The following is a 576,716-nucleotide window of genomic DNA, read 5'->3' as shown; positions in this document are numbered from 1 at the left end:
TAATCACGTGACATATAGAACACGGATGATAGATGATAGCTGATGCCTGATGAGGTACATCTCCGACTTCTGAGGAGCTCTCCAAGCACTTGCCGCTCCCTCTTCTCACACCTGATACTCATCCTAAAGCTAAGCGCACACCGGCCACCTATCAGCGTAAAGCAGAGGAAGATCTTTGTGATAATTTAATGTCAGGGTATCTGTTAGTGATCCCGCTCACATTTGAAGGCAACAGTCGCTCCTGTGTACATGCAACCCAATGCATTTCCATTTACTGTGTAAAGAAAGTACAGCTTTAAATATTAAATAGCAACACCATTTCTAAGGATTTCTCTTCATAACAGAAACAAAAAAAACCCCACCAATATCAACTTGAAGCTCTACGTTAAGACATCCAAATGTAGTGTACTACTGCAACTCAACTCAACTTTATTTATAAAGCGCTTTAAGAACAGGCGTTGCTGTATACAAAGTGCTGTACGTAAACATTGATTCAGTTAGGTGTAACAGTGCATTAATTTTACTTGTAGTTTACACGTGTCAGCCAACCTGGGAATTTAAGACGGCCAATTAGCATTGTAGATGTGAAGGATAATTGATTGCTTGGAATTCATTTGGACAAAATGTTTACTGATAAAGGCTACTGTCATCACGACCGTGCGAGCATGCAGGTCTCGGAGAAAGTGGGTGTGAGTTTAGCCCGCACAGGCGGTGCGGGGTTGGGTCTGCACCTGATGACATCATAGAGTGAGCACTCACTCGTTTACTCAGGTTGGGAGGGGCAGAACGACCTAGAATTTCTTATACAGGGGCGAATGGAGGAAAACACCACTTCGGTGATGTTTCCGGTGACGAATTAGCAATGTAGCATGACTAAAAGCTATGATGCAAACTGGTCAACTCAAAACACAACGACTTGAATGTCAGAACTGTGAGTCAGACATGCTAATCATTACAGCTTACTACTGTGCTGCCCTGACTCTTCTACTTTTATGTTTGATTCATTCTTGGGTTACATTCCGTTGCTGTGTTATAACAGCCGCAGTGTTTACAAAGCTTCAGACCGAGCTGGTTAATCAGTATCCTTGACTACCATAAGGATGAGCAGACATTCACTTGTAATTCAACAGTTATGTCAGAACTTGGCAACATGTTGTCCTCATTAAAAGAAAAGCAAAGGACAGCGCTGAATGCTTGATGGAAGGTTACCACTCCTTTCCACCGTGTTTCATTCCTGCTTATCAACCTTATGCAATGTAATTTGTACTTTGGTGGCAGCGCGCGTCAACTTGATCTGATTCGAACTCTTTACTCCCTTTCAGACAAAATCGTTACTAAGAAGTGGTTTGCGACACCTGTGCATGTTAAGGGGGCGCACTGCTATGGTCGTGTTCTTTCTGTCTTTCAAGCGTAACCTTTGGCAAGTCAACTTTCAACAGTTAATTGCTCTTTCAAGTCCCTCTGAAACATCATCCTGGCAAAAAATGTCAATGTCTAACCCGCTTTTAAAGTTTTGTTTATGGAGAGAAATGTGAATGTAGAAAATAAAGGAAGAGCAGAAGCAGTTCCAGCTGCTTGTTTTCATCATCTGGGATCTTTTACATATACTTGTAAAAAGTATGTTTGTATTTCCAGATTAGAGAAGAGCCAAAGGGGCCATGATGAATCTTGAAATTCCACCAGATGGGTCACCTGGCAGCAGCAGATTGATGTGTTTAGGCTACCCGGTGCTTTCATGAGGCATGTGTGAATGAATGGAAAGCGTGCACGTGTGCTGGGAAAGGCTAACACGGGCTAATTTGCGAAATGACTTGGCCACAGACAGAGAGTGATAGCGAACGTCTGGCCTGATTCTGCAACATTTGTCATTCCGGAGAAAGATCAGCCACTATGAATCTATCATTGTCCGACCCAATGACCATTTAATCGATCTATCACCAAACCCTCTCGCACACGAAGCACCTGCTTCATGCTCATTCATATATTTCTGTCATCTCTTTTCGAACCATTTCAAAGTTTTGATTATTTCCTCTGACATCAAGCAAGGACGCAAACAAGGTGACTAGAACATCATCAAACCATCTGGGCGTGTGATGAATACCGCACACCCACGCACATACTTTCCTTCTCAATAAGGACGGACAGTCCCTGGACACGTTATTGAATGTCCAAGTGCTAAAAAGTTGTGGCTGATTTCAATTCAGTGACCGCAGTAAAAATAAAATGTGACACAATGTGATCCATGTGTTGTCACCTAAGACACTCTTTCAAATACAACACAAAACAGTAGTACACAAAGGTGTCGTCTCTGTCAACAACCAATGAAGTGACCTGCAACAAGGCTCAACTGTCAGCAAAAAAAGTGTCTGTTAGTTAGCAGGATGTCTCATGGTTCAATGAGGATGACAGACGGGCAGCGCCATTCAAATTGTGAGGGTGTGGGGATCCATCGATGCCACAGTTCTAACAGTGTATGATTTTAATTTTTTTTTAATTTTATTTATTTATTTATTTATTTATTTATTTATTTTTTTATTTTTTTAAATCAAGATTCTCAACAAAATGCGTTGCTTTGCGATAATTTTCATGTGTTCATTTGCAGTGTAATTAATTAATTTATTTAACGCGCTAAACTGACAGCCCTACTAATGATGTAAATACAAATAATTATTTTGTAACTGCTGTTTGTCATTCTAGGTTGTACCTAATATTTTGGCCAATATGGCCACTCCATTGGAGAGGTCTTGACACAGCAGCCCGGCGTGTACGTACTTAATGTTTGGGCAATATGGCCGCCCCCACCTTGGGAGGCCCACACGCAAGAATCTGGGCTGTACCTAATATTTTGGCCAATATGGCCACCCCATTGGAGAGGTCTTGACACAGCAGCACGGCGTGTACTTAATGTTTGGTGAATATGGCCGCCCCCATCTTGGGAGGCCCACACACAAGAATCTGGGGTGTCCTTTGTGTTGATAATATGTAGGCCATGTTTTTTTTGCCTCAATGGAGGCAATTGGCTCTCGATTTTTACATGCCGTCATTTTCAGAAATGGCACTAATTGGCTAAAACGGTTTTAAGATTACTCGTTATAGCATGCATTTGACAGGCTGCCAACGAGTTTTTAAGTAGACCAAGTGCCATGCGAGCTGGCAGTGACTTTAGATGAAGAAAAACTAATTTTTAATATCATCCTTTTACTCGAGGAGAAAAAGAGAGCATTTTTTCCTTGGAGCAGCGGTGAGACACTCCGTGTTTGCGGATACGTTTGAGGACCGAAATGATCCCTTTTCGGAGGCTCACATATTTCACTTGACTGTAACTCCAACCTCGTCTCCCTTCTCTTCATCTTCATGATTCTCCTGCAAGGGGGAAGACGTCGTGTCACCCCGCGGGAATTGGATTGATAACGCTGGGCTAAATATAGCCCTGCGGCAGAAAGCAGGAGAAGGAGCTATTTTTAGAAATGTTTATGGCGCCGCAAGTCAGGCACTAGCTAAAGTGAGTGGACAAATAAGGGGGAAAGGGTAAGATTCACTGCAGACAACTGCACTCGACTTGATGGAAAAACTGTCTACCTACATCCAAAATAGTCCTTCCAAACATTTTATGTTGATACAAGCTTAAAGTGAGTGTTGTTTTGGCTCCACCGGCCAATTTGAGAGATGTATTGGCTTTCTATTTACAACCCACTCAAATCCATACAACACACGCTCCCTGTCGCTCCCAATATGCTGACGCGCTCATTTTCTTTGGGCTTCGGGCCGCAACGTACATGAATCTGTCAGATAGCATATTGCTGTAAATTAAACAGCATTAATCTGATATTGATTTTTATAAAACAACCTTCGCATGGTTGTATGCCCAAAAATGATGAACAACAGGACAGAGAACACAAAATAGGAGACGGTATTATGTATAGTGAGTCACCTGTAATTACTTTGCTATGGAAAATTCTGCATTCTTGCACCTTGTGAATCCCTTTGAAAGTATTTTGTGATTAAGACTTATATAAATAAACTTGACGAAGATGTTTACAATATTAAAGAAAATTCGATGTGAATTCTGATCTTTCAAATCGATGGACATTGTTATCAAAAACATTTTTTTCTCAGAATTTCCCACCATTTTGAAATGTTTTAAAATTGTGAAATTTCAAATATAATTAATAGCACTACTACTATTGGCACATTTGGTATTTGTGGGTATTTTTTGGACCAAAGAGGCACTGTTATTGATATTAAAAATCATCATTTAATGTTCCTGCCAATTTCATCTCTGTGCCGCCATTTTGAATTTCATGATAATCACGACATTTTGCCACAATATAAAGCGATATTTGTTGGCATTTGTTGGCAGGTTGTATTTCACTTTCCAATACACTCTTTTACATTTAACAACAATTTTCGTTGTGAGCCGCTGTTCCGAATTTGACAATTTTCCAAAATTTCAAAATTGTGACACGTGGTCAGAAAAATGGCGGGAAAAATCTGAAAATTGATTTTGGTTGTTTTTTTTTCCTCTATTCAATTAAAATGGCAAATAGTTGTTAATAGTTGACCGGCAAATTTCTGTCCGGTCGAATTTTACAATTTTCGAAAATTTGACAATGAAAATGACAAATGGTCTTGTCAGAAATTCCAAATGTTTCAAAATGTGTGCTAAATTTGACTGACTTTTAAGAAAACAACTTCAAAGCCAGTGTCGGACATCCATCCATCCAACCATTTTCTTGACCGCGTATTCTCACAAGGGTTGCTGGAGCCTATCTCAGCTGGCTCTGGGCAGTAGGCGGGGGACACCCTGGACCGGTTGCCAGCCAATCGCAGGGCACACAGAGACAAACAACCATCCACACACACAAGCACACCTAGTGACAATTCGGAGCGCCCAATTAACCTGCCAAGCATGTCTTTGGAATGTGGGAGGAGACCGGAGTACCCGGAGAAGACCCACGCAGGCACGGGGAGAACATGCAAACTCCACCCAAGAAGGCCGGAGCCTGGACTCGAACCCGAGTCCTCAGAACTGGGAGGCTGACATGCTAACCAGTCAACCTACCACGCCATCCGTCGGACATACAATAAATGGATAAGCTTTTCTGCAAACTCACCTGAAGATAGTGACACGGTCTGAGGTTGGGCTTGAGGTCTGTTGGCGTCATAGGTTTCTCCAAATTAAGCGAAGACTTCCTGTAGGCCTCCTTGGCTTGGCTGACTGTCAACGTGGACCAGGAGCTCCTCTTCATGAACTTGCCTTCCGGCGCCATGCCGATGCTCTCGCACGCCGAGCACTTAACGTCATTGTTACTTTTGGAAGTCTTTAGCGAGAGGTCTCCCGCTAAGTGGCCGTGCACCGAATCCGGGTAGCAGTGACCGATTTGGTCCACGGGGTGTCGCGACATGACACTCGGCGGCCGGTATGTGCTGTCGCTGTCCAAGTTGTCGTCCGAACTCCACCAGCCGCCCGAACGCTGCCTGCCGCTCCCGTCGCCTTTGCGATCTTTACTCTTGCTGCGCTTGTTGTGTTTGTGGTGGCCTTGGTGGTGGTGGTGATGGTGCGAGCCGTCCCGATGCGAATCGCTTTTGGTACCGTTCATCTTCGAGGAACCTTCCAGCGAGTGTGACTTTGTGAATAGCTTCTGCACCGAGTGAACTAAGTGACGGATCCTGCCGGGGCTTTCGTTGCGCTGCTCTGTAGTGGTGGTGGTGGTGGATGTGCGCTGGTACTGCAACGTGTGGAAGCCGTCCCGGTGAAGCGGCAACTGCTTCTCGAACTGGTCGAGCAGATTTGCTGGGATTCGGTTCATTTTGCCGCCGCCGCCGCCGCCGCGTGAGGAAGAGCAACCGTCGTCCCTGCCGCCGGAGGTGTTGCCCCCGCCGTCCCGCGAAGCGCTTCCGTAATGCATGCGCGGAAAAGTGCTACATGCGACGGAGTGGTCCGTAGGCGCCATGGACGCCGGCATCACCATGCACTCCGAGTGGATGGAACTCCTCGGGGAGAAGCGATGGCGGCCTTCGAGCGGGCAGCTCTCGGCGGGGCTGAGGAGATACGACGGAGGCCGCGAATCTCCGTGGTGGAGATGATGCTCGAGGGAATGGTCAACATCTACAAAGCCACACGTGTGGGCTGAGGTGGGAGAGGTGAGCTGGAGGTGGGCGGGGCGGCCACCAGAGAGACCCTTCATGTTTTTGCGTGGAGGGGAGTAGCTTTCCTCATCGAAGTACGGCGAGGTTGACCATGAATACTGATGGTCTGAAAATGAGTACGAGAAAGAACATTAGAACACCTCAGAACTAAAACTTAAAGTAGTTTAAAAAACAAACAAACACCTGAAATATGTGTGATAGATCACCATGCACCAGCCATTGTAGTTCTGTGTATTTTTTGTGTGTGTGACTGGCTATTAACTCATTCACTCGCCGCCATTTTCACAAAAGAAAGATTAAAGTCTCTTCTTTCATCAGGAAAAAAAAGTATTTTTCTATCTGTTACCGTTTTGCAGCAATTAGCATTAGAAGAGAGCTAAGTTTCATCGGTTTTCACAAATCTATTCAAAATTGTAAGTAATTTAACTTTTTTTCTACATGGCCCTGGTTGATCTCCTTTGCTCTGCTGCCACCTGCTGGCCGTTTGTGTAATAACTACCGTTTCTGCAACCGTTCTTTGCAGTTGAGAGGCTTGCATCAAAGCCTTCTGTATGCTCTAGCATAAAAAATTTAAAAAAATACGTCTTTGGGACACTTAAAACATAAAAAAACAAAACAAAGCAAATGAGTTAAATTAAAGTGGAAAAAGATGGGTGATATTTTGAGATGAGATGAAGAGATTTTGATGATGTTATATTTTTCGCATCCATACTTTCTCAATACATGCATATTCGCATAGGTGTCAAAAAGTCCCACCAAAAACACCATTTTCAAATGGCATAAAGATTCGTCACTCATTCCCACCGACGTTCCACAAAAACTATTTTCCACAACATCATTTGGAGATGTTACCCCCTGCTCAGAATTTGTCAAGGCATACCGCTAAAAAGACAAAGGGTGGCAAAAAAGACAAATAAAAATAAGAGCGAGAACAGCAGGCGACAGGTTGGATGGAGCCTGCGTTGTCATTTGTCCAATTCAAAGTGAAATAATAGCCCATCAGTGTGCGGTTCTGCTGCAATCCATCAAAGAGAGTGTGAGCGATGTCGAGACAATCCCTGACTACTTTGCATCCGTTGGCGATGTCGCCTTAAAGGGGACATATGATGGAAAATCGACTTTTTAATTGCTTGTATACAAATTGTTAGCCATCCAGAGGTTTGCCCACCCGTGAAGTGTGAAATTAAACAAGTAATTGTTTTGTTAGCTGCTTAGTTCCAGAAATATGTGAGCGACCATTTGAGCGAATTTTGATCTCAAACTTGTCTGACAGATAAAAGGGAATCTTTAACATTCTAGGAGTTTCCCCATGTCACTTTAGGGGCTCCGTAGCCCCTAAAGTGACATGGGGAAAAAATAAAAATTAAATATGTTTCTTGTCCGGACGAGAAACTTTTCTTGTCCGGACGAGAAAGTTTCTTGTCCTGACGAGAAACTTTTATTGTCCGGTCAAGAAACTTTTCTTGTCCAGACGAGAAACTTTCTTGTCCTGACGAGAAACTTTTCTTGTCCGGTCAAGAAACTTTTGTTGTCTTGATGAGAAACTTTTCTTGTCCAGACGAGAAACTTTTCTTGTCCGGACGAGAAACTTTTCTTGTCTTGACGAGAAACTTTTCTTGTCCGGACGAGAAACTTTCTTGTCCTGACGAGAAACTTTTCTTGTCCGGTCAAGAAACTTTTCTTGTCTTGACGAGAAACTTTTCTTGTCCGGTCAAGAAACTTTTCTTGTCTGGACGAGAAACTTTTCTTGTCCAGACGAGAAACTTTTCTTTCTTGTCCGGACGAGAAACTTTTCTTGTCCGGACGAGAAACTTTTCTTGTACGGTCAAGAAACTTTTCTTGTCTGGACGAGAAACTTTTCTTGTCCGGACGAGAAACTTTCTTGTCCTGACGAGAAACTTTTCTTGTCCGGTCAAGAAACTTTTCTTGTCTTGACGAGAAACTTTTCTTGTCCAGACGAGAAACTTTCTTGTCCGGACGAGAAACTTTTCTTTCTTGTCCGGACGAGAAACTTTTCTTGTCCGGACGAGAAACTTTTCTTGTACGGTCAAGAAACTTTTCTTGTCTGGACGAGAAACTTTCTTGTCCTGACGAGAAACTTTTCTTGTACGGTCAAGAAACTTTTCTTGTCTGGACGAGAAACTTTTCTTGTCCAGACGAGAAACTTTTCTTTCTTGTCCGGACGAGAAACTTTTCTTGTCCGGACGAGAAACTTTTCTTGTACGGTCAAGAAACTTTTCTTGTCTTGACGAGAAACTTTTCTTGTCCAGACGAGAAACTTTCTTGTCCGGACGAGAAACTTTTCTTTCTTGTCCGGACGAGAAACTTTTCTTGTCCGGACGAGAAACTTTTCTTGTACGGTCAAGAAACTTTTCTTGTCTGGACGAGAAACTTTCTTGTCCTGACGAGAAACTTTTCTTGTACGGTCAAGAAACTTTTCTTGTCTGGACGAGAAACTTTTCTTGTCCGGACGAGAAACTTTTCTTGTACGGTCAAGAAACTTTTCTTGTCTGGACGAGAAACTTTTCTTGTCCGGACGAGAAACTTTTCTTGTACGGTCAAGAAACTTTTCTTGTCTGGACGAGAAACTTTTCTTGTCCGGACGAGAAAGAAACATATTTAAAAATAAATAAATAATTCTCCCATGTCACTTTAGGGGCTCCGTAAAGATTCAGGTTTGATCCTACACACATTATGGGAAAAGAAGCCTAAAAATAATATTCCGATTTCTATATTCAACAATGTCCTCATTGTGTTTCGACTAAGGCCGGAAGTTCATTTTTTTTTTTATCTTTGAAAGTGGATCAAATGTATTCCTCTCCAACTTATTTTTAATGAGGGCTAAGATCTCAACCCCTTCGGTGCAGCCGCGCTCTGCTGTTGCTGTCGTTATCCATCTGCGGAGATGAAAACAAATTCTCGTTGTTTACCAGGCTTACACGAGGAAATCCACTTGGCAGTCTGATGTAAAATTAATCTGGGCTACTTTAAGCATGCATGGGGGAGGGGGGGGCAGATAAGACATTTTCCCTCAGGAGAAGCTGCTTTTGTACGGGCGGAATGCAAATGCTCATCGAAGATGTTCTACAGCGGCTGGGCTACGTCAGGTGAACCCGTTAAGCTCCAGTTCACTTGCTCGTAATTGTAGCAGACGGATGATGTTGGATTAATGACGGAGACGATACTACATTCTTTTTTTTTTTTTTGCAACTTCCGTCACCGTCTTCCTTCCTCTGACTGTGGACTCTTCCAGGTTCACCAGAGAGCTGCACTGAATGTATTATCTCCAGGCAGAGTTTTTTTTGGCATTTCCAAGGATTATAGCGCAGATGACAGACTAATCGGTCTCTTTCTTCAATACCTCTGCAGAATTTTGCTGTTTAAAAGTTTAACTAAAGGAAGGAAACTAGAGCGGATGCATTATTTAAAAGAAATGTTTATATGAGATGTTAACGGGATTCTTGACTCATTGTGCCATTTTCAGCAGCAAAAATGTAATATTTTGTCCAGAATGAATATAGTAACGTCATTTTTTTTCCCATGTTCAATTAATACCTTAAATTAATAATTTTTCCACTTACTCAACTCAACTCAACTTAACTTTATTTATAAAGTGCTTTAAGAACAGGCATTGCTGTATACAAAGTGCTGTACATAAACATAAACAACAGTTTTTGCAGTAAACAAGAACAAAGCAAACATTTTGAAGTGCGAAAACAGTTTTTTTTGTTTTTGTTTTTACAAATAAATACATTTTACATCAGTAAATAAATAAGAAGTAGTGAATAAAGAGATAAATAAATACATACATACTGTCACATACTTACTGTCAACTGAAGATGACGTCACCCGTGCTGAAGAACATGGCTCAGTTTGCTGACCAAACCCAGAAAACAGGTGAACCATGATTGAAGATTACCTGTACTTCCTCAGCACAGAGTGATGTCATCTTCAGTCGACATAATTTATTAATTATACAAGAACTTAATTATCCATCCATCCATTTTCTTGACCGCTTATTCCTCACAAGGGTCATGGGGGGTGCTGGAGCCTATCTCAGCTGGCTTTGGGCAGTAGGCAGGGGTACACCCTGGACTGGTTGCCAGCCAATCGCAGGGCACACAGAGACGAACAACCATCCGCACTCACACGGAAGACGTTAAGTGAGTCCTCCTTGCCTGTAAGTGGCGCTATAGCTTCCAGCAGTTTTTCCACCAAAACTTCACCGGTTTGGAAATACTTCAAAATTGTGAATCTTAAACTAAAAGAGCATTTTTGTGTTTTATTTTGAGCGTTAAGACTATTGAAGAGTGACTGTGCTGTTTTTTTTTGTCAAAATAAAAGCAAATATATTTGTTTAAAAATATCTTTTAGTGTTTTTTTTTTTTTTATTTCTCAAAATGTACTACTGGTATCGGTATCGGTGAGTACTGAGGGTCTGAGTATTGGCATCGGTATCGGTCTGAAAAAAAGTGGTATTGAACATCCCTAGTTATTATAGTTATATTTAATGTTTATCAATATTTTTTTCAAAGAAAATGTAACTTAAAATTATTATTTATTTTCATGCATTTCAATGGGTGCCAAATATACTTGGATTTTCTCTATGGCAGGGGTTGAGTTATTTATTTAAAACTCAAAAATTCTGATCAAGTAAAAAACAGTAAATATACAAGTTATTGAAATGCTAATATACTGCCAAAAAAAAAAAAAAAAAAAAAAAACTAGCAGTGATGAAAATCTAAACTTTTTTTGTGGTGATTACAAAAAAGAAATTTCCAGCTACCAGTCACGTTAAGCTAAACAAGAAAATTTGATTTGTAACATTATCAACACAATCTTGATAAACAAAGCCTTTATTAAAGATGCGTTGTGGAGCAGGAAGGATTCAAATCAAAGGATGGGGCTCATTTGTTAAGTTTTTGTTTGACACTGCTGCGCAGCCCGCAAATACAGAGCAAGTAGAGGTCGTTTTGCCCCCCCCCCCCAAACACATTAGCATTTAAATAGCATTATAGGCTATCACTGACAGCTCCCACTACTCTGCCAAGCCAAACTCTTACTGGAGTGAAGGTCAGAGTTTAAAGAGAATAAAGTGGACAAGTGTGAAATGAAAACACATGCAGACTTGTCAGTGGTTAGCTTCTATTCTGGCGGCAACTCTTTCACGGGCCAATGGGATAAGAGCATTTATGAGGGAAAAAAAAGAGAGAGAAAAAAAAAGATAAGTCATGTTTTATATTGGATACAAGTTTTACATTTTTTTTCAAGTCAATGTTGAGGTGTGGACTTGGACTGGCACTCAAACTCCCCATTCTTCAATAGTTTTGATAGCAGCAAACAAATATTGGTTGGATTCGATTTTTTTTTCCCACTTCTAACTACGGACATGTTTTTCCTTTTCGTTGAAAATGGCTTTACCTTAACTGGAATGAATCCCACCTCACATTGTGGCCAAAGGTAAATTCCTGGGTGGTCATTGTGCCTTTTGGTGCTATAAATAGTCAATCCTGGTGGTGATGGATACCGTATGCTAATATAGCAAGCTAGCTCTCTGCATCACACACAAGTGGTTATATCTACTTCTTTATTTACTCTTTAAGTTCTTGTTCTTTCGACTTGAAAATGTACCCAATCTTGAATCATATCGTATCCCATGGATGGAGATACGAATCAATTCAACTTTTATTCGAGACATGCTTGAGACGATTAACTCATTCACTCGCCGCCATTTTCACATTTCGCAATCCCGTTCGCTCCCGGCTGTTTTACTGGATTTTGACTGATTTTGCAAGGCCCACAGAATATTGTGTTCAATTGCTATAAAAGCAAAAGAAAGATTAAAGTCTCTTCTTTCATCAGGAAAAAAAAGTATGTTTCTATCTGTTTCCGTTTCGCAGCAATTAGCATTAGAAGAGAGCTAAGTTTCATCGGTTTTCACAAATCTATTTAAAATTGTAAGTAAATTGAGCTTTTTTTTCTACATGGCCCTGGTTGATCTCCTTTGCTCTGCTGCCACCTGCTGGCCGTTTGTGTAATAACTACCATTTCTGCAACCGTTCTTTGCAGTTGCGAGGCTGCATCAAAGCCTTCTGAATGCTCTAGCTTAAAAAAACAACAACAACAACAAAACGTAAAAATACGTCTTTGGGACACTTAGAACATAAAAAAAACGTATTTATACGTCATTGGGAGTAAATGAGTTAAGCCAAAAACCAAAAGACGACCAGAACACAGCTGCAACATAGCAAGGCTCAACATTCAAAATGTAGAACCCTGAATGGACGTAGATGTAAAACTGATACAAGCACAAAATGATATATTGTTTGGAAGGCCTTTCGGGTTAAAACATATCAATCACAAGCGTGCCTTCCCCGTCTGCCCTATGTCAAGTCATTCTGGCGGCATCTCTTCCACACGCCCGCAGTAAACTCAAACTCGTATTTTCTGAGCAAAGCAAATCAATAGAGAGGCTTTCTTATCAATCTCCTCAAAGGTTAAATGTTCTCTCACCGCAATTCTGGCCTTTGTCTAGGAAACGGTAGGAAGGAGAATTGTGTCTTCAACCCTCAGGGCGAATCAGCAATGGCCTGAGTCATTAGGTTTGAGAGCAAGCCGAGGGGAAAAAAAAAAGTGTCAAAGCTGCAATCTGTCAGCTCGGCAAGCCTTGTAATGGTCACCGTAGCGCTTTTGATCAAAATAAGGCGCCGGCTTATGGCTTTGGCACATATCCTGCTCACTTGTCCATCTAAGTGACAGCGCAGCGTGATTCATGCATACATTTTTTTTTTGCACTGTGACGACCGCGGGCTAAAAATGAAGCCGCGGCACGGCAGTTGTAACCGCAACTGTTTTCCGTTTGCCACGATAACTGAGAGCTTCATGCAAATTACGTCTCTGGGGTCAAATATCCATCCATCCATTTTCTTAACCGCTTGCTCCTAACAAGGGTTGCGGGGGATGCTGGAGCCTATCCCAGCTGTCTGCGGGCAGTAGGCGGTTAGTACACCCTGCACTGGTTGCCAGCCAATCGAACAAAAAAAAAAAAAAAAAGATTTATGATTGAGTGCTGACTCAGCACACGTTAAATGACATTTTGTAATTGTGTAATTTACTTTCTTCAAACCCACATTTTTTTTTCTGTTGGGCAAATTAGTAATTAATTAATTATTTACCATATTTTCCGCACTATAAGGCGCACCTTCAATGAATGACATATTTTCAAAGTTTTTCCATAAATAAGGCGCTACAATAGATGCTGGGGTTACGTTATGCATCCATTAGATGGTGCTGCGCTAAAGGGAATGTCAACAAAACAGTCAGATCTTGACTTTATCATATAAAATACACTTTTTTTTTTTTCTTATCCACAGTTATTGACTTATTTTCTGAAATTGTGTTGATTAAAGTAAAACGGAGCAAACAAATTATGACAGGATTTTGTTTTATCAACCAGTTTTAATTATTATCATGACTTGTCTCTGATGTTTGCCATTTTGGGAACTCGTGTGGATTTAGAGACAAAGGGCCTCAACATCAATGAGTCCATTTGCATGACCATGAAAATCTGATCATTGTAATTTCGATAATTTCAATGATTGGATCAGCGGTGTTGACGAGCGGTTAAGCACAGCAGCCTCACAGTTTCGGGGTTTTCAAGGAGGAAGAAGAAATGCATGGAGGAGTTGAATAGGGATGTAACGATACCGACAATATCGTGATATCGCGATATTAAAACTGCCACAATATATCGTCGTCGTTATGTCGCGATATTAAAAGCAGCGCATCTGTTAAAAAAGTCGGGTTGATTTCCATTTGTGCAGTTCTAGCAACCTCTGGTGGCTTTTTTTTTTAATTTTTTTTTTAGTGCAGTTTAATTTTCACAAGGCACGTTTTGGCCCTTCTATATGTTTAAAATCCACGCTAATGGTCAGATGAAGGGGAAAATAATATGCTTGTGAACCGAGTCAATATGTGGAGGAACTCAATGCGTGCTTGCATTAGTGCCTCAATGTACATTATATTTATCTATTTTATATATATATTATTTATAATATTTTTCATTGCTGTAATGTACAAAAAGACAATATTGTGTGCGTTTATTTTTATTTTTTTATTTTTTTAGTATGAGCTCTTTTTTAGTTTATTTATTTATTTTTACAATATTGTGACCTTCTTTTGTATCGACAACCTCCCCACAATATCGTGATAATTATCGCATGGTGACCTTCATATCGTGATAATATCGTGTCGTGATATTTGGATATCGTCACATCCCTAGAGTTGAAGTTGTTTTGCTAAAGAGAATCTTTTTTTTTTTTTTTTTGTTCAAAATGACTACAAACAATCCATTCTCATGAATATGCAACAACATCATAAAAGTTGGGCTATTTTCAATGTGGTATTTTAACAAAAAGAACACTTTGTAATGCCTTATCAATATGGAATAGTGATATTAAATATTTCAATACAAAAAAAAAAATCAATCATTATTCACTTTGTCGACAGATGTGCATCCTCTGCACGTTCCAGCGTAGCCTCGGGCGGTACCTGTTTGATTTACTGCGCTGCATGTTTTGCATGCAACAAAGGGAAGGATGAAAGCATGGGGACTTTGTCAGAAGTGAGTTTCGATTTTGTCTGAAGAGTTTGTGAACAACACATATGTACGCTGTCACCAGGGGACTCAAACGTGGATGGCAAAACATTGATCTGAGCAAACTTTAATGTGCCATCCAAAGACCGGATCAGCACCAGTACTATAATGCCGCTTTTCCATCGTGCCCGCACGGCCGGGGTACCACACCACACCACACCACACCTCACACAACCACACCAGACCGCAACCGCCGGTTTTCCATTACAAGTGGCGCACGGCGAGAAGGGGGCGGCAACATTTGAACCGTCCACGGCAAGCTTGCACTCGCGCATTGCGTGCGGATCTGAGATAACGTTTCCCGAACCATATTTACAATTTAACTCATTCACTGCCAGTGACGACTATCGACGTCAAAAATCCAAGCAAACAGCCAGTGCAAATTTTGACAAGAAATTTGAATGTAGTTTTAGTTATTTGTTGTTTTCATTCATAGTTATTAATCATTGTTGTTATGAATAACAACGATGACAACAATTTCATTGCTAAGTGCTGCCATCGTGCGTAGAACGGATTCCTGTTACCCTACAACACGGGCGTTGACGTTCTTGTGATCGGTCTTGGTCTTACTGAGACCACATACTGGGTCTCGGCCTCCAAAAGTCCATTTTAGTCGACTAAAATTGCTCTTTATTTTTGTTGACTAAAATTGGATTAAAACTAAAATACAATCAGGTGACTGAGTTATGACTAAGGCTTTAAATAAATTTAGTCAGAAGACTATAACTAAAACTAAATTAAAATGTCTTACTTTTTTAAATTAAAATTGTAATTTTAAATTGTCTTTTTTTTTTTTTTTTTTTTAATTAACACTGGCTGTTTGTTTGGATTTTTTTACGTCTATAGTTGTCATTGGCAGTTTTACCAACCGGGTTGCAAGCCACAGCATTTAGCAGCCGAGAGATGATTGTGACCTGATAAGTAGAAGCTGCTGAATGCTTGAATACTTATCGCGAGCCCGTTAATGACGCAGCATGTTATCGGTGCTGCGCTCAGCACTCTTCATCACTTTCAGCCTCCTTGCCAATCAAAACGGGAACAAAAGCGGGAGATGTCAGAAAGGAATTTGATTTGTCAGGGTGTGCGTTCTTTTGTTTCTCCAATGAAAGACAATATGTGAAGCTTTTTGTGCCATTTCAACATTTTGGTTGCTCTTTTGTGCTATACACGAACAAACAATTAGAAAAGCACAACTCCTTTTCCTGTTTTTGACCGTAAGTAATGGCGTACTTAGCCCTTAAACAAGTTTAACTTGATCAAAAATTGACAGTTTGCCTTGTAATCCGACCGAGGTTGGCATTCCGTCAATATTGACGGAAGGTGCGTCAATCCGTCAATGACGGTCGGTGTTGGTGTAAAATGTGATCGGGCTGCCAGATTGCATCGACGTCACGCTACAGGATTGTCCGGAAATTGTCCGTTTACAATTGCTCAAAATAACAAAATTTATGGACTAAAATTGTAAAAACGTAAATAAACATAAAAATATAAACGCATGAAACTTTAAGAGTGGAAAAAAAATGGATTGAAGCGCCTTCGCACTTGCCGGTGACATCAGTAGAGCAGCGCTAACGACGTTAGCTTCGGTTTCTTTCTTAGCTGTTGACAAATCAATCACAATAACAACAGCAACAAAAAAAAAACAGTCTTAATGATAATAGGAACACATTAACAATCTAAACTGACTATTTGTCACATCTGCGACAATTATTTTGTGTATTTATCATTTAGTCAATCTATTTTACGTTTATATTATTCAGTTTATTTACATTTTTACAATTTCAGTTAATACATTTTGTTATTTAAATGACATCTTTAATATTTTCTTTGCAACGTTTGACGTCAACTCCTGTCGCGGGACGTGTTCGTTAGGCGACCCGGTACGATCTGGCAGCCCGATCACATCTTGCACAGACAATGGCTGCCTGTTTTGTTGACTATTGATAGAAAACGTAAAAAAATGGACAAACTAAGCATGGACGGAATGGTGTTTTCGTCCGTCAATGTAATTATCAATCCATCAATGACGGATGTCCCATTTCGCTAACGAATTGACAAATGTTGATTGACAGAACATGACCAATTCGAATGACGGAAACGTTGACGGACGCTCATTTTTGCTGAGCAATCGACGAATGAGACGGACTGACGGTTCGGTTTGAAATATTGACGGACTGACGATTACGGAAGGGTGTCCCGACTGCTGATGATTGCTGAATGACGGCCGCTCAAAATTCATTCTGTAATCCGGAGCACTAGTACGAGCCTCGGCTACGTTTTTTTTTTTTTTTTTTTTTTTTTTTTTTTTTTTTTGTATTTTTTTTTCACTATTCACATACCTCACAAACGGTCACAAATCATACAGACATACACACTGACATCTTTACCACAGCATCCAAAAAAAGCATCGAGCATAGACATATCCATTATCCAAATATCACAGGAGAGCGAATCAACCTGCATGCTTGGATACCCAAATTGCACGTAAATTACTCCACAAGCTTCAAAACCAGGCAGTGACACGGAAATACACAAAAAGTGAGTCACTCACATTTAAAATTTTTTTTTTTTTAAACCTGCAAAGGCCGTGTGAATGATAGGAGCATGTACCACGACACCACCAGTGGAAGTAAACAATAATAAATGAAAATATTAAAAGTTGCATACCACTGATTGGCTGATTTATTGCGTATATGCTGCCATGTAGCATATCCTTCTAGCCTTTTATCAGCTGGGAAAGACGCCAGCCCCTGCCGTGACCTTGAACACTATAATTGCTATAAAAACTTATGATCACACAGAAGCAACGTTGTAAAACTGTTTTAGGCACGCCGCAATCTCCAATTGAATCCCCTCAAAGCTGAAAATTACATTTTCAACAGCCATACAAATGTTCAGAGTTCAACAAAGCCCCTTGTACATCTCTCAAGCCAAGCGAGGTACTAACATTGCACGGCGCGACATGTGCATGCTGGAATCATAAATCCAGTGCAGCTGTAGTGTTAAGTCACAAATTGTGTCGGATGTGAATCGCATGAAAAGCCCGTACGAGAAGACGAGAAGATCACGTCGGATGAAACAGCCGCTGCTGCATTTTTCAGGCAGAATTGTTTGCAGCCTCAGAACAATTTCTGGTTACCGTAGCAACGAAACAGGAAGTTCCCTATGCACCCACTAAAGGATTCATCAGGGATTAAATAAAAAACAAAAACAAAAAACAAAAAACATCAGTATAAAAGTTGCCGATTGGTCACATAGACAAAATCATTAAAGATTTGGCAATCTCTTTCCAGAAAGTGGAAAATGGCTTCAGATTCATTTGCCATATACAAAATTTCTCCATAGTCAACCACATTATTACAAGTCAATCAGCTCATTAAAGCATTTGCAGCAATATTATTCAGCAACTAATCCGGAAATCGGAAATAGCCAGTGGTCATCAGGGGCTGGAAATCCGGAATACTAATACACTAGCCATGCAAAGCCTGCTATGACATCAATGATCACATCTACAACAACTGTTAACTCATTCACTCCCAGCCATTTTCACAGAAGCAATCCCGGCTGTTTTACTGGATTTTGACTGATTTTGCAAGGCCCACAGAATATTGTGTTTTATGGCTATAAAAGCATGGAACCTATCAAAAGAAAGATTAAAGCCTCTTCTTTCATCAGGAAAAAAAAAGTATGTTTCTATCTGTTTCTGTTTTGCAGCAGTTAGCATTAGAAGAGAGCTAAGTTTGATCAGTTTTCACAAATCTATTCAAAATTGGAAGTAATTGAGCTTTTTTTCTACATGGCCCTGGTTGATCTCCGCTCTGCTGCCACCTGCTGGCCGTTTGTGTAATAGCTACCATTTCTGCAACCGTTCTTTGCAGTTGAGAGGCTACATCAAAGCCTTATGTATGCTCTAGCATGAAAAAAAAAAAAAAAAAATGTATAAATACGTCTTTGGGACATTTACAACATAAAAAAAAAACATATTTACACGTTATTGGGAGCAAACGAGTTAATATTTTTCCCGAAAACACCCATCAGTGTGCGTGGCGGCGCTAACGAAGCGCCTTCTTTTAGCACAGACCGATTTGGAAGTGAGGACGGTTGGCCCGTGTCGCTCCGGGGAGTGGATGTGAACCTGGACGCATCTGACGGTAAAATGCAATTAGCTTAAGTGCCTGTCCCAGTGTTTTACTGGCCTGATTTCACAGCAGGGAAATGAATAAAGCACTATTGACAATGCCCTGGGTGTGCTCTAAACGCAGCATACAATAAATATTTAGCAGCCAGTGGCAAGCGTCGCATATGCCCACTCAAGTGCTCTCAGTTGCAAATACTATAATATAACTGCATTCAATTGGTGTCAACTTTATTTATGCAGCATCATACCGGGACAGCAGTTACCTCGGAGTACTTTTCATATTGAGCGAGTCGATCAAGGACTGCGTGTGCACGCCAGACGGAACGCTTGTGAGATTACAAACCTTTCAAGAGTACTGCTGCAAGGTTAGTCTATTCCAGAGCCACAAGTCTCGAAGATATTATGACAAACAACAAATTCTGCGACATGAAGGATGTACAATTCACACCAGCTTCGGTGCGGTGCGGAACGACTGCGGCGATGCGGAAGGTTTCCGCAAGCGTTCTATTTATTCCGGACGCCGCATGCGGATTTTCATGAAGCTGAAGAAATTATACGAGCCGGACAGGAAATCGAGCATCTCGCATTAAGGTAAATCCGGTATATTTCAAAATAAAACCGTTTTCAAACTCGTTTTTTGGGGAGGGAAGCTAGCTAGCTGCATAGCATGACATCAGTCAGACATTTAAGACAAAAAATGAGTTCAGAATAAATTACCGTATTTTTCGGATTATAAATCGCAGTTTTTTTGCATAGTTTGGCCGGGGGTGCGACTTATACTCTGGTGCGACTTATGTGTGAAATGAACACATTATTATATCATTTCACATGTTATTTTCACACTAAACCGCAAGAGGGCGCTCTAGGCCTGTGTTGATAAGTTCAACATTGCATCATCTACCTCCCGAGTTGGGGGAGTTGTTTAAAAGTGACACCGAGGATGAAGATTTCATTGGATTTAGTGATTTGGAGTGAAACTGATAGCTTGGTAAACTTGTTAGCATGTCCTTTATGCTAGAGTTATATGAATAACTTGTAGTGATGGGAACATAATTCACCCACGGAACGTTGGGACGAAGGTTTTGTTATGTGGAAAAGGGGGAGTTAGCCTGTTAGCTTCTAGCTGAGTGGGGAGTTGCTGTTAAGACCTCAGAAGCTGATGTCAATAAAACGCCAGCCTTTGACTCCGCCTCCGACTCCCGTCACTGCTCGCTACAAACTCTTAATATGTTACCTCGTTACTGACATTACCAGGCATGTCGGTCATGTAACGTTACTATAGCCTGTTGTTCTCTATTTTATTTCTATTTTAAATTGCCTTTCAAAATGACATGTATGTTTTTGGACCTTACACTGACTTTTGAGATTTGTTTACTTTCAGGACATCTGCCTGAATGATTAATCTGTTGCAAAAAAAAAAACCTGTCAACCGAAGAAGGAAAAAAAAAAAAAAGCAGTGTTATTGTTCAGTGAGGAAAATGTGATGGAAATTGAAAACTATTGATTCGACCTTTCTTCCTAATCTATGATGTTCTTGCTTTAGCATAGAGAAGCTGGAACCGCAGCACAGCACCGACCTAAGCCACGGTTGAAATGTGACTGAAAGGATGAAGAGTATACTTATGTACCAAATTTAACTTTAACCTTGCTATTTTTGAAATTGCTATTCAAAATAAAAAAGTATTGCGCACTAATTAATAAGCTCTAAAAGATGCATTTTACTTAATTAAATAAGTAATTAGTGATAATTTGCAATTACTCAATCAAAAAGTAATTGAGTTAGTAACTGCCTTTGCTGAGTAAACATGATTAGTTACTTTGGTAATTAGCTACTCTGGTAACTAATTACATTTATAAAAGTAAAATAGTTATTCAGAAAAGTAATATTTTTATACAATGTTCTATAGTGTAGAAGATGTTTGTAATAGTGTAGAATGAAGGATAAAAACTATATTAAAATATTCTGTATTTGGAACTCAACAGATTGCAAATTGCTACATGCATCGAAATAAAATAAAATGTATAAAATGTTTTTTGCATTTAAGTGCAAAACTAAGACACAAAATGTAAACTTAAATTAAAATAAATAAATAAATAAATAAAATACGGCCATTAGGCAGTGGAATTCTCTGTATTTGTACATTATTGCACAATAAATGAAATTGTACAATTGTACAATTTTATTTTTTTATTAGCCCACACAAGTGAAACATGTTCATGGAAACACAAAAATTATTGTTTGTATGCTTGTTTACCCAGGAGAAAGCTAACAAGTAACTTACTGAGGTCCAACTTGGAAGGAAGAAACAGACACACGCCGATAATCACAACAAATTCGAGCATTTTCTCTCCCGTTCGATCACAGCTTATCAGAAAGTCTCTATCCTAAACGATTACCTGTGTTAACAGTGATTTTCACTCGCCTTATCTGTTCAGAAACGATCGGGGCAGAGGATCTCATAAATATTATTTGTGTTCAGTATAATCGCAAATCCAACACAGAGGATTTGCATACTAGACTGTGATTGCGATGTGAAACGGAACAATAGTTAATTAGAAAATGACTCGTGTGTTACACCCTGGTCGCCAGCGTATCGCAGTGAGGTGCCACAAGTCATTCGCCGCAGAAAAAAACAAAACAATTTGCAACCATGATGTAGTTACCAGATAAGCTAACAGTTAGCCTAGCGTCATCTTCAGGAGACTTGCATTCGTCGATGGCGATATTGTTAAGAGTGTGCGTGCTACGCTGTGCTGGTCATCTCTGACATTTTAAAAACTAGATAATGTTACAAATCAGTACGTGCCCTTATTACGGCGACTACTAAGAGAAATGTAAGTGGAGATAATCATGTTGACGCAGACTTGACAGTCGACATCTGTACCAAAGCAGCCTTCTGGGAGCAGGCACACTTTCATGCGCTTCCGCAGGCAGTTACTAAAAGCACATGATTCTAGTAGTAATTCAATGGAGGGAGCAGGCTGATTTAGTTTCCCTCTCAGAGCCACAGCACAAGCAGCTGTAATGGGATTGGCGTGAAACGCGAAAAGCACGGACGCCGGACTTTTCTAATCACTGGATTGGATTTTTAGCAGCTGTCACCTGCTGCCTCACACCGTAGTGTACAAACAGAAGGGAAGAGGAAAAGAAATATTGACAGCAACAGCTCAGAGCATGATTTTAACAGATCGAACTGTTTCTTATTGTTGACAATAGAAACTGGTTAACTGCAGTCAATCGATTTCTGTAACAACTGATGACACAAACAAACTATTTTAGCCCATTCTTTGTGAAGAAACTGCTCCAGTTGTCTCAGGTTTGACGTTTTTTTTTTTCCTGCAGACTGCATATCATAGCAAAGCAGTACCAAATAAACAAATCCACTTCTTTTTGTTGCTTCTTTTTTGGATCTGTAAAAAAATTCAGGGCTGATGTGACTTGCCAAAAAGCTCTATTTTTTTTTTTTTTTTAAATCTCATCATCCTGTTCTCCCAGAAGCTTTGTGGCTTGTCAGTATGCATTGTGACAAATTCCATTCTCATCAGTTTCGTGTTTTTTTTTTTTTTTTTTTTTTTTCAGTCGCCATTGTGAGTCTTCCTTTCTTTAACACGAGAGCCTCTGTGTGTATTTGCACGAGGGAAGCTGTGTGCTGTCAGTTGGAGGCGAGAGGAAGGGTGACGCATAGGTCACCAAACCAGTGCTACATTTGACAGGAGGTGCTACATACAGTACAGAGAGAAATTGTGTAGGAATAGAATAAATTCCGTTTCATATTCAAAGAGGTCAGTGCCAGCATTTTCATCCCGATCACAATGGCTTGATGGCTGTGCAGTGGATTATTGCTGAGCATGACTGTCACACAGTTCTCAGTAGCTCACGCTAGGGCATTGCACAATTCTACTTGACAGAATAAAGGACTCTATGACAAAATGACGAAAAAAAAAACAAAAACAAAAAGATGACGTCATTTCCCGTTTATGGCAGCATACATCGTGATTTTACTAATCGCTATTAAACGTTTTTGGCAGTCAAAGAGTTAACAACCTGTGCTTAATCTTAATCTCAATCCAAACAGCTTCTAGAGGAAATAACACAAGTGGAAACACAATCACAACAAACATCTATCCCATCCATGACCCCACCATCAACAGACCTCCCCGGTGGCGTGATCATCTTTGAGCTGTAGGTTGCTCAGCGAGAAAGACCGAGAGCACAACGGGAAGGATGACAGCGTTAGTCATTACCCGGCGCCGCATGCAGCGCATCGGAAAGTGTGACAGTCGCCAGCTGTGTCCTACTTCATCAACAACGGAACAATAAAGTTGCTGTTGCCGAAATACAGTGTGCCTAATAAGGCAAACGCTGCAAATTATTCTCTGACATTCCGATAAATATTTACAGACATGTTCCGATCATTTTGACTCGGGAAAGCAACAATATGTTCTGATAGGCCCTTAAAATAACAGCTTTACAACCAACTGGGATGCTGCACTGATTTATGATAAGGAAATGAGTGCCTGACAGTCACGTCTCAAAAGAACACACAAAATACAAGTACCGTATTTTCCGCATTATAAGGCGCACCTAAAAGCCTTCAATTTTTTCAAAAGATGACCATGCGCCTTATAATCCAGTGCGCCTTATATATGGATCAATAATGAGCCGCAACAGGTCGCGCTGTCAAGACGCTATCAGTGACCCTGCACAATCGGTGACGCGCATGCGCAGAAGATCCCGCCATCTTGGATTGCTAGCTAATACTAATACTTGACCTCAGAGAAAATAATAAAACAGCTGTTCATTCATTTTGGGAGTGAATGGAGTTGTCAGAAAGCTGGTTAGTAATCTATTCATCAAGTTTGACTGACCTATCTGACTGTTTTGTTGACATTCCCTTTAGCGCAGCACCATCTAATGGATGCATAACGTAACCCCAGCCTCTACTATAGCGCCATATATATGCAAAAAGTTTTAAAATATGTCATTTTTGAAGGTGCGCCTTATAGTGCGGAAAATACGGTATATTCCTAACTGTGGCGTTATATAAAGTATAGTCAATATTAGCTTCAGAACACCCAAATTCAACTTTGAACCCAATATACTAGGTCAAAATATTAATTAACCCAACCATTGGCAAAAGTAACCCTTTTTTTAATATTTGTCAAAATACAAAGGTTCATCACAGTAAACAAACACATTCCAAACTTAATTACATCAATATTGACCTCACGGCTCGTTGTGATTCTTTAATTATGCAAGAAAACATTCCGCCAGCAGAATGTCCTCTGTGTCAGTGTGTGCGCGTTCTCGCCATTTTAAACTGTGTGGCCATTACAAATGCACAACATGAGGGCGGTCTGAAATCAATTAAAGTGCCTGTGATATCCTTCCCGCCCTCATTTTCATCTCCAACAAGATGAGACCCAGAGGCTAAGCACGGAATCGTCGCCATGCGTCTAAATTAGCCTCAAATGTTTGTACCTGAGGCCTTGCGCTTGAAATGTATTCCTCGCGTGTAATAGGCACATATGATACGATAAATGAAGATGTCTGACGCAAACAAACAAATATTTGGTTTCAGGTGTTTATCCAGAAAAAATGCATACAATTTGTCGCAAAAATGTGACGATAAAAAGACTAAATATAGACATGCAGAGAATGCATTAAATATGCAGCGAGGATGCTTCCCTCATTTAATGCCTAATAATCGATAAATGTTTTGCTTCTTATTCTTAAACACCACCTGAGATGTGTTCATTTATTTGATAAGTTAACCACTACTGATGCAACAGGTTTCGTCCACCTGAGCAAGAGCTGAATAGTGATAAGCCCGAGTTAACAATATGTGTTTTCAGTCATAAAAAAAAAACAAAAAAAAAACTCGCTGACATCTCATCTTTTTAAATTGCCCTCATGATTTTGTAATTCGTAATGCATCATCAGTAAAATTGTATTAACCCGTATGCTTGGTAGTGCTTGTCCAATTGTTTGCTTTGCGTATTATTCACCCTCTCAAGCTTTTCCCCGTTACGTTATGCTGCTATATTACACACAATCTTGTTAAAATTACAGTTAAAAATTGTACTTTAGTGGTGTTTTTTTTTTTTTTTTTTTTTTTTTACGAGAAAGTAATTCTCTGTTATGTCACAGTATTTTTCTGGTGCCCCAGCTGCCGGAAAATTACTGTTTTTTTTGTATTTTTTTTAATTTTTTTTTTAACTCGTTAGATGTCCTTTCAAAATAATTGTTAATGCAATAAATGCTATCATCTATAGGACATTACAGAAATTGTAGTTATTTTCATTTTAAAGAAAATGTCAATTTATACATTATGGTAAAATTACAATCTTTTTACTGTTAATTTCTCAGTAAATATATATTTATTCGTTCTTTTTTTTAGGCTTTTAAAGTTGAATTTGACATTGTATTCCATTAAATAAGTTAACAGACAATTATTTGTGAAATTACGATACATTTGTGAAAGCATTTTAGCAATCAATATATGTACGGTATTTCTAATTCAGGTGTTTTTTTTTATTTGTAAAAAAATAAAACAAAACAAAAAAACAGAAATATTGTGTTTTTACAGTTAGTGCTTTCATGTTATTTTTCATTTGACATGTCAAATCAGAGTTTATTTTACAAAAATGTAAAATAAAAAGTTTTTTTTTTTTTTACAGTTTTATTTATTTATTTATTTGTTTGTTTGTTTGTTTTTTACAGAAAATTGTCTCCCACACTTTTTTTTTTTTTTTTTTTTTAACAGTGTAGTTCACCATATGAAAAAAAGCCTGTGGACGGGATAATGCCCCCCAGCCGTTAACTCAAATTCTGCCTGGTTACTACAAGTGGCCTCACCAGTAAGCCAAAAATCAATTTTGAAGTTTGTATCATGAATTCTTCGTGTCTGTGTTGTTTTGTTTTGCGACTAAAACTAGAATCAAAGAAAAGATGAGTGGGTAGTTGCACTTTCTTTTCCCTTTTTGTGTTGTGTGTAGTTGTCCATGCACCACTTACTGTTGATTATAACAAAGCCACAGGAAAACATTCGGCTGTCTAACCCACTTTAATTTGCCTTGGCAGACAATGAAGGAATTCAGAGCGCGTATGCATAATTTCGACCCCCATTCACAATTCTTGCTCTGAGTGGTCGACAGTTCCTGCAAAGCGTAACAACTCTGACGCCGCAAACTCTCCAGGCTCAGTTTTCCACAGTTAAAAAAAATACCATCTGGCCATTATGTTACTAAGCAACAAAGATGTATAAGATTCATACAAATTATTAATGGAGAGTGCAGCCCTCATCCCACAGTTGAAAATTGTGCCTCAAGTGACCCTCATTGAGGATGAAAGGGCAATTAACGTGTGCCAATAATAAGAGAGCGCTCAAAAAAAAATAATGTGTGTGCTGCGTATGCGTGTGTAGGAGGACGTCTTTGGGTTCAGGACGCAATTAACCCACGTGATATTTTGGCAAACGGCAGACGGTTGATTGGACGGAAAGGGTCAGCTATTGTGTCCTGAGATTGGCTCGACACGAGGAAGTGCTTGATTGAACTGGCGCTGACGTCAAAGAGTGACGATGTCAGACTATTTCCCAACATAATATTGGAAAGTGTGAGCACATATTTTTTTCTTGTAAAGGTGAAACATTATGATGGCGAACCTGCTAATTGTATACATTTTTGAACGGTGCCAATATGTCATTTTTTTTTTTAATTTAGATTAAAGAACAAGAAGTTCCTGCACCATAAGTCCCCAGACATGGATGTCCTCTATTAAAATGTTCAGAGCTTAAGCCTCCCAACCTGCCTTGCATAATCAGATGCAGCTTCTAACCTTCAAGTCCAACCCTTCAATTCGTCAGTGCACCTCCCAAGTCTCCACTCGCGCACTAAAAATCCAACCTCTGAATCAAATCCAAAGCCCCAGAGCACGACGTGAGCTTAAAGCAGGCACTGCTTCCCAAAACCGTGATCTGCTGTATGTTATCTTGGCAAGCTGCGTTCGAGGTATATTGCAGTCGATCCAGTAACATCTGGCCTGCCAATTTGCCGTCTGGAAAATCACCATGATAAGGGAACCAAAATTGCAAACCACGAGTGGGAATATGGACATGAATGAGTCCATTGAAGTCTATCATCTTAATGTGAGTCTAATGACCAGCATGACAGATTAAAAAAAAAAAAAAAAAAAAAAAAATGAAAAGAAAGAAAGAAAGAAAAATGACTGACTGGAGTGTAATGGCCAATCTAAAAGCATTATTTCAAATGACTGTGAAAATGAAAGAAAGGGTGAAGATTCTGAACTAGCTTTAATTGAACATTTGCTTTTCAGATCAGGTAGGAAAATGATTTCTAATGGAGGACTAGTGATTCCTGATTGCTTGCGTGTTGCCTCCATCTTTCCCCTCATCCGTTACCTGTTTAAAATATCAAACTGTGGTCGGAAGTCTGTTTATGCCCCAGGCCAACACAGAATTCACTATGAACCATTTAGGCCTCAAGTATGAACACCGAATTATGCTGATTAGTATATTTTATTTTGTCGATCTTTATTTATTTATTTATTTATTTATTTTTTAAATAAGATTACAGCCAAAATAACACATTTGCATTTAGAGTGACTTTTACTGGTCTATATGTAAAATAAAAATTTTATAGCAGCTTTCTGTCCATCCATTTTTTTAAAATTTTTTTTTTACATCCATTTGACCTTTCCGGGTCATGAGGACAGCAGCAAGAAGCTCTTTGCCCTATCTCTTGGCTGTAAGCCCGTATCGGAGGATCATGTGACGTCATTGTTTACGTTTCACACGTTGCATCCATGGAAGAACCGGAACCTGAGTGGCAAGAAACGACGTGTTTTTGTTTGACATGTAGTTCGATGCTTTTGCACATTTGGAGGCGGATTGAACACTGTCTTGTTTTGCACCAAAAATAATCGTAATTTCAATTACCAAAATAATCATGATTAACTCATTTGCTCCCAAAGACGTATAAATATGTTCTATTTTAAATATTACCACTGTACCAAAGACGTAGTTACACGTTGTTGTTTTTTTTGTGTGTTTTTAATGCGAGAGCATACAGAAGACTTTGATGCAGCCTCTGAACTGAAGATAACGGTTGAAGCAATAGTAGTTATTCCAAAAACGGCCAGCAGGTGGCAATAGAGTATAAGAGATCAACCAGGGCCATGTTGCAAAAAGCTGTTTTCCCCGCAGTTTCAAACAGTTTTGTGAATAATGATGAAACTGAGCTATATTCTAATGCTAATTGCTTCAAAACGGAAACAGATAAATAGAAATCAATATATAAACTAATCAAAATCAGTCAAAATCCAGCAAAACAGCAGGGAGCGAAGAGGAAATGCTTCAGTGAAAATGGCTGGGAGTGAATGAGTTCATATTTCGTTCATAATGGAGCAGCCCTAATTATTACATGCATTTAACCTCCCTTCATGAACGTGTGACGACGGAGCCCTTTGAAAAAATAGTTTCCACGTCAGTGTTCGCTGGACCCTAAAGGTTTAAGGACGCCGGCTTAGGCCACTAAACCGGACACTCTCCACGCCTCGGCTGCAGATGGTTAGTGCACATGACCATGACGAACAGGAACCGACATCCGCTGTGTTCAACATCCACCAAGAACAAGCCCGCCTTGCCGCAGACAATGCAAAACTCTCATTAAAAATTTACAGGCACTGATTTCTTTGAACTATCTCGCGTTCCCCGTCACCCCATGAAAACAAATGACCTCTTTGGTGGGGAAAAAAAAAGAAAAAAAAAAGATACAATTATCTGGCACTTCATGAGGTCCACCATGCAATGAGATCCAAAATATGCTCTTTTTCAGAATAAATCTGTTTTTAAAAAGACAACTAAATATCTCAACTTCTCATCATCATTATCTAGTTCAGCACTACTCTAGAGCACTGGTTCTCAACCCCGGTCCTCGAGTACGTCTATCCTGCCTGTTTTCCGTGTCTCCCGTCGCCAATAGGGATGTAACAATAAGGGCAATATCGTGATATCGTGATATTAAAACTGCCACAATATCGTCGTCGTCATATTTAAAAGGAACACATCTGTTAAAAAAAAAGTCGGGTTGATTTCCATTTGTGCAGTTCTAGCACCCTCTAGTGGCTATTTTAGTAGTGCAATTTAATTTTCGTTAGGGATGTTTTGGCCTCCTATGTTTAAAAAATCTATGCTAATTGTCAGATGAAGAGGAACCGAATTTGAGATCGTGTGCTTGCATTAGCAGGTAAGTGCCTCAATATTGTTATTAGCGATTGTAGGTGGTTTACAATGCATTGCTGCTATGTACAAAAGCACAATATTGTGCTTTTTTTTAATTTTTTTTTTAGTATGAGCTCTTTTTTTTTTTTTTGCAATATTGTGATCTTTTTTAAATATCGCCAACGCCCCCACAATATCATGATAATTATCGTATCGTGACCTTCATATCGTGACAATATCGTATCGTGATGTTTGGATATCGTTACAAACAATTATAATTAAACAATAGAGGGTATTGCACGGTAGACATTTTTATATTCCACTAGTCTATAAAATATTGTATATCAAACTCAAGTTTGACTGCTAAAATGGACTCAAATGTCACTAGTGATGACATCTGATTGGTGAACAGCAACCAGAGTTGGATGTCTCACTGGACACACCCCCTCCCCACTAAAAAATAAATAAATAAAAAATACAACTTATTATTATGATTGATTATGAAATTAGTAAATTGAATGCAGGTCGATATATCAAATCAAACTTTATTTATATAGCACATTTCATATATTACAATGCAACTATATGTACTGACATATACTATAATAAATTGTTTGCTGCTATGTGAAATCCACTTAGGCCCATGTTTGTCATCCAAAAAATGTAAAAAACAAAAAAAAACAAAAAAAACAACAACAAACATGGACATAAGTGGTTTTCACATAGCAGCGACAATATACTAAATTAATATACTAAATTAATTATACTAAATATACTAATACTTAATATACTAAATTAATTAATGATGCTGGTTTTAATACCAAACGTATTTACAAAAATAAAAAAATAAAAAAATCTTCACACCTGAAAAAAATACCCACTGCTCGGGGCCCTGGAAAAGCATCCCAATTTTTCCGCCCACTTCGGCGCTGTTGGTAACCACCCCCGCACTTGAGTTTCTCAGCCATTGACTTGGCAGCCAGGCCGGACGGCGTTCCAGAACGAGAGAACCGCTTCGACGCGGCGGCCAAAAGGAGCTGCAGCGTTAGTGTTTGCCAACCGTGCGCCGTGCAGCGTTAGCTTCCTGAAATGATGTTTAAAATCACGTTTTTAAAAGTTGGAGACGTCTGGGTTCGGGGATGTTGTGTTTGGCAATATCTTGCGTCACACTGCTACATTAATGAACACGTACGTTTTGGTGGCTTTGTGATGAAATGGCGCATGCGATAATACAATTAGAGCTCTGTGGGTGCTTTCTTTTAGCGTTTAGCGTTTTATTGAACACGCAGATTAGTGTTAGCGGTGTTTGGCGCTTGATTCCTCAGTGATGTCAACGCAGGGGTGGAGTGGGGATCGGATGCTGTGTGTGTTTTGGGCGACGTGTTCAAATGTATTATTCCACACTCTGGGCTGTGCCCTCCGCCAGGAGAAGCAAGCAACCCGGCCGAATGTGACCACTCGCAGTCAAGCGAGGCGGAAGAGAAGACGGTTCCTGCTGGCGACATTCAGCCCACTTGTTGTCAATCTAACGAAAGCCCAGCTTGCCATTGGCCCAGCAAAGCAGTATGTGGAGCGCGATGAGGGCTGGCACGCCGCATGAGACAGACCCGGCCATAAAACAAGCCAGTTTCACCATGGCAAGAAATATGGCTGTAAAAATGTGTCTGGAATTCTTGATCCTCAGGGTATTTTGACAAAAACATGCCACGGGATGACCTGACAGTAGTAAATTGGTAAAATGATCTGTGGAGAAAATGTCAGCCCTTCCTGGCATATCTTACGCCTTCTAATTTGATTTTTAAAGGAATACTTGACTCATTTTCAGCAGTAAAAGTTAACATTTTGTCTACTATGAACTCATTCACTCCCAGCAGCCATTTTCACTGATCAACCCTCTTAGCTCCCGCTTGTTTTACTGGATTTGCAAGGCCCACAGATTATTGTGTTCTATTGCTATAAAAACCTACCAGAAGAAAGATTAGAATCTCTTCTTTCATCAGGAATAAAAAGTATATTTGTATCCGTTTCCGTTTTGCAGCAATTAGCATTAGAATATAGCTAAATTTTTATCAATTTCCAACACTGACAAAAAGAGCTTGTTGCAACTTGGCCCTGGCTGATCTCTTACACTCTGCTGCCACCTGCTGGCTGTTTTTTTTTTATGTTTTTTTTTTTATTACTACCTCTTCATGTCAGAAGCTACATCAAAGCCTTCCATATGCTCTTGCATAAAAAATAAATAAATAAATAAATAAAAACGTGTAAACACGTTTTTGGGAGAGAAGGACACAATATTAAAAAACGTTTTTGGGATTGAATGAGTTAATGTGGTAACTTTATTATTTTTCATGTACAATTAATACCTTTAAAGGATTACTTCACACATTTTCCAATTTTCAGCAGTAAAAAGTTACTATTTTGTTGATCATAAATTTGATAACTTCATTATTTTTCATGGACAATTAACAGCTTTAAAAGGGCATTTTGGCGCTTGCTGTCGACTGGACATGACATCACGTGTTGAGGGCTCAGGTAACAACCAATCGTGGCTTACCTAATGTTTCCCTTACGCTTGTTTGCCTTCACCCAAAGACATCTTCATCTGTTAGCTTGCTTACTGCCATGCAATTTTGTGACGGTAAAATGGACATAAAAAAATAAATAAAATGCACCATAATAAAAATTCCTGCTGTCTCATTTACAGACATTGATACGGCACCATTACGAACTCCGCTGCAGCGTTCTCTCCGTAACGTACCGTTAAGTCTTTCCATAAAAACAGGTGAGGCGTAACATTACTGGATTAAAACTCTCGTGTCAAAAGGGGGCATGTGTCTCCTCGTTTACATTCCCCAGCTGTGCTAAACGCGGGCTCCAGAATCTATCTGTTCTAAATTGCGCAGTTAAGAATCATGAGCAATCCCCCCACCAAGATGGCGGATATAGTGATTATGTTATGCTAATTTGCCACACTGCAGCTGAGTATGAAAAACAGTTGTTAAAGTTCAAGCTAAACTAAAGAGCCACACTGTCATGGCAACTTCTCCAGGCATTATTTTTGCCAAGTATGTTTTTTTTTTATGTCACATATTTCACTGGAGCCCCCCCCGCCTTCTTGTGGAATTAAAATGTGATTTTCACAAACGTACTGACGGGTGCTGGTGTTAAAAATATCAAGGTGAGGGAGAAAAGACAATGCGCGCCTCAGAAAGCTGAGAGAGCAACTTCCGTTTTCTTGATGATGAGCTCAAAAGATTGCTTTGCCGCTGCACTTTTCACTTGCCACCTGCTGAAGGGAAAGAAGTTGCTTGCACTTTTAATTGCATGCATCCTTAATCCCACTTTACTGGGCAGCTGCAGGCAATCTTAAATGTCATATTTTCTTCGAAATTTCTCTCTCTCTCTCTCTCTCTCTCTCTCTCTCTCTCTCTCTCTCTCTCTCTCTCTCTCTCTCTCTCTCTCTCTCTCTCTCTCTCGCTCTCTCTCTGGAAAGAGTGATGAGTACCCCACCATTTAATGACTTAATGGCATGGCTTAAAGGTGCAGTCTGCCGGATTCACTCAGGAAAATGCACTTTTTAAATACAGGATGTACACACTTTAACTTTCTCTCAGTCTACAAATCTGTGTTTATGTTAATCTTTGGTGGCGATTTTGTCCTAAACCTCCACGCCCCCAGCCTGTATTTTGCCATTTTGTGTTTGTTTTGTAAACAGCGGGACGTTTCTGTGGAAAGACAGTGTTTACACCCCTCCAGCAGCTGAGAGGCTGCATCAAAGCCTTCTGAATGCTCTAGCATAAAAAACAAAAGAAAACGTATAAATACGTCTTTGGGACACTTAGAACATTTAAAAAAAACGTATTTATACGTTATTGGGAGTAAATGAGTTAATAACATGTGGCGATGAAAGTGACGGATGGGCTTGTACCGATACCAGGTATTAGTATTGGGCTAATGCCAACCAGGCTTTATTTCAAGGTACTGGTACTCGTGACGTCATTTTGTGTCCATCTTACCATCAGGAATCAGAAATTATTGCAAAATTCATACAATTTTAAGGAAAAATGCTATATTGGGATATCATAACTTTAGGGAACCTTGCAATAGCCTGATGGATATGTGCCTCAGTCTCCATGGTAATTTTGTCGGGCAAAGGCGGGCCATTCTGTACGATAATTCGAGCTGATTGGACGATGCCACATTCTACACGTTTGTTTAAACCAATCACAGCCACGACAGAAAATAACTGAGAAGCACTGAACGAAATAATCTTGATATTGTACGTCAGGGAAAAAAACGGGCTGAACTTGGTTTGATTAAACAGATGAATCTGATCATCAAGTTGCTGAAAATAAAAAGGATTACAAAAAAAGATGTCCTGAATACGCTTGTGTGGATTTAACGGACTTTTCGGAACAAAATCTCACGCAAACACGTGCCCGTAGATCTCAGAACTCCCCCTCAGGTCCTGATGTCATCGTGAAACAACACTGAAGGCAACACGCATGCTTTCTCAAACGACAGACGCACACGCGTACACACAAAAGCAGTTGGAGATATGACATGAACTCTTTCTTTCTGTCTGTCTGTCTGTTTGTCTTTCCCTCTCAGGCGGAAGGTCACCGTTATCACGCTCAATTTGATTATGTCTTAATCCAATCAGGCAAAGCACAAGCGCCATTGATTTTGGAGACATGGCATAATGCTTATTGGGCGTACGGGCACATTGTTGATCCCTGGACAAGGTTAAGTCCGGGGGGGGGGGGGGAAATATCGGATCCGTCACTGAGCCGTTCGCCGAGCACGTTTGCTCGTTTCCTCGATTCACCCCTCTCGAAGCCAAATGCAAAGTAAGCTGTCAGCTCCCGTTGCATTCAAAGGCCTTTTCTGCCCACTTCTGTTTCGCCAGATTGTCTCCAACCTGCGAGCAAAATCCCCCACAATAGCCGCTTGAAGATGAAACGCCCGATTGCGCCTCACAATATAATCCATCCAAAGAGGGAGAGATTGAGACGCCCGGCCGGAGGAGAGCCGAACGGCGCGCGCAGGAATAGTTTGCATTTGGAGATGGATGATGAGGCAAGCGTGAGCCGACCCCGGAAATCAGACGAGCGGGATGCGGGAGCGCTAAGCAGCTTTCTGTCCCTTAAATACGTCGGAAGCAATATGACAACACGCCAGAGAGAATTGGGGGGGGGGGGGGGGGGGGGGGGGGGAATCACATAATGTTTAAGCGAGACGAAGCGGAGGCAAATGTGCTGAGTCAGCGCTCGGAAGATTTGTCCTTCAGCCGTCAGGGCTGCCAATCAGTCACTTAAAAGCACATTAAGATAGCGGCCCGCTTGGAATTACATTGCGATGACCTGCCCTGCCCCAGTCGACGGCTCGCACAGTTTAGCGATCGGCTTTTAGAAGAAAGAAAAGCACAGTCGCTGAATGTTTAATTTTCACTGGAAATGAGGGTGACCCTTTTCTAAGTTTTTTTTGTGCTGTACCCGCACACGTTCCCACCCTCTCAAAGCAGCATGAAGCAAGCTGGATGATGACAAGCGGCTTTTTGGGGAACGGCCAGGCCCACTCACCTTCTGCTTCACCGCACAGTGTGCACAGTAGGGGTGTTAAAAAAAAAATCGATTCGGCGATATATCGCGATACTACATTGCGCGATTCTCGAATCTATTCAATAAAAAAAAAAAATCAAATTTTTTTTTTATTTATTTTTTTTTTTTTTTTAAGAGCTCAGAATTGTTCATTCGGTAGTCTTACCGATTCAACGTCTTATCATCATTGCCTTTTTTTTTTGTGTGTGTGTGTGAATCGATTTTTAAACTTCCATTTTTAATGGAAAAATATTCAACAAAACGTCTGACTTCGGGTTAGGATTCACACCTTAAGCATGGAAGAATGTTATATGAACGGAACATTAAGCCTTAATATTTTATTTTAATGCTGTTCAAACATGAAACAGATTACAACCTCTATAAGACTGAAATTTCAGATAAATAAATAATACATTTTCATATAAATCTTACACTCTACAAGCTTACTGATTAGTATTTTCTAAATTTGAATGAAAAAAAAAATCTCAACAATCAACTTATAAATTCGTATCGGGATTAATCGGTATCGAATCGAATCGTGACCTGTGAATCGTGATACGAATCGAATCGTCAGGTACTAGGCAATTCACACCCCTACAGTGATTCTAGACAAGGAGCACAGAGAATTAAAAAGGACATTAAATGAGGGAACGCGTATGCCGGCGGTGTCCAATCTACGGCCAGGCGGCCATTTTTCAGCGGCCCCTGACATATGCTAAAAAAAGAGCATTTGACTCAGTTCAAATCAAATAAACAAAACAAAAATGTTTGGAGATGGTCAAAAGTAAGAAGGGAGGGTATCCAAAAAACTAGTGCCATTAACTCTTTGACCGCCAAAAACGTTTAATGACGTGTTCTAAAATCCTAATGAATGTTGCCAAAAACGTTAATTCACGTTTATTGCGTTTTTTTTTTTTTCTCTCAATGGGCAGCGCAACGTCTTGTGCAACACTGCCTTGTCACTAACTAAAAAATATTAGTGTCAAAGTCACTGTTGTACAAAAAAAAAATGTATCTTTTCACAAAAAGCTTGTTTCTCTCTTAATATTTTTATATTTTCGCTAAATGTCACACAAATGACCTAATTTCAAATGGTGATTACTAAAGAACGGAATAAGGTAGAAAGATACGTCTTTTTCTCATGAAAAGAATGTGTAATCCAATCCTTCATATGGTATCCACCATATTTATATTGTCATACCGTGCAATATTCTGTTTGCTTTGAAAGATGAGTGAAAATGCTCCAAATCGGCTGGCACCGATTGGGGTTTTTTTGGATAACGTTTGGCAGTCAAAGAGTTAAAGGTTATTTTAGTTAATTAAAACTAATGAAAAAACAAACTAAAAAAAAAAATTCAAAAAACAATATTGTTACAGAAATAAAATAAAAACGGAAATGTTTTTTAAAAAGCAAAAACTAACTGAAACTACATTTTATGTTTACAAAACTAACTAAAACTAACTATAATTACAGCAAAAATGTCCTTCGTTTTAGTCTTTGTTAATTAATTTAATGCATGAGCCTTTGGGGATGATTTGAAATGTGATTTTATTAGATTTATTTTGATATAAACCGGAATAATGATGGTTGAAAGTATGACACACAGAAGTGACGTCATCTAGCAACAGCCAATAGAAAAGCACCAAGAGATGACGTTGCTCCCATGCTGTTTTTTAAATATTACGCACAAGTAATACACAAAAAAAAACTAATAATAATACCGAAACTAACAAACTAAACTAAAACTAAGCATTTTTTTACTAACAGAACCACCCTAAAACTGATAAAAATTAACTAAAATGAAAAATTCCAAAACTATAATAACCCAACTGCCATATTACAAATAAACTGGTTTATATACTGTAGTATTTTTCTAAATATGCAAAAGCACAAATAAATTATTTGTACAATTTTTAGGACTAAACACAATTTCTCTTCATAACATTATGTGGTCTGATTTTCTGTATGTGGCCCTCAAATGAAAAAGTTTGCACACCCCTGGCGTATGCACATGCAAGTTTTTGGACCGTTTCTAGCAGCATCTCTCTTTGCAGGGGGAAAAAAAACACAAAAAAAACCAACAACATAAAAACCATAAATCCAGAACAAACGACAAGGAGAGCAACACGATGTTGCGATGTCGTATCGCTTGTAATGTCTTTGCTGTGCAGCACCCGCGTGCGCCACAATGGAGAGGCAGCCATCATGCATAATACGACTATCAGCCACATGCAGCTGCAGAAAAACAGAACGATGCCGTGTCGGCCATGAAACAAAATATTACTTCAGATAACCACTGTAGAATGTGCGCTTCAAACAAAATGAGCACACATGAAGCGGTATCAAGATTCTAATTGCTGTCCATTATTTTTTAATGGTGTCCAACAGTCCATAATAGCTTGAAAACTGGTCTACTATTAGAGCTGGGAATACCCACTTTTTTCAGTAAATGAGGACCGTATTTCCCGCACTATAAGGCGCACCTAAGAGCCTTCAATTTTTTCAAAAGCTGATAATAATCCAGTGCACCTTATATATGGATCAATATTGAGTCGCAACAGGTCTCGCTGTCAAGACGCTATCGGTGACCCTGCACGATCGGTGACGCGCATGCGCGGAAGATCCCGCCATCTTGGATCGCTGGCTAATACTCATACTTGACCTCAGAGAAAATAACAAAACAGCTGTTTATTCATTTTAGGAGTGAATGAAGTTGTCAGAAAGCTGGATAGTAATCGATTAATAAAGTTTGACTGACCTATCTGACTGTTTTGTTGACATTCCCTTTAGCGCAGCACCATCTAATGGATGCGTAACGTAACCCCAGCCTCTACTATAGCGCTTTATATATGGAAAAAGTTTTTAAATATGGCATTCATTGAAGGTGCGCCTTATGATGTGGTGCGCCTTATATATGGAAAAACTTTTGGGATATGTCATTTGTTAAAGGTGCCGCCTTATAATGTGGTGCGCCTTATATATGGAAAAAGTTTTAAAATGGCATTCGCTAAAGGTGCGCCTTATACTGTGGTGCGCCTTATATAAGGAAACACTTTTAGAATATGCCGTTCACTGAAGGTGCGCCTTATAATGCGGTGCGCCTTATATATGGAAAGAAAACGTTTTAAGATATGTCATTCGCTGAGGGTGCGCCTTATAATGCGATGCGCCATATATGTGGAAAATGTTTTGAACTATGTCATTCATTGGAGGTGCGTCTTAAAATGTGGTGCGCCTTGTATATGGCAAAAGTTTTAGAATGTCATTCGTTAAAGGTGCGCCTTATAATGTGGTGCGCCTTATATAAGGAAACACTTTTAAAATATGTCATTCATTAAAGGTGCGCCTTATAATGTGGTACGACTTATATATGGAGAAAGTTTTAGCATATGTCATTCATTGAAGGTGTGCCTTATAATGCGGTACATTCCACGTTTCGCCAGAGGCGTCGCAAATGTGCAAAAACTCCGAATCTTGCATTGTGCCCCTTTAACAGTGTCAAACATGTACTGACAGTATACCGAAACTTCAAACAACATCACCTGGTTTATGCAATGTGGCATCAATGTAAATAAATAAAGAAATAATACCTGCCTAAGCGGTCAAGAAAATGGATGGATGGATAAATAATACCACATAAAGAAAAGCATTTTCGGTTTGGGTCTTTGACATGAAACCCACAAACCGTCTATGTGGCAGACGTCTGATGCCCGGAGTAAATTTACTGGTTTAATTACCTTCCTCTCCCTACTGTATAATTCCAGAGCGCGAGCAATTGGCGCACTCAGCTGGTCATGCTTGTTAAAAATCTAAAGCTCTCCTAAATTTCCCTGCGTAGGGCTCTTATTGATCTAGGTCACACCGCTTATGCATTGTGGGAACTGGTCTTGTGTAATTCTCTTTGGCTTTCAACGACAGTTTTTAAAAGTGGCTGCCGGCTCTTAATCCGCAGATAAACTTAATAGGTTATCGTTTTGGAGCCATTATGCACTCATAACGTTGTAAATCTGGTTAAACTGTATCGAATCTATAAAGATTGTCAAGGCTTTGAAAACCTTCTCGATGGGGCAAAAAAAAAAAAAGAAAAATCTAATGAGGGTGGAATTACCTGCCCGAGCGAGAGTGAATTTATAAACTGGCGGTTATGATGAAAAGAATTCAAATGAAATGTATTGACAATATTTTGAGTTTTATTTAGTATTATATTAAATCAGGGCCAGTGCCAGTTCCGGCAGGGCCACCAGAAAAAAAATATTAAATTTATTGCTGTCACTATCGAATATTTTTAGAATTGATTCATCAGTCGATTATTCAGTTGATAATTCGACTAATCGGATTAATTTTAATTTTGGATTAAAATGTATTACAAAAGTATCAGCTGTTCATTAACCAGTGATTGGTGTTCATTTTGTACTTTGTATTCATTTTAGTGATTTAATAAAAAGTAGATTGATGTTGTACTTTGTTACCGGTTCGGTTATTGTTTTCTAAAGTAAAACAGATGTTTGCGAATGTCTTATTTTGATAAAATACAGAAGATGATCAGTCTTCTTTCATCAAGGCCTACAGAAATCAGTGAACAACTACGGGACTGTCTCAGAAAATTTGAATATTGTGGTAAATTCCATCATTTTCTGTAATGCAATTAAATAAGCAAAAAATGCCAAACATTCTGGATTCATTACAAATCAAGTGAAATATTGCAAGCCTTTTATTGTTTTAATATTGCTGATTATGGCTTACAACGTAACTCATTTGCTCCCAATAACATATAAATACGTTTTTTTAAATGTTCTAAGTGTCCAAAAGACGTATTTATACGTTTTTTATTTTATTTTATTTTTTTATGCTAGAGCATACAGAAGGCTTTGATGCAGCCTCTCAACTGCAAAGAACGGTTGCAGAAATGGTAGTTATTACACAAACGGCCAGCAGGTGGCAGCAGAGCAAAGGATATCAACCAGGGCCATCTAGAAAAGAAGCTCAATTACTTACAATTTTAAATAGATTTGTGAAAACTGATGAAACTTAGCACTCTTCTAATGCTAATTGCTGCAAAACGGAAACATATAGAAACATACTTTTTTTTCTGATGAAAGAAGAGACTTTAATCTTTCTTTTGATAGGTTCCATGCTTTTATAGCAACAGAACACAATATTATGTGGGCCTTGCAAAATCAGTCAAAATCCACTAAAACAGCCGGGAGCGAACGGGATTGCGAAATGTGAAAATGGCGGCGAGTGAATGAGTTAAGAAAACTCAAATATCCTATCTGAAAATATTAGAATATTTCTTCAGGCCAAGTAAAAAAAAACACGCCATAATCTAATAATTTAATTGCATTACAGAAAATAATGGACTTTATCACAATATTAAAATTTTCTGAGACAGTCCTGTACTGTTGATATGCTGAAATCAGAGGATTGGGACAATTTTAAATAATAATAAAAAAAAAATGGCTCCAAATAATTACTAGATTATTAAAATAGTTGTCGATTAATTTGCTAATCGATTAATCGATTAATTTTGACAGCTCTAATTCCATTCATGTCTGTTAGCGGGAAATTAAAGTCACTATCGTGGCATCATCGAGTAACGAGAGGGGTCAGAAAAGTTGATAACTTGCAACACTGACCGTGTAAATGAGCTTTTCTCTTTTTGCATCCATGTTGTTATAGTGCAAGCAGTAGACGTGAGCAAGGTCATCGAGAAATTGACAATAGCTCAAAATGACGTTTAATTCGATGAATGAACACAACAAACCTAGTTCAAAATGTATTAATCAAGCCAAAACTACATAACTGTAAATATCCACCAAATACAATACGCAACACAAGTAGTATTGCTTTTAAGCGTGCTCAAAATGTCCCTCCATGACATCACATGCGCTCGAAACAGTGCGCTGAAAGACGTTTAAGGACAATTAAGGACGAGAAGAAGAAAGGAGCACGGATGTCATTGTCAAAGGAATGGAAGCATGAAATAAAGAGTGGCGTGTGAAATGGAAATTGCGGACGAAGGACAAAAGTTCACTGACGACAGGTGATTTAAACTAAACAGCAATAAAAAACCCGCACCGGCTCTTTAAACCATCGTAATTTACTATCCAAGCCTGTGTAAACAACCTTAAAGCGAATCTTGCTGCTGATTGCTTGTTGGCTGCGCAGTAAACGAACACGTGGAAATTCACGAGGGTCTGTGGCGTCCCCTGGCATCATCACATCTCCAAAACAAAACATGCAAGAGGATCAAGTCTAGTGCCTTGATATTATAACGTCTTCATCCGTAATTAAGGCCTTCATTTCCATATTAGTAGGACTTGCTCGCGGGTGCGAATGAGCTACGTTGGGCAGTAGCGACGTGACAACTTTACTAGTTGAACTGTATTTGTCAGTAGCGCGGTTGTAACGTAGCTATTTTCAACATCAAATAGCTTTAGGTTTTGAAGATGTAAAAACTCAAAGTTAGCAAGTTGCTAGCTACTGCTACGTTAGCGGTGTGCTCACAGAGTCGTGATGACTAACTTAACTCATTTACTCCCAATAACGTATAAATACGTTTTTTTAAAAAAACGTTCTAAGTAGGGGTGTGCTCAAAAACTCGACACGGCAATATATCGTTGCGGGCCTCATTACAATACATGTATCGATACGCAGGCGTCAGAATCGATATTGCTTGCTAACTCTAAATAGGCAGTTAATGTTTGCCTTTGCAGCTTGCATTGTACCTAAAAATAAAAACCAGCAGCGTCTTTGAAGTTAATTGCCTTCAATTCATGCAAAAATAGCTCAGCAGTGATTGGACACTGTGTCTTACGAAGAAAAATTAAAGCAGAGGAAGAATATCAACATTTATTTACTTATAAACTTAACATGGCACGTGTCTCAGTGTACCAAATTTCCTATATTTTGTTTAAAAAAACAAAATAAAATGTGTCTTATGTGGGATACATATGTATCGCAATACGTATCGTATCGTGGCCCCTGTATCGTGATACGTGTGGTTGGCGGCAATACCCAGCCCTAGTTCTAAGTGTCCCAAAGACGTATTTATACGTTTTTTTTTATTTATTCTTTTTTATGCTAGAGCATACAGAAGGCTTTGATTCAGCCTCTCAACTGCAAAGAACGGTTGGAGAAATGGTAGTTATTACACAAACGGCCAGCAGGTGGCAGCAGAGCAAAGGAGCTCAACCAGGGCCATCTAGAAAAAAAAGCTCGATTACTTACAATTTTAAATAGATTTGTGAAAACTGATGAAACTTAGCACTCTTCGAATGCTAATTGCTGCAAAACGGAAACAGATAGAAACATACTTTTGTTTTCCTGATGAAAGAAGAGACTTTAATCTTTCTTTTGGTAGCAATAGAACACAATATTCTGTGGGCCTTGCAAAACCAGTCAAAATCCTGTAAAACAGCCGTGAGCGAACGGGATTGCGAAATGTGAAAATGGCGGCGAGTGAATGAGTTAATAAACGTGTTAAGTGCCCTTAAACCTTTACGCCCGGCTTGGCATCAATGAGAATAGAGCCAGTGTCTATTATAAGGTTCTTTGTTTATTGAGACAGGGTTAATAGATTGTGCACCGCCTTTTATTGACTATCTCCCTTTCCTGTTCCCCTGATGAACGGAACACAAACACACATACTGTACACAAAATCCCGTACTGTATATACATCACGTCTACTCAGCTTCAGTCGAGCAAATCGCCGGCGAAACGCTCACGCTCGCTTCTCCCATCTATGTGGACAATCACCGATTTCAGTTTACCTTCCTCGTGACTGGCACAATCCATCTTCAACAAGCGCCACCGCCGCCACGCGAGCGAGCGAGCGAGCGTATCGCCGCACGCGCTCCTGAGCGCAGCCTCCCCGCGGAGCTGATTTAGCACTTCTCAAAGGAGATGCTGTGTCGAGCGCAGGCCGAGAGGAGAGCTCATCGGGCCGGCATTGTAAGCCTGTTCCGGCCTCTTTGGGGGGGCTAATTAGAGCGCACCGTCACACACAGGTTTGCTACTATTTGCACATCGACGTCAGTTTTAAAAAGTTAAAACTGCATCTGGTCCATCACAATGAATATACATTGAAATCATGAAGGTATAAGACAGCGGTGTCCAAACTACGGCCCGGGGGACCATTTGCGGCCCGCCGTTCATTTTTCAGTGGCCCGCGACATTTGCTAAAAATGTCATTTGACTCAGTTCAAATCAAATAAACAAAACAAAAATGTTTGAAGATGGTCAAAGTAAGAAGGGAGGGCGTCGAAAAACAGGTGCTATTAATGGTTATTTTAGTGAACTGAAACTAACGAAGAAATTAAAATTCAAAAAACAATTTCGCTAACAAAATAAAATAAAAACGAAGATGCTTTTCAAAAAAGAAAACTCACTGAAACTACATTTTATGTTTACAAAAGTAACTTAACTAAAACTAACTATAATTATTGCAAAAATGTCCTTCGTTTTAGTCTTTGCTAATTAATTTAATGCACGAGTCTTTGGGGATGATTTTAAATGTGATTTTTTAGTAATTTATTTTGATATAAACTGGAATAATGACACCGCGCCAATCGTGTTTTTTAAATATTGCGCACAAGTAATACACATTAAAAAACAAAACAAAAAAACTAAAACTAACACTGAAACTAACTAACCTAAAACTAAGCATTTATTAAAGAACTAAAACTAATAAAAAACTATCAGAACCACCCCGAAAACTAATTAAAACTAACTAAATTTAAATTAATTACCAAAGACTAAAACGAAGGACATGTTTGCTGTAATTATATTTAGTTTTCGCTAGTTTTGTAAACATAAACTGTAGCTTCAGTTAGTTTTGTTTTTTTTTTTTTTAAAAAGCATTTTTGTTTTTATTTTATTTCGGTAACAATATTGTTTATTGAATTTTAGTTTTTTTCATTAATTTTAGTTCACTAAAATAACATTTAATGGCACCCGTTAACCCTCCCTTCTTACTTTTACCACCTCCAAACATTTTTGTTTTGTTTGTTGTATTTAAACTGAGTCAAATCCCATTTTTAGCACATGTCGCGGGCCACTAAAAAAATGGCCGGCGGGCCGCAAACGGCCCCCCGGGCCGTCGTTTGGACACCACTGTTCTACATCATTCTGATTAATACGTATTTTGTCTTTGTGGAATACGAGTTGAGTAAAATCCACCCCAGGGCAGCCATTTTGCCACTTTTTTGTCGATTGAAAATGACAGAAGAAGATAATTATGATAATTAGGAGATAATTACACAATCACGATGCTATTGTAATATTAATTTTCTATCTGTCATCACCATTGAGCTACTTGCTCAATAATGTCTTAAGATAATGTTGGTGCCATTAATCCCCCCCCCCCCCAAAAAAAAAAAAAAAAAAAAAAAAAAATCCCCAAATATGTTTTGATGCTTTTCTGGTAAATTCCAATCTGTCCTTGTTTACACTCGGTGCGTTAAACTCCCTTTATTTACGTTCATGAGGGATTCTCTTGCTTGCGATGACTACTTTATTGTATCAAGGGGAAAACCCTTTTCACTTAAGACTGGAGAGCATTTTATGAAATCACGCCACCCATGACTGTCGACCAAGTTACTATGGGGGCACTAAAAGCTGCTCCTTTTATAGATACGCGGGCTCTAAAATTTGGTACAAACGGTTTAAAAGGCTCTTAGTGAACGTCGAAGAAACCCGAGCGACGTAAACACAAACTCCTTTGCCGTTCGGTGGGGAGAATAAGTGGAGCCATCGCATATGGCGCCGCTACCTGTCCTTTGAGGGAAAGATTGTGTACACGCGTGAGGCCTGTGAGGCCTGAAGAAGGAATATCTTACAACAAGAGGGAACATTAAAACAGTGCTAATGGGAATATTGCAGCTGCTGAAGACTTTCTGTTGTGCTTGCAAGTTTAACTCTGGCAATTAATCTGGGATGCAGATACGAACGAACAAACAACCTCAGGGCCACTTGCATTATGCATAGTAGCGTTATTGTCTACAGTTAACTGTGAAGCCGCCACAGCCACTCAAAGAGTATCATGGTAATGTTATGTAATCAGCTTTGACTTATGTTTGAGGACATCCGAGGTTCTAGAAATGACAAGTAAAATGTTTACCATCCATAAGCAAAATTGGCGGAATACAACCAGTTACGTTTCATTCGTGTTGGGAAATGCCAACAAATAATTGCTTTGTGGTGGTAACTTCTGTCAAGATGTCGCAATTTTCAAGAATGTAAAAAAAGGTGGTGAATAGTCACACTTGGTTTTTAACTCATTCACTGCCATTGACGGAAAAAGACGTCAAATGATGCATTTTTTTTTTTGCTGGTCTGGCAATGAATGTGTTAATATGAATAATAACCCCTAAAGATGTCTTTGGTCCAAAGATAAACAGCAAATGTGAAAGTAGCAGCACTAGCAGTGTTATACGTTTCATTGAAATGTAAAGTTCCCGCCAATTGTGACTCTGTGCCGCCATTTTGACTTTCTTGACAATCACGGTCAATCATTTTGCTGGAAGATGCCACCATATAAAGTTTTATTTGTTGGCGTTTTCCAACACTAATGAAGCCTAGCAAAGTTGTATTTCGTTTTCCTATACACTCTCAAAACATTTTTACATTTAACGGCAATTTTCAGTTGAATTTCACAATTTTAAACATTTCAAAATGGCGGGAAAATTCAGAATTATTTTTATTTTTTTTATGTATCTAATATTTCTAATTTAGCACCGTGCGGGAAAAAAGTGACACAAGGCGCCATAAATTCCCTTCTAATTCCAAATAATTCCGATTACATGGACGAAAGATAATCTGCTAAAAAAAAAAAAAAAAAAAAGCTAGTTATTTTAGTGCAATTTAATTTCATTGGGGATGTTTTGGCCCTTCTATGTTTTCAAATCTACACTAATTGTCAGATGAAGGGGAATGTAATATGCCTGTGCAGCAAGTCAATATGTGGAGGAAATTCATGTGTTCGTGCATTAACAACATAACAAAATATTAATAACATGATAATAATAAAACATAATATAATAATATAACATTGATGTTATGTACAAACGTACAATATTGTGTGTTTTTTTAAAAATGTTTTTATTATGAGATCATTTTATTTTATTTTTTACAATATTGTGACCTTTTTTAAATATCGCCAACCTCGCTACAATGTCGTGATAATTATCGTATCGTGAACTTCATATCGTGATAGTATCATATCGTGACTTTTGGATATCGTGACATCCCTACTTTGCATGTAAAAAACTGTATTTAAGGGGAATTGTAGGTGTTTCTGTATTAACATTTATAGTACGGTACATTATGTTTTTCCTACATACTGCATTCAAACTGTGTCAAAAGTAACCTGACTGTAATAAGAGGTTTAAAAAAAAAAAAAGATTGGAGGCAATTGGTGGTAAAAATAGTCATGTCTGTAACCCTACGTTGGCGTTTCACCTCCTGGGTAATAAAAGGAGAAGGAGTGACGTTTTGTTGAATGATTTAAATTGCGAAGGAACATTTTAGATAATAACTTTATAAATGTGGAGAGGCTTCAAAGATTTATCTGCGACTGGGTTTGAGTGATTCGCTTCCCGTGAATGGAGTTGAAGGAGTGAATGAAGGAGAGAGAATATACGAGGACAAGCCGGGACGGACGGAAAAGACAAAAAGGAGCCGTGTATAGACAGACAGGAGCGGGCCAAGACTGGCCACGAAAAGGATATTGATGGTCTCCTTCACGCCCCAGCAGCCCGCCCGATGAACATATCGGCACGTCCCGACCGAGAAGGGAGTAGCCAACAACGGCGAGTCCCCCGCCGCTCCTCCTCCTAAATTCTAACGCCCTCCTTGGTCATGCCAACCTCTCATCTGTCCGTCAATTATCGTTGACGAGTAACCCGAGTCAGGCAAGGATTGCGGTGAGGTCAATGTGTAAATGATACGTGTAGTGGTAAGCCAAAAAAAGAAAATCACAAGTTTTAGTTGCCCTTTGTTGTCATTACTTTGTTCGGCATCATTTCAAAATGCAGGATAGTGTTGCTGGTGGGAGGAGTCAAACCCTGCGTAAATCTTCTCCAGCCGTCAAAACGATTCTCACTATATATTGTGAGCACCGTCGTATTCAATGTGTGAAAATTGACGCCAAATTAACCATTTGAGCTCAATGTTGGCATTATCCCCTGGTAGTTATAAAATGGCGGCTGGAATTTAGCAATGACGGAAGCCCCGTTAAAATAATAAGAGTTTGGTTCGGCTTGAAATATTGACAGTGACGGAAGCTGCGCCGATTGTTGACGACTGGCGAATGGCGGATACGCAAAATTCATTGATTTGCCTACCTCTGGTTTTTCGTGATAAAGTTTTCAAATTAATCACACGTATTCTCTGTGATTTGATGGATTTTTTCAAAGGAAAATTGGCATTTTAAAAAAGCACTTCAAATTACTCATTCAGTGGTTTTCATACAAAAGCTTAATTGGTGCAATTTTTTTTTTCTCTCTTTGAGGAAATGTGCCCTTATTTCTATTTTATTGATGTTATTTCACTGAACGTTTAAGTGATCTTCAATAACAACAAATAATTTTTCTCCTAAAAGAAGATTGACGTCTTTTTTTTTTCTGCTCTCAATAATGTGGTGGATGCTTCCTCAAAAGATTTTTTTTTTCAGTCCTGTTGTCTGTTTTCTTTCTCAATAGTGGAATACTTTGCATGTACTGTAGTTTAACTAATGTAAAATAACTTTGAGTAAGGTGGAACATATTTATCACTGCAGTAGTTTTATAACAAAAGAATAAAATATTTGCTTGGTTAAATCCTTGGAAATAAAGACTAAGTCATGTGTAGTATACACTACCAACAAAAGTTAGAAATTGTCGTGTCTGGGGTCACGCCAGGGTTAAGTTTGGGTTCAAGGTTCTGTTTTGTACAGATCTAACAAGTGTCTGTTTTGAACTGATGTAACCATCATCTGGTTTCAACTGGGAAAATGCTATGTGATGTCATGAGCTTTGTGATGTTAATCTTTAATCCTTTACTTAGTCACAACCAATCGGATCGATTCACTGTCTGTAGTAGTGTTCTGTGTCTTTGTCGGATTATTACATCTGTTACCACCGTCTTCTGTGCAACTCTCTTTGTTTCTCGTCTAAGTCAAGTTTGTTTCCACGCCTCTCGATGTGAATAGTTAAATAGTTAATAAATAGTCATCTTATTTGTGTCCGCGCTTTGGGATCCGACCTTCAGCTCATGACAGAAATTTTGGCTTTTCACATGAAATGTCGTGATAAACCTGAAACAATAACGCTCATAACTTAATTCAACCTTCTCTAAACTCTCCAATGTTTCAGTCTTTTTTTGACATTATATTTTGCTGCAGATGATCTGCAACTCACAAAAACTGCAAACCATAACGGACTTGTTCAGTGGCGTTGCTTGGTTTTGCGGCTGGCTCGTGAATAAGACAAATACAAGCGAGTGTCAAAACAAGAGAAATGACAAATGACCCAGATGACCCAGACAAGAACGCAAGGAGACCAATCCCCAGGCGGAGGTATAAGGTGGTGAAACGCGAGGGGCAGGCTGGCTGTTGATTGGCTGGCAGGGACGCGCCGATGAGACACGGGCAAATCTAATCAGAAAAGGGAATAATATCAAACCGCTAAAAAGCCAAAAACGCAAAGTGAAGCCGAAGCTCCAAATTGTCCACGATTGTTCTGCTGCTGTTTCATTAACTTTGATTTGTTTTGCAAATTTGCCATTATGTTTAGTGATTTCATTTGTATGCCATTTGTCATTTTGATTGGTACCTCAAGGACACCATATTGCAGTCTTGTGAGAAAAGCAGCAACATCCACCGATTGTGGAAGTCAAGGTCTGCTGATCTGATGACAAAAAGAAGGCAAACACATTTAGGCCTTTGTTGTTGTTGTTTTTTCATAACGAAGGACATGACACAGACTCAACATATTATTAGTGTCGTGGTTTGGGTTGGGTTTGTGTTGATTTTGTTACTTCTGTCATGGCATAGGTTTAATTTTGGTTGAGTTTGATTTTGTCCTCACGTCTCTGAAGTTCAGTCATGATCTGTGTTTTTGCGTGGTTGTCCTTGTTGTCTCGCCAAGCACTGTCATGTCCGCCTGTGTTTGCCTGCACTTCCTCATGTGTCAACCAATCAGCATCCTCTGCCACTTATGTCTTGCCCAGCTGTGTCCAATTGTCAATTAGTGTGTATGTGTATTTATTATCTTGTCTCCCCTCTGCCCGTGTCGATTCATTGTTGTTTTCAACCCGTCATGCTGCCGTTTTTTTTTTTTTTTTTTTTGCCGTGTTGTTTCCCCATTGTCTTGCTTTGCTTACCTTTTGGATTTCGCTTTTGTTTTGGTTTAATTAAATTCTTACGCCACCTTTTGCCTCCTCGCCCCGCTTCTCTGCATTGGGGTCCACAAGCACACCGAGAACCTGACAATTAGGTATAAAAATGAATTATGTCATAAACATCCCTAATTCTCAGTTCAGTAATTGCCAGCCATTAACGCTTGATTGGCTTGAAAATGATTAATTTCCTAAAAAAAAAAAAAAAAAGATAAATCTATGTTCATAAATCTATGCTAACGACGCTTCGTGACAGTCAGAACAACAAATGCTCTTTTTCTAGATGGCAGGAGGTGCATTCTTAACCGTTGTATCCACTTTTTTGTTAGCTGACGTGTCGTGAGACGTTTTCCAATGTTGAATATGTCTAATCTAAGCTAAGTGACTCATTATTTTCAAATCTCATCCATTCCATACAAAAATTGGCTTACATTCACACATCCACGGACAAATTATCGCGACACGGTTTCATCTGCAAACGTAATCAAACGTATTCAGGTTGGGGCGGGGCGACTTTCAACGTTATTGCCTCGAATCAATAAACGTAATCAAGTCCGATCGCAGCCGCTCGCTGCCTACATGTTCTGCACTGTGCTCAATAACGGTGGGCGAAGATGCGGAGAAAGGAACCCGTCAAGCGTGAAAGAAATCAGCAAGGTTGGTGACGGTGATTGCGGGGCGAACTATCTATTTCTCTTTATCATTTCGACAAGTTCGTTTTTGGTGCAAACAGTTCAATGCATCCGGGGGCAAGCAATCAACTTATCAGATTGGGTTTTGCTCCATTATGAAAAAAATAATTATCATGATTATTTTTGGCAATACTGTAATTGAAATCACGATTATTCAACACAATTTATTTATTTATGGATTATTTATTTATTTATTTATGTTGGCAAAAACTCGAAGTTAGAGTGCAGCTTGTGCACTGTGCAGTAGGATGATCATTTATTTATTTTTTTGGTACAAAACAAGAAAATGTTTACACATTTAAAAATATTAATAAAAAATATAGAAGCGCTATAATTATGTAAGTTTCTTTTGGAGCAAACAGAATTTACAATAATATATAGTTATAATAATATATATTTATTTGTTTATTTATGTTGGCAAAAACGTGAAGTTGGAGTGCAGCATGTGCACTGTGTAGTAGGACGATCATTTATGTTTTGGTAAAAAACAAATAAAAATATTAAGACAAATACAATTCTTTAAAACACTATAATTAATAACATTTATTAAATTAGTCATTTAAAATAAAAATACGTGCAAATGTATAAATGTAAACAACTCAAACATTAGTATTAATAATCTTTTTTTACGATTATTATTATTGTGGAGTGCAATAATTGAAATTGTAATTAAATTTCGATTAATTGCACATCCCTATATCAGATGACAGATGATTTGCATTACAAAATGACACATAAATGCTGGTGTTATTCTTTATAAGATTGAAACAGTAATAGGGGGTGGCATGGCTCAGTGGTAGCGTGGTTGTCGACCAACCCAGAGGTTGTGGGTTTGTTCCCTTGCTGCTGTGACGAAGTGTCTTTGAGCAAGATACTAAACCGCTAGTTGCAGGTGCTTGCAATGTGAGAGTGAAGCGCTTTGAGGGCCTGAACAGGTGGAAAAGTGCTATACAGGTGAAAATGTTAATCGCACGATACAATCTTAACTCATTCACTCCCAACCATTTTCACTCCTTTGCTCCCTGCTGTTTTGCTCGATTTTGGCTGTTTTTGATTTTGATTCAACAGGTTAAAAAAAAAACTATATTACTATCTTTCTGTTTCCGTTTTGCACCAATTAGCATTAGAATATAGATCAGTTTCATCATTATTCACAATTCTGTTTAAAACTGTGGGGGAAACGGCTTGTTGCAACACGGCCCTGGTTGATCTCTTATACTCTGCTGCCACCTGCTGGCCGTTTTTGTAATAACTACAATTGCTTCAACCGTGATCTTCAGTTCACAGGCTGCATCAAAGCCTACAGTATGCTTTAGCATAAAAAACAAACGTATAAATACGTCTTTGGGGCACTGGTAATGGTTAAAATAGAACGTATTTATACGTCTTTGGGAGCAAATGAGTTAATGAGATCCAATACAAGTGCAATACAATGCAAATATACAGTAGACTATGTTTCTGCATCCAAAGACGCTAATGATCAGGGTTGATTGACAACGTATGAATTTGACAATTACTTTATTGTTGTGGTTTATGGGGAACTGCCAAAGTGGAGTAAACAGTTTTGAGTTTTTTATAGAAAATTTTAAGAAAAAATTGAAGAAATATATAGAAAGCTGTAAAGATAATGATGATGTGTTGATTTCTGCAGCGATTCAAAAGGTCCAATGCAGCCAAGCTCAGAATTTGTCTACCTGGGTCTCGATCAATTTCACCAAAACGTGATCTACCATGTGCCAATATTTAGACATTGTTCCACCAAAACGTCACATTCCCACCGTGGCACAAAACAGTTTGCCAAAATTCCCCAAACAGACAAAACGAGGCCCGAAAGTCGAGATGCGCCCGTTTTCACGCCGCAGTGAATACGGAGCTCGTGTTGCTAACTTTTCGGACCCGTTATTGTCACACCGCTGCGCTGCTCGTAAACAACTCTCGGCTCCTGTGACCTGTTTGTCTTGCTAACAGAGGAACTCGGATCTTGTGCCACTTTACTTTGTCTAAAAATGTCTGCGCGATTCACAGTTGGAAACTGCTGCAAGGCACGAGGGTCGGCAGACGAGAAAATGCTTCGAGTTCGCGAGCCACAGCCTGACAGGGACGCTGACGTTTGACTTTATCTGCATCCTTTCAACATGCAGTACAAGACGGAATACATTTTTTTCCGCTAATGTCAATCACGGCGACTTCCGAAGCTCCGGAATTGTAAAATGCGACAAATAATAACAGAGGGATCCTTCAGGGGTTCTCCGTGTTCGTCAGTATCTTAGCAACCGAAATGCAGCTTCTTTTTTTTTTTTTTTTCTTTGCTCTGCAGTGGTACAGCAAGGAGAACACTCCCCTCCGTTGCGGCAGGTTATCACTGCAACATGCCTGAGAGCTGACAAGCAACACGGGACGAGAAGGAGTCCAAAAACTAAAAAAAAAAAAAAAAACTAAACCGCATGACAAAGTGACACAAAGGCAGTGATAGACTCTGGGAAGAAAGCGCCAAAAACACATTTTGGGACACTCAGGAGGCCTTTATGACACACACACAGAAAGCTAACACAGTTATGTGAATACAGAACACACGTACATGCCCACAAACCGTAGCTCTCTTATGAAGATGTCCTGTTGCCATGACGATGGGCGAGGGAGGCGTTTGCGGAGTCTCCTTCCCCGCGCAGTGTTTTCCCTCTTGCTCTCCCACTTAAAGCAGATGCATGAGTATAAAGCTAATCTGCTGTCTCCACCAAGGCTGAATTAATGTGGCCCACTTCTATTCCTCATTCGGGAGATGCCAAAACGGAAGATACGAATGCTGATTGCCGCCTTTTCAAACCATGGAACTCTTTGGCATCACAAAGGTTTGTCTCTGATAGGCAAGTGGAAAAGACTCAACTCAAGCTGAACTATTTGTGCAAAAGTACTTCCATATACCGTATTTTCACGACTATAAGGCGCACCTTCAATGAATGACATATTTTAAAACTTTTTCCATATATACGGCGCTACAGTCGAGGCTGGGGTTACGTTACGCATCCATTAGATGGTGCTGCGCTAAAGGGAATGTCAACAAAACAGTCAGATAGGTCCGTCAAACTTTATTAATAGATTACAAACCAGCTTTCTGGCAACTCCATTCACTCCCAAAATGAATAAACAGCTGTTTTATTATTTTCTCTGAGCTAAAGTATTCGTATTACCAGTAGTACCTCGTCAAAAAGTTCCTCTTCTCTCCTCCTCTGTAAAATCTAAGATGATCAAACCTGTTTCAATTTACTTCCCGGAACCACAAAAAGTCACCCATAGTTGAAGTTAATCCAACACAATTAAATTTAAACTTGGTTTAAGAGTAAAAAAATAAAATAAACTGAGGTTTAAAGAGAGGATTAAATGTAATCTGTCTTAATTTTAAAAAAAGGTTTAATGTTTGGTGCAACAGAACTTTCATTTACATCATGATTTAATTTGGTTTTAAATGTAAACCTTATTGGTGCAATCCACCCTAAATTGCCATTATGTGATTGGCCCCTGTATTGTAAATATTTGTGCTGATCATACTTTGTACAACACAGTGACTTTTTCCAGACATGACAATCAAAAATATGAAAAAAAAGAAAAAAAATGAATGAATAGTGAAAATCCGCAGAGAATTGACACCCATAGAAATGTATTGGGGAGTGCGGGGAGGAGGATATGCATTATGTATATTTTATTGTTAATCGGTTGATTAATCTGTAATTAGTTTTTTTTCTGGTATCTGCGTATTACGTAACGTATCACAGGTTGTTCAGTATGAGCTACTCAGTATGAGTATTAAAAACAAGATGTGTCAGACCCCGGGATGTTTTACTTGCCAGCTTGAATATCATAACTGAAGGCTTTGTAAAAGCCCGGTGGACAAATCGAGAGCTCTCGTCATATGCTCGACAATGAAAAAAAATCCCAAAAAAAAACCAACAACATCCCAGCATCCATCTGTATTGTGCATCTGCTCACTCACAGTCTGTTCAAAAAGCTGACGCAGCAATCGGGATTGCCTTTCACGCGTCGTGTTTACTCTCGCGGGCAAGTTGAGATGTCTTCGTGTTACAAATTCCCAGATGATAGCAAGAGTCGACTTATTTGCCCCAAGAGGTCCACTCGGCCAAAAATACCTCACAATTATTTGGACACTTGGTCGTTTTGAAAACAGAACACACTTGATGTAGGTCATGTGACGACATTGAGACGTTTTTAAAACTGAACATGAAAGATATGTTGTTGTTGTTTTTTCAGTCCAAACTTAGTCACAGTGATGAACGATGCAAATCTGCTCATCTACCGTTATGTCTGTAGGCGATAATGTCAAACATGTGCTGCTCAGCGGGTGTCACAGCAGCACCACCTGGCCTGATGACCCTGCTCCTTACCAGCCAGCAGGATTCTGGCTTGAGCGGCCTAAAGATCAGCAAGAGAAGGGGCAGGTTGCGGGCTTTGTTGCATCATCACGCTGACCTGATGATGCGGACGTTCGTATGATCCCGAGGGTGTCCCATTTATTACCGAAGCCTGAATAACTCATTCACTCGCCGCCATTTTCATATTTCGCAATCCCGTTCGCTCTCGGCTGTTTTACTGGATTTCTTACTGATTTTGCAAGGCCCACAGAATATTGTGTTCTATTGCTATAAAAGCATGGAACCCATCAAAAGAAAGATTAACGTCTCTTCTTTCATCAGGAAAAAAAAGTATGTTTCTATCTGTTTCCGTTTTGCAGCAATTAGCAATAGTAGAGAGCTAAGTTTAATCGGCCCAGGTTGATCTCCTTTGCTCTGCTGCCACCTGCTGGCCGTTTGTGTAATAACTACCATTTCTGCAACCATTCTTTGCAGTTGAGAGGCTGTATCAAAGCCTTCTGTATGCTCTAGCATAAAAAAAACAAAAAAAACGTATAAATACGTCTTTGGGACACTTAGAACATAAAAAAACGTATTTACACGTTATTGGGAGCAAATGAGTTAAGGAAGTGCAAACATTTTTCGACATTTCTTCATGTTTCAAACCAGACTCAATATTCAAAAATCATCCATCCATTTTCTGTATTTTTTTTTTTTAATTATTGGAAACTGATGATGAGAATGGGCTCACTCGATTTATCGCATGACTGACACATACGAGACAGACAGCCTTTCACACTCACATTCACACCGTCTGGATATGATATGGTAAGTAAAAAAAAATAAAAAAAATAGCGCAATTATGTCACAGTAATATTTACACAAAATTTGCACAGTGGGGAATTATTTTATTGACCGTGAAATACAACCCCCAATGTGTGCAGAGCATATAAAATCGACTGGTATGCATAATATGTATGAATAATAGAATAGGGGAATTAGAAACATTACAAAAAATTAAAGATGTTAACTTGTGAAAATGTTTTATTTATATAGTCACATATTCAGTCTTATTAGTGCAAATTGGGAGTTATAACGAGGATGATGACAGTGCATATTGATTTGGCGCATGGAGTGTATGTAATAATCTAAGTCATTGATGTCCAAACTACGGCCCGGGGGCCATTTGCGGCCCGCCATCCATTTTTTAGTGGCCCGCGACATATGCTAAAAATGGCATTTGACTCAGTTCAAATCAAATAAACAAAACAAAAATGTTTGGAGGTGGTCAAAGTAAGAAGGGAGGGTATCAAAAAACAGGTGCCAGGTTATTTTAGTTAACTAAAACTAATGAAAAAACTAAAATTCAAAAAACAATTTCGTTAACGAAATAAAATAAAAACAAAGATGCTTTTTTTTTTAAAAAAAGAAAACTAACTGAAACTACATTTTATGTTTACAAAACTAACTGTAATTATAGCAAAAATGTCCTTCGTTTTAGTCTTTGGTAATTATTTTAATGCATGAGCCTTTGGAGATGATTTTAAATGTGATTTTTAGTAGATTTATTTTTTATATAAACTGGAATAATGACACCACGCCTTATGGTGTTTTTTAAATATTGCGCACAAGTAATACACAAAAAAAACCAAAAAAAAAACCTAATACTAAAACTATACTAAAACTAAGCATTTATTAAAGAACTAAAACTAATAAAAAGACTAACAGAACCACTCTGAAAACTAATTAAAACTAACTAAATTTAAAAAAAAACGAAATAAAAACTAAAATGAAAAATTCCAAAACTATAACAACCCTACTGCCATAATACAAATAAATTGGTTTATATACTGTAGCATTTTTCTAAATATGCAAAAGCACAAATAAATTATTTGTGCAATTTTTTAGGACTAAACACAATTTGTCTTCATAACATTATGTGGCCCTTGCGTCCTTCTGATTTTCTGTATGTGGCCCTCAAATGAAAAAGTTTGCACACCCCTGCTCTAAGTATTCAGTCACATTATTTTACAGTATCCAGGAAAAGTGCCATTTAAAAAAATATAGTTGATAATTAACGGAGACAAGAATTTGCTATGAAAGCTCTAGAACAGGGGTGGTGAGATCCGGTCCTCGAGGGCCGCAGTCCTGCAGGTTTTGGATATTTCCCTTCTTCAACACAGCTGATTCATGATCAGCTGATCAGCAAGCTCAGCAGAAGCCTGATAACGAGCCTGTTAACTCATTGACTGCCATTGACGGAAAAAGACGTCAAATAATGCATTTTTGCTGGACTGGCAGTGAATGTGTTAAACACAATGTGCCAATATATTTTGTGATTATATTGCAGCATCCTTTTTTCCTTTTTTCTTTTTTTAAGGCAAATTTTGCTAAAAAATCCGTCAATTTTGGTTACATCTCATCTGAACTCATTGACTGCCATTGACGGAAAAAGACGTCAAATAATGCATTTTTGCTGGGCTGGCAGTGAATGTGTTAATTGCAATCAGCTGCACTTCGAGTAGGGAAATCTATAAAACCTGCAGGACTCCGGCCCTCGAGGACCGCAGTTTGCCACCCCTGCTCTAGAACATGTAAAAAAAAAAAAGTGTCTTCAATTGAATGCAAAAGCATCCACAACCAACAGCAGCTTCTCCTGCCGCTGCCGCCATCTTTCCGCTTTTCAGCCCCTCGACACGTTTCCTCACTGGTCCGACTTCATCATTCTCTCTTTGTATCATTCTCAAAGCAATGATGACATATTTGCCGCGGCCGAGCTTGCACCTTTTTGAACCATCATCTCCCTCGGCGACTTGCCCGGAGGGGAAGCGAGTCTTCTCCTCATCAGAGGTCACGTTCGAGGTCACGTTCGTCAGTCGCACATTTCAGCGTCTTCATTCACTTGATGTCATAACGCTCGATGACAGCAGCCGTGTCTGCATGCTAATATCCCTCACGTGCATAATAACTCGTTCCACTTGCCTCTCCCCAAATTAGATCGAGATGTGGATCGGAATTCAAATCCTGTAATGTAATAGCCCAATTTTTTTTAATTTTTTTTTTATCAAGTCACTGATGGCGCAATCAGTGGTTCATCCGCCTGATGTCCGCGAAAGCAGTGTGGGTTCACTTCCCACTCAGTGACGGCGTAAAAAGTGAGTGTGAGTGATTGTCTGCTCGATATGTGTCTGGTGATTGACTGGCCAGAAGTCCAGGATGTAGAATTCTTCGCCCAGTTAACTAATCACACTGTCGCATTCATTTTGGTCCTGAATTACGACTCGTTATTAAATCCAAAACTTTGCAGTTGGATTCCATTTTAAGTGTAAATCCAAAGCTATGTATACTCTTTCTCAAAACAGACATCTTCTGATAGGAATATTTTTTACTAATTAAAATTCATTTCTGTGATTCTAACTTTTGAGGCCCTTAAGGCAGTGGTGTCCAAACTACGGCCACGTACGGGGGCCATTTGCGGACCGCCGTCCATTTGTCAGTGGCCCGTGACATATGCTAAAAATGGCATTTGACTCAGTTCAAATAAAATAAACAAAAATGTTTGGAGATGGTCAAAGCAAGAAGGGAGGGTATCGGGAAAAAAAAAAAAAAAAAAAAAACTAAAATTCAAAAAACAATATTGTTACCGAAATAAATCTTTTTTAAAAAACCAAAACTAACTGAAACTACATTTTATGTTTACAAAACTAACTAAAACTAACTATAATTATAGCAAACGTCCTTTGTTTTAATCTTTGGTAATTAATTTAATGCATGAGCCTTTGGGGATGATTTTAAATTTGATTTTAAGTAAGATTTATTTTGATATCAACCGGAATAATGACGTGTGAAAGTATGTCACACAGAAGTGACGTCATCTAGCAGCAGCCAATAGAAAAGCACCAAAAGATCACGTTGCGCCCATGGTGTTTTTTAAATATTGCGCACAAGTAATACATATTAAAATATATTAAAAAATAAATAAATAAATAAATAAAAAAAACTAATACTAAAACTATCAAACTAAACTAAAACTAAGCATTTTTAAAAGAACTAAACTAATAAAAACTAACAGAACCACCCTGAAAACTAATCAAAACTAACTAAATAAAAAAAAAAAAAACTCAAAACGAAATAAAAACTAAAATGAAAAATTCCAAAACTCTAATAACTCAACTGCCCTATTACAAATAAATTGGCTTATATACTGTAGCATTTTTCTAAATATGCAAAAGCACAAATAAATTATTTGTACAATTTTTACTGCTCTACAGTCTCTACTGTCCAACAGCAACTTTTCCTGTTTCGCTTCACTTTCAATGTCCTCAGTGCTGTTTTCAGCCACAGAACAAAATGCTGAGCACATAAAAGCAAAAAAAAAAAAAAAAGACAATTACGAACTAGCGAGTGAAGACAAAAAACTGAATTGGCTAAAATGCAAATACATGTTTCGCGCTCACTGCTAAATATGGATGAAACCACATTTGCCTAACTTGAGAAATGAAAGTTGCTTTAAGGATAACAAAGCAAGGTGGAACTTTTCCAACTGCACCTAATGTCCAAAAACAATACACACATGATATATTTTTGTCTTTTGGCATCAATACGTGTAGACTTAAGCATTTTATTTTGACAATGTAAGTCATCACGGCAACTCACTGTGTCAGTAAATCTTTTTCCAATTTTAGCTCTACACCACTTCTTGTACCATCAAGCTCATTTGGTGAATCATTGTTGCGTGCTGCATAATTAGCAGACATATGAGGAATCTCTGAGTAAGCGTTATGTTAATGCATTCCGAATCGCTGTCACTCTCTGCTTTGACTCAGCTCCTGCAGGAAATAAGATGGCTGGTAAAATAAGATTATGAATACAGGAATAAAACAAAAAAAAAAAAAAAAATGAATACGAGAAGAGAAAATAAAATAGGTCACCCGAGAGAACGGTGCAAAATCAAAACGATGGGTAAAATAAAACTTGACGCGCATTCATTTTCTGCTGTTTGCAACCATGTTGAAGAGGCGGGGCACCGACGCCAGACACGAGTCACGAGTCGGTCGTAAAATAAAATAAAAGTATCTCATTAACACATTCATTGCCAGACCAGCAAAAAAAAAAAAAGCATCATTTGACGTCTTTTTCCGTCAATGGCAGTGAATGAGTTAAAATGCAGGGACCAATTAAAGGGGGTGGAAAAAAAAATCTGCATCACTGAGCCCCCCCTCCAAGCGCCCCCTCAGTTTGAACCTCCCAACTTGTTTTGATCTTCCTCATTCTGCTCCCTCTCGCCCACCGTCACAAAAACACGCACATGTGCTTGTCTGTCCGCCCACGCAAACCGCCGGCATGGGTGAGTTCCCAACATGAGGCAAAATTTGGATAGGTGGTGGTGGGAGGGGGTTTTATGCAAAGACACAAAAATGAGTGCAGCACTGCTGACAAGTGGTGCTGTCTCCATGGCAACCAAGGGAGCAAGGCCCTGCTGCGATGCGGAGTCAAACAAACACGGGATTTGAGACCTTTCAAAAAAAAAAAATGAAAGGAGATGCGGCGTGGTGGTCGTAATGACAGGATGGGGTCAATGAAATGGAGTTTGGTCAGAGTTTTATCAAATGCTTTGACTAGTCAAACAAAGAGCGGCTAATATGCCATCATCATGCTTTATCATCATAAGGGACAGAGTAACTGCGTAAAACTAGGCAAACTAAGTATGGCTAATACATCATCATCATCATCATACTCAATGTTGTTTATAAAGCCCTTTAAAACAACCATTGCTGCATGCAAAGTGCTGTCGTTATCATCATTGGGGCCATAGTAACTGCATAAGACTAGACAAAGTGGCTAATACATCATCATCTTACGTTATCATCGTAATGGACATTCTAACTGTATAAGACAAGACAAAGCTTGGCAATATAATCACCATCTTACACTCATAAGGGACATAGTAACTGCATAAGACTAAACAAACCAAGAGTGGCAAGGACATCATCATAAGGGGCCTGGTAAATGCATAAGACGAGACAAAGAGTGGCAATACATCACCCTCTTACACTATCATAAGGGACATAGTAACTGCATAAAACTAGACAAACTAAGTGTGACTAATACATCATCATCATACTCAATGTTGTTTATAAAGCCCTTTAAAACAACCATTGCTGCATGCAAAGTGCTGTCGTTATCATCACTGGGGCCATAGTAACTGCATAAGACTAGACAAAGTGGCTAATACGTCATCATCTTACATTATCATCGTAATGGACATTCTAACTGTATAAGACAAGACAAAGCTTGGCAATATAATCACCATCTTACACTCATAAGGGACATAGTAACTGCATAAGACTAAACAAACCAAGAGTGGCAAGGACATCATCATAAGGGGCCTGGTAAATGCATAAGACGAGACAAAGAGTGGCAATATATCACCCTCTTACACTATCATAAGGGACATAGTAACTGCATAAAACTAGACAAACTAAGTGTGGCTAATACATCATCATTAGGGGTGTGAATTGCCTCGTACCTGACGATTCGATTCGTATCATGATTCACAGGTCACGATTCGATTCGATACCGATTAATCCCGATACGAATTTATAAGTCGATTGTTGCGATTTTTTTTCATTCAAATTTAGAAAATACTAATCAGTAAGCTTGTAGAGTGTAAGATTTATATGAAAATGTATTATTTATTTATCTGAAATTTCAGTCTTATAGCGGTTGTAATTTGTTTCATGTTTGAACAGCATAGAAATAAAATATTAAGGCTTAATGTTGCTTAAAAAAAAAAAAAAAATATCGAGTTTGCCGATTATTGAATCGATTCGAGAATCGCGCGATGTAGTATCGCGATATATCGCCGAATCGATTTTTTTTTTAACACCCCTAATCATCATCATACTCAATGTTGTTTATAAAGCCCTTGAAAACAACCATTGCTTCATGCAAAGTCATTATCATCATTGGGGCCATAGTAACTGCATAAGACGAGACAAACTTAGAGTGGCTAATGCACCATCCTCTTCCATTATCATCATAAGGGACTTGGTAAGTGCAAAAGCAACTGACAACATCAACGTCATAAGACAATGACCACAAAAACAGTCGCAAATGACCCGATGACCCAACCGAAAACAGTCATAACAGCCCTTTTACGTTGAGCCCAGTCATGAAACTGTCAGGAACTCACTGGTGGAAAGCAGACATGATACAACGTCCATCCATTTTTTTTAAATGCGACAATTTACTGAATGCTCCTCGCTTGGGTCACGTTTGCGCGCGCGTCCGCCCGAGATTTGCGAATGTTTTCCAGCAGGAGGAGTCGATGCGGTCGGTTGGACACCGATTGAAGTCAAAAGCATTAACCCGGCAGACGACAACGAGCTGACAATCGTTTGCGCTTCACGCGGTCTCATGGGCGCAACTGACACGTCACAAACGCTCCGAAATGACACATTTGACACCAGCGGCTGAACGCTGCCTGTGGCTGAGATGCTGCATCCTCGCGCGGCTCGGCTGACCACTCAATTTTGTGGGAACGAGCGGAGCCGCCATCTGCGTTTCGGCTCGTGTCATGCAAAGAAGTGCGAGCGCAAAAAGTCAGTTATCATTAGCAATTCTTGACGTCACTGCATGTTTGGTCCTGACTCCTTGATGATCATGTTTAGATACCCGGTCTAATTTCACTGGTGATAACTCTCCAGGTGGATGTCCAGGGCCGCCGCCCACTGACCCCCCGCTCTAAGCGCCCCTGCCTATTAACTCATTTGCTCCCAATAACGTGTAAATATGTTTTTTTTTTAAATGTTTTAAGTGTCCCAAAGACGTATTTATACGTTTTTTGTTTTTGTTTTTTTATGCTAGAGCATACAGAAGGCTTTGATGCAGCCTCTCAACTGCAAAGAACGGTTGCAGAAATGGTAGTTATTACACAAACGGCCAGCAGGTGGCAGCAGAGATCAACCAGGGCCATCTTGAAAAAAAGCTAAATTACTGACAATTTTAAATAGATTTGTGAAAACCGATGAAACTTAGCTCTCTTCTAATGCTAATTGCTGCAAAACGGAATGTTTTTGGTCACGGGATTGACGGAATGCCCAACTCTGATATTAACTCTTTGACTGTCAAAACAATGAGTACAATCACAATGTATGCCGCCATAAACGTGAAATGACGTCAACTACTTTGTTTATTTATTTATTTTTTAATCAATGGGCAGTGCAACGTCTAAGTGCAGCGCCGCCTGGTCAATGGGTTGTGGAATCAAAAACACTCGCTCACTATGACCAGCAGATGGCAGCATTGTATCTCTTTTCAATGGGCTGCCGATATATGATATTTTTTATTTTTTTTATAACGTGCGGCAGTAAAAGAGTTAATTATATACTGTATACATATATTAGCCATTTCAAGTGCAATATGTTTACTTTTCTCTGGAACCCATTTCAAGGTGCATTCAGCAGCAAGGTAACGTTGAACAAAACAGTAAAAAGGCAACTGAGGTTTTGTGCTTGCGGCGATTCGGTGTTTTTTTGTGTACGATTTATAAAGATGAGTCATTCCAAATTGTACTAAGTTATCAGTATTTGAGGTTTGTTTTCTTTTGAATGTGACCACTTCCAAATACGCGTTTGCCACCGCTTGCATTTACATTCACAAGCAAATGAGACCCCCCCCCCCCCCGCTACTTTTCATTTTTAATTCCGCTCTCAAACCTGACAATGAAAAGTGATGTGTCCCTATCGCCATTCAAAATCACATCACAACCACAACAAGCTGCAAACATTCAAGCGCAGACAGATCAAATCTGTAAAAACCTCTTACCCACTTTGGATAAATCGCCGCCGTTGTCGCTATCACCGAGTCGTATAAAATTATGGAAATTAGCACTGCAATATGCCCGTGGCGATATTTCACACATGCTCTCGCAGCACGAGCTACATGTCAAGGCGCCGAGTGACGACGGGATATTTGACAGCTGTTTTAATTGTTTACGAGCCTCAGGGTTTGAGTGACCATGACAGTAACTCTTAAATCTTTGTATGTTTACATCCAGTACGTTGGCAAACTAAAATCCAAGAACAAATCAGGGAAATAATGACAAGGTCAGTTCCACGATGAAACGAAGCATGACAAAACACACGCTAACCTAATCAAAGCGAAGGCAAACACGTGATGTAAGCAAGCTGTTGTCGCAATCAAATTCAAAGCGCACTCGTGAGTCATTCATCTTGGTGAAGAAGTGAATGTGACAGCCTCCATCCTCTGTGGTTCAACAGATGTATTTGTCCCGCTCTTTGTTGCTTCTGTGATCCCCTGTCAAGTTTTTTGAAAGCATCATAGCAGATGACAAGGCTAATCTCGACGCTGTTATTGTCAGCCGAGTTAATGCGCCGGACGCCGGCCAGTACACCTTGTCGAGTGCTTCAATACATTGTTGTGCTATAAATGTAGCTGGAATTATTCGAGGTTCAGTGATAATTCGTAAGTGCATGCTTTGCTATGGAGAAAAATTTTCATAACTGAACATCAACCGTTTCGAGTTATTTGTGTTGTGTTGGGGTGTGTAAACTTATGTTTGTTTTCCACACAGTATTCACATTTTTTAAGGTGAGTACATTACAGGATAGTAAAGAAAACCTGTGTTGTGTTCACTTTCTATTGCCACTGCTTGGTGTCCCATTAGTTGGTGTTTTTTTTTTTTTTTAAATAAATAAAAACAACATATAATTACTGTACCTTTATTTAGTCATTCTATATAGTGGTGGTAATCATTAGCTATCCTGGCTGACTTAGTATGGAGGGCCAAAACTGCCCAAAATTTATGAATAAATAAATAAATAAACAAATACATAAATAAATACAAGTAAAAATAAAAACTAATATAAAATTTATATTAGTTTTAAAATATATTATATATAAATAAATATTTATATATAAATAAATAAATAAATAAATATATTTATATTAGTTTTTAAATTATATTAGTATAAATATAATTCAAATATTAAACAAAAAATAAATACAAATGGAAATAACATTAAAATTATATTTTTTGTTGTTTATTTATTTATTCATTCATTCATTTATTCATATATTTATTTTTAATTTTGGCAGTTTTGGTCCTCCATAGGCTTTAGGCAAGGGGCCGACAACTGCAGCGCAAATATAGACAAACAACCACTCACGCCACTGGACAATTTAGAGCCATCAATTATTGTTAATTAGTTTTGTGCAAACATTCCACCAAATTCAGGTGCTAAAAAAAAAAACTCTCAAAGGTTATGCCTGCAAGGGCAATGTGAGCCCATCTGAAGATCATTTTTGAGGGCTGTGTTGACAGAAAGGACACGCAGTATTGTGTATTGATCCTCAGCTGCATTGTTACTTTCCTATCTTGAAAGATGCAACTTCCTAAGCTGAATTCATTCAGGAAGGATGGCAACACTGCCGAAAACGGAAAAACGTCGACATACTTGGGTAACAGCATGCACATGGGCTTGGATGATGCTAATATAACAGCTATGGAAGTCTGTTGAACTTTGTTTCAAAAGGATTATTGTGAAGAACGAAGTGCCTGGTCTTGACAGATAAACAAGCAGGCAAGTGCAAGGAGATTAGTTTTGTTTCCAGTCATTTGTCACAAAATGTCTGAGGATACACAGTGCACTCAAGGCCTGGAAATCCTTATTTATAGTGGGCTGTTTAGATGATAGCAAAACTTCTTGGTGTGAATGAGAACCACAGAGCTGGCTTGAGCAACAATGTAAGGGAGGGGCATGTCAGATTTGGCCCTCAAAGCGTGAATTGACACGAAATTCACAAAGTGCAGACATTGGAGCTCATCAGGGCTCGATGCCACATTTTTTACACGCATACATATTTTTGGGGGAAAGACTACATCATATAAAAACAAAATGTTTACCAGATAAAAGACCAAATTATCAGCTATATATTTTGTATTTATGTCATTTTCATATTTTGTATCGGTGCTGAGTTATAAGCAATCAAATAGAGAGCGTAAATGTGACATTTTCCCCCACCAGTAGGTAGTAGGTAGGTTGTCTCACCTTGTCGGGTAAGACGTCACACTGGATTTTGCAACTAATAAAACAGTGACAAAAATATTGTTCTCTTTTTTTTTTTTAATAAAAATGAACAGTGAAGCCAAGCACAGAAAACATTCATCATTGTGTTTGAAAATTTTGTTGAACCTCGTCAATGAACAAACGTGGCAGCAGAGCAAAGGAGATCAACCAGGGCCATCTAGAAAAAAAGCTCAATTACTTAGAATTTGAAATAGATTTGTGAAAATTGATGAAACTTAGCTATATTCTAATGCTAATTGTTGCAAAACGGAGACAGATAGAAACATACTTTTTTTTTCCTGATGAAAGAAGAGACTTTAATCTTTCTTTTGGTAGGTTCCAAGCTTTTAGAGCAATTGAACAAAATATTCTGTGGGCCTTGCAAAATCAATCGAAATCCAGTAAAACAGCCGGGAGCGAAGGGGATTGCGAAATGTGAAAACGGCTGGGAGTGAACGAGTTCATTATGAATGTGGACCACAACTGATCTTTTGACTCAGTGATGCAATAGTCATATTACGACAATTCTTCTAAAAGCGTCCTCGTGCTGTTTTGAACGCAATCTCGCCGTTTTTAATCGAGGATGTGGCCTCACGGGCACGTCACGCGCAGCCGGCGTGAAGCAGCGGGCAAGTCGGAGGAGGCCCCAAGGATGGATGACGCCGAACCATTTGGCGAATCCAAACAACCTTGCGGGGAGATCCGCCGCTCAGCTCATTTAGAGCAACCCCGAGTTGTCGGCAAGGCGCCGTTACAGACGTCCTCATCAAAGCAACAGCGACGGGAACGGCAAACTCCAAACTCCCAACTGACGAAGCCACCTGCGCTTCCAAATTACGCCACGGTGACGACTGCTGGGAGCTACTCGGCTACAACCATCTGCTCAAATGGGCACAGTCTGATACGTGAAGAGTCTCTCTGAGCCTACGCTGTCTGGATTTGAAGTAAAGTAGCACGTAGCAGCCTGGGCGGGAGAGAGAGAGAGAGAGACTTGTCTGCAGTGCAGCAACGGACAAGGAGGACCCCAAGCATTCTCTTCCGACGGGGCTGCTAAAGCAAGGGATGACTTCGTTCAAAGAGACACCGCAAAAAATCATAGGTCCGCACACAAACTCATGACAGCCCAATAAGTGATGAAACACTGATGAGAATTTCCTGAAAGTAACCACATGTTGTTGTTCGCTCTCTGTCACAACCAGTCAGGAAACGACATACATTTAAAAAAACAAAAAACAAAAAAAACATTCAATGCAAACATTCAGTACATTCCACACATGATGACCCACCCATCATGACAGTTTACATACAACTGCGCACACCCCTGCAAGTTCAGACAGCAACAGCACTGAGAATGAAATTTTTCAATAAATACGCTCAAAACGGAATGCCTAAAAAATACCGTAGTAAGGTATTTGTATTTTGCTGTACAATAAATAAAAAAAAAAAAAAAAAGCATTCTGCATACAGCAACTCCTATTTCTGCATCATGATTTCAAGTTGCTGCAGTCAACCAGAATTTATTGCACTGCTTATTAGCAAAACATACAATGTGGTTGCATTATCAAACAGGCACATTCAAATACTATTTGTTAAACAGCAATTCTATAACTTTTGCCTGGGGAAAATCAAAAGCATTACCAAAAAAAAAAAAAGCTCTCCACTATAAATCAGCACATGCAGAGTAAAATAAACGAGGACCAGACAACTAACTTACCTGGCAAAGTGTCGACAAGCAGGAGGCATCAAGGAGCACAATTGCCACCGAAGACAGCAGAAAAAAAAAAATCACACAGTCATGTGCAAGGAATTATAGACTTCCTGAGCTCTCCACCTGTACGCAGCCTTGCCCTTATCTTTATTCACACGCGCTGATCATAAGCGATGGCGGAAAAAAGCCAGCGGGGTGGGGGGGCTCGAACGGCGGCGAAATGTCAGCGAGATGCCGCGATGAGTTGCGAGCGCACTGTTTGGAGCATCCACTGCAGCACGGCAGAGTGGCGGTGCAGCAAGAGAGACGAGAGGCAGACAAACACGCACGTTTGCCGCTGCTGGTTCCCACAGCATGGCTGCAGCTAAACTGTGACCGGAACGTGGATTCTGGACTTCCAATAGGGAACAGATGGAGAGTTATGTGGTGAGGTGGCGTGAGACAAGAGGACAGAAAAAGAGCAAGAAAGAGTGAGATGTCTGATTATATTACGTTCTGGATGTGGCAACCAGAAGAGTCGTGTTGTAATTCTTCATTTGAGGTGTCGATGGGAGATTGAGATGAACTCATTCACTCCCAAAAACGTATTTATACGTTTTTTAGGTTTTTGTTTGCTAGAGTTTTTGTATGAAGGCTTTGATGCAGTTTCTGACCTGAAGTGGTCGCTTAAAGCGATGGTAGTTATTACAAAAAAAAAAAAAAAACGGCCAGCAGGTGACAGCAAAGTATAAGAGATCAACCAGATCCATGTTGCAAAAAGCTCTTTTCTTCCAGTATTTTCAACAGGTTTGTAAATAATGATGAAACTCAGCTAATTCTAATGCTAATTGCTCCAAAACGTAAAAACAGATTAAAAAAAATATACCGTACTTTTTTTCCCCCCCCTGATGAAAGAAGAGACATTTTTCTTTTGGTAGGTTCCATGTTTTTATAGCAATAGAACATGAAAATGGCTGGGAGTGAATGAGTTAAAATCTGAATTTAACGGGTGCTGAACCTCCACCAAAAGGCAACTTTATTTATATAGCACATCGCAAAAAAAAAAAAAAATCACAAGTAACTTTCTAAAATTACTAAAAGACTAGTGTTGTTCCGATACCGTTTTTTGGCTCCCGATACCGATACCGATACCCAGACCCGTCACCAGAAACAAATTGTGTGGGGGGGGATTACCTTTTTTTTGGGGGGGGGGGGGGCACACTTCATCAACCTAAATCTAATGTTCATCAGGTTGAACAGCGGCATTGTGACAACTGCAAAAGTGCTCAGAAATATTTTCTGTCACTTAAAAGCGGAAATCTGAAATCGAAAAAGACAAACTGAAAAAAACGTGTAGTTCATTTTGCATTTATTCAACTCAAAAGTTCATTTGAAACAAATCCACTCTTCACTTCTGTAAACAACTATGTCCGAATGTGACCCAGCCGCTTCTATCTGGAATTGGCTCGCAGTTGCCTTCATTTGCATGTTGGAATAGGGCCGTACGATATGGATATGGATATCATTTTTGCCAGACATCTTTATTCTTTGATCTTTGACTCAGCACGAGACTTCACATCATTTTACTTTTTTTTATGGTGCCTTCTGTATTTTGTGTTATTTTATTTCTATACTTATACAGATTTCTTTTTTAGTATTAATTTTATTTGCGTGTATACTTATCTACGTATATTTACTCTAATTAATTTTATTTTGTGTTATTTTATTTCACGTGTCTACTAAAAGACTAATTTCTATTCCATGCACAGCACTTTGTATGCAGCAATTGATGTTTTAAAGTGATTTAGAAATAAGGTTGAGTTATGTCGATGATATACAGAAACAACATATGAGTTCAGTAAAAAACTAAGCAGAATATCAATCCAAAAGGATGTGTAAAGTGCTGTTTTTTTAAAATTAGAACTTAGTGACAGTCATCAACATGAACAAACTTGGCAATAAAAAAAGAGAATTCAACTCACATTGTACTGCAACTGCTTTAGTGATAAATAATTTTATGCTCCTTAGTTGTTGTTGTGTACGTGTGACTGCTTGAGTCTGTTAACCGCATACTGTGTATTGCTACAATTCATCCGTGCTGTGTGGCTTGACTAATTAAAATAAAAGTTTGCCACTCACTTGTAAACGTAACCAGTGGACTCAGGATTCCCAATGATGTCAACTGTGTCATCCTGGATCGAGGTTTGGCGTTTGGTGGCTCCCATTAAAGCCGCACGACGTGCTCACTGCTCAGTCTTTATGCCAGCGCCAGCCGGCAAATGCGCACTTTCTACCCGGAAGTAGATTTGGCTCAGGCACGTCTGCAGAGCGCGCGTCATCCCCCCCACCCCACCCCAGCCCTCGTGATCCGGATTGTAATTGGCTCGCTTAGTTGTCAATCAAAGCCAAACTTGAAAGGAGGTATGTGGTTGGCTGGCACGCCATGCTTTACTTAAAACAGAAGGCGCAAGTTTACGTGACTGATAGGACGAATAGTTGGTGAGTCGTCTTGCTAGGGCGGGCACGGCTGACTGACAGGGCGGGCACGGACCCCCAAGGCCCGCCCATGGCGACGGGACCGCCGATACCCAGCTTTGCAGTATCGGCCGATACCGATATCATACCGATACGTAAGTTTTTTTTTTCCTCAACATGAAAAAGCTGTCCTGCCATTGGTTCAAAGCAATCTTAGCAATATTACTACTATTACTAATATTAATAATTAATAAAAAGAATTAATATAAGAATAAAATAAAAATAAAAAATAAAAAATAAATTAAAAATAATTACTAAAAATATTAATAATATTACTAATAATACTGAGCAATATTAGCGTTGGAATTAATGGTATCGGCATGTTAGTTGTGAGTAGTCACCGATACCGATAACACTGTTTTAATGCAGTATCGGCACCTCTGCCGATACCAGTATCGATATCGGAACAACACTATAAAAGACACCCATCCATCCATTTTTTTAACCGCTTATTCCTCACAAGGGTTGCAAGGGGTGCTGGAGCCTATCCCAGCTGGCTTCGGGCAGTAGGCAGGGGGGACACCCTGGACTGCTTGCCAGCCAATCGCAGGGCACACAGAAACGAACAACCACTCACGCTCACAATCACACCTAGGGACAATTCACAGCACCCAATTAACCTGCCATGCATGTCTTTGGAATGTGGGAGGAGGCCGGAGTACCCGGAAAAGTACTAAAAGACATTACTGTGAAATTATTATTTTTTTTTTTAAGGTATGAGGGGGGGGGAAGCAGTTATCAATCTGCTATTCAAATGACCGTCACGTTACGGCCTTCCTCAACCTAAGTTCTAGAAACATGGAATAGGTTGTGAAAAACGGTGCCATTGTCACCACCCCGCATCGAAAAAAGTAACCACACAGGATGGAACCAGGCTGTTTCGTGCTAAAAATGGTACAGAAGAATGACCATCAATTTAGAAGGAAAAAAAGTCAACACTTTTGAATTGTGGTTAGTCTATTGGGGAGCATTTTTGAGCAACTGCCCGAGGAATGCATCACTTGCTCTAACAAGGAAGCAGGCTTTTTACTTGTCGTCCCTTGGTCCAAGCGGGACTCAAGGTCGCTTGTCAGGGTTGCTTGCCGGCAGCCCAAATCCTTCAGTGATTAACAGTGGCAGACAGGATGGAGCAGCTGTCAATCTAGATCTATAATGACGGCCGAGAGAGAGACGGCCAGCCGGCCTGGCTCCAAACATCTCATTGTTCAACCAGGTAGAACGGAGATTTATGAGACTATTGCAAAAAACTCATTCCTCCTTCAATGGGTACATGCAGAATAGTGATGCCGTTTCCTGTCATGCTCAGGTTACAAAAAAAAGAAGAGAATTTTTAACAAGACTTCGTAGGCAGGCAACTGTGAGGGAACTCAATAGAATTAGAAATGTGTGTTTGAAAAATATGATCAATGTAAATAAATACATACAATTAAACAATTAAAAATTAAATCAAATCAAAGTACCGTATTTTCCGCACTATAAGGCGCACCTCATTATAAGGCGCACCTTCATATTTTAAAACTTGTTTTCATATATAAGGCGCTACAGTGGAGGCTGGGGTTACGTTATGCATCCATTAGATCAGGGGTGTCAAACATAAGGCCGGCGGGCCGGATCAGGCCCGCAAAGGGGTTTAATCCGGCCCGCGAGATAATTTTGTAAAGTTAAAAAAAAAAAAAAAAATTGTAATGTCGGACTAATTAATCAGTCGGCCACAATCAAAATATATCAAATTTGTAACTTCACAAGCAGTCCCTGTACGGGGGAAATCGTCCTGGATGTCATTATTTTACACACAACGTAAAGTTACGGTTTGTTTAATTATTATTATTATTATTATTATTATTATTAATGTATTTATTTATTTTTATCATTAGACCAACAAACGTGTTAAATACGACACAAATTCAATTCCTGGTAAGTTAACACAAATCAATATGACAAGGATTAGTGTCCTTATAACGTCATTACCTGCACCACGCAATGCATTCTGGGAACAATATATATGAAAAACACGTCGATTTAACACGTCCAGGACTCTGTTCCATTTGCATTTGTATTCTTTTTTGGAACAATATGATGACAGTTGAGCTCCATAATTTTGGGCTGGCACACAAATAGCGAAAATCTGCGTCTAATTGACGGCAATCGTTTTTAACTCTTTGACCGCCAAAAACGTTTAATAACAATCAGTAAAATCAACGTTAAAACATATTTTTTCCCCCCCCCCCCCTCCAATGTCTAAGTGCAGCGCTGCCTGGTCAATGGGTTGTGGAATCTAAAACACTCTAAACCATGGCCAGCAGATGGAAGCATTGTCTCTCTTTTCGTCAATGATCAAAGCCGCTGTCATATCAAAGTTTTTTCTTTAATGTGTGGCAGTAAAAGAGTTCAGTTCTATTACCGTTATTTTACCGATGCGGCCCACTTGGTCATATATTTTCCTCCATGCGGCCCCTGAGCTGACATGAGTTTGACACCCCAGCATTAGATGGTGCTGCGCTAAAGGGAATGTCAACAAAACAGTCAGATAGGTCAGTCAAACTTTATTAATAGATTACAAACCAGCTTTCTGACAACTCCATTCACTCCCAAAATGAATAAACAGATGTTTTATTATTTTCTCTGAGCTAAAGTATTAGTATTAGCCAGCGATCCAAGATGGCGGGATCTTCTGTCGATCGTGCAGGGTCATATTGACAGCAAGACCTGTTGCGGCTCAATATTAATCCATATATAAGGCGCACTGGATTATAAGGCGCATGGTCAGCTTTTGAAAAATTTGAAGGCTTTTAGGTGCGCCTTATAGTGTGGAAATACGGTACTAAAGGCACACTGTACTATTAAAAAAATGATGTCGAAATGTACAATGATCTGTAAAGACATGGAATTAAATTTAAAGTCGAGTCTCATAAATACCAGATCAAATTCAAGTCGACTGTTTCATAAATTTTAGCCAAGCAAGTCCCAAGTAACAAAATCAGTGACTTGAGTCAACTGGAGTCCAAGTCACGCGACTTGAGTCAAGTCCCGTACTTACGACGATCAACAGAGTGGAATACCGGCAAAATATCAAAGCAGTGAAACCAGTGGGACATTAAATCAGGGGTGTCCAAACTACGGCCCGGGGGCCATTTGCGGCCCGCCATACATTTTTTGGCGGCCCGCGGCAAATAGTAAAAATAATTTTTCAATGCTGTTTTGAAAAAAATTTAAAAAAAAAAAAAAAAAAAAAAAAAAGAGGTTGGATTAAACATTTCTAGCTATGCAAAGCCACAAATTTGCAGCGAATAATTCAGTTCCAGAAATAAATATAGTTTCATCCACTTGTTTCTTAGTGTCAACGTCCAATTTGTGAAAACATCACATTAATTAATGGGAAAAAAAATGTGAAAACATCACATAAAGGGTTCAGTTGACGACCGATTGTTCTTGTGGTTCAGAATGTCAAGTTGGGATCAGCTGCTGCTCAGTGGAGAGGCGTATCTATTATAGTGGCACACAGGGGTCACTATTTGCCTTGTGACTGTTAGCAGTTTTCAATAAGTAACTGTACATTATATCAACAATTTATAATTGCTTCATTGATTTTTACCATGTTTAACTCATTCACTGCCAGTGACGGAAAAAAGACGTCAAATGATGCTTTTTTTTTTCTTTCTGCTGGTCTGGGAATGAATGTGCTAATAAATAACTAAAAAAAATAAAATAAAATCAAAGTGGCCCTTGCAGCTTTCTATTTTTCTGTATGTGGCCCTCGGAGGAAAAAGTTTGGACACCCCTGCATTAAATGTATCCAAGAGGAAATATAAGTCTGACAGACAAATCAAATTGGGAGCTAATTTAATTCTCTGTCTGCATGCTGGGAATATCTGGCTCTGCTGGCTGCAGGGATAATGGCGTCCTTCGCTTATCTGCTCGCTCTCATCTCATCTAGCCGCTACTGCTTTTGTTTGCTTCTTGTGTAAATGTGTTACGTAAGCGCAGAACCATCATAGCTTTAAACAGTGTCGTTCGGGGGTGATGGGTTCACAAATCTAGCAAAACCTTGCTGCTCGGTAAGCTAATCGCAAGTCTACGAAAAGCCGCCTCGCTCATACCTCACTTCGTTTTGTCACGTCATATTCATATCCCGGCGGAAGCTCGTACATTGACTGGGTCAACAAAGGGCTTGATGGAATTACGTTGGGCAAAGCTGAGAGTGGTTGAGCAAACAAACAAACAACAACAACAATGTGCTACGTACGCTAAGGCTAAGTCATACTTACTTACAGTAAGTTACAGCAGCATACTTACAGCAGGTTTGCACACTTGGCTTGAATTAAGCAGCGCAACACATTTTCCTCAGGGGCGTTAACACTGTGAACTAAGACGGATGTGTGAACAAAAAAAACAAACAAAAAAAACTGCGACAGCGAGTGGATCACAAAGTGGCGACGAGCACGTACAAACGTGCACTTTGAAGTAGGGATGTAACGATATCCAAACATCACGATACGATATTATCACGATATAAAGGTCACGATACGATAATTATCAAGATATTATGGGAGGGTTGGCCATATTTGAAAACAGATCACAATATTGTAAAAAAAAAAAAAAAAAAAAGAGCTTATACTAAAAAAAAGTACAATATTGTGCTTTTGTACATAACAGCAATGCATATAAACCACCTTACAATCTCTAATAACAATATTGAGGCGCTTACTTGCTAATGCAAGCACACATTGATCGCTACATCCCTACTTTGAAGTGATGAGATCTTGGTGTGAAGTGATGAGATCTTGGTGTGAGCAGCTTGATCAACACTTGCCTGCGTCTCACATACAGGTACAAGGCTTTAAATTGATTTTCAAAGGTAAACTGTTACAGTATTTACATCAATTATAATGAAAAAAAACAAAACACATATTGTAAATCCAAATTCCTTGGTCAAAACTGGTCTTGATTTGACCTTTGATGACTCTGAGCTCAATGGCATGCTAGGGATGTAACGATATCCAAAAGTCACGATATGATACTATCACCATATGAAGCTCACGATACGATAATTATTACGATATTGTAGGGAGGTTGGCAATATTTAAAAAAGGCCACAATATTGTAAAAAAAACTAAAATAAAATGATCTCATACTAAAAAAAAAACCCACAATATTGTGCTTTTGTACATAACATCAATGCTGTATTATTATTATGTTTTATTATTCTCATGTTATTATTATTATGTTATGTTGTTAATGCACAAACGCATGAATTTCCTCCACATATTGACTTGCTTCACAGGCATATTACATTCCCCTTCATCTGACAATTAGTGTAGATTTGAAAACATAGAAGGGCCAAAACATCCCTAATGAAATTAAATTGCACTAAAAAAAAAAAATAGCCACGAGAGGGTGCTAGAACTGCATAAATGGAAATCAACCTGACTTTTTTTTTTTTTTTTTTTTTTAACAGCTGTGTTGCATTTAAATATTGTGAACATGACGACGCCGATATTGTGGCAGTTGTAATATCACGATATCACGATATCGGATGTTTTTTTTTTTTTTTTGAAGATATCAAAAAATATTTGTCCGCAGTTTTCCTGCTGAGCCTTCTAGTGTATGTATTCCTTTTATTCACTGAAAATATTCATTCTTTTTGAACGACAAGCAGTATTAATCATCTTTCAATCAAAGTAATTTATGGACACAGATGTAAAAATATAATCAAATTTTTCTTAATATATTCCAGTGAAGTCTGACATAAAGCTGATTGGATCAAATAGATTTTTCTCATTCTGAATTTTGCAAAGGTGAATGATTCCACTAAACACCAATTTCACTCCAGTAATTACCATGTGCATCATTATTAGGCAGGGAAATTCTGCCTGCGCATACTCGGCCTTGCATCTGGTGAAGTGGCAAAAAAGACAAATTAGAGGTTGTATGTGACGCTCTGAGGACAATTAAAACAAAGTGCTCATACATAAAATTATGGGGGCTCTAATGCAACATAGCCATGTACACATTTCGCTTCCTTTGATGAGATTTAAAAAGCAAACTCGGGCGGAAAATGCATCTGCCCAAGAGTGAAAGGAGATCACGCATAAACGCAGGCTCTTGAGATGGCTTTTCATTGAGTGTGTTTGTTTAAAATTAAGCTCGTGACAAGGAATATTAAAAACAACTGCGTGTCATTCTGAGATGTTATTTGTCAAACAAACCATTGTGTTGCTGCTAATCCTGTGCTTTAAAGCAGAAGTTTTTCTTTTTTTTTTTTTTTGGGCTTGCTATCATCAGATAATCTCGTGAATATTTGCCGACTCATGAGCTGTTTTCGAACAGCAGAAAACATGATGACATGAGGATCACGCCGGATAACATGAAACTGTGAGCAATCTGATCTGACTCGCTACCAAGAAGCATGCGCAATGCCAAAACGCAGTGACGGAGAGGAATTCCGTTTTTGGGTCGGATGCACACATTTCATGCAGAATTTTTGTTGCAGGGCAGTAATTTCCAAATAAGGGTTTGGTACGCTAAGCTAGCGACGGCGTATTAGGGCCACGTAGAAATATACAGTGTTCCCTCGTTTTCCGCTGGGGTTAGGTTCCAAAAAATACCCGCAATAAATCAAATCCGCGAAGTAGTTAGCTTAACTCTTAGAAATGTTTTAAGGCTCTAAAATCCCCGACCGCACAATTTATACACTTTTCTCATTGAGGCATTTCCATGTTCTCACATTTCTCTATTGTTCAAACATTGACAATGTTCAAACCTTCATAAATTTTATAAAATGGGTATATTACTGTAAAAAAAATATGCAAAATTGCACTTAAAAAAAAATCCGCGATACAGCGAGACCGCGAAAAGTGAACCGCGTTATAGCGAGGGAAGACTGTATATATATATATATATATATATAATTAAAAACAGAAAACAACGATTTGATTGTCAATAATAATAATAATACAATGTCAATAATCGCAACCCTTTTGTTTTTGCTTCCATTTATTAATGAGATGAACTCAAAGATCTAAAACTTCTTCCACATACACAAAATCACCATTTCGCTCAAATATTGCTCACAAACCAGTCTAACTCCTCATAGTGAGCACTTCTCCTTTGTCGAGATAATCCTTCCCACCTCACAGGTGTGCCATATCAAGATGCCTACTACTACTACTACTAATAATGCATCAGATTTATATAGCGCTTGTTAAACTTATGGGTAGATGACATCATTGTAAAAAAAAAAAACGAAAAAAAAAAAAAAACGAAACAAAACAAAAAACGAAACAAAACAAAAAACAGACCTTTTCCTATTAAAGTCGCTCAAATCGGGTGACAAATTTCCAAAGTCAGAGAGATGTTGAAGCAGCAGAGGACGCAACCACTCTGCTAGGACTTACGATAATCCTTCAATTTCATATTTTAGCTGGCTGCAATAGCCGAGCCACTTTATCTGCCTCACACTGCCGGCACTGACAGAGAAACAATAGACAGTCGGTCAAAAGATCACTTTCCTGCAATTAAAATCTTCCCTCAGGGGTCAAACACAATATATGAGATTTGGGATACGGTATGGAATGTAGCAGTATAAAAAAAATTTGATTCTCTGTATACCTTTTTTTTTTTAATATATATATTTTTATGTCAGCTTGAAATAAAACACGAGAGCTCCCCCATGAGTAAAGACGTTGGCATGAATGGAACGGTTAGATTTTGAAGGGCAAAAAGAGACTCACCATAAGAAAACATGGGGAAAGTAAGAAAAACACATTTTCCAGTGTCGAAAACAAAGTCACAGATAAGAGCAAGAGCTGATGTGATCCTGAAGAAAAAAAAGCCATGCTGTGAAACATGGTGTGTTTTATCACGTCTCCCAGTGGAAACAGATCAACACACTGGACAGAGAGTTATTTTTCTGACCGCAAACCTACGCAGCCAAGCCAGCGATTTTCATTCCTTGACCCCCCCCCATTTTTCCATTCATTTCTTTAGGCCTGTAGCCAACATGGAAGAATGGCAGCTCGCGTCCGTCTTGTTCCCCCTTCATGGAGGCTTGTTCTATAACAAAAAAAAACTGGCAGGAGACGATGTGTGAGAGTGTGTTCCTCCGCCGAGAATAACTATTAAAAAGGAAGTATGGGATTTAAATACACCAAAATGCATTTTTTGCGTCAGGTAAAACAAAGTGTGGGAAAGACAATGAGTGACAAAGCAGAATCATGGAGCTCTTGACGTTGATACGTAGTACTAACCAACATCCATCCATCCATTTTCCTGACCGCTTATTCCTCACAAGGGTCACGGGGGGTGCTGGAGCCTATCTCAGCTGGGTCTCGCCAGTAGGCGGGGTACACTCTGGACTGGTTGCCAGCCAATCGCAAGGCACACAACGAACAACCACCCACACTCACACCTAGGCACAATTCGGAGCACCCGATTAACCTGCCATGCATGTCTTTGGAATGTGGGAGGAGAGCGGAGTACCCGGAGAAGACCCACGCGGGCACGGGGAGAACATGCAAACTCCACCCAGGAAGGCCTGGACTCGAACTCGAGTCCTCAGAACTGGGAGGCGGACGTGCTACGAACCAACATCATCTTTTTAATACAGTGGTGTCAAACATACGGCCCGCGGGCCGGATCAGGCCCGCAAATGGGTTTAATCCGGCCCACGAGACGACTTTGTAAAGTAAAAAAAATAAATAAAAAAATAAAAAATTGCAACGTCGGACCAATTAATCAGCCAGCCATAACAAGCAAATATATAAATTTGTAATTTCACAAGCAGTCCTCAGATGGGTAATGTAACTTGTACACGGAATTGCCCTGGAAGTCATTATTTTACACACAACTTAAAAGTTATGTTTTTTTTGTTGTTTTTTTTTAATCATAGACCAACATAAATAGGTTAATATGACACAAATTCAATTACTGGTAACACAAATACATATATGACAGGGTTAGGGTTAGGGGGGTTAAGCTAACCCTAACCCATTAACGTCCTTATAACTTTATTAACTGTGCCACACAGTGCATTCTGGGAACTATATATATGCAAAACAGGTAGATTTAACACGCCCAGAACTCACACAGGCAATATGTTGCCGCGTTTCATTTGCATTAGTGTTATTTTTTTAAACAATATAATGACAGTTGAACTCCGTAATTTAGGGCTGGTCCACGAAATTTTGCGCATAAATGCCGCAATTGATTTTAAGTTATATACCATTATTTTACCGATTCGGCCCACTTAATAATATATTTTCCTCCATGTGGCCCCTGAGTTAATATGAGTTTGACACCCCTGTTTTAATAGATTTATCAATCAATCATTATCCACTATTGTGTCCTTTAAATAAATAATGTCTGCTCAGAACACTATGAATTATGAATAAGATCATGTATATGACCAAGAAAGGACTGCTAACCTTAACTCATTCAATGCCAAAAACGTGTAAAAAACGTTTTTCAACACTTTGTCCTTCCCTCCCCAAAAACGTGTTTACACGTTTTATATGTTTTTAAATGCAAGAGCATACAGAAGGCTTTGATGCAGCTTCTGACATGAAGAGGTGGCTTAAAGCAATTGTTGTTATTGTGGGAAAACAGGTGGCAGCAGAGAATAAGAGCTCAGCCAGGGCCATGTTGCAGCAAGCTCTTTTTGTCAGTTTTTACCAGGAATGTGAATATGGACGAACCCTAGCTATATTCTAATGCTAATTGCTGCAAAACGGAAACAGATACAAATGTACTTTTTTTCCTGATGAAAACAGGGACTCTAATCTTTCTTTTGGTGTGTTCCATGTTTTTATAGCAATAGAAAAGAATATTCTGTGGGCCTTGCAAAATCAGTCAAAATCCAACAAAACAGCCGGAAGCAAAGAGGGTTGCTTCACGAAAATGGCTGGGAGTGAATGAGTTAATATGATTGGAACAACTTGAATGCAGGGTCTGGCTGTTCACAAACTGTGAACTGGGAGCGTGTTTAAATTCAGCCTCCCATTCTGTGAGTATTGACCTTGTAGTGTTTGGGCAGGCTGCTAAAACCTCACCTAAACAGTCTGCTGGTGTGATTGGTAGCTGAGCCCGGACAGCAGGCTGATGCATTGTGATGGCACACAGATTGAATACTTTATGGGTCCTTGGTTTGCTCCCATATGGCAGTACAGTCTCACAGAAGCTTCAGGGGCAGAGAAAGTGATGTGAATTTACTGTTAAATGTCGCCAGCGTGTCCATAATGAGAGGTATGATAAAAATTTAAGCTGTAGTAGCTAGTTGCATACCGTTGCAAACTACTACAGCAATCAAAATGAGAAAATGTGTTTTTGTTGATTTTTGGTGAATATTTTTGGACATTTATGGTGTTTTTTTTTTTTTGTCCCTTAAATGTCGCCAGCGTGTCCATAATGAGAGGTATGATAAAAAATTTGAGCTGTAGTAGTTAGTTGCACACTATTGCAAGCTACTACAGCAATCAGAATGAGAAAATGTGTTTTTGTTGATTTTTGGTGAATATTTTTGAACATTTATGGTGATTTTTTTGTCCCTTAAATGTCCAAAGCGTGTCCAAAATGAGACGTATGATAAAAATTTGAGCTGTAGTTGTTAGTTGCACACTATTGCAAGCTACTACAGCAATTAGAATGAGAAAATGTGTTTTTGTTGGTTTTTGGTGAATATTTTTGGACATTTGTGGTGTTTTGTCCCTTAAATGTCGCCAGCGTGTCCATAATGAGAGGTATGATAAAAATTGAAGCTGTAGTAGTTAGTTGCCTGTGACACATTTGAATTGTCTCCCACCTCCAGTGACGGCGTCTGCAGGGCCGCAAGATGGTGAAACGATGTTGAGCAATCCACGACAACGGAAGACGCATTTTTAGCTGTGGATCACTGAGCAACTGTTGTGACCCCTCGCTTAAAATGAAGTAGGGCTGCAAACTTGATTTTGTTTCGCATCAAGTTCAGACTCTCGTGGTTGAGGCTCGCGTAATCTGGATGATGCAGACTGAAGGGGGAGATAAGATGTCACCTTGAATGAAAGCGGGCTCCAGTTAAACTAATAGGGAAATGAATGGGTTGCTGGTGCAGAAAATTAAATAGGCCATGCATTACCTTCATGAATAGAGAGTAATGCATGGCCTGCAGTGAAAGAATATTTGTGCAAAATCTGAAGGAAAAGCTAATGATGAAATAGTGCCGTATTATAGACCAGGGGTGCTCAAATATAAGGGCCACGGAGATTTATTTATTTTTTTTCAGTGAGTCAAAGGTCAATTTATTGAAGTTGGTCATGTCATGTAAACACCCAGAAACATCCCAGGCAGGCCAAAACAAACCCTTCGGACTACACCTTTAATGTATTTTAAAAACAAGTCACAAAACAACTTTACAGAGTATTTAATCTCCTTTTTACGACGGCATATTAGGGCCACGTACAACTATATATATATATTTTTTAGAGGGTGGGGTCAATATGACGAGAAAAAAAAAGTGGCAAATTTGCCACTTTTTAAAGTGACGAGAGAAAAAAAAGTGGCAAATTTGCCACTTTTTAATATGATGAGAAAAAAAAGTGGCAAATTTGCCACTTTTTAAAGTGACGAGAGAAAAAAAAGTGGCAAATTTGCCACTTTTTAAAGTGACGAATATGATGAGAAAAAAGTGGCAAATTTGCCACTTTTTAAAGTTACGAGAAAAAAAATGTGTCAAATTTGCCACTTGGTAATATGATGAGAAAAAAAAGTGGAAAATTTGCCACTTTTTTTTCTCGCCACGCGGCTGTTTGTCTCGGCAGAAAAGAAACGCATATGTCACGCTGCACAAGCCACAGTTTGCAAAATGTCTACGGAGGAAGCACTTCTTAAAATGTACTTTTCGTTCGTGTTTTCAAACAAGGAGATATTAATTGCTTTATTAAAATTTGCCACTTTTTTTCTCGTCATATTAAAAAGTGGCAAATTTGCCACTTTTTTCTCGTCATATTAAAAAGTGGCAAATTTGCCACTTTTTTTCTCGTCATATTGCCCCTGCCCTCTAAAAAAAATATATATAATTTGTACGTGTCCCTAATACGCCGCCGTACCTTTTTATGAAGCTTCTATGTACCTGAAAGAAAAAAATGCAATTGACTCAACCTTTGCTATCAAATTGATTTGCAAAGGCTTTTTTTAAGTTAGTTTGCGACACCTGAAAAAATGTCATATTTTTGTTTGACGAGCAAGAATAAGGAATGATTTGCATGATCTTGTAAATATGCTCAAGAACAAAAACAGTTGACTCAGTGGTGAATTGAAAGAATAACCAGAGTTGATTGCCTCATTTTCTGTGTCCTTGAAAGAAAGATGTCCATTCATGTTGATTATGAGTTGACGACGCGTCAAAGGAATGTTAAACAGTTATCAGGGAGGGTTTTCGTGGTGATTAATTGGAAGGCTTGTTTGGATGACCCTTAAAGTTGTGAACCAAATCATTTACATTCAATACATTACAGTAGCGCTGAATGGAGTTGTAAAAATTAGGGATAGACCGAAAAAAAACTACATTTATTACTTCCGAAACTCATCCAGGCAAAGTGTTGCTATGTTCCATTTCTTTTTTTTGGAACAATATGCTTCCAGTCGAGCTCCGTAATTTAGGGATGGCCCACAAATAGTGAAAATCTGAATATAATTGACTAGTTTTTAAGTTATATAACTTTATTTTATGGATGCGGCCCACTTGGTCGTACATCTTCCTCCATGCGGGCCCCCTGAGCTAATATGATTTTGACACCCCTGGTATCAACAGTGTACTGTGAATTGATGAGCATACCATTGAACTGTAAGTAAAACAAGTTAACGATACAGAAAGGGACAGAAAGAAGCAGACAATTGCAAATTTGTCAAACAGATACGAGTCAATTTTCTCTCGCTGCCTTCCACCTCCATTTATCACAAACAAAGCTCGAGAGTGACGACGGTAAATCAAGGCTTCATCCCAAGCGACAAGCTGAGGCACACAAAGCGCACGCAGCAGGTGTCACCCCGCCAGGTATGTTGTATTTCGCTGACAAGAGTCCCTCTGGGACATACAAGAAGAATTACACTCACATTTTTTTTTTTTACTTTCCTGGGCAGGTAACACTGCAGAGGACATCAACTGAACACTATGGCGTCATTTTAACTGCACACAGCTGTTTGGCTGCCCGAGCTGGTTGCTTTTCTTCGTCCGGATCGATAGCAGGACAAATTGCCGACAGTCTTGAAGGCAACTATCCTGGTGCATTCGGGTGGTTGTACCTTTACTCTTTTGGGAAGAATATGTGGGCTTTCCTGGCGGCACGGTGGTTGGCTGGTTAGTAGGGGTGTGCTCAAAAATATCGAGACGGCAATATATCGTTGCGGGCCTCATTACAATACACGTATCGATACGCAGGCGTCAGAATCGATATTGCTCGTTAACTTTAAATAGGCAGTTTGCCTTTGCGGCTTGCGTTGTACCTAAAAAATAAAAACTAGCAGCGTCTTTGAAGTTAATTGCCTTCAATTAACTCATTCACTCGCCGCCATTTTCACATTTCGCAATCCCGTTCGCTCCCGGCTGTTTTACTGGATTTTGACTGATTTTGCAAGGCCCACAGAATATTGTGTTCAATTGCTATAAAAGCAAAAGAAAGATTAAAGTCATTTCTTTCATCAGGAAAAAAAAGTATGTTTCTATCTGTTTCCGTTTTGTAGCGATTAGCATTAGAAGAGAGCTAAGTTTCATCAGTTTTCACAAATCTATTTAAAATTGTAAGTAATTTAGCTTTTTTTTTCTACATGGCCCTGGTTGATCTCCTTTGCTCTGCTGCCACCTGCAGGCCGTTTGTGTAATAACTACCATTTCTGCAACCGTTCTTTGCAGTTGAGAGGCTGCATCAAAGCCTTCTGTATGCTCTAGCATAAAAAACAAAAACAAAAAAAACATATAAATACGTCTTTGGGACACTTACAACATAAAAAAACGTATTTACACGTTATTGGGAGCAAATGAGTTAATGCAAAAATAGCTCAGCAGTGATTGTGTCTTGCTAAGAAAAATTAAAGCAGAGGAAGAATATCAACATTTATTTACTTATAAACTTAACATGGCACATGTATCAGTGTACCAATTTTCCTATATTTTGTTTAAAAAAAATGAAATAAAATGTGTCTTATGTGTGATACATATATATCGTAATACGTTGGCGGCAATACATAGCCCTACTGGTTAGCACGTCCGCCTCCCAGTTCTGAGGACTCGGGTTCGAGTCCAGGCTCTGGGTGGAGTTTGCATGTTCTCCCCGTGCCCGCGTGGGTCTTCTCCGGGTACTCCGGTCTCCTCGCACATTCCAAAGACATGCATGGCAGGTTAATTGGGCGCTCCGAATCGTCCCTAGGTGTGTTTGTGCGTGTGGATGGTTGTTCGTCTCTGTGTGCCCTGCGATTGGCTGGCAACCGGTTCATGGTGTTCCCCCGCCTACTGCCCAAAGCCGGCTGAGATAGGCTCCAGGAATAAGCGGTCAAGAAAATGGATGGATGGATGTTGTCTTTCCCACTCAATGGGCCCGATATGATCCAACTCTCGAGTGTGCATGTTAATTGGCTGCACCAAGAGCAAAAGCCAAATGCGGGTGCGGCTGTGCAGCAGATCAGTCACAGCGAGACGGAGGCGTGTTGCAAAGCTACGCTCGCTTGTAACAGTTGAATGGATCTGCTTTGATTGCACTGGAGGGCTCTCAAGGGAGAGGGTGGGGGAAAGAGAGCAGGGCGCAAGGCCTGAGCAGGAGAGATGAGTGCAACACTCATTATCAACCGCCGCACTTGAGAATTCAATGGAAGTAAAGGAGTTGTGACAAGGAGCTTGTGAGGGCCACCAACTCGCGTGCACGTTCCACGCAATCGACTACAAATCTGCTCAATTTGAATTTAACAGCTTCAGTCCGACTCCTTTTTTTCCCCACATCATGCAGTGATACTTGTCTGTCTGTAAACCTTTAGGCCTATGACGCAGTTTATATATATATATATATTTTTTTTATTTATTTATATTGTACATATTGTGGTATGTGCGGTTCTTGCCTCGATACTAACTGGCTATGTCATAAGGTTTGCCTGTAATAATGGGAGCCAGAAAAAAAAAAGTACCAATAGAATCTCTCCCACCCACTCCATACTACTAAATGAAGTCCTTTTGGTCAGTCGAGATGACATTTAGGGCTTTTCAATGATACCAAATGTGAAGGCGTGTATAGTAGGGGTGTGCCAAAAAAAATGATTCATAAAAGAATCGAGATTCTCATTTATTAATCGAATGAATCAATATTTAACATCCAAAAATCGATTTTATTTACATTAGAAATGAAGAAGAAGGGGAAAAGGCAGTTGTAGCCCACATGCTGTTTTTGTGGGAAAAGGCACTTACAAAACAAAATTAATAAATGTTTAAACAAAAAAAACCAAAAAAACAAAAAGACACTTAAAAAAAAACCCATCTTCACTAATGGACATTTGTAGTCATTTTGTCTATTTTGTTCTGTTTTTTTTTCCCTGTTTGATGTTAAAATAATCAAAATATCAAGCTACAGACACATAACGTCTCAAAAATAAAACTTTTTTTTTTTTTTCCCATTTCCCCAGTTATCTTTTGCACGAAGATTGGTAAATTAAAAAAAAAAAAAAAATGCTAAATGGACAAACAGTGTTGGTCACTTTTTTTTGTTATGTTTGGGAATGTGAACTAAAGGCATACTGTACATGTCGGACAGATGACCATTAAGATGAAATTTCTGTAAATGTATGAAATAGGTAAACATCACAACAAATTCCATTAATTTCATGCAATTTTAAGGAAAAATGCTTTATTGGGATATATATAGGTCTTTGTTTAAAATTATCTGTCAATGTATTTTTGGAAATTTTATGTATCCAAAGTACTAGTGGTATCAGAGTTGAGTACTCGTACTGGTCTGAACAACAATAACAAAAGCGGAATTGAACATCCCTAACTAAAAGTAATCTTAATTAAAACTAGACTAATGGGTAGTCATGTAAAGTGAGCAGAGTGCACACAAAAAAAGCAGGTTGAACACACCGAGACATGGAAGTGGCCATTAATTACAGCTGCTAATGGAGAGGCTGCTGAATTCAATCTTGTGTCAGTGGAATTTACCGAGTGGGATGAGCAAACGCAGACGCAACATGCAAAGCATCGATAAGGATGGCCTCAAAGTCAAGATGAAGGCTGGGAGAGGAAACATTGCGGTATGGAGTTTACATGCCTATTTGATATGCGTTTTATCTAGAAAAAAAAATTCACGTAAATCCAAATGGTCTACAATGATCATGGAGGTTTACTGTATCACATACACACACATCCCCTAAAATGGCGGAACATTATAAAACACTATTTAAAAAAGTACTTACACCCTTAATATGTAAGAAAATGCAAAATAGTCAAGGACAATGACAGATAGTCAGCATGGACAAATGGCAACAGAATGATGAAATACGGATGCGGTAATTAATGTCTATAAATAGAAATATCCTAAATTGCCTGCACAGAAATGCTGAGTACTCACCAGAGGAGCAAAGGAGGAATATATATTGGAAGTGGAGGGACATCCACAATGATAACAGAGACTGTATGATGATGATAAGCCTAATCACCACAGTTGCTGCGCACAAGCTTATGAATATGACAAACAGATGAGAATTAGAGATGGCGAGCAATGCAGCTTCTTTTCTCCTCCCCCCCCGAAGTGATATATTTGTATAGGTGCTCAAAAAACAGCCCAGGAGAGGGCGCCCTTTATTCAATTGAAGAGCCTGTGCAAAAGGGACATTTTGCACACCGAGTTAATCAAATAACCCAGCAGCAAAAAACAATCTTTTTTTGCAGCAATGACATTTCAAGTCTGCTCTCATCTTACTTGCTCTTCTTCTTCTTTTGTTGTCATATCATTTACTGGCCTATTTCAATCATTTCTTACATTTTCCAACGCATGTCATTTATTGAGGACGCTCGTCTGACTCCCTATTTCACCATCTTTTCCTAAATCCAGGAATGATTCCTCGAACCATGTTTGCGATCTGAAAAACTGACAGCCCTAGCATCTTTGGATATGAGGATTATTCAGGTGCAAGAGTGCCATTATTTAAAAAAAAAAAAAGTTCAATTCAACAGTTTACATTACAGGGGTGTCCAAACTTTTTCATTTGAGGGCCACATACAGAAAATCAGAAGGACAAAAGGGCCACATAATGTTATGAAGACAAATTGTGTTTAGTCCTAAAAATTGTACAAATAATTTATTTGTGCTTTTGCATATTTAGAAAAATGCTACAGTATATAAACAAATTTATTTGTAATATGACAGTTGGGTTATTATAGTTTTGGAATTTTTCATTTTAGTTCATTTTTATTAGTTTTCAGGGTGGTTCTGTTAGTTTTTATTAGTTTAGTTCTTTAAAAATGCTTAGTTTTAGTTTAGTTTGTTAGTTTCATTATTAGTATTAGTTTGTTTTTTGTTTTTTTAAATATGTATTACTTGTGCGCAATATTTAAAAAATACCATGGACGCAACGTCGTCTGAAGGTGCTTTTCTATTGGCTGCTGCTAGATGACGTCACTTCTGTGTGAAATACTTTCAAACGTCCTTATTCCGCTTTATATCAAAAATAAATCCACTAAAAGTCACATTTAAAATCATCCCCAAAGGCTCATGCATTAAATTAATTAGCAAAGACTAAAACGATTGGCATGTTTGCTGTAATTATAGTTAGTTTTAGCTAGTTTTGTAAACACAAAAATGTAGCTTCAGTTAGTTTTTGTTTTTTAAAAAGCATTTTTGTTTGTATTTTATTTTGGTAACAGTATTGTTTTTTTTAATTTTATTTAATTTTTTATTAGTTTTAGTTAACTAAAATAACCTTTAATAGCACCTGTTTTCCGATACCCTCCCTTCTTACTTTGACCATCTCCAAACATTTTTGTTTTGTTTATTTTATTCGAACTGAGTCAAATGCCATTTTTAGCATACGTGGCAGGCCACTGAAAAATGGACGGCGGGCCGCAAACGGCCCCCGGGCCGTCGTTTGGAGACCACCCACTGGTTTACAATTACATGAAACCTCGATTCACAGCAATTTTCCAAGGCTCCCTCAGCAAGGTTGCTGCACCCTTTTTGTCAGCCAGTGTCACGTGCACTAATGCTCCGAGCTAGTAGACATCAGTTCAGAAATTCAGTCATATCCACAAAGACGGCAGGGAAAACATTTTCTGCAGGGGCAGATGTTGCTGTGATGATAATAGAGCCGCAATTCCAATAAACAAACAAAGCGATGCAGACAAATTGTGTCGCATCTCAGCAGCACAATAGAAAGGTTTTGTTTGCAGGACGGAAGACCTGCATGCAATTACACTGCGGTCGTTTAAGCAAGTATATTCGAATGAGGACGTCGGTGAGGTACCTGAGTATATCTCCTTTTTCTTCACTTTCATCAGCAATCTCTTCACACCTGCAACAATGTGAACAAGCGCATCATGATCGTCAAAAGTTTTGCAATAACGCCTTGTAGAATGGCTCCCTGTGTAAAACTGTCCTCAAAGAAACATGATTAACATTTTGCAAATGACAACGGAGGTCATCAGCACAAGGACTCATCTATTCAGCCACTACAAGGACTGGGCGGTTTATGGAAACAATAACTATCATGACTATTTTTGATTGATATTGAAATCATGATTAACTCTTTGATCGCCAAAAACGTTTAATAACTAGGGGTGTGAATTGCCTAGTACCTGACGATTCGATTCGTATCACGATTCACAGGTCACGATTCGATTCGATACCGATTAATCCCGATACGAATTTATAAGTCGATTGTTGCGATTTTTTTTCATTCAAATTTAGAAAATACTAATCAGTAAGCTTGTAGAGTGTAAGATTTATATGAAAATGTATTATTTATTTATCTGAAATTTCAGTCTTATAGAGGTTGTAATCTGTTTCATGTTTGAACAGCATTAAAATAAAATATTAAGGCTTAATGTTCCGTTCATATAACATTCTTCCATGCTCAAGGTGTGAATCCTAACCCGAAGTCAGACGTTTTGTTGAATATTTTTCCATTAAAAATGGATGTTTAAAAATCGATTCACACACACACAAAAAAAAAAAAAAAAGGCAATGATGATAAGACGTTGAATCGGTAAGACTACCAAAGGAACAATTCTGAGCTCCTAAAAAAAAAAAAAAAAAAAAAAAAAAATCGTTTTTTTTTAATTGAATCGATTCGAGAATCGCGCGATGTAGTATCGCGATATATCGCCGAATCGATTTTTTTAACACCCCTATTAATAACGATTAGTATAATCACAATGTATGACGCCATAAACGGTAAATGACATCAACTACATTTTATTTTTTTGTATTTTTATTTATTTTATTTTATTTTTTTTACATTTTTTCTCTTATCAATGGGCAGTGCCACGTCTAAGTGCAGTGCTGCCCGGTCAATGGGTTGTGGAATCAAAAACACTCTTTTCAATGTGCTGCTGGTGTATGAAATTAGTTTGTGAGAAGCCAAACTACAACATCTTGAATTGTTCTTATAGTCCCATCACCATAACTTATGTGCTTAGTGTTTGTTTTTGTTTTGTTTTTGTTTTTTTTCTTACCTGTATTCCTGTTTGAGAAAATACAGCAATGCTTCTGAAGAATACTTGGCAACACCTGTTGAGAAACATGAATAAAGTAGTCAGTATTAGCAACGACGAGTAGAAAAAGATCACAGAATATGTTCAAATTTACAACAACGCAATTTAAAAACACAGCAGTTTCGATATTGACATCACTTTTTCTCCGGCGTTGTGCCAGTAATGTTATCTTTAAAGATGATGTGAACATCTGACCACCAAAGTCTTGTGTCCGGTTTGCAAGTTTCAGCCCACGACCACAAAGGATGTATCACTTCGACGATCCTTGCAGAATCAGGACGTTGAAACAGCCAAGAGCCAATTATTGAACTGCTCACTTGCCAGAGGTTCCACAGTAATCAATAATGAAAGCTGAACATCTTATTCACTTGGGTAATATCAAATTCTAATTGATTAGCTGATAATAATCTGATCGCCTGACGATGTTTCTTTGAAACTTCTTAAAATGTGGCAGTGCAGATTTGGACGCTCAAGTAAAGGACGTCCGTGTCACAGAATATCAATATTCGTGTTTAAAAAAAAAAAGATTCCCGACCAGAGAAGAAATAACGTGACTCAGCAGGTGATATCACTTTCCGTCTGTTCTCGCCACTGACTGACAGATTCATTGTTGTGAAGATTACTTTTAGCAATATCGACTTACCCATCCTACTCTTGTAATTTTCGTCCGAACATTCATCTGTATTGGCTCTAAGAAATCTAATATACTTTACTGCTAGCTGAGAATGAACAAGGCAAGATCTGATAAGGGTCTCCTTTAATTAAGCAAAGCAGCGTACAAAGGTATCTCTCCAGAGAAGGGGAAGACTCGACTCAAGATATGGAGATGAACCCAGTATATCCCTCTGTGCGTCACAATTCTTCTTTAAGTAGTCTTATTTATGCTTAATAGTTCTATTGCAAAGTGAAACTTGCAAGGAACGGACTCATCACGATTGGGTGGACGACTGATCGGAGCGCCGCTAATTTTAATGCATGCTCATTGGGGTCAGTTCATCTGACAATATATTCAATATTATTCACCCTTAAACATTTCTTGACAATAACATGTGACCTCACCAGTCTATAAATGACATTATGATTAATATTACATTTGTGGAATATGAGTTAAGAAGCAACATCCAGCCGATTTCATCCATCTCAGGGGGCGGCCATTTTGCCGCTTGCCGTCGGCTGTAGATGACATCACAGTTGCTCAGGGATTCAGGCAACCACCAATCACAACTCAACTGTTTTCTGAAGCTGAGCTGTGATTGGTTGTTGCCTGACACCTGAGCAACTGTGATGTCATTTTCACTCGATATGGCCGGACGAGAAAAGTTTCTCGTCTGGACAAGAAACTTTCTCGTCCGGACAAGAACGAGAAAGTTTCTTGTCCAGACGAGAAACTTTTCTTGTCCGGACGAGAAAGTTTCTCGTCCGGACGAGAACGAGAAAGTTTCTTGTCCAGACGAGAAACTTTTCTTGTCCGGATGAGAAAAGTTTCTCGTCTGGACATGAAACTTTCTCTTTCTCGTCCGGACGAGAAACTTTCTCGTCCAGACGAGTAACTTTTCTCGTCCGGACAAGAAAGTTTCTCGTCAGGACAAGAAACTTTCTCGTCTGGACAAAAATCTTTCTCGTCCGGACAAGAAAAGTTACTCGTCAGGACAAGAAACTTTCTCGTCCGGACAAGAAACATATATATATATATATATATATATATATTTTCCTCCCATGTCACTTTAGGGGCTCCGTAGTCTCAAGCATATTATTGTCAAGAATTTTTTTTCGACTTCCCCTTTAAGTTTTATAATTCATTTGGTTTATCATGTACCGTATCATAGAACTGAAAACATCCTTTTAAATTAAACCTCCAATTTCCGGATGGCAGCACAGCCTCATTCATTCAACAGAGCGTCTTTCTATCATATAATTATGACAGCATAAAGATTGCTTCCGTGACGTTTCATAGGTCAACTCGGCTACAAATTGCGCTTCAGTACTCAAGTGTGAAACAAGTGGTGGCTACTATTTGAATGGCCTCGCAGCCGCAGGGGTGCGGGAGTTGGTTTGTGGTTACTAAAGCAATTCTAATAGATGCCGGTTGGCAGCTGTGTACAATACTGGAGGGAGTAAAGAGAACAAACTGTCAGCGCCTCATCTACGTCTTCAGACACACAGAGCTGTCGCTTGCCTTGTTAAAAGGATTACAGACAAGCCATCTAATTTTACATACGTCAGTGCTTCAAGCGTCATTGTTTTGTCTGTTCAAGCGGGGCGGATTGATGACAGACGCAATTTCAAAACACACATGGACAATCCCAGCAACGCGTAACTGGGACATTTATATTTAGGGGCTCTGAAACGCAATTAGTTTCCTCACAGCAGTCATCAATTTGAAAAGATGGATCATTTGAATCGCATATATGAATAGGTTCATTTTACATTGAGCACACACATGCTCATGTCTAAACTGCTTCTATTGCAACTAACTGTTGATTCTAACCAGCTAGTTTTACTTAAGCATGATAAATTTTGCAAAACATCTAGGGGGGAAAAAAGATCCTCAAAAATTTTTAAAGTGGTGGCCTTTGAAATATACTCACAAGTTGTTAAATATATTTGATATGACACATGCAAAAAAGAAAAAGAAAAAAAAAAAAGACAATGACAAAGACAATACTGTTATCAAAACTGTTAGCATAACGTTAGCATCAGGAATAGAATAGAAAACTTGTTTTGGAGTTGATCTAAAAGTCTCGTCCTGGTCACTGAAATATATGTACTATTTTATTTCAGTATTGCTACAATGCCTCAACCTCTGTTTTCTTCAAAAGTTGGAAGCAGATAACAACAGTTCGTTGGAACGTCGATGGAGTGGATGCAGAAATAGCTTACAGCCTAATATAAAGACTGTTGCGGGAGAAGTAAATATTCACAAATAGCCCTTCATTTGGTTTTAATGATGGTAGATTATCTCAAGTGTGCACTTAGGGTTAGCTCAAGTGATAATTTTATGTTTCTCAGGTGGCAAAATGACCGCACCCTGACATGAACAAAAAATAGGTGCATTTTGCTGCTTAATTCATATTCCACAAAGCCAATATTAATCTACTGTGTTTAGACTAGTGGGACCGCATAGAACATCTTGCTAAGAACATTTTTTTTGGGTTGACTTCTCACTTACGTTAAAAGCAGCGATTAAAATAACAAAAGACTCATAATATTCCAGGACATGTGGTGTAACAGCAGAAACACATTTGTGCAGGGTAGACAGACTGAGACAAGGGCTTGCTAAATGTTTCAGGAGCAGCTCCTCTCCACCGTAGATCAAAATGGCATCACCACTCCACATACGTGAGAACCTCCAGCTTTGCTTTGCATCTTGAAACACATTGTGAGAGCCTTATCTTGTCACTGTCAAGCAGGCAAGGTCCACACAAGCCTCGTATTGACATCTAGAGAGAGCATGGGAGATGAGGCTTGTGTGTGTGTGTGCGTGCTGTTGAAACACCATCACTTCCAGAGTGCTTACTTAGCGCAGTAAAAGGGTGACAGTGCCCTATTTTTGTCTTCTGTTCAATGAACATTGGTGTTAGTTTTTAATTAAGTCCTGATCCTTTTATGTAACGTAAAAGCTTTTTGGAATGGTTTTGCTTTAATATTAAAAATGGATTGAATTGGCCAGATGATCAACCAGCACGTTGACAAAATCATCTTGAGGCTTTGTTCGGTGAGTGGGAGGAGGCCAGGTTTAGGGGAGGACACCTCGAGGCTGCTTTATCATGACAATTTGTCTGCTCACAAGGCCCTGAGCATCTGACAGTTCCTGGTCGAGAAGAAACATCCACATGCTGGAGCAATCGCTCTACTCTACCGACCTAGCTCCGCCTTGAGGGGTTGGACATGGCGACCCAATCTTTTATGACACCAGTCCTGGAACTTTTCTGACACACCTCGTACACTTCATCATCCACAATCTCTCGCTCTCTCTCTCTTTTTCCGGTTGACTACAGTGTACATTAGGGGTGTGAATTGCCTCGTACCTGACGATTCGATTCGTATCACGATTCACAGGTCACGATTCGATTCGATACCGATTAATCCCGATACGAATTTCTAAGTCGATTGTTGCGATTTTTTTTCATTCAAATTTAGAAAATACTAATCAGTAAGCTTGTAGAGTGTAAGATTTATATGAAAATGTATTATTTATTTATCTGAAATTTCAGTCTTATAGAGGTTGTAATCTGTTTCATGTTTAAACAGCATTAAAATAAAATATTAAGGCTTAATGTTCCGTTCATATAACATTCTTCCATGCTTAAGGTGTGAATCCTAAAAAAAAAAAAAAAATCGATTTTGCCTATTATTGAATCGATTCGAGAATCGCGCGATGTAGTATCGCGATATATCGCCGAATCGATTTTTTTTAACACCCCTAGTGTACATGTACACACACTAATGTAAATGAATTCACTCAGAAAAAAAAACAACAACTCCTCATTGATTTGATTGAATTAATTACATTTACTCATGACTGGTTTTTGCATTACCTGCTCCTGCATAGCCCTGTTCAGTCCACCGCAAATAAAATCTTGTTTGTTACATATAGCAGAAAAATGTGGTTGTGATTTGCGGACAAAAATGATGAGGGGAGGAGAGAAGACTCACCACACTGATGGTTATTTAATTAAGCTTTGGTGGTCGAAAATGGAGTCAATTAACAATAGATGTGTCCATTGTCAGTATTAATTATTGTGGGAATGCTGAAGCATTTCCACATATGTTATTGTAATTTTTATTCTCCACACTTTTTTTGCCATGTAACAACTCCCACATAATACTTCCAATTTACACTGTTCAAATTTCAACTATCTTCAAAAATTCACGCCTCCCGGGGTATATATTGTCTGATTCCACATTACTTACAGTATCCACACAATTTAACGTTAAATATCAACTTTCCCCCCATTCATTTTCAATGGGATAGACATTGACTATTTCTAAGTGTCAATTTCCACGCCCACTTCCATACATACAACTTTTCATTGTTACCAGGTGTTTGATATTGCTCGTTGGCACAGTTGGTAACGTGCATGGATCAATAACCAGGAGGTCATCATTTCATAATTTATCTCTCAATGTCCTTCATAAGCATTCCACATGCATTCAAATCTTAGCATTCAGCTTTCAGCATTCCCGCGCAATTTCTCCAGAAATGTATTTGTGTGATTGGAGAATTTTACTCTAAATATTCTGAACTCCTGCAGGGTCATATTGAGAAGAATATTGCTTCCCTGAGGCAATGTCATCATGGAGGTCTGTGAGTGTGTGATTCAACTTTTTTTTTTTTTTTTTTTTGTGCAATTTTTTTATAGACACATTCAACAATGTTCAATTCCACAGACAACAAATTTTAAACAATTCCTTTATCATTTTTAGGCCCATCCCTCATCCAAATGTACAGTACTTTAGTCAAAACAACAATTATACCATCAGGCTTTCAAAAACACACTGGAACCTCGAAAACCAGCCGCGCTTTAAAGTTGTGCAATTGAGAATTTAACCCAGAATTACTGCTAAAACATACCTCTGTAGTCACACAAAATATTAGTTTTCTCAGCAGAGGCATTTCGCCTTGTCTTTAAAATTTGCTGGCTTACTGTATTTGCAAAACATATGATATTATGATGTCACGTGAAGATATTAGCTAGCACTAAACAGTAAACCAGATGAAGCTCAAACATGTCAAGCACCAAATAGGCACTACGAGTGACTACTACTTTTGAGAGTGAGCCAATACTTATTTTATTAGTATGCAAACGGAAATTCTGTGTTAAATAATCTGTCTAATGCACATTTATAGAGGAACCTCAATTCAATTCATGCAAAGCCTTTTTTTTTTGTGACACTCTTTTCAGCCCTGGCAAGGACTCGACAGTTATTGAAACATATCCACCCACAGCAACTACGCTGTGAAATTTCTGTGCATAGAAAATATAGGGTTCCTTGTTAAAGAGGTTAACCTTGGATTCAGCAGTCTTCTTTTAGCCTGAGTTGCTCATCATCCACATCCACACCTCCTCCCCATGATGTACTGTATATGCAGAAAGCTGAGGGATGCTCATTCATGTGCATAGAATTTTTAAAAAAAACATCGTTTTGTACTTGGATCAAAATGATTGGGAGAATAGAGGTGCTCTTACAGTCAAATCGTGGAAGAGGGCAATTAAACTGTGCCATTACAACATGCATACAGTATATAATCTGTTAATCTGATATAGTTTTCAATATACAACATCATGCACATATGTTTTGTGTGGTACAATGTGTACACAATATTAGCCTACTAATTAAGAGGGAGGGCAGTGGGTTACCTTCTTAAAAGCTGGCATTCTAGGTGGATCCTCCTTCTGCAAAGTCCGTTCACATGTTGAAATCCCAAGCCAAGTTGGAAGCCACGACAGTGCCCAACTCAGCCCGGTGAGGATGCCGAGCCACGAGGTGCACTCCAGTTCTCTCCTCATTCCCCTCCTTAACTCCCACCCCTGCAGCTGGCTCGATGAATGTAATTACAGCATTCAAACACCGGCGGGGCTGTGATGCACAAATACACGACCATAATTCAACGTTTATAAGATACTGCACACTTGCACAGCAATTTACATTTACCAAACAATGTTCACCTGTGCAATATATTTTTGGCTCGGAAAACACGTGTTCAGTCAAAGTAGATGATTGGGATCACGTATTATACTGCGTTGTCGCTTCGGTGTAGTTCCGGCCGGTGAACACCTCACCGGCTGTAGCTTCGGATGCTGTCACTTCAGTTGCTGTAGTGGTGATGGTACAGTGAGGAAAAGAGCCACGCGATGCCGACCTGTATTTAGCCATAAAGTCAAGTGTGGTGGTTGCATTATTTAAATCGTGAGTGGGTCAAAACTAGAGTAACGCGACAAGCTAATGCTAATGTTTATAAGGTTGCCCGAGAGCTAGCTAAGTTAGTTAGCAGTAGCATCTCTCTCGATTCTACTTTGCGACAACTAACAAATTATTGTCGTCGCCGTCAGTCGCCCAGCAGACATGGCACGCAGAAAAGAAGGTATGTATCACATGTGCCGTCATGATTAAATTACTATTTATTATACAACACGCTGCGCGAGCGTTTCGTTTGTTTGAAGTGGCTAGCTAACGTTGCTAGCTTGCCATGTTTGAAGCTTCTAGCTGTAAACAATACACGTGTTCCCCTGTCTCAAGCATCTCGACGAAGCTATGTGGAAAAGTATTGAAAAGTACACATTTTGGCTGCAATCACAGCAATTGTACGGAAAGAGACCCGCACATTCGCCTTTAATTGTCACAACAAGTGCCTGACCTAAGGTAAGGTAGGTAAACACCTGGTACCTGACAAAATAAGAGTCAAAAGGTTATTTTAAGACTGTTTGAAATAGTTTGCATCACACTAGTGTCGCATGCTGCACTCACATTCGTTTTTCTTCTTCTTAATAAATAAAATCACAAATTAAAAACGGCATTTGTGTTTACTTGTGTTATGTTTGTCTGCTATTTACATTTGTTTGATGATTTTAAACAAAGTGGGGAAACTGCAAAAATTAAAGAATTTCAGAAGACAAATGCATTTTTCTCACACTGTAGTATCAGTGCAACCTAATGTAAAAGTACATACTTTTATTAAAAGTATGAGTCTGTCCTGTGTATGATTAACAATTTATAATGCAGTATGTGTGTATTCCATATAGTTTTTCAGTCCAAGGTACTCCAGAAGCTTTACCCTGCAGCCCCTAAATTGGAGAAAGAACCCTCCCCACCATGCATATTAGTGGATGTGAAAAGAAAAATCGCTCATCAGGATATTCCTCACAGTAAGATTTCTTGTATTTCTTGACGTTTTGTGTTTGAATTAATTATTAATTAATATGCTCTAATGGGGTTTATGGCGAAATTAACTTTTTTTTCCCCACCCTTTTTTAGGTAATACGTCAATGACACAGAATGCAAGTACAGCAATTCAAAGTAGGCGAATGTACACTGTGCTACCTCCTCCCGAAGGCTACGATGCAGATTCAGTGAAATGTGTTCCATTACCACAGCTTGAGAGCACAAATAGTCGGGAGTGTCCATCTGGTAAGGAATCTATCTTTAATCACCTGTTATTGTGAACTTGTGATTTGCGTCATAATGTAAATCCAAATGGATTTGCAGAAGAAATGTACCTTAAGGTGGTCTTCTTGGTTCTTGAATTGCACTCTGTTATTCCACGCCGTAAAACTGGGAAACAGACCATGAAAGTTTTGTTGTTTTTTTAAGCACATATGGTCTTCTAAGCTTGCTGATATTAACTCGATGTTTAGTAGAAGAAATTAGTATACCAACGAAGCCCTATTTCATCAAATGTGATTTTTTATTTTTTTTTAAATTGGCCAATACATTTTAAAGCAGTGTGCTGTTTTTCTGCCTTTTTACACAAATTGTTAGAATTATCACATTTTAATTGCAGTGTTGACTCATTTCACAGCTCACTGTACTTATCACCTAGATTATTGTTGAATCCCACCTGACGTTATTTGTTTTACCTCAGTTAACAGCATAAAAATGGATGGAAAGGCAGCATCGGTAGGTTCATTTTAGAATATTTGTCAGTGATTTCGCTGGCCACTACATTAGGTACACCTGTAAGATGGGTTTCGTGGTGGTGTGACTCAAAACTAACCAGACATTGGCATTAGAGTGTATGTGATAATTATTTTTTGAAATTGATTTAGGTTGCTTTTTTTGCAAGTCTGTTTGAGTACAGAAGTCAGAATTGTCAGCATAAATACTACTTGTTGCCAGATACTCTTATGTAGTGATATGAAGAAGTGAGAAATACGGATGGTTGATATGTGATGCCACCCCACTTTTTCATCTGCATAAATCTGTTTAGGTTGTTGTTTTTCCCCCAGCCGAATTCAATTCCTTACCTTTGGCCCGCAGAACACGATACACAGGAGTGCAGCGAAGAGCTGGACCAAGATGTGGAAGCAAATGGAAAGAAAAGAAGGAAAAGAAGAAAAAGGCGACAGAAGCCTCATGAAGGTATCGATGGAACAGATCCAATTATAGTGTCTAATGTTGTTCAGAACGGGACACTGACGAATGAGGAAAAAGTGCACATTAGCCGGAACAAGAAGCGGAAACTGAAGAAAAAACGGCACAAAGAAAAGATGCTCTCAATGGGTTTGATGCCTCGGGCTTCTGCCCTGGAGTTCACATACCAAAGAGAAAACGATGAGGAGGAGGAAGAAGAAGACGGGATGAGAGCTGAGGTGGCAGATTTTCTCAGGACCACAATGGAAATCTATAAGTCAGATTGTGAGTGCTGTGCTTGTGGATCTTTTTTGTTTTGTTTTGTTTATTGACTGTACTAGACACCGATTTAAGCTAGTTCTAAGTGTTCCCACAATCTCATGGTGCTTTATTCAATTTGATACTATTAGACCAAGTAATGGGATGTCCTGTCGCCACTCAGCTTTACTGCATGCAGAGAAGTTTCCTCTCCTTACTGGTGTGTTGGAGGATCTTGTGAACAGCATCGCCAGCGGAAGCAGGCCTGCGTCTCTCTTGAAGCGTCTTCACACTCTCAAGCTATGTATTCAAAACAAGGACCCAAACAGACTGGAAGAGGCACTGCAGGACCTCAGCAACAACACCCCGATGGCCGCAGGTTAGTGGGGCCAGATTCAGCACTCCATGTCATTTTTTGTGGCCCGTCAAAGTTTGCCGCAATTTCTCCTTGCTTGAGCAAAAAAGAGCCTTCCACAAACTGGTCCCACAAAGGTGGAAGCATAGAATTGTCCAGTTAATCATGATAAGATTAAGACGTAAGATTCGAGGGAACAAATGAGTCTAATCCAACCCCCTACTGATTAATGTTATTAAGAGATCCGTGTCAATCAATGTTGTTGTTCTTATAGCCCAGGGACAAGCAATCTTTACTGTCAAAAGAGCCATTTGTCCAAATAAGTAACAACAATTCTGTCTGGACATTTATTTGGACATTGTGATGACGGAAACAGTGTGGTAATGTACTGAGAGGCCCCAGCTAATTAGAGCCGAACCAGAACACAAAAATATGCAGCATTCTTTTAATTTTCTGATAACTTTTTGTAATTTCTCATACTTCCTTTTTCATATATATAGATTTTTGTTTTTTTTAGACTTTTCTCCCTTGCTCTCAAAATTTCTGACATTTTTGGCAATTTTATGGACATATGTTAATTTTCTGCTTCTCTTCCTTTTTTGAACATTTTATAGCTATGTTTTGACATTTTTTCCTGCCTTTTTTTTCTATGAATTTTCTGACATTTTTTGGCAATTTTGCCAACATTTTCTGGTAACTTTCCGAATTTCTTGTTTTGTTTTTGGACATTTTAGAGTTTCTTTTCTTTTCTTTTCTTTTCTTTTCTTTTCTTTTCTTTTCTTTTCTTTTCTTTTCTTTTCTTTTCTTTTCTTTTCTTTTCTTGCCCCCAATTCCAAAAACATTTTATGGTTATATGCTGCCTTTCTTCCTTTGTTTTGGGCATTTTATGTTTATCTTTTGAACATTTTCTCTTCTCCCTTTTGTATTCAATTCTCTGACATTTTTGATCATCTAATGGACATTTGATGGTAATTTTCTGCTTTTCCTCTTCCTTTTTGGACATTTTATGGTCACTTTTTGGACATTTTTAGGCATTTATATTTAAAATTTTCATCTACCTTTCGTCTTTTTATTTTTTTATTTTTTTTTATTTATTTTATTTTTTTTTACAACTAAAAGTTTGGACACTGACTTTTGAATATTTACTTATTAATTTTTTTAAATTAATTATTTGAAGAAATTTTTTATCAAAAAATAAATATGTAAAAAAAAAAAATATTATTTACTCCTAGATTTTTATTTTATTTTATTTTTTTTAATAAAGAGATCCACAGGGAGCCATTCTAGAGGGACTAAAGAGCGGTCCAAAATGTCTTCCTCCAGCTTGGGTGCTCAAGACACATCATGTCCGTGCAAGTTTGTGCTTGCCTTTGTCAGCCCAAGCTTGCCACTCATGACATACACACTCGTATGCTTCACCTGAGTCAGCGTGCCCAAACCTGCCCTCGTCGGCCTTCACCTGCACATACATGCCCCTTAATGTACAAAAACATGCACTTGAACTTAACCACGCAATTAAACCTGTTAACCTGGTCTAAGCCCTTTGTCAGCAGCCGGAGCACCCCAAGCGCGAAGCCACGTTTTCAACCGTGTGTGATTTGGTTAAACGCTCTCATAATAGGATTAGCAGGGACTTGTCAGGGGTCCACTTGTTTGTGTGTGTGTGTGTGTGTGTGTGTGTGTGTGTGTGTAGCAGAAGGGGCCATGCAGGAGACACCAACAAGGTGATTCAAACTCTGAATGCACATCTGTCTATCCACACGGGCAGGATGGGGCCTTGTGAAAGCCACTCTGTTGCCAAGACTGCTGTAGTTTTTTTTTTTTTTTTCCCTTTCCTCTCTGTGCACCTGCTCCACAACAGCATGAAAGCCGTTCAAACATGCCCACGGTCTTCATGGTGAATGAGTCACTCTTATGTCAGTGTCTCATAAAGCAACTCCCCCACCAGATTTGATCAAAGAAGCAGCGTTTCAATCAAATTCAGAAGGAAAAAAAACAACATTCTGAATCTTTTTTTTTTTTTTTTTTTTTTGGCTTGTGAAGGTCCTTTGTATTGACTCATCTTTTTCTTAGAAAAATATCATTTTATAGAATGGTTTGGCCTTCACATTGCATTCATGAGTTTTGATATTCGGAGAATACTATTTTCTAACTCAGTTCACTTCAGTTTATTTCAATGCACCCTCAGCATGTTCTCTATGCTGCGGAGTTCCTCTGATAAACGACTTGACCAATGCAGTCCCAATGTTCATTTTATGCACCCCTAAATGGAATCCTTACTGACAGTTGTTCTGCTTTAATGTCACCATGTAAGTACTTAACATTTTCTTCCACGATTTATGATGTTCAAGTACCACACTTTGTTGTCTTTGTGTTTCAGAGGAAACCACTGCGGTTGGCACATTGTTCCAATACTGGATAACAGACATTCTTCCCATGAAGGGAGCCAATGAGACTGAACTCCCTCACAGGCTTAAGTCATACATCAGTGGATAAGGATCAACTACTTCCATATTGATATTTTCATAATGACGGTAAGTTTTGTGTCTGAAATGCCATATGATATGGAGGACCAAAATTGCCAAAAATTCAAAATAAATAAATGACTAAATAAATAAATGACTCAAAGTGAAAATAAAAATGGATATAAAAACATATAATAAGAAAATTATATCCAGAAAAATATATATATATATATATATATATATATATATATATATATATATATATCTCCTCAACTTGAGGCTTGAGTTGCTCGACAACAAGTGAGAGCAGACGGTGAACAAGATGGTCGTCCAATGCTGGAGCTCTCCATCGCAAGCCGGCGCGACTTCCTTGTTCGCCGAGCTGCTCACTCGACCAATGGCAGGCAGTTTGCAACGGCGGAGTCCAACCCGAGACACGCTTAGGACCGCCCCCTCATTTGAATAACATTTCGAAATGGCAGTATGGCCCAAAACTGCCAACATTAAAAATAAATAAATTAATTAATGACTAGATAAATAAATGACTAAATAAATAAAAAAAATGCCTTAAAGTGAAAATAAAAATGGATATAAAAAAAATCTAATAAGAAAATTAGATACAAATGTGTTTCTTTATTTACATATATTTTTTGCTCTTTTTATTTCCATTTTTTTTTATACAATTTTCGAATTATATTTTTTTTGAATCCATTTTTATTTTCACTTTTAGTCATTTATTTTGTCATCTATTTATTTTGAATTTTGGCAGTTTTGGTCCTCCATACTATGATGCTATGTAAATATTTGTCTTTTGATTAGTTTGCGGAATTTTTTTCCCCCCTCTTATAGGAATAAAGCAAAGTATTTGTTCACACCAATTAAGAAACTGTAGTTGTATTGATCTGTTATTCACCTTCTTGTTGTAATGTATGCTGTTCAAATGAATGGAAATTTGTAGCACTTGTCTGTCTTATCTTACCCCCAATTACCAGCAGGGCAAATGTCAGCACTGCAGGGAGTCGTGTTTTGTTTACTGTCATGACATTTAAAACTATCCAACAAATCAAATGGCTTCTCAATTATAACAACTGTCTGCAAAACACGGTTGTAATCTGAAATTATGATGGCGTGATTTTCAAACGCACTGTGAAGTATACGATCTTTGCAAAGGGGGGGGGGGTGATGATGCAGAAGAAGCAACGACTCGCCTCGGACAAACACTTGTTGCAGTTATCTAACTTAGTGTATTACGAATATAGAAACACAGCATGTTGGATGCATGTTGGACTTTGAGCATCATTGCCGCCCGGGGAGCCTGACGCTCGCTGTAATCTATTCTGGTGCATTTACCCAAAGCTTGTTGCCAGGGGGAGGAGTTCATGAAAAGGACAGAGAATGATCATTGCTGGGAGGTGTCATTGTGTCATGTTGAGTAAGAGCTGTTGTCTTTTTCGGAACTGAACCAGTTGCAGCGCAGCGATCGGAACGAGCTGTTTATGTACATAAAGCTCGCAAATATTTTCACCTTCAGTTGTTTATCAATTAGGGTATTGGACAGAATGTAAATGCATTTTTTTTTTAAAAATCACAAAAGTTGTAAATTTTATTGCACCGTGTTGCCTGATTTCATTTGCGGGCCTGATCCGGCCCGCAGGCCTTATGTTTGACACCCCTGGTCTAGATATAGGGTTTGCGAGGACCGGACAGGATATAAATAAACATTTACTTACATTGCAAGTAAATCAAATGTTTTCTGACTTCCATCGACACTTTCCCTTGTGTTGGACACAAATACATTACATTTACATTTTGGAATCACGTGGCATGAAATGCTAAAATACGCAAATATTGCATATTCAAGCCGATATTCATTTGCGGTAAAAGAGGAAATATTAGTGTCAAATATTAAAAACAAAAACATGTACTTTTTCTTTTAATTAAAAGGACAGAAGCAGCTGTCTTTTTTTTACACCACCTGTCGCATCACTTTACCAATACTAAACATATAAAGAATCGCTTTGTTTAAAAATTATAACAAAAATTGCAGGGAGCTTCCAGGGTCATCAGCATGTTAAGATAAATAAATAAATAAATAAATAAATTAATTAAGCAAGTAAATAGCACCCTAAAATGTTCTACTGTAAATAAAGTTTTCCAAAATTTCAACATAATTTCTTAATTTTTAATTTAAAAAAACAAAACAAAACAAAACAAAAAAAACATTAATGAAAAGTTCCCTGGACCTGACGGTTCGACAAATGCACGTGAATGTAGCTAATTTGGGTTTTTTTGTCAGGGTTCGTAAAAGTTTCAGAAGATCTTGTCAAAATGCCAAATATCGGCACCGATAATCGACCCGGCCGATAATCGATCAATCCCAACAGGTCAATGTGTCTGTCGAAACATATTTCAACAGAATTTTGAAAACCATTTCCAAGATACCGACCATCTTCCACCTACAAAATAGTGGCACCTCTCGTAGGATCAGCCTCGGTTCTGTTTACTTCTCTGTCCCCGTATGCCAAGTCTTGTAATCCCATTAGAAGCAGCAATTGGCAAAGCCTGTTATAAAAGGAGACATTATCCGGGTAGACGAGTCTACTTTGAACCAGATATCTTGAGCTCAGGCTGCAGTGACCGCGCGCACCGGGGTAGACCCTCTGTCGGCCGGTTTCCCCTCCTGGGAGTCCAGGAAGGGGAGCAGCAAAGACCCAGGTCTTGGTTCAGTCATCAACAGTTCTTGGCAAAATGTTTTTCAGACTCCCAAGACTGACTCCGGGCTACATCAGGTTACTGCAGGTGAGATCTAATTGATGTTTTTGTTGTGATGTTATTCAGTCAGGTAGAGTGGTCAATGGAGTGCACTTATGTAGCGCGAAGGTGCTATGTTGCTTTCACAAATGTAGATAAAAGCAAAGTAATTTGTGTGTTTAACTCATTGACTGCCATTGACGGAAAAATACGTCAAATAATGCATTTTTGCTGGGCTGGCAGTGAATGTGTTAAACACAATGTGCCAATATATTTTGTGATTATATTGCAGCATCCTTTTTTCCTTTTTTCTTTTTTTAAGGCAAATTTTGCTTAAAAATCCGTCAATTTTGGTTACATCTCATCTGAACTCATTGACTGCCATTGACGGAAAAAGACGTCAAATAATGCATTTTTGCTGGGCTGGCAGTGAATGTGTTAAATATACGGTTGTGTTGATTTTTCTATACAGTGGAACCTCTGCTTACGAACGTCTCTTCATACGAAATTTTTTCGAGTTACGAAACGCCTCAACGGGAAAATATTGCCTCTCGTTACGAAAGAAATTTCTAGATACGAAAGGTAAAAATACATTACCGAACGCAACATACTTTCGGCTATGGCTATTACCTACCAAAGGTATCTATGAGCATAGATACTAGATCGGTGTGTCTATACAGCGTCCTCATCATTCATCTCGCAGACCACGAGGTGTTCCGATTAGTTTTTCGTAAACGTACGAACTAACGGCCGACGAATTTGTGCAAAAATTCAAACAATTTGGGATTGATGAAGGCACAGTAAGCTTGCAATTGCGACGAGACGGGCCTTTTTTGGAAAAAGATGCCTCGCCATACCGGAAGTTTCCATGAAGTTTCAGAATTTGTTTAAAAGAATCGCCCAGAAAAAAAGTGTTCCCCAGTCGGGTGTTTGCTCACAAAGATGATGTTTGCCTTGGACATTTCCGAAGGGGGGGTAAAAAACCCCCCACTTCTGACAGAGGAGAACATGAACCCAAAAGAGGGCAAAAAACGATGAGGACAGCAGTGAAAAAGGTAAATGACCATTTTTATTCTTTGTTTTTTACATTATGCACAACTCTCATTTATTGTGCAATCATCTCATTGTAACATGTATTTGTTACACGTTTTGATGCATTTTTATGCTTCATAAAACATTTATGTCAGAATTTTGGGAGGCTTGGAACGGATTAGGGCATTTACATGGAAAATGCGTCTCGACTTGCAAAATTTTCTACTTAAGAACTTTCTTCCAGAACCAATTCATTTCGTAAGTAGAGGTACCACTGTGTGTGGGTGTGTGTGTATATATGTGTATATATATATATATATATATTTATTTATTTATTTATTTTTAGGTGTCATGGAATTCCTTTTGATTTAGATCCATGTTAACAAAAATGAATAAAACTGGATCACAGGTTGCGAGGAGTAGTTCTTTAAGAATGATGTAATCATAATCACTGCTTTCAAGGTAGTGGTTTTATCGGCACATACACGGCTTAGCCCGAGGCTAAGTATATACATCAACTTTATTTCGCTAAGCTTTATGCAGCCAGCAAGTAGCCGTTCATCTGCCTGGCTGGTGACTCGACTGCAAACGCAAAGAAACGCATACGCATCGTACTATATAGTACGCAGAGTCATTCCACGCTATCATTTCCGTAATTATAGGACAGCGTTTTGTTTCAGCTCACGTCACAGAATTACCGTTTTCAGTGACACAAACAATGAAGAAATGTAAGCTTGTGACAGCCCATTGAGTTGTGAATGGAAATGAGAATTGGGTGAGTGAGCTTCAGGAATGGCTTTTTAACTGCCTGTGACACAACTGTTTTGGAAAATGAGGATTCTTTCATTTGCTCCGCTTTATTGTAAAAAAAAAAAGGTCTGCACAGGAAATTGCCCTTGTCGCAAAATAGACACGTTCTTTGTTTGTTGGAAGAAACGGTAAAAGAGAGATGGTGGGTTGTCACTATCGATTATTTTAGAATCGATTATTCCATCGATTAATCGGATAAATTATTTCGCATTTACGTGCATTATAAAACCCTTTTTTCCCCTCATTTCTGTTTATTAACCAATTATTGTTTGGCCTTTAGTGTTTTTTAGTGATTACAAACCAACAAAACATCAATTCTGCAATATCAATTAGAGGAATTGATGTTGTACTCACTAACTTTTTTGAAACCAATTAAGTCACTGGTTTGGTCATTGTTTTCCAAAGTAAAAAGTACATTTTTGCAAATGTCTTATTTTGATAAAATGCTAAAGATAATCAGTCTACTCTGATGAAGAACTGCAGAAATCAGACATTAATTACTGTTTGGAGACTGAAATTGAAGGATTTTTAATTTAAACAACACCTCTAAACGATTAGTAGAATAGTTGTCGATTAATTTGATAATTATGTGTCAATCAGTATCGACAAATTTATCTACTTAACAACTATTTTACTAATTATTCCGATACAATTATATCAACATTATATAGACAACTATTTTACTAATTATGCTCGATTTGTCGATTAATCGATTAATTTTGACAGCGCTGAATTACAGCTGTCAATTGATAATCGATTATCAAATTAATCAACAACTATTCTACTAATCAAGTAATCGTTTAGAGCCATTGTTTAAATTAAAAACAAATGTCCAAATCCTTCAATTTCAGTCTCTCAACAGTAATTAATCTCTGATTTCTGCAGTCCTTCCTCAGAGTAGGTTTTTTTTTTTTTTTTTTTTTTTTTTTTTGGAGGGGTTGGTTGGTTTGTGTTCACTAAAAAATACTAAAGGCCAGACAATAATTGGTTAATAAACAATAATTAGGAGGGGAAATGCTTCAATGCGCAATAACATTTTATCGGATTAATCGATTCTAAAAATAATCGATAGTGGCAGCCCTACTCGAATTCTGATGAGCATTGCGGAACCTTGGTGAGGCTCAAGTGAGAATATCTATTTTTTTACTTTGACTGTATGAGGACATAATGTTGAATTTTTCCTGATGCGTTCGTATTGAAGCTTTCCGGTAGTTTGTCACAATCTGCTGAAACCCAGAAACTGATTTGTCTTCTTTTTTTTTTTTTCTCTCAGACGCAGGCCTACCACAATGTGTGCGTGGCGCGTCCACCCGAGAAGACCATGCCAGGCGTGGCGATGCTTCTCGGCGCCGTGGGGATCGGGATGTGCAGCTACAGCTCCAGGCAGCTGGCGCTCTACCACCGACCTTCCAGCCGCGTCCTGCAGAGCGTCGGCTCGCACACCGACGCCAGCATGGCCGTGCCCAGGTCCCCCTTCCTGGATGCCACCCGCAGGGCTGGAGCCTGCCAGGAGATCCCGCCTCCTTCCTTTGTGGGCCAAAAGTTTGTTTAAAACAACATCGGTGGCCGTCGGGTGAAGATTGGCCCAGCGTAGGACGAATTTGGGTAGCTGTACTTTTGCGTGTTGACGATTGTAGCTATGCCGGCCCGTTGTGTTCAATGAGGCCCATGTGCTCTCGGGTGACATGCGAGTGGAGTTACCTGAATGATTCAACCTGTGTTGGCAGAACGCTGGATGTGACATTAGATGTCTTGGAGTCATGTAGTTCTTATAGTTTATAACAGCAGTGCGATAGCCATTTTACTGTGAAACTGATATCAGAACTTCCCTCACCCAACCGACCGTGTTTCATTTAGAGTCCTTGTCTGTTTTCATACAGAGAAAAAAGAAGGAATGAGGCGCGACAGTAGTCCTTCATAAACAGATGAAAGTGCTTCTCATGATGCCTGAACAAAGCCTCAAACTAAAAATGATCAATTAAAGGAATTTTTTTGACATGAAACTCCTATTTCATCCTCACCTCCATGAGTTCTGGTCCGGTGTTGGACGAGAGGACAGGAGTCCGGCAAGTTGACTTGTGTCGCGGAAATAAAGCGTTTATCTTCTAAAAACAATTAGTGTTCAAAAGAGTGATACATTTCCATACAAAACTCCCTTCGGGGAAAAAAGTCAGACGCCATTACCGCCGGGCACTATTTTTCTGTTCATTTGTATCACTGCGCGTCGAGCTGTCTACAGGGCGCCGGCGCAGTGATACGAACGAACAGAAAAATAGTGCCCGGCGGTAATGGCGTCTGACTTTTTTTTTTTCAGAAAAGGAGTTTAGTGATGCAAATGTATCACTCTTTTGAACAATAATTGTTTTTAGAAGATAAACGCTTTATGTCCGTGACACAAGTCAACTTGCCGGACTACTGTCCTCTCGACCAACACCGGGACCAGAACTCGTGTCACAGAACGCCGTCAGGGGTAAGTCCGTGATGATCGCACACACTGGAGGTGAGGATGAAATGGATTCATGTCAAAAAAAAAATCCAAACTGTTCCTTTAACTCATTCACTGCCAATGACAACTATAGACGTCAAAAATCCGAGCAAACAGCCAGTGTTAATTTTGAAAAAAAAATAATAATTTAAAATTAAAATTTTAATTAAAGAAAAAAAAGAAATTTTAATTTAGTTTTAGTTATAGTCTGACTAAATTTGATTAAAGCCTTAGTCATAACTCAAGTCACCTGATTGTATTTTAGTTTTAATCCAATTTTAGTCTACTAAAATGGACTTTTGGAGGCCGAGACCCAGTATGTGGTCTCAGTAAGACCAAGACCGATCACAAGAACGTCAACGCCCGTGTTGTAGGGTAACAGGAATCCGTTCTACGCACGATGGCAGCACTTAGCAATGAAATTGTTGTCATCGTTGTTATTCAGAACAACAATGATTAATAACTGAGTGAAAACAATGAATAACTAAAACTAAATTCAAATTTCCTGTCAAAATTCGCACTGGCTGTTTGCTTGGATTTTTGACGTCTATAGTCGTCATTGGCAGTGAATGAGTCAAGGACAATGTGGAGGTCGGAGGTTGGCTTTGCGACTCGATTAATAGCCCTCTAAGAATGGGCGACTAATTGAGTAACAAAGCTCGGTCAAGGTGATGAAGTACAAGCAGGAAGATTATGTGACGGTGGCACGCAAGGTGTGTTGTTTTAACTCCACACCCTAAACGTCCCATCCCATCATAGATAGGCAGTCCGTGTGCCCCTCCCCCCAAACCGTACCTTTCTCCCTGCAATGCCCACCATATTGTCTCTCTGCCATGCACGAGTGTGGATATTACAGCAGTGGTGTCACGTGTGTTCACACCCAATAATAATTATAACAAAAAAAAAAGAAAAGGCTGTTACAAAGAGAGGCGGATCCAAATTGGCGAGGCATTGAGCGTGGTTGAGAATGTGTGCTGTGCCTTAGGGAAGAGCACAAGGTCTAACTGTCAAACTGGTAGGGGGAAAAAAATATTCCCACGAGCGAGATCATACACTTAATCGGCACGTAATATGAGAATGTTTTTTTTTTTTTTTCTCGTGTTGCGATCCGTGCAGAAGAGCGAGTATTTCCGGTCGAACTTAATTGTGACAGGTCGGATTGGAATTTAGAAAGACAATCGCCAACCTCCTGAACTCCGTCCCAATGTCTGATTTGAAAGTAAACATTTCTAATGTTGGTCACCAGGGGACACAAAAATCACGTTCATGTTTGGACAACGTTCTCTCTGGATTGTGTAATCAATATAAGGCTAGTTGCACGTTCTTTTTTTTTTTTTTTTCTTTCACTGCAGTTTTGCACAGAGAGAACTCATCGGTATGGACTTGCCACTCTTCTGTTTATGAGGGATTACTGCTGAAGATGTGCATTTAAAGGAGGGAGTACAAAATAGGCAAATTATGGATTCCTTATGTTCCTCCATGGATTTATTGTTTGTGTACAAAAAGATTGTCCTACCTGACCCCAATTAGGTGGCAGTTTTGATCTGTTAGTGATACAAGTGAGATGTAATGAATTCATGCAAAATAAACAATTTAGCAAAATCCATGATTTGATGTTGCCTGAAAATCAATGCATTTTCTTCTTTTTTTCATAAAAATATAGGCTACTCTAACTGGTAAAGTTAAATTTGTACGGTTTTGGTATGAGTGTGCGTGTGTTACAATATGCGTTGTGTAATTGTGTTTTTACAGTTTGAGCATAAGTTGTGAGTTATAAGTCTCCATTAATACACAAAACTCAACTCAAGTTTATTTATATATATATATATATATATATATATATATATATATGGCTTTCAAACAGCCTGAGCAGTCACAAAGCGCTTTACGGAAACACGCACACACACAAAAAGAAAAACATAAAACATTAACACCAATACAATCACAACAAATCAACATTCTTCCATTCCTACATACGCTTTGACATTTGAAGCAGTTATAGATGAAAGAGGACAGAATCAGTCTCCTTTCAATTGATCAGAGACATGATCTCAACGTGCATGACGTCACACACGTCTCCAACAAGCTAAATTTGCTTATAAGTCAAAACATTGAGATCCTGTATATATATATATATATATATATATATATATATATATATATATATATATATATATATATACAATCTTTCTACCATTAAAATCGTTAAAATCTGCACATTTTAGTCCCGCTTGTCATCAGGGTTCAGAATGTAAATACTTTTTGTGCCAACTCTGATTAATGGATGACTTCATAATGGGAACAATGTGGCATTTACAAGATTATGCAAAAGGTATGTGACATGATTTCATTTCAGCGTGGTGTGGTCATGTTCGTGCGCCACGGGGACGTCAGCAATGAAATTAGAAGATGACTCAAGATGCAACAAGTTTTTTTTGTTTTTTTCTTCTTCACAGCAGCAGCAGCAGCTCAACTCCTCCCTCTAGTGGACACACAAAGCGGACGTTCTCGCAGACACTCTTCGGTTTGCGTCGTTTTAGCTCGTTGTCTCGCTCTAGGTCCGGGAAGTTTTACATTCATGTTTGGATTATCCTGAACTGTTAACGTGAATTAAAATGTGTTTAAAGTCGGCGTAGTAACTTTAAGAAGACACGGCGAGGCAGTGCGCCTTGGTGGAGACGCGCTGGAGGAGGAAGCAAAGTGGGGAAAGAGTTGACCAAACTAAACGGATTTTTCGATTAGGTTGTTGTCTGCTTTCAAGGGTTTGTGGCCATTTATTATCAATCTGTTTTCGTAGTTGCTTGTTACTTTTCATCAAGTAGACTGGTTAAGCGTTACTTTTCAACACTTTTCGTCACGCACCTGACAGAAGTTTGATTTAACTGATGTGAATTCTCCGCTCTTGTTTTTCTCATTGAAATTCTTCAACCGGGGTACTTTTATGACCCGGTTTTGTTGTTTTTACACAGACTCTCGCATGTTCTAATAATGACATTTAACACGACTCACATGAAAAGGAGGTTAAAATGATGTTATTTGTTTCAAGGTAACAAATGGTTTGTTTAAAGTTTTAACTAGCCAGCTGTAACACTTTTTTTTGGTATGTATTTTAGATGCTACACAACTTTTTGTTTGTTTGTTTGTTTGTTTGTTTGTTTTGCCGCCATTCCACATTTTTGTATGTAGCCCTCTGTATAAAGTTTGGCCACCCCTGCTTTAAACACAAGCAGTTGCTCTGACCTCATCCCTGATGATGTGATGTCCTCTTTTAAAATTGTAATTAGAAGCACCAGTCGCATCTGACGCTCAGTGCGAAGGGAATCGGTTTTAGAAAGTTTGTAAAGAGGCTTGAAGTCACCGGCTTGTTTTCCCCCATTTTTTTTCCTGCAGTGCCGAAGAGGTAGGACCTCATCCATCATCTGGACCGGATGTGCAGGTCACCCCAACCGCCACTTTGATCCGGGTTTGGGCAGGAGAGCAAGCAAGCACCAGCGGGGCCCTTCTGTGTCCAAACTGACTGCAGGATGGGAAGCTTTTCCAGCAAGGACAGCCACGGACTCACCGGTAGGTCACTGACGCGCGCTCCACGTTTCGAGCTTGTGCAAAAGTTGGAGTGAAGGATACGCGAGGGCCATTGAGGAAGAGAAAGGTTACAAAAGAGGAAGCGGGTGGAACGGCTGTGCATGCGGAGGCAGGAATCTTGGCAGCCCTCCTGCGTGCTGCTCGGCGAGTGGTCATTCTCGTCGCGTCCCCATTCGGGCCAGCTGTGATGAATCGGCAGAATTCCCCGGCTCAGCACAAGGGCAGCGGATTAATCATAGAGGCTTAATGCTATCAGACATCCACGCTCACACACACACACACACACATTCATTGAGTCAATCTGCCACCCATGTGCATGGATGGGCGAGCACATTAAGGTCTGGAATGAAGAAATAAAAAGGGAAGGGAGGCTTGAGAAAGTTATTAAACAATCCTCCCATTCTTTCACAATGAGTAGGTGCATAGTTGCTGCTTTCACATCATTTAAAAAGAAATCCTTCTTTTTTTTTTTTTTTTTTTTTTTCAAGCCATGAGGCTTTTGTCTGAACAAGGAGAAGAGAGAAGGCCGAGGAGGTCTGGGTGCTCAGTGCTTATCTGTATTTCTTCGTGATTTGTGGCAGGTTGAGAGAGCTAAGCAACATTCAATGAAACCACAGATCTCAAACAGTTTTTTTTTGCTATGATTCTGTCGTCTGTCTGTCTGTCCCAGAATGTTGTGGTTAGTTGATGTTGCTGCACCACTGTCGATGTGCAATCTCCCTGTTAAAGAATTCCCACTTCGCACGGGCAGATCATTGAATGGTGTTTTCACTGACAACATGCCCGAGGAGTGACCGTTCGTGTTTTTTGTCCCATCATTCTTCCATGACATCATTAACCGATGATGCAGATGCTCACTTGGCCATTTTGTGTGTGTGTGTGTGTTAAATTCCATTCCACGCTAAATGTTTTCACACTCCCTTGTTTAAAAGTACTGTATTGCTTTCTGTTTAATCTGGATGTGTTTTTGAGAACACTGGCTTTGTAAGATGGAAACTGGAAGTTTGATAGGCCTACTGTTGTTTCAAAACTGCAGTTTGCCATTCTGCTGTCTTGGAATAAAAAAAAAAAATAAAAAATCTAGATAGTTTAAATTGGTTAAATGGAATATAGTTAAATACGTCCATAAAAATATATCTTAGCGATGTAAAAGATTAAAACATGGAAATGTTTCAATTACAACTATGACCCTATCATTTTTGGCCTAATTTTTTATATTCAGACAACATACAATCTAGAATTTAAGTTTTAAATTAGGCCCTGGCGAATTTTTTTCCTTACAAGTATTCATTTCAGCCACAGACAATGTTCAAGTTATTGCGATTCCATACAAATTATGTGTGGCTTTAGCAATGGTCACAAAGCCAAAAAGGAAGTCATTGATTGAGGACTATAACGTGATATTTTAGCAATGCCTTGGATACCATTGCAGCTTGTTTTTGGACTAACAATTCAACTAATTGACAGAACTTGTTCCCTGAACTCACTGGTGTCAAACTCAAGGCCCGAGGGCCATATCGGGGCTGCCACATCATTTCATGTGGTCCGCGGAGGCAAATCATGTGGGTCGAGTAATAGCTAATGACCCCTACCGGGTATATCCTGGGGTCAGCTAATGCTAACCTGATGTTAATAGCCAGGAACTGGCTTTCGACTTCATGTTTCTTCCTAACTTGCTCGCAAATTGTCGTGAGTTTTTATAACATTGGGATATTGCAATCATTTTTTGGGAGGGGTTAAATTTTTATGTATTTTTTTTTTTATGTATTTTTTTTTTTTTTTACTGGATTCTGTTGTGTATATGTGATCATGTGATGGATTATATGGCTTCATAAAAGTCCTCAGAGGTAAACCATTCCTACGATGTACCCCTAAAACAAAAAGGAGTTTGACACCCCTGCATTAACTGGTTTCTCATGCCAAATTGTCACTGATATTGCTAAATTTTTGAATTTCAGACCACCCTTGCCTTTGCAGAAACATTAAAAATGACTCACTTGACTTGCTCAAATGCTAAACTGCATTTTCTCTTCCAAACCTTGTACGAGTTGTTACAAAGTAAAAAAAAAAAAAAAAAAAAAAAAAAAGACGAAGGGAAGGCTACAGCTAAACTATAATATCAAATCGAATCAATTCTTTCCACTTGAAAATGTTCTGTTCGTGAATCATATGCGCCATGTATCGAATTATCGAGTAACTTTTAGCAACAAATAGACCCGCCTCCTCCTCAAAATTAGCAAGCACCACTGATATTTGTACTGTAGGTGTTCTAATGCCAAAAATATTTTGACGTGACGCTAAATTTGTGGTTGTTTCGTCCAGGGAACCACTTGGATACTTTCCACACCCCTCCTGCTTCCCCACAAAGTGACAATCCTGGATTTGTACCCGGTGCCCCCCAAATCCCCTCCCCCGCATCGCCAAAACCTCCCAGTGCATTTTCATCGTCACCTCCTGTCTCGGTGATCGCATCGTCCAGCGTTAAGCGATCACAGCCAAGTTCTGCCATCCCTCCACCTGAATGGAGGCCTCCTCCGCCACGACACAACTCAAACAGCTCCGCAACCGTCTCAGCAGTCAGTCCGGTGTCGACCAAGCCAGAAAGTACATTAGCAGTGAAAGAACACATTACCTCGGGCAGAAATGGGAGTCCTTCTACTTCTGCGCCTCGGACTGCGCTTGCACAGGCCAAGCGTGTGCCTGTCAGCCCCGCAAAGAGCCCCTCGGCTACGTGTAGCCCCTCACCGGCTGCGTGCAGCTCCTCCGGGCCCAAATGGAGAGAAAGGGACAGCGGTCTGAGTCCGTCTTTGTTTGTCACTCCGGGTTCAGAGGCCAGAGATGTCCAGTCCAAGGAACTGGAGAGGCTACTGGACGAGTGTCGGACAACGTTAGGGACCTCTAATAGTCAGGATGGGCCCACGGATGTCATAGGTAAGAGCGTTCAAGCATTTTGTGTGGCCATTACATTTTGTTCCATCACAGACTCAGTATTTACTTGTAACGAGAAGGGCAAAAAGTTTCTTTGACCTTTTTCGTTAGTTTCATATTCATGTGACATTATCTGACATTTCTCCTCCATCAGAAATGCTGCAACAACTCCAGGCAGAAGTGAAGAATTTGAAGCGCGCGATGCAGGTGAGGTGGTATAAAACTTGTGAGCTCACTTTGACACGCAATTTTGAGTCTTTATTTGACGTAACATGATTATGGAATGTTCGAGCCAGCGATAGCACTTGACAGGCCAGAGCTGAACTTCGTCATATGTATATAGTAAGGTGGAACATTTTAAAATTGGGTGACCAAACATCCACTTGCGCCTACCTTTTTTTACACCCTGTCTGGGCAACCAGGGGGACTTTTCATGAAAATGTCTGGTTTTTATTGTTTTTCATTGAACCGCTAGCATGTTTTGAATTTGGCTGACACTTGTGTGGGAGGCGATGTGCACTGTGTTTTTACCGGCATAATTGGTCTATGATGGGTGTGACGTGAACATGAGTGGCAGGAGTGAACCTAGAAAAGAAGGAAATATAACAAGCTATAGAATGTTTTTGTTTTTGTTTTTTTTAATGATGCGTGAGTGCCATCGAAAACTGTTAGCTGCTGAAATGGGCTGACGTATGTATATAACATATATTGCGATATAATAGTAATGCAAGCAATATGGCATCCTGTTCATTCGTCTGCATTTCATCCCCGTTGTTGAAGTCTTAGAAGTTCAAATAGCTCTGATAGCGCACTGTGCTCCCAAAGCGCTTTACATTTTGACTACTCATTCACCTCCTGATGATGACGCAACATCATGAACAACTGGGTGGTTCACTATCTTACTCAAGGATACTTTGGCGCAGTCATAGTTTGGCCAGGGATGAAACCCGCAACTTCACGTTAGAGACTAGAGAGGTAAACACTCTGCCACTAAGCCATGTCACCGTACTTTAAAAAAAAGCTGGATGGATAGATAGATAGATAGATAGATATTTCCCAATTTCCTTTGGTGTTCCTCAAGGGTCAACCATAGGGCCCATTCTTTTTTTGCACTCAACTTGCTTCATCTTAGAGATCTCATCAGCAAATTTGAAGGAAGTGATGCCATTTGTATACAGATGAGCTTCAGATTTATTTTAACCCTACATCTTTTTCTTCTTGTTGGTTCACATCTGTTCAATTATTATGCACGCACAGCTCTTTTTATTTTTTTTATTTTTTAAACCCCCATTTACTAATGAGGTGAAGCTGTGTATAGTAGCGCTTATGCTAGCTAATATAGCAACTCACATGGTTGCACCAACTCCTCTTTTTGTTCAATTTTCTAGCTAATTTATGTTTATATGTATTCCAGCGGTTCAACTTGAAAGATTATGCTGGTATTTAAAACAAAAAACAAAAAAACAAAACTATGAGCTGTTGTTACATTTAAAACAAGTGGACACAAAAGATGTAGCTGTTTTTCAAATGGTCCGATGTATACGTCCCCTACAATCAAGTGAGCGTGTGGTCAGTGTTTGTGATTGTTCATCCTGGAGATAGCATAACAGGGTGTGTTTTGGTGCTATCACAAAATGTAGAATTGGCCTTGCTGGCTGTCTTGGGAGCTGGAAGTCTTGTAACGGTGGTCTTCGAGTCCTATGTTGAAGACCCTGAAGGGAAAAGATGAGCTTCTCAGTGTCTCACCACCAATATATTTATTTTTAAGTCGACACAGATGCACTGTAATCGTTGACCAGAATACATAATTCTACAGTGAAGGAAAAGGCTTGTCATGGTTATTGCAATTTCATCACATTAGGAAGGCATTTCCACAAACATTCCTCTGTTCTCTTCGATGTTTCCCGCTCCTCCTGAAGACGTTGTAATCTGCAGTGATTTCCTGTTTCCAATTCTGACCCCTCCCTTAGGATATAGCAACTTGAGGCTCACAGCTTCCTTCAGGTTACAACGGATGAAACATGACCCAAAATGGCTCTCCCTTATTAGTTTTTTTCATCTGCAATTGCTATGCTATGTATGACGCATAATATCAAGTTATACAGAATTTGAGCAAAATGTTCAGGAATCTACTCAAATTTGGAATAAGCTTGTACACATGTGAAACAGTCAAGAATTTTAAAAGAAAAACTGCCTATATTTTTGATCAAGGTTTTTTGATGGCATCTGTTTGGCCCATGGAATGCACTAGTTTTAAAAATGTCTTCTATGTGTGAGGTCATCCTGCATCTTGGAATAGAGGTTAGACTGCCTATATGCTTCAGTTAAGTTTCAAATCTCATCACACATGCTTATTTGTCTTCCTGGAAGTCTGCTTTTATGTTTCATCATGTCTCCGTCCTCTCTTTTCCACTTTCCCACCCCCCCGAAGAGGCTTGCAAATGTAATCCCCGCATGGGCCAGCCAGCACAGACCGCAGAGAGAAAAAAAGCATTGAGAGGTAGCCGTGTATTAGAAATTGAGGCAGTCCAACCCTGTGTTTACATGGGCTCTTGCTGGGCCAATAGGACTTGCAAAGCCTGACTTTATGAACCCACTCAGTCTGCTCTGCTTTCCTGGGAGCTGGTGGAAAGGATTCGAGGGGGGGGGGGGGGGGGGGGGGGGGTTAGCAGCGCTGAGGTGGGGGTTCACAGTGGGCCGTTCAGGAGACAAAACTTGTTTTGTTTTGTTCAGTGTAGTGAGGAAAAGGAGGGGGTGAGGGCTGATGCGCTTGATCACACTGGCCATTTGTTTTTTATGTCTGTTGCACACGGGAGGCAAAGCAGAGGCACAAATACACACAGAGAAATGCGCCGGTGGAGAGTATGGATGATTTCTACTTTGTGAACTGACGTCTAACCCTATTGTGCCTCTCTATTTTCTACAATTCCTCCACCAGATTTAACCGTTTATTCCTGCACACAAGTTTAAAAAAGTGCAGACTTTTTTTTTTTTCTACAGTTTTCTTCACCTCTTCCCACATTCCATCCAATCCATATCTGCTCTACTGCCTCCATCGCTATTCCTTTCATATTTTAATTGATGTGACTGGAAATGTATTGTCATATACTGTACCTCTTAGCCAATTAATCAATTGCAGTGTCTATGAATGGATTTAACAAATAAAATAAAGGGGGGCTGTAAAATGGATTTATTAATGTTTGTAGCGCTCAGGTTTTTTATATGTCGCTCCCAGGCTGATGACAGTTTGTCAGTCAGTGGACATGGTAAGTAGGGGACCCTCTTGGAAACAGAAACAAAAGGCGTCAGCCAGTTTTGTTGATTTTATTTCTTTATTTTCCAGCCAGTCTTGCTGCATTGCTATAACCATACTTTTTAGTATAAGGGTTGTGTACTCATTGTAAAAAACTCTAAATGGCATCAACATAGCTAAATAAAAAAAGATGGAGAAATGCCTCCACTATTTGAATGATATGCGACAGGATGCCTCAGTGGTCGGTGGGCCGTCTCCCAACCCAAATGTCTTGTAACCATGTCAAAGTGTCCCTGAGCAAGATACTGAACCCTCTCCTGATGCTGCACCATCAGTAAGTGAATGAGGAGATTGTCAAAGTGGTTTGAGTACCTAAGACAGAAAAGCATTACACAAGTGAAAGCCTGTTTACTATATAACTGAGTGACGTTCATGAATGAAACAATGTTTACACGCTCGAATACTGGTCACTATGTAACTGACATCCATGACCTCTCGGCGGTGGCCATTCCATGCTTTGCGTGGGAGTTATTTCATTCAGGTCATCCACTAAGTTGAAAGCTCACTCAACACTCGGCATGTATGTACTGTCACAGAAAGTGATATAACGACATGCAAATGATCAACATAGTTTTAAAAAAAAAATTTGTTTTATTTTTTTCCCCTTCATCTGACGGGTAGTAGTTTGATTTACATTGTCATTAAATATAGGCCTTGAGTATCTACACATGGTTTGCCATGAAAAGGCTACACTGCAGGAAGCAGTGACGGAGGGGGAACAGTCAGTTTGTCATTGTAGCTGAGAGAAATATTTTTATTACAATTTTTGAATCAAGACAGTCAGTGCTTGGGAAAAGAAATGCTGCTACCTGCCAAATGTAATCAATCCAAATCCTTGTAATTCAAAAATAGTCGCTTCTCAGGTGACCCCAAAAACGTCACATAGTGCAATGTTGATGGTTGAATAATTGACAATGAGCCTTATTCAACACTTTAGATTTGGCAAAATTTGTAAAAAAAAACAAAAAAACAACAACAAAAAAACAGGGTATTATCATAATGCTAAGACCTTATCACCCATTCTTAATATAGTTTAGGTTGTCTCCAGTGTTGTGGCCTGCCCTGAAAACAAAAATCATTTCTGATTCATTCAAAATGAAATATCTTAATATAGATATGGCAATCATAGCTCAACATCATTGTTCTCAGTTAGGAAGAGGAAGTCAGACACACACTAAAAAAAAATGGACGCAGTAAACTAGTTTATTTCATTGATTTTGCAATTGAACCACATTTTTTATGGGGACAAAGGCTGTTTTCTGTGTACAAAGCTATGTTTTTGGTTGGATGAGCTTGGTGTGGGAGAACCCCATCAAACACTTTTGGGATGAACGAGATGTGAGATTGCAAACCAGACTCTGCAACACCACGTTTGCTTTTAATGAAGCATTGGACAAACGTTCCCAGACTGCAAAGTCTTGTAGAAAGTGGATTTTTTTGCAAAAAAAAAAAGGGCCCGACTCCCATTTTCTAGTAAGTATAAACAAACTGGCTTTTATGTATTTCTGCTACAATGGTATACATGTTGATAAAATGAAAATGTTTTCATTAGCTCAGTGATGACTTCAATGAGATCTTCTGATGCACCATCTGTCTGTGCTTTATGCGCACCATCAGTCTTCAATTGTCCTAACCGACAAAAATGAAAATTCTCCATTTCTGCCTGTGTAATCGTATTTGTTTCCCTTCTGGATATTTTTCAAAACACAACTTTGGAATCAGTTCCAGGTGACCGCTGCGAGACATTTCCAGGAATTCTCTCTCGGTCCTCTGCTCCCTAAAGCTGAAGTTTACGTTGAGGTTGCAAAAGGTTTGTTCGGAAAGAGAAAATATTTCGTTTGTCTAGACTTTGAGGAGGCGGTCGTGATGGTGAAGATACAATTATGCAGTGTGGGATACATGGCATTGATTTGATTTGGCATTCAATGCTTGTTTCACCTCCTGGGTTCTTTTCAGGTGCAAGGACTTTGGCTGGGTCAGAGAGTATTCGATCATTTTTGGTATTACAAATTTAAGAACGCTTGGAGAGAGAAGCACTTTCAGAGTTTAGATGTTTCTCCAAGTATGTGTCAAACGAGAGAAACTGGGTGGAGAAGACAACTCGAGACAGATGGATTGAACAGTAACTCATTCTTGGGAATCACCAGAAATTCTGATGTCAAAGTAGGTGTTGGTTTGCGTGCGTGCGTGTGCGTGAACGTGCACCACATCTGTTCTTGCTGAGGGCCACGGGTCAGCTCTTCCGGGACTGTTTGCGTCCGGGTATTCATCCTGACAACCCACACCCTTATCTCAGGGTGAGCCGAGGAGCACCCCTTCCTGTTTCCTTAAACAGACTTGCTCATGCTCAGATAAGCAAGACTTATGTGAAGACGGGATCCTTCAAACGAATGTTTTATTTTTTGGTTTATGCTTAATAAATGAGTCTTAATCACGCTGTTTGACAAGTTTTCCTGGATAGAGCGCCAAATTGCGCAAAATAGAAAAGTCAGATAAGCGAGTTTGGTGGTGAGGCAAACGAATAAGGAATGTGTGTGTGTGGGGGGGGGAGGACAGAAATGTGAGATGTGTGCGTAGAGTATAATGTGGTCCAGCTGTGGTCTTGAGTCACTGGTCAGACTCGGGAGCGTCGACTTGGCTCAGTTATGACTTCCTCCTATGTTGTTCATCTAATTACTCACCTTGCCAACCTCCACCGAACTTCGGACACATCTGGCTGATATTGCTTCCCAGTTCGTCTGCCGCCGCCATTAAATATGTACCCATCTTCCTTTATTTGCCATTTCAGCTCTGCTTTTGTCCTGGTGGCTGCTCCTTTTTTTTTTTTTTTTTTCCCCCCCTGCCCGGTGAGGCCATGATATCAAAGCGGGGCTTTTGTGTTTGTGTGTGAGCTCCTGAGGGATAGCTCTCAACGTTTTATCACACAAATCATAAGACGGAAACTATTTGGGCATGATTGTTATCGATGGGTAACACCTCAAAGGGAGGAAAACCCCTGTTTAGATGACGTAGACGGCAAGTATTAATGACACATGTCCGGTTATCATTTTTGCTTTCCTCATAATCGTGAGTTAATTTATTTATTTATTTATTTATTTATTTATTTTGCATAGTTGGTTTCATCTGTCAGTTTTGCTTGTCAGGGCTTGCCACAATATATCACTGAACTCACATTGATTTCCACTGATCACATCCAAATATTAGGCAAAACAATAATGGCAGTTAGTGGTTGATTACGCCTTCTTTGTGTAGTTGGGTAATGTAGTACTGGTTTGTGAAGAAAAAAACAAACAGCTTTTCAAAATAGGGGTGTAAAAAAACAAAAAACAAAAACGATTTGGCAATATATCGCGATATTGCAGTGCAGTTATCGATTCAATATGGGCTGAATCGATGTTTATTTATTTATTTTTTAAATGAAAATATTGAACAAAATGTCTTATTTAGGGTTAGGGTTCACACCTTAGGCATGGAAGAATGTTATATTAATGGACATTAAGTCTTAATATTTTTATTTCAATGCTGTTCAAACATGAAACAGATTGCAACCCGTTTGTTAAATACAATCGCTCACAGTTATAAGCTGGAAGTTTCGGATACATTTTCATGCAAATCTTACAGTGTACATGTTTAAGTTGACTGATTAGTAGTTTCTAAATTTGAGTAAAAAAAAAAAAAAAAAAAAAAAAAAGACTTAAAAATTACTATCATGATTAATCTGAATCGAATCGAATTGTGACATATGGATCGAATCGCAAGGTACTAGGCAATTCACACCACTATTTCAAAATATGTCCAAGATATTTTCCAATTACGTTTGTAGCAAACAAAATCAGCAACACACAACCACAAAAATACACAGAGCTCCATCTACCATCCATTCATCGTCTTTCTCTCTTGAAGACATGACTTTTGAGACAGTCCTCCAATTAATACTACCAAATAGGTCGTTTTGAAGTTAGGGTTCTGGGTTGGCTCTCCGGCTGGTGCTGCCGCGGCCTGGGGGCTGTCGTGTTTAGCGCATGGCTAAACCATAGCATTCATGGAGACAAGCTAGCAGACACAACATAGCATAAGAAGATGATTTACCCCAAGTACGTTCAGCAAATGTTTTTTCAGACGTGTTGTATCAAACTAGTAGCCCTTCACAGTTTTGTTGCTAACAATCAAGCAAGGATTAAAATTATTCAGACCAGTTTGTCTAAAAGCATGTTTGTCCTTTCAGAGTGAGCGAACAGAGTGGCTGCAATTCCAGGCTGACCTTCAGGTGGCGGTGTCAGTGGCTGACCGTCTAAGAGCCGAGGGCGAAGAGGAGCTGACTGCGCTCCGGTCGGCTCACAAAGATGCGCAGAGGGAGCTGGCTGTTGCCCTGCGCAGACAGAAGGAGGCTGACATGCAGCTTGTCACTTTGCGAGGGGAGCTGGAGGAGAGCAGGCACAGGCTGGCTACTCTGAGGCAGAGCCCGGACAAAACGAATGCCCGAGAAGAGGAGAGGAGCGAACCGCCGAAGAACTCTGACAGCGGCGAGGAGAAGGAGAGGGGGGTGAAGCGGCCGGCGGGGAGTCCGGACGACACTTTGAAAAGTGTCGTCAGAGAGGACTGCGTAGCCGTCACGAAACGATACCTGAGAAATGTAACCAACGAGGAAAGGAGGAGGGAGGAGATGCGAAGAACAGCAACCGCTGAGAGGTCAAGGTGAGCTAAACACTGTAAAAAGTCACGTAAGCACTTTCAGTATTTCCCTCAACAATCAGAAGTAATGATGAACGTATTGCTGTAATTTATAATACTACATTTAAACTTGCGTCTTCCTCGAAACATATATTCCACCTGTCTCACTCTTACCTTTTCTGCTCGAGCGCCCCTGGTGGCCGTTAGAAAAAAAATACATATATTAGCCGCATTGCCGCAGGGTTGAAAGCGTGTGGGGGGAAAAAAAAGTCGTGGCTTATAGTCTGGCGATTACGGTACTCATTATTCATATGCAGTTGTCTGTGAATATGATACTGTATGTTTTCGTCCTCAGTTAATTTCTTTCTTACTACAATTAGTATCTGTTTGTTTTTTTGTGGTTAGAGTTAGCAGTATTACAGTGTCCCAAAAAGCAGAGGCGTGTGTTGCTGCAACTTGGCATTATGCAATTCACAGCTGTAAATCTCTTTAAACATCTGATTAAACATTTCTTTTAATATGTCATAATACCACAGAAGCCTGTCCAGATTACCAGCGTACTCTGACTCAGTCACATTGCAGAATGGAATTTCCCAGTCGGCTACTTCCACAACACCTGAATCGACAAACAAAGTCAGAAAGCTTGTTTTCACAGAGTTCTAAAATCAGAAATATGCTTAAAATAATTTCCATATTTTTTTTTTATTTTTAAGAATTTGGTTCAACTTAGAGGACGAAGAAGTTTGGACCAACAAGAAAGCAGGTCAAACACTGATATAGGTGTGTTGACTTTTCTTTTTAACAATTTTGTTTTCACCGTTTTTGTAGCAGTGTGCTTGTCACGTGATATAATTACTTTTTCATTGCAGGGAAACACGAAGAAACTCTCAACAAGTACAACTCGACTCTCTCTGATCTGCCACCAACCAGGTGAATGGAATACACAGCAAACACTCATCTTGGTCACTATTCAAGCCAAACCAACCAGTAAGCGATGTAACGAGAAGGTCTAAAAACTGTTGTCTTGTTCAGATCCCAGGATGGTTTCAACCTGCTTCTGCGTCGCCATGGAGGCTCAAAGAGGAATTCACTGTTACGTTGGTGTCAGAGCCAAACACAAGGCTACAAAGTAAACCTTGATTCTTGCTAGCCTTTACATCGAGTCAAATATTCGAGTCGTTTGTACCATATGACAGGTATTTTTGCTTTCTTTTTCTGTAGAATATCGACATTACCAATTTTAGCAGCAGCTGGGTGGATGGCCTCGCATTTTGTGCCGTTTACCACAGTTACCTCCCCTCACATATTCCGTATGGCAGCCTCAGTCCAGACAACAAGGTAACATTGGTTCTTTTGGATGTTGTCAATGTTGTTGATGACTAGGGGTGTTTAAAAAATCGATTCGGCGATATATCCTGATACTACATCGCGCGATTCTCGAATCGATTCAATAATCGGCAAAATCGAATTTTTTTTATTTTTTTTTTTTTTTTTTATAGGATTCACACCTTAAGCATGGAAGAATGTTATATGAACGGAACATTAAGCCTTAATATTTTATTTCAATGCTGTTCAAACATGAAACAAATTACAACCTCTATAAGACTGAAATTTCAGATAAATAAATAATACATTTTCATATAAATCTTACACTCTACAAGCTTACTGATTAGTATTTTCTAAATTTGAATGAAAAAAAATCGCAACAATCGACTTATAAATTCGTATCGGGATTAATCGGTATCGAATCGAATCGTGACCTTTGAATCGTGATACGAATCGAATCGTCAGGTACTAGGCAATTCACACCCCTATTGATGACAGTTAGATACAGTCATCATACTGTAGTGAAACCAAAATATTAGGAACACCACATAAAGCTGTTGTCACTTCAACACAATTTGCTCCAAATTACCACAAGATGGCGCCAAATGCCTGCCTAATATAAAGTAGACCCCCACCCCACCCCCCACTTTAACAGGCCTCTTGGAGTGTTTCAGAAAGCACAAAAATGGCGACTAGGCAAGTTTATGTGAATAACAGTCAGGGTCATTATCATTTTGGATTTTTCATTTTAGTTAGGTTTTTTTTTTTTTTTTTTTTTAATGCAGGTACTTTAAATAGTTTTCAGGGTGGTTCTGTTAGTTGTTTTTTTTTAAATTAGTTTTAGCTATTTAATAAATGCTTAGTTTCATAAATAGTTAGTTTCAGTATTAGTTTTAGTTTTAAAAAATGTGTATTACTTGTGCGCAATATTTAAAAAACAAAACAAAAAACAAAACACACACCATGGGACCGACATCATCTGAAGGTGCTTTTCTATTGGCTTCTGCTAGATGACGTCACTTCTGTGTGACACACTTTCAAACGTCTGGCGGTTAATATAAAAATAAATCTACCATATTTAAAATCATCATCAAAGGCTCATGCATTAATTAATTACCAAAGACTAAAATGGACATTTTCCCTATAATTAGTTAGTTTTAGTTAGTTTTGTAAACATAAAATATAGTTTCAGTTAGTTTTCGTTTTTTAAAAAGCATTTTCGTTTTTATTTTATTTTGTTAACGAATTTGTTTTTTAAATTTTAGTTATTTTGTTATTTTGGTTAACTAAAATAACCTTGATAACAAGATAACTTCCAAAATAAATAAACAACACCAGTAATTGGTAAATTTGCAAGTAACTCACAAACAGGTGGCGTACACTGTCGGCCTACCTAATTGTCGACAACATGTTTGATTGATTGATTGATTTATTTATTTAAACAAGAAGGAAGTGAAACCTTCCTGGTGTATCAGACCGTTTAATCAGTTCAACTAAATGAATCAGTCAATCGACGCAAAATCCCCAAACATATCATAGAAGTTGAATGGATATAATTAATTTATTTTTATGCCCCACTGGTTCAGTTTCTCATTTTATTTCTTTGCAGAGAGAGAATCTCAGTCTAGCATTCAAAACAGGCGAGACTGTTGGGATTGTCCAATCTTTGGTAAGATACTCAACCAGAATACAGTAGGTGTGGTTTACCACCAAGTCTAACCTGACTGTGTCTATATATGGTCAGTTACAAATTTCCACTTGTTTATAACAAGCACACAGCTGCTCCAAGACTAATTACCTGTTAATCTGTTTACCAGACTGTTGAGGACATGCTGCGCGCAGGTGGTCCTGACTGGCAAAGGGTCCTGAACTATGTGGAGAGCATGTATCGCCACTTTGAGATGTGAGGTACTCAAAAGTCAGTCCTTTCTCTTCAATTGGAATCCAAGGGCAAACTAACACATAACAGCTGAAGATGCTGGCTTGGTTGGTGACTGCTTGGTACTTGGTTTATTTTGCAAACGTTTACAAACCTAAAGTGAAGCAAAAGATGATCTTATGTGAAGAAGAAGTGTGACTTTGGAGAGACTAGGTCATATGAAAAGCATTACGTCTGGTGTATATAGGCAGAATAATAATAATAATATTATTATTATTATTATCATTATTATTATTATTATTAACTATACATATACATATAGTGTATACTGAATGTTATTTTTAATCTAAGTTGTAACATGGGGAGAAAAAATCTTAAATATTTCATTTAAAATAAAAATAAATTATTTATAATAATAATAATAATAATAATAATAATAATAATAATAATATACTAGAAGAATACACCAATTATGCTAGGAGAAAATTATCTCTCTTGTTAATTGTCTAACTACATATAATGCAGCCTGAGATCAAATTCTGCAAAGAAATAGATTGATTGAGTTGGTTCATGAAAACATTATTTTTTTAATTTTCATAAATGAGTTTTGTAATTGTGATTCAGAAAACATTGATTCATACAAAGGAATAGTTTACCTGTAATTTATTCAGGAAGTGCCATCAAGTTGTGTTCGAAGTGAAAGTTATTGCACCTTATTAGTTAGTTATTGTACCTTTTAACTGTCTCCACACTGGTACTTAACTTACATAACAAGTACTGTATTTCGTTATACTGTTGCCAAGCCTGCATGCAAATTACTGTAGATAGACATAGACATGCTGCTTCCTGCCTGCATGATTATAATTTCACATTATATATGAAGTTTAACCAATACCTTGTTAGCAATTGCCTAATGTGCACCTAAACCGGCACGTTGTTTATCTGAGAATCTCTTGTAAATATTGACTGCTGCTGTGGTCATCCATGGACTTATTTGGTTGCAGGAGCCGTGAACTTGGAAGCTTGAAGTGTTCCAGGCCTGCATGGTAATAAATCACAATGTTAAAGTGGCTCCATTCAAACTTTGACGGTGTTAAATAATACTCTGGGATGTGCATTTTAGAGGGGGGCCTCATACAAGGCAGCACATCTGCCACACCAAATGCCTTTCTGTGTTGAAAGCGGACTTTGTACTGGTGGTTATATGTACATGCCAAATATTTGTCAAACCCTCCTTGTAAAATGTTAATATGTAACTAGTGTTAATACCAAAAAAATAAATAAAGTGTTGATATGAAGTAAAAGTCAAACAAGACTGTTTTTTTTTTCTTCTTCAGTATTTACATAGAAAATAAATACAGTCAAAGAATGGCCAAGAGATGGAAAGTAATTCACATCAGGATTTGCTCCACTTCGAAGTGAAGGTAGATGATGCTCATAATAGGAGTTCCTGATGGAGGAAGATGAGGACAACCAACCTTGTACTTTGGTGGGAAAAAAAGGCGGAGGAAGACAAGGAAAAGAAGGTGCTCAACACTAGATGGACTTACACAATCCAGTGACATCCGACACACACATACACAAACTTCCGTTAGGTACTACTAGCATTGTAAAAACACATTTCGTTTTATTGGATATACAGTAGTAGTAGTAATGTGACGATGATGATGAATTTGCTTGATCTCTACCACCACTCTGTGGTAAATTAATGTCATTACACCTAACTCCCCAATCCCCGCGCTTCGTTTGTGTTGCTGGCCTATTCGCAAACAATACGATTTTAGAATACAACCAAAACGGGCTATAACTTTACTATTACGAACAGGAAATTTACAGTTTACTAATTACTTGCACAATAAGTTGAACCTGAAACAACTTGCGTTGTGTTTCATGCTGGAATTATTGTGACATCTCTTGTAGACTACAAAATCAAATGTTTAATTCTGTTTATAAAAATGTTGAAATAAATATGGGTGTGAAGCTGTCCTTCCGTACAAATGCCAGGGTTTGTTTTTAATCTAAAAAAATATGAGTTTATTGTCTATTGATGTTCAGTAGAGTACAGTTTCGGTCTGGACACCAGTTTCGTCACTTTTTCTCTATAGTGATAAGAAAATGAAGCTTTGAACACTTATGTTTGTGTTTTTCTCGTTTAAATTGTGCCGTTTTAAAGCTAAAGGGTAGCGCAAAACAATAGTGCCATCTAGAGGAGTCCAAATGTATCACAAGTGCTTCATGAAAGTTGAACTTACTGATGATATTCAATTTCAGTTGGGAGTCAAGCAGATTCAAACATTACCGCTTTTGTACATGTGGCGCCAACATAATCAACATAAACTGACAGTTTTAGTGTTGCTTTTATCAAACAAATGTTAATGACATTACTTAACTGTGCTTCTAACTTTCATTTTCCAATCTGTCCATTTTGTGTGTGCAGATCAACAAGTTTTTTGAGAGGTTTTAAAGTTTTTAAAGTGGCCCACGTTCAAGATGCACTCACGGTGCAGCTTTATGACTACTATGAGCCTCGTGAGTACATTACTTTTCAAGTTGACTGTCACGAAAAGCAAACAACAATTATCATGACAAACCAGATCATTAAAAAATGTTTCATGGTCCTCAAGATGGTCTCATAGTGAGAATAGCAGCGACATGGACACTATGGGTCCCTCCGTCACTCAACTTGTAGAATTGTTGCTTACTACTTGGAATTACTTTACTTTATTGTATATTGTATATTATATGTGTTTCAGAAAATTGATAGATATTGTAGTCTAGTTTGTTTTTGTTTTGACTGCACAGAACTGTCGTGGTCAGCGCATCTACCTCTGGGTAGGGCCAAGTATCGATTCAGATTTCCAAAATCGATTCGATTGGATTCAGAAGGGCCCGATTCGATTCGTTATTTGAAGGAAAAACACTCCTGAAATCGATGCTAACTTCCCGTTTAGCATTTGCTAACTTCCTGTTAGCGCTAGGCTAGCGATGTTTTAAAAAAGAAGCGCGTTTTGTTTTTAAATGTACAGTGGATGTCATTCTTAACGTTGTGTATTTAGTTTTACAGTTAACTCCAACTCCGGTGTCATTAAACAGCTTAAAGGATGCTTCGGGACAGCAGAATAACATACGCTACACACTTGCTAGTTGCTAATGCTACGCAAGCAAAATGGTGCATTCAGGGTACTTTCGGAAACTTCGGCTTTCTTCGCTGACGTTTAGCTCAATTGGCCAATTGTTTTGGCCTATGTTTGAAGGCCAATAATCGGCTGCAGGTGTACAGTAAGTGACTCATCGCCGAAAAGTAATCAAGCATCTTCCTTGCTGACAATACTACATTCATGATTTCAGTACACAGTCCAAATCACAGCGTCATTACATCCACCTAATAATCCTCCAGACCAGACCAATACTTTTATTTACACAACCATGAAAACAAGTATCATATTTTTCCCATCTACATGGCGCTTCCAAAGTCAAATGTGTCAAAAGTCAATTTGGAGTCAAACTAACATTTTCTAGAAAACTGCAAATGAACGAATAGCTGATTGAATGACCTTTTGGTCAGATTCATGTTAAACCTGTTAGTACACTATCTTTTGATTGTTCACTTGAAAACGCATTTGATTGATGGGCTGGATGTTTTATAAGGGTTTCTTGGACAAAGATATTTCCATTTAAAGCAAATTAATATTTTTTATTTATATATTTATTTATCTATTTATTTATTTATTTATTTACAGCTGACATGGATTGAAGTAAAATTATGAGTTTATCAGTTTCACCACAAAAATAGCATAAAATAATTTGAGCGTATCATATACCCTTAGATGTTTGTGTTTGGTTAACTACCAATTTTCCCTCCAGGCTGTGCATTGCAGCCCCGGTTCAACAAAAACTTTGACAATGAAAAACACTAGATGGCAGCCTTGGCATCCGAATAGCGATTCTTGGGCGCTGTTAGTTTGTATTACCTTGTTCAAGTTTTGGAGGGAGAGTTTTGTTTTTTAAAAAACAAACAAAAAAAAAAAGGCAAAATATGCCCATCAAAATATCATTTTATATCACCACTGCACACAACTACAATAACAAAGATTGTTTACAAATGAAAATTGAGCACTGGATTCCTGGATTTCACCCAGGGGTTTAACTCCCAATGAGAAAAAAAAATTTGGGCTGGAGTAGCTAATCTGTAAGGCCTTGTGTTTTGTAAACACGAGTGTCATTTTTTCGAGACCCGTTGTGGAGTAAATACATCAACAAAACAACTTGTTGTTTGTGGGATGTTAGTCTGATTCCTGACTACTCTGGAGGTGCTCTTGAAGGCGCTGAGCCCCAACCAAACATATGGAAATACTCACAGGAATGCAATATTTATCGTCTGTCCAGCGTCCAACCATCCATTATATGAACGGCTTGTTTCTGTCTTATACTGCCCCCAGGTGGCTACGGTGCAATGTGCAATTACTGTGCAATGAAGGTGGAAGTGTGATAAAAAAAAAAAATACAGAAAATGTCTTGTGTTTTAGCGGCTGGAATGCATAAATGTCATTTTTCATTCATTTCTACTGGGAAATCTGGTTGTGAGTGTTTTGGAGCATTTTCACAGACCAAATTGAACTCGTACATCAGCCATCTTGTGGCATCTAGAAGCAAATCTTTTAAGTTTTGTGTCAGTTACTCACAGATTTAAGCTATTTGCGGCGGGGCTCAGTCCCTCAACACTGCATTATTGTATAACATCTTTTACTATATTACATGTGTGCCTAATACTGTGGCTGTTAATATATAATCATAGCTGTATGCTGCCCCGTGAATATGATTGTTTGTGATAACACATGTTGAGGGTCAAGTCAAATAAACGTCGCCTTCCACAAGCCTTGTTTGTGGGTCACGTTCTAATAACAGTTCATCAATCACGACAGGCATGATGTCATGTGTTTACTATATGTCACAGGCAAAGTCGGCCCTACCCAATGTGGCGCCCTAAGCGAGATTTTTTTAAATTCTTTTCATGCACCCTCCATCGGCTATATAAATACACTTAGAAAAGACATGTAGCGGCATTGCTTTTAACATTGTATTTAATTAAGGAATTTAGAAATGACTGACACAGCATTTTGTATTATCCTGTGTTTGTACTCGGTGGTGTAGGGATCCCTGGATTATTGGATATACTCTCAATCTTCACCATTTTTTCTTAAAGAGGAAGTCAACACAATTTTTTTGGACATTAATATTATGTTCTATGCAGCCCCACTAGTCTAAATATGGTATTCTGGTAAATATTGTGTTGCTGGAATATGAGTTAAGTAGCACAATCCAGCCGTTTTATCCGTCTCAGGGGGCGGCCATTTTGCCACTTGCCGTCGACTGAAGATGACGTCACAGTTGCTCAGGTCTCAGGTAACAACCAATCACAGCGCAGCTTCAGAAAACAGGTGAGCTGTGATTGGTCGATGCCTGAGTCCTGAGCAACTGTGATGTCATCTTCAGTCGACAGCAAGTGGCAACATGGCCGCCCCCTGAGATGGATAAAAACGGCTGGATTTTGCTTCATAACTCGTATTCCACAAATGTAATATTAATCAGAATGTCATGTCAGGCTGGCGTTTTATTGACATCAGCTTCTGAGGTCTTAACAGCAACTCCCCACTCAGCTAGAAGCTAACAGGCTAACTCCCCTTTTCCACATAACAAAACCTTCCCACCCGGAACGCTCCCTTCGTCCCAACGTTCCGTGGGTGAATTATGTTCCCATCACTACAAGTTATTCATATAATTCTAGCATAAAGGACATGCTAACAAGTTTACCAAGCTATCAGTTTCACTCCAAATCACTAAATCCAATGAAATCTTCATCCTCGGTGTCACTTTTAAACAACTCCCCCAACTCGGGAGGTAGACGATGCGCCGCTTCCTCTTCTACCGGCAATGTTCAAATTATCAACACAGGCCTAGAGCGCCCTCTTGTGGTTTGGTGTGAAAATAACATGTGAAATGATATAATAATGTGTTCATAATTTCACAAATAAGTCGCACCAGAGTATAAGTCGCAAACTATGAAAAAAACTGCGACTTATAATCCGAAAAATACGGTAATCAACCAGCAGGTAAACAAGTTACTTACCAATCGGTCAAGTAGAACCTCCTGTGACTAAAGCCAAACTGTGGCAGGGTTTACTTTCTGGACCTGGATTACCCACCTCTGGCGAGAGGTGATCATGGAGCATCTTTCCGCGGCAAATCAGCATCTGGATTCCGCGTAGGTTTCATATCAGTAAATCAAATCTCAGGGCCAGTGAGAACATTTCATTCCCATCGGCGTGGCTGAAGAGGAGTAAGATCGGCACGTAGTCTGTCCTCATGGCAATTGGGGGAGAGGAATTTTTGTCATTCCTCGTTGTTTCCTCTTCTGATGTGATAAGCAGACAATATTGTCATTGGCGTCCTTGTGACAGACTGCAAAATAAAGTGTTTGTTCACATAAGCAATGGACAGACAGCAGGTTTTTTCAGGACGAACGTTCGCTCTGGGATCGATTGCATAACCACGGAGATAAATAGCTGGACCCAAAAGGGAAAGATGACATACGTAGTTTGTGTCTCCGATGTGTTGTACTCTGATTAAATAATGATTTATTCTGAATGTTGCGAACGTATAACCCAAGGCATTTCAGGAGAATGTGGTTAGGAGCTGCCGCCAAAGTGGGATGCAAAAATCTCAAACAACAAATGAGCGGCTCACGTGGAAAGCCAAACGCTGCCGATTGCGTGACAGAAAACGCGGGTGATGCCGGCGACAACAAAGATGAATCAAAACGGGAAAACCTCAATCTCCCTGGCGACGCGACCCAAACGGCCGCGGGGAGGCGGATGATGCAAGTCTTTTTGGCGTTTCACTAGGGGCGAGTCATTGGAAAATGTGTTTGAGCTTGCATCCCACCCAGCGTGAACGTGTATTTGCACAACTCCCATTTGACCCCGGCTTAGTGCGTCCTGCTTAGAGGCAGACAAATACATCCTTTAAAAAAGAGGAAACAAAGCCGGACGGAAGGCCCCCGCTATCCTAGCCGTGCTTGGTCCTAATCAAGGGAGGGAGGCGGCACAGGTGGCTGACAGCCTCCCGTGAGTCATTGTGGTGTGTCAGTGTTTCTGTCTGCTCGACTGCATGAGTGTGCGCCAGATGAGACATGATACTCACAATCCCTTGGTGGACCTGTTATCAATGCTGCTTTTGGAAATCTCCGTCCCCGAAGGCGTGCATGCAGGTATACGCTGCAGATAATGATTTATTTATTTTATTTTTTTTTTTAAATGTGACTTATTCAAGTTATTGTGTTGAGTCATTCCATTTGGTGTTCCGCAAGGTTCTATTTTGGGGCCCCTGCTGTTTTATTTCATCTTAAAGGGACAGGATGCAAGAGTCAGAGTTTTTGCACATTTGCGACCCCTCTGGCGAAACGTGTACACATCATTTTGGACGAGAACGACGTCCCAGGCGTGAAATCTCAACCTGCTTTAATCGACAAACACACTTTGGAACAGCTTAACTCATTCACTCGCCGCCATTTTCACAGTTCGCTCCCGGCTGTTTTACTGGATTTTGACTGATTTTGCAAGGCCCACAGAATATTGTGTTCTATTGCTATAAAAGCATGGAACCTACCAAAAGAAAGATTAAAGTCTCTTCTTTCATCAGGAAAAAAAGTATGTTTCTATCTGTTTCCGTTTTGCAGCAATTTGCATTAGAAGAGAGCTAAGTTTCATCAGTTTTCACAAATCTATTTAAAATTGTAAGTAATTTAGCTTTTTTTCTACATGGCCCTGGTTGATCTCCTTTGCTCTGCTGCCACCTGCTGGCCGTTTGTGTAATAACTACCATTTCTGCAACCATTCTTTGCAGTTGAGTGGCTGCAGCAAAGCCTTCTGTATGCTCTAGCATTAAAAACAAAACAAAACAAAAAACGTATAAATACGTCTTTGGGACACTTACATAAAAACGTATTTACACGTTATCGGGAGCAAATGAGTTAAATGGTGGTTGACATGTGGAGACCTCAAAGTGGGCGGAAAGAAAGTTTTAACGTACGATCATTGCTGCCACTCCGGTGCGGTCTAGATGACTGCTCAAATCCTGTTGGTCGGTAATTTTCGTGAAAACGAAACCGATTGAAGTCACGATTTTCATTTGAAGATTTTAAGCCTACCTTTGAGCTGTTACTTCTGTCTAGTTACTTTTGTTGTGAAGTGGCGTGGTGACACAGTGACCGCTCACATCTTCGTGAGACTGATCAACTAGCATGTTGTTGTAGGCGTAGGGTTATATAGCACTGATACTTTATATTATTTTCACATTTAAGCCGCAGTGGGCTCCGTAGGTAAACTCGGGGTGTTTTTGGTGACTCATAGCTAGCATGTTGTAGCAGGCAGCTAGCAAGGCTAACGCTGAGAAAGCAGACGATAAACATCCCTGCAGTCGCTCACATTGGGTCTGGATTTTGATAAGATAAGATAATGACCAGAACCAGTGACAAGCAAGCTCATGCTCTGATCGTACAAGGACCAAATGAACCCTGCATCATGTTCGTTGTCAGACCTGATGAAAAATTATTTTGATGACAAATGCTGTAAACATGAATCGGCGTCCAATACGAAAGCTTTTTTGGCCTCGTGACTGCTCCTTCCTACATGTTGTGGCTAGAAATAAACTCAAGCAGGTGTACGTGAATCAAAAGAGAATCTATTCTATCTTCCAATAAAAATGATTTAAATCATCCCCTGTCTTAGCTCTGGACTAAATCACTGCATGTTTTGAGCATGGAGCGTGCACTCACTGGAAACTTAACACAATAAAAAGCCTGTGAAGCCTTGAAGTGTGGTATTCTTCCACACTGATGACAGAAGAAACGGGGGAGTTGTGAAAGGAAAACTCTTGATTCTTGGAAATGTTTAAAAATCTATTGGAGTCTTTTGGATTTTGTATCACGTAAGTGTGGAAGTATAATACACTGTTATTATAGTGTGATCAGGAGTTTATAGGTGACTTATTTACTAATTCAAGGTGAATTCAATGATGTTCTCGAAAAGTGGAAGCCGAACATCTGTTCGTCACGTTTAAAAAAAAAAAAAAAACTGCGCATGCGGAAGACCATCCTACCAGTCACTGCGGCCGGCCTCGCTTCATACGGATGTCCTCTTGCAGCTCTCGGATATTTTCAAAATACGCGGTGGAGCTCCACAACGATGAATGGCCGAATCCGAAGCTCGCTATGTGAAGCTAGCTAGATGCTACAAACACTCGAAGTGCGCATGCGCAGCTAGGAACGAGCGCGCGCGACGTAGTTTCGCAGATTGATTGACAGGATCGAGAAACAATCGTTAAGATGATTTTAATGATGCATTCTGTGGCTAAAGCCATCAAGACAGTTTGGAATCCTCCCATAAAGCATACTTGGAGCGCATCAAAGTGTCCACATGAGGACGAGGCCTTCATATCTTTCAGCTCTCCAACATGCTTCATCTCTTCTCTTTACACATTTCGCCACTGACTACTTCCATGTATGTCACCTTGTGTATTTATCTTTCCAGCCTATTGATGTGCGCTGCGGCAGAATGAAGCTGTTTTCATCACGCTAAAAGCGCATCAGTGGGGAGATGAGAGTGTGATTGATTGCTTCTGTCTGGCTCCGGATGGCTCATTGACTCACTGGCTCTGCAATCCCTTTTGACCTGTCTGCCTCGCACTTTTCAAAACGACGAGGTGAGCCGTGAGAGAGAGAATGAATGAATGATTTCACAGGCAGGCTCGACCAGTGCTTCTCAGTTATTTTCTGTCACGCCCCCCTTAGTAAGAAGAAAACATCTCGCCCCACCCGACTATAAATAGTATCATTTGTCTATAAAATTGTTATAAGCACACCTCTGCTTAACGTATAAGAGAATGGAAAAAAAAAAAAATATGGACCAACTTACAACAAAGAATAGCTTTATTAACTGTAACAGAACAGATTTAAAGTGCATCTGAAATTCAAACATAAAATTAAATCCTTACTTAAACTATAAACATATTTTGACCGACCATGTCAAACTACATGATACGGAAAAATAAAATTACATAAAATCACTAAATAATAATGCATTCAAACTGATCACCAACATTAACTTGGGAGCACAATATATTAAAAAAACAAAAAAACAAAAACAAAAAACCTTTAAGCTGATTTTTTTTTTTTTTTTTTTTAATATTATTATTATTTTTTTGGCTGTGTGCAAAGCGCGCATGCTCAGTGCAAACAAAACCCCTCCAACCACTGAGCGAATGCTCCCTGCGCACACTGTCAACGAGAGCGCCACTGCCCCCTAATGTAGTGGAGATGAAATTGCACTTTATTCTAGGACAGTAAAAAAAATAAATAAAAAAATAAAAAATGCACCCCCTCTTGATGGAGCCTCCCGCCTCTCTGGGGGGGGGGGGGGGGGGGGGGGGGGGGGGGGGCGCCCCACTTATTTGAGAAGTACTGGTCTAGACTAAACTGGTGTTGTGCACATGCACACCGGGAGCAAACCGGGCCCTCGCTTCATTTTCCACTCATTTTTCTCCAGGGTCGTTTTTTTTTGCCCGAGATTCAGCTGTCATACATTTCCCCAACCTCACTGGCCAATTACAGTAATCAGAAACAGGTGGAAATGGGTTTGTGCCTGTGCTCCTGTATGTGTGAGGGTGTTTGTACCGTATGTGGATGTAAGAGCACACCAGTCAGAGAGAGAGAGAGAGAGAGAGAGAGAAAGGAAAGCGAAAATCGTAGCAAGATTATCGTGTGTGCAAAAGAGGGCAAGGAGGGGCTTGTGAATCACTTGTGTTTGAACAGGCCCACATCTGACTGACAGGGGATTATTATGTGTCTCAACCGCACAACGAGCGGGTGTTCCTGCAGTACTGATTAAGACTCAAACACAATTTCAGACGTCTTGGATTTGTGTGATCAGCCGCTCTGATTGCTCGCAAAGGGAAATGCAAAGATCCACGTTTCCTTGCAGTAAATGCACGTGACATGAGAGGTTATGCAGTAGCAGGGCTCTCGGGTTTGATGAATGGAGAGAGAGAAAGGCAAATAAATGTGCCTGCTCGCTTTTTCCACTGACGTATGGTCGAGCATAATGAACACTTAATGGCTGAGTCACAGTTGAGATTGAGTTTACAGCAAGAACATAACTTTCTTTACTATATATATAAATATACGGTTGTGAAAATTAGTGCATTCATTTTGAGTTAATTTAAAGTTCCTTTAACACCACTATTTTTTTTCCCCAACATGCGATTAATGGCCGCCCCTTAAAAAGCCCTGTACTGATGGAATTCCAGTCGCAACGCAGCAGACGCATCCACATCAAAATTTGGCAGTAATAAGTTGAATAATAATGTTTATATTTGTGGTGACTGGGGTCAAGTTGTGTTTTACAATTTTAAAAATGTGCACAATTTCACAAGTTACTTCATGTTAGCTCTTAATATGAAAAGAAAAATACACTGAGCAGTTACCAACGTCATACAAATGCAATTATGCCATCTAGTGGCAGAAGAATTACATCAACACAAATCAACACAATCTTGTTTTTGTTTTTTTGTTTTTTAACATACAGTACTTTTTAATTTTAACTCAATTTCATGAATTATTATGACATTAAATTACTTTATAGGACTCGGGTTCGAGTCCAGGCTCCGGCCTTCCTGGGTGGAGTTTGCATGTGTGCCCCGTGTCCGCGTGGGTCTTCTCCGGGTACTCCGGTCTCCTCCCACATTCCAAAGACATGCGTGGCAGGTTAATTGGGCGCTCCGAATTGTCACTAGGCTTGTGAGTCTGGATGGTTGTTTGTCTCTGTGTGCCCTGCGATTGGCTGGCAACTACTCCAGGATGTACCCCACCCAGAGCCAGCTGAGATAGGCTCCAGCACCCCCCGCGACTCTTGTGAGGAACAAGCGGTTAACAAAATGGATGGATGGATGGATAAATTACTTTATAAATGACTAAAATATGCAGCCATATTTCTATTAGTTTAACAACACTCCACTTTTATGTTAACAAGAGTATGAAAATACCTTCTGCTGCGGGAGGGGTTAGTAATTGCTTAATAGAGGCAACAACAACAAAAAAGTCTAACTCGATTTCACCTATTACGGGTAATTTTTGGATCGTAACCCCCACGATAAACGAGGGTCCACTTTTTTAGTACGTCTGCATTATTCATCATGTCAAATTCTGAAACGTGGGCCTTTGCAAAAGGGGAATGAAAACATTGCCTTCACCAATAGGGGATCGAATATTTTGGCTCATATCTCGGCAAAATGTTGGCCTCGCGTTTTCTATCGCATACCCTTCCCTTTAGATGAGTCTCCGATGGAATTTGTTTTGATCACAAACTGCTTTTGCATCTGCTTTTGTAATGCTAAAATATTAAGCCCGCTATTAAAACTTAAATGGGTGCGACTAAGATCCATCGTGCATTTTATACTGTACTCTTTGAATGGAATTTTATTGCATCTGCAGTTAGACAATGTCACATAATAATATTGCAATAAAATGCTGTTGCACAGCTTCTCTCTTCTGTATCAGGCCTCCGCCTTCTGGTCACATCTTTTCCTGAGACTTCAGCAGACTTAACCTTGTGTAAATATTTCCTGTCACAAGTTAAGGAGTTTAGCAGGAGTGTAAATCGTATAAAACTCAGAGGCATACTTCCTTTTAGCTACTCGGCACGAATCACGATACAATTAGAGTTAGAGTCATGTGGTGGCAAGAGAGCGAAGGCCTTCTTCTAGAACTGTAAACTTCTACATCATTACAGCGTCCGCTACCAGCCAAGGTGTGATATTGTGTCAACAGGTCATAAATTTAAAGCGTTCCAGAACATTTTGTGTAACTTTTGTGGCATTCCAAAGAATACCTGTCATGACTGGGTCATGCCAGGGTTGAGTTTGGGTCATGCCAGGGTTGAGTTTGGGTCATGCAAGGGTTATGTTTGGGTCATGACCGTGAGGTCGAGTGTCTGTTTTGAACTGATGTAACCGGCATCTAGTTTCAACTGGTCTTAAGCTATGTGATGTCAAGAATCTTTAATCTCTTTATCTGGTCAACAGCCAATCGGATAATTCCATGTCAGCCCTGTTACCCACATGTCTTGCCACAGCCAATCAGATCGATTCGCTGTCTATATAAGCCTTTGAGAAGTATGTCGGATTATTCCTCTGTCCAGCTGGCCACCTGCTCCTCTTTTCCTCGATGCCTTCTCGTTGTTTTTGGTCAAGTCAAGTTAGCTCCACGCCTCTTGATGTTATGCGAATAAAGTGTTAAACTCTCATTTGCGCTTTTGGGATCCAACCCCAGAACCTGACAATACCACTTGAGTCAACCACAGCTTTTTTCCTAAAACCTAATATACAAATTCCTTGTTGGCTCAGTCCATTTAAAGAAGAAAATGATCATACTGAAAAAAATAAAATAAAAATACGTGTCTGACTGAATTGCAAAGAAGTCAAGTAAAGTTTTTGTGAGTTGTTGTATTGGCAGAGCAGTTTGAAGCTGCTGGTGTTTCTGCATTTCGAAGACCCAATGACAGATGTCCATTTTGTTGACAATTAACGGTTGACAGGAAACTTCGAACAAAAAAATCAGTTAATAAAACAAGAAACCTAGAGTTAGCCCAAGACTTTTGCACTATACTGCATACTAAAAAGGGTTAAGATTAAAACTTGTGCCTAATAACCATCGTGCTCAGCAGCTTTTCCGTGACAGAAAAAATAAATAAACACAAACTTAGACTGAGATAATGTAACCTATAACCTCCATAACGTCTGCTCTTAACAGTGCATGCTTTTACGCAGAGGTCATTCGGCTCTGTGCCAATGCGGTCACAAAAGTTCATAAAGGAGTCACCGTGTCTGGTTTGAAACCATGACGTTGCTTTGAATCCATGCTGCTGCTTTGTCAGTGTTTGTAGCGATCGTCCATCAGACACGATCTGTGCATACATGCATGGAAGCGATGAGCGAACAAGTACTCCACCCCATGTGCGGGCTGCTGACACACCAAACACCTGAAGCAAACACACCCCAGTCAGCCTTTGAGTTCAATTGTAAATCCTGCAGCTGACACGCTGAGCTCAGAGTCTGTTAAGAACAACACAAGTGACTGCCAGGCATCCAAGCTGTGACCTGCACAACCAAAACAAAACCTTTGAAATCTCACTGAGTTATATATTGCTGTATGACACACCTTCAATGTATTTCAACAGTTGCGCTGCCTCATCATCATTTTGAGCTAATTGTAGCTCATTCAAATGACACGACATTGGATTAGGTGAGATACAATAGGTAGACGCTACGGACGCTACGACTTCTACTGCCCAATTTACACTGACTGTGGAAAGGCATCCGTACGGACGTCGCAAGGAATAGATACTCAATTCACACCAGATGCAGTGCGGTGCGGATGCGGTGCGGATCGGATGCGGCGCTGCGGAAGGTTTCTATTTTTCTTCTCGATTCCACATGCGGATTTTCATGAAGCTGAAGAAATTACACAAGACGGGAAGTCAGGTTTCGGCATTAAGGTTGATCCGGTGTATTTCAAAATAAAACTGTTAGTGGACTCGTTTTTTTGGGAGGGAAGCTAGCTAACTACATAGCAACATAGCATGACATGAGTCGGACATTTAAAGGACAAAAAAAACGAGCCCGTAATAAATTAAACATGACAAAATAACAGTATTTAAACATAAAATGTACTTACCCATGGTAGAAGTTCCAGAAATAAAGTTCAAAAAGCATATCGATATGACAACAGGCAAGCATGTCTATTGTTTACCAATAGGACTCTCCTATACACGACTGTTATCGCGTGAACTCAACTCTCCAGCGCGAACCCCCGTGATCTTGTGATCTTGCCTGGCGGGTGGAGATTTCCGGACACGGACAGCTGACGAAACGTACGCGGTGTCAATCGCAGTCCGCGTGGATGTCGTACGGAAACCGCTCCGCGTCCGCTCCACTCATTTGTGAATTGGGTGTAAGGGGCGCCAACAATCGGGTGAAGAATCACTTTGAATATAATTATATTCAAACAAATGATTACTATTACGTTGAACTCTGAAATCGTATGCCGTTATAAATTAAAGACACTGATGAAAACGATGCTATTTGACTTCTTTTGCAAGTATATGTAAATCGTGGACGGATTGGTGCACCATATAAAATCTTGCCTAGGGTGCCACATTGACTAGGGCAGGCCGATGGTCTTCACAAAAAGCCGCTGTCAAAACCCTTCACTAGCTCCTGGCTTACAGAACTGCAGTTCCCCGCAGGCTTGGCTACTTCAGTGTTGTCGAGTCACACAGCACAAGCCGGAATAAGAAGAAGGGGGGAAATAAAAGAAAATAAATAGACGGACTGAGCGCCGACTAAAGTAGGTTTACATCCGGGTCAGTACAGACAGTCCTTCTTAGTCCTTGTATTTTTACGAGGCTTCGCGTAAAGGTGGTCCGTCAATGACGTAACAGCGGTTTTGCCCATCTGTGATGTCTTCGTTAATGTAAGCTTTTACACAGGCTACAAATACATTTCCAGGTTTTAAACCGCACATAAACACACTGGTTATTCTGGCACCGATGAAGTCGTGCAGCATTACCATGGAGGTGGACTTAGCACGAAGATCAAAGTACAACAGAGAACCAGTGGAACGATATGGGCTGTTTGGTCCCAGCACCACCAAAAACAGAGTTTGGTCCGCTTTGGTTGTTTGTAGTGAGGGTTGGACTCGCCAAGGCTGCATTTTGTCACTGATTCTTTTCATTACCTAAACGGACAGAGTTTCTAGGCACAGCCGAGACATTGAGTGGGTCCGGTTCGATGGCCGCAGTCTTGCATCTCTGTTTTTTCAAGATTGTATGTACCGTCGGTTTCTCTGAATCGAAAGCGGCTGGGATGACAATCAGCATCACCAAATCTGAGACCATGGTTCTCGGTCGGGAAAAAGAAGAAGCCCTCTCCAGGTCAGGAATGAGATCCAGCCCCAAGTGGAGGACTATCTTGGATTCAGTTGCAATTTTCAACCCCTGTATTATGACACGTTACTGCATATGTTTTCTTGAAGTTACACAACGTCCAATGGTCCAAGAGAATGATTTACATTATACTTTACGTTTTGGAATGAGTACTGCAAGGTTAGGATATACTGTATTGTGTTTCCATCGTGAGCAGCACCAGATGTACTGGCTTGAGTTTTGACGTCAAAGCATCAAGTGTGTTGGAGTTTGTCAGTGTCACGTCACGCTGTTGATGCAAGCCCAAGTGTGGACCAATACAAAATGGCTGCCTACCTACACAAGACGCATTTCCTCACGTAGGACAGGTTGTTCTCGCGTCCTGGACGTCACACGCAGACCGCTCAGTTATGATGGAACGTTCTTTTTCTGAATGCTGGCTTCAGACATCTGACGTCCACGTGAGGAAACTTGGTCCACTGCTGCCATGGATATTATCCAGCAGTGGGTTCGCGTAAGTGCCTGTACCTGGAAACATGTCCAGTCTAGCACATCCCAGCAGACACTTTCGATTTACTGCATAATGTACAGTCAGTCTCACATCAGACATTTTCAAAGGCATATTTTGTTAGCCTTGGAAAATGTCTGTTGGTAAAATTGGTACAGGCCACTGTTTGGGCACACTGGTAAAACGGCAGTGATACTTTGCAAATGTAATGAACTGAAAATGATGACAAAGTCCTACTTTTTAGTTGTTTTTTTTTGTCTGTTGCACGACAATCACATAAAGATAGATTAAAAACAGACTTACCCAAGCCAGATTTGTACTAAACTTGCGCCAAACAAAACTTTCATTTGCCATTTTCCGACACGGTGTACCGCTCCTTTTTCCGTGTTTTATTCTTTGCATGAAATTTGAGTCAGTCTTTCATGAAAAGGCACGGAAACATGTAAATGTCAAGAAGATGGAAGCGTAAAACAACATGCACGCGAGATGACCAGCCCCTTCAGCTGTTTTCGTTTTCTTAACCGCTTGTGTATCATTGTAAGAGGTGTCCTCTTTTGGTCCGATAAACGCTGTACCGTAGAAAGGAACTGAAATATGTTGGAGTCAAATGGAGTCAAGACACCTTAAACTGCTGAGACAAGGAACAACAGTTGAAATGTTAGAGCTCTGACCTAAATAGATTTTACAGCCCATGCTGCCGCACTGGGGGAGCCTCCATATGTAAAAAACATCAAGCAGAGTTGAGCATTGGCAGACATGATATTCCTTTTTTTCACACAGTCTGGCATGAAATTAAGCCGAGTTCAGCTCAGTGCCATGCAGGCCGCAGCCTGCACTGTGGTGAACAGGTATGAGTTGAAAGCGGCGGTAGTGTCCAGGCTTACATAACGCACAGCTAACATGCCCAGAGTTGTCTTAAATCAAGCGATATGTGCGTATTTCCTAGAAAGGGAACTTGTGTCTCGTGAGAGACACGTTGCGACTAGCTCGCGGCGAGCTTACCCAGTTGGCCGAGGATGCCGACCTAATGCTACGTTCTCACCAAATCCGAAAAGGCGAACCGGAACGCTTCATTCGCGAGTGTTTTTGGAACGGTTGCCGCTCATTCGCGCTTTCGTGCTCACCGTAGCGGAGGAGGCGTGTCCCTCGGTGAACAAGGAAGTGGAGCACTTTAGCGAGTCAACAAAAAGTGAGCACCGCCAACTACTTTCACTTCTTTCCTCAAACAGCTGTGGCACTATTTTCACCTTTTTTGATGTAGTACGTGATAGCACTTTAGTGGCAATCGGGCGGCCGGCATTTGAGCTAAAAATAGCTTTGGCGTTAATAATAAGCACTGCTGCTAACTCGGTACAGTTCAAAAGCAAGTAAACAGACTTAGCAGCACTTTCTTGATCATCATTCTGTCACGGCTGGCCGTGTTGTTGCGCTCGGGGTGACAATGGAGAGGACGCTGTGCGTGACGTGGCCCGTACTCGAAGCCGATTGGCTAGCGCGAGGCGAAACGCGAAAAAAGTTCCATTTTTTGAACTTCGACGAATGTGCGGATTTTCGCTGCTGCGCAGCGTGCCAACGCGCGAAACGTGTCCTCCGCGCCGCCCCACGCTCTTTCGTTCCGTTGCGCGCAAACTTCGTTGACTACAATGCAAACGCGCCGCCGAATCGCCGTCCCTCGCTTTTGGTGAGAACGCAGCATTAGCAGTCGGTCAAAGGGTGATTGTGTTTGGAACCGAGTCAATGCTGTTGCAGGCAACTTTGTAAACCACACTACCGATGGTTTACTGTCATGCGCCTGTGTTTGTGTTTATTAGGTACTGCTGGTTTGTGTTTTTCAAGTCCTCATGGTAAGCGGTGGGTTATTCTGTACGTTTCTAGTCTCATGTTAGCTTTTCTCGCTTACTGTACTTCAACTATTTTGTTCAATGAAAATACCACTGTGACTTTGTGGGTTTTTCTTTGTCTCACTCCTTGTGTAGGTTTGATTACGTACATGTTTTTGTTTGTACATCTGCTATTTGCTGTCCTCTAGCCCACATCCAGTTTCTGTTAGTATTCACTGTTTTTGTGATTTAGTCTCACAAACGATTGCCTCTAGAACTCTGCCTCAACGGAACTAGTGGAGTTTGGCAGAGACAGGGCAGTCTGTCTGTCCATCCGTCCGTCCGTAATGGTGAACAAGTCGCTATCACGTCTGCCTCACAGTTCTTATGTTTTGGATTTGAATTCCTCTGGTTGCCTCCCACATTCCAAAACCATGGAAACATTCATACAAAATAGGTATATTCAATATTGATAATGAGTTTCTTTTTTTAGTGTATTTGGTGTTGGAGTAATCCAACACTAGTAATCTAATTTTTAAAGTTAGCCTTTCCAACTGGTGTTCATCGATCTTTATCAGAAACCACCATTTCCCTGTCTCAGGCCTCTTTCCTGGAGACACCGTTGGAGATGCCTCCATGGTGAATACCAGATGAAGTCATGGAAGGTATGGGCCCCAAAGCTTGTAATTGTCTAATTGTATCACTTCACTCCCTCAAATATTTCTTCTAAGCCTCTCTTCCACTATCTTGATCCATACATTGAGCCAGAGGATTCTGGCTGTGGTGTGTCTGCACGTGTATACTGTACAAGTGATGGTTGGATCCAGCTTGACCGACTGTGATTTCCAGTTTTCTGGATGTAAAACCATTTTTCCAGTTTCCGACCTCAAGGCTCACGTGCCCGTGAGCCGATCGTGGCGGATGTTGAAGAGGTTGGTTGGAGGCACACTTTCCAGTTGTGTGGCTCCGTTGATGATTTGTGTCTTGTCTGACCACCAGCTTGTCCGCCTATTAACGAGCGGTAAAAGTGAATGACATCATGTAAAGATACTCGTTCAAAATCAGTGCTAGTGGCTAGAAATTAAACACTTACGTCATACTGCCAAAATGATCACGGTTAGCGATGATATGATGTTGTCGCTAAAGGAAGGAAATAAAGGTATACTGTATAGACCTAAAGCATTTTAAAATAAAACAAAATAGTATATAGAGACGGCCAGAGAATTTAGAAGTCTTGAAAGACAACGTGCTGCCACTAATACAACTAGGAAGTCAGCAAATGTGTTTGACTGCGCCTCCTGCTAGCATGCTAAAGCAAAAACATAGTCATTAATGCTGTAATCTCTTTACAGGCCAACAGTAGTTCAATAACTCATTTGCGCCCACAAACGTATAAATACGTTATATTTTAAATACTACCATGCTTTCAAAGACGTATTTATACGTTTTTGTTTTGTTTTTGTTTTTATGCTCGAGCATACAGAATGCTTTGATGCAGCCTCTAAACTGTAGAGAATGGTAATGGCAATGGTAGTTGTTACAAAAACGACCAGCAGGTGGCAGCAGAGTGTGATCAACCAGGGCCATGTTGCGACAAAGCTGTTTTCCCCAAGTTTTGAAGCGATTTGTGAACAATGATTCAATATTGTCCCTCTATATACCTTGCACAATAGAAGAAAGTGTATTCACAGCTGAAGGGCATCCATTGACAGTCATCTTTACATTGGTGCTTTTATTGTGGAAAACATTTACGTCTGTTGGCTGGCCAAACGACTCTTCTCTGAAGCGCTATATGATGATAGTCAGCAGAGTAGCGGACCCAGAGGACTGAAGTCAGGGTCTCCCCAGAAGAAGAAGGAGCGAGTCTCGTGTTATGTAACTGTTCACACTCAAAAAAAAAAAAAAAAAAAAAGTACTGATGTGCTTTTATGACTTTATAAAATTAATATCGATCTGCTGTGATGTGCTAAATCCATCTTAAACCGTCCCATAACAATCCTGGACGTTATTGGCTGGCAGATACGAAAGCCACACACTCAAACATCCGCTGAGTTGAGCTAGCAAACAGATGCACATGCACCGGATTTCCTCTTTGTCCTAAATCTCTGCTATCCTTGTCAGCATGGACAAGATTTATTTGCTATTTAATTGCAATACCGTCTGCCGACCTGAGCATGTATGGCTTCATTTCACGGTAAAATATAGAAGGGATTCTCCTTTTTCCATTCACTGCGGCGCAAACCTGAGTACAGAAATTTGGAAACATAGAATCAGAGAATGTGCTTGCAAATGAATGGCTGTCGTTCAGGGACAGTATTATATTACTTGTGCGCAATATTTCAAAAACAGCATGGGAATGATGTCATCTGAAGGTGCTTTTCTATTGGCTGCTGCTAGATGACGTCACTTCTGTGTGACATACTTTCAAACGTCATTATTCCGGTTGATATCAAAATAAATCTACTAAAAATCATGTTTAAAATCATCCCCAAAGTCTCATGCATTAAATTAATTTCCAAAGACTAAAACGAAGGACATTTTTGCTATAATTATAGAAAAAAAATGTAAATTGTAGTTTCAGTTAGTTTTCATTTTTTAAAAGCATTTTCGTTTTTATTTTATTTTGGTAACAATATTGTTTTTTGAAGTTTAGTTTTTTATTTATTTATTTATTTATTTATTTTTTAGTAGTTTTAGTGAACTAAAATAACCTTTAATGGCACCTGTTTTTCGATACCCTCCCTTCTTACTTTGACCACCTCCAAACATTTTGATTATTTTATTGTATTTGAACTGAGTCAAATGCCATTTTTAGCACATGTCGCGGGCCACTGAAAAATGGCCGGCGGGCCGCAAATGGCCCCCGGGCCGTAGTTTGGACACCCTTGCATTATTGGCTTCAACAGTAACAACAGATTTAAAGGTCTTGTTTTTGCAGATAGTAAATACTTATTTTTTTTTTTCCCTGACAGATTAAAGCTCAGACAAGTATTATTCCTGGTATAAATGTGTCAAAAATCCAAAGCCAAAATTTAAATATCTCTTCTACAAAGTAAGCTAACCAAAGTGATCTGAATACACCGAGTTGGAGGAGAAATATCAATACAGTTGTGTGGTTTTGGACCAAGTTGGAGAAGCCAAACAAACCGGGAACAGCTATGCAACAGGAGGAAAAACAGGATGCGTTGTGGACTTAAAAAAACAACAAAAAAAACTAATGGATGGAAACATTGGTGGGTGTACTAATAAATAATGCTGACCCATTTAACTTGTTCGTATAATCCTCATTACTGCTGTGCATTCAGATCATATATATGTGCTCCACAAAAAAACGTTTCACTGAAAATGAAAGGGCATTTTGCACAATATGTGAGCTTCATTTATTATTCTAATTTCCCCAGTCTCGTTCGTATTTTAAGAATTTAGATTTATGCTGAGGTTTGTCATGTTTAACTTCATGTAAATCAAATCAAACGTTATTTATGCTGTTGGGGAAGGCCTCCATTTCTAGTCCATATCCGGTTGCTTGGATAATGAGTTGCGGAAGAACTTGACCCTTCAAACACCTTTGGGTTGAACTTGAGCAAATAATGTGAGATAGGCACTCAGTCAAGTCGGTCACAAATACGCCTTGCGGATGAATGGATTGCACAATAGCTGACGCAATGGAGTCGTTTATTTTCTCTCCTTTACACAATCTGCCATCAGCCCGTGAAATCACACCCAGTTAATTCAGTTCCACTTGAGCTCAGTGGAACTATTCTTCCCGGGAAATCATTATTACTTTAAAAATAAATAAATAAATAAAAAATCAGATATGGATGGGAAAAAAAAACTGTATTTGCACTTCAAAATGTTTGCTTTGTTCTTGTTTACCGCAAAACTGACGTTTGTTTACGTACAGCACTTTGTATACAGCAACTGTCTGTTCTTAAAGCGCTTTATAAATAAAGTTGAGTTGAGAATTCCAAGACAAAGCAGACAATCTGCTATGAGAGGAGATTCAGGTTGTTACTGGATCCAATTCACAATCCGTAACAGCGCCTGCTTATCACCAAATGCGGTCAAACGACGCTAATGTGATAATGAGATTAACAGCCACTCATACTGCTTGTTTACTTGACAAAGAGTCGCAGGAAAAGAAGTTATGACATCATTGCAACTCAACGCAGTCTCCCTAATTAACAATCTTTGCTTCTGACACAATGGGTCCGCCGAAAGAGTGACATCATAGTAAAACAACAGTTAACAGCGCCCTTGAAACGGAAGATGCCGAGATGACTTTAACCATACAAATGATGTCATGAAGCATCTCCTTTCTCCACGCACGTGTGAAAGCTTTGCGTTGACAGAAGTCAAATGTGGCATCTTTGAGTTTCTGCCAGCTCTGCAGCATGCCGCTGCCGTCTTTTCCGCTGCCTACTGGGATTCATGATTAGTTTCCAAGCCATCCATGCAAAATTCAGCTCTCGAGCATTCGTTTTCCACTCATTAGAAACAGGCCTCGAAAGCCTGGTCCAGAACGACAAATCTCTTCGCTCATCATATTTCTCCACTAAAAACAATACATCAGACTGTCGACTCAGCACTTCCTGGCCTCTCTTCAGTTTATTGTGGGAGTGCGTCTGCCTGGCTGCTAAACTCTTTTATTGACACTTAGGGAGAAGGTACGCATGCTGGGAGTGCTCAATTATGCCGAAGAACACACGCTGACATAGATTCAAATTTGTGAGAGAAATGAGGACGTTTTTGGTTTTCGGAAAACCTTTTCTTCTGACTTCAGCCCGTCTAGGTCTTCTGTCTGGCAATAAAAGTTGGATAAAACATAAGCGTGAAACACATGTACACGTGTAGAAATAATCACCATCCAGCAGGAAATAGTGTTGCCTGTAATCAGTATTTAAAAGCATGACCTCATTTGGCTTTGGTCAGTCTATATTAAATCAACCTCATAAGCCTCATGGAATGGCTCCTATAAGCTATTAGTAGCCCACAGCGCTGGCAGGTCATCGCTAATGTAGACTGCCGCACGTTTGTCTATCATGAAGTGACATACTTTTAACGAAATTAGGTCAGTGTGATGTTTACCTTCACCTCTGGTGAATTTTTAATTGTTTTGTTTGTTTGTTTGTTTGAATGTGTGGATGTTATTACTTTGCTAATGCTTTAGCATTAGCATTTGCTAATGCTAAATACTATCTTGGTTTACAGTTCACCAGCGCTAAACAAGACAATCCACTCACTATCATCATTATCCAATCTTTTTTGCTAGGTCCTGGTAGCTATTGTTAGCTAGCTGTGTAGCTTACCTCGTGCAGGTGCCGCATTGGAAACATACCAATCGCTAATGTAGACTGCCGCACGTTTGTCTATCATGAAGTGACCTACTTTTTAACGAAATTAGGTCAGTGTGACGTTGACCTTCACCTCTGGTGAATTTTTTATTGTTTTGTTTGTTTGTTTGTTTTAATGTGTGGATGTTATTACTTTGCTAATGCTTTAGCATTAACATTTGCTAATATATTTGCTATAATACTATCTTGGTTTACAGTTCACCAGTGCTAAACAAGACAATCCACTCACTATCATCATTATCCAATCTTTTTTTGCTAGGTCCTGGTAGCTATTGTTAGCTAGCTGTGTAGCTTACCTCGTGCAGGTGCCGCATTGGAAACATGCCGATCGCTAATGTAGACTGCCGCACGTTTGTCTATCATGAAGTGACCTACTTTTTAACGAAATTAGGTCAGTGTGATGTTTACCTTCACCTCTGGTGAATTTTTAATTGTTTTGTTTGTTTGTTTGTTTTAATGTGTGGATGTTATTACTTTGCTAATGCTTTAGCATTAACATTTGCTAATATATTTGCTATAATACTATCTTGGTTTACAGTTCACCAGTGCTAAACAAGACAATCCACTCACTATCATCATTATCCAATCTTTTTTTGCTAGGTCCTGGTAGCTATTGTTAGCTAGCTGTGTAGCTTACCTCGTGCAGGTGCCGCATTGGAAACATGCCGATCGCTAATGTAGACTGCCGCACGTTTGTCTATCATGAAGTGACCTACTTTTTAACGAAATTAGGTCAGTGTGACGTTGACCTTCACCTCTGGTGAATTTTTAATTGTTTTGTTTGTCCACTTCCCTGACGACGTCTTCTTGCAGCGCTTCAACTTCTTAAATGAACTTTCGCACTATTTTAGTTAATATTGTGTAGTATGACAAACTATGTAAATTGTTGCCCATTCGGCGTCCATTGCAGCCTGGTCATCCTGTAAGTAGGATTACCACATCTGCGGTCTCTTCTCAAGGTTTCCCCCCTAGGAAAAAGCACGCATGCTCAGTGCAAACAAAACCCCTACACCACCGAGCGAATGCTCCCTGCGTACACTCTGCCAATGGGAGCGCCACTGCCCCCTAATGTAGTGGAGGTGCAATTGCACTTTATTCTTATTATTATACTATTATTATTATTTTAAGTATTATTATACTTTATTCTACTTAATATTGATATGTGCCATTTGTGGACTTGTTTTGTTTCTAGTTTGTCTTTTACCCAAGCTGGTATTGTTATTTTTTATTACCATTGCTGGTATGAGCTGTTGATGTCATGTTACTTAATTAACGCATTGTTTGTAAACACATAGTTTTTCAGTATTATGACAACCGCTGTTGGTTAGTGCAAGTTTGTAGGAAAGTAGCTAAATTTGTTTTGATACTAATGATATTGGGGGTGGGACTTAATAAGTTTTTCTTCCTCGCACTCCTTTTCAGGCTAGGTTTAGAAAAAATTGTCTCGAAAAATTGATATATTGTTAATGTTGATCATTGCCTGAAATAAATGAACAAATGAAATGAATGAAATGAAATTATAAGACAGTAAAAAAAATAAAAATAAATCAAAATAAAAAAGCATGTTCTCCGAAGCCTCGCGCCCCCCTGGGGGGGCCCGCCCCACTATTTGAGAAGCACTGACTTAAACTAAAAGGGAAAAACTGGTTGTCAAATTCGTCCACACTAGACTTTATTTTATTTTTATTTTTTTTATTTTTTTTTAAAACCTTGGCTTTGTGCTCATTGAAGCATTCAGCATACCATGAGAATTTGGACAATTCCATGCTTCGGGTGTCCTGCTCAAAGGCAGCTACCATTCAAACGAAACGACACGTTCACTTCCCACATACATGAACAATCATCATCCATCCATCCATCCATCCATCCATCAGTAATATGAGAACTCGACTGGCGCACTGTGGTCAGAGCACGATGGCATCACCAGCAGCGTCATTTAGTGAGAATGTGCTCTCACCATTGATTTCAGCTGCGGGGGATTACTACTAAGCAGTAACCGGAGGCTATCAATAGTCGCCTCCATGCAGAGAATGACTTGAGTCTGCTGAGGCCTTTCTTCCCCCAAAAGGCAGGATGTCATTAAAATTACCAAAACTTTGGTCAAACCAGACCGATGAATCGCTCTGAGGCACTTTTATGGAGACACAACAGATGTTGAGTGCCGAATGTTTTTTTTTTTTTTGGTGTTTAACACATAGGCTCGATTTGTTGTGATATATACAACATAACTTGACAGGAATTTCAGGAGTAAGGTGGAAAGTTTCTTCTTTTTTTTTGTGTCATATTGCTAATAATACATAAATAGTCAAAATATGTACAGTTGACCCAGCCAAAAAGGCAGGACCTCCATCTGACTGTGTCCCAGATGTGGCTTCACACTAAAACCGAGAAACAGGGAAGAGTTCCAGAGCAAGTCATGCGCAACTTAACAGGCCTTTTATTTGTTATTCTTTGCTTCCTTAAACCTTTTAAAAAAAAAAAGGTCAGGGGTCGAAGTGACTGCGTGAGGACAGCTGTCGGCAGACTATTAAGTAAACATGGCAGCCGTATCAGCTCAGCGCAAAGAAATCGAGACATGACAGATTCTTCGGGGGGGAATTGAAGAGGCTTCAGGATCTGATAATGGGCTCCAGAGAGGTGAGGGATGATGTCATGGTGAAAAATGGCGGGGGGTCGGGATAAGGGGGAGAGATGGCCGGGCGGTGTGTGGACGGATATATGAGGCAACAAAAATCATTCGTCAGCTCTGGAAAGCTGTTTAAGTTATCTTGTTTATGCTCATCATTCTTATTACTCCGAAAAGTCATTCATCTCAGTTTTAAGGCTGCACGGTTGATCAGAAATTGCAGTTATTGGGAAAAAAAAGAAGTAGAGATTTAAATTTTAGATAACCTAATTCAATAAAGTCGATCCTTAGGGGCATATATTTAACCAGTAGGTGTCACTGTCCAACTGTACCAGTGGCAAAAAGAAAACAGATGCTTCTTATCAGATTCAACGTACTAAAAAATGAGTCAGAAAGTCAATTTTAAATGCGTAAAGTCTGTCGTCATCTACGCCACAACATTTCTGGAAATGCCGAGCTTGTAAACACTTTTAGTGTGATTTGAGTCTTCCCACCAATGAGGGAGTTATGTCATCGGGTCTCATAAATGGGGTAGAACGCTTGATTTTACTGCATGCCATAAAAAAATTGAAGTAGTTAGGACTCATTTTCAAACTTAGGTTTCTTAAACATTACAGCGCTACTAAATGTTTGTAGGTTTACAAATAGACATGTGATATGCGAGTGTTAAGTGGAGGCGTTAATTTCACAACCCTGAATGTATTTTTCACATTTTTTTTAATAAATGAAAATATGCACACGTTTAAATATGAAGTCAGTCGGTTTTCGAACATAATCCGTTCCAGAATGCTGTTCTGAAAGCGATTTGTTCGAAATCCAAAACAATTTTTCCCATTATACTTAATGTAAATAATTTTAATCCGTTCCAAGTCTAAAAAAAACTTCTTCCAAGTTTTTATTTTATTTTATTTTTTTACTATTTTACACCATAAACTGCACTATATATTGTTTACTATAAATAGAAAAGGGTAGAAATAGACACTGTTTTATTTAGATATCCTATCTAAAATGCTGAAAAAAAACAAAAACAAAATGCAAACACTTCTTTTTTAAATTCAATAGTTCTGCGCACAACTTTCCTCTTTTCTTCACCAGCTTTACCACTTGCACTTGCTTTCTTTGGACTCATGATTAGGGGCTAATACACGATGCAAAACAAAAAAAAAAAGATTTGCGTAAATAACAATGAACAGGTCTGCTCCAAACGAACTTTGAACACGAATGTGCTACGGAGGAAGCATCCTGGGCATTCGAGTTAGCTCGGCTCCCGAATGAGTCGCGTTCAGGTACGCTCGGCTTTTGTTTGGTTGAGAGCCGAATTTTTGGACGAGTTCTGAGACGTAAAATTCTCCAATTTTCTGCTTGAAAACCAATTTGGTTGAGAACAGAAGCGGTCGAAAACAGACGTTTGACTGTATGTAGAATTTAGTGGCATCTAGTGGTGAAGCAGACACACTATGGTGCCTCAAAAATACCGCAATTTGCAAGGCTACCACCAATTATTATTTATAGTGAGCGAGCGAGCAACCGGGCGAGCAGAAGCAAGCGTTAGCAGCGAGCAAGAGTGCTAGCAAGAACTCGCTGGAGCGGCTAACAAGAGTAGCTAGCGGGAGAAGCTAGCAAAAGTTAGCGAGAGCAAAGCGGAGGGAGACGAACCGTGGAGCCCAAATCACAGGACTCAATGACAACTTCCTGTATGTTGATGTGTTTGAAAGTTTGAAAGTGCTATATAAATAAAGCTGACTTGACTTGACTTGACTTGACTTGACTTGACAGGGCATATTTTTTGCATATTATTGGAATTGATAGTGGGATTTTAAAATTAATGAATTATTCGTTCGCCATGAAATGGCAAAAAAAAAAAAAAAAAAAGAATCATCCTACACTGTCGCTTCAGCATCTCCTCTGTTGAAGCTGGGTGCTGCAACATATACTCATACCAACATGCTTTAGCCATGTTACATACTGTATGCACATGACCATTAAATGATAATTATTAGGGACAGATTTTAAAAGCAAAAGTCCTTCTTTCTTTTTCAGCTTTATGATGCTTCTTCTTGCAGGGTGCAATTCCCCGCATACCTACAAGCGCATTGTCCTTAAAGCCTGCAATAAACTCTGAAATTGAAGGGGGGGATCAGTTTAAAGAGCTCTAATAGCTCTTTTTTTTTTTTTTTTTTTTTTTTTTTTTAAAGCTCTAATAGCTCTTAATTAGCAGCTCTTTTGAGTAGGGGCACGCCAGAGGCCTGACCAAGATATCAACAAGCTGCGGAACATGCGCGTTTGAACATGAATGGCAGCAGATGAGCCAGTGAATGATTGAACGCAACCGCAGTTTCTTCACAAATGTCCCCCATATGTTTTCAATCTGTTCTCTGATCTACAAGAGGGAAAAAGGGAGTCAAACGGGTCTGATTAAGAAACACACGCAAAAATGCAATTGCGATATAATTAAACAATGACACGGGTTTTTTTTTCCCAGAAGTGTGATATGAAAAAGTCATTCTGCACGGCTAATAATTATTACCTAACAGTAATGTGTCAATCATAATTAAACAGCATTCATGCATAAGTATTTATGTATTAAATTTGTCACAATTGCGTGTTAACGGGCAGAATGGAAGGATTATTTTTTGTTGTTGTTGTTGCTGAGTGGATGTTTGCACCGTGCATGCATGGTGTGCTGTTTTTGTCAACTCAGCACTCAGAACTGTTGCACATGATGATGATGATGGAGGGCAGTGGACCAGATGTCATGTGGCCTGCAGTCTTTCGGATGCAAAAATAAAACAGTGAGTTGAGGGTAAAAAATAATGCATTGTTGCGATGTTATTTTTAGCACGTGTTCAACGTTCTGAAAACAGGCTTTGTGGTTTGATTGTATTGATAATACAGAAAGAGTATCAATTGATGATCGATCACGCTCATGAAGTATCAATACTAAGAGTGCCTTTGCAAATGTACTGGATCTCATTCTGCTCCGTTTGCTCCATTCCCAATATAGCATTTTTTCCTTAAAAATTGCACAAAATCAACGTCAATTTTCTGTACTTCCAATTTCTAGTTCCTGATTGTAAAACGTCCACAAGAGGATGCCTGATATCGGCTGTTTTTTTCTGTCATGATGTCATGACGTTTGTTTGATGGATAATCCTGGTCACCAGAGGCCTGTTTTATTTGACAAAGTAAAATGTATTTTTGTTACTTTGATTAATATTTAACTCTTTCACTCCCAGACATTTTCACAGAAGCAATCCCCTTCGCTCCAGGCTGTTTTAGTGGATTTTGACACAGAATATTGTGTTCTATTGCTATAAAAACATGGAACCTACCAAAAGATAGATTAGAGTCTCTTCTTTCATCAGGAAAAAAAAGTATATTTCTATCTGTTTCTGTTTTGCAGCAATTAGCATTAGAATATAGCTAACTTTCATCATTATTCACAACTCTGTTTAGAACTGTGGGGAAACGGTTTGTTTCCAACATGGCCCTGGTTGATCGCTTATACTCTGCTGCCACTTGCTGGCTGTTTTTGTAATTACTACCATTGCTTCCCCCGTTCTCTTCAGTTGAGTGGCTGCATCAAAGCCTTCTGTATGCTCTATCATAAATAAACGTGTAAATACGTCTTGGGGACAATTTAAACATTTAAAATAGAACGTATTTCTATGTTTTTTTGGGGAGCAAATTAGTTAATTAAATTCACAATAAGTTTAATTATGTATTTGTGTATTCATAATTGATACTTCTCTCGTTTGATTGTTTTGAATGTAATGGTCTGAAGTGCAACTTAAGTTCAAGTGTGACTTTAGGGGAGATTTGTTGGTAAATACTACCAAAAAAAAAAAAATAAGTGGATGGATGGAGTTACAAAAAGGAAAAGACATGACAGAATAATGACAGAAAATAATTGAGAACCACCGCTATGCTCACTCGAAAGAATTTGTTACACACTAAAAGTTGATTTTAAACCTCAAACTCTAATTGAGTATGTCTCTATTAAAAACACGCTTACTAGAAAATGGATGGACGCACTGCAATAGGCAATTGTCTCATTTGACCCCAAAAAAAAAAAAAAATAAAAGTCATTCGGTTCAGCCACAACAACAGGTGGAAATGTGCAAGGCAGTAAAATCATGTTTGTGTGGTTCAGGGCGAGTTCCACATGAATGGTTGACAAATTGATATGTGTGATTAAAGTGAGACCTAGCCCATATTGTTATTGCTCGCATTGTCTATTTCCAGGCAATGCACCCCCATGAGGGCCTTCTTTTTACTTGCACAAGTCTTCTTTTAACTGCAAATAAGGCAGAATGTCACCCGGGTCACCCTTAAGCTCAATAAAGAAACATTCGGTCATTCAAATTGGTCACATGCGATCATTTTGCCCGGTGAAAAGCCTGCTGGGGGGTGAAGCTGAAGCTAAACAAGCACATTAAAAGGCAAACACAATCGTAACTGTTGACGTTAAGTCTCGTGAAAATTGTCCGGCCTCATGTTTGGAGCTGCCGTAGTCAAACATGTCAAAGTCGTCCTGATTCATTTCTTCTAAGGCTACAAAGTGCCTTTTATCTCCGCAACAAGTAAACACAGATGCCCAAGAAAAATAAAAAAAAAGCTAATAATAAATCTCCCAAGTTGTAAATGATAGTTGAAGGGGTACAAATAAATGATTTCCTCGTGATGCCATCTTCAAGGGGGCCGCAGATGTGAAGAGCACGCAACGCAATCGTTGCTGACTGAGAGGGAAATAAATTATCTTTGCTGACATTTCAAAAAGTAAGCCTTTCACATTAAATCATATTAATGACCTAATGTAGGTTAAAACTTGGCCTACAGGAGCCAAAATGGATTAAATGATAATTCATAATTTAAACATTAAATGCGTTGTCACAAAAGGAAAAAAAACAAAAACTTGAGGTCCAACTCAATCTATTCACATTAAACGTACTGCAATAAAATAAAATACAGTACATAGTCATTTACTGGTTCTTTTGAGAATTATTAGCATGTGAACACGCAAACAGTCGCAATAGTGTCAAACACATTTTTGTCACAGGCCATTTTGCAGTTATGGCTTTTTTCATTGGCCAGTTATGAGAGTGCAACCAAATAATCTAATATTACATACTGGAAACACAAACAAATTGAAGGATTACTAGTTTTGAAATCAGAAGTTAATGAAAATAGTTTCTTCAATTTTTGGGTAACTAAAAGCTAGTTAAAAAAAAAAAAAAAAATCTTAACTTTCTTATTTATTACGCATGACAATTTGACATTTCCCGCTAAATTATGGGCCAGTATCTTGAGGTCAAATGGAATGAAAATAATACTCAAAAAGCACCGCATCAGCCCTAAAAGACACCGGACCAGCCCTGCCACCATACAAATACAGTCTGTCACAAAACGTAAATACACAGAGTAATTATGGAGCTTCTGCCAACTAGTGGAATAACATTTAAATGTTCTGCTTTACATTGTATATCGCTAGCATAGATAGACAAATAAAGATTTTATTTTGGTCATAAATAAATTAGTTTCTGACTAAATCCATTCACTCGCCGCCATTTTCACATTTCGCAATCCCGTTCGCTCCCGGCTGTTTTACTGGATTTTGACTGATTTTGCAAGGCCCACAGAATATTGTGTTCTATTGCTATAAAAGCATGGAACCTATCAAAAGAAAAATTAAAGTCTCTTCTTTCATCAGGAAAAAAAAGTGTGTTTCTATCTGTTTCCGTTTTGCAGCAATTAGCATTAGAAGAGAGCTAAGGTTCATCAGTTTTCACAAATATATTTAAAATTTTAAGTAATTTAGCTTTTTTTTCTACATGGCTCTGGTTGATCTCCGCTCTACTGCCACCTGCTGGCCGTTTGTGTAATAACTACCATTTCTGCAACCGTTCTTTGCAGTTCTTTGCATCAAAACCTTCTGTATGCTCTAGCATAAAACAAACAAACAAACAAAAAAAGTATAAATACGTCTTTGGGACACTTAAACATAAACAAAAACGTATTTACACGTTATTGGCAGCAAATGAGTTAATATTATTTTGTCATGTTTTGTTTACTCTTCAGTAAAAGCAAAGCTACACTTCACTTCCATCAGCAAGTCTTTTTGTGGAAAGTTGTGCGATATCTTATGGACATGTAAATCACCGCCTGATTTTGGAATTGCTCTTTCGTGACAACAATCTATCAAAAACTATTTTTGAAAAAAGAAAGGGTGGGAAAAGTATAAATAATGTACATTTTTACCACAACTGTCACATGTGAAATACTCTCGCTGCCGCGTTTCATCTTATGAACAGTTAACGCAGTTAAATTTCACCGCAAACGGGGCAAGAAAACAATGGCAACATGAGCAACATCACGCCAGACCTCCGAAACCCGTCATGCGATCACCGCTTCCGTGTTGTACGTTGGCAGATGACACAATACTGCTGTCAGCAATTGTGGGATGGGATAACTAGCGGGTGGAAAACACTTTATTCATGGCGGTGGACTATCCCCCCCCCCCCCATCCACTTCCTTTGGTAGGCACAGACCTCAAGTGGCTTACTTGAAGCAACGTGACTTAAAGAACATGTGTCCCATGTGCTGCAAATAACGGCTCGTGCGTTGTTTGTTGGAAGACAGATGGGAGGGAAAAAGAGACTTTGCTCATCAATTCAATTGTCACTTCGGAGAAGTGAAGAAGTCACACGACTCCGTTGCACATCTGTCTGTCAGTCGGTCATCACCGTTGGCGAGAGGCCATGTCTTTGTTTTCATGTTGTAAAACAACAAACAAAGAAAGCAAATGGACTCAGGCTGGGTGTGTGTGTGCGTGCGTATACATATGAAGCAATGACACGTTTACCAATAATGGTGTAATGATGGCAACTTTGTTTGCTACACACCTGCTCATGACATGTCCGTTCGCCACTGATAGACCAGCCATTCAAATGAATGGGGAATTCAAACGACTATGTATTTTCAAGCCAAGAAAAACTAAAAGACTCTGTGAAGTCATTTTTGCTAAAAAGTGCTAAAAACTTCATGTTGTTCATGACAGAGCTGCTGAAATAACATTCGCGCTAAAGTCTTTTTCACCTTCTCAGTTGTCCAGATTTTTTGGGTGTTAGGGCTAAAATGTATCCGGATCTGTGCTAGCTGTCACAATTGTGAGTTGTTTAGTAATAAAACCTTGGCTGATTTCTACCACTATAATGCAGTTAGCCATCTAACTATTTCTACAACGCCCCCAAAGTGATCCCAAATCTTCCCTAAGGTGTTATGCTCCTCACAGAGCGAGTTGATAGCGAGTTGGATGTCTGACCAGCAAAATTACCAGCTAATTAGCAGCAAATAGCTAGTCAATGTAGTCAAATAGCTAGTCAGCTAGTTAGCTGGTCCATCCAATTACTCCGCAACCTCGCTCCATTACGTAAATCCATACAACAGTCACTTAAGAGAAAGGCATCTCTTTTGTTACGGTCGTTTATCCCGCAAGCTAACAAGCGCCTAGCTAATAAGCAAACTCGCTAGCTCAACCATGGCGCGGTTGTCCAATATGTCAGCGCCTCGTTTTGTCCCCAATGACTAGACACTGATGTGAAAAGTAGACTGTTTATTGAACTATTTTTTTTATTTTTTTTTAGCCTGCAGCTACAGACTTTAGCACATGCTGTACAAACGAACACATTTTATTGACAGGGGAAGTTTGGGTTCAATAGACACGCCCATACAGTCCTGCAGGTGGAAGGTGGTCTTTATTGTTAATGATTATGGAGAACTATTTATTTATTTATTTATTTAAAGTTCTCTACGGTAAATAAAGTTTTCCAAAATTTCAACAATGTCTGATTTTTTTTTTTAATTAAACAGTGTTGGGACTTCCTAGTAGCAGTAATGACAAATGTATGCAAAATGAAATATATCTAATTTGGGGTGTTCGTCAGGGTTCAAAAGATGTTCGCAGACAGTGAAAAATTAACAAATCTGAATATGTTCGATATGTCTTTGCAAGTACAAAGTGTCCGTGAACATCTTACAAATCCTGATGAAAACACAAAATTTGCTATACGTTCGCAAGCATTCACTGCTCGGTGAAATTCCAGCTTGAATCGGCCTTCAGATTCGTAAAAAAAAAAAGCCGATGCCGATATTTGTCAACATGCCAAATATCGGCACCGATAATCGGCCCGGCCGATAATCGGTCTATCCTTAGCAACACACCAACACACAAACAAGAGTCAATGTGTTCAAGAGCGGAGGACTCCGCAAGGGAAGCTTTCGAGAACTTACACCCACCAGAAATTTGGAGCCGTTTTCTTTATTCTGTTACATAATCGTATTCCTGACCACACTGGGACTATGGTTTGATGACACTGCCATTCGTGGTTATTTATGAGTTTGTGTTGGACTAATATTGTGCAAGATTTGTGTGGGTAGTAAAAAAATGAACTTGTCATAGTGGGGGAACATTTTTTTTTATTATTATTATTCAGAAAGAATGTGGGCGCCAAGAGCTACTTTTTAACCATAGCTCAGTCTGGAGGATAGTTTGTGAGGACAGTCAAAATGTTTTTTGGTTTTTTTGTATGACAACTAAGGGGACCAAACAAGTATGTGTTTACTCCTATCTCTCATTTCCTCTCATTCTGCTCTGCTGGTCTGACTGTTGATTCAATTATCCACTGTAAAAGACACCCAATGCGCAATTTACATAATTTGGTAATATTACATCGATGCAGTAATGATGAAACAATATTATTGTAGAGGAATTAATGAAAACCTAAAATTAACAGACACCTTCTACACTGAAATGAGGTCCAGTACACATACAAAAACGAAAATTTTATTCCATTGAAAAGCCAACTTGACCATATCGTTGTTTTTTTTTGTTTTTTTTTGTTTTAACGGAGCCAGTAAAAAACTTTTGCATCTAATGAAAACACAAAGGATCAGACATGTAAAAAGGGATGGCTACTGCCACGATATGATACGATACATATCTCAATACATGTGTTTATCGATACGTATCAAAAATATTTTTACATTATTTTCCATACATTTCAATGGAAACAGTCAAAAATATACCCGAATGATGTTTTTATTATGCTGGATGGCAAAAATTTTCTAATGTTAGTCGTGCTTCTTATTTTTTTTTAAACGATATATTGCCGTATCGATTTTCTGAGCACAACCCTACATGTAAACATATATAATTTGCATTTACACTATCGTCACTTTATGTTGTATAAATTGACCAAATTTCCATCAAGTTTAGGACATCAGCGCAATGTCGTTTTAAAAACTGAATAATTTACAGTTTATTGATACTGTACATTGAATTTTTTTGATTCAATGTATCATGATACTGCTACTTTTTGCCACTCTTAGCAGTACCTTATTGATCCAAGAATTGAAACCTTTATGGGTTCTCTTAGTCTCTCTTCTTTTCTAGAAAAATGAGTCTGCTTCTCTGTAATTTCACAAGAAAATAATACAGTGATGAAAACTGAAAGGGGTCAAATTCAAATCGGCTGTATACACATGTTTTTGTCTTCTTTTATTACCACTGAAGCTCTGAGTTGAGGAAAGAATAACAGGGAGGAAGTCCGGCAACACATGTAAGACATTTTGCGAGCACTGCATGCTGTAATCAAACATCAGTAATCAGTTTTCAGGTTGCCTCCCAGCCCCTTTTTCCTGATGCGTCTCAGCTGCAGCGGCAGAGCGCGCCCTTTGTTGTGGCAGCCCCAAACTGGAGTAACCCTTAAAAGCCCCTAAAAAAAATAATAATAATTGACAGCCAGCAATCAGAGAAAACCATGGGTGCCCCTTTTTCTCTGAGCTACACCAAAAATACTAGCACAGCTAAAATTGCAAACAAACTGGCTTTTTATTTAATGAAGGAAAGCCGACCGCCCTTTATGTTTGCTAAAACTAGAAATGAAAGAACCCAATAATTACATTTGGGCTTGGCTCAAATAGTGTTTACTTACACAAGCTAACACCCTTTGCACCTGTCAGAGAGCTGAGCTTAAATATTTGTACGCACACTTTGGAAAAAGAAGCAACATTTATGACAATTATTCAAGACATTACGGAGACCCTAAGGTGACATGGTAGAAAAAAACAACAAAAAAACTTTGCGTTGTTTTGCGAGGGAACACAAAGTTGTTTTTTTCGCCTACCATATCACCTTAGCTGTGCCGTAAACACTTCCGGGTCATCTTCCATGTGACCAAAAGCGACGAGGACGGAACGTTTGTAAACATGAAACAAAGCAGTGGGAAAGCTTTCCCAAAGCGACTAGGATGGAGCATGTATTTTTCCCCACTGCTTTGTTTACACGTCGCTTTTGGTCAAATGGAAGATGACCCGGAAGTCTTTACGCCGCAGCTAAGGTCACATGGTTGGCGAAAAAACAACTTTGCGTTCTCTCGCAAAGATTGTGTTCCCTCGCAATCTTTGAGAGAGAACGCAAAGTTTTTTGTTTTTTTTTCTACCATGTCACCTTAGGGGCTCCGTAAGACTAGGTAGGCTGTGAGTAAAGCTAATGTTATGCTATATCAATGACAACAATTGAACTGTGTAACAGAAATTGTGTTACGTATCATGACAAAAAAACAAAATAACTTTTCCCTGTAAATGAATAACAGATTTTTATTTTACATTGAGATACTTGGAAAGTATTAGGAAGTTCCTGGCGTACAGTATAGTTGTCTAAAAACAGTTCAAGTTCCCCAGCTTGATTGTAGATGTCGTTTTGTTGACTTCAACTTCGAATTGCTCATGCTAATCGATTGCTAATTGTTAGCAACGGCTAATTTCGTAGGCATCTGTGATGCACTTACTGTATTTTATGTTTCTGTCTCAATGAATGAATTATTAATTCACTCCAACTTAGATGTATGACGAGAGGGGAAAACAAACTTCAATCACGTCAAAACGTCAATCAAGAGTGACTTTGCAGATTCCGCTAGTATTCATTTTGTTAAAGCCACAAATTCCAACCTCATGGTGGCACCACGGGAGCGTCTGGAAAATGAATCGGAGGAACATTCTGGTGGCTGGAAGTGTGTGCGTTGGGGCTCTCTTTCCTTAGCTCTGGTAATTCAGAAATATCCCCCCGACACCAAAGGCATGACCTTGTGTAATATGACAAGAATCTTTGGACGGCAGCGATTCTACGTCGCAAACAACCATGTTTTAATCAGTTGAATCTCATCGCATATCTCAGTCGGAAAATGTGTTTTAAGTGGGCCTTAAGTGACCCGAAGATATGAGATGAATACGTAACGTCTGAATGTGAAAAACTGAAAGGAAATTCGACAATTGCAATGTCATTTCTCATTATCCAACCAGGGATCACACTTACCAGCTGCAATAACACATACAAAATCGGAACATCTGCTCGAAACATTTATTCAAACTTTTATTTTGTTCTTGTAAACGGCGACGCTCATTCGAAACAATGAATTGAAAGTGACAGAATTCCTCTTAAAACATCTTTATGCAGTTTGTTAGTGTTTCGGATGGTGGACTCAACAGAGGTTTTCGGTTTCTACTTTTGATTTCCTTTACAAAAGACAACTGGCTGCCTCTGCCACTTTCGGAATCGTGGCAACGGTGAGCCAAGTGGATAAAAGCGGTTTCCGCCGCACGCGCAGCTTTGTCCGCATCTGCAAAGCTGCACAAAGTGAGTGATCTCAGCTTGCGTCGAAACGTGCAAAAACGGTCAAGGGACGCTCAAGTGTGCGCTCTCTTCTTTCAACTCGGGGTAAGGTTTAACTGGCCGGCCGGGCGGCATTTAAGGCGTGTGGGACGCTTTGATAGGAAGTGGCATGATGCCCAAATGTCAACAGCAGATTATAAGTCTTCGACATCTGTAGAAACTCTTAAGGGGTCCCACGCACGGGACATTTCGGAGATCCAAGTGCGTCCCCGAGCATTGATGATGCCAAACGACCATCCTCTCACTGTGACTAACATCAGAAGCACTTCAGCAGACTGTTAAATGTGATACAAAAATGAAGCTCAAATGAACATACGGCGCTACCTCGAAGCTCAAACTCCCCAAATCTTTGGACAATTTGAAAAGGTCATCCCAAAGGGATCAATCAAGTCAAGTCTAAGTCTAAAGGTTGCATGGTAGTGATTGTTTGACTGGCAGAAATTGTATTATTCCCAATCAAAAAAATATATACTTGAAATTAGTGATAGACTGATATGTTTTTTTCAAGGCCGATACCGATACAGATTATTTGTAGTCAAGTAGGCCGATAACCGATATTTCAAGCCGATATTCATTTGCAGTAAAGCGAGGGAGGGGGGGGGGCTATTTCTTTTAAACTATATATAATTTCTCACTGAGTAACAAATTCATGCGAATGTAGCTCATTTGGGGTTTTTGTTAGGGTTTGTAAAAACGTTTCAAAAAGATTTTTGCGGTAAAAAATTGTGTGAATATGTTCCAAATGTGTTTATGACAAATAGAAACTGACTGCGAACATCTTACAAATCCTGATGAAAACCCCAAATTCGCTACGTTTGCAAGTATTCCCTGCTCAGTGAGCTTTATCGGCCTTCAGATTCAAAAAATGGCCGATGCCGATATTTATCAAAATGCCAAGAATCGGCACAGATAATCGGCCCGGCCGATTATCGGTCTATCCCTACTTGAAATCGAATCCAACTGGAGGTTCACCAGCATCCTGGAAGTTCAAGTTTGCCGACGACATCTTGCAATAAAAAACAAATTTATGAGTTGTACTGTACACTCCGCAAAGTTTGCGTTTTAACTAAGCGTATATTCTCTACGTCCAAAAGGAAGATGCGGCCATAACAACCTCGTGCGCCAGTATTGCAGAAACAAAATGGAAAACGCAGAGTGCCAAACCAAAAAACAGGCGCCTGAAGCACGAGGTGAAACACAAAGTGCAGACATGCAACAAGGCCCGGGAGGTTGAAATGTGCTTATTTTTGAAAGCAATCTGTTGTTTATCCTTCAGATCCCATTTTCAGTTCAAATGTTGCATAATTTTCCCCATTTTCAATAAACTATTCGTCTAATGGACGGACGTCAAACCTGTCAGCATAGCACTTAAATGGGGATGGCTAGTGTGACGTCATGACGCCACTTCCGCGTCCAAGTCGCTTCAGCGTGTGCTGCCGCTTCATTCAATCTACTTTAATCTCTACATCTGTTTTTTTTTTTCCTTAATGTGGCCCTAACACTCCATTATAAACAAGTAACGTTATCTTATCTATGGTAACGTTTAGCACCAATGCTAGCAAGCGCTACTAGCTAGCTCCTGACGCTAGCCTACACTTAAAAGGAGTTATAACGTACAGAAAGATTCATTTTACCGTATCAGTGTCAGCCATCTCCGTTTCTTCTTTTCGTCCAGAGGAAAGCGGTAGTAAGATATCGTTTTATTGACATCGTTTCTGTTATTACAACACGGGACACAGCATTGCACCATTATAGCGGAGTAAGTTTGGACACGGAAATGACGTGTTCGGCTATGATGATGTAGCCGCTAGCCATCCCCATAAACTCGAAGGAAACAATTATTTGGTCCTTTAACTTCACATAAATGCTGACCGGATGATGCGCAACTTGAACGTCGCGCTGTCGTCGGTGTTGTAAGAAATAAGCGTAGATGTCTAAGTATGCCAACAACGCTTCGCCCTTTCTTTGGACCTCGTCGCACATCCCTCCAAAAAAATACCTGGAAAAATCATTAAAACGTTGTGTTGATTTTGGAGGACTCAGAGGAGCGCTTTCCTCCCGACTGGCAGGATGAACAGGGATTGCCGTTGCAGCGGTCCAGATTGTTTATAGTGGCATTCGGGCTGAAATTAAGAGACGGTCAATAAATAACGGGAGAACTTAAACAAGGGTTGCCTTAAAGGAAATGTTCTGTTATCATAAATGTTGTGCTTTCCCATTATAGGGCAAAGGTTTAGTATTTCTCAATGCTGCTTTTACAAATGGATCAAATGTGCAACAACAACATCATGAATGGATCAAGCTGTGATACTCGGGGTTATTATAGTTTTGGAATTTTAGTTAGTTTTTATTTTGTTTTGTTTTATTTAGTTAGTTTGAATTCGTTTTCAGTGTGGTTCTGTTAGTTTTTTTTTTTTATTAGTTTGAGTTATTTAACTCATTCACTCGCCGCCATTTTCACATTTCGCAGTCCCGGTCGCTCCCGGCTTTTTTACTGGATTTCGACTGATTTTGCAAGGCCCACAGAATATTGTGTTCAATTGCTATAAAAGCATGGAACCTATCAAAAGAAAGATTAAAGTCTCTTCTTTCATCAGGAAAAAAAGTATGTTTCTATCTGTTTCCGTTTTGCAGCAATTAGCATTAGAAGAGAGCTAAGTTTCATCAGTTTTCACAAATCTATTTAAAATTGTAAGTAATCGAGCTTTTTTCTAGATGGCCCTGGTTGATCTCCTTTGCTCTGTTGCCACCTGCTGGCCGTTTGTGTAATAACTACCATTTCTGCAACCGTTCTTTGCAGTTGAGAGGCTGCATCAAAGCCTTCTGTATGCTCTAGCGTAAAACAAAAACCAAAACGTATAAATACGTCTTTGGGACACTTAGAACATAAAAAAAAACATATTTATACGTTATTGGGAGTAAATGAGTTAATAAATGCTTAGTTTTAGTTTAGTTTTAGTTAGTTTCAGTATTAGTTTTAGTTTTTAAAAGAAATGTGTATGACTTGTGCGCAATATTTGAAAAAAAAAAAAAAAACACCATGGGAGCGACTTCATCTGAAGGTGCTTTTCCATTGGCTGCTGCTAGATGACATCACTTCTGTTAATATCAAAATAAATCTACTTAAAATCACATTTAAAATCATCCCCCAATCAAATATATCAAATAAAATCATAAAATGAAGGACATTTTTGCTATAATTATAGCATTTATGTTATCGATAGCATTATATTATTTATGTTTTTTATAATTAAAATAAAATGTAGTCTGCGATTGGCTGGCAACCAGTCCAGGGTGTCCCCTGCCTACTGCCCAGAGCCAGCTGAGATAGGCGCCAGCAGCCCCTGCGACCCTTGTGAGGAATAAGCGGTCAAGAAAATGGATGGATGGATAAAATGTAGTTTTTTGTTTTTCAGATAGAATTTTCGTTTTTATTTTATTTCTTTAACGAAATAGTTTTTATTTTTTATTTTAGTTTTGCGTTAATTAAAATAACCTCATCAGCTCATCGCAATATCTTTCCTTTTTGCCATTGACTTTATGCTGATTGTGTGCATTTGCGCATCAGTCTCTGATTAACTTCATTTCGAATCCAGTTGAGGTGTATCCCGTGTTTTTTCGAGGCCTCAAACACATCCTCTTGGAAATACAAGCTCTCTCAAAAACCTCGCATTAAGGAAAGGGCAGAAAAATGTTCCAGCGTGACATATGGAGGAGTTTAAGGCGGTATTAGGTGACACTGCCAGAAACCACTACACAACAAAAGTGTATATTATTGAAAACTACTGCATGCACTTGGTGCCTCCGAGTGCATGTGTGTCTTATGAATCTGTTTGTGATGTAATTATGGGAATGTGTTTGGGACACCCATGTGGTGGCCCATTTTTGCGCAATTAGAGTCATATTTTATACACTTTAGAATTTATTTTTTTTGCGAAGCTATTCTTCTGTTGACAGCTTGCCACAGAAATAAAGTTTTTGCACTTCATGTACTCCTAATATATTTGTACGTGAAAGTCACCTGTGCCCCGTTTTTTTTTTTTTTTCCTGTTAGCCGCTCTCGAACCCGACACCCCAACCTGTTTCTCATTGCTCTAGTAGCTCGTTGTCGGCTTGTCTTTGTTGTCGAATCTTGAAAGCCTGAAAAAGTTGCTAAAATGAATTTACAAGGTTGCCAGCACCACAAACATTTTGTTACCAGATGAACACTGTGTGAGGGCAAGCGTGAGGTCATCACTTTCCTCTGAAATGATGCATAAATAAATATTTTCGCACATAACTATAATCCAGGATTTTCCAGCCTAAAAAAAAAAACACTTTTTGTTTTCTTCAGCCAGTAATCGAGCATAACTTGAAAATAAATTATGTATGTATCACGGGATTCACGCCCGGTTACAGAGCAGAGTTTTTAAAAATCCGCTCGACATATTCTGTGTCAACAGTGGCGGAATGGCTCCATAGTTAGCACATTTTGCTATTTGCCCTTTCACTGTTGGGGGTGGGTCCTTTTTTTCAGGAAGGGCATCCTGTGAGTTACTCACTGCGGTGACCCCTGACTGACAGTGACTAAGCAGGAAGTCAAACAACAACATTCTCAACAAGTGTGCGATTCAGCACACTTACTTGACAGAAGGAGAAACTCATCTGAAACCGCAAACAGATGTCCATGGGCAAGTGATGTAAAGTTGGCCATGGAGGGACACAGATCTGTGAAGCGGGCATGTGAAGAGTAGACTACCGTATTATAAGGTGCACCTTCAATGAATGGCATATTTTAAAACTTTTTCCATATATACGGCGCTATAGTAGAGGCTGGGGTTACGATATGCATCCATTAGATGGTGCTGCGCTAAAGGGAATGTCAACAAAACAGTCAGATAGGTCAGTTAAACTTTATTCATAGATTACAAAGCAGCTTTCTGACAACTTCATTCACTCCCAAAATGAATAAACAGCTGTTTTATTATTTTCTCTGAGGAAAAGTATTAGTATTAGCTAGCGATCCAAGATGGCGGGATCTTCTGCACACGCGCGTCACCAATCGTGCAGGGTCACCGATAGCGTCTTGACCTGTTGCGGCTCAATATTGATCCATATATAAGGCGCACTGGATTATAAGGCGCATGGTCAGCTATTGAAAAAAAATTGAAGGCTTTTAGGTGCGCCTTATAGTGCGGAAAATACGGTACCTTCCGCCCGCCACGATTGTACGAGAACCGTGTGTGGCCCCCAACCCAAAGATAATTGTTTAAATAATTGATTTCTGCATCCATTCAGAGGTTTTGATGCACACACATTGTCACGATGAACATGGCGCCTGCTCGATTAAATTCACATTACACTACCTGCGCCAAGAGTTAGACATGGTTCGAGCAGACAAAGTTTAGTCTTCTTTCAGCCACCAACTTGGATGAATGAACGTCATTGGAAACTCCCTCGGGATGACGGAATGCCTCGCATTGCCCAGAGAGATGAATCAAATTCCCATATATCAAAACAAATAGGTAAGGGGCCCCCCATTGGCCAATTTCTGCAGTGCAGCGAATGGCTTTTTATTTGTTCGTCATGTCTGAGAGAGATATCCTGTGGTAGTCAGAGAACATGTGCTGTGGTTTGAGGAAAGCTACTAGGTTCGGTGGCCAAGAAAATAACTTAGAAAAATTATACTAAAAAACAAAACTATAAATCATTTGAACATTTATCAGCAGGAAGGTGGCTTCATTCCAACAATTGGCTTAGTTAGAGCACAAGCTGACAGTACACCAGCCTGCATGGTGACCAAGTTGCATTTTTCAACTCATATTTAACAAAAATCTGTAGACCAGTGGTGTCCAAACTATGGCACGGGGGCCATTTGCGGCCCGCCGTCCATTTTTCAGTGGCCCGCGACATGTGCTAAAAAGGGCATTTGACTCAGTTCAAGTAAAATAAACAAAACAAAAATGTTTGGAGATGGTCAAAATAAGAAGGGAGGGTATCGAAAAACTGGTGCCATTAAAGGTTATTTTAGTTAATTAAAACTAATGAAAAAACAAACAAAAACCCCCCCAAAAAAAACATTGTTACCAAAATAAAATAAAAATGAAAATGCTTTTTAAAAAACAAAAACTAACTGAAACTACATTTTATGTTTACAAAACTAACTAAAACTAAACTATAATAACACCAAAAATGTCCTTCGTTTTAGTCTTTGGTAACTAATTTAATGCATGAGCCTTTGGGGATAATTTTAAATGTGATTTTTAGTCGATTTATTTTGATATAAAACGGAATAATGACGTTTGAAAGTATGTCACACAGAAGTGACGTCATCTAGCAGCAGCCAATAGAAAAGCACCAAAAGATGACGCTGCTTCCATGGTGTTTTTTAAATATTGCGCACAAGTAATATACATTAAAAAAAATAATACTAATACTGAAACTAACATACTAAATTAAAACTAAGCATTTTTAAAGAACTAAACTAATCAAAACTAACAGAACCAGCCTGAAAACTAATAAAAACTAACGAAACTTAAAAATTCCCAAACTATTATAATCCTACTGCCATAATACAAATAAATTGGTTTATATACTGTAGCATTTTCCTAAATATGTAAAAACACAAATAAATTATTTGTACAATTTGTAAACTAAACACAATTTCTCTTCGTAACGTTATGTGGCACTTGCGTCCTTCTGATTTTCTGTATGTGGCCCTCAAATGAAAAAAGTTTGCACACCCCTGGTATAGATGGAAGGAAAAAGAAAAAAAAAAAAATATATATATATATATATATATATATATTTATATATATATATATATATATATATATATATATATATACTGTGTGAGATTATTTGAGCGAGACAAATATCGGCCATGCTGGAAAAGACCCACTTGGCCACGCATGCCATTTCCCCAGGATGCCTGACATTTGCTGGAGTTTGAAGAAATGTTTCGTCTTCACGCTAATGAAGAAAGATGAAATACGGGGTAGCTGTCTCTCCAGCTCGGAGGCTTCCGCTGCTCGGCCCTTCTGAAAAACACACGTGTTGTCAATTAGCCTGATGGTTACAGTCACAATGTGGAGTCTTCCTTGAATCGATGCGGCCCTGGCACAGTTTTTACTCGTCGCCGGTTGACAGAGTGGAGTGGAAAATCTGTATCCAGTTAAATGTAAATCCAGTCAAAATTTGAGAGGGGCGGATCAGTAGCAATTATGGCCCAAGAGAATTATTATTATTTTTTTTCCCCAACAAAAAAAAAAAAACATAGCTACTGAGAAGTGCTTGACAGATACCTGTACATGTAAAATGACATTGATGTTTATGAATGAGCTTGAGCTATTTATTCAGTTTGGTCCCTTATTTATCAGACAGCATCACGACTCAGTAGATTCAATATTAGGGTTTGTTTGTGTCTGAGCACCAGATGGCGCTGTGGCCCTCTCTGAGTCCCTGTTTATTATTAACTCTTTGACTGCCAAACGTTATCCAAAAAACCCCAACGGTGCCAGTCGATTTGGAGCATTTTCACTCATCTTTCAAAGCAAACAGAATATTGTGCGGTATGATGACATAAATATGATGAGTACCATATGAAAGATTGGATTCCATTCTTTCATGAGAAGAAAAAAGTATGTTTCTACCTTATTCCGTTCTTTAGCAATCACCATTTGAAATTAGGTCATTGGAGTGACAAAAGCGAAAATACAAAAATATGAAGAGAAAAACAAGCTTTTTGTGAAAAGATACATTTTTTTTTGCACAACAATGACTTTGACACTAATATTTTTTGTTTAGTTACAAGGCAGTACAAGAAGTTGTGCTTGCCCATTGAGAGAAAAAAACAAACAAAAAAAACGTTTTTGGCAGCATTCATTAGGATTTTAGAATACGTCATTAAACGTTTTTGGCGGTCAAAGAGTTAATCTTCCAATAAAATACCCAAAACTCTTTTTTTTTTTTTTTTTTTTTTTTTTTTTACAAGCGTGAGTATCATGGTGAAAGCGTTCGTGTTTCATGGGTAAGTCCTGGAAGGTTTGTTAAAAATTAGCCAAATGACACCAAATTCAGTGGACACGTACCATAAAATGTTTACAACCCTCCAGCCAATCGCAGAGCAAATTGGTGCGTGCTTTCAAATTGCCGCGGGAGTGACGTCACGCAGTCGACACGTTCGCCCGGCCCCGTTTGCGACCCCCCCCCCCCAAGCGATTGGCTGGAGGGCTGTAAACACTGTCTTTCCACAGAAACATCCCGCTGTTTACAAAACAAACACAAAATGGCAAAATACAGGCTGGGGGCGTGAGGGTCTAGGACAAAATCACCCCCACACGTTAAGAAAAGCCCAGATCTGTAAATTGAGAAGTAGTTTGTTTGTTTAAATCCTGTATTTAAAAAGTGCATTTTCCTGAATGAAACCGGCAGACAGGGCCTTTAAGGATGGATGAGTATCAAACATTTTTGTTAGGCATCAGTAATCTATATGTCTCATATTCAGACCTGCATCTACAAATCCACACAATTTGTATGTCTCATCCATCCATCCATCCATTTTCAGAGCCGCTAATTCCTTATATATTGTAGAACCAGCGTACTGTAAATGCAGTACAAGTTGAGCAGCTTGTCCAATGACTTACTAGCTTGGACGTGAACGTGCGTAGTAGAAACCACTGCAGTGGATGTTCTGAGTCACCGCGTACAGACGAACCAAGACTCCTTCCTCTCTTCAGGTATTGGGCCCCAGTCATGGCGGATCTGCGAGTTTGGACCAGCACCATGGAAAGTATGGTTCTTGCGGTTCATTTGAACGGACAACAGCACTCGACCAACAAAGGCGCCTTTCATTTTACTGCAGGTTTGATCGCGGAAGACTTTCTGGGAATATTATCCAGCAACCTGCTTGGATTCGTCTGTTACTTGTTTATGCTAATCTGTCATCTTGACAAGGTTTGCAGTGTGTCACAAGCAGCAATTCAGTACAGGCTATTACTTGCGTGTTTTTGCGTGTTTAACGTGAAACAAAATACGCTCCTGTCCCCAAACAGACGCCGCTTCGTCCATTTGAACTAATTTGTTAAACAAAACAGCAGCACCTATTGATGTGGAAGTGGCGGGCGCCCCACGGATGTCTTAATGATTATCTTGTGTTACGATTGGAGAAAACATGTTAGTTTTTTTTTAGTTAGTCTTATTAAATACTGTAATATATTTAATATAGATCACCTTTTATTTATTTATTTATTTATTTATTTATTTTAATCAAAGATAACCCCCCCCCCCAAAAAAAAAATTAAATAAAAATAAATAAATAAATAAATACATACATAAAATAAAATAATAAAAAAAATAATAATAAAATAAATTTAAAAAAAAGAAAAAAAAAAAGAAAAAATACGCCTTACATCTAAACAATATCCAGTCCTGGCCACTACGAGGAAAATTACATGCAGCCTTGGGATGGGAATAGAATGCTTTTTACTACTACTGCCTTAATTTATGTTTTCACACAACTCAACTCATGGTGTTCATTTCGATAATCTATGTTGAATATTTATGATGTTGAATAATGGTCATGGTTACCATTACAAACACCTGGGAACACAGGATTATACACGTTTTTTGTTTTTTTTTATTGAGGGTTGATTAAGCGATTTCCATCTATAAAACCAAGTTCCAGGAAACTAAAGCTTTACTTGGAGTTAATAAAACACATTATGAGATTAAAGATGTGTACCATATTGTGGACAGTCAACTAAAGGAGTGTGTACAAAGAAGAGTAACTGACATGAAGTAATGCTGACTGAACAGACACATTTTCCAAGCTCATATTCCCTCATTTTGAGGTTTTGACAATGTTTCCGGCATCTGCCGTATATTGTACTTGTAAGTGTTAAACCTAGCGTTAGCCTTAACTTGCGTTTGTATCTGGCGATCGAGGTAGTTGCACAGAAAACATATCAAAACGTTAAGAGTCCGATATGCGTGATTGGTCTGATTAGGCACATGCTGTGGTGACGTTTTCAGCATGACGTTGCGAGAAGTACTTTTCATATATTTCTTGGAATCAAAACATATATACCCGGTAAACAAAATGTATACCATATGAAAGACCGAAGTCTTAGGTATATATTTTTTTGCATTCATGTCATTTTCATACTTTGTGTTAATGTAGAGTTATAAGCAATCAAATAGAGGGAGTGAACATGTGACATGTTGGCCCACCAGAGTGTAAGTTGTCACACTATCTGGGATAAGATGTCACACTGGATTTCGCAACCAATAAAACAAGGACGAAATTATCCTTGTTCTCCTGTTTTTTTTTGTTTTGTTTTTACAATCAGAGAAATTATCATTGATCTTGAAAATATCCATTGAGGGAAACGTTAATCTAAAATATTATGAAATAGATTACAGTCCTTAGGAACTGCTGGTATGTAAGCAATAGCTCTCAAGTTTTGCTTCCCTTAAACTGAAATGGAAATTTGAGATTAAATAAAATTTTTAAAAATAAAGCATTTCGGTAAATCGATGGATGATTCATCATGAAACTTCCATTTTTAAACAATGAAACCTGGCAAACCATTTCCCCATCTCATCTGAAGAACAATTCTGGCGTACGTAAACAGAGTTGCCAGAGGTGCAATTTTTATTGGCCCAATCTTTGCATATGTGACAACAAACCCCAAAATAACTGAGACAAATTGCCCCAGACTACCATGTTGGCGAATACTCGCTCTAGTTTGAAGTCTGCTTGAAACAGAGCAGTGACTGAGACATGACAAGACACCTGAATTTCTCCTCTAACGAGTCCACATGATTCGCTGCTAGAATTTGTCTATGTAAGGCGCCTGTGTCAAAATTTTACTTTGGGTTGTGCAAAACAGATAACTGCCATTCATCTCAGCTCACAATTCACTTCTCAGACGGTGCTCAACCCCTGACCATTTATATGTAGAAAACTAGTATTGCACTTTTTCGTTGTACCCTCTGGTGGAGAAGAAAATTTCAATGTGACAACTTACCCATGATACAACTAGCCCCGGTCTCCTCTACTTGCTTAAAACACACACTATGTTTTTTTTTTCATCGAAAAATAACCAGATTTTAGACACAGAGGCAAAGCAAGATGGCTGCCCTCTGACTTTAACCGCGACTGGCAGTCCAGTTTATTACTATACACGTCCGTGTACGACCTCTTGATCAATTTTGCAACACAATTAAACGCATCATCTGGTCATCCAGGCCCATTTGTTCAAGCACGCAATGTTCCACGCGCTCCCTTGTTGTCGCTTTGTTCCTTGTTTCGCAAAGTAAAAGCGGCTGCGGCGACTGGAGATGGACATAAATTGCGGAATAAAGACCATCCTGTCAATATCAGCCGTAGCGACACCCCTTGACCCGTATTGTGTCTGGTTCTCGACCCAGAGTTTAGGAAGGCGATTATTCATCATGGCAATGAAAAAGAATTACCGTATTTTCCGCACTATAAGGCGCACCGCATTATAAGGCGCACCTTCAAAGAATGACATATTTTCAAACTTTTTCCATATATACGGCGCTATAGTAGAGGCTGGAGTTACGTTATGCATCCATTAGATGGTGCTGCGCTAAAGGGAATGTCAACAAAACAGTCAGATAGGTCAGTCAAACTTTATTCATAGATTACTATCCAGCTTTCTGACAACTCCATTCACTCCCAAAATGAATAAACAGCTGTTTTATTATTTTCTCTGAGGAAAAGTGTTAGTATTAGCTAGCGATCCAAGATGGCGGGATCTTCTGCGCATGCGCGTCACCGATCGTGCAGGGTCACCGATAGCGTCTTGACAGCGAGACCTGTTGCGACACAATATTGATCCATAAATAAGGCGCACTGGATTATAAGGCGCACGGTCAGCTTTTGACAAAATTGAAGGCTTTTAGGTGCGCCTTATAGTGCGGAAAATACGGTAATATATTATTGGTGGTCACAGACAGTCCAGGTAAGTCTACAAAAAACAGTGCAGTTTAACCGTTATCAATCCAGTACATATCTGAGTGCATATTTGTCTTAACATCTTTTTCCCATTATTTGTACTAAAGACCTTTGAGCAGCAGCCTTGCAGTTTATCAGATAATCTTCAAAGACCACGGTGGGTAAAAGTGAAGAAATCACGAGTAGACATTCCTCAAACAACGAGTCACGGCAAAACAAACCGGTAGAGCTGCCCATGACTCGAAACGATATGAGACTAATCGGTGCAATTGTCAGCATTACAAGCTCCCCCCTAATGGTAAATTAAAAGAGAGAGTCAGGATGTGCTATTTTTTTTTGCAGACTAATGTGACGCATACCTCTGCGATCACAGACAGAAAGCCAAAACCAAGTGATCGGACGTTCATCAGCTGAGATGAGCAAAGGTTTGGCCATTTTGGACTGGATGGAAACCATGAGTACAATATGCAATAATAGGAATAATGTCAAACACGGCCAGGACTTTTTCAGTCACGATTACAAGATGGAGCGATATGTCTCTTTAAATAACCTCTATATAGGCCTTCTTGTATACCGTTTACTTAGTATCAACAAAAGTGTCCTCTAGCATTTTGTTCCATATTTCATAATCTCTGCCAATAACAGTGATTTAAAAAAAAAAAATAGCTGATTTTTTTTGTCATGTATGTTTAATTAAACTTGACTGTGCTGTATATTATCCAAATGATCAATAATCTTTTGGAAAAACCATCCCTCCCTGGCCCCATCTTACACCTCGTTAAATTTTTGATTATTATTCCTTAACTTGTCACGGCATGACTAAAACTAGTCAGAGATTGTCGACCCAGATGGCGTGACTGCGGCATGTGTCAATCATTTGCTCACACGCGCTGTTGCTCACAAAAGGCTCGTGCGCACCCGCAGAGACTTTTGCAAAGGAGGCGATTATAGTTTCCTTGGCCCGTTATCTAACTCGGATTAGCGATAAATTAAAACAAAGGAACTGGGATAGCTCCTTCGCGGAAGGCTGCATACCGCTGACATGACCATTCCCATCGGGTCATTGACTAATCTCATCACCTCTCTTGCGTTTTAATTGATTTTACATTCCAAAAACGTCAACATCAAATTGGTAACTTAATACTCCATCAGGAACAAGTCATGCTAGCTACTATAGCTACTTTGGCAGGCTACCGTGCACTGTGTTGGGGGCATTTCTTTGGGCAGAGACACGAAGGTAGCAGTAAAGTTAGGCTATATTCAAATCTTGCTAACAGTTTCAAAATTAGATACTCCAACTTTAAAAGAGTTGAAGTTGTACGGCTGCCAAATGCCAATACTCCATCATCAACAAGTCATGCTAGCAGCTAGCAACGTAGCTATCTTAGCGACACCACTGCGCATTGTGTTAAGGGAGTTTGTTTGGGCAGAGACATGAGGGTAAAAGTGAAATGAATTGGCTATATTCAAATCTTGCTCACAGTTTCAAAATTACATAGGCTACTCCAACTTTATAGCCGATCAGATCGGTGGAAAGTAGAAAACGTGATAACAGAACAATGTATGCGACTGTAATGCCTAACCCCCCACCTAAAGTTGAGGAGGCAAGGCAGCACACATGTTTTAGTCCACTGAGGTGCTGTCATTCTTAGTGAGCCTTAAATTACATGGCTGCCGTTAACATCTTTTAAAAAGAAAGATCAGATGTCAACGTAAGTCTGCTGTCTTCTATCCGAGTGTCCCTGTTATTACAGTACCGGTACATATCAAGTCTTTGGAAAAATTCTGTGGAGAAAACTGTTGAGTTTTTTTTTTTTTTTTTTTACTGATGACCTGAAAGCTATTTGACAAAGTGAGGTTAGCAAAAGGTCAACCAAGAACAAGTTTCGACCACCAACAAGAACAAATGGTGTTCTATGTTAGCTTGGTCTGTGGTTGCCATTAAACCCTAAATATGAGCTAGAACTGCTGTGGGGCTCAGATGACGCTGAGTGGCACTTTTAAGGCCCTGCTTGAATGGCAGGCAAGGGAAAAAAAGAGTCTTGCTCATAGTTCTCGTACTGAAACCAATTCTTAACAGAGTTCAAGGTGCATCATAGACAGCCACTTAACGGAGTTCATCGTGTATAGACCGTCAGGAGTTGATGGCTTTGTTAAGGCATTTAATAAAATGACTTTCAGTGATGAAGTAATATATCCCGCAGTGGTAAATTATAGCTCTAATATCATCAAAATTTGACCTTTTTTTTTTTTTTTTTGTGGGGAATGTGGCCCAAAGTTCACAACAATTCATCATGTTGTTCTCTCGAGGCTTCAGGCTATCTCCAAAAGATTACCAGACTTGCACTCGGCATACAAATATGGTCCCAAATGTCCACACGTGCTTTTTACTAAACAGGAATTGGTTTGAATGTCATCAACCGCAAGAAAGTTTATCATTTGCTAGCTTCCAGGCCTCTTAACTACAACATTCATCACCAACAGTACTTGACGTAAGGTATGTCGAAGCCAAACATGCTTGAAAGCTAGACAAAACTACTTATTCTTTCAGCAAGTGCTTGTCTCATTTGTCAATATTTATTAGAGGTAAAGTATTACAAATTATGTCTATAGGTGCAGGTTTACGGTACCCTCAGCCTAACTCTGCAAAAGGAAATTCCAAAGCCCAAATTGAAAATTAGTTGCTTCAAGCGTGCGGAAAGAGGAGTCAAAACCTACACAATAGTGAGGAGCACCTAGGGTTAAAAATAAATCGTAATATTTTAATTCATTTTACGTGGTCAGAGCAAGGTATGACATCTTAACATGACTGTGGTTTCATTTTCTCAGAAAAATTCTCTTGGCCATTTCCCCTCAAACCGAAAATGATAGGGTAAACGAAAGAACGCCTTGCTCTTTACATGTTGGAACTTAAACTTCCAGAGCAGATGGAAAATGTGAGCGAATGAAGAGTAGAAATGTTTCCAGCTATGGTTTGAAGATTTCTAATTGAAGATGACAGTGCCTAAACGCACAGACGCGGAATTAAATGGTCGGTACACATGTACCTCCCGACAGGCATAGAACAGCACGGATAAATCAATCAATGTCATCTTAAAGGTGTAAAAATGACGTCCCTGGAGCAAAAACATTCGCTAACTTCACATCCACTTAATGTAATTGACAGACACTTGATCTTACAATGTCTTGATGGATCGCAGACTAAATTGATTTATCATATTTGTTTTGTTAAGGACTCAAATTGAAAATGATCTTTCTAACCTCCAGAAAGCACAAAAAAAAAAAAAAAAAAAAACAGAAGAAGAGGAACCAGATGGTTCTCCGGTAGTTAGCCATATATGCTAAACAAATCTTAATGTCTTATGTTTGTCTCAGTCCATGCCTTAATCTGAATGTATTTTGATTATGTGCAACTGCGGAGTAAAGTTAGGTCCCAAGCATAGACAAGACAAGTTGTGAAACAGAGAGTCAGCTGACACCATTCTCATCATAAGGGACATTTGCATAAGACAAACTCAGTGGCTAACACGTCATCTTCATCATGGACATGGCAACTGTGTAGCAACTACAAATGAAAATAACTCAATAAAATAAGACTGACCTCATCATTTATAAGGAACAACATAATACAAGACCATAACAATTGAATGACCCCATGACCCAAAACCAAAACACAGTCATAACAGTCAGCTTCTCATTCTGCAACTCGTTTGATCGAGCAGATTTTTTTTCACACCGCAGACAAATGAAACATTTTTAAACCAAGGCATAACTAACAATAGGATTTTGTAACATTTTGTTAGTCTCTCAAGAAAACATCTGTAAAAATTACTCATAATTATCACAATAAGTCGACCCTTGTCTGGATTGAGTAATATTTCGGTGGAAGTGCTCAAAAGGGTAGTAAAAGGTTTTTCGTGGACTGGCAGCCATTCGTCAATTGGGGGGTTCGGACGATTGGGCGGGGTTAGGCTGTTCGATGGCGCATATTCCCGATCATGAGTATATGCTCTAGAAAATGGCTCAGTGATTGGGAACTACTGCTGCAATTTCCAATCATCTCAATTTGAGTCGTTTTGAGTTTTTCACGTTTTATTCTGCTTGATGACAAGCATTGATAGAGAAATGTGTCAACGATATCACAGTATTTCCAGATGAATAATCTAAATATTAACATTACTGTCAGGTTTTGTGTGTTGTTGTGGACCAGACCGAACCAAACAAAGCACAGATCATGGCAATTACAGCGATTTGCAAATATTAGCATACCTGCGATGACTGATATTAGCACCATGTCAGACATGATTCGCAAAGAAAACACCTTCATTTTGCCCACCCGTCTGTTTTGGGGTATTTCTTGTCATAGATTGCTTAAATGGATGGATGGATGAATGGATGGATGGATGGATGGATGGATGGATGGATGGATGGATGGATGGATGGATTGCTTAAAAGCGGCTGTTAAAAATGTGAGCAACCCCACACATGACTGTGGGGGAGAATCAAGTGTGTCGTTAGGGTGGCCGGATGTCCCAGTTTTAACAGGACTTCGAGGCTTGTGCCAGGAGTCCCGGCAGATTTCGCCAGGCCCTTATTTTGTCCGACATTTACGGAGAGCAAGCCAATTGTTTGGGCCATGTCACGTGTATGTCAATCACGCCATCGTCATAGTCCAACCATCCATTTTCTTAACCGTTTATTCCTCACAAGGGTCGCGGGACCATTGTCGTAGTGATTCATATAATAAACCTATTCAAAAGGAATTTAACTGTTAAATTTCTACTCTCACGTTCATGTTTCCATTCTCATTCTCATCCGTATCTAATCACTAGCAGGCATATTTTCACCGTATCGGATCTTTTCATGCTTCAATATCAATCATGGGTAATGTAGTCCTACTAGGCTAACCCAGACCCAACGTAAGGTTTTTTTTTTTTTTTTTTTTTTTTTTAACTATTTGGACCAGCATGATATAAACAACACAGCAAGCTTCCAAAAAGCGGTGAATCAAAATGGTGAATGCAGTTTTGGCACTCTTAAACTGTCAATCAAGATAGCATTTAGCATTAGCTAAAGTAATAACACAACCACTGGTTACAAGAATGATTAGCAATTACATTTGTTCTAAATACCTCCTGTTGGTAATTTATTGTTTATTTGATTTAGCGCTAAATTGTTGCGTCCTGGTTTTCGATGTTGAAAAAAAATCTGGTTGCCTTCGTCATTGTCAATGTTTTTATGCCTGAGAAACATAAAATTTGTCTAAGGCGTAAAACCCAGTTGTAGCTTCAAAAGATGTTTTTTTTTTTTCTCCTTTACTCGAGCTACACACATGGCAGTTTTTAACCCCTTAAATCAATTTTTAAAACGTGGGAGACACCATGCAAGTAAAAAGTCACTACGGTACTTGGTGTACTCAAAATGACCAACCCAGCACATGTACACGCACTTAAAAGATGTCCATTGACAAGCTCGAGTCTCTTCCCGCAAACCAGATGTTTGTCTTAGTATCAAGAATTGGTGCTAGCACGCTGCCACGGGCCATCCAGGCTGCTGCAAAATACAAAATGGAGTAGATATGTGTTAGCTTATCTGCTAACCACATTTAGTCTACCACTATTTAAACAAGGACAGGATAGAAAGCTTTGAAAGTACAAATCAATAGGACCACTTTTTTTTTTTTTTTTTTTTTTTTTAAATGGGGTTATGATTTTTTTTATGATGTTTATCTCCAATGTGAACCAGCAAACATATTTTCATAATGATAGCCTTTTAACTCATTGACTGCCATTGACGGAAAAAGACGTCAAATGCATTTTTGCTGGGCTGGCAGTGAATGTATTAAACACAATGTGCCAATATATTTTGTGATTATATTGCAGCCTCCTTTTTTCCTTTTTTTTTTTTTTTTTTTTTTAAGGCAAATGTTGCTTAAAAATCCATCAATTTTGGTTACATCTCATCTTAAGTCATTGACTGCCATTGACGGAAAAAGACGTCAAATAATGTATTTTTGCTGGGCTGGCAGTGAATGTGTTAATCTGCAAGCAGGAAAATGAAATCATCCTGTCCCGAAGCATAATCCCTACGCAGGTGTTCTTGTAAAATAATATCGGGGGTGTTACCCCGAAGGAATCCCTCCGAGGATTAGCTTGGAAGCAACTTCAGGTCACGCGAGAACCTGTTGTTGACATCCTTTTGTCAGTCTTGGAGAAAGGCGATTATTGTCCGACGTCGTGTACGAACCTGCGAGAAGCCAGAAAGCGGTTTTGGTTTATAAGCACGCCGCACACCATCGCCGCACGCGTTCCGATCACGTCCAATCTGCTGTTCCGCGGTGAACCCGAGCGAGGGAACAAAAAGAAAGCAAACCGAAGACATCTGCTGAAACCTGGCTCGACCTTCCCCTCACATCACTGACACACTGCAACTTTTCATCTGCTAATGGGGAACACATGGGGAGTTGTTTTCACAGATATCCCAGGTAAATATGACTTGAATTATGAAATGGAGCTTTTTTTTTGCCATATATTTAGCTATTGTCTGCTTTCTATAATAGGCGACCACCCGAGACTCACGTTTCCAAAGCAGACACGTGGACTCCTGCTTGCGTACAGCATATGTATATTGCCAACTGCGATAGGTGAACATAATAGTGAAAATCCAACTCTTCACGCGAACAAATTCCTGATAACTTTAACAACAATAAAATGATATGACTTGATGGGAATTTTTTTTAGGAGCCGTCAGGACCAGGATCTTTAGGTCTTTAGTTAAAAGTTAGATAATTTGTTAAATTCGTTTTATTTTTTATTTATATTTTTCATCCCCTTTTATTTACTTAACTATTTTAATCTATACTGTCTTGTAGCTTTGTTTTTATTTTTATTTTTTTCTATCGTGTTTAAATGTTTTCTTTTAGTGTTTAAATGTTTTTATTTGGAAGTTATTACATTTTTAGCTTCAGTGTTTTCTCATGGACGGAGCCTCCACAGTGAGAGGGATGCTTGGTCTTCATCCATCTCACTGTGGATGAACTCCTCCTGGGTGCTTTTCCTTACAGGGTACTTCTGTGCCCCGCCATGTTGCGGTTTTCATGTGTTTGTTGGGTTTTGGGTTTTTCTTTCTTTTATTTTATTGTATTTATGGATGTCCAGCACTTTGAGTTGCATTTTAAATGTATGAAAAGTGCTATATAAATAAAGTTGATTGATTGATTGATTGATTGATTGATTGATTGATTAAATTATACATGTCAAGGTCCAGAACATCGTAACATTGTAATTCAGTCCCATACATCTTCTTGTCACCATTTGACTATTCAATAGAATTAAAAATAAATAAATAAATAAATAAATAAAACGTGCTCTAGCCAGCTGCTGATTAGTTTATCTTACATGAACGCAAAGTCTGGAACTGAAGCGCAGGAATGTTTTACTGTATGTGTTCGTAGATGTTTTCACTTTAATTTTCCACTGATGCATCTGGCCTGAGCTTCATGCTGATGGCTTACGGACATGGAAGCAAAACCCTCGCGGTCGCATCCAAGTACATCCCTTGTACACTTGTTATTCCAGTTCCATGAGGACAAGCCTTTTTAATTAGCACATCACCGTTTTGTGTGTTTGTTTATGTGTTTGCCAGATGACAAAATCTGAAAGCAATTGTCCCGTAAAGGTCCGTTCACAATCATTACCAGAGAGCGCAAATGACGGCGCATTCGGGGAAGCAAAAGTTGAAAACGTTCGCGAGCTCTTTGAGGTCAATTCAATGATGACCATTCACTTCCACTTTAGCTCGACATCTCTCCGTTTCATTCGAATCAAAGAAGTTGGTGCCACTTTACGCTCGTTCACAATTTCATTTCCTTTATTTAACGTAAGACTTCTGTTGTCAAACGTTTCCATGTGTCCTTATGAATCATATTCCCTCGTATTCCCTCTTATTACAAATAGAAGCTGGCCTCTGACCCACTTCTGTGCCCTGTGACTACTCAAACTAAACAACAGTAGCTCAAATGAGAGAATTTAAACATTTATGAGCGTCTCTGGCAAATCATTTTTGCTTATGACAACAACCAAAAAAAAAAAAAAAAAGACTCGCCCTAAGTGAAAATAAGATTTGCAACATGCATTTTCTTGACTTTAAACTGGCTTTGCAGCTTGGTGTGAGGCAGTAAAACAGTTTCCCCTGAGCCTCATATGAGTGTTAAGTAAGAACTACGTTCAGGACGAGTGCCAGGCCGAAGTCAGCACATCTGTCCGCTCGTGTATCGCGGCACCGTATCAATCCTTCTCCTTCCCTTGGCAGCCATCCCTGCCTTATCGCTTGTTCTTATCTGTCACCTGCAGTCCCCCCCAGTCGCCACACGGGGTGCCGTCGAAGCGCTTTGTGATCATCAAGTCTCCGGAGACTATGAAACAAGCCTTCCCTGCATCCGCCTGCTTCTCGCCACTTTGTCTGACTGACGTATCCTCCCCTGCCCCCGCCGAGCCTCCCACTTGGGCCCACCACCTCGATTTATTTCATGACACACACACACACACACACGCACGCACACACGATCCCCCGTGACTATTTCATGGAATGTTGTCGACTGAATTCTGTTTTTTTTCCAAGATTGTTTGCCTTCCCTCGCCAAATAATCACCGTATCAATTACAAAAAAGCTACGGAAGCTTTATTTCTCTGGAACTTTGTTGAACGATTTGCCAAGCGTCGTGTTTCCATTCTCTTTGTGTTCCAACCTCGAATATGAAGGACTTTTCATTTGACAGTTTTCCCTGGCTCGTGGAGACATTCCAACATTCTCTGGTCCCCGCTTGGTGGTAGATGCGTTTACGTTTGTCACTGAGTGGGTCTATTGTTAATGTGCTTTTATGCCTGAGACATGTTGTTAACGGGTCCCAAAGCCTTGGAATCCCGGATAACAAAGAGATTGGAAGGTTTTGGTGTCTAAAGTCCGTTAAAGAACAAAAATACACTGATCCACACCTATCTTGTTCTCGTCACAAAGGGCGTTACATGTGAAACTTTCAACCAAAAATACCTTCCAAACATTACAAACCGGAAAAACATGTGACGAAGGAGTGAAGACACGAACCAGCCAGTTTCATCCCAAATTTCCTCTGAAGCGGGGGTGGGGCGTGAGTCCCCTCACTACAGTTGGAACCCGGGCGAAACAAACGCCGACATGTCAAACTCATGTTAGCTCAGGGACCGCATGAAGGAAAATATACTACCAAGTGGGCCGCATCGGTAAAATAACGGTATATAACTTAAAAACGTTATACGTTAACGTCAATTATATGCAGATTTTCGCTATTGGTGTACCAGTCCTAAATTACAGAGCTCTACTGTAACCATATTGTTCCAAAAAAATAATACAATTGCAAATGGAACGCGGCAACACTGAGTCCTAGACGTGTTAAATCTACCTGTATTGCATATATATTGTTCCCAGAATGCATTGCGTGGCGCAGTTAATGACGTTATAAGGACGCTAATCCTTATCATATCTATTTGTGTTACCAGTAATTGAATTTGTGTCGTATTTAACACGTTTTTCGGTCTATGATTAACGCGCAGTGATACGAACGAACAGAAAAGTAGTGGCATATTTTTGTCCAGCAACAGTGCGCGAGCTTCCTCATTGGCTCGTGTTCAGTTTCACATCACAATCGGAGTCCGTTTACATTGGTCAGCCCCGAATGTTTTCCAAACAGACCAAATCCTGACTGACGCCACATCCGACCGACCAGTTAATCTTTTAATGACATCTGAGAATGGAGCCATTGTTGATTTTGAGCAGAAGGCAGGGAAAAATACTGAAATTCGGCACAATTGTCTGTTTATGTGTAACTGCTTTATCCTGTTGAAGGTCACAGATTCTTAATCACCGGATCTGTTGCTGGTTAATTTTAAACAACAAAACTATGATAGTGACACGTGGTTCTTACAGGTGCAAAACAGTGGCCAAATTAAGAAATTATTTATTTATCAACCACCCACACGTATGATTTATATAGTCAACGTTTTTTCGTCATTATTCCAACAGCTGATATATATTAACGAGCTATCATCACTTTTTCTTGAGTTGAGGGTTTTATAAATGCGTAAATATGAATAAACACCCAAACGTGCTCTCCCCCAGCATGTCAAACAATTCTCTGCGATATGTATCGGGGGATTAATTAGGTTCCAGGAAAATTAAACTTGATCACTTCAAGCTTGCTTTTTTTTCTCTCGTCCTTTTGGCTACTTTGGCTCAGCGTCCGAGTGCGAACGCAAGAGATGAAATAAGGCCGCATTCAAGGAGCAGATAAATAAGCTGACAGAATTACAAAATAAGCTGTGCGAAGCGAGAAGCTCAGGGTCGTGAAACTGCGACTCCACGGAGTTCAGCCTCTTGCTGAGACTGGATATGAAAGATATTTCTGCAACAACAATCAGTGGTTACATTTTTCCATGTTCTTTTTTTTTAACAATTGAGTACGAGAGTCAAAAGATGAATGATTGACAGGAAAAGCAACACACTCAAGACCCTAAGTTTATTCTACAACTTAAATCTCAAAGCTGGCAATTCCGATTATGAGTAGCCCAAATCGTTTTCAGTGGTTATATTATGTAACACATTATAGAGAAAAAAGTAACAGTGGATATATTCAAAGGAAGCGTTAAACAAATGGAAAATGGAAGGTTTGCTGAAAAGTGAATTGTGTGCGATCCAAAACGTCGACATTTGGACTCGAGTCGTGCATGTCATGTACAAGCGGGCCAAATCTACTGTGCAATTTTGAGGTTAAAGACATGATAGACAAAGAAATTAGAAATGGCTGCGCATAGGCACGGACCCCCGGCAATATGATACAGCTGCTCAAAAAGATGAAATATAATAGCTCGAAACAATAGATTTTGTTTTGAGACAAACGGAACATTTGGAATCATTTAGGTTTTGACATAATTCATTCAGATCTTCTCATGCAAATAAATTGCAGCAAGAGAATTACAATCATGCAACACTAATAAAAGTCTATACCGTACATGCAGATGTTTAATTTGAAATACAACATCAAGTTTTGTGGTGACAAATATGTTTGTGTCGTGATTCTCAAGTGTGGTACTAGTATGAGGGATTTTTAATACAATTTTCCTGTACAGTAATTATTTTCACGCAGACTACTACACTACTGTGTTTTAATGTTTGTCATTATATTGGTACTTGGAGCACTCAGAATTGATTTATTTTTGGTGGTATTTGGTGTCAATGTTGGACTCCATTGGTGGACCGAATGAAGAACCAGCAAACTTTGTTTCTCATGAGTCAAATAGGTCACAGCGGACCAGAAATCATATCTCAAATATTCAGTATTAGTACAAGGCAAGACAATGTTGAGCATGTGATTGACACCAAGTGATTAGAAGCATGGTTAGATGCATGAATGTTTTGGTTTTATGGTGACATATTACATGTCCGCAATGGATTCGTCAATAACAAAATACGCTGCTGATTGAGGAAGCATGAGCTTATTGTTTTGCTCTGTCCAAACAAACATTTATTGTGAAATATTGAAAACCACTCTGAGGACACAGTCTAGTAAGGGAAAAAAAAAAAAAAAAAAAAAAGCAACAACAACAACAATAGCCAAGAAAGAGGGGCTCCTTTATGTGAAATTTGTATGTAAGGAGACAAATTGAATCCAGATCAAGAAATAGGACAGCTGCAAACTGGAGCAGCATGCGAGTAAGATTAGTATGTATGTAAACTGTATTATTATTATTATTATTATTATTATTATTATTATTATTATTATTATTATTATCATTATTATTATTATTATTATTATTGTCATTATTAATATTATAGAAATAAATAATAATAATCGTAATTAATATTAATTATTAATAATATTAATAATATTTATTATGATTTATTTCATCAATAAAAAGAATAATAATAAATGAAAAAATATTGAACATCTGTCAATGAAAAAGCAGACATGATTTTGAATAATAAAATTATTTAAATAAATAAATAAATTATTTAATTAATTAAGTAAGTAATTAATTAATAAGCCTGAACGAATATGATGGTACCACATGAAGAGATTGAAAATAATTTGACCATAGGGAAATGTTCAACAAAAAAGTGTGTTAGCATCACAGGTGTCTTTTAAACTTGTAATCAGTTGTCCTATATAAAAAGTGACAAAAAAAGAAACAAACAAACAAACAGTGCTTTTTGATGACTTGGCTGACTATATATCCATCCATCCATCCATCCATTTTCTGAACCGCTTGTTCCCCACAAGGGTCGTATGGGGTGCTGGAGCCTATCTCAGCTGGCTTTGGGCAGTAGGCGGGGGACACCCTGAACTGGTTGCCAGCCAATCGCAGGGCACACAGAGACAGACAACCATCCACACTCACACAAGCACACCTAGGAACAATTCGGAGCGCTCAATTAACCTGCCATGCATGTCTTTGGAATGTGGGAGGAGTACCCGGAGTACCCGGAGAAGACCCACGCGGGCACGGGGAGAACATGCAAACTCCACCCAGGAAGGCCGGGAAGCCTGGACTCGAACCGGAGTCCTCAGAACTGGGAGGCGGATGTGCTGTCTGTCTGCCTTTCTTTCTCAATATTTTCCTTTCATTACCATCAATTTTGTCAAACAAACGTGGCACTAGCAAGTCGAGCAGAGGCGAGCCATGTCCTGTCCAGTACTAGTAGCTAATATGCAGCGGAAAAGGGACCTAACTCAGCGATCAATGTGATTTATTTTACATCATAATTCTACTTCAAGCCCCTAGGGGGCATATTAGTACAGAATCTACTGCAAGCTATGATATCCACAATTAATTCCCTTCTATTGCAATATGTGCTTGACAAAAGCATCTTTCAACATTCACACGCAATTTCTTCAAGATTCGTAATTTGTTGTAATTATTTCCATATCTGCAGATGATTGGCACGAGACCGGTGTCTTTGGTTCTGGCCTACGTTTCTGCGCCCAAACTGTAAATCAAGCAGAAGAAAGGCCCCTTGTTCTTCACAAGATTTATGACCCCCCCATTAATGAATGACGTGTCAGCACTAATTGCAGCGAATTACAAGGTCGTTGTTGTGCGCTGCTTTGGTATCAGGCTTCGTTCTATTTAAGTAAGCGCTGATGTACGTCTTGAATGAATGAAGGGTGTCCAATCTGTGATTGGTCAACGACATCAACTTGATCAAAACTGATGTGTCAATTGTCACGTTTGTGTTCATTTCAGAGTGTCGGCGCTGCGCTTTCTGTCTCTGCCTGCTTTACATTTGTCAGTCGTTCAAATTGGAAACAGAAGCGCTTCCCCTGCATGCTATTTGACCTTTAAGGCCGTCATCCGGTTTCCCCCAAACGACGCGGCACGGAGCACAGCCCCGAGTTGATGATCTGGGAAAGCCATCAGCGATAGGAGCGACATCAGAAAAGTTCCACCGTCAAGCGCTTGGAATTTCCCTCCCACGCGGACGAAGCGCTTCGGCCTCCGTCGCTGACGTCGAACACGGCGGCTCGCTCGAAAGTCTGAGGGAGGAATTACTCATCCCGCGCAAAGGGAGCGCTTTAGGGAAGCGAGGAACGTGTCCGTTTATGGTAACTCAGCTGTTGTGTCTGAACGTGCACATAAAGACACCGTTATCATTTTTTTTTTATATATATATACGCACCTCATCAGTTATTTGAAATGCAAGAATGGAAACTATGAGTCACTTCTGTGTGTGTGTGTGTGTCATGATGGACGGTGTGCTCTGTAACCTTCAAGCTAACATGTTCCATGAAAGCTCTCAAAAATGATTTCAGTGTTCAATTGTAAAAAAAAAAAAAAAAACGTCTCGGAAATGACCAGCCACGGACAGAGGATGACTGTTGCTCCTTTTACACATCTGGCTTGTACTTACTTGTTAACTGCAGCAGGATGGGCAGAATTAGGAGACAGTCTTTTTGGATTATTGATCACATCATCTCATTTAGCACATGCTACTAATATAAAGCTTTTTTTTTTTTTTTTTTTTGGTTTTAAAATCCATGCATCCATCCATTTTCTTGACCGCTTATTCCTCACAAGGGCCGCGGGGGGTGGTGGAGCCTATCTCAGCTGGCTCTGGGCAGTAGGCGGGGGGACACCCTGAACTGGTTGCCAGCCAATCGCAGGGCACACAGAGACGAACAACCATCCACACTAGGGACAATTCGGAGCGCCCAATTAACCTGCCATGCATGTCTTTGGAATGTGGGAGGAGACCGGAGTACCCGGAGAAGACCCACGCTGGCACGGGGAGAACATGCAAACTCCACCCAGGAAGGCCGGAGCCTGGACTCGAACCCGAGTCCTCAGAACTGGGAGGCGGACGTGCTAACCACTCATCACCGCTCATCACCGTGCCCGCACAGTGTTTATACCCCTCCAGCCAATTTTTCCACTCACTCATTCACACGTAAGATTAAAAAAATAAAAATCCGTGCGTGCTGTCAAATTGCCGCGGGAAAGACGTCACACAAATTCGCCCGGCCCCGTTTGCGACACGCCCCCCCCCCCCCCCGCTCTGCGATTGGCTGGAGGGGTGTAAACACTGTCTTTCCACAGAAACGCCCCGCTGTTTACAAAACAAACACAAAATGGCAAAATACAGGCTGAGTTACAAAATCACCACCAAATAGTAACATAAGCCCAGATGTGTAGACTGAGAAAGAGTTAACGTGTGTACATCCTGTATTTAAGAAGTGCATTTTCCTGAGTGAAAACGTCAGACCGGGCCTTTAATGTCAATTTGCAAATTTGAGACCCTTGATTTTAACACGTATCTGATTCTTCCTTGTCTCATGTGACACCTGTTTCCCCAGTTATGTTTAACATTACTAACTTCTCACACTCGATTTTGATGAACTGTAAACTGATATATGGGTCATTGGCGAATACGTTTTTCCGATGATGCCCATTTTATGAATTATCATGTCGTGCGACCAAAAAGAAATAATATAACCATTTTGGGACTTTTATTTTGCAACACATTTAAAAGTGTTTATTATGATTTTTTTTTTGTCCCCAGAAAATTTATTAAAATAAAAAAAAAATATTAATAAAAAAATATAAACAATAAAATAAATTGAACCCATACAAAAGTCTTTCTTCATTTAAACGTTTTGCCCAACCCTTTTGGCTCCTGACATGAACTCTTATTGGAACTGTACTCACAGACAAGTGGAATCTTCTCTTGACATATTTTAGTTGGCAGGTTTATGAAAGTTCCACGTTCAATTGAATATCTAAGTTGATAAAAACATCCCGAGATAAGCTTGAACCCACCCCAAAATCTGACTTTTTTTTTTTTGCTTTGCTTATGACAACCCCAGACAACATTGTTTATTTCAACTGGCGCCACATCATACGTTTATTTCACATTCACTAAAACTAAAATGAGAAATGTCAAAAGGAAATTCCAGCTCTGTTATTAGTGCACTCGACATTTCTTCCTCTCCCACCACGCAACAGGGTTGTTTGCAGTAAGCTCAACTACATTATAAATAACCAGGTAGTGTCCTTTTATGGTAAATCCCCAGACAAGTAAGGTTAAAAATAAATAAAAGTGATTAAGTTAAAATTGAAGCAATGGTAAAACATCAACAACAAATAGTTGATGCCAATAATCAGTCGAATAAAAAGGTTATTATTAAACGTTGGATCATCTGTGGGAATGGAACATTTCCAATCAACAAATGCAATCACAAGCGATGAGACGAAGAGCAGAACTTCCCCGTTGCTTTTCAACTCCATATTTGCACGGTTGATGCTGCGTGTGGGCCCGGACAGTCAGCGAGGAAAAAAACGCTAACCGGGGTTCCACGTTGCGCTGAGTCACTCTTTCCTTTGCACGGCAACTTGAAGAAAAGCCGCTCGAGTTTCCTCCTCCTTCATCCCCCCCAAGGCCTCAGCAACTGGCAGAGCAGCCATCATTATGACCTCCGACCCCCAACCCCCGCTTAAAGACTGTGTGACTCAAATCCCAGCGGCGTCTGCGAATGTCTGCGAGAGGACGGGAAAAGCCTGCGGTTCTGGGAACGACAAGAAAGATGATTTGTGTATACAACTTCAATCATAATTGGCCAAAGCCAAACTCATTGCAAGCTCGCTGGTACCTGCTCACGTTGCTTGAAGAAGCATTTGCGGGTCACCGGAGTCATAATAATAAAGACGCAAATCGAGGACTGTAAAATACGAAAATTTTATTGTATTTATTTATGTATTTTTTTTATTTTATTAAATTGTAGTATTGTAAAACTCTTGTAAAATTTTCACCAGCACAGTCAATTTATTTTAAAAATACATCAAATATTTATATATATGTTATTGTGATTTTTATTCTCCACACTTTTTTTTTTTTTGCCGCGTAAATTCCCACATAATACTTCCAATTTACACGGTTCAAATTTCAACTAGCTTCTAAAATTCACGCCTCCCGGTGTATATATCGTCTGATTCCACATTACTGACAGTATTTGCACAATTTAACATTTAATATCAACTTTTCCCCATTCATTTTCAATGGGACAGACATTGAACTTTTTCTAAGTATCACTTTCCACGCCCACTTCCATACATATAACTTATCATCATTACCAGGTGTCTGATACTGCTCAGTGGCAGGAGGTCAACATTTCATAATTTATCTCTCAATTTACTTCATAAGTATTCCACATGCATTCAAATCTTAGCATTCAGCTTTCAGCATTCCCACGCAATTTCTCTAGAAATTGCACTTAGTCTAGTTCTTTATTAATATTTACTATTATTGACAATTTTATCTACACACTTGTCTTGTGGGTGATAAAAGGGTTAATTAAACATGCAGCAAGTTACCACTTTCAATTACTGCTTTAGCTTTTACAAAACAATTTACCCCACAGACAATGATTAAATCGTCGTCAATCCATCACTGCACTGCAGCCAAACATTATCTGGAGGCATTTGAAATATAAAAAAATATTTATACTTCCATTCGAGAGAACCAACAGAGCCCCACATGAGCGAGCACTTTGGCAAGCGAGGCAAGGAAAATTGGACGTCTAAAGGACGAAACCTTGAATAGACCCAAGACACAAAGCGCTGACATTTTTTTTTTTTTTTTGCCAATATCTGGAGACTTTTTACAATTGAACAGACAACTTGAAGAGAGATGAGAAAAATCACTTGACAGATATGTTGCCTGTCTGATATGTTTGGTGAAGAAAGCCAGCCGAAGTCCCTCTGCAGCAACACTAACCTTGATATCAGCACATTGGAAACAGTGATGAAAATAATTGACTTCTAGTAAAAGCAAATGGACTATTTTAAAAGTTGGAGAGGATTGTTTCAAGGAAGGTTTGGTGGGGAAGTCCAAAATGTGCTCATGGGGAAAGAATATGCTTGTAAACTGATTAGACGACTGAGGAAAATGATGCCCAATGTTTGAACAAGTGAAAAGACTTGAAGACAAAGGAATGACATAACTTCATATTCCAGCGCCTGCTCATAATGTCCACCCAACTGTTTCAAGTTTACGTGGGCGTCGCCCCATGAATCCCGACAAACAAAGCATCTGAGACCACCCTCATCTCACAATAAATACGCCGGCCCAGCTGACGCCCTTGCAGAGGTCAAACATTTTGCAAACTCTGCACTGTTGCGGGCCGGGTGCAGAAAACACGTGCTGGCCCGCAGGCAGCCACCTTCGCAGCTGCGCTATGCGGAGAAACCTCCCAGAGGTTAAAGGATATCTGACCTAAGATGGAGATAAAGAAAGGCTTGAGGGTCAGAGGGTCAGATGGGGCGGGACTTGAGCTTGTCAGCCCTCGTTAGACACAGGTTTTTGAAAACAAGAAAATATTGGCATGAAAAAATGATTTGAACATCGTTATCTTTGTCATACGTTGTAATTTCTTATCATGTTTTTTTTTTTTTTATTAACTCATTCAGTGCCATTGACGGCTATACACGTCAAAGTAGGGCAGTGCAATTAATCGAAATTCAATTATACATTTATTAAGGTTTTATTGCTTCGGTTTAATTTAGTTTGTTAGTTTCAGTATTATTATTAGTTGTTTTTTTTTTTATGTGTATTACTTGTGCGCAGTATTTAAAAAACACCATGGGAGCAACGTCATCTTTTGGTGCTTTTCTATTGGCTGCTGCTAGATGACATCATTTCTGTGTGACATAACTTTCAAACGTCATTATTCCGGTTTATATCAAAATAAATCTACTAAAAATCACATTTAAAATCATCCCCAAAGGCTCATGCATTAAATTAATTACCAAAGAATAAAACAAAGGACATGTTTGCTATAATTATAGTTAGTTTTAGTTAGTTTTGTAAACATAAAATGTAGTTTCAGTTAGTTTTTAAAAAGCATTTTCATTTATTTATTTTTTTTAATTTCGGTAACAATATTGTTTTTTTGAATTTTAGTTTTTTAATTAGTTTGAGTTAACTAAAATAACCTTTAATGGCACCTATTTTTTGATGCCCTCCCTTCTTACTTTGACCATCTCCAAACATTTTTGTTTTGTTTATTTTATTTGAATTGAGTCAAATGCCATTTTTAGCACATGTCGCGGGCCACTGGAAAATGGACAGCGGGCCGCAAATGCCCCCCCTGGCCGTAGTTTGGACACCACTGTTTTATAACAATAGACCACAATATTCTGTGGGCCTTGCAAAATCAGTCAAAATCCAGTAAAACAGCCGGGAGCGAAGGGGGTTGTTGCTTCAGTGAAAATGGCTGGGGAAACAATGAGTTCAGGTCATGGACGAGTTGGAGCCTATCCCAGCTGATTTGGGTTGTACACCCTGGACTGGCCCACACACGTCAAGCACACCGACAGAAAACCATTCGCACTCACATTCACACCAATTTAGAGTCTTCATTAAGCTTACCGTGCCGGATAACAGCAAAATCCACATTCAAACTCCACACAGAAAAGTTAAAACTCGAGATTCAAACACCAAACCTCCGAACTGTAAAAGCAGACGTGCTTGCCAAACTGCCCCATTAAAAATATATGAACTACATACTTTGCAGCACATCCGCCAAGGACACATTTTGGAATGAAGTTTAAAATATGAAAGCGTAGCAAAATTCACTCTGGGTTGGGATGTAACGCCTCAACTCAATTGATGTCTGACGTGACGGGACGTGTGCTATCATAGTTGCTTTTTGCTCGCTGAAATGGTGCGTAACAATTGACGCTAAATCTCGCTTAAATGCTCGTAATGGAGGGGACAACGTTTAACAGCGATACAAAATACACCTTTTAACTCGGTGACGACATTGCTCGACAGTTAATCAAACTGGTGTAGATCATTTTGAACATTTGGACATGTCAGGACATATGTGCTGTCACAAAGATGATATGAATCTACGGCAACCTGAAACATTGTGTAATAACCCTCTATTACTCGACAACAGTGCTACTCAATTATTTTCTGTCATGCCGCCCTTAATAAGAAGAAATCATCTCAACCACGCGACTATAAATAGTATCATTTGTCTATAAAATTGTTATAAGCACACCTCTGCATAACACTGTATCCTTATTAAGAGAATAAAAAAAAAGAAAAGAAATATGGACCAACTTACAACAAAGAATTGCTTTATTAACTGTAACAGAAAAGATTTAAAGTGCATCTGAAATTCAAAAAATAAAATTAAATCCTTAATTAAACTGTAAACATTTTTTTTTGACTGACCATGTCAAACCATATAATACGGAAAAATAAAATGACAAAAAAATCTATAAATAATAATGCATTCAAACTGATCACCAACATTAACTCAGGAGCACAATATTAAAAAACAACGAAAAAAAAACAAACTTTAACCTGAAAAACAAAAATATAAAATAATTTTTTGCTGTGTGCAAAGCGCACATGCTCAGTGCAAACAAAACCCCTACACCACCGAGCGAATGCTCCCTGCGCGCACTCTGCCAATAATGAGAGCGCCACTGCCCCCTAATGTAGTGGAGGTGCAATTGCACTTTTTTTCTCGGACAGTTAAAAAAAAAATAAAAAAATAAAAATAAAAAAGCATGTTCCCCGAGGTCAAACGCGCCCCCCTTGATGGAGCCTCACGCCCCCTTGGGGGGGAGGGGGGGGGGGGTCAGATTTGAGAAGCACTGCTCTACAATCAAGCCTTAATAAATGTATGAAGTCAAACACTAAAATAGATGACATCATTGTATCATCACACTACTCCAGCCTCCAGGTGAATCTCTTGTAAATTGAATGGAGCTTTTATCTCATTTAAAGAGGTCACATAACATCTTTTACAGCTTCGTAACAAAGCATTCTGATCTAGGTCATTTCAATCTCAGGGCGCTCCACTTACATTTTTCAACTGTATGGAATATTAATAAGAGAGTTTCCACCCAATGACTTGTTTACAGAGAGACGCCATTCTGCCAGGCATCTTAATTTGATTTTGCATCCTGTGGAATGATACCATTCGCGGAGGTGGGGAATAGACTCCATTGTTGAGTTTGCCACACCGGCTTCGGTTCACAACTCACGCTGAGCACTGCATTGAAACGCTCATAAACCATATGTTCCCACACAGGTTTTTTTTTTTTTTTTTTTGTCTCAACTGTGAATGACTTCTTAAAACTAAACAGACATCGCCGCTGCGGAAAAGGACGTGCGGTCTGCCGCTCGCGACGGAACAATTCGAGATAAAACAGCCAGTTGCGACCGCAGACTCTGAAGCAGCCCGGTTGAATCCGCAAAGTGATCGCAGATGCACGCTGGATTGTCAACAAAGAAGTCAGCAAAAAAAAAAAATGAAGCACCGATGAAGAAAATGACTTTCGAGGGAAACTCGATAGAATTGGTTGAGATGGAAAAAAGCGGCATTCTAGTGCAGTATTTCCTTGCAATGACATCATCGTTAGGTGTGGGAGAAAAAAAAAAATCGGTATTGCAATATATTGTTGCGCTCTCTGTTGCAATAAATTATCGATACACTTATGGTAAATATCGATATAATGTGTCCAGTTGTGCAGTATTATGTTCTAAATGTTTATGCACTTTAATTTGTCTCACTTTACAATGTTCACAGTTAAAAGACTAAGAGGCAGTGAGGCACTATGCAGAATTTTGTACATTGTACAAAGTTTTGGCATTGAATAAATGCATAATTCGATATTTTCCTTTTTATGGGAATACCTGGTATCGGTACTCGCCCATCTCGATTTAGTATATTATTTGTTGATGGTTACAGCATCTTAAGCTTTTATAAGCCGTTTCTCAACTCAACTTTATTTATAAAGCGCTTTAAAAACAGGCATTGCTGTATACAAATTGCTGTACATGAAACAGAAATCGGTTGTGCAGTAAAGAATATAGTAACAAAAACAAGATCAAAACAAACATTTTGAAGCGAGCATACAAGTTTTTTTTTCTAATAAGAAGTAGGCGAGTGAATAAAGAAATAAATAAATTCATAGATAAATGAATAGAATAAACATCAACGCCACAAAACACCACATAAACTACCAGCCACAAAAGACACTTAAAGAATTGTGATGTATTACGAATCCCAGTATTTGATTTTTGAGGAAAACATGCCATGGTTTGGGTTTTTGTTATGTTTTGTCTTTGTTGATCACGTCAGTTGTTTTCCTTGTTTGTCAGTGTCTCGTTTGAGTGTGATCATGTTCACCTGTGCTCGTCATCCCACAAGCTTGTGTTCGGCCAATCAGTTCCCTCACCCGCGTGCGTCTTGTCCAGGTGTCCCTCGTCGGTTCATTAGTTTGTGTGTATTTAGTCACCTGTTTTCGGTTCACTTCTTGTCGTTCCGTTGTCGATTTCATGTTTCCATCTTTGCCTTGTTATTTGAGTTTGCGTCGATTTAGGACTTTTGTTTTTGTTGTTTCTTGTGCACCACCTTAATTGTATATAAGTAATAAAACCCTTTTTTGTTTGGACATTGCCTCAGACACCCCCCCCCCCCCAACCCCCCCCCCCCCCCCCCCCCCCCCCCCCCCCATACCTGGACGCTGTTACTAAAATTTTGTATGTTCTCATCACAAAATAATGCAATTGCTGAGTGTCTTGGTGGTGCACAAGAGCACAATTTAGGCTTAAAATCCGGACAGGAACTACATCAATATTTCCTTCCCTTGTGTATCTCATATTCCCTTCATTTAGATATGGATGATTTGAGAAAATGTTTTTCCATGACCATCTAATAACTATGGGGGTGTCCTCATGTACTTGTAAGTCTGCGCTTAAAAACTGAAACTATGAAGCAAGTCAGAACAGTTCTGAATATTTTTTTTTCACACTCCAGCTTCTCTCTCTTTTTTTTTTTTTTTTTTTTTTTTCTGTTGCGCTGACATGACCTGACATTTGGGGTGGCTGAATATGTATTTGGCTATCAAAATATAACGTGAATGAACATGTTTATGTCACTCAAAATGAAGAAACGGAACCATTAAACCCAAATAAGAGGAATTTTGTTATCCCTTTTTCCAAGTGGAAGAGAAAAATCAGCCGACACCAAAAAAAGCAACATTTTCAGTAGTTTTATTGAAAAATGCTTCTTCTGTTTTTCAGAAATAAATAAGAAAATAAGGCTGCGGGGGAATTCACAACATACGTGCAGTTAAAACATGAGAACAGCAATTCGATGTACCATCCAAATCTAAACTGCATTTGATAGAACACAAATATATTCCGACTGAACAAATTCTCAGGAAATTATACAACACAAACATGCAAATTACACATCTGGTAGCAGAAAAAAAAAAAAAGTTTGGTGCATTACAAGTCAAACTGTTATTTGGTTTTACAAAACGTGATTCAGAACAAACCTCGAGGGGATCAAATTAAAGACCGTAGAATTCTTGTAACATTTTTTAACATAAAATTGGACAAAAAGAACAGCTGGTGGTTCAATTTCTTTCAGATTTTTTTTTTTTCCCTCACAGGATTCAACACAGACATTAAAAGGAGCTTAAAGCGTGACGAGCGACCTTGTAATTGCTACGTTCTCATGTCAAAACAATATATGTTCAATATAACTATGGGTATCAAACCCATATACATATGTTCCGAATAGCACTTTTTTTTTTATCCTCACATAAAATGGATCATCAAAGTTATGTAAATACTACGCTCTAACAACTCCTCGTGCTAGCTATGATGCTAGTGTCTCCGTATCGCCTTTCGGTAGCGATCGCTTTCTTCGCTGGTTTTGCGTGTAAGCTGATGATTGTATTGTCTCAATCGCTCCAGCCGGCTCCACGGGTAACGACGCTACCTCCGGTTGGGGCTGGATGTTGGTGGCTACAGAAAATATGCGGCCAAATCAAATCAAAAATTTCAAATGGTATTGCACATAGGTTGTTTTTTTTCTTTTTTTCTTTTTCCCCTCTCCCTAAAATGCCCTGATGTGTTCGACTTTTGATTTTACACAAAGGAGTATTAGCATCATAGAAAAAAATACTATAAGAATAAAATTAAAATATATATTACACGAAGAAAATATGTTGCAATATGTGAGAATAAAGTCATAATTTTAGAATTGAAAGTCATTTTCCAGGAACAAAGTTGTATAAAACAAATTGAGCTGTTTGAGGATATTGTGAAGTTACACTTTAGCAAAAGTTTGACAAACAATGACATCATCAATACTTTCATCAGTGAAAAGGCTGTCAAAGTAAAATCATTCCTTTATGGGGGGGGGGGGGGGGTTCAACCATCAATTAGAAATTATTACGTTGAATTAAGCAGCACAATCCATTTGGTTTTTAGCCGTCTCGGAGGGCAGCCATTTTGTCACTTGCTGTCGACCGAATATGACATCACAGGCGCTCAGGGCTCAGTTAACGACCAATCACAGCTCAGCTTCAGAAATCAGGTAACAACCAATCATGGGTCACCTGTTTTCTGGGTTCGGTCACGTGACGTTCGCAAGCTGACCCGTGATTGGTCATTACCTGAGCCCTGATCAACTGTGATGTCATCTTCAGTCGACTGCAAGCGGCAAAATGACCGCCCCCTTGAGACGGATACAAATTTTGCCGCTTAACTTATATTCCACAAACACAATATTAACTCATTTGCTCCCAATAACGTGTAAACACGTTTTTTGTTTTATGTGTTAAGTGTCCCAAAGACGTATTTATACGTTTTTTTAATTTTTATTTTTATGCTAGAGCATACAGAAGGCTTTGATGCAGCCTCTTAACTGCAAACAGTTGCAGAAATGTTAGTTATTACACAAACGGCCAGCAGGTGGCAACAGAGCAAAGGAGAAAAAAAAAAGCTAAATTACTTCCAATTTTAAATAGATTTGCGAAAACTGACTAAACTTAGCTCTCTTCTAATGCTAATTGCTGCAAAACGGAAACAGATAGAAACATACTTTTTTTTTTTCCTGATGAAAGAAGAGACTTTAATCTTTCTTTTTGGTAGGTTCCATGCTTTTATAGCAATTGAACACAATATTCTGTGGGCCTTGCAAAATAAGTCAAAATTCAGTACAACAGCCGGGAGCGAACGAGATTGCGAAATGTGAAAATGGCGGCGAGTGAATGAGTTAATCGGAGTGTTGTGTTTAGACTAGTAGGGGCACATACAACTTTATTCCAGTTTAATTAACAATTTAACAATTTTCTCCTACTATTATGACTTCATTCTTAGCTCAAGTTATTGCATACTAAACCTTAAAAAAAATAACAACAACAATTGCGCTACGCTAAACTAGTACGAGCGCACCACTGAGCACCAATTTGTCCGACATACACACAAAAATAAAAGATAATGGTTAAAAGTAACAACTGGAACATGCTTCAGTCTGCTCACTTTGTAAAACAGAGGTTATTGCTGGTGTAAGTAAGTTAGCGGGGGGGTGTTATAAGGCACAAGCTCAGTACAGACGTTAACTTGGATTTTTAGTGAAGTGTCCGGGATCAACCATCATTTACATAGCACAACATTAGTTTTATTTACAGTCTCACCTCGACATGTACACAGTTATGAAATCCTCTTTTTGTTAGTAGTTGTTGGTTGGTTGTTTGTACATGCTCCTTCCTTGGTAGGAATTCTCTGTCTCTGTTTTTGTGTGTTCCCAGCGCTTTTGTGGTTCAAGATGCAAACAGGCCAGCAGGTTGCCATCACGGTAGCTTATAGCTGTGAGATGATGTTAGTGCCAGTCCACCTCCATTCTGGATTTTTGCCTTTTTTTTTTGTTGTAACGTTTGCTTTAATGTTCATTAGTCATGTCCACGGTGTTTTTATCCTTTTATTAATGCCCTGGAACAAATGGGCAAAGGTCTCAGAAACAGGACTTCAAACTTTAAAGCTGCATAGTAGATTCAGAGAATTTACTATGCCCAACCTGCAAATATTCAGATGGGTGAGTTGAAAAAAAAAAAAAAAAAAAAAAAAAAGCTACTACACCATATGCTAAGAATCACACACTGCTAAGCTAGAGTGATTTTGCATGCACGTTTTAAATGGAATATCAAACAAATGCAGGTGGTGGAAAGTGGTGAGTCCCAACTGACCGATCGCTAAACGCTTCCCAGCAGGGATCGTCCGATCCCGTCTCGGCTTATCGGCACAGCTAATCTTTGGATTTAAATATTGCACATGGGGGCTTGAGCGAGAGCGAATTGAAGAATTCCAAGTTGGCGGTCGTGAAGATAACAGTTGGATTTAGTTTCCGTGTGGGGAAGTTGATGTTTTTTTTTGTCCAAATTCATTGAATGGACCCGTTGTTCGTAGAATCTCTTCATTCAAATGCCCCTGAAGTTGTACAATTTGGAATTTGACCAACATTTTAGAACCCGGTAACAATGAAAAGCGCGATGATAACCCGTCTTTACACTTTAACCTTACCTACAGCTGAATCTGGAACTAATTACAGTACTTCTATATTATCTATATATTATTAGAGGAAGATCAACTGCATAGCAACTGACAGCTTCATCATGCAGTTACTATGTCCCTTATCATGCTAATGATGATAGTTTAATCATATTAGCGACTTTTAGTTTGTCTAGTCTTACGCAGTTATTATGTTTATGATGTGATAATGTGGTCAGTTGCTATTAGGAATGTAACGATATCCAAACATCACGATACGATATCACGATATGAAGGTCACGATGCGATAATTATCACGATATTGTGATATTGTTGGCGATATTTAAAAAAAAAATCACAATATTGTAAAAAAAAGAGCTTATACTAAAAAAAAAAGAACAATATTGTGCTTTTGTACATAACAGCAATGCATATCAACCACCTTACAATCTCTAATAACAATATTGAGGCACTTTACTTGGTAATGCAAGCACACATTGATCGCTTCACAAGCAAATTAGGTTCCACTTTATCTGACGATTAGCATAGATTTTAAACATAGAGGGCCAAAACATCCCTAATGAAAATTAAATAGCACTAATAAATGGTGCTAGAACTGCACAGATGTGTTCCTTTTAAATATTGTGAGCATGACGACGACGATATTGTGGCAGTTTTCATATCACGATATCACGATATTGCCCTTATCGTGACGTCCCTAGTTGCTATGGTTGATACAAGGGGTGTGAATTGCCTAGTACCTGACGATTCGATTTGTATCACGATTCATAGGTCACGATTCGATACCGATTAATCCCGATACGAATTTATAAGTCGATTGTTTTTTTTAATTCAAATTTAGAAAATACTAATCAGTAAACCTGTACAGTGTAAGATTTTGTAACCAAAAGTTGTTTCTAGTATATGCCGTGGACCACCAAAAAAAATGGCCCCCGGGCCCCTTTTTGGACAACCCTGCTGTATGGCAGTGATTCAATAATTGAGCATTTAAGGGATCGTATTTAGTGAACGGTCAGTTTTCTCGCATTAATATTTTGTTTTCACTACCACAGAACATGCACATTCTAAATGTTACCATAGAAAGTAGTGCACCGGGCTGCTTGTAATTAGTGTTGCTATGTCATGTAGTAGCATGCGGGAGTGAGGCACGTTGGCTTTTACCTGGGTATCCGTTGTAAGGGATGCCGACACACTGAGAGGAGTCGCAGTATCCTTGGGGTCCTGGTGGTCCCCTCACCCCGGCATTTCCATTACGGCCTGGAGGGCCGCGGGGCCCGGGCGGGCCAGTGGAACCTGGGGGTCCCGTTCTTGACTCTCCTTGTGGTCCTGAAAAGAGAGGAGGGAGGGGGGGTGTTAAGGGGGTGCGCGCACAAAGCCTTATGACAACGCTCGTAAATATTGAGTGGAAACGGTTGGCAGCTCTGTAATTTCACTATTCCAGTTGCTCAATTATAAAGTTGAAAAAAAAAAACACTTTGCGGAGGTACCGCTTTCTACCCACTCGTCCCGCTCCCCCCCTCAAGCTCCATCTGTCTAGACGGTGAGAACTCAGCATGGAATTTTCCCCCTCTGCCTTAAGTGAACCCATGTGTTGTCAAGCAAGCCACCAAAGAAAGCCGCTTGCGCAACATTCTGATGCGCTCGCCTTCGCGCACGCCGACGCGCGCTCGTGTTGGATTGAGTCATCAGAGTGGACTTCCTCCCCAACAGGTCTTCAGTTGCGTATCACATCATTCAGCGTTCGGTCGGGCTTGTGAGGACGGACTCGAGACAACACATGCTTTACGGATCTCACCAAAAAGGGAATCTGAGGAAGCGATGAGTTATTTATAAAAATCCGTGTTGGGATTCCCGTATTTTCCGCACTATAAGGCGCGCCTAAAAAGCCTTCAATTTTTTCAAAAGCTGACCATGCGCCTTATAATCCAGTGCGCCTTATATATGGATTAGTATTGAGCCGCAACAGGTCTTGCTGTCAATATGCTATCGGTGACCCTGCACGATCGGCAGAAGATCCCGCCATCTTGGATCGCTAGCTAATACTAATACTTAGAGAAAATAATAAAACAGCTGTTTATTCATTTTAGGACTGAATGGAGTTGTCAGAAAACTGGTTTGTAATCTATTAATAAAGTTTGACTGACCTATCTGACTGTTTTCCCTTTAGCGCAGTACCATCTAATGGATGCGTAACGTAACCCCAGCCTCTACTGTAGCGTCTTATATATGGAAAAAGTTTTAAAATTTGCCATTCATTGAAGGTGCGCCTTATAATGCGGTGCACCTTATAGTGCGGAAAATACGGCACATTATTTGTCGCGTTACAATGAAAACATTGGAAGTCTACAAGTAATCGAGCTGTATTATGACTGACATGGAAATTGGGAAATTTACTAGACGAGTAAAATGCTAAATTTAAACGCATGCTACGTCGTCGTTCGGGTGTGTGTAATATTTGGAGAAGCCCAAGCACATAAATCCTACAGAAAAGTTTGGAAATATATTTTGGTGTTTTTCGAAGATTTTACGCGAAGCAGCTGCCCAAACGAAGGTGCCTGAAACACACATATTTTTGGTCAAAATGTTCCACCATTTTAATTTGACAAAGGGGACTAGTCCGTGTGTTCAAAAGCTCCACGCAAAGGAAAATGGCGCCACAGTGCGAGTGTGATTTAGCGTTAAACATCAAGTAGCGCGGCTAGCGCGGCTAGCGCGGCTAGCGCGGCCGCTACCGAGAGATGATAAACGGAGAAGCTGCACGCTTGTGTTGCTTGCCTCATTGGGCGCAAGGTTCAACAATGAAGGTCGTTTGTCAGACGAAAGCGAGAAGAAGGAACTGCCTTACCTGGTGGTCCGTTTGAACCTCTTTGTCCTCTGACACCTGTGCCTGGAGATCCTCGCTCTCCTTTCTCACCTGGCGTACCTAAACAAATAAGCAATAAGAGTTTTGTGGTGATAAATCATTAGTAGAAAAAAAGAAATTCAAAGAGGAAGTCAACACATTTTTTATTTTTTATTTTTTAACAATAAAATGTTCTATGTGTCCCGATATGACTTTTTCCACATCTGCTACGATAGCGATATTGCAGCCTAGCGTACTCTCCGATATCGAGATTGATCTGATACAATATCAGCAGAAATTATACACATTTTTCTTTATTTTTACTATGAAATGTTAGAAGGTGAGCTGTCAAAGGTAAAGCGATTACTCATTGATTAATCATTCAAAAATATCGCATTAATCATGTATGAACACAGATTATTATTTTTGACCGCAGATGATCCTTTTAGCTTGACAGCGGATGGCTACGTTAAAGGTTGTGCTTGAGCAATAAACATGACTAGATACATTAAAGTAAAGCATTTCATAAATTTTTGCTTATGACAGTCAGAAGATTTGTTCATGTCAAGCTATTGGGGTCATCACCCCCCCCCCGCAATTTATATTATGCAACTGATTAGAAAAAGAGTAGGATGAGAGTCTGCAGTTAAAAAATAAAAAATAAAATGTTGAAGACGTCCTCATTACGTAAAATATCGGAAAAAAAAAAAATTAACACATAGCAGATGCTCTTCAAATGTAGCAGGCAAAAAATGTTGATATAAAATCTTTTTTAATTAAGTAAGTAATCATGATTAATCAATATTCTAAGATGTGATTAATCTGATTTTAAAAAAAATGTAATCGTTTGACAGCTCTAGTTAGAAAAGACTTGATCAGGCGATACTATTCAAACAAAACCATAGTCAAAAATATGTACCATTTATTCCAAACAAAATGGGTTACACAAATTCAACCGCAGACATGAGAATACGACTCTTGAATAAAATAAATACAAAATTAATTCATGACTTATAACATTAAAATAAATTATTTGAATTAAAAAATTAAAGAGCGGAGATTATGGATGTATACCGATATAATCCAATACTGTTTTAAGGGGTGGGGGGGGGGGATCCGATATCTGATATCAATATTAGATCAGGACACCCCTAGTTCTATGTGCCCCTACTAAGTCTAAACATGATTAACATTGCGTTTGCGGAACATGAGTTTAGCAGCAAACTCCACCCATTTTTATCCATCTCATAGGGCGGCCATTTTAACACTTACTGTCAATTGAAAATGACATCACAGTTGCTCGGGGCTCAGATAACGACCAATCACGGCTCAGCTTCCGAATGTCACATGTTCAAACTAAGAAAACAGGCGAGCCGTAATTGTTTGTTACCCTGAGCAACGGTGATGTCATTTTCAGTCGACAGCAAGTGGCAATATGGCCGCCTTCTCAGAGGGATAAAAATAGGGGGAGATTTTACTGCTTAACTCATATTACACTAACGCCATGTTTATACAAATGGGGACCCATAGAACATTTTTGGGTTGATTTCCCCTTGAAAGCTCACATATGGAAAGGAGTTACGTTGAACCAGGTGCAGACGACACCCGCCTCTTACGTAATCCATTCACAATTAGCGTGAGCTTAAACTCGACTTGTATGGAGCGAATCTTGGCAGAACAGCTCAAGTACCTCTTTCTCCTTGACTTCCAGGTAAACCGGGACCTCCTGGGAAGCCGGGTCGTCCGGTTTGTCCGGGCTCTCCGCGGGCTCCCGGTTCGCCGGCTGGGCCAGTTGGACCAGGTGGCCCTGGATTGTTGCTACGGTAACCGGAAGGAATCTGGTTGAGCATCTGATCAATTCTGCTCATCTGACCTGGAACAAATAAGAAAACGTGTTAAGAGTGGGACGATCATTCTTTCTGAAAAACGAAAAACTACATTTTATGTTAATTATAAAAAACATAAATAATATAATGCTATAGATAACATAAATGCTATAATTATAGCAAAAATTTCCTTCATTTTATGATTTTATTTGATATATTTGATTGGGGATGATTTTAAATGTGATTTTAAGTAGATTTATTTTGATATCAACAGAAGTGATGTCATCTAGCAGCAGCCAATAGAAAAGCACCTTCAGATGAAGTCGCTCCAATGTTGTTTTTTAAATATTGCGCACAAGTAATACACATTTCTTTTAAAAACTAAAACTAATACTGAAACTAACTAAAACTAAACTAAAACTAAGCATTTATTAACTCATTTACTCCCAATAACGTATAAATACGTTTTTTTAATGTTCTAAGTGTCCCAAAGACGTATTTATATGTTTTTTGGAGGTTTTTTTTATGCTAGAGCATACAGAAGGCTTTGATGCAGCCTCTCAACTGCAAAGAACGGTTGCAGAAATGGTACACAAACGGCCAGCAGGTGGAAGCAGAGCAAAGGAGATCAACCAGGGCCATGTAGAAAAAAAAGCTAAATTACTTACAATTTTAAATAGATTTGCAAAAACTGATGAAACTTAGCTCTCTTCTAATGCTAATTGCTGCAAAACGGAAACAGATAGAAACATACTTTTTTTTTTCCTGATGCAAGAAGAGACTTTAATTTTTCTTTTGATAGCCATAGAACACAATATTCTGTGGGCCTTGCAAAATCCAGTAAAAGAGCCGGGAGCGAACGGGATTGCGAAATGTGAAAATGGCTGGGAGGGAGTGAATGAGTTAAAAAAAAATAAAAAATAAATGATAAGGGTGTAGAAATGTTTTGCTCACTGTTCACAAGCTGTTCGCAAACTTGTCTCGCAATGGAACGCATCATGTTTTGGGATGCAAAGTCTCCCTGGAAACACAAAGTTGGATGAAATCAATGTGACAGTGACGGTCGTAAATGACTGATTCAAAGAAGGTGTACATACCCGCTCGCCCTTTTCTCCTTTAATGCCAACGGGACCCTGTTAATGAGAGGAATATCACATGTTTATGTTTACATCAAGCACTAAAAACGATCCTTCGATTGTTTTGTCGTCAGATACCGGGCGTCCCGCGTCTCCTGGTTTTCCTGGTTTGCCTGTAACTCCTGGTACACCTGGAGTGCCGGGATTTCCCTGAAGAGGGACAAAGAAAACGGTGATATATCATTAACTCATTCACTGCCAGCCCAGTAAAAATGGATCTTTGACGTATGGCTGCTCGATTATGGGGAAAAAAATAATAATCAGGATTATTTTGGCAATTGTTGAAATCACGATTATTTTGTTGGCACAAAACAAGAAAATGTTTAAGCGTTTAAAAATATTAGGACCAAATTTAAAAAAAATAGAAACACTATAATTAAGTTTTGGACCAAACAGAATTTATAATAATATATATTTATTTATGTTGGCAAAAACGTGAAAGTTGGAGTGCAGCATATGCACTGTTGCTGTTGAGCACTTTATTTTTTATTTTTTATTTTTTGGTACAAAATTAAACAAATACAAAAATATTAAGACAAATTAAATTATTTGAAACACTATATTTATGCAAGTTCCTTTTGGATGAAACAAAATTGATCAAATTAGTTATTTTAAAATTTTTTTAAAAAAAAGGTGCAAATGTATACATTTAAACACCTCAAGAATCTTTTCAGTTTGTGATTATGCTGATTTTGTAATTGTGGAGTGTAATAATTGAAATTATAATTGAATTTCGATTAATTGCACGGCCCTAGTTTGACGTTTATAGCCGTCAATGGCACTGAATGAGTTAATTTATTTATTTATTTAATGTATTTATTTTTATTTATTTTTTTGGTAGAAAACAAGAAAGTTTTTAAACATAAAAAACAAATACAAAAATATTAAGACAAATAAAATTATTTGAAACACTATATTTATGCAAGTTCCTTTTGGATGAAACAAAATTGATCAAATTAGTTATTTTAAAATGTAAAAAAAAAAAGGTGCAAATGTATAAATTTAAACAACTCAAGAATCTTTTTAGTTTGTGATTATGCTGATTTTGTAATTGTGGAGTGTAATAATTGAAATTATAATTGAATTTCGATTAATTGCACGGCCCTAGTTTGACGTTTATAGCCGTCAATGGCACTGAATGAGTTAATTTATTTATTTATTTAAATTATTTATTTATTTTTTGGGAGAAAACAAGACAATTTTTAAACATAAAAAAACAAATAAAAAAATATTAATACAAATTGAAATTATAATTGAATTTCGATTAATTGCACGGCCCCAGTTTGACGTGTATAGCCGTCAATCCATCCATCCATCCATCCATCCATCCATCCACTTTCTCTATATGTGCGTTTTATTTCATAATCACTTGATCATTTGACTTTTATAAGCGTAAGAATACTTTTTTTTGTGTTATTATAAGTTGAAAAAAAATACTAATTTTATTATCAGTACAATATATTTTGTGAGACATCCCAACTTTTATGGCTTGACTTACGACTTGCTTGAAATTCTGTGGAGACTTGACTTGTTTTAGTTTTGCCGCAGTAACTTGAGATTTGCTTGAAACCGAACGAACTTGAGACTTGCACACGTGTGTGACTAACTTTCCACCTCTGGTATTAAGTCCGTTTCCACATTAACTGTTGCATGAATTAATTTGAATAATGATCTCCCATGCTAACAAGTGCATTAGAGGACCAATGTTGCCAAGGGCTCGAAATGGAGATGGAAAACAAACGCATGTCAAAACATCCTCTGCTCGTCGCACTCATGAGATGCACATTTTGTTTATTTATTGTATGTTGGCATGACGCCTGTCCACAGCAGAGCTGGATTAATGACATTCAGACATCCCATAACCGCAAGGGAAAGAAACGGGAGGATCCATTGCAGAATCATCGTGGCGGCACAAGTATGACGAGACGACAGTAGAAAAGCAATGTTTGCGCATCAATATATATATATATATATTTTTTTTTAAAGCCCATTTAATGCACCACACACACTTACCATTGGCCCCGGCGGGCCTCTGGGTCCAGATGGTCCGTCCTTTCCTGGTGGCCCCTGCGTAGAAACAACATACGTGAGCTACAACACACTGGGGACGCTCGACAAGCGATACATCAGTGTCATGACTTTGTATTGATTTCAGTCTTTAGTCCAGGGGTGTGCAAACTTTTTCATTTGAGGGCCACATACAGAAAATCGGAAGGACGCAAGGGCCACATCATGTGATGAAGAGAAATTGTGTTTAGTCCTAAACATTGTACAAATAATTTATTTGTGCTTTTGCATATTTAGAAAAATGCTACAGTATATAAACCAATTTATTTGTAATATGGCAGTTGGGTTATTATAGTTTTGGAATTTTTCATTTTAGTTAGTTTTTATTAGTTTTCAGGGTGGTTCTGTTAGTTTTTATTAGTTTAGTTCTTTAAAAATGCTTAGTTTTAGTTTAGTGTTAGTTTCAGTATTAGTATTATTATTATTTTTTAAATGTATATTACTTGTGCGCAATATTTAAAAAACAGCATGGGAGCAACATCATCTTTTGGTGCTTTTCTATTGGCTGCTGCTAGATGACGTCACTTCTGTGTGACATCCTTTCACACTTTCATTATTCCGGTTCATATCAAAATTAATTGACTAAAAATCACACTTAAAATCATCCCCAAAGACTCATGCATTAAATTAATTACCAAAGACTAAAACGAATGACATTTTTTGCTATAATTATAGTTAGTTTTAGTTAGTTTTGTAAATATAAAATGTAGTTTCAGTTAGTTTTCGTTTTTTAAGAAGCATTTTCGTTTTTATTTTATTTTGGTAACAATATTGTTTTTTTGAATTTTAGTTTTTGTTTTTTCATTAGTTTTAGTTAACTAAAATAACCTTTAATGGCACCAGTTTTTTTGATAACCTTCCTTCTTACTTTGACCATCTCCAAACATTTTAGTTTTGTTTATTTTATTTGAACTGAGTTAAATGCCCTTTTTAGCATATGTCGCGGGCCACTGAAAAATGGACGGCGGCCGCAAATGGCCCCCGGGCCGTAGTTTGGACACCAATGCTTTTTTTTTTTTTTTTTTTTTTTTTTTTGTATAAATTAGTACCTTGAATATTGCTGCTGACAAGTTAGAACATGCTGTGTGTCATTACAACAAAAATTTTTTGTGTATACAGCGGGTTGAGTAAGTTTGCGATCAACATCAAATAAATGAACGTTGTGTACATACCCGCGCTCCGCTTAGTCCAACAGCGCCCAGAGGACCGCGTGGTCCGGGAGAACCCTGCCAGAAAAAAAAAAAAAAAAAGCAGACACAGTCAATCAATGTGCAATGATCAGGAACAAACTTTTCATGCTGTTAGCAAATAACTCTGCTCAAATGGACTATAAAGATACAAAAAAAAATAAAATACTACATTTTCTCAGATATTGTGCCAAAGTCGACATACTAAGTTCAGACTCAACGCAGTTGATAATGTTATCAACATATGATATCCGTGCGTATTAATGATGGTATACAGAAAAACAATTCATTCTTTTTAACCACAGTTGAATGGTAAGAAAGTCCAAATTCCAATCCAGTGTTATGTACATTATACTTCAATGTCAATCTCCAAATGCGATATGAAGCAATATGATCACGAAGATCAACTCAATGTTAAGTTCACATTTTTTTTTTGTATTATCTTGGGTTACAAAGTAAAGAAAAGAATATGTTCCATTCCCATTTTTTCCCGTTTTGTAACCGGACTCCACACTTAATAATTGAACTGTAATCACCGTTCTACCGTTTGTCAATCATCACTCCCCCCTTTTGAGCGTGCGGGTGTCCCCGAGGATGGAGGCTAATCCTTCCACTCTTGAGTGTGGTTTCCATGCTTGCCGTGTCAACTGAATCCGAGCTCCCGGAGCGGCAATTCTCTCCATGAATGCTTTCTTACTTTTTGTTCAGAAACCACAAGAAGAAAAATGGGGGGTATACTTACTTGCAGGCCAGCTAGGCCGGAGTCTCCACGATCTCCCTTTGGTCCGGGGCGACCCTGAATGTAGAGAAATGCTTGTTTTTATTTTGGATTATACATCCTGACCATTGAGGGTAATATAATATATACATAGGGCTGTTGGATTATGGAAAAAATAATAATCACAATTACTTTTGGAAATCATGATTATTCAAATGTTTGTTTGTTTTTTGTTTTTTTTAATGTACATTATTTTTTTAAATCATTTTTATGTAGTTTTTTTTTTTTTTTTTTTTTAACCGTAGGTTCCTTTGGGACCAAACAAACAAACAGACTTTATAATAATATGTATTCATAATAATCTATATTTATTTATTTATGATGACAAAAACTTGAAATTGGAGTGCAGCATGTTGCACTGTGCATTTTTGTGGTACAAAACAAAAGTTGAAAAAGTAGAAAACAAATGAAGACATTTTAAGACAAATAAAATTCTTTGAAACACAATAATTATGCAACTTTTTTTGGATGAAACCAAACTTATTACATATACTTATTACATTTTACAAATTTTAAAAGGTGCAAATGTACACATTTAAAGAATTCTTTTTTTATTATTATTATTAATGTTTATTTTTTGTTTGTTTACGATTATGCTGATTTTGTAATTGTGGAATGTAATAATTGAAATTGTAATAGAATTTCGATTCATTGCACAGCCCTATACTTCATCCCTCTCAGTATGGATGAACTCTTCCTGAGTGCCTTTCCTCACAGGGTTCTTCTGTGCCCCGCCATGTTGTGATTTGCATGTCTGTCGGTGTGCGTGTTTTAATCGTTTAGCACTTTGAGTTGCATTTGAATGTATGAACGGTGCTATATAAATAAAGTTTGATATACATGTTGCAGATAACTTTTTTTTTTTTTATTTTTTTTTTTTTTGTGTGTGTACGTGAACTTACAGGTGATCCAGGAAGAGACAGTCCATTTGGACCTTGAGGACCTGGTGGTCCCATTGGGCCGACAAGTCCAGGATCACCGCGTGACCCCACTGGGCCCTGCCGAGATGCACAGCACAACCAATTGATCAGATATTTCACTTGATAATAGGAAACTGTCAACATCGGTTTGTCGTTTGAGTATTGAAGATCCTCCATCTCCATCTGAGGCCAAGCTGAATGAGAATAAACAGCCGTAACTACATTCAGATGTTGCTCCTTCTGTTGTGATTGAACATATTGTTGCAAAGCATACTATCAACTGCTCCTGGAAAATCACAAGTATGTGTTTCAAATCTGGGAATTGTCTTCGTAACAGGCTTTTTTTGTTGTTGTTGTTGACTTGAAAACATAAATGACTGTAAAAACACGACAAGATGTGAAAAGTGAATCAAAGGTTTCGCTCACAGGCTTGCCCGGGTCGCCTCGATCTCCACGCGGTCCCTTAGATCCCGGGCCGCCCTGGAAAGGCAAAGCGATCGAAAGAACACAGTGTGAGTGCAACGACAGCAGTGGATTCCAACAGCCCCGAAATGCACAGCCATATAAATGATCTTCGCACGAGATGAGTGGGCTTACGAGCGCACATTATCCAGTCGTTTTTTTTTTCCGACAGGCATTTATCTTTTGACGCTACCCGACGAAACCAACATTTCATTGCGTGCTCAATTGCTCTCCTCGGAGGAAAAGAAAACATCTCCTGAGGCGAGGGACATCCTCAGACTTCTGGAGATCAAACTGTATCGCAGGCAAACGTCGAGCTGCTCTTTATGGTCGCGCCATCATAGGAATCGATGGCATTGTCATCATTGTCATAACATATGTGATGTATGAGAGAATGTTTTACAGGGTTTTTTGTCAGTATCAGCAAACCTATTTTAATGCTTTTTATAGCCGTTTTTAATACAACATAAGTCAATGCCCACGTCGCACTGCATATACACGCACAAGCACATGCACACGCACACATGCATGCATGCTGTTTATATATTAGAGCTATCATTTAGTTTAATTGATCACATGATTTCTACAGTTAACTTGTGATTAATCACAAATTAATCGCACATTATATCTGTTCTAAGTTTTTCCACACTAGTTACCAAATACAAATTTGGTTGTATCTTGTAGTTCACTGATTCAGTAATTCAGTAATTCATAAAGTAATTTGAAGTTGAAAATACATACTAAACAGTTGAAAGGATTGTGAAACACTCGTCATCGATTTGTGTTGAGGTAATTTTTTTTCTGCCACTAGGTGGCATTTGTGTTTCATGTTGGACATTAGTGACAGTTACAGTGCATTTTTCTTTTCAAATTCAGAGCAATTGGACTCCAGGCCATATTGTTCATTGTAAATTACAACTTGTCACAAATACATATTTTTTATTACATTTATTATTGCTAAATTATGTTGCACAATGCTGGATGTAAAATGAAGCAGTTTTTTTTGTTTTTTTTGTTTTACATCAATTGTATCTACATTTTAATGAGCGTGGACATTATATTTAAAGCTTTTTTAATTGTATTTAAAGCCTTAATTTGATCAAAAATCCATTTAATGACTTGCAATGCTTTTTAATGTCCCGCACAAACACTATTTTATCAGCAGTAGAAGAGATGAAGACAGGACAGAAGAACAGTGTGACTTTACCGAAGGGCCGGGAGGCCCCTGGGGGCCGATGCTGTCCTGTGTGCATGTGCAGGAGTGGGGGAGGGACGGGCACTTTGCCTCATCTCGCTGCAAACAAAAGAAAAAAGGATTAGAAGAGGGAAATACACGTGTAGGTAAGACCAGTAATTAGCGGTGTTGCCATCAAGATTGCTTCATCCTCATCAGAGAATCAGAGAGTGGTCGTGCTGCAAAACCTCACAATCAATGGAAATTGGGGAGTATAATTGAAAAAATGTGTGTATGCATACTCCTGAACAGAATCTTAACAAATGTGTTTAATTGCTAGATCTATAACGCTCATTTTCAAACTAGCATAAAAATCCTGTGGCTAACCCCCTCAAAATCGCCCTGAACTCATTCACTGCCAGCCATTTTAGAAAATTTCAAAATTTTCAATACCCATGTGATATTACGTTCAATAATTATATATAAGCCGAATCTACCAAATAACAGAATAGATTCCCTACATTTTGTCCCGTCCCGTTCTTTTATAATTGTCAGTAGAAAAATGTAGGTTTGCCAAAATACAGCCATTTCTCCCATGGACTCTGAAACTGTGTTTATTTGGTATAAAATGGGGCAATGATGTCATCTACCGGTGATTACGCATCAGTGAAGTTGTTTCCAAGTTTGACATTTACAGTGGAGCATAGTCAGATTAGCCCCCATTTATCCCCGCTCTAAAAAATACAAGTATATTTGTCAAAGGTAGTGAATGTTAAAAAGCTTTTTTTTATTTTTTTATTTATTTATTTATTATTATTTTTTTATTTTTTATTTTTTGCTGGTATCCATCCTCAATGAGAGTCAATAATATGATTGAATAAAATAATGTGAAAAATGATTGTTCCTTATTTTTATTTATTTTTATTTTTTGAGAGATGATAGTTCCTTGTTATCCCCCCTGTGTTATGCAGATTTTAACACCAAACAAAAATTTTCACATTGGGGGAAAAAAAAAATGTTATTCAGGTGATTTTATAGTTTTTTTGTTTGTTTTTTGTCAAAGTTTCCATTTACTTCAATGGAAGTACAGTCGAATTTGTAACGCAAAGAGACATTCTGAGACATTTTGAGAAAAACATCCCTCCAAAGTTGCACTTGAGCGTTCCAACCAGTTAACGATCATGTCATCGAACACTCGTGTTTTTCAAAAGAAACTTACCGTGGCGGGCAGGTCGCAGCATTTGTCTCGGCTGATCCAGCTCAAGCTGCAGATAATATCGAACATCTGGAGCTGGAACTAAACAGCGGTAGACGAAAACATCGACGGGTGTTAAAAATGGCTTCCATACATGATGACAATGCACAGTGGTGAAAACCGACAGCGGAATACTGGGAACTGAGCTCTTTTTTTTTTTTTTTACTATGCATAGCATAGACACATATGGGAATTAATTTTTTCCGAGTTGTTCAGTGAAGCTGTGAACCAAATGAGATGCGTTTGCACATGTGTTTTGCAAAAAGTCTTGTTTCACTTACCGTCGCAGACTGCCTCCTCCCAGCCCGGGCCATCTTGCCAAGCACTTCGAATCCCTCCAGTGTGATGTTGCTGGCCGCCTTGACGGGCTTCTCCCCCACCTCTTGACAGTCCAAGTTGAGCTTGACCTTCTCTGGAGAGATGGTGATGTGGAGCTGTTGGTAGAAGACGATGGACGGGTGTCACATCACATCGTTACGTCTTTTTTTTCAAACTTCGCAGCTGCCAAACAAACCAAACATTTGATAATGCGCAGGGATTTTTGAAAATATGGGTTTGACGTTCCCTTCTTTGGATTTGTCTGAGGTCTTACTGACCTTTTCAACGTGAAGGAAATGAAAGAATTAAGGAAAAGAACAACCTCACTGAACCGTTCTCAACTTTTTTTGTATTAAGCTTTTTAAGACGCTCATACGTCAATCCACGTAATTGCTTCTTTCGGGAAACTGTTTAGACTTTCCAAATCTGCGTTGATTAGCCGCTCGGATATTACCATCCAGTGGTTCCTGATTCAGTACACAACTCCCGTTTGATGCCTTTGCTGATGAATGGTGCACAACAGAAGGAAATAAACGACCAGCCGGCAGCAGCCTGCAGTGTGTGTAACAATACAGAATGACTTTTTGAGCGTCAATTTGCGTCCGGAGGACCTTGCTTGGCATCGCGAAACTATATCATTTGTGGCGTACCGAGCTTTCGTTTCACCAGAACACATTTTCCCCTACTCAGCGGTTAGACACGTTTTCTTTATCGTGCAATAAGCAAGACATTATTCCTTTCTACAAAACCTTAACAAGCGCGGTCTTGGAAACTAATCTCTCGTTACTTCCTTAGGATCTGGGACTTGGGTGGGCTACACTCTTATCCTGATGTTGTTTTGAACCAAAATTTTGATCTTTGTGCTGTCATTATCGAATATTTTTAGAATTTTTAATCTATCAATTATTCAATCAATTAATTGACTAATCAGATCATTTTAATTTTGCATTCAATTGTATTTTTATTGTATTTATTTATTTTTATTTATATTTATTTTTTATATTTTATTTTTATTTATGTATTTATATTGTATTTATTTTCATTGTATTTTATTTCATTTTCCATTTTTGTACTTTAAAAAAGTGGGGTTGATTTTTTACTATGTTACCGGTTCGGTCATTGTTTTCCAAAGTAAAAACAGATGTTATTTTATATTTCTTATTTTGGTTGTAGCCACGAAAGACTACAGAAATCAGTGAACAATTACTGTTGATATGCTGAAATCTATGGAAGCCCAAAAGTGTCAAAATTCAATAAATAAAAAAAGGTCATTTTGAAATAACTATCCTAAGATAAATAACAGACAATTAAATGTTTTACAGTGACGTTATTTTTGTGGATTAGCATGAGCATCCTCGCTATGGACTCCGACCCCTCAAGTGTGGGAGTCAGGGAGTTCCCAAGAGGGGAAGCGTGGCTCTCGTCTGCAAAAGTCATCCTTGAGAGCTTTCCCACATGCTCAGCAAGCGGTCGACCACGACCTCTCAAACCCGGGTTGCTCTTTATTTACAAGTTGGGAGGGGAAAGCCAAACGCAAGCACTCGATGACCCAGCGCGGTGGATTCGAACCACATAAAATTACTCTTAATACATGACAAAAATGAAAAGCCTTGAAAGGATTGGGTAGCAAGAAATAAAAGGAACATTGTGCTCCTTACCAAAAATTAAAATACTGTATTTTCCCTTTTCCTTAGGGTGACTCTTTAAAAGTACAATAAAGGTGAAGCACTACCAACATACATACAATTCTGAATGTGGTTGTTGGACTCAAACAATGTTTTAGTTGTGCTATTTTTAAATTTATTACAGAGATTACTAATGTTTATACTATCCATTACTGGGAACGTACTATTATCGTAATAGTTAAAAGTTAGATTTATAGTATTGCTTCAAAGCGAAGTTGAGAGAAGCAAAAGATCTACAGTTTCATTGGCAAAACACACGTCTGTGGTCAACTTTGAGTTACATTTTTCGATGGAACAATAGTGTCTGAGGCCTGATGGATTACTTTTGGGGTTGGAACATTTGAACACTACCTACATTTATTCAAATATCAGCATTTCGGCTAAAATCTTGACGCAGAAGCAAACATGAGTGAGGGGAAATGCGTTTGACGAAAATGGCAGCCTGGGGAAGCGACTGTCAGGCTGTGACATTGACACAGAATAACATGGCTGATACATCCATCCATTCTCTTGACCACTTATTCCTCACAAGGGTCGCTGGAGCCTATCTCAGCCGGCTTTGGGCAGTAGGCGGGGTACACCCTGGATTGGTTGCCAGCCAATCACGGACAATTCGGAGCACCCAATTAACCAGCCACGCATGTCTTTGGAATGTGGGAGGAGACCGGAGTACCCGGAGAAGACCCGCGCAGGCACGGGGAGAACATGCAAACTCCACCCAGGAAGGCCGGAGCCTGGACTCGAACCCGAGTCCTCAGAACTGGGAGGCTCATGACTGATACCGATCTTTGTATATAAATCAGCAAAACATGACACCACATATCACTGGCGGCGGGTGGAATCCTCATACCTCCAAAATCATCATTTTTCAGGTGACCAAGAAACGGCATGTATGTTCAACCACTTGCTGGCTAACCAATAATATAGATTTGTGGGGAAAATGTGAAATTCATAAAATTTTGACGTAAGTAGTTTTGAGTTTATGATGCCAAAGAGGATTAGGACCAGTGAAGAGATAAAAAAAAAAAAAAAAAAAAAGTGTGGCAGAATTCTAACTTAATTCTGACTTTAATCTCAGAATTCAGACTTTAAAGTGAGAATTCATACTTCAGTCAGAATTCTGACTCTAATCTCAACATTCTGACTTTAAAGTGAGAATAATAGTAGCACTAATAACGCCAGAACTCTGACTTTATCCTCAGAATTCTGACTTTAAAGTGAAAATTCAGATTAAAGTCAGAATTCTGACTTCATTAGTGCTACTGTTACTTTCACTTTACAGTCAGAAGTCAAGTCAAGTCAAGTCATCTTTATTTAGAAAGTGCTTTCAAAAAGCCTTAGCTGTCAAGTCTCACCTTAAAGTCAGAATTCTGAGATTAAAGTCAGAATTCTGAGATTAACTCTTTGACTGCCAAAAACGTTTAATAACGATTAGTAAAATTAAGATGTATGCTGCCATAAACGTGAAATGACGTCATCTACGTTTTTTTTGTTTTTTTTTGTTTTTTTTTCTTAAATGGACGGACCAATGTCTAAGTGCAGCGCTGCCTGGTCAATGGGTTGTGGAATCAAAAACACCGCCTAACTGTGGCCAGCAGATGGCAGCATTGTGTCTCTCTTCAATGAGCTGCTGGTGCATGGAATTACAATGAAATGTGACGGAATCTGATGGAATCTGATGAATGCTCGTAATTGGCGAAAAGGCACTGGAGTTTGTTTTTTTTTTCATAATGTGTGGCAGTAAAAGAGTTAAAGTCAGAACTCTCACTTTAAAGTTAAAATTTCAAGAATAAAGTCAGAATTCTGCCAACTTTTTTTCCCCTCTCTCTTCACTGGCCCTAATCCTCGATGCCAGCAATATGTAGTGGAGGGTTTAGCCTAATCAGCCCACATGTATTTTACGTTACACATTTTCACGGCATAGCACGCACAGACGCCATACATCCTCCGCTATGAGGTGAATCTGTAACTCTAGTGGCCAAAGTGTCAAGAAACCACATCAGCACGGTCTGCCAAAGCATGGAGAAGTGCCACTCGGTCAGCAATCCAGTAAATAAGCGGCTTAGGTAGACCGCCGGGCCGCAAACTAGCCACCCAGTGTACATTCGGAATACAGTCGCCACCATGGTCACGCTCTGAGGGCTCACACATAGAAATTATGCTGTCCCATCGCTGATGCCATTAAATCACCAGCAAACATTTTCCAGGGTCTCATTCATTCATGAAATCCCCCCCCAATTTAAGGTTTGTGGTTTCGAAATAATGACACTGGGATTCCAAATTTCACAGCACACAGTGTTGATTTCATTATACTGTATACTTTCACAGTGAACAAAAAAATATCAATATAAATTTATCCATCCATTTTCTTGACCGCTTATTCCTCACAAGGGTTGCTGGAGCCCATCTCAGCCGGCTTCAGGCGGGGTACACCCTGGACTGGTTGCCAGCCAATCGCAGGGCACAGAGAGACGAACAAGCACACTTAGGGACAATTCAGAGCGCCAAATTAACCTGCCATGCATGTCATTGGAATGTGGGAGGAGACTGGAGTACCCGGAGAAGACCCACGAAGGCACGGGGAGAACATGCAAACTCCACCCAGGAAAGTCGGAGCCTGGACTCGAACCCGAGTCCTCAGAACTGGGAGGCTGACGTGCTAACCAGTCAACCACCGTGCCGCCTCAATATTACTCATCAATTTGTTTTCTTTTTGCACTTATGTACTAGAAATACAGTATTTACTAGAAGAATCATTCTATTTCTACTACTTGCATTTATTCAAAATCTGACTGTTGAAGTTCCAAGGGCCCACTCAACCGAGATTATTCATACATGATTGGATGTTACCATTGGATTGGTCCCCTGAACATTATTTGCTCAGTCATTTTAGAGGACCGCCATATTAGTCTTTGGGATAAAAACCGTAAAAAAAGCAACTGGACATGAAACGACTATTTTCCCCCCGCAGCGAGGGACAAGCCGCGAGTAAGAAAACACGCGATGTTTCATTGTTGTGATCCCAGCGGCCCGCTGAGTTAAAACAAAACAGTGCGTGTTTTACAATCGCTGCCGGTTTTGCTTGGATTTGATACAATCTGATTTCAGTCATCCCAAGAGATGATACACAAGCAAGCGGGCCTGATGTAGTGGCAAATGATCTGAAGACAAAAGTTTCGTCAAAAAAAAAAAGAAAAACAATCTCGTAGGCGGTTAGTTCAACTGATGACTTGTTTTGACAGATTGTTCAGAGGACAGGCTTCTCTTAACGACTCTTCTAATAAGGAAAGTTGAATTCCTACTAGTGCAATACCGTCGAAGATGACGACATCAGGGCAGCTGCGATCATTTTGGATTGAAAAAGGAGTTTGCAAAACTGTTTACGTTGTACTTAAATGCGCCATGACTAATTCACGTTCAATCCAAATCAAATAGAATAGAAGGCGATCCAGCCTCCTGTGTGCAGAGCTGATTGGTTTGGAAATCACTCAACATCTTGCAGAATATTCCGCTGTCCTCATGTGGCTATTGGATTGGCGAAATTGAGGAATTTCTTTTAAATTGTATTTATAAATTCCAAAGCTCGTTCATCAAGTAAGTAATTGAATGTTAAAATACCGCTTGGACATGAGACCTCAGCTGTATAATGGATTGCAAATGACTTTTTGGAAGGAATTTTTTTTTTTTTTTAAAAGCCTGATTTTGGAGGTTAAGCTAAAATGTTTTAGATTATTTAACCATCTGTAATGTTGTGGGTCAAAATGATCAAATTTCAAGTTAAAGAACAAATGTTAGCTTTGCTCTATCGAACTTGGCACCAAAAGATAAAAAAAAATAGATATATTTGGAGATATTTGCAGGGAACAAACAATATACTGGGTTTGTGTTTACATCAACAGACTACAAGAATTGATTCACTTCAACATACGTGCAATGAGAACCCATAGTGTAATAATTAGTTTTTCTTTTTTGCTCTGAAACGTGTCATCGACAGGAGCATTAAACATACCCTGGGTCAAAGTGACCCATTTTAATACCGAAAACGATAAATGATTAAGTTTTTTGCTATGAACCCTCTCAATTGAAATGATTCACTTTGACATATTTGCAATTTCCGTATTTTCCGCATTATGAGGCGCACCTAAGAGCCTTAACTTTTTTCAAAAGCTGACCACGCGCCCCTTATATATGGATCAATATTCTCGCTGTCAAGACGCTATCGGTGACCCTGCACGATCGGTGACACGCATCGGATTGCTAGCTAATACTAATACTTGACCTCAGAGAAAATAATAAAACAGCTGTTTATTCATTTTGGGAGTGAATGGAGTTGTCAGAAAGCGGGTTTGTAATCTATTAATAAAGTTTGACTGACCTATCTGACTGTTTTGTTGACATTCCCTTTAGCGCAGCACCATCTAATGGATGCGTAACGTAACCCCAGCCTCTACTGTAGCGCCTTTATATATGGAAAAAGTTTTAAAATATGTCATTCATTGAAGGTGCGCCTTATAGTGCAGAAAATACGGTAAATGTTACATTTTTGGAATATTAAACATTGCCTGGGTCAAATTGACCCATTTTAAATTGAGTAGTTTTCCGCGATGAAACTTTATCACCAAATAGGTTCATTGTGACATTTGCATTAAAAACTGTTCACCGTGAGCTATACTTCATTATCAGAGTGGTGTCGGAACATTAAACACAGCCCGGTTCAAACTGACCCATTTCAAAGTTAAAGAACTACGAATGGTAGCGTTTCATGATGAAACTTAAAAATGGTTCATTTGAAATATCTGCAATGAACGTGGTTCATAATGTTATTGAGATGCATTAAATATAGCCTGGGACAAAACGGACCCGGGAACGTTATTGCCGTTTCTGAGAAACCAAGCTAACAGGAGGGGTTCAACGCTCCGTGAATTGAAATGAAGACACTGATTGGGACCAGTACCTTCCTCTTCCCTTCACGGATGGGGCCGTGTGTTTACCTTGTGGAAACTGCCGTGGAAAATGCGCTTCACTTGTTCCTCATTAAATGTGGCTTTCTGGATCTCTCCTCGGGTGTCCTTGTTGTAGAATGCGATTGTTTTGCTTGAAGCTGGAAAGAAAGGAGGCTTTGATGAATGCTATGATGAAGCGGCACGCAAAAGCACAGACGGCGCTATAGGGAACACATGGGGGTAGATGGATTGGGGGGGGGGTGCTCCTAATCATTTGCATGCACTTACCACATGTGCAGTTACACAGTGGTAAAAGATACTCATTGAAAAATAAATGCCAATCTCACAAGGAAGCCAAATCCGAAATTAGCGGAGAAGAGTACAGTTATATGCATTTCCTGGTTCCCATTACCATCCATAATTAAGCGGATATGTCAAAGTTTAATTTGCTACAGCGTCTTTCCGAGGCAAACGGCAAGAGGAGCCTTACGGTTGATGGTGAGCCCGACCTCCGGGTTGCTGTTTTTGTCCGCAATCTGCCAGATATCAAAAGGATCCGAAGATGTGTCAGGTAGGAGTCGGAAGAGGAGGACGATGGTGTAGGATGGCGGGAGACCATCTGGATGAATCTCCCTGTTAACGAATTGCATAGTTTTGAATCAAAAGCAGACACGGTCAATCAATTTTTTATGTAGTAGTTTTTAGCTCCAGTGTTTTCTCATGGGGGAGCCTCCACAGTGAGAGGGATGGCTGGTCTTCATCCATCTCACTGTGGATGAACTCCTCCTGGGTGCTTTTCCTTACATGGTACTTCTGTGCCCCGCCATGTTGTGGTTTTCATGTTTTTGTTGGGTTTTGGATCTTTTGTTTGTTTTTTTTTGTATTATGGATGTCCAGCACTTTGAGTTGCATTTTGAATGTATGAAAGGTGCTCTATAAATAAAGTTTGATTGATTGGATTGATTGAAGCAAATGTTCAAAAATTCAAAGATAGAACAAACAAGACTGGTACAGAAAAACCTTGAAAAGCTAAATGATTACCAGGTACCCCTCTGGGTTGTACGCAAATGACTCACATGTTGAAAGTATTTTCCATCCACTCTTCCTGACTACAACGTAAACTGTTTCCATTCCACGCATATAAATAAATACACTATTCTTTAGAAGTTCTGTAGTTGCTTAAAAGCACACAATTTTTAGCCCACGGGTGAGTGTTGTTTCACTAAAAACAGGACAGGAAGAGAGGCTCTTCCAAGTTATATAGCTTGTGCTTCATATTCTACAACAATTAAGCTGTATTGCCAATGGTGGACTTGCGTAATCCCTTTGACTTCAGGGGGAATCGAGTATCATTATCAATAAAGACACAGGATTTTACACCCGTTCTTACTTGGTGGGCTGGTTTATGAAGGCATCCTTATGTAGCCTGTAGGCAATGTAGCTGTTGAACGAGCCCGGCTCCATGGACACGCCATTCATACCAGCGAATGTGCGGTCGGTAATGTTGAAAGCCTCCAGCATCCTGAATCCTGAAGATGGACGAACAACAGAGTCATGGCAAGTAGTGAAAGCCGCCGCAAATATGCTAGTCATGCTAGCAAGGTGTGTTGGTCAATCAGTCAATGTGACGCTTACCGGGTGTGGTGTACCCGTTCATGTAGATCAGAGGGCAAGCTAAAGGAAAACAGAAAGTGATAAAGGGTTGGAAAACATATATTGGAAGGGTTGAAATAGGGTGACCAAACGTCTCGGCTTAACCCCTGGGCATTATCTTATTTTGAAATGACTTGGTCAGAACCATCAAAAGCCCAAAACGGGTCACAATAACGCCTACGGGTTAAACGGGACAGTTCTTCCTATGTTTGTGCCTTGATTTTGTCAGCCCCGTCTCAGCGTCCAATTTTTGTTAGTTTTTTGTTTGTTTGTTTTTTTTAGTCCAGTCAGCAAGCCAATTGTTTGGGCCATTTTTATGTCAATCATAGAGTTGTCACAGCGATTCATACAATCATCAAATTAAAAAAGGAAATTATCTGTTAACTCATTCACTGCCAGCCCAGTAAAAAATGGATCTTGGACGTAGGGCTGCTCGATTATGGGGAAAAAAAATGATAATTAGGATTATTTTGGCAATAGTTGAAATCACGATTATTTCAAACGGTTATTTATGTTTTGGCACAAATCAAGAAAATGTTAAAGCGTTTACAAATATTAGGACCAAATTTAAAAAAAAATAGAAACACTATAATTAAGTTTTGGACCAAACAGAATTTACAATAATATATATTTATTTATGTTGGCAAAAAATTTTATTTTTTGGTACAAAACAAGAACGTTTTTAAACATAAAAAAAACAAATAAAAAATAGTAAGACAAATAAAATTATTTGAAACACTATATTTATGCAAGTTCCTTTTGGATGAAACAAAATTGATCAAATTAGTTATTTTAAAATTTAAAAAAAAAAAAAGGTGCAAATGTATAAATTTAAACAACTCAATAATCTTTTTAGTTTGTGATTATGCTGATTTTGTAATTGTGGAGTGTAATAATTGAAATTATAATTGAATTTCGATTAATTGCACAGCCCTGCTTTGACGTGTATAGCCGTCAATGGCACTGAATGAGTTCAATTCCTTCCTATTTCCTTTCACATGCACATTTGCGTCATATACCGGAACTAGAACGACTTCCTCCTGCCATGTCTAAGAATCCTGGGAAATGTAGTTAAACCGAACATGAGCTGAGAGTTTCTGGCGGCGCTTTTCACCGGGACCGAGCAAAAAAAGTTGGATAATTGAACTCTTTAGCACTGTTGAACTGTCAACCAAGGTACCATTTAGCATTAGCTAAAATAATAACACAACCAGTGATCACAAGCCATTTAATTTGTTGTAAATATTTCCTGGCAAGAATTTGTTGTATATTTGATTTCCAGCTAAATTGCAGTGTCCCGGCTTTGAATTTTGAAAATCTAGGTTGAAAGCAGGTACTTCCTTTGGCAGTAGACCAGTAAAGGACACAATATCGTCTCTGTCTTACTGGAAGTTGCCGTTTCGCAAATGAAGGTGATCAGGTTGTCCTGGATCTTGGCGAAGGCGTCGTAGTCATCCACCACAAACACGTGTCTTTCGCTGGGTTTGCTGCCAATGTTTCTCAACTCTGCCATGTCCACGTCGGCCACGCCAACCACAAATACGCTGTAGCCTGTGGAGGCAAACGCACAAAACAATACAAAATGTCATTCCAAGAGGTTAAGTTTTAACTCGGAACTGAACTGAAAAAGGGGGATTGTTTGTTTGTTGGCATGCTACTTTCTGGTCGAGAAGGGTGACGTAATATTTGACAAATGGATAGCTGTGGTACACTGTAACATTAACAAAAACAAAATAAATCAAATTCCTTCATCCATTTAGTCCTTGCTTCATTCACCACCGCTCCATGTTGTGCATAATTCTACAAACAAACTCATCAATTTGTAACCGTTTTTCCTCATGCTTTTGTCATTGACTGAGTTAAAAATCTGCAAACAATTGTGTTGGGGGGAAAAAAAACGGAAATTCCAATCATTCCAATTTGTGTTTGCGCGCTCCACAGATGTAAATGCTTTGAGGCGTACCAGCTTGCTGCAGCTGCAGGGCGCTCTTCTTGACGTCATCCTGGGAGCGTCCATCTGTGACCACTACGAGAACCTTCGGAACATTCCTCCTCATTCCGCTGTCATAGGTGAACACCTTATCGTAAACGTGTTTCAGCGCAATGCCTGTAAGGAAGACGCAGGAATCAAAACCATGCAAACTTGATCTTTTCGCCTGGCAGGTAGATAGATGCACACTTGTAAGATGAGAGTACCCGTCTTGGTGTTTCCTCCTCTGTAGCGGACATTCTGCAAAGCTGAAACGACGACTCCCTTGTCATGGTATGTGTTAAGCTTGAACTCAGTCTTTGCGTCATCGCTGTACTGCACAAACGCAACCTGTTGGGAAGGCAGGTAAGAATGAGACAAAGAGGGACATGTGAACATATGTACATCTTCAACTTTATTATAGATTGTTATCCATCCATCAATTCACAACTTCCTATATGTGATACACTTGTATTTATATATTTATTCTCTGATTCACACAATTCAAATTTCAACACAGTCCAAAAAATCTATACTATTTCTATATTATTTTTCTCATTCCAAAAATTCAAATTTTTCACAAAAATTAGACATTTTTGCACCAAAAATTCACATTCAACTTACAATCAAATAGTTCCTATTTGAAATTTAAATAATTCCACATATTCAGTTCACTGATTTTCAACACGCCAATAATTCCCACTGACTAAAAATAAAAAAATTTCACCACTACAATACCACTCCCAAAAAATACAAAATTACGTGTGAAGCCAAATTTTAAGATTTTTTTTGTTTTGTTTTTCTCCTTCAATTTTTTTTATTTTATTTGTTTATTTATGTATTTATATACATTTTTGGAACAATTCCAACTGTTTCAACTTTAAATTGTTCAGCTTATTTATTTATTTATTTTTTCAAAATTCCAAAATAAAAGCAAATCTTCAAAACTAATTTTTTTTTCCTTTAATTTTTACATTTTGTGTTCAGCTTATCCTTACCACATTTTTATGGCAAATAAAAAATAAAAGCCAAATGTTAGTATTTTTTTCTTGTTTGTTTTTCTCTTTTTATGTTATTTTTTTTTGAAGATTTTTTTTTTTTTTTTTTTAAACCGATCAGTCCATTCCAACTCAAAATGTTCATTCCAGGTCACTCCGTATCATTTCATGTGACTCAATATTATCCCACATCATTCAATAGCACTCTAAATCATTTCACAATTTTTTCATTCAGCCTCTCAGCGTTAAAAAACGCAATTTCTGCGGAAATTCCATTCTCTAGTTCTTTCCATTCTACATAATCCCAACAAACTGACAATTATCAGAGAATTACTTCTGACCTGCATGCCAGTCGGGCTGATGACATCAAAGGCACCAGTCATGCTTTTCACAAACTGGATGACCTTGTGGAAGCTCTCATCTCCGATACTCCAAGACCCATCAATGAGGAAGACCAGATCGGCCTTTGCACCTCTGCAGACTGTGATTCGAGCACATCAATAATTAATCGCGACCATCCTAGTGGATTACTACCATTATTTAACGTTTTAAAGCTCTCCTCACCATCCAGCGCCGATGGAACCGTCGCTGGTGGAGGAGCGGTGGGTGGCTCGGTTGGCGCTTCGGTGGGTTTAACCACTGAAGGTAAATCAGCAATTAAATTAAGTACATTAAAAAAGTATATATGCTATTTGAAATGGCATGCACATTGAAGCATAATGCCATCTTACGTGTTCGCTCCTTTACGTTGACGCCAGGACCTTCCATGCTGGGGGTCTGGGTGTACACAGTGGCAGTGTAGAGGGTGTCAGGTGTCAAGCCGTCAAAGCAGTGACTACTATCGGTGCTCCTGACTGTGATCTCCTGAGCGCCACGATGAGATGCTTAAAAGGCGGGAAAGGGAAATGAGACCCAACTAATCATAGAAATATTTCAACAGAGGTTCTTGAAAATTAAAAAAAAAATTGCTGATGTACTCACGATTGACAGGTTGCACTTTAAGCCTGTAGGACGTCGCGGCTCTGTGCTGAGCCCAGCGGATGCAGAAAGTGTCATAGCCCACGTTATATGTTGTCAAGTCTGTCACGTTCAGGTACACTAAAAAAAAACAAACAAACCATATTTGACTGGGATTGCCAATATCATTTGGAGGAGATGTACCTGAATGATCAACTTACATGTGGTGCCCTGGCCAATCAGAGGTCCACTGATGCCTGTGCTGTACTGTGCCAACACTTTCAGGTCATAGGTGGTTCCAGGTGTCAGGTTGTTCAATTGGTGGGAAGTGACGTCGCCGACAAACACCTCCGCGGACTCGTCAGATCCTGGGAGGAAACGTAAACAGGATAAAATGTGAAAAACATGTGGAAAACAAAAGTACTAATCTCTAGAATGGCATAATCATACCTTCAGGTTGGTAGATGAGCTTGTATCCCGTAACCCTCGATGGAACGGGGTCCCAGGACACCTTGAAGCGGGTGTACCATTCATCAGAAACTCGAAGGTTCCTGGGTCCGAGCATAGCCGCTGTCGGGAAAAAAAAAACTGGTTTGAATCACAGCGACAACATGCAGATGCAATTCCATGTGATTGTGATCTAATCGCTGATTAATGTTTATGAATTATGGGGAGTTAGGGAAACGACAAGAAGCAAACCTCAGGAAACTGATCGTGTCATGATACAGGGTTTTGTTTTGCCAGGACTACTATAAGAAGCAGGTCTCTCTGGAGTGCAGCCATTTTTAAATCCTCTGGCAAGAACATTTGATTCTTTTTTGGCCACTGTGACACCGAATCAAAAATGCCTTGTTCTGGAATTAATCAGAATTTCTAATCAAGTAGATGAGTCGCTTCAAACTTTCGGACTTCTGTTGTGAATTCCAAAACATTTGTGCCGAATCCAGTCGACGCGGATCGAAAAAAAAAGCTCTCGCTCTCGCTCTCTCCCTCAGCTAATTGGAACCTCCTGTAGAAACATGGCTTGATTAGTCTGTACCTGTGCGACCATCTCCTTCCAGCTCTCCTCCTGGTCCTTCAGCATAGATGGCCGTCACTCTGATGTTATAAGGGGTGTCGGAATCCAAGTTCTGCAGAACCACATTGTTTCTGTTCCCTGGTACTGTCGTCTGCAAATCATATGAGAGAAAGCCAAAAGTTTAGCCGAAGGTTAACTCATTAGCTCCCAAAAACGTATAAATACGTCACGTTTTAAATGTTTCAAGTCGTCCCAAAGACGTACTTATACGTTTTTTATGCCTAGCAGAGAGAAGGCTTTGATGCAGTCTCTCTACTGCAGAAAATGGTTGAGTGGCAGCAGAGTATAAGAGATCAACCAGGCCATGTTAAAACAAGCTGATTTCCCCACAGTTCCAAGCAGAATTGTGAAAAACGATGAAACTTAGCTATGTTCTATTGCTAATTGTTGCACAGCGGAAACAGAAAGGAATATACTTTTTTTTCCCCTGATAAAAGAAGAGACTCTAATCTCTCTTTTGGTATGTTCCATATTTTTATAGCAATAGAACCTAATATTTCACGGGCCTTGAAAAATTAGTCAAAATCCAGGAAAACACTTAAGTGAAAATGGTTGGGAGTAAATGAGTTAACATACTTAGTGGATGTTTATGGTGGTACACCTGCACATTTGAAAAACATCTTTTATGTTATGGAAAAATTTTCAAGATTCTACAAATGCTTACATATTCCTCAATGGGATCTCCAGTGGTTGGGGCGTAGGTGATGCGGTATTGCGTAACCGGGCCGTCAGCATGTTCCCAGCTGACGGAGAGAGTGGAGGTCGTGGGGTCGTACACCCGCATGTTCCTGGGGCCGCCGCGTGGACCTACATTCGGGGAAATTGCAGTACCTTCATCATTACATTGATTTATCACTCGCCGATTGATACGAAAATAATCACGTGATCTACAGGGCTGTTCGAATCAAGTCGGCGTTGTAAATCTCAAGTTCCGTACGTGTTTTGCCGCTGTCACTGATGGTGGCTCCTTCGCCATCGCTGTATACGGCGACGACTGCAACGTTGTAATCGGTGTCTGGGATCAGATCCGGCAGGAAGGCCGTGGTGGAGGTCCCTGGTACCAAAAGCTGCGTGCAAACACACAACATGAACGATTATAAGATCGCATTCAGGGGGAATTATAATTACCGTATTTTCCGCACTATAAGGCGCACCAAAGAGCCTTCAATTTTTTCAAAAGCTGACCATGCGCCTTATAATCCGGCGCGCCTTATATATGGATCAATATTGAGCCGCAACAGGTCACGCTATCGGTGACCCTGCACGATCGGTGCGCAGAAGATCCCGCCATCTTGTATCGCTAGCTAATACTAATACTTGACCTCAGTGAAAATAATAAAACAGCTGTTTTTTTTATTTATTTTGGGAGTGAATGGAGTTGTCACAAAGCTGGTTTGTAATCTACTAATAAAGTTTGACTGACCTATCTGACTGTTTTGTTGACATTCCCTTTCGCGCAGCACCATCTAATGGATGCACAGCGTAACCCCGGCCTCTACTGTAGCGCCTTTATATATGGAAAAAGTTTTAAAATATGTCATTCATTGAAGGTGCGCCTTGTAATGTGGTGCGACTTATAGTGCGGAAAATACAGTATCTATTTGTTTTGTTTTTTCTATCATTAGTTTAACGTGGTCTTAGCACATTTTTCTCGAACAAGTTCCTCATTTACATTTCCGTCATCCCCAACTGTGTAAATTACAAATGTTTTTTTTTCCCCCGTTTATGACCACCACCTCCTTCTTTTGTGAAAAATGATAGAAAAGTTATTCTGCTCCTTTGACCAAACACTCCTTTCCCAGCAAACGCGAAGCGTATCATGACATGACATCTTCCTGCCAATCGCTCCCACAAAGACCTTTGCCCCTCTCTCTTGATGCACACGTGTTTGCGCATTCTTACACAACGCCTCCCTTCGACTCATCAGTCCCGTAGCTGTCAACGCCGAGAGGAAGGAAGAGCCAAATATTCCTTTGAGGTTGATGAGCGTGTTTGACAGCTGCGAAGGCCACGTTTCTCGCGCACGCGATATATATACGTTTGCGTGAGAACCGAGTTGCTGGGGACTCGCTCCAAGAGAATATCAAGGCCAGCAACAGGTAAAGCTGTCAACCCAAAGTCAGTTATGCAGTTATGAAGTTGTGGCGTCATTTCACATGCACCTCAGACAAGGGCTGCGTTCTGAAATCCTCACTATTCGATGTAGACGGCACAGAGAGCCAGTGATGTCACATCTCAGCTTCAAAAGTTGTTTACATATTCCTAATTCTTTCCACGTTAAGACGTTGAAACACTCCTTCCAGATGTCGCCTACAGTGCGAATTAAAGAACCCAGTCCCGGTTTACAGTTCATGCTAATGTACATGTAGCCTATAAAAGACGTGACATTTGGTAAGCAGACTGTTTAGCTTTTAATGTCACATTACGGGGCTGTTACATTCCTTTGTGGTAAATGGAAGTATACTTTAAATTCAAGTCAAGGGTGGCTTGATAGGCCGTAAAAATACATTTGATACATTTGTGCCCACTTTGTTTGCCGGAAACTCACCGACTCTGGGGGCTTGGCAGCGGTCACGGGAGTGTAGAGCACCCGGTACTGCAGAACTGGACCCGTGGCATGCTCCCAGCGTACGTTCAGGCTGTTGGTTGTGGGGTTGAACACTTGGATGTTCCTGACGGGTCGACGATCCACTGCAGAGCCAGGAACGGTTCGATGGTGGTTGAAGGTGGAGACGGATTAAGATTAGGTAAGAGGTCAGGGTTTGGGAAAAGGTAAGACAGAGAAGGTGGAGTATAATGAGAGGATTGTTGGACAGAGTGAAGAGTGATGACAGAGCAAGGTGAAAGGGCAGCAGTGCAAGTGTTTTTGCACCGAGATGAGAGAGGACGAGACAAAACAGACCAGTTAGCTCAACACCAATAATCTACAGATGTCCCCTGAAGCTTGAATGTACTTCAGTGTTTTTCATTGTACTTCAATTACAAGGAAAAATGTGTTGAAAAAGACTTCATAATCGGGTGTTGAGCTTGTCTTCATTTTTCAGTATGCTAATACATTAGCAATGCTATGCTAGCAACGCGAAATTCCCGCTTCTTTGCTTTCGTGAGAAGGTACATAATTCTATTCGAAATTAGACTTTTAGCTCAATGGATTGTGAATATTGTGGAAAATATTGCAATGTCTCAAACAAAGGTATAGAAACGCAACAGGCTATTTTTTAGCCATGTGTCGCCATGCCGTGATTTTGAATCTCTTCGAACAATGAGCGACCAACATTGCTCCCGGTACTGAAAATTGTACCTGTTGGTACATGTTTCTCCCCATGGAACTACATCAATACATCCCACGGGAAAAGCGGACAAATTCACGTGTGTTTATCTTTAAAATGTTGCTTAACAATACCTCTATCAACAGGAAATTCCTGTCAACGCAATGAAACAGAAAAGGATGCACACGGTGCATGAGCAGATGCTCACATTCAAAAAATCCAAAGCAGATGTTTAGAGCTTTTTGTGCCGCTCCTCCATTATAACCCCCAATAAACGCAAAGGGGGGGGGGGGGGGGGGGGGGGGAACACGGCGGGCTGAACACACAAAAAGTACTTCCGTACTTTCATAGGCTGAAGCTGGTTGCTTGCAACTCTTTTGAGTTTTTAAATCACAATAAATACTTAGTGAATTGAGAAGATCCTGAAGTTGAATGAGACCGATTAAAGGCGCTGTAGTTGACAATATAATAGCCGCAAAGTCAACAAAGTGTGATGTAAAAAAAAAATTAAAAAAAAGTCTGTTTTTGCAGGCATTTGGTTGGATTAGTGGAACATAAAAGGGATAGGTTAAGAAAAATGTTAAATATTATGATCTATTTTAACTAAATGGAAATAATAGGCACTATTCGTGACCTTATTCAAGTGAGTCTAAGGCCATAAAGAATATAAAGCTCCCCCCTAATTTCCTTTTCCCCAAAGGAGAGCAATTAGTCAACGCATCCCCTCCCCTGATATACCCCAAGCCCACCATTATCGTGACCACCACCCATCATTCCAACCTATAAATGGACAATATTACGGTAAAGAAAGAGCAGACACCATTTAAGGTTGCCATCTGAGGAATTCCTTTCGACGCGATCACCCCACAAAATGCTGAATCATTCAAGGGTGGAGGTTGGCGGTTTGAAGCTGTAGCCCCCCCCCCCCTCTAATCATTGCTCCGGATTTTGCAGACTCGGCCGCTCATGTTTTTTTTGATTGATCTACTGAGATGTATACAATCAGTTTGTCTTTGTTTTTGTGATATCATGATATTTATTTAGTTTATAACGAGGTTCCCCGAAACGGGCTGCGGGCAAAAGTGTTTACTTAAGTTCACTCTGGTGAGGCATGAATGGATTCCTGAAGATCAGATCATTCAGTTAAAATTGTTTTCAAAGATGCAGTACTTGATATTCCATTGATTTGTAACAACTAATTTGTATACAGTATCGTGGTAAATACATTTGTCATCAATGCACACATTTGAACATGCATATGTGTGAATATCAAGAATGGAATGGATGGATCAAGTCTTTGGAATTAATGGATGTATCAGTGGATGCAATGGATGGGATGAGAAGATGACATGATGTATAAATGAATGATGACTGGATGATGGAATAGACTTTGAAAACAAGAAATTCTCAACCCATGCGCATTTGAACGCCGTCATCGGAAAACGATTTGGATAAAACAGCAAGAGGGACAGCCACGCCCACGAGAGTTGGGTATGGCACAAGTGCTTCACTTGATGGTGATGATGATGATGATGATAATAATGACGACGATGATGATGATGATGATGATGATGATGATGATCATAATGACAATGAACAACGGCCATATAAATAAAGCATGCTTTCACTTAAAAAAGGAAAAACAATTTTCCCTTTGACATATTTACTTACACGAACCACCACTCCCGGACACTATGGATGCAAAAATAGAAAGGTATAATGGATGTAGCCTTCATTGAAATCTTACTCAGAAAGTTTAGCAATAATTGATTCCATAAATACAAACTGTCTTGCAACTAGGATAGGAAAAAAAAAAAAAGATTAACTACTGGAAATGTATTTAACTCATTTGCTCCCAAAAACGTATAAATACGTTTAAGTATGTATAAATGTTTTAAGTGTCCCAAAGACGTATTTATACGTTTTTTTTGTGTTTTTTTAATGCTATAGCATACAGAAGTCTTCGTTGCAGCCTCTCAACTGCAAAGAACGGTTGCAGAAATGGTAGTTATTACACAAACGGCCAGCAGGTGGCAGCAGAGCAAAGGAGATCAACCAGGGCCATGCAGAAAAAAAAGCTAAATTAATTACAATTTTAAATAGATTTGTGAAAACTGATGAAACTTAGCTCTGTTCTAATGCTAATTGCTGCAAAACGGAAACAGATAGAAATATACTTTTTTTTCCGGATGAAAGAAGAGACTCTAATCTTTCTTTTAGTATGTTCTATGTTTTTGTAGCAATTGAACACAATATTCTGTGGGCCTTGCAAAATCAGTCAAAATCCAGTAAAACAGCTGAACGGGATTGCTTCTGTGAAAAGGGCTGGGAGCGAATGAGTTAATTATCCACCAGTGTTCATTCGCAGGCTGAACTTACGCGTTTTGCCATTTTCCGACATGCGCTGTCCCTCTCCAGCGGTGTACACAGGAACCACAGTCACAGTGTAGACAGTATCGGACTGAAGGTTCTTCAGCACGGTGTTGAACGTGTTGCCGGATACTTGGACCTGAAAGGAGTAACAACAAAAGATATACTTCAAGGGAAGATCTGACAAAGTGGAGGCAGTCACATAAAAGTGAAAAGTGGAGTATGGTAAAAAGGGAGGATCCGGATGAAAGGTTCAATTCCAAGAATGTTCTTCTTGTATTAACATTCCAACCTTATTGAAGACTCGTTAATCACTTATCTTTACTGCTTATCCTATTTGGGTCACTGCATGGACTGAAGCCGACCCATCTGATTTAAGACAATGCAAACGGGTTTTGACTCAAAGTTGATTCCAGCAACACAAGAGTCAGCGATAACAAAAGCTACACGACCAATGGTCGTTTTTTAACGTTTCCCTTTATGTCTTTGTGAATAATGTATGAATCACGAACTCTAAGAACTTTCTGTAAATTCTGCAAACTTTTCTTAAAATATTTTCATGAACAAATTCCACTCTAAGACCCAATGATGATTTGTGGTAACAACCCTCCCTGCTTACTAGGGGTGTCAATTGCCTCGCACCCGACGATTCGATTCGTGTCACGATTCAATTCGATACCGATTAATCCCGATACGAATCTATGAGTAGTTTGTTGCGATTTTTTTTTATTTAAATTTAGAAAGTGTAAGATTTGTATGAAAATGTATTATTTATTTATCTAAAACTTCAGTCTTATACAGGTTGTAATCTGTTTCATATTTGAACAGCATTGAAATAAAATAATAAGGCTTAATGTCCCATTAACATAACATTCGTCCATGCTTAAGGTGTGAACCCTAAGACGTTTTAGTGAATATTTTTCCATCAAAAATTGATATTTAAAAATCGATTCGGCCGCCTATTGAATCGGTTCGAGAATTGCGCGATGTAATACCGCAATATATTGCCGAATCGATTTTTTTTAACACCCCTACTGCTTACCATGTCTTCCCGGCCTCCAGCTGCAGGTTCATAGAAGATTCGATACTGTCGCACATTGCCCTCAGCAGGCTCCCACTGGACATTCAGGGTGCTGGTCGTGGGGTCGGTGACCCGCAGGTTCCTGACACCACCCAGAGGCTCTGATGCGAAAGAAAGTAACTCAGTGCTAACGTATGATCACATTTAACTGTCCAGTTCCAATCATATGCATCCTTAACCAGTGTAAAAATTCATTAAGGACGCTCCTGTTGATTTGTTATATGGAAGCGTGCAAATTATAAACATCTTACTGGTTCTGCCAAGTCCAACGAGTTCCTCGCTGACTCCACGGGGGTAAATTGCCACCACACTGATGGAATATTCAGTGTCAGGGGTAAGCTTGGGCATGAAGAGATTGGTCTTCTTCCCTCCAACTTGGGCCTATTAGGGAAAATAAGGAACATTCTAGGCTCTTCAGTTTATATTTGAATACAAAATCATGGGGTCAAGTAAGACAGTAATGCTATCAAATGTTGACAGATTAAATGTAAACCTGTGGGATCAATGTGCTTCCAAGATTGTTCATGTGTCACAAATATGGGATATTTACAATTTTGGTCAAAAATGAAAAGAACACAATTTGTATTATCCTGATAATACAAGGATTTTCTTCTCTTGTGTATATAACTCCAAATGTGCCTGGCATAAAGAAACCAACACAATATTGCCAAGGTAACTCAACTGACGAAAACTTCCAATGGCCTTCAGCGTCATATCAAGCAGCCAATTGGAGGGTAACCACATTTCATCAGGTTCGATCCATCTAGATTGCAAATCTAAGCAAAGCCATGTGAGGCAAAGCTGACGGTGCAGATGGCCTCTCAGAGAGGAGCGAATTTTATCAAGAAGGCAAATCAAAGTTTGCTTCCGCCATCTAGTAAATAAATTTCAGGACATCTTTGTGGTATTGAAGTCAATACCACAATGGAAATCGCATATCTTCACCCTCTTAAAATAACTGCCAAAGTAATTTTTTATTTTTTGCAAAAAATATATATACATTTTTTTTGCCAAAATCATCTTCTCTTGATGCAAATGGGTACATTTTTGTTTCCTGAAAAATCCGATTTGTTTTTAAGGTGTCGATATATACTGTGTATGTATATTAAGTGATGATTTAAAAAAAAAAAAAAACAACTCTCACGTATGCCGTGTAGCAAATTAGATTGGACCGCTCTCTGTATACTACTTGAATGCATAAAACTACTTGAATGCAAAACTGCTGCTGCTGTGTTGAAGCAATGCACAAATATTTCTTGGAGGAGACTGCTCTGAATGAAAGGAACAAATCTACTGATTGAGTTAATAATTGAGAACGTCAATTTGACTGCCAAATAATGAAGTTTGTGTACTGCCAAACTTTTAATGTATACATGTAATACCATAAATCCTTTTTCATTTTCACTCTTTGCCACTTAATGGAAATATCACGTTTCTAAACAAATATAAAAGAGTATCCCTCCTCTTTTGATACTACACTTGTAATTAACCTTAACATTTGGGTTGACTTCACTGCATAATTGGTGTGACCAATCGGTGCTGAGTGTTTGACTTACAGTCTGGGTCCTGCCACCGGAAGTGGGAACATAGGTGACCCTGTAGTTCTGGACACGGCCTGGAGCTGGGTTCCACCTGGCATTCAGGGTTGTGATAGTTTCGTTGTACACAACCAGGTTGGTAGGAGGAGCAAGAGGTGCTGAAGAGTGCATACAAAACAATTACGACCTTGTCAGAATGGTCGGTTATCCTTTCAGCCAAGAGCTGTTGCTTCATAATTCCTTTAAAACTGTTTTTAAAAGATGATGTCCTTGATATTCCGGCCATTGACTCTGATTGTTTACACGTCAATGAATCCAAATGTATTTCTCACCGCAACGAGATAATCAACATATTGGAATATGCATGCATGCTTCATATGAATATCAAGGATTTGCTGTTTTAAAGGAGAAAAAAATACTCATCCAAGGGATGGTATCTTTTCTGAAGCAGGGATGGACTTTGGATTAATTGATGGACTAGTCAGTGCAATGGATGGATGGATGGATGGAAAGATGGAATGATGAATGATGAAATGGACTTCAAAAACAAGATTGCAAATCATGTGTGGCACCACATGCAGACCTGAACTCCGTCTTCAGCCATTTAACATGACTATAGTTACTGTAAAATCCTGGGAAGAACACTCATTTTTTTGTTTGTATTTTTTTTTTTTTTTTTTTGCCCAAATTGGGGATTGGAGTATTATACTGGGGCATAATAAGAAATTAACCTTTGACACAAACAGAAAGTAAATAAATAAAAATAGCTAACTAATATAACTAAAATCCTGTTGTGTGTTAGAACAAGATTTTCAGAAAAAATTAATTATGTATATATATATATATACATATATATATATATTATATATATATATATATATATATATATATATATATATATATATATATATATATATATATATATATATATATATAATTTATTTTTTTTAATGTATTTATGTATTTTTTATTTTTTTTATTTTATTTTTTTAAAGACCTTAATCAGTGGCATGGTAGCATCATTTTTAACTTGGACTTAAACTCATTAGTACAGAGAGAGAAAAAAAAAAAGAAGAACAAGCTTTTTAACTCATTCACTCCCAGGCGTTTTCACTGTTTTATTGTTTTTTGACTGATTTTGCAATGCCCACATGATATTGTGTTCTATTTCTATAAAAACATGGAACGTACCAAAAGAAAGATTAGTCTCTTCTTTCATCAGGACAAAAAAGGTATATGTTTATCTGTTTCTGTTTTGCAGCAATTAGCATTAGAATATAGCAAAGTTTCATCATTATTCACAAACCTGTTGAGAACACTGGGGAAAAAGAGCTTGTTGCAACATGGCCTGTGCTGCTCTCTTATACTCTGTTGCCACCTGCTGGCCGTTTTTTGTAATAACTACCATTGCTTTAAGCGAACTTTTCAGGTCTGAAGCTGCATCAAAGCCTTCTGTATGCTCTAGCATTTAAAAAAAAACAAAAAAAAAACGTATAAATACGTTTTTGGGAATGAATGAGTTAAGGGTGATTTGGACAGTGGCGCTATTAGGCACGGGTGTGTGTTATTCACAGGATTTTTACAGTAAATCATTCTCAAGAAGAGTACTGGGACAAGCAGACGGGCAAGAGCACAGACAAAGATTCAAGCTGGGTAGCACTTTAAGTAACCAGCTGCAGTGGCAGCACAGCTTGATGATGATGATGATGATGATGATGATGATGATGATGATGATGATGAAAATGATGATGAAAATAATGATGATGTTTGACCAATGAACAACAAGTGCAGATTGGCCAAAATAATAAATCATGCCTTTCTTCACTTAAAAAGGAAAATCATACTTTTCCTTTTGACACATTTACTTACACGGAATACTTCTCCTGGGCACTACAGAGGCAAAAATAAAAAGATATAATGGGCGCAACCCTTCACTTGAACATCACATGCAGAATATCCACCATTGACAAAAACCTTTCATCAAGATTCCACATGGACATCGAATGCACGTTCATTTGCTCTCATTACAGTCATCTTACATGTCCTCTCGGTTCCGAGCAGGTCTTCGCTCTCGGACTCATCTGGATAGATGGCGGTGACTGACACATCATAGGGGGTGTCTGGCTCCAGGTTCTCCAAAACGTGGGTTGGGTCATCACTGTTCAGAATGGCCTGATGAGAAAGACACAAGCATGTGAGACAATTAACTCATTTTCTCCCAATAACGTGTAAATACGTTTTTTTTTATGTTTTAAGTGTCCCAAAGACGTATTTATACGTTTTTCGTTTTTTTTATGCTAGAGCATACAGAAGGCTTTGATGCAGCCTATCAACTGCAAAGAACGGTTTCAGAAATGGTAGTTTTTACACAAACGGCCAGCAGGTGGCAGCAGAGCAAAGGAGATCAACCAGGGCCATGTAGAAAAAAAATCAATTACTTAGCTCTCTTCTAATGTTAATTGCTGCAGAACAGAAACAGATAGAAAAATACTTTTTTTTCCTGATGAAAGAAGAGACTTTAATCTTCCTTTTGCTTTTATAGCCATAAAACACAATATTTTGTGGGCCTTGCAAAATCAGTCAAAATCCAGTAAAACAGCCGAGAGCAAACGGGATTGCTTCTGTGAAAATGGCTGGGAGTCAATGAGTTAAGGAACAAATAACACAAGCGTTGAAACATACTTCTGTTTTTTTGTAATGTGTGCAGACGTACATATTGGAAGTTGTTTTCTCCCCTCTTGGTCCAGCCGATGCGGTAGAGAGCCACATCAGGAGCTCCATGCTCCCAGGTGGCTCTGAAGCTGGTCTGGGTAATCTCTGAGAATCGAAGGTTCTTTGGAGCAGGAACCACATCTGAAAGATGGAAGATTGGAAGTTAGAGTGACTTTTCACCAAGTTAAGAAAAAACGTCGCTCTTTGTCATTGTAAGTTGTGTTGTATCTTCACTCTTACCAGTGATTCCTTCACCCAACATCGTCTGGCCAGGACCCTCATCGTAGATTGGAGTAACAGCCAGGGTATACTCAGTCTGCGAGATCAGGTTGTCTAGTCCTGTCGTGGTCCGTGTTCCCCCCACTTCCAGCTGTAAACATTATTATTGCGTAACATTATTCCAAATTTGTAAACTGACTTCAGATTTTTTTTTTTTTGCCAAGTCTTGCATAAGTTTCCAGTTTTAAGAGACTGTATTTGGAATCCAAATCAGACAAAATGAGATTTTTATGTGTCTGTGTTTTGAGTGGCATGCTCTCACTGAGTGGGTAGGAATCCCATGATCCATAAAGCCAACATTTTGCTATTTTCTGGCCAGAACACTTTTTTCCCCTGCTCACTACATTTTTCATAATCAAACTGACAGGCCATGAGACACATCCAACATATGTTTCCAGAACAAGAATTCTCCTAAAAGGGAAAAGCAACCCTGTGGTCTATCCATTCAACAACACCTTTGACTCTGCTAAAACCATACTGTCTTAACCTTTTCATTGAACAGGGTTTTTGCAGGCAATTTTTTTAAATGCAACTTAAAACTAATAAAATGCCTACTTTCTACTGCATATACACACAAGCACACAATGAATGAATATAAATATATTAGGGCTGTTGTAAATAATTGCATGATGTTTATAGTTAACTCGCGATTAATCCCAAATTAATCGCATGCTAAATCTGTCCTAAATGCACAATAAAATATATTATTCAAGTTTGTCTTTGTCTTGTTAATTAAAATAAAAGTGGACAAATATGGTTACCTAATCCAAATGTGTTTGTATATTTTAGTTGATTGATACAGTAATTAAGTGTGAAACATTGAGTCATAAATTTGTGTTGAGGTAAAAAAAAAAATTGCCACTGGATGGTATAAGTGTTTCATGTTGGGCGCTGGTGACAGGAACACTACATTTTTTCGAACATTAGGCACCTCGTGGACTCCAGACCATTTTATTCATTGTGAATTACAACTGGTCACCAGTCGCCACAAATGCATTTATCACATTTATTATTGCTAGATTGTGCTAGATTAATGTAATTACTTTTCATGTTTGTTTGTTTTTAATGACCTCGGGAACTGTTAAACTCAAACAATTTGAAAGTTCATACAAATAGATGCTGACTGAGACGTCACTCAGCACATTTTCAGTGATATTATTAGATCCCACACTGAAAGAAAGCGTTAAATCAAACTCACCTCCTTAGCTTCTCCGTTCTCGGGCTTATAGGTGACGAGGTACTTGCGGACAGGACCAGGAGCAGCATCCCAAATCAGCCTCATGGTGCTATGAGTGATATCCCGGACCCTTAGTTCACCCGCAGGTGGCAGGGGCACTGAACAAATATATCAGAGTCAGTCATAAATGTAGTCTAAAATGCTGACATTTTCAGGATTTTGCTGGATCAGAAATATTATAAAATCTGAATTCAGTTGCTACTTACGGGTGACTCCCTGTTGTGTCAGTGGCTGACTGGCATCCGCCCCATGCAGGGCCAAGAGCGACAGCGAGTAGGCCGTGTCGGGGAATAGTCTCACCAGCTGAACATCAGTTGTATCGCTACCCACTCTGATCTGTGGGAAAACAACACCAAGTTGGAGATAAAAGACACCTGTGAGAAACATTTGGTTTTAATCACTGTTTTGAGCACCCCTCAGAACATTTTCAGATACTCCCTGAGCTGAGTGAGATCATACACGATCACACCCACCCTTTTTAGAACAATGTTACTTTTCCTTTGCGCGTCTCTCAACGAAAACTGTTCACGAGTGTTAATCATTTTGATGTACTTTGCTTTTAAAAGAATGAGTCTTTACCTCCTGCTCGACTGTAGGCTCCGTGGCATTAATGGCGCTGTAGAGCAACATGTAACCTGTAGCACTTGGCACCGGCTCCCATCTCACTCGCATTGTGGTCATCTGCTCGTCAAAGACGTCCATCCTTCTCACAGCAGGAAGGGGCACTGCAGAGTAGACAGTGAGGAATTATATGATACATGATAATGCTCTCTTTTTTTTTTTTTAAACTGGTGTCTCTACATTGTATTTTTTTGGCAATAATAAATCGTGATTTTTTTTTTTTAGTGTCAATAAAATTGCAATACCGTATTTTCCGCACAAATAGGCGCACCTCATTATAAGGCGCACATTCAATGAATGACTTATTTTCAAACTTTTTCCATATATACGGTGCTACAGTAGAGGCTGGGGTTACGTTACACATCCATTAGATGGTGCTGCGCTAAAGGGAATGTCAACAAAACAGTCAGATAGGTCAGTCAAACTTTATTAATAGATTACAATCCAGCTTTCTGACAACTCCATTCACTCCCAAAATGAATAAACAGCTGTTTTGTTATTTTCTCTGAGGTCAAGTATTAGTATTAGCTAGCGATCCAAGATGGCGGGATCTTCTACGCATGCGCGTCACCGATCGTGCAGTGTCGCCGATAGCGTCTTGACAGCGCGACCTGTGGCAACTCAATATTGATCCATATATAAGGCGCACTGGATTATAAGACGCATGGTCAGCTTTTGAAAATATTGAAGGCTTTTAGGTGCACCTTATAGTCGTGAAAATACGGTACTTAAAAAAATAAGAAGTCAAAATGAGGCTCAAACCGTTCACACTTCTCGAGTTTGCATAGTTTCCCCGCGATAGAATGACCTTTTTTCTCAGAGTATTCCGGCGTCCTCCCACATTCCAAAAACATGCAAGTAATGTTAATTGAAGACTTTAAAATTGTCCATAGCTGTGAATATGAGTGTCAATGGTCTCCCAAATTCGGCTGGGATGCGCTCCAGCTTACCAGAGGAGATTGAGGACAAGCGGTGAAGAAAATAGATGGCGACAGCCATACATGAATCACGGTCAAAAACAGTAATTAACGCAAGGAAATGTTTTTTAAAATGAAAAACCCGAAAGGACGTGTGTGATCAGCCGACTGCTTAAATTGTTTGATCTCAATGGGAAAGCTTCTATTTTTATGTATTTTTTCACTCTATAAGGCCAAAGCTACTGTATGCTGATAAAAAGTCTTGTGAGGCTTGCTTTAATGTTGACATTATTCGGAGACGACGATCTGAGTTTACATTCCCACTGGAAACTTTGACCATAAGTGGATGTTTAAAAATCTCTTTAATCAAACACTACATGCTGAGTAGTAAAACCAAAACCAACCCCAGGGAGATAAAACTTACATGTGGTCTCGACGCCCTTCAGCGGCTCGCTGATCTCTTCTCCCACCACCGAGTAGACGTTAACCAGATACTCCGTCAAAGGGTCGAGCTGGCGGAGTACCACTGTGTCCTGAGTGCCGTCCACAAGCACCTAACAACAGAGAGAGGTCACACAGACCAATTCAGAATTTTCGGATTCAAGTGCAAAGTTCGGTGTAAAGCGGTTTCAATATATGATGGTGAAGAATAAACGGTGTATAAGTGCACGCCATTTACCAATATGATCAAATTGGATGTTTCTTTTTTTTTGGACGAAGAAATGTTTTTTTCCACAAAAGTGCAATTAGTAACCCATTCGAATGGATTCAGGATTTGATGGTTAAATGGCAAACGGACATGCGGACATGGATTTGGGGGACGAATCGAGGCTATATGAACTAGTAATCTAGTTAATCTCGAATATTATTTGATGGTTAGTGGTTGTGCGCACAGGAGGTAGTTGCACAAAGAGAAAAGCTTTACACTCAACAGCCGTATGTAGACAGTGTTGCCAACTCTCCAGTAATGAAAGCAGCTATTGGCTGTCCAAAAAGTAGCTAGAAGTATTCCCTAATTTGCATAATTGGCAATTTGCACGTTATAGCATGGAATAACGTCGTGGGAGAGGCAAAAAAATGAGAAAAAATAAGAAGAAAGAAACAAAACCTAAAGAACACAAGAAAAAGTTGATAGTTTGATAATCACTTTTTGGCAAAAAAACAAAAAACAAAACAAAAAACAGTCGCCAGATTTAGTGAGAAAGTCGCCAAGTTGGCAACATTGATTGATGTACACAACTCACTTTGTTTATTGTTTGTCTTGTAGTTTGCAGTGTCATATAAAATGCAGGGAATAAGGTAACGGAATAACAATATGAAAAATAAATTTATCAATAAAAATTAAGAATTGTTTCTTTATTATGTATTTAAAATTGCATAAATTTGGGCCTATTTAGTTTGTGCAGGCATACCTTATAATTAGTGTTGTTCCGATACCGTTTTTTGGCTCCCGATACCGATACCGATACCCAACTTTGCAGTATCGGCCGATACCGATACCATACCGATACTTAAGGTTTTTTTTTCCTCAACATGAAAAAGCTATCCTGCCATTGGTTCAGAGCATTCAAGGGCCAATAGGATATCTTAGATCGGCATGCAGTGAACATGTCACACATCAGTGACTGTTGTGCACGAGCAAGACACAAGATTCTGCATCCAAAATCCTATATTAGCGTTGGAATTAATGGTATCGGCATGTTACTTGTGAGTAGTCACCGATACCGATACCACTGTTTTTATGCAGTATCGGCACCTCTGCCGATACCAGTATCGGTATCGGAACAACACTACTTATAATTGGTATAAGTTGTTTTCCCTCATCATATTTGGGCTATCATTTAATTAACCAAAATGAGCATGTCATGTCAATATACTTAATAAAACTATTTTTCCAGTGCTGTTGTTGTTCATGAGGTCATGATGATATGGTTTCTATTCCAAACTGAGACCTTTGTGTTAATGTTTCCTGGCCCTGCATCCGATCATAATGTTATTGGACACCCATTCAGCAGGAGGCCAATACAAACAGGAGGTTGGAAATTGAAGTTTTTGAAACAATATCCCATTAGATGCTGAAAAAAAAGTGGCTCATTACATCCAGTATTTTAGGCCAAACTTCTCTCTAGACCGCAAACTCTCGGGAACTGCACTTAACCTTTATGTGTTATGAGAATGAAATACTGGCCGTATTTTTTTGGTGGTCTAAGCGTTATATAGTTACCTGTTGTGTGAGTCCTGATTCAGACACATATTCCACACGGAATTTTTCCACTGGGTCCTCAGGGGCAGTCCATGTGGCTCGGAAAGAACTGTGAGTCACCTCAGATGTTACCAGATTAGTCGGCGCATCGGGCGCACCTCCTTCAGCAGACGGAAAGTGCAAGACAAACCGCCACGGTCAGCATTATATGCGCACTCAAGTTGTTTCCGACGTGGGTTAGCACCTGCAAAATCTCATAACACTGGAAAGTGGCAACTTCCTCACACCGCAGACCATTTTCACAACTCTTTAATTTAAGTTGCATGCATTTTACCTAAGTGGCAATGGATAAAAAAGATGCTGTATTAGCAGGTACAGTCAAACCTCGGTTTTCAAACATAATCCGTTCCAGAAAGCTGTTCTAAAAACGATGTGTTCGAAATCCGAAACAATTTTTCCCATTATAATTAATGTAAATAATTTTAATCCGTTCCAAGTCTAAAAAAACTTTTTTTTTTTTTACTATTTTACACCATAAACTGCACTGTATACTGTTTACCATAAATAAAAAAGGGTAGAAATAAACACTGTTTTATTTAGATATCCTATCTAAAATGATGGAAAACCCCCAAAAATGCAAACATTTCTTTTTTAAATTCAATAGTTCTGCGCACTACTTTCCTCTTTTCTTCACCAGCTTTACCACTTGCACTTGCTTTCTTTGGACCCATGATTAGGGGCTAATAAATGATGCAAAACTAAAAAAAAAAAAAAAAAAAAAAAAAAAAAAAAAAAAAAAAAAAAGATTTGCGTAAATAACAATGACCAGATCTGTTCCAAACGAATGTTGAAAACGACTGTGCTACGGAGGAAGCATACCGGGCATTCGAGTTAGCTCGGCTCCCGAGTGAGTCGCGTTCAGGTACGCTCGGCTTTTTTTCAGTTTGGTTGAGAGCCGAATTTTTGGACGAGTTCTGAGACATAAAATTCTCAAATTTTGAGAACAGAAGCGTTCGAAAACAAAGGTTTGACTGTATTTCTAATTGTCTGACTCTTTCCTGCTTCTCCATCACACGTAATAGTAAGCCAAATACCCTATTTGGACAAAAGTAATGGGACTTTTTTTTTTTCCGCCTTTACACAATGTATGCAGGAACTGAGGTTGAAGAAATAAATAGAATTGCAGCAGCTTCCAATCTTTCGACAAGATTTTGGAATGCGTCTGTGGGAATCTTTTTCCACTTATCCAGAAGAACACTTGAGGTCAGAAATCGCTGATGTTGGATGAGAGGTCCTGGCTCAGAATGTGTTCTCTCATTCATCCCTAAGGTGTTTTATTGGGGTTGATGTCAAGGCTCATAAGGTCCATACCAAACTCATCCAGGCATGCCTTTATGAAGCTAAGTGCACTGGGGCACAATCGTGCTGGAACAGATGAGGGCCTTCACCATAATGTTCCCACAAAGTTATGGAGAAGATGTTCAAGAATACCTTCAAATTAAGTCACAAAATGGGGGACAAGTGGTGTAATGACATCCATCCAACCATTTTCTTGACCGCTTATTCCTCACAAGGGTCGTGGGGGTTGCTGGAGCCTATCTCAGCTGGCTTTGGGCAGTAGGCGGGGTACACCCTGGACTGGTTTGCCAGCCAATCACAGAGTGGTCTAATGGTAACCATTTAAACAACCTTATTATGATACAAGATCAATTTATTACAAAAAAAAATCTGCAACTGTATCCCTTGTCCCTCTTACGCACAGGTCCCATTTGTAGCATTTAGCGTTAGCTAAAGTAATAACCCAACCACCGGTCACCAGACTGACTAGCGATTATGGTAAATTTGTTATAGTCGGTCTGGTGAGCGAAATTGTAGTGTCCCAGATTTTAACTCATTCACTCCCAGCCATTTTCACTGAAGCAACCCCCTTCACTCCCAACTGTTTTACTGAATTTGGACTGATTTTGTAAGGCCCACAGACTATTGTGTTCTATTGCTATAAAAACATGGAACCTTACCAAAAAAAAGATTAGAGTCAGGGGGGGGGGAAAGTATATTTCTCTTTGTTTTTGTTTTTGTTTTGCAGCAATTAGCATTAGCATTTCACCATTATTCACATTCCCGGTGAAAAGACTGGCAAAAAGAGCTTGTTAGTAACATGGCCCTGGTGGAGCTCTTATACTCTGCTGTCACCTGCTGGGCATTTTAGTAATAACTCCCATTGCTTCAAGCATTCTCTTCAGTTCAGAAGCTGCATCAAAGCCTTAAGTATGCGCTAGCATAAAAAAAAAAAAACACAATCAAACAAACGTATAAATACGTCTTTGGGAGCTAATGAGTTAATATTGATAATCTGGTCATCCTATGTAAACGGATACACACCTGGTCCCTTTACACTGTTACAAAGGTTGTCAGTGAGCCTGTCCACAATGTCCAGCAGGAAGGAGAAGTCAGCCACATTGTACATGTGAATGTCATCCGGATCCGAGGCAATGGACCTCAGCTCATTTTCATCAGCGTTCTTCACACCTGAAATGTAACAGAGACGTGAGCTAACTTATCATAATAGCAAAGTCGGTTATCGGCGCTATTGCATCATAGTCGATTGGAAACATTCATTTACCGATGGCATAGAGCTCAATGCCCTCATCACGCAGTCTCTGAGAGTTGACGATGACATCATCCTGGGACTTGCCATCAGTGATCAGAACGCCAATTTTGCGAGCGCTTGGTCGCATGCCGACATTTTCTTTGAAATTGTTCTGGAGCAAGTAGTTCAAAGCCACACCTGGAGGATGTAGGACATGGATCGTTATCGATACATTTTCCTAACTGATGTTTTGTTTAATTGATCTTGATTACATAAAGTAAAGTACCAGTCATGGTGTTTCCGCCCTTGTAGGGAAGGTTCGAGATTGCATCCAAGAGGGATTCCCTGGTTTGGTGAGCATCCAAATGCCATTCAGTCTTTGGATCGCCACTGTACTGAGCAAGACCTAAACAACCCACCAAACTGTCATGAAGAAAAACACGCTCAACTTTAAAATGGGCAAAATGTTGACTCACCAATTTGGACTCTGCTGGGGCCGATGTCAAAGACTCCAACCATGCGAGCGATGAAAGAGCGAATTGTCTTAAAGTTGAGACGTCCGATACTCCAGGAGCCGTCGACGAGGAGCACAATGTCAGCCTGTGCGCTGGTCTTACAAATCACATCTGACAGGGCAAAGAGTTCAGTTTTCCTCAACGGATGACATTGCATGTGAGATGCATACGATCATGCGTGATTGATCAAAATATAAATGCAGAAGAATGATCATGTTGCTTGAAGATATGGAAGTGGTAAAGAAAAGAAGGAAATGAGAGAATATTTTGACAAATACATCCAAACAACAAATGTGAACATCTCCACAAGCAGGCAGTCAAGAGCCGAATATTTCTTTCATCCATCTCTTTTTTTTCAGGGAACATTTATTTTCCAGGTGTCGTAATTATTGTCCTCTCGTCTTGTTGCATGTCAGGGCAGTGTCTCTCGGCAGGGATTTGTTTTTTGTTTTGTTTTTTTTTTGTTTTTTTGCATCTGTGTGTTCCTCCCAAGGGCAAATCAGGAGAATAAAGCCGTAATAGCCCGTGACATATCAAAGGCAGAAGGAACTCCCATTCCCTCCTTCGCAGGCAGGTAATGTTCGAATGTTGTTTTCCAAATGTGTGTTGGAATCCTCAGCACCTAAAAAGGAGCTTGCAGATGTGCAACTGGCACGGGCAGATGTTGCCCTAACTGCCAGTGTCTGCAACTGAACACAGGTTACATTATATTTGATTTACAACCGGGTCATCCCCCCCCCACAAGAAAAAAAAGGTAATATATAAAAATCTCACAACAAACAAGCAGATCAACACAAGTGGCAAACACTTCAAAACTGTTTCAAAAACTGTATCTGACCGGAGAGATTTATTTTTAGCTCTTCTGATGCTTTGACGTAAGACAGATCTGTCTCCTTATTAGGAATGGCCCCGTCGAACCGGCCTTCCATGCGCCTACGAAAACATGTCATTTTTCCATGACAGCGCTCATATTTGTGTGCTGCCCTCTGACTCAGCGAGCAATAAAACATTTTGCAACCCAAATATGTGAAATATGTACGGATCAAGTCTGCACTTGGACTGGAAATTGAAGGTGGAATCCCAATGTGACGCATTGCAGCCAACAGGAAGTTCTTGATTGATGTGGCACTACTGTAGATAGTTGGTTTTTAATTTCACGACGAGGTCATGTAGTTGGTAAGGTTACCTGGTAGCTCAATAGGAGGTGGCTCAGGTCCACTTGTGAGTGTGGTTTTCTCCTCTCCAGCCAATGGCATACTTTCTCCTCCCTCAAACATACCGAACACATTCACTGTGTATTTGGTATCAGCTCTACAAAAAAAAGAAAAAAAAAAGTCAAAACGTCATATAAAGTACACAAGATCGTTACTTAAAAGTTACAAATATAAAAAAAAATATATACCGTATTTTCCGCACTATAAGGCGCACCTAAAGATCAGAAGATCCCGCCATCTTGGATCGCTAGCTAACACTCATACTTGACCTCAGAGAAAATAATAAAACAGCTGTTTATTCATTTTGAGAGTGAATGAAGTTGTCAGGAAGCTGGTTTGTAATCTATTAATAAAGTTTGACTGACCTATCTGACTGTTTTGTTGACATTCCCTTTAGCGCAGCACCATCTAATGGATGCATCATGTAACCCCAGCCTCTACTGTAGCGCCTTATATATGAAAAAAAGTTTTAAAATATGTCATTCATTGAAGGTGCGCCTTATAATGCGGTGCGCCTTATAGTGCGGAAAATACGGTCATAATAATAATACAATGCAAGACGGTAAGGTAAAGTAGCTCTACCTTAACTCCTCCAGTACCACGGTGTTGTCATAGGGGCCAACTATAAGCTCTCCCAGGTCAATATCATCCTCTTTAGGGTGAAAGGTGACTTTGTATCCCTTTACGTCGCCAGGCGCAGGGTCCCATGTCACGCGGAAACTGGTCTTGGACGGTTCAGAAGTCTGGAGATTCCTGGGACCTTTGTAGGGGGTCACTAGTAGGGACAGATATGTAAATATTTATTTTATTCCATTTTAATTCTTGCTCTGTGAAAGGGGTTACGTCAATACATTTTCTTACTTAAAGGCTTACTTACAACTAATGTATTGATAGGAGATGAATGGTGGATTTTGACATTTATGATGTATGTCAGAAAAGTACCAGGACTGGTATATTTCAGACCGAAACTATGAGTTTTTGTCATGGTTTTGCTCTCAGGCCTCTGTTTGTTTTCATTCCAGCACGCAAGTGATTGGTGGGCGTGTCCTTCTTAATGACCGCACCTGTTCCTCATGGACAATCAAGGGACTATAAAGCCACTGCGCCACCACTGCCGACTGCCAGATTATTCGTTCTTGCTCACTGCCGTGCTGCCAAGTGTCTAGTCTAGCGTTCGTGTTGTATTATATGAGTTGTGATTCCTTGCCTTTTGTACGCAAGTGTTTTTTTGTTCATGACTATTTCTCTCCTTGCCTTTTGCAAGTATTTTCGGTTGAGTTGTTTTGTTCCGGTGGTCAGGCCAGATTTTCGGTTGGTTTGTTTCCGCGTATCTCTGTGGAATAAATTCTTGATCCTCCCTTTCCTTGGTCTGTGTATTTTGGGATCCACTGTCGCCTCCTTAACAGTTTTCCTGTTGAGTGTAATTCGCCTGGAGTATATGGATGTGTTTTGAAGACGAAAGAGGATCCAAGTCCAAATTTGGTCAATTTCATATTTTTCACAAATTTGTGCTATTGGTTAGTCCCAACGTGGCGTGTAGTTTTCACAAATTATTAAGTCAATAAATTAATAACATCAGGTTGAAAATAATATTAACCGACCTAAAGTGTTGAAAGCAGCTTGAGAGCAAATCTATTTGAGACTTCAACTGTCTGAGAAGTTCCAAAAACTCCTCACTCAGCAGGAACCTTGCGGAATTATATCTCCTCAAGATTGAAGTTGTAACGAGTAATAAACTCTCGATAGACAATAAAAACTGAAAATAGTTAAGTTGGATACATTTAAGTAGGTCTGCTTTGTTAAAAAAAAAAAATTGATAGCTGTCATTCTTCATTGCAGAAGGAAGCCTGCCAGCCAAGTTTGCGTGCAGATGAATTTCCATCCATTGCACTGACTATTCGGCGCTTTTTGTATTGAATCATTCATGGCTCTTGGGTAGCTGATGTAAACACAGTCATTAGTTTTTGTTAACTGTTGAAGTATTTTCTCTTGTCTTGCCAAAGACTTTGATGGGCACTGCCGAAGGCAGTGACAGTCTAATCAACTGAGTGATAAATTATCGTGTGTTTTTTTTTTTTTTTTCTCTGAGCAAATTAAATTAGTGGGACGGTTGGGGATGATGGTGGAACATTCTGAAACTGTAATGATTTTTTAGGGATGTAACTATATCCAAACATCACGATACGATATTGTGGGGGAGTTGGCGATATTTAAAAAAAGATCACAATATTGTAAAAAAAAAGAGAGCTCATACTAAAAAAAAAAAAAAAAAAAAAAAAAAAGAACAATATCGTGCTTTTGTACATAACAGCAATGCATATGAACCACCTAAATCTCTAATAACAATATTGAGGCACTTACTTGGCAATGCAAGCACACATTGATCGCTTCACAAGCAAATTAGGTTCCCCTTCATCTGACAATTAGCATAGATTTTAAACATAGAAGGCCAAAACATCCCTAATGAAAATTAAATTGCACTAATAAAATAGCCACTAGAGGGTGCTAGAACTGCACAAATGGAAATCAACCTGACTTTTTTTTTAACAAATGTGTTCCTTTTAAATATTGTGAACATGGCGACGACGATATTGTGGCAGTTTTAATATCGTGATATCACGATATTGCCCTTATCGTGACATCCCTAATGATTTAAATACCATATTTATGACACCCGGGACCAATGTATGGCTACTGTCACGTTTTTATGCATGGACATTTGTTGCTGATGAAGTTGTCCAACTTCCTTTTAATGGAGCCGTTTTCCAAAAATAAAAGTATCTTCAAACTTATTTAAAATTAATCTTTTGTTTTGCTCATAAAATGTAGTGGCTTTGGCGATTCGAGGATTATGACTGATAGTGACGATATACAGACTACGTATTGCCTGACAGGAAAAAAAAGTCAGATTTAGTCGTGACTAGTGTTGTTCCGATACCGATACTGGTATCGGCAGAGGTGCCGATACTGCATTAAAACAGTGGTATCGGTATCGGTGACTACTCACAAGTAACATGCCGATACCATTAATTCCAACGCTAATATAGGACTTTGGATGCAGCATCTTGTGTCTTGCTCGTGCACGACATTCACTGATATGTGACATGTTCACTACATGCCGATCTAAGATATCCTATTGGCCCTTGAATGCTCTGAACCAATGGCAGGACAGCTTTTTCATGTTGAGGAAAAAAAAAAAAACTTAAGCATCGGTATAGTATCGGTATCGGCCGATACTGCAAAACTGGGTATCGATATCGGTATCGGGGGCCAAGAAACGGTATCGGAACAACACTAGTCGTGACCAACTGTCTCTCAGTTCATGCTTTTCATTGTATTTTTTGTATTTGATAAGTTTTATTTATTTATTTATTTATTTATTTATTTATTTATTTATTTATTTATTTATATACATGTATATACTAGCAAATAAAACAGCATACTGGAAGAGGTTGCGTTTGATTTCAGTTTCTACTGCCGATGTGCTGTTTTACTTAAAATTAAACATGCAGAGAGAACATTTGTGGATTAACACCAAGTGATAGATCAACTTACATGTCGTCCCTACGCCTTGTCTCGCTTTGCCCTCTCCGGAACGGTATACCGGCACAACAATGATGTCATAGGTGGTGAGGGGAGTAAGGCGTCTCAGCACGGTTGTGGTATTGCCACCGGGCACTTTAGCCGCCAGCTGGCGCCCTCCTGACTGCGGTTTATAAGTAACACGGTAGTTGACCACGTTTCCAGGTGCCGGCTGCCATGTCACCTTCATGCTCTTCTCCGTCTCCTCGGACACAGCGATCACTCTGGCAGCATCCGAGACTGCAAGGAAGAAAAACAAAAATTATATGTGGTTGAAATGGAAAAAAAAAGATGAACGGATAGTTTCATGGAAAATGTACACCACGTTCAGATTCTAATATGTGTATGCTTGGCAACTTGTGTTCCGTTGAAATATAAACATCGTGGCTGTCCGAATGCTGGTCAAAGTCTTTCATCTAGATGTCTGCTTTGTTTGAGATTTTTTCAATCTATACATTAAACAGGCTTCATATGATTGATTACACATTCCCTGTTGCATTTGGAATGGATAGTATAGAAAGGGGAAAATGTGCGTAAATATTGATGACATTCTACTGTTACAGATGCAGTGCTTGATTAGAACGCAAAAAAAAAAAACATGTCAGATGAGAGGACAAGGTGTTTTTTCAATTGTAATTGACTTAACACAAACTGCTGTTAAGTCATCAAAAACAGTTTGCGGTTTGAAATGTAAAAAGCAGAAGTGGCCACTTTGTCTCGCCGTCACACCGTCATTGACGGACGACTTGCTTTATTACGCAAAGCCTCGAATAAATACACGGACTGAGCACCAACGGAAGCACGTTTACATCTGACAGGACCTTCTCAGTCTGTACTTTTTCCAGGCTTCACATCATAAAGCACATGCAGAAGCGCCATCGATGATGGGCCAACGTAACGACGGAAGTGCCAACTTGTGGTAAAAAGCAGCTTTCTTTTTTCAGCTAACGTATATAAAAAAATAATAAAAAAAAGCCAATGAGAGTTTGACATTGTTTGACTTGTCATCATTTCTAACCAAGGAGAAACTCATAACACACCAGAAACGAGTTGAGGATAAAGTGGAAGAGGTGAAAGGAAGGGAGTATGTTCAATCAAAAAATAATCGACTTACTATCGGTGGTTTCCTCGCCAGTTAAGCGTTGACCTTCACCGTGACCATAAACAGCATACACGGCCACCTGATAACGTGTCTCGGGTGTGAGACCGTCCAGTATAGTGGACGTGTACTCTCCCGGAATTCTCTTTTCTCCGGACTCGGCGGTGAACATAGACTGCCAGGTGATCCGGTACTGGCGGACTTTACCCGGGGCCGCAGCCCAAGACACAATAAAAGTGGTGTCCGTGGGGTCTTTTGTCACGAGGTCTCTGGGTGAACCAAGTTCTGTGGATAAATCCAGAGATACATTTATGAAATCAATAAAAGGAAAGTACAGATACATTTGGTTTTAAACAATGACAAATTCTACAGTGTCACCATTTAATCCAAACAACAAACCATCATCACTCATCTGTCTTCCCTTTAACTCTGCAGGATCTGCACTACACCATGACCTTCTCCTTTTGTAAACAAAAACTGTTGGAAAAATCTGCCAAACTAATCACAGATCTTCTGCACCTCTCCTTTGCACCACTTTACTTTTCCAATGAAACAAAAAGGGAACACGAGCCATGATTGTACAATTGCAGATGTTGCGCTACCTCATGTCCTCACTTATTTTACAGCTCAGGGATTTTGTTGGTGGTGTTTCATGAGGAGATGCCGAGTGTGGCGAGCCCATGTTGAGACTCGCCACTCCAACCTGGCTGAAACAACGAGATGCCGTTTGACGATTTTTTTAGTCGCTTCTGTTGCCTTTATCCCTTAATGCTGCTGCTTAATGACGAGAGTGGTTTGGCTGGGTGGTCGCTCTTCATCACATTCATCAAAACTAGTGTTGATCCGATACCGTTTTTGGCTCCCGATATCGATACCGATACCGATACCGATACCGATACCGATACCCAGCTTTGTAGTATCGGCCGATGCCGATACCATACCGATACTTAAGGTTTTTTTTTTCCTCAACATGAAAAAGCTGTCCTGCCATTGGTTCCGAGCATTCAAGGGCCAATCGGATATCTTAGATCGGCATGCAGTGAACATGTCACATACCAGTGAATGTCGTGCACCAGCAAGACACACGATGCTGCATCCAAAATCCTATATTAGCGTTGGAATTAATGGTATCGGCATGTTACTTGTGAGTAGTCACCGATAGCGATACCACTGTTTTAATGCAGTATCGGCACCTCTGCCGATACCAGTATCGGTATCGGAACAACACTAATCAAAACCAATGGAAAACAAAAAAAAAAAAAAAGTGAGATGTAACTCCCAGCATAAGAAGCAGCCACTGTGTCTAATTTATGACTCCTTCCTAGCATCCCATCTATCCATTACTGAGGACCTGGAAAGCGATCTGAACAGAAATATAACAGCAGAAGATGTTCCAGCCAAGCAGAGTGATCTGCACCTTGAGAGTAGACTTCAGAGATGAAGAGTTCCAGAGTTCGAGGACTACGAAAACAGTCAAGGCTGCACGTACTATGCCAGACCATCCCAATAACCCAGAGCGCCTTTGCCAAATAAACAGCACAAGATCAACTTGATTGACTGTTCCGGCTGTGTGCGAAACGTGGGTGAAGGGAAGGGAACGCAGGATGATTGCTTTTGCAGACAAGTGGCCCACATTTTGACATTCGCACACAAAGTGAAGGGGCCCACTCCAAAAGGTACAGCACGCATGCAGTGAAACACATGGTTCACAGATTTAGCATAAACTAAAATCTTTTTTCCACTCTGAAAAGCTAAACCCGAAGACAGCTAGCATAAATCAAATCATGGGCATTCCATGTAGCAACAGGAGTCATTTTGTGCTGATAAAAACATTCAATGCATCCGTGACTTACTGATATAAGTGGTTTTCTCAAATGAAGACCTTGGACTACGTAGACCGGATGTAGCTGCGACAGTCCCTGGTTTTGAATCGTGTCCCGACTGAATTCGCTAGCCACATTGTTTTTGCGCCACTGTTACGCAAATCCTGGCATCCTGTTTTGTTTTGTTTTTGTTTTGTTTTGTTGCTGTTGTTTTTTATTTTTGTTGTTGTTTTGTTTTTTTGGGTCCAGTCAGCAAACCAATTGTTTGGACCATGTGCTTATCAATCCCCAGGGTCGTCAACAAGCATTTCTCGCCATTCTCACGCTCTCACACTTTACGATTATTTCTCACGCTAAGAAAAAGTATCTGTAACATGGATGGAAAAAACTACTGCCCAATTCAATTTCTACTTAATGTATTTGATTTGATAAGTGTCATTTTTTGCGTCAAGCAGTCGGGGAATTCTTCAATTCTTTGAGTATTTTCTGAACACTTCAAAGTTTGGCTGTCAACTGTTGAACTGTCCATTTGATTTTTGCTGTTGGATTGCAGTCCAATGAAGGTTGAATTAAATGCTTTTCCTATTGTTTATTTTTTTAATGTAGTCTGTCTTTGCAAATATTAACAATCCACAATGCCAAAGTTTTTAGTTTCTCATTCTCCACTACTAGCTTAATCTTATCTCCTGAGTATAGACTAACCTCACAACTAGATTGTTATTTTGCAGTACGTACACTGTACTCAATAACTGTCTTGCACATAGGATAATGTACATGCTTTATTCACTAGGGGGAAAAGGGTTAAAGGGATACTTGACTCATTTAGCTATTTTCAGCAGTAAGATGATTGTATTTTGATTTTGTCAAAAAGAATTAATTTGATAACTTCATTATTTTTCACGTACAATTAACACCTTTGAAAACACATTTTCCCATTTGCTTTTGATGACATCACGCGCGCTGAGGAAACAGGTAACGACCAATCAGGGCTCACCTGTTTTCACAGTGAGGCCTGAGCAACTGTGGATTTTGCATCTTATTTCATATTCCACAAACACAATATTCATCAGAATACCGTGTTGAGACGAGGGGGCTGCAGATAACTTATTGTGCCTCATTTTGTGCAAGGGGATGCATTGCGATCATCGGGTGCATGTTAACGCTTCGACACGCACATGGTATGTAGTTGAGTTAACCCCCCCCCCGGGTCATTGTATATTTGATATTCTTGGACAAAAAGCAAAAAGCGATACAAAGCCAGCAAAATTCACACAAAAGCCTTACCCGCGTTAATAAAACCTGATATGACACAAGTGAGGAATATTTACAAAAAAAAAAAGCTTTCCCCGTGGGGCGTGCTGGCATTACATTTACATCTGTAACCCAAGATGCCTAAAGCTCATTATCCAAACAAAGAAACGGCATCCACAAAAATGCACCAGCACTGATCTCAAGCACTGATAATTACCTTCATTATTTTAAATGCCATTAGGCCACTGAGCTGTGGACTCATCACAGGCACCAAGTTCTGACACGTCCAATCTTTTGCTTCTCTCAGTTCCCTCTCAGGCATTCTGTACTTATATTACTTTTATGATATGCATTTTAAACACAAATATGACATCATTTTCCAGGCAAGACGGTCAGTTTAACGTAGACAAATATCAGGGCCAGCAGTACCACCTTTCATTACAGATTATAAAGGATATTCATGTAGATAAAATGGAACTTATAAGAACAATAGAGAAGAATATGGAAAGGCAACTTTATTTGATACCAAGCTTGAAGCCTGAACATATGACTTTCCAAAATACACGCTAAAAACCGTCAATCTTCCAAAGCATTTTCTATATACAGCACTCCTTTCTATTCATCTTCACTCTCCCAGGACTTTGGAAGTTCTTTGCCCCACCCTTGAGACAGCTCCCACACTTTTCCGATGTTATATTGGTAACATCTTCCATCATGGACTGAACTGCCTCTTCGTAAGTAAATAATCGTGTTTGTTGGTGGTCGAATGGCGCATTTCATCATACCATTCGCAGTTGCACCTGGAGAGCGCGCTTGCCCTCGCAGACATTTCAGAGGCTTCTGTGTTGGCTACCACCGTACGGGCTTTGCCATAAGAGCTTGCTTTGTGCAGCCCACCTACACGGACTTCACAGGGAGGGTCACTCAAAACGAGTGACCCCTGAAGACAATGAGATCAGTGTTCAGAGCATGCTGAGATCATGACAGCTTAATGGAGCCGCCTAAACAAAGTGCTTTGTCATCAGGCCTTTTCCTATGGGGGTGTGCAGCTCGTGACGGCACATGTTTGACTCGTGGAAGTTAACTATAAAAGCGTCATTTTGGGTCAAAAAGGAAAACACAAGGGGATTTTTGTTTACATTAAACTTTGCGCAAAATTAAAACTAGGGCTGGGTATTGCCGCCAACCTCACGATACGATACGTATCGCGATACAGGGGTCACGGTTCGATACGTATCGCGATACAGGGGTCACGATTCGATACGTATCGCGATACAGGGGTCACGATTCGATACGTATCGCGATGCATATGTATCCCAATACTTGATCTTCAAGGTGATACGTATCCCGATATTTGACATTAATTTACTTGCATTTTATAAAGGATATGTTTATTATGCTGGATGACAAAAATGTTTTTGTTAGTAGCTCTTCTGGTTTACCACCAAGCGGCATGCCTGGTTTAAATCTGTACGCACTGCAGAGGAAGGAGAAGTTTTCACAGACACACCGGGAAAATATTATTAATAGGCATAAGCCTATATGAGTAAAAATATCAAAGTATTAAAATTACAATTCTAAGATGTGCTTATTTTGAAATATTTGGGGAAATAAAAACAGCATTTTTTTCATGTAACACATTCTATTTCGTTTTAAACAAAATATAGGAAAATTGGTACATTAAGACACATGTGCCATGTTACGTTTATAAATAAATACATTTTGATATTCTTCTTCTGCTTTCATTTTTCTTAGCAAGACACAGTGTCCAATCACTGGTGAGCTATTTTTGCATTAATTGAAGGCAATTAACTTCAAAGACGCTGCTGGTTTTTATTTTTTAGGTACAACGCAAGCTGCAAAGGCAAACTGCCTATTTAAAGTTAACGAGCAATATCGATTCTGACGCCTGCGTATCGATACGTGTATTGTAATGAGGGCCGCAACGATATATTGCCGTATCGATTTTTTGAGCACACCCTTTAGAAAACACAATGGGATTTTTGTTTACATTCAACTTTGCGCAAAATTAAAACCACACCCAAATGCATCTGGGCTGCAACAGCACGATTGTGGTGTTGACGAATATGAAATGTTTACATTGTTGATACAATGGTTAGGAAAGGAATGGAAAGCACCTAATGCGTTTATGTGTCATCATTAGCTGAATGCTGAGAACATTTACTGCATTATTTCATTTTAATTTAAAAATCTCAACATAATTTATATCCAACGTATGGTATAATGAGTTTGAATATCAATTCCCATCAGTTGTCATAGTAAAATAGAATTACATCCGACTTCTTTCTCAATCTAGATCGACAACAATGAAGCCTCTGTTGCACGTGGCCTCACAGCGGAAAGTTTGGGTGACTGCTCTCACCGGCAGAGCGCAGATTTTTCACCACTACCTTTATTTTAATACACATTTTTTATGGAACTGACATTCTTCTCTGCTGGAGACAAAGCCTTACTTGTTGTTCATAATGCCACAACACTCCTGCCATTACGTTTATAACTAATACGACCGGTACTTTATTTTTACTTGGTTTCCTTGGGTGGTGGGCTCCAATATTTAACTTTGGCAAAGATGGAGATCTTGCTTTGTATTTCAAAACTGTCTTCGCATAATAAACTGCATCTGAAGTTTATACAAATATGTTCATAGAGTATTGTGGACAGCGTAGGGCTGTGTACGAATTGGTGGTGACTCGACTTGGCTGTGTTAAGTGTGTCAGTGACATACAGCCTTGGTAAATTCCAATATGTTTTCAAGAAATTGAATATGAGGCTTGGTAAAAGCGCTTTGGACATTTGATGTCCGAATCCAGCACTATGTATGTATAGCAGGCTATATGTACCTTCTACATGGGACGCATACAGGATCTACGCATGTATTGTATGGAGCACAATTGGCAGACAAACCGAAAGTGACAGAATCAGAGTGCAAGCTTTTCTGCTGCAAGCCGTTCACATTTTCCAGATTTACAAGCATCCCCCAAAAGATTTCCTCCTCATCAAACCTACAGACTGTGCCAAAAGAATTCGGTCCAGTACTACATTCCAAAAACGTTCTCTCCAATCATAGCACATTATAAAAACAACAACTTCATTTAAAAAAAAAAAAAAAAAAAAAAATATTTGTTCAGCTTAATTTCCTAAGCATGCATGGGTCGCATTGCCCGGGGTGTGATACACAAAGCAGCATTGATTTGTTGAGCCTACAGTCTCATTGCATGTCTTTCACACACTCAGTGGTTTAGCGTGATGGACAGGGTGATGGCCATGGTGTGTACGAGGGTGGGAGGGTAAACAATTTAGAGAAAAAAAAATCTATATGCATAGTAGTAGAAGTCATAGTAAGTAAGTTTGATATAAAAAATTGGAAGAACAGCACCCCTTTTAAGAGCTCATGTCTGACATGGCTGTCATATATGCTTTACTTATTTGGGGCATTTCTGCATTGTTGAACACAAGTAAGAACTTTGGTTATGACTAGTGATGCACGATAATATCGGTGGCCGATAATTATCGGCACTTTGATTTCATACAGATAAACCAGATAATAAAGAAATACATCAATAATTATAGACATGCCACGTTGGCTCATATCAGTAAAATTCAGCTTCATGGTGCTTTACATACAATGAAACATTGTGCAAAGTTTATAGAATGTTTCAATGTATTTTTTAGACTTATAGTAGCACTTGAAGGCATATTTGTATTCAAATTAATTTTGCAAACAATTATCGGCTTACTTATCGGTTATCGACATCGGCACCTCTAAATTATTGGTTTATCGGTATCGGTTGAAAATAGCATTATTGTGCATCCCTAGTTATGGCTACACTGATGGAAAGGACACACAACCCAAATAACTGACCCTTCTCAGGTTCTGGTCACCAATACTACACCACTGATGGCAACATTTTCCTAGACTTAAATTCAGATGAATAAAGTGACATTTTTTCTTACCTTCTAATGTTGTTCCTGTCCCGAGAAGAGGATTACCCAAACCAGAAGTATAACGTGCGCTGACAAACAGCTCATATTCGGTGTCTGGTTGGAGGTTCTTGAGCAGAGCCTGGGTTGTGTCTCCTCTGATGGTGACCTCCCTCCTCTCACCTCCCTCAGCAGGTTTAAAGGCAATGACGTATTGGAGGACATTTCCTGGAGCAGCCTCCCATGTTAGTCTCATGGTGTTGATGGTTTCATCGAACACCCGGAGGTTACGAGGAGAACCGATTGCTGAAGGCAAACAAAAACGAAATAGCCTATCAGTATTCATTGAGCCGGACGACAAGTTCTCAGAATTGATATGCGGTAGGGCTGCACAATATATCGAAAAAAATATCGATAATGCGATATTGGCCTATGCAATACGCATATCGCAAAGACATCCAATAAGTTTGATATGGAATTTTATGCTTTTATCTGAATTTGACCAGTCAGACTGTCAGTTTTACCTGTTTGACATTTATTAAACATGACAAAAAAAAAAGGAGAGAAGACACTCAGCTCGAAACTCGCGAGGAAGGAGGAGAGGAACTGATACAAATTCACCACTGCACTCTGAAAAAAAAAAATCCCCTCCTCACCCTCTCTTTTTATTTGGTTTCCGCGCCCCTAGTTGTTCCAACCCTAATAATGCAAAACAACCCTGTGTACTTAACAAAAATGTGCACTGCCATCCAATAGTTGAACATTATCGAGGTTTAATTACAATTAATTAAGAATACATTGAGTATGATTATTTTGCCGCATGAATAAAAATGTCATTTCTTTAGGCACGTTAACTATTGCAATAATATCGATATCGCTATATTCAGCAATGTTTTTCCGATATCGTGCATCCCTAATATGCAGTATTGTTGTAGTCATTATTGTACTTCTGTTTTTGGCTCACCTTCTTTGGTTGTACCGTCCACTTGCATCTCATCCCCCATGCCTGTGATATACTCGGCAGACACAGACACACGGTAGGTCGTGATGGGGAAAAGTTCCTGCAGTACAATGGTAGTCTCGTCTCCAATAGTCTGTGCCTCCAGGATTTCCCCAGCACCGCTAAGTGGGACGTACGTCAGCCGATATCTGAGAACCGATCCTGGAGCAGCATTCCAAGATACCCTGAAACTGCTGGTAGTCTCCTCTCTAACTCGTAGGTTCCGTACCCTCCCTTTCTCTGGAAAGGTAAGATATATCCATGTTATAATATCATGTCTATAAGTTTACCAAACCATTTGAAGGCAAATAGCTTACCTTCAAGGGTCGTTTCTTCACCAGTCAAAGGAAAACTGTCTCCTTTTTCATACTGCCCAAAGACGTTGACCTCATATGTAGTGAGCGGGGTAAGATGCGGCAGAACAGCTGTGGTCGTATCACTGGGAACTGCCAGTGTAATATAGTCACCGGTGACGTCTTCAGCCTTACGGAATCGCACCAGGTAAGACAGCACTTCAGAAATGGGTGCGGTCCAGGTAGTGCGGAAGCTGCGGGAGGTGATCTCAGAGAATTGCAAGTTTTCGGGTGGAAGCAGACCTAACAAACAAAATAGTCACATATTCGGTGACATGACATTTAAAAATTAGTAGCATCACAGACAAGTTGTACACGAGTCTCAGTATTTGTCTGGTTCAATTGATATTTACTAGGGGTGTGAATTGCCTAGTACCTGACGATTCGATTCGTATCACGATTCACAGGTCACGATTCGATTCGATACCGATTAATCCCGATACGAATTTACAAGTCGACTGTTGCAATTCTTTTCATTCAAATTTAGAAAATACTAATTAGTAAACTTGTAGAGTGTGAGATTTGTGTGAAAATGTATTATTTATTTCTCTGAAACTTAAGTCTAATACAGGTTGTAATCTGTTTCATGTTTGAACAGCATTAAAATAAAATATTAAGGCTTAATGTTCCGTTCATATAACATTCTTCCATGCTCAAGGTGTGAATCCTAACCCGAAGTAAGACGTTTTGTTGAATATTTTTCCATTAAAATTGGAAGTTTAAAAATCCATTCAGCCGCCTATTGAATCGATTCGAGAATTGCGTGATGTAGTATCGCGATATATTGCCGAATCGTTTTTTTTTTAACACTCCTAATATTTACTCTAGAAGGGAATTTAATTATGTTTGTATCATCCACAGTAATGGGCCGTCATTTGGTCTTGAAATTATGTCCAGCTTGAAAGGTTGAAAATATAAAGTAACCGAACATGCCTGCATCCTTTAATTGATGTTGTTGTAGAGCCGCATGCGTCATCGTCTTTTACAGACATTTTCTTTTCCGAAAATCGGAAGACAAATGCATCCTGGATCAACATGACAGCAAACAAATACCTGGCCTAATCTTTGCTCCTAATCGGTACGTTACGATCATTTCTCATGGAACTTACTCTTCTTTTTAATCTTGAGCAGCTCCTGTTCAATCCTCAAACAGATGGACTGGGTAAGCTCTTTGGAAATCCTCTGGAAGGCATCAAAGTCCTCCACCTCGTAGACGTGAGTTTCTGACGGTTCGTTGGCGATGGCCTCCAGCTCTGACCTCACTGCGTCTTTCACGCCAACGGCAAAGATCTCCACGTCGCTATTTCTCAGGTTGGTTGCTGCATCCTTAAAGGAGTCGGATGACTTTCCGTCTGTGATCAGCACCATGACACGAGGGACATTGGCTCTTGCGCCACGGGCACTGATATAGATCTTGTCCTTCACGTAGGCCATGGCCTTGCCGGTGTTGGTGGAGCCGCCGCGGTAAGGGAACGTGCGGACGGCTTTGACAACCGCGTTGATGTCGTGATGGGTGTTGAGAGCAAACTCGGTGTGTGGATCTCGACTGTACTGGACCAAGCTAAGCTGGACCTTGTTGGGGCCAATGTCAAAGGAATTGACCAGTACCTCCAAGAAGGCACGGACTTTGGCAAAGTTTTGTAATCCAATACTGTATGAGCCGTCCACAAGCAGAACCACGTCAGCCTGCACATCCACTCCCAGAGAGCATTCTAGAATGACGACATGAAAAACAAATTGAGTTACTGACGTCTCGCCACAAAGTAACGTCAACGACAGCGATGACAATAATCCATCCATCCATCTTCTTCCGCTTATCCGGGGTCGGGTCGCGGGGGCAGCAGCTTCAGGAGGGAAACCCAGACCTCCCTCTCCCCAGCCACTTCAACCAGCTCCTCCGGCGGGATCCCGAGGCGTTCCCAGGCCAGCCGAGAGACATAGTCTCTCCAGCGTGTCCTGGGTCGTCCCCGGGGCCTCCCGCCGGTGGGACATGCCCGGAACACCTCCCCAGGGAGGCGTCCAGGAGGCATCCGAACCAGATGCCCGAGCCACCTCAGCTGGCTCCTCTCAACGCGGAGGAGCAGCGGCTCGACTCCGAGCCCCTCTCGGATGAGCGAGCTCCTCCCCCTATCTCTAAGGGAGAGCCCGGACACCCTGCGGAGGAAACTCATTTCGGCCGCTTGTATCCGGGATCTCGTTCTTTCGGTCTCGTGACCGTAGGCGAGGGTCGGAACGTAGATCGACCGGTAAATCGAGAGCTTTGCCTTTTGGCTCAGCTCTTTCTTTACCACGACGGACGACGATGACAATAAATCACACACAAAAAATATTCTCACCTGTTCTCACTTTGATCGGCTGTGTCCTCTCCATGGCCATAATGGGTTCACTTGGTGTCAGACCCTTGAGGGCATACAGGCTTATCTGGTACTCGGTATCAGGAGAGAGATCACGAACGTTGATGGACGTCTGCGTAGCGCTAATGTACAACTCTTGACGATTCATGCCAGGCAACATCGGAAGGAGGACGAGCTTGTATCCTGAGATGTATCCCTGAGAGGCATCCCACGTCACCCTCATTGACTTTGATGCAATTTGCGTAACCTGCAAGTTGGATGCTGGCTCCACCACTGGCGAAAGACATCAGACCAGGCAAGAAAAGAATTCAGCAACTTTCCAGTTGTGTTGTAAACAACATTTTCCACTCCATTAAATTATAATGTGAAGCGGTTTATTTTATAAGCAGAATGTTGGACCTACTTTCTTCACCGCTGACTAGAACGCTGAGCTGCTCATCAACACCGGAGCACACTTCTGTGATGATCTTTCTCTGGACATCTTGGATCATATCAAAATTGGCGACATTGTACACATGTTTGTCGTATGGAGTGGAAGCCATTTCTCTCAGCTCATCATCATCTGCGCCTTTGATACCTGAGATGGAAAATGAAAAGGGGAAAAAGAAAAAGTGTAACTCGGAGGGCTCGAGTTATAGTGTAGCATCTTATAACGAACATTCAGTGGAAAGTCAAGACGTTTCCAAGAACAGGCTGATAGGACACATGGGAGAGCAAAATAAAAACGCTCTTTTGTGAAAAACATACCTAGGACAAATATTTCCACTCCAACGTTCCTAAGTCTTCTAGCATGCTCCTCGACTGGATCCTGGGATTTTCCATCAGTGATGATCATGGCTATCTTTGGAAAAACTTTCCTGGATCCAGCTGACTCGGTGAAGACGTTTTGCAGCAAGTACTCAATGGCATCACCTGAAGATAGAGGGCATTTCACATATTTATATGACTTTCTTTACGTTCTTGTGCGAAATATACGAGACTACGAACATCCTCACCTGTCATGGTATTTCCTCCTTTGTATGGCAGTGAGTTGATGGCTTGCAGCAAGTCTCCTCTCCTGGTGTAACGTGTAAGAGGGAACTCTGTGCGAGTGTCCGTACTGTATTGAACCACGGCCACTCGGGTTTTATCCTCGCCAATGTCAAAGGCCCCCGCCAGGCCAGCGATGAAACTACGGATGTGCTTAAAGTTCTCCCTGCCCACGCTCCATGAGCCGTCCACCAGAAAGACCAAATCTGCAATTGCACTGACTGAGCACTCTGCGGAAACAAAAAAAGCAGAAATGGGTCAGAAATAAGAGTTTTCACATTGCAGAATTTGGACCGGCCTAACCTGGGGCTAAGTGTAAGAATATTTTTACTATGACTATTTTCTTCCTTATGTGGATTCTGACACCAAAAGAAATATGCACGTGTGCCAAAGAGTGGGTTTGGTATAGTCATTCCACCCTGAAGCAGCCCTGTGGTCTAAATATTTACCAAAAGTCCCAGCTGCAATATTCACTTTTATATTCTGCAAAATTCTGTTTATAGTAGATTGTATTTTCTATTAGAATAATGTTGATCCATTGCAATCTCTGTTGCTTTTGTGGGTGGACTTGAAATTCTAATTCACTCCAAATGTGCCCCTCTTTTTTTCTTTCACCTCAAATTCTCTGACCAAATGTTGAAAAATGATGTAATGTGAAAGACAGTGAGTGCTTAGCCATGAACAAGGGCAAAGTGAAATCTGGAAGTCGTTTCCAGAAGAATCAACAGGTGTGGGGGTGGGGGGGGGGGGGGTGTTAAAGATGTTTAAATCCCTCTGACGTACTTTAACCGATGGTGCCTGTTTCTATGGGGTACAATGAACGTGTCATTGCTGGGTCACGGACCCTCCCCTTCCTTACTCTCTTCTCCCTCCATGACGCACAAAAGAAACCTTGTATCCTGACTTGAAGCCTCCTTTTCCTTTTTTTTTTCTTAATGTGGAGGCTGCTGTTAATTAAAGGAATCAACGCTTGCCTTCGCAGCCGCTGTCAGGAACGTTGTGCGTTCGCTAGCGACCGCCCAGCAGAAGGTAAAATGAGCAAATTATTCCAGGTTGGAATTATACTGTCATAAATATTTGTATGGGAAAAAAAAAAAAAAAAGAGGAAGGAGAAGAAGCCCCGTAGGAAAAAATACTCACTGATTGCATCTGACGGTGGCCTCCTGACACGTTCACTGGCGTTAGCGGACTGGACTGAAAGACAAGAAGACTTGGAGTCAGCAGAACATATTGTTGTCGCTCTTGTCCTTAATGTGTTATTTTCTCAGCAGGAGGAGGCAAGAAAATCAACACGTCATAAAAACAAGCCAGAGCAATCAAAACCAGCTGCTTACGCAAAACGTATGTTGGTGCATTAGCCGTAAACAGTAGCGAGGTTGAAACGTGAACAAATACATCGTTCTAACTTTCATTCCTTTGAGGAAGATTCAACTGGGATAAAGGGGGGGGGGGGGAATGATATTTCTTAAATGTGGCTTTAATTACGAACTACATCAGTCATCTCTGGAAGTTTCCAGATGTCAATCAAAACTAGGGATGTAACGATAGCCAAACATCACGATACGATAATTAGCACGATATTGTGGGGGAGTTGGCGATATTAAAAAAAGATCCCAATATTGTTAAAAAAAAAAAAAAAAAGAGCTCATACTAAAAAAAAAAGCACAATATTGTGCTTTTGTACATAACAGCAATGCATATAAACAACCTACAATCTCTAATAACAATATTGAGGCACTTACTTGCTAATGCAAGCACACATTGATCGCTTCACAAACAAATTAGGTTCCCCTTCATCTGACAATTAGCATAGATTTGAAACATAGAAGGCCAAAACATCCCTAATGAAAATTAAATTGCACTAATAAAATAGCCACTAGAGGGTGCTAGAACTGCACAAAATGGAAATCAACCTGACTTTTTTTTTTTTTTTTTTAACAGATGTGTTCCTTTTAAATATTGTGAACATGACGACGACGATATTGTGGCAGGTTTAATATAACGATATCACGATATTGCCCTTATTGTGACATTCCTAATCAAAATTGTGCATTGTTTTCTATGTAGACATACAGCTGATCATTAGCAGTATTGCTGTGGCATTGGATCTCATTAGTTGGTCTGTAGCTGTACCAAATGAAGTGTATGCTTAGCATCCAACCAAAAAAATAATAATAATAATAATATTTCACATACTTGTGAGTTGACCAAAGATGGGAATACTCTCCTCAGATCCATAATAGGAGTTAATAGACACTGAGTAGTCCAAATCAGGCGTCAGGTTAGTGATTGACGTGGACGTAGTATAAGCATTGAGGGCAAAGTCTCTTGTCGGTTCATCTGCATAAAGAAAAAATAAATAAAGCCATAATTAGGATGTTAGGATGCACTGTGTATGTTGGATAATATATCATCCAAATATGCAGTCGTCACTGACCTGCCTCTGAAGTAATTTGCACTCTGTAGCCATCTATCCTCGTCGAGGGCCTTACCCACGACATTTCCACCGTGTTCTCATTTAGAATTTTAAAGTTCAAGTCCGAGGGGGGATCCACTGGAAACAACAGATGAAGCGGTATTAAACACAATAAACACATTTGTTATGTATGCTTGTGGTAATATTTTTGAATCAAATGCAAGATGGGAATTTCAAGTCAAGCATTCACATTGATCCCAACGACAAACACTTCACGGCTGAAGTGAGCTTGTTTCGTTGTTGGGGAACACACACAAAGCACTGATGTCCACGCGTCACGTGACGAGTACAAGAAATGTGACAACACTAAGAAACAGCGTGAGAAGCCATTTCGGAGTGAAAATGGCGTTTGTTTGAGTTGCCCGACCACGGAGGCCGACAACTCAAGCACTGGCATAACACAACATGTGCACGACTCAAACACAACCACGGTGCAAACACGAACGTGAACCATCCAAATAACATGCTGAGTGCAGTCATCACAACGCATGCAACGACCACTTAGAACCACAAAGTTGATCCCAGCATGACAAAAACACAACTCAGCTGCAAGTTACCGATTATACAATGGAACTGAAGATGCCATATTGACACAATTGAACGCCATATGTTTTATATACGTACAGTATATAAACATATTCCATGTTATTTGGTTCAAGAGGCCTTCTACGAGCCAGTGGCACACATCCATTGCAAACCTTTCAAAAAAGAATACACAATTTGTCACATGAGACTCTTGTGTACTTTTTCCATTGACACAATTTTACATGTGCAATATATACATAGTCTTAAAAAAAACAAAAAAAAAACAGACACAAACATTACATTGGGAAAGAAGACAAATTTTTCGGATCGCAGCATCATGCATCATGTACATGTGAAAAGTTGTTCGGCTCAACAACTTTTTGGATGGGTTTGCTTCTCCATGTACAGTTGGGGGACCACACAGACAAGATGACAAATATATTTTAGAATGATATTCCGTTTTATAGGTAGCAGCCTAAAAAGCCGACAATGTGGAGCAACGTTAATAGATGGAAGTGTGAGAAAATCGGCATGCATTAAGTGCTTCATGTTTAATTTGTCCTTCATGTTAGTCGTGTTATCGTCTTTAGAAAACAACTCATTGGCATGTCAATAATTATGTGCTAATATGGAGGTGAGTGAGAAAATGTATTATCATCAATGAGTTAGTGGGACATTTGCTAATATGCTCTGTGTCTAATAAAAAAAATAAAAATAAAAATCCAAAGGGAGCATGCAGCAAATTTTACGAATCAAGTCAGCTGTTAATAAAAGTTTTTGCATGAATATCATTGTAAAATACACTTTGTGGGAAGGAAGCCATAGTTTGGGAACATACTGAATGCAAAGGCAGATGACGAACAGGAGCTCAACCACAAGGTAAAAACTGGGATTTGGAGGATCACCAACCTGTTATATAAACTCAAGGAGCCCCGATGGACCGTGTCCCCACTCAATTCTCCACCAGTTCACTGCTCCAACAATGGTATGAAGGTGTGAATATACGTGTGTGTTCAGGAAATGGCTCAATGGAAATTGTTTGGGGAAGTCTTCATTGGCAACCACGACCGCCTTTGTTGATATATAGTTTCTTTTCCTGGAGTTTAAATAGACTTGAGGACCAAAAAAAGGTGGTCTCGAGTGTGTTTTTTAGGAACTTGTGGCTGTTGGTGTTATGTCCCATCAGCTCCTAATAAAGGACACCCGCTTCTGTGTCTGGCTACTGTTCTCTGAGTAACCTCAGTCTCCAGGCAGTCAGCCACCCTGGCTTGTGCGACTGCCAGAACGGAGACCAAGGAGAGGGGGGGAACACGGACCCTCCCAAGGAGGCAGGGAAAATCGCCAAAGTCATTCGGCAACATGTGCTGACATTAAACATTACTGCATATTCGCTTTCCATACGTTTGGCAAGTCAGCGTTTTCGCAAAAGCCCGCAAAAAAAAAAAAAAAAAAAAAAAAAGGCCGAGAAAGGCTCTTTGTGCGTCTTAGTGCTGTCTGAGGATTCATTTGCTATTCTCCTATTTCATCTTTCCATTGCTCCAGTGAAGATATGTGAGAAGAGAGCTTAGACGCCACTCCACACTGCCAAATCGCTTTATAAGGAAGGAAAAAATGACAAGGTTTCCATACCATAATTGACATGATTTTCAATGTTTGCACCTTAAAGTCACTTTTCGTTTTACCCCTTTGCAACCGAGAATAAATGACACGGGAAAATACCATTCCTGTAGTCTTAAGTATGTAGAATGAATGCCAACTCTAATTTCTATCGTCAATGCAGAAAAAATCAATTTAGGCCAAATCGGATGGTAGCGGAATTCTTTTTACTGCTATTTTTCCCCACTAAATTACATTTATATTTTTCAATGTGATGACTTCAATGCACTGAGAGTTACGGATTCAATTCTATTTTAAAATTGTCTAATCATTCTTTCCAGTGTCCTATTAGTTGGGATTTAGCTAATGTCACCATGGAAAATAAGATATTTAATGGTGCAACCCCAAGCAATAAAAATCACATTTGATGACGTCTTGAGTGTTTGCCCTGCTGTTTTAAGACTTTTAATTAGAAGCTGGAAATGGAATACCATTATGTGTTGTTGATTTGTTACTATTTGCCAGATCGTAACGTTTACTATGGATAGTTGAAACTTATTTGAACTGCAGCCTAAATGTGATTCAAATATCGAGTCACGGCATTTAAATCTGACAGAATACACCACAATGGGTCACACAGCCACACGTACACGTAGAATAACAACAACTTTATTGACTTCACCATTACACGTTGTCATATATAGTCGGTGACATTAAAAATAAAAGGGCTAGCCCCTTGCAGACTTAACAACTGGACAGAACTGGTGAAAGAGGAAAGGGAGGAGTTAAAGAAAGAGAAAGTGGTAAAGTGTGTCTCATTAAGAGTGATTGACGGGTGTGTTTAGTTTACCTTGAGCATCGATGGAGGATATCAGAACTGCAAACAAGGCAGCCGCGGTCAGAGACAGCCCTGTCTTCATGTTGAGCCCTCGGGGGGTTAACAGGGCATCAATGGATCTGAATAAGGGCATTAATGTCATTTTAGTCAAGGCAATGGCGCCCCGTGTGGCGTGTATGTATACCGCATGCTGTGGATATATTTAATTAGTCACCTTTGTCTTAAAAAAAATCTGCAGCTTATAAAACACAAAGGATGCAGCCAACTTAAGACAAAAGTTTCACTATTAAGCCAAACTTTCTTTGAAATATACAATTTATTAATTCAACACTCGTTTTACGTATTGGCCCTATAAACCACATTACTTGCAAATATCCATCTGTTTTCTACACCTCCATTCTTCATTAGAATAGTCCGGTTTCCTGCCACAATTAGGGGGGGGGGGGGGAATCTCAGAACAATTCATAGTTTGTTTGTTTTTTAAGCTATCCTAACATTCACATTTTTCTGCATGCAAAGAAATCCGGAATACCCATAAAAACCCACAAAGTGAGACCACGAGGCAAGATTCTAACCCTGAACCTCAGAACTGCGAGGCAAACGTGCTAATAACCACTAGGCCATCGGCTGTCCTGCTTTTTTAACACAGATTTCTTTCATTATCGCGCTATGCTTGAGCATCTATGAATAGACTAGTCACATAATGCTGGATAGAAATGTACACAAAATGAACATACAGGATACATTGGGCTACCTCAAAAGCAGAACAGCTGTGAACATTTGGTGGCCAAAGGACCATTTGAGTCCCTCTTCTTCCCAAAAAGATAAAAAAAAGTTGTAAAATATAGCTCTACCTATGCCAGATAGATAGATAGATAGATAGATAGATAGATAGATAGATAGATAGATAGATAGATAGATAGATAGATCGATAGTAGGGGTGTGAATTGCCTTGTACCTGACGATTGGATTCGTATCACGATTCATAGGTCACGATTCGATTCGATACCGATTAATCCCGATACGAATTTATAAGTTGATTGTTGCGATTTTTTTTTTTTTTTACTCAAATTTAGAAAATACTAGTCAGTAAACTTGCACACTGTTAGATTTGTATGAAAATGTATTATTTCAGCCTTATAACTGTGATCCACTGTATTTAACAGACAGTTTCCTGTTTGAACAGCATTGAAATAAAACATGAAGGCTTAATTGTTCCATTAATAAAACATTTTTCCATGCTTAAGGTGTGAACTCTAACCATGAGTAAAAACTTTTGTTGACTATTTTTCCATCAAAAATGGATGTTTAAAAATCGATTCGGCCACCTATTGTATCGATTCGAGAATTGCATGCTGTAATAATCGCGATATATTGCCGAATCGATTTTTTTTAACACCCCTAATAGATAGATAGATAGATAGATAGAAAAAAAGAAAGAAAGAAAGAAAGTTGTGATTGGAAGTGTCGAAATATTTTCAAAACTCGGCAATGACTGAAGTGTCAAATTAAAAGTATATTAAGTTGGAGGGCTCACCTACAGAAGAAGCCAGAAAAAAAAAAAAGAGCCTCCTTGTGTGCACCTTCTCTCCTCTCTGGCTCCTGCGCGCTCCACCAGCAGATGTCCAAGGAGGAAAAGCTCCCTTCCGAAGTGGGAAGATTCTTTCCACCAGCGGCTTCTTAATAGGGGGGCAGTTCCCAACTCTCAATTTACCATCGTTTTGCTCTCTGACGAATTTCCCCGCCTGTTACTTGATATATGTCCCCCTGCTGGGACAGCGCGATTCCTTGGAAATTACTTTTTTTTTCTTTTTTTTTTTCCCCCCTTTCAAATTCCATTTGGTCTGGCGGTTTAATGAGTTTCCAGCGCCAAAGCGACCTCACAGCAGTTTGGCCAGACGGCGCTGCGGGGGTTGTTCGAGCTAAGAAATACAATTTATTTGGATATGTGTCAAGTGATGAGTCAAAATGTTTGCTCGGGGAAAAGTAGCCGACGGGTTCTTTTAGTGATCCCTCGCCTTTTACCTAAAGTGCTCAGAAATGGAATGTTTCTAGGCATCAACGACGATGTAATCAAATGAAGAGCGTTTAGCTGATTTTGTCGTGACAATTCTGACATTTGTGAAAATGTCAGTTTAGTGAATAAAGATCAAAAACTTCTTCACGCGTTAACACGCACACTGATTCGTTGTTCTTTGGTGCCCTCTAGAGCTCAAAACCTCAAACTGCAGGTGGATACAAGTCACTGCTGGGGGAAATGTTCTCTTGGAAAGCAACCAAAGCACGTTTCTACATGCAAAAACTCTCTTTTATAACCAGCATTTTATTTTTTTTAACACGCAATAAATTTCTTGTAAACAAAGTACAGACAAAATAAAAAAGTTAATGACATTCACATTTATAAGATGAGTTTTTCCACCCCAAAAGTCTATTATTATTATTTTCCTCCAACAGTTTGATCTCTTTTTGTAGCATTTCTCTTGGCGGCACTGCTTCTATTTTATTAATTTTTTTTATTTATCCAATCAGATTTTAGCCTCTATATGTTGCTGTGTGAATCTATTTAATTTCACAAACTACATTGACAATGGGACTGTTTGCAATCAGTTTTCTAATCCATCTTCACAAGGCCAACGATGGCTTCAATATATTATTTCCCTGGAGTTGGGTAAGGTACCAAATACATGGCCCACCAAATGCAAAATATACATTTAGGATATGTTTGATGTGGACAATAGCCATGTAATACAGAACAGAAATGTGCAAATGATGCAAATGGTAAAGCTACATTTGATGCCGTAGGATACGCCTAATAATGGCACTAAATTGATAGTCCAAAAAAATGAACAAGTGTCACTTTAATGGCAAGAGAAAATAAGATATTGGGCCTACAGAGGTACATGGCTGTTGGAAAAAGGGGTGTTTTTAGTTGGAATTTGATAAATTAGGTCATAGTTCTGAAAACAATTTGGACTCAAAAGGGTTTTTTTGTTTTTTTGTTTTTTTTGCAGTCGTGACCCATCAAGACTCAGCGGGGGATTTTTGTGTATCAGATATTTGATCCACCCTCCAGATGACTAAGTATTGCCATCCTGTTCAAACAGGATTAAAGAGTGAAAGCTTCAAAACATAACACTCGCCGGTGTTATTATTAACTGTTAACTTGTGCCACCTGTGTTTACTTCATTTACAGGGGGAGGGAATACACTCGCCTATATTGAAAACAATCTTAGCTTGTGCACTTGACGGCGCCGCTTGCACATTTTCATATCTGGGAACTTCCCAGATATGAAATTGGGGCAATGTGACTTCCCAGTGGGAAGCTATATTACCCCAATTGGCTACATTAATGGGCAGTGTATTAGACCGGAAAGGAAATTGCAATGATTGACTCATGCTGTACACCTACTTATTGTGTATAACTGGTTTTAACAGTGTCATTGTGCGTCGTGCCAAGTTTAAGCATGTGACCATATTTAAGATGATCACAGCTTATGGTCCTGCAAAAGTGTCATGCTTAAAATGTGCTCACAGTCCCACAAATAAACAGTTCGGGGCTTATCATCCTTAATCGTTTTGTGACGTCACGTAACAATTTGCATTTGTGTTTGGATGACATGTTCAAAATAGCTTGTTATCCTCGTTTCCTTTGCAGCTGTGACCTTTAACACCACTCTAGAGGAGAGGGATGAAATGTCACTGAGGAGGAGCTTGACCTCTGTTGGGAACATATATTTTTATAATACTCATCCGTTTTCTATGCTACTTCATTAGGGAAGGGGAGTATCTCTAGTGGACTGGGCAATACAAAACCTCATAATTGTGAGGACGAGTGCGAAACACAACAGTATTTCATTGTGCAGTTATTATATTGTAGCGTTGTGAAAATAATCAGGCCAAGTTTGGCGGTAACAACTCTTTTTAATTAACTATTTTCAAGTTCCTGTATGACGTAACTAAGCCAGAACACAATAGTTCAATAACACCGGTAGCTTAAAACAACAGTAGCCTGTGATGCCTTCCATTTTTTTCCCCAAGTACTTAATTTTAAGTGAAAAACGTGTAGAGATTGGATTTACAACGGCTCAGTAATTTTAGATTAGAAAGTTGACAGCAAATAATTTCCTACTGTTTCAATATATGCGCAATAGTGACATCTGCAGGACAACCACTGTTATTGCATTTAAACAGCCAGTCATGACATCTAATATAGCGCAACAAAACCACAATATGAAAAAAAAATAATACTTCAAGAAGCAAAACCGTACTGTTTACATGATTGAACAAAATAACTAAAAATGTCAATACAATGTTCATTTTCACCCCACACTTGATAACTCCCCCCCTCTATTACACGTTTTTTCGTTTATTATATGGGCTCACATGCTGAGAAAAATCCGTGAAAGGTGAACCATGTTATAGCGAGGGCATACTACTCAACTATAGTTCAGGTTTCATTTCAATTATTCTTATTCACGTTTGAAAACAAAAATAAAATCAGTGTAGCTGCTACATAGCTTTGTCCAATAAGATTATCATCAGAAATCAGCGATTTCTTGGTCAATCATTTCATGAATATATAAAATAGTGAATGTGTAAATAAAATACAAGCTCCCAAAGACATTGACAATTTCTTTAATTGGAACCTATTAGCCTTGTAAAAGCCGAACCGTTTCAATTTCAAACAAGAGACTCCACATTATAACAAGGCGTCATCAGACAGGTGGAAAACTGGAGGGGAAATAAAATGTGAACATTTTCTACCACTTAATCCTGTTGTGAGTGAGGTGGAGCCTCAGCTGGCTTTGGATAAAATAAAGGTTCTTTTAAGTGCAAATCATTTGGTCAACACTGACACAGTTGTGCGACGTAATTTAACATAAAAACCCTTACCATTTATCACCCAGACAGTATGCTCGGAGTCACGGTAACACTGGAGTGTTAAGTTAGTTGCATGCATAAATAATCAGATTGTCAGTTTTGTAAATTGTTGAAAAGCTGGAAAAGGAGGTGTGACTTTGTAATTGGTCATTAGGAGAGCATACTTCGAGTTTGACGATACACAAGGAAAGGTGTTTCTCATTTTCAACATCATCGCAAAGCCAGAGGTATGTCAACGTGATGTAATTGTACATTCATCAGCAGGATATTTGTTTCAGTACACGACACGGACAAAAGCTGACATACAATACGCATGCCCTTCAATCATTAAGCCATTGGCAAAGCTGTGCTACGATACAACAAATACTTTGATATAGAGATAAATAGAACATTTAAAAAAAAAAATAAAACATAAAATGACATTCGCAGCAGCCAACTTGAAGCAGTCAAGACTCGGACATTGTACTCTGCCTTCAAACACAGCTTGAGATGACAACAACATAGGACTGCTCTTGCACAAACATACATTTGCAGATGACCGGCGTATTTGCGCGAAAAGCCGTCAAGCAGCCCGGAACGGACGCGATGCTTGGCGGGATCTAGTTTGGAATATCGGCGCTACTGTTGCGCGAGTCGTATTTGTGGTGGATGACGAGCAGGACCACGCCCAGGAAGAAGCAAATGGAGCCCACCGTGATGTAGGCGATGCCCAGGAAAGGGTTCTTCCCTCCCATCCAGGAGATGGTGCTCAAGATCATTCGCTTGCGACCGTCAAAGCTCAGGACGGGGTAATCTGATTACATTACATTTAGGAAATAAAAATAGAGCTTCTTGGACACTACTACTACTACTACATTTAAAAGGAACAAAATGCGCTGACAAAATAATCCACAGTGATACATTGAATTATGAGTTCAATTTGCAACATCAAGATCTTAACTCAATTTACTCGTAAATCAATTTCACCATCGAAATTGATTGGAATGGCATTAATCCGATACAGTCCCACAAAACAAGGCAAATCGTTGCTAGTTGTTAATAAAGATAGCACTGTACTTTATACATAGATATAAAAAGGGATTGTTTAAAAACGGCCATAAAGTATAATAAGTTGTATCAAGTAAAGTTTAGCAATTCGAATCAGATTTCTCCTAAGTAATAAGCAACCTTACACCTTTTATTTGTGCTGAGCGACTAGAGTGCAAAAGGATACTGTAGGTGATGTCCAAGACGTATCTGCCGCTAGCCAGGGTTGGGGTGGAGCTCGACTTCTTCTGGATGATCCTGTAGAGCTTGCGGAAAGTGGGTAAGGCGGCCGTGCGCATCCACACAATGAAGTCTTCGTTGATGAAGCCGTTGTTATCGTGGTCGTCCGGGTCCAGCTCAAACACCGGCTTCCTCCAGTTCACCGGCTTGTTGGTACCTGACAACCAACACAAACAAAATAGTCCAACCTTGTAAAAAGAAATTCAGAGATTTATTTCTAAATCCATTATACATGTTTGAAGATGATTGCTGAAAATGTGCAAAGACTAAGAATTATGTAGTATTCAGTTGAACAACTCTCTTTGGGCGACTTTTAACAAAATAGCACAGAGAGCTAGAATTACCTTGAAAAACGATAGTAAGATTGTCGTTTCCACCAGGATTCCTAAACTTCACATGCTTGTCTGTCCACCAAGCAATCCCCTTCTTTACCAGCGGGATTCTGATTTTGGTGCCATTGGAGTCAATATGATAGAGAACCAGAGTGTCTGCAAAAGAAAAATTCAATACTCCGCGTATAACGTTGGCGCTGTGAGCATTTATAAAGGAGCTATAATGATTGTTTGCTCTTACCGTTGAAGAGGCTATTAGCGATGGCCCCACAAGGAGCAATGGGCAGGTTGTCACTGGTACGGTAAGGCTCACATTCCTTGCTTGGATTCTGTGAGGGGAAAATCAATGTTAAGTTCAATTATTTGCTAAAAATACCTGCTTCATGGATCACAGTATAACATCTTTAAAAACTGTACCGTCAAAGCGGAACGGTCCCCATTCAGTTGGCTGTCGTCTCTGGATTTCACATAGCGTCGATGGTTCTGATAGAAGTTGGATAAGCCATAGTACATGAAGACGTTGCTCTGGAAAGGGAAAACACACAGTTACTGATGACAATAGGTTATTTTTGACATGTATTATTCAGAGTGTGCAGAGGAGAGTGCAGGAGTAGTGGGAAGGACACACCTCAAAAGGCTGCTCCAAAGTGAAATTCACGGAGCACATGCAGGACGCTGTGCTCTCCCAGCTGTAGTTTTTGGCACAACTAAAGCATGGGCTTGATGCGTCCACACCGGTGTAGTCAATCTGAAAAGAAAATGTGAGTAAATGGGAAAAAATAGCACATAAAATACAGCAAATGTGATGCAATTGTGATGTCAATGGAATCAGAGACTGCGAGCTGTTTTGTGTGTGTAAGAATTTCATGTGATCACGTTGGTACTTTTTAAACACTCCCACCAACACGGGTACTGTATTGGACATTGTGGTGAAAAATCACCCTCTTCTTCAGCTTTCACATTATGCGTATGCCTCTTAGGACTTGCATGCGGAACGCAGATTCGACACATGCATGTTGGTCCATGCATCCCCTCAAAAGCAAAAAAAAACAACAACATCTTTTTGTGATTTCTGCCTACAAATCATTTATGACTGTTCCACGTAAATGTTTGAGATGGTCTACACAGCCACATAATTGTGATCGAAAGGCCGTCCAATATCCTGACTGACAACAATGAGGTTAAAAGACACTAATGCCTAAGGTAGTGGTGTATTTCCAGACAAAATTATTATTATAGTGGTCTTGTATTTACAATTTAATGTAGCTGCTATACATTTGAGAAAAACTCAATAAAGTAATATTAATAGATAAATAATTGATAGATGTGCCAGTTTCATTTGTTTCCATTAAACAATTTGGCCTCTCCTTAATTTATGCAGCAAGACATTAACAGCTGTTAACCTTTTATGAGTGCATAACTGAAAACAAATAGAACAGCTTGAGCTTGCTTGCAAGGATGAACTGCACACGACAAACGTTATATGCTGTTGCTTTTTCTTCCAATAAACATCAACACTTTTAAATTATTTGCATTCAAAAGGTTTATCACATCGCATTACTTAATTAAAACGAAAATTACATTAACATACACTAAATGTCAAGTCATTTTTTTGGGATGTTGTGCTAGCGCAATCAATCAGATGAGCATTCTACGCTAGCATGCTAAATGCTAACCACCTTCCAGCATTATTATGGGTCTTTCTGTTAGCGTAAACGAGACTGGAGCTGTCTGGAGGATGAAAATGAGACCAATGGAAGGTAAAAGCTGGACCTACCTCGAACTCCTTGATGTTGTTTGACGTCACATACAGGCCGATGCCAATGGGGATGAAGATGAGACCGATGACAAAGAAAGCAGGGAGCACAGTTCCAGCCGTCAAAATGGGTTGCCATGCAGGTAGTCTCTGTTGTTTAAATGCTGTGTTGTCCGGTTTCTTGCTCTTCACGGCCCCTGCGCCGCCATGATTAGAGGGGCCTGAGTGGTGGCCGTCCTCTTCCTTAGCGTTGTAGCTCGACGCCATCATGGCTGCAATCCGCTCCGAGTAAATAATACTGTCGTGGACAGCCGCTCACTTCCCGTCCTGATCCACACCAAAGACGCGACACGAATCTTTCAGGTAACTTGTACAATCGCGAGACGAGGGCAAAAGCCGGGCTGTAGAATCTTAAATAGCTGCTCAGGATAGCTTTGACTCTTTCTGTTTTTCTGGTGCCATCCTACATCAAGAAGCAGGAAGTAGAAAACCCGATTGGCTTTTGAAACGCAATGGGTGACGTCACCATAGTGAATGATGACGCCCACTGACACCGTCACGGCCGTATTTTTAGTATTTATATCGCCACACGTGAAAATACAATATATAAAATATATATATTGTTTGCGCCCGTATTTGTTCACAAAATGGTGAACCTCGCCCCATCCTAGCTTAAAATAAAGTTAAAATGTAGAATCTTATACAAAAATCCTTAAACAAATAAATAATTACATTATGTAAATATTTCCGAAAATTTTAAGTCCATAAAATTAATGTTATATTCAGTAGGCTATTCGGTTTCGTTCAAAACTTTATTTAAAATTAAGTTTGTACTTTCTTGAAAACAGATCATTTTATGACCCAAAAGTAGGGACATTTAATGGTGACAATGGTTATGCACACAAATCTATATTTATGATTAATTTAATAATTTCTTTTTTTTCTTTTTCTTTTTGTAGTTCTATGTTTTTATTTCCAAATAGTTCAAGAGAGACTACTATACAAATGCAAATGAAATTCCAAAGTATAATAATAATAATCAGACAATGACAGACAACACATTAGCTCATTGTTAACCTTTTCCAAGTACTCACCCTAATAATTGAAACTTGTGGAGCATCTTGATTCTGCTCACAAAGATGAATCCATGCATAAATGACAAACATTAGATATGTGATACTATTTTTCCAGTGAATGTGAACACTTCAGAATCACTTTTTATTCAAAATATGTTTAATAACAAATGCTTTACATACAATTAAAACACATACATGAACACAAACTGCTTACACTTTTTCTCATTATATGTGTCACAATGAAGAATTAGTAGCAGAGTGGTTTGACTTTTTTTTTTATTCTCTCTTCGTACATTTTAGTAATGTAAATAAAATAACTAAATATGATCCTGCATGTGACAGCGAAGTATAAAAGACTACACATAAATACAATGTTTTAAATCAAATATAATCCTTTTAATCACTCACTTGGCTTTTGTGTTGTCAGTGCGTTATTGTCTCTTGAGTTGTAGAGAACTTTGGTTTGTTAATCAGCCTTTTCCTCCGTTTTGATAAGCGATGCCATTTACCGTTGATTTCTTAAGTTCTATTCTCATAGACTGACTCTCAGCACGCGACTCTGCCTTCACTCCACTCGATATGCCCAAGGAACCAAGCACCGTCTTCCCTGTTTTCAGGCTCTTGGACATTGGGATGCGGGTCAGCCCCGTACGAGGGGCCTGGGAATCGTGCCCACACTGTTTGACAATAGAGAGACAGAAAGACAGAGGGGAAGAGAGAGAGTACAGTTTCTCAGGCAGGAGAATGAAAGCACTCGGCATTTGAATGGCAAATGAAGAGCAATTCATTATAAAAAGGCAAAACAGGATTCCATATTTCTAAACAGTGTAACTCATTGGACAAAAACAGAATGAAAATGCAAATATTTATTCATTCTTTCACTTGCAAACCAGTTTGCCGGGCTTGCTTTCTGTGTGTTGTTACTGCTGCAAGGCTGTTTTTTGTCAGCCAGGGGGCACGGAGCCCTGTGAATCTGTTTGTGAATGTAAACACTGTGAAACAAATATAAATTGCAGCATGTCTGTAGCAGGGTGGCAGAATGCCACATCATTAGCTCTGCTGTGCTGAGGCCAGCCCATAAGGCCTTTTTTGTCACGCTAGCAAGCTGAGTCACAAAGAGGATATCATAAGGTCCACTGAAACATCAACACTGTTTGCTCTCATGGCCTTCAGTCCACTTAGTGATACTTGCAAATAAGATAATAACCGTGTAAAATGCATTAATGTAGGCTTTAACGTTCATAATTTTGACTGATTTGGGTTTGTCTTTTAGTGCTATTCTTTTCTAATGCTAAATTGTAGTCGTGTATTTTTTGGATTCGTTTTTTTTTTACTGGTTTCCTCAAAATATTGAAAACTACAAAGTGCCTAAAGTGTAAAGTTTTCTTTACTTTTAAATGGTTGTAAAAACAGAATATTTGATATGGCTCATATGCATATACTGTAAGTTATGTATACGATATAATCTTGTAAAACTGGCCATATTCATTTCTATCTTCATTATTTAGCAGGCTACTTCCTGGTCTGTGGAAGATGATGAATAGATGTATTTAGATTCTGGGGTATGGGCTGTTTAATTGATGCAAATGTGTATAGGTGGCTGTATTGTATAGGCACCTTTATCCATATTCTCATCAAAATACAATATGCCCATGCACGAATAACGCATGTGCATTTTCCATTTAAACAATCACTGTTGCGAATGAGTAACAACACTCCCGGCCTTTGCATCCTACTGAATATCATTTTACTGTTCTGGTGTAATGAGCCCGAGAAAAACATACCATGCTTTGTGTGGATCTGGTAGTGTTTGATGCAACAGGGGAAATGGTAATGGTGCTCATCACTTTGTTCTGTGTGGTCCGGGTCGTGGTAATTTGGCGAGGGGAGCGCAACACCGTCCCGGTCGACAGGGTCAGTTCCTTGCTCTCCGTTACTGGCCTCACTACCATCTTTGGGGTCAGACTGTTACCGAGATGAATATGGATCTTGTTATCATCAGTGGTGGTGATAATGCTCGTGTTACTGTGACCCTTCCTTATAGGCACCGGGACCATCTGCTTTTCAGGGGTAACCTTGAACACAGCCCGACCCATGGTCATTTCTTGGGGTTCTGGGGAGGAAGAGGCGTCAGGCACTGCCGTGGTGCTCACTGTCATGATGGTGACAGGAGATAATGGCCTTCCCGAGGTAGAGGAGGACGATTGGCTGCTGTCTGGAGACTTGGCTCTGGAAATAGTTGTGATGGTGACTGGAGATTTGGTTCTTTCTGGACCCTGATGACCATTGGTGGACCTACCCCGAACTGTAGCAGAGTGCGTCGGAATGATTGTAATTCTGGATTTAGGTTGTGATGGGTTCGCGTTTGGTAGCGTTGATGTTGAGAAGACATCCTCAGCAGTGGTGCTACTGATTTCAAGGGTGGCCATGTTGTTTTGGTGGTCCGGAGTCACTCGGATGTGTAAAGGCTGCCCTTGCTTGTGGGCCATAGTCAGGTTTTGATTTCCACTCATACTTGTTTTTTCCAGGCTGGTTTCTTGAGAGGTGGTGTCTTTCTTCCTCATCCAAGGAATCCAGGATTTCTTCATACTGATATCACTTCCAGATGAAGGGGAACGTACAATGCCACCAGTCTTTTCTGTTGGCTTCTTCAGACTCCTCTGCCTTAAGTTGTTCATGATGTGATTCTCTTCTTGCACAGATTTCCTGATAAATCCAGCCGGAGTATCTTCCTCTGTTGGCCCACTGGACAATGCTTCTGTCTGTACCCCAGTGGATGTGACAGCAACGTCCACCATCCTCCTTCCATTCAAACTGGGCCTTAGTGCACGACTGTGCCGCTTTGCTATCTCCAGTTCTTTGGTCAATTGGAGAACTTCAGTGCCCATGCTTTTGGCTTTCTCTTCCTCTTCAAAGAATCTCTGCTGCAGGACTGAGTAATCTACTTGTAGTTGAGAAAGCTGATCCTCCTTGTGCATCAGTTCATGTATCTTCTCCTTGAGAGCGACAACATCCGCCTGCATCTCCCTGGTTTTGGCCTCCTCTCGCTTGTATTGTTGTTGCAGGTCTTCCTCCTGGCTGTTCGCCTCTCCTTTCTCAATCGCTTTGTTCCGTGCTATTTGAATCCTCATGGCCTCCACTTGCTGGGAAAGGATGTTGGCTTTGTCTTGTTCCGTTATGAACCTTTTCTCCAAAATGTCGTATTGATCCTCTGTTTTGATCAGATCTCCCTCCACCACTTCAAGTTGTTTGAGACGATTTCTTAGGTGCTCAATCTCAAAGGTTAGCTCTTTAATTTTGTTATCTTCTCTTTTCCCAGCATCAGGAGCTCTTCCTTGCTCACATTTCACCAATTTGTTTGCAGATAGTCTTTCTGCCTGCTCCAAACTATCCAACCTCTTTTTCATTTGGCTGACCTTTGACAGAAGATCCTTTGTTTTATCTGTTTCAAATGCCAGCTTGGTGTTGAGCTCCTTCTTTTCTGTCGTCAGGCAATCGACTTTTGTTTCCATTTCTGATTTTAACTTCAAGAGTTTTTTGCTTTCTTCTATCAATTTCTCCGTCACCTCCATAACCTTACTCTGCTCATCTTTGACCATCTTACTCAAGTCTTCCTTTTTCTTTTCGTCTGACGTCATTCTTTCCACCAAAGTCTTTCGTTCCTCCATTAAAGCTACAGTCAAAGACTTGAGCTTACCTAAGTCATCCTTCAGGTTAAGCTCAGACTTTTCTAACTTGAGTTCGGAGGACTCAAGCTCTTTCATTCGGATCTTGAGCGTGACAACTTCCTCAGAGAGCTCTTTGGTCAGGCCCTTCTCTCGTTCTAAAGCAGCGTATAACTGAGCAGATTCGTTCTTACTTATGTTGAAGACACTTTCAAGTTTCTCCAACTCTATCATTCTTTTCTGAAGTTTCTCCACCTCTATCCGAAGTTCTTTACTTTTGTTGTTCTCCTCCTGCAGCTTCTTCCTGAGCTCCTTGCACTGATTTTCGGTTCGGGTGATCTCCTCATCGTTGCCTTCCATCTCCAGCACACGCTTCCTTAGATTCTCGAGCTCACTAATTAAGTTAGAGTTTAAACACTCTCCTTTGCCACTTTTGCTCTGCTGCAGTTCCTCTTCAGACTTTCTCAAGGCCTTGTTGCTCTCCTCTATCTCATCCACTGTACGCATAAGCCCTAGAATTTTTGAATTGAGTTGACGGTTGAGGAGCTCCTGACTGGCAAGCTTGGAGCTCATCTCTTCATGCTGCTGAGCGAGTGTGACAGTTTTTTCTTTAAGCTCGGCCTCTAAGCCGAGAGCCCTGTGGGCATCTTCCTGAGAGCGCTCCCTGGTTTCACTTAGTATCTTCCTTTGCTGCTGAAGCTGTTGGCTCAGTTCCTGGACCCGCTGAGTCTGTTGGTCCATTTGCTCCAGGTGTTGTTGCCGTTCATTGACCAACATCAGGGCAAAGGATTTCAGTTTCACCAGCTCCTCTTGCACTTTGGCCAGACGTTTAGAATGCTCCTTCTCCTTTTTCACCTGGTAGGCTTTCTCGTTGTCAAGCAGCCTCTTTAGTCTAGAAATGACAATAGGAAAAATCAATGTTATGCTTTAGTTAATAATAGGGATGTTCGATACCACTTTTTTCAGACCGATCCCGATACTCAGACACTCAGTACTCAGCGATACCGATACCAACTGCTGATAACAGTAGTACAATTTGACAAATAAAAAAAAATCACTAAAAGATATTTTTAAACAAATATATTTCCTTTAATTTTGACAAAAAAACAGCACAGTCACTCTTCAATAGTCTTAACGCTCAAAATAAAATACAAAAATGCTCTTTTAGTTTAAGATTCACAATTTTGAAGTATTTCCAAACCGGTGAAATTTTGGTGTAAAACTGCTGCAAGCTAGCTAGCGCCACTTACAGGCAAGGAGGACTCACTTAACGTCTTCCCCCTTGTACTCGTCTGCGTCACGAGTACTCGAGTACTTGAAAAAAGGCTGGTATCGGTCCGATACCGATACCTGGTATCGGTACTCGCCCATCCCTAGTTAATAATGTAATAAATCTAATAGTTACAAGTTTCTTGCTGCATTAAAGGCTGTATTATAGAAATATGAATCACTTTTCTGCAATCATGTATTTTTAGTAGAAAGTTAATAGTCATTTCAGTCATAATTTTTCATCCAATTATTATTATGGAAACTATTACTACTACTATTACTTATAACAGTTTCTGCATGCCAGTGGAAAACATTATCTTTGTTACTTTTTCTTTACATTTCTATCTGCAATGAATTTTTATGCTGCTCAGATAGCTGAGTTTTTGATACAGCTCACTGGCAATACAGATCAAGCAGGTAATTATTCATCAGCACAATTAACACTTGAGCCAAAACCAGAGTTAAATATTACAACCAGCTCTCCCAAAGTACTTCCTTCCTCCCAAATTGGGTTAGAGGCTAACACACAAACTTGATGTTTTCTATCACCTTGTGTGGGCTTCCTTTCTGTTTTCTACTTTCCGGTCTGCTAATGATGATTCATGCTGCTCCAACCAAATGCATGCAAAACAGATTGCAATGTTGCATGTTCTCCCTCTGCACCAGCACAAACATTTCGAGAGCAGTTATGAGCGAACAACCTTTGTAATGCAAAAGACACCAAAGAGTCCATAAACAAGTATTTGCATCTCCATTTGAAAGGAATTTCTCGTTTCAATGCATCAGCAAATGTAAGTGCAATCAGAAAAAAGAACTCAATCATAACTTACCACTGATGTTCTACAAGCAACACAGGCATAATTACAGTGATACAAAATCCAATCAGGATGCGTGACAAGTAGCCAGGGCCTCTTTTTTTTTTTTTTTTCTCCACAAATTATCCTCTGTCACATTCAAGCATGCTTGTTTAAGGACTATGAAAGGTGAATTACTACACTGCAGAACCATCAGACCTCTGGTGCACGATGTCACCTCATCCTTACGATGTGTCTGTGTCTGTGTGTGTGCGTGTGTATGTGGGTGTCTGCATGTGGAAGAAAGTGAGAGAGCCTGTGCACTGTTCTACTTTGCACTGTGAAAGGGGGTGGGATTTTTGCCACAGGAGGAGTGCTCTGCAAAACTCCCCCAATTTTCCTGCTTCCATGCAACACTGGCATGTTTGCGTGAAGGCCAGTCCAAACAATTTTCCAGACAGTTTAGGCCTTACCGAGTAAAACATCACACAGTTTGTAATTCTTCACAAGTTCATTTGAGGATTTCTCAGTTTTCTAACACTTTAACGGTAGAAACTATTAAAGGAAACAAAAGGGATTGTTCATTGTAGTTCCCCTTGAGGCGAAACTGGACTAGCACTGGTTTCCGTGAGATGAGGGAAACAGATACGGAATGGTTGGATGTGTCCTTTTTTTTTTTTTTTAATAAGGTGAAGAAGATTGAGGATGACAAATAGTAGCCATGGTCATAAGTTTATGAGGCTATCGTGATGCACAGCACTGGACTTTGATATATTCTGATAGAGTTGAAGTAATCACATGACATCATCATCTCTGACATAGCATCCAATTAGAAAATGTCGATTGAAAAAAAGGCTATATAGCTTGTGCTACCAATTGGAGACATTCAGGTCAAACTGTTATGTCTAAAGCTGTGAATCCATCTTTGACACAGCAATTTAATTTGTATGGTGAACCCCCCTACGCCCACCCCCATTTATTATTAGCACAAAATACATTTGTAAAAATGCAGAGGCATGTTCCTAATACAATTAGATATGATTCAATCCATTGAAAGTCAAATTGTGCTGATGAGAACTAAAAAAAAAACACATGGAATCATGGCACATCATTTTATCCCGTGTTTCCTGAGGAATTTGCTCAAAGGCAGTGAGGACCCTCTGTCTCCAAATGCTGAGGATCGAGGAAGACGAGAGCTGCCAACAATCTGTCACGACAATAGTGCGTTGTGGAGAATTGATCTCACTTGACTGAAAAAACAAATGTGTGAAGCATTGCTAATATGCTGCAAGACTGGTGTGCAGTGCTGCTAAGAGAATCAAACCGGAGACAAAGTGGACAGACATTAGGCAAGCATAATAACAGTACCATGCATAATAACTGTACAGTAAATTTTGTAGAGTAAACTTTACTTTGAAAAGACTATACTCGGTCCCAGTATTCGGAAGAGAGTTAAAAAAAAAAAAAAAAAAAAAAAAAAGGTTGGGAGACAGCTCTTTTTTTTTTTTTTTTTTGTCTCCTTTGGGACACACCAGCAACATGTTATCTAACAATAAGTGTAGCATAGGTTAAGTGGTAGAGTCTTCCATGCTGAAGGTTGTGGGATCATTTCTCAATCTGTGCATGTTTTATTGTTGTTCCTTTTGTTTTGTTTTGTTTTGTTTCGTATTTTACTCTCTTACAAGTGTAAAAGTTTACTGTGTTTAGAGTGGGGCCAAATATAGTCTTTTCAGAGTAAAATTTACTTTACGAAATTCTTTGGAACAACCTTCCACAAAAAAAAAAAAAAAAAAAAAAAAAAAGGTCCCTCTCGAGCTGCTTTTCAAACCCATCTTAAAACCCATCTTTATTCTTTGGCTTTTGGCGCACCATGAGACTTGATTTGATGCTTTGTGGTGTCTGTTATATTTTGTGCTATGAATTTGATGTATTTAGTTATTGTGGGAATGCTTTAGCATTCCCACAATAACTAAATAAAATACATAAATAAAATCAATTAATAAATAAATCAATAACTATTCAAATTATTCAAATTTCAACTAGCTTCAAAAATTCACGCCTTCCAGGGTATATATCATCTGATTCCACATTACTTATAGTATTTGCACAATTTAACATTTAATATTTTGCGCACTTTCCGCATTCATGTGATTTAAAAAAATATATATTTTATTTTTTTTTTGGCACGCGACCATTTATTATTTTGTTTTTCCACTTAGCCCGCTGGAGGACATCACACCAATGGAAAATTAGATTTTTCCATTTCAACTCAGGAGGAGACAACGTAGCATAGTACCAGACTTGCAGATATAATAGAAATGCATTTTTCTTTATGCATTTGTGTGTGCGTGTGTGTGTGTGTGTAAAGGGGGGGGGGGGGGGGGTCTCGTACGTGGCTCAATTTCAGAAAACTACGACCAAATCGTTATCAGCATTCACATGCACATTATCTACCTACGTATTCACACAGTAATCTCTGAAAATATAAACGCGATCGACGCAGTATTTTGGATTTTCTCCATTGATGCGATCATGCGCACTCAAAACACTCAATATCCATAAAATCCAAACTTTTGACCCGATCGTATTGATATTTTAAGAGATTGGTGTGGGCCTAAGTTAGAGATGTGCATGACTAACTTTTCGCGTTATAAAGAGTGCAGCTGAGTCTTGATTTCTGTCATCTAAAGTGACTCAGATCAACCTCCTGTAAATACCACTTGAGCAAAGCAAAGAGTTCTTGTCACAGCCACTTAAAGTTGACATTAAAGTGGAAGATTATTCTCTCCGATGTGCCTTTTGATTCTCATTCATGCAGTCATTCGCTGCAGGGGAGAAAGGTTAAAAGGTCAACGGAAAATATTCGCTCCTTACGCAATTGTTTATTTGGCACTCATTTTTGGTCTTCTTTATGACAACAGCACATTTGTCTCTCTGAGGGTTATTAATTTTTTACACTTTTGAATGCTTGAGCATTACCAGCATAAACACAATACCAGCACTTAACAAAAGTCAAACCGATGTATGCTATTCACAGCTTTATGGGGACATATTGGCAACTTCTGTGATTCTATGATGCTTTGAAGTCCGTCAATTTTACTTTTTCTTTGGCTTTTTAGTGTGTTTTGGATAGGCGTGCGGGGTGGTACGATGATAATAACGATAATAATAATTTAACTGTCTGGCCTGTCATTCGTAGTTGAGTGGATGGGTATATATTTTTATTATTATTTTTATTATTTATTGTTTTTATAAGACCATGTTAAATAAAACAGATTATTACTGTAACTGCATTGGATTCAATTCTTAATGTAAATATTCATATTTTTGCTAATGCATTAAATTAGAGCAAGAAGTTTCTACTATTTTCAACATTGGTACTTTTGACTGTCTAAAATAGGTACTGTGTGAATTCCTCAACTGAATCGAAAATCAATCTGAATCGTGAATCGTATTGGACCCTTGTGAATCGAATCGAATCGATTCTGGAAATCTGAATCGATAGTATGTGTAAATGTTTTTACTCTTCATAGTAACATTACAATTTAGTAAAATTCAAGAAGTCTTTAAATAAGTGGACTTTCCTCCCCATACACGTTAACTAACACGTTTTCCTTTTTATAATGTTTTTAAACATTCAGTTAAATGACATTTCAATTATTTCCTATGGGGACAAACATCCGAACAAATTAGAGTCAACCAGTGTCCCAACCCAATTTGTGGATCCATTTTGGAGGTTCCACTGAATGTGTTCAATTCTTCCTTCAGCAAGGCAACTGCCAATTACTCTCCTTCATCTGTGAGTGCTTTAATTAATTGGTAAGGGCTCAGTTCGTGTATACATTCAGCGCAGATAAACAGCTCATTTGATCTGTGTGAGGCCCTCCACATCCACGTGATGGAGTATCCATGGCGTGCTGTGTGTCCCTGTCTCTCCATCACACTTCCCAGGGGCAGTTTTCCTCATGACGGAAAGATCACAGGGAATGGGATGACATCATTTCCAAAGCGATGTCATGTTCTCTTGATTCTGTTTCTATTTTGTACAGACTTTATCTCCTTCAGTGTAGAAACAGACACCTTACACATCTAAAGTTTCCACTCTGCACAGACGTCTTAAGCCAGGGGTGTCAAACATAAGGCCCGCGGGCCGGATCAGGCCCGCAAAGGGGTTTAATCCGGCCCGCGAGATGATTTTGTAAAGCTTGAAAAAAATATATATATAGTAATGTTGGATTAATTAATCAGCCTGCCACAATCAAAATATATAAAATTTGTAATTTCACAAGCAGTCCTCAGATGAGCAATGCAACTTGTACAGGGGAATCGTCCAGGATGTCATTATTTTACACACAACTTAAAGTTACAGTTTGTTTAATTACTATTATTATTATTATTATTATTATTATTATTATTATTATTATTATTATTATTATTATTATTATTATTATTATTATTTTATTTTTTTTAATCATAGACCAACAAACGTGTTAAATATGACACAAATTCAATTACTCGTAACACAAATAGATATGACAAGGATTGGCATCTTTATAATGTAATATAATATAATAATAATATAATAATAATATAATAGAATGTAATATAATGTTATAATAAAACAACTGCGCCACGCAATGCATTCTGGGAACAATATATATGCAACGCGTGTGATTTAACACGTCCAGAACTCAGCGTTGCCGCGTTCCATTTGCATTTTTATATATATATATATTTATTTTTATTTTTTTTGGGAACAATATCATGACAGTTGAGCTCCGTAATTTAGGGCTGGCCCACAAATAGCAAAAATCTGCATGTAATTTACAGCACCCGTTTTTAAGTTATATACCGTTATTTGACCGATGCGGCCCACTTGGTAATATATTTTCCTCCATGCGGCCCCTGAGCTAACATGAGTTTGACACCCCTGTCTTAAGCAGTAGTTACTAATATTTAATATTTCAGTTGCCTTGTTTATCTGTTTGAGTGGGGGCCAAATGAAAACACTTTATCAAAAACATGCAATTTAGTTGTCATCACTGCCAATTAACACATTCACTGCCAGCCCAGCAAAAAAAGTAATCATTTGACGTCTTTTTCCGTCAATGGCAGTGAATGAGTTAAGTTACACAACCGCAATACATCCCGATTGCCTAATCGTGCCAACGTCAGCAAACGAATTCCAGATGGATTTGTAACTTAAAATAAAAAAAAGGAAAAAAAAGGGGGAGGCGTATTTTCATGAAAATAAATAGAATTTGGCCTAAATAGTAAATTGAGTAGACATTTTGGTGCTTTATCTACACCATATGGTGTCCAAAGCGTTTAACAAAGCCCGACCGGCATTCAATTTTCAAATTGAGCTATTTGTGGGGCCGTTTCGGGTCAGTTCCAATGGACAGTATAGTAAGTAAACAAGTCTAAATAGTGGCTATTGGTAAATCCTCTGATTGGATCGGTGATTCAGTGTGTTTTTCCTCACCTTTCTCTCTCTTGCTCAAGTAGATTGGTAAAGTCGTCACTCTTGTTCATGTAATCGACGTGTTTGCGCTTCTCGCTGTCCAGCTCGTGAACTGTGCGACGGTGGCACTTTTCGGCGAGCAGCAGCTGACCCAGCATCCGCCTGTAGGTTTCCCTGTGCTTCTCCTGCAGGCGCTCCAGCTGCAAAAAGAGCACAAAGAACAATGTCATTTCACGAGACGTGATAATCAAGTGTGGCGAAAGATTGCTGCGACTGACCTCAAGCACGGCCTTTTGGTATACACTGTGGGTGTGCGGCGGGGCGCCGGTGATGAGGCCGTCCCTCTGCAGGGCCTGGAGGGCCGAGCTACCTGCTGCGCAGCTGCCTGCCGATGCGACGGTCACTTGAGGGGTTTGCTTGGATCTTAGCATGCCGATAACATCTTCTCTTGCCTGCGGTCATACGGAGATAGACAAAGATTAAAATGGCATAATGCAGCTTGAAGTGTGAAAATAATAGGGCCGATTATCGGCGCCGATATTTGGCATTTTGACAAATATCGGCATCGGCCATTTTTTGAATCTGAAGGCCGATAAAGCTCACTGAGCAGGGGATACTTGCGAACGTAGCGAATTTGGGGTTTTCATCAGGATTTGTAAGATGTTCGCAGTCAGTTTTTATTTGTCGTAAACACATTTGGAACATATTCACACAATTTTTCACCGCAAAAATCTTTTTGAAACGTTTTTACGAACCCTAACAAAAACCCCAAATGAGCTACATTCACATGAATTTGTTACTCAGTGAGAAATTATATATAGTTTGAAAGAATCCCCCCCCCCCCCCCCTCCCCATTTTACTGCAAATGAATATCGGCTTGAAATATCGGTTATCGGCCAACTTGACTACAAATAATCTGTATCGGTATCAGCCTTGAAAAAACCATATCGGTCTATCACTAGAAAATAAACAGCAGGAAATGATCAAATGATGTTGTAATTGGTATTTTTCTCAAAAATGAATGGATTTACTTCACTAGGTTTTGGGTTGTTATGCAGCAGCCATTTTCTAAAACTGCAAAAAGAAAAAAGGGTTCTAGGTCACAGTTTACTGGATCATCTATCATCATAGTAAGATTTTGTAATCATTAAGAAGGTGGAAATTGTGTTGGGAAGACTTTTTTGATTGATGTTGTAGTAGTATATAGTACACTTGATTCGTGATATATTGGCAATAGTACAAAGGGGGAATTACGAAGCTTTGGTAAAACCTTTTCTGTTGAGGCAAAGTGTCAACCCTGACCACAAGGTGGTGTTGTAGATCAACTTTAATCGTTGATTGCTGTGTGACGCTGCCATTCAGACTGTGCTGTGCATACTTTGAATACTATGTGCTCCTGTGCTTACAAGCTAACTTTAGCGTTTGCAAATATTTAATAAGTGAGGCCTAACTGAATCATTTTGCCATCAAAACATTGGCAGCCGATCAGGATAGGATGTTGAGCCCACCTGAATCTCTCCTTCCATGATCCCCAGCAGTTTGAGCAGATCCTGTTTGGACAGGTTCATCACACCGCCTCCCTTTTCTCCAGTCTTGGAGTCCATCAGTGTCTGCTCTTCGTCAAATATCGCCTCCTTGTTATCGTCACCCTCCTGTTGCTGAACTTTGGCCTTCATGTTCTTCACAGCAAGACACACATCCTGCTCATGGCTGATGTCACGTCGACCATCCTGTGGGACGCCGAGCACCCCGTTGGTCGGCCGTGCCACCTCGCTGCTTTTGGATCTCATCCCCCGCCTGGGCCAAGGACAGAGAACAAAGTACGTAATCTGACTTTATCTACCCATTCATTTTCTGTAGTGCTTGTTCTCATAACAATAGCAGGTGAGCTGATTTTGGGTACGAGGTTGTGTACACTCCCGAAATGGTTGCCAGCAAATTGAGGTGCTCATATAGACCAGGGGTGTCAAACATACGGCCCGCGGGCCGGATCAGGCCCGCAAAGGGGTTTAATCCGGCCATCGAGATGATTTTGTAAAGTTAATTTTTTATTTATTTATTTTTTTAATTGTAATGTCGGACTAATTAATCAGCCGGCCACAATCACAATAGGCTATATAAAATTTGTAATTTCACAAGCAGTCCTCAAATGAGCAATGCAATTCGTACCTGTACTTGGGGAATCGTCCTGGATGTCATTATTTTACACTTGGGCTGGCCAAAAAATAAAATCTCGATTTTTGCAGTCATTCAGGATGATTACGATTTTAATGGATTTTAATCTAATAAATCCAACAAACATTTATTTAAAGGTTTCATGTATTCAAAAATAATTCCTGTGCAAAATGTTCAGACACCAGTAATGTATACTGATTCTAAATTAGTTTTAACATAAAATTAACATTTAAAGTTTGTGCTGTACACATCCAGAACTCTGTGTTGCCGCGTTCCATTTGCATTTGTATTATTTATTTTTTTGGGAATAATATGATTACAGTTGAGCTCCGTAATTTAGGGCTGGCACACAAATAGCGAAAATCTGCGTATAATTGAGGGCTAACATGAGTTTGACACCCCTGATTTCGGCAGTCACAATGAACCTAACATGAATGCTTTTGGAATGTGGGAGGAAACCGGAATACCCGGAGAGAATGTGTTTAACCAGTCAGCCATTGGGCCGTCATCTAACTTCCAAATCAAATCAAAATATCATTTTTCTAATCCTAATTTTGCACCATTAATCATGTTTAGAGGCAGCGTGTGGTTTGCCTCCCTTGCAACCTTGATTTTAGCACAGCTGGAAAGAAAACTGTGACTCACTTGCATAGTGCGCTCATTGTTCAAACACACACATGCGGTTCATCAAAATGGGAGTGTGTGTGCTTCTAATCTCAATCTGTCCTTGAGACAAGTCATGTCTGCGATCTTTTGAACGAACATCATCGAAGCGCCAAGAAAACGTCGTCAGACAAGAAGACACTTTTGGAACAGGTGTTCCAAAATGTGAAACAAATGGAAATATGTGGAAAAGTGATGACACAACTGGGAACGCTGTCCTGTACAGTAAATAGGGAACAGTATGCCTTTGAACACTTGATAGAATCACATTTACGACAAGATGCATCATAGAGAGCTTGTTTGTTAACGATTGTGGCTCAAGAGGAAGTGAAATCTTAATGGTGCTTGAAACTCCCCTTATTTCCCGTGGAAATAAGCCCTTCACGTTACGGAGAAGAACACGAGATAGGACCGTATCGCTCAGTTCAAAGAGAAAAATGGCACATGACGTTCATGCCTCATCTCACCTCTGGGAGTTCCCTGGGTGCACACAGTGCTACTTGATTTCCTTTACCTGTTATCTATCTGCATACCTGTAATCACTGGGTCACATGCAAAGCAGCGCGCAAGTGCTCCCACATTTGAATGAGGCATGACAAATGTCCTGATGACTTTAAAGTTTGCCCGACTTGGCTCGAGCGATGCAGCGTGTGTAATGCTGTGAATAGTGTTGACAAAATCAGCCGTTCGCTGTTTTATTTTTATATGCTGGGCTGATGCCATGATGATCCACGTTATTACGGTACAGTATCTGTTGCTCTCATGTTACAGGGCGCAAACAGAGCAAGCTTGCTTCAGACTGTCTAATTAAAGAATATATGTCGTCGTTAATTGATGGAAAGTATGGGAAAAAATATAAAGGACATCTTCACAAGAAAACTTTTGCAAAAAAAAAAAAAAATCTTCAAATTTTAAAATCCCTGGCATTTCACAACTATGATGCGGATGAATATAGTATGTCTGGTGAATTCTATAGTTTTGAGCTTATTTATTCAATTGTTCCTGAATGCCATGATACTAGTAGGGCTGGGCGATATGGCTAAAAAATTTCTTACCGATTCAACGTCTTATCATCATTGCTCTATTTATTTTTTTATTTATTTTTTTGTGTGTGTGTGCGTTTGCGTGCGTGCGTTTGCGTGCCTGCGTTTGCGTGCAAATACGTATGAATTTATACTCATTAATTCACCTAAAGCCTTATAAATATCCCATTACCCTTCGCCTTAACCAGGTACTTCAGAATCTTGCCAGAGTCATGAGGTTTAAATGGTCAGGAGACCAGAGAAAAGGTCAGAAAAAAAATAAAGAGAAAAGAAAGATAAATCAAAGTGAAATCCAGCACCGACCAAACACTTCCTGCCTTCCCCATGATTACAAAATCAAAGTCTTACGCCAACCCCGGAAGCCTCTAAATGCCAGCAAATTTAGCGAGATTTAGAATTAATTCGATTTATTGCCCAGCCCTAGATGGGGAGTAACGTTTAGTATGAAGGATATATGATGACATCCACCACCACACATATCAGCAGAGAGCATAATCTGTCTGCCTGTGCCTCAATCCAATTCACCAATATTGCATTATACCACCTGTCCTGCACCACAACTTAGACCTGCTTTTAGCTGGTTTTAAGGTCTAGTCTACTTTCTGTCACCAAATTATCAGGAGAGTCTCAGGGACCACCGGAACGCAGTCTGCCAAGTTCCCGAACATGAAAATGAAGTGTGTCAGTTTTATACAAAATAAAGCCCTCAATGTGAACCTTTTGATTAAAAATTTGAAATCTGATCATGCGTGGGCTCTATTTATGACATTGTTGTATTTGACAAGTCTTAGTTAGGGTCAGCCAGGATAGCAAGAACTCATCATCCCTTCAATGCCTTTCCTGTTTGATCCACCTTGCCTGGTCATTGAAGCTTTGACTCCATTGAATCCTCCTGAGCAACAAATGGGCATTCCAGAATCCAGAGTCACGTGCGCTACATTCCAGTCTGGCATTCAGCACTCCCAGTTGTCTTAATGGAGAATAAAAAAGAGCTGTCGGACAATCAGGCTTTAGTCAAAGGTCTTTTGGTGATGACCCGACTGCCCACACCACACATTCATTCACAACATGACTGATTGTTTGGCATCCAACATGGTGCAGTGTTATATCTTGTGACTGAGCCAGCGAGGCCACAAACAAAGCCTAAATTTAAAATGGGAACCAACATGGAACTCATGGCAAGTCCAGCTGTCACGTAAACGCACATACATACACGTATTTATAGTGCCTCATTCCACAGAGAAAAGAAGGAGCTATAAAGTATGTCAGTGGTCAGTGGGTGGATGGTTGCTACATGACTTTTATCTTTGGTCTAAATTTGGGTCACTTTTTTTTTTATTTTTTTTTTATTTTTTATTTTTTTTATTTTTTGACTTAATGTGTCAAATATACAAAATAGCTTCCACATAGTGTCGTGTAGAGTGGTGTCAAATACTAGTTATGGTTAACCACTGTCAACTTGAAATAATGTCATGTTTTTGATAACATGGAAGTTTTTTTTGTTTTTTTTTTTCAATCAATTACCGTAATTTAGTTGTTTACTTCAGTTAAGCGACAAAATAATCAACAGATTAATCAATTATTAATCATTTATTTGAAGTCCAGACTTAAAATAAATGCCGCTTTGCCTACACACTATTGGCTAATTTAACCATATCCCAAAAATTGGGTTAGTAGTCACTCCAGAGACCCTTTTTTTTTTGTTTTTTTTTGTTATAAAATTAAAAAGTTGTTTTTCAATTGTATGCCCCATTTGAATGTTGAATCTTCTGTGCAGATTTTAGAATGGACTTTAATGACAAAGCTCAAAATTGTTCACTTGTTGACTAAAAGTGGACAGGAAGTAATATGGAGACTACCCACAGTAAGTTAAAAAAAAATTGTGTGTAAGACAACTTAACTGTATATTTACTTCTGAGCACTGCTCATGTAGGTTTTTAAGCTTACTTTTTCTCTTTTTTCTTTTTTTTCTAGAATTCTCAGTTCAGAAGTGATGCAGTTGCACATGATGCTATTGAGTGTGACTATGTTCTGAACAAACGGGTCGAGAACAATCTGTTCCTTGACCCGAGTTGACCTCCAAGTTGCTCTTAATTTCACCCCCCTTAATTTCACCCCCCCCCCCCCCCCCCCCCATAACATACAGTGTAGAATATGTTCAATATTGTCTAAAGATGTAATCAACTTTCAATTTACCTTTGCCTCCTGATGGATTTCATTTAGTGCAATATTCTTCCTTTCCGGATAGATGTCGGGGTGCAACTAGTTATCTTACAGAGGCGTGCAACCCACCACCCACTATTGGACTTGCAACCCCTCTGACATCATAACCCGTTAGGCACCAATTAGCAGCTAATCCAATGTTTACAGCCGGTGCGCTTTGCCGCCGCGCCATTCAGGATCAAATGATCTGGAGAAGATCTTAGGTTGCTATGGAGTCTGAGGACTTATTTTTAAACCAAATTGAGTTATGAGTACCAGTGATCTGTGAAACATCCAAATGTGTCTAAACTGCATTTTTGGAATTCAACTGCAGGGGGCTCGTATATGTCTTAAGAGCTTCGCATGTGTCTGTGACAGCTGTTGTTGAGGCCCACCAGACTCCGAGAGAAGACGCCGGTAGCGCCGACACTTTCAAGCGTACTTCAGTACGTGCGCACAACCACTCATGCTACCTTTCTATATGGAGTGGAATTTCTGATATGTAAAAAAAAAAAAATAAAAAATAAAAAAGTTGTTTTTATCCAATCTTTCTCGTTTTAGTTATAAAAGGATAGCACATTAAGACTCCTTGCCAGCCTGACATCCAGCTCCAGTTCAACAGTTGACAACACTTAGATATCGTTTTGCATTCCTGTTGGATGCTATGTGAAGGCTATGTGTGACACATTAAAGCTACAGTATGTGTAATGTTCTATATTAAGGACATGTGAGTGAATACAATCCTTAGTTAGAACCAGATATGTGGCCTTGTGGGTCTAAAGCTGGAACAGTTACGATGTGTAACCTTGTCAATACCGAGCAATACGAATACTTAAACTTCACTGATCTTACAAGGAAAATTAAGGCACTGAATATAATGATTAATGAATAGAGTAGTGCATACTGTAATACAATTGCACTAAACCAGTCCTCCTCTTGAGGGAGGCACGATGGCTGACTGGTTAGCACGTCGCCTCCCAGTTCTGAGGTCTCCGGTTCGAGTCCAGGCTCGGACCTTCCTGGGTGGAGTTTGCATGTTCTCGCCGTGCCCGCGTGGGTCTTCTCCGGGTACTCCGGTCTCCTCCCACATTCCAAAGACATGCATGGCAGGTTAATTGGGCGCTCCGAATTGTCCCTAGGTGTGCGTGTGAGTGTGGATTGTTGTTCGTCTCTGTGTGCCCTGCGATTGGTTGGCAACCGGTCCGGGGTGTCCCACCGCCTACTGCCCAGAGCCAGCTGAGATAGGCGCCAGCACCCCCCTCCTTGTGAGGAGTAAGCGGTCAAGAAAACGGATGGATGGACAGTCCTCCTCTCGCGGGGTGGTGGTGTGCGATGCCAGGGGTCACGTGTGTGACCCCAGGGAACGTGTTTTGTTTTGTTTTTTGGCAATGCTAGAATAGAGTGTAATTGCACAATCACTACAGTAGGAGGCAGTGGCACTATCATTGTCAAAGAGTCAAGAATTTAGCTCCTCTGCAGAGGTGTACAGGTGCTTACAAAAAAATTGCAGACAAATTGACCTATTTATAGTCGTTTTTCTATGCTTTCACACTCTTGTTACATAAAAGTGGATTTTTTTTAACTAATAGAAATATGGCTTCATCTTTTAGTCATTAATTCATAAAATTGAGTTAAAATTGAATAAGATGCACTGTACTGTAAAAAAAAAAAAAAAAAAAAGTGCTATTGATTTGTATTGAGGTAATTTTCTGCCACTAGAGGGCATAATTGCATTTGTAAAGATTTGGTGACAACTCATCATCTTCACCTTTAAGATGAAGTAGTAACTTGTGAAATTCTGCACATTTTTAAAGTTGTAAAATACAACTTCACCCCAGACTCCACAAATATATGCATTAGTATTAAATTTGTTACTGTTAAATTTAGTTAATTTAATTAATTTCAGTACTGGCACACACTCACAGTCAGTTGGACAACTTCAGATTTACACTCACTCATTCACAAGTCATTTACAAGCCGATAATTGCACTATATATTCACAAATGTAATTTTTCCAAGCGGCCATTTGGGTACACAGTTAGCAGATGCACTCTGAATGAGCTGAAACGAGCACACGGCAACATAAACGAGCAATGCGTTGCCGCTGCTTCTCTTTGTGGCAATAGATGCCACATCGGCTGAGGAGGATTGTAGAGCCGCAAGAAAGAAAGGAAGGGCGAGGGTGAGGGAAGAGTGAGGTTGGGCTCGGCTTCTGGACACTTGGCCAAATAAACCTTTGAAGGTGATGAAAGCCACCCCTGTGTTGGAATCCAATGCTTGGCAGTGAGGCATGTTTCAGGTTAGTTTTTGGTATACAGTACTGTGGCGGTATGCAGTTAGTACATGTTGACCAGTGAATAGAGGGTAGTGGCTGATGACCTCATGCAGAAGAAATTGAGTTGATTTTAACAGCATTACAGCCTGTATGCTGAATAAAATGTGTCATCCTGCTGCAGCATGCTGAGAAGCGGTGTATTTTCTATTGGTCATGAACTGCGTGCTTGTTTTTGTTTGTTTATTTGTTTGTTGTAAAGTAGATGAACATGCACATGAAGCTAGATGACGTAAGTCAACTGACTCCAGTGTCATTATATTTGTCGTCATCAAAGTTAAGTTCAGTGGATGAACAGTGGTTAACTTGTCACACTTGAGTGACATTTACAACCCATCTCATGTTCCGGTTAAGCCTTTATTATTTGTCATTGAAGTTAAGGTAGTGTTTTAGTTGCGTACCATTTGAATATTAACAATGGTCCCGGTTAACTTTTACGCTTTGCACTAGGGGTGTAAATTGCCTAGTACCTGACGATTCGATTCGTATCACGATTCACAGGTCACGATTCGATTCGATACCGATTAATCCCGATACGAATTTATAAGTCGATTGTTGCGATTTTTTTTCATTCAAATTTAGAAAATACTAATCAGTAAGCTTGTAGAGTGTAAGATTTATATGAAAATGTATTATTTATTTATCTGAAATTTCAGTCTTATAGAGGTTGTAATTTGTTTCATGTTTGAACAGCATTGAAATAAAATATTAAGGCTTAATGTTCCGTTCATATAACATTCTTCCATGCTTAAGGTGTGAATCCTAAAAAAAAAAAAAAAAAAAAAAATCCATTTTGCCGATTATTGAATCGATTCGAGAATCGCGCGATGTAGTATCGCGATATATCACCGAATCGATTTTTTTTTAACACCCCTACTTTGCACATGTAAACCAGTTTGGAATGAGTCTAGCAACTGCTCTAGTGAATGTCAGTAGACCTTACATGACGATATGACTTCATGCTCATGACTCAGTCTGCTAATCATCCTTCATTGTCTGTTGGAATTCTGCCCACGTGCAAACACGAACTAAATGCTCACATTCATGTATTGCAATAAAATGCCATTCATCCAGATATTTTATTCATGACTCTAACCACTCGTCATTGACGATAACAATGATGAAGCTCTCGTAGCGTGAACAACACAATATTTAAGTCATGAGTGAATAATTTGTGAAAAATTTGAAATAACGATACACTGAAAAGAAACTTTGTTCATTCGCACAGTGAAGAAGAGTGCTGGCTTGACTTAAGTCAGGCTGTTAGTTGTCTTCGGTGACTGATAACTGTGAAACAGTCTTTTTTTTTTTTTTCAGTCTGACAGGAGGAACGAGACACTCAAATAAAAGAAGAAAAGAGTTACCTGTGTGTTGTCCTCCACCTTGAGTTGGCTGTCGCCCCTCGTGGATAATCCTGGTAATGTATTGAAGTGAAGCATCCACAAATATCCACTTGAGATGTCCTGCAGTGGTGCAATTCCCCTTGCTCCTTTCCTTCTTACTTGGTCAGATCAGGGAGGGAATAGAAGAAAGCAATAATGGAGCGCTGTAACTTCCCACTCTTAACTCTCTCTCTCGCTCACTCTTACCCTCCCTCGTTCACTCCCACAACCTATTCACTTCTGCTCAAACTGGAGCAATCCCTTCCAGAAGGCAGTTGGGGCAAGTATCGACATAAAAAAAAAAAAAAAGAGGACAAATCAGATGTTTTGTCCTCTTGAGAGAATTAATTTGTCGCCCGGGAGGGAGAAGATAGAAATACAGTCTGATGTTTTGAGCATCCCTCGCAATTATTCTCTTCAGAGACACAGTAGCTATAAAAAAAAAAAAAAAAAAAGTTCCACTCTATATATAACTCCTCCTTTCTTGCCAGCATGGGTGCTGTTGGCAGCTGAAGTTATCTGAATCTTAGACGAGTTGGCCGGCCAGCAAGAGCGCTAACTCTCCCCGCTGACCTGGGATGACAGCTGAACCATGTCATCATAACGCTCGGAGAGTCCGGTGACAGCAGACACCCAAGCCCTTAAAAGTTGCTCCGAGGAACCACCAACTGCTGACGTTTCGGTGGTCTTGGAGTGTGAGCGTGAGCCAAACTTTCCAACACTCCTGTAGCGACACTTGCTACAATGTAAATTTAGACGGTGAGGTCAGCGCATAGTACATTAGTCATCGAGCTCTACGATACACTTCATCAGGTTCTCTTGCTCCAATGAGGTCCAAAAGAGGAGCGGTGTCAAAAATTTACTTTAGCACAGTAGGCCAAAAAGGCACACTTAGAGGCCCTATTTTAAAATGATAAAGAAATGACCCCAGTAGTTTGACCAGAACAAATATTCTGAATGTCATACGCAAACATTTATTAAATACTATATTTTAAAGCATGTAGTAATGTATGTTTTTTGCTCAAACGCAACCTGTGCTACCTTTAGCGTAACGATCCACTGTCAAGCTAAAGGATCATCTTAAATATTCGGGTCATTTTTTTTAATTTTTTTTTAATATATATATATATATATATATATTATGCAGGTAATTAACTGATTAGACAAAGAGGGGGATCAGCGCGTGTGCAGTGGATAAATTTTTTTGAAGATGTCCTCATAACTTTAAATGTAATTAACACATACCAGGTGCCCTTTAAATTTGGTGGGGAAAAAACATCCTTTATAATTAAGCGATTAATCGTGATGAATCAAAATTCTGAAATATGTTTTTTTTTTTTTTTTTTTTTTTTTTTTTTTTTTTATCGGCCCAATATTCAGATTTTCAACAAAAACATATCTCTGTTTTGTACTTGTGACTGCTGCTGCTGCTGCTAATGCTGAGTTTTTCCTGCCGTTAGATCCACCTGCTTTCAGTCAACACTCCAATTGTGACACATGGTTTTGTTCAAATGATCTCATTGATCTGCAAGGAAAAGGGCCAAAAGCCAACAATTATGTATTTGGATATTTCTTTGATTCTACTGAGAATATGGATCATTTTTTAACTTTTTGTTGATGCGTACCATGTGTTCAGTATTGACTTGATGTACGCTTGTGAGGACAGTCGGTACATTATGTCAGGCCACAGATGTTGAAAACTGGTTCATTTCGTCTGACTTCCGTGAAGGTTCACTTCCATCTCAGATAGTGTGAATGTGAGTGGGAATGCTTGTCTGTCTCTATATTTACCCTGTGATTAATTGCCAACCTGTCCAGGGTAGTCCACCTGTCCCACTGAATCAAGGACTGGGTCCAATGCTCTGAACAGGATAAACAAAAAAAAATGGACGGATGGATCATTTTATACCATATCAAACCGAGACTGTTGACATGCATGCATCCTGCAAGTGTTAAACATAAGTACAGTGGACCCCGCTATTCAGATTCAGATTTATCCTACAAGTGGCCACTCATTTTTAGCTTCCCAGTTTGCATGCATACTTGAAGTTAGTCCATGAATGAATATATCGAGAAACATATCGAAGCACAGGACAGAGAGAGATCACAGGATATCGGGACTGGTATGGCCTGTGAAAATTTGTGTTTAAATAAATATATATATATAGAAAATCAATGAGTAAGTGATGTCCCTCCCTAAAAAGAATTACGATTGCCACAAAATAAGCACTATGAAACTCCTCAAATCACTTCAAAATAGTTCTTTGCCACTAATTGCTTTAACCTGAACACATGAACAGTGTATAGATGAGTTTTTCAGCAAATAAAGAATCATAGGTTCCAAACAAGTTGGAACAAATTTCACAAAAATAAAATAAAATTTAAAAAAAGCCACAAAAGGCAAAAGAAAGCCCCCAAAAAATATCCCATGTAACAAATGCATGATGGCGGGCTAAACTGACAAAATTGTACTCGTTTGCCTTTAGAGGTTCACTGAGGACGTTCAAATAGTTTTTACAAGTAGCTTTTACTCATCATGGGCCAAAACTTCTCACTGTATAAAACCACTTGTCTCTGTTCCATAGCGGTCCTTATGTGCTGGTTTGTACCGAATATTTGTGGTTAGAATGTCTGCTTCGTGCCGCAAGAGGTGCTGGGATCGAATCTCTCGGTTCCGGCCTTGCTGTGTGTCGAGTTCGTGTGGTCTCCCTGGGCTTAACTGAAGACTCTAAATTGTCTTTCGGTGTGAATTTGACGGTGAACGGCTGTTTATTTGTTCCATGTGATTGGAACCGATGTCAGCTGGGTCAGGTTCCAGCTCACCCACAAACCTAATGAGGGCGAGCACTGTGGAAAATGAATGCATTGATTTTAATAACTGACCACGTTGACTGAGCCAAACTGAGTTGAATAAAGTGCAGGTTCGAAGACTTTGTTTCCAGTCTGGCACTGCTATTTGTCTCTGGTTAGTGTCCATCGCTGTTTCATTTCTGGATGGCTTGCGTATTTTCCTACTGTTCAAACGTATCGCTGGTATCAAAGATTTGTATATTAGCTATATATACAAATATATATATATATTTGTTTATACTCTTTTACTGCCATACATTATCAAAAAACAACAACAACAAAACAAACAAAAAAACAGTGCCAGCCGATTTCCGAGCTTTTTAACTCATCTTTCAAGGCAAACAGAATATTGTGTACTTTTACTACATATTCAATGTGGGTACCAAATGAAAGATCACATTCCATTCTTTCATTAGAACCCCCCCCCCCCCCCCCCCCCCCCACCCCCGCAATGTTTCTCCCTTATTCCGTTCGTTAATAATAATAACCATTTGAAAAGAGGTCATTTGAGTGACATTGAGCAAAAATGGAAACGATGAGACAACAAGCTTTTTGTGAACATACATTTTCTCCACAACAGTCACTTTGACATAAGATATTTTTGTGTTGTGACGCTCTGCAAATTAGGTTTAATGTGACAAAGGTTTTGATCATTCTCGCCATCCTTGAAAACATTTGATTTCATCCTATTTTATCAGATTCCGCCACGTTTCATTGTAATTCCGTACACCGGCAGCCCCTGGAAAAGAGATTCAATGCTGCCATCTGCTGGCCATAATTAGTGTTTTTGATTCCACAATCTATTGACCAGGCAGCGCTCCACTGAGATGTTGCACTTCCCATTGATTAAAAAAAAAAAAAAAAAAAAACGTAGTTGACGTCATTTGACGTCTATGGCGGCATACATCGCGATTTTACTTATCGTTATTAAACGTTTTTGGCAGTTAAAGAGTTATTTTAATTTTACCGGCAGTCTTGTGTATAATGCAGATTGCTCAAGTGTTGTTGACCACATGGAGGAAAACATCTGGTCAATATAGCGATGCTGGAAACCAAGACAAACAAAAGACACATCCAGCAGATCAAGTCACCGAGGAGTTATTTTAGATGATGATGATGCGACGTCTTCTGTGATTCATGTGGATCTGACCCAAGAGCAGTTTTGTTCTCGTGGTGTCATTATCAAACTGGGCGGGTGTTGTGATGATGTCATGTTGTTGATGAAGTGAAAGCACACTGCACAGACCATCCGGTTGATAACTCCTGACGTCCCTCAGCCATCACTTTATTCCGTGTATGTGTGTGAGAGAGATACAGCACACCAGGCAATTGTTAGGTCGCCGGAGGTCACTCCAGAGGCTTTATAACCAAATCCAATACTTTTTTTTTTCTTGTACTTAATGTGTCGCTTTAAAAAACATTTTCCTCATCATCTTCACTATGATGACCTCTTCCTACTTGTGGTATCAAAGAGGAATCTTTGATCCAAAATGAGGTCATGAGAAGTGTATTTTGAAGGAAGGCCATGATTCCCACACCCTAAAGTGAAGTCATGTGGTGGGAAGCAGCGAGGAAGAGGCTTGTTATGATTTCACTCATTATACAGTACAGTACATATAATACACACATGACTCATCCGGGCCCATGTGTGTATTATGAATCCTCCGAGCAACATGGGCAGTTTGAAGAGAACCATTCTCAGACTAACTTGATCAATTGTCGCATTTTATATACGTAAAAATAAACGTTTATAATAAGACTTGATGAATTGCCAACATGTGCTGCTTTTGTGCAACACTTTCCTTCCTCCACTTCTCCGCTGGGGCTCAGTGACTGTGTCTGTCGTCAAAACAACTGCTGCCGCTTTAGCAACATACTCAGTAACACTTTTTTTGGTCTCATTCACGGAACATAGCGACCCAGGGCCGGGATTACAAAGGGGAAGAGTTCGGTTATCACTGAAAAAGGTTATGAAAGGAGAAAGTATTAAACATTCTTTTACTGTGAGTGTTTTATTAATGTCGCAGACAAGTCTGGGAGAAGAGCGTCCTGCAGACGTAGATACAGGAGTTGGAAAACACAAAGATTGCCTTCAGTTATTACTCTTGGGTATATACGTTTTCTTCTAATATTACACTCATAGTTTTAACTTAACATCCCAGAAATGTTAATTACATGTTAAATGCAATTTCCTTGCACATTTTGTGTCAGAAGAGGTTCATACTATCTGTTGAGGTGATAGCATTCTTTCACAAGAAATTACAGTAAGCCCTAATAGATCATAAATAAATAAATACATAAATAAAAGGAAATATGCACACTGAAAACATTTATCACAGGGATACGCTTCAGACCCAGAAAACTTGCAATATCGAGAAACTACGGAAAAAGAATGAATGCTAATAGATGTATACCTTCCTTTGTAAAAATACACTTTTTTTTTTATTTGTCACCCATAGTCAGAAAAGTTTACTGTATAACAGACATATAATAAAAAATAGAATTAAATATTGTATATTCAAACCATGTAATTTCATCTCGCCAAAGTCTACCTACTCGTTGCTAATATATATAATGTGAAAATCCATAGATAGGCTAAGGGAAATTACTATAGCTGTTATGGAAATCATAAACCTTCAAAAAAGTAGTGCTTGAACAGCCACATAGTTATCAGCGCATCTTTTGGAAAGGCTACTCTCGAGTTTCTGTTTTAAAACACATACAGCAGCGAGAGATACTACCCTCTTCTGGCCATGAATCGTCAGTACATCAACAATGAACGACTCTTGAAGGGCAAACATTAAACCGCGCCTGCTCCCATTGATTGGTGGAATTTACCAATCTCGCAATCTCATTGGATATTGTAACCCTCAACTCCATGACGAAAACGGAAATAAGAGAAGAAAAGCAGCACCGGTGAGAAGCATGGGTCATGTGTTTTTATAGTTCTTAATACGTATGTTGTGTCGTTTATTCAGTTAATTTTCACGCTGGACGAGGTTTCTTGATTCAATGTTTCGCCATAAATTGCAACCTTTGCGGGCTAATATTGAACAGTGAGGCGTAAACGTTAGCTACATATTGCTAACGCCTGCTCGTGTCAGATTCCATATCAATAATAACAAGAGGGATTTAATAATTATATTGTCCAAGTTGTTAATCTAGTTGGTGTCTATATGTCTATAACTTCTTAATTGGTGAATTTAAGGTACTTGTGTCTTCCAGTCAATGTTAACAGCCGTGACTAAAGCTTTTGTAGTCGACCTTACTCTTGAATACATTCAACAATTAGGTTTAAATTATTTAATTAAGAATGTCACTAAGATAACACTATTTTTAAACTACTGTTTTAGGGACACTGCGTTCTTATGTGGGAAGTACTGTACTCTGTTATATTGTATTACGCCGCGAGATGGCGCACATGGACCTTCGGCATAAATACATCAATGAGGACTCGATTCTGTATTTCAGTTTTCTTTTTGTTGGTCGTTTGTTGTTCAGCTTTTGCTGACCACCCCTTTGTTTATCCAACACTTTCTCTTTTTTTTGGGATCAGATTTACTCACATCTTTTTGTGTCTTTACTTTTGCAGTGTATAAGTCAATGAAATGGCTGTCTCTGGGAAGCTTGCATCTTTCCGTTTGCCTCCCTTACCCACTGTCAGTGAACTAATAAAGCTGTACAACCTGCGAGCGGAGAAACAGCTTTCCCAAAACTTTCTGTTGGACTTGAGACTCACAGGTTGGTCATACTACCACGGACACCCTCTTCTTACTCTATCTGCATTGCACCAATACCTGCTACTTCCTATTCCTCATTATTTTGTCTACACCAGTGCACTTGACTGCACAGCTCCACACAGCCTTGTTTCCAGAATTAAAGTAGACAGGCTTTCCTGTTTGGGTCAGGTTGGGGAGATCTCCTGCTAAAGTGAATAGAGCTAGTCATCAGCCCTTGTGGAGCTGAATATAATTATATGTAATGCACTGCAGGTCTCATGTGGCCTTTTGTTATTGGGCAAGGTGACCGTTAGATTAATGCATCTCATCTTCATAGCACATATATTGCTACATCACATTCTATTCATCTAAATTTGGATACGCAAGTGTGATGAAGCCGTTTGATTGGAACGTGTTGCGTAATTGACGTGATTCATGACTTCCACTCAAAGTCAAGAGTGTTATTCACTGATTGCATGTAGAACGGCATTAAGTTGATCATCCATCTCCATCTTTTCAGACAAACTTGTGCGGCAGGCAGGAAATTTGACCAATGCCCATGTGTGTGAAGTGGGTCCAGGTCCTGGGGGCTTGACCCGGTCCATTCTGAACGCCGGTGCAACAGACCTGCTTGTGGTGGAGAAGGATTCTCGCTTCATACCTGGATTAAAGGTAAATGAGTCTACTCAAGATCTGCAAATATCATTGCACCAGCATCTCAATGTCATCGAACCATTGTGGATAAAAAGCTTAAACACTTTCATCTGTCCCTTTTTTTTAAAGATGTTTTGATTCATCTGTTTTCTTCCGCTGCTTCATTAGCCACCTGGAGAGAGACTAATGAGACTGCATCGTTTCAATGAACGTGCTGTCATATTTCTAATTGGATATTGTTGCAACTCTGTTTACGCAGCTGCTGTCTGAAGCTGCACCAGGCAGGTTGCGAATTGTCCATGGTGACATTCTGACCTACAGAATGGACAGAGGATTCCCAGCAAGTATTTGTCAGCCATGGGAGGCGGGTGAGATTATTGGGCTGAACACGTGTATGAAATCTGTTGAATGTCACACTATGTGTGTGTGTGTGTTTGTGTCACAGTTATTCTACTCATTTGACTTGTTGTCCCTCAAACCTTGAGAATTATTATGACCATGTATAATATAATGATAATACATTCACTCATTCAGGTCTCGAGGCAACTGGACTGACAGTTCTTGGGTGTTTAAGTCATTTCGCCTTAAATTCAATATGCTTCTCTACTTCTAAATCTTAAGTGTGAAGTATCCTTCACGATTAAAATTTTGTGAACCGTGATACAAGAAATATATTTTCCCAGTCTTTGAAATTCCGCCGCTAGCGCTAGTGCGAAAGAAATTACAACCTATCCATGCTGTTAATTTATTTTGCCTGCAAGACATGTCTCTGTCAACTCTCAAGTCAGTTCAATAGAGACTAAAATAGTTTAACTCATGTGTGATAAAAAAAAAAAGGCTGAAATTTCTTTTTCGTTCTATCTTTTGTTCTTTCTTTTCCGATTTTTGTTTGATTTAATGTTAATAAGGATGCAGTGTTGCGCAGAGGTGAACAATTTTATAGAACAATTATACTATTTATAGTCGCAGTGGAGAGTTTCAAGCTGCAAAGTATATTTTCTTCCTTCGGGAGACGTAACAAAAAATAATTGAGAAACATTTGGTTAATTGGACTCCAAATTGATATTAGTATGAAAGTTTGTTTATCTTTATGTGCCCTGCAATTCACTGGCCACCAATTTCACACTGCCTTCTCTTGCTCAAACTCATTTGGGGTGGGCTCCAACTTGCCCATGACCCTGAAAAGGGTCAACAGTGGAAAGTGGATGAATAGATGGAATTGGTGTCACAGATGGATTTGAATTGAAATTGATTTCAACTCTTGAACTTGATGATGCTTTTTGGGAAATAGAAAACAACTTTCACATGGTGACTCAGGAAGAGGAGAGTGAGGGAGGTTGCAGGTCACCGTGCTGAACATGGGTCATTTCTATTACATTCATTTATCAATTTTTTTTTACAATAATTGCCCACATTAGATGCAAAGGTGACCTGGAGCCTAACACAGGTGATGTTGATAACAATCAGTGGCAGGTATGTCACATCATCTAGGCAGTTTTGTGGAAGACTTTTGCCAAACTCCAAATTGGACGTTCAACTTTAGAGTTTCCCTTTCTTTTTTTTTCTTTTTTTTTCACCAGCCAATGACATGATGCCAGCTAATATAAACCCTGTTTTGTGTGCGTGTGTGTGTGTGTGTTCCCCAGATCCACCAAACCTTCACATCATAGGCAATCTTCCCTTCAGTGTTTCCACCCCCCTCATCATCAGCTGGCTGGAAAACATAGCCAACAGAACCGGGCCTTTTGCTTATGGACGCACCCAACTCACTCTCACCTTTCAGAAGGAGGTCGCAGAGGTACATCTTTACAGTCTGTGTGTCTGGAGGCTTCTTTTGTGTCTAGGAGAGTCCTGGTAGAAACTTGTGACTAGGAATGTTCAATACCACTTTTTTTTTTTTCAGACTGATACCAGTCCTCAACTCTTGAACGCAGTCACCATTACGATACCTTGAAATAATTGGTATCAGGCATCGGTACTTGCCCATCCCAACTTGTGAATGAATGAAAAAATACTGTTACCAATGTTTGCAATTGGCTGGCAACCAGTCCAGGGTGTACCCCGCCTACTGCCCAGAGCCGGCTGAGATGGGCTCCAGCTCCCCCCTTTTGAGGACTAAGCGGTCAAGAGGATGGATGGATGGATGGATGGATGTTACCATGTTGTAACTACATTTAGGCCAAATGTAAACAAAACACAAAAAAACTACTTCAACCCTCATTTTATGACTAATCATTTTTGATTATTACTTCACAGATTTCATTTTCCTAAATATGTAGTTACCATGCAAAATACTTGAAATGTTGATTGAGCTCATCCTGTGACAGTGTCTCATCAAACATGTATCATCAATACTCATGTGTTGTGGTTTTGACTTCTCCATCCAGCGGTTGACCGCCAGCACCAAGAGCAGACAGAGGAGCCGTTTGTCCATCATGGCTCAGTACCTCTGCACCGTCCACCATCGTTTCACTATCCCTGGAAAGGCCTTCGTCCCCAAACCAAAGGTAGGAGTTAAATATTTGCCATTCTTTGCTTCCAATGCAGACTGTCAAACCAAGCACAACGTTGCAGCATATTTTGTTACTGAAGCAGTCTGTTTAATCTCCGTGGAGTCATTTGATTGCTGCCCCTTCAATAATCATCGTCTGATGTGTTTGCTTAAGCGTAGAAAATCCACATATGGCTCCTCAGGGGCGTGTTTGCTGAAATAGCATTTCATCTTTAGAACACATTTCATTTTTATTTTTTGAGTTTTCAAAAGTTCCATGTTTATTTCAATCAGTTGTAAAATTGTAGCTGCGAGGCTGTCGCTGCCAGATGGACTTGTTGTTTATTATTTTATGCTTCTTCCTGGAGGACAATTGTGGGACCACATCCTTAAATCTGTTGGCGTTCTTCATTTGGACCCATGTTGCCATCACAAGTCCCTTGTCATGTCACCATCACTCATTCCTCCCTCACCCTTCTTGCTTGAAGGCTTCATTAAGACTGTGTTGAATCACTTTTGTCTCTGTTCTGTCTTTGGACCATTTCTGGGATGTAATGATGCCTGGTGGGTATTTGAGATGTGGCACCCTAGCGCCGCGCCTCGTAATGAGGCCCGCGTTCTTTTTTAGGCCCCATTTCTGCCTGTGTCTTTTAGACTGTGTGTGGATCAGCGGAGGAAGAAAGGCACCCGCGCTTACATAACATGTGAATGCAAGATGTTTTTGCTTGATTTTTTCAGGGTCAGGATTTATAGTAAGACTAGAGGGCGTATTAAGAAATAAAAACCCTGCCGGAAAGATTCAAAAATGAAAAATGCAAGCGCTGGCGTGTAGATTGAGATATTTATTTTGACATAATAGGCAGGAGGCCTTCTTTAAGACTCGGGAGGTTCATTACAACCTGGTACAAATGAAACCATGTCTCTGAATTAAAGGATAGGTGTAAAGTTGATGTCTGGGATGGACTTTTGGTCCCCTGAAGATATTGTGGTGTTTTAGGACGCACTGGGGATAAATAATTCATTCCCTGTGAGGAGTAAAACGTGGCAGAGTGAATGGGACCAGGGCTGATTTTTCATTCTCTTAGAAGAGATGGCTCCCGATGATTATTTCATCACAGTCAGCTGCCACTCGGCACGTTACTTTTACTCTTGTGTGTCTTCTTTTTGTCGCTATATCAACCTGCGAATTAATGGGTATCAGCATGCTGGTGGTGTAAATGTACACAAACACACACGCACACGCACACACGATCCATGCAAACATGATTACAGAGGGATCACACTGCACTGCAGATGAGTCAGCACCTCCCACATGCCCACATAGGCCATCTTTCCCGCTCTAAATGTTTTAATGGGCACTTGGTGGAAATGATATCATTAGGAAAGATGATGGCGGTTTGATGAGCAGACCCCCTGGTGCTGGTGCCCTATAAAAAGATCACGGCGCTCAGTGCGTTAATGCGTGTATGTACGTCCTAGACACGATATATGGAGTAAAGTTCCGGGACTGCACGCCTATATACCTGCAGGGAGTGAAAATAGAGTGCTGGTCCTCGTTTTCAGCTTCACAGCTACCCATGTGATGACTTTTTGTAGATATTCAAAGCGTGTTTGTTGGAACTCTGTGTAGTAGAAGAGCATTGGTGAGGTCAGAGGTCACCGATGCCGGGTGACAGGGACTGGCTCACAATCTCTGTTGTGGTTCAGCGAAGAGGAGGTTGAGGTCAAGCTCCTCCACACCAAACTCATCCAAGCGAGCCTTTATGTACCCTGCTTGTGCACTGGAGCACAGAATGCTAGAACAGAAATGGTTCTTCATCTGCTCACACAGAACTATCCAAAATCTCCTTGTAAATGAAGAACGAAGAGTCAAATCAAATTTAAAGGATCTAGCATAAACCCTCATCAGCTAATTAATTGATTCCAGGACTTTTGTCTGTTGGTATATTTCTTGTAGTCTACCACGGATGATATATGCATTACCGTGATTTCTTGAGAATAACAAACATTTTGTGTATACTGGTAATACGCCTCCCCCAACCCCCTAAAAAACAAAAACAAAAAAAAACAAAACAAAAAAAAACGCCCTTCAAAAGCTCATTTTCCCTTGTACTCATGGATTATGCATTCCAGCAATTTGCCTTTATCTGTGCTCAAAAATGTGATATAATCAACATATTCATTTGATAATTTGTAGATTTTTGACTAAATTCTCTTACCTGGCTAACAGTTTCAGCTGTCTACACTCGAGCCTTCCTCAGAGCCGCTTTCTGGTGTGAGACTAAAACCCTTTCGCGTGATGATGCTAAAACAAAGATGGAAAAAGTTCCGGATATGTGCTGATATTTACAGAGTAATGAGGGCATTTTTTCGTGCAAAATATTTTCTTTGGAATACACTTCTTTCCGGCTGGGGAAACCCACTTACATCATAAATACAAAACACATCGGGTAAGATTTACTCTTTCCTTGCCCCAAACCATTTTGGTCCACTCATGATTCTTGGTGAACAGCAAAAACGATGTTATTTATATATAAATTTCTATCATTAGACATTTCATATCATATTGGAATAAAAGTACACCTTTTCAAAACCATTAGGGTACTGGTAAACATCCGCACAATTTGACAAATTTTTGTTATTTCATGTGTACTCGTGTATAATACCCACTAAAAATTGTGGTTGTGAAGTTGTCGATTAAGCCGTGTGCAGCCTCTCAAAAAGTAATTTATTATTTAGCTATACAGTGTATTTTGAATACTCCTATTTGATATTGGTTTTTTTTTTGTGTTAACAATTTTCTGTACTGTCTCAGTAAAGCCTTTTATTACAGTATTTTGCAGTCATTATATTTTCTCATTTCACAAGTTTTTCCTGTGAAATCTTGAAATAATGTCACGGGTTGCTGTTAGTTCGTTGCTGTTAGCTTGACTGAAGACAACCTTTTTCCACATGATTCCATATAGGGCAAAAGTCCAACAATATAGTGAGGGAGAAAAGACACAGCCTGCCATGGCTTGAAGCCTTGAACACAGTGTATATTTTATGCAATGAAAAGTCTGACAAAATGGTTTTATGAAATTTTATGTCAGGCAAATTAATTGCTTTTTAAAAAGTTGTAACAGGAAATATGTTGCTGCTGTTGTGTGGAGCTTGTAGAGGAGAGCAATATGCAAAACGGCGCACCGGTGCTTAGCAAGCAAAAACATTCAGCTTACTCATGGAAATTAATTTTCGAACCCGTATATGCGCTGATGAATGCCTTCAAGTTTCAACAAGACTTCAAGCAAAGTAATGTCTTTAAACTGGAATATGCATAATGATTCCTTTAAGGCAGTGTTTCCATTGGAGAGAACTCACAGCACAACACCAGACAAAATTACTGAAATAATGATGATCCCATCTCAATTTACTTACAAATTGACTTCATCAGTGTGAAGTCTGGGCTTTAATTGAACCCAATTCTCACAGGAAGGAAGCCATGACTTGCTCTGAATGGCAACAAGTTCATTGTACCTTCTGCCATCTAATGGAAGAGCATTTAATTGCTCTGCCTGTCATTATGCATCGATGACGTTGATAGATGAACAAAGACATATTTGCAATTAACATGATAATTTATGGGCAAACCAAGTTGTATTGTATAATTTCCTGCCACATCCCTGATGATCTCTCATGGCACACTAAAATGACACAGCTTTCTGGTATTTTTATTGCTACATATTTAAGTAGCCAAGACAATTCTGCTGTTATAAAAAGATAAAATATCAAATTCATTGAGTGTGCAGATATGTTTTTGTGTATTACACACCTATAGCCAATAAATCGGCTCGCTGGTCTAATTGTTGGCATTATCTCTTTGTCTCTCAAGCCGTGGGCTCACTGATTGTGTTAATGAAGAGGGATTTGCTCAAATTGATACACAAGAGGGATTTCTTTTTGTGTGCTCTTGGCACCTGAAACCGAGCCTCGCGGTTCCGCCGCAGGCCTGCGAATTGTGTCGGTCCTTAAACAGGTCTGGTGGCAAATGTATGCTAACTGGCAATAACGGTTCTTACTTACCTGTGCAATCAAACCCAAATGAGGTTCAATATGGGAGCTGCATCCAAATTGTAGTAGTTCTCTTAATTGTGAGGTGAAAAAGATGGCTTTAAATGCCAACGGTTTCTCTCTGCAACACTCTGTTGCCAATGGCGATTCTCAGCCAGTAGCAGGTGCAACGCTACACGCATGCAATTAGTGAAATGTGACATTTTTTGGAAGTGCTTTGATGTTGTGCACTCACCAAAAAGCGATGAACCTTTCCAGCATCCAATCAAAGGTTGAAGGAGGGGCCGTGGACATTAAACAACATAATGAGGAAGGAATTGTTGAGTGAATTACTGGCTGCTGTTGCCTATATTGACATGGGGGAGGGTCTGGCAGTCCTCCCTACCTATTTTATCTGTCAGCCTTGTTCTTCTCACCCCCAGCTGCTTGTGTCTTATTGAGTGACTGAGATTGCCCTTGAGGGTTTGGGAGAGTCACGATTAGACGCTTTGATGGCGTTCTCCCTAGCGGCATACACCCGAGGCAGATCACACCTGAGCCCCCCTTTCCTGCCTTTTCCTTTTAGTCACACTGCTGTGGTACATTCTCACAAAGCCTGATCTTTGAATGTGCTCGGTTAACCCTTTGGGTTCCGTGCTTGCTGGCCATTTGGGTCCACCCGCGTCCTTTTTGTGGAACAATTTTTAACCAGTTAACGGATGCATGTGGAAGTTTGCATCTGCGGGCAGTTCATTTTGCGCATTCAGGGAGTAGTACATGCGAATAGATGAGTTCAGCACTTGCATTGTAATTTATCAAACCCGAGACAAATTGTGACAGCTGATTTTGCATTTTTAAATGCACACAGCAGTGCTACCGTAGCACAGGAAAAATGTTAACTTTTCCACTCGTGTTTGTGAACTAGGGGTGGACCAAGACCCCTTTTATTAAACTGAACGAGTTCAAGTACTTATATGTGATGTTGGCGTCATAGTATTGCGGCATTCTGTGGATTTTTGGAGGAAACCTGTCCTCTTATTGGTTAAACAACTCGCCTACTATGCCAGGTTTCATCTTTGGCAACATCAGGTGCCGAGAATTTACTTTATGTTGAACTGAAGGGAGGAGCTTCATTTGGTTAGGTCATAGCTTTTTGTCACAGTAAAAAATTGCTTTGCTGCCATCTCGTTACATCTGTGCACAATTACAAATATTTTCAATTGGTCATCAATTAGCTAGCGTATTTTTGCTATTTTGCGGCAGAGCATGCCCTCTCCACCGTGAATAGCGTACGTTCACTGTACCGTCACAATATAGGACACAGTCACACACTCTTAGAGACACCCACAGTGTATGTGCTGCAGTCTTTACTGCTGTTGCTTTTGTAATCATAGTAATTTCTCATTTATATTCTGGTCATGGGTCAAGAGAAACCCATCAAGCCATCGTTGCATCTATATCCAGCCATCCAGATTCATCTCCACAGCATCTTTCCATAGAAATTAGCTAATTGGCAAAGAATGCACCTGTGTTGATGAGCAGAACGTGTTTCAAAGTCTGCTTCAGACTGTGGCAAGTGGCACGTTAAGTCATGGACTAGATGCTTCATCATGGGCAAGCACTGGTGAAGATAAAATAAGGAAATGAATGAAAAGTAGCTTGGTGATTATAAACTGTGTCCCAATTTCAGCTGTTATTCTTCAGAAGCTGTATTTAAAGGCGTCATAACACAGTTCACATGCGGCCTTGTTTTCCCATTTACTGGTTGATACACAGGCGGATGTGGCTCAGTTAGCAGAGGGCCAATTGGTGACCAAAAGACATTGGTTTGATTTCCAACTCTGACTGTCAGCTGTTGACGTTTCCTTGGGCAAGACATTGAACCCTAAATTGCCTCCAGCTCAGCATTGTAGTAAATTGCTTTCAGTTGCTTTAACTGGTTAAATAAAAGAAAGTTACATTTTACTTTTACACTGCTGCATTTGTCATTTTTGATGCAGACCAGTGTAATCATTGACCCTTTGGGAAAACATGGTTAATTTCATACCATTACATTTAGAAGATTTCCTATACATTTGCTTATTACAAGTGAGCATGGAAAATTACCCACACGGCCGAGCCTCGTTTGCAGAATCAGCCAAAAGGCCGCTTGACAAGATGGATCTGATTGGAGAGCGAGGCGTACCTCCAACAGATGGTCGCCTGTCTGGGCTGGTCGGCAGCCCGGTCTTGAGTAATGGTTGCACCGGGCGGCTCGAGCCAGCTAACTGAGCCTCGCAGGAGGAAAGCCCTACAGATGTTTGCCTTGTACGCAGTCATCAGCTAAGACCACAGGCCAGATGAGCTGAGCCTAAATTAAATTTGTTAATGCCGCATTGAACATCCATTAGAGCTGGTGACTGTCCAGGGAGGATGCGGATACATTCAGTTATATTTTGGTTCTCCTCCCAGCTGTGCCGCTAGCTTGTATTCCAAGTATCAAAGTCGTATTATCTCATAAATTCAGGATGGTGAAACAATGCAGTGGCAGACACAGTGATGGATACCTTTGCTGTGACCTGATGTGGCCGGGCTCCGGCTTCGACAGCGAGAGCGCAAATTTATTCAGCGGGACTGCACGGTTTTCTCACCGCCTACCGTGCACACGCTCCGCGACCACCGCAATTCATCCCAGCCTCCTCCTGCCTCGTAAAACGGGTCAAATGTGGTATCAAGAGGATCGGGGAAAGTTATTTTCAGGGACCCGTGCCAGCACATTAAACGCCTCAGGGTTCGGTCTTGTTAAAAGGTGTGAAAAAAAAAAAAGAAATATTACTGTTCTCCTCCTCCTTCACACCGTAACGCAGAATGCAAAATAGTTTTTTAATGCTGGCCTTTAAGAGGTGGCGTTCTAAACCGCAGATGTGCTATTATCATGTGACTTGCTAACTACATATAGACTTCAGACACTACAGATGGTGATCTTACACTTTTATTTACATGAATGGAGTTACTATTTATGTCACTATGGGACAAACCTGATTTGCTAGAATCCCTTTCACACTTACAAATAAGCATTGGAATCCCAAATATCTTTTGCACTTTTTATCTTGCTCCTGTTAGTTTACCAATACCTAATTGGTTCACAGAGAGAAACACTGAAAACACCCATAACTCAGAGAGATTTGTGTTTATGGATAAAATATGGATTAATAATCACATATTTCATATATTTCAGCTCACTATATGAAAACATGAACCTGATCAGGATTTATTATTGCAAACTATACCATGCTAAACCAAACTACTTGGTGGCTTAAAGTAAAGTAAATTTCACTCTGTGGTAAACGAGAGTACACAGAGGATTTGCAGGTGGGTTTTTTTGTGAAAATTAGGTCAGCTTCACACTGGTTAAAAAAGAAAAAAAAAAGTATTATAACAGTAATGGGAGCCATCAATCTGTAACCTATTAACGTGAATGTTCCTATTTAAATTTCATGCACACTGATTTAATGATTCAGTGTTAGTGGGAGCTATCTATCTATCTATCTATCTCTGTCTGTCTGTCTGTCTGTCTGTCTATCAGTCATTCGGGACAATTACAATTGGAATCGATTTTAATCTAATAAACCCAAGAAACATTTATTTAAAGGTTTCATTTCAAAAAAATAATTATTGTGAAAAATGTTCATACAACAATAATATAGACAGTGTTCCCTCGTTTTCCGCTGGGGTTAGGTTCCAAAAAATAACCACAATAAATGAAATCCGCGAAGTAGCTTATGTGTACTACAAATGATTTAAGGCTCTAAAACCCCCCACCATACAGTTTATACACTTTTCTCATCGAGGCATACGTTTTCCCACATTTCTCTCGTGATTTGTGTGGCATAGTAGTCCTTCATACAGTAATTCCATCTCATATTCTGTATTATGACCAGAACACATCTTCAATGAGCGAGCCGGACCGTCAACATTTTTTATCCATTTAGCCTTGCCTAGCCACCAAATCCTCCTTTACCACGCATGTCGCCCAGTGCTGAAATATTAAAGCTTCTCCTTTTGAACTGTCACAGTGTATTGTTTTCTTACACGTAGTCCCTTTGTCATCCCTTAGCTTTTACTGCCTTCCTCAGCAGTTTATTGCACTGTCAAGGTCACTGCCATAGTTCCCCAGCTTTGCACTGGGACCACGAGTAGCTCCAAACAAAGGAAGGTCAAACTGAATACCCGTCCCCTGCAACATTGATAAGAACATTATATCTTTGGTATGATCATTCACAAGCATATAACGGCTGTCGAAAACAAAAAAGCGGCCCATTAGGTGCAGTGACGCACAACAGCTATTTACCGTAGATTTGCACGGCATTTTGGTCATTGTACTAAATGGGACGCACTGATGTCTTTCTCATCCTTGCCAGCATGAATGGTTAGAGTGCGCCGCTTCATTATCCCCTATCTTTCTGCTTGTCCACATTATCGAGAAGGTTATTTGTAGATCAAGAAGGCAAACAAAAGATATGTGCAAATGCGACGTGGGGTACGCTCAAAAGAAAGGCCCCTGCTTGGAAGTGTCAAGCGTTCACCACCCCCTCGTCTAAGTTCGTGTTCAGATCTGTCATTGCGGCAACTTAAGGTGGGAGTCTTTGATGGGGGATGTAGGTTAAATACACACAGGAGCAGATCTTATTAGTCTTTTTTCCCCGAGAGAGGAGCAGCTATTTGAGCTGCACTCTTGTTGCATAACCGCAAGGAGTGGGAGAATGTGAGAGAGCTGTGAATATTCTTTGTTTCAGGAATATCCTCACAGTTTGATGCTTAGAGAGCTCTGATCAATTGTAATTAAGGGCCAATACTAGTTTTATACTAGTATTAGTATGATAAATGCTCCATGTGAAGTGGAACAATCTGATCATGCATGTCCAAGTGTTGCATGTTTTTAGTTTTCATTTCACGTCTCTTCATAGTTTCAGATTCTTATTTGTATTAGGCCATTGGTGTCCAAACTATGGCCCGGGGGGCCATTTGTGGCCTGCGGCATACAGTATAATAACCTATTGGCGGTATCTTTTTTTGAAATGGCTTGGTCAGAACCATCAAAAAGCCCAAAACGGATCACAATACTGCCTACGGGCTACAAACTACTTTTGTACAGGTGACAGAGACTACTACTGCGACTAATAAATTCATTCCATATTCAATAGAGCTTTTGTAGTTGTGGGAATGCTGAAAGCTATTTATAACTATTTACAAGTCAAATGGTAACACTTCTCCTTGTAAATAATGGATAATTCATTTTCAGAAGCATACATTGTTTGTTTTTTTCCCGCATCAAATGTAGAAAAAAAAAATGGTCGGAATTCTACAGATTGCTCTTGTTATGGTTCTAAATATACTATAAAGATAGGATTCAGCTGCAATAAAACATTTTTTGAAGTAACTATAAGTATAAGCAATGTGCAGTTGTTGATTGACTGGACAGAATACATCTGAATAGCAGGACAATCATTCTAAATCATTGTACGTGTGTCACATAATATAAATTGCGTTAATGTGTTATTTATCTTGCGTTTTAATAACATTTTATGTTTCACAATGCACACTGTTGATTCCAGTAAATGATTAGAGATGACGCAACAACAACACATACCGTAACAGTCCAGGGCGCTGGTGTGTTCTCTCCTGTGATATGTCAAATGCCATGCAAAGAAAGTAAACATGCATTTTATGATCATAAAAGATCCTGACCTTAATCCTCTACCGTTAAATCAGTCCTTCTCAAATATAGGTGGGCGCAGTGTGATGCCAGTGGGGGCGCTTATGACCTCAGAGAGCATGTTTTTTTTCTTTTTGCTGCACGAGAATGAAGTATAATTGCGCAATCACTCCACTTATTTTCAGAGAGAGAAATGAGCATTAGTTCCTCTGCACACGTGTAGTTATAACAATTTTATAGACAAACGATGCTCTTTATAGTCGCAGTGGATTGTGTTGGGGAGGCGCAAAATATTTGCTTCTTCCGGGGGGTGGGGGGTGAGGGGGGTGTTATACAATGAATTAAATAAGAAAAAAATAATTGAATGAATGGAGGAAAATATTTCCAAGTGGGAAATACAAATGTTATTGAATTGTTTTTTAACTAAATATTGTTATAAGGTTTACCTTAAAAAACACACACAATTGTTCTTTGCGTAGGACAGTTAGAAAATTCTTTCAGTTCATCTCTCTGGTTGCCTTTACATCTATGGAAGGTTATTATTCAATATTCATGCTGTCATCTCGGTGAGGAAATGCTTGGTGAGCTCGGGTGCGACATTCAGAGTAGAATTCTTTTTTTTTTTCAAAACCCATTTGCACACGGCGATGCATTATGGATGCATACAGTCAAACCGATGCCGCTGCTCCCCAGGGTGCTGCGCTGTGTAAGAGCAGCCTGGCTGGCCGGCTGCACTCAGCACAGCCTGTACCATCCGACAGTCTGTACATTTGGCAAGACTGCTAACTGGCCTTATTAGCCGCACACGTAACATATCCAAGTAGGCGTGTTGCTTTCATAAAATAGTTTTATTAGTAAAAAATAGAACTACTTGCACAAGCACATTGAGACAACTGTTTCAGAACTTGTGAGCTGCTCATCATAACAATTATGCTCTGGCAAAGTAAGAAGTGCTAAAGCATCCACAAAAATAAGCTGCAGTTTATCAAAAAAGATTGGTACAGTTTCTACGCACATTTGTAACTCTTGAAATTCTTAGGACCACTTTGCACTCAGGCCATTTCTAAGCTAATGAAATTAATTGCGTGCTGATATCAAGCTGCACAGACACACAAAAAAAAGAGGAACCTCTAGCTCGTAACTTCCCGTTGGAGCGTGCAGACATCATTCCCTTTTTTTTTTTTTTTCTTTCAGAGTGCCACTTGTGTTGTGTTTGTACTGGTGCAGGGAGCTTGAAATGCTCAACCATTTGAAAAAAACTACTCTCAAAATAGTAACACAAAAAGGTGCATTGGAGTGCTCTTCTTATAAAGAAGATATGGTATGATCATGGTATCTTCTATTGGAACGATCTGAGGGAATTCCAAGTCCCTCAGCATAAACAAACGCGTAGATACTTGTGTACAGCTGCCACAGACCCTTGAATACTCCTTAATGAATATATTTATTTAGAAAATACCACACTCATGTCCTCCCCACACTCGTGCTTAGTGAATCTCGCTGTGCTTTGGGAAATCAGGAATAAAGAGGATTTGAAATAACCCTCGAAAGCCGCCCTGGACTGCACACAAGCATCTAGTTGACTTGAGACTTAGTCTGGCAGAACAAATCCAAAAAACATTCGCTAATGTACAATTCCGTGTACAAAGAACGCATTAGAAAAATAAAGATAAAGGATTCCGGATAGTAATAAAATGTCATCATGAGACTACAGTATTTGGCACATTCTTCAAACGCAAAAAACGTTAGTATTAGTTGATGACATGGCACATTCTTCGCGTTTTTTGTTTATTGCATTGGTTCTGGTGCCTGGGCACTGAGTTTATTGTTAGCAGGCCAGCTCTGTTGGCGATGCTAGCGAAACCTGCTCCCGTAAGGGCTGCCAGTTCTGGAGATGATGCCCATAGTGATACCTTGTGGTGTGCCGGCAGCGGCCTGCAGGTGGCGAACTGGGCTTAGCCATCTGCTCCCGCCCCAGAAAGCGCCGTTTATGAGAGAGAAGGAGGGAACTGTGCGGTCCTATGCATCACTGCCAAAAGCTGTCTCCATTAGACTGCCAATATTTCTCCACTCCTCTCTTACAAAAGAGTACACACACTGGGACAGCAAAGTGTGAGAGCGCAACAGTGCCCCTGACATTTGAGTGGCTGAGCGTATGTGTGTGCGGTCATGCTTTCAACATGTATCAGAGTTATGCCGTCAGCTATCACATCCATGTGACGTGTGACGGGGCGACAGTGATAGCAGTCAAGCGGCTCCTATTTAAGATGCTGAGACCCTGTGCAGGTGCAATGCAAAACAAGTCACATATGGAGAATGACTGAAAGCTTTTTTTAGCCGCCTGCCACATAGCGAGCCATTCAACCATGAATTGAGAGGCTTCACATTTGCCTCTTTAAAACTCCAACCACTAAAAAAAAAAAAGAAGAACAAATCTCAAAACAATTTAACATGGATGCAGCCTCTTCTCGCTGGCTAATAAAGGGGATTAGACTAAGTCGTGTGCACAGAGGCTCTGATTGAAGCTTATGGAACAATGGGAATAAGCACAAAAAAAAAGATGTCCTACCACAAACAAATCACTTGGCTGACAAGCAGCAGCCCTCAGACAATAATTTGGTTTCCATGGTAGCATGGAGGAGGATGGCAGGGGTGAAAACAAGCAAAAAGCAGCATGGACGCGTGTTTACTGTGTCTGTAAGGACACACGAGTATGTGTAGGAGTGCATCTCTAATGGTGCGCTGGTGTGTGTGCCACAAACGGTTACTTTGGACACGATTGGCAGCTTAACGACGGGGTGGTTTCAGGATGGCAATATGATAAGAGCCCACTCCCACATGGTCCGCTCAAGGCTTCCATCTCTCCGTCTCTCTCACATTTCCACCTGCTGAGAGGAGGAGAGCAGGCATCTGTTTGTCTGCATTTGCTCCAATCCTGCCCGGCAGCCCACGTCTCCTCCTCCTCTTTGAAGACTTTCCGCACGTTTTAGGTCTCTACAGCTTTTTCAGGCACGGGCATATTGTGTGGCTGTGTCTCGGACTTGTACCCATCATCCCGCCGTATTAAAACACAAGACAGGCTCCACACAGCATGCGTAGCGGCAAGACATCAAAGTCACTGGAACAGCAAACAAAAATATGGCCATAAATGAGAGGACGTCCACCTTACTGCGTTGGTTGTCAATTGAGGGAGCCACCAAAGATTACAAGTGATTGCTTTTTTTCTTTTGATCCAAACCTTTGGTGACGGGGCAAAAAAACAAACAAAAAAAACATTCCTATTTGCTTAATCCACTCCCCAGGGAAGCCTCGCAGTGATTTACCGATGAAGGACGTCTTGCATTTGCTTAGCGGCTCCCTCGGATTGTGCAGCACCTCATCCGTGCTTGTTCCAAGGTGCTGCTCAGAGATTACCCCCACACACTGCTTGTGCTTGCGAAACAGAAGAACGACAGGGGCAAGACGCAAGAGCAGCTCATATTATCCCACCTGTGTGGGGCACATCTTCCCCCTCTCCTGTAAGCTGGTGCATACGTAACACTGCTAACCTACACATAGTCCTGCAGGCTGTAGCCCGTCTTATTGTCGAGCGGGGAGAGCGAGCAATACTGATGCTGGAGCTCCTGTTGTTGCAGCAGCTGTTGCTGCTGTTGCTGCAGTAGCAATTTGTCAGGCGGGGGGAGCAGGACCAGGTCCTGGGGGCCGTGGCGCTTCCCCGAGCAGGACACGCAGAAGATGGAGCCCCCCATCAGGAGGAACCCGGCGGAAACGAAGGCCACGTAGACGGCGCCCCCGGGCTCAAACTTATTGCTCTCGGGCACGGTGGAGTCCAGGAAGTTGGTGATGACCTCGTTGGTAAACCAGGAAGCCGGCACCAGACACAGGAAGCCGGCGGCGACGAAGCAGCCGCCGCTGGCGATGGCCGCGTGCCGCTTGGAGCGCCGTCCCCCTCCCCAGCGCGTGCACTTGAGTCCCAGGGACGCCAGGCAGAGGCCCATGGCGGCCAGCACGCAGCACAGCACCATGGTTGTGCGCGCAGTCTGCAAGTACGCGGGAAGCGAGAGCACCGAATACTTGAGCGTGCAGCTGAACATTCCGGTGCTGTACCACGTGCAGTCCATCCACAGTCCCTGCATCTGGGAGATGGCCGTGATGATGTTGGAGCCCACGTCGGCGCTCACCTTCCAGTTGGGCAGCAGGGTGGCCACCATGGCGCCCATGATGCCCAACAGCGCCAGCACAAATCCGAATATCTGCATGCCGGTGGACGCCATGCCCGGGCCAGGTAGCATTCACTCAACCGAGCAGCCGCCAGTCAAACCCTCGCGTCCTCGGTTCCTCGGCTGCAGCTCCGCTGGTCTGGAGGAGGGAGACGCAAATGAGAAAAGGGACAGAGTGGCTGCCTGCCTCGCGCTGCCTCCTCTCTCCCCTCATTCAGCTCTCACACGCGCGCACTTTACTGGCTGGAAACAAAAGAACGGGCAATAAGAGCTGACTGTGCCTGACCCTAGGTAAGCAAAAATAAAGGGGTGCATTGTGCATGTGTGCATTTTCTATGTCCTCTCCTGTGCCTTCCACAGTGCTGATACCGGAGAGGGAGAAACGACTTTGTGCCATTTGCAATGCTCAATGGCTATGTTGACTTAAAGCTGCAGTGCCCTTACCTTAATACTCATTTCATATCTTTAACAGCACAGAATTTCACCGACAGTCGTGTTTTTAAAAGCAAAAATATTAGCTTAAGTAATGTAACAATAAATAAACAAGTTACAGCTAACTTTCTCAGTCTACTCATTCCACAATCAAATATTTTTAAATGGAAATTAGGGAAATTCTCTTGTGGGGAAGCGATCGCGTTCTCGTCGGTCTTACCCTGGCTGCTGCTGCTGCAGAGCGGCCACTGGCGCGTCACGTTGTTGGCAATGGTTCCGGCAAACGCACATACACGCTTAACGACGGCAGGCGGTTGAGGAGGGGGCGACGTGGACAGTTGGGTCGGGACCGAAGCTCCGTTCGAGACGTCCATCTCCTTAGCAACAGCGGAGGAGAGCAGAGCACACCCCAGCCTGACGGACCACACAGGCTGGACCCAAGCCTGCCGGGGAGGAAGAGCCGCGGTGCTCTGGCACTCTCTCTATTCTCGATCGCTCCCCCACATCCTCACCCGCCCCCTCTCTCCTCTCTCTCCTCCCCGGTGTGTGCGCGTCTGTCAGTGTGTGTGTGTGTGTGTGTGTGAGCTCCCAACTGCGCGTGCAGCTTGTCAACAAATGTCAATCAAACATGCACGTTCACAAGTTGTACATTTCCCAAAATTTAACACTCCCACCCCCATGTTATTTATTTATAGAGATGAAGTATTACAAATAATGGAACAAATCTATTCGCCTTGTTTGTTATACATAAATTGAACTATAAAATTATTTTAAACCTATATTGAAGCCGAAATGGTGTGCATTTGCTTAAAAGAGGAAGTCAGGTCAAACATTTTCTTGACAATATGTTCTATGCGCGCCCCACTAATCCAATATTGCGTTTGCGGAATACGAATTGAGTAGAAAAATCCATCAATTTTTATCTATCTCAGTGGGGCGACCATTTTGCCACTTTCTGTCGACTAAAAATTACGTCACAGTGCCGCGCCGGTCAGGTAAAGACCATCACGACTCACCTGTTTTCTCGATTTTGTCATGTGACGTTTGCTGAACCAACAGAACAATACAGATGTTAAGTTCGTGTGTATTGTACTTGTCACCATGGTAATAAACAAGCTACAAATTCCTAAATAATAAAGACGAATCCCTCCACTGAGCTAGCGTTATCTTTGTAAGGTACATTAACTTTTATGTCACTGTAAAGAAGCCACGTAGGAACAAGCATGTTACAGCGATTACATAACGGCTGTTCGCAGTTCTGCGATTCAATCTGGTTATATCAGGTGCAAAATGCTCATTTTTAACTCGCTAACTGCCATGTTAACGTGCTAATTTTGTGCCTTGCTGTCGCCAGAGTCTTCTTAATTATAATTCTCCGTCTTGGGTCAGGGCTGCTTGACTTTAGATTGCTCAAATCTCCCAAATTCTCAACCGATTTTCATTTTTGGTGTTAGATATAACACAATTATTATTATTATTATTATTATTATTATTATTTTAAATTCAGCCCGAATCATAGCCACATTAATAACTTTTGTCATGATCCAATCAGTTTTTAAATCCGTCAAGAATTCAGTGTTACGAGCCACGAGAGCAGTCCTGTGTCCTAAGATGGCCGACCGATCGACACCTGCTGTTTCTTAACGGGTTTTGTTTATTTTCATTATAATTCATTGAAACTCCAACACATAAAGATGAGGCCATCCTCAGGAATCATCTTCATCATGAATCAGTCAGTGTGGGACTTAACCTCCCAGCTGCTCCCCCGTACATGCCCGCTTATCTCTTCTTTTCAGTTGGAGGGCGTACAACAGGGGAGAGTGTGACAAGGACATTCTGGATTCCTGAATGACAAAGGGGACAAATTGAGGATGCACACAAACATGACCAGTGGATTGATACCATTTGGCATGCAGATGTGTTTTGTTTGTATTGTGCTTCACGGACATATCAGCAAAAGCAGTGCTCCAACTCTAATCTAATGCCGCAGGCACTGACCATTTGCAAGTTGCAACCATTCCTTTCAAATCGCTGTTCATCTATTGATCCGTTTTTTTTTTTTCTGCAGACAAATCTTCTCTTTAGTTCCCCTGAAGAGACGAAAAATTCAATGTGAAAATGCTTAGATCGCATTGCCTCAAATATGATGTTACCGCAGCTCTCAAAAAAAAAAAAAGAAGTCATTCCACTTTTCTGCAGACACAGTCGTGTGTGACCTGTCTCCTTGTAACTGATGAGAGCCTAAGTGCTGATACTGGTGTTGCTCCATGGGGAATATGATAAATAAATAAATAGCGCATAGAAGGAAGGTGCAAAGAGAGAAAGAGCAAATTGCAGTTAACATAGAGTGAGGAAGTGCAGATGTGTGAAGATTTCACCGGCTATTAAAAGCATGGTCCCCCTCTTTCTTTATCACCTCGCAGCAGCAGCGCTCCAGTCTTTTTCTACCGCACACCCCGACCAGTCACGCTATTGCATGACCCGCATGAGGGTCTTTTATCGTTCGATTTGCATTTTCCTCCTTTATGTGGCCCCTTGTGTAATTGGTTTCCACGCTCGTCTCGCAAAGGCAGCTAAGGTGCAAAAGTGTTATGTGATAGCTGTTATGTCGCACTCTTGTGACATGGCACGACTTGCGTCCACTTTTACCGGGTGTCAAAGCTGTCCAAGATGTGAATGTGACATCTCGCTAGTTAATGTTACAAATCTTTTACACTAGGAGTGTGATGATAAATCGATATTGCGATAAATCATGATACTTTGTCTCCTGTCGCCAAGTATCACGATATTTGTAGTTCAATTATACAGCCACTATAACGATTCCATTGTTCATGACTTATTGGGTAATTACTTGGCGGGCCACTAGGGGGAGCACATCATAAGAATGGCGGGGGAATGTCTTCAGGCGAAGAAGACTCATGAGCTTACTTTTACTTGTGTAAAAAATTTATCTGTCCTGCAACTGACTGTTTTGCATACGTTTAGTACTCACTGTGAATATGACAACAGTTTTAATATTGGGTTTCAGTGATGGTCCAAAAAGAAACTATTTTCCCATTGAAAAAACATCAGTTTAGTTTTATCGTAGATTATCGTGGATTTATTACCTGACCAATATATCGCTAATTGCGGTATCATCATATTGTGAGATAATCGTGAGCCTTGTATCGCATATTGTATCGTATCGTGAGGTTTCCACCCCTAATTTACACCATTAAGAACGACTCTGAGAGGTTTGAACAACCTTTTGTCAGTTTGAGAACTGTTGTGGGGGAAAGCAGTCCTCAAAGGAACTGATCAGGTCTGTTGTCCCGACGCATGCCTTGGGCCATTCAATGGGAAGTACGCCGGGCCGCTCAGACAGGAAGCCAAAGCCCTTCCTCTCGAAAGCCCGCAAGCAACATCAGACTTGTATATTAGGCCACTTCCACTGCTGCCTACTCTCCTTTTTGTGCTTATGTGGGGGTTGTCTTCTCAAGGTGTCTTCATGATTAATGTAAGTCTGCTTTTTTTGCTTGCAATATCTCAGTGAGCGCTTCTCCCACATATTCTCGTCTGGCTTCTCCTATATAGCTTTCCAGCTTTTTCATCCCTCTTGGTTTCTCTCAGGACCAGTCATTATGTAAGCGCGAGTGTTTGGTGGTTTAGGTATCAAGGTGCCTGGTGCCTCTGGGTCTCTGGCCGTCACGTTTCCGTTTGACGGATGTGACAAATTACAGCTCACACATCACTGGGTGAATGTCGTCATGACGTAGGTGGGAATGGGAAAGAGGAGCCAGAGAACAAAAGAGCAAAGCAGTAATGGAGGTTCCAGATGATCTTTGGGAAGGTCAAACACATGAAATATGGAAAAGTACAAGTGTGTTAAGGTGCACGTGGGACATTCCCCTTCAAGTGGGTTTGAAAAAAGCCTTCAGCTGCAGACAAAAACAGACTGATGACTTCCAGATAGCAATCGTCATTTATATTTGGCCTTTTCAATCACTCTACCATGGGAATCCTTGATGTTTTACTCTCGCCCTTAAGTGGGAAGCTAACCTTAAACATTTCTTGACAATAATATATGTCACCTCACTAGTCTAAACATTTCTAATTAATATTATATTTGTGAAATATGAGTCATGCAGCAAAATCCAGCAGTTTGTGGCATCACAGTTACTCAGGTGTCAGGTAACACCCAATCACAGCTCAGCTTCAGAAAACAGGTGAGCTGTGATTGGTCGTTGCCTGAGCCTTGAGCAACTGTGATGTCATCTTCAGTTGACAGCAAGTGGCAAAAATGGCCGCCCCATGAGATGGAGTAAAATGGCTGGATTTTGCTGCATGACTCATATTTCACAAATATAATATTAATCAGAAAGTCATGTTTAGACTAATGAGGTCTATAACATAGTATTGTCAACAAATGTTTAAGGTTGACTTCCCACTAAAATGTCTGTTTTTGCTTTTTCCAGCAAATCTTTCAATGCACCATATTACATTAGGAAACTGTGATGGAGAAGCAACAATTGAAAACGATTTTATGTATTAGGGTGGCCAGATTTTCTAAATTAAAAACCGGGACACTACAATTTCATTGAAAATTAAATGTACAATGAATTCTTTTAACAGGAACTATCACAACAAATGCAATTGCTAGTCCATCTGGTTGTGCTATTACTTTAGCAAAAGGTACAAAAGAAAAAAAACATCTCGGTTGAACCGTCCTAAACAAACTGGCTGTGCTGTTTACCTCGTGCTGGTCCCGCCATGTAACATTGGAAATATGCCGCCCAGAACGCTCAGTTTGTGTTGGGTCTGACTGGTGACCAGAGCATTAGGCTAGCAGGACTTCATTTCCCATGATTCTTAGACAGTAGTAGTTCCAGTTCTGGTACGACGAAAACACAAAAGTCCATCCTGCTAGCCTAGCAATTAGATTTGGCTGCGAATGAGAGCGCTAATGTGAATGTGAAAGTGAATCGGAAGGAATTTAACCGTGAAATTCCTTTTCAATTGGTACGCAACCTGCGTAAAAGTGGGAAAGACAACGAGGCTGGGGAAATCTGCCGGGACTTGGGACACAAGGCTCAAAGCTTTGACTGTCTCGATTTAATCTGGGACCAACAGAACGTCTGGTCACCTTAACTTAAGTTAAAAGGTGTTCTTGGGAATCATTTTTCCATCCAGAAATAACTAATATACTGTACAATATTCAGGCAGATGCGAACCCAAAGAATATTTCTTTCACAACACTGAAAGACTGAAGAGTAAATGTTTGTTTTTAGTGCCTGTGACCAAATTAACTCTGTGGTAAAAGTCAGGGCTTCGTATCGATTCCAACCGAACAAACTCATTTAGAAGAATCGCTTGTTGTTGTTTTTTGCCTGCGCAAGCCTGCAGACAATAATTGCATTCATTTCACACTGCTTCTTATATGTACGCGTGTTCATCGCACCCGACGTTTCAGGCCATTTAATACGGCGGCATGTGATTTACAGTGGCGTTTACTTGCATGCTGATTAATGGTAGGATGCACTTTATACCACATGGGGCTACCTGGTGAAGAGGTCATCCATAAATCATAAGCGCAAAGTGACGTGGACAAGCTGAGCTAGTCCCAATATTGACTTTTCCCCGTGCTCTTCTCTTAAATCATGGTGTGTATGTAGAATATAAATGATCTCATTATTATTATTTTTTTAACCGCATGCAATCCTGTTGCTTCGCCTGAACAGATGGTGGTCTGATCTTGCAATACCGAAGCATTTTCTTTTTTGCAATTCTGAAATCCCTCCTGTGTGCATGACAGGTGAGAATGAGTGAATGTCAGTGCACTGAACTTCGGTTGGTCTAGGAATGGGAACCAAAGGAGATTCTTCCCAAAACAAAACCATTGTGGAGCATTCGCCACACATGCATGGCTTCCCTGGCCGTCAGGCAATCAGGCTCCGCCACTCTTGTCCTATTACCGCGCTTGACGCTGCGGTGAGGCAACACGGGCCTATCTGGAGATGTGACAAGAGATAGCACTGCGGTTTACCAGCGCAGCCGCAATTGTTTGCTTGGAAATCCAAAACATCTCGTTAGGAATCCCTCACGAGTCCTTGGACCACTTTGCTTTTCCTGGCCTGATCCCTCGCGCCGCTCCAGCAATGTTGAGAATGAGTGAGTCACCAAATGTAAGAATACAAGATTAAGGGGATAGAAGCAACCGACTCCTTGTAAATTATTTTGAGTGCTGTCACTATCAGATATTTTGAAAATTGATTCATCGATAGATTGATTAATCAATCGACTAATCATATTCATTTTAATTTTGCTTTAAAGTGTATTAAAGCATTTTATCCCCTGATTACTGCTATTAACCAGTGATTGGTGTTTATTTCATACCTTGCATTTGTATAGTGATTAAAAAAAAAGGGGGGGGGGGGAATTGATGTTGTACTATGTTACCGGTTCTGTCATTATTTTCCAAAGTAAAAACGGATGTTTTCTTTCATGAAGTACTTCAGAAATCAGTGAATAATTACTGCTGATACTGTATGCTGAAATCAAAGGACATGGAGAGATCTTAAATTTTAAAAAATTGCCTGATTTCAGCAGTAAACATTCGTTGATTTCTGTCATCCTTCATGAAAGACGAATGATTATATTCTGTATTTAGTCAAAATAAAACATTTGCAATCATGCTTTTTTACTTTGGAAAACAATGACCGAACCGGTAACATAGTACAACATCAACCACCCCCTTTTTTTTTTTTTTTTTTTTTAATCACTGTACAAATCCAAGGTATGACATAAACACCAATCACTGGTTAATAAACAGTAAGGCATTACTAAAAATATAAAAATATTGTAAAAATATTCACTAGTGACAGCACTAGATTAATTTGATAATCGATTACTTGTCGCTGACTTTTGACAGCTCTAGTTATTGCCACTCCAGGACCACTAAGTTATACATGTTTTCTTCTCTAATGGCTCTCTGAAAAGCACCCTGAAGCGAAAAGCCCTTAAAGGGAATGAAATGTATGATGATGATGATGATGATGATGATGATGAGTAATACCACTGATGTTTGTGATGCATGCGCTTAGCCAGCGGACTGCCGAGCGCTAAGCTCCTTCCCGGGCCATTGGTTCAATACACACACGCGTTGCGGATTGTGCGCTGGCGTCACCATACCACGCCATCCCCATTAGGATATAACATTCATGTCAAACACTCTTTACAAAAGGCCCCCGTTGCGGGATTATGAAATTGTCTTCTGCTGTTTCGTGCGATTCCATTCTGGCGTTGAGAAGATGAAGTAAGATGATCCTTTCGAGGCGAACGAGCGATCGGGGGGGGGGAGAGCGGCGAGTGCGCGCTCGCTGGTCGAAGCGAGAGCTCCTCAAGCGACTCCGCCGAGTCTGTCACGACTTGTTCAACGGCACGTCACGTCAGCTTAAGGCTGACACGGGCGAAGGATCGAGAGGCAACACCTCCACTGGTTGTCAAGCTCTCGCACACCAGCCACGGGAGACAACAAGTGCATCCTGTTGACAAATATTCTGTCAAACTGTGAGAACAAAACGTACTTGATTTATCGTGAAAATAATTTATTGATCAATTAATAATACAAGTATCTTAGTGAGCTGAGATCATTTGAGTGTGTTTTTCAAGGGGGGGGAAAGAAAATAAGTGAACCTTAAGGATTCTGCGAAGAAGCAAAAAAAAAAAAAGGGGGGGCAGGAAAAGCCTACTAGAACATCAGAAATTTATTTGGGGTTAATCTGTTTAACATGAGTTTGCATTTGATTGGTTTTATTCTGTACACAGCCACTCTGGGGCGGCGTGGCTCAGTGGTAGAGTGGCCGTCTCCCGTCCGTGAGGTTGTGTGTACGATCCTCACCCCCTGATGATCATGTCGAAGTGTCCTTGAGCAAGGCACTGAACCCCGATTTGCCACCAGTGGACCTGGCAGTGCCCTGCATGGCAACCATCAACCTCTTGTGTGTGAATGTGAGGCATTGTAAAGCGCTTTGGGCACCATATGGTGGTTATTTACTACCATTTAGCCAGGTCCCAGTTTCATGAGGGTGTGCACACTTATGCAACAATGTTATTTCAGTGTATTTTTACTTTAACTCGCAAAGGGTAGAACAAAAATCATCCATTTGAACAGATTATAGGCCATGATAATGGTGGGAAAAATGTTTTTTTTTTTTTTTATAACTTGTTTTGTTGTATCACCAAAAAAAAAAAAAAAAACATTTAAAAGGGACATGCAGACTTTTTATATCCATTGTAATGCATTTTTCAAAGGGTTGTGTTCAGCAATATAATGTGTTTTCAATACCTTTGTGGTTATAATTATCCATCTCATGGGGCGGCCATTTTGACTGAAAATGACATCACAGTTGCTCAGAGCAACTGAACAGAAGCTGAACAAACGTTACCTGAGCATCTGTGACGTTGACACAAAATGGCAAATAGATTATTTGTTCTTGTCTGAGTTAAAACGATATTTTATTTGTACTTGAGTATTTTTGATAAGAAGAAATCTACTTTTACTTTGTTACCTTGAGTCACCATTTATTTGCCCAATCTAGACTTGTCACATGACTCCATTTGACCAATTGAAACGGAGCCCGGCAGTCACCTGACCACAAGCAGCCTCCGTGCCACAGCCAAGTGGCAATATATCATGTAAAATATTGAACATTTGGACATTTGCATTCCAAAAATGTCGAAAAGGTGAAATGAAGTTCACCTGTAAAGGTTAAAGTGCATTTTAAGTTCAAATTGAAAATTAACCTGGAAGTCGAACATCCCGAAATGCTCATCAGTGTTCTATTATGCGTTTTCTTTTCATTTCCTAAACTAGTGCCATTAAGGAGAGGTGAGTCAGCCTGCAAGTGAAGGAAAAAAAAAAGTGGTGATGTTGCCACAGAGGAGACAGCTCAGTGTTTGGTCTGTGCTGTTACTATGACAACTCAGCAGCCAGCCACGCTGCGTTTTTTTTCCTCCTCTTTGCAGTTATCACTTTTGTCCGGCAACTTTTTTTTGTTTGTTTTTTTCCCCCACTTTTGTGTTTTTTCACTCCCCACCCGCCTGCTGCCACTTTGCTCCTCGTTTTCACTTTCTTTTTTTTTTTTGAAGTATCTTCCCAAGGTCAACATTATGCATGCGTGTTTGTGCTCAGGTGGACGTTGGGGTTGTTCACTTCACCCCTCTGGTTCAGCCTCTCATCCGGCAGCCCTTCAAGCTGGTGGAGAAGATGGTCCGGAATCTTTTCCAGTTCCGCAGGAAGTACTGCCACAGAGGAATCGGGTGAGCGCTCGCTCGGAAAGCAGAAGGAAGGCGTGGAAACATTTGCAATCATTGACTTGAAAACGATGCGGAACTTTAATCATTAATAGTTGATTAAAATATATATTATTTTTATTAGAAAATTACAATTTCCTCAAAAAACTGTCAGAGGATTTTAAACAAATACCTCTATATCAGAATATAGTAGTTTTCACATGATACCTAGAATAAAATACAAATAAAAACATTTCCACCTTTGACTTGAGTGATTTCAAAATGGCGTGCTGCATGTTGAAAGTCATTTCAATTCACCGCAGCAATTTCAACAATGGAGGACCAAAAAAATAAATGTGAAACTAAAAACAGAATTCAAAGATTTACTAAAAAATATATAAATGGAAATATAAACAACAAAAAATACTGTGTGCATGTATGAATGTATGTATGTGTATATATATATATATATATATATATATATATATATATATATATATATATATATATATATATATATAAGATGAGATTAAAAAAGTAAAACAAAAATAAATATATAAATAGAATTAAATATCATTCAATAAATAAAAATGCTCTGCTTTCTGCCCCCTTCATTTGAATAACATTTATAATGTTTTTCAAGTTGACATTTGCAACAAGAAATAAATAAATATGAGAGGAGAGCTTTTTATGTATTTGATTAATATTTAATTATTTAATATTTAATTTATTGATTAATATTTAATTCTCTTTATATAGTTTTGTATTTTAATATTTTTGAATCTCATTTCCATTTTTGGCATTTATTTATTTCATTTTATTTATTTACATATATATATACATACATACATACATATATTTTGATGTTTTTAATTTCCATTGATATTATTTTTTGTATTTAATTTCTGAATGATATGTTTTTATGTTCACTTTTATGTCTATTTAATGTTGGCAGTTTTGGCCCTCCATGCCACCTCAACGCTGCGTATGCCTTCCTTCGACTTGAGCGTGAAACGTGCAATCATTGAGATCTCAAAGCACCTCCTCTCGATTGTCTTCTCCCTCCTGCAGAATGTTGTTCCCGGAGGCGTGTCGCGACGCGTTGACAGAGGAGCTGATGCGCAAGGCGGATGTGGAGCCCACCCTGCGCCCCACCGAGCTCACCATCCCCCACGTGAAGGCGCTGGCGGACGTCTACGCTCACATGTGCGCCCGGGATCCGCTTCTGCTCGGCTACGACTTCCGCGAAGAGCTCCGCCTCAAACGCCTCGTCAAGCGGAGAGGACCGCGCGAGGGGACGCCGGCAAGCCCCCGGCAACCAAACTGAACGACACGACGACGAGCAGAAAGCACAACAGAGGGCAGTTTGCTGCCTTGACATTTGCAACTGGCAGTGGCGTGCATTTCTGACACTCTTTCTCATGCATCCCAGAGCGCCAACCGGCTCTTCATTCGAAGCTGAAGAGCTCACAATGTGGCTGAAAGATTTGTTGATGTTCACTCTTAATTATACAGCGTCAGCTTTTCAATAAAACGGTTGGACAAACGGACGGATGGATGGATGGATAAGGGAATTACAACTGCAAGATGGCTGGGCAATTCATCGAAATGTAAGCGTGATTTCAATTTTTGCTTCTCACAGCCATAAAAGCATAATCAGAGACAACTATTAACATGCTTAATGGTGCAGAATGTATGTAAATTCTTGTGGTGTGAAAGCATCCTGAATGCCCCCTGTGGAGCTTGAAGTTAAAGCAAGCATGTTTAGTTAAAAGCTGGGATTTGTTCTGATTAAAAAAAACAAAAAAATTTTTGTCATACAGTAGAATATTATTGTAACAATCCTTTGTAAAATCATCCCCTCTCTGACCCCATCCTATGCATTACTCGTTCTTATTTTGTTGCGGTGTGGCTACCATGTATAGTAAGGCGTTGTTTTTTTGTTTTTTTATGACCATACAGTATATATTAAAGGATTTTTTATATAAAAAAAAAACCCGACCATGTATAGTAAGCCTTTTTTTTTTTTTTTTTTTTTTTTTTTTTAAATGACCATACAGTATATATTAAAGGATTTTTGATATATATAAAAAAAAAAAAAACGACCATGTATAGTAGGGCGTTTTTTTTATTTATTTATTTTTTTATTTTTTTTATTTTTTTTTAATGACCATACAATATATATTAAAGGATTTTTGATATAAAAAAAACGACCATGTATAGTAAGGCATTTTTATTTTTATTTTTTAATGACCATACAGTATATATTAAAGGATTTTTGATATAAAAAAAAACAAAACGACCATGTATAGTAAGGCGGGTTTTTTTTTGTTTTTTTAAATGATCATACAGTATATATTAAAGGATTTTTGATATAAAAAAAACGACCATGTATAGTAAGGCGTTTTTTTGTTTTTTTTTAATGACCATACAGTATATATTAAAGGATTTTTGATATTAAAAATACGACCATGTATAGTAAGGCGGGTTTTTTTTTGTTTTTTTTTAAATGACCATACAGTATATATTAAAGGATTTTTGATATATATATATAAAAAAAAAGCGACCATGTATAGTAGGGCGTTTTTATTTATTTTTTTTAATGACCATACAGTATATATTAAAGGATTTTTGATATAAAAAAAAAACGACCATGTATAGTAAGGCGTTTTTTTTTTGTTTTTTTTAATGACCATACAATATATATTAAAGGATTTTTTTGATATTAAAAAAACGACCATGTATAGTAAGGCGTTTTTTTTTTGTTTTTTTTTAATGACCATACAATATATATTAAAGGATTTTTTTGATATTAAAAAAACGACCATGTATAGTAAGGCGTTTTTTTTTTAATGATCATACAGTATATATTAAAGGATTTTTTGATATTAAAAAAACGACCATGTATAGTAAGGCGTTTTTTTTTTTTTTTTTTTTTAATGATCATACAGTATATATTAAAGGATTTTTAAATACAAAAAAACAACCATGTATAGTAAGGCGTTTTTTTTCTTTTTCTTTAATGATCATACAGTATACATTAAAAGATTTTTAAATACAAAAAACGACCATGTATAGTAAGGCTTTTTTTTTTTTTTTTTTTTAATGATCATACAGTATATATTAAAGGATTTTTAAATACAAAAAAACAACCATGTATAGTAAGGCGTTTTTGTTGTTTTTTTAAATTGACCATACAGTATATAAAAGGAATTTTGATATATTAAAAAAAAAACAAAAAAAAACCAGCCATGTATAGTCAGGCGTTTTTTTTTTTGTTTTTTTTTAATGACCATACAGTATATATATTAAAAGGATTTTTTTTATATTAAAAAAACGACCATGTATAGTAAGGCGTTTGTTTTTTTTTTTGTTTTTTTTTTAATTGGGGCACCCAATCCCTTCTTGCATGGGTCCCCTGGGGAATGTTGTTACCCACTGATCTAAACGTAATGAGTCGCAGGTGTTCAAATAGAACAAATTGTGGGTGTCTTTTTTTCCCCCTCTGAAGTAGAACCGACGCGGTGTTGCAGAGGGAGAATCGTGCGTGTTATGACGTTCAATGATGTTCTCGTGAGGGGACTGTCGCCAAAGGGACCAAAGCAAAAATGAAAGTGATTTTCTCCCAACTACACCTGTCAATGCAGTTGATGTCGAATACGCACACGCGCACTCGGAGGCAAAAGACTGCGCTGTTCTCCAGGCACCGTTCACAGATAAAAGATTTATTTCCAAAACAATTCCATCAGGAGGAGGAATTCACATTCATTGGTATGCTAGCATCGAAGGCTTGGTAAGAACGAACTTTAGCGGAGTGCCTGAAAAACAAAAAGTACCTCAACTCCGTCCATGTTGTTTTTACAAAATAATCGCACTTCAATTTGTTGCAAATTAATTCCTGCCTCCAGTATCAAGTAGAAAGACAATTAGAAAAAGGTATGTACACTAGAACATAGAAACAGATTTTTTTTTTTAATTATTGCTCTTCAGAATCATTAAAGCAGCCTCATTTCCAAGAATAATTCCTCTGCACGCAAAAAATAAATCAACAATCCCAAAGGTAATGCAGAACAAAATAATCAACCTGCTTTTTCGTTTTATCGTAAGCGCAAACACTTTTATACAAAATCAACCTACACTAACGTAATAAATAAGAAACTGCATTAATAACATTAAAACCTGTACAGAAAAATAAAATGGTTCAATCATAGAGGCAAACAGTGTACTCGAATGCACAAAAATGCAGAAGGAAACAAAAAGATTTTATTTTTGACTGCAGCAGGTCTTTGGATTTTCGCTTTCAGTGAACATGTGACCATGAGATGGGCCGCCGTGTGTGTGTCACAAGTATATCAAAGCTCCATCATCATCATCATCATCTCCTTTGAAATCATTTCCCATCTTTCAGTCGACTTCTAAATGTGTTCCTGTCAGCTATTTTTAAAGGTGACAGGAATAATAGAAAATGAAACCAATGTGACCCAATCTCAAATTACTTTCAAACCACCAGATTCATTAAAAATAAACTCAGTCAGCCATTATTGAAAAAAAGAAAAATATGTCGGGGTTTTTTTTTGTTCACGTGCTGGGGTCATGTTATGGATGATGATGTCAGCGTATCATTGTCACATGTTCACTGTTGCCAGCATTTTCTTTTGAGCTCTCTTGATGCATAGTTTGATCCTGTGAGCAAACAAAAACAATCCCGTATGAGACACTTTTCAACCAATGTGTTTTCTTATTTTCCCACCAAGCTGTAAATGACTTTCTTGAGAAAAAAAGGCTCCAAAAAAATAAATAAAACTGCCAATCAACAGAATTGAAGGGGGGGGCGGGAGTGGATGGAATGCATGGCTGAGTTTGTTTTTTTGTTTTTTTTTTGTCCACACATCCTAAGGGCAGGGTGGGGAACACAATCACCCTCAATTTAAATGTTTTATTATGCGTTCATTAGCATTTCAGACATTTCCTCTGATGGGTCTGACCACAATCAGAATTGTCTAATAGTTGCCATCTTGTGGCAGCCACTGGCAATTACATAACTTTTGGGCGCCAATTACAGGTGTGCATCAGGGCTCTGTCTCGATCCCACACAAATTTTCACTGGATAGTCAAAGATTTGCTTGCCACTATTTTTTTTATTTTTGCTCTCTGATTGTTGCTATTTCCAGGGCTACTAACTGAACAATACACATGATTGCAAAACATGATATTAAATGGATGTGTGCTTGCTAATCAGCCCGCAGGCTGTGTGAATTCCCCACCCTGCTTCCAGAGTCTGTAAAGCAAACATCTTGTTTGTCGGTTTCCAGCTGAGCGGACGTGCGCTAACTGGAATTGTGCTCTCGCGCGCTCTCCAAGGCCGTGTCATAGAAACAGTCCTCGTTGACCACCGAGGTCAAACTTTGGACGCTGAACTCTCGCTCCAGGAGCGCGTTGAGGTCCAACAAGCCCGGCGGGGGCGAAGACGACGGCGACGGTGACGACACGGCATCGTTGCGGGCGTCCGATGAGCCGCTTCGCTCCTTCATGCGCGGCAGCGGCCCCTGGCTCCTCCTCTTCGCCGTACTCGGCCGGACCGAGGCCGGACCGGGTCGGGCCGGGGGCGAGTCCCCCTCGGGTCGGACGTACGTCAGCACGGGCTCTTCCGAGATTTTCAACCGGAAGAACCGAGCGTCCAGAGCGCCCGCAGTCTCGCTCAAGCCGTCGTCGTCCTCGTCGCAGAGGATGTCAGACTCCTTTACGGAGACGGACGCGGCTCGGAGGTGCGGTGCGGCGCCGGCCGCGCCGCAGCTGCCGCCGCTCAGGCTGCCTTCGTCCGAGTCGGCGCCGGGCTTGAGAGTCCCGGGCTGGGCGGGGAGGCCTGCGAGGGGCTGCCGACACAGGCGGGAAGGTCTGGAGGAGCCTGCGATGAAGATGAAGATGGACACGCGAGTCATACGTGGTCGTGTTATCGGAACAAAACATGCAAATCTCTTGATGGCCTAAAAAGTCAAGATAGGATCTGGTGAAGGTGCATTTCACACATTAACACAAACCACCTCAAGGCATTAAAAAAAAAAAAGAAAAAAAAGATGATCTTCTTCCTGCATTATATTCAATGGAAGCCCTCCTTGCAAAGTTTTTCATTATACATCACTACATACACAATGTATAGTTTTGTATATTACTATTCATTATTCATGTACACTTGACATTCATTGCTGCTCTTATTCTGTTCATTTCCATTGCCCGATGTTGTTGATTGCGTGCGGCTCCTGTGCACTTTGCTACTGCAAAACAAAAATTCCCTGTTGCCAACTAATAAACTTTTTTTTTCTATTCTTATTCTATTTCAGGGAGATGGAACAGTAGAACGCATTCTTCAGCAAAGTGAGTTACTTGCAGGTGGCGTGCGGAGCTTCATCAAAAGTGCTGTTTAGATGGACGATCACTTCACGTGCTCCAAATGGCGCCATCTTGATTCTGGGTGGACTAAAACGCCACTAAAATGTTCCCAATTTCAACTAGTATTACAAGTATTACAATCTGCTGGTTAGTTTGTGACAAAACATTTATGAGAGAAATTTTGTGTGAAAGCTGAATGCAAATATTTGAATGCATGCGGAATGCTTTTTAAGGTTACTGAAATATGTATTATATAATTAATAGATAGACAAATAGTTTTTTTTTTTTCCAGGGCCAATACCGATGCAGATTATTAGTAGTGAAGGAGGCCGATAATCGATATTTTGAGCCAATTTTCAACAAAAAAAAAAAAAAAAAAAAAAAAAGGGGGGGGGGGGGGGTGTATTGGCATCATTTTTTTATGCTAATGCCAATCTTGACTCTGTTGTAATTTCTTAAAGCATATTTGTTGAACTTCAAATTGTAGACTCCCCCCCCCCCCCCCAATCTTAACCATCCTTTTTAATCTCTGACAAAATGTTCGGAGCGTTCCCAAGGTTATGAATACATCTTAAAAAGTGAAAGGACTCTTAAGCAAGTAAATTCAATTGCTCTCTACATTTTTCTACAGTCTATATTTTTTTTTAAAATACCTGAAATCTTCAAACTTTGTTTTGGAGGAATTCCGTGCGTCGGCGCCACATTGCGACACTCACCCATCCTGTTGGCGGCGCGCATGGCCGCCAGGCGTTCCTTACAGCCGCGCTCCAAAGCGGCCTCGCCTCTCGCGTTCCTCCTGGCGTTCTCCCGGAGGACCGAGCGGATCACCTTGATGACGCTCAGCTTGCTCTCGGGCTCGCTGGGCAGGACACAAAACGGGCGAGATTGAGCGCATGAGCGTTGACGGAAGGCCAAGTCGATTTCAGAGTCAAAATGTCGATTAAGAGGATTGCTGCCGCAGTCCCCAGAGAAGAGCAGTGACGTTCATTCAGCCTGATCCCAATTTGGCAGCGCAATTACGGGACTTTCCATCTTGATGGCAAGCTTCAAAATAAACAAGCCGCAAATTTGATTTTATTTCTCAGTTCAAACTCATTCTTAGGGCGCATGAATATTGTTGATCATGCAGTCGGACTCTCAGCACTTAACTTGTCAAAATGTGTGACCTATTTCATTTATTGAGTGCCAGCTATTTTCAGATGCCCCTCCAACCTAACACTTGAAAACAAAATATTCATAAATCCGTACCTGGAATTAATAATCTGGACTCTGAAAAGAGCAATACGTCATTTATTGGAGAGATTTCCAAATGACAAGAATTGTGATAATTTGTTGTTTTTTGGCATGTTTCAACCCATTTGAGGCTGAAATTGTGTTAAGTCTCCCTAAAATGTAATTAAATAAATGGGTTAAAAAAAAAAAAAAAAAGCATTTTTCCCAAAGAACAGTCAATTTTATTTATTTAAAAAAATATATTTAAAAAAATGTAATACAGTAAACATATCATGTTAAACTAAATAAATAAATATTAACATTATTCTTCTGTAAAAATCCTATATTACCTATCTTGGTTTATTTATGGCAGTAAAATGACAGGAATGTCTGACCTGCTGCACAGTTGGAAGACCGTCTGTGGTCTCCCTTCCACTTCAGACCTGGAGTGAATCAGCTCCCAGATGCAGCTGCTTTCTGTGCCTGGTCCTATGAGAAACAAGAGTAAAAACACGTTTTCATCCCGATGTCACAAGATTATTAGTTGTTCAGATACTTTTGCTATTTTACTACAGCATTTTTTTTATGCCGAATCACGGGTAGCTTGTGCGATTGGCCTGCTTACCTGCTGTATTTCCCAGCCTGACCTGGAGCGCAGACAGAGGGATGAGCCAACGGAACTTGAACGGGTCCGGATCGCCGTGGGAATGCGCCGAACGAGGGTTGGTCTGATCGCATGAAAACAAGAGAGTCATGTTCATGTTCATGTTGGCTTACGATGCCAAGATGTGAAAGTGCATCAGCGCAGCCCCTCACCATCTTCTTCTTCATCTTGTTGTTTTCCCTGTACACCAATATGACTGCTTTCTTGAAGACTGGCAAGAAAAAGAAAAAAAAAAAAACACTCAGCATCTTTACTTGTGCGTGTGAATGCCTCGCGGGGGAAGCGGAATGAAGGGGTACAACCCACAGAGGCGTTTTAGATGCAAACTTCAAGTCTAAAAGATGTTTCACAGCAATACTGTGATTTTTCCGCAAACTCGTGTTATTTAAATGCCAATGTGTTCAAAGGCTGGCCTGTGCGTACTCTTCCCTCCATTGCTTTCGATGGCAGCAACATTGGCATTAATGTGTTGTTATGGGGCATCTATACATCACCATTTAGTATATTTCGATGACGTCAAGCTCACATGAACGGGTTGTAACACATTAGCAGATATCCAATATACATCTGGAATAGCCACATTTGAAAGAAACTTAAGGAAATTCAAGTTCACACAAAGATTTTTTTGTAACAAACAAATTGTGTTGCTTGAGAACAAAAAAAAAAAATTGGAATTGCACCACTGGAACCTTGCAGCGTAAATTAGCCACATCATTAACTCTTTCACCGCCAAAAACGTTTAATAACGATTAGTAAAATCACGATGTATGCCGCTATAAACGTTAATACGTTTTTTTTTTTTTTGTTCGTTTGTTTTTGTTTTTTTTTATCAATGGGCTGTTCACCGTCTAAGTGCAGCACGTGCTGCCTGGTCAATGAGTTGTGGACTCAAAAACCCTCACTGTCTATAGCCAGCAGATGGCAGCATTGTATCTCTTTTCAATGGTCTCAATGTGTATGAAATTTGATGAAACAGAATGTTTTCAAGGATGATGTAAATGATCAAAGCCTTTGTCATATTAAATTTTTTGTTTTGTTTTGTTTTATAACGTGTTTTTCAAGAGAGCAGCATAAAAAAAAAAAAAAAACTTTCTCCTGACCTCTTGCGACTGTCATCAAAACTTAATATCTTCTGATATGCCAACCGACATTAGCTGGGGAGTTATTTAATTTTACCCACAATGCACTAGCAGAGGAGGCCGACTTACCAAAGACAGTCATTTCCGGGTCTTTCCTCATGCGGCCCAATGACGGATGCGGATTGAGCCAGACTGCAGTGGAATGCAGAAGAAACTCACCCATTGAGATTTCCGTCACCTGTGAGACACAAAAACAATCGTGTGAGACTCAGGAAAAAAAATGGAGTTAAATACTTATTGGGTGTGTTTGAGCTTGGAAATGCCACTCCATGTTGGCTCCAAGATTCAAGAATAAAGGACACCGCTGGGTTGGGTGCAGACCACTCTACCACTGAGCCATGCCAATATTCGAACAGAATATTTCCTGCCATGATGATATTCAGCTTGTTTTACGGGAAGATTCGTCTTCCGCGGTGTGCCAGCCTTTACACCCCCCGCCAACACATGATACCGGCTCAACAGCGAGCTCCTTTTTCAACTCCGCCGAACGGCGAGTGTTGGCAGCAGCCGGCTGCTCGCTTCTATTAGCGAAAGCAGAGCGCGGGCGTAGAAAACAAGCAAACCGCCCCGGACCATTAAAACATTTTTTGCGGCACATGGACACCTCGCAAAAAGCAAATTGTTCATTAGCCGCACCGCCTCGTAACAGTGGGGCGGAAGAGCAGAACAGCTGGCGCATTTACAGAGATCATGGCCAGAGAACTCAACATTTACTTGCACTGTACACAATATTTGTACACACTAGGGGTGTGAATTGCCTAGTACCTGACGATTCGATTCGTATCACGATTCACAGGTCACGATTCGATTCGATACCGATTAATCCCGATACGAATTTATAAGTCGATTGTTGCGATTTTTTTTCATTCAAATTTAGAAAATACTAATCAGTAAGCTTGTAGAGTGTAAGATTTATATGAAAATGTATTATTTATTTATCTGAAATTTCAGTCTTATAGAGGTTGTAATCTGTTTCATGTTTGAACAGCATTGAAATAAAATATTAAGGCTTAATGTTCCGTTCATATAACATTCTTCCATGCTCAAGGTGTGAATCCTTAAAAAAAAAAAAAAAAAAAAAAAAAAAAAAAAAAATCGATTCTGCCGATTATTGAATCGATTCGAGAATCGCGCGATGTAGTATCGCGATATATCGCCGAATCGATTTTTTTTTTAACACCCCTAGTACACACATATTAAAAAGTCGGTTTTCAATCATATAGCCGACTATATTTATGTGATGACAGTTCACTGCATCGCGGACCATTTAATTGCACATTCACTTTGGAAACTTCTACTGCAAAGGATAGCAACTAAATATTCCATCAATCTGAAAATGTATTCAGTACCCAAAAGGCAAAAAAAAAAAAAAAAAAAAAAAAAAAAAAAAACAGACGACGGCATAAACAGCACAAGTAGCAAAGCAGTTTTGTGATGTGTGTGTGTGTGTGTGTGTGTGCGTGTGTGGGAATATTCAATTTGACTTTTAATTTTTCTAAAGACGAATCGTCATTCCTGCTGGGGCGGCTTATAAGATTTGACTTGTAAAGTATGCGCGTGCGTACCTCTCGATCGTGGCTGGCCTGCTCGGTAACGAGTTGATCAAAGACTGTGCCGTAATCCTCGTAGATTTTCTGCATCTCATTGATGTGGCTGGCCACCTTCTCCATGGCCCTGAGCGCCTCTGCACGCGCAGCAACAAAACAAAATCTGAGCCGGGGACATCTCGATAGCGAATGGGAAAACGGCAAAATGGCCGCGCGCGCATTTGTGTGCAGCCGGCGTGTATGCATCGAAGCGTCTACGCTCACCCGTGAGGTGGTAGTGCTCTTCGCTGTTGGCGTCGGTGAGGGAGACCAGCTCCCTGAGCAGCAGGGGGTACTTGAGAACTCTTTGCACTGGTTTAATCAGATAGGACTCCAGGGTGGAGGAGTGCTGCTTGGTGGGGTTCCTTGCATCCAAAAAGTCCTTGAAGGCACGATCCGTCTTGGCTTAAAAACAAATACACACCGCATTGATACTACTTAGGGGCAGACTGTATGTCAATTTATAGTAACATATGAAGGAATTAATGTATACAGTATAGAGACATGAATCAAAAAATAATAGCTGAAAAATGACAATACAAGTAATATACAAAACAATGCACATTAGCCGCAATCCACATTAATGCAAATAAAATTAATTAATTGGTCACATTAGTGTGTGGTACTTCCTGTCAATGACAGTTGCTCTATGTGCATGTGCACCGACTTGACATTTGAAAGTTGCTGGTGCATCTCTAGTTTATTTAGGTAGCCCCACTCTCCATCCTCTCTTCTATTCTACTCTTACCCACTGTCATTTTTTTATTTTTTTTTTATTTTTTTTTATTTTTAGCTTTGCCTAGTCAGTAGTGGCCAAAGAAGTCAAAACAGCAGTGGAGATCATGTATAAAAACACAGATACAATATATAAGTAAGGTAGTAGGGCTTAATGAATTCAGTTAAAGTTTGAATTGCAATTTTTCTCGTGATTTCAATTTATACTTTTTTCATGGCAATATTCACTAGGTACAAATATGAGAAATTACATCACACCAACAAAACATTACAACATCACTACACCTAAATATAAGATCATATGTAATCCTCCTATATTTTTGTCATAAACTTCAAATGGAGATTGAGGGCTGAGCGATATGGCCTAAAATTTGAAAGGAAATAAAGTCCCTTAGCGAAGCTTAACAGATTTAAAACACAAGGATAAATGTTATTTCGAGTCCTATCGTGTAGATATCATAAGTCAGCACTTTTGTGTTCAAATTAGAGCAAACAAACTCAAATACACAAATAACTGATATTACAAATATTGACTATATTAAATAACTTTTGACCTTATAAGCACCTCGTCCTGGCTCACGTAGGCTGTGATTCATTTCCAGGTTTTGAAGATGTGTGCTTACTATGTCACTGTTCAATTTCCTATTTTCTGTCTAGAGACTTAATTCACCCGCTAATTTGCTTTTCATATCTGGTTGCTCTCCGCTGAAACATGTTTTCCATCCACACTTCTCTGAAGCACCTTTTATGGTGTTTGGCGACAACATTAGCTTAGCAATTAGCGTCTCTCTTGCTCGGTGTAGTATGTTGAGGCTCCTCGTCCGCTTTTAGTTATAACGACACTTATTAGAATTGTAGCTCATTTTGCCGCCATGGAGGATTATTTAGCCACGCCAGCTAGCAAAGTGCAGCTCGTAGTTATTCCCACCAGTTGGCATGCGGCGGGAGACCGTTTGCGTGTGATTGATGACAACACAGTCTTAACGCGTTGACGCTCGGCTATCGCGGCACACACGTTTTATGATATGACTGGCACTGGCACCACAACCAAGATTGCTATTCAGCTTGGTGATTCGCTCTCTCCTTCAGGCATACACCTCACTTGGACAATGTTTTGTGTTGCATGGTGTAATCAGAGTTAGGTGTGACCAAGCAGTGCAGAGTCATAGTGCAACAACGCAGCTCCAGCAGGGGGTAGTGTAGACTTCCCCTTAACCTGCCATGCGCAGCAGTTTCAACACTAGGCAACTAAATATAACTGTTAATTCATGCTGCAGTGGAAATGATGACAAAACTGTTCTACCACCGTCATCAGAATAGAGGTGAATATAAGTGATAATAGAGGACCCATTTTTTTCCTTGAGCAACACGCTTGCGTTGTGGGGGGCCATTAATGCATTCATGATAGCACCGCCAGCTGCAGACAGGCAGCTCAGTCGACACCTCCCAGACTAATTGGCAGGCAATTAACGAGGCGACACGTAAACAAGGAAGCTGGCCTGTGGCATTATGTTCGGAGGGAGGGATGGGGGTGATGAAGACAGCAAGAGATAGCCATCTATATATTTGTATCGGCTTGACACACTTCCCGAGTGTCCTTGGATCAACTAGATGTGATCAGGCTGTGGCATTTTCCTTAACACGCTGAGTCACAACTCCACTTCACACACACACACACACTATATAGATGTGAAGTGAAGGTGTGCATAGGAATGTTTTTTTCTTTTTTTAAATAGTCACATACTATTTACACATTTTCCTTCAGTGCATTAAGTGTTGTTCCCAATACTTGCCCAGGATAAACAGCATGTGATTTTCCTCTCCGTAATGCTGACCTATTAAGAGACTTGTCTGAGTATCTAAATCCTATTAAACGCCCTGCAGCTTACACTGAGAAATGTGCCATGTAATTCTGATAATGGGGCAAAAGGATCCATCACCCTCCCCCCCCCAACCTTGGTGGCAAAGTAGCACGCCCTCTTAATAGTTGTGGACAGCCTTTGCCAAATAGTGCTGGAAAGGCCGGTGTGATCACCAGCATAAATCATTTGGAAACGTCTACTCTTTCACATTCAAGGGAAGATGCAAGGATGTATATCTCAGGTTGTCGAGGGCTTACTGCATACGCTTTAAATGTAGAAGGTGATACTATTTACAAGGTTAATATAAAGGTTATCCAAATGCTAATGTTTGTAAAAGAGGTACGTATTATCTTTTTTTGTGTGTTGCAACCTTGGATCATGAAATGACAGTGGTAATGTTAAGACGAGTCTCCCTTCTTGCAAGTCAAACAGGCCCCACCCGTCCACCTTAGATTGTGGAGTGCTGTGAGGTGCGACTGATGCAACACAGTTGCAAGGATGCCGAGTTAGCAGATGGAGATCCAGGATTTTTCGGGTTACATTCTGGGATCCAAAAAGGTAAACAAAATATACTTCAGTGCTCTTATACAACCTTGAAAACCACAATAATATACTATGTATACTGCTAAAACTGATTCTTAGTCACGACTCTAGTCGACGAACACCTCCATTGATGGCTAATTTGAATAGTCAACGTCATCTTTATTTTTACAGTTCAGTTTTTCCCTCTTAAAACTGCCTCCAATCCTGCTATTAGTGTTGGCCGTCTGCCAATCTGTGATGCACATCCGCAGTAGTGGTAATACAGGTCATCAGTAATGTAAACAGAAGGACTATAGCTAATGATTTCACCCCCCCCAAAAAAATAAAAAAAATCTGCAAACAGATGTTTGGTTACGCTAACATATTGTCGCGTCGACTATGGATTACGAAGGCATTAGCCAGTGAACCAAAACACAGCGACAGTATGGCCGTTGTGACGGTGAAAGACAAATTAAACATATACACACTCACTGTGCCTCTCGCAAACCGTGATGCATTATGGAACTCCAAAACCGGAGCAATCAAAGTAACAAAACCTGACATGTACTTGAATGTACTTATAAAACATGCATACTCGTGAAACATAGTATTTATTTTATTTTTTTTATATAAATGAAGGTTAAATAAAAACATTAAATAAAAATACAAGTGTGTAATTTTCATTAGCACTGTTCTTTTTCCTAATCTTACTTATCTTCTACATTTAAAAATTATTTGATATTTGAGGAGCGTGAAATGTGTTTACAAGTATATATTTTTATTTATTTACAGATGGTTTCATAGTATTCATAGGCTACTATAGATATAGTTTTTGGTTAAATTTGAAAATGCACTAAACCTTTACAGCTAAAAATGTTAAGGCCACAATTTAAATTGGGATTGGGAATACCGGTACAAGCTGCAAAGCTTTATAAAAGTTGAATGTACCTTCAAGAATTCAAGCTGTAAATGCTAATGACGGTTATATAAGAGCAGCTGCTTGCTGGTGCGATAATTAGTCGACTAGCAAACTAGTCGTTTGTGACAGTCTTATAACACGCAGTACCTCTTTCCAGGACCTTCTGGACCTTGATGTGGTTGGCACAGAATCCACTGTAGAGCTTGAAGTGGTCAGCGTAGTACAGGAAGGAACCCCCGAGAGAAAACAGAAGCTTCTGTCAACGGACAAATAGAAGAGGTGAGGCGCACAACGCATGACGAATGAAAGTGTGAACATGGCAGAACGCTCCCAACCTCCCTCTCTTGGGAGACGAATGCAGCGCTCCGTTCTCCCATCCTCTCCCTCTCACCTAACCTCTGGAGTACAGCCGCTTTCAGCACCTCACAATCTGACCAGTGAACCACTACCGCAATCAATAGACCCCCCCCCGTGCCTTGTCATGTCAAGCCTATAAATCAGCCGGCAAATCTCGTGCCACGACGTCTCAATTATTTATCAACCTCGTGCACTCAGTGTTGACTCCTTTGTCAGCACAGGCGGCTCAATAAAGTCCACCTGAGTGATATCTACCTGAAATCTTTGGCCAATTCCTCAATAACAACAAAGTCCATCTAACCTTGAACTGTGAGGGCGTCTCCAGCGTGCTGAAGTCAGGGGAAGAAGCAATCCGCTCTTCAAGTGTCTGCAGGAAGACCCTCTGGAAGTCTAACATCTCTGGCAGGCTGCCGAACAGACTCTCCATCTGGGGGAAACACGGAAAAGGCGAAGCGTTGTGGGTGTAGCCAAGTGTGAGACAGACGAGGGGGACGGGGGTGAGGGAACGTGAGGTAGGGAGGAGGCCAAGATAGCTTGTAGTTCATAACACTAAGTCAGACAGGCACCCTGGAGTGCCGTAAAACCTCCACTCTGATGCCTTCATCACTTACAAAGGCACTTAAGGAACAAGCAATGGCTCTGTTATGAATGTAACACACACGTGCGCGCACGCATACCTCCACATTCACATTCACACAAACGTGCATCCAGGGTCAGCGCACTCGTCATTAAAAGCCATTCGGGGGCTAACGCGACCTTGTCCATTTTGTCTCCGGCCACTTCCGACTGTCCCATAATGGCCTGTTAATTTGCCCACTGCTTGGTGGCCTATCGACCGGTGCTATCTTGGAACAAAACCTTCTGGGTTTGAGGTCACAACTGAATAAACATTACATACACTTAAGTAGCAATAAAGTTTAAAAAAAAAAAAAATCTAAATAATTAACATATTAAATAGTCTCGGTAGTCACAGAATCAGAATGCAGCAGCGCACAATAAAAGTGTTGAAACTCTTGCCTGAAATGATGAAGGGAGCAATGTTGTGAAAATAGAATGATACATCATCTTTGTCAGCTTAGGTAACCTTGCTCCAAATATTTTCCAACACTGTGTTGAAAAGAGCAGTAAAATTACACTCCTTGCTTATTGCTACCAAGTGTTGAAATCCATTATTTCTCCATTTCATCCACACAAACTAATACGGCCACGTGATCGACAATTGACTGTAAATCCCATTTCTCCTTAGGGGGAACAATTACAGATTTTTCCCTCTTCCTATGCTGCAGTATATGAGGTTAGTTGAAAAGGTGGCCTTCACAGGCACGTCCCTTTGGGAAGGTCATAGTAAGGGGGGGGTGCTAATTTGTCCTGCCGGCATTCACAGTGGTAATGAGAAAGATATGGCCTGGCTTGGCTGGGCTGGGTTTATTGTCATCATTGCGGAATAATAAACACTCAATTGAGTGTTTGTCAACACATTTTGGCCACCTACCTCATCCAGCGTGAGGAAAGTTTCATTTTGTAGGGGTTTAAGGTAGATCTCGAACAAGCAAGCCAGGTCCTGCACAGAAAAAAAAGAAGGTGAGTGGAAAGAGTCATTTAAAGGCTCCTTCATCTTTACATCAATTTTCGTGTTTTTTTTTCTTTTCTCCGCTCTTCCATTTTATTTTATGACCACTAAGTCTGCCACTGTGCCTCACTTCAAGCTTCCGTCCAACCATCTCTTGCAGGCCGATTTAGACTGGTAGCTGGTATCAGTGGAGATATTCTCATTAGGTTAGATTTACGATTGAGCGCCCTCCTCATAAAATACACGAGACTGTGTTGCACGCAGCCTACAACGCATGGACTCGGGGCTAACAGGCCAATGCACGTTAAAAAGTGCAATCGCCTCAGCTACGAAATCCGGCTGAAGAGGAGCGATGCACTTGGGATGGGAGTTAATGAAATGAGAAGCTTGAAGAATGCAGGTCGGGGATAAAAAACAACCTGTCAGACATGATTAGCATTGCTGAGAAAAGAAGATCATGGACGTGGTTGTTCAATGGATGTCAGGGAGGAAAAGGTCATAACTGGGAAACAAAAAATGATTTGGTGGGAAGAAGATGAATAAGGCTCGACATGAGAATGGGTAGGAGGTGCTCTATGTAGAGACACAGTTATGTGCAGAATAGAATATATCCAATTAGAGGAGGAAAATTTCAAAAGACTAAAATCAGCTCCTTTAATGAAAGCAGTATTTTTGTTTATTTCAGGAAAATGTGTCCCTCATGATTGCTTTTCCTCACTTAATTGGCTGTTGATGTTTAAAATCAGATAAATCAATTCACCTCACCTTCACATAGGACTTCTCTGTGTCCACCAGCTCCTGAATGACCTTGCGCAACCGTTCAGTGCCACTCATATGCTTGGGGCAGGGACCTAAATCGGCAGCCTGCTTCGCAGGCGGCTCCTTGCTGTCCTCCATCGGACCGCCAGTGGCTGAACCTTCTCCTTCCTGGAAGGACTGGTAGAGGTTGCACACCGTGTCCACACTCTGTCGGGAGAAACAACAAGTTCCATTTAATTTTAAAATGTAATTAAACATTAAGTTGTTCAATATACATTTGCCTAAAATGATGTAACAAAGTCAGGAGTTGCAGTTTATATATATATATATATATATATATATATATATATATATATATATATATTTTTTTATTTTTTATTTTTTTTTATTATTTTTTTTTTTTTCAATATATAAATTTCGACGCCATTATTTTCTCTTTTAGAGGAAATAAATATCAGCTCCAAATATCCATTATCGGCTTTAACACTGTAATCGACTCATTCCCATTATAATCATTTACTACTTCTGCTTACGTTGTTCGATAGTCATGCATGACTTCCGACATGTATTACGCATGGAAGCAAAATTAAAACTGTCATCAGACCCCATACTGCAAAATCTAGCTTGCAGTAAGAAAGTCAAAATCAGAAAATGAGTTTAGAATGTCTTGTTCTCTATATAAGGAAAATAATCATCTCTAAATTACACAGTGACTGACGCTGCTTTTCCATTAAACTGCATGCATTTCAAGTGATTTGTCAATGGTGAGCATACTTCATCAAAACCAACCTCTTAATGTCTTCGGAGAACAGCTATGTAAGCAAAATCCCTCCATCATTAGCGCCAAGCTCGAGTGCGGCGATGCACACATCAATTATGGTTGGATTTCAAGCCAAAAATAGTGTCGTCAGCGCTGAACAGTCAATGTAGAGTACATTTGAGGTACATCCTACTTAGACAACGTTATTGTCATGAAGCTTCCTTGGTCAGGCCGCAAGGTTGCAAGATGTAGGTAACCAAAGGGTTCTAGTCTGCAGCACAAGTGACACAGTGAGTGGGAGGGCCACCGTGGTCGGCACTCTGTCTTCCTGTTTGTGCGTGTGTGCGGGTTGATATTTCAAATATTGCACATGTCAGCGTTCAGGTGGACTTCACGGCGGAAGACTGTCAGTCAGCCTTTAAAAGCATAAACAGCAGTGTCAGCTTGAAAACACAAACCGACATTCAAACCCACATTCAAATAGCCGACACTCATCAGCTGGCTCATTGCAGCATGGCCTCCCCAGGGGTGCTCCTAAATTTGGCTGGGACAGTGTGAGAGACAGTACAAGGGAAGACAAGGAAGTGCTATGTCTGCATGGCTTCTTTTTATAGCCCAATTCTCATTCATCATTATAAGTTGATGGGAGGCCCAAAAGCACATGTACTGCATATGACACGATTATTGCATACAGCTTATACTAGAAATATGATATGCAGCGTGGCTCAGTGGTAGAGCGGTCATCTCCCATCCGTGAGGTTGTGGGATTGATCCTCATCCCTGGTGACCATGCTGAAGCGTCTTTGAGCAAGGCACTGAAGCCCAATTTGCTCCCAGTGGGATTAAACAGATAGTACTTGTCTTGTTTCTCCCCATTGCTGTTTTTGATGCCATAAGCGTCTTATATGGCTGGAAGTCTCCCTGGCTTACAAAATCAAAATAGATATTGTGTGTGGCTGGCTTAGTGTCGCAGCTTGCACCAACTATAATGGCAGATATTAGATGACGTCTGTTATCCTGCCACATGTGCCCAGAGAATCTTACCCATTAGCAGAAACATTAGACAACCAAGAACACAAATAATGCATGTCACAGGCAACCGCTAGGTATCTCAGCAGACATTTTCTCACGTGCTTTGATGAGAGCGTACCTCCTCTGCCTGGTGGAAAAGTCAGTACAGTTTTATTTCATTTATACTACATGCACATCCATTTTTACCATACTTTTCCCAAGATCGGTATCCATAATGCTGTATCATGTGCTCATGAACTCTTAAAAAAAATGTCAGACGGCAGCATTTCCACTACGATATATGGGAAGGATGCTGTAGCCGAAAACACAATTTTCAATCAGGTGGGAGGACGGGGGAGATTGCCTGAAGGATATACAGGAAGTTGAAGGATATCAGAGCGACATATTCATCAAGACGCCCAGTAACCTTAAACGAGGGATCACTTGTGGAGATTGATAACAGTCACAGCAACCGTTTGTTTTGAGCCACGGGGAAAATGGAGGCCCACGAGCAACAATGCGTGCATGTCCGGTGGCACGCCGTCACTAAAGCGCTGACTTCATTCTCACAAACGCGGACGATGCTCAAGTTGCGCACACCTAATAATGGAGGGTGCAGGGTGGCGAGAAATTAGTAATAAGCTTGACAGGAAGGCTGGGAATGCGCACACAGGAAGGTGGCCGACATCTTCTAGTCCATCCTTGGAGCATGACAAAGAGTGAGAGCAAGTGAAGGGGACGGCGGCGGCTCCACACACCACAACTGAGAAAACGTGATTGCCTCACAACAATTCTAGCAACACTGCCTGACAGCTAGCCCAAATAACCCATTAAGTGCAGCGGACGGGAGGCGGAGAAAAGCCTGGCAGCACTGCAGAGAATTCCTTCACAGGTTTTTCCTCCCTGACAGCTCCGTCATGTTTCTGCCTCTTTGCACTCCTTGTGGCCAAAAGTTCATTTCAAAAGGACACCATGAAGTAAATATGAAGTGCAGCGCTGGTTTACACACAGTTTCCTTTTCAATTGGCGCATAAGAGTCAAAATTCTCTTTCAAAAAAGAAATATTTAAAGCTTGATGCTGTAGTACTAGTGCCACATGGCGACCTGCAACTACATTTGAGAATATCAATCCAGTCTATGGATTGGCAGGTACCGATAACAGGTATCAGTAAATATTGGACCGATAGCCATCCATATTTTGAGGTATTGGTACTCGCAATGGTGGCCATTTTGTGGCTATTTTAAGATCAGGAACTAGAAATTAGAATAATAGAAAATTGAAAGGTTCGTGCAATTTCAAGGAAAAATGCTTTATTGTCATACACATTGTCTTTAAAATGTTTTCTTTGGGAATTGTTATGTATCAAAAGTACTAGTGGTATCTGTACTCTGAATCAGTATTAGTGACTAGTAGAGTCGAGTACTCCTCTAGGTCTAGAAAAAAAAAAAAAAAAGTGGTATCCAACATCCCTCATCTTGACAATTCCTGTTATTAAAAAAAGTCCTTTTTTGGGATACAACTGTTTTACTAGATCGCTTTAGATTGTGAAAATATACTAAATGTCTCCGAGAGTGCAACGCATCACAACATCCAGTTGTTAGACAAGCCAATTTGTGGTTAGCGTTGCTACCCTGCACCATTTTGTCCTCCTCTCTGCTCACCATGAATAGTAACCTGTAGAGCAGCCTCCATGCCGCTGTGGCCTGTCGCTGAGTTCTCCTGGCCAGGGAGCATCCTTTCCTACGCAGCCTGCCTCCCCTGGATGTCGGCATGGTGCCTCCGCGGAAAAGTATTATGCAGCCCAATACACACCCACTTAAAACAGTGAAATATCAATTTCCCTCCTCACGGCTAGGCCAGGTCCAAAACAAATCTTGTCTTCAGTCCTTGGGGTGAAAACGTGCATGTTATCCGAGCCGCTGTTCCCGTTCCGCTAACAGTCAGTGATGCGCTGGCTGTGAGATTGTCTGGCATATCAATGCTGAACAGACTTTCTGGCCACTTGGCTTGTGGACTCTCTTCCAGCATCTCATGCATCCCCTCTGCCGGTTTCTCAGGTGTCCCTAATCCTCAGTCCTCTTCTCCTCAGATTTGTCCTGTCATTTAGGCATGTGACTTGTATGTAAATATTTCCAGAGAGCTGCAAAACGAAGCGGTGTGTGTAGCATCCGTACACAGCCTCAATAGCAGCAGTACAATGTCGACGGTTCTGGCTTGTACCGCCAAACACAGAGGAATGGCTGACTCGAAAAATATGAGGCTGCAAGCTCACTCAGGAAACAGAGCAGGAATGCAAACAACGGCCATTATACCCAAATTCAGTTGAAAAAAGAAACGTATTGCCGTTGGTCTTTGAAAAATGTCCTTATAGTGAACTGATCATTCAATGCGATCAACAAGTTGTAATGAGAACTGTCCCAGAATCACAGATTTAGTAAAAGGTGCAATCGTTCTATGCAGAAAAGTCCTTTTTTTTTTGGGGGGGGGGGGGGGGGGGGGGTTATGCACTCCATCAACCCACGCATAAGTATAATGTTAATAAATGTCGACTAGCATTTCCATTTTGTCTCAGCGACTGAAGTAAAAAAAAAAAAAAAAGATGTTTTGTTTTGCAATGTGTCTGATTCCTTCAATCAGATACAAGATTTAGATGGGTCGTGAGAAAAGTTCTTGAACAAGTCCAGAAGCGACTTCAATAATGAATGCTAAGACAAAAGAAAGTATGTCACATGCAAATAGACAAGATTTGTCCCGTCCGTTAAATATGATACAAAAATGCTGCAGTCTTATCGGTTTGATTTTTGTCCTAAGGGTTTGTGTAAAACAAAACAAAACTCAAAGCTGACAAAGAGCGTCTCGATTGCCGCCAACACTTCAATGAAGGCATGAGAGACCCAGCACAATTTCTTCTGCAGATGAAATACTTCCATCATCTAATGAGAAGTTGAGATGCCCCATCTTAGCTCAAGTAAACAAAACATGGGAGGAATTAAAATGGAGGACAAACAAACAAACAGCTCAGCTTATTGGGATTGCTTTTCTCTTTGCTTTGGTGGATGAAACTCATCAAAAGAGCAAGAGAACTGTGACCTGGTGGCCAGCTGTCGGCCGTGATTCATCTGTCAAGATAGTGGACAACTGTGGTGAATTTTCAAAGCTCTATAAAAGAAGGCCTGTGCTCATAAATCAAACGGAGAGGAGGGGAGGCGAGAAGCGATGAGAATGAGGACTGGTGCTGTGCCGCTACAATCCAGCCCCATTTAGCCTTTTATTATTCATTCTAAACAAATATTATTCCACGTCTCATATCAGAGGCCTTTGGGAGAAAGAGCGTGTTTTGATAATGAAGCCAGCTTCAGATTAAAGCACCCATTCCCTTGAGTCCCAAGGCGCTTCACATCCACTCCAATGTACGAAACTTGCTACAGAGGGAAAAATAATGCTGGCCCCATACATTATTATCATTAAGTTGCTGAATGAAACCTTCAGGGCGGATGCTGAATAAATTGGTGAAATGCAAAAGTCACATCCTGACATAAATTTTACATCTGTTCTAAATGTGCAATAAAATGCACAATAAAATATTTTTTATAAGTTGCCGTACTCTTGTCAACATAAAATTCAAAAGAAATGTTAAACTAATAAGAAAGATGGCTTCATCGTCATTGTAATTTCATCATAATAAATAAAATTGAGTCAAGATTTAAGTTGTGCAGCTGTACTGTAAAAAAAAAAAAACGTGTGATATTGAGTTGGGTCTGGCATTTTTCTGCATTGTGCACATTTTGAAAAATTATAAAATAAAGCTTGAACCCAAGGTCTAGAAATATATGCATTATTGTGACATTTATTACTGCTACATTATGACGTGCGACTGGAATTCCCCCAGTACAGGCTTTTCAAGTAAGGGGACATGTTGAAAAAAAAAAAAAAAAATAGTGGTGTGAAAGGAACTTTAAATTCACTGCCTTTGACAAGTATACTTGTCAATTGTATTTTTTAGAGCGGTGCTAAATGGGGGCGAATCTGAGCATGCTCCACTGTAAATATCAAACTTGGAAACAACTTTACTGATGCCCAACCACCGGTAGATGACATCATTGCCCCATTTTATAGGAAATAAACACAGTTTCAGAGTCCATGGGAGAAATGGCTGTATTTTGGCAAACCTACATTTTTCTGCTGTCAATTATAAAAGAACGGGACGGGACAAAAAGTAGGGAGTCTATTCTGTTATTTGGTAGATTCGGTTTATATATAATTATTGAATGGAATATCACGTGAGTATTGGAAATGTAAAAATTTTCTATAATGACTGGCAGTGAATGAGTTAAATTAACGCACTAATTTTGACACCCCTACTAAAGGCACTAACACAGTCAACTGTGGTTACATATCTAACTACAAGTGGAAAGTTGAGGTACAGTGCAAGATTAATTGTACTGAATGGGGTATATTTGTGCAGAATTACACAGATAGTTCGTTACCAGTCGGTGGTTCCTTTTTGCCTCACTCTGGCAGGACAAGCAGTTTTCCACATTGTGCCCCAAGCAGGCCAGCTTATCTTTAAGGAAGCGTCCTAGGCTGAGCAGCACAGAAGCCAGGAACAGATCTTTCTCCTCAGCTTCAGAGCTGGGAGGCCAGAACCAGCACATGGCCAGCAGCGAGCACAGGGCCTGAGCCGGCGACTGGTCCCGCATGAAGAGCTCAATCAAGGTGGTGAGGTACAGACTCGGTCCGGGGTCCTCGCTGTTCACCGCTCGAGACAAAACAGCCATGGCGGTGTTGGACACCTCTGCCGTTGTCATCGCAACCAGATCTGCGTCATGGCTCACGTTTCCTGTGGCTCGGTCCGTCTCTTCTGTTTTGTTTTCGGTCTTAAATGCTGGTTTCCAGCAGCGTGGACTGACGGGAGCAGACAGGCATTAACTGCACCGCCAACGGTAAACCCAGATTATTAGCCTGCTCACAGCCAGATGGCTGGCGGCTGATGGGCTTAGTCATAATACACACCTCCCCAAAGTTGCTGCTCCACCAAAAAACAGACTCACATATGCATTTAAAGCAGATTCTCCAAAGTTAAGGGAGAGGACGACTGTAGCTGCGAGCAAGAGGAGATCATGTTTTTAGAAAATGATACTGCCTAATATCTAAAGGCAACGACTCTAAGATACTTTTGAAACTTAAAAGACCCAGGAGGAAGACTGAACCTGAATATTTCCACTTTTTCTTTGTTACATTAAGAGTTTAGAAACCCCTCTTAGAGGAAGGACTCAAATAGACGAGGATAAGACCAAAACAAGGAAATGCTTTAAAAGCTGACTAAGAGGCAAATCCCAGCAGCATCATACTAAACAGCCATCATGACAAAAAAAAACAAAAAAAACGGTCCTCCGCTTCCTCATCAGTCCATTTAAATGCTCTTAGAGAAACGCCCGTCTGGCCAAATAGGCTTATTAAGTCTGACTGCTGTTTAACCTTTTGTTTAATATAAGACATAACAGGCAACTACTGCACATGTCAAACAACATGACTATAAAACTACAAGAGAATTCAATTCAGCCTGAACAATAAATGAATCCTTAACGTCAACGAAGCACGGTTTGGCGGCAGACCACCAGAGAGCCATGACCTCCTCACCTACAACACACGTCAGGATGGTTATGTTTTATTGAATTGTGCAATCCATCCATCCGTTATCTATAATGCTTTAAGGGGGCATGGGGACCTGCAGCCTATCACAGGTGACTCCCGGGAAGAGAGATTGAGATTTTGCCGATTCACATCCAGGCGGCTGCATGGCCACTTCTTGAAAAACAACATGCAATGCATGTCAACCACCATTTCAGATGCCTTATGGCAGTTGCTTAGGGGAAATTCAGTTGAGTCCTCCAATCAATTGGTTGTGCTCATAATGGCACCACAACATTTGCATTCAACTGATTAATAGGGCCTTCTAGTGCTGAATATTTCACGGCATCGACTCACAGGCACAGGAATTACAATCTGTCCCAATAGTAAACAAGACTGTTAACCGTGCCCAGTAAGCACTTCACCTCAAACATACACAGAGATCTCTCTCGCGTAATTAGAGTAAATTAAAATGCAGTGGACCAATTAATCAAAGGGTAGCCAGACGAGCAAGCCAGTTGATTACAAGTTGTGACAAGAGGCTTGAAATCGGCCCTTCCTTTTCCATCCATCTTTATTGACTTTCACAATGACATGCACACACACACACCTTCTACCCGGTAACATCATTTTCTTCTCCCTCAAAAATAGATTTCTCACTTTGCAACACACAATTCTTATTTACAACATTACCATGTTTTTGCAACATCTTCATAGTGGCATCTTGTGTTATACAGGGAACAATCTTTTTCCTCTGCATAGTGACAAAAGAAGTAATTCACATTCATAGACCCCTTTACACATTTCTCCCATTCGTTCCTCCGTAAAAGACAAACGCTGAGCCTGAGCAGCAGTGGTGCAGTGCAGAGGGACTGACTCATGTCGCCACTAGGAAGAAATCAAATGATAACGGGAGAGCAAAGTGAAGCAGATGAGGCTCTTCGCTACGTTCGCTATATGACCACAGGTCAACTTTTGCCAAGTCATGGCAGCCACTCCAATTAACTCATTCACTCCCAACCATTTTCACAGAAGCAATCCCGTTCGCTCCCGGCTGTTTTACTGGACTTTGACTGATTTTGCAAGGCCCACAGAATATTGTATTCTATTGCAATAAAAGCATGGAACCTGTCAAAAGAAAGATTAAAATCTCTTCTTTCATCAGGAAAAAAAAAGTATGTTTCTATCAGTTTCCGTTTTGCAGCAATTAGCATTAGAAGAGAGCTAAGTTTCATCAGTTTTCACAAATCTATTTAAAATTGTAAGTAATTGAGCTTTTTTTTCTAGATGGCCCTGGTTGATCTCCTTTGCTCTGCTGCCACCTGCTGGCCGTTTGTGTAATAACTACCATTTCTGCAACCGTTCTTTGCAGTTGAGAGGCTGCATCAAAGCCTTATGTATGCTCTAGCATAAAAAAAACAAAACAAAAAAAAACACGTATAAATACGTCTTTGGGACACAAAACAAAAAAAACGTATTTACACGTTATTGGGAGCAAATGAGTTAACAGTGGTTTCCAGACATTGGGCCTGGATGTACAGTACAGTACGATCAGGGTAAATGAGCAGAACCCGACAGATCATTCTCTTTATCCCTGGCGAGTCGTGTCATTCCCACTGTTGCAATTCAGAACATGGAAATTACATTGCGTGAATTGAACATGCATCGATGCAAGACAATGAACTCGCACGTTGGTGAACGCACACATTGGCTTGGACGCTTCCAGACACGTCTACATCATTAACAGATGGCTTTTCATGATGACCGTACACACACATTACCACTCTCAATAAACATCAGCATACTCATTCCTCCCGACGACATTACAGCACGGCTCCCACAAGGCCCAGCCGGGCTCACACTCACTTTAATGACTTCATTAAAGTTAGTTTAGATATTGAAAAACCAACCAGATATTTAAGAACCACCAAGACAGAAATAGAAGCACAATCTGCCATAATAATTCATCGGGGAGAACCATTTGGCATGTTTATAGAGGAGATATTTTAAAAGCGCTTGAGAAGAGATGCGGGATTGTCTTAAAACCGGAATGCACTACGCTATAAAGACGATGCCTGCCACCAGTGCACCACAGCTGATAAGATGATGTTTGAGTGAATGTCAGGCTAACATGGGCTATCTGACAACTGTTTATTTGGCCCTAAGCAGCAAATCTCACTGTGTGTACATGCAGCAAGTAGCTGAGTGTGTCAGCTGTTAGCTGAGGAGTTACGTTAGTTAAGGGGCGACTGAATGCAAGCCAGTGATCCTTCCAGCTATAGAACGACGGACGTGTGTGAGTGTTATTTCTTCCCTCAACTGATCATTCTGCATGACAGTAATAAGCTGTGTTTATACCAGTGGCTATGCTATGATGGAGCGTTCTAATTATGGTAATCTGAGAAATTGGTGCCAGTCTGGTTTCAGACAACCGCGCGGCCACAGCTGTGACAGCGCACGTGCACATGCACATGCACATGCACATACATTCTGGAATAATAGAGACACACGGCGTATGTGAAGTGGGTGTCTGCAAGACAATGGAAACATTCTCTTGAGCTCCACCCACCTTGCTGAGCTGAACGGGCCTGTACAGGCAGCGGGAATGACTCTCCAGCCCGGCACACATGGACTCGCTACCCTCAGCTGCAGTGCACAAGTCTGAAAAGAGAGAGCGAGAGGGGAGGGGCTTAAGTTGTAGGTATGTATGTTCCTCACATCAATGTATCATTGAAAAGAAAGCTTATTGAATTTGTGTGACCATGAAATACAAGCAATACAGTCTGAAAGTCATCAGAGGTGCCTACCAAAAATCGAGTAGGTCTATAAATGACAATGACATTCAGTCATTTACCAAACAAGACAAAACAATCAAAATCCACTAATTGTTATATCTATAATTTGTCATCTTGTCTCTGAAAATACAAGCGACACTTTAGCTATGTTTTCCTGAAGGCCTTCGTAATGTAAAATTGAAGAGCCACTCTGACGAGATATTTTTAGGTGATTTTAGATATGGCCTACAGCTCATTAAATTCAAGGTTCCCGTTCCAAACTGTGTAGCAGTTGGCAGATGAAAAGACTTTATCCCTGATTGTAGACTGGGAGGTAAGCCAATCTGACAGCGGGAAACAAAAGAAAACTTCTAGACCTCCTATGGAGCTAAACGTGTCCTTTATGAACCGGCAATCATTGTCAACCAAATTGCAGAAGATATTCAATTTCAATTTGATTGGTCTGTCTTCCGCATTAGTGAAGACAGAAGACGGACAGCTTTCTCAAAGCAATTTGTGTCTGACAACTACTAATTCTGATGGTGCTGATTTCCCTACCTCCTGCTCAGACAGCCTGGGATCATGTGCCCTCTAGAGACTGAGGAGAAAACTGCAGACACTTTGATCACACCGTTTACTGTAATGAGGCTTTCAAGTCATTAATCCCTCGGAGTTTAATTAAAGATACACCAAGGAAATGCTATGCTAATGAATTACTACCATCAAGATAACGCACAATGTTCTGACTGTTCTTTTGGAAATAAAAGCGATAAAAAAGGCATGACAATGTGTGTGCATGCTGTGGGAAAATGTGATCGGCACAGTGTGGTTCATTTCATTCTAATCACGCTGCTTATTAATGTGTCATTTTTTGTTTATTTTGGAAAGCGCATTTCTCCTGCAAACAAAAATCACAGGTTCAGGTCTGCTTTTTGAACCTTCTGCATAACAGTTAAAAAAATTATAATTCAGCAATACATTTATCATACTAACAGTGAATTAAATGTGTATTAGAAGCAGCCTCTGACAGAAAACTGAAAAGACAATTTGAGGAAATTGGTGGATGATGAAGTATGTGGGTATTTTAGGTGACAAAATGTCCTCCCTTTTATCCAAATAGTTCATATAAGAAGTACTGACCAGACTACGCACACTCAATAGACAAGACACTTCATACAGCACAACTTTTCAAGCTAACGAGATTCAACAGAACAGCGATATAAAGTAAGAGTTTTGATTTGATACTGTTGGAGAAGTTGCATGTTATGCACACTGTAGATTGTTGTTTATTTGTACTGAAGCACCTGAGGAGGATTTGGCCTTGAGCTTGAATGTCGGAGGAGGACCGAGGTGGTCGAAGGCACCGCTATGAGGCGGGGGTCCATCCCGCCTCAGGCACATGTTGAGGGTTTGCTCAGCAAACAATGTCTGGATCAGCGTCAGGTCCAGACCTGATACATTGCGGCCATTCAGCATCACAATCTCATCACCTGCACGTAAACCTGGGAATACAAACGGAAAACAAGATGAGGTCCACTGGTATGTAACACATGATGAAGGTTTGGGGTTTATCCGTCATGGCTCTTGGTACCTTCAGTGAATCCCAGTCCATCAGGGAGCACCTCACTGACAAAGATCCGACTGTTCTTCTGATTATCTATATGTCCCGTTACTGCAAATCCTGGAAAAGAAAGAGGACAGGATAAGAATAAAGCTGAAGTGTGACGGCGGGCTTTTCAACACCGACTTACCAAAATCTCCACCGCCGCTTATCCTGCTCATTCGCAGTGTAAACATATTAACTGGCACCACCTCCAATTGGCCGCCAACCTGCAGAGTAATATCAGACAAATCATAATCACGCAAACAAGTGTTTAACGAAGAGCGTGCTGCGTTCTGTTTGCTCTCCTCACCAATTCGCAGGCAAGCTCGCCTGGCGCCACGGATCGAATCTCAGTGTCCTGCCCCGCCTGCCTGTGCAGACGTAGTCGGTGCAGGTCCGGGTCCAGCTGTTTAGCCTGTTTACACAAGAGATTCCAATGCTCAGCAGCTTGTGCGCGCAGACGTATCGGACATATTTCATGCACCGACGCTTGGTTCGACAGCTGCGGTACGGTAGAGGCGTGAATTATTCACGGAATTTACACTCAGCTTTGCGGTAAACAAAATGGCGTCACCCAAATGATTACAAGCGTATCTGTCAGTCTTATGGGACCGTGTTGAAGTTAACGGTGGATGAAAAGGTGTGTGATGCTTTAAGGTCCCAAGGGAGTGTAAAATGACAGCGTCTGCGCCAACAAAGAATCGTTTTGACATTAACAGACTAGCACACTTAAGACATTAATTTAATTTGCAATCCGTTTTCTTCAATTTCAAGATTGCTACAAGCATCAGGCATCTCCGATCACAAACCTTGCAAGCCTCAAAGAGGAGGTCAGTGGCTCTCTGCTCACTTCCAACGTGAACTTGGGCTGTCAGGCCGTCTGGCATGTAGACACAGGTCAGCACGCCTGTGTTACAGCTGATGCCATCCCACGCACCGTCCTCAGGGGGCGCCATAGAGTGGATACTGGTGAGCCCATCCAGCCTCTGGATAGCAGATGGGTGATTAAGAATGAGAGGGGAATGATGGCAACTGTACATAAATCCATATATTAAAAAACAATTGCTCCATTACGCAAATTGTTTGGCTATGTTGGATGGTGTGAAAATCAGTGAGTGTAATAGTTATTGATAGAGGCAATTATTTAATTCCTAAAAATAAAACACCACAAAAAAAGTGATTTGGATGAATGAAAGTTATAAAACAAAAACTGGCAACATTAGGAGTGTGAGGTTTGAGATGCATATTAAAAGGGAGTTGGTTTCAGCCATAATTTTTGGGCAGCTGGGGGTTATGCTTCAGACTTTGTGTCTGGAGGGAAACGCGCCACTGTGGCGTTATGGGCCTGTGGGAGACACCAAATGATAGCTTATGGCCACAATTGTTAAGGCGCTGGCTCTTGAGGAAGCAGTCACATCAAATGAACCCAACCTCGTTCAATGAAGCGCTTTAGTGATTCAGCACTTCTGCAAAAGATGACATGACTGCTGTGGTTTAGACATGAGACGAATAAATGCCTTAGCGAATGGAATGCTCTGGGAACAGGCCAAAGTTTGAAATACACCGTGATTTCTCCTTAATGTAGAGTCGTGTGTTTACTGTGGGAGTCCGGGCCTTTTGAATCTGATGTTTGTGAGTGTTTTTGTGTTTGCTCATCACCCTGAAAGACCTTTAGCCTGCTAGCCACAAGGCCACCAGACACTATTAAGAGCTCGAGCTCAGATAAACACAGACAAACTTCCCCCCCCCCCCTTTTTTTTTTTCTTGACTCACAAACAAAAAGCCAGCAGTGTTCTTCCCAAAATGTTTCCCTAACATGAAGGGATGGATGAACACAAGGTGCCGCTTCAACACCCAACTTTACCTATCCATTTAGGGATGCGAGGTCAATGCTTACTCACCGAGGATGAAGTAACAAGTCACACGGCAACTGGTTACATAACCACCCCCATTTTGTGTCCCAGCATTATGGCGTGACTGGAAAACAAAGATTTTGTTGCCTCCACTGACCTGAGCAGCAGCTGATTTAACACTGCGCAACCATTCATGGTCACAGAGGGTTAGAACAGGCGGGCGGTTGCCAGGTCAACCTTCCACCACCAAGTGCCAACAAGGCTGTGGAGACGGCACGTGCTTTGCCATCAACAAGTGCGCCGTGTGGTCAGTCCGTGGGCACTATTCATGTTTGCGTTCAGTCAGAAATACATTCAAACTGATAATTCAGTCTTTCCTCTCGAAAGCGGAAACTACTTCCCTTCCAGCCTCCCCCCCCACCCCAAAAAAAAAGAAAAGAAAAAAAAAAAAGAGGACATTTAGTGACAGCTGTATAAATACTACACCCTTTCTTCAGAATGCACCCTTTCTGCTCCACTTAGCAACCGAGGAACACAAATACTTCAGTTTGGACTAAAATAGATAGACTAGCCTTGAAGAAGAAAGAGAAGAGTTGTTGAATACTATTACAGCCATTTTCCACTCAAGTACATCTATTAAAAGTAGCATTACTTTTAGTTTCCCTATAGCTCAACCATTACACTACGGGACAGTGATTACAGCCCAGAAGAGCTGAACGAGTGCCTGGTAATCAGACGCGTGGAGAATTAACCATCAACTACAGCTATTATTGTATGGATGTTAAAAGATAGAGACACACTAACTATCAGCCACGTTACCTTCATTTAGGGCATACGAGAACTTTTTGGACAGGAGTAACATTGCGTCAACAACAACCAATAGATCTGTGCCCTATTGCCTTCCCGCCATCCCCCCACTCTAAAATCTTACTCCCTACATCAAAACAACCTGAATCAAGGAAAGATCAAAAGGTTTGACTCTGGGGAAGTGCCCCCATTTGAAGCAACATTGAAGCATTTACCTAGTGAAAGGCTGCATTGTTTCCCAAACCACTTCCGCTCAAATTCAAAGTGTTTGTGGATGGGGGGTCAGCTTTTGACACTTTCAACATTTACCACAGGCTATGTATCACTATATCCCGCAGTCATTCAGTCTAAAAGTGTTTGTTGCGGTCATTTTATCATTTTAGCGCATTTTATTTGACGAGAAAGTGGATGCATTTGGCCATATTGAACTACAACTGGCTCATTAATTGACAACAGTGGAAAGTAGCCGTGAATCTTGCCCATCCCTGGAAATTAATGCCTTGAAGAATCCATACTATTATAGTGTCAACCTGCAGAATCCTGCAGTCCACCAGTGACACACATTATAGCCGCCTTTCTCAAAAGATGTTTAAAAAAAATGCTGATCCTCATGATCCACGGTGTTTATAGCTTGTATATTATGTTATAGTGTGACGGTTTCATCCTAACCGGAGGTGAGTAGAACAACACGGGTACAATTCTTGTTTCAGGACAGTGACGTTTGAATCTGAACCTCTGAGCACTTAAATCACACATCCTTGATGTAGGCGTGTAAGAATTTAAATTGCCTGAGTGCTGAAGCGTCAACGTCTGGCCGCCCAGATGGCTAAAATTCACACTCTTCAATCAGTTGACAATTTTACCACACATGCATAAACTTTTACTTTTAGTCGGGGCTTCAGGTCAACACAAACTCGTATAATGCTGTCAATGTTCCAGCCTATGCTGTAGTTTATCACCTTTTATTGATATAAAAGGCCAGTAAACTTGCCGTTTGTATATGTAACGCTAGCAGACTGACAGGAAATGGATGTTATAAAACATGAAATGGACACACACACATACTCAACGTTTGGGCGGCAAAGGCCGTGTTCCGACCACGACTCCTTCACGGTGACCAGCGAGCACGTAAAATGAACGTAAACGATGGATGACATGGATAACTGAGTGAAAGGAGGTTTTAAATCATCAATCAAAGACCCGCAAACCATGCTGGATAAAGCGAGGGAAGGCAATGACTCACCTCCGTGCTCTTGGGAGGCGGAACGTGCGCTTGACCTCCAGCGTCGCCCTCAAACACCTGAGATCAAGAGACAGGCATTTAAGAGCGGGAGTCAGTGGGGAACCACTGACTCATGAGCAATTATGTGCCCATGCCCAGCCACTTGAGTGACACAGGCATTAGACCCAAATAGCGCTATTCTGTAATTCATTAAAAAAAACTATGCATGGTGGGCACAAAGCTTTGCTAGTGCTTTTAGAGGTGCTAAAAGGTGTGTGAGCAAAAGGTGCTGTGAATGGACACGGTGGGGCGTAGTTCAAGTGAGTCCGATAACAGAAGAGGACAACTACCGGTACATTCTCCCTATTAAATGTGTACAATAGCTGGATTTTGGACGCGTCATGCTTTCCGGAGTTGACTTATGATTGTTATGTCAGCCTGAGGCTGCAGGCGACAACCTCTCAAATGCAACACACAGAAAGCTTGTGTGATAATTGCTCACTCGGCAGCCTGTACAGATTTCTTTACGGATATGATTTGTGTTGACACGCTGGCATCTAATATGTCAACCTTAAACATAGTCTTAACGGTCTATGGTGCAACAAGAACAAAAAAATTTAATTATTTTTTATTTTTTTTTAAACAAGAGCAGTAAAGATTCTTATGTACAAGTTGCATGGTCCCCTCAAAAGTCCCCATTAGGTCCAATTGTGAGCTCAAATGGCGTACACACAAATGTAGACTGTTTTTTGAGTGTCAGAAATTGACTTCTTCTATAGCTATTGTTTCTGGCACTAAAGCTGCCAGCAGATAGTGTAGTAATAAGACACCCATATGTAGCCATGATAATGCTTCAGTAACTCTCCCCACCCCTTACAGGAGTATAAAGTGGCTGTAAACAGCATTGCTTTCCTGTAAACTGACTAATTTTAGAATACATTACCAACTCTCCCACAAATCATCCGACCGCTCTGGCCTACTTCCCACAAACCCAATGCAGGCCAGTGTCTTACGGTATACATATAGCTCTGCCCAAGGTGATGATAGGAGTCGAACAAGTGGAGAGGAGAAGACTGCTGAGCATGACTCTGGGACGAGATTGTCAAGCGCGGGGTTAAATGAGCTTTACGTCAACACAAATGAGTCAGTGTGGAAGCTGTTGGCAGAAGAGCTGCCAGCTACCATTCTGATGTTTATGCTCCGAGAACAAGAGATTTTGATGAAGTTGTACAAGTACGACAAATCAAGAGTGAAAATGGGAAAGAACGGGATAAGCAATTGCAGGAAAATGGATTAGCCCAAAAGACAGTTTAAATTCAAAGCCTAAATAAAGTATTACTGCATCAAGTGGATATAGGCTTGTTTGGCTCTTTGATAGCCCGGCTGTCGAAATCCTTCACGAAAAGTGTAACAACAGATCCGACACTTCCAAGTGGAGAACAGGCATGGGGAAAAATGATGTCATTGGAGGCAAATAGAGAGTTGGATTTCCCACAGATAAGAAAGAAAAAATGGAGAACTACACGGTTGTATAATGTAGCAGATGTCCAGGAACCCCTCACTCACCCCCTCAAAACTCCTGGCATTTACTCTTCCTAATTAGCTTTCATGCCAAATAAAGAATCGTGCTAAAAGTGGTTCTAAGAAATTGTGGACCTCGGGAAAAAAAAAAAATGAAGGAGGGACATCTAATATTTAGCATCTTTACAGCAACCATCTGCTTATGTCTGAGGGACTGAGGGAAGAATGGGGAATGCCATTTCCCACATATGGCTATTCATAATTGATGTTTGTGCTGCAGCGCCACTTGGGCCTCCTGCACTGCGTAATCCTAACTGGGTCTCATTAGAGTGGCTGGCTTGAGCTCCTCAAGAAAAATCACAAAGTGCACACATACCTCATTACTGACAGATTTGTCGTGAATGCTCAAACGCGAATATTACGGAGTGGAATAACAGGGGAGCAAAATGGGACCAAGAACATTTTGTTAACGGTCAGGAGTCAATGGTTCACCTCCAAGAATTTGGATGACCCCGTAACTCAAGAAATAGGGATGACCTCGCATCATAATGATGGCAAATTCACTTACTTTGGCTAATGAGCAAAGTTCCATAAAATGTAATCTAAAAGTAACTGATTGTTTCCTGTAATGTTTCTTAAAATGGGCACACATTTAGAGGATTTGTTGTATCAATAAAAAAAGATTACCTGCAAACCTGGAAAGACTTAAACCTGCCCCCTGTGGACTTGGATTAGAATTGCTTCCTTGTGTTTTTTGTTGCTAGAAAGCTGGCATGTTCACATATGAGAAAGGAAACGGAGGATTTAAGCTTACAGTGTGTGAAAAATTATTTGCCCTCTTCTCAAGTTCTTTTTTTGTATTGCATAGTTTCCCCATTTTGATGTTTAAGACCATCAAACAAATGTAAATGTCAGACATAAGTAAACATAAAATGCATTTTTTAAAAGGTGATTTTATTTATTAAGGAAAAAAAGAAGTTACCTGTTCTAGTTGTATCAAGATAATTGTGCCCCAGTAATGGACAATGCACACATACGTACATATATCTGCACAGTTAACATTGTGGGAACGGGCTTAAGAATTTTACATGGTTGCATTATGTGAATACGTTTGGTTCCTTACTGCACTAAACCCCTGCTGATGTAGACCAGACTTTCATTACTCTGTGCTTTAAGGGAGATTATTTGGCATCATTTCAAGGTTGACTTGCTGCTGTCTGACGCTGAGCACAAAGCATGAACACAAATATTCATGTAATAGCTTGACTTAATTCTCCTGTTAGTGTTGTCACATTCTTTAAAATAAGCAAATGCCAGCAAAAAAACAAAAAACTGCCTGGCTAACACCACAAAAAACTTTTGTGACAGACATGCTTCCTCACTCCTGGTCCTCGAGGGCCTCAAGTTTGACAGGGTTTAGATGCTTTCATCCTACAACACAGCTGATTCATGTGATCAGCAAGCACTGCACAAGCCTGCTAACGATCCTGATCTTTAGAATCGGGTGTGTTGGAGGACGGAAACATCTAAAACCTGTAGAACTCCGGCCCTCGAGGACCAGGAGTGAGGAAGCCTGATTTAAGACGCAACGGCTGCAGTGGATTTGATCACAGCATTAATACGGTATTTTTAAATCTACCTGCATTACAGATATCACAGAAACTTTTGGGCGCTTGATCATGTTTAAAACCCATATTTTGATGATAATGAATATTTTAAGTGCTCTTGCACATTAAATGTGGCACTTTCTGCTCGTTCTCACGCTAAAAACGCTATGATGATGAATAATGAACCCATAATGCATTTCTGAAATTTTATGAGTTTGAGGGTGGACTTTTTAACAAAATTTTGTTGCTGAATCTCTAAGGACTGAAATGTGTAACGTAAATTGTAAGAGCTGAACAGTGTGCTTCTTGCAGGGGCTAACAAAAAATGATTAACTCATTCACTTCCAGCCATTTTCACTGAAGCAACCCGCTTCAGTCCTGGCCGTTTTACTGGATTTTTGACTGATTTAGCAAGTTGCACAGAATATTGTGTTCTATTGCTATAAAAAGATGGAACCTACCAAAAGAAAGTTAAGAGTGTCTTCTTTCATGTGGAAGCAAAAGTATATTTATATGTTTCCATTTTGCAGCAATTAGCATTAGAATATAAAGCCAAGTTTCATCATTATTCACATTCCTGTTGAAAACTGGCAAAAAGAGCTTGTTGCAAAATGGCCCTGGCTGAACTCATACTCTGCTGCCACCTGCTGGCCGTTTTTTGTAATAACTACCATTGCTTTAAGCCACCTCTTCATGTCAGAAGCTGCATCAAAACAAAAGCACGGATAAATACGTTTTTGGGAGTGACGGACAAAGTATTAAAAAAATACATATAAAAAATAACTAAAAAATACACGTTTTGGGGTTTGAATGAGTGAAGAAGCACTGCTCTAAGGTCCAATATCAGGCAATAGCTGTCTTACAACTATGAATGTATTAATCAGACACCTTTGCAACCAGTGTCAATATTTTATTTTGCCATACCTGTGACGCAGAGACCCTTTTGCCCTTCTTTGTCAAGGTGTCAAGACCTTTGAGGGAAGAAAAAAGGCCTCGCTTGTGCTTTCGGAAAGTCCGTGACAGTGAGCGTCTGCGTAGTGTCGCCTCATCTCTGGAACAAATCTGAACAAAAGACCAATATGAGGACCATAATCATCCAGTTCAACTAAAAGTCCCTCTAATCACATCATCTTAATTAGATTTAGGTTTCCATAACATCAGCACATTTGCAAGAGGTTTGCAATGATAAAATGATGTTCAAGGTTGCCGCTGGACATGAGGTCGATCAAAGGAATGTTAAAAGGATCTAAACATTAGTCATTCAATATACCCCCCCCCCCCCCTTCTTGGTTCCCATCCTTTGCTTTCTCACCAGTGCGTGAAAAGATGAGACAGAGAAGATCCCGAGACGTCCCAGGGTGGTTTTGGTAGGCCGGCTAGCAATTGCTAACAGGCTCTTTGGGTTGGGTAGCTCCCCGCCCTGAAGACTAGCCAGGTAACAGCGCATCCGGAAAAGATCTAGGTTGAACCTCTCCAGATTTTGCTCCCACTGCTGGATCTAAAGGGCGAAAGCGGGGGAAAGTTGTATTTTTTTTTGTAGAAACTGAGGCTCAAGGTTCATTTCTTGAAAAGTGAGGATTATAAGGTAAAAGAGGGAAGAGGGAAAAGGGATAGAGGCGAAGTAAGGGTAAAAAAAAAGTGCTTCCATCAAGTTGCAATAGCTTGCAGATGTTGGTGGAGGCTCAGGGCATACATTGCAGGCTTGATATCAGCAGAGCAGCGTGGACCCGTGCAATAAATGCCCATTTTAATGCTACGTCTTGAGGAAAGGTGATGCTGCACAGGCCGGCCTTTAGCCCCCACTATTTACAATTGCCTCCCCCATTTCTCTTTGCCCCATATAAGTGCAGAGAAGTGCTCGTTTTGTTGGCTTGAGACTCATTTTAACGAGAACACTTCGGCAAAATAACCCTCTACAGCAACTGACTTTTAATAGGTCTCGCCTGCAATGTGAGTTCATTTACAATAATGGACCCCTTGGCATTGTCCCAATAGGGCACATTCACTCTCATGGCCTTCTTTAGGATTAGGGAAGTAGCCAAGTGGGACGCGCGTGTGTTTGTGTTGTTTTACGATCCTGTGGCTTTTCAACTAGAATCGTTGCAAAAATCATGAACCGAAGTATAATGTACAAAATGGCAATGTACAAAATATGTGATTTGTGTACATAATAGATATCCAGATGGCCCAAGTAGCAAGCCTCAGACTTGTGAAATTGTTTCCATGGTTCCCATGAGGTTTGATATTTACAGCACTTGTTGAAAAGGGGCTTATGAAATGACCTCACATTCAGCACAGTGCTCATATTTAAGAGCGTAATCATTTACAGTTAGACTGATGTAGAAAAAAAAACATAACAAAGCTCGAAAAGCAATGGAATACTAATAGCGACAGGTAGTCAAAGAGTATTTGCCCTTTCTCCAATTCTGACGTTTTTGCAGTTTCACTTTGAGAACAAACAAAAGTATAAATGTCATACAGATAACCCAAATAAACACAAAACATATTCAAACAGTAATTATTTTTACTAAGGGGGGGAAAAAACTATTCAAAGCAACGTGATTGAAGACGTACTTGTTAAATCATTAATTAACTGAGGCTAGTCAATTTTTTTTGGAAGGCTGAGCTCATTTTCACTGACCACACTCTAGCCTGAACCTCCAGACCTGTTCAATCAATAAATTAAGAAATAAAGTAATTGACCTCTATCAGTCTAGAAAAGGTAACAAAGCCATTCCTAAAACTTGAGGACTCCAGCGAACGACGGTGAGCGCCATTTTCCACAAATGGGGAAAACATGGTACTGTAGTTAACAGCTGGCTTCCAAAAATTACATCAAGAGCACAACAAGGACTCATCCAGGAGGTCACAAAGGAATTTGGGACAAGGTCTAATGTTTAAGGTCAATGCTCATAACTCAACAATAAAAGGTGAGAGAAGGTTACAAGGCAAAACCCATTGCTAAAAAGAAACGGCTTGTATGTAACATAGTTTATGTGTGTATATCTGTCTATATTGTATTAAACAATTATATATTTGTTTTGCACATTTTATATCAAATAGTTTTGTGCATACAATTGGGTTTGATTATTCAATATCAATGAGCAGATTTAGGTTGCAAACCTTTCTAAATTTTATTCAAACGACCACAGCTGAAACAAATAAAATATACAATAGAACATAATTTAAAAACAATAACGCAATACAGTTTCAAAAGAACAAATTACACACTAAAACAATGGCATCAGTCCCGTGTGGTCAGCCGCTTAAAAAACATTAGTGATAAAATAATGCAAGCAACAAAGGAGAGACCCCGTTTTACCTTTTGACCTTTAACCCTAACCTGCACAGAAGCCATAATCCAGGAAAACTGTTCATTGCAGTGCGATCAGAAGGGCCAAAGGCAAACTTCAAAAGCAGTCTGTTGGCACTGCTTTCTGTAGACATGGTTGGAGGTGGACGGCTACATCAAAGTTGTGTCCCATTAGTTCTGGATAACCCCAACAGAATGTTCAATCTATCATCAGCCTCTGGGCACCGACATCAAATGACATACACCTCTGACCCTATCATTGACTCAAAACCGCATCTGTCTCTGAATCTACTCTGAGGTGGCACGCGGGCTAATTGGAAACATACGAGCACACCGACGCATGAAATCTTCTGCAAATTGCAAAATACCACAAAGATATGCTCAAAGTCATATCAGTGCAGTAAAGTGTATTTACTTTTGAAGTATACAAACAAGAGTAGTTTACATAGCAAAAATCCAGGATTTTTTTTTTTTTCAAACTTTAAAATGAAACATCAAGAAGTAAAAATGATAAAGACCCTCGAAGTTCCAGCCACTCGTAAAACCAATATCAAGGTCATTCTAATCATTTTTGTCAAAAATTTGTTTGTGGTTTGGCATTTAGAATTTGGGCCACACTGTAAACGCTGCAGCAGACTTGTGATTCTCATGTCATAGTAGCATAATAATGAATGTCAAGAACCCACTACCAGGAAACATCTCAAGAAAGATGTTACCTGGGCCCCTCGTGAATCATTTGCGTATTGATGCATTTAGGCCATTTATCCCACGAAAATAAAAGCACAAGACTGTAGTTGAAGCCGTAATAATGTTTCTAACATGATGTCTTCTCGATTGTACCAATACCAGACTATAAATTAACATCATCAGCCCATCAGCTCACCTGGTTTTCAATAGCCTTGCGGTTTTTGGGGTCACTGACAACGGTCAGCTGAAGCTCAGCCATCTTCTTCATTTTCCCATCCATGTCAATCTTCTGCAACAGGCCACGGACCTGGCTCCGCAGCAGACGCACTGTATCCTCCTTTCCCTGGCGCTTGGCCAACAGCGAGGCGCTGGCCGAGTGGATGGCTGTCACCCAGTTCTCGAGGTCGGTCTGGTTGCTGGCCTGTAGGGGGTAAGAATAAGCTCAAGTTGATGAATTGATGCAGGCAAAAACGTTCCTGTTAAGTACTGGATTTATCTTGATAAATCTCACAGAATTTGCTCTTCTATAATTCTGTCATCCGTCACAAGAACATCCGATAACAAGTCGTGCTTGGGCTGGATCAATACATGCACACTTGATTCACTTAATGAAAAAGCCGCGGTAATGAACACCTCCATCAAACCTACAAAATGAAAGGCTAAAGCCATTGCTGTCTTCATGTCTAAATAGGTGATTTCTTTGCCGTTTGCCTCTGCGGGCATATAAGATCCGGGCCTTATTAGACGCACACTTGGTCCGAACACCCTAACGCAGGCTGGCAAGCTTTTAATGTTAAGTAGAGACGCTGGTAACACTGATATGTAGGTCAGTAAGCACAACTGGCAAATGTGCTCTTAGACCTCTCACCTGCCATGTTTGGGCACATTGTGCGCATAACTTCAGCATCAGACTGGCACCACTCGTCACGCAAAACAGACTTTACCTGAAAGAGATAGATATCTCCATACGAGTTGCTGAGACAGAAGACATTCTCTTTTTTAGGGTGCTCTGGAACAGCCTGGACGATGCTGTCCTCGGCCAGGAGAGAGTAGCGAGGTGAGAGCTCTTGCTCTGGTGACCCTTTACTACTGTACGTCTCATAGAATAGCAATGTACACCCTAAGAGATGAAACATTAGTGATGAATTACAAACTTGGGATAAATCAGCAGTATGTTAAACTAAGCGCACCTTTCAAGGTGACCCAGTACTGTTTCCACTTGCGACGCGTCACCAGCTCCAGCTTCTTGTCCTTCTGCAACGTCACTAAAGGTTTGAAGGAAAGCCACCCCGCTCGTCTGACCACCCCTTGCTCCTTTTCAAACAGCAGGTCTAGCTGCTCCAGAGAGCCTTCAGCTGACTCGCTGCTGCTTTCCCCGTCGTCTTCGCCCGTGGAAGGCTCTCTTCTCTCACTTCCTCCCTGTCCGCTACCCGTCTCCAGCTCCCTCATGAAGTTCTCGTAAATGTTCTGGCGGAGCGCATCGTTGGTTGATTGGTGAATAGCCCCTGATGATTGGGTCCTTGGGGCTCCTGGGAACCACAAGAGGCTGGACGCTTGAGACGGGGAGCTGGTGTCTGCAGTCATGCCGTCAACACCGCTGTCAAAGACGTCGCTCGTGTCCTTGTGCCTAGCCTCCTGAAAAGGACAAATGTGAGCTGCATGAACTAGACAATAAAAGGGGTGAACAGTGTGAGACAATGACTGCTCCACTGCCAATGGTTTCTTTTAATATGATGCCATTAAACAAGTTTACAGGCTCATTTCTCCTAATTCTTACCTACAATTTTACTAAAATGCCACAATGTTAGCCCCAAGTATTACACACTTCTGTATGTATGTCAAGCCTCGTCAGTGTCAAATGGAACACAACTCCGACTGTGCACTTTTCATTAGCCAGGAGGCACTGCAAAGTTGAAGAGGAACTTTTGAAAACATGCAGTAAAATCACTCAAAACCTACTTCAAAGTCTGCAATACAGTGACTTGATCTTTCGGTAGGCAGCGAAAGTGGGGCAAATTTCCTGTGACGGCACCTGGGGAGGTTAGAACCCTCCGGGCTCAGACAATTTCACATCATTTACGGCCTGGAGTGGCTTCCCACAATTCCGCAAATGAACACTTGATGGAATTGCACTCTCCAAATCTAATGAAGCCTACCTGTACTTGAATAGATTGCTGCATCGATTGTGGCACGGGCAACCGTTTGGAGTGAGCTGAACATCTCTCAAGTGTGCAAACAGACACAATATGTGCTTATTCTCTGCCTTCATTGGTTCTAGTGTCTCACCCAGTTTTAATTAAGAAAATAGATGTCACTTATTCCTCTTCCCTAACCTGACAACAAGAAAGGTCAGAGAGCAGATTTGGTGGCACATTTGCACACTACATTGGTAAGAAAAGTACTTTGCAAGTTCCCTTTATTACAGATACAGTACATTTGAAGCAGGTTCTTTGGTCGCAGCGTGACCTTTAAACTCACAGCAAAACTCTGGTGGATGATAAGATGGAAGTGAACCAAAAGCTAGAGATGCATGGAGCTTCTGACTCCATGAATATTCCAAATAAGTCTTTTTTTTTTTTTTTTCTAGGAGTAGCTGTACTCAAATTATCAAATCGTATTTAAACACAAATAAGATTTCTGAAGGAAAGATAAAAACTTGATTGGAAAACGAGGGTGAAGTAAATCATTTAGTCAAAGCCATTAAGTGTTAAGTACAACCACATGGCAACTCAATTAGAAGGGGACATCGTTAATATGGAAAGAAAGAAAGTAACAAAAACATCATGACAAATTATCCACTATAGAAAAGGAAAACTATAATTTTAGCATCTTAACAACGTCTATATTTTAGCAGAAAAGGTCAGCTAAATACAATCACAGTTCTTTTTTGCTTCAGTTTGTTCTCAGACCTAAATGACTGAACATCAATCCCAATTAGCGGATCTTCTCTACGAGGGATGCAAAAGAAGACCAAAGAATCTGCACCACATAACAGGCAGAACAACCATAAGTCATTCATTAACATTAGAGGGATGAGGCTAAATCTTGAGCTCGGATTAAGTTTCACTCCAGTAGAGCCTCTCAAAGGCTTACAGCTACTCTCTTGGCACTTCGCAAAAAGCATGTTGCAGCCTTTACAAGACAAGCCCAAATTAAGTAAATGGGTAAACAATTGGTGTCAAAGTCAGTCAAATGTCTTACAAATACGGCCATAACATCTTACATTTCCAAATATATGCATTTACTCAAATTACATGTGAACTAAGCCAGAGATCGTCACTGTCAAGTATCTATCCTTCACTTTAGCAGAAATGTATTTAATAGTTTTTCAGCCTCACAACAAAATACAGTGAGAAAGAAGTCACGCTGCTGGTTGTTTTACAATGTCCAACAGTCTGATCACGATGTGATGCTAATTCCAGAGTGATACGCCAAACTAGCTGCTACCACTGCCAAACACAAGACTGCAGGCCTGTTATTTATGGCCCCTCGGTTTGATAAGCAATCGCCCCAATGCTCATTAGGACACAAATAGGGAGGAACACAACAAACAAGTAAGAAAAAGCCGCAATTACCTGGGTCTTCCTCTTTTTACGACTGAGGCTGCCTGTCCAGTCACTGAAACGTCGAATGTGTTTTTTTATGGAAGCTTTCTTGTGGAAGCCAAACTCTGATCCTGCCCGCTCACGATGCGGTTCAGGGTTGGGGTACTGAGTCACACCATCGCTCATGGTGTGAGCTTTGGCCCTTCGACAGGGTAGGGTGTATGATGAATACTGGCGGGCCTCGAGACATTCCTCTTCCAAGGGGACATCCAAGACTGAAGCAAGGGAGGCTCTATGTGGTTGCTGGCCAACAGGAGCCACCTCGAAATGGGAGGATAGGTCCTTGGCTGTGGGGAAGGTAGCAGCAATTGTGGAATCTTTATAGAGGCCGGCAATGGACACAGGGGAAGACTGCTCTGGCAAAGAGTCATGTTGGTGGATAGGGGAGTGCACTTGTGTCCTGTTCGAAGAACAGGATTGGTCCTGCTCACAAAGTTCTGTGCTGGCCCCCCAAGGAGAATCATACCAGGAACCATCTGAGCTCAGGGAGCTTCCTTTACTAGTTCTGGCAGTGGAGGAGGTAGAGGCTGGTGGTGGACCACTGTGGAGGCCATCGGGTTCGCTGCTGCCGGAACCAGGCAAACTAGGTGTGGAGGGGGATTCCAAATTACTAGAGAACTTGAGAAGCTGTACAGGGCCAGAGACCTCATCCAGGAGGAAATCGCTGCCTGAGGTGTTAGTGAATTCCACTCTCAGGCTGCCGTCCTTCTTGATCACTACTCTTGGGCTACTCGGTTTCTCTAAAACTTGCTGTTTGTCTCTCTGGTCATTTAAAGTATGGCCATTGAGCTCTGCACCATATGGATTATCTTCATAGTCATCAGACACATGCCGCTTGCGTATACCACATACAGTCGATCGATGCCAGCGGTGTTCATTCGGGCTGGCCCTCATTCCTCTGGAGACGTAATCGTTGTGACGAGAAGTGTAAGGCTGTCGACTCTTTGGAGGTGAGAGACAACCTCTGCTGACACATTTGGCCTTGTATCCAGAGCTCAGTGGTGCACTTTTCCACCACTCGTGAGGTGACAAAGGGTCGTCTGTGGCTGCGCCGAGCTTCAGCGAGTATGGCTTCTGGGTCCCAGAGAAGCCAAAGCCGGTGGCTTTAAGGCCCTGGATGCTGTACTGGCTCTCAGAATTTCCCATTGCTGCCTGCCTAGAAAACAAAACACAGATTATGTGAATGATATAAAAGAATGGAGTCCACTCAATATGACATGACACCAGCTCATCTGGTCTGCGCAATGAACTTATTAGAAAAAGAACAACAAAGGACATTCACCAGGACATTCCCACAGCCCTCACATATTATCAGCTGATTCCAGAGTAAAATAAAAGCAGGTAGAATTCCATCAGTTTGATCCCCGCGTTGACCCACTGAGCCATTCAGGCGCTCTTCTCTTTCTGTGGGTGTTCATTTTCTTACGTCATTCTCGAGAAAAGTGACATGAAAAGGCTGAGCTCAGGGAGCTTCCTTTACTGGTGTCATGGTTGTTGTCAAGTCAAGTCAAATTTATTTATATAGAGCTTTCAAACAGCCTCAGCTGTCACAAAGCGCTTTACAGAAACACAACATAAAACAAACATAACATAAAACATTAACAGCAATACAATCGCAACAAACCAACATTTTTTTTCATTCCTACATAGATGTTTGGAGCAGTTATAGATGATAGAGGAGAGAATCAGTCTCCTTTCAACATGATCACAACATGCATGGGAGTCCAAGACAATGAGAAAGATATCTTCCAGACAACTCCAGAAAACTACATTAGTGACAATGCACTGCGACCAAAGAGTCTTTATTGTTGGTCTCATGCAATAAACAGATTACTACTTACTAGTACAACAACTGTCAGGCAGCAGTTTGCTTCACTATATGATTACATAATATTTTCATCAAAGACTTGGACTGTTTGTTGAGATACAAAGCAAATCTTAAGATCAAAGACCTCCCTGAAGATCCAAGATTTGCCAAACATGTTGAACGCTTCACAAATACAAAAACAAAAAGCAATGTTCCCATAACGTGATAATGATATAGCAGGGAATTACAATTATTACCCATTTACAGTTCTTGTTTTATACTTTAGAAATGCCCCACAGGCTACTCATGTGATCCTTGCGGGCACTGTATTGGTGACCCCGGCTTTACATACTTTCCATGTTGTGCTTTTAACTGATATAAATGAAAGACAGGAGAAAAGTACACATGCTTTTACAAACCCACCCAATATTATGCCCTCAGACTCACCTGCCTCAGAGTCTGAAATCGGTGCTCCTTTGTGTGAGATCCCTCCACCTCATGTCTCAAAGTAAACCATTTCCTATGTGTCCTTGATCATCTGAAACAGAGAGGGAAAGACATCAATATCAATATCACTGCTCGACACTAATTCTTTGTATTAAAAAAACATCTGTGCTAAATAATTAAGTGCTAACCACCAACATTCGGAAGAGGATGTTGAACGCGTCTTTCCATCGATGTGGAACAAAGTTATTAAAATGGAAATAAGGTTCCTCTAGAATCTGAGAGTATCTTTCTTTTGGTGAAAGTTTTGCAGTATCTGAAGGGGGCAAGCTTGTTACTGGCGGGTTTGCAAAAAGTGAAATCACCAAAGTTGCAGAGCTTAAAAAAAAAAGAAAAAAAGTTTCTTTCACATGAAAAAATGTGCATCTTAAATAGCATAAGGTGAACGAGAACTCACATGAAATCCCAATAGATTGACTTGAACCAAGTTGCTGAAGTGTCAGTCAGTCGAGCAACACAATCCCGCAATTTTGTGTGTGCTGAATCACATTAAGTTGAAAGTTGTCTCCACCCAACTGCTTCTGAATCAGCCAATCAAATTTAAATACTGGAAACATGTTTCCCCCTCCCAAATTACAAAATGATGTCATCTTTGCTCAGCGTTGGAAATGTTTTTGAATGCTGGCTGCAGTTTACCCATATGTTTATTTTTAAACCTTGGAATCCTGGCTTGTCTCTTTTTTTTCCTTGACACCGCCAAATTTTCTCAAGAGGAAGAACCAAAACCAGAAATGGCCTAGAAGTGCTCTTTAAGGAGGATTGGGGCAACTTTGGTACTCCTATACGGATAATACAGCCAGTTATAGTCGATTCATGATGATGTAGTTCGTGCTTCTAGAAGTGTTTCAAGTAGTGCTAACTCTGCTGGGCCTTCACAGCACCATACAGCATGTGTAGGGTTACTGGGCAAGCAGTCCACTGCCAAAAGCTTTAACCTTCGGGATTAAGTGATGTGCAGTATTAAGAGTTTTATCTGCTTCTGCTTAAATACACCTTGACCATGAGGTGCGATTGAATAGTGTGGCTGAGTAAATTGACTACTCTGAAAGAATGCTTTAATACATAAAATCTGCCAAAAATTATGAGGGGACATTAGCAATTTCAGTTTCAGTACAAAGCAAATGGAAAGGAATAAACAAGACGGGGTGGGGGGATTTGAACATTATCTTATTTTTGTAGTTTTATTCAATTTAATATCGGTAGAAAAGGATGTGCAAATCAATGTATTCTAATTTTCTTTACATTTTCCACAATGGCCTTGTTTGTGCCTGGCGCTTCAAAAAGTCAGCCTAAGTTACATTTGAAGACACAGGGGAGAATCTTGATTTTTGAGTGGACAGAACCATAGACGTCTTGGTGTGGCGTGTTGCTCATCTTGATTTACACCTCACACTAAAAGAGCAGTAAGAATATACAGAGCCCCCGAGAGTCAATTGGAACTGGGAATAAGATTCCGATTCTCCCGGAATTGTTGGCGTTTTAAAATTTCAGTACCCAGTTTTGGTGCCTTGGCCAGCACATACATGCACGCGGCGCCAATCGAAAGTGTGGTTTAACGTGGTCCAATTAAATGAACATTCGCTTCAGTGCAACACTCGCAATATGCCGTGTGGTTGCATGGCATGTCGAACTGAAAGGGGCACCCTGTGTTTGATGAGGTTTACTAAATTGTTCCCTTTTTTGCGTGTATTGTGCTTTAGCAACCATGTCCAGTCAAATAACACTTGAATAGTTAATCTAGACAAGTGATGATTAACAACACTACCCAGCCACCCATTCTTTTAACGACAACTAAATTGCAACAAAGTGATTTTAGCAAGTAAAGGCACTGAAAGCAGCTGCCAACAACAAGGGACTTCTTTCTTTTCCACTGACACTTTTCTCGCAGGGTTTATTCAGGCAGAACAGAGCTGAGTGGAAGGCTTTGAGGCGTGCCAAACCTAAAAGGCACACACGTTCGCCTTCTGCTGTGACTTAAACTGGACTATTGTGCGACTTTTGGGGCATAGAAGACAAGTCCGCCTTTTAGCTGTAGCATGGCGTCGAGTCTGAACCCTCCCTCCTTCCCTCGTCCCCGTCATCCCCCAGCTTTTCTCAAAGGATTTCCAACAGGCCATCTGCTCAGGGGCCAAGGGACCCCGACGCTCCTCGAGACACCCTGTGACCTGGCATTCTTCTCCCGCTGCCCTTGAATGACTCCCACGTAAGCTTCGTGTTTAGTCTGGCACTGTGTTGGGACTGGAGTTAGGGATCATAGTGAAGAAATGGCCCCACACCTGAACATGGTGCAAACAATTAGTTTAGGAAGTGAATTTTCCTAAAACTAAGACACTCAGTTCGGACCGTTTTTGTCACTTAATCTAACCTTGAAGAAAAGTAGAGCAAGCAAGCTAGTGACACAGCAGCTTGGCAAATAAGGCAATCCCCCCCCCCACCCCAGCGCGTCACACAGTTATCATCATGCAGTTTTCAAAATCAACAATACTGCTGTGCTATGGGAAAAAAATAGAAGCTTGTTATACCTTACTGGACTTCAAGAAAGATTATGTCAACAGAAAAATATAGATCGTGAAGTAATTTATGAATGGTGAAAAGAATCTGAATGACTAAAAGGCTCACATGGGTAAACAATGACCAGTGAAGTCCATTAAAGATACTCCAAACCTGAAACTATGAGGTCATTTGTTATTACTAGCGAGTCGCGACTGTTTACACAGTCGCACGGCTTTATTCCTGTCAAATCGCAGACCGTGGGACACGCCTCTTAAAACTTTCTCTCAAGTGAGCTCATGAAGGAGCAGCGTACTTTCAGCTTTCGGCCGCAGCTTGAAATCAAACTTCAGCATTCATTCTTTTTGCAGAAAAACAGCTAGACGTGAAAAAGGAAGAAGGCGCCAATGAGCAGACTATCCCCAGCATGTTTTTTTTGTAATTTGAACCGCATCGTGGTGACAACTGCCATTGTATGAATCACTCACTGAAAAGCCTACATTAATGTGTGGTGGACACAGACGGACCAATCAAAAGTCCATCAAAGTAATTGTTTGGCATCTTAAAAGGTATAAATCTGACCTAACACTTTGGCATAAGCATCAGTACAACTGACATTCAAAATTGTGAAAGGCTAGTCTTTATTATCTTCACTTGAAAGAAAACGCAATGAAGGCCTCGCAATCTGTACAAAAAACACACCCGAGATGTAAACCAAAAAAGCACAGGTGGCGTTCCGATGATTTTGTTTGGACTCAGTGCAGTAATTCGTACATGCAAACACCTGTTCATATCAACAAGAGGATCCACAAAAGGCGACTGGACCACCCCTGCCACCTCTTAATCCAGGACAAACAAAAGGGAGAGGGAGATAAAAACAAGAGCCCATAAGATGCCTTACCTCTGCTGCACCGGCCTTTAATCTAAAAGCTCTTTGAAGAGATTGCAAAAACGAAATCTCGCTGCTGCTCTGTCACCTTAAAGTGGATTCTCCCCATGAAGGCTTGTTGGGGCTTAAAGCAACAGACACACGCTGCATTTGACTCACACACACTACCACACACGCACACTGGAAGACACGTGGAAAGTGGAAACTCCCTCCCAACTCTGAGGCAGAGGCGAATCGCAGTCCTCCCGGAGTAACCCTGGGTAACTGAGCACAGGAAAGGAGGGAAAACTTCAACAGAAGCATTTTTTTTTTAAGAAAAAGAAGGAATAATGTTTTATAGCTTCCACCAATTAAGAGCCTCGACTCCTGCCAGTTTTTCCTTTATGGTATAGAATCCCCTGCTTTTCCGTTGGCTGGGATTGGAGGAGGATGCATGACTTGCTGCAGTCAAGGCAATTTTCCATAGCAAGTCTGAGACGACTGGGCGAGACAAGCAGGCGTGTAGTGGCTGCAGCGTTGCCTTACAGGCAGGCACTGGGGAGGGCGAGATGACTGGAGCCCTTGTCTGATCCAAAATCAGACAATAACCCCAGTAGGAGGCCAAGGTGGCCAGCTTCTGGGGAGACGGAGTCTGTGTGTGGTTAGTGAAGTCCACACTGACAGGAAACAAAGCCTGCAACTAAAGCTACTTGTTTCTTGGAGTCAAAACAGCAAATTGTCCAAGAAAAGGTCTCTAAACATTTCCTGCTAGTGGAATTCAGGAGGATGCTTTTGAAATGTTGTGACTAATACGTACCCTGGTGGAGACGCATTCAAGACCGCCAGTGGCTCAAAACTCCACACATGCCTCCATTTGTCTATGGCTCACATAACTGTGGTCGCATAATTGAGTTGGGCCGATTTAGATGGCCACAGCAGAGCACAGCACAGGAGCAGCGGTGGGTCTTTTTTTGTTTTTTTCTTTAAATTTTTTTAACCGATTGCCAGACTGTTTGCTGCAGCAGCAGCTATCAAGAGTCAGTTGGTTAAATGTACAGTTCAGCTCATTGTCAGTTTTTTGTTTTGTTTTTGCATTGTCAAAATAGCTTCTCTGTACCAACTGTTGAAGAACAGAACAGTTTGCTTAGAGGAGGGCGGACCCATACATTCGGCATTCAGCTACTTGTTGATTGGTCAACAGAATTAAATGGGAGGGGTAAAAAAAAAAATAAAAAAATAAAAAAAAAATAGAGGACAGTGAAGAATAGATCATGAGAAACAAAAGAAAGATTCAACTTTACAAATCATAGTAAGATAAATTGTACAAGGCTGGTGGAAACATGCCATTTGTTAACCACGTCTGAGGGTAACCCTGAGCTCCAATGATATATTATCCTTACATTAATCTTTTTTTCTGAACACCTTTTCAAAGTCATACCCAAACCACGCTAAGTGAGCAGCTGTGCAATGGGCATCCATCAGCCTGCTGCCTGACATGACAACGTCAGATCCGGCAGGATTCATCAGAGCTCAACAACATTGTTTGCCACACAATAGACGATGCGGAGGCGTCTGGGCCGCTCTCAAAGCCCTTTGTCTGCTCAAAGGTTAGCCAACAGCGCTCTTGGTGGGAGTGGGACGCATGAAAAAGAGAGAGAAAGATGGTGAACAGCACCACTGTGATGATGCATATTCATACAGAGCAGCTGCTCAAGCCTTTCAGCTCAAGCCAAATGTTGAGACCCTTGATTAAGGCCAATTACAAAATGATAGAAAGACAAATCGAATCAGTAGCCAAACACAAAAGTGAGCAATTCCAAATAAAAACTAATTTGCTTGTTACAGAAAGTCAATTATTTTCTTTTGATCACCTTGTGATAAAAACTCATGCTGGTAACCGGACAGACGTATTTTGCAAATGTCATATGAATTAGTTATAAATTTCAACCGTGAAGTGAAACATTTACCATAATTTTAAATTATTAGTCTTAAAAAGTGTCCTGTAGCCTCATAACCTATACTAGCAATCGCCAAGCTAATTAGTTATTTTAAACTCGGCAAAAATAAGTCTGCTGTTAATATGACGGATTAGCATGTGAAACTGTTAGAGCACATAAAAGTCCATGTAAATGTAAATGATGCCACATTTAGCCACAGATTACTTTCAATAATCCCCATTTAATGAAAACAAAATCCCACTGGGGATGGTGCATGCTCGTGGGACCTGGGCTAACATGTAGGAGAGCTTGGGGAAGGAGTATGGGAATCATTCAGCATGCTAATACTTATCTCCCCTCGAAGCAACTTGGCCTGGGGCTATTTATGATCTGCCAAGTGGGATTGCAGTCAGATTTCATTCGTAAAAGACACACGAGTATATGGAGGTCATAAATGGATCCTAATTGGTCATGTTAGCAAATATAAGCACTCTGATGTGCCCACAAACAAGGACTTGGATCTCTGGAGTCCCTAAATGCTTCATTGAATGATAGAAGTGATGGAATTCACTTAAGAACAGGGTAAACTGAATCTGGGTCAGAGGTCAAGTCTTTTGGTGGGTGGGTGAAACCACTTAGCATTTTTAAATGTACTTTTTTTTTGTATCAATTAAACTCTCAAAATAAATTATAACAGCAAAATGCATTGGTATATGATATTTTGCGCTCAATTCCAATACATCTCTTTCCCATATAATGTAAGTACAGTATGTGTTCATATCAGGAGAGTCCATACTGTTTGCGCCAAATGGACAATTGTTTACATGTAAAGAAGAGAAAAGTGGTGCTGCTTTTTTTTTTTTTTTTTTTTTTTTTTTTTTTTTTTTTTTTTTTAAAGAGGAGTTAAGTGCCTTCAGGGTCAGTGTGCATTGCATCCATCCAGCTATTGACACGTGGGTTTGTGCATGCATTTAACACGGTCATAACGTGTTTGGAGGGACGGGTTACACATTAGTAAAGTGGTGCACTGCAATGTCTCAAAAAGCCCGAAGGCGGAGAAAGTTCAAATCAGCCAATTTAACAAGCAACGGACAACAGAAGGTCATTTTGAAGGTTAAATACACACCACATTCTTGAACTTGTGACACAGCTACAGAATGCACTTTTCAGCCTGACCAAGATTTAAGAGCATATTTTCACACATTTAAAAAAAAAAACTGTACAAAGATGAACATAATGCTATCGACAACAGTATCAGCAAGATACTTCAACTTCAGAAGAACTACAAAGCTCACGAATTCATCCTGCTATATTTTCTCACAATTCTCCCATTAGAGATGAGCATCCCATGTCTGGTCAGTGTTTTCACGCAACTGTCACATTGTCCACTCGAGTGGAACCAAAGCATTTGGTTGCCTTAAAGACTATAGGAAGAGAATCGTAGGAAATACATTGAGTGGCAGGCCATGTAAATAAAACGTAGAAGAACACTGTGTGGAAGAATGGAAAACATGCAAAACATATTTGTGGCATACTGTAGATATCTATACATCTCTTCATTGATAAAACAACACACAAAATGGCTTAAAAATATCAGCAGTTAACCTTCAGAGAGGACGATCCGCATCTTCCACTAACGCAACCATTTAATTCTCCTCAATGTCGTGACTTTAGTCCATTCATGTGGCACGTCAAAGTGTACCTTCACTGGAAGTGGCTGAGGCTGCACTCTGCATCATCTATCACCACCATAGTGTGAGCTCGAGTGATTAATAACATTCACTTACTCATTAGCAAAGCCACGACAGTGTTCTGCGGTGAGACTCACTTTGCTCCCTAAGGATGATCCGTCAAAGATCATTGACACGGGTGCTGCATAATAAGATTCAGGTGCTGGGGCATCCAACACTATCACTACAGGTTTGGTGGGGATTCTGCAGCACGGGCAGCACGCGCATAAATGATAATCAATGTTCACAAACATGAATGGAAAAGTCACACAAAATGCATTGAGGCAACGATGAACTGTTTGAAAAAGGTAAAGTTTAGTTCAATTCAGTATGCTGCATAAATTTACTACAGTCCTTTGGTGGGCCAGCATATCACAGTCGCAAGACAATGGAAAAAATGAAAGGTGAAATTTACTGCTTCGTGGAAACATGGCAAAACTGGGGCTTTAATAAAAAACAAAGTATGGAACAATAAAGAAAATGACAAGGAGTGTGTATGAATCCGTGGCCACAATCAATCATTGAAAGTGCCCCAGAGAGGAAGTAACAAGCTAAACGCTGTTTCTTTCCAGCCAATATGACACGTGGCTGGTGCATCTGGGATAGTAGGCCAAAAACTTTATGGCTTTATCCCAATACACACACACCTGCTACTATAATAGCAAGGACTCTATATCTTTATCCATGCATTTAGAAGGTACAATGTAATAATAATAATAATCATAATAATAATAATACATTAATAATAATTAATAATAACTTTTACAAAGTTATTTTGAGACCCATCATTCTGTAGACCACATACCTCAGAACACTAGGGTTCAAAATACAGCAAAACAAATGTAAATACATTCATAAATATGTAGTATATTCAATGTAATGTTTGACCTTGTAATTGCCTCATCCTGGCTGACGTACCCGATTCGGGTTTTTGGGTGTGTTTGCTAACTGTCGCTGTGCCAATATTTTCTCTATAGACTCTTTAGCTGCTAATTTGTTGTGCATAGCTTGTTACTCTCCATTAAATGCAGTCCAAGACAGACTTCTGTGAAAAGCGCACTCTGCATGGAAGCACTTTTTCTGGTGTTTGGCAACATTATTGTGATGCTTATTAGAAATACCGTACATTAGAAGTGTGGCTTAATTATAATAAGTTTAATCTTTTACAAAAAGGATCATTTTTGTTTGACCATTAAACAACACCAAATAAACAATCACCGGTTAATAACCAGTAATTAGATACAAAATACTTCGCAATGCTATACATTTTTTTTTTACAAATCTAATTAATCGATTGAATAACTGATTCTAAAAAGATTTAATAGTTCAATTAAATAATTAAGGGCCAATATGAAGATCAAAGCCAGGCCAAACAACTTGAATTAATCTCCAGAGGGTCTCGACTATGGCCACAGACAAATGACCTGGAAACACAAAGCCATGAAAATGAGAAGCTGGGTAAGACCAGCAAAGGCAACAGGGAGGTTGGAGTAATAGTTGCGAGCTCAGCGCTTTCATCAGTCACATCATGTGCCAAAGTCTTAAGACAGTGACAGCGAAAGCCAAGATGACGTTGTGAGGCTATTATGGGTGGTTAAACAGTCTGGAACTGCCTGCTTGCTCACCATGGTCAAGGTCACAATAGCATAGCGGCTGCCGCTCGCTGGCCTTTAGGGGGCCATTACCACACTGGCGGCTCTAAATTAAGTGTACAGTATCTGTCAAGTGGCTGCACTGACCTCATCAAAGCCTTTCGAGACCAACGCTAACTTCAAAACCTTTCTGTTGAATCATAAACACTTCGTACAATGGATATTTTATCATAGGAAGACAATCTGTGTTTAAAAATCTATAGCGATAATACGCCACACTGTTTTTAAAAGAAAATTTACATTTTGAATGTAATGATCCATCTGCGGGCCTGCTATGCTAAAGCAGGTTACCATCATCATCATCATCATCATCACATTGAGGACCTAAACCGGAGCCTTATAAATACAGCATGGTTGGAGTCTGTTACATAAACATCCATCAGGAGAGACAGCATCTTGGCCTACATGGACTCAGGCATGTCTATTTCCCACAGCAATTAAACGTAACGTACTTAATGCAGGCGCTAATACGGAAGTGCCCCATTTAAAGGGTACAGCACCCAGCCACGATCTGAAAATCTGACTGAGGTCAACAGCTTCCTACTGAAGAAGAACTAACAATACTGAGTAAAATATCATCATCATCATCAAATTTATTTGTATAGCAACCATCACTTAAAAGCCAATCTACAATAGTCAGTTTTAGGAATTCATTTAAAAGATGCAACCAAAAGTCGAACACCGTTACAAAGTTGAGGTGCTCCGATAGAAAATGCTTTTAATCGCCTTTAGATTTAGATTTTCCCTGGTTTTGGAACAACCGGGGCAGGCCTTCACCCAATGATCCAATGGCTTATAGGCGGTTAAAAATCCGGAAAGGTAGCTCGGCGCGACTCCCATACATGCTTTAAAAGCAATAAGTAGAGTGACTTCAAAAATGGGAGCCAATGAAGTGATGCTGAAATTGGGGCGATGTGATGCCATCTATTGGAATTAGTGCAAAGCCTACCTGCTTGCATTCTGGACCAGCTGGAGGCAAGAGACTGATTTTGGACTATCCGAGAGGAGTGACTTACAATGTTGATCAAAGGTTGGTCAATGCTCAAAGCAATAAATGCTTTGATCAAATCATCACTCCTGTGGCTTTATTACGCCTTCACGATGAGGTGGGCATAAAATATGTGTCACGGTATGATGAAATATCAAGCCTGTCAATCGGATGTTTACGACTGCGATAAGGCAGAAATGGAGCCGCCCGGCATTTCGGATGAGATATGATTGGCGAGACAGCTGGTTACGACAGACGAGAGACCCCCAACCCACCCCCACCCCCACCAACGCACACACGCTGTAATTTTATTCCACTTTGGGCCACCATGGGCGAGTGAGTCAACATGTTGCAGTAGGTCTGAATAAAAGACCTCTCCGAAAAACAGCTAATTTGACTCATCTCTCTCTTTATATGGGCACTTCTTTTATCTACTTTGATTTAATTAATAACAATATCCAATGGGATTGGACATTAGGTTGCTTGTTAACATATGGAAATCTTTAATTAGAGATATGATACAAAGGTGAGACTCGGAGAACAGTTTATAATGGTGCATATTGGTAAACTAGCCAAGTAATGCATGTGTGCCATTGTATTGGTAGCATGAACATGTGGCGTTTGCCCGAGGGCCGATTAATCCGTCTTTCCGACAAGAGGAAACAGCTTTGAATTTCAACATTTTACAGCGCGGTCAAAACGGCTGGAGTTAAGATTAAGTTTCACTGTGGGAATTATCACGAGAAATTAGCCGGGCGCCGCTATCACCTCTAATCCGGAGCAGGTGTTCCACAAAGCTGCGCTGTGTTTAACCTGCGGTGTTAAAATAAACAAAGCAACAAAGACTGCAGTTTCCTCACCAAAGACCATTTTTTTTCGACTCATGTGGGTGCTGTGACATGAAAAGATAACTCTTTGCAAAACGATTTCATTTACTCACTTCGCCGGGGCTTTGTCAGAGAGGATTGTGGTCAATACACACTGATTACGCAGCAACAAGCTATTTCGTGCGTGACATGACTCAGTTAGGCACCAGAAACTGAGCCCAGTTTGAAATCTTAATTTGTTAAATAAATTCCAGAACGTATCATAAGGAATGGGGGGTTAGCCTGGTGATGTCCCACAGGGATTTGACAGGCAGATGCGCTACCAGCAGGGGTCATGAGAGGTCAAGCTGTTCCATTATGAGAGGACAAGGGTGGTATTTATTCACTGCCTTGCCCTCCTAAAAGGGGGAGGGCTTAGAAGGGAAAAGAGATGGATAGTTAACCCTTGAGGCGATTGGCTGATTACAGCCCGTCCACTGTTTATCTACTGGTGGACATGCAGCACACCCAGACAGATTCAACTTCAAGGATGAAAAATACGGTCAAGGCAGAAAGTTGCTGGAGAAAGTCAAGACATTCACACATTATCCGACTACCCAATGATCCAGAGAGCTCCTAGAAATGCTCCCAGGAGACGAGGAGGGGGAACGAATACACACAACACTTTAAAAAAAACAAAAACAATAATGATCATGGCAGAAAACAGCGCGAGGCTGCATTAAATTGGTTGTGATGCGCCCCGCATTAAAGACAAGATGCCAACTTTTGGTATTTTTTCATGCTGTGTATGTGTTTTGGCCCGGCCCACCCAGTGACAGGCCAAGGCATATCGCAAGGCTTGCCAAAAGCCACAGAGTAAAGCATGCTGGTGAAAAAGATCAGAAAGGAGAAGGGATGCCTTCCAGATGGTTTAAATATTCACTGGGATTTTTTTTTTTTTTTTTTAAGAAATATGTTTTTAAAACAGGCAGAGGATATTTTGTCCTGGCAACTCTCCTGCTAGTGCTATTTTGCCGTGAACTGCACTGATTGGTCAATCGCGGGACTACATCATATATTGACTGGGCGTGGTCCTGCCTCGCTTCACCCCCTTCTGTCTTTTCACTAGGTTTTCATTTTGTTTTACCACTGTAGACTATCACCTGCCAAACCCTAACCGTCAGATCATATAGGCTGGGCTCAGCATTAACTGCCTAACCCTAACCGTGACGGTCAAAACATACTGTTATTGGCATTACCAGAGTAACCATAACCCTCAGAGCATGTAGGCTGTTGTCAAGCAATTGTAGTAAATAATAATAATTTTTTTTTTTTTTAAATGTACAGAGCGGTATTTGAGCCCGTGACCTCGCACTTTTGGGGTGACCGCTTTAACCATGATTATGCCAGAAGCCAGGACACAATACAATAGGGGTGTCACGATTCGCCAACTCCACGATTCGATTTAAATTTCGATTTTGGGGTCACGATTCGATTTTTTTTTCGATTTTTTTTTTTTTTTTTTTTTCCGCTCCCCCACTTTATAACACAGAGGCATATGCTTCTGTAGGCTAAGGCTAGTCTATGATCATTGGTTCTATTCATTGTACAGTAAATCTTATTTCAAAAGATCGGCTACATATAGGTGATGCAATTTCCATATTATTTTTGTGTAAATTTATGTAATATATGATAATTGACATTAGGCAGGAATGATCAAATTCAAAGAATTTATTTACAATATAAAGTTAACCGTCTTGTTCTTACTGAAGTGTAAAATAAAAAATAAAAAAACAAAAACAAAAAGTCACAGTGGGTGCCTGCCATCTATTGACTGTTTTTGGTTACAACAGTGTGCTGTGCGTTCCTCTTAAAATAATGTGCAATGTGCAACAACAACAAAAAATATATTGTATCCAAAGTCATGGAACAAATACAGCCTGAACAAACTATATCCCAACAGTTACAGTTGCTGGGCATACTGTAGCGTGGTTCAAGTACACTAATTAAATGTTTGAATCCAGCGTTTTCCAAGGCTGCAGGTCTGCTGCTATAAATAGACCTATGGATCTGGCGTTTCGCGCGAGCTGAAGTGTGTGGAAGTTTCACTGTAAATGAGGATGAAATAGTTGGTTGGACCGTTGTTTTCCCACTTGTTTTCGCCGCCGGCTCCGCTCCCCTAGTATGTATGTGTGTGTTTGTGTCGGATGGTGCCCGTATAATGGTACTTCAGTTTGAATGCGCCAGCGCGACACTCTGATTGGAGGACTGTGCCAGCGCGACACTCCGATTGGACGACTGTGCCAGCGCGACACTCCGATTGGACGACTGTGCCAGCGCGACGCTATTGTGTATCCGTGTATTATACCCCTATTGGTCCGTTCTGTCAGTTCTGTCAAATGCGGTTATTATTTGTTCACCTTCCACTTTCACTCCCTTGTCAAACCCCTGCCTGAAATTTCAATTAAAACTACTCAGATGTTAAAGTCGACCCGTGTTTATCTACTCTATATTTTCTGTTATTGTGTTACTTCCCTTCCCCTTGACGAGCCGGGCGTAACACCGTGGCCGAGTACAGTACGCGCCCATAGCATATCTTGCAACTGTGGTCTTTTTATCGACAACGTGAACATTGTCGACATAACTCACCGGGAACGCAAAATGTTTCCAAACTGGTGACGAGAGAAGCGGGAGCGGCTTGAAGCACCATTGCTGTGTCTGTCCGCGCTTGCCATCATGACTGCAGGAGAAGTCAGCTAACAAGTGCCGTTAGCTAGTAGCTGAATGGCTGCGTCTCATTTGCTTTCCTGGGAGGTGGCGGTGGCGGCGGGCGCGGCGGGCGCGGGGGGGGGGCATCGAATCGTGTGTCCTCTCTTCTATTTCGATGCTCGAAATCGTGACGTAATTTCGATCGATTTCGATAAAAAATCGAAATCGTGACACCCTTACAATACAACAGCGTGAAGTGGTGAGTTGGGTAATGGCAAAATATTCACTTTGTTAGAAAAAAGAGAGAGAAAAAAAAAAGCAAATTTTAAGACAAAATAATGCCATTTTGGGCAACACTACAAAAGCAAACTTGAGGTTGCACATGAGGGAGAGTGAAAATGAAAACTGAAACGTTATTTATCAAACTTCCAACCATCAGTAAGCGAGCAAATGAATCAGAAAAAGGGAAAATCCAGCGAGAGCAAATGATACACAAGGCCATTAATATAACATGACTGCATAAGTACAGCTTTCACTCGGGCCCTTGAACCATAACAACCGTCTCAGCTGACAGGAAAACCCAGATCCTGGCACGTCTCTACATTGTTATTATTAGTTGAAGACTATGCTCACCAGTGTGGACGTGTGCGCCCTAAAACATTGTTATTAGTGCACAGGACGGTAACCACAAGTTTCCAAGAGGAGGTGAGGCGCAGACCACAGGGCTTGTTGCTGGAGCCCACACAATAGCACACAAAATTATTGCAGAGGAGCTCAAGACACGGCAATAAACTCAAAAGAAAATATCAGCTGTTATTCTAATAACTGATATTTTCTTTATTATTTAGAGTTAAGGTCCCTGTCAGACAGAGGCAGCCAGCTGAGACACCATAAATGCCAACAATAACAAAATATATAGGTGCAAATAGGATCCCTAGTTCTTGGTTGTATTGCCTGGAAAGATGAATGACAATAGCCTTCATTTCATCCAAGTGGACGCCAGTGGCTTAATCAGCCAGACATTTGTCCTTAATTTAACTTTAAAAACATGTTTTATATCCTTAAATTGTTCTTTAAATTGTCCTGTATCACCCTTATGCTAAATCTTTGCAATGGTCAGAAGAACCTAGTTGGATTTAGAAGCATCACGCAGTGTGTGGCGGCCCTTACTTGTGTCAATATTGCCCCATGTGATGTTGTGTTTTGTACAACCAATCACGGCTCGCCTGGTTTCTGGGTTTGGTCATGTGACATTCAAGGCCCTTAGGCACCGTGGTGTCATTTTTAGTTGACAGCAATTGGCAAAATGGATATGTGTGGATTTTGCTGCTTAATTCATATTCCACAAATACAATATCACAATACACGAGTTGGGCTGCATAAAACTTATCGTAAAGCTTCTTTAATGGCTGTTGCACAAACTGTACGTTTTTATGTAATATATTAAGGGTGTCACGATTTCGATTTTTTATCGAAATCGATCGAAATTACGTCACGATTTCGAGCATCGAAATAGAAGAGAGGACACACGATTCGATGCCCCCCCCACCCCGCGCCCGCCGCCACCGCCGCCACCTCCCAGGAAAGCAAATGAGACGCAGCCATTCAGCTACTAGCTAACGGCACTTGTTAGCTGACTTCTCCTGCAGTCATGATGGCAAGCGCGGACAGACACAGCAATGGTGCTTCAAGCCGCTCCCGCTTCTCTCGTCACCAGTTTGGAAACATTTTGCGTTCCCGGTGAGTTATGTCGACAACGTTCACGTTGTCGATAAAAAGACCACAGTTGCAAGATATGCTATGTGCGCGTACTGTACTCGGCCACGGTGTTACGCCCGGCTCGTCAAGGGGAAGGGAAGTAACACAATAACAGAAAATATAGAGTAGATAAACACGGGTCGACTTTAACATCTGAGTAGTTTTAATTGAAATTTCAGGCAGGGGTTTGACAAGGGAGTGAAAGTGGAAGGTGAACAAATAATAACCGCATTTGACAGAACTGACAGAACGGACCAATAGGGGTATAATACACGGATACACAATAGCGTCGCGCTGGCACAGTCGTCCAATCGGAGTGTCGCGCTGGCACAGTCGTCCAATCGGAGTGTCGCGCTGGCACAGTCCTCCAATCAGAGTGTCGCGCTGGCGCATTCAAACTGAAGTACCATTATACGGGCACCAGCCGACACAAACACACACATACATACTAGGGGAGCGGAGCCGGCGGCGAAAACAAGTGGGAAAACAACGGTCCAACCAACTATTTCATCCTCATTTACAGTGAAACTTCCACACACTTCAGCTCGCGCGAAACGCCAGATCCATAGGTCTATTTATAGCAGCAGACCTGCAGCCTTGGAAAACGCTGGATTCAAACATTTAATTAGTGTACTTGAACCACGCTACAGTATGCCCAGCAACTGTAACTGTTGGGATATAGTTTGTTCAGGCTGTATTTGTTCCATGACTTTGGATACAATATATTTTTTGTTGTTGTTGCACATTGCACATTATTTTAAGAGGAACGCACAGCACACTGTTGTAACCAAAAACAGTCAATAGATGGCAGGCACCCACTGTGACTTTTTGTTTTTGTTTTTTTATTTTTTATTTTACACTTCAGTAAGAACAAGACGGTTAACTTTATATTGTAAATAAATTCTTTGAATTTGATCATTCCTGCCTAATGTCAATTATCATATATTACATAAATTTACACAAAAATAATATGGAAATTGCATCACCTATATGTAGCCGATCTTTTGAAATAAGATTTACTGTACAATGAATAGAACCAATGATCATAGACTAGCCTTAGCCTACAGAAGCATATGCCTCTGTGTTATAAAGTGGGGGAGCGGAAAAAAAAAAAAAAAAAAAAAAAAAAAATCGAAAAAAAAAATCGAATCGTGACCCCAAAATCGAAATTTAAATCGAATCGTGGAGTTGGCGAATCGTGACACCCCTATAATATATATATGTGTGTGAAGTAAAATGTTTACATGCGAGTCCGTGCAAAACAACTTCCTGGTGAAAATTTGCTAGCCACTTATTTCATAAGCACACCATTATAAATTTTGAACTTTTTGCCACCTTTTGTAGTCTGAAATTTGGTTCATGTTTGACAACAGAACATTAGCTGGATAGTCACTTCGAGTTTTTGTTGTTTATAATAATAATAATAATAATAATAATAATTGAACTAAAATGTTCAGTTTGTTTTTCATTTTAATACGAGTAGGTAAAAGTTGAGGCATTTCTTTCCTTCTGAATCGTTTTGCCCAAAGTGTTCATGCAGGCAGACGCTTGTGTGACGTCATTTCCTTTTCCGAGAGCCACAGCAGCCCTTATTCATCCACACACAGTGATTTCCCCAAATACACACACACACACACACACACACGCGCGCGCGCGCGCGCCAATTGTTAGACTGATTTTGCACATCCCTAGTAGTTATGAGTCATGTGTTCCACTCGTACCACACAGAGTCAGTCTAAACTGTAGACACTTGGAAACATCTGGAAAAGCCACCAAATACTTTTCCATCCTCTAGCTCCTGACTTCTATACTAAACAGACAGATGGACAAATTGATCTTGTTGAAATGTTGCAAACTATCCTGTAAGAGAGACCAATGTATCTGGACTCGGAAAGAAGCAACGAGACCAGAGGAGACAAAGCAAAGCAGTTCACTCCCTGGACTGCAGGACCTCTAATAACATTAGCACAGAGCTGGCAACAAATTAGAAGTCAGCTTCTCCAATGACCGTTGAATGTCAAGTGCCATAAATAGCCTGTAGTATCTCCTGCAAACACGGCATACGCGCATGTGTGTTTGTTATTTACCATAGCTTGAAGAATGGTTGTTCATCCACTTAATAATTACAAACTGAGCTACGACCTGTAGATTTGAACCCAATTTAACTCATTCACTCCCAGCAGCCATTTTGACAGAAGTAATCCGGTTCGCTCCCGGCTGTTTTACTGGATTTTGGCTGATTTTGCAAGGCCCACCGAATATTCTGTTCTATTGCTATAAAAACACATGGAACTTCCCAAAAGAACGATTAGAGTCTCTTCTTTCATCAGGAAGTATTATTATATTTCTATCTGTTTCCGTTTTGCAGCAATTCACATTAGAATATAGCTATGTTTTTTCATTATTTACATTCCTGGTGAAAACACTGGCAAAAAGAGCTTGTTGCAACATGGCCCTGGTTGATCTCTTATACTCTGCTGCCACCTGCTGGCTGTTTGTGTAATAACTACAATTTCTCCAACCGTTCTTTGCAGTTGAGACGCTGCATCAAAGCCTTCTGTATGCTCTAGCAAAAAAAACACACAAACAAACAAACGTCTAAATACATCTTTGGGACACTTAAAACATTTAAAATAGAACGGATTTCTACGTTTTTTTGGGAGCAAATGAGTTAGTAGCGTCTGTTTGTATTCAGCATATGAATGTTCTTTTCAGGTTACTTGCTCAAGGATTCAACAACAACAAATTTCATCCGCTAGAGCTTTTTTAGCCATACAGGTGCAGTGTGCGAGTGAGGGAGGTGGGTCTCAAGCACCCCCACCGACCCCCCCTCCCTTGGGCACACAGAGCACACCTTGAGTTGAAACAGCTCTTATGCAATAGTAGAGAGAGTGTGCCTTGGCACTGCCAGCGGAATAGTAGAGCTGGATGTTTGTGTTAGATAAGAAACCTTGTGTACCCTTTGGGCGTCATGTAAGGCAGCAGTGGGGAGCCCACGGCCCGTGGGCCATACATAGCCTGAAAGAGAATTTCATCAGGCCCGCAATGCAATTCAAAAAACAAATTAAACCTCGGGGGAATTGCTTTCATTATTGCATCACAAAATTTGATACATTTAGTATGGCTGTCAGGAAGACTTGAGGAAAAAAAAGGTCCCGTCCCCTAGCATAAGGCAAGATGCCCATGTGATGCATACTGTAGCAATTTTCTCCCTGGTGACTGCAAAAACAGATGACAGATGAGTGTTCTTATCGTAGCATTCTTCGCAATGAGCTAACATCCTCTTCCGTCTGACAGCTGAGGCCTGACAGCCAAACAAGGCCTGATGATTGTATCGCTCCAGGAAACACGATCTTTGGTTACATTTACTTCTTTTCTTTTTTTTCTCAAGGAAAGAGAGTTAATTGAGCATGTTCAGAGAGTCAATATGGAATAGCCAGGGACGGAAAGCAACTAGAATGTGTTGACACTGGCCGGATGCCAAACGACTGAACCAACACGACAAAGCTTGGGGAGTGAGAAATCAAGACACGAGATTATCTGGCTTGGATATCGGGCTACCTCCTGCTCAAGTGGAGAGTGGGCTGGACTCAGAAGTGTGAAAGAGGGCTCTTCAACACAATACTTAAAACAACTGCTGCCAAAGGCCCTCCCAAGAACTTTGGGTCTGTCATGCTACTGAGCTACATTGTAAATTGTTTGTCGTTTGCTTTTGTGCTCCACCGAGGACAAACTGAACAACAATGGGGAAGTAAATCCTACATCTGGATACACACCTAAACTGAATGGTTTAATCCTTTCCCCTTGCTCCGCCCCTCTACAAATAAGTAGTTTTTATGTACACTAGTCATCATGCAAACAAACGACAAACAGATAACGAAGATATTTACTGCTCGTAATTCTGTTGGCTGCAACATATTCAATTCCCACTTAATGCTTTGTTTACAATCACCCAATCAGTCCAGGGTTTGTCCCGTCATTCCCGTTATGTCAGCTGAGACAAGTCACACTACAGCCTCTGCCATGACCCTGAACAGAATAAGCCACACAGAAAATAGATGGATGGATCATAGGCGGCCAAAATAGCATCATTCATCCCGAACAAGTTATGTAAATACGTCGACTTACACAACAGATAAGAGTGCACACTTCCGAGCTTTTATCTTCAAGATGGAAAGTCAATCTCTCCATCTCCACCCACGTGATGAGCAGGTGGGACATGGTGGAGAAAATGTGAATTTGCATCATCCATCATGGCAGAACAATGCAAGACAACACGGCGCCAAGTGAAACCCTCAACGTGAGCACTTTGGCCCGTCGCACCAGCTGTGTTTGCCTTTCCAATATAGATAGTAAGTGCCACCTGATGGCGACTGGACCAAAGTAAGTATGGATCAATCATGGTTTTTATTGTCACCGTGATCGACCTGTGAGCCGGTTTAAAACCACCAAGCGGGTGCATCGAAGGTCATTTCCACATAAACAAGATTAGCGGTTTACCATAAAGGATGTGCAAACACGTTTTGAAAGAAAAGCTGAAACACAAATTTATTCGAGAATAATTCCCTTTAAACCAGGGGTGGCGAGATCCGGTCCTCGAGGGCTAAAGTCCTGCAGGTTTTGGATATTTCCCTTCATCAACACAGCTGGTTCATGATCAGCTCATCAGCAAGCTCTGCAGAAGCCTGATAACGAGCCTGTTAATTGGAATCAGTTGCACTTCGAGTAGGGAAATTTATAAAACCTGCAACACTCCGGCCCTCGAGGACCGCAGTTTGCCACCCCTGCTTTAAACAAATGATCCATCAATGTCAGGAAATCGACTTCCCATATGCGAGTCAGCGCACCAGCACTTTTTCCTCTTTCTGTACCGTTGTTAATTTCCATAAATCAAAGCAGTAATTGTTCCTTCATGTACACTGACTTTCATGTCACATGCGCATTCAAACAGATGCAATAAAGAGCAATAGAAAATGCCAACACAAAGATGCGAGTTAAGATCTGACCATTTAATTTCATACGTTTATAATTTTGGCTGCAATTTGCTGTATTGTTTTACGCTACTGCATTATACTGACAGAGGTGTTTCAGTTGTCTATTTTGGGAACTGAGCCGAAAGTCAAACAACAATTAGGGACAGCCCCCACAGTATGACAGTACAGTTCTATGCCGCTGCAAACTACAACCACATTTCTACCTCCATTTATTAGAACATAAATCACCACTGTTTATCATCTTAATAAGTCCAATTTGATTTGTGAAATAAATCTTGCATTGCATCACATCGGATGCTTGAGGTGTACCGAATGTTGTAGATGCTGAGTCACTGCAAAAAAAAAAAAAAAAAAAAGAGAGATACCTCCCTCCTTTTTTTTCCCTCCACCTACATCAACTGCATTCATCCACCTGGAACCTTTTAATCCTGCACGCTGTGACAAATGGTTAAAACCGCCATCCTCTTTCAGTCTTCATTTTCTTTGCACAGCTTACAGATCATCCTTTTTTTTTGCAGGTGACCCTGAAGGTGTTCTTTAATCTCCCCCAAAAGGCTTGAGGCTGTTAAGAGAGCACGACCGGGCGAACCTTGTTCTGCCGGATCAGACCTTGCTGCGCCACTGAGCCTGGACAGAAGGCTTCTGTTTGTGCAGCCGCAGACACCCAAAGTGCAGCTTGGCTGAGTAAAGCCTCTGCAAGTGGACACGCGAGTGCGGGGCCACAAACGCAGCTTGCGACAGAAACTTTGAAATAAAGTTTCAGAGTCACTGAATTATGCATCAAGTAAAATATATAAGTACCATCAGGGTGACTTGTGTGCAAACGCAGGTCAGAGCCAGTCATGTGCCTTTTAGGTGACCTTCACTTGCTAAATGACAAGTCTTGGGCCAAGATACTGTCAGCACCAGCCTCTAGTTAAGCTTCTTTTTATAGCAACCTCTCCAGATGCTGCTTCATGAACACAAGACAAATAGAATCCAAACCACAGCAGCGGAAAATAGAAACACACGAGTCACCATCACACCGGCCTCGCTACGCTAAAAAAAACCAACAACCTGGGATCCATAAAAGGACAATGAACTGTAACCATTTAGTCCCAATGAATTCATGTTAAATCAGTCTTTAAGATGTGTGCACCACCTCCACCTTCAAGGATGACACCATGATGTTAACCATGCCTGATAAGTTATATGCACACCTTGCCATATATGGAGAAAAATGCAGAGGAGAGAAGACATGAAACATTGGCGACTTGAGAATTAATGGCGGTTCAAACTACCTAATAGGCTGCAGAAGCGTTGGAACAATTTCCCCCCCCCAAAAAAAAAAAAAAATCCTGCTGGCCACACAGACATCAAAAGAGAAGAAACGTTATTTTCCATCATCCATTAGCCTGCACCTCCATGCATAATTCACACTAAATGAACTGACAACAACAACAGTAGTGATTTGCATGAGGGAAGTTTATGGGGTAATGATGTCACTGCTTCAAATGTCCACGACCACCCACGGAGGAAGATGGCTGACATGTCCCTCTTTTCTTTTTTTCTTTTTTTTGGGTCACGAGTCAACTTATATTTGACAACAGACCACCTCCTCCTGCACAAAAAAAAAAAAAAAAAAAAAAAAAAAAATCACATGCTTTCCACTAAAAGGAAATTACGGGTCACACTCAATCGCCGTCACAAGGAAAAATGAAATAATACAAACATCATGTTCCGTGTGGTGGATAACATTTCCTCACCTCAAAAATGTGAACCGCATAGACAAAAATAAGAGCACGGTGCCACAACTTCTGAGTCGCCAAGTTTAGTTTCCACAGTTAAAACAGGGAGCACCCGCATACACGCACAAGAAATACAACAATTATGGAAGTCGATTACGATTTCTTTTATGGTCCATTAGCCACAACCAATGAGGCTGGTCTCTCCTAACAGACATTGTTTAGTAGCTTACTCTGGTCCTCGTGGCACAGTCCAATTCCAGTGCAAATGAGGTAAACACCATTCCCACAACTTCAATGCCTCATAAACTGATCACTAATGATGCTAATTAGGACATAAATATCCCAAAAGAGTGAATCAGCACACACACACACACATAACTGGATGGCGCCCAAGCACAACCTTTAAAGCGATTACTCCCAACTATTAGCCAGTGCTTTTATTTTTACACCCTCCTAGCCGCGTGGTTCAAAAGGTAGACCTGTCACAGTTGAGGGTTGCCAAGGTGAAAAAGGGCCAAATGCCAAAAGAAAGCCCTTCCTGGCTCTGTTTGCTCTGGTCAGTCCCCTCACTTCGGGGGAGATGCTGCCCTTTTGTTGGCTCTGTATGGGCTGCGAGAGCCTTTTGCAAGCAGCACACAGCCAAACAACAATAGAAAGCTACTAAATCACATTCTAATACAACTAGTGGCCATGTCCCGTGATTGAGTGCAAGGAGCAACACTCCCATAAATCAGACAGGAAGAGAGTGACATCACTGTGGGCTAAATGCTCATGGTCTCCTGAGCTAATACTTGAATGGAAGAACCTCCCAAATATACATTACATCCATCCATTCATTAATTTTTCTATAATGCTCATGGTTATTTTATTTATTTTGTCACGGGTGAGCTGCAGCCTCTCCCAGCTGAATTTGGGCGAGAGACCCTGGAGTGGTCTGCAGTCACATACTGTAAAAACAAACAATGGGAAATGAGCACTTTCAGATTTTTTTTTTTTTTTTTTTTATGATTATTTTAGGGAGGTGTGCCACACAAGCATTGGACGAGGTGCAATGTCCACAAAGGAAGGCTGGAGCCCAAATTCGAACCCCAAATTTAAGATTAGTGATGCAGCTAGTCAAACCACTTAACTATGCTGCCCTACACATTACATGGGCTTTATTCATGATTCCCATCCACCCATATTCCAATGACTAGTTCGCATCCAAGTGTGCTGTGCACAAAATGTGAGTTACAGACACAGTTAAAGCGAGTATAAATAAAAGTTTCGCTTAGCTGTGACGATGCAAACTGAGCCTGCGCTGAAACACTTGTTGGTTAAACATAGTAGATTACGTTTTGCCAGGCAAAGCAGCAGTTCCATTTTTTTTAACAAAAAGAAAACCTCCCTAATATCGGATAACACTTTGAATAGCATTAATATGTTTGCACTTTTTTTTTTTTGACGATATACTCATTAAAACGGCACCAAACAAAGCGCGCGTGATAGTAAAGTAAGTTGTACACTCACCGTTTAGTGTTTCCTCCACTCAAACAAACTGTAAGCCTCCTCACGGTGTCTAAACATTAAGTTTTTTGTTGTATTTAGAAGCAACAAAAACAGCGTGTTAGCTCGCTATGTTACCTCCACGGGTCGCGTTGCTTCCAGGCAGGACGCAGAGAGCGGAGAACAAGCCGACTCCTCCCAGACATTGTGGGGTTAAACTCCTCCTTCCCGCGGACAGCACGAAGAGGGGGGCGAGGCCCAGCTACTTGCTTCTCTTCTAACCTTTCCTTCCTTTCATATTCATGACAACACGCTTGGATATATTAAGGAATTCAGTGTGTTTACATTTATTTAGTCCGCTACTTATTTTGCACAGCACTCATGAAAACAGCATGTATAGAAAGACACAGGTGTTACTAGTCATGGCGTTAATTATGACTTCATTCAATTTCAGCGTTAGAACTTCGAGCGACAGCCTCCTGCTGTGTGTGCCACATTAAAAAATAAATAACTATAATTAATGTGATAACTCACATTACACTACTTAACATTATTATTATTATTGTATTTTTTTTCATGTACCATTACATACACATTTTTTCACTTACTGTGGACTGAAGATGACGTCACGCTTGCTCATGAAACAGGAAACGACCAGTCATGGCTCAGTTTGCTAATGTCACATGACCAAACCCTGAAAACATATGAGCTGTGATTGGTCGTCGCCTGAGAGCTCTGACTACCTTTGATGTCATTTTACTTTTTTTTTTTTTTTTTATTAATTTATCTATTTATTATTTATTTGTATTTGTATCCATCTCAGAGTAAGTTTAGGAATTATACTAGGTTACATGGTTTCATCACAAATAGTTTGTTTTTTTTCCCCCTAAATTTATTTATTAAGGAGGATTTTAGAGGTGAAGTGCTCATTACTTTACATTACATGGTGGCCACTTGCTAGTTATACATTTTTCAATCTCTTTAAGATATATCAAATTGAGGGCTAAAAAGTTGAGCGAATTCACAGAAATGCTGGACGCAATGTCAAAGGTATGACACAATGACAAAATGGCCATCAGAAACGACGACTCAATGGCATTGGTCACTACACAGTTCAAACACTTCACACCACTTACTGGGTTCGAAGATAAGCAGAAATAAAACCGAGCCTGTTTCATTTATGACCCAGAATAGTGTCAGCTTGGCTCACTAGCTAAAACATTTGCCTAACATTAGGCATAGCGGTTAGCATGGCGGGAGTTAGCTGCCATTCCGGCAATCAAATAATCCTACATTTTGCCGGGTATCTAGATTTAATATAGTACCACATCAACAATGGACCAACACGAAACGTAAGACATATATTTTATAAATCTGTGATACTTAAAGTACTGAGCTAAAACGTAAACATCAAAATTATATTTTGTCAAGATGCTCAGCATTAACGCTTACCTTCTGCAAAGTGTTCAAAACAAACACTGATGAAAGGACTTGGTATGTGGCTTGGAGTGAGATCAGCACTGCTGATTCATGAAAGCCACAAAAGTCTTCATCGTTTCCTTGGCAATTGTTCAGCCTTTCCTCTCAAATTCAAAACTGGTGATGTCAAATGTCAGAAATCAGACTTTCGTCCTCCCACCTGTGTTGTTACCGTCAAACGCCACAGAGTAATTCAGCATTGTTTGACATTGGCTTATCAAACTTATCTATTCAAAAACTTGTCACACTATAGCTAGCCTAGTAAAGTGAAAAATATGGTACACAAACTAAATAGCTATATTTCTGTAGTTATTATTTAGCCTTGTTTGTTTTTATGTGCCTTTTTCACAACAGTCAGTGTGACTTGTAAAACAGGAACCAATAGGACAGCAGGTTTACCCAAAAGAATACACAAACCGCTTTAAAGGAATGCTGCATGAAGGAACAACCAGTTATATCTCGTTACATTATTTTTTTGCTAATGCTCTGGATAAGGGTACATTATTTATTCATTTTTTTCCCCCCACTGTGCTACCAGTGGAACCGTCCAAATCAAAGAATCACGCTGGCCGCTCCCGTCTGTTCCCCATCTTATAGGCCACGAGCTTCGATGACCTTTTTTGACATTTGGCATCAATAGAATCGTTCACCAAACCCCCCTCGCGAGCATCGTAAACGCGCCTCCCATCTGTTCGTCATCCTCCATGAACCAGGAAGTTTCCCGAGTGCCAACTAACAAAGAGATGGACAAACATAAATATGATGAATGTTGTTTTTAACTTCTATTCAAACTTTTGTTAATAGTTTGTGCGACATTACAGTTTACAGCTAATGATAAAATGTGATGCAAAGTGCTATATGCTGATGGACTACATTCATTTTCGTTTAGCCCATTATGGTATTATAAAATATTATTTTGACCCTCATCTGTTCCAGTGTCGTGTATTCGGGTTTGAATGTTTTAATTGCATAATGTGGTTTAATGTGATTTCCTGCTATCTGGTTCTCAGTAAGTAAAAGGTTTGTCTGTCACGTGGATCAATGAGCTGATAAGAAACAGGTTTTGTCTCCACAGACAATCAATCAGCATGCGCGCGTTGACAGAATGCATTGTTATTCATGCGGCAAATGTATGAGGAGCATTCTCCTCCTTTCATTTTCTCTCGGCCGCTTGCAATAGCAAAAAATACCTGCAGCTCTTTGGTGACACTTCTCATTATAGTCAGAACTTCTTGCATGGAGATTTATAGGTTATAGACACATTTATAGGCGCTCCGTTGGGAGGCGGAGCGTCCATGCTTATCCCTGCAAGTCATCATAGATCGATGAAACACGGCTGTGCAGCTTTCCATTCTCTCAACACCCTTTTGCTGGGTTCTACTTAGTCAGGCATATCTTCTTGACGGTCAACACGGTATCTAATTATGCATCTCCAACAATCTCGAAAGGCTACAAGCGAAGGTGTCATGAGGATTTGTTGAAAGCATTTCTGGCCTGAACAGAATTAGACGTTGTACTACACAAGATCACACAATAACATTAACAATTGTAGTAATCCTTTGGCAAATTTCGCATATTCCCCATCATGATGTATGATCAGCATTAGCTGTCACTATTTTATTGTCCAACAGATACAGGATGAACTAGGGCTGGGCGATATGGCCAAAAAAGAAAATCTCAATTTTTGCAGTCATTCAGGACGATTACGATTTGAATCGATTTTAACATAATACATCCAACAAACGTTTATTTAAAGGTTTCATTTATTCAAAAAATAATTCCTGTGCAAAATGTTCAGACACCAGTAATGTATACTGATTCTAGATGAGTTTTAACATACACTTAACATTCATAGTTTGTGCCTAAATGCCACAATTAAGTAGTTGGTAGCTATTGTAAACAAACTCGATTTCACAAATTTTCAACAATTCGATTTTTTTAAATGACGATGTATCGAATTAATTAGATTTATTGCCCAGCCCTAGGATGAACACTATATGCATAAGTGTTGGGACACCCAGACAAAGTAAAAATGGGGACATTCCTGAAATAGTATGTTCATGATTTATTGGAAAGCAAAGCGTACAGTCAACATCATTGACTTGTGTTGTTTCATGTTCACATCCTGTCTTATGTACTCGTTTTCATTTCCACGTGTTGTCATAAAGCCAGTCCCTTGTGTCGACTAATCAGCTAGCTTGTTGTCTTGTCATTTCGCTAGTCTTGAGTTCCCTGTTCTGTCCGTCTATCGGTTCATTGATTCTGTTTCTGTCGCCAGTCACATTTTCTCGACATATTTTGTTGCCTACTATCACTTGACTCAGAATTGTCGTGTTCAATTAAAAAGCCTTTGATTTTTTTTTATTTTTTTTTTTTATGCCTTATCTTTCCACCGCCCTTCCGTCCACCTCTCCTGTGTAACTTCTTTGGTCTTTGTTGTAAGCCGTGCTTTCATGTCATCTTGCCGTATTTAAACACATGAAAAGAGTTGTTGGAGGGTGCGTCTGATTTGCAAACAACATGCACGCACACAATCACAATGGCTTCCTTGTGCCTGTGGCCAGTTTTGTGCCATCGCCCCCTAAATACACTGACCAACCGTCGCAGACTTTTCTATCACACGGAGCCATTAAAGTACATCCGGTATGTGGAAATGACAAGGACAGGCTCCTCGTACGGTCCAAATAAGAGCTGGATCGCACTGTACAACAGTGATACGGCTGAGGAAAATCACTTACCATCTACCCAATTCACACACACGCACACAATTATAACCCTATTACAGTGCTCGCATGGGCAGAACAAATGGTGGCAGTTAGAAAGCCTGAAGAACCGGGGGTGCTGCTGAGAGAACTCATTTGAGGGAGCGGGAAGGAAGAATGAGTCAAGGTTCTCATGCATGAGTGTGCATGTGAGAGAGAGAGAGAGAGAGAGAGAGAGAGAGAGAGAGAGAGAGAGAGAGAGAGAGAGAGAGAGAGAGAGAGAGAGAGAGAGAGAGTTATGTAGATTCTTTTTTCTTAGAAAGTGCTAAAAGCTTATTATTAATTCCATTTTGTCATTAAAACATCCATCATATTTCCAGCATGTCCTCATTACTCCTCCCAGAGCCGTCACGGAAGTCACCTTAGGGGCTTGTGCGTCCACTCCCAATGATCTTAGGAGCTTTGTTGTCTGCGGTTTTGTGCCTCTGGCAGGTTTTCTCTCCCATGGCAAACAGGTCTGAGGTGAGGGACCGGAGAAAGTCGAGCTCAAAGAGCCGCACGTTTTAGTTTCCGCCGCCCTTCTGCAGCCAGGCCCAGATTCGGGGCTTGTTGGCACAGCCCCAAGAGACAAAGCAGAGGAGAAAAGAATCTAAGTCAGGGGTTTCCAAACTATGGCCCGGGGGCCATTTGTTACCCACCAACCATTTTTAAGCGGCCTGTTGCTTTTACTCAAAATATCTGCGACTAATAAATGTGTTTTATATACTGTCAAGCTTTTCGAAATATGCAAATGAACTATTGACAATTAAACAAGTAACAATATTTCTGTTCATAACATGGTAAAAATATCACGTGAATGATTCCCAAGTAACTGCTTTAAAAATTGTGTTAATGACTGGTGTGGGGTTAGGGGCTGATATTTTCTGGTGCGTTACAGGCTTTCAATTACACCATTTAAAATAGAGCATTTAAATCCTGAATTATTTGTCGTGATAGACCGATATGGTTTTTTTCCAGGGGTGATACCGATTATTTGTAGTCAAGGAGGCCGATAACCGATATGTCAAGCCGATATTCATTTGCAGTAAAACAGAAAATATAAGCGAAAAAAATAAAAATAAATAAATAACTGTGTTGAAATGACATTAAGCATGTTTGTTCAAACAACTTTTCAAATATTCAACACTTAAGGTTCTTCCTTTTCATATTAAACATAAAAAGAATCAACAGCTTTGTTTTATATTTATAACGAAAATTGCAAATAGCTTCCAGGGTCATCAGCATCATTTTTTCTATTGTGAGTAAAGTTTTCCAAAATTCCAATAATGTAGCGTAGCTAATAGGGGGTTTTCGTTGGTTTCAAAAGATCTTCGTACACAGTGAAATTTGTCTGAACATGTTCAAAATTTCTTTCTGACAAGTAATAACTGTCGCAAATTTGCTACGTTCACAAGCATTCACCGCTCAGTGACAAAGGCAGATGCCGATATTGATCAAAATGACAAATATCGGCACAGATAATAGCCCCAAACGATAATTGGTCTATCCCTACTTGCCTTGTCGAAAGCTGTTCAAGTAGCAGTTTTTAAGACATTTGATTTTGGTGTGCTTGATAAATTAAAGTTAAAAAAAAAATTAAAAAAATCCAAGTGTCTCTTGCATCCATCAATGTTTTCTGTATGTGGGATGTGTTTGGAGTGGAAAGATTTTTTGAGCTTACACATACATATACATTGCCTCAATTATTGTGTATGGTTCATTCTTCCAAATGTTTCTTGTGTAACGTCATCCCACTTAATGTTACATTTTCGTTGTTTCCGGATACAGACATGTTACTTTGTATTTTGTTCCAATGTGCTTTGATCCACTTTTTTTTCTGCAAGTCAAAGAAACATCACTTCCTCCAAAAATGGCGTTACTTGATTGAGTTACTGCCTTCTAAAATTGAGTCGACTGAGAATAACATATGACAAGGCAATAAAGGAACACATGACAAAGGAAAGTTCAGTAAAGAAAATGATAAAAGCTGATTCCAAACGAGCTAAATGCAATCAGTCACTCAAGTGTAATGCGGTTTGTGCGCCACTTATAGTTCATTGAATACAGCAACCGATAACAAACTGAGGATGTAAACAACTCAAGAGGAGAAAGTTTAAGAATGAGAAAGTGTAACAATTTTTGTCTGAAAATAAATCATCATCAAAAAGTATGCACCTTAACGAGGTCTTTCATTGGCCGTAGTATAACGCACAATTAGCAGTGTGAACCTTTTCACCGAGGTTCATTACATTCTCACTCCCCGTGGAGAAACACTTTCACACCCATGTTGAGGGGACCAGTTAAAATTACACTCCCTTGTTAAAATCCACTTCATTGGAACTACTGCACTCAATAATCACCTGCCAAACAGGAAGGCCGCGTTGTCTTCATGCCGGGTAGTTTAGGTTTTAGTGTAGACTAAATGAATTGGAATGATTGGTAAGGAATTGCTAAATCGCGGAAAGATGATATCCGTCAGCTCCTCTTTACTAAATATGTCTGCACTGTGTCTGCCTGTGGTTTGTTTATACACAATGCAGCAACAATGGATTCATTTGTGTATACTGTACTGTATAGGTGCGGTATTGCACACTGTTCAATGCGATTTGAGTTGTGTAGAAACTAAATCCATGCAAATTTCATCGTGCTTTATGGCACCAAGCTCTCATGTCCTTGACAGGGGCAGAAATAAACACTTTCTGGCCCATTTCACAAGAGGGCACCTGCTGGTTTTTGGGCACCACTACAGTCCTTTTGCAGCCGAGTGTGTGATTGTGTGTGTGTACTAGTAGCATTTCATACTAATAATGCGCTGTTTCCATTTGGGCTGTAGAATTGTATTAGTCCTCTCTTTAATGTATGGTGAGTGCCACATTGGCCACAAGAAAGAGGTTAGCTTTATGTTGTTAGCATGCTAGCAGACTATATGATCATACTGTGCCATCAGAGTAGTATTAATCTCAAATGTGTTTCATATATTGTAATTAACGCCCTCTGTGTTGTGTGTAAATTTGTTTGGTAGAGTATTTGTTGCAATAATGCTTCATGGCAAAAAGCCTTAACGCCACAGGAAAGCTTGTTTACTTCCATTTGAAATGGTCTCTCATTTGTGAGGGAGTCCTTTAAAGATGAACTACCGATGTCCGTTATGGAAACAAATTATTATTTTAGGAAGTAACCACATTTGTAATTTTGGTTTTGAGTTGGAAACACTTGCTTCAAGTTATCATAGCCGACAGCTAACGGGAGAAGCTAGCTAACTCAGTGACGACCACCTGAGGTCCCAGCTGTGGAAGGTAAGTGGTAGTCGAGTATCTGTAAATGTATGTTGATACTTTTTGCATATTAACGGACTTAACACATTCACTGCCAGCCCAGAAAAAACTACATCATTTGACGTCTTTTGCCGTCAATGGCACACTGCCAGCCCAGAAAAAACTACATCATTTGACGTCTTTTGCCGTCAATGGCAGTGAATGAGTTAATAGTGGGGTTTTAAAAGGACTGTATTATTAATTTACTACCACTAGATGGTACTAAATCCTACACCCTGTCCCAACATGCTTGTGTTAAGTGACGACTTAATATGTGTGAATGTGAAAACAACCCGAACAATGACAGACACTATACAAAAGGGATGGATAGATGGGGAAAAAGGCAAAGGACCAGCCAGAAATGCGCAAATAGGAGTAAAAGTCAGAGAGCAGTGCACAAAGGGAATAACCTCCACGTCGTTGCTAGGTCACGGACTTCCCAACCCCGAAACGCACTCGCACGCACGCACGCAAACACACTGGGGTGGCATCTGCTGTCGATGGATGCTGACACACTGCACTCTCTGCTGGGGCCACCCGTCACAGATGTTCTGAGAGAGGTCCCTTCCTTCCCTTACTCTTTGGGAGAGCTCAGACGATTCAGTCCCAGAGAGACAAGGAAACAGGAAGTGTGTTTGTATTTAACAGGACAGCACATATCTGCATTCTCTCTCTCTCTCTCTCTAGTTAAATATACACAACACGAGGGGTGTGAATTGCCTCGTACCTGACGATTCGATTCGTATCACGATTCACAGGTCACGATTCGATTCGATACCGATTAATCCCTTTACGAATTTATAAGTCGATTGTTGCGATTTTTTTTCATTCAAATTTAGAAAATACTAATCAGTAAGCTTGTAGAGTGTAAGATTTGATATGAAAATGTATTATTTATTTATCTGAAATTTCAGTCTTATAGAGGTTGTAATCTGTTTCATGTTTGAACAGCATTAAAATAAAATATTAAGGCTTAATGTTCCGTTCATATAACATTCTTCCATGCTCAAGGTGTGAATCCTAACCCGAAGTCAGACGTTTTGTTGAATATTTTTCCATTAAAAATGGAAGTTTAAAAATCGATTCACACACACACACAAAAAAAAAAAGGCAATGATGATAAGACGTTGAATCGGTAAGACTACCGAATGAACAATTCTGAGCTCTTAAAAAAAAAATAATTAAAAAAAAACGTTTTTTTTTTTTATTGAATCGATGTAGTATCGCGATATATCGCCGAATCGATTTTTTTTAACACCCTTACACAACACTAGATGCAGACTAGGCTGTTTTGTAGTCCCTGGAAATTGAAGGAAGCATAAAAAGACTGCAACTCCCAAAAAAGAAAATGTCACATTTTTGTGGAACCTCTTAAAATAAAACTGAAAGTCTTCACTTTCGTCTCTCTCTCTCTCTCTCTCTCTCTCTCTCTAACACGAATGGAATGCAAAGGAGAAAAGGTCAGATTTGTAGGTAATGCGTGTGTGACTGTATGAAATAGTCACAACAATATATACAAAATGGAGGAAAGTATGCCTATCATCTTTGTCTAATCGCGAGTTGTATCCGAGGGAGATTGTGTGGTTTAATAGTCAAATGTTAATACAGTAAATGCACGTGCGCGTGTGTCTTAACGTCAATATCACCCACAACGTTCCGCCTGATGGGGATTAAACATTTATGAGCATGTTTATTAATGACCAGCAGGCATCAGGGTTCACACACAAAACCGCACGCAACAGATTGGAGAAGCGGCAGGAGGGACGTTTGTAAAGTAGCACCAAGAGTGTCAAATGTGTTCGCTTGTGAAGGAAGATGAGATTTGTTTCAGCATGTTTAACACCTAAACAAACCAACTAAGAACACCAAAGAGTTATGTATGAATAACATATAGCAGTAAAAATGACAACAGATATTTACTGTACTGTTGACTTGGCCTCGATGGTTCATTTTTATTCCGGAACCAAGGACGTATACAGTAGTATCCGATAATGAAGACAGTTATGGAATAAAAGGCATATAATTTAATTTATGTTCAAATTAGTGGCTAGGAGTGGCACAAAATAATAAAAATAATAATAATAATAATAATAATAATAATAATGGGGTACTGTTTGTGTTTCTTGGTAGGGCTGGGTATCGATTCTAATGTCCTCAGTCGATTCGATTTTGATTTTTTTCCCGATTCGATTCGATTCACTTCGCTTCAATCGGATCTCGATTTATTATGGAACATCAATTCTTCTTAAATGTCAAGGACATGATTAAAAACATATATATATTAAATTCCAAAGTAAATTTCAACACATTATCACTTAAGTGCTAGACAAACATTGACATCACCAAGGATGAGATGAAAATATTTTCACAATTGTAACTCAACAATTGTAAATGTAAATTAAAAAGAAAAAAGAAAACTAAGGGAAAAAAATTGGCCTTCAGGATTCTATTTTCTTAAGAAATTATGGGGGGAAAAAAAGAGATTAAAATGATCGATTCATGGTTTTATGAATCAATATCGGGCTTGAAAAGGAAATTCGATTTTATATTTATTATTTGATTTTTTTAATTCAGCCCTATTTCTTAGTCTGCTAGCAGGCCACTTCCTGGTTTCCACTGACTTTCGCTCAGACATTTCACTTTTAAACCTCGTCCGGGGCGTTTTTCTTAATTGATGAAAACGTCTAGTTTTCATTGCTAGCATGTTAGCGGTTAGCATGTGTTGAATTTGACCGACACGTTGTACGACAAAATGGGAGGCGGAGTGCACCATGTTGTTACGGCCGCTGGAAAAAAATTGAAAGTTGTGGGGGTTAGGACAGCTACAAATGCTAAAATGTTCTGTTATGATACGTGAAGAGGAAACGGTGTGAAAATGAAAATATGAAATACTTCTTTTAAAAAACAAAAAACAAAAACAAAAACAAAAAACTTGTTTTTGTAGCTGCACATGAACAGGGTTCATTTGGACAGCTTTTCTAACATGCAAATTCTGCGAAATTTGTTAGCAAGAGCGTCATGCATGAACTAGCACTGACAAACAACCTTCCCCTAGCAAACGAACACTCTCTGCCCTCGCCTCGAAGCCACGTTTAAAACATCATTCGGTGACATTTGAAATGAATGGCTAAGATAGAGCTGGCAGCCACTGTCCCCATTACATGTCAGCGTAACTGATTTAGAAGCTGTCATTTTAAGGGGAAGAAAAAGTCACAGTGTCACTTTAATTTCTGCTGTTTTCTTTTTATGAGAATCTAAAAACGGAATGAGGAATCTCTCTGTAGTGGGATCCAAAAAATCCGCATGATTTAAGATTGATTTAATGGTGGAAGAAAAACATCATGAAAAGATCGCTCAACATCCTTCAGAACTAATTTGTTTGAACTCAGTGAAAAATATTGCAGTTGCTGTTTGCCAGAAGAGTAACTGATTAGAAGTGTGGTCAAATCAAGCTAAACATGAAAGCTGAAACAACACTTGTTTTTCTAAAGCGTCCTAGTTGTTGTCTGGCGTCTCATCAGCCTTCAATTTAAACGTGACCAACTAAATGACAATGCGTTGAAAAATGAAAATTTACAACATTTTGCACAACAATTTGATGACAGACTCATTTTTCGCTTCTTATTTAAGGGTCCCCGATTTATGACGGTCTCAACCCGCAGCGTTTTGTGGTTAGAAACCAGTTACAACTAGTTCGCACCCCTTTCGGTTCTCAAGCCAAGCGCAGAAGCAACAATAAGGAACCATTCTTCCTTTTCTATATTTCTTTTGATTTGTTTTATATTTATGACCTAGGAATGTAGGCATGAAACGATTTGTATTTTGGGAAGTGCAATGCATGTACTGTGTAAAGTATGTTTAAAGTTGGACGGTACATTGTAATGTAAACATTGTTAGCTTATTCAACAATATAGCCTACAATGTAAACATTGTTAGCTTATTCAACAATAGGCTACATTTTCAAATTTCAATCACTTTATTGAGGAAGAAGAAGAAGTAGTAGAAGAAGAAAAAAAAGAAGAAAAAGAAAGCAGAAGAAACACATGACAGTATAAGCACACTGGTGACGCGCAACCACTCAATACGCGAACTAGCTAGCTAAAAGTTAGCCAGTTAACAACCAACTGCTAACCTTCGGCTAACAAAAGCTAATGACACTCTCGTTCACTGACGCACACGTCACTCAACATGCCAGGCTGTCTTTTGAAGGAGCGTCCACATTCTTATTTATCCGATTAATCAATGGGATAATATTTAATTAATATCTGCATCCCCCCAATACATGTATTTAATGTAACGCTAACATCACAACTTCCTTAGCATAAGTGAGACTACAGTCAGAATACCTTGCTATATTTTTTTAATTGAATTACACGTGCGTCTGTTTTGCACACTTGCCAGTGACTCTCAGGAGAGAACCTTCTTAGCATTGTAAACAAACACGAAGACATCAACTAGGCCTGAAGGGCTAATTACCAGCTAGCAGCTTGAACCACGCTGTCAAACGGCGAAGGAAGGGGGGCAAAATAGACGCACAGTCATCGCGCTTAACGGAAAACAAGGAGGCTTGTTTTTTTGTTGTTGTTTTTTTTTGGCGGCGGCGGATGAAACAGGTGTCACATCTGCAGACGGCGCTGAGTCAGCCTTTTAATAAGCAGCTTTTTACGAGGTTTTGTACCCCGGTGACAGACTTATGAATGGAAGACTGCATGAGAACGAGCGTTAAATGTCTGCTCTGTATTAAAGAAGGACGTGTGAAGAAGACCTGCGTAAAAAAATCCGCCTGGTGATGCGGGTGGGGGGGGATAGTCACGGACCAAAAATCTCCCCCGCAATCGTTCAATTATTTTCCCACACACGATGTGCTGTGTTGGGGCTTGCTCAGCATCTCAACACCACCCCACGATACACGCACATTTTCCACATTTAATAAGCTCCCCTGTCACCCAGATTAAAATCCCAGTGAAAAATCAGCATTTTGTCGCCTTGACAACAACTTCAATCTGCGCTTTCAAAGCCTCAGCCCCACGTCTCCTAATTGTCACAACCTTTGAACTACAATTGTCACAGTGACCACTCGCTAAACCGTCCATGCTATGAAAACCTGAGATGAGACTCGGACAAAAACAAACAAACAAACAACAGAATAAAAACGATATTGCACACAAACTTACATACTGCATATTGACGAATATGTTTGTCCGATGTTGCCCATTTTATGAATTATCACGTGGTGCGCCCAAACAGAAATAACCAACTTTTACAATATATTTAATTATTATCCACAAGACAATTAAGAACCCAGGGGACCAGCTATCGGGTTTGTACTGTCTCATAACTCTGTAAAAAAAAAAAAAAAGAAAAAAAGTTACACTTTTAGCAACTGGTATGTAGTGATCATAAATTTTACTTTGTTACTTTGCGTGGCTTGCTAGCTTGTTTTGGCTAATTGTTAGCTTAACAACTTTGATTTAAAACAAAAACAAAAACAAAAAAAATCCAATAATCAATAACAAATCTATTTTTCTTTTGAGCCTGGAATTGATTCATAAAACAAAAAAAAACAAAAAAAAATCTTTTTACCATAAATTCATAAGAAAATATCTTTTTTTTTTTGTATCTTACTTTTTTCTTGAAAATTCACGTGAATTCAAAATTGTGTTTTTAGACCTGAAATTATTGCATTTTAATAAATATGTAGAATTATTCAATTGGAATTATGAAAGTATTTTCATCTCATGCCTTGCTGATCTCAATGTTTTTGTCACACTTTCATTAATAAACTCAATCATTTTACCAGTTTCCGCGAAATTTAATGTTTAATGTTTGTGGCGGTTCTAATCATGTCCTTGATATTTAAAAAAATAATTGATATTCCATAATTACTCAATATCAGATTGAATGGGCTCTTTGCACAAATCCAACACTTCCTGAACTCAATAACACTTCTTGATTTCCTGTCTTGAATGAGTGGATAAACTTGATTAATCCAGGTGAGCTTGATCTCAGTAACCATGACAACTAGGGGTGTAAAAAAAAAAAAAAAATCGATTCGGCGATATATCGCGATACTACATCGCGTGATTCTCTAATCGATTCAATAAAAAAAAAAATCGATTTTATTTATTTATTTATGTATTTTTTATTTTTATTTATTTATTTATTTATTTATTTTTTTTAAGAGCTCAGAATTGTTCATTCGGTAGTCTTACCGATTCAACGTCTTATCATCATTGCCTTTTTTTTTTTTTTTTTTTTTGTGTGTGAATCGATTTTTAAACTTCCATTTTTAATGGGAAAATATTTAACAAAACGTCTGACTTCGGGTTAGGATTCACACCTTGAGCATGGAAGAATGTTATATGAACGGAACATTAAGCCTTAATATTTTATTTTAATGCTGTTCAAACATGAAACAGATTACAACCTCTATAAGACTGAAATTTCAGATAAATAAATAACACATTTTCATATAAATCTTACACTCTACAAGCTTACTGATTAGTATTTTCTAAATTTGAATGAAAAAAAATCGCAACAATCGACTTATAAATTCGTATCGGGATTAATCGGTATCGAATCGAATCGTGACCTGTGAATCGTGATACGAATCGAATCGTCAGGTACTAGGCAATTCACACCCCTAATGACAACTATGGCCAAACACACCTGGATTAATCAGTTTGCCCAATCATGAAAGACAGGAAACAAAGGATCATTTTGCCACTTTTTTTTTTTCTTTTTTTTTTTTTAATTAACTAGAATTTCATGTTTAGACTAGTGGAGGCACATATAAATTGTAAAGAAATAACATGCTAACTCATAAATATTTCTTTCAAAATGTTTTGTCCCCATCTCGCCCCCATTTTTTTCTTTTTTTTAAACCATGTTAACAAAGCCGCCAGACGTCAGTCCTGAAATGCGTACCCGTGGCCTGTTTGCATAAGTGAAAGTGATTCAAGTTGCATTGTGACAGCCGCTGAACCACCGCCAGCACACAAACAGTAACGTGCACAAGGGTGAGGTATTTCGTGACAAGCATTTAAACCACGAATAAAACACTCTCGCCGGTACGTAAATACACGGCGGCTTGGCAAACACCAGCTGTCATAACCACGGCGTTTTGCAAAGCTTTTCAACGTGCCCCAAAAAGACGATTACATGAACGACACAAACAAACGCTGAGAGTGTAATTAGAGCAAATATGGAGGTGAGGGTTAGGAAAACATCTTGAAAATATAATAGCTGGCTGAGTAAATGCTTATTTTAAGATTCATTGCACAGCAGTTCATGTTTTTGTTTTGAAACAGTTATAAGCGCTCTGTTCAAACTACCGTATTTTCCGCACTATAAGGCGCACCTCAGAGCAGCAGTTTTTGAAAATAACATTATATAATGTATACAATGGGTAATTGCCTTCGGAGGAACAAGTTTGCACACCCCGGGTTTAGATGGCTAATTGTTAGCCTCAAAACTTTGATTTTTTTTATTTATTTATTGAACATATAAACAAGCAAAACAGCAGAAAAAAACGGTAATCAAAAGAAAAGAAAATCCCAATAAAATAATCAATTAATCATAATTTACATGTTCAAAATGGAGTAGGAAGAAGTTAGAAACTTATCTAGTCCTACCCCTTTCACTTTATATATTTAAACTTATTTCATTATTAATACAATACAAATTTACTATTTTTTTTTTAATAAAATGTATAAACCTGGTTTTATATATATATATATATATATATATATATATATATATATATATATATATATATATGTATAAATTTCCTAAACATATACCATAATACCTATCTAAATCATATACACATACTCACATGTACAATTTTCATACTCTGGTCTGACAAAAGTAATTTTTTTTTAACTTTACTTTTAAACATTTTTTTAAACTCCAGAAGTGAGTCACATTTTTTCAGATCAATTCCCAAATTATTCCACAAATTAACACCTTTTACAGATGCACACCTTTGCTTAATATTTGTTCTTGTTTTATTTTTTTATTTTTTTTTATCACTTGTACCCCTTATATCATAAGGTCCGTGTCTTTCCATGATAGATGTATGTCCTAATTAATAGATTGTAGTAAGTTCAAGTAGTTCAAAGGATGCACATTTATATGACCAAATATTCAGGTTAGAAAAGGTGTAAACCAGGTTTTGAAAAACTCGAATAAGAGCATATTTTGGGTTTTTGCATTATTGCCAATATTTGGGGTTTTGAAAGGGTTATTGATTGCATGTAAACAAGAGCAACAAATATAGTACATTCTTCATTTGTAAATGAATAATAATTTTGACAAGCAATTAAATGAAGTTGCATAATTATCAACTGGGAACATTGTTTACCATGTATCTTTGTCCATCTATGCCAAGCAGAAGAAATATATGTGACATTTGTTTTTGTGGTATGTCTTGCTATTTCTCCTATGCAAAATATGTGCTTTGGCTGTGCAAAGGTTGAGAAGCACTGCTGGTTCTGTTAATGGTCACAGAGGCTCCTTGAAACCAGCAGGAAGTTTTAAACACCCCCATGGCGGTGAATAATTGCTGGAGCTGAGATAGGGGATCCCCCCCCCCCCCCCGCCTACAGGATGATGGATGCTCCTGCAAACGTCCCCGACTGTTCTCCAGACTAGGAATGAAGATGATATGGTTACGCTTGCAACCATGGCAGGCTGCTGTTACTCAACTAATCGAAAGCTGGAATCAATTAGGAATGTGGCGAGCAAAACAAGAAGGCTGCGGAACATTTCCAAGCAAAAGAAACTCATCCCGTTTATCACACGACTCCCGAAGAGGTATACGATTGATTCATTCCAGTGATGCACTTTCTATTCCTTTATCATATTACAGAGAGTTTTGCGTGTGTAGAGGCCATTTCTTTCAAGGTAATGGCTGCGCCTGCTATATGGTACCACACTGACCTCTAATGGTCAGAGCCGGTACTGACCCTGGAGGAGGCCTGTGGCTTTTATTTGACTACAGAAGCTCTGCTGAGAGAATGCACCAGTCAAGATCTATTTAAAAGACAATCAGTCAACTACAGATCTTCATCCATGCTAACTTCCTGCCTTCATTTATTTGCTCAGTCGACTGTAAACCATTAATGTCACCACCTCGTCATGAACAGGCAGTGAATCATTTCCCTCTCCCATATTCCGTCTTTGGGGCACGCATCAATTACCTGCCCACGTACTAGTCATGAATTGCCGGGTTTATTTAAAGGAGTGCAATGTACACTAACGATGGCACCGAAGCTGCGTTTGATTTTAATGTTAACGAACGACACCAAAGTGTAAATCATCACATCCCTTAGCGTATTACCTCATTCCATGTTGTTCTATTGTTTACAACTCACATTAGGAAACCCATTTATTTACCTGGCTTTTGGAGTATTACAGATTTATGGACGGACTTTTGACAAAGAGACCCACAATTTGGTATTTTTGACGACGTATCAAGCTTAAGGAACATAAAAATGCTTTGTGTGGCTTAAGGGTAGTAATTATGTGTCAATAAATCTTCCTCTACGGCCTTGTGTGTTATTTAAACAAATCCTCTTGCGTTTCCTTATTACACTATGCAGGCCCATTACAAGTACAGGAGGGCCTCGGTGCAAGTGAATGCTGGCTCAGCTCTGGGAGCCAGCATATGCCGCTTTATTTTTGTCTTTGTGTTAATCCATCCATTTTTCTTGAGTGTTTGTCCTCACTATAGGGTCAGATGGAGCTTTAGGAGAGAGGGTCGGGTGCACCCTGGATTGGTCGCCAGGCAACCACAAGGCGTACACGACCTCCTCACGCTCACATTGATGTCGAAGGGTCATCAGTGAATCAACCACAGCAGCTTAACGCATAGTAAGGCAAATATATCGCAGGTGATTGTTCAGTTAAATCTAAAATTTAGAAATGTGGCCGGTTTGTAGCAATCCACATTATGTTCTATGGTTTAGGTTGCACATTTTGGTGTTGATATATATGTTTCATTCCCAACTGTTTTGTGTGTCAGTTTTACAGTTACGGGTAAAGTTGAACTGGGACAAGCTGTTTGAAGCAGGCACGCTGTGCACTTTCGTAGAAGAGTACTACAGACTACTTGGGGGAAAAAAACAAAACAAAACTGTGTTTTAACTTTTAACAAATGGGGGTTTTAGTCAGTTTAAATGTGGGGAAGGGGTAAGACTACTGCATGTACACAATACGGTCACTCCATAGGCGTGGACGTGTAAAATCTAGGGATCGACCAATATTTGATATTTTGCCAACTATTGGCATCTTTTTTTTTTTTTTTTTTTTAAACAAATCTGAAGTCTGATAAAGCTGACAACGTCACTGACTGGAGAAAGTTTGCGAACGTCGCCAATTTTGGTTTTGACAGGGTTTGGAAAATGTTGCAAAGATGTTCGCTGACAGTTTTTACTTGTCACGAAATTTTTTTTGATCATGTTCAAACAACTTTTCAACGAACTGCGAACATTGTTTGATACCTTTTACAAACCCTGACCCAAACCCCAAATTTGCTACATTTACAAGCATTCACCGCTCAGTTGAGATAGCAGCTTGAGATCAATATAAAACTGGCTTAACCTAAAGGAATTTTTTATGTATCTATTTAAATTGTCAATAAACTTTTCTGAAAGACGCTGCTGACAAAGAATCCTCTGCACTTTTTGTTTATAAAAATTAAATAAAAATTACGAAGTTATGTTGAAATTTTGGACAATTTATTTTTTTGATTTTGTTTTATTTTTTACGATAGAAAATATTAGGGATTTATTTACTAAGTTGTGAATTTATCTTAACACGCTGATAAACCGTCAACATGTTGAAAATTTGATTTAACAATTAGATTTTCTCTTTTATTGCAGATCGGCCTCCTTGAATACATATGTGGTATATGCCACGGAAGAGGCGGGACTGTTTTTGCACATCAGTTCGGTTCCGGTTCGGTTTGCGACGTGTGGGCTGCTTCCGACTTTGTGCCCCTCGGTTGTGCGTTTGCAACCCGAACTGGAACCAAACTGATGTGCAAAATCACGTCCCGCCTCTTCCGTGGCATATACCCCATAATCATTATCCCCCCCCGCAAATAAAATAAAATGTTCTATCGCCACTAAAATCTAGATTCATGACAATAATAATTAAAAAAAATATCTGGTGCACCTTCAATTTTTATTTAATATCACATCTCCTGCAGTGAAACAGTCAGCCTAAGCATCTCCAGGGAACAGAAAAGCACTACAAAGCATGAAATGAACACGACAGGAGGCTACAAAGCGGCATGCACAGAACAAGTATATCGAGAGTCTCTCCTAGGTTGAGTGCTGTACAAACTCTCCAGCTACCACACATGAAAGGTTTGTTAATTCTCTTCAGGTACTGCGCGCACACGCACAGTTGTGTGCGCATCGCATTTGAAAGCGTCTGTTCGAAAAGGCACACAATCCAATCATCTGCAACAGTCACCAAAGCACAAAAACAGGCTGAAGTCATCCGTAATTTAAAACTACGTCCCGCGTTCCCCATCCAACCAAAGTGAACTGTGGATGGCTGCGTTTGGGTCGCAAGACATCAAAATGTCTCTGACGTGACGCATGTAAAGACGCGTTGTAAAGACGCGTTTCCAGTGATCCTGGGTCAGAAAAGCAGTCCTAAAAGCATGTGTTTAAGGAGACAGTTGTTTATTTCACACTAAAACAATATGCACCTGACATCCCTCCGTTCATTTTCTTATCCATTGCTCCTCCCCATGCTGTGTTTTCATTTGCGCAGATTCAAAGTATAGTTAGAAACAGATTACATACATTGATTTTGGGGATACAACATGTTCATGGTTTTATTTCAAATGGTTCCAATTTGAAGAGTAGTAATGGTCTTATTGTTTTGGCAGGCTTAGATATATGTGGCGTGTGTGTTTGTGTGTGTGTGTGTGTGTGTAAAAAGCACAGGACACCTTAAAAGCATTCACTAAAACTTTGCAGCAGCATTTCAAAAAGGAAGTGTCAGAAATGAGCCCGCGGCTGCAATTTTCAAGTAATTGTATCCTGATGTCATCCTTTCTTCCACAGGAAGGTCAAAGTGCACCCCCAATAAAGAAGACATTTGGGTAGTCAATAGGATAAAATTCATTAATTGGTTGATAAAATCTGATGTGGTGGCGTTAGAAATTAAAAACAAAATACAAAGAAAAGGTTGTCTGAGTACGTCACTAAGGAGTTCTCTATTTAAGCTGACTGGTATTTGTGAGTCGTGTCCCGTGTGGTGGTGATGCTTTACTGACACGAGTACAGAGAAGAAGAGACAACTGTACAAAATGATCTGTTACCTACTGAGTGATGATTATGTCCCCTCAGTGTGTGTGTCAGTGTCTAGCACTGGCTCACTCGCAGCTTCCTCCACGGCCTCACTCTGTTCAATGTCTACGTCCTGAGGAGGCGTGGCCTGCTCCTGCTCCTGCTCGGCTTTGCCTTCGGGAGGCGGAGACTCGGCGAGCTCGGGGGAGGCGTCCGGCGTGGGCTCGACCGCCGCGCTTTCGTCCATCCCGGCCCCATTGAGCCCCTGGGCTTTGGGGGAGGGGCTTTTGTCTCGTAAGACCTCCTCGGGGGTCTTGTGTGGGCTTAGCTGCACCTCCACCAGAGAGTGCGTCATCTCTTCAGGGGGGCTGACAGCTTGGGTGACGCCGACAGGGGAGGCCTGGCTCGGAGTGTCTGAGGACCCGGTCGTCTGGGGGCGGGCCTGGTCCGAGGATTGGGGTACTGATTCGGGGGTTCGGGTGGTCTCTGGCTGCGGTGAGGACCGGGCCTCAGCGAGTGAGCTGGGCAACGGGCTCTGAGCCTTGTTGTCAGGTTGGGATGAGGGCAGGGATTGGGACGGAGGGGCCTCCAGACTGTTTCCAGGCGGTCCCACCTCAGCTGCTTGGCCGGCATTTCTGACCTCTGGCGCCTGGACAGGAGCCGGCGGCGGATGCTGACCTAACAGAGGCGGTCTGGCCTGCGCTTGAGGCAGCAGTGGGGGCTGGAATCGTGACTGAATGGGGGTGTTCAATCTGAGCGGGGCAAGCATCTTCCCTTGGTTCAGATTCAGATTGGGGTTGAGAGGTGGCGTGGGAAGAAGAGGCGTTGGGAGAGGGACAACCGGCGTCCAGTTGCCGCGTTCCCGCTCTTTGTCATGCTCTTTGTCGTGATCTCGGGGCCGGTCTCGCCCTCGCCCGGGCCGGTTTCCGTTCATTTCCCTTCGGAAGTCAAAATCTCTCTCGTCTCGGTCTCTTTGCCTGTCCCACTGAGATCTTCGTTCATCCAGGTCACTTTCAAAAGTGGACGCGCCGCCGCCGCGGTTCCACGGCGCTGGCCCGCCAACATTTTTGGCGGCTGCGTTTCCGGGGCGGTTGTCAAAGCGATTGGGGAAGTTCTGCCCCGGGTTGGGGCGCTCCATGCCGTCTCGTTCGTCAAAGTCCCCCCTGGACTGGTTCCACTGATTATCGGGGGTGAAGCCGGCGAGAGCCTGCAGACGTCCGAGCAGACTGCCTCTGGCTGGCTGAGTTCCTGGCGTTTGCAGCAACGGGGGTCTGCCTCCACCCCCAGCACCACCACCAAGGGGCGCCCGATGCTCTGGTGGAGGCGTTCTCAGCAGACCTGTACTCGGCTTCTCCACAGGGGGGAAGCGGTAGTCCTGGTCTTTGCCCTCGTCAGCCCCCGAAGATGATTCTTCTGTCTTGGGTACATTATCACTGGCCTGGTGAGGGGGCGGCCTGTTAAAGTGGTCTAGCTGAGGGAACGGGGGCCTGACATGGGCTTGAGCCTGAAGGGGGCCGGCAGGCTGCTGAGCGGGTCCCTGCTGCAGGAGGAGAGGGAAGCGAGGCGCGGCCCCGGGCTGAAGGAGGTTCGGACGCACGTCAAGCGGCAGAATTCCAGGCATTCTTTGTGCCGCCATTCCAGGCTGGTGAAGCGGGTGGGGGAGGGAGGCGGCGGGGTGCATGCCAAGGAGGCCCATTCCACTGCGGACTGCATTATGCATACCTTGGGAGGAGAAAACATACAACATGTTAATGTCACCTTCCACGCTTGTCAACTCATCTCTCATCAAGTCTGCTAATGTTGCTCCACCTTGAAGAGCGAGCTCGGGTGTCCCATCCAAAGCCTTGGCAGGAGGCGGCATTTTGCCACTCGTGTGCTGACTTTGAACTCCAACCGCATTGAAGGCATTGGCTCCAGGGACAGCGGAGGGCATGAAGCCCCCAGGCATGGAGCTGGTTGTTGGGATCATTGAGCTGAATGGTGATTCCTTCACCGTTTCCTGGCTGGTTGCCACGAGAGCTACAGGAGGGTCACAAACACATCGCTCGAAATGATTGTTACATTCTTGCACGAGTCAAAAGGTCCAACACCGAAATAATACTTACAAGATGGTGCTGCGGCCATGGCTGCTGTCTGCGCTGCCTGCATAAAACCTGTACAACACAAAATAACACAAGATAACCATATTAAGTAAAGTGTTCTCATGTTATATTGCAGTTCATCATTGTCTCTGTTGTCTCTTATTTTCAAAGCTGCGCGAGCGATATAGAAGGTGTAAAGGAATACTTAAAAATGTTTATTTTATTAGCTAATTTGCTCCCAAAAAACATATAAATATGTTCTATTTTAAATATTACCATGCACCCAGACATATTTATCCTATATATATATTTTTTTTAATGTTAGAGCATACAGAATGCTTTGACGGAGCCTCTGAACTAATGAGGCTAGTTTCTACAAAAACGGCCAGCAAGTAGAAGCAGAGTATAAGAGATCAACCAGAGCCATGTTGCAAACAAATTTGTGAATAATGATGAAGCTTTGCTATATTCTAATACTAAATGCTGCAAAATAGAAACAGAAAGAAACATATATGTTTTCCTGATAAAAGAAGAGACTAATATTTCTTTTGGTAGCTTCCATGCTTTTATAGCAATAGAACACAATATTCTGTGGGCCTTGCAAAATCAGTCAAAATCCAGTAAAACAGCCGGGAGCGAACGATATTGCTTCTGTGAAAATGGCTGGGAGCGAATAAGTTAAGTTAAAAAGAGTGCTAAAATGTTTTTTTTATATGGTCTCTTGAGATTTTCGTCTGATGTGTGTGTTTGGAACACATCCCTTTATGGCTGCTCTTCAAATAGCAGCGTTTGTAAATATTTACCTGGAGGAGGTTGTGAGGCATTGAAGGTAGGTCTTAGGAATGGAGGGGGCGGCCCATAACCTGGCGGGGGAATGCTCATATTGACAGGGAAGTTAGGAGGCACCAAGCCGACACCACCAGGAATAGACTGGGCCACTGGCAGCTGAGTAGGAGAGACAACAGCAGGTAGAAAATAATTGTTATAATGCCATCAAAACTATTAGATTATAGGTGACCGGCTCTGGCAAAACAGTCTTCATGTGCCAAAAAATCTAAATTGAGATATTCATATGTAGGGATATATAGGGAACTCGTAAATTTGCGACTTACTAAACTGTCAAATTTGCCAGGTTTTTCTCTGAATATTACCCACCCCCACCCCCGCTAAAAAAATAAAATAAAAATATACAGGGTCCTCATACTCCTTCGTACTAATCATATCAACGACCACCAAATTGTATTGCACTTTTTTTTTTGTGTGACAGTAATCTTTCTTACCTGCACCGGCATCATGGGCTGGCTGTAGCTTTCATTCTGGCTGTTCGACGATGCTGCTGTCGTCTCAGTGCTTGGTTGGCTTATAACGTCCTTCGTTGCCTCCAAAATCTTCACCGTGTCCCACTCTGAAGAAACAGACCAGTGTGATTTTTATGAAACAAAATGACTATTGTGTATGTATACACAACCCCTTCTATATTTGACACTTACAAATGCGTATGGTGGCTTAATTGGACAATCGGCTGTTGTGACAGATGGTGCACCCACAATGATGCAGAGGGGACAAACTTTACTGTCCTATTATATGGCATTTTGTTATACAGGTGGGTGAGACAGCCTATTAATTTGGGAATTTTATATGACATGCAGGGCATATATACTGTAGTGTTTGAGTGAGTATTATTATTTTAAAACAAACACAAAACTTCTTGGACTTTATGTTGGTTTTGCTGTTTTGTGCCATCTTTGAATGGGAATATTTATTCAAGAGAGCCAAATAATCTAAAATTATAGTGTATATTGTTTGCATAACTGACTATTATCCATATGTGAGTCCGTCAAATCCTTCTGCTAAATGATAAATACTAAATCAAATGTCACCTTCGCTGACAGTCTCTTGATCAATGATTCCTCCTTCGGCAAAGTCATCAAAGTCATCCACCTTAACTTTCTCCCAAGGTATATAGGTGACTCCAAGGTCCACATCCCAGAACTGCTTGTACTCTTGTCTTACTCCTTTGTTTAAGGCCCAAGCGATCTGCATTCACAAGCACAATGATGGCGGGAAGAGAACAAAGTATCTTATCAAAGACACAATCTATAAAAGGCATCAAGCCGTCCAAGGCTACACTGCTAGAGGTCAATGTAGAATTAAATTACAAAGAAACCATGGGGAAAATGACATTGCATTCAATCAAATTACAGCATCGAGGCAACAAAAGTGTACCTTGATGATCTTGGACCCAATTTTGCAAGAACCTGTGCTGAGCTTCTGGCGTGCACGGTAGGCGTCCTGTCTGTGGACCATGCAGATGTAGGCACAGCCTCTCGGAGGGATCATCTGGAGGAAAAGGTCACAGATCGAATGACAAGACGTGACTAGACTTCAACCTACATGTACCATTCAATAACACATAATACACTTCTTTAACAACCTTGTGAACATCACATGGTAGTTAGAGAGGAGATCTTACGTTTATTGACTCTATTTGGCCAAACTCTTCAAACAGGTTTGTGAGATCTTGTTGAGAAGCCTTTTTGTCCACTTGGCCAACCCAAAGAGTTGTGCTGCACACTAGATAAAGAGTACAAAGAGCAGCAATTATTATTGACCCAACACTAATCAGATATTCTAAACAAGCAATATTAACGCTATGTAATTACCACTAAGTGTCTTGGATCGTATAGGAGGCAGTCCTTTTTTCTGTCGCTCCTTTTCCCGTTCTCGGGCACGTCTTTCACTCGAGTACGAACGCGACGTCTTCCTCTTCCGATCTCTGGAGCGTGATCGCGACCGCTTACGATGCTTGCGCTTCCGAGAGCCCGAGCGGGACCTGGACCTTCTCCTTTTGGGGGACCTGTTGATACAAAGCAACACAACCTAAAGGAATGTTTTCAACTAATCTTTTTGATTTTTTGCTCTTTACAAAAATATATGCCCGAGTTATAAGATTAACTAAAAAATGTCAATACAGTACATCATTGATTGATTAAGAGGAAAGGATCTTGACTGACCGTGAACGTGACCTTGAGCGTGTTCTGGAGCGGGCCGTAACTGTTTTTTTGTCCTCTGGCTCAAAGTTATCCTCTTCCATTCCATCTGGGCCCTCATCAAGATCCATGTCCTTGAGGAGCAATTCAACACAGTTCAATTAACACAAATGCATTTGTTATGGGTTTCATATTTATTTTTTTTGATACTGTATATGCCTATATATATATATATATTTTTTTTTTCTTTTTTTTTTTTTCTTTTTTTTTCCCTGATGAAAAAAGAAATTAATCTTTCTTTTGGTAAGTTCCATGGTTTTATAGCAATAAAAAAAAAACAATATTCTGTGGGCCTTGCAAAATCAATCAAAATCCAGTAAGGGGGTTGCTTCATTGAAAATGACTGGGAGTGAATGAGTTATCACATTTTAGACTTCTAAGTGGTTTTATCACATGGCCTTTTGTACCTGTTGTTGGTTGTCTATGGAGTCGTCCATTTTATTTTCTGGCTCAGGAAGTTGTGGCTGACTGCTAGCCTGAACTGTTGTGACAGCATTCTCTTGTCCAAATAGAGTGTCCTGCCCATCTATGCTCATAGCCTGTAGAAATACATCATCGCGGTATTGGTTGACTATTCCAAGTAGGTAATTTAACATTAGAGTCAGATACAACATCACCCTAAGGCTGTTTTGAAAGTGCTATATAAATAAAGATGACTTGACTCTACCATTGTGTGCGTGTAACTACCTTCTGCTGGTGCTCCAGCAGTTGCTTCTGAAACTGCTCAAGGTTCTGCTGCTGTAGCTGTTCAGCAAGCTGGTGGAACAATGAGCTGTTGATGGGCTCTGCCACCATGGGCCTAAAAAAAAAAAAAGTGGCCAACAAATTGGATTAGGCACACAGCCAAATGCAGTCAGGGAAATCATTGTCCAAGATAAAACATTGTTAACTCACAGTTGAGAGGATGACGTTTCCTTCTTAGATTCTTCACCACGCTCGGGCTCACTCCCAAAGTCAAACTGCCCCAAGAGTTTCTGAAAATAGGCATTTAGACCTCACTCATTAGACATTCTGAAAAGGGAGAAATAAAGTAATTACACAGTATATCACAGATTTTCTATTAAATATATACGGAGTGTCTAATTTTCTAAAATTCCCGCAACACACTTTCTCCACCTTCTGGGCCACATCACCCTTGAAAAACAATGAGTATTTATTTTCCGGTTAAATAAAGGGTTTGTTTGATTGTTTGTTTGTTTGTTTGTTTGTTTGGGCTCAATGGAGGAATCAAGCTCACTGTGACCTGTGTGCACTGGGCTAGACACATTCCAGCCAGCCACAAATAAGCAAGTGGAACGTAACTCAAGACAATGAAAACGGCGAATGACTATATTAATGAAGCACCAGTAGTACCTTGTTAAAAGAGGAGACCCTCTGTTCGAGGGGGTTGAGGCTGTTGGCAGTAGCAGCTGCAGTGAGTTGAGCGGTGAGAGCTTGCAACTGTACAACCAGACCAGCATCCAATGCCTGCAGCAGAGAAGGCTGAGGCTTTTGCTGCTGCATTTGCAGGCTCTGTACAAGTTGCTGAAGCTGGTGAGACAAACAAACAAATATTGCAGATACTCTGAAGAATCTGCACCAAAGATTTTCGAGCTAAACTTCAAAAATAGCAATCATGCTTTCTCAATTCTTCATTCTAATTTTCTCTAACCTGCTGCCCCTGAGGAGTTTGCAAGATTTGCGCCACAGCTGCCACGGTGTCTGTGTTGGTAATCTGGGAAGCCCAGTCCGGAAGCCCCTGGACGATGTTGGCAGGGGTGGCCGGCGTGGCTGGAGTGCCTTGATGCAAAGAGGCAGGTTGAAAAACAGGCATTTGGACATAGTTGATCACCAAGTGACTTTCACGCCATGCATGTTCTGCGACTGACCAGGTGTGGTGCTATTGACGGGGGCAGCGCTGCTCGACGTGACGGGAGTAACGCTCGGAGGAGGAATCCCCGCTGCCATGTCCAACAACGGCTGGATGATGTCACTCTTGAAGACGGCATTCTTTTGCCACAGGTTGAGGACCCGCACTATCTTACTCTGGAAACGTATGACGGGGAGATCAAAGCATAAAGAAAAAACACCGAATTGCATCGAGAGTTCAAAAAGAATTAAAGGTAAAGAGTCGAACCTTGTCATCTGAGGGACACCGGTAGAGGTGCTGGAATGTCACGATGATATTCTTGCTGAAGCGTGGGGCAAAGACATCCTTCTCCGTGCCAAACTGGTGGCGTGACTGCCTCACAATTGAATCGATAACGTACAACCCCGGGACCTTGTATTCTGGTTTGCACTGGAACAACAACAACAAAGTTTAATACAGGAAAAAAATAACAATGTATACTACTTCATAATTTAACATGGCAAGTAGATGCTAAAATTTGATGCCTTGTTACAAAAAAATCTAATAAATCTTCTCAGTTGTAAAAATATCTGGAAAGTGGAACTAAAATCTCTCTTGTCTCATGCATTTTTTGATGATAAACTCAAATGTTTTTAGTAGACAGCAACAAAAAAGTAACCAGCACTACTCAATTTTGCTTTTTCCTTTTTGCAGCAGATTCTGATACCGATAATGAAAAGTTTGATCACCACATGATAATCCACACTTTTCCATGGAAATCGGACGATCACGATCAGTGGCCGATTGATTGGAGTACCACCCCTTGTAAGTAAATTTTAAATGTTGCTAATTATTCTATTTATTACTATTTTATTAAGTACAACTCACCTTTTGTATGAACTTCTCCACACTCTGGACAACATGCTTGTAGAACTGAAAAGAGGGGAAAATTTGTTAACAGCTGCACAAATGATTATTAATATCTAGGGGTGTCACGATTCGCCAACTCCACGATTCGATTTAAATTTCGATTTTGGGGTCACGATTCGATTTTTTTTTCGATTTTTTTTTTTTTTTTTTTTTCCGCTCCCCCACTTTATAACACAGAGGCATATGCTTCTGTAGGCTAAGGCTAGTCTATGATCATTGGTTCTATTCATTGTACAGTAAATCTTATTTCAAAAGATCGGCTACATATAGGTGATGCAATTTCCATATTATTTTTGTGTAAATTTATGTAATATATGATAATTGACATTAGGCAGGAATGATCAAATTCAAAGAATTTATTTACAATATAAAGTTAACCGTCTTGTTCTTACTGAAGTGTAAAATAAAAAATAAAAAAACAAAAACAAAAAGTCACAGTGGGTGCCTGCCATCTATTGACTGTTTTTGGTTACAACAGTGTGCTGTGCGTTCCTCTTAAAATAATGTGCAATGTGCAACAACAACAAAAAATATATTGTATCCAAAGTCATGGAACAAATACAGCCTGAACAAACTATATCCCAACAGTTACAGTTGCTGGGCATACTGTAGCGTGGTTCAAGTACACTAATTAAATGTTTGAATCCAGCGTTTTCCAAGGCTGCAGGTCTGCTGCTATAAATAGACCTATGGATCTGGCGTTTCGCGCGAGCTGAAGTGTGTGGAAGTTTCACTGTAAATGAGGATGAAATAGTTGGTTGGACCGTTGTTTTCCCACTTGTTTTCGCCGCCGGCTCCGCTCCCCTAGTATGTATGTGTGTGTTTGTGTCGGATGGTGCCCGTATAATGGTACTTCAGTTTGAATGCGCCAGCGCGACACTCTGATTGGAGGACTGTGCCAGCGCGACACTCCGATTGGACGACTGTGCCAGCGCGACACTCCGATTGGACGACTGTGCCAGCGCGACGCTATTGTGTATCCGTGTATTATACCCCTATTGGTCCGTTCTGTCAGTTCTGTCAAATGCGGTTATTATTTGTTCACCTTCCACTTTCACTCCCTTGTCAAACCCCTGCCTGAAATTTCAATTAAAACTACTCAGATGTTAAAGTCGACCCGTGTTTATCTACTCTATATTTTCTGTTATTGTGTTACTTCCCTTCCCCTTGACGAGCCGGGCGTAACACCGTGGCCGAGTACAGTACGCGCCCATAGCATATCTTGCAACTGTGGTCTTTTTATCGACAACGTGAACATTGTCGACATAACTCACCGGGAACGCAAAATGTTTCCAAACTGGTGACGAGAGAAGCGGGAGCGGCTTGAAGCACCATTGCTGTGTCTGTCCGCGCTTGCCATCATGACTGCAGGAGAAGTCAGCTAACAAGTGCCGTTAGCTAGTAGCTGAATGGCTGCGTCTCATTTGCTTTCCTGGGAGGTGGCGGTGGCGGCGGGCGCGGCGGGCGCGGGGGGGGGGCATCGAATCGTGTGTCCTCTCTTCTATTTCGATGCTCGAAATCGTGACGTAATTTCGATCGATTTCGATAAAAAATCGAAATCGTGACACCCTTATTAATATCTTAACATATCGTCGCTGTCCTGTGAAAAACATTTATGTCCTTTATATATGTATATATGTATGTATATATGTGTATATATATATGTATGTGTATATATATATATATATATATATGTTTTTGAGATGTCAGCATTCAGTCTCATAAACGTAAAAATGTAAAAAATGACAAAAATTGACAAGTGTTTTTCATAGGACAGCGATATGTAAATAGCAGCATATTGCATCAACAAGTGGCTGCTCTTTTTAAAAGCATCATTAGTTTACATTTTTAATTTTTTAAAAGTATGTACAGATTAACAATGAAGACAATTAAGATAATAGTACATAGAACTTTGATTACATTTTTGCAGCTTGATGGTCCCGTGGCTTTAGACTTTTTTGCTGTAAATCTTTCGTGTATTTTAAAATTGAACTAAAAATTAAGCAGAGTAGCACTAATGCTATGAAACTATCATTCATATTTCATTCTTGGGGACTAAGCCTTTTTTAAGTGTAGACCTAGAAAGTAGTGATATCAGATGAGTAGAATTAGGACAATGCACTAAAACGAATATTTTTTTTTTTTTTTCATTATTTTACATTTATCCAAAATGCTTTGTTTTGCCTCACTATTATGTGTCATTTAAAAGCAATGAATTGATCTACACAAACAAAATGTGGTATGCACCTGAAATGAAATAAATAAATAAATAAATAAATCCTTAATAACTAGGAGGAACTTATTTTTCAAGCACTGTACTGCACATCATAAATTATTTTGTGCTTTATTGTAATGTGTTGCCAACATTGAGGCCTTGTGGCAAAGCTGTTATGTTCCGTCTTGCTATGTCTGAGTTCAAATACAAAACACTGTGGGTGGTCATGACTCGCGAGAGCGAAAAAGACCTCCGCGAGGCAGCACGCTCGATGTCAACGTGTTTGGTGGCATTTAAAACTGTTTTGGTTATTAATAAACGCATGTTTGCTGGCTAAAGTCTCCGTAATCCATACAAATATGTTAGCGCGGCAAACAGAACGTCATGTTACACACATGGTGCTTATGCTGACTTCCAGACATGACTATAAACACTATGCCATAAATACTATTCGGCATCAGCCACAAGATGCTTCCTTTTTGAATGCCGCTTTATCACTGCCGTGGTGCCATGAAAGTAACAGTATGAACTTGAAGTATTTTGATTGAAATGCTCCTCAAGTTTCAGGTTCTGTTGCAACACGGGTTAGCCATGACACTACACTACTCAAAATGTTTTTCTTTCCATCGCAGATGACCCGGATGACCACAACTGCGCATGTGCGTCTCAGACATGACATCCAGCCACGGGAGAAGTGCGAGACAAGGCTGTTTTCGACAAAAACGGAGAACCAAATAAATAAATACACAACGACTCGTTGACTTTTAATATTAATTCTCAACGGTTTTGATCGTCGTGACTAGTCGACTAATATGGAGTCACAGGAGTGCCAAAATTAATCAGAAATACAAACACAATCAATAAAAGAGAACTTAAATTAAAAAAAGAACATTTACAAATGGGGACATTTAAAGACATGCAATAAAAGATACAAAGGCATTCAATAAAAGAACATTTACAAATCCAGACATACAAAGGCATTCAATAAAGGAGAACATTTACAAAAGCAGTCATATAAAGACAATCCATTATAGAGAACATTAATAAATGCTTTCCCCATTTGGCTTTTGCTTATTCCGTTTTGTTATTGCATGGATTTGACGTCTCGGAAAGACAAATGCCCCGCCCATAGAAATGGCCTTGGGCGGAGCATTTGTTTTTTCGATCGCGTGTCTCAAGTGGTTTTTGGAAAAGCAAAAAGCCCCGCCCCTAATTTGTCCAGCCTGACTAGTTGATAACCAATCACACAATTCTCCACGGTTGCTCAGCGCTCGACCGTAAGTGCTTTTCCAAAAAACACTTTAGACACGCGATCGAAAAAACTAATACTCCACCCAAGGCCATTGCTATGGGTGGGGCATTTGTTTTTCCGAGAAGTGAGGCATTCAAGTGCATGCAATAATTAAACAGAATAATCAAAAGTCAAATGGGGAAAGCATTTGTTAATGTTCTCTTTTATTGATTGTCTTTATATGACTGCTTTTGTAAATGTTCTCCTTTATTGAATGCCTGTGTATATCTGCATTTGTAAATGTTCTCTTTTATTGAATGCATTTGTATGCCTGGATTTGTAAATGGTCTCTTTAATTGATTGCTTTCATATGACTATATTTGTAAATGTTCTCTTTTATTTATTGTGTTTCTATTTCCTGACTGTAGAGCAACAGGAGTGCCAAAATTAATAGGAATAAATGTTCTCTTTTATTGAATGCCTTTGTATGTCTGTACTTGTAAATGTTTTTATTGAATGCCGTCGTATGTCTGTATTTTGTAAATGTTCTTTTATTGAATGCCGTTGTATGTCTGCATTAGTAAATAGTAGGGGTGTTAAAAAAAATCGATTCGGCGATATATCGCGATACTACATCACGCGATTCTCGAATCGATTCAATAATCGGCAGAATCGATTTTTATTTTTATTTTTTATTTTTTTTAGGATTCACACCTTGAGCATGGAAGAATGTTATATGAGCGGAACATTAAGCCTTAATATTTTATTTTAATGCTGTTAAAACATGAAACAGATTACAACCTCTATAAGTCTGAAATTTCAGATAAATAAATAATACATTTTCATATAAATCTTACACTCTACAAGCTTACTGATTAGTATTTTCTAAATTTGAATGAAAAAAATCGCAACAATCGACTTATAAATTCGTATCGGGATTAATCGGTATCGAATCGAATCGTGACCTGTGAATCGTGATACGAATCGAATCGTCAGGTACTAGGCAATTCACACCCCAAGTAAATAGTCTCTTTTATTGAATGTCTTTATATATCTGCATTTGTAAATGTTCTCTTTTATTGATTTACTTTGTATTTCCTGACTATAGAGTCACAGGAGTGCCAAAATTAATAGGAATAAATTATCTCTCTTATTCGATTAAATTCGATTCAATAATGATTAATCCCGATACGAATCTATAAGTCGATTATTACGAATTTTTTTTTAAAACTCAAATTTAATAAAATACTAATCAGTAAACTTGTACATGTACACTGTAAGATTTGTATGAAAATGTACTTCAGGCTTATAACTGTGAGCCACTGTATTTAACAAACCGGTTAATCTATTTCATGTTTGAACAGCATTGAAATAAAATTTTAAGGCTTAGCATTCCATTAATATAACATTCTTCCATGCTTAAAAGTACGAACTAACCCTAAGTAGGATGTTTTTGTTGAATATTTCCATCAAAAATTGATGTTTTAACATCGATTCAGCTACATATTGAATCGATACGAGAATTGCGTGCTATAGTATCGCGATATATTGCCTAATCGATTTTTTTTAACACCCCCAATACAAAGTGAGCTTTTAACATCTGAATGAAATGCTTGGCCGATGGAGTATACCTTTCACTGAAGTCTGGCTCGAACCGCATTGTAGCAGAGAACCAAATTAAACAGGAAATTATAGCAGGCAAACGACATAAAGAGAAATGCAGTGTGGCTCAGCACTCTGAATAGAAATAAACCAAGTAAGCACGTTTGTCATAGGTAAAGTATGACGTTGGCATTTATTCAAACACAATGATGTTATTTTCATTATACATTTTGGAAAAAATGTTCTAATGGTTTACGATATATTGTTTGGTAGATCGCAAAATGTTTGTAAACTGGAGAGTTAGCGGAGTGACTCCTTGAGTCCTCCTTGAGAAGCATGATAAGTTAAACAGGCAAGTTTGGAAATCAAGTGTTTTTATTTCAATAGGGCAGTTTACAATTACGTCTAAACTACTATTTTTAGAACAGAACACTGCGCATGTGCGTGTGTCCATTTGATTTTCGGACAAGAACACAGGCAGGCGACTGAGGGAGTGTATTCGTATTTCGTAAGAGGCAAAACTTGTGAACTGACTCCCTAAATCACCATAAATAACAGACGTATTATGGTTACAACAGCCCTCTGCTGCTTTGGTGTCTGCCGCTATGTGATTGGCGATGTGACCAGGATCGAATGAAGGGACTTTCCAGTGGAATTGCTACACTGGGTTCAAGCATGTACAAATAAAGGATAGTGATTTACACGAAAATTGTCACCGAAGACAAATTCATCGGTCGAAATGGGCCAGCAGCTGAAAATCCAGACCCAATATGAGCGAGTCGGCGACTGGAGGTATGTTTATCGTAAGCTTTCCCAGCCCTGCTAGCTGTTACATGCGAGCTACTATACATCACCAAACAGACCTTGAGTTTACCTACGGAGGCCACTGTTGCTGCTTGGATGTGAAAATTAATATAAAGTATCAGCGCTATAGAACCATATTGGATGTTTTAAAAGATAACCTATACCTGTACAACAACATGCTATTTTATCAATGTCGCTAAGATGTGTGCGGTCACTGTGTCACCAAAACACTTTAACAAAAGAAACGTTAGGCTTAAAATCTTCAAATGAAATTCGTGACTTCAATGCGTTTCATTTTCCTGAAAATTAGCGACACACACGATTGGCAGTGAGTGAGAATGTGATTATTTTGTCACTTTTCTTCCTTGGGAATATATATATATATATATATATATATATATATATATATATATATATATATATATATATATATATATATATATATATATATATATATATATATATATATATATATATATATATATATATCGATATTAAGCCAAAATATATCGGAGTTTTGGTCCATATCACATATCACCCGTCGTATTTACGAGTATACTGGTCAATTAAGTTTTTTCAACGGGGATGGGAGGGGGAGGTTGTGATTCTGCTCCACTGTAAATCTCAAACTTTAATGCTGGCATTATTGTCCCATTTTAGATATGAGATCAACAAAGTTTGAAAGCGCATGGGAGAACTGGCTGCATTTTGTGCATACTACATTTTTTCTACTGTTGATTATAAAAGAACAGAAAAATAATCCTGAGTTGCAGCCCAGTTGCAGTTTTAAATAAACCCACTGGTTCTGGTCCATGAGATTAACAAGGAAAAAAAAAATCCACAAAATTACAAAGTAGCTCCTCTAACAGTTAGGAGATTCGCAAAACACAGACAAAAAAAAAAAAAAAAAAAAAAAAAAAAAAAGTTGTGAAATGAAATAAAAAATTACATTTTCTATATTTTTTTGTTGTTGTTTAAAAAACTTTTTTTCAACCAGCAATTGAAAATAGAAATGACAAATTAACTTTTGTCTTTCAACCAAAAAAATGGTGGCATGAAAAGCTGAAAAGAATGAAAGACAAATTCCTCAAGTATACATAAGGTGGCATACAAGAGCAGCAGTGAAATTGGTCAGGTTGAAGAAACTAACAAAACGCCCTCTCACACATCTAAATTGGGCTTTTTGCTGGCATGTTCATGCCTTGCATGCAAAGGTACCAATAATAATCAGGACATTTTTTAGCCTGATTATTAGACTTCTCTGAAAGATTATCATGAGCTATTATCCGGCGTGTCCGATGGAGGGTACACTGTATTCCTGCCATTGTCCCATTCTCATTGGCTCTGACTCTTCACTTTGGTCTTAGTAGAACAGATCCTCAATCCAAGCTATCTGCTATGAGGCTGATCTCCCTCAATTGTTGTTTTTTTTTTCTCTTTTTTCTTCTTTCTTCATTTGCAGCTGTGACTAGTTTTGTTTACTTGATTTGCTGTTTATTTGTTCATATTGTTTGTTTTTTAATTTGGTGTTTTGCTTTTATTCACTTTTTGTTGTTTTGTGTTACTTGTGTGTGTTTTTTAAAATTTTATTTCCAACATGTACAAAAGATAGGGGGTGGGTGGGGGGGCGGCATTCTGTTCAAAAAGTACATGTCACAAACTATACAAAACAAACATACACAGAAGCAAAGCGTCAATGAAAACACAAGATAAAGTTTCACAGTAGTCAACACAGTCATGAACTATGCACATATTACACATACATGTTTGAAAAGGTGTTGGAAGAAGTATTAACTTATCAGATCATATTTCCCTTTAATCTTCGTTACATAATTTCGTATAAATATTCTTTGTCAATTTCATACTCATATTTCTATAACATACAAATTACTAGGGGTGTGAATTGCCTAGTACCTGACGATTCGATTCGTATCACGATTCACAGGTCACGATTCGATTCGATACCGATTAATCCCGATACAAATTTATAAGTCGATTGTTGCGATTTTTTTTCATTCAAATGTAGAAAATACTAATCAGTAAGCTTGTAGAGTGTAAGATTTGATATGAAAATGTATTATTTATTTATCTGAAATTTCAGTCTTATAGAGGTTGTAATCTGTTTCATGTTTGAACAGCATTAAAATAAAATATTAAGGCTTAATGTTCCGTTCATATAACATTCTTCCATGCTCAAGGTGTGAATCCTAACCCGAAGTCAGACGTTTTGTTGAATATTTTTCCATTAAAAATGGAAGTTTAAAAATCGATTTACACACAAAAAAAAAGGCAATGATGATAAGACGTTGAATCGGTAAGACTACCGAATGAACAATTGTGAGCTCTTTAAAAAAAATAAAAATAAATCGATTCAGCCGCCTATTGAATCGATTCGAGAATTGCGCGATGTAGTATCGCGATATATTGCCGAATCGATTTTTTTTAACACCCCTACAAATTACAATATCATTTTATGCAGTGAATATTACAGTATATCAAATGCTATACATTTGCTATTCATACCAATTCACTAACATATATGAAAATGTAGTTACGTACAGTATAGCATTAGACTACATTAAATACTATTTGATTTAGTTGGGAAAGAAAATAAAACAGCTAATAAAATTTTTGATTAGCTGTTTTGGTTAGCTTTTTGTTGTTTCGTTTAGTTGTTTCTTTTTATGTTGTTTAATTTGTTGTTGTGTGTTTATTTATTTGGCTTTTTCTAGGGCCGTAGAGGCATTCAAAGCTTAACTAAATAAAGGACTGCGCTATTGAATATTTTGGTATTCAGATATCCTACTAAATTATATGGAAAAATTAAGTATTTGGATAATATATATATATATATATATATATATATATATATATATATATATATATATATATATATATATATATATATATATATATATATATATATATATATATTATAGCTCGGTCAAAGAACAATTACTAAAACAGAAGAGAAAAAAATTACACATGTCCACTTAATAACAAACAACCAACCAACTGGTTTTAATTTTTTATATGATCTACATTTTTCACTTGAATTGAAACTGTGCTTAGTACCACACTACTCACACGCCTATCCAGAAACTCGGGACGTTCGCTACTACTTTTTCCAGACCAGTATGAGCACTCACATTATGAGTAGTCACCAAGTCAATTATTTTTATATTAGCCTACTTTAAAAGAAAGTGGAAAAACTACAATGGAGGATGGAAGCCTAGTAGATGATTAGGTATTGTAATCAGGAGCAGGGTGCGCACTCCCCGTTCGCCACGTCGCCAATGACGAAGTGAAAAGGGGAGTGGCGAAGTAAATACTCCCCATGCACAGCACATTGGTGCGACAAATTTGTCTGTCAAAATTGCACTGGGGCAATACCGCTATACCAGGCGTAAGTGTACGTATGCAAAAATACATAAATATATATATATATATATATATATATATATATATATATATATATATATATATATATATATAAAGTTTCACGTTATATTCATGTGTAATATTCAAGTGGGCACATTTGCTCATATAAACTCAGCACTGATCTAGGTAACGTAATTGATTGTCGTCTTCAGTTGCAATTGCAGTTGAATGTAATAATGCAGTAATCATGACAAAACGTTACTGTCTGTATTAATGAAATTACATGTGCAAAATATAGGAGTATACAGATGAAAAAAAAACTCTACAAGTTCTACCATTTGGATCAGCATCCTTAATACAATTAACCTAATAATAATAAATCTTCTGTCTGACCGGCGGCAATAAATTCATTAAAGCTCTTTTATCTATTTAGTGATTTTGACGCGGATTGTTTTGTTACAAACATAAGACGTAGCAATGCTAATTTTCTCCCTTTTCAGTCTAAAGGGAAATCAAACAAATCCGAAGAAACATCTCAGTTAGTAGTGGTGAATCGGAGTCCGTTAGCAATAAGTATCCGTGCAGAACACAAAATATTGGTTCCGATCTCCCGGCAACTTCAAGGTGGCGCAAATGTTCATTTTAAAATCATTAATCATTTAATCATTTTAAAAATGATTAAAATAGCTTCGCCGTGTGCATTTTTGCGTCAACCAATATTTATGGCGAACCCAACCGACTTGGTCGACTTTTATTCCCAGCCCTAGTTTAGATATTTGCAATTATTAACGGTTAATGCATTGATGGAGCTTTTTCTGTCTGTGTTTGAAATGTTGAAATGAAAATTATGACCACCTCTGGTCATAATTCCGCCCGGCAGACAGCTCATTTATTACGCGCGGAAATTCTGTGACGTCATCTTTAGTAGATGTCGCTATGAAATGAGGAGATCGAAAAGCGTCTCCTCATTTCCCCCAAATATTTCTACCTGCTCTCGCATCGCTCCTCTGTCGATATGAGAAGATAAATACCGCTTCGGTCTATTATTTACTTCTGTTAACACGGCCACATGTCATTTCTCGTGCGTCACTCGTCGACGTGCTTCGTGCGCATGTGTGTCACTGACGCGTTGCATTTGTTTTTGTAAAGTGGAAGAGTACATACAATTTTTAACAACACATTTAACAAAAATCTGAATTGAGCATCGTCACTGCAGTGTGAATGCAGCCAAATATGTTATTTTAATGTGGCATTGCAAAATGTGCAGATTGCTTTAGATTTTGCCAACAAGTGGTAAGCAAGTAAAACATAAAGCAAAACTACCTATAGCCCATTTTTAACCATCTTCGCACCATGTGAGCAGAAGTTGCTGCAAGGAGTACATAAAACTGTGTTAACTTTTTTTTGGTTCAGTTTAGTTTAAAAAAAAAAAATGACAGTTAAAATAACTTCATCCCCAAAGTTTATGCTTTAACGTCAACAGCCCTAGTTTTTTTTCATTTGCTGCTAAGTTTAATTATTATTTGTTGTGTTTTACACTTCAGGGCCACTGTACACACCCCTATTAACTCATACTATTTGCTTTTTATAAAGGCCATTTTGAGCCGGCATCCTCGTTCGCCCCATTCACTCATGCGCGGTGCGACCCGCTCCAAGCATTTTGGCGACATCAATGTATCGGTTTACATTCCTACGATCCAACTACATCAATCTGTGGTCGGAAAGTACAATCTATAATCGTTTTAAAAAAAGGTCATCAATCGTTTCGACATATAAGCACAGCAGACTTTCAGACTTGTACTTTTAATGACAGATGCTAATAGACCCCTTCAAAGTTTGTAAACAATGTGGCACACTTTAAAGGGCGGGGCTTAGCTGGAGGCAAAAACACCTCAGTGGCGTGTGGTTGTAACACCGGTCAGCATATTTTCACAGAATGTTCACGTCGGAAAGGACGCAGACAACAGCCATTTGAGTTAATATGTGAGTAAACTGATAAAAATAGAATAGAATAAACAGACAACCACTGTTGTTTACTTCTAGCTGCACTTGATTGCCTCCAGCGGTTGTTTTTGCCTCCAGTAAACACCGTGACGTCATCGTGATGTAGGCAATGAAGGGGTCCATAGATTTTAAGTTGGCCTTAAAAAGTTGGTTATATGAAAGCGGTCCAAATATGAACATTACAGAAGCTATTGGTTCGCTCGAACTTTACTGAAAATAGGTGGAACTCATCCTCGATGGATAATTATGATTTTCACACAAATGCGCATACACCAATTATGAAACTACAAATACATTCAATGTAGTCAACACATTCCAATTTTTTAAATATCAAATTTAACATTTTGAGTTCTATCCACTGCAATTGGCTGGCAACCAGTTCAGGGTGTATCCCGCCTACTGCCCGAAGCTGGCTGGGATAGGCTCCAGCACCCCCCGCTACCCTTGTGAGGACTAAGCGGTTAAGTAAATGGATGGATTGATGGAGTTCTATCCAGTGTTGTGTTTTAAGTGGGGGAAAAAAAAAAGTACTGGTACTCCCCTATATATACATATATATTCTGCCCACTCATGCGCAGTAATTAGGCTGTTACTGATCATTTGTTAATTTTATTTTTTTTACCAAAATCACTGATCAGTGGGTGTTTCACACTAGTGGGGCTGCATAGAACATACAGCATTATTCTAAAAAAAAAAAATCAGTGCACAGTGGACCTAAGGGGCACAAGGCTCATCTAAGGACTGGTGGACGACACCCAAGGGTGTAGTACTCTTACATCATTTACAATTTAATAAAAAAAAAAAAGGTGTCATTTTTGTCATATTTTGCATTCAACTCTCCATCCAGTGACCACATGAGCTTTTTTTTTTTCTTTCTTCATTTATGCAGGAGAGGGCATTGCGCAATCTGCCATGTTGCGGTGACAATGAACCAGGCACATAAAAATTACCGAAAAAAAACAAAAACAAAGTCATATTGAAATATTAGCCACCTTCCTTACTGCCTTCTTACTTATTCAAAGCCTAATTAATAAAATTCTTTAAACCAATCAAAAATCAGTCTAAGCTCAACACAACATTTCTGGCTGCAAAAAAATATCAACTTGGCCATCTACTGTAAATTCTTATGGTCACAAAATTCAAACAAGGCTCCAGTTCATTTAGCATGCACTGGAGTTTGAAATATTCATTTTTTTTTACAGGTGAAAACAAGACTAACTAAAATCAAAGTAGGTGGAACTCGTCCTCAAAGGATAATTAGGATCAAATGGTATCAGACAACATGTAAACACCGCCACACCATGTGTATTTCAAAGCTTCAATCACTGCTGTTTATAGCCTCCATAACAACTCGGTTTAAAGCACAAACTAAGAAACGTTAAAAGCCACAATAATATTTTGGATGTACTTGTATTTATCTTGAATGATTGAATCAATGTGTACTAATGAATACAGAGCTATAAGCGAATGAACACCATGATGTTATTATTATATTATTGTGTTGTTCATAGTTGCTAAAAATGTGTGTGCAGTCCACATACCAACATCTATGTTTGATAATCAATATTTTCCGACTTTGAGCACAATGCATTCCCAACAGTGTTCTTAGTCATTAGTCTTTACTCCAAAGAAAAGCATCAGCAGCCAAGCCACACATACAAAGTCTCCCAAGCACCACTATTAAGCACTGCCTGACAAATCAAGAGGTATGGAACCAACTGAGGCATCTTCCTTGTGAAACAACCCATACTCCTACCTAAGCTGGTTAGGGATTCTCTTATCTCTTTGTAACTCTCTCCACCCCATCCTCCAGTGCTTTGGGGGAGCTGGGGGAGCTGCTGAGGGAAGGGGAAACGAGTGTTATTCATCAGGCATGGAACACCACAGGCACAGTCGTTTTTTTTTGTTTTTTTATAAAGAACAAACAAGGTAGAAAACATTTGATGAGAATGCCATGTAAAAGGCGGGTGCTAGCATGTACTTTTTGGCGGAATGGCTTACACTGTGACTGCTTCCATTATTATATTCGTTAATAAACGCTCATAAAACAAGAACTGTACGCAACAAAGTAGGTTGAGAGGCGGGGGGGAAATCGGCCAACTCCACTCCACAAAAACTGGTCGACACAAACATCCCTGCCTCGAAACTGTAATAATTTTAAAACTCCAGTAATTCAATGGGACAATACAAAAAAAAGAAAAGAAAAAAAAAAAGATACCCAAGGTTTGGGGTTACTTTATACTATAAAGGACAAAATTAAGTTTGTGGAGGCTGTTGTGCTACAAGAGGTCACACAAAAGACAATTGTTTGCAAATTGTGCAGGAAAACTGTTGCCGTAAAGTTAAAGTTAAAGTTTCTGCCGTTTTCACTCAGGAAAAGGCACTTTTTAAATACAGGATTTAAACAGACAAACTTCTTGTCAATTTACAGCTCTGGGCTTCTCTTAATGTCTGGTGGTGATTTTGTCTTTTGTATTTTGTCATTTTGTGTTTGTTTTGTAAACAGCGGGACGTTTCTGTGGAAAGACAGTGTTTACACCCCTCCAGCCAATCGCAGAGCGGGGGGTAGCGTGTCGCAATCGGGGCCGGGCGAATTTATCGGCCGCGCTACGTCACTCATGTGGCAACGTGTTTTTTCTTTTTTTTCACTCACTCATTCAAAACATGTAAGCTTCTGTGAGTTAGTGAGTGAAAAAAATAATAATAGTCCTTTAAATGTTTACTCCCTGAATGATCCTCTCTGTTTTGTAGATGAAGCATAAAAGTTGAGTGCATTACGAACGATAAAATACATTCAATTATAAGCATTTTCCTGTTACATGGCACAAGTGATCCAAGAGTGACCGCCGCTGTGGTTTCCACACACATACACATAATTAATGTTTCCACGGTTTAAGTTTGCAATCACTTGATCGTTCAGAACCCAAACGTCCATATGAATAGTGTGTTTTACAACAGTACTTTTATGTACGTGTGGATAAATGGGTAAGCCTGCACTCCATATATATATATATATATATATATATTAGGGGTGTTAAAAAATCGATTCGGCGATATATCGCGATACTACATCGCGCGATTCTCGAATCGATTCAATAATCGGCAGAATCGATTTTTTTTTTAATTTATTTTTTTTATTTTTTTTATTTTTTTATTTTTTTTAGGATTCACACCTTGAGCATGGAAGAATGTTATATGAACGGAACATTAAGCCTTAATATTTTATTTTAATGCTGTTCAAACATGAAACAGATTACAACCTCTATAAGACTGAAATTTCAGATAAATAAATAATACATTTTCATATAAATCTTACACTCTACAAGCTTACTGATTAGTATTTTCTAAATTTGAATGAAAAAAATCGCAACAATCGACTTATAAATTCGTATCGGGATTAATCGGTATCGAATCGAATCGTGACCTGTGAATCGTGAAACGAATCGAATCGTCAGGTACTAGGCAATTCACACCCCTAATATATATATATATATATATATATATATATATATATATATATATATATATATATATATATATATATATATATATATATATATATATATATAGTATACTAAATGTCTAGTGCTAGTGCTAGTTTGTTGCAAAGACACATCCACGATTGGATTTTTTTTTTTTCTCGCATTCAAGCCATTTCTAATGAGAGATGCGCAAAGAATGGGCAATGCGGTGAATGGCTTATCAATTTCAGTGAATGGATTTAAAGTGGCGTCTGCAGCTACATGACGGCTCAACTGTCCCATAGTGGCCCCCAACACTTGGATGGCTGAAACGCTACTAATAGAGAGTTACAGCGCTTTTATGGCATTTTCTTGTGTCGCTACATCACATCACTATGATAATAGCAGTGAAACGGGTCCTGGAGTAATTCAACTATCTTAATTTAAAAAAAAAGTGCTTGAGAATTGTTTTTCCCTACAACGTTGTGAAAAGGCCAACTTCAAAATAAAATCTTCACAAATACAGTAATACACGGACATCAGTGCCTATGTACGCTTTTATTTTGAAGTTCGTGGCAGCATGTGGTCACGTCATGGCTGACTAGACTCGTCTTCCCGACTAAAAGTTGGAGGCGGAGCCCAGCTTAAGTTTAAATTGCCAACACAAACTGTCGCCACCGTCATCAACACACTGTCATCCTGAAATCATGATCAAGCGCTAATTAAGGATGCTAACAAACAACTCATTACGCTGACATAGTAGAACATGGCTCCTATTCCCACTGTCAGCGGCTAGCCGCTAAGGCAGAAGATTGGCAACAGCCCTATGTATTATTTTTCAAACGCACTTTAATAGGTGGAAAAAGCCTGATACAGTTGCAATTCCTACGTATTTTATTTTTTTAATAAACCAAGCTGGTCAGTGGTTCCGATGTCACTCAGCCCAAAATCTCACTCACTTTTGTTTCTAGAGAAGAAATTACAGTTTGCGGTTATGCACAGTTTAAATTTAGGAAAATATGTCGAACATGTTTATGATCTAAAAACGAAAACCAAGAAGTCATTCATGAAGTGAAATGTTATTTTCTCTTGTGCAACCATAATTGCTCTTTACTCAAGCAAATAATAATAAAATAAAAAATTGCAAAATATATATATTTTTTTAAGCCGAAAACTCTTATCAAACAGAATTTTCAGTAGGATATTTGAATACCAAAATATTCAATAGCTGCAGGCCTACATTGCAACACAGATTTATTTATTTGTTTATTTTTTATTTTTTATTGTTCAGACCAGAGCACAATCGAGGTGCATTTTTTGACACCTCATTTGTGATTAACTATTAATTGATGTGAGCTGCATTTTGTCTGGGGGAGCAAATGGTGAATAATGAAGACAAAGATGATGCCACTGTCTGCTGAGCAGCAGTGTTTGCTCTGCAGCAGGCCCATCAATAAGAATTACGACCTGGCGTTAACGCCATTTGAAATCTTTATTCAAAATGTTGCACCTAACGTCTCATACTTACTTTGATAGCCTTGATGCCTGACTTGGTGATTTGGGTCATCTTGGCCTTTGAGATGGGTGGCTTGTACTCATTCAACGAGTAAAGCTGTAAAAACACAAGAGAAAGTATAACGAGAGTTTCATTCATGTCAAACAATTCTCTCCACATCTTCAAATTGTATTCATTTGAAACTACAGCTTTACAATCCTGGCGTCCTGCCAGACTAACAACCCCAAGAAAAAGTGCCGTGTCCCATCTTTAACCATCTATCCCTCCATTTTCTTAACCGCTTACTCCTAACAAGGGTCACGGGGCCCATCTTTATTCACTTGAAATGTCTCAAAAAAACAAATAACATGCATTAGACAAGATGTCCAGAATCCAGTCGAAAAAGCCCACCACATAAACCTCTAGGTGAGAAAAATGCATCTTTATATATAATTTGTCTATGCCACTGCCAAATTTGATGTAAATTGGTCCATCTGCAGAGTGCTGGCATATTTTGGATCAATATGATCATGTCCCTTAATTTTACTCTGAAATGGCATCATGGCTCCTCATATAAGTCCTCTAGGGTTGTGCAATTAATCAAAATTCAATTACAATTTCAATTATTACACCCCACAATTACAAAATCAGCATAATGGTAAAAAACAAAACAAAACAAAACATTATTTATACTAATTTTTGAGTTTTTTAAATGTATAAATTTGGGCTTTTTTTTTTTTAAATAAGAATTTAATTAATGTTGTTTTGTCTAAAAGTAACGTGCATAATTATAGTGGTACAAAATTGTTTGTCTTAATATATAATATATTTTTTTTTTTTTAACGTTTAAACATTTTCTTGTTTTGTAACAAAAATGATCATCCAGCTGCACTCCAACTTCATGTTTTTACCAACATAATTAAATACATATTTTTATAAATATATATTATTAAAAAATATTTTTAGGAGGAACTTACATAAGTGTAATGTTTCTATTTTTTTGTCTTAATATTTTTTTAAATGTGTTAAAATGTTGTTGTTTTGGATTTTTTTTTTTTTGGTACAAAAAAAACAAAATCCTCCTGAAGAGTCTAATAATTGTAAATGTGTTTTGATTAATTGCACAGCCCTATTTGGAAGCGTCTTTCAAGACCCTCAACGACGTTTTCAAAAGTAATAACTTTATTAATATTGTCGCAGGAAAAAAATAATAATAACACTTATCAGTGGAATAATTTTTAAATGGCCTGCCTGATAATGCTGACATTAATTACACACATGCATAACTACTCCCAGAATTTAACTTTATAATGAACATTCAGTCCTTTTTTTTTGTACCCTATTTGGTCGAAGTGGTTTGTACATTTGTGTCAAGTCATAAAAAAAATGTGGCATTAGGATGCGAATGTCCACTGATCACGTCCATGTTTTTGGCCGCTACATTGTGACCATTAATAGCGATGAATGGTGAACATTACTTTTTTTTTCTTTTTTTTTTAAATTGGTAATACGCGCAAAACATGGTAGAGCAAAAACAGTAACAATGTCACGGTCATTTTCGCCAATGTCAGTGATGCTTAAGCTAACCCTCCAAGTTATGGCGCAACTCAGACGGGTTAGCTAACTTGTAGCGTGCTAATGCTAACGTTAGCAACGGACGGTGCACGGGTGCTGAGCGGCTGTTCTCAAGTCACACCGCACATATTTGTAGTAACAATGTAGTCACGTCGATTTTTAAGCACCTACAGTGACAATGGCCGGACGAGCGCTTCCGTAAATAGCCACCGCGGCCTTATTTTTATGCACAGTTTACGCGGCCTTGCGGGACAGCCCCGCTAACATTAGTTTACGTTAGCTTGGGCTAACTAGCTTTTTAACGTCGCCGACCAGAAGGGGACATAGCTTTCCTCGTCGTGTTGACATCAACTCTAAGCATTTGAAACAAACCTCGTTGTTGAAGGCTTTCACGGCCTCCATGGTGACCTGTTGGTGTTCGGGCTCTCAGCAACTATCTAGTCATTGATAACAGATTTGAGACATGCATGCTCGATGTCTGGCGAGATGGAATATGGCGCACTGGAGTGGAGGACAACTACAGTGCGCACTCAAGCGACCCCTAGCGTCGCATTGAGGTAACTACAAGTTACGCCTCCCACGTTTCTGTATGGATCATTCACAACAATGCAGAAAATAATTCCGTTTTTACAGTCGTGTTTTATTGACCTAAATACAAACAAGATCACCAACGTAGAGCGTTTCGTAATAGACATTGAAACACGTCACAGCCAACATTACATAGTCACCATTAATTTTAGGAGGCCAAACAGCTGACAAGGTTGGGGCATGCCCAGTCAGTGCAGAACAAACCTTGATTTATTTGTATTTTTGATTGCGACTTGGACTTTGATGTTTTTCCACAACATTATTGGCAGAAGTTTTCCACTGCCAGTGTTTCAGGGCATTAAAATACTGAATAGCCTATGCGTTTCGTTTGGTTTAATTGACAGCAGTGAAAACGAGTCAATACTAAGTGTATTGAAACAATCGCCTTTTAATAATACCATAGAACCTTTATATCATCTAAAAGTCTTTCAAATGTGAACACTCTGATTTATGACAATTACTCTGACATAGTGGAGACTAGTTCTGAAGAGATTCTTCTCTGTTTAAAAAAAGTGTAACAGGAATTGACGGTGCATAGCACCAATAAGACTGAAAGCAGTTAAAATAAAAATAACAAAATAAAAAAAAAATGACGACGCAATCTAAATATATCACACATACAAAAAACAAGAGTTTCCATGTAAAAGCAACGCACATACATAATCTTTCAGAAACACAAATTCCAACATAAAAAGCAATCACATGCAACATTCGCTAATCTTACAAATCAAATACTAAAATAATACTAGGATGCATTTCACATTGTACTGTGACCTGCTAGTTACAAAATGGCTGCACATATTACATTTAGGAATAGAATAAAACAGTTTTCATTGAAGATCCATTTCGTAGTTGGGAAGATCTTAAAAGTCCACAGTAGTCCCACTTGAAAATTCAACAGCAGTGTGTGCGTGCGTGAGTGACCAAAGCCAGTAGCACAGAAGACACAAGCGGGCATTTATAAACTGGTTTCAGCCACAGGAGCCGCAATGGCCGATGCGGCACCTTGGGAGGCCTCTGACGCCACCTGCTGGTCATTTGCTACGCATATCTCTTGCACCAAAGTCCCATTGGCTTCCTTCCATTCTCTGAACCTGACTGAGGACAGATCAGGGTCGGACAGCACCTGCTCGAGTGCCTGGAGGTCTGCCTGTTTTGACTGGGATGGGGGGGCCAAAAAAAGATTGGAAAAACTATGAAATTATGACACAGTTTTGTCACACGTATGCAACAAATTGGTGTTTAAAATTTAGCACAGTGAACACCAGTTCATCGCAGGGGATAAGGAAACGGCCTACCTTTAATGTGCTGTTGAGTGTCCTGATAAGATGCAGTTTATCATTGACAGTGTGGTTTTTGCAGCGTTTAACGAAGGAGGCGCGGAATTCCCGTTTGGTGGATGGTTTGCGGTCTCCAATTGGCGACAGGCTGGCCTCCTTCAGGTGGATGTACAGCTTCTCCATCTCATCAGCGCTGTTACACTGATCGCCTGCTGCAACACCACATCATGATTTTCATCAAGTATGCTGGAGTGTCATCTCAGACCGCTCGTTAAATCGCCACGACAACAACAACACATTGAAATAAAAACTCACCTTTGTCCACAACACTTGAAGCATCCGTCTTTGCCGCCCCTTCCTCATTGGCTCCCGTTTCAGCCGACTCCGCCTCTTCCTCCTCCTCCTCCCCTGGCGGCTGTTGATGCAAGTGCACCTGGACTGAGCACACCGCCGGCGCGTCGCCTGCGGGAGCAGGAGAAACCTGCGCGACCAGGTCCAACCAGGACTGGCGCTGTTTGGAGAGAGACGAGGCGGACGAGCTCTGCGACGTCATCGTACTGGGGGGCGAGGAATGTGAGCCGTTTGCTTCGCTGGGGTCCGCCGAGGAGTACGGTGGAGGAAGAGTGCCCTGTAAAACCAAAATATTACCATAATGTCATGTCAATAACACACATCCGTGTATAATGTCACTACCGGCCCCACCCAAATCACCCCTGAAACATTTTTTTTTTTCTTTTTCTGTGTACTTACTGTATACTATCGCAGGGTTATTACAGTTTTGGAATTTTCCTTTTAGTTCGTTTTGAGTTTCCTTTTTTAAATTTAGTTAGTTTTAATTAGTTGTCAGGGTGGTTCTTTTAGCTTTTATTAGTTTTAGTTATTTAACAAATAATTAGTTTTAGTTAGTTTCAGTATTAGTTAAAAAAATGTGTATTACTTGTGTGCAATATTTAACATCATCATCTTTTGGTGCTTTTCTATTGGCTTTTGCTAGATGACGTCACTTCCGTGTGACACACTTTCAAACGTCCATATTCCGGAGGTTAATATCAAAATAAATTAGCGTACTTAAAATCGCATTTAAAATCACCCTCAAAGGCTCATGCATTAAATTAATTACCAAAGACTAAAACGACGGACATTTTCGCTATAATTATAGTTTTATAAACATAAAATGTACTTTCGGTTAGTTTTCGTTTTTTTTAAAAAAAACATTTTCGGTTTTATTTTATTTAGTTAACGAAACTGTTTTTTGAATTTAATTTTTTTTCGTGAACTAAAATAACCTTGATACCATGGTAACCTGATTTACCGGTATCCTTTATTATCATAGTGAATAATATGAATGAATAAAGATGAAAAATATACCAATAAAGTGTGCTTTTTGGATGAAACGCAGTGTAAATCAGTGATTCTATTTTATTTTCTTCAGATTTGCATTTATCATATTTATTTTTAAAGATTTAAAAATATATATTTTTAAAGATTTTTTTTTTTAATTCAACATTTATTTATTTTTTTAAATCAATATCAGAAGGCGGCCATTTTGCCACTTACTGTCAAGTGAAAATGACATCACATTTGCTCAGGTCTCATGTAACAAGTTACAACCAATCGCAGCTCACCTTCAGAAAACAGGTGAGCTGTGATTGGTCGTTGCCTGAGCCCTGAACAACATTGACGTTATCTTCAGTCGACAGCAAGTAGCAAAATGGCCGCCCCGAGATGGATAAAAACGGCTGGATTTTGCCGCGTAACTCGAATGTAATATGTATGAATGTCGTGTTTTGACTAGTAAGGTCACATATAACATTATTGTAGAGAAATGTTTCAGTTTGACCAGTTTTGCTATAAAGCCATGGCACTAACCTGATGTGTGCTACCAGGAGGACCAGACGGAGCCACGGCGTCCCGCAGGGTCTGTTCACAGTATGGTGGTGGAGGTATGTCTGTAGTTTCTGCTTCTTCATGGTCACTAGCTTCACTGTAACACTCTATAAAGGCACACATGCAAAATGTAACCTCCAAACTCAAAAATGTGTGCACATAAACTTATTCGACCATCTGTCATAAAGACAGCATCCACTCCAGCATTACAGAGTGCTTTACTGTGGTCGTTTCTGTTCAGGAACATTTATAATTTAACATCAATGAATAACACCCGCGAACAATTTGGGATAAAAAAAAAAATATATATATCTGTTGAGTCAGCTTTGTATGCTAATTAAAGCTAAAACTGAAATGCTGATTGTAAAAATGCCGTCAGTTTTTTTTGGATTTTATTCCTCCTCCAGATACTCAAAATTGCACTGACGAGGTAAAGTGCACTGTACGTTCTAATTCGCTTTATGTTTGTTTATCTTTCAAAGTTTGTAACCATTAGAGTTTTATTTACATACATACACATTTACGTAATATTTCTTTTAAGAAAACAAGTATCCTTACAGCTCAAAATTACAGATTTGTGCTTTATGGTCAGTCATGCACACACTTTTTATTATTTTTAGCAAAAAGAGATTGACCTCGTCAGCGACGTGTTTCAAATGATCATAAAACTTTCCAATTGTAATCATATAGTCACACTAAAGCTCGTTTTATCCAGAAGCTCACCAGCTGCTGCGTCTTGTTCCGTGGGCTCATAATGAATGGAGGCAAGGCCGAGCTTATTCAACCATCTGGAACACATGCACACAGAAATGAGTCAGCAGGATTTCATTTCATTTCATTTGCAGTAACTTTTTTTCGTGCAGCAGATTGTACTTGCTGTTACTTACAAGTTCATTTCTTCGTGGTTCTCAGCAGCAAAATAAAACATCATAACTTGTGGGTGGCAGGCTTTGAATGCACTGGAGAGATGTGAAACAAAATCGATTTCCATGAAGTTGACGTCCAAAAAATGTGCGAGGAACGAACCTCTTTATAACTAAGTGAATATTCAAACTGCATGCATGCTTACTATTTCTTCTTGCACTCGATGGCTCGGTCGATCATGAAGTTGGTGAGGTCAATGTAGCCCTCGGCCTTCTCCGCCTGCAACGCAAACGTTGAACAACAGTGAAAACAAGATGAGAAAATGACTTTAAGCCACTTCCTGACAAAGCCACCCGCCGTCCTCGACTTCTTCTATTTCCTCCCGCGGCGTTTCGGTGACATTTCCGAGGCTAAAACAAGCGCGCGGCCGAGCAGAATCTGCTTCAGGAACCGCAGTGATACTGCACGGTCGTTAGTTTTGAAGACACGCTGACAAGGAGACAGCGGTGCTTGTCTGCGTCGTCGCCGAGGCTGAAACGCATCTACGCTGACTGCAGTGTAGCTGCAAACTATGACTTGGTACACCTGCACATTTTTGTATATACTTATGAAAACTGAAAGTACACAGAGAACTACGCCAAGCAGCTCAACATTTGTCAATACGTGTGAATCGCTCAATCAACTGGACATCCATGTTGAGTAAAAAAAAAAAAAAAAAAATACATTAACGGCATTCTCACCAGCGGGTTTGTGTACCAATATAACGCAGTCCTCTTCAGGACGAACCAGAACTTCTTCCATTTGATGCCGAGGAAGCCTTTGCTCTCTCTCTTCTTGTACAACCAACCCTGGTGGTCTGGCTGACCCAGCTCTTTGACTGACACCCGCCGCCTGCTCATCGCACCATTGCCTGCGCACAAACACGCACACAGAAGCCACAATGAGACGTAAGCACACTTTGAGAACTCTACAACGTGTGAAAATTCAAATGTTTCCAATGACCTAAAAAAATAGGCTGCAAAAATTACGCCTACAGATATTTGTTTAAAACCTGTTCACATCAGCCTTTTTTCTTTTTCTTTTTTTTAATATGAATCTACTGTTGATTCAGTATAATAATGCTCTACAAATTAACTCATTCACTCCCAACCATTTTCACTTAAGTGTCTTCCTGCATTTTGACTGATTTTTCAAGGCCCGCGAAATATTATGTTCTATTGCTATAAAAATATGTAACATACCAAAAGAGAGATTAGAGTCTTCTTTTATCAGGGAAAAAAAAAGTATGTTCCTTTCTGTTTCCGCTGTGCAGCAATTAGCAATAGAACATAGCTAAGTTTCATCGTTTTTCACAATTCTGCTTGGAGCTGTGGGGAAATCAGCTTGTTTTAACATGGCGTGGTTGATCTCTTATACTCTGCTGCCACTCAACCATTTTCTGCAGTAGAGAGACTGCATCAAAGCTTTCTCTATGCTCTGGCACAAAAACGTATAAGTACGTCTTTGGGACACTTAAAACATTTAAAATATGACGTATTTATACGTTTTTGGGAGCTAATGAGTTAATATTAAACCCAAAATGAAAGTAAGCCTTATCCAGACGCTGTAAATTACAGTTGCCCCGGCAGACAAATTGATCTCAACTGCAAGGTGACGAGACGACTTACCTCCTCGGCTCTTCTTCTTGGACTTGTGTCGCAGGGAGACCTTTTGGAGTGAAACACAGAATTGACGAAAGTTGATATGACGGTCACTCAGCGAATTTAAGAGCATGCTAACCAAAGAGCCAGCAGCTCACAAGAAGAGGCCGTCTGGAACATCCTGTTTCACACTGCAATCGTCACATGCGCACTCTCTCGCCCTCGACTTCTCTTTGTCACACAAGCACGTCGCATGCGCAACATGCACATAAAATGAGGATCCTCTACTATGCCTCGACTGAGCTCCACTTACAAATAAAGTGTACACTACCAATATTTGAGCACATTTTAGAGGATAGAGTAGTAGCTAGCTACACCATTTTTGTAAAGTTAAATGAAAAATTAATTCTCAACCGGAGCTGAAGACAAACACACAGCAAAATGTGTTGAAGTCAAGAAAAACAAACAAACAGAAGCATTGACTTAAAATATATATATATATATATATATATATATATATATATATATATATATATATATATATATATATATATATATATATATATTTATTTATTTATTTTCTAACCCAGAAAACTCATTAACCTTTCAAATTAGATACTCTATAAGTTCCTCTTCAAGTCAAAAACTTGAAATATTCTCTCATAATATCAACACTTAACATATAAGATTAAATTGTCAGCATATTTAAAGCTATTACAAGAAGAACTTTGCCACAAAACTCTGGGCCTGCTTGGTGATCAATAAAATAGCTTAATTGGGTCCAGCTAAATTTGCCAATCAAAAGACAGTACTTACACCCACACAAATATATAACAAAATAACTTACAGGGTTGTAATCATCAGCAGCCATTGAGGGTGAGACTGATATGGGGAAAGCCGCCTGGTCAAGAAGACAAAAAGCACACAAAATATCACCATCTTACTGATTAATAGGCAGAAAGAGAAACTATATTTGAAAGTACTGTCGTAAAAACGAGCATTCAGCAAAACACAGACATCCTCCAAACCATACAATAATGCCAGACGACCCCATAAACAAACAGCACAGTATACAGAAGGAGAATGTTGCCATGTGGATTACAAAGTTGAATAATTTCCAAAAAGCAGATGAAAAACGTGAGCTTCTGTATCGGTTTATGCATATTACAGCATACGCACAAAAACAAATACACCAGAGATACATTTATTTGCCATGACTGATTATAATTTTGTAATTTATAAAACAAGATACATACACCGACAGTCATGTTAACAACCATTACCGACTAAATAAAGACATTTGAGGGGGGAAAATATATCTCAAAAGTAGCACTTGACTTAACTCACAGCTTTCAAGTTGCACTGTCAGCAGAATGTGACGCACAAGGCACCTCAACGCTCCTCAGTATCCTCGCACCTCGTTTCAACACTACACTGCCAACTTGCTAGTGATCACTCTATTAGATAACGTCAAGACGCAAAGCATTTAGTATTCCTCAATCGATCAACGTCAATGATGGATGACATATTGAGAAATCAAAGCACCCATTTGACTCACTTCCTCAGCAAACTTGAGTTCCTCATTTTAAAGATGTCAAGTGAATGTAACATAGATCACAAGATCCTCAAAAAAAAGACATTCTGTAAAAAATGTAAAAAAACAAAAAAAAAAACAAAAAAAAACAATCAACACACTTCTTGACGTATTGATAACATCCCATAGTATTATTGTCATTACTCATTACATCAAATGTTACTTTTTTTTTTGTTTTTAAATAAAATATCAAAAATACACTTGCAATAATGTCGAAGTAATACGAAGACAACAACATGACTCATACCTGTTAAAAATGCTTCATAATTCAAGTATCAGTATCCTCTTGTAGTCTTACCGCTTTACCACAGTGACTAAAGCAAACTTGAGTGGATGTTGCACAAGAGCAGCAGCGGTTGCTGCATCCTTTCCGGATGTCATGAGCTAGTTGAGCCGCCAGTGGGCGATCATTGCAACATCAAACTCACTCAGCTCGACAGAAACAAAACTCAAGTATGTTTGTTTGTTTCCTCAGATCATTACTAGCTCGAAAGGTACACAATTTACGTCTTATAGAGGTTGTCAAAAAAATAAAAAATACCATCAAAATACTTTAATACAATAATTGACGTAATTTCACCCGTCGCCCATGTAATCTCACGCGTCAAAAGCAGTGTAAAATTGTTAATTAACTACTAAACATACCATACCTGCCACCATATTGTCAACGAATGAAGCGCAGCCCGAAAACTCTGCTCAAAGTTTGACCAAACTTTGGCGAGCATGTCGAACACCTGAAAGCTAAAAAGGCCTTGTTGTTGTCAGGTCAGGCGACCGAATAAAATACTCGTCAACTCGACTGGTTTGCCGGGCCCTGGTTAACTTGCAGTGAAATAAGGTGAATCAGATGGAGTTCTTTTTAATATAATGACATTTAAAAATGAACTTCTACTCCAATTTTGGACACCACATGTCTCAAAGAGGGACCTTAATAGTTCGCCACTGGATGTCGCTGCAGGGTAAAAAGCTTTACGCATAAAGAGGAAGTCAAACCAAACGTGGCGGAAATGTCAAAATAATTAAAGTAATTTCAAAATAAAAATTCTATTCAGGTTTTAGAAAATGTTAAACATATATTAGATGCCGTTTAAATGTATTTGACTGCATTTGTATTGCTGTACTTTATAAGTAAACTTCACATGAAACTCCAAAAAGAACAGACAGGAAGTCGTGTATGTATTGTAAAACCATATTTTTTTGGCTTTGAGTTTATAAAGCTAATTAAAAGCTGACCCAAAATAACATTTTATTATCCACTCAATGGCTAACTAACACCAAACAGTTGTTGCTTTGTAGGCACCCATGATCCAAGTAACCGTGTAAAGCACTTTATGTCTTTGCTGGGACGAAGTAAACAAAACCGATACAGTCCCGAGTCCTGTATTAGACTTCATTTCAACTTCAATAGGCCTCTTGTGTCAGCACAAATGAAGCTTGATTAAAATTGGCTCATTTTAAGTATGTTCCATTCAAGCGTTCCATTTCAACATTATTCACATTCCTGTACATTTTTTTTATTTTTTATTTTTTTAAGTGTCAGCATACAACTTAATCTTGATTTATAGCAGCATTTGTGTGCATCTGAGTTTTGTGAGCCCTTCAGGATTCCCGAGAATTCTGATTGGTCACACCATTGTAGCGCTCAATCTCCCATCACGACTCATGCTGGGAAGTGTCACGGCACTTATCTAATGTACCCCCACGCCCCCCCGACACCACTCCACACCCTTCCTGACCCGAAACCGTGTTTGTGAGAGAGTGTGCTAACAGAGAGGCTATTCTTCTAGAGCAAAAGATTGTGTTAACGGGGGAGGGTGTGCAAGCTTGGTCATGACATCACAAATCTCGGCACAAAGCAAATGCACTACTTTGGCAGTATACTTACAGCTTGAGAAAAGGACCAGGATCGTATATTTGGTTGATTATACCTGCAAGAAGAGAGAAGAATTTAAAATGAAATTAAAATACATGTAATGTCACCTATCTTACTCAGGCATGTACAGATTGTGATTTTCTCATAACAAGCCGTTACGGACGGATTCAGATGACAGATTCCATGGAAAACATTTAATGCTGGAATGCGCCAGTGGTTTTGATAATGCGTTTGGCAAAACTGCCATAGCAACATGGGTTCCCAAAGCTGAAAATACTCAGACGGGCCTCACCCTGCAATTTAAGGCAACAAAAAAATGTTAGCTTATTTCGCTGCGTTTCACTCCCTTTATCCCTTTCCCTCTTCCCATCAAGGTTATTATATATAGCTAATGAAAACTAACAACAACAAAAAAGTCAACCAAAAAAAATGAACAAATATTTTTGTTACCAAAGTAAAATAAAAATGAGTGCTTATTAAAAACAAAGGGGCGTCAACCCGCCCTCCCCAAGAAAATATTTACAATAATATTCTCTATGTGCCCCAACTAGTCTAAACACAACATTCTGATTAGTATTGTGTTTGTGGAATATTTTCATCCATCTCACGGGGGCGGCTATTTTGCCACTTGTCGTCGAGTGAAAACAACATCACAGTTGCGCAGGTCTCGGGTAACGACCAATCACGGATCACCTGTTTTCCGAAGCTGAGCTGTGATTGGTTGTTACCTGAGCACTTGGGAACTGTGATGTCATTTTGTAGTCGACAGCAAGTGGCAAAATGGCCGCCCCTAGAGATGGATAAAAGTGGGCGGATTTTGCTGCTTATAGTAATTCATATTCCACAAACACAATATTAATCAGACTGACTAGTGAATGAGCAAAGAACATTAATAAAGAATATTCTTGGATTGACTTCCAATTTAAAAAAAAAAAAAGAAGTAATAAACAGAAATGTAATATTTATAAAATGAATTAAAACTATAATTGTAGCAAAAATTTGTTTTCATTGATGTCAAGTTCATACATGAGCTTTTGGGGTTCACGGTCAATGTTTTTATTTCGATATTACTGTTCAGCCATACAGAATTAAATCGATGAAGATGCGTTTGTCTGCTTTTTCGTCGTTCACAGAGCCAAACCAAGTCGATGCGTTTGACAGGTGACATCAGAAAGAAACCAGTGCAGCGTCGCATTAAACGTGCTGTCATTTGTTTTTGCTCATTTCCATACGAAAATGATGGTGGCAGCTGATTACTTTCTACATCAATCATATCCTCTGGCCTTAACAAATACCTTGTAGTGTATTCCTAAACGCCACCTCACTCCCACAGCAACGAGTCAACCAATTAGCATCACATCCGTCTATTTATTGTAAATATGAGTCATGTGATGTGATTGAGCGGGCGACAAATTGGCTGTGATGTTTTTGCTACCTAGAATAGAAGCATGTAGGTGGGGGGGGGGGTGACTTGAATCATCGATCATGGCGTTAACGTGGGGAGTCGCGCTTCATCGGGCTCTGTAACCGAGAGCAGACGAGACACGCGTGTCACGGATGACGAAATGGAGAGGAAAGAGCGAGCCTCACATGTCGTCATCTCATCTGTGGCAGACGGACGTGGTCGGTGTTGGACCAAACCTTCCTTCAATCCCATTTCTAACACCTACTAACATTTCTTAACAACAACAAAACATTTTTTCAACCTCTGTTCATATCACTGTGCTCCCGTGCACAAAAGCAAGGTCCATGTTGAGTTTGGTGGGGGAAAACATGACCCATGAAAAACCTTTGGGATGAACTCAGGTCCAACGTTAGTGACCTTGGGCTTGGACAAACATTCCTACAGACATGCAAAAAAAAAAAAAAAAAAAAAATATCGTAGGGAACCAGGTCAGGATTGGCTAATCTGGAGCACCGAGAGTATTCCCGACGGGCCATGCTGCTTTATGGCCGACTTTTCCGGCCCGTCAAGCAAATTCCTTAGCACTGTTGGTCAGTTTTGAAATCAGCAAGAAGTGCCTTTGGTTACCGTAGCTCAGTGCTTCTCAATTATTTTCTGTCGATATCAGGCATGAACAGGAAAAGCCATTTTGATATTGATTGATTTTTGTTTTAAACCCAGCCGTAATAGATATTAGATAGCAAAGTGAAACATCAGTAAACATCAGTGGCAAAACTACATGTTAGGGCGGTGGGCCTGAGTCAAAATGTCAGGGCCGATTTTTTTATTTTATTTTTTATTTTTTTTGTGCCAGTCCAGCCCTGTTTGGCAGTGCTCATTTTTAGCCAGTAAGTCATGTCAAGCTAATCCACGTGCGCGCAAACACATTGCTAGGATTAGCCATAGTCTGTTTTCACCACAATATTTTGTTACGACGGTTTTTATCTGATGTTCTTTCAGCGTGCTTGTTGCTGTGTGAAATCGTAAAGGTTGCTAAATGCTCATGCTCATGTTGCTAAAGTGTGTACCGGAAGTGGTTTCAAGAGCACTAACAGGAAGTGCTATGTTAGCTTCCTAAATGTTGCTAACTTAATCCTATAAAGCCTGAACCATGAAATATATCAGAGAAAATTCTGTTTCTTTGTAAATAGAGTATTTATTGGTCCTTTTGAACATTTTTATTTTTTTGGGGGGGGAAAATCAACTTCCACATATGACTTTTGATTTGTGCCATATTTGATACATCTGGTCACAATGCTTTACATTTGCACATTCATAACTGTCAAAAATATAATAAACAGACATATTAAACATTTTAGTATTTCCAAAAATCAGAACATTTTGCACTATTAATAAGTATAGGTGTCTCTCCTTTTTCAAAAGCCAGTAGCATCTTTCTTTCTTTGATTTTTCACTTCCCTAAGTTTAAGAGCCAGACGATGACGCATAACGCTCAATCGTTCATTAAACAACTTTCACTTTTTAATCCCCTGACTTGATATGCTGTAATTTAAACACCTCAAATGATTCCACCCCTGATCTGTCAATGTTGCCACCCAACAGTTCTTGCCACCTGCTTGTGTCAAAAAACCCACGTGGGAAAAGCAGCCCACCCACTGATTCCACACTGATGAAGGAAAATGAGGCTCGCCCGCCTCTCCTTTTTGACATATGATTTATGAGCTGAACAATGCATTGTGTTAATTAAAAAAAAAAAAAAAAAAAAAAAAAAAAAAAGTGGGCACAATGACACTCACCGGTTCAGGAAGTCCCTGCTAGAGTGCCAGTCGGGCCCCTGCGATACATAACAAAAAAAAAAAAAAAAAAAGTTCATGCTTTATGTTCAATTTGAAATGAATTAACTTCCACTTTAATTGTAGTAACAAGATGGAGTATTTTGGACATTTTCAATACTTTTTTTTTTCTATAACTGTAATTCACACTTCCAGCAGCTGTAAATCAACATACCATTCACTTGCAGATGTTTACGATGTGAGCAGGCACAACGAGTTAGTGGTTAGCGAACGATGGATTAAAAGGAGTGCGGGTGGTATTGAGGCAAACCTCAGGCCTTCAGAGGGTGCACATTATTGAAGATTGCAGGAAACTAGCTCTGCAGGCATGGGCAAGAGCCAGATAGACGGAAGGAGAAACAGAGAAGATTAGAAAACACGTGCAGCAGAAAGCCAAGCTATCAGTGGAAAAAGGGCGGTGTAATCCTACCCTCACCTAAAAAATGTTTAAAAGACAACATACTATGTGTAGAAATAAGAGCTCCTCGTGGTAAACCTGCTTTGAGCATATGGGTCCACCAGCTGGAGTTTAAGAAGAAGGTGCATCCATAATCATCAACATCTGTCACACACCTTGACATTAGCTATCCTGTTACATCACATGCTTGAAAAACACAAGCGAGGGTCACAAAAGGTCAGAAAGGCAGAAGGCTCTATAGTTTGGTGCGGCTTTTACGTGCAGTGAGAAAGCCAATAAAGACCTCAGAGACCCGAAACAGATCATCAGAAAAAAAAAAAAGATTTTAGTCAAATTAGCATAGAACACACAGTCATAGTTCGACTTGAAGCAGTAACTCCACACTCAATGGTAAAATAACGACAATACGAAAGATGACTGAAACAAACTGCACTTTTTAATAAAATGCGATGCAAAACATACAAAAAGGCATATCGAGCAATAACGGAACCTCCCTGTCAGTACATTACTTGGAAACAATACTGTCTGATGTGATCCGTAGTCTTTCCATATAGCACGAGCTAGCACAAAGTAATTTGACCCGCGTAGACAAAAAAAAAAAAAAAAAAAAAAAAAAAAAAAAGATTGGTTCAACACCATCACCTTGGTTTAAGAAGGCCAGTGATTATGGTTATCCAGCTGCGTGGATGAGTTGACTTAATTCCAGAGTAAACTTAGCTTTCAAACCCAACACAAATATTTGTTAGTGACAGCGTTGAAAATATCGTTTCACCAAACGAGGCAGCAATGTCCACAAGTGACAATCAAAACGATTATTTTAAGGATATGCATAGCTTACAAGAGGCAATCATCGGCAGAGAAATAATAAGACAGTAGCTAATCTATCACAAAAATTGAAAAAACAAACATACATGCACAGTTGCGTTAACAAAAATCGATGTTTGAGTCCATTAATTTATTTTATAACTTATTTACTGTACGTAAATAGAACATGACCAAAGTAATGCCAGACATAACTTAATATGTACATTTGGGTTCACAGACAGCAAAGTATCCTAACCTGATTATCTTGAGGGCAAGATGAGACGTAGTTGTAGTCGGGGTTAAAGTGGCGAGGATGTAATGGAGTAAGTACAGTACTCAGGGTTCGACATTAATGGTGGCCCAATGGCCCGCGGCCACTCGCTACCTTTCAAAGTGAATTTGGAGCCCAAGAGTGCCCCAAAGTATTGCCGCCAACCTCACGATACGCATCGCGATACGTATCGCGATACATATGTATCCCAATATTTTACATGAATTTACATTTTATACTAACAGTCATATGTATATCTAAAGGATACGTTTATTATGCTGGATGACAAAAAATGTTTTTGTTAGTAGCTCTTCTGGCATGCCTGGTCTAAATCTGTGCGCACTGCAGAGCGAGGAGCAGTTTTCACGGACGCACCGGGAAAATTTATTAATAGGCATGAGCCGATATGAGCAAAAATGTATTAAAAGTATTAAGATTACAGCTCTAAAATGTGCTTATTTGAAGTATTTGGAGAAATAAAAACAGCATTTTTTTTCATGTAACACATTTTATTTTTATTTTTTTTAACAAAATATATGAAAATTGGTACATTATGCCATGTTAAGTTTACAAGTAAATAAATGTTGATATTCTTCCTCTGCTTTAATTTTTCGTAGCAAGACACAGTGTCCAATCACTGGTGAGCTATTTTTGCATTAATTGAAGGCAATTAACTTCAAAGATGCTGCTGGTTTTTATTTATTTATTTATTTATTTATTTTGTTTTGTTTGAGTATGAGCTCTTTTTGTTACAATATTGTGATCTTATTTAAATACCGCCAACACGCCGACAATATCGTGGTAATTATCGTATCGTGATGTTTGGATATCGTTACATCCGTAGCGATTCAAAATAGAATTTTCTGTGTTCAATAGCTTTTAAGTTCTAAAACACAATATACGATTTATATATTGTAACAACGGTAAAGCATGATTGAATTTGGCGCGAAATTGACTCATCGGGCCACCATTCAAAACATCTTAATGACGGATCCTGGTACTACGAAAGCAGGGTCGGTGGATGAGTAGTAGTTGGTAGTGGTAGGCAACACCAGGGAAACAGAGTTGGCGAGAGAGTGCAAGAGAGCCGCAAGCTGCCGCCAAAAAAACAGCCGGACTTGAAAACATGAAAGGCACCAAAAGTAAGGGAGACGGGAACGGGAAGCGGACCGTCAATGAGTCAACAGTTTAAGTCTCGTGATCCAACTGACCAGTAGCGAACGTTCGGCCGTGGCGCGCTTGGAGACGGCGGCCGCGGGGGCTTTCCTGACGTCCTCCTGGTAGGGGATGGTGGCGCTGTTGTGGAGGTCGGAGTTGGAGTAGTAGCGGCTGCCTCGGACGTGGTCCACTCTGACAAGCCGACGCTCCCCGCCGGACAAGTACGCGGGCTGCGACGCTGACGCCACCTCCTCGGCGATGGTGGGGATCCTCTCGTTGCTCAGGTATCTGTACAGCAGGTCCTCGCCTTCACAGAACGACACCGTTCTTAACACGTTCATCTTTAGCACATATAAAGCCACGTTTCTATTTTGCGGTACAGTCCATTGAACAATTTTGACGACAAAACGCGTGCGTCATAGCAAAATGAACGGACAGCTTAATACGCAAGCAGAACAAAGCAGCTAAAAGCTTCCTAATAAGTTAGAATGTTGAAATGAGAGTGTTGTTAATACCTTTCCTGTTCTGTGTCCATGGCTTAGCAAAGGGGTCGACGATTGCAACACAAGTATCCACAGGCATGGAGACAGGCCGCGGCTTACCTACAAAACAACAACAGGTTTATCCACCAGCGTTCATTTTGACAAGGACATTTTTAGTTAATTTTTAATTTTATTTTAATAACATTTTAGTCATAATTTAGTCAGTCATCTGATCATATTTTTGTTTTAATCTAATTTTAGTTGATGAAAATAAAGAGCGATTTTAGTCGACGAAATGAGCAATTTTAGTCGACTAAATAGACAATTTAGCCAATATTTTCCTTTAGTATAATTTCAACTTTTATACAGAAATAACAACGGTGTCTTTATTAAATTTTGTTTCAATGAAACATGTTGAACTGAGAATAATGTTGTCTTAAAACTTAGTTTTCACCTAAATAACAAAAAAAAAGTGCTTAATTGCCTGAGATTAGTCTTATTATGGTATTCTATTGTTTTATTTTAATGCTCTTATTTGTTTGATCTTGATTTTGTATTGCTATGTGATGTGTATTTTAATGTATTTATAGGGGACTGCAGATGCAAATTAGCAACTGCTGCTAGAATCTTGGCATATTTACAACTTGTGTTGCTCATGAATGTGCATTGTCCCTTTCAAATAAAATGAAATGAAAATCTTACAACTGCACAATAATAGGAAACATGTTTGAACATTAAATAAAGTACAGTGAACAATTTGAGCGGTTTCATCCTGATTGGACTGAATTTTCGCCACTGTGTTGTTTTTGTTTAAATTTTACTCATTGATGAAATTGTCAGTCAATTTAGTTACTGTCATCGCCTCAATGAATGGCTTCTATTTTAGTTTTCGTTTCATTTTCGCTTGAAATTTTTTTTTCGTAACAAAATGATCACTTTTATCAACTACTGTATTATCTGTTATAATGAATGCAGTGTGTACCAACCTTTATTAAGACAAGATACATATTTTACATTAGAAATATCTCATGACACACCCCCAAACAAAAATGTCACAAAAAGTGTGAATGCTGAAATAATAATGATCATTGAAAATTGTGTGAAATCTGGGCATATTCACATCAACATAAAGTACAAATTATATACTTGACCTTTTCTGTTGTATGACTGGTGACAGGTTTATTGTACCTTCTGCCATCTAATTTAATTGGCTTGCCATATTGCTGGCATAGATTGACTAGCCAATATATATGAATTGTAATTAACAAATAATAGTTGGCAGACCAAATTTTGTGGAATTGTCTCATATCCGGAGTCCTACCTGTATTCATGGGATGTATAGGAAATGCATACAAGATGAAAATGTACAAACCCCGAGAAGATTTGTGCTCCCTCATTCTGGGCTGGATCACATTGGCGTCGATTGGACAGCCCACACCTAGTTTGTCATAATCGGCGATGGTACCACGTTTCCTACTCTCCTGGTCCAGGAAGGAGTTGGGCGACTCGGAGCCTTTTGGCCTTTTACTAAAGCTCGAGAAGGCGTCCGTTCTTCCCTCTCTGCAAACACAAGTACAAACAGTGCAGGAATATTTTTAACAGCACAAAACAAAGCCTGATTCGTATGTGGAAAAAAAATAAAAAAAGACGTGATGCAAAATATCGGTCTCGCTATTATTTAAATAAACGTGGAACATGTTGTCATCTCCCTGGAGGAGGAAGATAAGCGTCATTGCATCAGGATGGTGGTCGGATTTGTGGGAGCAGAGTGGGTTGGGAAAAAGCAGAACAGCGTATTCTTGTAGGAGGTGAATGTCAGGCCGCAGCAACTTAAAAGGAAGGAGGCTACTTTTAAGGCCTTAACCAAGATTCGAAGCAGCTTCCACCTTCATGCCTTCTTGCACTGCATCAAACTACCCTAACTAATGCACAAAAGAGAAGTTTCACCTTGGAGTGTACGGCATTTGAGGGGGAGGCGGGATGTAAAAATCCAGGATTGCTGGTTTCTCCTTTTTGGTTGATCCATTAGCTGTGTTGCAGGGGGACTGGGTTCGGATCAAACAGGAATTGTTCTGGAGGAAAAGACAGCAAAACGAGTTAAACGATATAAACCATGCACATTTTACACTTACAAATGATCAATAGTTATTTTAATATTGTGTTAATAATAGGGACGTCACCATAAGGGCTATATCGTGATATTAAAACTGCCACAATATCGTCGTCGTAATGTTCACAATATTTAAAAGGAACACATTTGTTAAAAAAAAATGTGCAGTTCTAGCACCCTCTAGTGGCTAATTTATTAGTGCAATTTAATTTGCATTAGGGATGTTTTGGCCTTCTATGTTTAAAATCTATTCTAATAGTCAGATGAAGGGGAACCGAATTTGCTTGTGAAGCGATCAATGCGTGCTTGCATCAGCAAGTAAGTGCCTGAATATTGTTATTAGAGATTGTAGGTGGTTTATATGCATTGCTCTTATGTACAAAAGAACAATATTGTGCTTTTTTTTTTTTTAGTATGAGCTCTTTTTTTTTTTTTTACAATATTGTGATTTTTTTTTAAATATCGCCAACGCCCCCACAATATCGTGATAATTATTGTATCGTGAACTTCATATCGTGATAATATCGTATCGTGACGTTTGGATATCGTTACATCCCTAGTTAATAAGCCATTCAATAAACAAAAGTTCACAAATTCTAAATAGAACAAAGACCATTTTTTGACTAGGAAGAGTTTTTCCTTTCGCTCTTGCAAGTGAAACTGAAGCCAAGTATATCCATCCAACACTGCAAAGCATTCAAGTCCCCGTTTTCCTCATCTGAGAAAAACATAAACTGAGATGGCCAACACCGATATCCCGAAAACAAGATGCTGTGGGCATGTTGACAGTGGTCACCTTTGTTTGATGAAAGCCTTTTTTTTTTTTTTTGCAAAACACTCTTATCTCATTGTCTGACTAAAACTGAGGCCGAGCAATCTGACAAAGCCGCAGCTCGAGTTTCGGTCACCCACTTTCACAGCAGCTTTGTTGTCTTGTTATCTGCTTCAGGAGATTGAAGTGCAGAAATGCCTGTAATGCATCTACAGTACTCGTAAGAAAAAAACAAACAAAAAAAAAAAAACACTGTCACTTAACATTTGTGAGTGTATGATTTATTTTGATGGCAACATCCCGGACATTTGTTTCCAATTAACCAGATACAATCTGAGCAGACTCCTACACGACAGCATGGCTGTTTTATCTCCCACAATGAATCACATGACTGTGCCATTTATGACGGAAAACGAGAGCGTTGAACTCTTCGGAAAGCCTCGCTGAGACTTGTCTGGGCTTGTTGCTTTGGACTTCTGGCGGTGAAAAGCTGATAATTGAAAGATAATGACTAGATATGCGTAGGAGGAAGTGCTTATGTACCTGAGGTACGGGAGGCTTCCAGCGCATGTTCTTGAGTGGGGCGGGGGTAAAACCTGTTGTTCCTGTGGGTCGCTTCTTTAAGAGGAGGAACACACCTTTGGGATCCTCCCTCAATTTCATGACCAGGTTTTTCAGCTGCCAACCCACCTGGATTACAGGAATAGAACACACACGGTTTCATTAACATCATTCATAATTCTATACCTACAACCAGGTCTACAACCCGAGGTTCTTTAGTCCCTCTCCCGTGGCACCCCGTAGATCGCTAAAAATAATTTGTAGAAATTAATATATATTTTTTTTTTTACATATTTATTTTATTTTTTTAAGATAAAATATTCTTTAAATGAATTAGTGATTTAAAAGATTTTTTTTTTAAATATTTACAAAATGTGAGCGTCCAAATTTGTATGTTGCCTGAAAAAGAGACGAAAGGTAGATGAAAGTTTTTCTTAAATGCCTAAAAATGTGCAATGAGTGACCATAAAATGTCCAAAAATAGAGGAAAATTACAGTATAATGTACAAAAAAATGCCCATAAATTTTAGAAAAAAAATTTAAAAAAAAAAAGAGGCAGAAACCAAACCGTTCAAAAAGCCATATAATGTCAAAAACAAAGGAATAAAGGCAGAAAATTACCAAAAATATTGTCTTTGGAATTGCAAAAAAAAAAAAAAAAGTCATAAAATTTAGTTAAAAAAAAAAAAAGTAGAAGAAATCCCGAAAATAATCATAATGTGCACAAAATCCCCCCCCCAAAAAAAAAAATCAGAAAAAAATAATTATAAAAAGTCAAAAAACAGATTTAAAAAATAACTACTAAATGTCCAAAAAGAAAAGAAAAAAATCCCCCCCAAAAAACATAAAATGTCCACAAAATTGCCAAAAATGTAAAAAAAAAAAATTGAAAGTGAAAAACACAGAAAAAAAATGTAAAAAAATAAAATAAAATAAATAAATAGCCACAAAAATGTCCAAAAAAAGGAAGAAGAGAGGCAGAAAAAGACCATATGTCCATATCATTTTGTTTCTCACAATGTTCAAAGTTTTTGCGGCTCCAGACAGATTTTGTTGTTGTGTATTTGGCCTAAAATGGCTCTTTTGACAGTAAAGGTTGTTGGCCCCTGCTCAATAGCAACTACTGTAATACGAATACATAAAACTACACCAAGTAATATTCTCACCACTGTCTGTTGATTGACCTGAATCACTTCATCACCAGCATGGATCTTCCTGGTCAGGTCGGCAGGGGACTGAAGAACAAACACAATCGGTGAATTTGTGTCTCATTTGCTCGCCTGTTGCTCAGGCGGCTCATCCGTTACGTTAGTTCAGACCGTATAATGTTATTTGTACCTTTAATCAATCAGATTCAATTCAAACAAACGCATCATGTGAAAACACACACGACAAACAGGACTGTTGATGATTCAGATAGTGATTCACAATTAGGACTGGAGGCAAACTGATCCATACATAGCAGTGATACTGGCGCCTGAGTCACTGCCTTGCATGAGTCAGTCGACAAAGGTGGGACTTTTGCAGAGGCTGTTTGTGGACGTGCAAAACAAAACAATTTTCATAGGCACGAACTGTTAGAAACTCCCTAAGATATTGCAAGTCGTGTATTTTTATTACTGGAGGAGGAGATGTGAAATGAAATGAGGAGAAAGATGAGAGAGATGCATGGGTTGCTGTGTTAATACCTACATGTTCTGTGGTTCCAGTAATGACATGTAAGCCGTCATATGTCGACTTGATATACATTCCCTAGGAGGAAACACACACAGAGAAAAAAATGCACTTTGTAAGGTGATGACCATGTTGAAAAGGGGGACGTACACGAGGGTCAGATGAAACAGTCCTTACCAGTCCTTCACCAGGTTTGATATTGGTCAGCTGGACTTCCTCCAAACAGGCAGACTGGCTCATCAGGGGGTCAGAGGTGGTTCTCACAGTCTGATCACAGATGTTGTTCAAAATCTTTGACTGGTAAAAGGAACAAACAAGCAAAATATGTCAAATGATTGAAAAGATCAAATTATATAAGTGCACAGAGCTAGACTTGAGACACATTCAGTCAGTTCTGTCTTATAGGGACAGGTGAATAAATCCCCGCTCTCCTGTCATGCCTCTAATGCGCTGATTTACCAGCAAGCCACCATGAAAGCGACTTTTGACAATGTTAAAATCCATGTTTAACACATTCATTGCCAGACCATCAAAAAAATGCATCATTTGACGTCTTTTTTCCGTCAATGGCAGTGAATGAGTTAATCTGAGGACTAAATAGATCATGTCAATGTATCAGTGTGCTCAGAGCATTCAGGGACTGCATTGCAATAGCCAAGTAGGAAGGACTGATTGAAGTAATCAATTCTAGAAGGTACCTGGCTTATCAATTCAATGACCAATTTTTAATGTCCTTATTATGTCCTATTAAACAATGTGTACAATTTGGTTGTATTTTGGACACTCTGCTTGAAATAGTGAAAGTGAGCTATAGAAAGCCCCTAGAGCAGGGGTCTCCAAGTTGGGTCCTCGAGAGCCCCTATCCAGCCTGTTTTCCATGTTTCTCTCCACTAACACACCTGATTCATGATCGGGCTTGTTATCAGGCTTCTGCAAAGCTTGCTGATTAGCTGATCATTAGAGTCAGCGTTGCTGAAGGACGGAAACATGGAAAACAGGCTGGATAGGGGCTGTCAAGGACCAAACTTGGAGACCCCTGCCCTAGAGCCTGTAGACTTTCTGCAAAAGGAAGCGTTCATTGATTGATGGCCTGGTTGCAAGAGCACTGGCAATACATTAGACCTGTCAACTATCCAAGAAGAACAATGAACCGGCTGCAGATATAACATGCAACGTCTAAATAAAAATTTTGTATTCAAACAGACCCTTTTAAATAAAGTGTTGTCTCCTATAATTATCATTTGAAATTAAAGCAGGAGAAAAAAAAACAGATACATCCAGGATACTTACTACTTCTAGGATTTTTTCCTCCATCTCATACACACAGCAGTCCTGTTAGACATAAAAAAAATAAAAAAATAAAAAACAATGACAGATTAGGATCCTGAGTAGTAATCAACAAGGTAGCAGAAGATGCAGTCAGAAGAGGAGTTGGTAAAAAAAAACAATCAGCTTTCAAGAGAAATAGTGAACTGCCAAAAAATAAACAGCCTGTACATCAAAATGACACACCTACCTAAAATGACGGGAGCTGTAATTACACAACTCCCTAAGTTGTTAAGTGAGCTATTACAGGATCCTAAAGGCCACTCTGACCTCTGACGCATGTGGGAACAATGTGGTGAATTGAATAATGTCACGTAACTTCATAACTGTGAACCCGCCGGTCAGTTCTGCTAAGTCAGCTTGGGGTTAACGGTAGTCCAAGCGAGTGCTTTGACTGCAGCTGGACTGCACACAGCTGAGGCAACAGCCTCCCCTGACAACTGTGTCAATGGGTGGTGAAAAGGGACTGTGTTAAGGATAGGGGTTCACCCTGCCTGTTTGGAGGAGGGGGTTGTTTTGAAAACTGACACTTACATGGAAGTGCTACCACAGAAGGAGGCCAACCATCAAAACACAGGTGAAATGTTTCAGTCAAAGCTTGACAACAAAGCATCCATGTTTATCACGCCTGAATCTTTGCAAAATCAAATGTAGAAAAAACATGATCAGTTTTAAGACTGAATGAGTTTGACTTTAACATTCAACTGTGTTTTGTTTGGCAGTCTGCTTCTGCTATAGGTACGCAAAAAATACCTAAATGTAGTGTGGAAAATCCATGTTTCGATGTCTTTTGAAAAGTTAATTCCAAGTACATGTGACTTTGCCACATTTCCATCACGAAACGAAAAGTTAGTGTGAACGCAAAACGAGTAAAAACATTGATGAGGTTGTATCTGATATACAAAAAAAAAAATAATAATGTACTAAAAATAAAATGGGGATTGAGAAAGAGTTCAATCCAAAATAGAAGTTGTTGTGTTTCAGTCATGAAGCCAAACAGCACTGCCATGTTCTACAAGCACTGCTTGGCACAACTTCTATTAAATTGTCACTTGTAACTAGGGGTGTTAAAAAAAATCGATTCGGCGATATATCGCGATACTACATCGCGCGATTCTCGAATCGATTCAATAAATAGGCAAAATCGATTTTTTTATTTTATTTTTTTTTTAGGATTCACACCTTGAGCATGGAAGAATGTTATATGAACGGAACATTAAGCCTTAATATTTTATTTTAATGCTGTTCAAACATGAAACAGATTACAACCTCTATAAGACTGAAATTTCAGATAAATAAATAATACATTTTCATATAAATCTTACACTCTACAAGCTTACTGATTAGTATTTTCTAAATTTGAATGAAAAAAAATCGCAACAATCGACTTATAAATTCGTATCGGGATTAATCGGTATCGAATCGAATCGTGACCTGTGAATCGTCAGGTACGAGGCAATTCACACCCCTACTTGTAACATTTTAGAACTCATCAAATAATATGAAAATGATAGAGCAACATTCTTCAAAAATAACTTCATGCACCCCAGATTTGTCCTGTGTGCCTATACTCGTCTCCCCAAGCTAGATCATAACTAATAGCCAATAAATGCAAAATGACAATTCCATGAGTGTAGTAATCCTTTGAGGTTTGGGACTTGACCCCCACATTCAGTGGTGGATCAGATGACCGCCTCTTCATGCTTGTGGGCCTTTGATCTGCCACCAGAGCAGATTTGTATGGTTGAGCAACGATGTGATACCGAGTGGTGGGACTGTGTGGGAACATGTAAGGACTTAACACCACATCAGAATAAAAGCCATGACATGACACTAAAGTCATATTATGTGAATTTGATTGTCCAAAGTAAAGTCATCACTTCATATGACGGAAGCTTGGCCAAAAAGCTCAATAAATAAGAACAATAAATAAGATTTGAATATATTAGGAGTACGGCCGATATTCAACGCACACAATAGCCATCAGGCAGAAGATGTAAATTGCATGATATGAAATTATTTTTAATTTTTGGATAAAGAGCTGTTCAAACCTAATGCCACCCTTCTTCTTTGTGAAATATGAATCACTCATGCACTCCGTCTTCACATATAAACTTTTACTATTACACTCACAGAATGTCAAAACAGGATTTAGGATGTTGACAATTTCAGATTCATACTTTCTGCAGTTAACATCCAGACAAACAGCCTCGTGTGCCATTAAAATTAAACTGCTGCACGCTTTCAGCACCTATGAAGAGCATATTCTACAACCGTGGCACTCATTTGGTGGGCCCCAAGGTCTCATAAGCCCCACCAGCTGCCAATTTGTGGCCCCTAAACTGTTAGGGCCTTTTCACTCTGCATTTAGATATTGATATTGCTAAAAATGACTAGATTTTGTTGCTTGAGTCATATTCCATTGAAATGACAGCCCAAATAAAGAACATCACATCACCAAATATTTATCATAAATTATGTCCAAATGACAATCTATTCAATTCAATTCAACATTTTTATTTCATTCTTTACAAAAACAAATGAAAGGGGACAGAAAGAAGTGAAACTTATATCTGCCCCTGCTAAAAATAAAAATAATAAAATAAAAAACTAAAATATTTTATTATAGTGTACATTTTTATTGTGGTCTTATTTGAATATTACAGTATTATTTGATGTGGCCTGAACAACCTCAATCAAAGAACCGTTGACACACTAAAAAAAAAATGTTTCGGCCCCTAAAGATTTGTTTTTGAATATCCCCGTCTACGCCATAATCTCTGTGATTCCCAGGGCAGTGTGGGAATTGTACACCCCCACTTGTACAACCATGACGAAGCAGCCACAGTAAATCAGGAGAGGTGCTGAAATCCCCATCACTGGCGAGGAAATGTGCACCCTGGGAAAGGAATTAATTTTCATGAAATAAGCCTCTAAAAAGGACACCTGAGGTCTCAGTGGCCACTTTCAACTGCACCTCGAAGTCAGCTAATGAAGACAAAACATTGTATTGCATAATAAATACCCGCACACATTCTTTGAAAACTAGCTACGGACAACTGTTACTGACAGTTGAATACAAAACACTGCTTTCAGACTTTCATACAGCGAGCCCCCTTACCTACACATAGCCAGACTTGTAAGACAGCCTGAGCTCCTGTTGTGAACATGTTGAAAAATCTAAGCAACTCTCAAAAAGACACATAGGGGGGGTCTTCCCTTTTAGCTCGCGAGTGGAAAGCTCCTCAAAAGAAAACATCCATGTCTGCAATTATCTGCTCAGACTCATGCAGGGCTGTGGGCTTCTGTCATGCCTGCCAGACCACATTTCCCATAACGCTCCTCTCCTTCACTTGATCCTGCATGTCTGTGCCCCTGGGCTGGTATGTGCTCAGTGTTCTCCGCTATTGTGCATATGTCGGTTTCTCGGCGGCTGGCTATACAAGTGCTGTTGTACTAACTAGTGTGCAAACCTGTTGAACGGTGGTGGTGAGCTCCAGGCAAAGCTGAATGATCTTGTTCTTGGTGGCTGTGAAGTCACTGATCCCTGTGAGAGGCGTCCTGTCCACAGACAAGAGAGGGGGGGAAAAAAAAGTGGTCATGGACTACTACTATTACTACCACTCTACTGAAATTTGGTAAACAAACCAAGTACAAGTTCCAAATTACAATGGTAAAGTTTGACATTTATATTGAAAAGCTCAATATACGCAATATTGTATTTAAGCAAGTGACTTGGGTGACTGGCCAGTGGCCACAAACAAACTTGTACAAAATTCAACTATATTTTTGTTCCTTCCTTACAACATATGGTCAAATGTGCTGGGACACAATTACACCCACGGGAAATGAAAATGAAAACTAAATAAATACCATGGGGAGTTGCCCCCCACTATCCTGGGAAAATAGTCTGTTACTGTAGATTTGGGAGTCTGTGGGACTTTTTGTAAAGTCAGAGGTCACCATTGTTGGATGATGTTGATGGGGGCGGCGGGGGGGGCAGTCATCCTTAAAGTGAGCAGAGTTGAAGGCTGTGTGTTCACCCAATCATGCCTTTATGGATCTTGTTTTGCGCACAAAAAATGCATGCAATTTCTGACCACTCACCATGTCTTAGCAACATCAAGCAATGACTTTCAGGTGGAACAAATATGCCTCATCCAAACCAGTTGTTTTCATTAGTTTTAATTTTTTTTAAATGCTTAGTTGTAGTTAGTTTCAGTACTAGTTTTCGTTTTGTATGTGTATTGTGCGCAATATTTAATAAACACCATGGTAAAATGAAGAAGTAACATTTCTTACTTAGCGTAGGTGCTGCTAGATGACGTCACTTATGTGTGACACTTTCAAACATCTTTAGTAGGGTTAATATTGAAATAAATATACTTAAAATCACATTTAAAATCATCTCCAAAGGTTCATGTATTAAATTATTTACCAAAGACTAAAATGAAGGACATTTTCGCTATAATAATAGTTTTAGTTAGTTTTGTACACATAAAATTTAATTTCAGTTAGTTTTAATTTTTTTAAAAGCATTTTTTTATTTTATTTCAGTAATTAATTAAAAAAAAAATAGTTTCAGGTTTTGTTTTTTTTGTTAGTTTTCGTTAACTAAAATAACACTGATCCAAACCAATAAATTGATTAATGAATGAAGAGGAGGGTCCCAAAATGTCTAAGACCCATATTTCAGAATCGGATAAAAAAAAAAAAAAAAGGAAAAAAAAAAGTGTATTATATCTATTGCATTAAAATGTATTCAGAGATGCACTGAATCAATCCCATACAACAAAATTTTTTTAATGTTCCACTTGCTAATGCATTATCTACTCACAAGTCTGTGCAGGTCACCGGACGGATCAATACTCCAATTTTAGGTGTCTGCCTGTTTCTGCGGCATCACTAAAGGTAAACAGTGCTGCATCGAGATTTGCGGGACGAAGAGATTACCATTAGCATTAGCTTCTGAGTAAGTGTCACATGCTTGAATGATTGGTCGACATGTTGGGCGCGAGCCCGGGGTTATTAAAGTTGACGATGTGTGCATTGCATGCACTACATGCATGGATCTGCACGCTAATTTACAAGTCTCAAATGTAGTGCGTAAAGTGCTGCCTCCATGCATTTAATGTCTTTCGGGGCACCCGCTTTTTTGCAGACTTTGGGCTTCACTTCCGCAAGTAAGAGCAGCTTGCCTCATTGAATCTCCTGGCTGTGCCCCTGGTTGTCATGGTAACGAAAGCTGTACTCTGCTTTATCTTTGCAGTAGCACGAACCGGGTGGGCCTTTGTACATTTTCATGAGACACGTTCACTAGCTCAAAAAAAAGTCTAGACACTTAAATAATGCAGGTGTAAATTGTTATGTAATTCTTGATCTTTGGGGTATTTTGAGGACAACTGGGAACTCATTTAGATGATGACCAAAATCATGTGTCCTTTAATATTGTTGTCCGATAAACTCCAAAGGTGTTGACTAGTGTGTGACATGGTGTGAAAACGCTTACCTGTCAAGCCAAGCCAGGAGGCTCTTTGCAGCACCGATAAGCTCCACCACGCATGTGAGAAAGTCATTAGGTGGCTTGCGTGACGCACTGCCATCATACACCGGGCTCTTCCTGCGATCAGATGTGGCCATGTGGAGACTGTTGGTGGCTGCTCTCATCCTCACCACCAGGTTCTTCAAGTTGTCCGTCTCCACACCATAGTTCTAAAACAGTGAACGTATACACAATGATTTTTAAAAAAAAAAGAAGGAAAAACTGAATACATTGATAATGCAATTACGAGCTACTTATTTGTTCAATCAAGTTAAACGGGCTGAGACACAGGCTGTCGCTCGTTAGCTTGAGCGTGTGTGAGGCCAGGGTGTTCACGTGTCATCATCTGATTCCGATCGTGGAGAGTAAAGTTTGCATTCTTTGGGCCTGGGCCGGGGTTGTTTCCGGTCATTGAATTCTGTAATTTATCGCCGCTTCACATGTGCAAAATAGCCACGCTCAGTCTTCACGGGTTATTAAACAGTGGCCTGGTCGGAAATAAACATACTTATATCTTGACAAATTCATTTTTACTGTATTTGTAATGAAAGAAACAGTCGGTAAGACACATATCGTGTTTGTTAAAGCCGAGCAGCAAAAAAATAAAATAAATAAAAATTTAAAAAAAAGCCAAGCAGCAGGAATATAGTCTCTGCTGTCCTAGGAAATATCCGCTTGCAGGGTGTTGCAACTCTGCCAACAATTCTGCTGTTCAGACTGATGTGCCAGAAGCTAAACATGCTTGCAATGAGAAATGCGGCGCGTGTCGAGCCAATAAAGGAGATCTGTGAGTGGTTAGTGTTTTGCTTTTATTCCGCTCCCTCCTGCTAAAAACACAAATCTTTTCACTAATGTCAGTGTTCAAGAAATTAATGGAATAGTTTTGTCTGACACACAGTCATTGTAAGCAGCCTGACTCTTGGTACGGGACATCAAACTGCATTAGCATTGAAATCATTCGCAAATGTTTGGTATTCAAATACTACAGTGTCAAATGTTTAAATAAAATATAGGATACATACTGTATATAAATATTTGGGATGTAATGATATCCAGGTATCACGATATGAAGGTCACAATATGATAATTATTACATCTGTGGGGAGGTTGGCGATACCAAAAAAAAAAGGTCACAATTTTGTGTAAAAAACAAAAAACAAAAAAAAGAACTCATACAAAAATACATAGTAATAATAAAAAATATAATTTGACCACAGGAACACGACTTTCAAGGCACTCTTTCAAGTTGAGCAATTCTGAAATGCTCTTTTAAGAACCTTGATCTAAATCTTATTTAATATCTGTGGAAAAAGCTGAATCATAACGTCTGGAAAAAGCACCCTTCAAACCTGAGACGACTGGAGCAGTTTGCGCATGAAGAGTGGGCCAAAATGCTTGCTCAGAGGTGTAGAAAAATCGTTTGCGGTGATTTTTTTTCTTTTTCAAATGTAATATTTCATTAACGACAACTGTTGAAGTCAAATGAACATCCGTTCAGGGCCATTTGCAAGCAAGGAATTCATTTAGAATACAAATGTTTTCTTATGCATGGCCCACTTGACATCATTGTTGATATTCTATTCGCACTGTATGTGGCGACTGTGCAAGTAGCAGTCTGAAAGTTGCTGTTGACATTATGATGTGGGAGTATCTAAAAGGACTGAAATGAATGTTTCCTTCTAAGTGATGGATAACTATCACAACACAGCACTTCCTGTCCCTTCCACAAGCTTTAGCCAGACAGCACTATAAACGTGCTGTGTGTTTTTCATAAACAAGCTATTAATACAGAATCTAAAGATAAGTCTTATCCCACATTGGAACACATCCACTGGCTTCAGTGGCTCATCACATGGTTTTATTTCTACTAATGTTCTAATGTACCAGTATGTCTAAAGGGGCACTTTTATGCATCACTGGGGTGAGGGAACTTGCACAAACGTTTAGGGTTTTACAGACACTGCAAAAAGGCATCATGGGTCACAGAAGTCCTGTAAAATTAAACAGAATGTTCTTTGTTTGTCCTTGGACAGCAGTGACCGACCGATAGCATGGGGAAGAGTGCCACTGTTTCCTGTGGGGCTGTGGGACAGCATGTTGGCCCATCAGGCAATGTGATTAAGGTTGGCCCGTCGTCAATGCTCTTTTCCATAGGTAATATGGAGCAGTTTACAATGTGAAATTGTAAAAAAATAAAAAATAAAATAAGGCTTATTTTGATGAAACACAGAATATAATCAGTCTTACTTCTACACAGTCCTTCGACAAGGACTACAGAAATCAGTGAACAATTACTGTTGATATGCTGAAATCAGAAGATTTGGACAATTTTAAATTAAAAAATGTCTCCAAACAATTACTGGATTATTAAAATAGTTGTTAATTAATTTGCTAATCAATTAATTAATTTTGACAGCTCTACTGCAGTAATAAAAAGGTGTTGGACCACAACATGCACAGCAAGATAAGACTGTTCCATGAAAGGGAACCTGTGTCAGCACATTAAACAGAAAACAATGCAACTGTAACATTCAAAGAAAGTCTTTCCATGTGTTGCTATCCATTAGAAAGCAAGGTTAAGCTAATAAACACGTCATCTATCAGACCTTACACACTCATTGGATCAAACATGTACATGTTGAATTGGAAATTACTCATAAAAATGTATCATTTGGAATGGCACACTTTGGGGAAGCTAATGAGAAAGAGAGAGGCGTTGCAGTACACTCCAAATGAAACATGCTTGTCCACATGACCTAAAGGGCGATCCATATTGCAAAAAAAACAGAACGGATTTGAATTTTCAAACAACCCGAGAACAAGATGATCCCTCAAAGAAATGATAAAGCCATTAGGGCTATTTTCCAGAGGAAAAAAAACAAAAAACGAGCCCGACATTAAAATGTAAAGACCTTTTTAAACGAGCATAAAGAGAGAAAATGCTGACACAGATCAAAACACATGGCCCACAATCTGCAAGACTTTTATAGGACAGGAAGTGATAAAATTCCAAATCAATTCCATATGCTGGAAAAGTTCGTTCCCTCTCAGATGGACCGTTTGTAGTGCTGCTTTGATGATAACTAGCATCCAAGTTGCGTACACACGAGGACATACTGTACAGTATATTCAGTATATGAGGAGAAAGCAAACAATGTGTGTTTGGAAGAAACAAGTATGTTGGACAAAGGGTAAGCTGTAGCGAGCAGTAGAGTTGAGTACCTTTCAACTTTTTGTTCTGGTCTTGGATTATTCTATTTCTATTGGGGAAATCGCAATTACCTTATCGTTCAGCTCTACCCTCAGGAATCATGAATATTGTTTGCAAATGAGGCATTATATTATTGAAAGAAATTGTAGATAAAAACATGACATCTGAATCTTGTTCATCATTAGTTGCTCTTTATACCACGCAAAAATCCCTCATAAACACTGTTCCCAAGCACACACAAATAACTTCCGGTTTGAAGCCTCCATAACCTGCTGAGCTGGATAATGATGCCTTGCTGCATCATTGCCTCCTTCCGTTGCCAGACTGCAAACGACAACCTGAGTTTGTAGTGGATACATAGCAAGATAAGAGACGCATGCAACCAAGATAACCAAGAGGCTCACAATTTGCTTCTTCCTAAAGTCATTCATTGCAGTTTGGAACTTCCTTTTTTTTTTCCTCTCTTTTTAAATAATAGGGCCTACACTTATTGATGAGTTGTACTCACCAGAGCACATAGCAGATCAACAGCCTCCAGCACTAGCTCCTGGTGTCCAATCCTTGCCACACCGAGCTCTTCCAAGTCTTGATGCGTGATCTTCAATAACTGTTCTCCACTGATTTTCTCTCGCTCAAAGTTGCCCACGTACTGCTGTAAGCTTTCATCCAAACCTGGACGCACATGCAAAAAAAGAGCACAGCATACAGTATGTTTATTTTGCACAGATAATATGAATAGAAGAAACATTTGCCACTTTAATTTTCATGTGAAATATTATTTGTATGCACGTGAGCTTGGTTGTGTGAGTGTAAAAACAATGCAGAGGAGTAACAGGTGGAACAGATAACTCTGCAAGATAAACACACTACAAACAGAGCAACAGTTGAAACCGCTACGTCTGTTAGGCTGGTTAAACAATGGATGGCTATATTTGTACAAGTGTGTGCGTATGTGCAAGCGTGTGAGTGCCAACCGCCTCTTGCTGAGTTTAAATAATGCATTGACTGGACAATAGACAGCCATGCTAACAACCCTGGTATTTACAAGTCAAACATCGCTTAAAAAAAAAAATGTTTGCATCCGGGAGCCTAAGATGAGCTTCTTCAATATGACAAGAAATGAACACACACAGAAACCACACGTGCAACTTTGCACTCGCTAATTGTTAGTGCATGTTTGGAGAAAGCCATCTTTCTTCCAATGAAAGAGCGTTCAGAGACTGGGCAGCTGCAGATGCATGGCCATGTGCCCTGCTTCTCAAAAAGACCCGTCAGCTGCGAGGCACACTCAGTCACAACCTCATCTCACACACACATACAGATATTCCTCAGTCCAAGGCAGGATTTGGTAGTCCAAAATCAGCTTGAAATTCAAGTCACGAGGACCTTGACTTGTTTTTCGCCAGAAGAACATAAAATGTTGCAGCAAATCAGTGAGGTCTTATAAAACGTAAAGCATGACTTACTGAGAGACAACCCACTAGGTGTGCCTTGTAGACAGCAAGACATTTTCTTTTTTTCTAACAAGGCATATCAACATTTTATATCGCTTAACACTCAGGGCGGGCGGGTATCAAAGTGGAAGACATGACAAGAATGTTAAACGTTGAAAGATGATAAATTGCTAAACGAATCTAAGGTTTATGTCACAGCTGCCCCCATTTAAACAGTATTGGAAATTACCAACATGATGTTTGTTCATGTAATTCATACTGTGCATCAGCATAAAAAGCAAGCAGTTGAGTATGTAACTAATAAAGTAAGAAGTTTCACTGGCTGAATGTCATGCTTGATTAATTTCTGACTTCTCAGAAGTCCGATGAGCCAAGTATAAAAGATGAATTCAATTTGAAATACTCATGACTGATGAAAATGGGAAAACTCAAAGAACTTGAAAGAGTCTCAATTCAAGCAATTCATGATGCATTATGACAGATGGTCTAATAAATTGGTTTGGTATGGTCTGAGCCTGAGCTCAAGTCATTTCAGCTGAATCAAAGGAGAGCCAATCATAGCTTGTTAACCATTAGACTGCACACAAGCCAAATCCAGTTAGGCTCATGAAATGTTTCTCATTCCTTGGCATGCAAATTCCTCAACACCACATTAAGGAAGTTTGGGCTTAACCTCTGAATGGCCAGCAGCAGGGGAAAACTGTCATGCACGCAAGACCAACAAGAAAAACTGAGCAACCCAGGAATAAGAAAACAAAGACAAACTAATTGTAAACGCTGAGCCAGCTGCAAATCTTGGGTTAGCAGCAAGGTGAAGGAAATTAATGTCACATTTCCGTCTACTATCGGAACAAATGCCACAAGCAAAGTCAGCAAACAATAAGACTTGTCATGGATCAGATTGTGCAGTTTTTTTGTTTTTGAAGTTATCAGGCCCATCACAAAAAAAAAAAAAAAACAGTCTGCATGAGAAAACCAAATGACAGGATTGGTACCTGTACATTTGTCACCAAAAAAGCTCGGGGGAGGATGATTCAACTAGAAATACTAGTAAAGATGGTGTCAAAGTTGTGATCCGAACGGAAGGGAATGCAGTGCCTGTGTGAATGCTTTTCAAAAGCTGTGCACGATGAAAGAGCTGACAGAGTTTTATGGCCTTCTGTGAACCACTTGGCAAACGTCCTCAGACCAAAGCAAGAGGGTGTAACTCTACAGCAGAGACATAAACACACACCACCAATGTCAAATACAATCATCTTGATATACAGCTGGGCCCATATTTACAGCTCCCCAGTGTTGGGTTCGATTGAAGGCCAAGTGCAGTAACTCATTAAATGTGTTGAGCTTAATAAGTTTAATTTAAAACATATTTTCTTTAAGGATTTGCTGGTGGTGTTATCATTGAGTGTGTGACAACCTTAAGTTCGCTGTGGTGGTCTGAGTAAGCAGCTTATTCATTTCAGTCATCAATTATTACGTCAACAAGAGATTGTGTAGCCTAGGTATACTTCTGCTTTATCCACAGACAGGCATAATTGTGGGTAGCTTGGACAGCACTGGGCACGGGCACTCTAGTCTGGGCCATGCAAGTGGACCGGCGGTATATCTTGAGGGAGGCTATCAAGACCCACAGCAAACTTAATGGTTGTGTAAGCACACATTTCTGGCAACATAAACAGCAGAACCATTCTTCTTGCCAATGTCTGTGCTGTTCTTGTCACTCTATCAATATTTCCCATCAGAATTGGGGTCTTAATGCTTTCATCTGTGATGGTATTTGTTCGCACTTATGTGGGAGACAAAGCAACACATCAACTTTCTATACTCCTTGTGCTATCTATTCTATCTTCAATCAGTCTATATCAGCTTAGTTTGGGGGAGAGACGAGGTACACACTAGACTGATTATCGGTCAATCGCGCGTCAGACACATGGAGAAAAAGAGTTTACATGCACACCCATGAGCAAGATTCAAACCTAGAACCTTTTTGCCATGAGGCTACCCAATCAATGACTATATTGCCCCATTTGCAAGCAAGTTTGGACACCTGAGCACGGGTAGATTTGCACACTGTTCTCTAGAAAATACTGATCAAGTTTGAGCAAGTAATCCAGATGTTTAGTAGCAAATAGATCAATAGTTTGAGCAATAATCAAGTAGATCAAACTGTAGGGAAAAAAATAATGAGAACCAAACTTTTAGCACAACGCATTAGGGTGCCATGAGATCTCATTTGGTGAAATGTCTACCACGTGAGGTGTGGAATTAGGCCCCAAATGCAGACAAAACACGGGAATTGGGAAACAGACAGTCTTTATCCACAAAAACACAAAGTAACAGAGAGCAGGGCTGATAGCCTCGAAGAAAACACTTGGCAAACCTCAGTTGAGCGAGTGTACACGGAAACAATCTCGAACACATGGAAGAACAGCTTGCGTAAAACCCTAACCCTAATAAATGTATCTTTGTTTATCAATCTATGCCAGTGACAAAGAGCGACAGGGAGAACAATTAAATGCTCCTCCACTATATGGAAGAAGGATACAATATACCTGTGTATCCACCTGTTGCCATCCATACAACAGAATAAGTGATGGCTTCCGCTGAGTATATCAGCTTTGTGTTCAACTTAACAAGTAACAAGTAAATTTGCGAGTGTCAAGATATATTTCAGTATACATACTTTTAACATTTTTTTTTGGCTGTGTGCCATAAAATTTTTCGAATGTAGAATATAGCCTTGGGGAAACGCAAAATGCGCACACACACACACACACACACAAAAAAAATGAGCGAATTCAACAGCCTTTCACTTCCTACAGAAAAACTGGGTAAGCTGCCTCCACCAGATCTCTCCCATCTTTCAACCACTCCCTTTGCTCCCATTGGGAGCGGTCGCCACTCTAACGCACACAAACAAACATGCACCAATATCCCCACCGAGGTGGCCAGTGGGAACATGACCGGGTGTACAATGGCAAAGCCAGTCTAACTCTTCTGTTTTTATTTGTCAGGCAGCCCTCTGAACCTGCAGGGAATGGTCAGGAATTTGACTCATTGTTCCCCGCTGAAGCAGCACCATTGTGGGAGTTCACAGCACTGGGGCACAATGGACTCGGGCTGGACCAGGCTGTGCTGCAATTAGAAAGAAAAAGCTTGTCTCTGCAACTGCAACGCTATCTTCTAATGCATGACTTAACAGAACAACAAAGCCTGTATAGACACAGGGTTGGTCCTTCCAATGGGAACTGGGGAAACGAGTCGCACAATGGGGCTCTACATCTCGGCATGTTGTGTCTTTCACTGTGTGCTTGATGTACAAACAACTGTGTAACAATTTGACAGTATATTTTAATGATTACAATCGTTTTAGGGACATGCTTCAAGATACAGGAACTTCCCAACATTTCCTTTGAGTTCAATGACTAATTCATTTTCAATCTTATCGTGGTTTCCACTCTCTGCCAACAAGGAATGTTTCACATCATGTACCAGAGTGATAAATAAAACAACTACGTGCGTATCGATGACGACGTATCCAGGGTGGGTTTCACAAGTGAAAAAAAACAGCTGGTGCAAGTGTCTAACTTGATGGATGATGACTGATGGGACAAGAGCGGTTAAAGTTCACAGGCTTGCCAGAGTTAAAGTATCAACAAGGGCGAGTGTGCTCAGTTAATCCATAGCTGCTTCTGTTATCTAAAGAAAAGCCTAAACAATCATAGATTTTGAAGTGAATAATATTGCATTTAATTTGGCGATTGTGCCATTCAGACACACCAAATTCGTTTTTATTAGGAGACAAACCAGTTTAAAGGAGGGCATCACTATCAGACCTGATTTCCTTAACTTTGAGGCATCGGTGATCGGCCGATCCCTTTAAATAATACCGACGCTGTCCGCCGATTCAGGTCCGCCCGCAGAAGTCTGGAAAAGTTAGCCACTGTCTTTTTTCTGCTGTTTTTGCTGCGAATAGGCTTTTCATTTTTATTTGTGAGAACAGCTTCATGTGCATTTAAAACAACTCGTTTGTATTGTTCAAGGGTTTCCAGTAAACAAGATGGGAGCAAAATTTGAAGGTGGATGCTGTTGGTTATGAAATAGGGGGGGGGAACAAAAGGGATTGACGGGTCCGACTTTTTAAGGATCGGGGATTGGTGACGCGTCGGACATCTGACACACGGGCATACAGTATATAATACCTTTGACTGACAGTTGTCTCTTCAGGATGAAGCCAGAGGGCAGCCATCTTACATTACCATTGTTATGTCATATCAACATGGTTTGACAATTTATATTTCTAATGCAAAGAATTATTGGCAATGGTGCATGATCAGAAACTGGCAGTTGCCATAATTCTCCCAAAATATAATCCATCGCATAAATCTTGTGTAAAGCGTGTGTAAAGTTTTGACTGCCAAGCCAAACATTGACTTGAGGTTTTGTAAGCTGCCTTGTGTCCAGGTTAGGTCGGACGACAGATGGATCCAAAGAATGAGACCATTATTTACGTGCAAATCCTTTGTGAAGAAAATACAACTTAACTTTGTAAGACAAAACGGTTGATCAAGAGGAGTAAAAACAAAAAAAATAAAATAAAATCTTGGAAATGTTCAATGACCCAGTTATCTTGTTAAGACACAATAGGAACAAGAGCCTTTGCTTTTGGATGAATTATGTAAAGTATGAAACACATGAGTGACTACAAGGTTGGGGGCAATCCTGGTTTCTCTGATGTGAAAAGCAAGGGTTAGTCATCATCTGTGAAGGGTAAGTGTGAGTGACTTGATACCCGCAGGCCGTGATGGGTATCGGCAAGCACGCACACGAAATGTACACAACACTGTTGCACGGTGGTACTTTACTTCTCATTCTAATTAAAGACAACAAAGACATATGCACACAATTAAATCCCTGCCCATAAAACACTCCCCGGCCCGAACCCCCTTCACCCCTTTTCCAGGTGATGTGTGTTTGTACTCTTGCCAGCAGCCGCCGTCTGTTTCCCCCTCCAGCTATGACACTTAAAGAAAGGGCCAATCAAGTTCATGTACAGTATGATGAATGCAATGTTGACTGAAAGCAGTCAAAATAGGGCTGTGCATACAGTGGGAGGGTGAGGGGCAGGTGAGAGACCTTGCCAGAGTGCCTGCGCCAAACAAACGAGAAGATAAACACCAAGTCCCTCCACTGGCAGACACCTGTGTTATGAGTCATGAAAACAGGCAGCAGAGCTTAGAATAAGTAGGCTACGCTTCAGGATCAAACTGTCAAGTTTGACCTGCATTTCAATGATGTATGTGGTTGACTGGTGTGATAATGTCCAGTGACAGGAAAATTGTGACTTCCACGTCACAGAACCTAACTTTTAGAATAAAACAATGAACAAATTTATTTGCAGGACAGAAGCCCTGCATATAAGCAACGTTTCAAGTCAAAACAACATAGTACATACATATTGACACATGCTTTTGGAGCCATGGTAATGGTAGGCCTTGAAGCTAAATCAATGGACCGTCAGTACAACTACAATGAAAAACAAGATCAAACATTACAGTTCCATATACGTCAACACACACAATGTATTTGAAGCATGATCATTCAGAAGCAATAGGAGCCTGCAGAGAGCAATAACCTTTCCCCAACATGTGATTAAAACAGATCGGAAATAGTTCCTCTGTAAATCAGTGGAAAAAGTAGAGCATTAAATTGTATGTTACATGAACGGGATGATTTAAAAACCATGCAAACAGCAGAATTCGCCCAGTCGGAGCAGAGAACCTGGAAAAGCAGGCATGTCTGGACATGCTCTAAACAAGCTGTGCTATGATATTCACCCGGTGGCCAACTAAAGCCAACTGTGGGTTCACAAAGCTGCCCACTGCAAATAGTTTGACTTGATTATACCATAAAACGATGGCGGGATCTTGGTGAGTACGGTATTTGGTCAGTGAGGGGACCATAAACCTTCTAAAGGCAACTTGTGGCTCTAAGAGAAGGGAAAACACACCCCACTTGTTTTGACTGCTCATCCTCGGAGCAGAAAGTGACTGCATTCCGAGGTCATTTGAGCGGAACTGCACTAACGCCGTTTTGATTGCAATACTGACACAGGCATACCAAAAGCCCAACACTATTCAAGGGCACATTTGTTTTACTAGCAGTCTGAGATGTTCAATATATTGGAGCGACTTCAATCGCTTCCCTGGCAGAGTACGCCTGGCATGCAAACACACCAAAGGCTGACACACGCTTGATTTAATTGCACAAGAGGTCACTCAGCACGTCGCCCGTATTTGCACTTGCGTCAGTTGTGCCGACTAAGGTTGAAGCGTTTATTCGTGGCGCTTAAGCAGAGCACTTCACAGGCCAATGCTCTTAGGGCAGACTGCAGCCAAATAGCTTGCAGGACACACTAAGCAGAGATCATCTACGAGATTTGCAATGCACATTCTACATTTGAATGAAAGGCGTGTGGATCGAAGGACGGCTGACAGGGGTATCAGCAGGGATGTACTGGGACCGACATTTGGTGCAGCAATATCAGATGCAAGTGACTAAAGGCCAAATAATGTTTTGTTTTTTTTCCGGCTGCGTGCAGAAGATGCCCCAAATACGACCAAGGCAATGTTACCTAACAACAAAAGTCAGATCACAGAGACTGAATGTTCACCTTGCTAGCTTGCTATATTAGCAAGGTGTTGAAAGTGAAACTGAGATGAGCCTGCTGCGCCAATCAGATCTCAGCGAAAGTAATTTATCCAAAGTTGTGGTAGTGGAGGTGGAGATGGATCCAATGAGCACAAGCTTACTTTGTTGGTTGCCCAACAAGTCCAACAAAGCATTAACACATGTTGCAGCCTGCAGACTTACTTTTTTGTTGTGTCTGACACAATACTACTCTGGCTGTGCACCCTCACCAGCCACGTGTGCTGAAGCCCCCATTAGACGTAACGAAGGCGATGGCCCTCAGTCACCTCTCCCCAGGGGGAATCCTCTTACAGAACTTCCCCTGAACTCTGAACTCCATTTTCTATAGAGAAGTAACACAGGTATCTGCCCATCAATGGAACAATAGGTTTATTATAAGTGCTGAATGGCTCGGTGGCTGGAAATTCATTATCATTTATTTTCATGTTTTGAGCTTCTGGGGGTTGCCATTAGGGAGGCTTCTTAAAAAAAAGGTGGACCTCCAATTAATCCTGCTATTTTTCAAAGCATATACTAGTCAAAAAAGTAAAGCATACTTGCCAGGTTTGTCACCTCTCTGAAAAACTAATTACCTCTTTGACACTTTGATGTTAGCTGAAAAACAGGAAAGAGATGTCCACACCTTCGCTAATGTTGGATGCAAATTCCTTTAGGTGACGTATAAAAACCCACATTTCACTATGTCATACATAACTTGTCTGCATCGGTGCCTCGAGTCAAACCAGTCTGGTCAGATGCTGAAGATATTAGGTCTTTGGGTTTACTGGATGGAGATATGCGATCAAAGTTGGCAACTTGATGATTTAGTTACGCTCGATTCATCTATGATAAAAAAAATAAATAATAAATAATAGTCCGTATTTGACTATACTACAGACAACTTGCAGTTCATCCCGATACTTAAAGACTCGTCACATGTTCAAGCACAGTTTAAGCTTGTTAAAATACTGGTTAAATGCCAGTCCTCAGACTGTAGTTGTGCTGGCTTGCACGTTTGGAATGGCTTGTTTGTCAAAATTTGGCTGGCTTACTTGCAGTAACGACAAACTCTAACCAAGGGAGATGGAAAAGAAGCAAAATCTTTGGTAAAATGGGAAAACTTCAGCAGCTTTACAGCCGTGTGCTGTGCCAACCCTTCACAGCTGAAGCTTCGACCATGTGGACTCGCTACTATATTTGGAAAATGAAAGGCATGGAAGTGAGAAGCACCACATGGAAGACTACTGATTTTTTATTTTTTTTTACCCGACCCTTATATTTATATTTATACTTCTAATTCTTATAACATCTTGACATACTATTTATTTGTGATGGCTTAATAAAACTTCATCACATCCTGATGGCTAATACGTGACATATGGCACTGATCACATGACACCTGAAATCCAGCGAGCGTGTGATGAATAAAACACGCTTTAGGGCATCACGAGTCCCCAAGACAAAAGCTGACAGTGTTTAAATTGAAAGAACCAATTGCCCTTTCACTGGCAATAAACATCCACCAGCCACTGCCTGATCTCCTCCAACAATGCAAGTGATTAACAACTGCTTCAATACACAAAGAACTTCCTTGTCCCTCTGTGAAAATCAACCTGAAGCAAATGAGAGCAAATGTATACAGTATTCCTGTGAGTTACATTTTACTTCTCAGATGCAGCAACAATTAAAGGCTTTTAAATGAGACTGTTTTAGCTGAAAACTGATCACAACTGTGCACTCATGGCTGTTTGGTGTTTTGGAGCCTAAAAAATGTTTTAACAGTTACACAACTTGCATGTAAAATAAAAGGAGGAACATGGAACTGTAAAGAGCGTTTGTGCTTTTCCATTCCAACAAAGTGTTGAACACACTACCCATATCTCATCGAGTGGCGAAGGATTGCAAGTATTTGCAAAGTTAGCGAATGTTGATTTTTTTTTTCTTCTTTTTTTTTGTCAAGGTTGCAAACTGTTAAAGACGTTCACCAGATATTCCCAAACAGTTGTAATGATTACAAATACTACTTTATTCATAAAGCAATTTAAAACAACCATCACTGCATAAAAAGTGCTATACATAGAATAAAAATCCATCATGTAATAAGTAAGGCAAAACAAAGTAATGTAAAATAAATTCATAGTAGGCAAGTAAATTAGGAAATAAAATTCATAAATTAAAAACAATAATTAGGTATGTGAATATGTGAAAATAAATAAATAAATAAATAAATAAATAAATAACCTTTATTTATTTATTTATTTTCGTCACCTGCTGGTGCACGGTTGAAATGTGCTGTTTTGAGTAAAGGTACAAAAATCATTTTTTTTAAATTAATCCAAATAATCTATTAATAAAAAAAAAAAATACATATGTGACCAATTAATTGGTTATTCAAATAATCTGTTCTCAGTTTTAAGCACTGAGCTTTGACTTGTTTTTGTTTGTTTGTTTGCTTATTTATTTCCACAGTGCGTTCAAATACAGACAAAACCTATTGATAAGCAATCATTTCACTGTGAAAAATGGACTCCCTCTGAAGCTCACTTACTATTGAATCAATAGTATTGATATTAGTACCCGACTATAACAGCTTGTTGTCATTAGCTATTTGCATCATCAATAATATTATGCATAGTTCATGCCTTTCAGCTGTCTCTAAACAAGATTTTATTGCACTAGTTATACACAGTAATACTTTCTGATGTATTTAAATGCAAAAAAAATGATATAGTACAATAAAAGGAGCACAATATCAAGGAGAAATAATCTTTTTGTTGAAAGTACCAAAACAAGAAAATCCCTTTTTCTTGAGCTGAACCATGAAAATTATCTGATGCCTAGTTGCCCATTTGCTTGCGAACAAACTTGTGCACCTTGGTGCTTTTGGGCTCAACATCCCAGGTTTTGGGTATTTTGTTAATGTTGGTAACTGAAACAATATGCTCCAGCAGTCTGCTCACCTTATTTGACCTTATTTGTCATGGCCTGAAAATCCAGTGGTTATCACCAATAAAGACAACCGCTGAGTCCGATTTTCAGGAAGACTGGTGGCAATGAGGCCTGTGTCAACTAATCCCCCCCCATCCAACCGTGTCCTGGCTTGGCTTTTCTCACTGAAACTAACCCCTCCACAATCCTTTCGCGCTACCAACCATGGATGCAGACTGGCTTCAAGCAGACCACAATCAGAGTCACATGGTATAATCTGTGAAATTGGTTGTATGAAGTTGAACTATAAACCATTAATTATTTTCCTTACAAGTCCTAACGGTCATTTAGTACACACACTACCAATACGAGCAGTGAATATTTTCCACCCATACCTCACATACCATTTGACATCTCTCACACCACATAGCTTTGCAGTGACTGGACCCAGGTAGCAAGAGTAATTCGCAGTAGATGGCAAACATGCTACTGGCCTCTGAAAGTAAATGAAAGTCATTTTCTTTTGAAGTGAGCCAAAATACACGAGTGCTTTAGGCAATTCAACGACGTGATTTCAAAGCCGGTTGATGGGTAAATAAGCAATGCCTGCACATGTTTTATTTTTATTTTATTTTTATTTTTAGACAATTTGATGGTTGTAAATGACAGGGTGCCCACTGCCCAGTGAATTGCCTGCAAGCTGAGATAGTCAGCACGTTTGTTTATAAACTCCAGAAAACTTGAAGTTTATTGAACATATATATATATATATATATATATATATATATATATATATATATATATATATATATATATATATATAAACACATAAACAAATGACAAAGAAAGTTAAAAGTAAAATAAAAGAAACATCCAATAAATGTCAATTTATATGTTCAAGGGAGTAGGAAGAAACCACTCAGAGAGAATGAACATAAACAGTAACAAAAAAAATTATATATATGTACATTTTTTTAAAAGAATGTACATAAAGAAAGAAACTTGCAGCTGAGTGCAAGTACACCATTGACTGACAAGTGAAATGCTACGAAGTGACGTTGTTGAGTGCTATTTGTCACAGTTTCTTTGTACTAAACTAGCTGCCGTTTAACGACGGTTATGACATATAAACGTTAACTTCGGATAACTTTCTGACAAATACATAATGATATATGGCTTACCTTTCATCCAGTCTACAACTTGCTTTGGCGTCCACTTGGTTATCGGTTCCATGGCTTCTTCAGTTAGCGTAGACGTGACAAAATATTTTGGCGAGGCTATTTGAGGAAGAGTTGAGTGTCCGCTTGGCTGTCACATCCTCATAATAACTTTGTTTTCATTCTGTTAGGCAGTATGTCTTCGTTTGAATCGTTTCCCAAACAACTCGCATGACGCGGAGAGGGGCAAGGTTGAAATCCCCCACATTACAACTCCTCACCCAGACGCCCGTGTGGGACTTGTGCTGCTTTCAAAGACAGTTCGGAAAAAATGTAACAACAATGCGATCGAAGTGCAGTTGTATAGACGTTCACTTTTCTAACTGCTTCAATATAGTAGTTAGATAAAAAAAAACCCAAAAAACATAATAAACAATATTGATTTGAAGTATTTAACCAATCAATTTATTTTTACACATTTGAAAAAAAAAAATTACGAATTTTACCAGGTGCAGTAAATCCCTCGTTGTGACGTTTTTGAATGTTCATTCACCGGTCTTATTTGAAACAGCAGGCGTGCTCAAATTGTTTTTTATTTTATTTTATTTTTTTATTTCACAATATATGCAATTATTCAACACGCGCCGCTTTGCGTAATTCTAACGATTTGACTGAACATTGTTATTCTACACAGCATGTGGAAAACATAACTTAATACATAGGTTACATTTCAAGTAGCTATTACGTTATTTACTTGAATTACAATTTACATTTATAATAATAAAAAAAAACATACGTGAATATTCCGGCATTTACTTATAATTTACATTTCTATTAGTTAAAAATGAAGAAGAAGAAGAAGAAACTGAGCTACACTGCCGCGCTTTCAGAAACGTGTAAGAGGTCCTCTACTTCCCTCTGCTGGTAGTCCATCGTCCAGCAGTCAAAACAAACAGCAGCAAAATTGTCCTGATAGTAATGGCGTACTTAAGTACATTAATTAACTAGTATTTATGTATTATTTATGTTCTCTTTTTGTTTTGCACTGTTTCTTGCAGCACTGTTTTCACTGTTTACAGTCTTTTTTATGCACTTGATGGAGAAGCACTCCTAATTTCGTTGTGACATGTTTGCAATGACAACAAAGCCATTTCGAATAATCACAAAAATAAATAAAGGCAGGCAAACAGGATGTTAATCGTTTTTCTATCTAAAAAGACAGGATTATGGAGGGCTAAAAATGTTTTAACAGTACAAATAGGCCTACTGTACATCTACAGTACATGATCCTCCCCAAAAATGGTTTACTCGAAAAATATTGAACGGGATAATTGTAGAAGAGTGCTGTGTAAAACAAAACAAAATATCACTGGTACTTAATATTTCAATACTGTATTTGCATTTATAGATAATAGATTTTCTTTCACAATAGTCCTCACAAAACAAGTGTCGTTCGCTTGGAATTTTGGGCTAAAAAAAAAAAAAAAAAAGCCATGGCAGAACAAATTGCAAATTTCATGTTTAAACGCACTCACTTGGCTCACTTGAGCCAATATAAGTTAAAATCCACATTTGTGCACAGCATGCACCTATTTCGGTAGTTAAGGGTCAAATTTCAACCTCATATTTCAAATATTATGTTAATACAATTTCATTATTGATTAAAGACATACAATGGTAAAATTACATGTTAGCCATTGCATTGATGGTATTGGCAGGTCGGGCATTAAAGTACTCCAGGACAAAGATCTGTAAAATCTTGTTGAGGTTATCAATGGTGGAGCGATCCAAATTCTGCTCATTGTCATGAATTGTGTGCCACACGTTGGGGAAAGGAGTGGGAATAAGATGGAGGATGCGAACACCTGGCAAAGAAGCAAAAGATGAGGGTTACCCATCAGATATTAACCATATCATACAGTACCATATTGGAGTAGCGAACTATCTGGAGTACAAACCTCTATTCAGGAATGGTAGATGATCGTCTTCAATACGGGCAACAGGTCGATCTGGCCAGAAATACTCCACATCGTCAGGGTGATTTTCAAGTTGATTCGTAGAGTGTAGACGTTTTTCTGACCAAAACAGTAAAATACATTTTATATATATATATATATATATATATATATATATATATATATATATATATATATATATATATATATATATATATATATATATATATATATATCCATCCATCTATTAATCCATTTTCTTGACCGCTTATTCCTCACAAGGGTCGTGGGGGGTGCTGGAGCCTATCTCAGCTGGCTTTGGGCAGCAGGCAGGGTACACCCTGGACTGGTTGCCAGCCAATCGCAGGGCACACAGAGATGAACAACCACTCGCACTCACACCTAGGGACAATTCAGAGCACCCAATTAACCTGCCATGCATGTCTTTGGAATGTGGGAGGAGACCGGAGTACCCAGAGAAGACCCACGCAGGCACGGGGAGAACATGCAAACTCCACCCAGGAAGGCCGGAGCCTGGACTCGAACCCGAGTCCTCAGAACTGGGAGGCGGACGTGCTAACCAGTCATCACCGTGCCGCCCGATCAAATAAATCAACAGATTAATCTTTAAAAAAAAAAAAAAAATGTTAGTGCAGCCCTAGAGTTTTTAATTATCCTACGATCAATTATATATTTTGTAGTTTGTAAAGTGTGGCAATGAGGCCACAAATAAATTCTCTCTCTCTACACAGCACCTCGCATTGGAAACGACTTCAAGACCCTCATGCGGCACTTTTACAGTAGATTGCCGGAGATTCATGCAGTAAATTTTCCCCTCAGGTGTCAAACGAGCTGAACCGGTATGGTGGCTTACTAACTGAAACTACATATTGTGTATTGCTGGATGAGAGCAAAAACAACAAAACGTGCCATTATCAATCACCTATGTTCTGCAACCGCGAGAGCCAGTATGTTGTTTCTTGGAATTGGTTACCAAAGCGTGGACTTGGGGCCCCGATCAGGTCCAACAACACAAATAGATCCTGGAGGAGACAACACAAGTGCTTAAAAAGGGATACTTTACTTATTTAGCCATTTTTTTGGCAGTCAAACGTTAATATTTTGTCAAAAATTTATTTGATACTTTCAATATTTTTCATGTACAATTAGTACTTTAAAAAAACATTTTGCTGTCGACTGAAAATGACATCACAAGGGCTCAGGTAACCAATCACAGCTCAGCTTGTGAATGTCACATGACCAAACCTAGAAAACAGGTGAGCTGTGATTGGTTGCCTGAACCCTTGTGATGTCATTTGCAGTCGACAGCAAGTTGCAAAATGTGTTTTTAAAGGTACTAATTGTACGTGAAAAATAATGAAAGTATCAAATTAATTACAGACAAAATATTAACTTTTCAACTTTGAAATGATTCATCTTGCTCTCATTGTTGTGCATTGGCGGGCATTTGACGTTTAGGTTTAATAAAGATGTGGTGAGGCGTACTATGCCGTCCAGTTGATTGGTGTTTGCGTCTTCTGCAGGATGCGGGGTGGTATGCATCTTATGTGCCAAGTGACGGGAACCATACAAAGAATCAAGAGATGACCAGCTGACGAGAGCTTCCTCTCCATCGAAGAAAATCAACTGCAAGGTCAGGTTGGGGAAGGAGGCCTACAAGGGGGAACCAAGTGACAGCATGTTATAAGCACATTACAAAGTGGATTTGTTATGTTTTATTTATATATATATATATATATATATATATATATATATATATATATATATATATATATATATATATATATATGTATATATATTTCACATTTTCATCAGCTTCTCCCACACCCTTAAAATTGATCGAATAATCATCTCTTTTATGCTAGTTCTAATATACATATTCACCCTGGAGGCAAACGTATTTGCATTCAACAGAATTTCACTCCCTCCTGGGACCTTTTTGATGGACGTCTGAACTGGATAAACGCATACAATGCCTGAGCGTTGGCTGTCACCGGACCTTGTCCCTGTCCATCCAGTCGAAAGACGTGGTGAAGCAAAGGGCAAAGGAGTAGGCAGCATGAATGTTAATGTTGACTACAGACTGTGGCTTGCAAAATATTTTATCCTGCATTTAAAGCGAAAGGCAACCTCAAAATTTTCTTTGTAATATTTGTATGCTCCCCCACTCAGTCTGATAATATTACATTTGTGGGATACAACATGGCCGTATTGTTTGAGGACTTGTCGGAACATGACATCACAGTTGCTCAGGTAACGACCAATCACAGCGCAGCTTCAAAAAAACAGGTGAGCCGTGATTGTTTGTGACCTGAGCCTGAGCAATTGTGATGTCATTTTTCAGTCGACGGCAAGTGGCAAAATGGTTGCCCACTGAGACGGATCAAAACGAGTGAATTTTGGTTCTTGACTCATATTCCACAAATACAATATTATCAGAATGTCATTTTGAGACTAGTCAAGTCAAGTTAATAATGGAGGAGCATACAACATATTGTAAAGAAAATGTTTGGGTTGACTTCTCCTTTAAAAAAACAAAAACAAAGTAGGCCTAAGTTGGGGTGCTAATAGATTCCGACCTGACTTTCATATCAAATCAATCACTAAAACAGTTCTTCACCAGCTGAAAAATATTTTAATTTTCCTCCCACATCACAATTCTGCTCCATTTTATTTTGGTCTTTAATGTAAAATCCCAAGAAAATATCATTTTGGTTTGTAAAATGAGAAAACTTCAAAACAAGTTTAAGAGCTTTGCCAGTATACTATTTAGCATAGCCTATATTTGCAGCTATAACACAGCTTCCACTCCACATTTAGTATGTGGCTGTGCCATGCGTAATGTGTACGTTTTTCAAGGGGCCTGTCCTACAATTTCTGTGCTCGTTCATCCCGAACATATCTGAGAATGATGAGTGAGAGAGGGAAAGGTCAAGTTCTTCCCCCCAAATCAACCAAACATGTAATTATGGCTATTGCTTTGTGCACTGGGGAACGTTTATGAAACAGAAAAGGGCCTTGATCCAAACTATTCCAACAATGTGATCTTATTTTATATCGCCTCTTTAACTCATTCACTGCCTTTGACGGAAAAAGACGTCAAATGATGCAATGCCTTTTTGCTGGGCTGGCAGCGAATGTGTTAATACTGCACCTTTTGATTTTTCAACTCTTCGTCGAGGGCTCGCGCCAGCTCCAGTATCATGGCGCAGGGCACGGCAGAATCGGTGGCGCCCACAAACTCCTGCCCGTCCTGATGCATGTACTTGGAGTCGTAGTGACACGCCAGGACCAGGCGGCGCTGGGCTGATGGGTTGAGAGTGGCCACGAGGTTGGTAAATGGAAATGTCCCGTAAGGGGTCGTTGACAGGAACTTATCCTCGGTCACTTCCCAGCCTGCTCCAAGGGAACTCATGGTTGTTTTAATATGCTGAAAAAATAAAATAAAATCTGTTAGATTAGTCAATATTAGCTTTATCATACCTTAGCTGCAATGATCTGAATATTTAAGTTACATTTTTTTTAATCAGATTAATTACATCTTAGAATTTTGATTAATCATGATTAAACACTGACTTAAAAATGCTTTTTTTTCCCCAACATATTTTGCCCGCTAAATTTGAAGCGCACCTGTTAAGTGTTAATTTTTTTCGACATTTAATGTTATGAGGACGTCTTCAAAAATTGATATCCAGTGCACACGCTCATCCTGCTTTTTCTAATCAATTACTTATTTACATCATTTAAAATGGGGAAAAAAATGACCTACAGGATATGTAAACATTTATGTTTACAGTTATGTTTATTGCTCAAACTCGAACAGCTACCTTTAACGTAACCATCCGCTGTCGGCTTAAAAAGGATCATCTGCGGTCAAAATTAATAGTGTGATTAATCTGTGGTAATACAATGATTAATGCGATAATTTTTTTGTGATTAATGAATTAGTTAACGCTTTAACTTTGACAGCACTAGTATTTTATTATACATGTTTTGCCCCTTTCATAGAACATTTATTGGAACATAAATAAAACATTGAAAGCTTTTTGGGATGAGCTTTTTGATTCTCATTTTTGATAATCAATGTGTTTTAATTGGGCGCAAAATGCAAATTTTGCCTAGCAACTAAAATATGAAACCAATGATTTTGAGCCTTGAAGTGCATAATATGCATAATGGGATTTGGGCTGTCAATAAAACATGGACTCAGCCTGAGCACTGACCTTTGACCTATCAAGTTTTGGGCATAAAACAATTACCGGTACTTCTGTTTTTTTTTTGTATTGAGCTGAGCTAGTAGCAGCACGTAGGTGTTGTATAGAAGCGGCCCGAGAATGGCTCTTTGGGGTACACCCCTTGTAATCTTTCTCCGCCCATGCCTTACTATTTAAAAAAAAAACTGCAACAAATAAATCTTGTAAATAAGATTCAAAACAGTTCAGTAGAGTGCCAGTCCACCCGCACAGTCTGTCAATCGAAATAGTGTAATTGAATGTGTCAAATGAAGCACCAGTAGTAGAACAACCACAGTGACTCGAGGCATCATCCAGATCGAGGATTATGTTGCCATATATGATTATATTGTTGTCATAGCTGTGATGATCAAACTCACCTGCTGCACCGCCTGGTTGCCTGGAGAGCCCGGATACCTGGTAACGAGCAACGGCCGTAGGTCCCTTTGCCACATTTGCGTCAGGTCTGTGTGAGAAAGGGCCGTCTGGATCTCACTGGGTGTAAGTGTGACCGCTTGGTGCTGAAACTGAGCAAGTGTGAGTGTTTTTGTTGATGTTCGTTAGTTGTGACTTAACAACTTGTCAGTCACCTTTTAAGTCATTCCTTGCTACCTCCGGTTCCAAAATGGAATTACATATAAATGACTTTGAAAAGTGCAAGTGTTGGGGGTGGACCCCGGAGCATATCCAGCCCACCCGCCACCTATTTGTGGCCCCAAAACTGTTACGACCCAAGCCACACTTCCAATTGGAAAATACTTTTTATTTAATTATTTATTTACTTTTGCTGCTATGGATGGAAATGACATTGTTTTAAATACTACATTATTACTGTATGCGACCACCAACTTTGATCAGTTGGTCTTGGACTCACTAAGAATTTTATTTGTAGACGTATAGGATTTGTATGACAGTACCTCGAGGATAGAACATATTCACTAGAACAAAAAAAAAAAAATACAATGAAACACTGCTACAGACACAGATTGAGCAAAAAAATAAAAAATAAAAAAAATCAGCTGTTGATCACACAATGGTAAATGATTAACTCATTTACTCCCAAAAACGTATAAATGCGTTCTATTTTAAATATGACCATGCTCTTAAAGACATATTTATACGTTTTGGCCTTGATGCAGCCTCTGAACTGAACAGAATGCTTGAAGCAATGGTAGTTATTACAAAAACTGCCAGCAGATGGCAGCAGAGTATAAGAGATCAAAAAGCTCTTTTCCCCGCTATTATAAACAAATTTGTGAATAATGATGAATCTTAGCTATATTCTAATGCTAACTGATGCAAAAATGGAAACAGATAGAAATACTAATTTTACTGATGAAAGAAGAGGCTCTAATCTCTCTTTTGGTAGATTCCACGTTTTTATAGCAATAGGACACAATATTATAGGCCATGCAAAATCAGTAAAAATCCAGTAAAACAGCGAAAATGTCCTGGGAGTGAATGAGTTAAGGATATGCGTGAAAGGAAATTAACAGTGTGGAAATTAACAGTATGGAAAGTTCTTGTCTCTCTCATGTAGCAAAATAGACAATTAATGCTCTTCTACACCACTGCTTACAATCGGAATACTACAAAAGAAAGTTAATGCTGTAGCTTATAGCTGTGTTCATCAAAATTTAATACGGCAATCAATTTGTATTGCGCAAGCATACTTTGTGGCCTGTCGAAGAAAGAAAGCTCATCAGTATCTGTACGAGATTTTATTTGTTCTGTGAGCGCAGAAATACAATCATGGATGGGTTAAGAAAACATATTGATTCTCTGTTTCTGTGGTTCACTTGGAATTGGTTTCAAAGTTCAGCCTGCAAGAGAAGCATGGTTGCCTTGGAAACAGACGATCCATCTGTTTTAGACGGATCCGCCTTCTTGTTCATACTATTCAATTCATAATGGAGTGGAACTTAGATTATTTTCTTAGCTGTAACAGAAAATGCCTCGTATAAATAATCATAGAAATTACTCACTTTATTTCCATTTTCAGGGTCAAAAGTAAACAAATACAAATAAAAGAGCAAAACACAAATTACATTACAATTATGCAATTATGGTTCACTCTGTGCCCCAGTAAAATCCCTGCAATATTGAGGCACTTACTTGCTAATGCAAGCACACTTTGATCGCTTCACAAGCAAATTAGGTTCCCCTTCATCTGACAATTAGCATAGATTTTAAACATAGAAGGCCAAAACATGCCTAATAAAAATTCAATTGCACTAATAAACTAGCTACTAGAGGGTGCTAGAACTGCACAAATGTTAATCAACCTGATTTTTTTTTTAACAGATTTGGTCCTTTTAAATATTGTGAACATGACGACGACGATATTGTGGCAGTTTTAATATCACGATATCACGATATTGCCCTTATCGTGACATCCCTAGTGTTTACTGGTGAGCTGTGAGACTTTTCTAAAGTCAAATGCATGCCTTAATTGGCTCAATTAAGGTTTGGAAACACCCTGAGCACACTCCCGTCTGAAAAGTTGCATTCATAATGACAGTGTGTCATGCACAGCATAATTTGTTCCTCATACTTTGGTCTTTATTATATGTTCTTTCATGCATCGATTTATCCAAAAGCATAAATACAATATGGCCCTGCAAAGAGCAGGGGTTCACCAAACCAGGAGAGGGTTAAAGTGGGGTCCACTTGAGATCTATAAATACCAAGCACCACAATTGCAAAATCAATGGTGATGACAGTGCTGCCATAGCAACTACATGCAGACTAAAAACCACAAGATCATCAGAAGCAGGAATGTTGTAGCAGAATCAGGTACGTCATGTTTTGCTTAAAGGTTAAGCACTCCAACGATGTCACACCTTTTTTTTTTCCATACTCTTACATGTACAACTAGTAATGGGTGTATTGAGTTACTAATACGTACAATACAGCTTGAAAATTAAATCAATAAATAAAATACGTGTCCTGTAATTTAGAAGAAGAGGAAGAAGAAGCCACTCTGTTTCATTATTATCATTATTCTATAAATCATCACTAAAATCACATCGATATTGGAGAGTGGTGTTTTAACCTTAAAAAAAAAAAACTTTCTGAATAGTACGATGCTGATTATTTAATCTTGCTACCAATACACTAACTGACAGTTTCACACTCACTATTTGAGTATAGTTGTAGCAGCGGATTTAATTGGCTTACCTTTTCTTCTGTCCAGGGAATTCCATTAGAGCAGTGGATGAATGTTAGCCAGACGGCAATAGTGCCAAAGAAAGGCATCATAGAAGGAGCGTGGCCACACACAGCCATCTTTTCTGTGTCTTTCCCTTTCTGTCTCTGCCTCGCACACTTCAGATCATGTGAAAGGCAGCAGGGACTCCAGGGAACGCTCTCAACTCTGCTGCGTGTTTGCGAATGCGCGCGCGCGCGCGACGGCGACGCGTGTACGCATGCCCAGAGCCATACGTAAACATAACTCTGGAATTTACCCCCCCCCCCCCCCCCCCATCTTCATCTGATAAAATATCATAACGCCGCATTTATTCTTCATGTACTACTTCGACTACTGTATCCTGCTTTGTGTGTCCATAAAGTCATAATGGAGTTTTCGTTTCGTATTATTTATTTATTTAGTTATTTATTTTTATTCTGTATTTATTTAATGTGGATAAATATTATTTGACATTTCCACAGAGGCTGTCTAAACAACGACAAAGGGAAAAACAAATACTGTGCAGTAGTGAAGGAAAAAAGAGAAAAACATAGCCAAGCTGTGTACCACGTGGTGTCAAAACCACGTGATTAACCCGGAAGTGTGCTTGTTGCACGTAGTACGCTGATTCCTCCTCACACTTTCCTCCGCTATCTTCTTTAGTAAAAACATTTGGCATATCAATCCATCCATCCATTATCTGAACCGCTTCTCCTCACGGATAATGGAAATTGTATCAGCGATGGCTAAGGAAGTGGATTACTTGAAGGCACAGTTAAGCGAGAAAGAGAAAGAGATTGCACATTTGAAGAATAAACTGGCTGCATACGAAAAGGTGAGTGTGTTTTGTTGACTGCCAGGCCAGCCAGTAAAAAAATATTATTTATTGTCTATCTGTCAATGTATCGGTGCATATCATGGTCAATCGCCAACTGAATAATGCACTTGGCACGGTTCATGCCTCGCTTTATTTTTTAAATATAGAAATTAGGAATTGACCACAAGTATATAATTTTCCTCTGTTCAGTTGATCTGTATAATAGAAATAGCACAAAAAGGAAGTCCATTGTGCATTGTAAAATATTTATTGATTTGTAACTGTGCCTTGGCAAAAACTTTTGTATTGGTGTACATTAATTTCCTATTTAAGTGGAACCACATTTGATTAGTCAGAGCATCCTAGGATATAATTATTATTATTTTTTTTTTTCTAGAAGAACAACAATTTATTCCCACAACTACTTGACAGAGTGACTGAACTCACTCCACTAACAGCCACAGCAGCTCTGTCCAATGAGGACATCATGAGATACAGCAGGCAGCTCCTCCTCCCGGAGTTGGGTGTACAAGGTAAAAATTCCTCTCTATGCACACACACCAGAGCATGAGTCTGTCTTTACAAAACACACCAGTGGGGTCTTTGGTTTGTCCACAGGACAGCTGAACCTATTCAAGACATCCGTACTGATTGTGGGTTGCGGAGGTCTGGGCTGTCCTTTGGCTCAGTATCTTGCAGCAGCGGGTATAGGTAAGTGATTGACTGGCACGCTTACATTTTGCCAAAGCAAACAGTTGTCCCAATTATGCTTTCAAGGTTCGTAACATAAACAGAAATACAATTTTTCAACGAAGGTTAAGAAACATACATTCACTAGCCTAATTTACTTTACTATATTAAGAGGTAAAAAGAAAAAAAAACTCTCTATACAAATAATGGAGGTGTAACACAAATCTGTTTTTTTTCAACATTCTTAATTGTCTATTCTCCTGTTGGTCTTTTAACACCTCTTGTTGAGGCTTGTGTTTCTTTTAGGAATAAAAACAACACAAAGCCAAAGAATGTTAATCCCTTGAGGCTGACCCAAACTCACGAGTTATGCTGAAGTCTTGCACAATATGCTGACATGACATCTTTTGTAACCATCATGCCATGATGAGTGACTATAAAAAACCTGATGTTTTGTATGAATTGAGAGGTGTATTTTACTGAAAATTGGACTGCGATTGACACATTTTTGCACAGCAGATGTCACTATTTTACTGTTGGGCTTTGGCATTGATTTATTGTGTTTATTTATTGTATTGTGTTTCCCCCACAGGGCGTCTGGGTCTGCTGGACTATGATGAAGTGGAGCTCAGTAATCTGCATAGACAAGTGCTTCATGGAGAGGAGAACCAGGGTCAGACTAAAGCTCTGTCTGCAGCCAACGCAGTTAGAAGGTGATGTTTATGTTTATTTATAGACCAGGGGTCTGCAACTTCAGGCTCTGGAGCCACATGTGGCTCTTTTGTCCCTCTCATGTGGCTCCTTGTGGTATATCTAAAAAAAAAAAAAAAAAGAAAAGAAATATTGCAATGTAAAGGGCATTATAAATACAATTTATTATTATTAATATATTTTATGTATTTATTTTTCAATAAAATAGTATTCAAATGAATTGATGATTAAATAAAAAAATAATAATTCAATATTCAAAAAATAGTCAGTGTTAAGTTGTTAAGTTGTTGAACGGAAAGGCAGATGAAATTTATAATTTTTTTTAAATATCTAAAAATGTCCAAAAAGTGACTGTAAAATGTCTAAAAAAGAAAGGAAGAAAAACACAAAACCACCATACAATGTCCATGAAAAAAATGTCTAAAAAAGGAAGAGAGGCAGAAGATTTGTTCATAAAATTGCCAAAAATGTCAGAAATTTAACAGAGTCAGAAAAGTATGAAAAATTACAAAAAAAAATAGAAGTCAAAAGGTTGAAGAAAATGAATCTCAAAGTATTGGATGCTGCATATTTATTGTCCAGCTCTAATGAGCTCTAGGGCCCTCAGTACATTAGACTAACAATAACACATCGTTTCATTCATAACAATGTTGAAATATTTTGTGGGTCCAGACATATTTTTGGTTCTTTATTTGGCCTAATGTGGCTCTTTTGACAGGAATAGTTGCTGACCCCTGCTCTGGACAGTCACATCTGTGTCAAGCGCACATGTATGCCAGCTATTTTATGTTTGGATTATTAGAGTAATGTACAAAACAAAACTCTGAAATCTGAAACACCTAAAGTTTACAAATGCAAATCTCAAATGGAGAACTTGCTATACTTTGGTCATTATTAGTAAACATTATATAATTATGGAAAATTGTGTGATTGTACTGTTGTTTGTGACCCTGATGGTCTTTTTGTAATGTATACAGGCGCTTTCCAGTTGGCCATACGTTATATTTGGATGTGTGTTTGACTCTAGTCTGCAAATATTGTGTAAACATGTTATTTCAGAGGAAGCTTCTTTTGGGGCCTCTAGCCCCCCACTGTGGTTAGTGTGCGCATGAGTTGCCGTCCACCACATGGGGGTACCGCTTTACCACTAGGAAGCCACACAGACAGAGGCTTTCCTTCACCGTAGAACTTCTAATGTTGAACACAATCCATTCCAAGATGGTACGACCTCAGGTTTGTTCGGATTTTGAAATCTTTTCCTGTAGGAAATGATGGAGCGTGAATTAATCCATTCGGAGATTAAAATCCATCCATCCATCCATCCATCCATCCATCCATCCATCCATCCATCCATCCATCCATTTTCTACCATTTATTGAAAGTCAATCACACGGGGAGAGGCGGGGTTTTACTGAACCTGGCGTTTTACCTCCGCGTTACAAAACTAACCAGCGAAACACCGAATGTTTCAAAAAAAAAAAATTACATTCCCATGGTGTCAAAGGTAAGATTTAATCATTATATTGGAAGGGCACAAGAGAAAGTAAGGGTGACATTTTTTTTCCCACTAATTCTGAATTGTACAATCACAGGTTCCACTGTAATTTCTATGCATGCATCTGTAATGTATTTATAGAATTTGCTGTCAATTTGTACTTTTTCACAGGTTGAACTCAACCGTGGAGTGTATTCCATACCACCTGCAGCTTTCACCTGAGAACGCCTTGCAACTCTTTCAACAGTATCCTGTTCACTCAAGTGTGGCTGACTTCAAGAGAAAAATGTATTGCTTACATGCCTTGACTTGACTGACTTCATATATGACATTGTGGCCGATTGTTCAGACAACGTCCCCACTCGTTATCTTGTCAATGACGCCTGCGTGCTGAGTGGCAAGCCGCTCGTATCAGCCAGCGCCCTCAGAATGGAGGGACAGGTACGATATTTTCATCTTGCAAAATCGCCGTCCTTCCCAGCTTGAATCGTTTGTGTTGTCTTGTGTCCGTAGTTGACCGTCTATAACTATGACGGAGGCCCTTGCTACAGATGCCTCTACCCAGTACCCGCACCCCCAGAGACGGTGACAAATTGTTCAGAGGGAGGGGTGTTAGGAGTGGGTAAGTCGAGCCTTTTTCCCCAGAATCAATTAGCTGTGTACAGAATTGTCTTTCTCCAGCATTTTCAGCCTGTTAAATATTGGTTGTTGGTAAAATGTTCATCTTATCTTTAAGTTCCAGGCATAATGGGCTGCTTACAAGCATTGGAGGTCCTCAAGATAGCCTCTGGATATGGCTGTATCTAAACTATATACTATTGATGTTCATTTCAGCTTGTAATATTTAATTGTCACAAATTTGGGAATTGTTAAAAAATATCGGATGAAGATGATTAATTTTGTTGGACCGCAGAGATTAGCTTACAAATGAATACCTAACTGCTTCACATTACCGTTTTTGTGTGTCCTTTATTCTTGGCCCCTGTCAGTGATACAGTACAGTTTGAAGTGGAACTAATTCTTCCCAACATTGCATTATAGATATACATTCCAAGATTATGACTTTAGATCACACGTGTGTGTGCTCACAGTTACTTGTCAAGTGTAGTAGTAACTAAAATGGGAAAAAAAAATGCTTTGTTTTATTTGTTCATTAATGAGTGAATGTTTTTTTTTTTTTTAATTTTCAAATGTATATAAAAAAAAAAGGAAACAAATACTTAAGAGAAATGAAAATCTTATAAAACATGAACAATTTATTTTTTATTTTCAAAACATAAAAAAAAGAAAATAATACTTAAGAAAATAAAAATCATATAAAACATCAACTAGGGGTGTCAAGCGGTTAAATTTTTTAATTGTAATTAATTGCATGACTTCAATAGTTAACTCACGATTAATCACAAATTTTAAATCTGTTCTAAATGAACAATAAAATTAATAAAATGTACAATATTTTTTTCTGAGTTTTCATACTCTGAACATAAAAGTTAAAAAAAAAGTTCAACTAATAGAAATGTGGCTGCATCTTTTAGTCATTGATGCAGTAATTTCATAACAATTCATAAAATTGAATTAAAATTTAAAATGTGTACTGTAAAAAACAAAAAAACAAAAAAAAACCATTGATTTGTGTTGAGGTCATTTTTCTGTCCCTAGATGGCATGATTGCATTTGTAAAACAGTGACAGCTCGATGCAATTTTCTTTTCATATCAAAGAGCTATCTAATCACAAGTAGTAACTTGTGAAATTCTGCACATTTTTAAAATTGTTAAATACAAGTTTACCCCAGTCTTCACAAATATATGCATTATTATTACATTTATTAAATGTAAATTTTGACACGGACGTGTCTGTTGCGTTGCTTTCCATGTAAGTTGCAGTCATTAATCTCGTGGCGTAAAAGCCACTTAAATGAACTCAAAGTGAACGCACTTACTACTTAACCACACGTGTCAGCTTCCTGTGGCCAGCAGTTGGTGATGTTTGATGCTCAAAGTGTCAGGTTCAGGTCCATCAGGTTGCGGCCCAAGCTGTCAGGATGTGTCGTGTGCGGGGAAGAGCCCAGTGTAACCCAGCTCGTCGACTACGAAGCCTTCTGTGGGTCGGCTGCAACGGATAAGGTTGACCTTGATGCTATCAATCGCAAAGTTACCGCATTCTGTTTTGTTAATGTGCCGTAATAGAGAATACAATTTGTTGTGTTTTCAGTGTCGCAGACTCAACATCCTGTCCAGAGATCAGAGGATCACAGTGCAGGTGAGGAAACCTTTTTGGCCACTTCATCCCTCCCTGTATGAAGTGTTGTTTATTCAACTATTACTCATAATGTTCTCCCAAGTATTCATGAAAATGTATAAACCGATTGTATCTCAGCACTCATGGGAAGCAAAATGTGCTAGTAAATTTTCCACAGAGAAGAATAACACACTGTTTGGCATCCATAATGTTGCATGAGGATTGCAAATTGCATATGACTGCACAATCTGAACTTTTAAACAGTCATTAAGCGCAGAGATGGAGATCACAGTTGAATTTGCGTCACGGGCTCCATTTCGGAGCGGTTTTGAGTCCAACGATTTTAAGAAAAAGCTGTTAAAATGATTGTAATATGCGACAAATCAAGCAATCTTGAGCAATACTTCCCTCAAATTAGCTGCAAGTCATTGACATTTCCGTATTTAACTGTAAGATATGAATCAAATTTCTTTAAGGTGAAATCACTTCCCTTTTAATGACTTCAGGAATGTCTTATTGTATTTGCAGGATTACAAATCCATTGTGGACAATGCTGAGCCCCATCTCCTATTAGATGTGCGCCCTCTGGTGGAGGTGGACATATGTCATTTACCCAGCTCGCTCAGTATCCTTCAAGAGATGTGAAACGAAACATAAATCAGTCTGACGCGACGTGATCATCCCCATTTTCTTTGCGGTTATCCTCCGAACGTCGTTGCCAGACATACCGCTCTCAAGTTTAGAACAGAGGAAGGGTGAGCATATGCAATTACTTCAGCAGCGCGTCGGCCAATTGAAACAGCAGACGGCCGGTGTCTGCTGGCCTCCAGGTAACGGGGCAAAGCGCGGGCTTTATCTGCAATGTCGTCTGAAATGAACCAGTGCATATTCGCAGCTCGTTTCCTACTGCTACTCTGGCTTGCACATTTTGGAACGCTGGTAACAGATGACCCCTTTTTCAAAGCTGACCAACCTGAGCATCTGGTCAGCATACTTTGGAGGAATGAATATTAAAAAAAAAACAAAAAAATATATATATTTTGAGCCAGTTATTTGTAACTACATCATGGCATAGTTTCCCTCATACAGTATGGCCATAAACTGGTGTTTTTAATCTGATGTATAGTCAGCTCAATAACACCATTTATAACCCAAAACATGGGAAATACAGACCGTGCTGCAAAAAAGAAAAAAAAGCATCCTTTGTTTTGAATATGATCCGCACACAGACTTTATCTTGTCCTACGGAGTTCTTATAAAGATCTACAGGAATGTAATTCTGTCACCAAAAGTATCTCTGTGGTTTCTTGCAGTTTATGTGATTTGTAAGCTGGGCAACGACTCCCAGAAGGCTGTGCAGCTTCTCCGGAAGATGAGTGGATCAGAAGTAGACAATATCTCAGTGAAAGATATCCGCGGAGGCCTGATGGCGTGGGCGCAGTTGATAGATGCGAAATTCCCACAGTATTAACATTTTACCTGTATGTATGTTGTCTGAGAAATAAACTATCTTCTGTTTATTGTTCTTTGTGTTGTGATTCTTTAAATAAAAAGGTCAGTGAGACCAGCAGGAAAACAACAACAACAACAACAACAGACTGACAGGCATGAGGCCCCCTTTGTTTGCATTTAATTTCCCCTGTATGAAATACACGTTCTGGACATCATATAATAAAGTTATATTTATAAATGTCCACATCTTGGCATAATGGAACAACGACCAACCACCCCTACCCTTTCCTCCCTCAATTCCTTGCGATCTAATGAATGGAAAATCATTGTTAGTAATGCATAATTAATTCCCTTAAGTAGCGTTGACGACTGCTCAGAGCCCCTTAATGACTGATATATTATCAAGTGTGTTACAAACTTTTCCAGGCCGCGTGAACTTATATTTTTACCTCGGAATGGATAAATGTGGACTAACGGAAAATATTTGCGCATGCGTAGTTTAGTCGGTTCATCCGTGGCGCCATTGTTTCACAAGTTTTGTAGTTTAGATTTTGCGGTCTAAACATGAAGTCTATTCTAGTGACGCTCCAGAAAGACTACAATTCCCAGGGAGCACCACTGCTTTCCTCTTTAGTGTAACTGGGGGAGTAGTCACAGCTGGAAGGATAATAAGATGCGCATGAATTTACTACAGTATCCGAAACAACGACAAGAGGAAAATAAATGGACTGCTTCGTTGGTCATCGCAAGCTTTTACGCGAGTTTTCGTTTCGGTGTTTGTTTTATTTAAGTTGGGCTTTCCTCGACGAATTTTAGCCAAGTGCAAGTTCTAACTTGAGACGCCGCTTTCCGCAGTTGATGGAGATTCAAAGTTTGTTCGGTCCACTCGCGTTGGAAAGAAATGCGTCCTTCGCTGACTGTGAAGGTAAAAGTTTTGCTTTTAAAATGAAAACAACATCCAAGGAGACGTTTTGTCTTCGGAACGTCAGAAAGTTCCGCCGAAGCGAAACGTCCGCTTGACATGCATATTCAAGCTTGTGTAACTTATTAAGTTGTTATTGTGTGTTCTCGGGTTGTGTTCTGCCAGCATATCAAAAAGAAGTGAGTTTCGAACGTTTCAGAACCTTAATTGTTAGATGTGAATGACTTGAATTGTAATGATAATGATATATGTGACCCCTAAACTTTACATTTCACGATCCTATTGTTTTCATGCATACTAAACGGCCCTGAGCTCACCAGAGGGTTACACAGTCCGTTTTACTATGGAGAGCTATTTAAAAAAAAATAAAAAATAAAAATGTGGAGATAATTTGATCGAAGTGTCCATCAAAAGACGAGACCGAGGTTTCATTCCTAAAACCTACATTTAATATTAGCGGTAAATTATTTCAATATTATACACAGTTTGGACATACTGCACTTAAATATGTGATACATTTTTTAATGTACAAAAGTAATGATTCAATTAAAATCTGTTGCACAAAAAAGTTCAACAGAAATTGTACCTGAATAAACGTTTGAAAACAATTCTTAAGAAATTGCTGTACTTAAATGATAAATACAACTGAACTGTACTCAACAAATGTACTTTAATGTATTCAAGGAGTTTAAGACACTCTAATAGTATGCACAGTTTGAATATTCAATTATGTGATTATTCTTCACACTGGAGAAACGGCACTGGGGATTATGTACTTTGTAATATTTGTTGGTTGTAGCGTTAATTGCGTAATATTGAATGTGCAAAATTAGTGACGCTTAAGAAATGGGCTCAAGTTCGCTCGACGCTCAAATGTTTTCTTCTTCTGTAATTTAGTAAGTGTAGGTCCTTGCTTTGTTTAAACAACAAACATGTCGATGTTTGTGTTTTTGGCGACAGGCTTCCTGTGGTCAGAGTGGATCAGTGACTTCAGTAAAGGCAAGGAGCACCACTTCAGGATATGACATTTATTGCAGTGATATTCTAGAGACTTATTCCACCTTCTTTTGCCATCTTGTGAACGAGTGTGTGAGCTCAGGCGGGACCAACAGCTTACCCCCTCTGATTTCCGATTTCCAAGGTGACGCTGTGGAAAATCAAACAATGTCGACTCACTAAAACTGAGGAGTACCGAAAAGGATTCCCCCACCATAAATCCTGTCCCTGAACCCCTCCAGTATTCAGTATTACACGTCGCCATTGGAAAAAAGCCAATGTCTGCCTCCTCTCCCACATCCTTACCTCGAGCCTTCCTCCACTCTCTCCATCCGCACCACCCGACCTTGCCACCCGCTTTGTCGCCATCCTCGGCTGGGCCGCTCTACACGCGGCTATCCAACGGAAGCCACAGTGTCCCCAGCCCCACCGACTCCGGTAGCTCTTTCCACGGGGTGTCTTTCTTGCTGCAAATTGGCCTGACCAGAGAGACGGTGAACCTGGAGGGCAATGACCTATCACTGTCCGCTGTCAAGGACCTGGTGTGCTCTATAGTGGACCAGAAGGTAAGAATCACAACTCAAAAAAACATCTTATTTACACTTTGCATCATATCCATCTCTGAGAACTTGTGAAATTAAAATCTCTTCACAAACACATTCATACCCACTGCAATTTAAGCAGCTATTCTGAAGGCAGCAGTTGGACCGACATGCTGCATCAGCATGTGTGCTGTCAACTGACCATATTCATCTATCGAGGTGTTCCAAAACAAACATCTGGGCCTCCTGCCCTGAAACTGACACACTGACACAGCAGAAGCACGCACGCGCACACGCACGCACGCACGCACGCACACACGCACGCACGCGCACAATGGCAGCGGTGGACAGTCTGGTGGTGACATTGCATTTTAATGCAACGGGCCGCAAAGTTGCACAAACATGCGTAATCGCTACTCTGCGGTTTTAGCGTTGCCCAAGATCCTCAGCCTCGAAAGAAGTGCAAGTTTAGACTTCATTACTAATGCAATAATTAAACCTATTTGTCAGTTGTTGTTGTTTTTTTTTAAATTTTACTCACATTAGATTTATCAATTAATTGGGATCGAACCCACAGCCTCTGGGGTGTGAGACGACCACCCTATTACTGAACCATACTGCCTTCATTGATTTTTTTTTTTTTAGTTATTCTTTGTCAATTATTACTAACCTGATGTCTTGCTGATGTGACCATAACAACCTCCCACTTTTTGCGCAATCTTTGAGGCACATTTTTCCACAAGATTTTGTACAACTTTACGTGCTTGTAAATTTCCTAGAAGAAAATTACAATCATGCTCAAACATTTTTTCCCCAGGGGAGAGAAAAAAAACAAAACAAAAAACTGGTGCAGTCATTGGACAATTATTGTTGTGCAATATTTCTCATTCTTGCATGACTTCAGTTGCTAAACAGTGTGTGTCTGTAATAGGGATGCACAATAATGCTATTTTCAACCGATACGGATAAACCAATAATTTAGAGGCGCCGATGTAAGTCAGCCGATAATTGTTTGCAAAATTAACTTGAATACAAATGTGCTTTCGAGTCCTACTTTAAGTCTCACAAATACATTCAAACATTGTATAAACTTTGCACAATGTTTCAATGTATGTAAAGCACCATGAAGCTGAATTTTATTGATATGAGCCACAACCACAACAGAAGGACCAACGTGGCATGTCTATAATTATTGCTGGATTTCTCTATTATCTGATTTATCTGCATGAAATCAAATTGCTGATAATTATCGGCAGATTTCTCTATTAACTGGTTTATCTGTTTGACGCCAAATTGGTCGAAAATTTTCGATAATTATCGGCCACCGATATTATCGTGCATCCCTAGTCTGTTCTTCTATTTTCTTATTTTGTGGTGCCACATTATATTTTCAATATTGCCCGCATTCTTCTACTGTCAAACCAGTACTTAGGTACATTATTTGCTGCTTTGCATTCTGCCATTATCCTGAAAATCAGTGTGTATTTATTCCCACAGTATTTTTCAGTCTTGTTGGGTGTTTTTAGTCTTTCAATTATTTTATTTACTAAAATGGCATGACTATGTGGTGGTTTTGAACTAAAATCAGTTAATTACCCTTATCCAATAAACTAAAATACTGCGCACCACAAAGACATTTTTGTGTATTATTTAATTGGCACCTAATTTGATTTGAAATGCATCTTTTCAAAAAAAAATTCAGCGTTTTAAGTGTCCCCATCCCGCTACCCATGTTGTACTGCCATTTCCCTGCTTAAATCCATTTTTTTATGGGATTAATGCTCTGCAGATCCTGTTTAAATAATGAAATGGAAGTGCATCCACACATTTTTTTTTTTTGTTTCTTTTTACCGCTTGTGTGTAATTATGATTACAGTACACCATTTGTTACTGCAATTATCATAGCCTGTAGAAATTGAGGGTGATTTAACGGCACACTTCAATCAGCTGCCTCATCGTTTGGGAAGGTCAGCGTTATATTATGCTGATTGAGCAAAGTGAGCAAACGTAAATATGCATGTATGCGATTATATTAAGGTCGATCGTGTGGAGTCTGATTTCGATGATTGTTGATATTTTTCTCTTGACAACAGGTTGGATTCGCTTTTGGTTATGTACTTATTGGTTTGCACTTATCGTGTATGGGTACTAGAATGTGGTAGTGTTGCAAAAAGTATACAAAAGGAAAAAGATGGATTCAAAGCTATAACAAAATCTCTGAGGAAATCAGTATACGCTAGGGCTGGGTATTACCGTCAACCTCACGATACGATACGTATCACGATACAGGGGTCACGATACGATACGTATCGCGATACATATGTATCCCAATACTTGACTGTCAAGGCGATACGTATCCCGATATATTACATTAATTTTCTTGCATTTTGTAATAACAGTCATATGTATACCTAAAGGATATGTTTGTTACGCTGACTGACAAAAAATATTTTTGTTAGCAGCTCCTCTGGTTTACCACCTAGTGGCATGCCTGGTCTAAAATATGTGCAGAGCAACGAGCAGCTACTTTGTACTGTATGTGCACCAGAACGAAGTATATATATATATATATATATATATCAGTATACAATAAACTCTTGACTGTACAGCTGAGCATACAGCAAATCATTTGACATTATAATTTTGTGGACATCATTGCGACGGAACATGTCCAGAACATTCAACCACATTGTTGTGCATTTCTTCTTATTAAACCTAGCTAAATACAGTGCACAGCACCAGCTGCTTCATGAAACCAGCCATATGGCTTTGATATCTGTGGAAATTATGACTGCAGGCCCTTTGTACTCCACTCCATCCTTGCCTCCCGATTCGCAGGAAACGCTCAGCAAACGCACACAGGGGCATATTCACTAAGAATGCGCTGCGTCCGGTAATAGCGCGAAATATTGCACCACAACTGCACCCGCAGTCTGCGCCCAGTTACCCGCCTATTCACTAAGGATATTGCTCTAATCATATAGCGGCGCAAACACGCCCACAAAACTGACAGCTTGGAGCAAATTTGCACCTGATTTACCACACAAGGCAGTGGGTATGCGTGTTTGACCTCGGGGAACATGCTTTTTTATTTTTTTATTTTTATTTTATTTTATTTTATTTAATTTTTTTTACTGTCCTAGAATATAGTGCAATTGCACCTCCACTACATTAGGGGGCAGTGGCGCTCTCATTATTGACAGAGTGCGCGCAGGGAGCATTCGCTCGGTGGTGTAGGGGTTTTGTTTGCACTGAGCATGCGCGCAAACACAGCAAAAAAAAAAAAAAAGCACAAATTATTTTATATTTTTGTTTTGCAGGTTAATTTTTTTTTTAATATTGTGCTCCTGAGTTAATGTTGGTGATCGGTTTAAATGCATTATCATTTATTAATTTTGTGTATTTTTTTTTTCTCAAATGACAAATGATACTATTTATAGTCATGCGGGGGGGGGGGGGGGGGGTTTCTTCTTACTGTGGGGGCATGACAGAAAATAATTGAGAAGCACTGGTCTAGCTTATGCCAATGTGGACTGAAAACAAACAGTGCAGCAAAAATATGTAGGCTACACTGGCAACAGTAGTCACATTCCTATAGTGTATCCTATGTCCTTCCGTTCTTCATACTGTACGGCAGCTGCATCCAGGGAAGCTTCATAATAACGCCGTACGCCTCAATAAAAAGTTTATCAGTCTGTCGGTCTTAAACTACGCTATGTGCCCAATGTGGGCACACCAGAAGGAGCAGCATTCAGTTGTTGTGATGTGACAAGCACAGTCTTAATTCAGTTTAATTATGTAACTGGTACCACCGTGTTCTAGTTTGTGCTCACCATAAAAACGGACATCTGATACATAATAACAGTATTAAATGTAGATTAACTCTTTGACCGCCAAACACGTTTTATAACGATTTGTAAAATCACGATATATGCCGCCATGAACGTTAAATGGCGTCCACTATGATTTTTTTTATTTATTTTTTTTATTTTTTTTAAATGAATGGGCAGTGCAAAAAGTGTGTGGGATTTCTTGGCATCTAGACTTTAGTTCACATGACCAAAATTAACAGGAACACACATGGAAAATAAATCAAAATCTGTATCCCCGCCCCCCTTTCGACACAAGACTTTATGTGTGATATACACGGTGCCAGACATTTCCTGGAAAGCATATTCAGCACCCTCACAAGCACAAACGGGTTACTCTTGACTCAATATTTGCAGTGTTGGTCTTGGTTCTGAATACACATTGTTTTGTCGTCAGCCCTTTTCCAACTTCGATGACTTTCAGTGTGTGTTCTTTACACCGAGGTCCTTCAAAGCCACGGAGTTGCCTGACTTGATATCACAATTGGGACTGCTGAAGAAACAAAAGTTTTCCATGTGTTAGTCAGAGGCGTTCTTGCACAAGGAATCTATCAATTTCCCTGGTCTTGGAGTAATTTGTGGAAAAGGGAGAGAAGAGGGGGGGGAGAAACATCTCTGAAGTTAAGTGAGCTAAGTAATTTCTACCATCTGCAGCGCACATTTGTGCTGCCTCATTCTCCTTTAAACGTATAGTGGCATGGCAGAACAGAAGGCTCGGCCACAAGAGTCAGGGAATGACAGCGTGGAGAAAGGGTGGTCCTGTCCAAGGGTAAAGGGCAGGGGAGGCTGGGACAAACACGTGGGGCACAGAAAGTACCTTCATGCCCTACAATTCATTCGGTGCCAAACCATCTCTAGGGGAATGCTCCCCAGGCTTTGCTTTGGAATGCCCTTCACCAAGTCAGTAAAGGGAGATTATCCCACATCAATCCAATCTCTTGTTAATACCGGCTGAATGGGTTGTGATCGTTAATTAATTGATTCGGTAGGCAATAGTAAGTTGAGCCATTTATTAATCAAGTCCCTGTGACTTTGTCCCATCACCTGCAGTAATTCACCATTGTGCACTAAGACACTCCACCGACCCAGAGTGTTACATTTATGATTTATTACAATTATACATTTATCAGTGAAAGAGGAAACCTCACATTCGTTGTAGTCATTGGATTCAACCAGCTGGCAACCCGAACACAAGTAAAATGGTCATGCACTGTACAAATTCAGCTGACTCAGTTAATATGGCAGTTGTGAACATGTCTGAAATTGGACAGCTATTGCTCAGCGTTAAACCGTATTTTACATTTTCTACGACGTTTCATTTATCTCTGCCTGTGTCCTTTCCTTTTTATTTCTATTTTTTTGCACATATGATCAGGGAAATGTGTTACTGGGTTCTTGCCGTTGTTTGTATTTATAGCATTCTGAATCAAACAATGGCAGAAACATTGTGTTGTTCTGGCTTTGTTGTGAGATTTGACAGTTAATAAATAACACACACAACTGACACTGGTGGTGGAAAAGCAATGACCCAACCGTATGTTAGCATTGGCAGTTTGAGTTGAAATTTAAACACAACACTCTAAAATTCTACTGTATTTGTCCAACTATTTGAGGATTTCTGCCTTGACAAACATGCTGAACCAACCACTGAATAAGTACTTGTATGTATATCCGGTAGGTTCTACTAATGATTAAAGTGCACATGGCAATTTTTGTACAATGGCTATTAGTAGGGAGTATAATGAAAAACAATCGGAATTGGAAAAAATTTTTTGGTTCAATAGAACTCAAACGTGACAAAAGCTACAAATAAATCTCTTCGAAGGAAATGTCACATTTACAGTACTGAAGTTAAAATGATAAAACAACAACAAAAAAACTCATTACACCATATACTCTTGAATTGAGATGTACCTTGGACCACCCTTGGATTGTATCGTGCCCCGTGTGTCAATACATATAGTATTGAATCATCTTGTCATTGAAGAGATGCACACCCCTACTAAACAGCTATATCAGGTTGGCGGTTTAGATCCATGTGGCAGCTGCAGGTAGAACGTCTTATTCTGTGTTGTTTTCACAGCACTGTTTGCCTTTCCTGTCTTTCGTGATCTGTCAAACTGATAGGAAGGTGGCAGCGGAAGTGCAATTAATGTTGAAACAACAATAATACAAGAAAAAAATCTTGGTGGGCTGGTTCTGAAGCAGCGGTACCCAACTAACGGCCTGCTGACTGGTACTAGGTGGTGCAGCTGTATGGAAGGAAAAATATATATTTGGATCATTTGGCGGCACGGTGACTGAGTGGTTGGCACGTCCGCCTCCCAGTTCTGAGGACGCAAGATTGAGTCCAGGCTTAGGCCCTCCTGGGCGTAGTTTGCATGTTCTCCCCGTGCCTGTGTGGGTCTTCTCCGGGCACTCCGGTCTCTTCCCACATTCCAAAGACATGCTTAGCAGGTTGATAGAACACTTTTTTTTTTTTTTTTTTTTGTCCCTAGGTGTGATTGCGAGTGTGAGTGGTTGTTCGTCTCTGTGCCCTGGATTGGCTGGCGACCAGTTCAGGGTGTACCCCACCTACTGCCCGTAGCCGGCCGAGACCCTTGTGATGAGTAAGTGGCCAAGAAAATGGATGGATGGACCATAAACCATGGCAGTAAAAAAAAAATGTGGACCACTGTTCTGGCGATTACTACATCTTAAGCAATGCTATTGGCGCTGCTATTTATTTACCAAAATATCTTTAAAAAAAAATCAGCGATAAACACACTACACATAGGAACAATAGTCCCAACCGCATTCGTTAAGTACTTAAGTAGCAGTTTAGTATGGGAAAAACGTCTCTTAATCTGTCTCAGTTTGTCACTCAGAGTCTCTTGCTACTGTTGTACTTGTCGTTGGTTAGTTCCCCTCCTCGGAGCCACTCCCTGTTTCCATATTCTCACTGCCCCTGCTCTCCAATCTGCTGTGGTCAGCGAGGCAGCACAGTCTGTACAGCCGATGTTCACATAGCTTCTCCCTCCACTGCACTTGCTATTATTCCTCCCTGTCTGTTTAAACATTTGCAGATATTGCCTTTCTGTCTCTGTTTTTGTGAGAGGCGACAGCTTGATTCTTGGAATTTGGCCACGATTAATCTCCTTGTTAAAAAAAAAATAAGATGCAAAGTGGAAGGGGTTATAAAAAAAAATAAAACCTACCAGTATGCACGATTGGCTAATCCCTCACTCACTTTCTGCAAACACAGACCCTGCAACTGCATGTTGCTGCTACATCCTAATATCATAACCTCCTATCAATCTTATCTTCACGTGAATTTCCCCTCGTCTCACCTGTTTATTTTGACCCGTGTGAGTGCGGAGATGTAGCATGTACTGCACTTTTATTTCTCCGGCAGAGGCACTGATGGAAGATCGCGGCAAAGCTTTAACTCATCAGTAGTGTGCGAGGGCCGAGCCAAACATGTCTTAGATCACTCTGCTCTCTTCCTGAGAAGCTTTAGATCCTGTGACTCAGGCTTCCTTTTTTTTTTTTTCTGCCTGGTATCTGGACGCTGTTAACACACGCAATACTTATGCAGACATGAACACACAATTACAGAAAAACAAGTTGAGCTTCTGTCACCTACTGAACATAAACAAGAATGTTGATGCTGATATTTCTGATTTAAAAAAAAATGACTCACATTGCGCACATTATCTAGCATACAGTCAGACTCGCTGGAAAGCCACCTGGCTCTCATTGGGGATAATACAGAGGCAACTAACCAAACAGTGATCTCACCACCAATAACTCCTCTCTGCTTCATTGCCTTGGCGCTTACTACGGAAGATTACTACAGACGAGTATTGTTTCTCTTCCAGTATTCAAAGGCCATGTGCAATAATTGTGAGGTTATCTTTGGAGAGTCTTAAAGCAACATTATTTGAAAATAGGAGGAGTTTGGTCAGAAACCAACCATTCTGCCGGGTGAATTACAGCAGCCAAAAACACTATATTATTATTATTCATTATTGGCAGTATAATCCTTACATTATGTGAAAGAGGTCTGGGATGACAGATGTGTCTTAGTAAGCACAGTGTAGTATGTGCTTACACAAAACTAGGACTAGAGTTTAAAACTGATTGTGACGCGTGAGGATAAACGGTACGGATAATGAATGAGTGAAGGCATACAGGTGTTTTATTGTAAACACAATGGTTGCGTATAATCCGATCTATCGTCTGGTTTAATCATACTGTAGAGGGAATCCTCGAGTTAAGGCGCACTCGACTTAAGGTGTTTCGACTTTACAACGGTTACGCCCGGTCCACCATTTTGGCTCCTCGTCCACCATATAGCCCCCAGTGTTTTCCCCTCATCCGCTATTTAGCACTTAGCTAGTGCTAGCGCTTGTACACTTTGTGGGACTATCTTTGGCTTCTTCGCCCTGTTTTTTTCCACATCATGGTCCCAAAGAAGAAAGCTATGTCTTCTATCACTGTTGGTCCAGCCAAAAAGAAAAGCAATTACCATGGAAATGAAGCTAGAAATCATAAAAAGATCGCAGAAAGGAGAGAAACCGCCGAACATCGGCAAAGACTTGGGCTTCAGTCGGACAGCATCTTGTTTTTTTGTTTTTGTTTTTTTTTTTAATGTATTTTAGATGTTTTTATGCCTATTATTTTTATTTAAATATTGATGACTTGACTTGACTTTAATGGGGAAATTCGACGAGTCGAAATTCGGGTTATATTGCTAGCGTAGGACCCTTCAACCTTCAAGTGGTTTAAAAAAAAAATGGTGGATGGTTGGAATATTGTGGAAGAACACGTATTCATTCTACTATGACACAGCATTAACTAGCGAAACCTCTGAATGAACCATGACACAATCACTGCTATATGGATGGAATGTAAGCTGGCCCCCGAAAACGAAAAAGTCACAGCTCGTCTCTGGCTGTTCTCAGTCCCCATTGGAATTCCTCTTTGCTCCAGGCCCACTGAATGTGGAGTTGCTGTCCTGGCCCACTGTCACATGCACGTCTGCATGTATTTGGGGGCGCCGACAGGATGAGTTATCCCCTTTCTTCAGTTGAACAAGACTCCTTGTGTATGAACTATGAACTATTTGAGGCAGGCACGCACACTCAGCCTATCATTTTCACGTTCTACCTCCAGATGTAGCGAGTTTTCCTTGGCGCGGGCCAAGAAAATGCCTTTTCCATACACCCGCTGTTGAGGGGAAGCATGCTCAAAGCGGCTTCTTAACCGATCATTGGTTGTAATTAGTTGAGCTACAGTATTTTGCAACTCTTGGCAAAACACTTAGCAGCAATTTTCTAAATGAACTGAGCACTTGAGCAGTGGACAGATGGCGTAGCCCACCCTTTTTCCGCCTGACACTGTATAAACATTTCACTTCTTGCAAATTGAATCAATATTCTGTCAGGTTGTTATAAAAACACTGGACAATGTCAGAAACTTGGTTCTGGCCTATGTCAAGTAGCTTTGTCTCAAAGGAAGAACACGACAGTTAATTGTCTGCGTTAGATGTTTTATTGCCTATGGGGAATAGTTAAATAATTTGGTCATTCTCAGGCTTCTTTCTCCCCTGTATGGTGGGACTTACAGTAAGTGAGTTATTGCACAGCGCTTCTCATAAGCACATAACTGGATTTTTTAATGCACCTGTTTGCTGAGCAAATTCTATGTTCAAAGTTGTCTAAATGCTGCTGTGAGGTGACATACCCTGTAGTTGAACTCTCTTCTAAAGGCATTCTACAGAGCAAAGCATCAGTAGCTTGTGTTTTCCCACGTAGTGTGATCAGTCCGCATAATTTTTACAAAAGGAACATTGTCAGTCAAAGGATGCATTGTCTTTATCTTGTATCACACTGATCTTGTGACTTTCTTTATCTCTGCACCTCAAGCTAAATAAATTAACCTTGTCTTTCTTTTAGTTTCTGACTGTGGTTAATTATTTCACTTGTAAAACAAAACATTATTTTGTTTTTAATTGGGTATGTTTATTATTGCAATTATAAAATTTTGCTAACCTGTCATTAGATTGATAGCTGGCCAGCACAAGTTTTTGAGAGTTTGGCTGGTGATGGCGGAGCATTATATAGAATTGGAAGTGTTCTGGATTTATCCCTAATTTTGTGTTGGTACTATTTACCAAAATGCTATCTGTGGCATTTGCACATTAAAAACAAGATGTTTTGAATTTTTAGTTATCATGTAAACTTTTCTTAACCCGAAAATACGCAATGCTAGCATGCAGTCTCTCTCATTGACTTCCAGGTTACATGTCATGGCGAGCGATCACCCTTAAGGTTTTCTCATCTATTTCCTTGTTCAACGCAAGTTTTGAATGGCATTTACTTGGCATGGAATTTTACTCATAAACTGCAAATTAATGCGGGCCATTTCCGTGGAATTGTCTTTCAGATCTGAGGGAATTCCTGCAGCATAAATAAGGTGTGAGGTAGCCTGAGGCCAAGCCACATACTTTCCCTTACTGTAATGTAATCACATGGCCATCTGTCAGTGGCTGTGCACCACTTCCCTTTTGTCACCCACCACTTCCACATATCACAAGGAGGATATGCTCATACAGTACGTGCAAATTATTAACTGCATAATATCGCTAGTTGTTAAAAAAAAAACAAAAAAAAAAACACAAGAATTCTTCTCTTGAATTTTTTTGCCTACCTTGTCTTAATTATTTTAATTAGTGATGTCAAGTGATTAAAATTTACTAACTAAACTAATTTTGTGTAATTAATTGCATTGTATGACATTTAGCCACAGGTGATTCTACGCAACAGGTGCGAGACGAGCAGTTGCGTAGAAGAACCCGTGGCAGTGTTTTTACTTCGTGGACCTGGTTTCCACAACCCTGCATATGCGGATTTGTTTTTTGTTCATTTATTTTCAGAGCAAACATAAACATACTTGGACTGATGCCCTGGTGCTTGCTGAGGCTGCTGAGGAAGTTTATACATTTTTGAATGCTCATATTTTTGTAAAACGCTTGCGTGAGTACTGTTGTTTTTTTGTTTTGTTTTTTAAAGAATTCAGCAATATTAAAAGCTCTTTGTAAGTGTTTGAAGTCTAATTAAAGTGTTTCAGGATCATGGGTTGTGGCATATTTGTGGTCTAAACTATGATTGTGCCGAAAATATTGGCAGAAGGAAACTAAGACCAAAAACCGAAACACCCAAATAAATTACACAGTGTTCCTCTCAGTTTTTGCTGGTATATATTCAGTTATGATTGATGCATTTCTGGTCTACACCACTGTGAACTGAAGCATATGATCAAATTAACACTTCATATGTTGTCTATCAAAACTGAACATTATTATCTTTGTAAGGCATTTGCTCCAGCTCTTGTTTTGAAAGTGTGGGTGGTCATCATATTGTATGTGCCTGCATGCTTCTGTCTTGGTGTTGTTGGTAATTCACGAGTGTCTTGAAGTCATTTTGTTTGTTGGCTTCTGTTGAAACAAGACCATATTTCACATTCATCTGGCTTTGCTACCTCATGCATACGTCTCCCACTTTGCTGTACTTTCCTAACACTTGCTCATAACAGGATTTAGCATATCAATGGTCGATTAGATCGTTTTAACAAAAGCTTACTACTGCAAAGCCGCTTTCCACTCGTCTTTCCGAGCTGACTTGTGGACCTCACACGCAGATTCTCTGCTCTGCGATCTTTGCGGCACCGTGTGTGGCCGCTGCAACTCAGCTCGATTGATTTCCGTTTGAAGGTGACAAAAGACATGCTCAGTCACTATGGACTCCAAAGATGTATGTGATGTGTTGTGTTGTGATGTGATGTGTTGTGTTGTGTTGTGTTGAAGATGCTCCACATGGGCGCGCACATGCACACAGGAGAATGATGATTAATAGTTTGTTTCCACGTCCGGCATATGCTCTTATTAAATGCAGGAAGGAAGCAGCATGTGACCCGAGTACGCATGCAGGTACGCGATGTTGGAATGTGTCCGAAACTTGCCAGTCTATTGTTCTTACGCCCCTGGCTTCCACTCGGTTTAATGAGGTATGGAACAAAAGAATTATCCTGTGCCCTCTCACCCTGCAGATGCTCTTGGTGTGGAATGAGACCTGTTTTCGGTGGAAACTTTTTGCAATGAATGCCAAGTGGTGCTGACCACATGTAGCAGCTGCGTTGACAATCGCGTGTGCGCGAGAGCTGGCATGTCGGCCGAGCGAAAACCTCTTTGTGACACAGCAGTCACCACAGGAAGGATGCCCCCCGACCCGCTCTGCTCACCACCTTTTCGTTTTGAAGGTTTAAGGTAAACAGTACTGTTCACCTCACAGGGTAATGAGATCTCGGTCCTTTAAAGGTATGTGGATGGGAGCGGTGAGGTGGAGTTTTTGTTTTGTTAGAGCAGTCAGATTGTAAACATACTTACAGCTATGAGCCTGCAGGTGCCTTAACGTGGCTTATTGACAGTCAGTGCTAGCCCTGGTGCTCTTTGGTGACACTTGCATTGTCACGGGTGACAAAGAGATTGTGTGCTATCCCGGTTCACAGGGAAACAGCTGCTAGAATTTACTCCTGAATACTACTGATGCAGTACGATTCCAAACATGCATGCATCTGGTTTTGACCTGCTAGCACATCCTCTCCTCCATCCTTGAAAAACAATCCTTTTATGATGTTTGAAAGTGGAGCGCAGTACCACCAATTAATGTGTATATATCCATGTGATTTATGTTTTGCTGTTGTGATAGAAACATTGGTTTAAAAGACACTGAGCCTCTGTACTGGAAGTGACTCATAATTGACTGATTCTGTACTTCCTGAACTGTGATTCTCCACCACTTGCGTCAGGATATTTACCTCTTCCTGCTGCTTGCTGACTGCTTCACCCATACGCTTTTATTGCTCCTCAGTCAGACTGCTGTCAACTCCCGAGGAGTCTATGCTTGTATAGACTGAGCTTGACTAGAAAATCAAGACCGAACAATTCAGGACTGATCTTTATCACCATGTACTAGTCAAAGTGCTCTGTAATTGTTTTTTTGTTTTTTTTTTGTTTTTTTTGCAATATTAACAGAAATGTTGACATAAATCAGTGCTTCACAATTATTTTCTAGAACCCCCCTCCACCGCTCCACCCCCCACCCCACGGAAGGAGAAGACATCTCGTGCTGTGTGCAAAGCGAGCATGCTCAGCGCAAACAAAACCCCAACACCACCGAGCGAATGCTCCCTGCGCACACTCTTCTAATGAGAGTGCCACTGCCCCCTAACGTAGTGGAGGTGCAATTGCACTTTATTCTAAGACAGTAAAAAAAATAAAAAAACATGTTCCCCGAGGTCAAACGTGCCCTCCTTAACGAAGCCCCCCTATTTGAGAAGCACTGACATCAATATATGTTTTCTGCCTTGTACACGACTTCTGTCGCAAGACTTTACGGGTACGGTCAACTGACTTGTCTTTTCGCCTCCCTCCAGTTCCCAGAGTGCGGCTTCTTCGGCATGTACGACAAGATCTTGCTATTCCGCCACGACCTAAATGACGAAAACATCCTGCAGAGGCTGACCTCAAGCGAAGACATCCATGAGGGTGACCTCATTGAGGTGGTTCTCTCTGGTATGTATGCTGTCTTGAAATTTGAAACTTGCTTTGTGCATCAAATGGTAAAATCACAAAGAAACTGCTTTTTGACATCTTAAAGAGGAATTTAAAAACTAAAATAAAATCTTGACAATATGTTCCATGCTATTATAGGTTAACTGATTGTTTTTTATTTTTATTTTAATTACATAGCCTATATTTATTTTCAAAACTTTATGGCATTCCTAGCCTGCTGACACGTTCTGTTTACACTGAAGACATGGAACCAAACAGAGAAGAGCGCGTGTACTAAACAGGCACTGTTTCCTGAGTCATTTGGAATTGGTTCGGGTTTGCAGCATCAGACAATGAGCAAAGAGTCTGCTGCAAAGTATGTCTAAAGGCTGTTGAAAGCAAAACAAGTAGCACAACTAAATTACAGTACGTCAGCATTTGAAAGAGAGACACGCAGCTGCAGATGTTCTGTGCTCGACATGCACAGGAAAAGCTCCCACTATAAGAAGTGGGTGGGAATCATTTTCATATTGTTATGTATGACAAGAAAGGAGCAGGCAATCACGAAATCATTCTCAAATATGTATAAATGGGCACCATTCCTATTTATTACAATATATGTTGCAAAAACACTCACTTGCCCACATAGTAGTACTGATCTGCTTTAATTGTGGTTACAACTGTTGTGAAAAACTGCATACAAATCTTTCTGATAGGCTATACAAACAAATTACCTACTTAATCAAGGTTGTGTTTACTAGTCCAGTACCGGTGTTTTATTTGTCAAGTTACAGTATATCATCATTTGTACCCAACTTCTTCCGGTGGTGTGACTTAACAATAAAACCGTCCAGAAGATCACCACATATTAAAGCAGCATGAAATAATCTTCCCACCACTAAATCACACCTAAACACCACTAAACCTCTCTGGCCCTAAGTGCCCCAATAGAGAGTTTTTTTTCTTTGTTTTTTTTTTTTATTTATTTATTTATTTATTTATTTTATTTATTTATTTTCTAAAATATTTTCCCGGACCAACGTTAATTTTGATTCACCAGTTAGGCAGCATATTTGATTAATTTTATATTCAGTAATAGATGTTGTTTTTTTGTTGTTTTTTTTGTTACATATAACTCCTGATTTTCTTGTTGCCATTAAATTTTGAACATGTTCAGAAGTTCATAGCGGCAAAAAAAAAAACGGTTTGAGAGTATAAACGTCTTTGCAACGTTTTGCAACATTGAACGAAGCCTGGCAAGCAAGTAACAAATCACTACGTGCCCACCCTATCAAGCCTGCGCCGCTCAGTGAGTTATGGTCTTAAATTGAACTCTTTTGAGCTATTTTTGTTATCGTCATTATATTTGTCCAAACAAATGTATCTTAAGTTGTTCTTGGCTTTTAAAACTAAAAAAAGAAACTGAAAAAACAAGGGTGGTCTAATATTTTTCCCATAACTGTATTTACTAAAATATTCTGATCCAAATAAGATATTGATCTTATATCTTTTCATTGTCACTGAATGACTACTAGTGAATCGAGTGACACTTGTTCCTACTAAATTTGCATGGTTGCTCCATTATCAAACGTTTACACGATATGATTCACCTTTGTGTCAGTTACTCAGGTGTATTTTCGTGCTACTCCCAGCAGTGAATGAATGAATGAATCAGCTTCCTGTGCAATGCTGAGATTACAAATCACTTACAATAACGGTCCTTCTCAAATCTGTCCATCTGTCTGCATCAGGAAGCACCTGTCACCACCTGTCCTGAATCTTCCCCTCCCCTCTCCAGAGCCCAGAGTATTGTTTGCAGGGATTTAGGCGGGGTCCGATTGTATAGGTTTAGAATCTGAGGATACTTCAGGACTGAGGAATGTAGACTGGAGAACTTCCTTCTTTTTGTTTCTCACTGTCTGTGTTTGTCTTGTGCTCTCTTTGTGTCACCCTTTGTTTTTTTTGTTTTGTTTTTTTTCCCCCCCCTGCTTTCTCTCTTTTCAATCTGCAGGTGGTTTTTTACAATTTGTCACTCAACATGCTATAAATTCAGCAGTATGACAATGAGTTTTACACGACAGGCACAACAAATTTTTGTTTTCAACCATTTTCTTTGGTTGAGAGAAAATATGAATCTTTTTCCGAATTTCCGCCCATTAATTTGTCTCGTCATCATTTGTGAGTTTTTCTGAACCAACCTGTCGTTTTATTCTGTGGCTTTGGGAGAAAGAGTCGGAGAATGTCCCTCAGTGCAAAAAAAAAAAAAAAAAAAAAAAAGCGGCAAAAGTGGCTTTTCCTTGGGTCGGAGCTCAAAAGAAGACGACTTGTTTTTCTAGCAATAAGTGATTGTAGTTAGGACCGTGGTGTGTAAACATGCTCTGATATGCAGGCCGGCCCTGGTCACAGCGTACACTGCAAAAGGCCATGTGGGCCCATGAGGTTTGCGGTTCAGCCTGACCGATTGTCCCTTTGTTCTGTTTTTCACTCCCATCTTGTACCACCCACTTTCACAAGTTACTCATTTACCACCATCGGCAGTGCGAAATTTGTCTTTTATGACTCTTGTTGGGAATGTGAGTTAAAAAACAAAAAACAAAAAAAGCACTTGTTATACTGTATGTTTTTCTTTGATTTTAAACTTGTGGCTTGTGAATGGAAAATGTGGTGCCTTGAAGCAAACAGATGCGGGCTCCGCTTGAGAGAAGTGATTCCAAAACAACTTCTTGAATACATGTTGTTGTTTGGGGTCGATTAACTTGACGACAATTATGTAACAGCGCGAGGACGAAGAATCATCCACTTGTTTTATTTATGTTACTCAATGAATGGTGCTTTTCATTTTGGCTAAGTGAGCAATGTTGCCCCTGCAGTACTGCAATGTGACCTGCATTCCTTCTTTCTTTTCATTCAATTATATTTAAAAAATAATACAAATAGTTATAAAAAAAAATAAAATAAAACTATAAATACTACTTACCCATAAAAAAGCTCATTGTGAATCTAGTCTTCACAGATGTTTTTTATTGCATGATTGTGCTTCAGCAGTATTTCGACTGTATTGATGCTTCTTGGTGCAATATGGCTAACGTAACATTAAATTTGAAATAAGACGAACAGAATGCACACCACAGTGACCTAAGTTTGGTCTTCATGCAAGGTGACTGGCATCGTCACACCTTGTTACATATTCATCAATGCATGCTATTAAATTTAAAATTGGGTAAACATTTGATTATATTCATGCCAGGGTTCCTATGCAAATATGGAAAAGATTTGGAATTTGATTTAATAAATTGACAGGTCTGGAAATTTTTTTTAGTAATGTTTCCGAAACTGTTAGATTGGCTCTATTTTCCAAAAAGGGTAAAAAAAAAAAATATATAATAAATAAATAATATTAATAATAATAGATGAGCTGTTTTTAGTTTTTTTTTTTTAATTATTATTATTATTTTTATATTCTCTAATATTAAATTAGATTTGTCCCTGCTTATTTTCAACAAGACCTGAAGATTGAACATGATATTCAAGCTAATTTTTGTAGTGTATTCAATTGAATATAATTTGAAAATGAATTGAAAATGTGCAAATTATTGTGTAATGTTTTTATTTGTATGTTGCACAACATTCCAACTTCATTGGGATCAGGCTTTGTAAGTAGTAAGTACCGTGTACCGAATATATGTGGGAAGTAGGCATTAATGGACTTCATGGAGGGCTAGCATCCACCGCGGCAGGTCGATTCCTGCCTCCACATCAGCCATTGATCCTTGATTATTGCACACCCCATTGGACGCTAACCCCTGACATATAAGCGTCCAATCTTGCATTAGTGTTGATAACTAGTAATTGGTAGAATGGGTACATTCTCTGACTAGTAGCTGATCAAAGAATCAGAATAATACACATCTATTTATTTATTTATTTATTTATTTATTTATTTATTTATTTATTTATTTACCCACCCCTGTCTTGAAAAAGTATGGAATTTTGGATGTTAATGTTGAACCCTGTAATGCCTAATTGAGGTAGCACGTCAGACTCACACCTTTGACCGGTCCACCACTTATTTGTCTTGCCTTTTTTTTTATTTAAAAAAAAAAAAAAAAAAAGTATTTCCATAGTTGAAGAATAAACAAGAAATTCATCCGCACTGAATGATGTGAGCATGAGATGTGCACTATTGATGTAAGCAAAAACAATTGCATACACGCATATTCTTCAAGTTTACACAGGAAATACGTTTTGGTTGCACGTACTCGTTTGGCAGCTGTCACCTCACAATTTTAATCTTACACAATCATCTCGTTTTTAGTGAGTCACACGTTCACATGACTAACCAACTCTTACTGCCAACAATGAGCTCAGTGTTGTATTTGACACAAAACCACAGAGTGAGAAAATAGAGAAACAGGAAGAGACGAATCCACAGCTCCTGGATTATAAATAACGACAATGGGCTGATAGCACATGATTATGGGACATTTTCTCTTGATCTGTCAGTCACATTATGTCATCAAGTTTGATCATTGCACAGATATGATGCCCTCTACTGTAACAGTGCAGACATAGCAGCCATTTTTGCAGCGAAAGCTTTGACTTACTGTCAGCAGTGTTGATATTAAAACTGTGCCACAATGAATTTGATCGATGTACTTTTACTTCTCTATCATCTTACACGTTTTTCACTTTCTCATCTCTCAGTTTTGTTGGCCAAGTTGTTTTGCGGATGGCTTTGATTTTCAAGTTTGCTTACGTCATTGTACTCTTGTTTCTAGCCCAAGCCACAGTTGAAGACTTCCAAATTCGACCTCATGCCCTTTATGTCCACTCCTACAAAGCCCCCACCTTCTGTGACTACTGCGGGGAGATGTTGTGGGGTCTTGTTCGGCAGGGGCTCAAATGTGAAGGTTAGACATGCACACACAAAAACACACAAATTTTTATTCAATAATATATATATAAAAAAAAAAGGCATTAGACTCAGAAATTAACTCATTTGCTCCCAATAATGTGTAAATACGTTTTTTTTTATGTTTTAAGTGTCCCAAAGACATATTTATACGTTTGTTTGTTTTTTTAATGCTAGAGCATACAGAAGGCTTTGATCCAGCCTCTCAACTGCAAAGAACGGTTGCAGAAATTGTAGTCATTACACAAACGGCCAGCTGGTGGCAGCAGAGCAAAGGAGATCAACCAGGGCCATGTAGAAAAAAAAGCTACATAACTTACAATTTTAAATAGCTTTGTGAAAACTGATGAAACTTAGCTCTCTTCTAATGGTAATTGCTGCAAAATGGAAAGAGATAGAAACATACTTTTTTTTTCCTGATGAAAGAAGAGACTTTAATCTTTCCTTTGATAGGTTCCATGCTTTTATAGCAATTGAGCACAATATTCTGTGGGCCATGCAAAATCAGTCAAAATCCATTAAAACAGCCGGGAACGAACGGGATTGCGAATTGTGAAAATGGCGGCGAGTGAATGAGTTAAGTTGCACTGGTGACATGTTAACATCTTATTTTTATACAATTGTATCACCACCCCACCTGCTGTGTCACATTGTAACTAGTACTGTCAAATGATTCAAAATTTTAATCTGATTAATCACACTTTTTAATTTTGATTAATCAGCTAAATTACTTGCGTATTCGCGTAATATAAAATAAATACAAAATACCGTAATATTTTGACATTAACGCATTTTATTGTCTGAATGTCATTTGCAAACATTGATTAAATGCACGTACGCAATTGCATGCATGCGTGTATTGCTCGAAACGTAACAGCATCATATCATTTGGGTGCAATTCAGCAATTATTAATTCAATCAATGCAAATGACTTTTGTTTTATCTAAAGTCCCGTCGGGGTGTTTTTATAAAGCGAAATTTACCACCAACTGGAGTCACCCCGCTCATTTTGGAACAACAGGCGTAGGAAATACCTCATCACTGACCTGCGCAGCCTTCAATGTAACCATCCGCGGTTCCGTTCAAGGCTCAAGCGTGGTCAAAAAAAATAGTGCGATTAATATGCGTTAATATGTGATTAATGCGACATTTTTCTGTGATTAATTCATCTATTAACACTTTAACTTTGACAGCCCTAATTGTAACACACCTCAATAAGGTTCCTTTGTTTATGTGTCAGGATGTGGACTAAACTACCACAAGCGCTGCGCCTTTAAGATTCCAAATAACTGTACTGGTGTGAGGAAGAGGAGATTGTCCAATGTCTCGCTGCCAGGACCGTCCCTCTCCGTTCCCCGACCGCTACCTGCGGAGAATGCAGCCGTTGTCTTGGATGAGGTGAGTTGCACGACATATCTTGAGCCGCTTCGGATCACGGAAACTTGATCAATAAACCTTGAATGTGCATCTACGTTTAAAAACTTTGATCTACATTGTCACATGCTCCTCAAACTTGCTGTTTTTCCCGTCCTTTCCCACGCATCCACTGCAGCAACAGCAGCAGAGGTCCCATCAAGAAGCAGGGAAGCGAATCTTGTCGTGGAGTGGCAGGCCTATCTGGATGGAGAAGATGGTGCTGGGTCGGGTTAAGGTGCCTCACACCTTTGCTATCCATTCCTACACCCGGCCCACCATCTGCCAGTATTGCAAGCGTCTGCTCAAGGGAATCTTTCGTCAGGGAATGCAGTGTAAAGGCAAGACCAGCATGTGAACAAAATGCATATTTTACACTTCTCCGCCATTAACTCATTCACTCGCCGCCATTTTCACAGAAGCAGTTCCGTTCGCTCCCGGCTGTTTTACTGGATTTTGACTGATTTTGCAAGGCCCACAGAATATTGTATTCAATTGCTATAAAAGCATGGAACTTACCAAAAGAAAGATTAAAGTCTCTTCTTTCATCAGGAAAAAAAAAGTATGTTTCTATCTGTTTCCGTTTTGCAGCAATTAGCATTAGAAGAGAGCTAAGTTTCATCAGTTTTCACAAATCTATTTAAAATTGTAAGTAATTTAGCTTTTTTTCTAGATGGCCCTGGTTGATCTCCTTTGCTCTGCTGCCACCTGCTGGCCGTTTGTGTAATAACTACCATTTCTGCAACTGTTCTTTGCAGCTGAGAGTCTGCATCAAAGCCTTCTGTATGAAAAGCAAAAAAAAAAAAGTATAAATACGTCTTTGGGACACTTACAACATTAAAAAAAACAAAAAAAAAACGTATTTGCTCCCAATAACGTGCACACGTAATTGGGAGCAAATGAGTTAACGATGTGCATGTCTTTCTCTACCAGATTGCAGATTCAACTGCCATAAACGGTGTGCTTCAAAGGTACCTAGAGACTGTTTGGGTGAAGTGGATTTCAATGGAGGTAAGATCCATTGGATTTGAGCCATTTTGCAGTCATATCTCTAATATGAGAAACTTGATGTGCATATGTAGAGCCATCTAGCCCCGGCCCGGAGTCGGACCCCACCCTGGATACAATGGAAGTGGACAGCGGTGACATGGAAGGCAGCAGAGGGCTGGATGACCCTGAGGAACTCTCCACTCCAGAGGAGAGGATGTTCGACATGGATTCTCCTTTCTTGGACAGAGAGAAAGATGAGGAGCCCATTAAGGCTATTAGGTATGGGGATATTATTATGATTCAATATTACTTTTATAGGGATGTTCCATACCGTTGTGTTTCAGACCGATACCGGTATGAATTTGATAACGTCATTATTTTTCATGTACAATTAATACCTTTTAAAAACTAATTTTTTTCCACTTACTGTCGACTGAATATGACATCACCTGTGCTGAGGTTGTAGATAACAACCAATCATGGCTGACCTGTTTTCTGGGTTTGGTCAGCAAACTGAGCCATGATTGGTCGTTGTCTGCTTCCTCACTGTATAAGTGATGTCATCTTCAGTTGACAGCAAGTGAAAAAAAAAAGGTATTAATTAGGGGTGTACTATTACTGTGATGATATTTGGGTCACGATATCGATAATATCACGATACACGATATCTACGATTTTTGATCCAATCCATCCATCCATTTTCTTGACCGCTTATTCCTCACAAGGGTCACGGGGGGGTTGCTGGAGCCTACCTCAGCTGGCTATGGGCAGTAGGCGGGGTACACCCTGGACTGCTTGCCAGCCAATCGCAGTAAATTAATTTATTTTTGTAAATAATTATCTCTCCACTAAATTCAAATGTTATGTGCATGAATTTTAGCCCCTCCACAAGTACCAACATCCCACTGATGCGGGTGGTCCAGTCCATCAAACACACCAAGAGGCGGAGTTCCACTGTGGTGAAGGAGGGCTGGATGGTTCATTATACCAGCAGAGACAACCTGGTAAGACTGTCAACCCCAGAAGCCAATAGAAGATGTCTTGTCTGGTCAGCTTGCATGCAGCAGCACTTAAAGTGTTTTCCCTCGAGAAATAACATCAAGTATGAGGGTTAAGTAACATTGTTTTTCCGTTTTTTTCCCTCGTGCGCTCATTTGGGTTTTGCTTTCTTTGGGACAGAGGAAGAGACATTACTGGCGGCTGGACAGCAAAAGTCTGAGTCTCTTTCAGAACGACACGGGAGCCAAGTTCTATAAAGTAAGCAAGAACTAGCATGCTGGAAAAAAATAAAAAATATTATCTTCCACATTAATCAAATACAGCGCTTGACGTGAGTACGTCCTTTGTTTCATTTCTCAGTTAACCCAAATGCAATATGAATTTTCATGTTTATTACACTCACTCTGGGTTGTATTCTTATGAATTTGACATGTTTTAATCTCACATTTTGCTTTGCTAGACTTTCATTGTTCTGTCCTCAATTTTGCAACCTGAAATTCGTTCGTTAGAAACTAAAAACAAACAAACAAAATTCAATTTTAGTATGTGCACAACTTTAACCATCAATGGTCAACACATGGGAGTATTTTGTAGTGTAGTTTGCCATAGAAAATCTCGATTCTCAAAAGACACGCACGGCTTCCAAATCTTTTGAGGCGTAATCATCTATGTTGAGCACTCAAAACTCATATTTTGTTCATTATAATTCAGGCAGGTTTCTGCAAGTTGATGTGTTGAGCTTATTAGGTTCTCGTTATAGTATATCTTCATAGCCTTTAATTTTACTACAAATGCAGTCATGAATAAACTGCCATCAAATGGTCTGAATGTGTATAATTTGTATTGTCTACCATTAATATTACTCAGTGCATTAACATGCAAGTGACTAAAATGATGTTAAAAGTCAAATGATCATTGAAGCTCTCAATCAAGTTTCTTTTTTTTTTTTTAAGCATAAAAGCAATTGCGGGGCACTTCCTGCGCCACGCTTGGTGTCATTACAGCACCACAAGAGCTTAATAACAGCGTAATTACCCACTGAGAACTCAGTGAGGGAGCTGCAAGATAAACACTTCCACATGTGTGTTGATGCTTGTCTGTTGGGTGTCTGGGATGTTTTTATTTTATTGTTCATGTCACACTGTATTTTTTTTAAGACAACTCCTTGTGGTGTGGTGGGAGTTTTGATGCAGTGGGATGCTGTGTCGGAAGTTTCCGGCGCGTGTCATTTGTCAAACAGGTGTTTTTAAATCACGATATTGCTTAAATTGTTGTCTCTTGCTGCCCGACATGCTTGGAAAGACCTCGGATGCACTGAGGTGTGTTAAACTTGCAGATCCATGCAGTGCTTAGTTATCAACAGGGCATAGAACTTTTCAGAAGAGGTATTCACACATCTCTTTAAAAAAAAAAAACCAGTATGTTCTTATTAACTCATTCACTCGCCGCCATTTTCACAGAAGCAGTCCCGGCTGTTTTACTGGATTTTGGCTGATTTTGCAAGGCCAACAGAATATTGTGTTCTATTGCTATAAAAGCATGGAACCTATCAAAAGAAAGATTAAAGTCTCTTCTTCCATCAGGAAAAAGTATGTTTCTATCTGTTTCCGTTTTGCAGCAATTAGCATTAGAAGAGAGCTAAGTTTCATCAGTTTTCACAAATCTATTTTAAATTGTAAGTCATTGAGCTTTTTTTTGACATGGCCCTGGTTGATCTCCTTTGCTCTGCTGCCATCTGCTGGCCGTTTGTGTAATAACTACCATTTCTTCAACCGTTCTTTGCAGTTGAGAGGCTGCCTCAAAGCCTTCTGTATGCTCTAGCATAACCCCCCCCTAAAAAAAAAAAATTACGTCTTTAGGACACTTAGAACATTAAAAAAACGTATTTATACGTTATTGAGAGTAAATGAGTTAAAAATGAGCATTATGATAGGAATACTCTTTGATACAGCTCATATATTGAATCTGATTCAATTGTGAGGGTGTACCTAATGTGGTTGCAAACTATACATTTAAACATGTTTTTCAGAGGTTCCATACAGAGCTTTTCCAGATCCTCAAGTTGTATATCTTTGCACATAGTCCTGTAATTTTGCTCGAATCCGTTACGCTGTTGCTCATCAGCATGTGGCCGCTGTCCTCCCCTCTCTTTGCTTTCTACTTCCAATTTGATTAGTGGCGGTCGTGTGGCGGCTCACTTGCCAGGCAGGCATGGCTACCATTTTCCCCATTTGGAAGCCATAACGACCCCTCGTTTGAAGATGAGACCCCTGCACTTGTGGTTTTCTCTATTATGGGGTAAAGGGGGGCTTCCCTCTGTCTCTGCCGGATCGACTCCTGTCACAGTCAAAGGCATACTCACACACCCACTCCCCCACTCGCCACCCTTCAGACCGGTAGTTGCAGCGCCTTTTCGTCTTGGTGGCTCGCGGTAGCGCCGGCGGCTCGCGCTCAGATGGGGGGGGCCTCTGGCTGGCCCTGCCTTGTAATCAGGGAAGCGGAGCGCTTCAGCCCGCTCACGTGACCCGGCCCCGCTAACCGCAAGCACTTCATCTGATACTCTGTGGTGAGCCACGCGGAAGGGGGACAGCGTGTGCCTGTGCAAGCGCAGATTGGTTCAAACCGCTCTGGGTTTGTATCATTTGACCCTCCCTCCCTCACTTTGATTTGACAGTGACTATGGAGGGGTTGGGGCGGGGGGCTTTTAAACTTTACTCCGACTGTTGCGTGTTCATAAGAAAGAAGGTGAGGAGAAGTTAGGATTGGGACTAACACGGAAACGACAGCGGAGAACTCATGAATGAGAACCGGTGAAGTGTGTGAGTTTGCATCCTTTTATTTCATGTTGTTTCGAAGTGCAAATGTCTGTCTCTGTTTGTGTACCTCCTTGTTTGAGCAATTATCTCTCGCAGTAAAATTGTCTTTTCAGTGTCAATTTCATTCCATTATCATTAACTCATTCACTCCCAACCATTTTCGCTGAAGAAAACCCCCTTCGCTCCCTGCTGTTTTGTTGGATTTGGACTGATTTTGATTTGATTCATCGGGTAAAAAAAAAAAAAAAAGTATATTTCTATCTGTTTCCATTTTGCAGCAATTAGCATTAGAATATACCTCAGTTTCATCATTATTCACAAATCGTTTTAAAACTGTGGGAAAAACAGCTTGTTGCAACATGGCCCTGGTTGATCTCTTATACTCTGATGCCACCGGCTGGCCGTTTTTGTAATAACTACCATTGCTTCAACCGTTCACTTCAGTTCAGAGGCTGCATCAAAGCCTTCTTATGCTCTAGCATAAAAAAACAAAACAAAAACAAGAAAAAACGTATAAATACGTCTTTGGGACACTGGTGATATTTAAAATAGAACGTATTTAAACGTCATTGGGAGCAAATGAGTTAAATCTTATTTACGTTTGTCTTGAATGATTTCTTGACAGCACAGCACATTTTCTGTAGTCAACTTACATACAGTACATATTACATGAGTTGTGAAAGTTTCTGCTATCTGTCTTGTAGGAAATCCCCCTGTCTGAGATTCTCCAGGTAGAGCAGTGCAGAGACTACAATAATCTGGCCCAGGGAAGCAACCCACACTGCTTTGAGATTATCACGGCCACCATGGTCTACTATGTCGGGGAGAACAATGGCAATCACTACCACAGCCCCGTCCTGGCTGCCTCGGGGGTCGGCCTGGAGGTTGCTCAAGGCTGGGAAAAGGCCATCAGACAGGCCCTGATGCCAGTCACACCTCAGACGAGTCTGGCAAGTGCTGCAGGTCCGGGCAAAGATCATAGTAAGTTCAACATGGAGTTTGCAAGATAAGAGAGTCTTTTCATACACTGCATTTTTTTTGTTTCGTAAATTATATTGGCAAATTTTCTGAAAAAAGGCTTAGTTACGTCTTTTTCACTGCTTTCACATTAGAAGAGGTTTTTCTAGACCTATCGTTTATCAAACTTGGAACCTTCTTATCAATGCAGTACATCGTTCCAAATGAAACATTATCTTCCAACCTACTGCTCATCAAATTATCACCCCGTTATGTTCTCTTGCTTTCTCCTATGTTTGCATGTCTGCACCAGTGAGCCTCCAAAATCCTCCGTTATGAAACGGCGCATACTTGCGCCATTCAGTCACACTTTCGAAAGCCAGTTTATTACGTAATAAATCACTTTCATCGTGATGATCTGTGACTTACTTCATGCAGCTGAGATAAGCTTGGAGAAGCTCGAGTATGTGAGCAAAGTAGCTCAACTTGTCATGACTGAAGGAATCAGTGATCTCGACATCAGTTACTGATTTGTTTTCCCCCCCTCCAGGAGAGCTTTCCATCAGTATATCCGTGTCCAACTGCCAAATTCAAGAGAATGTGGTGAGTTTTTTTTTTTTAGTTTTTTTTTAAGTACATTACTAACCAAGTTGCACAACTTGCTTTCAAGCATGCATTCATATGCTGTTAAAGTTTCAGAAAATTACCAGAAGCTTCCATTAAAACTCTCATCTTCTTTTTCTCAATCTTTCACTTGGGCATTTCGAAGGGTTAAAATCCGGGCATGCCAGGGATGATGGATTTTACCCATTTCGAAACAAATGTTTCCAATAGTTGAACAGTATTTTTTTTTTTTTTAAAAGGATATTGCCTCGGTGTACCAAATATTCTCAGATGAAGTGTTGGGATCAGGACAGTTTGGCATTGTGTATGGAGGTATGTCTCCTGTGCAATTTCCAGAAAATTAATATTGCACATAGAAGATGTTTGTTTTTTGTTTTTTTAAATATGATTTGGTTAATGTAGGTAAACACAGAAAGAGTGGCAGAGATGTGGCCATAAAGGTAATTGACAAGATGAGATTTCCTACCAAGCAAGAGAGCCAGCTGAGGAATGAAGTGGCCATATTGCAGGTGACATTATTGGTGGCATTATTCGTTATCCAATAATCCGTTTTTAACTCATCATGGTGCGTCTGTGTCTGCTCTGTTTCCAGAATCTGCATCATCCCGGTATCGTCAACCTGGAATGCATGTTTGAGACGCCAGAGCGCGTGTTTGTGGTGATGGAGAAGCTGCACGGGGACATGCTGGAAATGATTCTGTCTAGTGAGAAGAGCAAACTGCCTGAACGGATCACCAAGTTTTTAGTTACGCAGGTTTGTGTGGCACAATGTTCCTTTTTCTGCTTTCATGTCCCTGAAGATTCCAGTCTTCATTGGATGTTGCTAAATCAACTGGCAGGAGCTCCAATTGTCGGTTACAGCACATGAATACATTTTTGTTTTTTTCCCCCTAAAGTGGTTCTGCAAACACTCTTGCATTTTGGCGTTTATTGTCTGTCATGGTCTCCCTGTCTCTGTATGCTCCCGCTGTTGATGGTTTGTGTGATCCCACTGCACACACAAGCCTCGACTCAAACTCCAGGCCTGTTGATTCTTGTGGTGACCTGATTGTGGGGGAATTGTTTATGGGACTAGTCAGCGTGGCATCAGGGCCTCCTCCCTAGCTGTGGATTACTGGCTGCTGTGTGTGGCGGTTTTGTGGCCTGATTAGAAGAACAGTGGGCTCCAAGGCCTCAGTGAACCCTGGATCCAAAACAGAAGCAGCCTCATTAACAACAGTCCCATTAGCTGTGGCAGGTCTGGCTCTGATGTGGCCGGCACAACGGTTTGTCAGAGCCAGTCAGCTCGGTGGAGCCTTGGCGTGCTGTGGTTTTGGTAGCAGGCCACGGACAAGTCATGCATGAGGGGCCGGCTCGTGAATGGAGACGTGATGATGAAATGATATATTGGTCAAGAATAAAGTATTCTTTGGCAATGTTTTTCCATATGGCAATATTTAGCATAATACAAATCTGATGAAAGATACCGCAGGATATACAGTAATTTTCCTCATCATCTCGGTCAGGGTTCTGTAACCTGGGACTCTGGAGCCATATGTGGCTCTTTAGTCCCTCTTCTGTGGCTTCCTGTGGCTCTGCATTTAAAAAAAAAAAAGTAGAAATTAATATTTTTTAACATATTTTTTTTAGATAAAATATTATCTAAATGAATTAATGATTTAGTTTAAAAAATAATAATAATAATTACATATTCAAAAAATGTCAGTAAACATTTTTAAGTTGTCAGAAAGTGAGACAAAAGTTAGATAAAGTTTTTTAAATTACCTAAAGGTGTCCAAAAAGTCACCATAAAATGTCCAAAAAGAAAAAAAATTACTATGAAATTGCCCCAAAAAAATATTGGGGAAAAAAAGGCAGAAAAGAATGTGCTCAAAAAGTAACCATGAAATGTCCAAGAAATCCCAAAAATGTCTTTGGAATTGCAAAAAAAAAGTCAGAAAATTGATTTAAAAAAAAACAAAAAACAGATGAGAAGTAAAACTAGAACTTAAACTAAAACTTTAATATGTCCAAAATTAATCCACAAAATTGCCATTAAAAAAAAAAAAAAGAGAGAGAGAGAGAAAATTGATAGCAAAAAAAGGCAGAAAAAAAAATCCAAAAGCAGAAGATGAAAGATAGAAGTAAATTAATTTTAAAGTATTGGATGCTTCATATATTTTTTTTCTATTATGGTGCAGCTCTAATTAGAACTTGGGCCCTCAATACATTAAACTTACACACTGTTTCATTCATCATAACGTTCAAAAGTTTAGCGACAGTTTTGTTATTTATTTGACTGAAAACAAACTCTTTTGACCGTAGAGGTTACTGATCCCTGATCTAGGTTTTGAAGCTGAATGTGTTTTTTTTTGTTTTTTTTTGTTTACTTTGTTGACGATAGATTCTGGTGGCCTTGCGACATCTGCACTTCAAAAACATCGTTCACTGTGACTTAAAGCCTGAGAATGTACTGTTGGCCTCCGCAGAACCCTTTCCTCAGGTAAACAACAATGGCTTGATGTAAATGTGGACGCTCGTTTCAACAAATTTGTGCAACTTGTCCTCCATCTTCCAGGTGAAGCTGTGTGACTTTGGATTTGCCCGCATCATTGGTGAGAAGTCTTTCCGGCGGTCGGTGGTGGGCACTCCGGCTTACCTGGCTCCGGAGGTCCTGCGCAGTAAAGGCTACAACCGCTCGTTAGACATGTGGTCTGTGGGAGTGATCGTGTACGTCAGTTTGAGCGGCACATTCCCCTTCAATGAGGACGAGGACATCAACGACCAGATTCAGAACGCTGACTTCATGTACCCCCCTACACCCTGGAAGGACATCTCGGCAGAAGGTAACGTCCTTCACTGTTTGCAAATTTTTTAAAAAAAATAAATAAATAATATATAAATATATATATATATATATATATATATATATATATATATATATATATATATATATATATATATATATTGTCATGGTTGGAATGTTTGCGGGCAAAACAGTGATAAATTATTTTCTATTTATCAATTAACTTTGTCCTAATTTTGTCTTAAAAAAAAAAAAGTAACATCACAAAAGCACTTAAAGGTTAAAAGTAAATAAGCAATTCAATGATACAACTACCTTTTTTTTTTTTTTTTTTTTTTTTAATATATGCTATTTTTTATATATATATATTTATATATATATATATATATATATATATATATATATTTATATATATATATTTATATATATATATATATATATATTTATATATATATATATATATATATATATATATATATATATATTTATATATATATATATATTTATATATATATTTATATTGATATATATATTTATATATATATTTTTATTTATTTATATATATGTATATATATATATATATATATATATATATATATATATATATATATATATATATATATATATATATATATATATATATGCTATAATTTTCAAAATGTATCTATCGGCATCAGCGATACTGGCCCTGTATTTACTTACTGAAATTTGCAGTATCGCACACCACTACTATTGGGTGGAGGGGTTTGCGGCCCGAGGCTCAGTACCATTAAGGTTCATATGAATATAAATATGTAGCCCATGTATATGTATATGTTTTGTGATGCACTAACAGTCTGAACATTGCAACATTCATTCGCAGCCACAGACCTGATCAATAATCTCCTCCAAGTGAAGATGAGGAAGCGGTATAGTGTCGACAAGTGTCTCAGCCATCCTTGGTTGCAGGTGACTTCGCTATTAAGATATGTCTTGAAATATTATCTTTCCACTCCCTTTTCTGACTCATATTTCTCCCTCAGGACTATCAGACATGGTTGGACCTCAGGGACTTTGAAACGCGGCGAGGCGAACGCTACATCACCCACGAGAGTGACGACGCGCGCTGGGAGGAGTACGCGGACGAGCGCAGTCTTGTTTACCCCAAGCACTTCATCATGGCGCCCAACCTGGACGACATGGACGAGGATCCCTAGTAGCACGGTGGGCTTTTTGGGGAACGGCGAGCCAACCCCCCCCCCCCCCCCCCCGCCCCGTCCAAACTGTTTGCTGCGGAAACAGAGAAAGACTCGCGATGCGTGGGAAAGTTTGTAGCATTGCTGCACCGCAACAAAGTCGTAAGCTGAGGATGCGCACGCCGCTGAAAAACACAAATTGCGAGAAGAGACGTCAAACCAACACATTCCGTGGATGTAAGGACAATCGTACCGAGAAAACTTGATTGTTTTATGTTTTTTTTTCCTTTCAATTATGGTTCAGTAATAATATTGTTCTGTTGCGTGTGAGAGGAGGTCGATCGGTCGAGCTTATCCCAGGAGTAAAGGGCACTTTTCACAAGGTCTGAGAATTTATCAAACATACTGTTAAGTTCTCATTTCCAAACGGTTTGTGAGACTGTCCCTTTTATGGCGTGAAACTGGAACAATCACATGATGTATTTTTGTACATTGTTTTAATGTATTTAGTAAATTGTGGTAGGGTTTTTTTTGCACTAAATTGCTTTGAACATTCCGATGGAACAGAAACTCCATTTGCTGCTACAGAGGGTTCAATGTTCAATGATGATCAGTGAAAAGTAGCTGGAGCTCAGTAATGGCTGACGTGTGCCTATTTTTTTTTCTCAACGCAAGTGTGATCTGATCTGTCATCAAAAAAAAACAAAAAACAAACATATTGTGGAGTACTATAAGCCTAATCAGTCAGTACATTCAATATCACACCAATTCAGTTTTTGAGTTCAGCAGGTGAGCATTGTCTTCATATATACTAATTTAAATGGAACTCTGTTAGCATCCGTTTGTGGAATGGGATTATTGTTATTTTTAATGCTCAGTGGCTAACTGAAGCATTACAGAGGGCAGAGGTGCCGCATAGAACAAAACTGTTCGTTCCGTGAGCAAACTAATTGTATGGATGATGTTTGAATTGTTTCTTTTCTTTTGAATTGTTTCGTTTGGAAAGGTCCACGCGGCAGTTTTCGTGTACAGCGGTTTTGCCGTTAATTCTGCTGTTGTCGTGAGTACATTCCAGTTTTCCTTCGATCTTTTTTTTTCTTGTCTTATTGCCGCTGGATTGGCAGGTGTTTTCTACATTTCTATGCATACCATTGGAAAATAAAGACTACACTTCGTAACTGAGAAGGAACATTTACACAAAGTTTGGAGCAGCTCATTACCATGCGTCTGTCTAATCTGTCTTGACAATGAATGAATGAATTCATGTTTTTTATTGTGTCAAGCATACAATAGTACGCCCAGCCCGCATGGCCTTATAAAGCACCAGGACCAAAGTGCAACCAAAAAAAAAAGTATTTTCCAAGCTCTATAAATAAAATTTGTAGTTACAAAGTAAAAAAAAAAAAAGGAAAAAAAAGCCAGTTAATCTTTTCTTAATCTGGCTAATATAACATGCTATTATCGATGATCATTAACTCATTTGCTCCCAATAACGTGTAAATACGTTTTTTTAAATGTAAGTGTCCCAAAGACGTATTTACACGTTTTTTTTGTTTTGTTTTTTTTATGCTAGAGCATACAGAAGGCTTTGATGCAGCCTCTCAGCTGCAAAGAACGGTTGCAGAAATGGTAGCTATTACACAAACGGCCAGCAGGCCCCAGTATAAACGGCTGTATCTTGCAGTTTTGTTGTATAGAAATTGCATCATCGTGACTGAGTGAGCGACTTGTGGTATTTTCATGTCACGGGTCTTTGAACAGATGGATGCGATTGTGGGCCATTCTCTTAACCGCAAGGCAATAATGACATGGTGAAAGAGGGTAGGGTGACTGCAATGTGGGGGTTTGCGGGGTCTTTGAAATCACTCATGATAAATGCTATCATGAAACCCCTTCAAGTATTAAATGTACATCCAGTTTCTGCAGTAAACAAATTACAGAGATTCTGACAGTTATGATTAATCTGCTTAACTTTTTTTTTTTTTTTTTTTAAATCATCTTCTGATGTTTTCTGCTGAGATACTGGCTGACCACTAAATACAACAAACGCTACTCATACTAACCACGGAAGAGAAGTTGAAAAAAAAGAAGTTCTTTTTCTCTTCAGTAGCTATCCAATACTGCCCAGCTCCCTTATCTTCTAGCTGGAATTCTTTCAAGATGTGAACTTTGCTGGCCAAATGACCCCATTAACCCCTGTGAGGAAAACAGTTTCTCCACTTAAGACACCCCAAAAAGTACTACTTTGACTTTAGCTTGCACATTTCAAATGGAAACACAAACAGCCCAACTAAAAATATCAGCTCATTTTCATGCAGTCAAATGGAATGATACATTGGAGTCGTTCGGCCTCTTGGAGTGATTTGGAGTGAAGAGGTGTGAACAAAATCGTGGAGGAAATAGTGTAATGTCGCCCCCTTCTGGCTGGACATCCACTGCACTTGGGTTTAGCACGAAAATGGTACAGTATTCTATTTTTTATTATTTTTTTTATTTTTTTGTATACGTAATCGTCACGGAGTTATTTCTTGTATTCACTAAAACATGTAGTACATATTTTCTATGATTTATTACTATTGACAGTCATGTCTCCATAAAAATAATAATAATAACCACCGCCTTTCTTCCCGTTTGACGATTTACTGAGTTCCCGGCATGAACAAATATGACGACAGAAGCTGCCCGATGTGACGTCATAGAATACAAGTAAAATTAAATGTTTCCATTTGTATATATTTGCATTTTTATTGCTTTAATTGTCAAATCCAAGTTTGACCGTCACCAGCTATCAAAGCATTTCTTTGAAACTCAACACCACAATTGTTCTTTTTTTTTTTTTTTTCCTGCCAGCAGGTGTCACTCTTGTAAGTTGTCATGGAACATTTTACTGCACAGAAGTGGCCTTAATACTTTTAGCTCCCTGAAAGGAAATGCACACATGTTGACATATTTTCATCTTATATTATTATTATTTAACATCTGGTATATTTTTTTTACGCTCCATCGGAATGTTCTAAAATTGCATTGTACACAATAGCACAGCTTGTGTGACAGATTCTTAATCAGTGTCCATTAAGTGAGACTTTGCCATCATATGCACGTTAGAAAAAAAAAAAAAAAAAAAACATCTGCTGATGGATCACAGATGGTTTGATCTGGAGGCTTTGTTGTATTTGTTGAACGGCTTTGCCTTCATGGAAGCGTCTCGGCAGGTCTCTTGTCACCTCACGGGGGACGTCTGCGTGTCCTCATCCGACCCCCCCATCATCATCATCATCGGCCCCTTTCTCCCTGTCCTCATGCATCTTCAGCGTCCCCTCTCCATGCTCCATGCCGGGTTATCCACGACGGGCTCTCGACCAAACAAGCAAACAAACAGAACAACAGAAAAAGCCAGACAAGGTTGTGGTGTAAAGAGAAACGAGCCGAGATCTTGTTTGCTTGCTGAGCCGCTTCCGTTTCAGCGTGATGGCGGAGGAGGCCTCCCAGGACGCGGCTGTCCGCGTTTGTGTTTGACTTCCAGGGAGATCAAGGCGGGTCCTCGGTCCTGACACATCATCTCTCCGCCTAATACGCAACTGGCTGCAGCCTCCTTTTAACCGAGCGATTCTTTCTTTTCATCCCAGCAACTTGTTTTCAATGCTGTCATTAATGCACTACACGACTGCTTTTTTGTTTTGTTTTTTATGTATTTTTAAATCTCAAGTATGTAAAAAAAAAAAGAAAAAAAAAAGGAATCTTTTACACTTACACCCTTGAGTCCATTTGCTCTCGTTTTGCTATTTGGTTGGGTTTGAACACAAATGTATTTGCTGACCAAATGTGCCCCCCCAAACAAATGATGACGCCAACTTTGATTTGTTCCCATTTACAACTGTCCCGCACATATTTGATGTAATAATTGTGGCCTGTCTTCAATTTGGCAATGCTTGTGTTGTTAGGTCAAGACATGTTTGGACAGAGTTTTTTGTTTGAAACTATTTAAAATGGCGGGTGTGGTGGGGGGGATCAATGATTGAAATGTAGACTTTCTGCTTTAAAAGAACAGGGTAAAATGTTATGTATAGCAAGTCAGCCAAAAAAAAAAACAACAACAAATGTTTAAGAAATCTAATCAAAGAGAAAGAAAAATCAACCCCAAAATTTTCATACCACTAGTCTCAACACAGTATTCTGATTAATATTAATACATTTGTGGAATATAAATTAAGCAGCAAAATCCACCCATTTTTATCCATCCTCAGCGGGCGGCCATTTTGCCACTTGCTGTCGACGGAAAATGACATCACAGTTGCGCAGTTTTGTGGAAACGACCAATCACGGCTCGCCTGGTCTCTGAAGTTGATTGGTTGCGCATAAAACACAAATTTGTGTTTTGATTTCCCATGAACGACGACCTAATTTGCCACTGCATTGTACTTTTAATTGTCTTTAGCCCCTACCTTACCTATATATATAAATATATCTGTATTAAAATGTGAATGAATCTCGAACTGTATGAGGAACTGGCCCTTTATGTTGAATAATTCTCGTTTTGTCATGTGTCAGTTTTACAGTAAATGACAAGAGGGAGTAACGAATGAACATATTTGGTCCGTATTTGGAGAACTGAGTAAGCAGGTAGTAAGTAAGCAGTCTTCCTCTTTTGTTTCCTCATCGTGATATCTGATAATCTCCCTTTTCGTGACAGCCGAGGAGAACCGAATGATTCTTTTAAAACATTCTAATCGTTTTAAAGTTGTTGAAAGCAAAAGTGTGCAAACTACGACCTGGGGGCCATTTGTGGCACACCATCCATTTCTCAGCGGCCCTCGGCATATGAGAATAACAACATTTGACACGGCCCGCAAGGCTGGTTTAAAACAAATAAAAAATGTTTTTAAAAAGTGGAGGCGGGTCGCACAAGAAAGAAGAGTGTCAAAAAAGGACTTGTTTCCATCCAATTGCAGGGCACACTGAGAACCAATTCACATGCAAATCAAATTTTTAAAAAGGAAAAGTGAGTACCAATTTTCTCATTTGCTCCCAAAAACGTGTAAATACGTTTTTTAAAGTTTTAAATGTCCCAAAGACGTATTTACACGTTTGTTTATTTATTTTTTTTAATGCTAGAGCATACAGAAGGCTTTGATGCAGCCTCTCAACTGCAAAGAACGGTTGCAGAAATGGTAGTTATTACACAAACGGCCAGCAGGTGGCAGCAGAGCAAAGGAGATCAACCAGGGCCATGTAGAAAAAAGCTCAATGACTTACAATTTTAAATCGATTTGTGAAAACTGATGAAACTTAGCTCTCTTCTAATGCTAATTGCTGCAAAACGGAAACAGATAGAAACATACTTTTTTTTTCCTGATGAAAGAAGAGACTTTAATCTTTCTTTTGGTAGGTTCCATGCTTTTATAGCAACAGAACACAATATTTTGTGGGCCTTGCAAAATCAGTCAAAATCCAGTAAAACAGCCGGGAGCAAACGGGATTGCGAAATGTGAAAATGGCGGCGAGTGAATGAGTTAAGAGGTACGGACATTTTTTTTCCAAACTTAAAGATAGAACAAAACAAAAAAGAATGTTGTATTTTAAATCAAGGTGTCAGTCTGTGGTACAATCTGGATTGTAAAACAAAATCTTCTCAGTCTATTTTGTATTTTTTTTAAATGTATAAAAAAATCTATATATCACAAGGACATGCAGTGAATTATTTTGTAGTATTGTTATACTGAATGCACCTGTCACTCATTTTGTGTTGATTATTTTCTTTTTTTGTCTTAATAATCAGAGGCAGACAAAAGTTGAACTTGTTTCTGTCCCCTTTCATTTCTTTTCCTTTAAAGAGTGAAATGACATCAAAAAAAAAAAATGTATTTGAAATGATAATTTATGCAATCGTACGGGATTTTATTTTCCAGTTGAGACAACAAAAGCTGTCGATGAGTTGTGATGCCGCAAAAAAAAGGGTCACATATCCGTGTGTGTGTGTGTGTGTGGCTTGTCGGAGCATCAAATCATCCTTTTGTGTTCCGAGCCAATTCGAAGTGGAAATGAACGCTTGGAAATGCTGTGGGAAAATGCAGATGAGCCGTGTAGGTATATATTTGATTTGCCGACTCCAGCTGTGCCCGGAGAATTCCCCTGACCCGTCCTATGCACCGGTTGCTGTGTGAGGCCACATGTACCCCCTGCAATACGCAACCCCCCCCCCCCCCCCCCCCCCCGCTCGCCTCCTGAAAAGGGGCTGGTCATTGACCTCTCAGGCAAGTGGCAATATTTGCTCACCTGAAATACACACATCTTGCCAATTGAGGTCGGGGTGGGCCAAGGACTGGGGAAGGACCCCTTGATGCAGCTGTGGCCCACAGAAAAGAGCCAGACCAGGAAGTTTTGTGGCCGAGGAAGGGCGGGGCGGGCGGGGGGGGCTCTCTTAGCCCCCATTGTGTCCGTGAAGGAGGCAGGGACGCTATTTGTTCCGAGCCGTAGGAGGCTGATGAGGTGCTAATCTGTCGAGTGGCTGACTCATTGGGCCTCTCTTCCCAATGGCCTGTTAGCTGTCAGGGCCTGTAAAAAAAAAGAAAAAAAAAGAAAAAAAAGCACAATTTACGGGCCCCGGCGACCGGGACTGAGCCTTCCGTGTCCGTGGGTAAGCAAACACAGATTGGACACTTGTGTTGTTGCAGGTTTTACCACGTCGGCTGCCAGCCCCCCTTTTCAGCTCTCTTCGTGAGCCGTCGCCTCTGTAAACACGACAAATTAGCCATCTGCATATGGATGGCCGGAGAAGGCCCGACGACAAGATAGGTCAGGGGGGTGCAAACTTTTGCATTTGAGGGCCACATACAGAAAATCAGAAGGACGCAAGGGCCACATAATGTTATGTGTTTAGTCCTAAAAATTGTACAAATAATTGATTTGTGCTTTTGCATATTTAGAAAAATGCTACAGTACATAAACCAATTTATTTGTAATATGGCAGTAGGGTTATTATAGTTTTGGAATTTTTCATTTTAGTTTTTATTTTGTTTTAAGTTTTTTTTTTTTTTTATTTAGTTAGTTTTAATTGGTTTTCAGGGTGGTTCTGTTAGATTTTTATTAGTTTTAGTTCTTTAATAAATGCTTAGTTTTAGTTTCGTTAGTTTCAGTATTAGTTTTAGTTTTTTTTATGTGTAGTATTGTGCGCAATATTTCAACAAAAAAAACACCATGGGCGCGACGTCATTATTCCAGTTTATATCCAACTAAATCGACTAAAAATCACATTTAAAATCATCCCCAAAGGATCATGCATCAAATTAATTACCAAAGACTAAAACGAAGGACATTTTTGCTATAATTATAGTTAGTTTTACTTTAGTTAGTTTTGTAAGCATACAATGTAGTTTCAGTTAGTTTTCATTTTTTAAAAAAGCATCTTCGTTTTTATTTTATTTTGTTAACGAAACTGTTTTAGTTTTTCATTAGTTTTAGTGAACTAAAATAACCTTTAAAGTTTTTCGATACCCTCCCTTCTTACTTTGACCATCTCCAAACATTTTTGTTTTTATTTGATTTGAACTAAAATGCCATTTTTAGCACATGTCGCGGGCCACTGAAAAATGGACGGCGGGCCGCAAATGGCCCCCGGGCCGTAGTTTGGACACCCCCGAGATAGGCTCACCTCTAATGCACACCTGATCTAAATTCTCCGCTATGTGCTTGTAATTTCGGCATACCAAACAAGCTTTTGGCGTGCGGTTGGGTTCTGCTGAAGCGTGACGATAATGAAAGCACGCGGGTAACGCGGCTGTCAAGATTGGGTCGGAGGTAATCCCAAACTTGAATTTGCCATCAGTCTGGAATACAGATAAGACCGCAGCAGATACGAGTAAGCCTCACTTGCCCACTGACACGCTGATGGAAAAAGGCAATGGAGCAAAAGCCTCGCTCAGATGTGTGATTTTTTTTGTTTTTGTTTTCTCAGGCGGTCTTAAAGGGGAAGAAACCTCAATTTGAACATTTTTATCCATCTCAGGCGGCGGCCATTTTGCCACACGTTGGCTCAGGGCAACGTTAACAACCAATCATGGCTCATCTTAGAAAACAGTTGAACTATTCCCTGTCCAGGGTTATTCTAGTTTTGCCATTTTCATTTGACTTTGTTTTTATTTCGTTTATAATTCTCCTTTCTTAAATTTAGTTTCATGGTGGTTCTATTAGTTTTTGTTAGTTTGAAGATTTTGCTGTTATCGTTACATCCCTACTTATTTGGGTTTTTATAAGCCCGGATGAAACCCTTGTATTACTGCTTTCCTAACCCAAATTTGCATTCAGAATACCTCGATTAAATAGGTTTGCTTTCTACGAATGCTCTAGAAAGGAATCTTTGGAGTTCAGAAATGACGAGCACCATCCCACTTACCAAACGATCCGAACTTTAATACAATGAGCATGTATACAGGAGTAACTGTAAAAAAAAAAAGAATGGAATTTTAACCTGAACGTTATTTAAAAAAACAAAAAAAAACAAGAAAAAACAACCCCCAATGCCAGCGGATTTTTTTTCGAAGCAAACAGAATATTGTATTCTTTTGCTACATCAACAACATGGGTACCACATGAAAGATCGCATTCCATTTTTTCATTCGAAAAAAAAAAAAGTATGTTTCTACCTTATTCCGTTCTTTAGTAATCACCATTTGAAAATAGGTCATTTGAGTGACCGAGCGAAAATGGAAAAGAAAAGTTACATTTTCTCCACAACAGTGACTTTGAAACGAATAGTTTTTGTTTAGTGACGCTCCGTCAAATTAGGTTTAATGTTACAGAGGCTTTGATGATTCACGTCAGCCTTGAAAACGTTCTATTTCATCAGATTGTGTCGTGTTTCATTGTAATTCGCAGCTCTAGTTAGGGCCCGAGCAGCTACCGCTGCCATCTGCTGGCCATAGTTAGTGAGTGTTTTTGATTTCACAACTCATTGACCCAGCTGCGCTGCACTTGGATGTTGCACTGACCACTGATATATTAAAAAAAAAAAGTAGTTGACGTCACTTAACGTTTATGGCGGCATACATCGTGATTTTACGAAACGTTATTCAACGTTTTTGGCGGTTAAAGAGTTAAGGAGTAGAAAGTACAGATACCTTACCTACAGAAACAAAATATTTATACTTGCCTTGTCGCCGTTGAACAGTTAACCAAATTCCTTGCTGCCACAAAGTTCTGTCCTTTGCGTCAATTAGGATTAAAAAGCTAATTAACGCGATGTAACGTTCTAATCGCCTCGCAGCTCTCCGACAACATGGTGGCCCATCATGAGCAGCGTCGGCTCATGACAGATGACAGCAACGCAAGGTTCGATGATGGCGCTGATATTTCGACATGCGGCTTCCCATGGGAGCTAAGTTGGCACTTTCATTAGCATAGCAGTGCTGCTCCCCCTCCTCTTTTAATTGCCGGCAGTCTGATTAAATGTGTATTGACTCTGCAGTGGGCCCACTAATGAATAACAATGGGCCGATTTGGTGATATGAAATCTTTCGGCCCTTATAAACATCAGGCAACTTTTGCTTTGAAAGTTCAGATTGATATTTGAAGGAGTCGAATCAACTGAGCCGATATGTTAGGAAAGATCCATTTTGTATGTGTTTTTGAAACATTCAACAGCAATATAGCCATACATAATTGGAAAAAAAAAAATCATGCTTTTTTTTTTTTTGCCAATTTCATCTGTGGCATTAAAAAAAAAATACATTTTATATTTTTTATATTTTAAATATGGACAAATTAATTGCATATGTGCAAAATCCGTCTTTATATACTTCATTTTTTCACATTTCTCAATAGTATAATAGATCCACTACCTGAGCCCAACAACAAAGAATTTGAAGCAAACAATTATTTTGTTGTTTGCTTCAAATTCTTCACATACATACTGTGATTTTTTTTTCCCAGTGCAAAGTGTACTCTTACATAAAATGTAACATTCCATGACAGCACAAAACCAACTCATTCTGTGCAATTTTTATGCACTAAAATCAACTCACTCGAGATTCTCTTTGCCTGCATATCATATCATATCATATCATATCATATCATATCATATCATATCATATATCTATCTATCTGTCTACCTATCTGTCTATCTGTCTATCTGTCTGTCCGTCGGTCCGTCGGTCCATCCGTCCATCCATCCGTCCATCCATCCATCCATCCATCCATCCATCCATCCATCCATCCATCCATCCATCATCTATCTATCTATCTATCTATCTATCTATCTATCTATCTATCTATCTATCTATCTATCTATCTATCTATCTATCTATCTATCTATCTATCTATCTACAGTACAGCTTATCAAGCTAGCTAAATTATCAAGCCAGCTAGCTAAATTAACTAGCCAGCTAGCTACATTATCTATCTATCTATCTATCTATCTATCTATCTATCTATCTATCTATCTATCTATCTATCTATCTATCTATCTATCTATCTATCTATCTATCTATCTATCTATCTATCTATCTATCTATCTATCTATCTATCTATCTATCAATCTGTCTGTCTATCTGTCTATCTGTCTGTCCGTCGGTCCGTCGGTCCATCCATCCATCCATCCATTCATCCATCCATCCATCCATCCATCCTTCCATCCTTCCATCCATACATCCATCCATCATCTATCTATCTATCTATCTACAGTACAGCTTATCAAGCTAGCTAAATTATCAAGCCAGCTAGCTAAATTAACTAGCCAGCTAGCTACATTATCTATCTATCTATCTATCTATCTATCTATCTATCTATCTATCTATCTATCTATCTATCTATCTATCTATCTATCTATCTATCTATCTATCTATCTATCTATCTATCTATCTATCTATCTGGTATTCCACCTTCCCTATTCTAAATAAAATAAATTCTATAATAAAAGTGGAATTCCGTGTGGAAACGGCTCAACAGTGTCAGTCAGCCGGACCGATTTCAGCTCAGCCGAGTGAAAAGTGTTATGGAAAGAGCTTCCTCTGTTACCATCGACCAATCAGCAGCCTGGATTTGTCGACGCCCCGCCTCCTGCGGGCATCATGTGGTTGATGTGACCCGGCTCGCCTGCGAGACATCTGAAGCAAGTGAGCGGTGGTCTGAAAACACACACCCTTTCCGTTTGGCTTCCCCTCTTCTCGTCTATCTATCTATCTATCTATCTATCTATCTATCTATCTATCTGGTATTCCACCTTCCTTATTCTCCTGCGGTGGTCCCATAGATGAGCTGTCATCTTGCGTGATCGATGAAGGGCACAGCGGTCAACACGAGATCCTTTTTCCATGACAAGGAGTCGAGTGTTGAGTCGGAGCGCCCTGGAAACAGTCAACGTAAAAGCATACGGAATGGCATTCCTGACCACATTCTTGTCACTATCAAACGGTGCGTATTTGAGGATTTCCTTAGTGCCTTTACGCCCGTGTTTGCGCCCTGACCCGCTTGGGGCCCGGCTGCAATAACTTCGGACTCCCTCCCACATTGCGCCGACCACTCTGGGTTTTTATTTCGCCGGCCTTGTGTGCCTTCCCAGTCCCGGCCGCTTTTCAGATTCATTTCCAGGTAAACAAGAGTGTGGCCAGCCACAAACCTGCGGCCAACAGGCGTTGTCACAGCTGTGGCAGATAATGGCAAGTCCAAACTCCAGGCCGGCTCTGGAATGTTTACTGTCACCGCAGGCAAGTTGGCAGCAAACATTTTTTTTTTTTAAAACCCTTTTTCTAAGAGAAAGTACCTCTCATTATTAATTTTATTTTGACGAATTACATACTTAGCCCTTTAGTGGCTCTATCGTTGCATTCACAAGGACACAAAGGCCCCAAAAAGGAGCATTCTTAAGTGAATCTTTCAATTTCTTTCTAGAAAGGGGGTGAAAAAGTCACTTTGAAAGTGTCGACTTAAAGTTAACACATTCCTGCAAACAACTCGCGGGTTGTTTGGGAGGTAAACTTCCAAGAGGTCCTCCCACGGAGCAAGGAGCACCCTCTTTCCACCCTCTGGCCCGCACCCAAGAAGTGCTCAACACATGAGGGTGGATCACGTCCATGTTGTTTTAAGGCAGTGCGCATGCAGGTGCGCCACTTTCACGCCTTTTAACCTCTCGCTAAACTTTCCGCGCTTTGCGTTTGCCCTTGTCACGAGCGCTGATGGAACGAACGCGTCAAATGTGACGCTGCTTATCGGAGACGTTAACTTGATCGACAGAGTGGCAAGTGACAGTGATTTAAAAAAAAAAAAAAAAAAAAAAAAAAAATGACCACTTCATTAGGTCGCAATTGAATGTGCACATAATGGAGGTAATAATATGGAGGTAAATATGGTGCAAAAGTAACTTGGACTTTTTTTTTTTTAACAGATACACATTTTTTACAGCAGTTGTGTCCAAACTACGGTCCGGGGGCCATTTGCGGCCCGCCGTCCATTTTCCAGTGGCCCGCGACATATGCTAAAAATGGCATTTGACTCGGTTCAAATAAAATAAACAAAACAAAAATGTTTGGAGATGGTCAAAGTAAGAAGGGAGGGTGTCGAAAAAAACAGGTGCCATTAAAGGTTATTTTAGTTAACTCAACTCAACTCAAGTTTATTTATATAGTTAACTAAAAAAAAATGACTGCAATTGGCTGGCAACCAGTCCAGCGTCTGCCCTGCCTACTGCCCAAAGACAGCTGAGATAGGCTCCAGCACCCCCCACGACCCTTGTGACGAATAAGTGGTCAAGAAAATGGATGGATAAACCTAATGAAAAAACTAAAACTAAAATTCAAAAAAGCAATATTGTTACCGAAATAAAGTAAAAACTAACTGAAACTAAATTTTATGTTTACAAAACTAACTAAAACTAACTATAATTATAGCAAACATGTCCTTCGTTTTAGTCTTTGGTAATTAATTTAATGCATGAGCCTTTGGGGATGATTTTAAATGTGATTTTTCGTAGATTTATTTGGATAAAGCAGCCAATAGAAAAGCACCAAAAGATGATGTTACTCCCATGCTGTTTTTTTAAATATTGCACACAAATAATACACATTTTTTAAACTAATACTGAAACTAAGAAACTAAACTAAAACTAAGCATTTTTTAAAGAACTAAACCAATAAAAACTAACAGAAGCACCCTGAAAACTAATAACAATGAACTAAAAGGAATAATTCCAAAACTATAATAACCCAACTGCCATATTACAAATAAATTGGTTTATATGTGTTTAGTGTGTTTAGTCCTAAAAATTGCACAAATAATTTATTTGTGCTTTTGCATAATTAGTTATATATATTTTAGTTATATATTTAGTTTAGTTTAAATTTTGTTTTTTAAAATTTAGTTTTAACCCTTTTTCAGGGTGGTTCTGTTAGTTTTTTATTCGTTTTATTTCTTCTTTAATTCTTTTTATTAGTTTTAGTTCAATGCTTAGTTTTAGTTTAGTTAGTTTCAGTATTAATTTTTTAATTTTTTATTTTATTTTAGTGTGTATTACTCGTGCGCAACATTTAAAAAACAGCATGGGCGCAATGTCAATATTCCGGTTGATATCAAAATAAATCTACTAAAACTCACATTTAAAATCATCCCCAAAGGCTCATGCATTAAATTAATTACCAAAGACTAAAATGAATGACATTTCTGCTGTTATTATAGTTTTGTTTTAGTTTTGTAAACATAAAATGTAGCTTCAGTTAGTTTTTGTTTTTAAAAAAGCATCTTCGTTTTTGTTTTATTTTGTTAACGAAATTGTTTTTTGAATTTTAGTTTTTTTCGTTAGTTTGAGTTGACTAAAATAAACTTTAATAGCTCCTGTGTTTTTTGACACCCTCCCTTCTTACTTTGATCATCTCCAAACATTTTTGTTTTTTATTTTATTTGAACTCAGTCAAATGCCATTTTTAGCATATGTCGCGGGCCACTGAAAAATGGATGTCGGGCCGCAAATGGCCCCCGGGTCGTAGTTTGGACACCCTGCTGTAAAATGTCACCAAACAAAATTAGATAAATTCATGACACCATTCAAAATATGGTATAAATTTCTTGTGAATTTGAAAACACACACAAGCATTTTTTTTAGTGAACGCTACAAAATGTCAACACACTAATTGATTAGAATTGAGAAAAACAGCGACTAACATTGTTTATTCATGACATTTTGTCTGCATTTTTCCCGTGAAGTCCATTCCTGTGCACACAAAATTCCCGTAAAAAAAATTTCAAGCTGACATGGAGCCTTGCATCCGAGATGTTATCGACTTTGTGCTCCAAAAAGCCACGACAGGACATTTGCTACATAAGGATTTCCAAAATCTGCAGCAGTGTGTATGTCGATCAGACAATTCCATCAAAACAGGAGGAAGGGTGGCGTTAAAAAAAAAAAAAAAAAAAAAAAAAACACCCGCGCACACGCAACTGGTTGATTGCAGATTTTGTTTTTCACCAAATCCAAAATGTGACCTTCACCCATGTGAAGGGACTCGAGCAGGTTGATGATTAACCTTGGAATTCTCATTCAGGGACACAATGTCAGCCAGGTCAAGGGTCGTTTTGGAATTCGGTTTAAAAAAAAACAACAAAAAAAACCTCCATAATTGTCTTATAATGTCCCCACATATATAAATAGAGATGTTTGATACCACTTTTTTTTCAGACCGATACCGATACTCAGACCCTCAGTACTCACTGCCGATACCAGTAGTACATTTTGACAAATTAAAAAAAAAAAAAATCACTAAAAGATATTTTTAAACAAATATATTTCCTTTAATTTTGACAAAAAAAAAACAGCACAGTCACTCTTCAATAGTCTTAACGCTCAAAATAAAACACAAAAATACTCTTTTAGTTCAAGATTCACAATTTTGAAGTATTTCCAAACCGGTGAAGTTTTGGTGAAAAACTGCTGCAAGCTAGCTAGCGCCACTTACAGGCAAGGAGGACTCACTTCACGTCTTCCCCCTCTGCCATCGCTCGCTTGTACTCGTCTGCGTCACGAGTACTCGAGTACTTGGAAAAAAAGGCTGGTATCGGCCCGATACCGATACCTGCTATCGGTACTCGCCCATCCCTATATATAAATATAACAGGCACAATGATTCCTTAATTTAACATCCAACAAATGGATGTTATTTTATTTTCATGGCATTATTAGTTTTCAACAGTTCAAAAAGACACAAAACGTCCATCGGCCAGCATTGCCGCATCACTGCACCGTGAAAGCCGCAATCCCCAATCGTCAAACAGTTTTTTTTTTGTTTTTTTTTACCCCCTCATGGTCTCATTTCCAAGTGAAGCAGACTGTGTTAGTCCCTCGTCAACACGACAGGTTTACTCGCCTCTACTAATGGGGCTCGATGCTGATAGTTATGCTCCTGCGTAAATATGCACTCAAATAGATGTACAACGAGCGACGCGTGGCCGGCGACACTTTTGCAGCCTCAACTTCATGTTTGCGTCATACAAATATGTGCCGTTGGACTGTACGAGGGATTCCCCATTTAAATGCAGCCATCATTGACACGCTAAACAAAACAAAACACAAAAAAAAACGTGTGAAAATCAACTTTAAATGTCAACAAATTGTTTTTAGGTTTTGTTTTTTTTTGCATTTATTGAGTTGGAATTCTGCATGAAAAAATGTGTCTGCTTTGATGCAACCCGCGAAGAGTCAAGTGAGATGAATGACCAACAGAGGGCGCACTCACGCAGTTCATTAAAAGACTTGCAAGTGTTTGGACAAAACTTTTCTCGTTGTTATCATAACTTCGTTGATGTTTACTGTTCAACAGTTTTGTCATAGGACAGGGGTGTGCAAACTTTTTCGTTTGAGGGCCACATAGAGAAAGTCAGAAGGACGCAAGGGCCACAAAATGTTATGAAGAGAAATTGTGTTTAGTCCTAAAAATTGTATAAATAATTGATTTGTGCTTTTGCATATTTAGAAAAATGCGAATGTATATAAACCAATTTATTTGTAATATGGCAGTAGGGTTATTATAGTTTTAGAATTTTTCATTTTAGTTTTTATTTTGTTTTGCCTTTTTTTAAATTTATTTAGTTAGTTTTAATTGGTTTTCAGCATGGTTCTGTTAGATTTTTATTAGTTTTAGTTCTTTAATAAATGCTTAGTTTTAGTTTACTTAGTTTCAGTATTAGTTGTAGTTTTTTTAATGTGTAGTATTGTGCACAATATAAAAAAAAAAAAAAACACCATGGCTGCGACGTCATTATTCCGGTTTATATTAAAATAAATCTACTAAAAATCGCATTTAAAATCATCCCCAAAAGCTCATGCATTAAATTAATTACCAAAGACTAAAACGAAGGACAGTTTTGCTATAATTATAGTTAGTTTTATTTTAGTTAGTTTTGTCAACATAAAATGTAGTTTCAGCTAGTTTTCATTTTTTTAAAAGCATCTTCGTTTTTATTTTATTTCGTTAACGAAACTGTTTTTTTTATTTTATTTTAGTTTTTTCATGAGTTTTAGTTCACTAAAATAACCTTTAATGGCACCTGTGTTTTTCGACACCCTCCCTTCTTACTTTGACCATCTCCAAACATTTTTTTGTTTTGTTTATTTTATTTGAACCGAGTCAAATGCCATTTTTTAGCATATGTCTCGGGCCACTGAAAAATGGACGGCGGGCCGCAAATGGCCCCTGGGCCGTAGTTTGAACGCTCTGTCATAGGACAAGATAAAAATGCCAAGACGTGTTGTTGTTGTTGTTGTTGTTGTTGTTGTTGTTGTTGAACAAACGACATTGGATAGCTACTAAGCATCTCAAAGCGTTTCTATTTAACATTGGGAAGTAGAACAACAAAAACAATGACGACCAAAATTATATATACACAATAACAATATCACTTTTCTGAACACTCAAAGACGCTTTCAGCATTAATCAAACAAATCTAAATCGCTATAGTGTCACCTCAAAAGGGAAGTGGAGCTTGGCTAACTTCATGAGGAAGCGCAATAGCGACGTCAACATGTTGACATTAAAAATTAACAACTCTGTGGCCTCTATTTTTGAGCATCTGTTGTCATTCATTCTGATTGTTCAACGGTGTTTGCGATATATTAAAAAAATAAAAATAAAATGAAACAACGATTCATTTAAGATGAAGCGCACTTGAGAAGTTGTGCATAAAAGCATGCAAGCACCTTGCAGAAAGTAGTGCCACCATTAAGTTTATAACGCATCTTTCCATGTGTTCTTTTTCAAGTCGGTGCAGGTGGATGGGGAGGGTTTGAGTGTTGGAGTGTGGGGGGGGGGGGGGGGGGGGGGCATGTGGGTGGTGGTGGGGTGGGTGAAGCTTGAGGAGTCTCGCGTCTAGGTGCGAGGAGATTATTCAAATAAGGGCCCAAGGCGTCGAAGTCGGATTGGAGGCTTGGCTGGCGCACTTGCACAGCTTATATGACCGCGTCAAGCGGCTGCGCCGAGCGTCATTTTCAACTGCGCTCACTCGCCGACGCATTGCGCGGCTTGCCTCTCCCCCTTTTTTCTTTTCTTTTTTTTTTTTGTGTTGTTGTGTGTGTGTGCGCGCCACTTCTCGGACTCGCGGAGCTGACGCGCGCGGCAGTCCACGCCGACACATGCGCCATCGTGGTCCCCCCCGCAAGTCAAGCGGCGAAATACGACAGAGACGCTTTTGGCTTTTTTTTTTTCTTTTTTTTTTTCTTTTTTTCTTGTCCTCAGCTGGGAGCCGCTCGGTTGAAAGTCCTCCATGATGCTCGGAGCAGTTAAAATGGAAGGACACGAACACACCGACTGGAGCACCTACTACGCAGAGCCCGAGGTGGGTACCTTAAATATATATATTTTTCCCCCCCGCCGCCACGTTGTCTAAAGCCGATCCCATTTTATACAACTCAATATTAGCCCTGAGATAATATTAACTTTGTGATCAAATATTGACTTGAGGCGCCTCCAAATCCTCCCCCCCATCATCATCTCCACGCCGGCGCGCGCTATCCTAACAAAGTTGCTTGACATGTAGAGGAGGAGGAGGTGCATGGGTAAACTTTTTTTTTTTCCACTTGGATTATAATTTTTTTGTCTATATACCTATCTTCACTAAATCGCACCATTTTTTTTGGGGGGGGGGGGTCTTGTTTTCACTCGACAAACAGCGGCGATGTTTGATTTGGGGAGCAGATTGGTTCAAATATTTGGGAGCGCTTCTCAATGAGGGTGTGCAATTTGAACACCAAACATGACGTGTATTGTTTAATACACGGTTGAGAAGCACTGACATTAAACAAGATTAGGTTTTATGATCTTCAAGCAGGGGATTTTGGCAGACAAACTCACTTTTATAGTTCGGCCTTTGTATTTGTCGCTTGGTTTGATTTCATTTTGTTGACAGTTTTTATGTGAAATATATGCAAACAAAGAATTACATGTGTTCATTATTTAGCTGACTTTTTTTTCTTCTTTAAAACTCCTTAAAATTCGGATGGTCTCTGGCTGGCAAACATTCTTAAAAAAAATATATAAACTATGCCGATACTCTAAATGGTTAAGGCACAGCTTCAAACTTACTTTGAATACAACTTTTTTTTTTTTTTAAAGCATTCAACATCATCACGTTTATTAATCAGACTCAGGTCCACATAACAAACACACATAACATATAAAAGAGGAAAGGATTAAAAAAAAATACAAATAATAATAATAAAAAAGAATAACAAGATAAAATAAGCGAATTTACACCTCAACAGATGAGACAATATGACCAAAAATGGGATCCATATCGTACAGCACTTAACTTAGAATTTGTCAGCAACTGTATGATGCCATTCTGTGACCCATTTAGCATAAATCCATACATCAAATGAGTTAATTCTGGCTGTACAGAACAACTCACTAGCACTACTCCACCCGGGCTTATTTAAAAGACTTCTAAAAGCATCATTATAAGAAACCTGAAGCTTGTAGCTTGCGTTCTCGTATGATAATCGATTAATCGAAGTTTCCCCGAATCGCCTTTTCTCTCGCCCGCAGTGTTACACGTCCGTCGGCAACATGAACGCGGGCCTGGGCATGAACACGATGAACACCTACATGAGCATGTCCGGCATGAGCACCTCGGCCAACATGTCGGCCAACTCCATGAACATGTCCTACGTCAACACCGCCATGAGCCCCCCCATGACCGGCATGTCGCCGGGCGCCGGCGCCATGAACGGCATGGGAGCCGCCGGCATGACCGCCATGAGCGCCGCCCTCAGCCCCAGCATGAGCCCCATGAGCGGGCAGCCCGCCTCCATGAACGCGCTCACCTCCTACACCAACATGAACGCCATGAGTCCCATCTACGGCCAGTCCGGCATCAACCGCTCCAGAGACCCCAAGACGTACCGGCGGAGCTACACCCACGCCAAGCCGCCATATTCGTACATCTCCCTCATCACCATGGCCATCCAGCAGTCGCCCAGCAAGATGCTGACTCTGGCCGAGATCTACCAGTGGATCATGGACCTGTTCCCCTTTTACCGCCAGAACCAGCAACGCTGGCAGAACTCCATCCGCCACTCGCTGTCCTTCAACGACTGCTTCCTCAAAGTGCCGCGCTCGCCGGATAAACCCGGGAAAGGCTCCTTTTGGACTCTGCACCCGGACTCGGGGAACATGTTCGAGAACGGCTGCTACCTGCGTCGCCAGAAGCGCTTCAAGTGCGACAAGAAGATGGCGGGCGCCAAGGAGTCCGGACGCGGCAAAGCGAGCGGCGACGGCTCGTCGCACAGCAGCTCGGAGAGCTGCAACGGCAACGAGTCGCCGCACTCCAACTCGTCCGCGGGCGAGCACAAGAGGGCCATGTCGGACCTGAAGGCGAGTCAGGCTCTGAGTCCGGACCACGCCGCCGCCGCCGCCGCGGCCGCCGCGGCAGCCGCCGCCGCCGCCGCCATCTCGTCGCCGGCCAGCCAGGGCCAGCACCTCCTCTCGCAGCATCACTCGGTGCTGCAGGCCCACGACGCGCACCTGAAGCCGGAGCACCACTACTCGTTCAACCACCCGTTCTCCATCAACAACCTCATGTCGTCGGAGCAGCAGCACCACCATCATCACCATCACCACAAAATGGACCTCAAAACTTACGAGCAGGTGATGCATTACTCGGGCTACGGATCCCCCATGACCGGGGCCCTCTCCATGGGCCCCATGGCGGGGAAGGCCGGCCTGGATTCCGCCTCCATACCTGACTCCTCTTATTACCAAGGAGTCTATTCCAGGCCCATCATGAACTCCTCATAAGCGGACTTTTATCCCAACGTGTACATATGTATATTAAAAAAAAACAACAACAAAAAAATACAAAAAAATATATATAGAATTTGTGTACAATATGTATTTCAAATATTTTCCTCATCGTTTTAGTTGTCGAGTTTGTTAGTAGCCTTATTATTGTTCATAATCTGTGACACTGACTGATAATGTGACCTGTTCAGAAGTCTGCTGCAGGAATGAACTCCAAAGAAAACAAACCAATAAACAAAAAAAAGAAGAAAAAAAAAATGTAAAAAAAATTATAACTCACATTTGCTCCGGACTGAATTTCAAAAACAGATGGATTTCTTCAATCATTTGTGTAATTCCTATTTATGGCTTGTATATGTGTATTCTTGTAGTGACAAGAGCAGAATCTATATTAAAGTGTTCATGGTCATGTTTTCTGAAAATTATGATTGCCGAGTAATTATTACGAAATCTGTTGTTATTGAATTATTTTCAAGGCGAGGAAATTTTTATTTATGAGGGCTTAATCATTAACATAACTCAACAATATAGCTATTAATTTTAGAAATCAATCTTAATAAATGTCACTTAATTTGATGTAGGCTAATCATTTACTAGATAATAAATAGTAGAAAAATACTTTGGCCATTTCAAATGCAACGCACCACATTGTACAACCTCCAATTACAAATAATGGTTGCAGCTTTTTATATAATAATAAAGATAATAAATTAAAATAAATTCATGCTGTAAGAAAACTCGCTTTTATTAAAAAAAATATATATAATGCTGAGAAAGTGCATGTGTCATATATATGGCCTAATACAAAATTATAGGCCATCAAAAATTCTGCTTTTGCAAAAATAAAAGGCTGATGAATGACTAATTGTTTAATGAAGTTTTTTTTTTTCAAATATAAATTTCCGGTGAAGCTTATATAGTTAAAATATAAACAGCTTTAGCACAAATAATACATTTGTCAGTCAAGATGGAGGATATTAAAAAAAATAATAATAATTCATTATATATATTATTTTTTGCAGCTGATAATTAATATAAAGTCCTCTCTTCAACAAGTTCCCTGCCTGTCACATCATCTGCAGGCCTGCATGCACAATCACACGCTTTGCCATCGAGCTCAATGAGACGTTTGATTGAACCGTGCTCGTGCTCGGCAGTAAAGTTGAGCTCGGCGGGCAAGATGAAGTGTCCTTTGTCCCATAAAACAAGCTCCCGCTGCGCCGGAGAATAGCATCATCTGTTTAAAAAAAAAAAAAAAAAAAGTAAAAAAAAGTGGGGGCCTGATTGTGGGACAGAGCCGCTTGAATTGTGATGCTCTAACTTCTCTGCCTACAATAATCTGGGGCCTCCATTGTCTCCTGTCTGACCCTCCCATCTTGTTAGATAAGATAGGTTCGAGCATGTCCTCCCCCGAGCTCAAATCCAAGGCCGAATGCATGGCGAGAGGAGACATTTGTGCTGCAAACGGAGAGATTTGAGACCCCCACACCACCACCCCCCCACCCCCCTTTAGGCCAATACAAAAATGATCGCCCCCTCAGCACCTGCACGCAGGGCCTAAAAGTGTGCTTTTATTCTCCAGACCCCACTTTTACGCGGCGCACTTTAAACAGAGTGATCTGCGAATAAACAAAGGCAGTAAACAATGGAGTGAAGGCTGCGCCCATGTATAGGAAGAGCACACACGAGCAAGCATCACACGCACACGCACAGCAAGCAAATTGCACTCAGTGTAAACGCCGCATGCAGCAGCTCTGTAAATTTACACAGACATTAAATTTGGCACAATTCATTTTAGGCATATCGCGCTAAGCTAAATTTTTATTTTATTTTTTTTATAGCACGCTGATCGATATCTGTGTAAAATAATCATTTTTTTTTTTTTTTTTAACTAGCGGGGCAGTGAAATCTTTGCTTTGTGCTAAAGTCAACAGTGAGTGAGTTTGAGCTCAAATAAATGCGGCGATGTCTGAAGCCCTTTGCAGAAGGCACAAGGCAAAGCTTCTGCAATGGGCTCCTGCATTGCATTGCATGTGATGATGATGTGAGGCTTCACTGCAACCGCCGGCCGCTTTCATCAGGTACGGACACTTTTTTTTTTTTTTTTTTTGTAATTTCTAAAGCTGCATGCTAGACAACATGTTGTCGATTTGAGGAGCTTGAGGAGTGGAAGTCGCGCTTGCATGGATGGTGCAAACGATACCTGCATGGAATTTTCTGCAAATGAGACCGTGCTGGATTTCAGAACAAGATTTGCAGCTTGTCGTGCTTATGAGATGGAGAATGATAGCTTGGGTCTCAATGGACGACCAAAAAAAAAACAAAAACAAAATAAAAAAATCAGTAACGAACGAGTCATCTGATGTGTAAAATACATTTTAAGGAGGAGCCTGTGGAAAATGTGCACAATTTATTCTATCCTATTTCAGGCGCTTTTTCATTATTGGTTGTTCAAATATTCTGTGTGCGAGATATACGAAATTCAATTTAGATATATGTAAATTTTGCCATGTCTGTGATTGATTGATTGATTGATTGATTATTGATTTTTGTTAAAAACATTTTAGTTCATTTTCTAAATTAATTATTATTATATTATTATATGTATTTATTAAATACATTTTGAAATTTTTGAATTTTTTAAATAATTATTATATTATATTATAACAACAGTACGAAACTTATTATTATTTGTTTTTAATTACAATCGATATAGGTTTTCAAAATTGTGTGCATATAAATTGTAAGATTTCATTCGGCTACATGCATCACAAATACTTTCTATATAAATGCACCTTCAAAAAAATATGACCGCAGTACCTAATAATAATAATAATAATAATAATAATAATAATAATAATAATTTTAATTATATATATATATATATATATTGCATATATGTGTGTGGCGCATGCACCATCCCTTAAACGTGTTGTTATAGCAACTACATCAAGCCTGGTCCAGCCTGTTGATCCCTTTTTACACCGCTAACCTGATTTAGCTGCTAGCATGATTAGCATATTTCTTGATTAAGGCTTTTTATATATAAGACCTCCCACACAAAACAACCACAATATTGTGTCAGGCTTTTATTGATGGGTGTGGGGGTAGGGGCGGGGGTGGGTGGGAGGGTGGGGGGGTATGATCGAGTATATACTCCAGGTTGTCTTCACAGACTAAAATGATGGCTTGAGCTGTTGCAGCATCCTTTGCTGCACACCTCTCAAAATGAGCCATTCTCCCTTGCAGCGATGCATTTCAATGCCTGAGCGACTTCTATGAGTCAGTTATCGTGTAAAGCCTTTTACGCACCCACCCATGGGTGTTAACAACGCAACAACATCACAGTGCGTCGCTTTTGGAGGACTTATAATCATATATGAGCACTGAAAAATCGTGCATCAATCCCATTTCTATATATAACCAGGCAGGTTCGTCTTAAGTCCACCTTAAAGCAACGCGGATAAATGTTGTTTTCATATAGCGGCCAGTTGTGCCGCACCTTCACGGTCTCAAAGCGCCGCAGCTTGGAACACCCAAGTCGATCTGTCTCCATGGCAACGGCGGGACACCGGTCCAACAAGCTGTAATTCTGTCTCAGGCTTTTTTTTTTTTTGCAGGGGAGGGACCAACTAGGTCAACTTTAACTCCTCTTTCATAAGAAATAACTCCTAATCCCATATTTTAGCAAGGCAAACTGTCCTTGCTCACGTCTATGAAAGACGCCACAAAGTCCAAACTCCGCAGGCGGCCTGTTTCCATTTCCATCCACGCAGTCCGACCAACACCGGATGTGGATCCGATTGGATGTGCGTTAACGCACACACACGTTTGATTTTGAAACGTGTAACTTTCAGAGGAGGAAATTGTCAGATTCTTCGAACTGATGTTTTAAGCAAAAATAGAAATATATAATGTAACATTTTCCAAATTTCTATTTTGAATAATAAAATGAATATTTAAGGATATAACAATGCTGCTGCGGAGGCCGATTTATTTTCTGCCAACACGTTTCACATTGTGTATATTGAGCACAATTAGTACTGTTAATTTAAATGGAATTGAATTACTTGCTGCAGCATGAATTTATCAAAACATGCCATATATGTAAATTAAGCAACAATTTTTTTTTCAAATCACGAATAAAATATCGTGAATTTTATGTTTTGAAATGTGCATTTTGATGACATACTGATGAAATAATTAATTTATGTTGGATATTAATTTTTGTTCTGCAAAAAAATAAAATAAATAAATAATAAAAAAATTTGATTCATAAAAGAATCGAGATTCTCATTTGTTAATTGAATTGAATCGATATTAATATCCAAAAATTAAATTTATTTAAATTAGAAATGAAGAAGAAGGGGAAAAGGCAGTTGTAGCCCACATGCTGTTTTTGTGGAAAAAGGCACTTACAATACAAAATTAATAAATGTTTAAAAAAAAAAAAAAAAAAAAAAAGACACTTTAATGTCTCTATTTGTCATTTTTGTCTTGCAAAGCAGACTGGAGGAGATCATGACAATGTTGTGCATATCTGTAAATTGAAGCAGAAATCATTTGTCAATCAGATCATTTTGAATCCAAAATCGTTTGAATCGAGAATCGAAAATCGATTCTGAATCGAATCGTAGACCCAAAAATCATAATTGAATCGAATATATATATATATATATATATATATATATATATATATATATATATATATATATATATATATATATATATATATATATATATATATATATATATATATATATATATATATATATATATATATATATGTATATATATATATATATATATATGTATAAAATGTCCTCTTTCTTCTTTGCCTTCATTTCATTACAACAAGAATGATATTTGCCCATCTTCAGAGTTGAATTCCCGTCATCCCTAAAGGTAAAGCCTGATTGGGTGTACTTTTAAATTCAACAAAATCGACAGGCGTGGCATTTATTTCGAAAATCCAGAACGCATGAGGGTCATCTTGAGGATGTTTGGATGGAGGTGTGCTGTGTTCGTGTGTCTTTGAAGGACAGACAGAGTGAAAGAGAGCGAGACAGGGCGAGAATGCGGCTGCTGACTGTGATGTGTCCGCAACTCTTCTGACATGACTCTGTGACATTCCAGCGTGGGACTCCTTCATGTCGGGGTGACGGGATGTGCGAGAGAGCGAGTGAGAGCTCCATCAACAATGGCCATTGAGTACTCGGGGAGGCAGCAGCTGGCGGGACACACAGGAGTGACCTCCAGGCGGTCTATTGAGGCCCGGATGGGGCGCCTGATTCTGCTTTATGTGCCTGGAAGTGGATGGATGGTCAGTGTTTATCCTTGTGAAATATTGCAACATGCAAATCGTATAACATGGAATGACTCAATAGATTCACCAGGCACACAGTAGGAGAGGGTGCACACGCTTTCTTGCTCATTTTTTTTTGGTGCAGGCGGCATTTCCCAGAAGGCCTCATTGCTGCATTTGAGAGCCAAAAGCTAACCTCAAATTCTGTCAGTGAGCTACGCCTGCCAAAGCTTCATTCTGATTGATATCTGGGGGCTTTTGGAAATCATATCCCCTTTCCATTGCCATCACGTGGCCCCTAAAAAAAAAAAAAATCTCTTCCACATCCCCCCTCAGCTCCACTTCCAGGAAGTAAAGGCCGAGCCTTGCCAGCCAATCAGGACGAAGGACACCCAACTCATTAAAAGTTAATGAAACCTATAAACGCGGCGCGCCCAGCGATTCATTTAAAGCCCCAATCCAATCTCCTCTTCCAGCGAAGGCAAACAAGCCCGTGTGGCCCCTGCGCCGCCCTCGGAATAACAAACGACGGAATATTTTGTCCTGCATATGTTCTCCTGTGCAGAACGTGCGCCGTGGTCGGCGAGCTTACAATGGGACTTGTCCAATTTAGTGAATAGCAGATTGATGTTGTAAAGGGTGCGGGTTGGAATTCTGTAATCTGGGCCCGACTTGAATTTAATGCCTTGACTTTATAGCCACGCAGCTTGTCAGGAGTGGAGGTGATATGTCATTTCTACATTCATGAGAATCAATCACATTCAAGTCATGTGCTCATTTTAATACCTTATAAGTGGGTGGGGGGGGGGGGGGGGGGGGGGGTAGTAAATCCGCGTGAAAGTCCCGCATTATGTTGTTGTCGGAATATATAATAATCTTCAAGGCCAAACGTGGACATCGACTCCTTCCTCCAATTTAACTCTTTCCCTCCCACCCATTCTGACTGAAACAATCCCGTCTGTTTGACTGGATTTGGACTGATTTTGCAAGGCCCACAGAATATTATGTTCTAGTGCTATAAAAACATGGACACCTACTAAAAGAAAGATTAGACTCTCTTGTCATCAGGAAAAAAAAAAACAAAAAAAACACTGGGGGGAAAAAAAAAGCTTGTTGGAACATGCTGATCTCTTATACTCTTCTGCCACTTGATGGCCGTTTTTGTAATACTACCATTGCTTTAAGCGACTTCTTTAGGTCAGAAGCTATATTATTCTGTTTGCTATAGCATAAAAAAAAAACATTAAAAAAAACAACGTATAAATATGTTTTTGGTTGTGAATGAGAAAGTATTAAAAACGTATTTATGCGTTTTTGGGATTGAATGAGTTAATAACAAGGAATCAACAGCAATAAAGTGCCACTTTACAAACGTGCAAATCCAAAGTGCACCCCCCCCCCCCCCCCCCCCCCCCCCCCCCCCCCCCCCGCCCCCGCGCTCTCCATCTCATAGTGCTTTCCTCGGGGGACGCAAATTAAATTCCCGGCATGTATAGTGCCACTGTCAGCTCACTAATGAATTCCCATACCCGAACTCGCATCAAATTAATCCCCAATTTAATCCCGTATAATGGCTTGCGTTATTTATCATGGAAAGAGGCTGCTGGGTTGAAAGGTGGGAGGCGTCAATCGGGTTGTTGAGCAGATTATGAGGGAGGATGAGGCCTCCATGTTCTTCCCCCACTGCAGAGTAGTCCCCTGATGCACACTATTAACCCTCGCCTGCTTGGCGCTGACAGAAGCGTCGCCGCGTTGTCACTTAATATCCTCTCAGATTAAGGAGTCAACTGGCAGATTTATTGGCGGGAGCCTGGTTACTCTTATCTTGAAGTGGCCGACAGAAAGATAATGAAAAGGTGCGCGGTGCTGGAGATGATGTATTTGTGGTCGCAGTTAAATGAGCGGTTGCGTCCGGGCTTGCGCCGACCTGCCGACGGGTGACGTCACGCCGCTCACTTGTGTTTATGTACGCATGCAAATATTGCGTTAACGTTTCCAACTCATCCACTCGCCGCCATTTTCACAGAGAAGCGATCCGGCTGTTTTACTGGATTTTGACTGATTTTGCAAGGCCCACAGAAAATTGTGTTCTATTGCTATAAAAGCATGGAACATATAAAAAAAAAGACTAAAGTCTCTTCTTTCATCAGGAAAAAAAAAGTATGTTTCTATCTGTTTCCGTTTTGCAGCAATTAGCATTAGAAGAGAGCTAAGTTTCATCAGTTTTCACAAATCTATTTAAAATTGTAAGTAATTGAGCTTTTTTTTTCTAGATGGCCCTGGTTGATCTCCTTTGCTCTGCTGCCACCTGCTGGCCGTTTGTGTAATAACTACCATTTCTGCAACCGTTCTTTGCAGTTAAGAGGCTGCATCAAAGCCGTCTGTATGCTCTAGCATAAAAAAACAACAACAACAAAAACGTATAAATACGTCTTTGGGACACTTAAAACATTAAAAAAAACGTTTTTTTACGTTTTTGGGAGCAAATGAGTTAATAGTTGATGGTAAGGTGGATGATTTAGCTACATAATTACTCGTAACTCACTGAGTTCTTGGTGGATTTACAAACAGATTGGTTTGATAGATACCTTATAAACATGGCTATGATTCAGGCTGAATTTGAAATATGTCATATCTAAAAACAAAAATGAAAATTTGAGAGAGTTGTCTACAATTACTTCAAAGTCCGTGCTCCATTGACTGTAATGTTGTTAGTGGACTGTCCCAAGATGGCCGCCCTGTGACAACATTACTTCACATTAGCTAACAGGGTGCAAACGCTATCTATAGTCTTCTAATAGATATCTATCTGTTTACAGAACGCAATAATCTTGTCCTAAATTGTTTTTATCTCGACTTGTTGTGTGCGGCGTAGAAAGAGGAGCAACAACACAACGTAGCCGCATGAGTTAGCTAACCGAACTAGCTAGCAAGTGCGGCACAAGTACAGTCGGTGTCGTGAGGGACTTATGTGCCAAGCAAAAAAACGTTTGGGACTGTCTCCTCTTGATTCTCAGTTTTACTATTCAATGTATATTAACGAGACACAAAATGTATGTATTTTTTTTTTGCTCACAAACTGCCACTATGAACTTGCTTATTTCAAACATAGCTTCATATATAAAGTTCTCTCGGAACGAGAAGATTTAGCAGTTGCAGCAAATCATTGTGACGCCTTTACCATGCAAATCTACAATATTGGTCAAATGCGTGCGGGTAAAGAAAAGCAATTTCCAGATGGCGGCTTCAGGTTCAGTTATTGACGTGTGGCGCTGAGGGCTGGAACTGCCGGGCACTTCCTCTTTTGTTGGTTTTGGCCTCTTCACATAAGAGCCAACAGAGACTAACAACACACGTAGCCATGCCAACATCCTGATGTTTTATATCACTTGTGTATTTAACATTCATGGGGTTGATTCCAATGTGTCAGTGGTGAGAATGAGACCAATTTGTTGACGTTCTGGCGCTTAAGCTAAACCAGGTAAGTTACTCGCGCCGTGTATGTTTCCCGTATTTTATACTATGTATACGTTATTAAGTCGGCAGTTGAGCGCGACAGACGGTTCGGAAGGCAGTTTGGCAGTTCCGAGGACAGTTTGGAGCCTTAAAAACCTGCTCCACCAAATGTCTGAACAGCTATAATACGGTTTATTGAGGCATCTGTAAGCTCGCTCGCTCCCTTGCCAAGCTTGGCGCCGCGGCGAGGGCTGGAAAAAAGTTTGTTGTTTGCGTTCATTCAAATGTCGACAGCCCCATCACCAGTCGCGGAATTGCACCGTCGCATTTATGCACTTATCCTCCACGTATCCAATCGGAGGGGTTGCGGGGAGGAGGGGCCGCATAATTTGCTCGGAAACATTTTACCGAACATTTGGTGATAAAAACGCCGGCGTCAGCCTCGAGGCTTAAAGCAATTAATTCAGGATCCTGACATAAACTCTCCAATCCTTTGACAGCTTGGAGCTGAAATAAAAATGCGAGTTCTCCTGGGAACGGCAGGAGATAGCTGGCTCTTTTCTGGACTGTTTGCTCACTGGCCCTGAGAGGCAATCTTCCCCCGTCAGAATGAAATGCAAGGACACAAACAATGTACCGGCGAGAGAATGGGAGATGGGGAATGAACAGTTTGGACTATTTGCTTAGCAGAAGGGCAGCCACAATGGCCGGCCCATGGCTTTCCCATGCATCAAGCCTCTTAGTCTTAGGCCTCCCTTTGTTGCCTGCCTGCCTTCTTCTCCTTCTTCTTCTTCTTACCCCGGCCAGATAAGAAGCCAGCTGCCCGATACTTTTAATTCCCGTTAAACGCCGTACTGTATGCTCATTTGTCTGTCAACAGCGTCTAATTGGCCGGGTTATCGCATCTCGCTTCACCTTTGCGTGTTCCCGTTTAGGGAGGAAAGGGGATAAACGGCCGACCTCTCTTCTCTTCACAGAGGAGGTAGCACAAGTCAAGCAGCGAGTTGCGAGGACGATTCCAAGCCAAAACCCTCGTCAATATATATATATATTGTCAGGATCTCGGGAGTGTGGTGGTGCACCCAAATGCAGGAGGCGGACGAGTCAGGGAGGCAGAGGTGCGAAAAAAAGAGTAAATTTAATCCAACAAAAACGGAAGTTGCAAACAGGGCTTGGAGACAAAGAAAAACAAATACCAAAGGGAAAAACTATACAGGAGCAGACTAAACTATGGCAGCATGGACGTGGGGAAACAAGAATAATGAACCGACAAACACTGACACGAAAACCGATAACTAAATACACACGACAAGACACAGCTGGGCGAGACACAAGTGGAAGGGGGTGCTGATTGGTTGGCACATGAGGACGGGCAGGTAAACACAGGTGGACATGGAAAGGCTTAACGAGACTAGGGAAAACCAGGAAATCAAAACATAAACATGACAAACTAAAAACCCAACAAAAACAAAGCAAAACCCACCCTAAACAGAACCAAAACATGACATATATATATATATATATATATATATATATATATATATATATATATATATATATATATATATATATTTGGACAATGTTTCTCCTGCTTGGGAATCAATAGCAGTAAATTAATCTTTCAAACCAAGCAAGCGACAAACAAATCAACAAAAAACGAGAGCGTCAGCGGAGGATCAATACGCATAAGATGAAGGAGCATATTCATGCATGTGAGCAGACACTTGCCTAAATACAAACACACACACGCTCGCACACATGCCCCCATCCCCCTTTGTAAAGGTTGCGGTGTCAAGGACCCCCTGGGTGGTCAGACTGGGGATGATTTTTTGTTTTTTTTTACACAATATGATGTTGGAAAAAGTGAAAAGTGATTGTCTGGACATTTTCACCATTACGATATTATTTCATTGGAACGAATTTGACATAAATGCACAATTACACATTTTTTGAAAACACAACGAAATGAAATTAAAATGAAAAAAATGAAATGAATTAAATTAAATGACTGAAAAATTACGGAAGTGGATTAGGGTTAGTGAAGAGACAAAAAAGGTTAGCAAGATTTGGAATTTATTCTAAGAATTCTGACTTTATTCTCACAATTCTGACTTTCTGACTTCCCGCCACATTTCATCGCTCGACATCACAAAGTCAGAATTCGCACTCGAATTCCGACTTTTAAGTGAGAATTCTCACAAGTGAGAATTCTGAGAATTATGTGAGAACTCTGAGAATAAAGTCAGAATTCTCACTTTCAAATTAGAATTCTGGGATTAAAGTCAGAATTCTCACTTTAAAGTCAGATTTCTTAGAATAAAGTGATAATCCTGACAAACCGTTTTTTTTCCTCCCCACTTCTTCCGTAAAAAAAATTAAGTCGCTCTATACACAAACATAAATAGTTTGGATAATTGCAAAAAGCCCTTAGATTTTATGTACACATTTAAAAAGATCAGTTGCCATTTTTTTAATTTTTTTTTGCATCTATAATTTGACACAATTGCCATCAATTTTAATCAGTGCATATCCACGCCGAATTGTTTTACTTTTAATCCATCGGATGACATTTCAAAGTAGCTGTGTCAACTTCCAAGACTGGTCCAAGAGAAGAAAACCCAACTACAAATAATAATAATAATAATAATAATAATAATAATAATAATAATAATAATAATAATAATAATAATAATAATAATAATAATAATAAAATGTATTTGTATTTTACTGTAAATTCAGGAAAATGTCTATTGTATGCAAGCATTGCAATGATCACATCTCCGTTCGGTGCAACCACGAACAAGTCAGACCTCAGCTATGACAGGCTAAATAGCTGTGTTTTTTTTTTTTTTTTTGGGTGCATGTGGGGTGGCGCTCTCAGTGTCACGCTCCGCCGACGCTGAAATAAAGCTCTGTTCGAGGCATTTCAACACCGCTTAAGGTTGTCCACGGCCGTGTAATTTATGAGTTGAGAGGACTTGCTTTGTTCTGCAATCTTCCAGTTTCACGGCCAAGAGGAAAAGAGTCGGGAGTGAGTCACGGAGGAAACTTACAACACTCCTTCAATTTGCCCCCAAACAGTGCAAGCCCCGGCCAATACCTGCACGCTGGAGAAGTGAAGAAGCTTCTGCGGCCTAAAGTTGACATGATGTCATGTGACCTGAAGCCATTGCAGTGGACAAACACCTGAACATGAGCTCTGTCACCTGCGGGTCAGTGGGGAGCGGGCAGCGTGCGGCCCGAGCGTTTGGCTTCACGCTCTCTGTGGGTGGTCACAGAGACACACAGAACAAACGCTGTTGCAGACCAAAGTGTTTTTTTTTTCTTCTTTTCATCAATTAAAAGGGCTCAAATCAAATCCATCATTTAAAAACATCAAATCTGTCTATATAGTAACTATAATCTTTAATGAAATTAGTGTTAAAAATGTTTTAAAATTATGTTTAATTGCATGTTTCTCAAATATATCACTTATTTGAGCTCAAAATTGCTTTATTTTGTTTAATTATTGATTCTGAAGTGCCTTATAGTTTAATATGAATCCTATTAGACAAAAAATCAATACGTGTTTTGTTTGGTTTTATTTAAAGATTGGCACACAATGTTTATATTTTCATTACTTGTATTTACATAATGTGTGTGTTTGTATGTTTTTAGCGTATGTATTTCCATAATAGTGTCTTCCTACAAAGCCATCTAGTAAACTGTATCTGGATACTTACATAATGTTACTACATATGAAATTTAAATATGCTCAATTTCAGTATAAAAAAAGACACAATTGAAAGGTTAGAATTTAGTTATGATCAAATTAAAGAATTAATGAAACACATTGAAAAGTGTACTTTCTTTTTAACATCACTTATTTAATAAACATGTAATAACAGCATTAATAAACATGTAATAACATATGCTTTGTTTATTAACAATAAAAAAACATGTAATAACACCACATTTCTGCATAGTAGAATATCATTTTGTTTACCAGCACAATAAACATGTAATATAATAACATTATTAAACATGAATAACATAATTCTTTGTTAACATTAATAAACATGTAATAACACAATATTTCTGTGAACTAAAATAATATTTTAATTCTCAACACAATGAACAAGTAATAACATAACATTTCATTTACTAACAAAATAAACATGTAAAAATACAATTTTTGTAAAGTAAAATTAAAATTCCCTAACACAGCAAACATGTAATAACATAACATTTGATTTACTAGCAGAATAAACATGTAATAACAACATT

General features: G+C 39.7%; 16 protein-coding genes across 39 annotated transcripts in view; 7 read left to right on the top strand and 9 right to left on the bottom strand.

Moving 5' to 3' along the window:
- Positions 1 to 96,184, bottom strand: part of dlgap2a (discs, large (Drosophila) homolog-associated protein 2a) — a 139,760-nt gene extending 43,576 nt beyond the window's left edge. For 2 of the 3 annotated variants that reach the window (XM_077538347.1, XM_077538348.1), the window contains exons 1-5: positions 95,922 to 96,184; positions 95,613 to 95,832; positions 89,212 to 89,266; positions 88,002 to 88,049; positions 5,115 to 6,256 (exon numbers count right to left, since the gene is read on the bottom strand). In XM_077538347.1, coding sequence (XP_077394473.1) covers positions 5,115 to 6,256; positions 88,002 to 88,049; positions 89,212 to 89,266; positions 95,613 to 95,762 — 1,395 coding nt within the window. In that variant the 5' untranslated portion in view covers positions 95,763 to 95,832; positions 95,922 to 96,184. Of the gene's footprint in view, positions 1 to 5,114; positions 6,257 to 67,028; positions 67,354 to 88,001; positions 88,050 to 89,211; positions 89,267 to 95,612; positions 95,833 to 95,921 lie in introns of those variants that run through there. The other variant, XM_077538349.1, reaches the window with a different exon arrangement.
- Positions 95,827 to 101,621, top strand: erich1 (glutamate rich 1). Its single transcript, XM_077538354.1, has 6 exons — positions 95,827 to 96,337; positions 96,996 to 97,118; positions 97,228 to 97,380; positions 98,230 to 98,607; positions 98,765 to 98,959; positions 101,316 to 101,621. Exons 1-6 carry the CDS (start codon positions 96,319 to 96,321, stop codon positions 101,429 to 101,431), a joined length of 984 nt encoding a protein of 327 aa, XP_077394480.1. The 5' UTR covers positions 95,827 to 96,318; the 3' UTR covers positions 101,432 to 101,621.
- A 2,368-nt stretch (positions 101,622 to 103,989) lies between these two features.
- Positions 103,990 to 110,084, top strand: LOC144031676 (uncharacterized). Its single transcript, XM_077539038.1, has 2 exons — positions 103,990 to 104,199; positions 107,267 to 110,084. The coding sequence occupies exons 1-2, from the start codon at positions 104,149 to 104,151 to the stop codon at positions 107,543 to 107,545; spliced, it is 330 nt and encodes a 109-aa protein (XP_077395164.1). The 5' UTR covers positions 103,990 to 104,148; the 3' UTR covers positions 107,546 to 110,084.
- Positions 110,085 to 110,941: 857 nt separating this feature from the next.
- Positions 110,942 to 128,681, top strand: LOC144031320 (cytospin-A). 4 transcript variants are annotated; one of them, XR_013287494.1, is made up of 15 exons: positions 110,942 to 111,240; positions 111,869 to 112,042; positions 114,383 to 114,991; positions 115,143 to 115,195; positions 122,527 to 122,996; positions 123,509 to 123,605; positions 123,686 to 123,752; positions 123,842 to 123,902; positions 124,005 to 124,101; positions 124,194 to 124,310; positions 125,908 to 125,967; positions 126,116 to 126,206; positions 127,182 to 127,223; positions 127,515 to 127,703; positions 128,615 to 128,681. XR_013287494.1 is itself a non-coding variant. In XM_077538353.1 (14 exons), exons 2-12 carry the CDS (start codon positions 112,003 to 112,005, stop codon positions 126,203 to 126,205), a joined length of 1,761 nt encoding a protein of 586 aa, XP_077394479.1. In that variant the 5' UTR covers positions 110,942 to 111,240; positions 111,869 to 112,002; the 3' UTR covers position 126,206; positions 127,182 to 127,223; positions 127,301 to 127,481. The 4 variants fall into 4 exon arrangements, 3 of the variants coding, with proteins under 3 accessions (XP_077394479.1, XP_077394477.1, XP_077394478.1); XM_077538353.1 differs by lacking the exons at positions 127,515 to 127,703; positions 128,615 to 128,681 and adding an exon at positions 127,301 to 127,481; XM_077538351.1 differs by lacking the exons at positions 127,515 to 127,703; positions 128,615 to 128,681 and having other exon boundaries at positions 110,943 to 111,240; positions 127,182 to 127,481.
- A 70,111-nt stretch (positions 128,682 to 198,792) lies between these two features.
- col12a1a (collagen, type XII, alpha 1a) lies at positions 198,793 to 273,515 on the bottom strand. The gene is made up of 66 exons (XM_077538721.1): positions 273,317 to 273,515; positions 271,792 to 271,898; positions 268,782 to 268,898; positions 268,541 to 268,684; positions 267,485 to 267,538; positions 266,311 to 266,574; positions 266,063 to 266,227; positions 265,719 to 265,892; positions 265,298 to 265,588; positions 264,071 to 264,673; positions 262,926 to 263,204; positions 262,573 to 262,848; positions 261,642 to 261,914; positions 254,608 to 254,877; positions 253,467 to 253,733; positions 250,494 to 250,686; positions 249,884 to 250,008; positions 248,659 to 248,808; positions 248,469 to 248,588; positions 248,216 to 248,380; positions 247,975 to 248,121; positions 245,614 to 245,753; positions 243,814 to 243,943; positions 242,431 to 242,576; positions 242,058 to 242,187; positions 241,813 to 241,949; positions 240,576 to 240,705; positions 240,337 to 240,476; positions 239,663 to 239,795; positions 239,493 to 239,513; positions 237,642 to 237,781; positions 236,337 to 236,466; positions 236,047 to 236,186; positions 235,014 to 235,143; positions 231,914 to 232,056; positions 230,303 to 230,432; positions 230,030 to 230,172; positions 229,327 to 229,456; positions 228,738 to 228,857; positions 228,509 to 228,655; positions 228,312 to 228,428; positions 228,062 to 228,214; positions 227,895 to 227,969; positions 227,672 to 227,811; positions 226,560 to 226,683; positions 226,327 to 226,470; positions 225,750 to 225,914; positions 224,346 to 224,384; positions 224,101 to 224,239; positions 223,201 to 223,343; positions 222,759 to 222,868; positions 216,046 to 216,198; positions 215,729 to 215,806; positions 214,543 to 214,629; positions 213,300 to 213,353; positions 212,856 to 212,951; positions 211,918 to 211,971; positions 211,161 to 211,214; positions 209,935 to 209,988; positions 208,000 to 208,071; positions 207,883 to 207,918; positions 207,740 to 207,806; positions 206,650 to 206,832; positions 204,963 to 205,040; positions 203,279 to 203,443; positions 198,793 to 199,570 (listed from the first exon to the last, which is right to left on the bottom strand). The coding sequence occupies exons 2-66, from the start codon at positions 271,859 to 271,861 to the stop codon at positions 199,422 to 199,424; spliced, it is 9,336 nt and encodes a 3,111-aa protein (XP_077394847.1). The 5' UTR covers positions 271,862 to 271,898; positions 273,317 to 273,515; the 3' UTR covers positions 198,793 to 199,421.
- A 2,883-nt stretch (positions 273,516 to 276,398) lies between these two features.
- On the bottom strand, positions 276,399 to 280,525 carry LOC144031798 (cell cycle control protein 50A-like). Its single transcript, XM_077539223.1, has 7 exons — positions 280,036 to 280,525; positions 278,887 to 279,006; positions 278,676 to 278,783; positions 278,500 to 278,587; positions 278,271 to 278,414; positions 277,874 to 278,083; positions 276,399 to 277,453 (listed from the first exon to the last, which is right to left on the bottom strand). Exons 1-7 carry the CDS (start codon positions 280,282 to 280,284, stop codon positions 277,260 to 277,262), a joined length of 1,113 nt encoding a protein of 370 aa, XP_077395349.1. The 5' UTR covers positions 280,285 to 280,525; the 3' UTR covers positions 276,399 to 277,259.
- Positions 280,526 to 281,211: 686 nt separating this feature from the next.
- On the bottom strand, positions 281,212 to 302,514 carry LOC144031818 (filamin-A-interacting protein 1-like). Its single transcript, XM_077539261.1, has 6 exons — positions 302,062 to 302,514; positions 293,791 to 294,079; positions 292,561 to 292,734; positions 292,304 to 292,482; positions 282,875 to 285,647; positions 281,212 to 281,767 (listed from the first exon to the last, which is right to left on the bottom strand). Exons 2-6 carry the CDS (start codon positions 294,070 to 294,072, stop codon positions 281,561 to 281,563), a joined length of 3,615 nt encoding a protein of 1,204 aa, XP_077395387.1. The 5' UTR covers positions 294,073 to 294,079; positions 302,062 to 302,514; the 3' UTR covers positions 281,212 to 281,560.
- On the top strand, positions 294,006 to 342,036 carry tfb1m (transcription factor B1, mitochondrial). 5 transcript variants are annotated; one of them, XR_013287611.1, is made up of 9 exons: positions 307,741 to 307,845; positions 308,522 to 308,670; positions 309,169 to 309,320; positions 309,562 to 309,670; positions 310,949 to 311,100; positions 311,690 to 311,809; positions 335,339 to 335,466; positions 336,511 to 337,049; positions 341,778 to 342,036. XR_013287611.1 is itself a non-coding variant. In XM_077539263.1 (8 exons), exons 2-8 carry the CDS (start codon positions 308,538 to 308,540, stop codon positions 336,764 to 336,766), a joined length of 1,050 nt encoding a protein of 349 aa, XP_077395389.1. In that variant the 5' UTR covers positions 294,006 to 294,102; positions 308,522 to 308,537; the 3' UTR covers positions 336,767 to 337,389. The 5 variants fall into 5 exon arrangements, 4 of the variants coding, with proteins under 4 accessions (XP_077395389.1, XP_077395392.1, XP_077395388.1 ...); XM_077539263.1 differs by lacking the exons at positions 307,741 to 307,845; positions 341,778 to 342,036 and adding an exon at positions 294,006 to 294,102 and having other exon boundaries at positions 336,511 to 337,389; XM_077539266.1 differs by lacking the exon at positions 341,778 to 342,036 and having other exon boundaries at positions 307,384 to 307,845; positions 309,220 to 309,320; positions 336,511 to 337,389.
- Positions 322,347 to 326,679, bottom strand: LOC144032122 (claudin-20). Its single transcript, XM_077539810.1, has 2 exons — positions 326,390 to 326,679; positions 322,347 to 325,876 (listed from the first exon to the last, which is right to left on the bottom strand). The coding sequence occupies exon 2, from the start codon at positions 325,807 to 325,809 to the stop codon at positions 325,066 to 325,068; it is 744 nt and encodes a 247-aa protein (XP_077395936.1). The 5' UTR covers positions 325,810 to 325,876; positions 326,390 to 326,679; the 3' UTR covers positions 322,347 to 325,065.
- On the bottom strand, positions 339,149 to 424,902 carry tiam2a (TIAM Rac1 associated GEF 2a). Of its 8 annotated transcripts, XM_077539252.1 has the most exons (28): positions 405,140 to 405,299; positions 405,026 to 405,074; positions 381,801 to 381,891; positions 379,517 to 380,702; positions 377,132 to 377,576; positions 376,886 to 377,061; positions 376,138 to 376,362; positions 373,254 to 373,439; positions 372,866 to 373,003; positions 368,835 to 368,891; positions 365,741 to 365,917; positions 365,242 to 365,346; positions 365,080 to 365,158; positions 364,920 to 365,009; positions 364,633 to 364,830; positions 363,124 to 363,215; positions 353,158 to 353,358; positions 352,315 to 352,383; positions 351,124 to 351,249; positions 350,613 to 350,721; positions 346,653 to 346,832; positions 346,407 to 346,525; positions 344,911 to 345,019; positions 343,855 to 343,913; positions 343,664 to 343,766; positions 343,434 to 343,527; positions 342,543 to 342,685; positions 339,149 to 341,344 (listed from the first exon to the last, which is right to left on the bottom strand). In XM_077539252.1, the coding sequence occupies exons 4-28, from the start codon at positions 380,690 to 380,692 to the stop codon at positions 340,767 to 340,769; spliced, it is 5,034 nt and encodes a 1,677-aa protein (XP_077395378.1). In that variant the 5' UTR covers positions 380,693 to 380,702; positions 381,801 to 381,891; positions 405,026 to 405,074; positions 405,140 to 405,299; the 3' UTR covers positions 339,149 to 340,766. The 8 variants fall into 8 exon arrangements, with proteins under 8 accessions (XP_077395378.1, XP_077395380.1, XP_077395381.1 ...); XM_077539254.1 differs by lacking the exons at positions 405,026 to 405,074; positions 405,140 to 405,299 and adding an exon at positions 424,879 to 424,902; XM_077539255.1 differs by lacking the exons at positions 405,026 to 405,074; positions 405,140 to 405,299 and adding an exon at positions 409,604 to 409,767.
- On the bottom strand, positions 423,707 to 451,040 carry scaf8 (SR-related CTD-associated factor 8). Of its 2 annotated transcripts, none has more exons than XM_077539259.1 (20): positions 450,876 to 451,040; positions 448,962 to 449,045; positions 432,694 to 432,738; positions 432,094 to 432,255; positions 431,846 to 432,002; positions 431,629 to 431,756; positions 431,331 to 431,507; positions 430,872 to 430,951; positions 430,665 to 430,776; positions 430,385 to 430,516; positions 429,942 to 430,051; positions 429,591 to 429,784; positions 429,401 to 429,501; positions 429,154 to 429,267; positions 428,808 to 428,964; positions 428,208 to 428,332; positions 427,731 to 427,872; positions 426,952 to 426,999; positions 426,656 to 426,865; positions 423,707 to 426,568 (listed from the first exon to the last, which is right to left on the bottom strand). In XM_077539259.1, the coding sequence occupies exons 1-20, from the start codon at positions 450,903 to 450,905 to the stop codon at positions 424,893 to 424,895; spliced, it is 3,984 nt and encodes a 1,327-aa protein (XP_077395385.1). In that variant the 5' UTR covers positions 450,906 to 451,040; the 3' UTR covers positions 423,707 to 424,892. The 2 variants fall into 2 exon arrangements, with proteins under 2 accessions (XP_077395385.1, XP_077395386.1); XM_077539260.1 differs by lacking the exon at positions 450,876 to 451,040 and adding an exon at positions 445,729 to 445,810 and having other exon boundaries at positions 448,962 to 449,038.
- An 82-nt stretch (positions 451,041 to 451,122) lies between these two features.
- Positions 451,123 to 494,324, bottom strand: cnksr3 (cnksr family member 3). 5 transcript variants are annotated; one of them, XM_077538734.1, is made up of 25 exons: positions 494,049 to 494,324; positions 482,304 to 482,467; positions 478,552 to 478,754; positions 476,516 to 476,603; positions 473,007 to 473,048; positions 471,894 to 472,013; positions 471,735 to 471,794; positions 471,209 to 471,277; positions 470,025 to 470,171; positions 468,547 to 468,671; positions 467,972 to 468,159; positions 466,633 to 466,719; positions 466,171 to 466,424; positions 463,431 to 463,468; positions 460,242 to 460,284; positions 457,610 to 457,663; positions 456,790 to 456,829; positions 455,863 to 456,032; positions 455,328 to 455,401; positions 455,146 to 455,217; positions 454,982 to 455,046; positions 454,241 to 454,365; positions 452,687 to 452,999; positions 452,390 to 452,583; positions 451,123 to 452,250 (listed from the first exon to the last, which is right to left on the bottom strand). In XM_077538734.1, the coding sequence occupies exons 1-25, from the start codon at positions 494,098 to 494,100 to the stop codon at positions 452,050 to 452,052; spliced, it is 2,988 nt and encodes a 995-aa protein (XP_077394860.1). In that variant the 5' UTR covers positions 494,101 to 494,324; the 3' UTR covers positions 451,123 to 452,049. The 5 variants fall into 5 exon arrangements, with proteins under 5 accessions (XP_077394860.1, XP_077394861.1, XP_077394863.1 ...); XM_077538735.1 differs by having other exon boundaries at positions 452,390 to 452,580; XM_077538736.1 differs by lacking the exons at positions 451,123 to 452,250; positions 452,390 to 452,583; positions 452,687 to 452,999; ... (7 more) ...; positions 460,242 to 460,284; positions 463,431 to 463,468 and having other exon boundaries at positions 464,299 to 466,424.
- A 275-nt stretch (positions 494,325 to 494,599) lies between these two features.
- Positions 494,600 to 503,665, bottom strand: qpct (glutaminyl-peptide cyclotransferase). Its single transcript, XM_077538804.1, has 7 exons — positions 503,413 to 503,665; positions 500,613 to 500,759; positions 499,155 to 499,430; positions 497,486 to 497,653; positions 496,923 to 497,022; positions 495,983 to 496,099; positions 494,600 to 495,889 (listed from the first exon to the last, which is right to left on the bottom strand). The coding sequence occupies exons 1-7, from the start codon at positions 503,518 to 503,520 to the stop codon at positions 495,708 to 495,710; spliced, it is 1,098 nt and encodes a 365-aa protein (XP_077394930.1). The 5' UTR covers positions 503,521 to 503,665; the 3' UTR covers positions 494,600 to 495,707.
- A 74-nt stretch (positions 503,666 to 503,739) lies between these two features.
- Positions 503,740 to 510,897, top strand: mocs3 (molybdenum cofactor synthesis 3). Of its 2 annotated transcripts, none has more exons than XM_077538803.1 (13): positions 503,740 to 504,257; positions 504,640 to 504,772; positions 504,858 to 504,950; positions 505,522 to 505,642; positions 507,307 to 507,381; positions 507,459 to 507,576; positions 507,649 to 507,757; positions 507,872 to 507,934; positions 509,097 to 509,260; positions 509,349 to 509,396; positions 509,904 to 510,000; positions 510,098 to 510,205; positions 510,689 to 510,897. In XM_077538803.1, the coding sequence occupies exons 1-13, from the start codon at positions 504,147 to 504,149 to the stop codon at positions 510,844 to 510,846; spliced, it is 1,398 nt and encodes a 465-aa protein (XP_077394929.1). In that variant the 5' UTR covers positions 503,740 to 504,146; the 3' UTR covers positions 510,847 to 510,897. The 2 variants fall into 2 exon arrangements, with proteins under 2 accessions (XP_077394929.1, XP_077394928.1); XM_077538802.1 differs by having other exon boundaries at positions 503,744 to 504,257; positions 504,637 to 504,772.
- Positions 510,898 to 511,363: 466 nt separating this feature from the next.
- prkd3 (protein kinase D3) lies at positions 511,364 to 544,623 on the top strand. Of its 2 annotated transcripts, XM_077539370.1 has the most exons (19): positions 511,364 to 511,752; positions 512,710 to 513,311; positions 526,634 to 526,772; positions 531,530 to 531,661; positions 532,904 to 533,061; positions 533,216 to 533,417; positions 534,010 to 534,087; positions 534,159 to 534,345; positions 534,947 to 535,070; positions 535,246 to 535,323; positions 538,586 to 538,862; positions 539,389 to 539,441; positions 539,702 to 539,774; positions 539,865 to 539,971; positions 540,055 to 540,216; positions 541,846 to 541,944; positions 542,020 to 542,287; positions 543,110 to 543,195; positions 543,270 to 544,623. In XM_077539370.1, the coding sequence occupies exons 2-19, from the start codon at positions 513,024 to 513,026 to the stop codon at positions 543,441 to 543,443; spliced, it is 2,685 nt and encodes an 894-aa protein (XP_077395496.1). In that variant the 5' UTR covers positions 511,364 to 511,752; positions 512,710 to 513,023; the 3' UTR covers positions 543,444 to 544,623. The 2 variants fall into 2 exon arrangements, with proteins under 2 accessions (XP_077395496.1, XP_077395497.1); XM_077539371.1 differs by lacking the exons at positions 511,364 to 511,752; positions 512,710 to 513,311 and adding an exon at positions 525,291 to 525,464.
- A 16,188-nt stretch (positions 544,624 to 560,811) lies between these two features.
- On the top strand, positions 560,812 to 563,992 carry foxa2 (forkhead box A2). The gene is made up of 2 exons (XM_077538866.1): positions 560,812 to 561,227; positions 562,436 to 563,992. Exons 1-2 carry the CDS (start codon positions 561,156 to 561,158, stop codon positions 563,684 to 563,686), a joined length of 1,323 nt encoding a protein of 440 aa, XP_077394992.1. The 5' UTR covers positions 560,812 to 561,155; the 3' UTR covers positions 563,687 to 563,992.
- Positions 563,993 to 576,716: the final 12,724 nt, after the last annotated feature.

Source organism: Festucalex cinctus, chromosome 12 (genome assembly GCF_051991245.1).
Source record: "Festucalex cinctus isolate MCC-2025b chromosome 12, RoL_Fcin_1.0, whole genome shotgun sequence".
In the NCBI taxonomy this organism is placed as follows: domain Eukaryota; kingdom Metazoa; phylum Chordata; class Actinopteri; order Syngnathiformes; family Syngnathidae; genus Festucalex; species Festucalex cinctus.
This window is presented reverse-complemented; position numbering and strand designations above follow the sequence as displayed.

Coding starts and splice junctions, on each gene's coding strand:
- erich1 (XM_077538354.1), top strand. Junction 97,119..97,227: donor TCATCAGGATATTCCTCACA/GTAAGATTTCTT, acceptor ACCCTTTTTTAG/GTAATACGTCAATGACACAG. Junction 98,960..101,315: donor CAACACCCCGATGGCCGCAG/GTTAGTGGGGCC, acceptor TTTGTGTTTCAG/AGGAAACCACTGCGGTTGGC.
- LOC144031676 (XM_077539038.1), top strand. CDS start 104,149: ATGTTTTTCAGACTCCCAAGACTGACTCCGGGCTACATCAGGTTACTG. Junction 104,200..107,266: donor GCTACATCAGGTTACTGCAG/GTGAGATCTAAT, acceptor TTTTTCTCTCAG/ACGCAGGCCTACCACAATGT.
- LOC144031320 (XM_077538353.1), top strand. CDS start 112,003: ATGGGAAGCTTTTCCAGCAAGGACAGCCACGGACTCACCG. Junction 122,997..123,508: donor GCAACCGCTGAGAGGTCAAG/GTGAGCTAAACA, acceptor ATAATACCACAG/AAGCCTGTCCAGATTACCAG. Junction 124,311..125,907: donor GCCTCAGTCCAGACAACAAG/GTAACATTGGTT, acceptor ATTTCTTTGCAG/AGAGAGAATCTCAGTCTAGC.
- col12a1a (XM_077538721.1), bottom strand. CDS start 271,861: ATGAAGACAGGGCTGTCTCTGACCGCGGCTGCCTTGTTTGCAGTTCTG. Junction 236,467..237,641: donor CCGGTGGCAGGACCCAGACT/GTAAGTCAAACA, acceptor TTTCCCTAATAG/GCCCAAGTTGGAGGGAAGAA. Junction 223,344..224,100: donor TTCATAAACCAGCCCACCAA/GTAAGAACGGGT, acceptor ATTCGTTAACAG/GGAGATTCATCCAGATGGTC.
- LOC144031798 (XM_077539223.1), bottom strand. CDS start 280,284: ATGATGGCGTCGAGCTACAACGCTAAGGAAGAGGACGGCCACCACTCA. Junction 278,784..278,886: donor CTTTGGAGCAGCCTTTTGAG/GTGTGTCCTTCC, acceptor TTCCCTTTCCAG/AGCAACGTCTTCATGTACTA. Junction 278,084..278,270: donor TCTTACTATCGTTTTTCAAG/GTAATTCTAGCT, acceptor GTTGGTTGTCAG/GTACCAACAAGCCGGTGAAC.
- LOC144031818 (XM_077539261.1), bottom strand. CDS start 294,072: ATGAGATCCAAAAGCAGCGAGGTGGCACGGCCGACCAACGGGGTGCTC. Junction 292,483..292,560: donor ACCAAAAGGCCGTGCTTGAG/GTCAGTCGCAGC, acceptor CTCTTTTTGCAG/CTGGAGCGCCTGCAGGAGAA. Junction 281,768..282,874: donor CCAGATCCACACAAAGCATG/GTATGTTTTTCT, acceptor ATTGTCAAACAG/TGTGGGCACGATTCCCAGGC.
- tfb1m (XM_077539263.1), top strand. CDS start 308,538: ATGGCTGTCTCTGGGAAGCTTGCATCTTTCCGTTTGCCTCCCTTACCC. Junction 309,321..309,561: donor GCTTCATACCTGGATTAAAG/GTAAATGAGTCT, acceptor CTGTTTACGCAG/CTGCTGTCTGAAGCTGCACC. Junction 309,671..310,948: donor TTGTCAGCCATGGGAGGCGG/GTGAGATTATTG, acceptor TGTGTTCCCCAG/ATCCACCAAACCTTCACATC.
- LOC144032122 (XM_077539810.1), bottom strand. CDS start 325,809: ATGCTACCTGGCCCGGGCATGGCGTCCACCGGCATGCAGATATTCGGA.
- tiam2a (XM_077539254.1), bottom strand. CDS start 380,692: ATGGGAAATTCTGAGAGCCAGTACAGCATCCAGGGCCTTAAAGCCACC. Junction 346,526..346,652: donor AGAGCACTACCACCTCACGG/GTGAGCGTAGAC, acceptor CTGCGCGTGCAG/AGGCGCTCAGGGCCATGGAG. Junction 343,767..343,854: donor ACAAGATGAAGAAGAAGATG/GTGAGGGGCTGC, acceptor TCATGCGATCAG/ACCAACCCTCGTTCGGCGCA.
- scaf8 (XM_077539259.1), bottom strand. CDS start 450,905: ATGGAGGCCGTGAAAGCCTTCAACAACGAG. Junction 432,739..448,961: donor CAGGCATCAAGGCTATCAAA/GTAAGTATGAGA, acceptor CCCTCTTTTCAG/TTCTACAAGCATGTTGTCCA. Junction 428,333..428,807: donor TCAAGAGACTGTCAGCGAAG/GTGACATTTGAT, acceptor CTGTTTCTTCAG/AGTGGGACACGGTGAAGATT.
- cnksr3 (XM_077538734.1), bottom strand. CDS start 494,100: ATGGAACCGATAACCAAGTGGACGCCAAAGCAAGTTGTAGACTGGATG. Junction 456,033..456,789: donor CAAGAAGAAGAGCCGAGGAG/GTAAGTCGTCTC, acceptor GTTTGTGCGCAG/GCAATGGTGCGATGAGCAGG. Junction 455,402..455,862: donor ATTGGTACACAAACCCGCTG/GTGAGAATGCCG, acceptor TTTGCGTTGCAG/GCGGAGAAGGCCGAGGGCTA.
- qpct (XM_077538804.1), bottom strand. CDS start 503,520: ATGGCTGTGTGTGGCCACGCTCCTTCTATGATGCCTTTCTTTGGCACT. Junction 500,760..503,412: donor TTCCCTGGACAGAAGAAAAG/GTAAGCCAATTA, acceptor ACACTTGCTCAG/TTTCAGCACCAAGCGGTCAC. Junction 497,654..499,154: donor AAGAGTTGAAAAATCAAAAG/GTGCAGTATTAA, acceptor TCCCCCTTGTAG/GCCTCCTTCCCCAACCTGAC.
- mocs3 (XM_077538802.1), top strand. CDS start 504,147: ATGGAAATTGTATCAGCGATGGCTAAGGAAGTGGATTACTTGAAGGCA. Junction 504,258..504,636: donor AACTGGCTGCATACGAAAAG/GTGAGTGTGTTT, acceptor TTTTTTTTCTAG/AAGAACAACAATTTATTCCC. Junction 507,577..507,648: donor CCCTCAGAATGGAGGGACAG/GTACGATATTTT, acceptor TTGTGTCCGTAG/TTGACCGTCTATAACTATGA.
- prkd3 (XM_077539370.1), top strand. CDS start 513,024: ATGTCTGCCTCCTCTCCCACATCCTTACCTCGAGCCTTCCTCCACTCT. Junction 533,418..534,009: donor TCAGGGAATGCAGTGTAAAG/GCAAGACCAGCA, acceptor TTTCTCTACCAG/ATTGCAGATTCAACTGCCAT. Junction 540,217..541,845: donor CCAAGTTTTTAGTTACGCAG/GTTTGTGTGGCA, acceptor TGTTGACGATAG/ATTCTGGTGGCCTTGCGACA.
- foxa2 (XM_077538866.1), top strand. CDS start 561,156: ATGATGCTCGGAGCAGTTAAAATGGAAGGACACGAACACACCGACTGG. Junction 561,228..562,435: donor CCTACTACGCAGAGCCCGAG/GTGGGTACCTTA, acceptor TCTCGCCCGCAG/TGTTACACGTCCGTCGGCAA.